The 576716-nt window shown below is 38.1% G+C and overlaps 5 protein-coding genes and 2 long non-coding RNA genes across 26 annotated transcripts; 5 read left to right on the top strand and 2 right to left on the bottom strand.

Annotated features, from left to right (window-relative positions):
- The first annotated feature begins 75730 nt into the window (after positions 1-75730).
- On the top strand, positions 75731-172208 carry DARS1 (aspartyl-tRNA synthetase 1). 3 transcript variants are annotated; one of them, XM_073241383.1, is made up of 16 exons: positions 75731-75790; positions 77979-78036; positions 81350-81442; positions 109283-109385; positions 150647-150749; positions 153528-153608; positions 154955-155014; positions 156472-156583; positions 157369-157503; positions 159521-159668; positions 164917-165063; positions 166696-166738; positions 168037-168117; positions 169177-169288; positions 169471-169542; positions 171850-172208. In XM_073241383.1, exons 2-16 carry the CDS (start codon positions 78012-78014, stop codon positions 171939-171941), a joined length of 1407 nt encoding a protein of 468 aa, XP_073097484.1. In that variant the 5' UTR covers positions 75731-75790; positions 77979-78011; the 3' UTR covers positions 171942-172208. The 3 variants fall into 3 exon arrangements, with proteins under 3 accessions (XP_073097484.1, XP_036876660.1, XP_036876661.1); XM_037020765.2 differs by having other exon boundaries at positions 75751-75977; XM_037020766.2 differs by lacking the exon at positions 81350-81442 and having other exon boundaries at positions 75751-75977.
- A 29591-nt stretch (positions 172209-201799) lies between these two features.
- MCM6 (minichromosome maintenance complex component 6) lies at positions 201800-241762 on the top strand. Its single transcript, XM_073241382.1, has 17 exons — positions 201800-203058; positions 207460-207606; positions 209296-209406; positions 210317-210566; positions 214569-214734; positions 215024-215169; positions 215951-216101; positions 221126-221267; positions 224395-224536; positions 225219-225326; positions 226350-226505; positions 228108-228236; positions 229386-229547; positions 235161-235296; positions 235885-236040; positions 237904-238043; positions 241263-241762. The coding sequence occupies exons 1-17, from the start codon at positions 202952-202954 to the stop codon at positions 241377-241379; spliced, it is 2466 nt and encodes an 821-aa protein (XP_073097483.1). The 5' UTR covers positions 201800-202951; the 3' UTR covers positions 241380-241762.
- Positions 241763-255576: 13814 nt separating this feature from the next.
- LCT (lactase) lies at positions 255577-306433 on the top strand. Its single transcript, XM_073240053.1, is given in 18 exon segments — positions 255577-256216; positions 266602-266681; positions 269140-269223; positions 272705-272807; positions 274125-274203; positions 282370-283096; positions 286086-286731; positions 288716-290266; positions 290935-291203; positions 294392-294682; positions 296466-296664; positions 297952-298154; positions 300040-300149; positions 302422-302556; positions 304254-304477; positions 305360-305587; positions 306214-306384; positions 306387-306433. Coding segments are annotated over 18 exon segments (5787 nt in total).
- An 11438-nt stretch (positions 306434-317871) lies between these two features.
- Positions 317872-361768, bottom strand: UBXN4 (UBX domain protein 4). Of its 6 annotated transcripts, XM_073241377.1 has the most exons (15): positions 361540-361768; positions 358409-358495; positions 356345-356447; positions 353320-353348; positions 346653-346771; positions 345866-346031; positions 340017-340133; positions 339380-339473; positions 330507-330561; positions 327715-327879; positions 326873-327000; positions 323447-323549; positions 321639-321770; positions 320506-320705; positions 317872-318514 (listed from the first exon to the last, which is right to left on the bottom strand). In XM_073241377.1, the coding sequence occupies exons 1-15, from the start codon at positions 361619-361621 to the stop codon at positions 318376-318378; spliced, it is 1719 nt and encodes a 572-aa protein (XP_073097478.1). In that variant the 5' UTR covers positions 361622-361768; the 3' UTR covers positions 317872-318375. The 6 variants fall into 6 exon arrangements, with proteins under 6 accessions (XP_073097478.1, XP_073097481.1, XP_073097480.1 ...); XM_073241380.1 differs by lacking the exon at positions 321639-321770; XM_073241379.1 differs by lacking the exon at positions 340017-340133.
- A 155-nt stretch (positions 361769-361923) lies between these two features.
- LOC140850474 (uncharacterized) lies at positions 361924-368996 on the top strand. The gene is made up of 3 exons (XR_012133369.1): positions 361924-363184; positions 367918-368029; positions 368840-368996. It is a non-coding gene; the product is annotated as an uncharacterized lncRNA (long non-coding RNA).
- A 14576-nt stretch (positions 368997-383572) lies between these two features.
- Positions 383573-495963, top strand: LOC140850473 (uncharacterized). Of its 3 annotated transcripts, XR_012133366.1 has the most exons (4): positions 383573-383884; positions 460958-460999; positions 464942-464988; positions 487015-495963. It is a non-coding gene; the product is annotated as an uncharacterized lncRNA (long non-coding RNA). The 3 variants fall into 3 exon arrangements; XR_012133367.1 differs by lacking the exon at positions 460958-460999; XR_012133368.1 differs by lacking the exon at positions 460958-460999 and having other exon boundaries at positions 464922-464988.
- R3HDM1 (R3H domain containing 1) lies at positions 415255-575884 on the bottom strand. 11 transcript variants are annotated; one of them, XM_037020742.2, is made up of 26 exons: positions 575676-575884; positions 573786-573996; positions 543221-543262; positions 542672-542761; positions 538536-538650; positions 537408-537486; positions 530146-530205; positions 529922-530062; positions 526269-526377; positions 526083-526178; positions 515301-515338; positions 515167-515217; positions 514832-515058; positions 512473-512727; positions 509658-509809; positions 506080-506181; positions 503523-503813; positions 484774-484897; positions 472825-472979; positions 469498-469649; positions 445874-445977; positions 443612-443784; positions 428857-429001; positions 417969-418051; positions 417363-417447; positions 415255-416600 (listed from the first exon to the last, which is right to left on the bottom strand). In XM_037020742.2, the coding sequence occupies exons 2-26, from the start codon at positions 573954-573956 to the stop codon at positions 416239-416241; spliced, it is 3402 nt and encodes a 1133-aa protein (XP_036876637.2). In that variant the 5' UTR covers positions 573957-573996; positions 575676-575884; the 3' UTR covers positions 415255-416238. The 11 variants fall into 11 exon arrangements, with proteins under 11 accessions (XP_036876637.2, XP_036876643.2, XP_073097476.1 ...); XM_037020748.2 differs by having other exon boundaries at positions 512659-512727; XM_073241375.1 differs by lacking the exon at positions 506080-506181.
- Positions 575885-576716: the final 832 nt, after the last annotated feature.

Genomic DNA, 576716 nt, shown 5'->3' with positions numbered 1-576716 from the left:
CAAGGACATTAACTTGAATCACCTTGGGGTTTCATCCCAAAGCTGAGACTGTTACTGAATGACCTAGATAACTGTAGCTATGGTCCCATTTATTATAGTACTACAAACAACTTTATATGGAGACTTTTAATGACAACTGTAAATTGTTTAATTTGTAGCTTACACTTGGAAATAAGAGTTTCAAAATTATAGTATGGTATGAACGTTAACACCTCCAAATTACCAACACAGGCTTTCTCCTAAATCAATGGTCACAAATAAGCCTATGCATCAAGGTCAAGGTGCCACGAGCATGATTTTTCTTTGATACTACAAGGGAGGAGTGGGAATGGGGGCACCAGGCTATGGACCTGGCAACTAAAGAGGACCAAGTCCAGGTCAGCCCAGACTGGGGCAGGAGCAAATGGATGGGTCTCTACCTCACTCAGACCCCAGGTAGTTCCCAGGAAATCTTGTGTGACTACAGACAGCTGTAGCAGCAAAGGCACTGAGGAATGCCTCTACTCTGGAAAGTTTGCTCCCACCTTGGGCAGGGCTTGGAAAGAAGGAGGATTTCACTGTCTTCACCCTGTTCCCCAAATAAGACATTGTTCTGGTCTAACCAAGCCCAATCCTTTGGAGAAATACAGAGGCCTCTTTGTTATATGCAGGGAAAACCCACATTCGATTTATCATGAAGGTCCATGTTTACTGATTATGTCTCTGTAATTCTGTGCATATGATGAAGCCCCAGAAAAATAGTGAATCTGTAACCATGTTCTTGCCTTATTATATACAAACTATTTTGTTCCCCAGTTCAGATTATTTGCTCTAGAGAGATACTGAATGCCAGGGACAGAGGGGGCTCTAGAGATTATCTATTTAGACCCCATCCATTGCAGAATAGAAAAAGACATCCTATCAGGGCTAAGAAAGCAGTCACGGCAGAACTACAATCCAGAGCTCCTAACATACAGTCCAACCTTCTCTGATTGTCTTATGTAAGAGGTAAAGTGCTGCCTTCTGTGGCTGTATTCCAAATTACCTATCATGGAAGGCACATCCCTTCCTGGAATCCAGAGCATAGGTTATTGTGAAAAAACAGTTTTATCAATAGCAATTGGGAAAGATGAAATTATACTATACTTCAGGTATGTTGTGGTATTTTGTGGGCTTGCTAGGAAACCTAATTATTACTATTTTTGTGGAAAAAAATTTATTTAGGGTTCCAAGTAACCAACTTGCACATGCAATTCTAGAATAAAGACTGTTCATAAATAGTCAGATGATGAGCTCTGTAGTATAGTTCTTGGAAATTCTTGTGCCATCTTCATCATCACAGATATGCCAAAGACTATAAGATGGCACCAGTGCTTGGCAGGGAGTTCCCTGGGCATCATCATTGAGGTTTCTCCTACCGGTACCCTTCCAGGTGTCAGAATGGCTGCAATTCCAGCAGCTGAGGCAACAAGTCCTTCCAGAAGACTAATATGCAGTACATGTCCATGTGCATCACTGAGATTCACTGAGGTAGACACTACTGGTGTGGTGGACATGGAAACGCACCACCCAGATCCCCTGTCAAGGAGGGACTCACCACCCAGCTGCAAGGGGTATGGCAGATGGACAGCTCCTGCTGTCAGCTCCTTCACGGCCAGCCTCAGTGAGAGAGACTTTGCCCAAGGTTGTCCCTTCTTGGTATCCTGCACCTAGTGACTGCATGAGGCAGCGGGATAAAGTCCAGACACATTAGTTCAAAATGGAGACGCAGTCAGACAATACTATCTCCAGAGCCCCAGAGTGGGCCAGAGTGGGTCAGCCAAGATTCTATTAGGCCTGTATTGCAGTTCAACATTTTCTTCTGCTCAATTCTCTGTTACCTCTCTCTTCCTATGACAGGTGTTTGCTTGATTTATAAAAGACTTTATTTTTTAATACAGCTTTTGATGTATAGAAAATTTGACAAGATAGTACAGAGAATTCCCACTTTTACTATCATCTTAGTTTCCCCTATTACTATCATCTTACATTAGTGTGATACATTTATTACTCCTAATGAACCGATACTGATACATTATATTAACTAAAGTCCTAGTTCATTTACATTTCCTTAGTTTTCACCTAATATCCTTTTTCTGTTCCAGTATCATATCTATCATATTTAGCTGTTATGCCTCTTTAGGCTTCTCTCCTTTCATAGGTCTTGATCCTAATAAATATCTTACATCCCAAAATCTATTTTATAATCTGCTTCCAGAGAACTAATCTGTGATATCTGGCTACCCACCCAATAGCCATTCTCCCTTCTTCTTGCTAACAGCATCCCAATTTCTTATGGGAAATAATGGCCCCAGCCTCAGAACATGAATCACAGTGGGTCTAATCCAATAAGACAATCCCAAACTAGTTTGCTGGTGACTGACCCAGGAGTGGGCTTGTGACCCAGCCTTGAACAATGAAGCACAGTAGACATTTGCCAGGAGCTTTCTGGGAAGATTTTCCTCCCAGACAGAAGAAAAATTACCATAAAGTTTCAAGGAGAGAAGTTCCCCTGACACACACACTTCTCCCACTGTCTGCTGAAGACACTGTCCACTGATGCCTGGAACTGCAACAATCTCAGGTTATAAGGCACTGCAAGGAAGCAAAGGTTCCTGGATCCTTCATGACATCATTAAGCTGTAGAACCAAACCTGGAGCTGAAATTCTTGTTATGTAAATAATAAATGCCCTTTGCGGGTTGGGTTTTCTTTTCCTTGCAGCTGAAAGCATTTCTAACTTGCACTCACTCAGGATGGAACAAAAAAAAGGGTTTATTATAAAGATTCATGTGGCTAACAGAGACATAGAATCTCATAAAACTTTAATAACAGGTCCAGGCCTCACAGAGCCTGAATTGAACAGTAGTTCTAAATCCAAAGCAGGACTGCTCACTTGCAATTTTGGAGGTCTTCACTCAATGCCTGCCTCTATATATCTTTTTTCTGTCTCATATCTTCTGCTTCCTCACAAATATGGCTCACTTCAGCTATCTTAAGTTTCTCCTAGTTTAGTGATCTCTCAGCTTCAGCTTCCACTAAAATTTCTCAATATATCTCTCTTGAGATCCTTCAGGGAGAGAATATAATTGACCCAGCACATCTTTTTCTGCCAGTACATATCACAGATCACTGGTCAGTCTATGGATTGTCTTTGGCACAAGTATCCTGTCTTGGTCCAATCAACTGTTCTTGGAGGAACAAGGTCACATGGTATAAAACTGAGCCATACAGAGCTGCCCCTTCAACAGGACTGTGCATGGGGCAGCGGGTTGGTTAGGCACAGCAACACATAGAGTCTAACACAGCAGTAGTTAGGATCAGAAAGGTAGAGATATCAAAGCCCTGCACTCCTATCCATCATCTCTGTCCCTCCCACACCAAATTAGTCCGTTTCTGAGACTTTTTATCTGTTATTACTGAAAACATTCCTGTCTCACACAAATAAAAGACAAGATGTCCCCAAATAAACTTTGATTACTGCTACTAGGAAGGAAGGAAGGAAAAAAGAAGAGAAGGAAAGGAAAGGGAAGGGAAGGGAAGGAAAGGGGGAAGGGAGGAAGAAAGGAAGAGAGAGAAAGAAACAAAGAAAGAAGGAAGGAAGGGAGGGAGGGGAGGAGGGAGGGTGGGAAGAGGAAGGAAAGAAGGAAAGAGAAAGAGAGAGAGAAAGAAAGAGGTTATTGTCTTTGACAGACACAGACAGGTGTTGATGACAAAGACTTGGCACATTAACAAGAGAGGAAGACAGAAGGCAAATTCATGGAGGAGTGAGGTCCAAGCAACTCCCAAGTCAGCCCAGAACCAATGGAAAACAAAGATGTTTTCATGGAAGACAGCAGTTTTAATTGGTGACATAAATTAGACTAATCCAACAGGCTCCTGTGGTACAATCCTGCCCCATGGAGAGCATTCCATGCATTCAGCCATACGGTGGGTCATACCATTCTTCCCACAGAGTGTCATCTCCTTTCTCTGACATCAGTGCTAACGATACATTTTTGCTGCACATCTCATCAGGGAGGCCTAAGTTAATTCCATTTCCAAAAAAACAAAAGTACCCAATTTATTCCTGGGAATAAGACAAACATTGGGAAAACCCAGTGCAATGTGTCTAAAAGCACAGAGCGAAACTATGAAAATGTGATTTTACTCCATGACTACCAGAGGTTTCTTGCAAGCATTTGCTTTGCAGAAGCTTTGGCTTTTATTCCTTTCTTGATTATTTTAAGCTGGTCTTTGAACACTACTCAGTAGGTAGTTGACCCTTTTGATGTTTGGCACTGGCATAAAAAGGATAAGTTATTTAATTTTCTGCAAAGGCAACCGATCCTGTTCTGTATGTATGCCCTGTTCCGTTTGGGCATATGTGACTACGCAGAAGTGAAAACTTTTCTTCTTTGAAGGTTCAAAGTTAACATGTCAACCTAATCCCAAGGAATTGTGCATCAGACTCTGAAATGTAGAAACTAAGTTAGGCAAGTTGAAGTGCATGGTTAAAGCAATTACCTGGAAAATTAAGAGAAACTGAAAGACTGCTGATGTTGAAAAAGCATTTTTTTCTTTGTTTCCAATTATCAAGCTTGGCTATCTTGTCACCAAATAGGATGTTGGCAATCCAAAGGAAAATCCCAAAGGAACTCAAGTTGACTACATTCACAAAGCAAGACAAATAAGAAATCTGGCTTGATTATGCAGATAGTGTTAGAATACAGGCTAATAGGAAAGTTTCATTTAGCCTGGACAGTCCAGATTGGTCACTGATATGGAATTGAGTTGATGAATTGTAATATAGTTTTTAAATTTGTGTATAAAGAAGGCCCATGGGGAAGCAAACAACATTCAGCAAGTTTATTGAACGCCTGTGTGAGCTAGACTGTATGCTAAGAGCCAGGAACACAGAAATGGAAAAGCGAACATCTACCACAACTATGAAATAATCATCTAAAAAGGATAACCTGGAAATAAATTAAAATTGATGTCCATAGAGCTTATGGGTTTGGATTATGATTAAGCACCTTGAGTTTCATGGACTTTCCAACATTCTCAGTCTACTTGAATCTAATCCAATTACCTTAGCATGGAAATGAAGAATTTCTGCAATCTGGCCCCAAATGCTTTACATTTCTCATCCGCTACCAAGCCTCTCCAGGCCCACATCATACACTTTAGGGTCAACTCACCTGTTTTCAAATGTACTGTGATTCTATGGTTTCAGTCAAGCCCTTCTCCCAGCCAGGACCATCCTCCCCTCCTGCATTCCTCATACACCCTGTTCTCCCTGCCACCATTCCTTCTGCCCTACTGTATTTGAATATGCAAGCCCATTTTTCTTAGTCTAATTAACTGCTAAAGCCTCCATGGAAAAGAAATCACTGATTCCTCTTGGTCACAACCACCACGTACTCTCCTGGACTTCCTGTTACATTGTGTTCAAGCCTCTAATTTGGTGGACACTGTTTATACCTGGCATTATAGCTATAAACAGAATCTACATCCCCTACTAAACTGTTGTTTTGCTGAAGGGAGTCATGGTCTTATTTCCATAGTCCTGCTAGGTTTACACAGAGGTAATCACCATATGTTAATTAATGTATTGAACTGAGTTGAAGAGGACAAATGAGATGTGTGAAGTGTTCTCCTTAAATAAGCAAAGCTAATAAGTAAAGTCTGGGTAGCCTATGAAAATTCATTTATGCTTTTTTTTTAGTACCTTTTGTTGTTTTCAATATCAGCATGTTGCTTTTTCCATAAGTTTCTCCACCCCCAGACTTCTGTAATGTTTGATATTTCTCATTTTAAAACTTATTTTTGTTCTGAACCACTCTTCTTTGTATCTCTATCTGTGTGTAGCAGGAAGTTGGGTCACTTCAGGAAAGCATGGACAAGTACATGCTGACAGAACTCCTTTATCATCAGAACATGCCCCTGCCCAGATATGTCAAGGAAATGTATATTTTGAAAGAATGTTCACACCATCAGCTGGAGGAGGGTTCTTTATCCCAGAGCATGTCAGTCAGCTGCACGAGGAGAGGTATGTGGACAAACCCCAAATAAGGAACTTACTGTTTGCAAACAAAACTAATTAGATCCCTGGACTAATTTTAGCTAATACTTCCAAAGACCAAAAGAGGAAACCATAGTCTAGGGAGATGAAAGTTTCATGTTAAGAACTACAAAAATACAAGGAAAAAGAGCAACAGGGAAGGTGTCCCTTACATCAATCAGGTTGCTTCTGGCTTTCTGGGCTTTTGAGATTTCAGGAAAAGGGTGGTCAACATTGTTAATGACAGTTACAGTCAGTCACTCAATCAGTTATTCATTAAATATTTGTTGAGTGTCCACTACGTGGGAGGACTTTTCATAGACTGAGCAGGGCAGACATAGTCTCTGCCCCCAAGGAGCTTTCAGTCTAGTGAGGAGGCCAGATCTTAAAAAAACAATTGTATAAATAATTATGGGAAATGTTACTATGAGAAGGTGCATGGTGTTAAGGGAATGTATAAGGGGGGTATGTAATCTAGTTTGGGGTGGAGGTGTGTGTGTCAAGGAAGGGTGATCTGTGGAAATATTTAAATCTTTCCCAGAAAGACAAGTGGATGGCTGCTATGTGAAAAAGTGAAGAGGATTGATTTCAGGCAAAGAGAATGTGAATAACATAGACACAGTCAGGCCTGGAAGTCAAAATAGGAAGACAGACTTGATAGATAAGTAAAATGGGGGTGTGGGCTTATACACAGGTGGGGACCCATCCCTGACTGCATCCACTAGCTTGGTCTTACTATGATGTGTTCTTAGGGCACACTGTCTTGCCCTCCAGAGACAGAGTTCATAATTGTGTGTGTACTCAAGAAGGAGAGATTGATATCAGTCTCCACTACCAAATTGTAAGATCCCTGAGGGTAAGAATCATTTGATGTTTTATTCATTATTGTAACCTACCATAGAAACTAGAACATAATACACATTCAATAAATATTTGTGCACTGAATGAGCAACCAAGTGAATAAATGACTGACACAGGAATAAAAACACTTCACTCAAGACAAATGCTGGGCATAGAAGCCACAGGGCATAAATCTGCAAAGAAGTAAAAAGCTAACCTTTTCAAACAATATGGCTTCTCTCTCACTTACCAACTTTACATCTGCCTATATGGCCCCGGAAGATGACTGGTTAGCCAGAGACGGGTAAGATTCCTCAAGGGAGGAATAACCTAAGACAGGCACAGTTGCAGGGGGGCCATCAGGTGAGAAAATGGGGATCAACAGTGGTGAGGCTTAGAACGTCACCCCCGCTGTTTTGAGAGAAATCTTCTGCATCCGTAGATGTTTTAATGCCCTTGTCTAGCTTGGATGAACACATAGTCTACAGGCACACACCTGATCATCTACATTTGCTCTCTTCAACACTAAACTATGTTTTCTACCTTTATCTTGCATCTACCTACCACTTCAGCATTTTATTAAAAAAAAATAATAATAATAATAATAATAATAATAAAGGGAGAAATGTGGGATCCACATATAAATCAAGTATAAAAATCAAATATTCATATTTGACCTGATTGTTTATAGTTCATGATGCGTGATCAAAACTGAAAGTTTCTGTGATGACAGCCCTTGTACTGTTCACCATGTAAGAACTTATTCACTATGTAAGAATTTGTTCACCATGTAAGAACTTGTTCATTATGCTTCAGAAGATTGGCGACTGACGAGAATTAGGCTTGGGGTGGATTAATGATTGTGCATTGAGCATTGACTCCCCTATAGAGAATTTTATTGTTGTTAACAACCATTTGATCAATAAATATGAGAGATGCCCTCTCAAAAAAAAATTAAAAATTGGAGAAAAACTACCTTAAGTACAAACACTTTTAATCTAAAAAAAAAAAAACACTTCAAGGTGTTAGATTCCAGTTCTGTTTCCAGCATTACTCTCTATTGATCTTGAAGATTTCATTTAACCTCTTTGGGACCTATTTTTCTCCATGATCAAAATTTAAATGTTGAGCAAGATTACTTCTAAAACTATTTGCCAATTCAAATAGGTCCTATTTCCACAGGTTTTATTTTTGTGTTCCTTTTCTTGTTTGCATATTTTCCACTGAATAGTGTATGTTCTTCCCATTGCTTCTCGCTTGCTTGATTAAGCGAAGCCCAGCACTCCAGGTGCTGCCATATGAAGTTAGAATTTGCAAGTTTATCAGACCCTGGTCAGTGGAAGTAAAGCCTGAAGAGCTGACCTTCCCTCTACCTAAAATCATGTGGGTTATCAAAGGACTAACATCAAAACTGATTATTTTACCAAGAGGTTCCCAGCCAGGCAGCCCTTTGATTTGCTTTTACTACTCACACAGTATGATAAAGCTGGCTAAAAAACAAAATTCAAAAGCTGTTTTCATTTATATATTTTGGCTCTTCTAATAAAATGGGTTATCTAAAATTAATTAGCCATCAGACGGGTACAATTACCCTTTCTACATCCTATCCTGAAACACATGCATACATATACATACACAGGATGGATTTCTGGAAAGGTATATTTTTTTCCTGAAAAGTGCTTAGAATTCACATGATTCTATTTCAGTCGTGTATTAACATGGATTCTTTAAAATGAATGTACATAACATATTTTTTTTGTATCTAAAAAATATCCCAATTAATAACCTGAAGTATTCCTCGTAACAAGAGTTAAGATAGCTCGTTTTCAGTCTACTGAGGATAACAGAAAGAGAAAATATGTCAAGTACCTAGTTGTTTGCACTAATTTAATCATAATAATATTTTAAAGTGTACCTTTACTTTTTAAAAAATACCTGATGAACTCTATTATTCTTTGCCTATATAAAGCCTTTTCAGCAGGTAGCAAAATGATTTTAAATTGGTTTGGAGTCCTCTGAAACATCGTTCCTATTTGTCTGAGTGTTGTCACTCATGAAACTCAAGACATAAATCTACTGCAGTTTGCACAAAGGACATCAACATATAATGAGTATCTGAAGGGGTATAGCCTTGTTCAGGACAGCAGAGAGGAGTGTGTCAGATCTGATCTTCAAGCCTGCCTTCCCTCCTCAAGCATTGGTTCCTATTGAGAGGAAAGCCAACCTCATGAAGCTCAGGATGATTATATTTTGAGTGCAGAAAGTAATGGCTATTCTGCCCATTTGCAAAGACCAAAGACAACCCTTTCATGCATAGTCTAATATTACAATATATAATACAGTAAAGGATGGTGCTCAGGTGGGACTTTTATCGATTTTGTGAGATGTGATAACAAGCCACAGCTTAATAACAATGTGCCCAAACAGATGGATGTCTTATCATAAAAGGTGGCATCCATCCTAGTAGAATGCATCCGTTTAGTCAACAGGCAGATTTGTGAAAGCTCGTGCAATTTTCTTCTTGCCAAGGAAAATGGCTTTGCTGTTCAACTGTTTTCTCAAAGGAAAGGAGTTTATTTTTATCAAGACAGTTTGCATATATCTGTATTTCATATATTACATATGTGAAGTATTACATACTTCTCTTTTGAATCTTAATTACAAATATCTTTTTAAAAGAGTTTTATTGAGATATAGTTTATATAACATACAATTCACTCATTTAAAGGGTGCAATTGAATTGCTTTTACCATATTCAGTCAGGCATTAATCACCACAATCAATTTCAGAACAGATTCATTAGCCCTAAAAGAAATCCCCTATCCCTTAGCCATCACCCCCCAGCTGTCCCAGCCCCTCAGTCTCTAGGCAACCACCAATATACTTCCTATCTCCATAGATTGGCCTAATCTGAACATTTCATATAAAGAGAATCACATAATCTATGGTCTTTGTGACTGTCTTCTTAGCATATGTTTTAAGGATCATCCACATTACAGCAAGTATCAGTACTGTTTCTTTTTATTGAAGAATAATATTCCAATGAACAGTTATATCACATTTTATTTATCCACTCCTCAGGGCACTGAGTTGTTTTCCCTTTGGGGATATTATGACTAATGATGCTATGAATATTTGTATATAAATTTTTGTGAGGACATTTTTTTCATTTCTCCTGGATATGTTTATAGCTAGAAGTGAAATTAGTAGATCATATGATAACTCTATGTTTATCCATTTAAGAAACTTTACCAAAGCAACTGCACCATTTTACATTCCCACCAGAAGTGTGTGAAGGCCCCAATTTGTCTACATCCTTGTTAATACTTGTTATTATCTGTCTTTTTTATTACAGCCAATCCACTGGGTATGAAGTGGTATCTCATGATGGTTTTGATTTGCATTTCCCTAGTGACTAATTCTGTTGAACATCTTTTCATGTGCTTACTGGCCATTTGTGTATATTCTTTGGAGAAATATTTATTTAGATCCCTTGCTCATTTTTTAATTGGGTTATTTGTCTTTTTATTACTGAGTTGTAACAGACATATTTATTTTTAAAGAACCTCAATATGTAAAAACATACACTAACAATTCAATAAACATATATTGATCATCTGCTATGTGCAGTTTAGAGCATACCCATGTGTGCAGGAGGCAAGGAAAAGATGTATCAGGAAGCTTACAGTTACAATGTGGGGAAGTGAGACAAATCCATTAGTAGAAGAAAATCATATCAGGGCAGAAAATCAGGAAGGGCTTTGTGGAAAAAGTAGTATTTGTAAGAGATCTTTTAAAGCAGGGAAGGCATTTCAGGCAGAGAAGATAGCATAAGAAAGGGCAAGGGGACTGGTGTTCAAGGCATGATAGAAGAACAGCAAGTAGTTGTTTGGACAGAGAATGGAATGAATAAAAGTCTAAATGAATAGGCTGGGAGAGGTTGTATAGGAATACATTTTAGAGGCTAAACACCAAATTGGGGGGTTAGTGTTCAAATTCCTAAATCAGTGGTTCTCAGTTGGAGATTTTTGGCCCCCAGTGGTTACTTGGCAATGTCTGGGTACATTTTCAGTTATCAAAACTAGTGGCACTATTATTAGTAGATAGACGCCTGGGATGGTGGAAGGCTTACAACCCTCTCCAATGCACTCCAGCTCCCCACAAAAAAGAAATTCCTCAAATTTTAATACTGCTGAGGTGAGTCCTATGATTACCCCAAACTAGTTTGAGACAGTTTTCATGCTGCAGCACACAGAGAATGGTCCTAGGCATACCCATACCAAATTGAGGAGACGGAGCCAAAACTCAAAGGAGATCCAGATAGCTATATTTTGTAATACAGAATGCAGAAGAGAACTGCACAGAGAGGAACTCTAGTGATGTGCAGTGGTCCCTCGAGAATTCAGCTGAGTCCTGATAAGCATATGCATGTGAGGAAGCTATCCAAGCTCAAGCCAGGGGAGAGAGCCACCTGAAAGCATTAGAGGGAACAATGCCTAGTGTTCACCTAGGATAGGGAATAATGCCTGTCACAACCAGCCAAACTGGAGAACCTCATGATTCACACTATTCCCACCCAACAAGATAAAGTTTATGATGTTTGACATCCAGCACACATATAAAGAATCAGGAAAATAACAATCCATGATGGGGAACAAAACACCAATCAACTGAAACACAGAAGTTAAAATTAGCAGACAATGATATTAAACGAAATATTATTAACTTTAACTGTATTGCATATTGCAAAAAGTTATGTAGAGTCATTGATGATATACATTTAAAAATTAAACATCTAGAGATGAAAACTACAATGTTTGAAATATTTGAATGTTTGAAGTGAAAATATACTGGATGAAACTAGCAAGTGAGGAGACACAGCAGAAGAAAAGATTAGCCAACTTGAAGACATAGTGATAGAAACTATGCATGATAAAATGTAGAGAGAAAAGAAACTTAAAACAGAAAGAAAAAAGAAAAGAGAATGAGTAAGCTGTGGGACAACTTCAAGGGTCATAATACATAAGTAACTAGAGTCCCTAAAATGGTTTAAAGAGATAGATAAAAAAAAAAGATATTGGAAGAACTTACAGATGAAATTTTTACAGATTTGATGAAAACCTATAAAGCCACAGATTCAAAACTCTCAACAAACTCCAAGCACAAGAAACAAAGAAAACTATACCAACATACATGAGAGTCAAATTGTTTAATTTGTGATGGGTCTCCATCAGTTTGTGATGAATAGACAAATCACAAAAAAAGCCAGAGGGAAAAAAAAGACACACTACATACAAAGGAACAAAAATAAGGATGGTAGCATATTGTTCATTAGAAACAGTACAAGTGAGAAGAAAGTGGAACAACATATTTAATGACCTGAAAGAAAACGCTGTCAACTTAGCATTCTATATTCAGGGAAAATAACATTCTAATAAAGCAAAATAGAATTGTTTGCAAACATTAAAAGCTCAAAGAATTCATTACCAATTGCCTATGAAGTGGTATAGTGTTATTTGAAAATGGACTTAGATTAGTTTTAAATGTATATTGCAAAATCTAAGGCAACAACTAAAAAAATTCTTTAGAGAGGTATAATTGATATTGATATGCTTAAAGAGGAGCAGAAGTAGAATCACATAAATTCTCAACTAAAACCAAAGAAGGCAGAAAAAGAGAAAGACAAATTGGATGGAAAAGAATATACCATGCTAATGCTAATCAAAAGAAAGCTATGATAACTACATTAATTTCAGACAAAGTAGACTTTAGAAGAAGGAAGATTTTCAGGAATAAAGAATGGCATGACATAATGAAAAGTGGATAAATTCTCCAAGAAGATATAGCAATTCTTAATATGGATAAACTTAACAACAGAGCAGCATAATAAATGAGGCAAAAACTGATAGAACTACAAGAAGAAATAGACATATACTATAGCTGGAAACTTCAATACCCATCTGTCAGTAATTGATAGATACAGCATGTAGAAAATCAGTAAAAATAAAGTTGAACTAAACAGTACCATCAATCAACTGGATCTAATTATCAGTTACAGAATATTTCATCCAACAATAGCAGAATACACATTCTTCTCAAGTTCACATGCAATATTCACCAAGATAGACCATATTCTGGGCCATAAAACACCTAAACAAATTTAAAGGAGTAGAAACCATATACAGTGTGTTCTCAGACCACAGCAGAATTAAACTAGAAATCAGTAACAGAAAGATAACTGGAAAATCCTAAAACATTTGGGAGATTAAACAAGACACTTGTGAAAAGACCAAACATACCAAGTTTTTGTGATGTGTAGAACTGGAACATCCATACACTTCCAATGAGAATGTAAAATCATACAACCACCTGGAAAATAGTCTCAGTTTCCTAAAATGTTAGACATAGACCTACCCCATGATTTTGCCATTCCACTCCTAAGTATTTACCCATGAGAAATTAAAGCATACATCTATATAAAGACTTACACATGAATATTCATAGCAGCTATATTTGTAATTGCCAAAAATCGGAAACAATCCAAATATCCTTCAACAGGTGAATAGATAAACAATTGTGGTATATCCATACAATGATGATGCTCCCTGATAGTCTAGTAGTTAAGATTTGGCACTCTCCCCATACAGTGGAATCCTCCTCAGCAATAAAGAGGAATCACCTACTGATGAATGTTACAATCTGGGTGGATCTCAAAATAATTCCTAAATAAAAGAAGCCAGAAAAAACAAGAGTGCACATTGTATTGTTACTTTATATAAAATTCTAGAAAATGCAAACTAATCTATAGTGACAAAAGCAAAGAGTTGCTTGGGGATACTGGAGGGTGGGGATGGGGCGATTACATGAGAAAACTTTGGGAAGAATTGAATATGGAATATGTTCATTATCTTGATAGTGGCAGTGCTTACATGGGACTATACATATGTCAAAATTTAGTAAATTGTATACTTAAATATGTGCACTTTATTATATGTTAACTATATCTCAAGGAAGCTATTATTAAAGGTTTGGAATGAAAAGATTCAGGAAAAGCTGAATTCATGTTATGTAAATATTTATTTTGCCCTGAACCAGATTAAATGCCTTTTCCAATCTAAATGTCTTTTACTGGTTAGTTCAGTTGGCTATCACAGACCACAGAAATTCTGAAAGCTTGAGCTATAAACTAACTTCATGCGGCCCATCTCATTTTGTTTTGTTCCACACATTGTTCTTTCAGCAAGTATGTTCTTGGTTGTGAGGGCAGCAAGGTGAGGGTATGTGAAGAGAAGAGAGCCTCAAAATAAATGATGGTAGGTCAGAAACATTGTCTTATAAAGACAGCACACTGTATTTCTTCAAGAAGGTATTTTATATCTACACTTTTCTGAGCATCTCCTTGCAAATGCCACCTCCTACAGACAGAAATCATATTATTCACGAATGCTTCAGAGAGCATCTGGAGCTTAAATGTACTATATGATGAAAACAAGGATGTTCCAACCAAATTTTGATTTTGCTCTAAAAATTTATTTCGTTATTTTGCAGCTGCTCAAAACAAGGGTGGCCTTCAAGGACTCTAAAAAAAGCAAATGAGCAAATATTACCCATTCTCTTAGACACTATTTGAATATCACAAGGTTCACTCTGTGTAACTATGTTTTAGATTCTGTGCATGGGGACCTTTATGTATTTTCATGGCAGACTTAAGTACCTTTGCAGGCTCTCCCTGGAGATCTGTTAATGACCTCTTTAGGGATGGGAATATCAACCAAAGGGTAGTTTACTGAGCATTTAACTTCCTTCAGCCTGTTCCTTCTAGATATCATTAACTTATTCATATTTTTTATTTTTTATTTTGGTATCATTAGTGTACAATTACATGAGCAACATTATGGTTACTACACTCCCCTATTATCAAGTCTCTACCACATACCCCATTATAGTCACTGCCCATCAGCGTAGTAAGATGCTATAGAATCACTACTTGTCTTCTCTGAGCTATACTGCCTTCCCCCGTGTCCCCACCCACCCACATTATGTGTGCTAATTATAATGCCCCTTTTTCCCCCTTCTTCCTCCCTTCCCACCCATCCTCCCCAGTCCCTTTTCCTTTGGCAACTGTGAGTCCATTAGTGGGTTCTGTGAGTCTGCTGCTCTTTTGTTCCTTCAGTTTTTCTTTGTTCCTATACTCAACAGATGAGTGAAATCATTTGATATTTGTCTTTCTCCACCTGGCTTACTTCACTGAGCACAATACCCTCTAGCTCCATCCATGTTGTTGCAAATGGTAGGATTTGTTTTCTTCTTATGGCTGAATAATATTTCATTGTGTATACGTACCACATCTTCTTTATACATTCATCTACTGATGGACATTTAGGTTGCTTCCATTTCTTGGCTATTGTAAATAGTGCTGCAATAAACGTAGGGGTGCATCTGTCTTTCAAACTGGGCTGCTGTATTCTTAGGGTAAATTCCTGGGAGTGGAATCCCTGGGTCAAATGGTATTTCTATTTTGAGTTTTTTGAGGAATCTCCATACTGCTTTCCACAGTGATTGAACTAATTTACATTCCCACCAGCAGTGTAGGAGGGTTCCCTTTCCCCACATCCTTGTCAACATTTGTTGTTGTTTGTCTTTTGGATGGTGGTCGTCCTAACTGGTGTGAGATGCTATCTCATTATGGTTTTAATTTGTACTTCTCTGATGATTAGCGATGTGGAGCATGCTTTCATGTGCCTATTGACCATCTGAATTTCTTCTTTGGATAAGTGTCTGTTCAGATCCTCTGCCCATTTTTTTAATTGGCTCATTTTCTTTTTGTTTGTTGAGGTGTGTGAGCTCTTTATATAATTTGGATGTCAACCCCTTTTTGGATATGTCATTTATGAATATATTCTCCCATACTGTAGGATGTCTTTTTGTTCTACTGATGGTGTCCTTTGCTGTACAGAAGCTTTTTAGTTTGATATAGCCCCACTTACTCATTTCTGCTTTTGTTTCCCTTGCCCAGGGACATATGTTCATGAAGAAGTTGCTCATGTTTATCCAAGAACTTTTTACGTATATTTTTTTCTATGAGTTTTATGGTTTCATCACTTACATTCCAGGTCTTTGATCCATTTTGAGTTTACTTTTGTGTATGGGGTTTGACAATAATCCAGTTTCATTCTCTTACATGTTGCTGTCCAGTTTTGCCAACACCAGCTGTTGAAGAGGCTGTCATTTCCCCATTGTATATCCATGGCTCCTTCATCATATATTAATTGGCCATATATGGTTGGGTTTATATCTGGGCTTTCTAGTCTGTTCCATTGCTCTATGGGTCTGTTCTTGTGCCAGTACCAAATTGTCTTGATTACTGTGGCTTTGTGGTAGAGCTTGAAGTCAGGGAGCATAATTCCCCCTGCTTTATTCTTTCTTCTCAGTATTGCTTCAAGCTATTCAGGGTCTTTTGTGCTTCCATAGAATTTTAGAACTACTTGCTCTAATTCATTGAAGAATGCTGTTGGTATTTTGATAGAGATTGCATTGAATCTATAGATTGCTTTAGGCAGGATGGCCATTTTGACAATGTTAATTCTTCCTATCCATGAGCACAGGATGTGTTTCCATTTACTGGTATCTATAATTTCTCTCATAAGTGTCTTGTAGTTTTCAGAGTATAGGTCTTTCAGTTCCTTGGTTAGCTTTATTCCGAGGTATTTTGTTCTTTTTGGTGTAATTGTGAATGGAATTATTCTCCTGATTTCTCTCTCTGCTAGTTCATTGATAGTGTATAGGAATGCAACAGATTTCTGTGAATTAATTTTGTATACTGCAACTTTGCTGAATTCAGATATTAGTCCTAGTAGTTTTGGAGTGGAGTCTTTAGGGTTTTTATTATACAATATCATGTCATCTACAAACAGGGACAATTTGACTTCTTCCTTGCCAATCTGGATGCCTTTTATTTCTTTGTGTTGTCTGATTGCCATGGCTAGGACCTCCAATACTATGTTGAATGAAAGTGGGGAGAGTGGACATCCTTGTCTTGTTCCCAATCTTAGTGGAAAAGCTTTCAGTTTCTCACTGTTAAGTATAATGTTGTCTGTGGGTTTGTCATATATGGCCTTTATTATGTTGAGGCACTTGCCCTCTATACCCATTTTGTTGAGAGTTTTTATCATGAATGGATGTTGAATTTTATCAAATGCTTTTTCAGCATCTATGGAGATGATCATGTGGTTTTTGTTCTTCTTTTTGTTGATGTAGTAGATGATGTTGATGGATTTTTTTTTAATGTTGTACCATCCTTGCATCCCTGGGATGAATCCCACTTGATCATGATGGATGATCTTTTTGATGTATTTTTGAATTCGGTTTGCTAATATTTTGTTGAGTATTTCTGATCTATGTTCATCAGGGGTATTGGTCTGTAATTTTCTTTTTTTGTGGTGTCTTTTCCTGGTTTTGGTATTAGAGTGATGGTGGTCTTGTAGAATGAGATTGGGAGTATTCCCTCCTCTTCTACTTTTATTGTTGTTGTTTCATCACTTACATTTGGGTCTTTGATCCACTTTGAGTTTACTTTTGTGTATGGGTTTAGACAATAATCCAGTTTCATTCTTTTACATATAGCTGTTCAGTTTTGCCAACTGGAAAACTTTAAGGATGATGGGTATTAGATCTTCACTAAATGTTTGATAAAATTCAGCAGTGAAACCATCTAGTCTGGGGATTTTGTTTCTAGGTAGTTTTTTTATTACCAAATCAATTTCCTTGCTGGTAATTGGTCTATTCAGATTTTTTGTTTCATCCTCACTCAGCCTTGGAAGGTTGTATTTTTCTAGAAAGTTGTCCATTTCTTCTAGATTATCCAGTTTGTTAGCATATAATTTTTCATAGTATTCTCTCATAATTCTTTGTATTTCTGTGGTGTCTATAAAGATTTTTCCTTTCTCATTTCTGATTCTCTTTATGTGTGTAGACTCTTTTTTACTTGATAAGTCTGGCTAGTGGTTTATCTATTTTGTTTATTTTCTTGAAGAACCAGCTCCTGCTTTCATTGATTCTTTCTATTGTTTTATTCTTCTCAATTTTATTTATTTCTTCTCTGATCTTTATTATGTCCCTCCTTCTACTGACTTTGGGTCTCATTTGTTCTTCCTTTTTTAGTTTCATTAATTGTGAATTTAGACTGTTCATTTGGGATTGTTCTTCTTTCTTCAGGTAGGCCTGTATTGCAATATACTTCCCTCTTAGCATGGCCTTTGCTGCATCCCACATATTTTGCAGTGTTGAATTATTGTTGTCGTTTGTCTCTATATATTGTTTGATATCTGTTTTTATTTGGTCATTGATCCATTGATTATTTAGGATCATGTTGTGAAGCCTCCATGTGTTTGTGGGCTTTTTCATTTTCTTTGTGTAACTTATTTACAGTTTCATGCCTTTGTGATCTGAGAAGCTGGTTGGTAAAATTTCAATATTTTTGAACTTACTGAGGCTCTTTTGTGGCCTAGTATATGATCTAGTCTCAAAAATGTTCCATGTGCAATTGAGAAGAATGTGTATCCTGTTGCTTTTAGATGGAGTGTTCTGTAGATGTCCATTAGGTCCATCTGTTCTAATGTGTTGTTCAGTGCCTCTGTCTCCTTACTAATTTGCTGTCTAGTTGATCTGTCCTTTAGAGTGAGTGGAGTGTTGAAGTCTCCTAAAATGAATGCATTACATTCTATTTCCCCTAATTCTGTTAGTATTTGTTTCACATATGAAGGTGATCCTGTGTTGGGAGCATAGATATTTATAATAGTTATATCCTCTTGTTGGATCGATCCCTTTATCATTATGTAATGTCCTTCTTTGTCTCTTGTTACTTTCTGTGTTTTGAAGTCTATTTTGTCTGATGCAAGTACTGTAACTCCTGCTTTTTCTCCCTATTAGTTGCATGAAATATCTTTTTCCATCCATTTACTTTCCGTCTGTGTATGTCTTTGGGTTTGAAGTGAGTCTCTTGTAGGCAGCATTTAGACGGGTCTTGTTTTTTCATCCATTCAGTGACTCCATGTCTTTTGAATGGTGCATTCAGACCATTTAAATTTAAGGTGGTTATCGATAAGTATGTACTTATTGCCCTTGCAGTCTTTAGATTCGTGATTACCAAAGGTTCAAGGGTAATTCCCTTACTATATAACAGTCTAATTTAACTCACTTTGTATGCTATTACAAACACAACCTAAAGGTTCTTTTTTTTTTCCCTCCTTTTTCTTCCTCCTTCATTTTTTACATGTTAGGTATCATATTCTGTACTCTTTGCCTACCCCTTGATTGACTTTGGGGGTAGTTGATGATTTTGCATCTGCTTAGTAATTAATTGGTCTACTTTGCTGTGGTTTTATTTCCCCTGGTGACATCTATTTAGACTTAGGAATACTTCCATCTATAGCAGTCCCTCCAAAATGCACTGTAGAGATCATTTGTGGGAGATAAGTTCTCTCAGCTTTCGTTTATCTGAAAATTGTTTAATCCTTCCTTCAAATTTAAATGATAACCTTGCCGGGTAGAGTATTCTTGATTTGAGGCCCTTCTACTTCATTGCATTAAATATATCATGCCACTCTCTTCTGGCCTATAAGGTTTCTGTTGAGAAATCTGATGACACCCTGATGGGTTTTCCTTGGTATGTGATCTTTTTTCTCTCTCAAGCTACTTTTAAATGTCTGTCTTTGTCTTTGATCTTTGCCATTTTAACTATTATATGTCTTGATGTTGTCTTCCTTGTGTCCCTTGTGTTGGGAGATCTGTGCACCTCAATGGCCTGAGAGACTATCTTCTTCTCCAGATTGGGGAAGTTTTCAGCAATTACCTCCTCAATGATACTTTCTATCCCTTTTTCTCTCCCTTATTCTTCTGGTACCCCTATAATGCAAATATTATTCCATTTGGATTGGTCATACAGTTCTCTCAATATTCTTTCATTCTTAGAGCTCCTTTTGTCTGTCTGTGCCTCAGCCTCTTTGTATTCCTCCTCTCTAATTTCTATTACATTTACTCTCTCTTCTACTACATCTAATCTGCTTTTAATTCTCTCCATTGTATGTTTCATTTCAGTTATGGAATTTCTTAATGATTGAATCTCCATCTTAAATTCATTCCTGAGTTCTTGAATATTTTTCTATACCTCCATGAGCATGTTTATGATTTTTATTTTGAACTCTCTTTCAGGAAGATTGGTAAATTCAATTTCATTTGGCACTTTTTCTGGAGTTTGTGAGATTTAGGTCTGAACCAGGGTCTTTCAATGTTTCATATTTCTATGTGGCATCCTCTAGTGCCCAGAAGCTCTAATCTCTGGAGCTGCTCAGCGCCTGTAGTGAGGTTGGGGGTTGTAGGAAGCAGGGTGACTGGCTGGGGGGCTGAAAGAGTTGTTTCCTGATTCCTGGCTGCAGTGCCTGTCTTTAGTATCAGAGCCAGTGGGCCAAGCACACAGGTGTAAGCCTCTGTGCTTTCGCCTCTAGCTGTTGTAGGCAGGGTCTCCCTCTGGCTGGCCTGACGCCAGTGCAGTGACTGCTGGTTTACAAGCTGGTGCTAGCAGGCCAGGAGGAAGGTGCAGCAGGCTGTGTGTCACAGTGGGGAGGCCTCAGAGCTTAGTAGCCAGCCAGGGGGATGGAGCTCCTGAAGCTCCTCAAAGTTCCCAACCTGCTGGGCAGAGTGCACCCAGACAACCTTGTCCACCTATCCCTTCTCAGGCGCAGCAAGTTCCGTGAAATCCCTGCCCCTTCAGCAGCCTTCTAGATGCTAGGAAGCCTCTTGGAATGCCTACCTTTCCTTTGTCCCAAAGCAGCAGGATGTGGATCCCATCCTCCACAAATGGCTGGAATCTCAGTCTCTCAAGCACTCCACCTGTCTCAGCTCACCAACCTCACCAACCTCCAGAGCACCACACAGTGTAGGTTTGTGTTCCAAAGTAGGCCTCCAGGGCTGGGTGTTCAGCAGTTCTAGGCTTCCAGCCCCTCCCCGCTCCGTTTCTTTTCCTCCCACCTTGAGCTGGGGTGGGGGAAGGGCTCGGGTCTGGCCGGATCAAGGCTTTGGTACCTTACCCTGTTTCATGAGGTCTGCTCTGTTTGTGAGGTCTGTATGCAGTCTGGTGCAGCCTTCTTTCCTGTTCCTGTTTTAGGATTAGTTGTAGTAACTATATTTTCGTCCTATATGTGGTTTTGGGAGGAGTTCTCTGTCTCACCACTCATGCCACCATCTTGAATCCTTGAAGCCAACTTAATCATATTTTTAAGCCTATTCTACTATACTGAGATGGAAGACAGGAACATTAATATATTTTTTAAGTACTTAATAAGTTAGCTGAAGATATTAAATAAAGCAATACCTCTTAATGTTTCTGTTTTTACAGATAACGTGAATACTTTTCTCCAATAAACCAGCTTCTTCATTTCTCTCTTCCATGAGTTGGCTTTCCTTTATTGGCACCTCTGAAATGAGTGTCCATTGAGAGGTACAATTAAAACATTGTAGCTCTGTCTAGGACAATAACCACTATTCACTCTGACCACAGATTTAATGTATCATCAGAACCTCTCATATGGACCTTAGCAGAGAATACTCAGCATCATTATTTTTTATTTTCATGAATAAATCCTTCTTACTCCCCCCCAAAAAAGTGTGAGTTAACTGAAAATGGATACTGAATCTGCCGCTTTAAGTCTCAATATTAAACATATCTTCACTTTCTTCTTCAGAGGCTAAATATAAAATGGACAATACTTTTTGAGCAGATTACATCATCTTCAATCAATACATATGGAACACCACCCTGATACCTAGTACTATGCCAGACCTGCAAGAAATACAAGGGTATATCAAGTCATCAAGGAAGTCAAATGAGATCAGACTGCAAAGAGACCACTAAAGCAAGGGGTTTGAACAGATTTGGGAACCATAAAAGGTATTTAAGCAGAGGAAGGCAGTTTACAGGAAGACTGTGTCTGTTGGAATTATACAAGACAGGCAAATTCAGAGCAAACTATAGGCAGAAAGACTACTTAAATAGAGTAGTTAAGGTTTGAAGTTGTTCAGCTGTGGGATTAAGACAGAAAGGAGTAAGAAGCAGTTCAGAAAGAAAGGAAGAAAAAGGATGGAAGGCTTGATAATGGAACCACCACATAAATTATATGACTCATAATCTCTATTATTTCCATTCTTTACTTATATATCTCCTTCTTCCAAAATATAATTTCAGGGAATTTACAAAACTTTATATAGGATAACAAAAAATTTAAAACAAGTTGGTTATGAAAATGGAACAAAGGAAAAAAATATGGTTAGAAAATATGATAAAGCCAAAAGTAAAGTTGTTGTATAAAATGCATGCTGTGAGGAGAACACAATCTGATACTTGAATCATTGTGTAAATAAGATTAAAAAAAAAAGAAACAATCTCTTGGAATAAGCCCGGTAGTTTCTGATACTAAAAACAGAGTAATTCTGCTCTGAGGTCCGCTGACAGGCTATTGTGCTCTTTGGTGAACAATGACTGTCTTCAACAAAACTCTTAAGAGTAAATACATCCAATAATGTAGGCAGTTGGTATAACACCAGGAAAAAAAGTCAAAATCAGTGAGATAATGGAAATGAGAGGCTCCAAAGCAATAGGATCTGTTTTTAGCTGGTATGGTTTAATTTGGGGATGGATTTTTTTTAAAAACTCTAGATGTCATGTTCCTCAAAATGTGAGCTATATGTATATCATCAATACAGACTGGGCTACTTGATAAAACATAGAGATTCCTGAGCCTCCCCCAAGATGTAATGAATCAGGATCTTTGGGGAAGGGACCTTAAGAGCTTAAATTTTTATAGAGCTCCCCAGGTAATTGTGATCTATAGATGTTTGAGAACCTTTGACTTAAAGTCATGTTTTTCAGTCTATGGGTAGACTCATTATGAGGTATGAAATGAATTCAGTGAGTCATGATGAGCATTTTTTAAATGAAATACATAGCAGAATAAACTAGAATATATCAGAGTGCCCCAAGTTGTAAGGATATGGATTTAGAGTGTTCTTTAGGGTAAATTTGGTGAATATATACACATTATCATATGAAATACACATAACAAATGTGTGTGTGCATATATATGTCATAGTGACTATTATATACATATGGCATCATTATTTATTTATTTATTTATTTATTTATCTTATCATCACTATGTATTTTTTTCCATGAAAACCACTAGCTAGAGGAATTCTTCAGTCAACTTTCCCTTTGGATTGCTTTCTCCCCCATTTTTCATTCAGCTCTGAGCAGCAGTGAATTTGAACTCATACCTGTGAGAACAGCCCTGTAGCCAGGTAGGTGCCATATGTCCTGAACTGTCAGGTATGAGTTACATTAGTGAGGAGCTCAGAAGTTAGCTAAGAGCAGGAAACTAAACAGAAAGTCACGGACCTGAATGAACTCCCTGACAACAGCCCAAGAGTCCTCTCAATATGTAATTTGGGGTCTACTTAAAACAGAGGTAGAATGAAGAAGTTTGGGTTTATCTCTGTGGCTGAACCACTGTTTTCCTACCTGACCACTTTCTCTTTCTCCTCCTAAGGACAGCCTTCCCACTACTCAGGGAAGATCTGATTCCTGTGAATGAATCCAGCGCCTTCAAGTTCAGGCATCTATATTACCTGCCTTCTTCACCTACTAAGCACTGATATTTTAAAGACAGCTTAAAGTTCCACTTTTTTGGTGAAAACTATTCAAACCAAAGTGACGGTTCCTTCTCTGAATTTCTATGTTTATGTGTTCATTATCACAGTTTATCTCTTATGCCTTCATGCATTTATGCAAAACAAATATTTATTAAGCACCTATTATGTGTCAGGTTCTGTGGTGGTAGAAAATTTGTAAGGCTTTAAATTCTCCACAGCACTCAGGCAAATGATTTGCATGTAGGAAGTATTTAACACACATTGTTAACTAATTGGCTATTGATAAACATCTTTGCTTCCTATTTATCATTTTTCTTTTTTTTCTGTCTTTTTTTCTAAAACTGAATAATAATAGATGCCCAGAAAGAACATGAAAGTTTGGAGCAAAGTAAGTGGCAGGTAGCTGTGCTCATTTTTTCATACCTTCAATATAAGGCTGCTCCAATGTAGATATGACCTTCTTAAATCATATTTAACCAAATTAAAAACATTTATCAGGAATATATCTGAATACATTCCAAGCATCATTTATCCTTAAAAAACAAGTCAACTGAATGCATAATGAACTCTTTTATTTGGTTTCAATTTTATCCACCTGAGATACTTAAATGACTACATAATATACTCACATCTCCCTAGGAATATCCTAAACTAAAAGCTAAGAATGACTTGCTTTTCTTTGTTAAACAGGGTTTACAAGTGACAATACTGCCTTTATGCACTTTGAAGCAATCAAAATACCTTCATTAAATGAAAAAAATTTTACTGCATTCCTCAAGTTGCATAGTTGGAAACAACTAGGAAGCTGGCTCCATTAACCCTCCTAAAATAAAGCTTTTGAAAAACACAATAATTTATATTAATTGCAGAAATTTTTGAAAACACTGGTAAGCACAAAGAAAAAAAACTTTTAACAAATCACTTGTTACCTCACCACTTTGGAACACATCCTTCTAGGTCTGATTTAAGAAGTCTTTAGTTTATCAATTATGTGAAATCTTTGAATTTACTAGCCTTATGGATAGGACTTTGTCATCCATCCTTAGACATAGTAGTAGAATCTGAAGAAAAATGTGGAAGAGGCCATCTTTGTAAGGAAAATTCAGTAGCATCTTTCTTAATGCAGTTTTTAAAATGGGGGAGAAAAACTTAACAAAAGGTAACTTTGTCACCAGGACAAGATATGCTATTATTGCCTTAATAACCAAATTACTCTGTGATACTACTTTCACTCAAGAATGTTATATGCTTAATAAGAAGTACCATGATGGGATGTGTTTGGCATTTTCACACTCATTTATTGCAATACCTTAGAGCATTATAAAATGTTCAGTTGAAATGTAATTTTCCAGCTAAGTTACAGCTCTGCAAAGAGTTAGGGAAACTCAAACCCTAGATTTTGTCTTAGAGACTTTGAAGTTTAATATTGTTATGACTATTTCACATGCCAAGGTAAATCCAACAGTGTTAAGTTACACTCATGAGAATAGAATGAAAATAAAATCACCACTTTACAACAACAAAAAACTCCACAGACTTAAACTGCTGCTGTAAGGGAGATATAACTAGTATCAGCATTGGAAAAATGAAAGCAACTTGATTCCTACATATTAATGTCAATATGTCAATGCATATCCAACTATGATGACACTGTAAAAATGGGAGGTAATGATGATATCTAATCATGGTGTTGAAGTCTAGATGAAATTAAATTTGATCAAAGAACAAAGACACTGTAACCACCAATCTTAATTGAATACTTTTAAGTGAATTACAGCTGTATCCATAATTAACTTATTTCCAGGATCTCCAAGAAATCCCAGAAAAATACTCTGAAATTTTTTACCTAACAGCTCAGGGACTGACATATTTTAAGATTCTAAGCCTAGAATAGCATATTTGTAGATAATTATATGCTGAGGGATGTAGAATATGATTCCCTGATCTTTTGAAAACACTGGGATCCATTGAATGAGAGCCTGAGTGAAAGCAGTAATTCAAAATTTCCTTCCTTTGTGATTTTTTGGTCTAAATCTCACCATTACTTTTTCATTGTTTGGGCCTTATTGTACTAAAAGGCAGGGCAGGCCTGATAAGAGTAAAGGAAAGGCTTAACACAGTTTGGAGAAGGCAGCATGGATTTCCTCCAGAATCAGCACAGGGATCCGCCCTGGAGGCCTGGAACCATGGGAATTTCCTACTGAAGGATATACCAGTGTATAGCTTAATTTTCAGTATAAGATTAATGGGGCCTGGGGTATGGAACTTTCTCCGACTCTGGGTGAAATCAAATACCACAAGTTCAGGTGAATTTCTCTTTTTTATGGATACCAGTGCATTGCCAAGGAGACCTACAGATTACACAAAAGCAGAAAAACATGTTTCTCCTGCAACTCCTATGAACTGTGAAGAATTGAAATTATATGCTTGAAGGCACAAGCAACAGCACAAGTCCTCAAAAGGAAAAAAAAAACTTTAAAGCTACTTCTGAAAATCGATGAATGTCACATTTTATGCTCACAGGATATCCTATCCAAAAGGATTTGTTCTTTCAACTGTCCTGCAACTCACAGCTGTGACTGTCACATTCTTGAGGTGAAGCTATGTTCCCTGTCCACTTAAGCCTGATCTGCCCATGAAAGCTACCAACCATGAATATGCAGCCACTGGAGCATCACCTTCCCACCACTACCATAAACACTTTGATTTATTACCCTGGTAAGTAATTCTGCCAGAGCAGTGGTTCTCAACAGGGGCTGGCTTTCCCTTCCAGGGGACATTTGACCATGTCTGGAAACATTTTTGATCGTCACATCTGGGTGCTGTCATCCAGCAGACAGAGGTGCTGCTCAACATCCCATAAGGCACAGAACAGCCGTCCAGAGCAAAAAATGATCTTGCCCAAAATGTCAATAGTGTGCCTAGGTTGAGATACTTTGAACTAGAAGTTTTTTGTGTTTTTGTTTTTGTTTTTGTTTTGTACAACTGCTCTGTGGAAATGAGCACAGATGTGGATGTATAAGGATGGGATAAGAATGTATTTATTTACCCCTCAGTACCCTCTTCTCTACCATAGTAGAAGTCATCATTCTGCTTTCACTTAAATCTATAGTTTCTTAGTGAAAGATGCAAAGGGTTACTTTCAGTACAAAACAAATGTTTCTCTCTTCCAGAAGCCAAATGGTCAGTGCTCACTTTTCAAGTGTTTCAACTATTTTGATAAATTGAGGTTCTTCTCTAGCTGGTGGAAAAAAACAACAACATTGATAATGGTCTCTGCAGCTGTTGGGAGTTTTACGTGTTACATATTTTTTTGTCTAGATTAGCTGCCCTAGCTACATTAGTTCATGGACTTGACCAAGCAAAATGCCTCATTCCTAATATAGAGTACAGTCAAAGAAACCAGATCACCCTGGAGGGGAACATGAAACCGTGGGAAAGAAGATAAGGCTGACCACCCAATCATCTTGTTGTCAGGAGAATCAGTCTTGCAATGCCAATTCCACCTGCTGAAGTCCAGAAAAAGAAACACTAGATGAAGACACAAATACTGATGAGGATGCAAGGAAGGGCCAAAGTAGAAATGAAGGTTGGGGGGCCAGGGGAGACTACGTTCTTTTCCCACAGCTACCTCATAACTAACCCCCCAAACAGAGGCCTTGCCTGCCTTCTTTTAAAAGCTCCAAAGAATAACCTACATCCTCCCTGGTTACACATCACAGAGCTCACAGCCCAATTCTAATCAAAAGGAAGATAGCTCTGTTTCGTAGAATGTTTAAGTCTGGAAGCAGTGGCCTAAATGTCCTGATAAGCCCTTATCTGCTATCGCCTTTTGACAGAGAACACATTTTCATTCCGTGTGTCTATGTTATAGAGAATATACAGTGAAGAAAACAAAAAGGCCAAGACTTTACCAAAAACTATGTGCCCTTATTTGGGGAATGAACTTGAACTTATAATTATTAGGCAGAGTGACATAAAGGAAGATCCCTTGCTGAAAATAAGTCTTCCACTGCCTATCACAATGCCTGCAAATCCACCATTACATATTCCTTCTTCCTTCCTGATTATACTACAGCTACATAGAGAAGTATGATTTTTCCCACTTCAGGATTCTGTTTCCTGTCCCCAGTCCCTTTAACACAATAATCCTCACCCTCATCCTCACTCTTTTCTTCCCTTTAAGATTAGACCCAGGTATATTTTTAGGGAACTTCCCTTTTGACCTTTCCTTCAGCCCTTTCTCATGTTTCTATAATAACCAGTTCATAACACCATTACACTTAAGACATTTTTACATCTATTCATATTTCCAGTGGATCCCAAATATATGGTGAGCTAAATATTCACTTGAGAAATGTGCTAAAAATACATATTCCCTTGCCCAATACAAAGATTTTTGAGTCAGTGGGTATTAGGATGGGCCCAGGAGATCACATCATAAAGATCTTCCTTCATGATTCTGATGCTGGTGTCCACTGCCAGTACTGGTGAACTCAGCCTTTTCTGCATCCTGAGATCCTTGGCACTCAACACTAGAAGCCATCTTTAATCCATTTTCATATCTCCAGCCCCAATTCAGGACCAATCCATGGCACAAGGAAAAGTCCATGCTTGAAAAAAGTTGTTGAATAAATGACTCCTGAAACATCTCTGGTTGAAAAAACAAACATCAAATAAAGTCTTAATGTGGAGTAGTTGGTGAGGCAGGGAAAAGAAATGAGAAGACAGGGGCAATGGAAAATACCTGAAGTCACATTTCCAGTCATTTCACATTTTGCCAAGAAACACTATTGTAAATCTCTGCTTTACTGTCAGCATCAACTCCCATTACTGAGCTTCCCCCTGCCCACCATGTCTGGTGTTACACCAATCAGCTACCTGTGGGCTTTTATATGTCTTTATGCTGCATTCCTCAACCTCCTAGTTTTGCAGTCAGGAAGAAGGTATGCTTTATGTTAAATGTCTTCATGTACTTTCTCATCATCCATTCTTAATTAGTAGTGCCCAGCCTAAGATAAAATGTTTTAGAACCTAAGATAGAATGAAAGAAGGCAAGGGAGGGTCATGTAACATCATACCACGTTTAGATAAGTATAAAGAATCACCTGTATTTATACAACTAATAAAATCAGGAAAGGAAATACAGATTCTAGTTCATAAAGCAAAGTGTTGTGTGTGTTCTATTTGATATAGATGCTAGCCAGATTAGGAAAGAAAAAAGGAGAGTTGTGCACATATGTGGGTATGTAGTTAAAAATGAACTGGCTGAGAATTTTCTAGTTTCCTATTAGAGCAAAATGGGTTTGATTTTTTGTTCTAGATTCTCCCATCCTTGTTCAGTGGGAGCTGAAAATATTATTTGCCCCACGCTCAAGGTCAAAGAGTTCTGTATTATTGGAATGCTATTTTGTTTTCAGGCTATGTGATGTTAATGGCTTGATTACCAATATAGTGCTATAGCAAGGAGTTAGCTTGGGAGATCTTAGTACCATATATATATATCAACAAATACTAAGACATTCCTTTAATTCTGCAGCCTGCTCACACACATGCACTCATGCACAAGTGCACACACACACACACACACACACACACACACACACCCCAAACTGATTTTACCCCTCTTCCCACAACAAATCCCTTTTCAAAAATTCCATCTAAAAAGCTTCCCTTTTAAATATTTCAATAAACTTTTTATTTTGGAATAATCTTAGAATGACAAGGAAGTTGTAAAGAAAGCTCAGAGTTCTCCTATACTGTTCATCAATTTCTCCTAAAGTTAACATCGTACATAACTTCGGTCTATTTGTCTAAACCAGACGATGACAAACTGCAGCAGCCTGCAGGCCAAATCCAGCCTACTGCCCGTTTTTGTAGGGACTGCAAGCAAAGAAGGGTTTTTATATTTTTAAATAGTTGAAAAGTCAAAGAAAGAATAATATTTCACAACATGTGAAAAGGCTATGAAATTTAAAATTCAGTGTCCATAAATAAAATTTTATTGAAACACAGTCACACCCATTCCTTTACATATTGTCTGTCTGGGGCTTTACCACTATTACAGCAAGGTTGAGTAGCTGCAATAGGGACCAGAGAGCCCACAAGGTCCAACCAAATACCTTTGCGTTCTGGTCTTTTACAGAAAAAGTTTGCTGCCTGCTGGTCTAAACAACAAAATTAACATTGTTACATTACTACTAACTAAGCTACTTTAGATCACTAGTATTTCCACTAATGTTTCAAAACGCTATCCAGGATATCCCATTACATTTAGCACTTTTGAATGGTGAGCCTCCGTCTATTTACCCACCAGGTGCACGGTCCTACTTTAGAAAATATTCCTGCTTACAAATGAATTTCAGCTGGCCTGGAACAGGGTTTGTTTTTGTTGTTTGTTTGGGGTTGTTTACATGTTCTACACAAAAGTCATACAATTTAATACAACATCTGGTCTAGGAATGCTGTGGACTTGAAGACGAAGGAAGAACTGTATTTTGTGCACGCAGTCCCTGCGCCCGGGCAAGGCAGGGTACCTACTCAGGCCCTTCAGATTAGGGGGCTCCCAATGTTGCCCCCGTACGGTGTGAGGCCCACTCAGCCCCTGCGCCCAGCTCCCTGTCCTTTGTTTCCTCTTCCCCAGCCCGGCCTGTGAACAGCGAGGTTCTCCCTTTCACCGGCCACCGTGCCTTTCAATGGACTCCGCCGGCCCCGGCGGGCGGCGTCCGGTTGCCGGGCAACGGGCTGAAAGGCAGCGCACTTTGCCGCCAGGGCCCAGACACTTCCGCACCAGCCCGTCTGTGCCGCAGCCTGTGGCCTGATTTCTCCCCCTCCGTTGTTGCGGCTAACACAAAAGGCTACAACTCCTGTGTGGTCACGGGGTCTGCTATTACGCGCCAGGCTATTCTCTGGGCCAGAGGCCCTGTGGGCTGGGATGCGTCCCCTCCCGGTACCAGGACTATGCGCCTGTGAAAAGCTGGCTGAAGCGCTTCGCAAGCGCGGTCGAGTTGTCTGTCTCCCTCCCTTCAGCACATCCCCCTACCTACCGCCTTTGTTCCTTTCAGCTGGCGGCCAGGCCTCGTTTGCCTTTTGGCTGCTATGAAATCACTGAGATCACTCCGGCGGCGGTCTTGGGCATTCCTCCCCGCTCGCTTCCTTCTCTCTCAAGTTGTGTTGCATATAAAATCCCAGGCCTATTCGGTCATCTTTCCTTATCTCTTTCTCAACCATCTCCCGCTTCCCCATCGCTCTCTCTCAAGTTTCTAAGGCTGCTGTTGCCATGGAACTCAAACAACTTAAGAGATGAAGGGAGCTTTTCTATGTGTCTGCCAGACTCCCCAAACTTCAGAGGCTTAAGTCAGCGTAGAGTCCTGGAGATTTCCAACGCTCGCCTGTCCTTCAGTTTGAAGAGTTACCTTTAATTCACCACCGTTGATACCCTGACCCGGTGTTCAACATCAGTGTTTGGATTTGGGGACACTGGGTGGTGAATTGGGAGAAGAAATTGTAAGTCACTTTTAGGAGCAATGACGTATAAAAGCTGGAAAGGATCTCCCTCCAAAGGAAAAACATCTCAAGAAATTAGTCTATTTTTCTTCAGTAGTGTATAACATAGACAAAGAACATTAACATCAGCTATCCGAGACCAATTCTCACCTGCTAAGGGAGAAGTGCATGAAGGTAGTATGAAGCTTTCTGGGTTTTCAAAAATACTATTATCAATGTAAAATGCCTGTCCTTCCGCGAGGGTCCAACCACAGCGCCATCTGCAGGCTAGGGGTGGAGATCTGGCACCTGCCCCTTATCTCTGCAGTGTGGGAATCCAGGTGCACCTTGCCTCTGCAGCCTTCTGCCATCTCTGTATTTCTCTCATTATTCCTGCTCCCTCCCCCACAAGATTCTGTTAAAGCCCAGAAACAATGAAATAAGGTAGGCCATGAATGGAATTCAAACTATACAGTTATAACTCCTTTTTAATACAGAATTCACATTATAGGAATGGAAGGGAGTGAGCAAAAGTCTGAATGCTTTTAATATATTTTAACTTTTTCAGCTGGCCAATGTCAAACTTCAGTTATCATAAACTGTTGGCAAAGATGAAAAGTACACTATCGGTAGGATTACAAATTGATTACTACAGAAGCAGTATGGAGGTTTCTCAAAAAACTAAAAACAGAAATATATGACCCAGCAATTCCACTTCTGAGAACTTACCCAAAGAAAACAAAATCACTAATCCAAAAAGGTATATGTACTCCTATGTTTATCACAACATTATTTACAGTATTCAAAATATGGAAACAATCCAAATGTCCATTGATAGATGAATGGATAAAAATGATGTGGTACATATATACAATGGAATATTACTCAGCCTTAAAAAAAGAATGAAATCTTGCCATTTGGAACAACATGGATGTACCTAGAGAACATTATGCTGAGTGGAGTAAGTCAGACAGAGAAAGACTAATACCATATGATTTCACTTACATGTGGAAGCTAAAAAACAAAACAAATGAACAAGGAAACAAACCAAAATAGGCTCATAAGCACAGAGAACATACTAGGAGTTGCCATAGAGGATGGGAGCAATAGGTAAAATAGGTGAAGGGAAAAAATTAGGAGGTTTGGTATCTTGGGGACAATGGTTACATGAGTATGTACACATGTCAAAATGTATCAAGGTGTACATGCATTTTATTGTATGCACAACAAAAACATAAAAATAAATTTTTTAAAAACTTCAGTTTCCATAAATCAGTCAAGCAGGGAGTGATTTGTCAACTTATGTGGTACAAGCACTGACCCACAGCACAATCACCCTAGCAATGAGCATGGACCCTGGCCTGGTGCCTACATGGGTGTGAACCAGCTGAACCTACTACTGATGCTCACTGGGATCACAGTTCCATGCCAGACAATTGAGTGGGGAGGTGAGGGAAGTTCCAAAAGACATAACATTGTCTTTTCCTCAAGGTATTTATTATTTGGTTTTAAAAAATGAAACAAGCATACATGAAATAATATCAAGTGATAGAAGACAGTAAAATTAACTGTTCATAGCTTAGAATTTTTCTCAGTAGTAGTAATAGCTAAACTTTCACAACAACCCTACAAAGTTATTGGTACTATTATTGATCCCACCTTACATATACGGGAACTTAAAGAATCATTTCAGACTTTATCCTCCAGTTTTTTTTATGTAAAATAGAAAAAGAAGAGGGAGGCACTTATTAATTACTTGTAATGTTTCAGATATGATTCCAGGCAAGAAAGGTCATGCATACAGATGATCACGTTTTAGAAACCTGGATTTAGTAGCCATGTGCAGGACAAACAGGAAGGAGAAGATCCTACAATCATGGGCACTGATTAGGAGAACTATGGTAGTTTGGTCAAGGTTATAGGAAGGAAATTAGGGTGATGGTAGTTAACTAGCTCCCATTACCCAGCAAATTCAGGGACACAAATACAGGATAAGTATGTTTTGAGGGAAAAGAGAATAGGGATGGATGTCAGGGTTATCAGGGCTCTCAGGGAGGAGGGGCCCCAAGCCTCAACTACAGGCTAAAGATGGCAATTGTGTAACAGGGCCTTCAACACAAGCAAATGTGGAAAGGAAAGAAGTGATGTAAGAGGCACTTGAGAAAGAATCTTGCTTCTGATTTATGTGGGGGATATGAGACAAAGGAGTAAAGAGTGATGGAGGTTTCAAGTTTGCAGAAGTTTGTTACAATAAATAGCTCTCAAGTGGGCTCCAACAGTTAACTCAGGAACCAGAAATGCCTAACTCACCCCAAAGTGGTATACTGACAGAAAATCTGAACTGATAAATAAACATTAAATTACTTTACATTAAATAAAAGAGTGCTAGGCACATAGTGGAAGTTAACTGAGTATTTATTGATTAATTGACTGCTTTAAAAACTTGAAGAACCAAGATAAGCTTTTCTCCAAATCAATGTGTTTTCAAGTTTCTGCCTTTGGGACTATCTGAAGGCACCCAGAGCACAGAGGTGCAATGGCGAGGACAAGGAGACCTGGGCTCTGCCTCTGGTTTGGATGTGACACCTTAAAAAGGTCATTTAGTTCCTCCATGCTCAAGTGTCCTTGCCTGTTAATGCTGAGATTGGACTAAATAATATAAAATATAAAAATCCAAATTTTACAAATGTATGTCCACCCAAAGCATTTGAAGAAAAATAAATGAAGCATTTTGCACTGAGCAGAGCTTAACCACTTTATCCAAAGTAATAGAAATGCATCTCACTAAATGGTAAAGGAGAGAATTATGGTATTTCTAAGCTCCTTTCCTCTAAGAATTCTGGCAACTATTACAAGTTTGGAGGGACTTTCCCATCCATTTTGATACCCATGATTTCACACTCATAGAAATTTCCTTAGAGAATCAGTTTCTTTGGCAACTTCATGCTCACGATCATCTTAGTATCAATAGGAGTTACACAGACATGTCAGCAGGGGAATAGGTTTTTTCTGGGCAATGGTAAAAAGAAGCTGTCTCCTTTTATTACCAAAAATAAATACAGAAGACATAAAAGATTTTACTGCACTTGTCACATATGGTGGAGTAAGTTAAAGATGAAACTAAAATCTCCTCCATGGAAGAAAAGTCTTTGTGTGTGTTTCAAAGGCATTTTATGTTGCCCAATACAGAATTGGATCTTGTTCCAGCCTTTTGAGCTTTGCATATATATGTAAATATACTGTGTCAAATGAAAATTTATTGATTGCTTTCTTATACTTACCTTCCCCAAAATAATAGAACACCATTAAAAAAAAAAGCTGTAAGAAAACATTGCTTAGAGAGAGTTTTATCTATAAACAATGAAGGACCTTAAATAGTAAACAGTTCCAGCAAGTTGTACCTGGGGTCAAACACACTATACTTCCCCTTAGTATTTGCTATACTTCTAAAATCTAGATTTAGCTCTGATTCATACTGTTTAGCACCATGCTTTTTAGATTATAGTCTATAGATCGGCAGCAAAGCAGCCTTGGGAGGTTAGCAGAAGTGCAGAATCTTGATCCCCACTCAGACCCACAGTGTCAGAATCTACATTTTAACAATACTCCAGGTGGTTTTATGCACGTTACCATTGGAGAAGCACTGCTCTAGTCTACAGCATCCATCCAGCAGAGGTAATGTTTAAAAGTGGTTTCAATATTTTGAAATGGGAGGGTTTTTTTTCTGGGGAAAAAAAACTTGTACAAATTCTGACTACATCTTTTAAAATTGGGACTAGACTTTCACTAGTGACAGAGAATAATCAAATACAACATGCTATCATTAGTGTAAGGAAATGCCAACAGAGACCTACTACAGTGAATCTTGCATTTGGGGTAATTTTGGGAGTTCCTCTATCCACATTCTCTTGGCACAGCTTTCCTGTGACCAAACACACACTTTTGAAGATGACTGAGGCTAAGAGTGCAATCCAGCCACAGAAGAAGAAAAGCTCACTGACCCATGCTGGCCCCTGACCTTGACCTCATTAGATGAGCTAACCAGCCAGGGACATCAGAGAGCATTATGTGGTGACAAAACCAAAGCATAAGAAGAACCAGCAAAAGATCAGTTTTACAGATGTTTCCACCTTGATCACCCGTATTTATTAACATAATATGAGGAGTACATGTATAAATTCTCTTCCATCTTTCAGTATCTTTTCCCCATTGTTTTGCTTCAGATTAGGGATTTGAAGACATGAAAAGGTTCTTCTCCTCCATAGCTCTCTAATCTTTTCCTTCAAAGCACTTATAACACATTTGAATTATAAATATATTTTTGTGTTTATTATTTTACAATAGTTTCCATTACTAAACTCCTTAAGGGCAGATTTTCTCCCTTTGGTTCATCCAACATTTGGCAAGGTCCCTGGCATCTAGTAGGAATTCAAGAAATGTCTGTTGAGTGACTAAGTGAATGAATAGTGGGTGTGGATGATATCTCTAAAACTGAACCTACCTAAACTACATCATAGCATAGAATAAATATTGAATATTCTATTATGCTAGGTACTGGATATACAAATTTGCCTTACCTTTTAAAGCCTTACATTCTGGTGAAAAGATAGATTTATAATAACATCAGTGGCAAACACTTTAGTCAGTGCTCCAGGCATATTACACACATTAATTCATTGATTCTAACAACTCTAGGAGGTAGATATTATGATTGTCTCCATTCTACAGATGTGGAAACTGAGGCTCAGAGAGGTTAAATAACTTGCCCATGGTCATGTATCTATTACAGAGTGGGCCTGTAAGTGAACACAGGTGGTCTAGCTCCAGAAGCCATAATCTTAATAAGGCGCCTTGAAAACCTGCCTTTTAATAATCCATGAGAAATGATAAGAGGTATGCACAGGATTTAAGGAAGCAGAGAAGCAACAACTAGTTCCCTACCCAGCCTATGCTCATCAAACAAGCTCTTTTGCTTGTGAAAGCAAGCACTTGCTGCCAGGTGAAGGACTCTCTGGGAAAGTCTGTGTAGGGGATGCAATGTGCAGCCTAATGCTCCCCAGGAGCTGGAGTCAGCCTGGAGTCACCCTCACTTCATTCAGCTTGCTCTGTCCAGCAACAGAGATCACAGTCCAGTGAAAACACATATTTACTTACACTGTGAACTTGGGATCAAGCAAGTTCAGTGGTTCAACGGATTAATCAATAAATCCAGATTCAGAATTTAGGACAAAAAAGGGATAATCACCTACCCAGGCTCAATACATATAACTGTATCCATTCTTGGGCATCTCTCCATCTTTATTCTCCCTTCTTCTCATCTCTGGGGAGGGACCTATCTCCTCCAGTCTTAACATACGTTTAGGTCTTTCAAGTGGAATCACTTCCTTCAATTCCTGATAGGCTAGGAGTATGACCTCAGGTTCCGCTTCATGTGTTTCAAGCTGAGATACCATCAGAACTCACATTTCCCTTCCAGAGCTCCACATATGACTCTGGTATGGGGATTACATAAAAATATAACTCTCAGTTCCTCGAGGTAGTCTAACAGAACTTGGAATTTAGGGGAAATAATGCACTCTGGAGCAAATTTTAAATAACTTGAAAAGATCAGTTAAGGCCTAAAAGGGAAGATGCCATTTTAATTCAAATCTTCTCTGAGGCCGCTATCTATAATTAGCTCCTTGGTCACTGACTGAGTAAAGCAGAGGTCTTTTTCTAAGGGATACATCATGAGAAGTAAAATAGAAGAAACCTTCTGCCACATTAAGTTACTTGGTATAGTCTTTGCACACTTTGCCTCTTTCTACCTTCTGCCTCTCTTTTTGGATAACTACCTTTCAACACGTTTTGTTTTTCTTTTCTCATTCCTTTTATATTTAGAAGGTACCTGAGATTTTATTCCAAAGAACATCTCCTCTAACAGGGATTCCACTTACACTTTGGGGTTTGGCTGCACCTCCTTCTTCCCCTTTTTTATTAGCCCCTCCCAAATTCTCTTCTTTCTCTACTTCTCCCTATTGGCATGCTTTTCCTACCACTAAAATTTATATTGTTTCCCCCTCCTACATTTCTAAATGGTAAAAGTCAATAGTACAAGGTGAGAGCATTTTTCTATGTGCCATTACATCTATCTACATTCTTTCCTCTTTGTGGAAATGTTATCACAGAACTTGGCTGTTTCTTGGAAAACACAACAGATGGCTTGCAACTCAATATCAATAAATCTCCATAATCCCCATTGTCTTAAATATACAGCCATATCAATTTGGGACCATACCAAACGGAACTGACGACCAGTGAGAAGGCCAGATAGTGGTGAATGTACTCTCCTTACTGCTCCGCACCTTCTCTGCAGTGTCCTAGATGAAGGGGGCCAAATAAGTTAGGCTATGAGGGTTGTGGGGTGGGGGAGCCACACAGGTAGTAAATGTTCTTAGTAGAGACTGTTCTGTTACTCTCATTTATGCTGCATGGCCTGTAAGTAGAACCTGAGAACTTTAAACTTAACACAGATAACTAACCATTTATCTGTGATTTTCCAGCCATGTCTATTTTCTGTGTACCTGAAATATTTTTCTGCTCCTGATTTCAGACAAGCATTACTGTCAATGTGTCACTGCCTAAAGCACAAAAATTGAATGTATAAACTCAACGAAATTTTGGTCAAAATGTAAATGCAATCATACATTCATTATTAACCTTATGCAGCATGATATGGTTCAAATACTTCTAATACTTGAGTAACATTTCCTAAATTTAACTTTTAATTAATGTTTGCTATTAATAATAATTCTAAGCTGCATGAAGTTTTCATTACTTTCCTAACCAACAGTGTTGTCACCAGGGTCTAAGTTTTCAGTCCACTGAAGGCATTAACAAGAATATCCAGTAATTTTACTTTTATTGTGAAATACCAGTTTCATTTACATTCAAATAAAGTATGAAATAAGTGCAGTTGAGTGGCTGGACTTAGGTGGTGTAGCCTGACTAATACATCAAGTTTGCTACTGCTAATATTTTTAACTCTTATCACCTTATTAATATAAACCATAATTGATAATTTCCTGTGTGTGCTGTAATAATTAAAACCAAGTTGGAAGCCTGTTTCTTCCACAGGTCTTCTGCACTGTCACTGTTCAAAACAAGGTCTCTTTCAACAAAATGCCCACATCCGAAAGTGATGAAATGCTAAGTGATTTGTAACTCCTAAAAATAACTTTCATTTGTTAATCCCTTTTTGACCTTCAGCATCCTTCAAAGCTTTAATGATCTGTATAAGTACATTATAACTCAGATTGAGAACTTTCTGGAAATAGAACATACAATACTAGAAACAGATTTTGTTTAAAACTAAGGCAATTGAAAGATAAAAAGCTAAATATGACTGAAATTGGGGTAGTGTGGGCCTGAAACAAGAAGTGCTTCTGATAAAGAAGTGAGTTGAAGATGTGTGAGAGAACAGAGAACCACACCCCAGAGGCCAAGGTCAAGATTAATTCACTTTCTAACCAAGACAGATGAGAATCATTGCACAGGAGCCCACGGGGATGAGGATCATGCATCAAGCTCTGATGCCTACGGATCTCAAGTGCTACCGAATGGCTGCTGAAAACTCATCAATTCCATTTCAAAGGGGGCAGTCTTAATGAACAGGGAGCAGGGCTCATGCAATCACATAGTTCAGGCTTGGGGGACTTTCTGCCCAAAGAGTAGGTGGTGCTGGAGTCCTGCTACAAATGGATGTACAAAGGAAAAGAAAAAAATTAAAGTGGGTTTCATTTACAAAGGAAAAGAAAAAAATTAAAGTGGGTTTCATCATCACAAAACATGTTGCTATTTTGTCATCTGGAAAGAAATAACAGCACAACTGCATAGCTGACATACTTGGATGAGGCCCTACTGACCTCAGAGAAAAGGGAATGCCCGATTGAAAAGTGTAGCAAGTTCCAATCTGGATTCACCACTTATATATTTTAGAAAAGGTGAAAAAGGTGAAGGTATGAAGTGAGCATGAGAATATGTGTGCTCATGTGCATGCACCCAACCTCACAACTACATACACTGTGGAGAGTCTCACTGTGAGACAAAGCACATTAGCCATGCTATTCTAGTTGATTAGAGGACAATGGGAAGAGCTCATCTCCCCGCCCATGCCATCTCTTACCGAAGAGGGGAGAAAATGTCTTCTAGTTACCATTGTGCAGAAGGCATTTCAGAGGAGGAGTAGCCTGGTCAAGTCCACTATAGCACAGCATTTTAGTAGAACACATCTGTTAGAATTTCTAGACTGATGCCTCAGTATCTGCTCCCCAGACAGTTAATTTAAGATACCTACCAGAGATCAGAATCTCTTGATATTACATGTTATCCATAGTTCAAAATATCCAGCCACATCTAACTACACTGATGGACGGTGACTGCGTTGGGGTGTGGGTGGGGACTTGATAATATGGGTAAATGTAGTAACCACATTGTTTTTTCATATGAAACCTTCATAAGAGTGTATATAAATAATACCTTAATAAAAAAATAAAAAATAAAAAATAAAAAATATCCAGGCACATAACAGCTTTAGCAGCATCTAGCTGTTTCCAATAGCTCAACTCTGACCCATTATCTGCAATGCCAGGAACTCATGTTATCTTGGAATTGCAAAGAAATAGCCAAAATTCAGATTAGATGGAGATCGTCTTTTTGGTTTCTCTTCCTACCCCCTAGAGACATTTATTGTATCTTTCTTACATCCTTTTAATCACACTTCTTTGAAATCAGAACAATTCATAGCTCTATAGTGCTTTCAAAATATGAGGGAGAAGGTTTTCCTAAACACCTTTGTTTGCCAAATGTGAAGAATTCGCATGAAGGGTAAATAATAATTTACAAGTTCACTCTCAGTTTTGTTTGGTCCATGTTCCCTTAGACTATCTGTATTTAAGCCATGTGAGGTTATCTCCCTTAGAGTCAAAGCCCAATCTGAATTGTTCTGTTTTGCCTTGATAATGACAGTACCACTCACTCAAATGGTCTCCAAGATGAGTTCTATATTGGACCATCTAAGAATTACTGAAAGCCAGGACACTGAAATGCCAGTTCTGTCTATATTGCTCAACCCTCTGGCATCCCAACCTTGTTAGTGCCTTTTTTTTGGTATCATTAATGCACAATTATATGAGCAACATTATGGTTACTAGACTCCCCCCATTATCAAGTTCCCACCACATACCCCATTACAGTCATTGTCCATCAGCATAGTAAAATGCTATAGAGTCACTACTTGTCTTCTCTGTGCTATACTGCCTTCCCCGTGCCTCCCCCTACAGTATGTGTGCTAATCGTAATGCCCCTTTTTCCCCCTTATCCCTCCCTACCCACCCATCCTCCCCAGTCCCTTTCCATTTGGTAACTGTTAGTCCATTCTTGGGTTCTGTGATTCTTCTTCTGCTGTTTTGTTCCTTCAGTTTTTTCTTTGTTCTTATACTCCACAGATGAGTGAAATCATTTGATACTTGTCTTTCTCCACCTGGCTTATTTCACTGAGCATAATATCCTCTAGCTCCATCCATGTTGTTGCAAATGGTAGGATTTGTTTTCTTCTTATGGCTGAATAATATTCTATTGTATATATGTACCACATCTTCTTTATCCATTCATCTACTGATGGACACTTAGGTTGCTTCCATTTCTTGGCTATTGTAAATAGTGCTGCAGTAAACATAGGGCTGCATATGTCTTTCAAACTGGGCTCCTGCATTCTTAGGGTAAATTCCTAGGAGTGGAATTCCTGGGTCAAATGGTATTTCTATTTTTAGTTTTTTGAGTAACCTCCATACTGCTTTCCACAATGGTTGAACTAATTTACATTCCCACCTGCAGTGTAGGAGAGTTCCCCTTTCTCCACATCCTCGCCAACATTTGTTGTTGTTTGTCTTTTGGATGGTGGCCATCCTAACCGATGTGAGGTGATATCTCATTGTGGTTTTAATTTTCATTTCCCTGATGATTAGTGATGTGGAGCATCTTTTCATGTGCCTGTTGGCCATCTGTATTTCTTCTTTGGAGAAGTGTCTATTCAGATCCTCTGCCCATTTTTTAATTGGATTATTTGCTTTTTGTTTGTTGAGGTGCATGAGCTCTTTATATATTTTGGACATCAACTCCTTATCGGATATGTCATTTACAAATATATTCTCCCATACTCTAGGATGCCTTTTTGTTCTCTGATGGTGTCCTTTGCTGTACAGAAGCTTTTTAGTTTGATACAGTCCCACTTATTCATTTTTGCTTTTGTTTCCCTTGCCTGGGGAGATACGTTCATGAAGAAGTTGTTGTTAGTGCCTTTTCCATACTTCTTAGATATTCTTCCCTCCCCTCAATAGGGGGACATTCAAAAGAAACACTGGAAAACAAGAGAGGTAGAGAGAAGCACAACAGACATGCTTGAAGGAGCTTCGAAAAGAAGAAAAATCTTGCTGCGAAGCAGAATGCCAATAAAGACCTTACACTTTTGTTTGGTATACCAACTGAACAGAGTTCTAGGGAGGAGGGTTTTTTAATAACATTTTTGTATTTATGCAACCACCATGTGATACTTAAAGTTAGTAGGGAAAAGCCAAATGAAGGGTGAATATGCCATATTTTCCACATGCTCCAATTAAATATTCCCACTGTAACTTGTTTGTCCTATATTTTATACACAGGAATTTAGGACAATATAACCCCTTCCTTTAAAAACAAGCAGTTTTCCCTTCTGGCCACCATGCCATAATACCATTGTAACCCTGACGTGTGGGATGGGCCCCTTGGAGCCTGCAGCCTTCCCTTCCTCACAGCTCTGGGCGCTTCCTCCACGCACTGTGTGCTCTAGGAGTTTGCTTTGACTTTGCCTGTTTATAACACTGCAGGAGGAAGAAACAAAGCAATTGTGAAGCTTGTTAAGAGGCAGCTCATATGATATTAAAGGTGACCTTGCCACTTCCAGTTCTATTTATTCCACTTCCTTCCAAACCGGAGCAAATCCTTCCTTTCAGGGCAAGCGCACCACTTGGTGGATGCAGTCTGTGGGAACAGGGAAAAGTTCAAGCCCTCAGAGGTTATTCATTACCCAAGTCTGGAAATATAATATTTCCCATTTGCTCACATGTTAGGTCTGTAGATCACTGCTACTTGGCAGAGGGAGAGGACCTTTGTTTGGTGAAAAGCAGTTTTTGTTGTTGTTTACTGATAAAAAGAATCCACTTTAGTGAAGCATAATGTTGCCACACTAGAGAGCTTTAGAAGAAAAAAGAATGGTCACCCCCAAAAAAAGAGTGATAAATACATACACATATCACACATGGATTCATACATACGTATGCAGTAGAATCCATACTATGTGGATTCTTCACATATATAAGAATTTCTTTTTTAATAAGAATTTTTTGTGAACATGGCCAACGCACAGCTTCAAATACAGATCATCCACTGACTGAACACAAACAGAAAGGTAACCATAGTTCAGTTTGGTGTCAGCAGGCTAAGGCTGTTTGGTGTTGTAGTTTGTTCATTCTTCAGGAAGTAAAAGCATTTCCTGAAGCCCCACAAAAGACAGCAGATGAACTGCTAAGTATAATAGGACATGTAGGTGTCATTGTGTCAGATGGGGACAGAAAATGTCTTAGCAAGACTCAGATTTGACTATTTTGAACAGCAGTTCTGCTGCTCAGCTTATTAATTCCCTTACCAATAACATCAAGGCATTTTCACCATCAGCAGGAATGGCATTTATGCTATCTACTGAATCTGGGAGTGTATAAATCAATGTGCATGATTAAAACTTTTTCAAATTCCTTTTTTCCCCTCCACTGAAAATATTTTATTCTTTTTTTTGCCCTCAGTTATCTGGATAATTCCCCTCTCTTCATTTTGTTGACAAAGGAACTACCTTTAAGAACCTGCTGATGAAAATAGATGTTATTGGGGTGGTAAAAGAACAGATAATGGACCAGAAGTGTTAATTTCCTTTGCAAAAGTCTTCATCATTTCCCCCTCTTGGTTGAAACTCCCACCTACCCATCTTCCACTAAATGTGGTGTGGGAATAAGGATGGGGAGATGCCTGAAGTTTGGGTCATCATCCTGGTCTCCTCTCTCAGACCACTCTCCCGTCCTGGTCTTCACTATTGATTCAGATGGAAGGTTTCAGCCTCTCTGCCATGCAAAAGGGAGGCACCAAAAAGGATCTTTAGCTCTTGTCAAGTTCATCCCCTGTCTATGGAGAACATTAGAATTCAGCTCCAAGTACACTTCTGCATTCATTCCCTCACTCATTCATTCATCAACAACCACACCCAACACGGGGGATATAAATCTGAATAAGACTGGCTCTTGTCCTCAAGCTATTCAAAATCAAATAGGGAAAATAAATAAATAAATATTCAGATCATTCTAATACAGGACAGAGGGTGAGGCGGGCCACAGAAGATAAGAAGATTGATATGAGGGTGCAAAGTAAGGAATAAACCCTCCTGTCTTGTGATGTAGGAGAATATCATTGGAAAATCATGTAAGATGGCTTACAAAACTGGGTCTTGAAGATGTGAGACCTCACAGAGTAAGAAAAAGCATTTAAACGTTGGGAAAAGCATGAGCCATGGCAGGGAAGCAAGAAAGTGTATAGGGCAAAATCAGGGCAGCAGTACAGAATATCTGAAGAGGAGGTAATGAAGGGAAGAGGACTGACTGCGGGTAGAAGGGACTGACTTACCTAAAACACTCAGGAGGAGTTTTTTTCCAGACTGTGGATGGGGGTAAAATGTAAGTTTCTATGGCCAGGATCCTCACCTGACCTTCAATTACTTGATAATATAATTGGCCTACTGCTAGACTACTGCTTCCACATGGTAGGCAATGAGCTATTATTGACTGAGTCACTATATAAAGAGCTCCACCCAGTGCTCTGGGGGAAAGCAGAGTCAGAGGTGGATTATGGACCTGCAGACTGCTGGATGCAGATGTGATTCTAGTGCTCAGCCTACCACTATGAGAATAAAGCCAGGTAAAAACCCTTTTACCCCAAGAACATTCCACTGTCATTTCTCAGTCTCACTGAATCCATAGTGAAGTTGTCCTGGGCTGAAGCCCTCGGGAAAGACACCATGGTTTTTAGATTTCTAGGTAAGTGAGCTACCACTTTTCCCTTCCTAGAATAAATACCTTTTATATTTATTACCCTATTGTTAGGTATTTATTTCTTTTACTGATTCTCCCCAGTAGTAAGCTGTCTTGCCAATGGGTTTTCAGCCCCTGGCAAGTTCACTATGGTATCAGTGTGACCAAAGAAATGACAGTAGAACGTTCTTGGGTGAAAGGGTTTATACCCAACTTTATTCCACGGTGGCAGGTCAATCACTAGAATCCCATCCACTCAGAGCGAGTCTGCACACAGCAAGCTGGTCTCTACCTTCCAGGCCTCTCTGCCCGCATAGCTGTCCCAGTCTCTGTCCTCAGCGCTGCCACCACTCCACCCTCTGCTCTGCTCTCTTGCAACCTTGCAGCCATGCCACCATGTTGTGCCCAGAGCACTGGGAAGAGCTTTTTATATAGAGTCAACAGCCATGTATTGCCCACAGGTGTGAAGTGAGCTAGTTAGCCAGGGCCAGGTGAGAATCCTGGCCACAGGAACTCTCATTTTATCCATAGAGGCTAAACATTTTTATCAAATATTAGTGGCCATATAGTGCTATAGTAGCAAGGTATAGAATCCTTTAAATTAGATCTTTTTAATATAAAGAACTAAAATAATGCATCAGATTCATTTCCATTTTGCTTCCTGAAATGGAATTGTAAAATTATTGATCTTGAAACTACATCCCCAGGAAAGTAAGGGAGAGTGGCCTGATTTTCCCATTGAGTGCATGTACCCTCATCTTCACTTTCATTTGACTGGGAACAGCTGGCCTTTGAAAATTGGCCATGCAGTAATGCATTGCTTCAGAACTCCAGTTCTACGCCTTAGTGTAGGTTCTTTGAACCTTGACGTCCTTTTCTTCTAACTCGTTAAAGACTCATTAAAATTTATTCTTCTCAAAAGACATGTATCATATTTTGCTTCAAATGGGTACTTATCTTTCCCTTCTACTATCTTGTAAGTTTCCTTGAGAGCAGGTTACTTTGTCCTATTCATGTTATCTCCTGCAATTCCTAAAATGCTGCCTTCTGTATTTTTTAATGGAAATAAATATAACCATTTAAGAAACATTTATGTTCTTTTCTTGAGAACAATTCTCTTTTGTTGTCATTGGGATCACCTAATATTGGTGGAGGGGGGGAACCCACACAAAAACAAAATCTCAAAAAAAATAACCAAATTAAATAGCAATTAAATAATGCCTTTAAGATGTAAGTAGCATCTGGAGAGGATATATTCTTTTCTAGAAATTCTCCTCTTTGTGGACGGCTGTCATTGAATCACTAAGTCATTTTTTATCCCAGTGGGTGAAAATGTGTACATATTTTAAGATACTTATCTTTTGATTCATAAATAAATTCAGGTTTTCTTTACACATTTAAGAAATGTTTATTTCAAACCCCAGATTGAAGTTATTTCTAAACATAATTGATGTTTTATTTCTCCACTGAAAAGATTCACCTCTGTTGAGCACAGGGTTGCTGAAACGGAACCTTAATAGCATACTTAGCAAAGGAATAGTTGCCAGCTGACTAGCTATTGATTTGATGTTCCATCATTTCCTGGTTCAATCACACCTACCATGGTGAATCAGTTGGATCACCCTCAATGAACCAATAAATAAGCAATTTCCCCCACCAAAGGGATATGTTTCCTGTGTAGCAAAGGTATACATAACTTAGCACAAAGTGAGGCTCCAGTACAGCACTGATTTACCCTGTATCATCTAGTTTTCTGTTTTCAGTAACGGTTTATTCTTCTATTTGGCACTCGCTACACACCAGCTTTTTGTTTAAATGTTTGGATATATGATCTATCTCTGCTTGAGGTCAGGAGCCATTTCTTAGACACTTTATCATTTTCCATCATATATATAAGTGTTCAATAAATATTCACAAAATGGTAATCATATATTAACACAGAATAAGGCCAGAGTTTGCCATATGCCTGTGGTTCTCAACCCCAGATGCCCATTAGAGTTACCTGGGGATCTTTTTCGAAATTACCCAGGCCCCATCACAGATCTGCAGATTTATCTGGGTCTAAGGTAGGGTCTGAGCACACCACCCAGACCCCCATATGTTTTAAAGGCTTCACAGGTAATTCTAATGGACAGGTGGGATAAGATTTACGGCTCTAAGCCACTGTGATACAAGAAGACAGGCAAGCAGATGGAGTAGTTTAATGTTACTACCGTTTTGCTTTCTCTTAGAGCAGTGGTTCTCAAAGCTAATTTCTGGCCAGCAGCATCCAGCAATTTGCTAAAAATGCAAATTCTTGGCCCCTCCCTGGACCTAGAGAATCAAAAGCTCTGGGGGCATCCAGCCCTCCAGGTGAATCTGATGCCCATTGAAGTTTGGGAACCACCACAATAGAGAAATATGTTGAACTAAAAGTGACAATGCTGTGAATGTCTTAGAGAAATTGAATTCAAGTATATTTGACTCAAAACATATTTCAGGCTATGCTTCATGAAACAACTCTCTGGTCCATAGTTTTTCTTAGTGTTTTCTTTCGGCACCTAAAAGAAGGCAAGTTTCAGCATGCAGAAAAATACTCTAGATTGTGTATCAACAATATTTCAACAACAACAACAAAAAACTCTGCTGAGTCCAGATAGCAGAGATGACTGACTACAGGCCACATTCTCTACCCAGAAATACTTGGCCTAGAGGAGGGAAGCAGCTACATTTTATGAACTCTTGTCCCATTGCTTTAAGCTTTGTGGTAGCCCTCACTGCTTGGGCAAGAGATTTGTTACTCAACTTTGGTTTCTACTCATTGTAAAATCAAAGGCGACAGGAACTTCAAATCATGGGGTCCAACTTTCTAACCAGGTTTGCAGAGCTTCTTTAGAAACCAGGTTCAGAACTAGGTGTACCTTATTCCCAGACATGGGACTGTGAATGTAGACTGAGAACACCCTCATACTGTCTTCCAAAATGTGCTTCCTCAAGTGATCCACTGTGGATCTGACTCAGCCTTGGAGGGTGGGGGCTGGAGGGGTGGTGGCAGTTGATGGTGGCAATGGGGAAATGACAAAGGGAAATTTGGGGAGGGTGGCCAGAGCAGAAGTGGTGACTGGCGGCACATTATGGGGTGAGGGTGATGCTGAGACTGTCACACCCCACATGGCAGGCGCCTTATTTAATACACCTTCCTCTGGGATCCCCTGAAGGGACAGATTCCAGCTGCTGGTTTAAAAGTGTAAACGCCTACCATAAAGCAAGGTGGGTAATGCAGACCCCTGTGAGTTGATTCTCCAAGCGCAAATCCTGTGCTACCTACAACTGAAATCACTGGGGGCACTTGCTAAAGCTGCAGCTTCCTGGGCCCCACCTCATGCCTACTGAACCAGTATTTCTCAGGGTGGGAGGTCCAGAAATCTGCATATTAAACAAACCCTTCAGGTGACTGACAGAGGGAGGTGGTCCTTAAGAATTAATTTTCACAAAGCTGCCCAAACATAATTTTGTTGATTTGAAATTTGAAGTTACTGAATGTTCAGCACTGACTCATGCAAGGAACTGCAGGAGACACAGAAGTAAGTCTTCAGATAAAATCCCTTACGAAGAAGAATTAATCATAACAGAGGCAGTGATAGATTAAAGTGTAACAAGTGAAATGAGGTAAGGGAAAGTGGCAAGGCAGGCCTCTGAGCATTCAAGAAAGACTAAAACTCGGGGTTCAGAAAGGCATTGGGAAGGAGGTGGCATTTCAGAGTTTTTAAATAACTTTCTCCCCAAACAGGAATATATATATCACAATAGTTTGTGTTATGTATAGACATCTGAGATCATTCTTGGAGGAATCAAGAGGATTTCAACAGGAAGGGAAAAGAGCAGGATGCCAGGTGGAGGGTATACTGCATCAGCAGTGCTGTGTATTGACCAGTTTTTCTGCTTTCTCTGGAATTTGCTCTTAGTAAGAATCCTCAAGGGTCTTGGAGTTAGGAAACTGGGTTCCCTTTCAGACTAGCTGATGCTCACTTATTTTTTTTCTTAATTCTTTTCTGGGTCCATAAGTGTATACACAATTGTGGTATCAAATAATTAGACAAGTAATGATAAAACATAATGCTGCTTTAAAGGAAAGAGTACAGATATCTGCAGTCTTCTTTGAAGTGCATCCAAAGAATAAGGTAGAATGACAAAGGGATGGATAGGTATATGATAACCAAGCTTAATAAAATGGTAACAATAGAATCTAGGTAATGGGTATATGAGTGTTGCCTGTACAGATTCTTTCAACTTTGCTGTGTGTTTGAAATTTTGCTTAAGAACACTGGTAACAGAAGGAGTGTTCTGCTTCCACATGTTACATGACCTTGAGCAAGTTTCTACTTGTCTGGGATCCATTTTGCTCATCCATATGAAGGTGATTGAACTGGTTAACCTCAAAATTCCCTTCTGGTTCCCAAATTCTCACAGTCCCTCTTCCTTTCTGACAGGGAACCCAAGGGTTACTACTCCAGAGAGTCAGTCGTGTAAACTACCATGACTTAGCTCAACTAATAAAGGTAGTTAATCTTCCTCATAGCATGGCATGGATGACCTAACTGGGACCCAGACAGAGGTACGCTGCCGTCTGTGGTTCTAGAGCAGGTGCCTGCAAGGCAGACCTTGAAATTTGTTTTGAAACCGACCACCTGTTACTGTGATTGTGTGGCTGTTTTCCTGGCTTATGGGATTTTACTTCAGCTGTTGTTCTCAGGCGAGAGTTTATTTCCTCTAGGAATCATCCAGTTTGCTTGCCCTAAACTTAGCATTTGTGCGTAGGGATCTTCCGGAGACTGATTCAACTATGCAACAGTGAATAGTCTGCCTAAAGTCCTGAAGTTACCCATAGACTTCAGTAAAGGATTTTTAAGAGGGAAAAGTAAGAATCCTCTTTCAAGGCTTTTGTTACAGATAATCATCTCTTTGCTTTAGGGAGAAGGTGCTGAAGGGTCAGATTTATAGTTGCTCCTGACCCGTTTGAGGTTTTTTTTTTTTCCTGTGCTAACAGACAGCATGGTACTGAGTCAGCACTTCCCTGGCATTCATTGCTTCGCTGAAACTTCTTGAGCCTGTAAACTTTTACTGCAATTTAAAATTTGTCAGACAGAGACTCAATTTCTCTCTGAGAATTTGGGAGGAATGATACAATTTGGAACTAGAGTGGACCTTAGCGTTTAACTGATACAACGTTTCATTTTAGAACTGAAGCACATAAAACTCAGTAACATTATTATAAAAAGACTTGACCAAGGTCATAAACTTATGTTAAGGACTGAGCTAGAAATCTACTTATGTTGCAGAGTGTATGTGCATAAAGTGAAAGTAATAAAACAAGCTAAAAGCTATGCTTACAAATATTAGGCTATTTTCTATTTTTAAAAAGTCATGGTGCTCTTGTCTCCTATTGCTGTCTAACAAACCACCACAAGACTGAGTAGCTTCAAAGAACAACTCATTATAATCTGTCCTGGTTTTGGAAGAGAGTAATTGTTGCTTTTCTAGGCAGTTCTCCCTTAGGGTGTTCCATGCAGTTGCAATCATTTGGTAGCTGGGGTTGGACATCTAGGAAGGCTTCTTTACTCACATGTCTGGCACCTGAGCTGGAATGGCTGGAAAAGCTAGGGGCTGGGCAGATGCCTTTTTCTCTCCTTGTGGGTAGGTTGGGTTTCCCACAACATGGTGGTTCCTGGGAGTCAGTCAGATCTCCTACACGGCAGCTGGCTTTCCCCAGAGCACATGTTTCAGGGGGACACTTTGACTCAAGTTCTGCTACATTTCATTGGTTACACAGGACCAGCCTAGATACATGGAAGGGCATGATACATAAAAGGGTATGAATACCAGAAGGCAGGGCACACTGGCGACCATCTTTGGAGACTATCTATTACACATGACATCATCACTACTCTTCAGAGAAACGTTTTAACATCTTGGAGAGTGAGAAGCTACTCCAAAACCCATGGCTTATGCTAGGTCACTAGGTGCCACATGGGATGAAGGGAAGAACATGGAGTTTGGAGTTAGATAAGCTAGAATTCAACTCCAAGCATCATCATTTACTAACTAGGTTATGATGTGAGTCTGAATTTCAACATGTAAATATTAGAATAACAATTACTTCAAAGAATTATCTATAAAATTATTAAAAAATAATGAGTATTAAGTTCTTTACACATACAAGTTGCTCAATACATTTTACTTCCTCCTACCTTCAGCCATCTCTGGAATCCAGAATTCTAGCCAGTTACACATGTTTGAGTGTGTCTGATGGGCCAGGTTCTGTGCCAGGAGATGGTGATTCAAATGGTAATAAGACAAGTTCCCTTCCATCAAGGAGCAAGGAACTCATGCTCTGATGAAGGAGTAAAGTATAAACATACATGCAACCTAGTGGGCAAAGTAGCAAAAGCAGACTACATGCTAGTTTGGGAGCGTGGGGGTTGGGGGAACAGTCCACTCTGTAGAGGAGTCCTCAGGGAAGACATTATAAAGAAGAGAATACTAAGCAGTATCAATAAAAACAGGAATTTGCCATTAGCAGGAGGTAGGGAATGGGAAAATCCACAGAGCAGAAGTAGCATGTGCAAAGGCACAGAAACACAAAACATCATTACATAGGGAAAGTAGTTTGGTAGCACTGAAGCAAGGAACAGTGGGAAATGAAGCTAGGTAGATGCATAATCATGGGGGCCTAAGCAAGTGATGATGAAACCCTGAGATAAAGCTGTAGTGGAGATGAAGAGGAGGTGTGGGATTAGAGAGAGATCTAAGGAGTAAAATGAAAGAACTAGTGGCTATCCAGAAGGAGGAAGGAAGGAATACAGAGCTGATGTCTAGATTTCTGGTTAGGATGATGCAGGGGATGGTATAGTCATTAGCTTACAGGGGATGGTATAGCCATTACCTTACAGAGTATTTCCAGGAGGAAGAATGGATGGGGTGTAATGAATTTGGTTTTGAACATGCCAAGCTTGAGATGTCTGTAGGACATTCAGAGAGGATTGCTCTACTTGCAGTTGAATTTATGAGTCTGGAGTTTGTGGGAGATGGTTGAGCAGAAGAGAAAGATTTGGGAGTTACCTGACAACTTGAAGAAGTCTTTTTAACAGTTAATCTTTTCCAGACGAATCACGTAAATAAATGATGTCTGAGTTTATAATGGTTGTTTAAACAGCAGTAGCTTTTGATTAAAAGACTTTTTCTTTTTCTAAAATTCCCTTTTCAATTAGAAGATGTAAGCAGAGGAAAGTAAGCATAGCAGCTGGACTATAGGACTGCGGGAGTGCACCAAACCAGTCAGATATCTTACAACAATTCCCACAGCACACAAACTAACAAAATCCACCAAACTTTGATGGTCCATTTAGTTAATTCCATAATAATCGCAACTAAATTATATACCAAGACAAATTATTGAGACTTTAACTATTTTCATTCAAGATCAGGATCATTTGTACTTACTCTTCTTGAGACCCTGTAAGAGCAGTGCACTTGGAAAGAGGGGCTCTGAGTTCTAATACCCTTTCCTGTATCTAGTATAATTGGTTCTCAAACTTCTGGGAGCTTCAGAAACTCCCAGGAAGTTTGTTGTTGTTTTTTAATTCAGACTTCAGAGCCCCAGCCCCAGTGATTCTCATTCAGTGGGTCTGGGGAAGAGCCCAGGTATCTGCAGTGATTCTGATAAAATTGTATAACCATGGGCAATTGTGATTATTTCTTAGGGCTCAGTTTCTTCATCTATAAAATGGGAATGACACCCCCCCCTTGCCTACTTCTCAGAGCTTTTATGAAATCTAGAACTATGGTGATATATGTGAAGGGACTTCAAACACTGTGGGTTCTCTGCACAGGTAAGATGTTGGTATTGTCGGACCAGTGCATCAACATCACTTCAAGGCCTTGTTAAGACAGACTATGGGACTCAATAGTTTAAGTTAAAATTTCTTAAACAAATTTTCTTAAGCAATTTAAGTTAGTTGCTAAATCAGGGCTTCTGATTCAGTATGTCTGTTGTGGGCCTGAGAATTTGCCTTGCTATCAAGTTCCCAGGGGATGCTGCTGGTCTGGGAACCAGGCTTTGAGAACCACTGATTTAGGACTCAAAAGCACTGGTCTTAGGCCAATTAAGTGAAAGCTGTTGAGTTGGCTAAAAGGTTCCTGATCTTACCTTAGAATTGGCTGGGCATAGGTTCTCACTGTTCATAATCCCCAAAACTTAATTCATTCATCCAATAAATATTTACTGAGCACCTTTCATACGCCAGGGCTTTGGCCAATGGAAATACAACTCCCAACAAAACAAACCCAAAAATGAATTAAGAAAATGACTCAGATAACAAAATGCCAGAAAAAATATAATATAGGATAATGGGATAGAAAATGTCTAGGTTTGGGGTGGTTCTTCATACAGAGTGGTCAGGGAAACCTGCTCAAAGAAAATAACATTTAAGCTAACACCACAATGAAAACAGGAGTCAGCCATACCAAGAGGGCGCAAGAGCGCTCCAGGTAGAGGGAACAGTGAGTGAAAAGGCTGGGAGGCTGGAATTAGTGAATGAGCAGTAGAGTGCTACAGGATGAGACCCAGAGAAGCGGGCAAAGCCAGGGAACACAGGCTCCCACAGGCCTTAATGGCATGGACTGGGTCAGGTCTGTAGAATGGTACTTTAAGGTGTGGGCAAATCACTGAGGACCCCCTTACATGCAGGCACTGACTCAGCACTCACAGGGTGGGGCCAGAGGGTCTGCATTCCTACCAAGGAAGCTGCTGCCATTGCTATTAGGCAATTATGCTATTATGCTATTAGATCACACAAGAGCATAGAAGAAAATGTTAGGCAAGAAACAGGTTCTGTCATCCTTCAGTCAGAGTTAACAGGAATGTAGAAGATGGGGGACTGAGGAAAAATAATGATGTTGGGGAATTCCAGGCACTAAAAATGATTATTCAAGAGGATGTATGGTTTTAGCATGCAGATAAAAAGATTAGAAGACTGTCAACAAAATAAAGAATCTAAATAAACTACAAATTCTCTTGTTAATTTATTTAGAAGCAGCTGGAATCAATTTCCAGAGTGAGTTCATCTGCTTAGGTTAGTGCTGCTGCTTCATGCTTGGCCCCCACCATCCTGGCTCTCCCCGCCCCCTGCCCGCTTACAAAAGTAGTAACTGTTTCTATGACCTCTTTAATCTTCTATGGTTCCCTATGGCTACTGCCCACAGCCAGAACCTGGAGCAGCCTGCCAGTGCCTCTCTCACACCCTCTCTACAGCCCTGCAAACCAATGTCGCTGGACTTTCTCCCTCCCTCCCAGGTCAGGGCCTGGGACTTGGCTACAGTGAGAGGACAAGCAGAGGCCTAAAGACAGCAGGGAGAAGAAGCTACTACAGATGCCTGTTGCCTATACAGTACTGCCTGGAGTGCAACCTTAAAAATACAGGCAGAATTTTCTTCCCTTCCTTTTTCTGCTCCTCCTGGGTCTCAGGGGGAAATGAGAAGTTTCATGTTATCAGCCATATGGCTTTTTTTTTTAAGGAATAATCTTCCTAGAATGCATCCAGAAGCACAGCGCGGTCAACAAAATCCTAAATAAAATAGGATGCCTCTGCATAAACTTCTATATCACACAATAGATCCTTTGTTTGTTATCATATACACATGTTTCTCAAAAGTTTCCTGTTTTTTAGATGATTTGTGAATTGAAAATTTTGTCTGTGGAAGGAAAGCCACATTATTGAAGCTGTAAACAATAGAATGACTATGGCTTTAATCCTTTGAATAAGGCTTTGTTTCCCATTGACCGAAAACTTCCTAAAGGAAGGAAAGCAAGGAACATTCAGGAAGGATTTGTATTTTATTTTACAACAGCTTTGTTAAGAGGGAATATCATTTGGAAATCTTAGACTCCCTTTCTTAGTTGATGGGCATCAGAACACACAGCCACCCAGGGCTCTGGCTGCAGACGGTGGCTCACAGCCCACCAAAGACTTCCTGACCCCAGTGCCAGCTTCATTTTGTTATTGTCACACTGACACCAACAGACGTTCATCCTGTGCCAGAGTTCCGTATATTCCCGGGACAGGCTAGAACAGGTGCACCTATCATTTACATCAATTTATTTACATGGATTAAAAATGTTTCCCTAACACAGTACACAAGTCTTATACTGTATACTCTATAAGTTATGAATTATCTGTTAAAGAGAAACAGCAATTGCAAAATTAGCCATTATCATTGAACTCTTAAATTATTTTAAATCCTCTCCACCAGGATTGCATTTTTATTTACTTTCTACCCTGACAATCATTTTCTTTAAAAAAAAAAGTTGAATCAATTAGCTGAATCATCCTTATAATATGGGTGAGAGGGTCTATGACTAAGAGAAGCTCCCTTAAATACCAAAATGCTGATGTGGCCCTTCCTGCTTTGTGCAGATTCTGTGACAGAGGCATAAATTACAAAGCCCAGTGCACGGACTGCTGGACTCCACTGCAGAAGTCAAAAGGGCCTCTTGGACACCTGCCCCTTCTTAGATTCTGAATGATATCATCCTCATTTATTAATCTCCATTGAAAGAAGAATACCAAATCTGTACCCTACACACCCCACACATATCCCGCCACCTTTATGGCCATCAGTCCTTAGGGCTTTGCCTCAGGTATGTGTCTGGGGACATAATTTAGATATTCATCATCCTGAGAATTATGTTCTAGGTAGCAAATCCTAATTATAGATCTGCTCTATAAGTGACTTCGCAGAGACAGGAGATGTAGGTGAGGTTAGCCTTTACTCTTTGTCAGCTGTAATTAGAGAGGCAATACCTCTTCATCCATGTGGTCCTGTCCCTACAGCATCACCTGTGTCAGCAGGACAGCCAGCCTCCCACTCTGTTAGGGACACATTGGGGAAAAGAGACTGGGCCTTGGCTGACAGACAGGATCCATTTCCAGTGCTTTCCAAAGCTGCTTTGTCGTAAGTCAGGGAAGGCCTCCAAGTTAACTTTTAGTAGAAGAAGATTTAAAAGACTGTTTCTATATTAGAATTTTTTAGTCTTTTGTCCACAGACCCTTTTGATAATTATGAATCATCACCTTCCAAAATATGCACATACATGTAGACACACAAAATGTTGCATACCATTTCAAAAGGATCACGGACACCGGGAGACCAGTAAACCTCAGATTAGATCATACAGTCAAGACTTAGAGACATTTTAAACTTACAAAGTCTGTTTCATAGTACTAAAAGATAGTGTTTTTCTAAACTAGATTATGGCAGTTATCTTTTTCCTAAATAAATACTGTGTAATAGAATATGAAACACCAACTCCACTGTTTGCAGCTTACCCTCTAAGGCTGCATGGTAATTCATAGTTATATAGATGTCTAATGTATACTGTATATATTATAAGTACCCTGATGGTTGCTTGGTATAAATGAGGCCAAGAGCTTTGCCAAAGGAATTATTTATTCCTCATGACAACCACAAAAGGTAAGTATCACTAACCCATTCTATAGCCAAGGATGTTGAGATTCAGAGAAGAAAGTAACTTTTCCAAAGCTACACAGCAATTAAACAGCAGAGAAGGGACTCTGACCCCAGAACTGTCTGTCTGCAAAGGCCTTGCCCTGAATATAGCATGAGAATTCATCAATTTTATGATTCACTTTTTTATTTCCCTCAGAGTTCTTCAGGCAGTAGTCAAGCAGATAGGAAGGGCTTAAGGCTGCTTGAAGTAAATCATACCCCTCTGCAGTGACACCTCTAGAATGGCTGCCTAGCAGGGACCTGAGGCTGCAGTCCAGTTAGAAAGTGGCACTGGGAGTTCGTCTTACGGCTGCAATTGCATAACAGGCACAGAGGCTTCCTTCCACTTTAAGTCTGATGGGCATGGCTTTGCTGTCCCTGGCCCATGTCATTAGAAGGAGCTGCGGTTCCTTCCTTCAGTCTGATGGGTACTGAGGGGCTTTGTGCAGCGCTCCCACCTGGCTCTTATCGGGAGGATGTGTAAAGAGCTCTGCCTCATACTGCCTTTATCTTCCTGCCAGCTCTGTTCCTCTGCCCTCTCCTGCTGGAGACTGCCTGCCTGCAGTCACTCTACTGCCCTCTGTGGTGGCCACACAGGCACAAGAAACCTGGGGAAAGCAAGCAAATGCTCTACCCTATCCTGAACCGATAAAAACAGTCAAGCATTTAGACTTTCCTAATATTACGCTTTTCCAAATTTAAGTAGCAGCATAGGACACGGCCCAGAAACTAGTATAAATGAATCAGACGACTAAAGCCTCAAAGGACTTTCTTAAATAAGAGGATCAAGTAACATAAGTGAAAGAAACTCCACGTACGTGATTCACTTTAGGATTAGCCTGATGAACTTGAGGCATTGTTTATAGGAGGAAGTACATCGCAGCGGCTAAGCATGTGGCCCTGGAACCTGTTGCTTGGGTTTCTGATGGTAATCCCACAATTTGCTGTGGGCTTTGTACAAGTTACTGCACCTCTTCGTGTCTTGGTTTTCCCATCTGTAAAACAGAAATGGTAATAGTACCTAGCTCAAAAAGTTGTTCTAAAGATTAGACATATTAATATATTACACTTAAAAGAGTGTCGGTCACAACATGAGCATTCAAGAAGTATTCATTAGTAACGTGATTATCATTTGGTCATTTTCATAATCACTGACGGGTGAAGTCTTTTGCCCATAGAGGCAAAAGGAGATTGTGAGGACCCAGAAAGCAAGTCCTATTTCCTTGCAGAGGTCTGAGGGTAGCAAGGCAAGCAGGCAAAGCTGGCGCAAGGCCTCAAAAACAAGAGGAGTGGAGCCCCAGTCATCCATTTAGGTACTGCTGCATTACAAACCACTTCAAAACATAGTGGCTTAAAACAACAACTTATTATTTATTATGTTTCTATGGGTTGATCAGACAGTTCTAGTTCATAGAGTGTTAGCTAGGGTCCTAAGCTGGCCTGGAATAAATCCAAAATCCAAAATCTCCAGGTTCATCCCAAATCACCTTATTTACATCCAACTAGGAGTTCAGCTGGGTTTGTTGGCTAAGGTCTTAGATTTTCCTCCATGAGGCATCTTCATCTGGCTCCTTGGGCTTCCTCACAGCATGGCAAGTGGTTCCAAGAGAGAACATTCCGAAACACGAAGGCAGAAACTGCAGATTTCTTAAGGCCAACGTTGGGGCTTGCACAGCATCATTTCTGCAGCTGCTTTCAATTGGTCAAAATAGGTCACTGGCCATTTAAGACCCAAAGGGAGTGAAAATAAACTGCTTCTTGATGAGAGAGTAGCATAACGACATTGCAAAAGAACATATGGGATGAGAGATATTGTTACACCATCTTTAGAAATATGATCTACTACAGCTTAGGGAATAGTGAGGAATTAGATTTTCTAAACGTTTGGATTGAGTGACTCATTAGGAAGACCAATCTGAGTTTGGATCACTGAGTTACCTACTAAAATGAAGACTTAAATGGAATTAAGTCTTTTAATTTAGCATAACTTGCTTATACATGACTTACATAGGGTTATTCTTCAGAACATGGAAAATAGGTCCTTTGGATCTCACATCATATTCATTAATGAGAATAAAGGACATTAAGTTAGAGAAAATTACTACCAGTGAGGAGCATTTCTAAAAGTAAAAACTATAGACTCCCTAAATAGTGACAATGGTACACTTATAGAGAAAAGCTGACAGGTATTATGTTAAAGTGAAAAAAGCAGAAAACAACAAAGGTATCTGGGTAATGATTAGGAAAAGTTGGACAAGAGACCCATGAATATCCTATAGTTGGTGTTACTGATATTTTTGTGTTTCACCACCTCCTGCTTATGTGATATACTTTAAGTTTGTTTTGTGTTTTACATGTCAATGTACTGGGGGCAGGGGGCTTAGAGGCCTTTATAGAATCTCTGGATATGGCTATAGTCATACATGGAATTACAAAATAAGATTGGAGATAATATAGCTAAATGATTATTTACTCTGAAATTTCCAGTTCCCCACAATTTTAGAAAGTCTGGTTTTCAAGATAACTTAGAGATGGATAATGTTTAAAAGGCCATAGCAGAAAGACCTTGGTAGATTTTTCAGTGCTGGGGAAAAAAAGCAATAAGAAATGACACTTAGGCTTGGGGCCTAGATGATAAATGAATGGTTATGTTTCCTAGAGTGATTAAGAAGGTAAGTAGAAAGGAAAGTGAAGTGTGTTTTGCAGGGGAAGATTACAAAAACAAGTTTGTAACTGAAAGAATATTTTAAAGCAGAGTAGCAGCTAGCTGGCATTTTCATAACATACTGATATTGCTGGCTTACTTCTTTTTGGGAGAGGGCTTCACTCATTCTCCTTTTATGATACTATAGCTTTTTGTATTCATTTTACTATTTGTCATTTATTGAGTTGTTTCTACCCAGTGTGTTTACAACTCACATAAAATACTGAAGACAATCAACTATACAGAAACAAGGCTGGGAAATGCAACTCGCTGACTGAAAGTGTCATTAGTATCTCGCGGCAGCTGAGCACTGTAAAACACCTGGAATCACCTCAGATAGAAGGCAAATGAAGAACAAGGGAAATGAGTGTCTAGATGCCTCAATGCAAAACTTTTTTTTTTTGATAGAAGGTGGTTTTAAATGAGCGATCAGGGAAAGAGGATAAGCTGTCTAAGCGAGCAAATAGACAATCCATCAACAATAGAATGCAAAGAGGAGAAAAATGTAAGGTTCTCATGGGAACAGGATATAAAATTGGTGACAATGGGCCTTCACAGAGGATGAAGAGCAACATAACAATGTGTGCTATGTATTATTTGCATAAACTCCAAAGAACTGGCACCATGAACATTTTCCACATCACAATCATAAACCAGGAAGTAAAAAAAAAAGGTTTCAAGCAGCCAAAATAGAGGTTGGAATATTCAACTTCACTTGACAGAGTTCCCAGGTCCTCCCTTTATAAATAATTTCATTTAGCTTGGCTACTATCTCTATTTCCAAACCCAACCACTTAAAATGAGATTCAAATTCAACTTTTACATGTTATCTATGATAATAATTGTTCACATTTGTTAAGCACTATGTTAAGCACTAACTATGCACTGAGCATTGTACTAAATTCTGTCTGGATGTACTCATTTATCATCATAGCAACTGAAGGAATAGGGACTAGGATTATGCATGTTTTACAGATGAGGAGATTGAAACACAGAAAGGTTTTTAAAAGGACCCCAAATCACACAGCTAGGAAGTGGTAGAATTGAGATATGAACCCAGGCTAGTCAGATTCCAACATCCTTAACAATTTGTTCAGCCTTTCTCAAACTTGAATGTGTGTCAGAATCATCTAAACGGCTTTTAAAAGACAAAGCGCTAAACTCTACCATCAGTTTCTGACTCCATAGATCTGGGATTGGGCCAGAGACTACATTTCTAACAGGTTCCCTGGCATATTCATTTGCTAGGGCTGCTATATGTAACAAAGTACCACAAACTAGGTGGTTTAAACAACAGAAACTCATTTTCTCACAGTTCTGGAAGCTTAAAATCTTAGATCAAGGTGTAGGCCGGGCTGGTTTCTTTTGAGGTGTCTCTCCTTGGCTTACAGATGGCTGTCTTCACCCTGTTTCTTCACTTGGCCATCCTTCCGTGTCTCTGTGTCCTGATCTCCTCTTCTTACAAGGACAACAATCATATTGGATTAGGGCCCAAGCTACTGACCTCATTTTAATTTAATTGCCTCTTTAAGACCCTAACTCCAAATACAGTCACATTCTGAGGTACTTGGGGTTAGGACTTCAGTGTACATGGGAGGGAAGAGACACAATTCAGCCCATAATACAAGGCATTGTTTATGTTGACACTGTTGGTCCAGAGACCACAATTTCAGAACCACTGACATGGGCAGTACTCCATGCTATAGACTGTCTTGGGTGGTTTTATGCATGTTTTCTCATTTCAATTATTGCATCATTTAATCCTCACATGGGAAAAATATCATTATACTCATTATACTCATTTTTTCAGGAAAAATTGAGTATCAGAGATGTTAAATGGCCTTTCCTCAAATCACACAACTCAGTAGTGGACTCTGCTGGCTGTACTATTACCACTGTGACCTGTTTCTATTCAGCACTTCAGATACCAAATGTATGGGTTTTCCACACTGTAGGGAAAATGGAAATTCCATGGCCAGTCCTCACATGATGCCCACTGAATACTGGTGATGAGGTAATACTTAGCCCACTGCAAAGACACATACTTGCATATGTTGGCAGTAAGCTATTTACCTCTCATACTGCTTTAAGTAGCCGAGAGAACTGTCAGTCAAGGAAGTATCACCTGGGGGAGGGGTGAGAAGGAAACAAACAAGTGCTGGGACTTAATTGGTCCTGGCATCCACCAGTCACCATAGAGACCTGCCCACAGAATTCCACCAGGTGCTAGGAGCAGAGGGGGAAGCCACAAAGCCTAGTGCTAGGAAGAGAAGCAGAGAGCCTAGAGAGAAGGGCAGAGGGAAGCAGCAGAGAGGGAAGCCATGGAGCCCCATGCTAGGAAGAGAGGAGGGGTCCTCGAGAGGAGGGAAGGAGGAGGGGGCAGAGATGAAGCCATGAGCAGAGGCAGCGCCTGGGGCAGAGACTGGGGCCAGGGCCAGAGGTGGAGACAGGCTTGCAGCTTGTAGACAGCTAGGAGACTGCCATAGGAATAAAGCTTGGCATGAGCCCCTTTTTACCCCCAACATTCCATTGTTGTTATTCAATCTCATCAAATTTATAGGGAACTTTCCCAGAGCAGGGAACTCCCTCATCCTGGAGCAACACACACCAAGCAATTCTCCAGTTCCTTGCAGATACCAACTGTATGTCCTGCAATTCAATTCTGACACTACCTACCTCGAGTTCGTGCAGACCCCACAAGGGACTCAGTCCCACAAGACAGCATTTCAGACATCAGTTTAAAGTAATGGTTCCCAGGTTATCCACAGTTCTGTCTGCTTCAAGTCAGGAGTTCCCATGACCTCTCCTTCATTTTGATAATTTGCTATAATGTCTCACAGAACTCAAGGAAGCATTTTACTTACTATCATGGTTGTATTATAAAGAATATTATAAAGAATACAACTTAGCAACCACATAAATAGGTACATAAGGTAAGGTCAAAGAGAACCCCAAGCACAGAAGCTTCTGACCCATAGAATTTGGAGTACACTACCCTCCCAGCACTATCCTGGTTGGATGTGTTCACCACCCAGAAGCTATCCAGGACCCTTCATCAAGGGTTTTTATGGATGTTCCATTACATAGGCATGATTGATTACATCATTGGTCATTGTTTATTAGCTCAATCCCTGGCCCCTCTCCCATCTCTGGTTGGGTAGGGCTAAAAGTTCCAACCCTCTGTTTAGGTGGTTGGTTCCTCTGGCAACCAGTTCCCATCCAGGAGCTATCTAGGGGCTTTCAGCCAACAATAATCTCATTAACATTAAAGAAGGTGTGGTTAAAACGGGGCTGTTATGAAAAACAAAAGACACTCCTATCACCTCTATCATACAGGAAATTCCAAGGGTTTTAGAAGTTCTGTACTAGAAATCAGAGATGAAGACCAAATACATATTTCTTACTATATCACAATAATGCAGCTGTCTACTCAGCATCCACTCTCCCCTTCCTCTTTTCTAACAGAACCTGATTTTATTTAGGCAGCCACCTCTCTCCCACACACCCATGTGCTTCCATGTAGGCAACACTCCAACCCATCCCAGTAACTGGTTCAGGCACAAGTATGTGATCTAATTCTGGCCAATGAGATGTGAAGGAAAGTCTCCTGCAGGGATTTTGAGGGAAGGTTTTTGTGTCAAAGATAGAGGAACAAGGTGACAGGTCTCTTTCTTTCCCTGATGTTGTCAGGACTGAATGTGATGCCTGAATTAGCTGTAGCCATCTTGCTACCGGCCTGAGGATGAAACCTGCATAGCTGAAAAAAAGAAGAATACTCAGTTCTTGATGACATTGTTGAATGGCTCGATCAACCAAAGCTGAACTCTCCTCTTCTCTAAACTCTGTACTATGTGGGCAATACATTCCTGTACTATTTGAAACAGTCTGAGTCAGGGTTTCTCTTCCTTGCACCCAAGGGCACCTATCTGATTCAGCTAGTAAAGAGGAGTGAGTTACATGCACACAATAGAAAAAAATAGCTGAAAGAAGGACAGCAAGGCTGGAAACAATAAATTTGCAACACAAGAACTCAAAAAGCTTGGCAATTCACAAAAGGACAAATACTGTATAACTGCACTTCTGTGAAATATCGAAAACTTTCAAAATCATGAAAACAAGTGTAGAAAGATGGGGCTAGGGGAGGAGGAATGGTGAGTTGTTCGATGAGTGCAGAGTTTCAGTTTTGCAAGAAGGAAAAAAGTACTACAGATCTGTTACGCAACAATGTGAATATAGTTAACACTATTTAACAGTATACTTTTAAAAGGTTAAGAGGGTAAATTTTATATTACATGATTATTTTTAAACCTTCCCCCAGATATGTACCTTGCCACATCTCTCACTGCTTTCAAATCTTCAAACATCACTTTCTCAGTAAGACCTACTGTGGGTGAAATTGTAATATTTCCAGAATCTCTTGCCTGGCTTTAGTGCATCTCCATATCAACAGGCATTCCTAAGGGGTGGAGAGAGGTAGTTAATCTCCATATCAGTGGGTAATTACCTGGGCAATCAAGGGCTTATCTAAACCAGAAGGGTTTGGGGGAAGTTTCACTTGCTTCTGCCAGAGCAGGAAGGAGATGGCCCTGGACCACAGTTTGTAAAAAATAAACGAGTTTTAAACTTTATTTCTTCCTTTGATTGATTTTGGTTTCAGCTAGGTATTTTGCCCCAAGATTTCCTCTCCCCAGAGTTACATCTGGTGCTAGTCAGCAGGACCTTTAAACCCAAAATCTGTCTAAATGGGTACGACATTTGGAAGGGCTGCCCCTAGAGATGGTGGGACACACCCAGAATGCCTCCTGTGGAGAGTGGGGAGGCCCCAGTGGATGCAGTGGCAGAGGGTGTAGCTTCACCTGTTATTGTCCCCCTATCTGTAGGGCTTCTAATTTGGGAGCCCTTAGTGGCTAACTGGTCTAGAGCAAAGCACCTCCTAGAGGGTTGGGGCCTTCCCCAAAACTAGGGAAGGACAGAGACACTGGAAGCTGCAGAATTAGCCCTCCCTGAGTTAGAAGACTGCTTAGAGGCCCTGAGTGGCCATGCAGCAGCTGGCATTGTAGGATCTCTTCCTCGAGATAGTGGAAAAGGTTAGCAAGGAGAGAGAGAGGGTTATATAGAACAGAGAGGGCTATCAAGGAGAAAGAGGATTATCAGGAGGGTTATCAAGAAAAGAGACGGACTTAGGCAGGAGACAGACACACTTCAGCATCACTTGGAGGAGCTGGGTGACAACCTATGGGTTGCCCTTAAGGAAGAGAGACAGTTATTGAAAAGACAGGTCACACTCCTGGAAGATTCCTTAGCAATAGTGAGGTGGAAGGTGGCAGGAAAAGCTACATTGCAGGAGGCCTGAGTGAGGGGGAGGAAAGATGGGTGCCTTCGGCCCTCAAGATGGTGGACAAGCCAGTAGGAGAAGAAGAGGAGGTGGGGTCATGAGCTGATCTGCTGCCGAGGTCACTGCCTGAGGTAACAGCCTCTCCTGTATTAAAGGCCCTCCTAGCTATAATTAAGAAAATTAAAAGAAAAAAAACTGCAGGGTCCTCAGGGGGAGGAGCCGCCCCCTCCCCAGGTTGTGGAGCACCCAGGATGAGCTGATGAGCATGAGTGTCCGGTATAGGCAGAGGCCATCAGAATTTCTGCCTACATGGCTTTTATGTCTCTGGGATATGGGGGTGGAAAACATTGTTGTGTCAAGTACTGAATGAAGAGACTGGCTTTCCTAATGACTGACCCTTCCCTCCAGTAGTGGTTCCAAAGTTCCTGTCATGCCTTAGGTAATCAGACACTCCTGGAATGGCTGACAGCTACGATCAAGGCAGTTTGGCCTAATCAGGGTGATTTACCATATTTACCCACTAGCTGGAATATGTACGCAGAGCTCCAACAGGTAGTGCAGAAATTGGGTATGAAAAATATCATCTACAATATGGGCCCCCAGGGCCCCAGTGAGGAGTTGTTCACCATAGGAATGAGAAATCTGGTGCTTCACACAGCTCTCACATCTCTCTGTGGGTGCCTAGTGACTACTGTTGCCCCCCACCTAGGGCAACCCATAAGTGAGGCTACTCATACATTAGCTGATCTGGGGGAGGTTGAAACAATAAGGGCATGGAGGGAAGTAGGGGCCACTACTGAAAGGAGAGGTGCAAAGGGCCCCATGAAGGTCTCGAGGGCCCAGATGTGGGTTGATTTGATAAAGGCCAGGGTAGTGAAAGGAAAATTTGATGGGCAGCCCAATAGAATCTTGTTAGAACCGTGGCACATATTAAAGCGAGAGTAGCAGTTCCAGCTGCTGAGGTCCAGGACACAGAAGCCTGAGTCAAAGCCTCATGCCTGGCCTGTGTGTCCTTGCAAAACTTCCTGGGAGACAGTACTCAGGATTCACCTGGGCCCTCACCCCCACAGGAGGATGACTGGGCATCGTGGTTCAACTGAGGAGGGTGTCAAGGTCCCCACCTTGGGGGACATGGTGAGGACTGGAGGCCACATGTAGAATTAGCAATTCGTTAGTCCTCTATGAATGTACAAATGTGTCCTGGTGCTGGTGGACACAGGAGCTGAGTGTTCTCTGATTTATGGCAACCCTGAGCATTCTCCCAGGACCCCTGCTCTGATAGATGGCTATGGGGGTAAGGCAATTAGAGTAAAGAAGGCCCAAATCCCATTGGGGATAGGGCGTTTACCCCCAAAGGAGTATACCATCTAATTTTCTCCCATCCCTGAATATATTTTGGGAATAGATATCCTGCAGGGCCTGTGGTTACAGACCACTGCAGGTGGGTTCAGACTGAGGGTATGTGTGGTAAAGGCAGTTCTGAGGGGACATGCTAAGCACCCACCTGTAGCTCTGCCTGTACCTCAATGGGTGAGAAGTACTAAGCAGTATAAATTGCCTAAGGGGCACAAGGAAATTGGAGAAACTCTACAGGAGTTGGAGAAGGTGGGCATCATAAAGCCTACTCATAGTCCTTTTAATTCCCCAGTGTGGCCAGTGAGGAAGCCAGATGGCTCCTGGTATATGACCATGGACTACAAGGAATTGAATAAAGTCACACCCCCTTTACATGCTGCTGTCCCCTCTGTAGCAGACATTCTGAACACCTTCAGCCATGACCTGGGAATGTATCATTATGCAGTAGACCTTGCTAATGGTTTCTTCTCTATTGACATAGCACAGGAGAGTCAGAAACAGTTTGCCTTCATGTGGGAAGGCCGGCAGTGGACATTCAGTGTCCTTCCACAGGGATATCTTCACAGTCCACCATCTCTCATGGACTTGTAGCCCAGGACTTGGCCAAATGGAAGAAACTGCAAATGGTGCAGTTTTATCACTACACTGATGATATTATGCTCTGGTTTTCTTTCAGATCTAGAAGGGGCAGTTCCTAGACTGCTGCAACATCTGCAGGAGAAAGGATGTGCTGTGAACAGCACCAAGGTTCAGGGACCTGGTTTGTCTGTAAAATTCTTGGGGGTTGTCTGGTCAGGAAAACTAAAGTTATTCCTGAAACAGTCATAGACAAGGTCCAGGCTTTCCCTACCCCTACCACTGTGGCAGTATTACAAGAGTTTTGGTGTCTTTTGGGCTACTGGACAGTGTTTATCCCACATTTGGCACAAATTCTGAAGCCCTTATACCGGTCAGTACGAAAGGGCATCAGGTGGGACTGGGATGAGACATGCAGCTGCTTTTACTGCTGCTAAGTGAGCAGTGAAGGCCATGCAGGCCTTGATTGTAATGGACTCAACAAGGCCCTGTGAGCTAGATGTTCATGTAATCAAAGATGGTTATGGATGAGGTCTTTGGTAGCAGCTTGAATGGACATGCCAACCTATTGGATTTTGGTCACAACTATGGAAAGGAGCAGAGATCCAGTACACCTTGATGGAGAAACAACTGGCTGCTGTGTACCACTCCTTGCTGGCTATGGCGCCCATCACCAAAACAGCTCCAACCAAGGTAATAACCACCTATCCTACCACAGGATGGGTGCAAGACTTGACCCAAAGGCCACAGAGTGGTGTGGCACAGATACCTATACTGGCCAAATGGGCACATATTTACAGCCATGCAGCACCTCTCTACTACCCCCTTTAGTGAAGAACTCCAAAGCTTACTGGGGCCCTATACCAGTGGAAAGCAGGAAGAACTTGCTTTTGAGCCATTGGTAGCCAAGAGTCCTTATCAGGATGGAAAAGCCCCTACACCTGAAGATGCTTAGTATACAGACAGCTCCAGTCATGGGCAGCCCCTGAAGTGGAGGACTGTGGCTTTCCATCCTAAGACTGAGACAATATGGACAGAGGATGGAGAGGGGAAGAGCAGCTAATGAGCTGAGCTGCGGGCAGTATGGCTCGTGATCACCCAGGAGCCTTCCCCTATAGTTAACCACACTGACAGCTGGTCCATCTATTGTGGCTTGACCCTGTGGCTACCGACATGATACCATGCCAACTGGATGGTTGGTCACTGGCCCCTTTGGGGGAAAGAGTTGTGGCAAGACATATGGGTCTCTGGTCAGACTAAGACTGTTACCATATATCTTGTGACTGCCATTTGCCTTTGGCATCCCCAGGGAATGATAAAGCAGACACACTGGCCCAGGTGCACCGGTTGGAAGGAAAGCCTGCCTCTGATGTATCCCAATGGTTACATCAACTTTTGTTGTACGCAGGGTAAAAGACAATGTGGGCTGTAGCCTGTAGGTGGGCTTGCCATTGACCTTTGAAGAAGTCAGCAGAGCCTGGAAGGAGTGCCTTGTGTGCTCTCAGAGGGACTTACACCAAGTCCCACAGCAACATGGGACAATAGTAAAGGGGCTGATACCCCTTGTCAGGTGGCAGATAGACTGTATTGGGCCTATGCCCATATCAGAAGGGTATCTGTATGACATGATTTGTGTGGACATGGCTACCGGACTATTGGTTGCTTTTCCTGCATGTCGTGCAGATCAGCAAACCACCAGGAGGAGCCTGGAGAGTCTCTTTGCCGCCTATGGCAGCTGTGGGTGATTGAGAGAGATCAAGGTACCCACTTTACTGGACATTCATTACAAAGATGGGTGCAGAAATTAGGAATAGAGTGGAAATTTCATGTACCATATAACCCTACTGGGGTAGGCATGAAAGAGAGGTACAACGGTTTGTTGAAATATGGCCTGAAGTCGGACACCAATAGTCTACAGGGCTGTTCAGTTCACTTATCAGCAGTGCTATGGCATTTAAATTAGAAGTCTCAAAAAGGAGCCTTGAGCCCTGTGGATATGCTAACACACCTTGCTGCTTTCCTATATAACTGTATGTGCAAACTAAAGAAGAGTTATTGACACAAGGATATGGCCAGCACAGCAACATCCTGTGACCAGGCCCTAATGCATTAAACCCTGGAGACACTGTTGCATGGACATTGCCCTGGACGTTTTGACACATGGACCAAAGATGGCTGGCCCTTCTGGCACCTTGGGGAAAAGGCCTGGATGCTGGCCTTGTGTGTATTCCTGGAGTAACAGCATAGTGGCCCCCAAAGATCACAGAAGTGTACCCAAAACATCCAGGAGGTAAAAGCATATTACAAGGAAGTTTTGTTTCATGTTTATGGCCAGTGCATGTACCTCCCATAGCCCTATATGCTGACCCATCTGTAACTCCCACAGGGAGAGGGGTGAAAGTCTGGTATACTAGACCAAGATGAGATCTGATTGCTGCCACTGTCCTATCACTGGACCACTCTCGTGTATGTATCCTACCTGATGGACAAGATCTGCCTATGCTGGTGTCATCAAAACATGTATCTTATCACCCTTAAGGTTATTTTCTTCTATAGTCCTTGTGGCCTGGATGTGCCCCCTGGCTGCAGCTGCTGTGTGATGATAGCCCTGAACCCTCTACCTCTTCAGTTACTGCCTGCCTGTGGAATGGGCCAGCTATGGATTTAATCTGCATAGGACTTTGAGCCTAGCTGAATTCTCGGGCTTGAGGATTATCATTTTATTGCTGTTGCTATTGTATGTCATTAGTCTGGTCACAATGTTCCAGTTTTCTCACCCAGGAACCACTGCTGAAGAGGGGAAATGAGTAGATTGTAAGGTGAGATTTCTGGAGGGGTGGCCTGTGGGTAAAATTGTAATATTTCTAGAATCTCTTGCCTGGCTTTAGTGCATATCCATATCAACAGGAGTTCCTAAGGGGTAGAGACAAGTAGTTCATCTACATATCAGCGGGTAATTATCCAGGAAACCAGGGCTTATCTGAACCAGAGAGGTTGGGGGGAGGTTTCCCTTGCTTCTGCCTGAGCCGGAGGGAGACTGCCCTGGACCACAGTTTGTAAGCAATAAACAGGTTTTAAACTTTATTTCTTCCTTTGACTGATTTTGGTTTCAGCTAGGTATTTTGCCCCAGGATTTCCTCTCCCAGGAGTTATACCTACTCTGACTACCTTGTTTAACATGGCAACCCACCCCACCCTCCTGAACCCCAGCACTCCCCATTCCCTGTAACTTGCTCTACTTTTCCTTCTCTCTTATTATCAATTTCTAACACATTATGTAATATATTTACTTTATCTATCATTAATTGTCTGACACCCCACTCTAAAAGATATGATCCACAAGAGCCAGGATCTTTATCTGCTTTGTTCCCTGATGTATCTTAAATGCCTAGACTAATTCCTGGCACATAATTGGCACTCAATAAATATTTCCTGAAAGAATGAATGAGCAGTGGTGTTCATCATGTTAACTTCAAGTTATCTGCTAAAAACCTTGTATATACTAACATTATAAAATAAAACATGAAAAGTAACGTCTATGCTCATGGCAGATCCAGTTTTGCTCCTGCCCCGACTCTAACAAAAACAACAATCCAGAGGGTGGGAGAAGAGAAGGGGAGGCAACACCCCCAAAATTTTGGACGCTGGAGAAACAGACCAGTGGTAACCAACTTTGCAAATACGAAAAGCTGACTCCTAAGGTAGCAGCCAGGAAAGCTAAGAATCAACCTAATCTGTATCATAGAAACCTCAAAAGACTACGGACAAGCAGCATCAAGTACCACTGGAAATAGATGGGAAGTCGAAGTTATAAAAGGGGTTATTTAGGGAAAGCCACACAAGAAGTCTGATCCCTGCCTTTCTCCATCCTCTACTCTTTTGGCAAGAGTCCTCTTCCACTCTGACATGACGGATTCTCTGGAGGTCAAAGGATGGGTCCTTGGGCTTTAGGAAGTGGGTACTGCACCAAAAGTAGGGAGACTCAGTGACCAATTGCAATTTGACTGCTGAACATTCCTGGAACACTTGCAAACCTTTACTGTTCAGACAAATTATTAGAGTTTTTTCCTGAACCATCTGATCAGCCAAGGGGAAATATCTAAAGATACTGACACCCAGGGTTGCCCATCAGACGGCCCAAGCAGATCATCATATAGTAAAACTCAAAACTGACAAATCCCATCCAAGTGCTCAGAGCTTCTAGTTTTTAGTGCCCACTTTTAACATAAGCAGACAATAAGAAACATCACAATATACAGAAAATAAAAATTAATTAATTGATAAGGCTTCACTAGATAGCTAAGATGGGTCTCTAACATAGGAGACAGACCAAACCAAACAAAAAGCAACTTGAAAAACATGGGCTATATAGAGAGAACACTGGAAAAATTACCCCTTAAAATCACCTTATTAATATGCTCAGAAAGAGAAGATATTGCATTCATATAAAAAGATCAAGAGACTATTATTTTAAAGGACCATTCAGAAAACAAAAAAGTGCTTTGGGAAATTATAAACATGATGGCAGAAATGAGACAATCTCAATAGAAAAATTAGAATATGATAAAATTGAAGAAATCTCCCAAATGCAGCTCTAACAAGCAAGGAAATGGAAAATGGAGAGAATGAGAAAATTAAATGACCCGCTCAAAAACGTTTGAATAATCAGAATTCAAGAAAAGAGAGCAGAGAATAAATGAAAGGGAGAGAATCATCAAAGAAATTTTTCAAGAAAATGCCCAGAACAAAGTAACGTGAGTTTCCAGATGGAAAGGGCTGCTGAGCATCCAGCACAATGGTGAATTTAGGATGACAAGATGGTTCACATTGTGAAATTCCAGTGCTTTAGGAACAAAGAGAAGAACTAGTGGTAACTTACTTCACAGCTATCCTGCAAACATTCTTCCAGGGAAAAAGAATTACATACAAAGGATTAGGAATGCAGCAACACCTAGAATGGGTCCACGGGGGCCTACCAATAGCCATTTTCCAGGTCCCTAAATATATAGTTTGGAATGGACAATTTGTTTGTTGGTAGAATCTCACATTGGTTCTTGTCAAGACAGGAACACACAAGATAAGCAAGGCAAAGGCAAAGCCCTGACTAATTTGATCAGTAAGATATAACTGTAAGATAAATTCTAGCCGAAATAAGCAGGCAAAGAGAGGCAACAAAGGGCCAGGTAATTTATTTAAGTACCCCTGGGTGAGGTTCTGTGGCCTTCTTGTCACAGGCCAGAGAAGTCACACCTGGTTGGGGAGGTGGGGTGGGGGGCTTATAAGGGATTAGGAGGGGGAGGAGTGGGCAAGCTATCTTAGGGGGTGTGGAGAGGTATGATTGGCTAAAGGTGACATAATAGAGAACTAGAAACTTTTTTTCCTTCCAAGAGGGAGGAGGCTGACATCCGGGTCTTAGTTGGCACATCAGGATGGAATTCAGGGAGAGCTGTCCCCTTTCCATATACGGCACGGACTTTGGGGTCTGGTCTGTTCTCCCCCTATGGCATCTCTCTGTGCTGTTTGCATGTCCTTGTTTTTCCTTTCTCCAGCCTAACAATAACAAGCCAGCTTGATATTTATAATGTGGCACTTAGGCAGTGAAAAGAAGAATGAGTCAAAGGCGCCAGCGCCCTGTGATTCTTGTCCTTCACAACAAAAAGGAGGACACTGAAACAAAAGAGACTAGGTAACTACAAGGAGAGTTATGGGATACCCTGTTCCTGAGGAGCTACTTCTAAACTCCAGTTGTGTGGTTTTTATCATATAGCCCAATTGGTGTGAAGGGGCAGCAGAAAATCCCATACCTCATTAGAAAGCCTCCCAGGGGAGAGAGGGAGGTGAGCTGGAGACGGCCTCTCATCTCCTTCTGTTCCAGGAGGATCACAAGGTATTATTCCAAGACTCAGATTAGCAGCAGTTCAAGCCAGCCCTTGTCTTCATGGTTCTGTAGGATACCTTCAAGGTAGTCAGGTGGCATGGTAGAGCTACTACTCCCTTACAGTTCCTAGGCCTGTGGTACAAGGCTATTGATTGCATAATGGCTAGGACACCTCTAAATTGCTTTCCTAATCCCCAGATAGGATAGCAAATCATAAATAACAGCATAGCCCCAGGGGGAATGGCAGAGAGATTAAGACCTGATAGTTGATAGTTCCCATCATATTCCTATTTTCACCAGTCTGGCTCCTGCAGAAACCAAACAGAACCAGGAGGTTGACAGCAGACTGCTCCAAATTCCAAGTTGTACCCTCAGCTATAGCTGTGGCACCTTTACTACAGCAGATGCACAAGCCCTCAGGCACAGGGTTGTGGCTATTGATCCTTTCCATCACTAGCAGGAAAGAAGACCAGAAGCAAGAGTATATATTCACAGTCTTCTCCCAGGGCTACATCCTAAATAAAAATAATCTATGGAGGCAATGGGATCAAAGTAAGGAAGAAGTGTAAGTGGAGGCCTCACAGGCATTGGAAAGATATATCACTACCCTTAGCAGAGTGACAATATATGGGATTTTAATTCTGATTTCTGACCATCAGTTTATACATCAGGACTGTATCTGTTTGAGGAAATAAAAGCTTAAAAAATATCCCAGGATGGAGAATCTTCACAGATGCTCTTCTATGTTGTAATCTCAGGACTAGGCAAGAATGTTTTATTGATCACAAAGACTCAGTGCTCCCTGAGAAATGGGTAAATTATCCTGGCCTGTGGAACTCAGGAAGGCCATGTGCCTTTTTTGGCCAATGAAATAAGACCAGAATGTGAAATGTGTTACCTCCAGGCAGCCAGTTTAAGAGCTAGGTTGTCTTTTCCCTACCTCTGTGATCATAGAAGCATGTGTCAAAATGGGACATCTAATCAGCCTAGGTCCCTGAGTGACTACATGTGCACAGGCCCACCGCTAACCTGCAATGGACTAACATCAGTGAGAAACAGATTTTTGTTTTAAATTGCTGAGATTTGGGGAGTTTGTTACCACAGCATATCTGAGCAATCCTGACTGGACAAAAGTCTGCTAATCTGCCCAAAGCGCAGAAATTTACTTGGCCTTTGCAGTGGACATTTGTAGTTGCTTTTCCAGGGTCCATTTCCCTGCCCCCTAACTTCTGACAGAATTCCACAGGATTCCAGTAAAGCTAACTACCCCAAGCTTCAGGAGGCATATTGCCTAGGCTGAGCCAATCAGAACGTTCCAATTCCCCAGCATGCCATTAGGTCAGTAGTGGACATGTGCCCTAAGCTGATCCAATCAAAGTGAATCTTAGGATTTTTACTGGGAATGCACATATTTAGCAACATTACAACAATTGCCTTACTTCCTTATCATTAGTTACATGCTATTTTACTAACTGGACTATGTATTATTGAGAACAGGAATCATGATTTATCTTTTTATTGCCAGGACCAAGTGTAATGGGTGGCACAAAGTAGATGCTTATAAGTAATCATTGATCAATTATATGGGGAATAAAATTTTACTCTTTTCCTTCAAACTTCACTCCTCAAATTTCAGGGCAACCTATATGTCTGGATAACCACACTCAATTATTTGCACCTCTATATTTTCTTCTATCCTGATTTAAGGATAAATTAATTTGTCCAGTGTTGGTCTTTTGTGTTGGTAAAAATTTTCTTCTCATTTATCTGTGATGTGTATGGCATTTGTATGGCTACTCAGGGCAGATCGCTTCTGGGCTCCCTTCTGCTGAGCAGCATCAGCACCAAAAACCCCACAGTGAGTGAAGCAACTATCTGCCCCTCTGTGACTCCACCAGACCAGCCACACACTTTTGGAGAAGTCTCACTTCCAAGACCAGCTCACAATGCCTTATCATATTGGTCCTTACAATATAGAAATAATACCAAATACCAAACAACCTAGAGGGCTAATTTAACCTTTCCCATTCTCCTCAAATCACCCATCTTCCTTTTCTCCCTTCCCAGAATACACAACCCCACCATTCATAACTTAGCCTCTTCCTCTGGTGAAAACAGAAGTTATCAAATGGGAGTTTTCTTATTTTCCTGAAACCAAACATCTACAACTATCCTAGCCTCCTTTCCTCCAGTTGTGATCAATGGTCACCTCCGCTTAACCTACCACCTGTGCTTTCAAATCTAACTCTCCCTTATAGAAAAATATCTTGTACCATCTCTCAATCCTCTGTTGGCTTGCATATCTGCTTTTTCATGAATCCTTCCTATTAGTTTTTAAATGCACTCAAGTCTCTCTCTCTTAAAAAGAAAGCTTCACTTATTCCCTATTAGCTGCCACCTATATTTTTCCTTCCCCTCACATTCAATCTTCTCATTGTCTTCCAAAAGCAGGAAAGACAGTGGAGTACAGTGGTTAAGAACATGGATTCTAACACCAGAATTAAAATTCATCTTAATGGCTTTAAAACTGTGGGCAAGTTACTCACTGCCCTATGTCTCAATTTCCCCATATGTAAAAGATAATAGTATTATCTCTTTGATAGTGTTGGTGTAAGAAAGAGTTAATGTATGTAAAACACTAACAACAATGCTTGGCACACAGTTAACTACAATATAAACATTTGTTATAATTGCTTTCACAGTACTTACATTTCTTCACTGTCACTCACTTTTCAGCCCATTCTGACTCCATCACTTCAGCCCAAATTCTGACTCCATCACTTCACCCCAGTGTTTACTATTAACACCAATGACCTCTATGTTGCTAAATCCAACAAATATGTTTCAATCATCATCTTACTTGATGTCTAGGCAGCAGTTGACAATGTTAACACTCTCTTCTTGAATGCTATCTTTCCTAGTCCAGGGCTTCATTTGCCACCTGCTTGATGGAGTCTAACCCAACTTTACCTGTCATCCAGACCTCTCTCCTATACTCCAGATCCCACAAGGCCAGTAGTACCTGAACATCTCCCCTTGACTGTCTCAGACATCTCATGTACACACCCAAAAGTGAGCCACGCTGTCTCCACAACCCCCTCTGCCTTGAATATTCTTTCAACTCCTCTTCACCTGGCTGACCCCTACTCCTGCTTTAGATTTTTAGCTTTAGTATCACTTCCTCAGGAAAGCCTGAGGTGAATGCCCTCAAAGAAACTTTCATAGCACCCAATACCTCTACTTCATACCTGCAATGAGATGGCAAGCTACCCATGGGCAGGGACCATGTCTGTCTTCTCACTATTGTACCCAGGACCTGAATGAGGAAGCCTCCAGAGTCCTTTCATTTGAACTGGGGTCTATCTGCACTCTTTAACAAGCATTATTGGTGCCACTTTGTGCCAGGCCAAGACAATACTAAGATAGTTAAAACTTGACATAGTATAGAGAAGCCTAGTTAAAACTTGACATAGTATAGAGAAGCCTAGCAAGTGAGACAGCATTTAACAAACCTCCAAATTATTTTCAGTTATGATAAGAGGTTCATGAAGGACTTAGCCTACCTCAGGGAGATATCATCCTTTGGACAACTAACACCATAGCACTGCCTCTAACAATGCAACAATTCCCAGGCCATCAGTGCAACTGTGGAGGTTTTGCCATTGTGTTTACACCTCACTTATCATTTGGGTACCGGTACCCAACCGTACCTCAGCAAGCCAGCACTCATAACCCAGCACTCCTGCGTCCCAGCGCTAGGAGCAACAGTTTGCGAAGAGGTCTCCCTTTGACCCATGCAGCTACACTGCCGCTGGGGAGAGTGAAGGCGCGTTAGTCCAAGGGAGAAGCCGAGGCCTGAGGTTGGATGGCTGTTTTAGTGAGAAGACTGCGGTTAAACCCGGGAGCGGTAACTAGGGCTGGAAATAGAGCACAAGTTGTCATTTGGGATAGGGCTGATTACTGAGAGAGTTCCAAGGTGCGCCAACCCCTAGAGCCAATCCCGCGAGACTATAACGAATTCCCGGGGATTCCCTCCACCCAGGTAGACACCATAGGGGCGGGGCAATAGGAGACGGCGACGCGAGGCCGCCCGCCTTTGCGGCGATCTCGAGACAGCTACGGTTCTCGCGATCTTTGCGAGCCCGACTATCCACGCGGAGTGCAGGGTGTGTGTCGTGACCGGAGTGCGGGGAGGGCGGAGACTGTGTGGGAGGGAGAAGCCCCTTGGTCTGCCCTACGGAAGCCTGCGAGGGAGGGCTGTGAGCGCTACCCGGTCCTTCTGTCCTGATGCCCAGTGCCAACGCCAGCCGCAAGAGTCAGGAGAAGCCGCGGGAGATCATGGACGCGGCGGAAGTGGGTTCCCTCCTTCCCCGGGCCTGGGAGGACAGACCCCGTGGGCCGGACTGCACAGAGGGAGGGAATAGGGTGAGCGGGGCCCTGTCCTCGGGGTCCCTGTCGGCACTTTGCCTGCAGGCCGCGGGCCTGGGGTCCGGGCACCCAGAGGCCTCACTGGGCCTCCAGGGCCTTTGCCCAAACAGCGTGGCCAGACCCACTCCGGATCGCATTTCTCACGAGGGCTCCCGGGAGGCATGGCCTGCAAGAAGCGTGTTCCGGGGTGGGGTGGACGTGAAGCATCAACTGTTCCGGAAGGAGCGGTGGGGGTCACCCTTGAGCCTCCCGGGTTAGGCACGTTCTTCACGTAATCCACCTCCTCTCCCCGCTCCGCCTCGGGAAAATTTTAATGTCCACTGGTTGATTTTTACTCAGCTCTCGCGTTCTTAATGTTTGCAGGTTGCAACAGTACTTCGTAAAACGGTCTACCATTATGTTTAATGACCATTTAAATATGACAGCTTGAAAAATACTTGTCCCTTTATTTTCTCCAAGCGATCCAGTGAGGTAGGTAGGGAAGTTTGCCGCGAATACATTTGAGGTGAAATGGCCCAAAATCATGTGAGAAATTCATAACACCCAGTGGTCCTTTGCTTCTTTTCAGAAATGAAAATTTGAAACTATTTTACAAGTTATGTGTGCTGTAGTGTAATTGAGCCTAATCCCTACGTGGCTTCTAATTTTTTCTATTGAGGAATTGTGAATTTGTGATAAACTACATAAGGAATAGGTCATGTTAAGAATATCAGGTGAATAGCGTTGGTGAAATATGAACAGTACTAATTATCTTTTCTTTCTCTTCACACACTGTAACCTATTATGCAGCCCTCATGCCACATTGTATGACTGTATCTACTAGGGTTTGGGTTATCTTTGTCTTTAAAGTGTGTATCTTGCTCTTGTTTTCTTTTAATTTGCAAAGAAATAATTTCAGTAAGCATATTAGCATGTTGTTTGGTTTATTTTGATATAAACAAAATCCAGTATTCTCCAGATCTAAAGGTGAGGATTCTAACAGATAGCTGTAGAGTGGCAGAAACTTAATTGTTTCATACACATCTTAAGTTACCTTGTAAAATCTAAGGAAATTATTTTTGTATATTCTCGATCTGATTAATTACATAAACCATGCACCCTTGACAATAGCATAGGTCTAGATATAAGGTAGACCTGTGGCAGAGTTATTTTATAGCTTGAAGTATCTGGTGATCATTTTAGAGGTAGAGTGAGATTAAAATAAAAGGCCACTTACCCATTTAGTAAGTAAATTTGTTAAAAATAGTTTGGACCCTAAGTCTCCTGTTTGCTGTTCCTGACTTTAAATCTCTAACAAAGTCAGGTATTATATAGTCAGCATTGGATGGCTTGCAACCTGGTGTGCTGAAGTCAGCTTTTAGAAATAGGAAGCTGGTGAATTTTTTGAAATTTTACAAAAGGAATGTTGTAGTTAGTTTATACCTAACATCTCCAGTTTCTAAAAACTGTGGACATCTGGTGCTCAGAAAGCTTACCCAAAAAACATTGGTTCTCTTTTGAACATCTCTTCCTGTAATAGGAAGTTAATAAAACTGTGTGGTGCTCCATCCTACTCCCTTCACAGAGGAAATTTATAGCCCTGCTTTGAAGTAGTTTAATCTCCTTTTTGAAGAAAGTAGTTCAGATGTGTTGAACATGTGTGTAAATGTTATCTGAGAATGCTGTTATGTATGGTATATCCACCCAGAAGTGGCAATCTCCAAAACAAACTAACCAGGAACTGGGTGCCTATCTTTTTTTTCTATAAAGTTCATATGTAAATGATATGACAGATTTCCACACTTTAAAGCTATTGACTCTGAATTAATAAAATGGTTCAAAAGTTAAAACGAATTCCTTTTTATATTCTGTTATTTGTATCTGTGTGTTTACTGTGCTGTTAGTGTTTAAACAAAGAATCATAATGCAAAAAAACTTTTTTTGTAGGATTATGCCAAAGAAAGATATGGAATATCTTCAATGATACAATCACAAGAAAAACCAGGTTAGTAGTTATGTGGTAATAAAGCATTTTTTTCCTTTTTATTCCAGGAAAGTGCTTCATGAAGTTTTAAATGAGGTTAACATAACTAAAAGCATAACTCTGAAAACTTTAAATGACATTAATAACCCAAGCAGAAGACTGTAGCCCTTATTGGCTTAGGGTCCCTAATCAAGACAGGAAAGAAAATATGTTAAGTGAGTGTATTTTAAATGGCAAGTTATATTAAAAAGATAATTCCTAAGTGATTAGGCAAAACATTTAAGATTTAACACTGGCCTAGAAGATAAAAGAATAATGTTTAATAATAACTGTTCGTCATATGCACACTTTTTGCATGTTTTATGAAGCTATCTCCTTTACTTACTCTTCCCCTTTGACTTAATTGTATTTCTTTGAAATTGACTTCTCTCATATTATTTTTCCTAGACCTGTAGGTTTTCTATTAGTAAACATTTGCCTTCCTTTTGTTTCTATTTTGTGTATGTAATTTCAACAGATTTATCTTACTCGACTACTTAACAACCATTTTTCTTTTGGTAGACACCCAAATTAGATCGTTCTATCTTTGGTACAAATGCAAATCTTTAAGTTCTGGCCCATTGGAAGTACTAAGTACAACTGACGCTTGAACAATGCACCTCTCCCACACCCTCCCAGTCAAAATATCCCCATATAAATAGAATTTTCCAAAACTTACCTACTAATAGCCTACTGTTGATGGGAAGCCTTACCAAATAACATAAACAGTCAGCGTATTTTTTGTTACATGTATACATATTGCTACAATAAAGTAAGCCACAGAAAATAAAATGTTTTTTCAAAGTGTTGCTCATGTCCATAAAATTTCCAATATATTTATTGAAAAAGATTCACACACAAGTGTGCAGTTCAAACCTGTGCTGTTCAAGGGTCAATTATAGTTCTGATTTAGAGGCCTGCTTATGAATTTTATGCTCTGGAAATAATATTCCTTTAGGTTAATTACTGTTATTTTGGGTTTGATTTATTACATCATCACAAAATCACTTTTCCTTCCCAACTTTGTTGGAAAAGTGTACGATAAAAGGCCAAAATAGCTTGCTAAAAACAAACCATTTCCAAAGATAAAGACAGTGAGGTTAAATAATTGAGTTCATGGTGGGATGCAAGCAATATAGTATAAGAGATGACATTCCTCTGCTAGGACAAGCAGAAGTGATCATTTGGGACTTTTTTTTCAGCTTGAAGTATCAATCTACACTTGGACTTCCTTGAGCTCTAACACAAAGCAGCTCAGGGGAGTTACAGTCTCTTACATAAGCCCTTATCATTCATTACCATAATTACTGTTCCCATTTGGCTGGCAAATCCAGACTACTATCTTCTACATACAAACGCTCCTCACTGGAGGGAAAGATAAACTTTGTATGTAATGATTTCAATAATGTAACAGTAAGACTACCTTTGATTTTCCCTCTGCTGAAGTCCTAACACTTGCTCAACATAGTTTCCTTTTTCATCTGCTTCCAATTCTCCAAATTCCTTCATTCTAATGCCAGTAACTTAAAAGTGTGGAGGAGCAGTAATTATCAAACTGAAACCAACTGCCACTGCTCATTGCCGTAGCAGTACTGCTGGGAGTGTGTGACGTGTGCCTCAAGTCCTTGTGGACCTGTTACGGGTTGGACCCCAGTGCTGATTAGTCAGAATGCCACTTGAAAGAAGGGCCATTACTCTTTCCAAGTACTGTTAGAATTATTGAAATCATGACTTTTTTTTGTAAGTCTCCTCTTCTAGATTTATGATACTCTTGTTTGGTTTTGAGTTTTGATTGCCCGGTTAGTAAATGGTTTTTCCAATCTTGGTATTTTCAAGTCTGTCTTTTAAAATTTTAGGCTGTTTTGTCTGTCTTTTCTCCTTAACACTTTCTTTTGCCCGAATTTACACAGCAGAGTTGAAAGTTGAATTAACTCATCAGGTCCATTGGTTTTGTAGAAATTCTCTTTTAAGTCTGATGGCTTAAAAATTCCTCATTCAGTGTCGGTTTATGGCAATGAAAACTGTATTCTCTGGTAAATCAAATTCTAAGCTGCATCTTTGCTCTAAGAGAATTATAAATACATTTAGACAAAGTAGATAAAATATATTTATAATTTGATTTCATTATAATATCCCCTTCAGAGATTTCTTTTTAGTATTGTGATAACTAGGTCTTAACTGCATGTGATATTGACAAATTTGGTTACAGTTAGGCAATATAACCCTTGAAGACAGAGATCTTTTTATTACTCTTAATATCATGATGTCTATTACTGTGTTTTTAATTAATACCTAATTTTTTTCTTTAATATTCAAATTATAGCTTATTTAGAATAACAAAATGATTTCTGAATCATGATTGCCTCCTATCACTATCTTCAGATAATAGTTGCCTTGTCACAGTTTTCTTATTTGGGGGACTCTAGATGTAGTGCTTTGTTATTCGTATTAGAGGCTATAATTGTTGGGGCTCCCTTAGAGCCAAAAGGGGAAGTTACTGGCTTACATGACTGGGAAACAAAGTATGAGATTACACAGGCACGATTGAATCTAGAGGCTCAGATGGCATCTTCCAAGATTTCTCTCCCCACTTCTTGCTTCCTTTAGGGTATTGGCTTCATTATCTCATCCTGCAGGCTCAGATAGTGGGAAAGATGGTGGCTGCAGTCCTATGCATATACCATCACAGCTCAGCAACCCCAGGAAAGAGAGCTTCATTCTCAGTATCTGTATATTAAGTCCCAGATACTTAATACCTGAATCTAGGGGGTAACATGCCCTTGCCTGCATCAGTCACTGTGTCCTGGGGAATGGTGTACTATGACCGCGCAGGCCTGGCACAGTCTTCCCCTGCAGCCAGCTGACTTAAATACTGTAAAGCAAGGAAAAATACCGTGTCCACTTAGGCAAAGGCAGGTGAAGATAGCCTGTGTTTGGCCTTATAGGGCATGGAAGTGTTCAGCAGCTTTGCATTTTGAAACTCTGACTCCAGTGTAGACTGAATTAGGGAATCAGGGGACTGCTGTTAGAAGACTGTTGTACTTTAGGCAAGAGAATACTACTTTGAGATGGTGGCAGTGAGGATGAAAGAGATTTGGGTAGATTTTAGAGATACATTTAAAAAGTACAATTCATAAAACTTGAAGCAAATTGCATATGGGAGTTGATAGAAAAGAAGGTGTCAGAGATTGAAAATTAAGATAATACCAAGTATTTATGCTAGCTGACGAACCAAAATAATTACGATCTTTTTGTAAATTCTGAATTACAAAATTCTTCCACTTATTTACTACAGATCGGGTTTTGGTTCGGGTTAGCGACTTGACAGTACAAAAAGCCGATGAAGTTGTTTGGGTGCGTGCAAGGGTTCATACAAGCAGAGCTAAAGGTAAGGTTAATTTAATGATTACAGCTCTTTTGGTAAGGACTCTGAATTTTTTGTTCTGCAAATTTCTCACAAAGTAAATCTTTGAAAATAAAACAAAAGCATGTGTTTCTTAAATCACTGTAAAGTATTAGCCTGTGGTTAGTTATTTTTAGGTTTTTACAAGATATTCTTAATAATTTGACCTTAAAGAATCAGATGAGATATAAGACTTCAATGAGGTACTTCCCTAGCATCTCTCAAAAGTTTAATTTTCTGAAGTAGAGTGTTTTTTTAATTCATTTTATTATCATTAATCTACAATTACATGAAGAACATTATGGTTACCAGACTCCCCCCTTCACCAAGTCCCTCCCCACAAACCCCATTACAGTCACTGTCCATCAGTGTAGTAAGATGCTGTACTACTTGTCTTCTCTGTGTTGCTCATCCCTCCCTATCCTCTCCCCTGCAACATTATCCATGCTAATGGTAAGGCCCCCTTTCTTTTTCCCCGCCCTTATCCCTCCCTTCCCACCCCTCCTGCCCAGACTCTTTCCCATTGGTAGCTGTTAGTCCATTCTTGGGTTCTGTGATTCTGCTGCTGTTTTGTTCCTTCAGTTTTTCTTTGTTCTTATACTCCACATATGAGTGAAATCATTTGGTACTTGTTTTTCTCCACCTGGCTTATTTCACTGAGCATAATACCCTCTAGCTCCATCCATGTTGTTGCAAATGGTAGGATTTGATTTCTTCTTATGGCTTAATAATATTCCATTGTGTATATGTACACATCTTCTTTATCCATTCATCTATTGATGGACACTTAGGTTGCTTCCATTTCTTGGCTATTGTAAATAATGCTGCGATAAACATAGGGGTGCATCTGTCTTTTTCAAACTGGGCTGCTGCATTCTTAGGGTAAATTCCTAGAAGTGGAATTCCTGGGTGAAATGGTATTTCTATTTTGAGCTTTTTGAGGAACCTCCATACTGCTTTCCACAATGGTTGAACTAATTTACATTCCCACCAGCAGTGTAGGAGGGTTCCCCTTTCTCCACAACCTCGCCAACATTTGTTGTTGTTTGTCTTTTGGATGGTGGCGACCCTTACTGGTGTGAGGTGATACCTCATTGTGGTTTTAATTTGCATTTCTCTGATGACAAGCGATGTGGAGCATCTTTTCATGTCTGTTGGCCATTGAGTTTCTTCTTTGGAGAACTGTCTGTTCAGCTCCTCTGCCCATTTTTTAATTGGACTGTACACTTTTTGTTTGTTGAGGTGCTTGAGTTCTTTATATATTTTGGATGTCAACCCTTTATCAGATCTGTCATTTATGAATATATTCTCCCATACTGTAGGATGCCTTTTTGTTCTCTTGGTGGTGTACTTTGCTGTACAGAAGCTTTTCAGCTTGATATAGTCCCACTTGTTCATTTTTCCTTTTGTTTCCCTTGCCTAGGGATACATGTTCATGAAGAAGTTGCTCATGTTTATGTCCAACAGATTTTTGCCTGTGTTTTCTTCTAAGAGTTTTATGCTTTCATGACTTACATTCAGATCTTTTTGCCAGCACCATCTGTTGAAGAGACTGTCATTTCCCCATTGTATGTCCATGGTTCCTTTATCAAATATTAATTGACTATATATGTTTGGGTTAATGTCTGGAGTCTCTAATCTGTTCCACTGGTCTCTGGCTCTGTTCTTGTGCCAGTACCAAACTGTCTTGATTACTGTGGCTTTGTAGTAGAGCTTGAAGTTGGGGAGTGAGATCCCCCCAACTTTATTCTTCCTTCTCAGGATGGCTTTGGCTATTTGGGATCTTTGATGGTTCCATATGAATTTTTAAATTATTTGTTCCAGTTTGTTGAAGAATACTGTTGGTAATTTGATAGGGATTGCATCAAATCTGTAGATTGCTTTGGGCAGGATGGCCATTTTGACAATATTAATCCTTCCTAGCCATGAGCATGGGATGAGTTTCCCTCTGTTAGTGTCCTTTTTAATTTCTCTTAAGAGTGTCTTATAGTTTTCAGGGTATAGGTCTTTCACTTCCTTGGTAAGGTTTATTCCTAAGTATTTTATTATTTTTGATGCAATTGTGAATGGAATTGTTTTCCTGATTTCTCTTTCTATTAGTTCATTGTTAGTGTATAAGAAAGCCACAGATTTCTGTGTGTTAATTTTGTATCCTGCAACTTTGCTGTATTCTGATATCAGTTCTAGTAGTTTTGGAGTGGAGTCTTTAGGGTTTTTATGTACAATATCATGTCATCTGCAAATAGTGACAGTTTGACTTCTTCTTTACCAATTTGGATTCCTTGTATTTCTTTGTTTTGTCTAATTGCCATGGCTTGGACCTCCAGTACAGAAAAAGAGTGGGCATCCCTGTCTTGTTCCCGATCTCAAAGGAAAAGCCTTCAGCTTTTCACTGTTCAGTATGATGTTGGCTGTGGGTTTATCATATACGGCCTTTATTATGCTGAGGTACCTGCCCTCTGTACCCATTTTGTTGAGAGTTTTTATCATGAATGGATGTTGAATTTTGTCGAATGCTTTTTCTGCATCTATGGAGATGATCATGTGATTTTTGTCCTTTTTGTTTATGTGGTGGGTGATGTTAATGAATTTTCAGATCTGGTACCATCCTTGCATCCCTGGCATGAATCCCACTTGGTCATGGTGTATGATCCTTTTGATGTATTTTTGAATTCGGTTTGCTAATATTTTGATGAGTATTTTTGCATCTATGTTCATCAGGGATATTGGTCTCTAATTTTCTTTTTTGGTGGGGTCTTTGCCTGGTTTGGTATTAGGGTGGTGTTGGCTTCATAGAATGAGTTTGGGAGTATTCTCTCCTCTTCTATTTTTGGAAAACTTTAAGGAGAATGGGTATTATATCTTCTCTGTATGTCTGATAAAATTCTGAGGTAAATCCATCTGGCCCGGGGGTTTTGTTCCTGGGTACTTTTTGATTACTGCTTCAATTTCTTTGCTGGTAATTGGTTTGTTTAGATTTTGTGTTTCTTCCTTGGTCAGTCTTGGAAGGTTGTATTTTTCTAGGTTTTCCAGCTTCTTAGCATATAGGTTTTCATAGTAGTCTCTAATAATTCTTTGTATTTCTGTTGTGTCCTTCATGATGTTTCCTTTCTCGTTTCTGATTCTGTTGATGTGTATTGATTCTCTTTTTCTCTTAATAAGTCTGGCTAGAGGCTTATCTATTTTGTTTATTTTCTCAAAGAACCAGCTCTTGGTTTCACTGATTTTTTTCTATTGTTTTATTTTTCTCAATTTTGTTTATTTATTCTCTGGTCTTTATTATGTCCCTTCTTCTGCTGGCTTTAGGCCTCATTTGTTCTTCTTTTTCCAGTTTCGATAATTGTGATGTTAGACTGTTCATTTGGGTTTATTCTTCTTTCTTTAAATATGCCTGGATTGCTATATACTTTAAGAGTGCTTTCGCTGCATCCCACAGAAGTTGGGGCTTTGTGTTGTTGTTGTCATTTATTTCCATATATTGCTGGATCTCCATTTTAATTTGGTCATTGATCCATTGACTGTTTAGAAGCGTGTTGTTTAGTCTCCATGTGTTTGTGTGCCTTTTTGCTTTCTTTCTACAATTTATTTCTAGTTTTATACTTTTGTGGTCTGAAAAGTTGGTTGGTAGAATTTCAATGTTTTTGAATTTACTGAGGCTCTTTTTGTGGCCTAGTATGTGGTCTATTCTGGAGAATGCTCCATGTGCACTTGAGAAGAATGCATATCCTGTTGCTTTTGGGTGTAGAGTTCTATAGATGTCTATTAGGTCCATCTGTTCTAGTGTGTTGTTCAGTGCCTCTGTGTCCTTACTTATTTTCTGTCTGGTGGATCTGTCCTTTGGAGTGAATGGTGTGTTGAAGTCTCCTAGAACAAATGCATTGCAGTCTATTTCTTCCTTTAGTTCTGTTAGTATTTGTTTCACATATGTTGGTGCTCCTGTGTTGGGTGCATATATATTTATAATGGTTATATCCTCTTGTTGGACTGAGCCCTTTATCATTATGTAATGTCCTTTATCGCTTGTTACTTTCATTGTTTTGAAGTCTATTTTGTCTGATTCAAGTACTGCAACACCTGCTTTTTTCTCCCTATTGTTTGCATGAAATATCTTTTCCATCCCTTGACTTTTAGTCTGTGCATGTCTTTGGGTTTGAGGTGAGGCTCTTGTAAGCAGCATATAGATGGGTCTTGTTTTTTTATCCATTCAGTGACTGTGTCTTTTGATTGGGTCATTCAGTCCACTTACATTTAGGGTGATTATCAGTAGGTATGTACTTATTGCCATTTCAGGCTTTAGATTTGTGGTTACCAAAGGTTCCAGGTTACTTTCCTTACTATCTAACAGTCTAACCTAACTCACTTAGTATGCTGTTACAAACACAATCTAAAGGTTCTTTTCTATTCCTCCTCCTTTTTCCTCCTCCTTCATTCTTTATATATTAGGTATCAAATTCTGCACTTTTTGTCTATCCCTTGATTGACTTTAGGGATAGTCCACTTAATTTTGCATTTGCCTCTCAATCAGCTGCTCCACCCTCCCTACTGTGGTTTTACTATCTCTGATAACGGCTATCCAACCCTAGGAACACTTCCATCTATAGCAGTCTCTCCAAAATAGACTGCAGAGATGGTTTGTGGGAGGTGAACTCTCTCAGCTTTTGCTTATCTGCAAATTGTTTAATCCCTCCTTCAAATTTAAATAATAATCTTACCGGATAAAGTAATCTTGGTTCCAGGCCCTTCTCCTTCATGGCATTAAATACATCATGCCACTCCCTTCTGGCCTATAAGATTTCTCCTGAGAAGTCTGATGTTAGCCTGATGGGCATTCCTTTGTATGTGATCGTATTTTTGCCTCTGGCTGCTTTTAACAGTCTGTCTTTATCCTTGATCTTTCCCATTTTAATTACTATGTGTCTTGGTGTTGTCTTCCTTCGGTCCCTTGTGTTGGGGGATCTGTGGATCTCCATGGCGTGAGAGACTATCTCCTTCCCCAGATTGGGGAAGTTTTCGGCAACTACCTCCTCAAAGACACTTTCTATCCCTTTCTCTCTTCTTCTTCTGGTATCACTATAATGCGAATATTGTTCCGCTTGGATTGGTCACACAGTTCTCTCAGTATTCTTTCATCTTTAGAGATCCTTTTTTCTCTCTGTGCCTCAGCTTCTTTGTTTTCCTCTTCTCTAGTTTCTATTTCATTTATTGTCTCCTCCACCGTATCCAACCTGCTTTTAATACCCTCCATCGTGTTCTTTAACGATTGGATCTCTGACCTGAATTCACTCCTGAGTTCTTGGATGTCTTTCCGTACCTCCATTAGGACGTTGATGATTTTCATTTTGAACTCCCTTTCAGGAGGAGTCATGAGGTCCATATCACTTAAATCTTTCTCAGGAGTTGTATTAACAATTTTACTCTGGACAAGGTTCCTTTGGCATTTCATGTTTGTATATGGCGCCCTCTAGTGTCCAGAAGCTTTATTTTGGAGCTGCTGAGCCCCTGAAGCAATGTCGGGGGTCACAGGGGAGTGGTACTGGTGCCTGGGGATAGGAAAGAGCTGTTCTCCACCTCCTGGCTGCTGTGCCTGTCTCCACTGCCTGAGCCAGGTGGGCCGGTCACACAGGTATAAGTTTTTGTCCCAGAGCAGCCAGATATGGATCCCTGCTTTCCACAAGCAGCTGGTAACCCAGTCTCCCCAGGAACTCTGCCTGTATTAACTTTCCAACCCAGTAGTCATGCGAGTCTCATGAAAGCACCATGAAATGTAGGTTTTTGCTCCCAGAGCAGATATCCAGAGCTAGGTATTCAGCAGTCCCAAGCCTTCCACTCCCTCACTGCTCCACTTCTCCTCCTCCTGGGGGTCAGCTGAGGTGGGGGAGGGGCTCGGGTCCCCCAGAGCCACAGATCTGGTAGGTTACCCGTTCGCTGACGTGTGCTCTTTTCTCCAGGTGTGTGCAGTCTGATGCCGTCCTCTTTCCTGTTGCTCTCTCAGGATTAGTTGCACCAATTAAGTTTTCTAATTGTATCCAGTTTTAGGAGGAAGCCTCTGTCTCTCCCCTCACACCGCCATCTTTAATCTCTGAAGTAGTGTGTTTTTGAATTGCTTTTCATTAGTTAGTATTCTTATATTTGTAGTATTTAGAATGGGAAGACTGGGAAGAAAAATAAGCTAAGACTGAGTATAGTAGCCACTGGTTACATTTAGTTACTTAAATTAAAATTTGGTATTTCAGTCACTACTGTATTTTGAATGCTTAATAGCCACAGTGGCTAGTAGCTCCCATAGTGTACAGATAACACAAATACAGAACATTTTTACATTATAGGAGGTTTTGTTGGACAGTACTGAGAATTTAGCATAAACAACAAAAGAAAGACTAGTGTGGTGTGGACAGACCTCAGTTCCTTATAGAAACTTGTCTTAGCTTAGTGTTCAGAGTTGTTTAAAAATATTAATGACACTCATATTAGTTTATAACTTTATATTTTTCCCACATTTTTTCAAATTTGATCATCTTTGCAAATGTGTCAAGTAGGCTGAGCATTGCTGCCCCACTTTATGAATGAGGAGGTTAAGGTTCAGAACAATAAAGCTACTTGGCCTCAAGTTCTCATAGTCATTGGTGGGATATGAACAGAATCCAGAAGCTTTCTAAGATACCTTCTGTCTCCCTAACAGAATTAGTTGCTTCTGTAGTATTTAATATACTCTACGTTATAGCATTTCTTACATTGTGTTTTAAAAATTATTATAGAATTAATATAGGTCTATTATTTCTTAAATTCTAGTATTTTGTACATATCTTACACTCTAAGTATCATTACTTTTGAGAGTTTGTTGTTCCAGTATCCTCCCCTCAAACATGAATAGTGATTGAATTTGAGAAGAATTCTGGTGGAGTTTTGACATTTTACAAAATGCTGATTTGCATTTGTGGAAGGTTAGGCCATTCTGCCAGCAGATAACCAAGTTGTAATCCTTCAGTTCATTGTCTTTCTCCTATTAGACATAATAAATAAAATAGAACAGAGGGAGCCCTTGTTCTGTCCAAACTGGGCAGTTTGTTTTCCTAAACATAGTTATTCAGCAAATTAATAGAAAGCATGTAAGCCTAAACCAAGAGTACTTGCTTGCACATTTTCCCCAAAATCGAACAGCTTGCATATCAGTAAGGATAACTGCAGTAAATTGAAGCACATCAGATATATTTAAATCCGTAAATTTGTAATAATGCTGAGGCAGACAAACAAAACCACAGAAACGAGCTCATTGTTTTGGAAACTGGTAAATAAAGAGAAAGTACAATTTCTGTGTGAGTTGTGTATCACTGGCTAACCAAATAATAGATGTGCAAAATTGTCTTTTGAAAGAAATAGTCCAGCTAATAAAATGGAAAAAGAACGTTAGACTGTCATCATTTTGTCCCTAGTAAATTATCTGGTCATTGATCAGCATTGATTACTAATAACACACTAGGGACACAACCAGAAATATTTTGTCTATTCATGAAAGAATACACCACCACCCAGTAAAGCAGCCTTGTCCAGAAGATTGTACAGGCATCTCATTAAGTCTTTACATCTAATCACCAACTTACAGGACAAAGGAACATGTTAAATGGCAAAGATGATCCAATCAGCAAAATCTACACTATAGGAATCTGCTGGTCAAAAATGATCTCTCCAAATAAATTGGAAGGTGTGGCAAAACCAATGTATTAAAACAGATTTTAGATATCTCTCAACCAGTCACTTATCTGGACCCTAATTTAAATATTCGATTAAAAAAACACTTGAGACCTGGAAATTCAAGTACTAGGATGTTAGATGTTAAAATACAGGGATTTTTTTTTTCATTGAGATAGTAGTGTGGTAACATTATTTTCAAAAAGATCTTATATCTTAGGGATCCATACTGAATTATCTAGTGGGTGAAATAATGTGCCTGGGGTTTGTCTCAAAATAGTATAGAAACTGAGGGATAAGTGGATTGGGGCAAAGCTGAAACAAGAATAGCCATGAGTTGATAATTACTGAAGCACATGGGGATTATAGGTAGACACTGGTATCATTTACAAATAATGATCATCTTGTTCTTTTCTTTCAAATGTTTATCTCAATTCTTGTTTTTTCTCTTTGCAATAATTAGTGGATTCTCCAATACTACAGGGATTACCACAATGAAGAATTTCTTAAGCAACAGAGATTTAAGTTCCTGATAGGGTATATCATGTCTTTAGGTGTTCTGTTAAAAAAAAAAAGCTATTAGAAAACAATGCCAGAGTTTAAAATTTTTTTTCTTCTAGTTCCAAATTTTCTATTACCAGAAATGGATGCTAACATTTTATCAGACCTTTTTCTAGCAGTTTTCCCCCTCAAAATATAATTGTGTTGAGTGTATTATATAGAGGTTCATTATACTTTTCTTTCTGCTTTTGTGTTCGTTTGAAATTTTCCATCTGATAAAAAATGAAGAATGAAATACAGTTGATCCTCGTTTTTCATGGGTTGTGTATTTGCAAATTCACCTACTTGATAAAATGTTTGTAACCCTAAAATCAATGCTTGCAACATTCACTGTTACTCACAGACATGCTTATGTGGACAGTGGCAAAAAATTTGAATCATACAGCGCACAGATATCCCTAGCTGAGGTCAACATGGTGAAGCTCTTCTTTTATCAGCTCTCGGACAAGTGTCCTTTGACAGTCTATTTAATGTCACAATCGTAACAGTTTTATGCTTTTCTTGGTGATTTTGCTGTTTAGCATGGCCCCCAGTCATAGTGCTGAGGTGTTCTATAGTGTTCCTAAGTGAAAGAAGGTTGTAACATGCCTTACTGAGAAAATATGTTAGATTACATTTTTTAGTTAATTGTGCTCACTGTTGGCCCTGAGTTCAGTGTTAATCAATCTACAATATGCATTAAATAAGGTATCTTTAAACAGAAACAAACAAAAAACAAGGCAATGTGTTGATGGACTAATGAAAATATTGTGACCAGAAGTTTGCTGAAACCTAACCCTGTATATCCCCTAGGAGCAGTCGTTCAGTATTTGCTAATCCTTTGTTCTTGGTGACTTTATAGAACATAACTACCACAAATAACAAAAATCAACTATATGTAATTGTAATGATTTGCAATTATGGCTTCTTAATGTTGAACCATTTTTGAATTGTTGGAATAAACTGAATTTCGCAAAGGTGTTGGTAGTATTCTTTTAGTATAGTACTAGGGTAAATTTTAATAATAACCCTTTTTTTGGAATTTTGTGTTAAATCTGGTTTTCATAATTTTTAATTGGAATGTCCTATTTTGTTTTTAAGTTCCTATATGTGTGTGTGTGAGAGTATAAGTTGTAAGTTACCCAAGTAATACATATATATCTTCACATGAAATTTTCAAAAATACAGAAATGATACTCCCTTTTTTGTTCTCTACTTCCTGTCCTCTGCCCCAGCCTTTTCTATTGTTTTTTAATAATTTGTTCAGTGTCTTTGTCCATAAAACACTTTATTGTAACATTTGTTGAAATTAGTTTGGATTAGAAGATAGTATTGCATAAAAGTTTATTTAATTCCTGGAATTTTATGGATATAGAGTACTTTTTAAGAAATATATACTGAATACCACAGAGAAGACAAGCGGTGACTCCACAGCACCCCACTATGCAATGGGGCATGTGGTGGAGACCTGATAACGGGGGGAATCCAGCAACCACAATGCTGCTCATGCAATTGCACATCAGTTACACCAAAATAAAAATAAAATAGAAATATATACTGAAAAAGTGTATACATGAAATTTATACTCAAGGTGGGTTAGAATTAAGTTTACCTATCTATTTAATGAAAACTAAGAGCTTTAAGATACGGAACTTTTATCTCTAAGAGCATAGTATGCCCACCTACTTGGTTGTGTGTTTCAGTGTCTTTTGTTGGAATTTTATATTTTCTCCAAAAAATCCTTGGGAATTATTTTTGTTAGGTAGAAAGATACACATGAGCAGCCAGGGGAAGGGAAAGATGAATTTCAAGGAAAAATTGCCCAGCCTGCCCAGGTAGGGAGTCCCGCATGAAGACAACAAAGGCTTTTAGAGAAATAACTTCTTTGCCTATCAGGACCCGGCCAAACTAGTCCAAACTGATTACAAAACAGCATGTAGCTGAGTATTGTTTTATTCTTCTGTTTAATAAGATCTTGAGTTAAGTCCATTTATATTTAATGCAGTTACAGATGTGGTTGGCTATACATCTACCGTAAATGCTTGTTATATATACCCTTTCTGTTTGTTGTTTCTCTCCCCCTTTCTGCCTTCTCAATATTGTATATTTTTGGTACTCCATTTTTTCTCCTATTTTGAATTTTAACTATAACTGTTACATGCTAATGGTTACCATAGAGATTAAAGTGTTTTCTTTAAGTTACCCCATGCTACATATTTGTGATGTATGATCATCCCCAGGTTATGTCATATCCAGGATATATAAGAACTCTACTACAATAAGTCTTCTGTGAGTCTGAATTCTTCTTAATCCTTCTGCAACAACTCCAGTCTGTTATTTCTTGTTCCTCTGAAAAGCTGTAGTTCTCATAACCATCCCTGTTAATTTGGTAGATACCATAGTTTGTTGAGATTTTTGCTCATTCTCACTGTCTTTTTAAAAAACTTTCTTTTTCATGCACATACACATACACACTTTTTTATTTGTGCATGAGTTTCTTTTGTGTGGATGACATCATATTTTACACATTCTGGAACTTCTTAAGATTTTCAATTAGCAGTGTTTCTTGGAGATCATTCCGTGATTCTAGTTCTAAATCTACATAAAATAGTATGTCTCTGAGACAGATACCTAGAAGGGAAATTTCTGGGTTGAAGAATATGGAATTTAAATTTCTAACACAAGGTTACCCTCTAGAAGTGCTACACTCAGTCATATAAATATGTGACTGTACCACTTCTTCCTCATCCTTGCAGTAATGATTGGTTTCTGCCAAAGTAGATTATCAAAAAATAGATAAAGTCTTATGCTCTGAATTTGTAAAACCCTGATTGCTGCCTTTTTCATTCTTGCATAGGAAATAATTATGTCAGTAAATAATGACTTATCTGGAATCATTCATGTGCTTTAACTCCAGAAGTAGTAACATATTAAAACTGAACTTGGAAAACAACCCATGCTGTCAATTTCAAGTAGAGCAAAGCTCTGAAAAACCTTGAATAAGGATTTGGGAGTATCAAAGTCATAGTGTCGGAAGTATGACAACTAGAATCCTGTCATGCGGGAAAAAAAAACAAACCAAGAAACTATTCTGTTAATATAATGAAAATCTGTATTTTTTCCTTAAATTAAGGGCAGTGGGTTTTTTTGTTTTCTTTTTATTAAGGTATTATTGATATACACTCCTATGAAAGTTTGACATGAAAAAACAATGTGGTTACTACATTTACCCATCAAGTCCCCACCCATATCCCAATGCAGTCACTGTCCATACAGATTCACTATTTGTTTTCTCTGTGCTAAACTGTTTTCCCCGTAACCCCTCACACCATGTATACTAAACATAATACCCCATCAATCCCCATCTCCCTCCCTCCCGATCTGCCCTCCCACACCCCTCCCCTTTGGTAACCACTAGTCCCTTCTTGGAGTCTGTGAGTCTGATGCCGTTTTATTCCTTCAGTTTTGCTTCATTGTTATACTCCACAAATGAGGGAAATCATTTGGGATTTGTCTTCTCCACCTGGCTTATTTCACTGAGCATAATGTCCTCCAACTCCATCCATGTTGTTGCAAATGGTAGGATTTGTTTCTTTCTTTTGGCTGACTAGTATTCCATTGTATATATGTACCACATCTTCTTTATCCATTCATCTACTGATAGACACTTAGGTTGCTTCCATTTCTTGGCTATTGTAAATAATGCTGTGATAAACATAGGGGTGCATCTGTCTTTTTCAAACTGGACTGCTGAATTCTCAGGGTAAATTCCTAGAAGTGGAATTCCTGGGTCAAATGGTATTTCTATTTTGAGCCTTTCTCTGCATCCTCACCAGCATTTGTTATTAGTCTTTTCGATGCTGGTCATCCTTACCTGTGGGGGTGATAAGCTCATTGTGGTTTTAATGTGCATTTCTCTGATGATTAGATGTGGAGCATCTTTTCATGTGTCTGTTGGCCATCTGAATTTCTTCTTTGGAGAATTGTCTCTACGTATCCTCTGCCCATTTTTCAGTTGTGTTATTTGCTCTTTGGGTGCTGAGGTGTGTGAGTTCTTTATATATTTTGGATGTTAACCCCTTGTCAGATATATTATGTACAAATATATTCTCCCTTACTGTAGGATGCCTTTTTATTCTGTTGATGGTGTCCTTTGCCATACAGTAGCTTTTTAGTTTGATGTAGTCCCATGTTTTCATATTTGCTTTTGTTTCGCTTGCTCAAGGAGGTGCGTTCAGGAAGAAGTTGCTCTTGTTTATATTCAGGAGATTTTTGCTTATGTGGTCTATGAGTTTTATGGCTTCATGACTTACATTCAGGACTTTGATCCATTTAGAGTTTACTTTTGTGTATGGGGTCAAACAATAATACAGTTTCATTCTCTTGCATGTGGCTGTCCAGTTTTGTCAACACCAGCTGTTGAAGAGGCTGTCATTTCCCTATTGTATATCCATTGCTCCTTTATCATATATTGATTGACTATATATGCTTGGGTTTATCGCTGGGCTCTCTAGTCTGTTCCGTTGGTCTGTGGTTCTGTTCTTGTGCCACTACCAAATTGGGTACTATGGCTTTGTAGTAGAGCTTGAAGTTGGGGATCATTATCCCACCAGCTTTATTCTTCCTTCACAGGATTGCTTTGGCTATCGGGTTCTTTTGTGGTTTCATATGAATTTTAGAACGATTTTCTGTAGTTCACTGAAGAATGCTCTTGGTACTTTGATAGGAATTGCATTGAATCTGTAGATTGCTTTAGGCAGGATGGCCATTTTGACAATATTAATTCTTTCTACCCATGAGCACAAGGTGTGTTTCCATTTATTGGTATCTTCTTGAATTTCTCTCATAAGTGTCTTGTAGCTTTCAGAATATAGGTCTTTCACTTCCTTGGTTAGTTTTATTCCTAAATATTTTATTCTTTTTGATGCAGTTGTGAATGGAATTGTTTGCTTGATTTCTCTTTCTGCTAGTTCATTGTTAGTGTATTAGAATACAACAGATTTCTGTCTATTAATTTTGTATTCTGCAACTCTGCTGAATTCAGATATTAGTTCTAGTAGTTTGGGAGTAGATTCTTTAGGGTTTTTTATGTACAATATCATATAATCTGCAAACAGGGACAGTGTGACTTCATCCTTTCCAATCTGGATGCCTTTTAATTCTTTGTGTTGTCTGATTGCCGTGGCAAGGACCTCCAGAACTATGTTGAATAAAAGTGGGGAGAATGGGCATCTTTGTCTTGTTCCCAGTCTTAAAGGAAAAGCTTTCAGCTTCTCGCTGTTAAGTATAATGTTGACTGTGGGTTTGTCATATATAGCCTTTATTATGTTAAGGTACTTGCCCTCTATACCCATTTTGTTGAGAGTTTTTATCATGAATGGATGTTGAATTTTGTCAAATGCTTTTTCAGCATGTATGGAGATGATCATGTGATTTTTGTCCTTTTTGTTTATGTGGTGGATGATGTTGATAGATTTTTGAATGTTGTACCATCCTTGCATCCCTGGAATAAATCCTACGTGATCATGATGATGATCTTTTTGATGTATTTTTGAATTCGTTTTCCTAATATTTTGTTGAGTATTTTTGCATCTACATTCATCAGGGATATTGGTCTCTAATTTTCTTTTTTTGTGGGGTCTTTGCTTCATTTTGGTATTAGAGTGATGCTGGTCTCATAGAATGAGTTTGGAAGTATTCCCTTTTCTTCTTTTTGGAAAACTTTAAGGAGGATGGGTATTAGGTCTTCACTAAATGTTTGATAAAATTCAGCGGTTAAGCCATCTTGTCCAGGAGTTTTGTTCTTAGATAGTTTTTTGATTACCAGTTCAATTTCATTCCTTGTAATTGGTCTGTTCAGATTTTCAGTTTCTTTCTGGGTCAGCCTTGGAAGGTTTTATTTTTCTAGAAAGTTGTCCATTTCTTCTAGGTTATCCAGTTTTTAGCATATAAGTTTTCATAGTAGTCTCTAATAATTCTTTGTATTTCTGTGGTGTCTGTAGTGATTTTTCCTTTCTTTTTTCTGATTCTGTTTATGTGTGTAGCCTCTTTTTTCCTTGATAAGTCTGGCTAGGGGTTTATCTATTTTGTTTATTTTCTCGAAGAACCAGCTCCTGCTTTCATTGATTCTTTCTATTGTTTTATTCTTCTCGATTTTATTTATTTCTGCTCTTGTCTTTATGTCCCTTCTTCTGCTGACTTTGGGACTCATTTGTTCTTTTTCTAGTTTTGTTAATTGTGAGTTTAGACTGTTCATATGGGATTGTTCTTCTTTCCTCAACTAGGCCTATGTTTCAATGTACTTTCCTCTTAGCACGGCCTTCTCTGTGTCCCACAGATTTTGCAGTGTTGAATTATTGTTGTCATTTGTCTCCATATATTGCTTGATCTCTGTTTTTGTTTGGTCATTCATCCATTGGTCATTTAGGAGCATGTTATGAACCCTCCATGTGTTTGTCGGCTTTTTCATTTTCTTTGTGTAATTTATTTATGGTTTCATACCTTTGTGGTCTGAGAAACTGGTTGGTACAATTTCAGTCTTGTTGAATTTACTGAGGCTCTTTTTGTGGCCTAGTCTATGATCTGTTCTTGAAAATGTTCCATGTGCACTTGAGAAGAATGTGGATTCTGCTGCTTTTGAGTGTAGAGTTCTGTAGATGTCTGTTAGGTCCATCTGTTTTAATGTGTTGTTCAGAGCCTTTGTCTCCTTACTTATTTTCTGTCTGGTTGATCTGCCCTTTAGAGTGAGTAGAGTGTTGAAGTCTCCTAAAATGAATGCATTGCATTCAGTTTCCCCCTTTAATTCTGTTAGTGTTTGTTTCACATATGTGGGTGCTCCTGTGTTGGGAGAGGAGAATAAACTTTAAATTTAAAATATCAAAAAATGAGAGAATTCATTTAGCTATTTTGAAAATTGACTTTCTTTTCCTTTCTGTAAACTCTCCTGGTTGGAGAGTTCCAAGAAGAAAGATGAATCATATTTAGCAGTTGATAAATATGGCCTATAAAGTTCCTATACTAATTTATGTCCCATTAGTACAGAAAAATACAAAATGAAAAACAGAAGTCTCACAATTTTAGCTCCTCCATCCATCACAGTCTCTTACTCCTGAAATTACTACTGTTGTTTCTTAGGTATCCTTCCAGGAAAAAAATGCATTCATTAACATGGGTATACCCTTTTCATTTTTTAAGTTTACATTAAAGGGTTATGCTCATGCTGCCCCTTGTTATCACTCACACAGTATCTATAAGATAGGGCTTTGCAAAATACTGAACTAAGCAGATTGTGCAAGGCACTGTATCACTAGCCAGAGCCAATGTAAGAATAATTTGTTTACTAACACCTGGCAAGACCTTGGTCTCAAAAGTACTTGTTAGAGGTAGTCTGAGCAGATAGTTCTATTTACCAGGAAACCAGTACTGATTTTTTTTTTGAGTCTTCAAAACTGTTTTTTGAGTGTATCATCAAAGTTCTGGTAATTGAACATGCTTTGAACACAGAAAGCTTTGGGACTACAGCTTTAGAGTCAGTCACATATAGATCAGTTCCATTAGTGAAGACCATGTAAATACGAAATGAGCGATAATAGAATCTCAGTTCTTCTATATAAATAATACTGCTACCAGCATTTATGTCACAAAGACTTTTTCCATAATTTCCTTAACATACATTCAAAGAAGTGTGTTTCTTGAATCAAAGACATTTTTAAGCCTTTTAATGCCCATTGCCAATTTTTTTCTGAAAACATTGGCCAAGTTTACCTTGCCATTAGCAAGTTAGGAAGGAACAGTTTTCACTGAATTCTCCCAAGCATTCTGTAGTATTATATATCTTTAAATCTTTGCTATATTGAGTAAATAATGTATCATCATTGTTTGCTTCAACTTGCTTTCATTTCCAGTAACATTTTTTCCTTGTGTTTACTTTCTGGGGATTTTTCTTTTTCTTTTAAATTGTTCTAGTCTATTGAGATCTCAATGTTATTTACTCATAACTCTTTAAGATCTTTTTATATTACAGATACTAACTTATATAGGTTATATGTCATTCAGCAAATATTTTTTTCCCAGAGTATTTTAATTTTTTAAATATAGAAGTTCTATAATTTTTAAACTTAGTTCTCCCCCTGTTATAGAGTTTAAAATTCAGTTCCATTTTGTACTCATTTTTTATGTACGGGTGTTTTTTTTTTTTCATCTCCTGAATTCTATCTAGAATTGGGGTCTCTTTTCTCTAATAGGGTCTATTCTCAATTCTTATGCTATATTGATCTGCTGTTTTTTTGGGCTGGTACATTTTTACTTACTGTAGGTTTATAATATGCTCATAGTACTGTTCTCACTACTTCACACCCTCCCATCTGTTGGCTTTTTAAAAATACAGAGATTTAATTTTTAGAATTACATACAGTGATACATTAAAAGAGAAGAGTAACATTGCTCACTTCACTCATAACCATTGATTTCGTGATTTCCCTAGCAGGCATGTCAAATCTTATGGAGTGCATTTGCTTCTATGATTAGCCTCTCAGAATTTCCCAGGTTCTACTTACTGCTTGTGTGGAATCTTGAACATAACCAAGATTTCCTTCCAACCTTTCCTCTCTTCTATATCTTCCTCTCTCATTGTATTGTTCACTTAAAAAATATTTCTTCTGATTAGAAAAGTAGTACATGCTTATTTTAGAAAGTTATGAAAATAAAAGGTCGGGATAATCCCCTATAATTCCACCATCCATTAGTAGCCACATTTTGTTTTTTTCCCTATACAATTTCACATTTTGGTGGTGCTCTTTCCTATACAATAAACTTTAACATACTTCTTAGACAAACAAAATTGGAATTATATCCTACGTATGGTTTTAACATTTTCTTCCTGTAATAGTCTATTGGGAATGTCTACCAAATATTTATTTTGTGTTCAGAACCTAGTATATTTTTTGCACATACTAATCCAGCTGTGAAATAGAAATGGTAATCTTCAAATAGCCAATGGCAGTGGTTCTATTAGTAATAATAATTATTTTTAGCATTAATAACAATTCTTAGTTAACATTAACTGGGTATCTGTCACAACTCTATGTTATATAATCCTCAAGATTATAGAAGAAAATTTGAGAAAACTCCATGAATAATATACTTGCAACATTTTTACAGATGAAGAACTGAGGCATTAAGTGGTAAATAAATTTCCCACAGGCCCCTTCATAGGAAGTGATAGTCAGGATGTGATTCTAGGTTTTTTGATTTCAAAGCTTTTGCTCTTTACCAAACTTTTACACTAAATGTTACCCCCTAGTGCTGGCTCAGAGACATTTTCTTGTGTTCATCCTTTAAGTTCTATGGAGCTCTCCATTTTCAGTCTTTTATGTATCATTGGTGTTCATGGGAGGATGGCTTTGTAGCTCAGCTAGGTCTGTGCTGCCTCTGTCTGTACTATTAGAGCAGCTAAAATACTTAATAAATCTTTATTATTATTTTTTTTTGAGAGGGCATCTCTCATATTTATTGATCAAATGGTTGTTAACAACAATAAAATTCAGTATGGGGGGTCAACGCTCAATGTACAATCATTAATCCATCTCAGGCCTAATTCTCGTCAGTCTCCAATCTTCTGAAGCATAACGAACAAGTTCTTACATGCTGAACGAATTCTTACATAGTGAATAAATTCTTACATGGTGAACAGTACAAGGGCATTCATCACAGAAACTTTCGGTTTTGATCATGCAGTATGACCTATAAACAATCAGGTCAAATATGAATATTCGTTTGATTTTTGTACTTGATTTATATGTTGATCCCACATTTCTCCTATTACTATTATTATTTTTATTTTTAATAAAATGCTGAAGTGGTAGGTAGATGCAAGATAAAGGTAGAAAACATAGTTTAGTACTGTAAGAAGGCAAATGTAGATGATCAGATGATCAGGTGTGTGCCTATGGACTAAGTATTAATCCAGGCTAGACAAGGGCAGCAAGACATCCACGGATGCAGAAGATTTCTCTCAAAGCAGGGGGGGTGAGGTTCTGAGCCTCACCTCTGTTGATCCCCAAATTCTCACCTGATGGCCCCCCTGCGACTGTGCCTGTCTTAGGTTGTTCCTCCCTTGAGGAATCTTACCCGTCTCTGGCTAACCAGTCATCTTCTGGGGCCATACAGGGAAATGTAAAGTTGGTAAGTGAGAGAGAAGCCATATTGTTTGCAAAGGTTAGCTTTTTACTTCTTTGCAGATTTATGCCCTGTGGCTTCTATGCCCAGCACTTGTCTCGAGGTATCTTTACCACCTGGAGGAATTATGATACTCGGTAAATTCGATATGAGGCACGAATTCTATTTAAGGGTTGTAATTAGGAAGGAAGAAGAAAAGCTATAGATGTAGCATATGAAGGAAACATGGGAGGATTGATTATTTCTTTGACATATCTTCTTCTATAGTACCTTAAGTATGTATAGGTTTTAGACTACTAACTAATTTGCACACACATATTAGCATAATAGGAATACGGTGACATAAACAAAGCAAATCTATAAATACCATCCATCTCCAGTGAAGCCAAGAAAACCATTTAGGCACCCTAGGCATTTGTGAAAATTTATCTATGATATGATGGATATTGTCCAACTGTATTTGAACCATCAGACAAATTAAAGCAGCCCATTTCTGGGATCTGTTCACATCCCATATGTTCTTTTAACGATAGATAGTCTATAGTCATGAGATTTTGGAGTGCTACAACTTGCACCCCTCCCAACTCCTGGTTGAGTTCCAACAGTACAGATCCGGTCAAATTCATTGTCTCACTGTATGCACATGCCAGCCTAGACATCTCCCTCCTCCTTCTTCTGGCAAGTCCAGGAGACGGTGGGCTGGATGCAGCCACAACCGCAGCATTGTCCGGATCCCTGTGGAGGCTTTTTGATGATCATCCCCCGGCACAAGTCCTCCAGAGAGTGCTGATGCCGGAAGCTCCTCCTCATATCGTATCTTAGTTCATTTTCTGGGTATCCAAGCTAGGCCTTGATCTCCTGCATAGAAACAAACAGACCCTTTGCCCACACTTTGACATGCCCTCTATACCACTGTGCAGAACTCATTGGAGGTCAGCACACAGTAACTGCTTTTTTTTTTTTTTTTTTAATTAAGAGAAAGAAATATTATCAGAAAAGAGTACCTCCGTAGCTGATCATCTGACACCCTTTAAGTGATCAACATTAAGGATATTTAAAGCATGCGTTGATATTTGATTTACCAATAGTTTTATCCTGTTAAGGAGTAATCCCCCTTTTCTTTCTTTCTTTTTTTTTTTTTTTTTTTAATTTTTAATCTATACTTACATGAAGAATACTATGTTTACTATGCTCTCCCCTATATCAGGTCCCCCCTAACAACCACATTACGGTCACTGTCCATCAGCTTAGCAAAATGTTGTAGAGTCACTACTTGTCCTCTCTGTGTTGTGCAGCCCACCCTCCCCTTTCTCCCTCCCCCCCATGCATGCTAATCTTAATACCCCCCTTCTTCTTCCCCCCCCTTATCCCTCCCTGCCCACCCATCCTCTCCAGTTCCTTTCCCTTTGGTACCTCTTAGTCCATTTTTGGGTTCTGTAATTCTGCTGCTGTTTTGTTCCTTCAGTTTTTCCTTTGTTCCTATACTCCTCAGATGAGTGAAATCATTTGGTATTTCTCTTTCTCCTCTTGGCTTATTTCACTGAGCATAATACCCTCCAGCTCCATCCATGTTGCTGCAAATGGTAGGATTTGTCCTCTTCTTATGGCTGAGTAGTATTCCATTGTGTATATGTACCACATCTTCTTTATCCATTCATCTACCGATGGACATTTAGGTTGCTTCCAATTCTTGGCTATTGTAAATAGTGCTGCGATAAACATAGGTCTTTCTCAAACTTGATTGCTGCGTTCTTAGGGTAAATTCCTAGGAGTGGAATTCCTGGGTCAAATGGTAGGTCTGTTTTGAGCATTTTGATGAACCTCCATACTGCTTTCCACAATGGTTGAACTAATTTACATTCCCACCAGCAGTGTAGGAGGGTTCCCCTTTCTCCACAGCCTCGCCAACATTTGTTGTTGTTTGTCTTTTGGATGGCAGCTATCCTTACTGGTGTGAGGTGATACCTCATTGTAGTTTTAATTTGCATTTCTCTGATAATTAGCGATGTGGAGCATCTTTTCGTGTGTCTGTTGGCCATCTGTATTTCTTTTTTAGAGAACTGTGTTCAGTTCCTCTGCCCATTTTTTAATTGGGTTATTTGTTTTTTGTTTGTTGAGGTGTGTGAGCTGTTTATATATTCTGGACGTCAAGCCTTTATCGGATCTGTCATTTTCAAATATATTCTCCCATACTGTAGGGTTCCTTTTTGTTCTATTGATGGTGTCTTTCGCTGTACAGAAGCTTTTCAGCTTAATGTAGTCCCACTTGCTCATTTTTGCTGTTGTTTTCCTTGCCCGGGGAGATATTATGTTCAAGAAGAGATCACTCATCTTTATGTCTAAGAGGTTTTTGCCTATGTTTTTTTCCAAGAGTTTAATGGTTTCATGACTTACATTCAGGTCTTTGATCCATTTTGAGTTTACCTTTGTATATGGGGTTAGACAATGGTCCAGTTTCATTCTCCTACATGTAGCTGTCCAGTTTTGCCAGCACCATCTGTTGAAGAGACTGTCATTTTGCCATTGTATGTCCATGGCTCCTTTATCAAATATTAATTGACCATATATGTTTGGGTTAATTTCTGGGGTCTCTAATCTGTTCCACTGGTCTGTGGCTCTGTTCTTGTGCCAGTACCAAATTCTCTTGATTACTATGGCTTTGTAGTAGAGCTTGCAGTTGGGGAGTGAGATCCCCCCTACTTTATTCTTCTTTTTCAGGATTGCTTTGGCTATTCGGGGTCTTTGGTGTTTCCATATGAATTTTTGAATTATTTGTTCCAATTCATTGAAGAATGTTGCTGGTAATTTGAGAGGGATTGCATCAAATCTGTATATTGCTTTGGGCAGGATGGCCATTTTGACGATATTAATTCTTCCTAGCCATGAGCATGGGATGAGTTTCCATTTATTAGTGTCCCCTTTAATTTCTCTTAAGAGTGACTTGTAGTTTTCAGAGTATAAGTCTTTCACTTCTTTGGTTAGGTTTATTCCTAGGTATTTTATTCTTTTTGATGCAATGGTGAATGGAATTGTTTTCCTGATTTCTCTTTCTATTGATTCGTTGTTAGTGTATAGGAAAGCTACAGATTTCTGTGTGTTAATTTTGTATCCTGCAACTTTGCTGTATTCCGATATCAGTTCTAGTAGTTTTGGAGTGGAGTCTTTAGGGTTTTTTATGTACAGTATCATATCATCTGCAAATAGTGACAGTTTAACTTCTTCTTTACCAATCTGGATTCCTTGTATTTCTTTGTTTTGTCTGATTGCCGTGGCTAGGACCTCCAGTACTATGTTAAATAACAGTGGGGAGAGTGGGCATCCCTGTCTGGTTCCCGATCTCAGTGGAAATGCTTTCAGCTTCTCGCTGTTCAGTATAATGCTGGCTGTGGGTTATCATATATGGCCTTTATTATGTTGAGGTACTTGCCTTCTATTCCCATTTTGCTGAGAGTTTTTATCATGAATGGATGTTGAATTTTGTCAAATGCTTTTTCAGCATCTATGGAGATGATCATGTGGTTTTTGTCTTTCTTTTTTGTTGATGTGGTGGATGATGTTGATGGATTTTCGAATGTTGTACCATCCTTGCATCCCTGGGATGAACCCCACTTGGTCATGGTGTATGATCCTTTTGATATACTGTTGAATTCTGTTTGTTAATATTTTATTGAGTATTTTAGCATCTACATTCATGAGGGATATTGGTCTGTAATTTTCTTTTTTGGTGGGGTCTTTGCCTGGTTTTGGTATTAGGGTGATGTTGGCCTCATAGAATGAGTTTGGGAGTATTCCCTCTGCTTCTATTTTGTGGAACACTTTAAGGAGAATGGGTATTATGTCTTCTCTGTGTGTCTGATAAAATTCCGAGGTAAATCCATCCGGCCCCGGGGTTTTGTTCTTGGGTAGTTTTTTGATTACTGTTTCAATTTCTTTGCTTGTAATTGGTTTGTTTAACTTTTGTGTTTCTTCCTTGGTCAGTCTTGGGAGGTTGTATTTTTCTAGGAAGTTGTCCATTTCTTCTAGGTTTTCCAGCTTGTTGGCATATAGGTTTTCATAGTAGTCTTTAATAATTCTTTGTATTTCTGTGGAGTCTGTCGTGATTTTTCCATTCTCATTTCTGATTATGTTGATTTGTGTTGACTCTCTTTTTCTCTTAATAAGTTGGGCTAGAGGCTTATCTATTTTGTTTATTTTCTCAAAGAACCAGCTCTTGGTTTTGTTGATTTTTGCTATTGTTTTATTCTTCTCAATTTTGTTTATTTCTTCTCTGATCTTTATTATGTCCCTCCTTCTGCTGACTTTAGGCCTCCTTTGTTCTTCTTTTTCCAGTTTTAATAATTGTGATGTTAGACTTCATTTGGGATTGTTCTTCCTTCTTCAAGTGTGCCTGGATTGCTATATACTTTCCTCTTAAGACTGCTTTCGCTGCATCCCACAGAAGTTGGGGCTTAGTGTTGTTGTCGTCATTTGTTTCTATATATTCCTTGATCTCTATTTTGATTTGTTCATTGATCCATTGATTATTTAGTAGCATGTTGTTAAGTCTCCATGTGTTTGTGAGCCTTTTTGTTTTCTTTGTAGAATTTATTTCTACTTTAATACCTTTGAGGTCTGAAAAATTGGTTGGTAGAATTTCAATATTTTGGAATTTACTGAGGCTCTTTTTGTGAGCTTGTATGTGGTCTATTCTGGAGAATGTTCCATGTGCACTTGAGAAGAATGTATATCCTGTTGCTTTTGGATGTAGAGTTCTATAGATGTCTATTAGGTCCATCTGTTCTAGTGTGTTGTTCAGTGCCTGTGTGTCTTTACTTATTTTCTGCCCGGTGGATCTATCCTTTGGGGTGAGTGGTGTGTTGAAGTCTCCTACAATGAATGCATTGCAGTCTATTTCCCTCTTTAGTTCTGTTAGTATTTGCTTCACATATGCTGGTGCTCCTGTATTGGGTGCATATATATTTAGAATGGTTATATCCTCTTGTTGGACTGAGCCCTTTATCATTATGTAGTGGCCTTCTTTATCTCTTGTTACTTTCTTTGTTTTGAAGTCTATTTTGTCTGATATTAGTACTGCAACCCCTGCTTTCTTCTCACTGTTGTTTGCCTGAAATATGTTTTTCCATCCCTTGACTTTTAGTCTATGCTTATCTTTGCGTTTAAGGTGAGTTTCTTGTAAGCAGCATATAGATGGGTCTTGCTTTTTTATCCATTCTATTACTCTGTGTCTTTTGATTGGTGCATAAAGTCCATTTACATTTAGGGTGACTATTGAGAGATATGTACTTATGCCATTGCAGGCTTTAGATTCGTGGTTACCAAAGGTTCAAGGTTAGCTTCTTTAGTATCTTACTGCCTAACTTAGCTCACTTATTGAGCTGTTATATACACTGGAGATTCTTTTCTTCTCTCCCTTCTTATTCCTCCTCCTCCATTCTTTATATGTTGTGCGTTTTGTTCTATGCTCTTTTTAGGGGTGCTCCCATCCAGAGCAGTCTCTGTAGGATGCCCTGTAGAGGTGGTTTGTGGGAAGCAAATTCCCTCAGCTTTTGCTTGTCTGGGAATTGTTTAATCCTGCCATCATATTTAAATGATAGTCGTGCTGGATACAGTATCCTTGGTTCAAGGCCCTTCTGTTCCATTGCATTAAGTATATCATGCCATTCTCTTCTGGCCTGTAGGGTTTCTGTTGAGAAGTCTGATGTTAGCCTGATTGGTTTTCCTTTATAGGTGACCTTTTTCTCTCTAGCTGCCTTTAAAACTCTTTCCTTGTCCTTGATCCTTGCCATTTTAATTACTATGTGTCTTGGTGTTGTCCTCCTTGGATCCTTTCTGTTGGGGGTTCTGTGTAATTCCATGGTCTGTTCGATTATTTCCTCCCCCAGTTTGGGGAAGTTTTCAGCAATTATTTCTTCAAAGACACTTTCTATCCCTTTTCCTCTTTCTTCCTCTTCTGGTATCCCTATAATACGAATGTTATTCCTTTTGTATTGGTCACATATTTCTCTTAGTGTTGTTTCATTCCTGAAGATCCTTTTATCTCTCTCTGTGTCAGCTTCTATACGTTCCTGTTCTCTGGCTTCTATTCCTTCAATGGCCTCTTGCATCTTATCCATTCTGCTTATAAATCCTTCCAGGGATTGTTTCACTTCTGTGATCTCTTTCCTGACATCTGTGATCTCCTTCCGGACTTCATCCCACTGCTCTTGCATTTTTCTCTGCATCTCATCCCACTGCTCTTGCATTTTTCTCTGCATCTCATCCCACTGCTCTTGCATTTTTCTCTGCATCTCATCCCATTGCTCTTGCATTTTTCTCTGCATCTCTGTCAGCATGTTCATGATTTTTATTTTGAATTCTTTTTCAGGAGGACTAGTTAGGTCTGTCTCCTTCTCAGGTGTTGTCTCTGTGATCTTTGTCTGCCTGTAGTTTTGCCTTTTCATGGTGATAGAGATAGTTTGCAGAGCTGGTACAAGTGACCGCTGGAAGAGCTTCCCCTCTTGTTGGTTTGTAGGCTTTTCCTGGGAGAATAGCGACCTCTAGTGGCTTATGCTGGGCAGCTGTGCGCAGACAGGGCTTCTGCTTCCTGCCCAGTTGCTTTGGGGTTTATCTCCGCTGTTGCTGTGGGCTTGGCCTGGCTGGGGCTGTTCCTCCAAAATGGTGGAGCCCCGTTGGAGGGGGAGCGGCCGGGAGGCTATTTATCTCCGTAAGGGGCCTCTGTGCTCCCTGCTGCCCAGGGGGTTAGAGTGCCCAGAGATCCCCAGATTCCCTGCCTCGGGTCTAAGTGACCTGTCCTGCCCCTTTAAGACTTCCAAAAAGCACTCTCCAAACCAAAACAACAACAGCAACAATGAGAGAGGGAACAGAAAGAAAAAAAAAAGGAAAAAACGCGATTTTTTCTTTTTTGTCCTCAGGTGCCTGTCCCAGGCACCCGCTCACTGGTCCTGCTGCCCTGTCTCCCTAGCACCAGGGTCCCTGTCCTTTCAAGGCTTCCAAGAAGCACCCACCCACCGGTCCTGCAGGGAAGGAACGCTTGATATTCTTTGTCCTCAGGCGCTGGTCTCAGGCACCTGCTCACCAGTCCCGCCGCCCTGCCTCCCTAGCACCGGGGTCCCTGTCCCTTTAAGGCTTCCAAAAAGCACTCGCCAAAAAGAGAGAAAAAAAGGAGAAAAACGCGCGATTTCCTCCGTCCTCAGGTGCCGGTCTCAGGCACCCACCTACCGGTCCCACAGGGAAAAACGCGGGATATTCTTTGTCCTCAGGTGCCGGTCCCAGGCACCCGCTCACCAGTCCCGCCGCCCTGCCTCCCTAGCACCGGGGTCCCTGTCCCTTTTAGGCTTCCAAAAAGCACTCGCAGAAAAGAGAAAAAAAAGGGGGGAAAAAACGCGCGATTTCCTCTGTCCTCAAGTGCCGGTCTCAGGCACCCGTCCACCGGTCCCGCAGGGAAAAACGTGGGATATTCTTTGTCCTCAGGCGCCGGTCCCAGGCACCCACTCACCAGTCCCGCCACCCTGCCTCCCTAGCACCGGGGTCCCTGTCCCTTTAAGGCTTCCAAAAAGCGCTCGCCAAAAAGAGAAAAAAAAAGGGGAAAAAGGCGTGATTTCCTCCGTCCTCAGGCGCCGGTCTCGGGCACCCGTCCACCGGTCCCGCAGGGAGAAACGCGGGATATTCTTTGTCCTCAGGCACTGGTCCCAGGTACCTGCTCACCGGTCCCACCACCCTGCCTCTCTAGCAATGGGGGCCCGTCCCTTTAAGGCTTCCAAAAAGCACTCGCCAAAAAAAAAAAACCGCTCTGGTTTCTTTCCACCCGCCGGGAGCCGGGGGGAGGGGCGCTCGGGTCCCGCCGGGCCGGGGCTTGTATCTTACCCCCTTCGCAAGGCGTTGGGTTCTTGCAGGTGTGGATGTGGTCTGGATGTTGTCCTGTGTCCTGTGGTCTCTATTTTAGGAAGATTTTTCTTTGTTATATTTTCATAGCTCTATGTGTTTTGGGGAGGAGATTTCCACTGCTCTACTCACGCCGCCATCCTGGCTCCGCCCCCCTCTTTATTATTTTATATAAATGCCCATTACCTCCTATACACAGTAACCTCTTGTAAATGGGTTAATATCTGGCAGTAGTTTCAGTAGTTCCTGGGATGTCATTTGGATCCATCTGCAGATTGCTCTGTGGTAACCATCTTTATCCATTCAGTCTGTTAAAATCCTTTTGAATTTTTTTAGGACATGTAACTTTCTTTTTTAAGATTTTACTTTGTGAGTGGGTAATACTCCAAAGGAAAGGGAAAATGAGGGTCTAATTTAGTGGTACAAATAAGTCAGTCATATATGACTTGGATGTCCATACATTATGTCTGTATTGGCAGTTTGCAGCCTTTTTTTTATTTTAACTCATGGTTCCTGTCTAATTTTGTTTTTGATGTTTTGCAGAACTAAGAAAAGTGGTCTTGAAAAGGTTTAACTAGTTTTATGAGGAAGTAGTTTCCCACAACTATCAGAGAATTAAAAAGGATCTGCTTTGGAGGAATGTCTCAAGGATATATAATGACTGAATCTATTACAAGTAATATTTTTCAAAAGATTAGAATAAGGTATGACAGTTTCTTATGAAAGGAGGGGGAATTAAGAGGCCCAGAATAATAATAAAACTTGTCTAGGGCATGAAGACAATGATCTTTTATAGACAAAATAAGTTACTGGAGTAAAGAAAGATGTGCCACTATTATAAAGGATAAAGAATTAGGGCATAAAGAGAATGATCTTTTATAGACAAAATAAGTTACTGGAGTAAAGAAAGATGTGCCACTATTATAAAGGATAAAGAATTAGGAAAATGATAAAGGAAAAATGAGGAAAATAGAACATGAAAGAAATGGCCTATCTTTCTAAATGCTGTTTAAAATATATTTTGGTAGGAAGTAAAATGGACCACCCCTGTAGAATGCTTGTGTCCTTCTTAATAAGCACTTTATTGATACTTTTATGATTGCCCTCTCTGAAGCTCCAGTGGTGGTTAGCACAGTGCCTTTGCCTATAGAATATACTAGCTGTTGAATCAGCGTTGAAAGTTAATCTCATAGCTGTTGAGTGAACATTGAAACTGATCTGAAGTTACTTGAAATTTGTTTAATCACAATGACAAAATAGTAATCTCAATTCACAGTATTTTTTTTGAAATTAGTGATTCGCCTATGTTTTCATAATAAGTATGTTAGAAGCATTGTTTGTGACTCAGTAGGAACTTGGATTTCTTGAAAGCTTGTCAGTTGAGTATGAGTATTTGGCTATGGAAGCAGATACACATGTATGTACGTGCCTGATGAGCATAGTAAAATTTGGCCCAGTTTTAAAGTAGAGAAGCATTTCCATCTTGGTCAAAACTTAAGTAGTGTGTCCTTAACACACTTGTGTTCTTTCTGTCTTATTCAGGGAAGCAGTGTTTCTTAGTCCTGCGTCAGCAGCAGTTTTGTGTCCAGGCTCTTGTGGCGGTGGGAGACCATGCAAGCAAGCAGATGGTTAAATTTGCTGCCAAGTAAGTAAGCAATTATATCCTGTTGTCAGAATAAACAATGGTGGGAACCAAGACTCCCAGGGGTTTGGACCATTTTCAGACATTAACATCAATGCTTCATTTGTTTAAAAATGTAGTTATTTAAATTGTCAGTTCAGTGTTGCTGAATACATTAAACTTACAAAAGAGAAAATATGGAGCACAGGCTTGCAATTCATTTGGAACTGCTGAAGCAGCACTCTACAGACAAGTCACATTTACTTTCAAGTAGAGTAACAAAAAGCCTGGCATCCTCAATACAGCAAAGCAACTATATTTTGTTGTGTTTGTTGAGCTTCATTTCCACCCTTTCTCCCCCAGTTTGAGATTTGCATATTAAGCAACAAGTTTTCTAACTGAACTGTAAGTGTTTAAAACAAAAGAATGTAGTTTTGCAAATGATTCCTTCCTGAAGGGAGTAAATAACCTGGTAAAACTTTTAACTTTGACACTTGATACCATAAAGATTTAAAAAAAAAAAAAAAAGAAAAATAGCTTCCCCCAACCACAAGTCTTGCTGTCTGGCTCAGAGTTCTGTAGAAGCATTTTGTTTTGTTCAACTTGCAAGAGGCAGGATATAGAGATAGTGTAGTGGCTGTGCATGCTGTAGCTGTAAGGTGATAATAGTTGATGTGGCTAGTTGTATTAATATGTTTCTGTCAAAGTTATTTCCATAATGATCAAAGAAGACTTGGAAAAATGGACGATCTTTACATTTTAAGTAATGGAGTACTTCATAGCCATAAATGTTTCCTAAAATAAATAACAATTTAGAGTAAATTTTTTTTCTGTCTGTTTTTATCTCTGCTCTTTAGATGTATGCTTTCAAAGATGAGTTAATGTAGATATATATAATTATATCACAACTAAAAGGAAACTAAGAAGTGATGTAATTTAACATCCTAATTTATGTTTGGGCTTTCCCTGACTTCTCCAGCACAGTATTTTACATAGACTGTATGTTTAGCAACTGGTTTTGGTATAGAGATTCATTTACCTAATTTAGTTTAATTGTATCACAGCAATATCTACACTCTGGTTTAAAAACTTCAGTGCTATTGTCAGGCAGCTGCATGTGGGGAGTTCTCTCCCTGTGCACTAGGTGAAACCTAAACCTGGATGGGGGAGGGTTCCTGACACTGAGAAAGAAGTCAGATGTGTGTGGGTAAGGAAGGAATTCATTAAAGTGAGAGTAGTAGTGAAATGGCAGCAACCATACAGGCTGTAGAGAGCAAGGAAGAGCAGAGGGAGGAAAGGGAAGCTCATTGAACTCCTGCTCGGCATAGGGCAGATCCCCTGCCAACTCCTAAAACCAGGGTCACCTAGCACCCAATGTCTGCTTGAAGCTGTACAGTTTGGGAACTAAGGCCCTACCACCCCAGGATTTGGGGGAGGCATGGAGCACTGATTGGAGTGAGTTTATGTTCTGACAACTTCTACTTCCCTACTGGTCTGAAGTATAAGAGAGAAGACTTGTGCTTAAGTCTAGAAAGTTGAATGAAGTAGCAAAATAATAAAGACAACCACTGGAAGAGCACAGAGACAAAATTGCAGTAAATTGAGCAGCAAGAAGGCTTTATTTAAGGCGAAGTACACACTTGAAGAAAGGGGAGTACAGGCAACCTCAGAGAAGGCACACTTAAAGCTTAGGATTTGTGTCTTTTAAGTATTTCAAGAATAGGACAAAGGTAGGAGGGAAACCTGGGCTTGACATGTGGTCTCATGATGTCTGTCTCTGGTGAGAGACATTATATCATCATGCATAGTCAGTCCTCTAGAGACCCTGTAAGATAAACTTAACACAAAGAATTTCTTACTCCTGTTCTCTCCAACATAACAGTTACCTTCAAGCACTGGAAACATACTATTTAGGACTCCTTGCACTATCTTAAGATAGGGTCAGTTGTTAGCTACTTACCATTAAATATTAGGAATCGTATCTCCTAACTCCCTGGAATTTTTTTTCGTAGGTTTTTTTTGTGTGTATCATTAATCTACAATTATATGAGGAACATTATATTCACTAGACTTCCCTGTTCACCAAGTCCCCCCAACAGACCCCATTACAGTCACTGTCGATCAGCGTGGTAAGATGCTGTAGATTCACTACTTGTCTTCTCTGTGTTGCACAGCCCTCCCTGTGCCCACCCCCACACATTATACATGCTAATCGTAATGCCCCATTTCTTCCCCCTCCTCCCCCCCAACACCCCGTTATCCCTCCCTTCCCACCCATCTTCCCAGTCCCTTTCCCTTTGGTAACTGTTAGTCCATTTTTGGGTTCTGTGAGTCTGCTGCCGTTTTGTTCCTTCAGTTTTTTTCTTTGTTCTTACACTCCACAGATGAGTGAAATCATTTGGTACTTCTTTTTCTCCGCCTGGCTTATTTCACTGAGCATAATACCCTCTAGCTCCATCTATGTTGTTGCAAATGGTAGGATTTGTTTTCTTCTTATGGCTGAATAATATTCCATTGTGTATATGTACCACATCTTCTTTATCCATTCATCTACTGATGGACACTTAGATTGCTTCCATTTCTTGGCTATTGTAAATAGTGCTGCGATAAATATAGGGGTGCATCTGTCTTTTTCAAACTGGGCTGCTACATTGTTAGGGTAAATTCCTAGAAGTGGAATTCCTGGGTCAAATGATATTTCTATTTTGAGTATTTTGAGGAACCTCCATACTGCTTTCCACAATGGTTGAACTAATTTACATTCCCACCAGCAGTGTAGGGGGGTGTTCCCCTTCTCCACAACCTCACCAGCATTTGTTGTTGTTGTTGTTTGTCTTTTGGATGGTGGTGATCCACTCCCTGGTTTTTAAAATGGAATGGTAGCCTTAGGATAGAGTCCCTCCTATTCTTACTATACTGTTTGTATCTTGGCGTTTTCATCATAGTTAGGAAAAATTAATCATGCTGCTTGTCCCATGTCCCTGTGTACCTCAGTGCCATGAATTACACATCAATTCGCTGATAAACTCAGTAGTATTAGTGTTACTAGTACAGTAGTTCCACCTCTCCCTATCTCCCAGTCCTTGTGCCCAGAGACTGTCACTTTGACCTCTTCTACATGTATTTTTGGTGATAAAGTTTGCTGTTTCATCTCATAGTCTGTAAGGGTGTATGTTTTTGGGGTGTATTTGTCATCTAGCCTTTTAAGGTCAATCTATATCCTGTGAAGTGAGACATAAATAAGCTTGGTCCTTAGAGAAAAACTTTATCTACACAGAGCCTTCTATCAGAAGAGCCCCTGGAAAGTAGACACATATGCTAAAATATTTAATATACTGAGAAGTACTGGGAAAAAGTCAACTTCAACAAATAACCTTTATGGCTTTTGCCTTTTATATATTAAATTGGTTCTGAAAGCTAATATATGAAACTGACAGTTTCATATAGAATATTTTACTTTTAAACTTTTATAATCTCAGTGTTACATTCTTAAAGTAAAGAGTCTAGTCTAAAAATCTTTTGAAAATTCCACTCATCCTTAATATTCCCTAATGGGAATTCTACTGACAAGAGGACAGTCAATTCATGTTGGTGTATTTAGAAGTAGGCACCTTAAAGTAGTCCACAAATACAATTTTGGATCTTCTTAGAAACTCCTGGGACTTGACTAACTGCATGTGACCATATCATATGTCAACTAAAACATACCAACTGGAAGAGCTACTTGCATGTGGTCTCCCAAACAGAACTTAGTTCCCTAATGCCTTCATAATATATAAATTAAAGGTTTTCACCTGAATGGGATACTGTAAGGGTGACCTTTCTTTTAAACAAGGGAAGACTAGGTAATTACCCTGGATTTCATAATCTTGAAGTAAAACTCAATCAAGATCTAGATGTAATTTAAGTTAACAATTTAGTTGTGACTTAAATTTTTTTTTAAAGCAAAGAACTTGCACCTATTTTTAGTCCCTTAAAAAAGAACTGGAGTTTATATAATTACTCATATGTGGGAAAAGGTTAAATAGAGCTGTTGCAAATTACAAAGCCTTTAATGGTTTATATACAAGTGAATAGAGCCGGTTTTATACAATAGGCTTAACATGTCCTACTTAGGTTATAATTATTTAACTTGTGGCACTAATCATATTAAGGTATTGAGCCTGAGTAATTAAGAGTAAATCTGGAGTCTGGAAACCATGGGATTAAAGATGGCTGTGTGAGAGGAGAGACAGAGGCTTCTTCCTAAAACTGGATGCAATTAGAAAATTTAATTGGCGCAACTAATCCTGAGAGAGCAACAGGAAAGAGGACGGCATCAGACTGCACACACCTGGAGAAAAGAGCAGACCTTAGCGAACCGGGTAGTACCAGAGTTGTGGCTCCGCAGGACCTGAGCCCCTCCCCCACCCCAGCTCACCGGCGGGAGGAAGACAAACAGAGCAGGGAGGGAGTGGAAGGCTTGGGACTGCTGAATACCTAGCTCCGGAGATCTGCTCTGGGAGCACAAACCTACATTTCATGGTGCTTTCATGAGACTCGCATGACTATTGGGTTGGAGACTGGGTTACCGGCTGCTTGTGGAAAGCAGGGATCCATATCTGGCTGCTCTGGGACAAAAACTTATACCTGTGTGACCGGCCCACCTGGCTCAGGCAGTGGAGACAGGCACAGCAGCCAGGAGGCGGGGAACAGCTCTTTCCTATCCCCAGGCACCAGTACCACTCCCCTGTGACCCCTGACATTGCTTCAGGGGCTCAGCAGCTCCAAAATAGAGCTTCTGGACACTAGAGGGCGCCATATACAAACATGAAATGCCAAAGGAACCTTGTCCAGAGTAAAATTGTTAATACAACTCCTGAGAAAGATTTAAATGATATGGACCTCATGACTCCTCCTGAAAGGGAGTTCAAAATGAAAATCATCAACATCCTAATGGAGGTACGGAAAGACATCCAAGAACTCAGGAATGAATTCAGGTCAGAGATCCAATCGTTAAAGAACACAATGGAGGGTATTAAAAGCAGGTTGGATACGGTGGAGGAGACAATAGATGAAATAGAAACTAGAGAAGAGGAAAACAAAGAAGCTGAGGCACAGAGAGAAAAAAGGATCTCTAAAGATGAAAGAATACTGAGAGAACTGTGTGACCAATCCAAGCGAAACAATATTCGCGTTATAGTGATACCAGAAGAAGAGAGAGAGAAAGGGATAGAAAGTGTCTTTGAGGAGGTAGTTGCCGAAAACTTCCCCAATCTGGGGAAGGAGATAGTCTCTTACGCCATGGAGATCCACAGATCCCCCAACACAAGGGACCCAAGGAAGACAACACCAAGACACATAGTAATTAAAATGGGAAAGATCAAGGATAAGGACAGACTGTTAAAAGCAGCCAGAGGCAGAAATAAGATCACATACAAAGGAATGCCCATCAGGCTAACATCAGACTTCTCAGGAGAAATCTTATAGGCCAGAAGGGAGTGGCATGATGTATTTAATGCCATGAAGCAGAAGGGCCTGGAACCAAGATTACTTTATCTGGCAAGATTATCATTTAAATTTGAAGGAGGGATTAAACAATTTCCAGATAAGCAAAAGCTGAGAGAGTTCACCTCCCACAAACCATCTCCACAGTCTATTTTGGAGGGACTGCTATAGATGGAAGTGTTCCTAGGGTTGAATAGCTGCCACCAGAGGTAGTAAAATCACGGTAGGGAGGGTGGAGCAGCTGATTGCAAGGCAAATGCAAAATTAAACTGACTATTCCTAAAGTCAATCAAGGGATGGACAAAAAGTACAGGATTTAATACCTAATAAATAAAGAATGAAGGAGGAAGAAAAAGGAGGAGGAATAGAAAAGAACCTTTAGATTGTGTTTGTAACAGCATACTAAGTGAGTTAAGTTAGACTGTTAGATAGTAAGGAAAGAAATCTGGAACCTTTGGTAACCACGAATCTAAAGCCTGAAATGGCAGTAAGTACATACCTATCGATAATCACCCTAAATGTAAATGGACTGCATGCACCAATCAAAAGACATAGAGTCACGGAATGGATAAAAAACAAGACCCATCTATATGCTGCTTACAAGAGCCTCACCTCAAACCCAAAGACATGCACAGATCAAGGGATGGAAAAACATATTTCATGCAAACGATAGGGAGTAAAAAGCAGGTGTTGCAGTACTTGTATCAGACAAAATAGACTTCAAAACAAAGAAAGTAACAAGAGATAAAGAAGGACATTACATAATGATAAAGGGCTCAGTCCAACAAGAGGATATAACCATTATAAAGATATATGCACCCAACACAGGAGCACCAGCATATGTGAAACAAATACTAACAGAACTAAAGGAGGAAACAGACTGCAATGCATTTGCTCTAGGAGACTTCAACACACCATTCACTCCAAAGGACAGATCCACCAGACAGAAAATAAGTAAGGACACAGAGGCACTGAACAACACACTAGAACAGATGGACCTAATAGACATCTATAGAACTCTACACCCAAAAGCAACAGGATATGCATTCTTCTCAAGTGCACATGGAGCATTCTCCAGAATAGACCACATACTAGGCCACAAAAAGAGCCTCAGTAAATTCAAAAACATTGAAATTCTACCAACCAACTTTTCAGACCACAAAGGTATAAAACTAGAAATAAGTTGCACAAAGAAAGCAAAAAGGCTCACAAACACATGGAGGCTTAACAACACACTTCTAAATAGTCAGTGGATCAACCACCAAATTAAAATGGAGATCTAGCAACATATGGAAATAAGTGACAACAACACAAAGCCCCAACTTCTGTGGGATGCAGCGAAAGCACTCTTAAGAGGAAAGTATATAGCAATCCAGGCATACTTAAAGAAGGAAGAACAAACCAAAATGAATAGTCTAAAGTCACAATTATCAAAATTGGAAAAAGAAGAACAAATGAGGCCTAAAGTCAGCAGAAGGAGGGACATAATAAAGATCAGAGAAGAAATAAACAAAATTGAGAAGAAAAAACAATAGAAAAAATCAGTGAAACCAAGAGCTGGTTCTTTGAGAAAATAAACAAAATAGATTAGCCTCTAACCAGACTTATTAAGAGAAAAAGAATCTACACACATCAACAGAATCAGAAATGAGAAAGGAAACATCACGACGAACCCAACAGAAATACAAAGAATTATTAGAGACTACTATGAAAACCTATATGCTAAGAAGCTGGAAAACCTAGAAGAAATGGACAACTTCCTAGAAAAATACAACCTTCCAAAACTGACCAAGGAAGAAACACAAAATATAAACAAACCAATTACCAGCAAAGAAATTGAAGTGGTAATCAAAAAACTACCCAAGAACAAAACCCCCGGGCCAGATGGATTTACCTCGGAATTTTATCAGACATACAGAGAACATATAATACCCATTCTCCTTAAAGTTTTCAAAAAATACAAGAGGGAATACTCCCAAACTCATTCTATGAAGCCAACATCACCCTAATACCAAAACCAGGCAAAGACCCCACCAAAAAAGAAAATTGCAGACCAATATCCCTGATGAACGTAGATGCAAAAATACTCAATAAAATATTAGCAAAGCGAATTCAAAAATACATCAAAAGGATCATACACCACGACCAAGTGGGATTCATCCCAGGGATGCAAGGATGGTACAACATTCGAAAATCCATCAACATCATCTACCACATAAACAAAAAGAAAGACAGAAACCACATGATCATCTCCATAGATGCTGAAAAAGCATTCAACAAAATTCAACATCCATTCATGATAAAAACTCTCAGCAAAATGGGTATAGAGGGCAAGTACCTCAACATAATAACGGCCATATACGATAAACCCACAGCCAACAATTTGGTACTGGCACAAGAACAGAGCCACAGACCAGTGGAACAGATTAGAGACTCCAGAGATTAACCCAAACATATATAGTCAATTAATATTTGATAAAGGAACCATGGACATACAATGGGGAAATGACAGTCTCTTCAACAGATGGTGCTGGCAAAACTGGACAAGCTACATGTAAGAGAATGAAACTGGATCACTATCTGACCCCATACACAAAAGTAAATTCAAAATGGATCAAAGACCTGAATGTAGTCATGAAACCATAAAACTCTTAGAAAAAAACATAGACAAAAATCTCTTGGACATAAACATGAGTGACTTCTTCATGAATGTATCTCCACGGGCAAGGAAAACGAAAGCAAAAATGAACAGGTGGGACTATATCAAGCTGAAAAGCTTCTGTACAGCAGAGGACACGATCAATAGAACGAAAAGGTACCCTACAGTATGGGAGAATATATTCTTAAATGACAGATCCGATAAAGGCTTGACATCCAAAATATATAAAGATCTCATGCACCTCAACAAACAAAAAGTGAACAATCCAATTAAAAAGTGGGCAGAGGAGCTGAACAGAGTTCTCCAAAGAAGAAATTCAGATGGCCAACAGACACATGAAAAGATGCTCCATATCACTAGTTATCAGAGAAATGCAAATTAAAACCACAATGAGATATCACCTCACACCAGTAAGGATGACCAGCATTGAAAAGACTAACAACAACAAATGTTGGTGAGGTTGTGGAGAAAGGGGAACCCTCCTACACTGCTGGTGGGAATGTAAATTAGTTCAACCATTGTGGAAAGCAGTATGGAGGTTCCTCAAAATGCTGAAAATAGACTTACAATTTGATCCAGGAATTCCACTTCTAGGAATTTACCCTTACGATGCAGTACTCCAGTTTGAAAAAGATAGATGCACCCCTATGTTTATCGCAGCACTATTTACAATAGCCAAAAAATGGAAGCAACCTAAGTGTCCATCAGTAGATGAATGGATAAAGAAGATGTGGTACATATACACAATGGAATATTATTCAGCCATAAGAAGAAAACAAATCCTACCATTTGCAACAACGTGGATGGAGCTAGAGGGTATTATGCTCAGTGAAGTAAGCCAAGCGGAGAAAGACAAATACCAAATGATTTCACTCATCTGTGGAGTATAAGAACAAAAGAAAAACTGAAGGAACAAAACAGCAGCAGAATCACAGAACCCAAGAATGGACTAACAGTTACCAAAGGGAAAGAGACTGGGGAGAATGGGAGGATAGGGAGGGATAAGGGCGGGTAAGACGAAAGGGGGCATTATGATTAGCATGTATAATGTGGGGGGTGGGGGAAAGGGGAAGGCTTTGCAACAGAGAAGACAAGTAGTGATTCTACAACATCTTACTATGCTGATGGACAGTGACTGTAATGGGGTTTGTGGGGGGGACTTTGGGTAGGGGAGAGCGTAGTGAACACAATGTTCTTCATTTAATTGTAGATTAATAATAAAATTAAACAAAAGAGTAAATCTGTTAATAACTTTTGCTTCCTTATGAAAAAACGTCTCATAAAAACAATGAGTTTTTTGAAGGAACAATACAGCAGCAGATTGACAGAACCCAAGAATGGACCAACAGTTAACCAAGGGGAAAGGGACTGGGGAGGGTGAGTGGGAAGGAAGGGATAAGGGGGAATATGGGGCATTACGATTAGCACACATAATGTAGGTGGGGGTGGGGGGGACACGGGAAAGGCAGTATATACAGAGAAGGTAAGTAATGCTTCTATAGCATCTTACTACACTGTTGGTCAGTGACTGTAATGGAGTATGTGGGGGGACTTGATAATGGGGGGAGTCTAGTAACCATAATGTTCAAGTAATTGTACATTAATGATATCAAAATTAAAAAATTAAAAATATATATACTGGTACCTCCATTACAAAGGTTTTATAATGATTTTTTAATAAGAAAAGTATCTGGCAAATAGTAAATGTTGAATAGGTGTTAGCTATTACAAATATTTTCTCCAGTAATAGCCGAGACAACTATCTGTGGACAACATAATTTGAAAATAAAAATATAGCATCATTACACAAGAAAAAAGAAAAAAAAACCATGAGTTTTTAATTTTTGTGGTTGGTTGTTCAGATCATTTTCCTAGGACATGATTTCATGCTCCTGATAGATCATTCAACTTGGTTTTTTTATGTGATTGGGGAATAAATTCCTAAGGTAATACAGAAATGCTATCTTGCTTGATAATACAAGTCTAAGGTACATGTCCTTTCTAACAAAACACCAGTTATACTCAAAGTGCCAATTTTTAAAGAAGAAAATGGAGAACAGAAAAATTTTACCTTGAAAATTATCTCTTCTACTCATGAATAGTAATAAATCAAGAGAAGCTGTAATAGAAATACTAAAGAAATTTAAGAATGTTTTGGAAAAAAGATGTTTTGGTTTTTTCTTCACCCTTCAAAATCCTTTCCCTAAAACTTTACTGGTTAGGCTAAACATAAAACAGTGTTTTATTTAAAACGGATGTGCATTGGCGTGATCAAAACCGAAAGTTTCTGTGATGACTGCCCTTGTACTGTTCACCATGTAAGGACTTATTCACTATGTAAGAATTTGTTCACCATGTAAGAACTTGTTATGCTTCAGAAGATTGGAGACTGATGCGAATTAGGCTTGAGATGGATTAATGATTGTGCATTGAGCATTGACTCCCCTATACAGAATTTTATTGTTGTTAACAACCATTTGATCAATAAATATGAGAGATGCCCTCTCAAAAAAAAAAAAATGAATGTGCATTGGTTCCATTGTGAAAATAAGGTTAAGGTAGCTTTCATACATTTGTCTTTGAGATCTTCTCTGGCAGTGCTGTTTTGTGAGATGACACTTACGTAAAACAAAAATCTAAGGTGTAAGATTATTAAATAATAAATAACCATAAATGCATTGGGGTATGGGTGGGGACATGATAATATGGGTAAATGTAGTAACCACATTATTTTTTCATGTGAGACCTTCATGAGAGTGTATATCAATAATAACTTAATAAAAAATTCTAAAAATAAATCAATGAATAAATAACCATAAAAATAAGTTCTTCTATCTGACATTGGTAGGTGAAAATTAAGAATTTTTTTTATTATTATGGTATCATTGATATACAATCTTATGAAGGTTTCACATGAGCAGCACTGTGGTTACTACATTCACCCATATTATCAAGTCTCTCCCCACATTTCCCATTGCACTCACTGTCCATCAGTGTAGTAAGATGCTATAGAGTCACTACTTGTCTTCTGGGTGCTATAATGCCTTTCCCATGCCCCTCCTACATTATGTATGCTAATCATAATACCCCTGAATTCCCTTCTCCCTCCCTCCACACCCCTTTCCCTTTGTTAACCTCTGGTCCCTTCTTCAAGTCTGTGAGTCTGCTGCTGTTTTGTTCCGTCAGTTTTGCTTTGTTCTTATACTCCACAGATGAGTGAAATCATTTCATACTTGTCTTTCTCTTCCTGGCTTATTTCATTGAGCATAATACCCTCTAGCTCCATCCATGTTGTTGCAAATGGTAGGATTTGTTTTGTTCTTACGGCTGAATAAATACTGCATTGTGTATATGTATCACATCTTTATCCATTCATCTGTTGATGGACACTTAGGTTGTTTCCATATCCTGGCTATTGTAAATAGTGCTTCAATAAACCTAGGGGTGCATATGTCTTTTTGAATCTTTGATCTTATTTTCTTCACATAAATTCCTTGGAGTTGAATTCTTGGGTCAAATGGTATTTCTGTTTTTAGTTTTTTAAGGAACCTCTATATTGCTTTCCACAATGGTTGACCTAATTTACATTCCCACTAACAGTGTAGGAGAAAAGTAAGAATTTTTATAACCCACTGTGTTCTAACTATATTCGCTTGTTATTGTTACATGGTACCTTAATGTAAGCTCACATGGACTTTTGTGCTTTGAAGCATAAAGGATAATCCACTTTTCAGATATGGCACCAGAATGAAAGTAATACTATATTTACTAAAAGTTTTAAAAACTTGTGAGAGAAAAATCTTCTGTTTGTCTCTCTAAATACTTGGCTTCAAAAAATTTTTCTCTTTTTAGTGTTGTTTTCTATAATTTCTGCCACATGTTAGTTGGGTTAGGACAAGATTGTCCAAGTATTTATTAAACTAATATTTATTGAGAGATACAAGCTCATTTTCTTCCTTACTTAAATCCATACTTGCCAAAGTTTCTTTATAAGTGCTATTTTTATCTAAAATCTTTAATGACTTCCTGTTTTCAACCATGTCCATTGTTAATTCTACCTGCTTGTTCCCTCACTACAGTGTTATTTCCCAGTACTTACCAATACGCTCTTCAGATTGAGTAGACCCTCTATATATGCAATGACCTCTCCTTACTTTACTTTTCTTGTCAACGGCTATGGCTTTATTCATTAATCCTCACTCTTTGTCCTTCATGATCCTCATTGACTGGTTTCTCTTTTCATTTTTTTTGGGTCCACAAATGTGTTCTTAGGAAACCTGGAAGCTTATATTTTTAAAAATTTTAGTGTACATTTTGATGAGATTAACTCAAAGTTTATAAGTGTATTACTCCATATCATTTTAAAGGTTAACTAACAGGGACCTACTGAATTCCGTAGTTCATTAATATTTATTGTCATATTTACAGTTGTGTCCATGAGAACTGAAGCCAAGTGACAACCGTGTTCTAAACAAATGATGATTTCACTGTAGTTTGAATAGTGACACAAGCTTAATGAGTTGGGTTACTAGTGGTACTTGATAGTTCAGAGGCATTCTGAACTTTTTAAAAATGTGTGCCATTCAAGCACATTTTTTTCATCCTTTTTTTGTCTGTAGAGGGACAACAGATTACTGATAGTATAATTTCCATGTAAGGAAAAGTTTTATTCCCAATTCTAGTAGTTATCAGATTAGATACCCATTTGATTCAAATTTTAGTGAACAGTGCTACATTATTAACCTTCCCATGAACAAGACAGTTTTATAAAAATTATCCACTGATACTTTTCTTACACTGTCATTGTTGTATCCTTTGCAAAATGTTTTTGGTTAATTGTGAAGCCTGATTATCCTGAACCAACATCAAAGTTAATGTTTTATGTAAATTTTATGTGAACAGGCAATCTTCACATTACTAGCATTAAAGTAAAAATACAGGAATATTAAATATAGAACTGGATCTAAGGCTACAGCTTTATATAGTAATCCAAATGTCAGTAGTATAGTTTTAGTAAACTGTAATTTTGTTCATTTGAATTTTGTTGTTTTTAATATTTGTTTTTATCTTGAAAAATTCATTTTGATTTACAGGCTAGAAGCATAAGATATTTATACTGGTTTTATACTTGTAGGTATTTAAATACTGTGATAAAGCTAACTGAAGTGCTCACTGAAAATCTCTGACATTATTCCACTAAAGAGAACCCGTATAGTAGTTTGAGTGCCATTTTTAGTAATACTTTATTCTTACCAAGCCTATTTTGAACTTAGGTATTTAGGTGAAGAAAAGTAGGTTCACAAAGTCAGTAATCATAGAACTACTAGAATGATTTAAATCTTTGATTTTACAAAGTGCCAGTGGGCAGCTGGGCATTAGTAGAAGGCCAGAGAGCCCAGAGACTTGGCTTCTCACTAACCAGCCACATGACTTCATAAATTGTTCACTGTGTGCTAGTTTTACTTCATTCTTTAGAGCTCCTTTAAACGTCTTTATTTCTACTTGCCTGGGAAATTTTATAAAAGTCTGAGATTGAGTGTGGTACTAATGTACTGTAATTGAAAGAAGTAACTTGGCATATAAACCAAGCTTATGCCTACCTTAGAATTGGAATACAGATTTTTATTATCAAAAGGTGGTTTATTATATTTTCAAATAGTTACATAAGTCATGTGTTTAGGGTGAGGTTTGATTTAACTGGAAAATATATGGTTTTCATGTTTGGGCTTTGCGAATTTTTTGCCTCAATGAATTGTATACTTGATTTACATCACTGAAATACCTTTCATTGGTCCATTATCGAAAAATTAGTGTGTAGTAACTTTATAACCTGGCCTCTTTGCTAACTAGCTTTTTATTACACCTTTCCCAAAATTTAAAAGGTATTACTTTGAATGTGGATGGTTACATAGCTCTGTGGAACACATTTCTCATTGAATATAGTAAGACTCAACAAATCTCTAACAACCAGGAAGCTAACAGATTTGTTGCCTATTTGCTGAAAACCATTAATACTCAAGTTTCTGTGCATGTTAAAATTTTAATAGTTTTAGGAAGAAAAGCTTAAAGTAGTGTTTTTTTCACCATTATTGATTTTAAGGGTGGGGAGAAGTGAAGAAGGAATCAAGTAGGAATAAAATGGGAATAGTTGTGAAAAATATGAGCTGTAACTATCTAAACTTACAATTTTTGTCATCACAGACTTGCAAGTTCATCCCTACTACTAACAAGTAATAATAAGCATGTATCAGTATATAGGTTTTCTTACATATTTTAGGCCTTTTTGTGATAATCCAGTATAATAAAGCACTTACAGGGCTAAAAATCTGTGTAACCTAAAACAACATGAAATAAAAAGTAAAAACCACTATTCATACAAAGGTTATGCTATTAACCTTCCATCATCGTCTTGGGTATTGAATAGATTATATGCACTGATGGGATACTCTTCAGTGACCTCTGTAATGGGTGTCATATATGTTTTAGATAAAGGGTCTTGGAAAAAAGCCCCTCTGCCACACACACACCTGGACTTTCATTGCACATGAAATGCTTTTAATATTTAAGAAACTTAATCTATAATTAAAATTCAGTATAATGACTGCCCTTGCTTTATCTTGGCAAGCTTTCCAGTATGTAGTATGAATTTTTATATTTACTAAGATGCAGGGCACCTAAGTAAAGGTGTGGTCCAGTGGTCACCAGCAGTTACCCTATCTGATGTACAGGGGGAATAGCAGATTTGCTTAAAATATAACAATAGCAATAGTAGCTAACTATTACTGTATACCAAGGATGGAGCTGCAAAGTAGCATGCTTACATTTTCACCCGTGATTCTCACAGCAGCACTGAGGTACAGATTTTATTTTATTTTTTGTCTGTTTGCTTTTACAGGCAAGGAAATTGAGATTTAAAATACCCTATTGACTCTAGGCTCACACTCCTATGTCATCTGCCTCTCTAAAACAGTATAATGGTATTCGTTCAAAGACCTCCGAACTAGCTCATTCAGAATACAAACCTTCATGTCATTCAAATGTGTTGATGACTGGGAGAGGGAATCTCCGTTGCTTTCCATCTCAAAAGTGTCTTTTCTAGGATGTGCAGTTTATTCTGGTACATATCCACCAGGAGTAGATAGCTAGTTTGTTTCTTAAGGTATAATGACTTTTAGATATTGCCCCTGAGTTGAGAACCAAAACTGGTAAAATAGTAATTTCGGTTTAAAAAGTATAACTCATTGTAAAGTAATAAAAAGATATTTACCATGATTCACAATTGATGCTAAAAACAGCTCCAAAAGAGGAATTTAAAAATTTTTTTTAACCATTGGTATACTAATGAACTTGTCTTTTATACTATAAAGCAGTGGTTGCCTTCCTAAGGAATCACCCTGTTGTTAAAAAGCATGCTGTAAAAACAGTAGGGGAAAAAGTAGTTAAAAACTTGAGTGTTTCATGTTTGCAAGGACATTTATTTTGCTTGAACAATTTCAATATGAAAATGTTTGATAGCTATAGTTAGAAATATGAAATCTAAGACTCATCAGGCAAACTTAATAATTGCATCTACTCTTGCTTATTCTTTTTTTTTCTTTTGGTATTAATCTACAATTACATGAGAAACATTATGTTTACTAGACTCCGCTCATCACCAAGTCCCCACCACCTACACCATTACAGTCACTGTCCATCAGCGTAGTAAGATGCTATAGAATCACTACTTGTCTTCTCTGTGTTGTACAACCCTCCCCATGCCCCCCCGCAACATTATGTCTGCTAACAGTAATGCCCCCCCCTTTTTTTTCCACTTATCCCTCCCTTCCCACCCATCCTCCACAGTCCCTTTCCCTTTGGTAACTGTTAGTCCATTCGTGGGTTCTGTGAGTCTGCTGTTGTTTTGTTCAGTAAGTTTTTGCTGTTCCTATACTTCACATATTACTGAAATCGTTTGGTACTTGTCTTTCTCTGCGTGGCTTATTTCACTGAACATAATACCCTCTAGCTCCATCCATGTTGTTGCAAATGGTAGAATTTGTTTTCTTCCTATGGCAGAATAATATTCCATTGTGTGTATATACCACATCTTCTTTATCCATTCATCTACTGATGGACACTTAGGTTGCTTCCATATCGTGGCTATTGTAAACAGTGCTGCGATAAACATAGGGATACATATGTCTTTTTCAAACTGGGCTGCTACATTGTTAGGGTAAATTCCTAGTAGTGGAATTCCTGGGTCAAATGGTATTTCTATTTTGAGTATTTTGAGGAACCTCCATACTGCTTTCCACAATGGTTGAACTAATTTACATTCCCACCAGCAGTGTAGGATGGTTCCCCTTTCTCCACATACTTGCCAGCATTTGTTGTTGTTTGTCTTTTGGATGGTGGCAGTCCTTACTGGTGTGAGGTGACATATCATTGTGGTTTTAATTTGCATTTCTCTGATGATTACCAATGTGGAGCATCTTTTCATTTGTCTGTTGGCCATCTGTATTTCTTCTTTGGACAAGTGTGTGTTCAGATCCTGTGCCCATTTTTTAATTGGATTATTTGCTTTTTGTTTGTTGAGGTGCGTGAGCGCTTTATATATTTTGGATGTCAACCCTTTATCGGATCTGTCATTTATGAATATATTCTCCCATACTGTAGGGTGTCTTTTTGTTCTATTGATGGTGTCCTTTGCTGTACAGAAGCTTTTCAGCTTGATATTGTCCCACTTGTTCATTTTTGCTTTTGTTTCCCTTGCCTGGGGAGATAAGTTCATGAAGAAGTTGCTCATGTTTATATCCAAGATATTTTTGCCTATGTTTTTTTCTAAGAGTTTTATGGTTTCACTATTTACATTCAGGTCTTTGATCCATTTCATATTTACTTTTGTGTATGGGGCTAGACAATAATGCAGTTACATTCTCTTACATGTAGCTGTCCAGTTTTGCCAACACCAGCTGTTGAAGAGGCTGTCATTTCCCCATTGTATGTCTGTGGCTCCTTTACCATATATAAATTGACCACATATGTTTGGGAAAATATCTGGACTCTATTCTGTTCCACTGGTCTGTGGCTCTGTTCTTGTGCCAGTACAAAATTGTCTTGATTACTGTGGCTTTGTAGTAGAGTTTGAAGTTGGGGAGCGAGATCCTGCCCACTTTATTCTTCCTTCTCAGAATTGCTTTGGCTATTTGGGGTCTTTGGTAGTTCAATATGAATTTTAGAACTATTTGTTCCAGTTCATTGAAGAATGCTGTTGGTAATTTGATAGGGATTACATCGAATCTGTAGATTGCTTTAGGCAGGATGGCCATTTTGACAATATTAATTCTTACTAGCCAAGAGCATGGGATGAGTTTTCATTTGTTAGTGTCCTCTTTAATTTCTCTGAGGAGTGTCTTGTAGTTTTCAGGGTATAGGTCTTTCACTTCCTTGGTTAGGTTTATTTGCAGTTGTGAATGGAATTGTTTTCCTGATTTCTCTTTCTGCTAGCTCATCGTTAGTATATAGGAATGCAACAGATTTCTGTGTATTAATTTTGTATCCTGCAACTTTGCTGAATTCCAGTATTAGTTCTAGTAGTTTTGGAGTGGAGTCTAGGGTTTTTTATGTACAATATCATGTCATCTGCAAATAGTGACAGTTTGACTTCTTCTTTGCCAATCTGAATTCCTTGTATTTCTTTGTTTTGTCTGATTGCTGTGGCTAGGACCTCCAGAACTATGTTAAATAACAGTGGGCAGAGTGGGCATCCCTGTCTTTTTCCCAATGTTAGAGGAAAAGCTTTCTTCTTCTCACTGTTCAGTATGATGTTGGCTGTGGGTTTGTCCATATATGGCCTTTATTATGTTGAGGTACTTGATCTCTATACCCATTTTGTTAAGAGTTTTTATCATGAATGGATGTTGAATTTTGTTGAATGCTTTTTCAACATGGAGATGATCATGTGGTTTTTGTCATTCTTTTTGTTGATGTGGTGGATGATTTTAATGGATTTTCAAATGTTCTACCATCCTTGCATTCCCTGAGATGAATCCCACTTGATCACGGTGTATGATCCTCTTGATGTATTTTTGAATTTGGTTTGGTAATATTTTGTTGAGTATTTTTGCATCTATGTTCATCAGGGATATTGGTCTGTAATTTTCTTTTTTGGTGGGGTCTTTGCCTGGTTTTGGTATTAGAGTGATGCTGGCTTCATAGAATGAATTTGGAAGTATTCCCTCCTCTTGTATTTTTTGGATAACTTTAAGGAGAATGGGTATTATATCTTCTCTGTATGTCTGATAAAATTTAGCACTGAGTCCATCTGACCTCGAGGTTTTGCTCTAGGGTAGTTTATTTATCACTGATTCAATTTCATTGCTGGTAATTGGTCTGTTCAGATTTTCTGTTTCTTCGTTGGTCAGTCTTGGAAGGTTGTATTTTTCTAGAAAGTTGTCCATTTCTTCTAGGTCTTTCAGCTTGTTAGCATATAGATTTTCATAGTATTCTCTAATAATTCTTTGTATTTCTGTTGGGTCTGTCGTGATGTTTCCTTTCTAATTTCTGATTCTGTTGATGTGTGTAGATTCTCTTTTTCTCTTAATAAGTCTGTGTAGGGGCTTATCTATTTTGTTTATTTTCTCAAAGAATCAGCTCTTGGTTTCATTGATTTTTTTATATTGTTTTATTCTTCTCAATTTTATTTATTTCTTCTCTGATCTTTATTATGTCCCTCCTTTTGCTGACTTTGGGCCTCATTTGTTCTTCTTTATCCAGTTTCTATAACTGTGTCTTTAGACTATTCATTTGGAATTGTTCTTCCTTCTTTAAATAGGCCTGGATTGCTATATACTTTCCTCTTAGAACTGCCTTTACTGCTTCCCACAGAAGCTGGGGCTTTGTGCTGTTGTTGTCATGTCTCCATATATTGCTTGATCTCTATTTTAATTTGGTCATTGATCCAGTGATTATTGAGGAGCATGTTGTTAAGCCTCCATGTGTTTGTGAGCTTTTTTGTTTTCTTTGTGCGATTTATTTCTAGTTTTATACCTTTGTGGTCTGAAAAGTTGGTTGGTAGAATTTCAATCTTTTTTAATTTACTGAGGCCCTTTTTGTGGCCTAATATGAGGTCTATTCTGGAAAGTGTTCTATGTGCACTTGCGAAGAATGTGTAACCTTTTCCTTTTGGGTGTAGATTTCTATAGATGTCTGTTAAGGCCATCTGTTCTAGTGTGTTGTTCAGTGCCTCTGTGTCCTTACTTATTTTCTGTCTGGTGGATCTGTCCTTTGGGGTGAGTGGTGTGTTGAAGTCTCCTAGAACAAATGCATTGCCTCCTTTAATTCTGTTAGTATTTGTTTCACATATGTCAGTGCTCCTCTATTGGGTGCATATATATTTATAATGGTTATTTCCTCTTGTTGGACTGCCCTCTTTATCATTATGTAATGTAGTTCTTTATCTCTTGTTACTTTCTTTGTTTTGAAGTCTTATTTTGTCTGATGCAAGTATTGTAACACCTGCTTTTTTCTCTCTATTGTTTGCATGAAATATCTTTTTCCATCCCTTGACTTTTAGTCTGTGTATGTCTTTGCGTTTGAGGTGAGTCTCTTGTAAGCAGCATATAGATGTGTCTTGCTTTTTTATCCAGTCTGTTACTCTGTGTCTTTTGATTGGTACATTCAGTCCATTTACATTTAGGTGATTATTGAAAGGTATGTACTTATTGCCATTACAGGCTTTAGATTCATGGTTACCAAAGGTTCAAGGGTAGCTTCTTCACTTTGTAACCATCTAACTTAACTTGCTTATTCAGATATTATAAACACAGTATGATGATTCTATTTCTCTCCCTTCTTATTCTTCCTCCTCCATTCTGTACTCTTTTGTGTTTCCTTTGACTGCTTTTGTGAATAGTTGATTTTAGTTTTTGCCTTTAGTTAGTTTTTGGTTGGTCTGCTTTCTTTGCTGTGATTTATTTTCTCTGGTGACATCTGTTTAGCCTTAGGAATGCTTCCATCTAGAGCAGTCCCTTTGAAATACCCTGTAGAGGTGGTTTGTGGGAGGCAAATTCCCTCAACTTTTGCTTGTCTGGGAATTGTTTAATCCCTCCTTCCAATTTAAATGATAATTGTGCTGGATGCAGTATTCTTGGTTCAAGGCCCTTCTGTTTCATTGCATTAAGTATGTCATGCCATTCTCTTCTGGCCTGTAAGGTTTCTGTTTAGATGTCTGTTGATAGCCTGATGAGTTCTCCTTTTTACGTGATCTTTTTTCTCTCTCTGGCTGCCTTTAATACTCTATCCTTGTCTTTGATCTTTGCCATTTTAATTATTATATGTTTTGGTGTTGTCCTCCTTGGGTCCCTTGTGTTGGGAGATCTGTGGGCTTCCATAGTCTAAGGGACTATTTCCTCCCCCAGTTTGGGGAAGTTTTCAGCAGTTATTTCTAAAAAGACATTTTCTATCCATTTTTCTCTCTCTTCTTCTTCTGGTATCCCTGTAATGCAAATATTGTTTTGTTTGGATTGGTCACACAGTTCTGTTAATATTCTTTCATTCCTGGAGATCCTTTTATCTCTCTCTGCCTCAGCTTCTCTGTATTCCTGTTCTCTGATTTCTGTTCTATTTACAGACTCTTGCATGTCATCCAGTCTGCTCTTCCAGACATTGTTTCATTTCTTTAATTTTCCTCCTGACTTCATCCCTTAGCTCTTGCATATTTCTCTGCACGTCCATCAGCGTGGTCATGACCTTTATTTTGAATTCTTTTTCAGGAAGATTGGTTATATCTATCTCTCCAGGCCCTCTCTCGAGGGTTGTCTGGGTGATTCTTGACTGGACCAGATTCTTCTGCCTTTTCATGGCGATAGAGGTAGTCGTAGGCAAGTGGCGCATGTGTCAGCTGTGAGAACAAAGTCACCTCCTGCTTGCTGGTCGCCTTGCCCTTCTCTGCTGCCTGTGTCGGTTACCTGCACACTGGGAGCAGCCTCCTGGTTAATCCCCTGAGCTGCTGTGGGCGGGGCAGGCCTCAGGGTAGCCTAGAGCTCTGCGGGGAGTGGTAGGCGCACTGGCTGTGCTCTCCTGCAAGAATGGCGTGCCTTCGCACCTTGCCCCAGCTTCCTCTGTCTGTGCCAGGCAGCTGCACACCGGCAGCAGCCTCTGCATCTAGGCCAGGTAGCTGCGTGCTGGGAGGAGACTGGGCATTTTCTTGGGGTGGGGCTGCTCTCCAGCTGCTCCGCTGCTATGTGGGGCTGTGCCCTCTGGGGGGAACGAATGGCAGGCTGCTTATCACCGTGAGGGCCTTCAGAGCTGCGTTGGAACCTAGGCGGTTAGGGTACCTGAAGTTCCTCAGGATTACCAGCCTGCTGGGCTGAGTGTGTCAGGAGGATTCCAGCTATGAAGCCCCTGTGCCTTTAAGACTTTCAAAAAACACTCGCTTTTCTTTTGTCCCAGGGGAGCCAGCTGTGGGGACCACTTGCAGATTTTACTTTTCTGTTTCTCTAATATCCAGTACACCATGCAATGTGTGTCTGTGCTCCCGGTGCAGATTACTAGGGCTGGTTATTTAGCAGTCCTGTGCTTCCACTCCCTCCCCACTCCGACTCCTTTCCTCCCACCAGTGAGCTGGAGTGAGGGGAGCACTCGGGTCCCACCATGTTGTGGCTTTGTATCTTACACCCTTCGTGAGATACTGAGTTCTTGCAGATGTAGACGTAGTCTGGCTGTTGTACTGTATCTTCTGGTCTCTCTGTTAGGTGTAGTTGTGTTTGTTGTATTTTCAAAAATATGTATGGTTTTGGGAGGAGATTTCTACTGCCCTACTCACACTGCCATCTTGGCTCCTCCCCTCTCCTCTTGCTTATTCTTACACCCTTTTTTCTGTCAGCACTGCCATACTGTACATAGTACGCATTTTAGTCACTCATGAGAAAAAAAAACATGAAGTCACTCAGTAAAGCAGCTGTGTTGGGATATGCGACTTGTGGAAAATCAGACCACAGACTCAAAATTTAAATAAGAATTTATGCTTTAATAAGATCTCAGTGCAGGAAGTAAGTTAAAGTTTGCCTGAATAAACTGATGCTGTTCCTTATGAGTATCTTCATTCTACACTTGTACAGCTAAGGACCTCATCTAGAATTGCTCTGCTGTCAGCAAGGGAGGAGTTCTTGAGACATTCAGGAATGGCTATATTTTTGTGTCACCTTTTTGTACAGTGGTGCAAATACTCAGTCAATTCTGCTGTAATGTAACATGCTTCCCTAAAAATCATAGTTCTATGCAAAATTATGCTATTAAAAACCTCAAGTTTTATGTGGAAATGTGTTGATAGCACAGCATTAAAAAAAAACCTTCCGGGCATAGTTTTTTAAAAATCTGATTTTTTAAAATAGAGAAATATATAAAGAGTATAATAATTACAGTACTTTAACTTTAAAAAATATTTCTTTGTGGAAATGGGCATCAGAGGAGTTGTAAACTGTTTTGTAGTGGTGGAAGAAAGGCTGTCTGAAATGTGAAGGCATGTTGGACTACCAGATATGGGTGGGTGTGGCTTATAACACAGATGTTTGTGGTGTGTGTTTTTTATGTATGTTTTATATGTATGGCTAAGTTCACTTGAGTACAGTTTTCGGCATTGCCCTGGTGTTTCTCACTGATGAAATCTGTCATAAACAAACACAAAGTTCCCATATGCTCAGATGGATCCATAATATATATATATTATATATATGTGTATATATATATATAAAATAATATATCAATTTGTGTTGTAATTAATTTATATTGTCAAACCAAGTGTTAATAGCAAAACCAGTTATACCCTTGCAAAACAGAACTGTTTAAGTCTTACTGTTTGCTGACTGCTTATGTGGAAGGGTAAAGAAAAGAAAAGTAGAAAATTACTTGAGAGTCTCTAGTTAGAGAAACTATGTGGAAATGACCCCATCAGTCTGGAGTAAATTCCTAGGATGTGTTGAGACTAAAGACGACCCAGTTTTTGGAGCTGGGATGGGCACACCTTACACTAGAGCACTTGGTCAAATACAAAGTGGATACTGAACAGGAGTGAGGCTGTTAGCAATAAAGAAAGAGAAGGTGGGTTTGAATAGGCATCTGGCAGTATCTTCTTCTAAGCTTATCTGTGTTGAATAAATTGGAGAGAAGTTCCAACCTTTTGAGTTCACGAAAAGCCCAAAGATAGAAATACGTTGTTACAACTGGAAAACATTTCTTTTTCTGGCTGGTAGTATTCTGTTCCTCCCATTTCAAGTAAGTCATTCCCTCATTCTAAATGTTTTTAGATGTCTGTATGGAATGCCTTGACCTTAAAATTCCATACTTTTTCTCCACTAATGTTAACCATTACTTCATTTTAATAGCTCACTTCTGTGGCCACTACTTGAATTTGCCCTGCAGAATTTCATTTTAAACTCCAGTGGCCATTCTCTCTAACCATAATTTTCACCTTTCTGCCTATCCCATACCTCCTAATCATCTGTTAGACCTCATCAAGATTTGTAGTTTTTTATCAGTCTCCCCATTTCCTCCTAGTTTTTTCTGTCTTCTTCTGACCTCATCCAACCCCAGTTCCATTTCTGGAACTATTCTCACTGCTCCCTTAATCCACTGTTCCCCATCTCTTTGTTTCTGCCCTGTAAATGCCCTGCAAACTCCCCTGCCCCATAGACTCCTGATCCCATAATTTAACACAGAAGTAAAAGAGTATATTGTGTATTTATGGCAAACAATTAATCTTTATTCTTCAGCAGGGCCCAGTAGACTATATTCTACTTTATAATGAAAACAGATTTGTAGGCTGCCTCTTATTTTCATTGTTAAGTGAACTCTCCAGTATCTCATTCTTCTTTATCCCTTAGTTTCTAAGTATAATTTTAAGTAGAAAAGAGAAATTTGGAAAATACTGTGAGTTCCATTGCTTAATATACCACCAGCCTTCTCTTATTAAAAAGAGCACAGAACAACATGTAAATTCTGGTCGATTCCGTAACTATTTAAGTAAAACAAAAATTAAGATGTTTTTAGTTACTTTAGAAATTGAAGACCAATGAAGCATGAGGTAATTCAAATGAATATTTAGTAACGTACATTTTGGGAAGGTAGCAGCTTAGTCAACTAACCATTCTGCTAAAGACTTTGATTTGGAAAATAGCATGGGTAGAAATATATCCGTGAGAAAAAGGCTCATTTCTAATCCTCATTTAATTTTCATTCCCTCTTAGATCAGATTTTATATATGAAATGCTTGTAATTATTGTTACACTAGAGAAGTGCCTAAGGACTGTTTATTCACAAGGTGTTTTAATTTTGAATAGTGCTACCCTTAAGAGACTGGACATTTAAAATGTGAACTCCTATACAAAAAACATGGGAGAAATGATGGTATTTATATGTTAATTCCATGAGGCCCCAGATTTAACTCTATTCCCTCTGGCCATATACCAGGTGGAAAAAAGCAAGGATTCCACTATTAAAAATATCAAATCAGATAGTTCCAGCTGGGGTTTTCTAATCATTTAAAAGGCAAAATATGAGGTCAGTTTTAATATCTTAAGTAGATAACTATCTTAGCATTTACTTTAGATATTAAATCTGAGGTACTTATCTTTGCCTTACTGACTAGATTGTACTGCTAGCAGTTTCTAGCTTTTAAGTATTCTCCCTAAAGAGCAATGGACACTTAGTATGGAGTCAGTTGTTTTCCTCAAATTGTCTTTCCTAGGAATATCCAATTCATCAATACACTAATCTGAAAAGTTGGCTCCCTAATTGGATTTACATGCCACAGGACTCTTCAACACATTATTTTAATCAATTTTTTGGAGAGATCAATGTTCTTATGGTTGGATACATATCAAAATGAAGCAAGTAAATGAGTTGCATAGGAAGATTGGCCCATCTTAGTCCCTAGAGATCTTTAAGATCAGGTTTTAATTGTATATCTGCACTAGTTTGAGGTCTTTAAATGAAATTTGTCCGAAAGCAGAAAGATGGGATACCTATCCAGGCTTGTGCTTCTGAATCAACGTCTTATATTGACATTAAGTTTCTAATATGCAGTAGTTAGTGTTTGAGTTGAGGCAAGAAGTCATCCCCATTTTTTAAAAATTTTTATTTAGTGCCATTTTAAAGTAATGAATAGAGTAGTTTGTATTGGTTATGGTTGAGTTATGTAAAGATAAAATTTTTTTAAGTCAGCCCTGGAGACCCTTTTGTATTGATTGTTATAAAGGACTACAGTAATTGTAAAAGTTTTTAAAGTTTAAAGCTAAATTTGTAGTGACTGCTGTAAAGGGCTACAGTTAATTTAAATAGCACTTGTTAAAGTTAAAAATTAGATTTTGCTATTTGTGCTTATGTAAGACCCCCCCTAATCCCCTCATAAGGATGTTTGGATTGGAAAAAAAGGCTTATTTGTTCTGTTAGTTGTACACATCTGTATTTTTTTCCCTCATATTAGTCATTGTAGTTGAGTGATTTATTGGTAGCTGGTGAATCACAGGTTTGTTTCTTCTCAAATGAGTCACCTAGCTGCATACAAGCTTGTTTATTTTTTTCTTTCCTTTCTAGATCTGCCTAGAAATAGATATTTTACTTAGTTGGTAAGTTAAAATTTCAGTTTGCTGCATTAACTTTTAGAACTGTAAAATATCAAAATATTATTTCTAAATCATTGATTTAGGAAACTTCTGTTTAGTACCTGCTCTCGTCCAGGCACTTTGCTGGGCTTGGGTATACAATGACACATATCACATAAGGAATTTAATTTGGGGAGACGGGAAAAATAAACAGCAGTATGCAGACATGTTACAGGTGCTATAGTGGAAGTGTGTATATATATCATCTACATTTGAGGCCCAGAGGGAGGTGGGCATGTGAGTATTCCTTGAGCATCATGAGGATAAATTGGTGAACATATACTAGGCTATTATACTGTTACAGATTGCAACTCTGAGCAACCATTCCTACATGGTTTATACCTCTTTGTTGGAATGAGGTTCTTATCTGTTGGAAGCAAAGCAAAACTTCAATTTTGGCCCTGTCCAGTTCAACATTTGTATTGAAAACTTTGATAAAGATGTACTTTAAAAGTAGGTCTAAAATCTGTTACCAGAAATTCCCGGATAGTTTATGGGATTAATTATTCCTAGTTAAATATAACTTTGAGTAATAACTTCATATTGTTTTATACAATGAACTGATGAATTTCTTTTGAGGCTGACAATAACAGCAGGACATCAAGATGCATCAGCATTACCAGAAAAGCAACCACAATTCTTGGGCATTTTGTCTATTATTTCTAGTCATGTAAACGATAAAGTAATCTAGCAGCATGTGAACTTCTCAGAATAAGAATGTACTGTTCCCAAGTTAGCTGATGATGCATTCTGGAGAATTTACAGTGTGATGCTCATTTGTGAATAAAAGAACTATAAGAACCATCTAGTGCAGTAATCAGTACATGATCTTACTAGCTATGTGATCTTAGGCTAATTACATGAGTCCCAGTCTTCTCAACTGTAAAATGGTGGTAATACTTACCTTGTATGCCTCAGTGAAGTTTAAATGAAATGATATATATGTAAAGCACTTCTCTCAGGAACTGGAGAATAAAAGGAAGTTGCTGAGTGATATGGGAACAGTACTTTAGATATTTATATATTAAGATCAGTCTTATTTGAGCTGTTAAAGAGAAAATGAACAGAACTACTAATAGGAAGATGACACAAAGTTTATGAAATATTCCTTATTTTTTGTAATAGAGAAAAAATGTGGAGGAATATAGACCAAAGTGATTATAAGAAGGGTTTAAAATTTTAAACTTTTGTTTATTTAACATTGGAATTCTTAATGATAAATAAGTGTATGTTTTATAATAAAAAAATTTTTGAAGCAATTTTTGAAAAACACTGTTTGAAAGGTATTTTTAAAACATAGATCAAGCCCTGCCATTTCCAATCCCTTACTGATGAAGGGGCATTGTGAATTGGAGATAATTCTTTGTTCCCCAAGAGGATTTTAAGTTCGAGTCAGCACCTCACAATGGGAATTGGCATCAAGAGATGACGTACTTCTTTTCCAAATCTACTTCTGTATTGTCTATATGCAGAATGGTGATCTCTTTGACTCAAGTCATGTGCTATTAAATGCTTTTTCACCTGTCTACTCTACAGAAATGATACCTTCACTAGTGGACTATAAATGACCTGTTCCAATAGCCTTTCTCAGTCTTTATGATTCTTGTTCTCTATCATAGTGGTCTCCAAAGTGTGATTTGCTCAAGATTACCCACTGAGGGAAAGAAAATAATTAAACTTATATTTCTTTCCCTTCCTTTCTTTCCTTATCTGAAAAGGTAAGGAAATTGAGTTTTTCAAATAGTTAATTTATAAATAAATACTAGGCATATCATTTGGATTGCTTCTCAGAAGGCCTTATATTACCTGTAGTGAGGTCTCTGAAGGAAGACTGGGAGATTCTAGTTACACAAAGGAGCTAACCTTGGTACCCTTCTCTGGTTCACTTACAGAATGTTGTAAGCAATTGCAGTTTACTGTGGTTGGTTAACTGGTTTTGAGGGATTACATTTATTTATATTTATTTAAAATAAAAAACCAACTCAAAAAATGGACAAGTGTCTTAAACAGATTTCTATCAAGAGATTATAGATTGAGGATAAAACTTAAAATGTAAGTGCAAATGAGAAAATGTCAACTTTGATATTTCTACTCATTGCGTGAGATCTTTGTTTCTGCCACATGAGTTTGTGGGAGTTTTTTTTTTTTTTTTTTTTTTAATGATAGTCTAATCAGATTTGACAAGATGTTAGTACTACCCTAAGTAGAATTATCAGGAACACTTTGTAAAGTATGGATTTGAGTTCACTATTGCTAATTATGAACCTCACCCTGAGGTAATATTTGTCTAAAGGTAATACCTATGTTTAGTATTAGATGTATATGATTTCAAAATAAATATATACATATTGGGGTACATACCTCCCTTTTTCATTGATGAAATAGATCAAACTATCAAAAGAGACAGCTACCCAACCCTATAGGTGATATATCAACTTTATATATATTAACCCTATATATATATAAGGTTAATATCTATTTATATTAATCCTATAGTTAACATATTAACTATTCTCTCCTTTTTGAGACATGTTACTTCCATGCACCTCCATGCCATTCTCTCTCTTTTTTTCTTAATTGTTTCTTCTTTTCCCCTACCCAGATTTCAATCATGGTCTTCAGCATTTCTGAAGGAAATTAAACAATAGGTAGAAATGAGATTGGCTAAAACAAAAACTGATTTGTCTGACAAAACCAAGAAGTAGTTCCATATAAATAATTTTAAGACTGTTTTAGTGCTGATTTTGAAATGTGTTTATAATCCCTAGAGCCTTCCCCTGAGTAGTTACTTTGAAGAGGACAGTGTTCATTTCAGTTGGTAAATTCTGCTGTTTGATAAGAAATCAGTCCTTATATTTAATAGCTAAATTTTGTTTATCTGTTTTTTTTAATCTCTCTACAATGCATAATATTCATTGTAGTTTTGCAGTGCTTCTGTGATATAGTACAAGTAAACTTTTACTGATTTAAGAGAACTTTATTATGATTACATGATAGCTTTGAACTCAGGAAGGGGTTTTTTAATTTCATAACTTTCTTAAGCTTATGATTGTATTAATTGCTATTGCAAAAAAAACTACAGTGTAACAAACCACCTCAAAACTCAGTAGTGAGGCAATATTACCCAAAGTGATATATAGATTTAGTGCATCCCTGTCAAAAATCCCAGTGGTATTTTTTTTTTTTTGAAGAAATAGAAAAGTCCATACAAAAATTTGTATGGAATCTCAAGGGACCCCAAATAGCCAAAACAATCTTGAAAAAGAAGGAAAGTTGGAAGACTCACACTTCCTGATTTCAAAACTTATTACAAAACTACAGTAATCAAAACAATGTGGTGCACATGAGAAAGACATACAGACCAATGAAATAGAATGTCAAGCTCAGAAATAAACCCTGGCATATATGGCCAATTGATTTTTGACAGGGGTACCAAGATGGTTTGATGGGGAAAGGACAGTCTTTTCATCAAATGGTGCTGAGAAAACTGGGTATCCATATGCCAAAGGCCTTACCGTATACCATATATAAAAATTGACTCAAAGTGGATTAATGACCTAAATATAAGAGTTTATAGAAAACAGGATAAAAGTTCCATGATGCTGGATTTAAACAGTAATTTCGTGGATATAACATCAAAAGCATAGGTGACAAAAGAAAAAAACTAGATTAACTGGACTTTATCAAAACTTTGGTGCATCAAAGGATACTGTCAGGAGAGTGAAATGATAGCCCACAAAATGAGAAAAACTATTTGCAAATCGTATATTTGATAAAGAATTAATATCCAGAATATACGGAAACCCCTGCAAGTCACAATGACAACAACCACCCAATTCTAAAATCAACAAAGTACTTGAATAGGCATTTCTCCAAACAAAATCCACAAATGAACAGTAAGCACATGAAAAGATGGCTCAACATCACTAGTCATTAGGGAAATGCATATCATAAACATGCCATTTCATACACATTAGAATGGATATTATTTAAAAAACACAACAGAAAAATAATGAGTATTGGTGAGGGTGTGGAGAAATTGGAACTCTGATGTATTGCAGGTACGAATGTAAAATGGTATAGCTGCAGTGGAAAACAATATGGCAGTTCCTCAAAAAGTTAAACAGAATCATATGATCCAGCAATTCCACTTCTAGGTAAATAACCAAAAGAATTTTGAAACAGAAACTCAAACAGATGCTTATATGCTATTACTGTTCATAGGAACATTATTCACAATAACAAACGATAGAAATAAACCAAATATATTAGGTACATATAGTGGAATATTACTCAGCCTTAAAAAAAGATGAGATTCTGATACATGCTGTAACATGGATGAACCTTATAAACATACTGAGTGAAATATCAGGCACAGAAGGACAAATACTGCCGTTCCACATACTTGAGTCACCTAAAATAGTTAAATTCATAGAGACAAAAAGTAGAATTAGTGGGTACTAGGAGCTGGGGTGGGGGGAACTGGAGGGAATGGGTGTGAATTGTTTAATGAGTACAGAATTTCTGTTTGGGATAATGAAAAGGTTCTGAAAATAGATAGGGAAATGCAAATCAAAAACCACAGTAGAACTGCACAACATTGCAAATACTACTGAATTGTACCCTTACTAGTGATTAAAATGGTAAACATTATGTATTGTATACTTTACCACAATAAAAACATTTTTTAAAAAGATAAAACCCAGTGGCATACAACAATAAATCTTTATTTCTTGCTCACACATCTGTGAGTCAGCCAGAGTCCAGCTCAGGTAAGCTTGTTTTGAAGCTATGGTTTGGGTCTTGGTCTGCTCCTTGTGTTTCTCAGCTTCCTTGGACCAGCAGCTACCTGAGGCATCATCTTACAGAGAAAAGTGGGAATACTGATGGGCAAGTGCAGCTGCACAAATACATTTCAAGCCTTTGCTGGCATCACATCTACTGACCTCTCACTGATAAAGCAAGTCATATGGCCAAACCCAAAGGCAGGGGAGAGAGAAGTACCTTTTGTATGCCTGGAAGCCATGGCAAAGTTGTGCATGAATACTGCTACCATGGGAAAATGAAGATGTGAGGCTAATAATTAAGTGTACTACAGAGATACGCTAAGAACTTGTAAAATTTTTTGGCGACATTAAAGAATAAGGCCTTAATCATTAGTACATTATTTTAGACTATGAAGCTTACCTCCAAGTATTGAAATAAATTTGATGGTTTTAACAGAATCTTTGAAGTCTATTTTATACTTTCTTCCTTTTTAACTTTTTCTTATGACCGGATGCCAGAACATCTATTACTGTCCTAGGTTATAATATGGTTCTTTACTACTTTTTTGTCTCTGTTTTTTTTTTAATGTACATTTTCAGCAGTCAGCTGTTACTTAATACAACAGTTGTGCTTACTTCTACTAGTTCCACCAGACTTGTTTGTTTGTTTGTTGCTTCTTATGGAATATAGACATGAAAACTTAGCATCAAGATGGGTGGAACTACAGATAATGAAATTGTCCCTAAGGTTATTAGTGAGGCCCTATGTAGTAAACTTTCTGGCATTTGTAGTAGAAAGATGGGATTTCATTCCTTAAGATAACTGAATACTATTTATTTTTCTCTCAAGTTGCACATTTTATAATTGTTTGAGTTATTCACACATTATATCATTCATTTAAAAAATTTGACAGTCAACTCAATATTTTTATAAAATATTTTATATAAAGAATGGTGCTTTTCAGAGTTTTATTTTCTAAAAAAAGTTTGAGAAGTAAACTATTAAGTTGATGATTGACAGTTCCTAACAGGGGACATGAAGTCTGTTGTGCCTTTTAGGCATTTTTAGTAACAAGGCTAACCTAATTCATCTTATTTGTGGAGTGATTAATTATATGTAGGGTGAGAAGGGTGGTTGGAAAATGAAAGAGGTATGAAACACAATTCAGTGATAGTGTACTTTGGGAGGTAGTGGTAATAATAGAAATAGCTGACTTAGCTCTTGAAAAGATGTGTTCAATTTACTTCATCCACTTCTCTAACAATAAAATAGTCCCCAGGAGTTCTCTGCTTTCCACTGTGACTTTTTTTTCCTGCCATATCCTCTGTAAAAACCCAAGACTTTCAGTTGCCAGTTAGACATAACCCTCTTTCAAAGTATGGACATAGTAGCATATTAGTTTCTAACTGTAAAACTGAAACCTTAGTAGGGTCTCTTTATGGTAGCAGCCACGCTCTAGTATATACACCATAAGGTATTAAGCCATCTTAACATACAGTGTCAGTTAAATTCATATTAATTAGACTTTTTCTACAAAATGGAATTTTGTCCTTATACTGGCAGTAGTAGCTCATGCAAGTGTCCCTATCCCTCTCATATGGCTCTGATTAAACACACATAGAAAACCTTCCTCATGGAAACTCATGAGGTAAGCAACAGAATTCTCACAAAGCCTGAATCAGGTTATCAGGTATCAGGCTTACCAAAGGCGACTGATAGGTGGCAGTCACACTGAAGAAAGATTGAATGACACTAGACTGCCAGTATTAGAAAGCCCTTTTAACAATGAACGAAGCTTCTGGATCCCTTCAGCTCTCAAAGGAGCTTTATATATTAGTTCACTGGCTACCTCTTTTACCATAATAAATTCTGTGTTTCTTTAAAACAAAGTTTTAGCTAGATACTAGGTGATACTCTAGTGTAAGAGTTATAAGAGTGCAAGAGACGTCTACTGTTGATTTTTTAATTGGGTTTATTGCCACTTGAGTTTCCTCTCCCTATGAAGAGTCTGCCCAATCATTTTTTTATTAATGTATGATTAACATATATCATATTAATTTCAGGTATACAACATAATGATTTGATACTTGCATACATGGCAGAATGATCACTGTAAGTCTAGTTACCACCCATCACCATACAGAGCTACAAATTTTTTTCCCCAATTATTTTTGACATTAATTTGTAGATGTCCTTTATATATTCCTGGGAAAGCAATCCTTTTAGTTTCAAGTGCTACATTATCTCTGAGTTTGTGACTCATCTTTTTACTCTTTGTAAAAGTTTATCGTTTAACAAAGTAGTTAAAATATGAACTCTGAGCTTGACTATCTGGATTCAAATCCTGGCTTCATCACATACAAGGCATATGATAAGTAATTACTTAAACTCTATATGCCTCAGTTTCCTCTCTTACAAAATATAGAATAGTATCTCATAGGTTTGTTGTGAAGTTTAACTTAGTTAATGTGTGTTGAGCGTATAAAACAGTATCTCACACATAGTAAAAACTTTATACATATTGCTGTTGCATAAACATTATTGAAGAAATCCTTTCCCACCTCAAGGTCATTAAGATGCTTTCTGGCTCCTTTCTCTGAGGTCGCCCGCACTTTCTAAGTGTGTAAACCTTTTAATCTTTAACTTTCTCTCCCCACCCTTTCAGGGCACCTCTCCTTACTGAGGCTGCCTGCTGCACTTCTCTCTTTAAGTAACTAAATAAAACTTTCCTCTGCTTAAAAAAAAAGATGCTTTCCTAAAAGCTTTATTTTTATCTTTTACATTTAGCTCGTTAATGTGCCCAAACTTTATTTTTGCTTGTAAGTTAGAGGTCCAATCTCATTTTCTTTATTGTGGATAATCAAACTAGTACAGTTCATTAAAAGTCCCTCCTCTTATCTAAGCTTTACTACCTCCTCTGCCATATGTCAAGATATCTTTATACACATGGATTGTTGCTGAGATTTCATTTTTGTTCTTTTTATCTATCTAGCCCTGAACCAGTACCAACTGTCATAATTACTATAGTTTTTTTTCATAGAAGTGTTTTGCATGTAAAAATTTTCAAAAATATAGATAAGTTGGGCAGTATTGTAAATATCTGTGTATATATTTTGCTGTTATTTAGTACTCCTTTAGCACTTTCTACCAGCTTAGATCACTTCATCCACACTCAACCTCATTATTGCTCAAATGTGCTAGGCATGTTCCTGCATTAGGGACTCTGTACTTGATGTTCTGTTAGCAATACCCTTTCCCCAAAGGATCAGTGTGGCTCGTCCGCACTGTTTTTGTTATTTATTCAAATAATCATATTCTCAACAAGGCCTTGACTAGCCACACCATCTAAAACTGTATCTCTTACTATTAAACATACTGTATATCTTATTTTAATCTCTTGCCCCATGTAGAATGTCAGCCTTATGAAATAAGGGGGTTTTCTCTGTTTTTCCCACTGCTATATTCCCAGGGCCTACCATAGTGCCTGGCACATGATAGTCAAATTTTTTGTTTAATGATTGTATAATCTGGCTCCCAAATCTGTGTTTTCTTCATTAACTCATGATGCCTTCTGAGTGTAATACTGTCTTTGATTTAGTCCATTTAATATTTTCCAGCCACCTAATTTTGATATTGATAAGTTATGTCATACTTAAATAAACATCTTAGAATCTTGAAAGTAGGATTTATTCTAAATGAACAAAATGAGATATTTAATGACTGGTCCATAATGGGTCAATTAACCTTGTAAGACACTGATTCCTTAGGTTTGTCCTTTAACGTACGACAAAGAAGATCAGACAGGAAAAAATCTATTGTCCCTCAAGGAAGTCTGTTTTGCTTCCCCAATATTCTAATGTGACTCACTAAAAGGTGTATTTAGCTTGTATTATCCTCATAAACAAAGAACAGATGCTGGAGTGCCTTAAACAAGCCTACTCTTTATTAGTCCTGGTTTTCTTCTACATATAAATTTACCTTACATTTTTTGGGGCAACATACTGTCCAAGAGCAGAGGTTCTTAAACTTTAGCGTGAGACACAATCATCTGGAGGGCTTGTTATAACACTGATTGTTAGACCCTATGCTAGAATTTCTGATGCTAGATCTGGGGTTGGACCAAGGAATTTGCACTTCTAACCTGTTCACAGGTTATGCTGATACTGGTCTGGGAACCATACTTAGAAAACCACTATACTGGATTAACTGAAAAAATACCACTTGTTTCACTCTATACTTTTCTTTTTTATTGAAGGATAGTTGACATAATATTATAATAGTTTTCAATTGTAAAACATAGTGATTATATACATTACAAAGTGCTCACCACAGTAAGTATAGTTACCATCTGTCACCATACCAAGTTATTATAATACTATTGACTATATTCTCCATGCTGTACCTTGCATCCCTGTGACTGACTTATTTTATAATGAAGTCTGTACCTCCCTATTATTTCACTTCTCTCCTCATCCCTCCCCCTGGAAGTTACCAGTTGTTCTCCATATTTATGAGTCTTTCTAGGTTTTTGTTTATTGTTTTATTTTTTAGGTTCCACACATAAATGAAATCCTGTTTGTCTTTCTCTGACTTATTTCACTTAGCATAATATACTCTAGGTCCATCCTGTTGTTGCAAATGGCAAGATTTCATTCTTTTTTGTGGCTGAGTGGTACTTCATTGTGTATATATACACATCTTCATTATCCATTCATGTTTTCATAGACACTTAGGTTGCTTCCACATTTTGGCTATTGTAAATATGCAATAAACCTAGGGATACATAGATATTTTCAAAAAAAGAAATTTCCTTTGGTAAATACCCAGAAATGAAATTAACTGAATCATGTTATTTCTATTTTTAATTTTTTAAAGAACCTCCCTATTGTTTTCCATGTATCTGTACCAATTTACTTTGCCACCAACAGTGTATGAGGGTTCCCTTTTCTCCACATCCTTACCAACACTTATTTCTCCTTTTCTTTTGATACTAGTCATTCTAATTGGTGTGAGGTGTTATCTCCTTACGGTTTTCTCTGCATTTCCCTGATGATTAGTGATGTTGAGCATTTTCTCATGTGTCTATTGGCCATCTGCATGTTTTCTTTGGGATAATGTCTATTCAGATCATCAGCGCATTTTTTAATTGGATTCTTTGGGGGTTTTTGTGGGGTTTTTTTGGTGTTGAGCTGTATAAGTTCTTTTGGATATTAACCCTTTCTCAGGTACATCATTTGCAGATATAGTCTCCCATTCGTTAGGTTGCCTTTTAATTTTCTTGATGGTTTCCTTGTGTAAAAGCTTTCTTATATGATGTTGTCCTACTTGTTTACTTTTGTTTCCTTTGCCTAGGGAGTTATATTCAGAAAAAAATTCCTAAGGCTAATGTCCAAGAGTTTACTGCCTATGTTTTAGGAGTTTTTTGGTTTCAGGTCTTACCTTGAGTCTTTAATCCATTTCAAGTTTATTTTTGTATATGGTGTAACAAAGTGGTCTAGTTTCATTCTTTTGCATGTAACTGTCCATTTTTCTCAGCACCATTTATTGATGAGACTGTCTTTTCCCCACTGTTTATTCTTGACCCCTTTGTTGTGGATTAAGTGACGTGTAAACATGAGTTTATTTCTGGGCAAATTGTTCCATTGATATGTTTGTTTATTTTTGTGCCAGTACCATACAGTTTTGATTATTATGGCTTTATAGTTTAGTTTGAAATCAGAGGGATTGATACCTCCTACTTTATTCTTCTTTTTCAAGATTGCCTTGGCTATTCTGAATATTTTGTGGTTCCATACAAATTTTAGGATTTTTTGTTCTTGTTCTGTTAAAAATTGCCCCTGGTATTTTGATAGGGATTGAATTGTATATGCAGATTGTTTTGGGTAGTATGGACATTTTAACAATATTAATTCTTCCAGTTCATGAACACAATACATCTTTCCATTTATTTGTTTTGTCTTCAATTCCTCTCATCAGTGTCACAGCTTTCAAAGTACAGATCTTTCACTTCCTTGGTTAAATTTATGCGTAGGTATTTTATTCTTTTGTATGCAACTGTAAATGGGATTATTTTCTTAATTTCTCTTTCTTCTAGTTCATTTGTAGTATATAGAAAAGCAACAGGTTTTTGTATATTGATATTTGTATCCTTCAATTTTACTGAATTCATTTATTAATTCTATTTGCTTTTTGGTGGAGTCTTTAAGGTTTTCTATATATTGTGTTACCTGCAAATAGTGACAGTTTTACTTCTTAATAATTTGGGTGCCATTTGTTTCTTTTTCTTTTCTAATTGCTATGGCTAGAACTTTCAGTAGCATAATTTTGAATAAAAGCAGTGAGAGTGGGCATCCTTGTTTAGTGAGCATTTCCTGATCTTAGAGGAAAGCTTTTAGCTTTTTGCCACTGAGTATGTCAGCTGTGGGTTTGTCATACATGGACTTTATTACATTGAGCTGTGTTCTCTGTACACCCACTTATATCACACCCAGTTTTTATCATGTGTGGATGTTCATTTTTTTCAAATGCTTTTTCTGCATCTGTTGAGATGATCATGTGAGTTTTACCCTTCCTTTCATTAATGTGGTATATTACATTGATTGATTTCTCAATGTTGAACCATCCTTGCATCCCTGGAATAAATCCCATGTAATTATGGTAAGTTATCCTTTTATGTATTTTTAAATTCAGTTTGCTAATACTGTATTGAGGATTTTACATCTTTGTTCATCAAGGATATTGGTTTATAATTTTCTTTTTTTTTTTTAATAGTGTCTTTGTCTGGTTTTGGTTTTAGGGTAATGCTGGCCTCATAGAAAGAATTTAGAAGCATTCCTTCCCCTTCTATTTTTTGGAATAGTTTGAGGATAAGGTTTAACTTTAAATGTTTGGTAGAATTCTGTGAAGCACGGGTCCTGGGCTTCTGTTTTGGGGGAGTTTTTTGATTACTGATTCAATTTTGTTAGTAATTGGTCTGTTCAGATTTCTTCTTGACTCAGTCTTAGAAGATTGTATGTTTCTAGGAATTTATCATTTCTTCTAGTTTGTCCAGCTTACTGGCATATAATTTGTCATAGAATTCTCTTATAATCCTTTGAATTTCTGTGGTGTCAGTTTTAACTTCTTTTTCATTTCTGATTTTATCTAATTGAGTCTTATCTCTTCTTTCTTGATGAGTCTGGTGAAAAGTTTATCAATTCGATTTATCTTTTCAACGAACCAGTTCTTTTAGTTTCATTGATTGTTGTTTGTTTTCTTAGTCTCTATTTCATTTATTTCTGCTCTGATCTCGTATGTTCCTCCTGCTGTTAACTTTAGACTTTGTTCTTCTTTTGTCTGATTCCTTAAGTTTTAAGGTTAGATTGTGTATTTAGATTATTCTTGTTACAGTAGGCCTGTGACAATACAAACTTCTATCTTAGAACTGTTTTTGCTACATCCCAAAAATTTTGAACTATTATGTTTCTGTTTTCATCTCTCTGTATTTTTTGGTTCTTTGTTTTCTTCATTGACCCATTGTTTAGTAGCATGTTGCTTCACCTCCACATATTTTGTAGGGTTTTTTCCTATTTTTTTCTTTGTGATTGATTTCTAGTTTTACTGTTGTTCTTGGAAAAGATACTTACATAATTTCAGTCTTCTTAAATTCATTGAGATTTGTTTCCTGACCTAATGTGTGATCTGTCGTGTAGAACACTCATTTGCACCATAAAATAATGTGTATTCTGCTGATTTTGAATGGAATGTTATATATATATGTTTGTTAAGTCTGTTTGGTCTAATATGTTGTGCAAAGCCACTCTTTCCTTATTGATTTTCTGTGATTTATCGATTGATGTAAGTGGGAAGTGGGGTGTTAAAGACCCCACTATTATGTTATTACTTTCATTTTCTCCTTTTATGTCTATATTTGCTTTATATATTTAGGTGCTCCTATGTTGGGTACATAGATATTCACAGTTGTTATATCATTTTGTTGGCCAGATCTCCTTATCATTATGTGATTCCCTTTGTCTGTTCTTATAGTCTTTGTTTTGAAGTCTGTTATGTCTGATGTAAGTATTGCTACTCCAGCCTTTTTTTTCCCCACTTTCATTTGCATGGAATATCTTTTTCCATCCCTTCACTTCCCTTGTGTGTATCTTTAGACCTAAGTAAGTCTCTCATAGGCAACATATAGATGGGCCTATGTGGATAACCTCATGGTTACCATAAGGTTCATGTGGAACATGTATATATATCTCTCTCAGTCCATATTAGGTTGATGGTCTGAACATATTCTAAAAACCCATTATTATTCCCCCCTCCATGTTTTATATATATGATATAATAATTTACATCTTTTTATTTTGTATATCCCTTGACAAATTCTTGTGTATATAAAATTCTTACTTTCATCTTTTGAACTTCAAACTAATTTTATTACTTATTGGTCTACTACCTTTACTGTATGTCTGTTTTTACCAGGGAAATGTTTTTCCTCTCCTAATTTTCATACTTCTAGTACGGCCTTTTCTTTCCAACTCAAAGAAGTCTCTTTAACACTTCTTGTAAGGTTGATTTAGTGGTAAAGAACTCCTTTAAATTTTGTGTCTGGAAAACTGTTTTATCTCTCCTTCAGTTCTGAATAATAACCTTGCTGGGTAGATTATTCTTGGTTTTAGGTTTTTTGCCTTTCAGCACTTTGAAGTTACCCATGCTGCTCCCTTCTGGCATTCAAAGTTTCTGCTGAAAAGTCAGCTGATAGCCTTGTGGGGTTTCCCTTGTAGGTAACTGCTTTCCCTTGCTACCTTTAAGATTCTCTCCTTATTTTTAATCTTAGTCATTTTAGTTACCATGTGTCTTGGTGTGGACCTCCTTGGGTTCATCCTCTTTGGGGTTCTACATGCTTCCTGGACCTGTCTGTTTCTTTCTCCAGGTTAAGAAAGTCCTCCACTATTATTTCTGTAAATAGGTTTTCTGTCCCTTTCCCTCTCTCTCTCTCTCTCTCTCTCTCTCTCTCTCTCTCTCTCTCTCTCTCTCTCTCTCTCTCTCTCTCCCCTCCTTCTGGGACCTCTCCTTATGAGAATATTGTTTTGTTTGACATTGTCATAGAGATCTTTCAGCATCTTTTCATTTTTAAAAATTGTGGGGTTTTTTTCCATCTGTTTGGCTTGGTTGCTTTACTTTACTCTGTCTTCCAGATTGCTAATTCATTCTTCTGCATTTTGTAATCTGCTGTGATTCCCTCTAATATATTTTCATTGCAGTTACTATATTCATCAACTCTGACTGGTTCTTTTTTTATTTTATATCTTTTTGTTGAAGTCCTTCTGAGTTCATCCACTGTTCTCCTTAGTTCAGTAAACATCTTTATGACAATTACTTTGAACTCTTTATCAGGTAGATTGCTTGTTCCCATTTTGTTTAGCAATTTTCCTGGTATTTTGTTCTAACCTTTGAAACATTTTTTTCTGACTCTCCTCATTTTGTCTGGCTTTATGTTTGTTTCTGTGTTTGCTTGTACTAGGTAGGTCAGCTATGTTTCCTGGTCCTGAAAGCAGTGGCCTTATGTAGTAGGTATCCTGTGGTGGCTAGCACAGTACCCCCTGGTCACTAAACTTGGTGCAACAGGGATGTCCCCTCTATGGTATGTGTGTGCCCTCTTGTGCTGAGCCATGACTGCTGTAAGCAGGCTGGTTGGTGGTGGGCAAGACTGACCTTCTGCTTGGCTGTCAGCGATAACTGCTCTTACTGTAGTTACACTAGTTTACCAGGCTCTCCCTGGCTGCAGCTGGCTGGGAGGCTTGGGCTGCAGCCCCTGCCTGTGTTGTGGTGGTTTTTATTCTAAGCTGGTACCAGGCATATAGAATTCTAGTTAGTGAGGCAAAATGAAGTGATTTTTATTTCTTACTTTCTTCACGACTTTTCACCCTTTAGCCTCATTCTGATCCTTTTCCATCTCTGAGCAAATGTTCAGCCCTGAGCAAATGTTCATTGAAATGGATTGTGGTTTTTTTCCTTGTGTAAAATAAGCATTGTTAGATTTCTGGAATCTTATAAAATAGCACCAAAACTACTCCAGACCCAGTTTCTCACCATGGCAAATAGAAATTTTCCTATGAAAGTTAAATCTTCTTTGTTGTTTTTTATTTTTCTCTTAGTGTATATTAAACTTCATATAGACATTCTTAAATGGAATTACATAATCTAATAGTCTGTCTGCCATAAATACAATGACAGTGTGTACTCAGTAACTATAAACAATGAGGATTTAATTGTAGGACCCTAATGTCCTCTTATTACCTTGAAAACTTTTCAGTTGACCTTATTCTATTATTTAATTCCATTACATACCAGTAATTGCATTTATAAGCCAATGTTTCTCATTATAGGAAATGCTGATCTTAGTAAAATTTCAACTATAGGGAGGGAAATGTTCTTTAATAAATAATTGAGATACTTTTTCCTACTTTTCACAATTCAGTGCTGGTCATGTTGCCTTTTAATGTCTAGAAATTTTATAAATGGTAACTAAATTGTGGCATCTAGAAATTCATCTCTTTAAGACATCTCACAAGGTGTGCTAGCTACATTATGGCTTAGTGTAAGTACATTAAATAGACTGACATTATCTCAAGTGGCTTACTGTATTAAAGAGGATTTTAATATATTCAGCTTTACTGTTGAAACACTAAATGAGCTCTGACACCTCTGATTGGATGATAAAAGTTGGAAATTTTTTCTTTTGACAGCATCAACAAAGAGAGCATCGTAGATGTAGAAGGTGTTGTGAGAAAAGTGAATCAGAAAATTGGAAGCTGTACACAGCAAGATGTAGAGTTACATGTTCAAAAGGTAACTTTTTTCAAAGTAAAAGCCATGCACAGAAATAGAAATAGATTTGAGTAGTTCTTGAAACTACTCATGTCATATCTATATTTTATTAATAATTACCATTGAAGTAAAATACTGATTTGTAGATTGATTACTGAATCAATTAGCTTTTGTTATATAACAGACCACCCCATTACTTAGTGACTTAAAACAAAAAACATTTATTTGTTCACAATTCTATGCATTTGCAGTTAGGGACAGCCCATCCTGGATGGCTCTTCTGTCCCATGTGACATCATCTGTCCCATAACTGATATTTCTGGGTTATCTTTCCCTATGTCCTTTCTTCATTCAGTAGCCCAATCTTCCTGACATGCTTCCAGGGTTCCCAGAAGCAAGAGAGGGAAGCCCTAGTGTATAAGCACTTTTTAAGCTTCTGCTTGTGTCACACTTGCTAAATATTCCATTAGTCAAAGCAAGTCAATCAGATTTAAGGGGTGGAGAAATATATTCCGTCTCTTAATGGAAGAGAAGCAACGTCACTGGAAAAAAGGATATGTACACAGGAGACTGAGGGGTTATTGGAGACATTTTTGCAAACAGTCTACCACAGATATAAATATATATCTTTATGTTTATATATTAAAACATCTAAAAAGCTTTGTTTACTATTGTGAACCTACTTTGCTATGAACTTTCTTTTGATGATGTATTTGCACTCTTAATCATTATATTTCCTTATTATATTTCTCACATTTTTTAGTACAGAGAAGTCAAAAGAGACAATACCATATTGTTGTTACATTCCAGCAATAATTTCTTTTCACACGAGATGTATCCCACATGTGTTTTCTTTTCAAACATTAAAGACTAGAAGTGTTCATTATAATTGACTTTTAAAATACTATGAGTGAATTTACACATACTTAGTACTGTTGAAGTAACCCTGCAGTTTTGAACCTACAGTTCTCAGATCCAGGCCTAGTTTGTATCTACAATATGCATCATGCTTTTCTCTTAAGGAACAGTCCCATTTTACCCTTACCCCTGTGTGTGTGTGTGTGTGTATGTATGTGTACGTGTGTGTGTGTGTGTGAGCACGTGTAAGATAGAGCAGTCAGGCAGACTGACTGACAAATACAGAAAGATAGACTCAAATATATACACTAATTTGGGCATAAGGTTGTATTTAACTGGAATTGATCGTCATGGAACTCTTCAAGACAGAAAATGTTATATTTTTTACTGACCTAACTTGCCAGATTACTTTGTTCTCTTTCTATAAGCCTCAATTCAAACCAGTTTCACTCAGAACTCTGTAACCTACCTAGTAGAGGCAAACCAACCCAAGGGTACACTAACCAAGAAAAACAACCCCTATCTTCCAAATAACATATCTTTTTCAATATTTTATTAATAAAGAGGATTCTAATAAATAGAGCAAGTAAATGTACTTCTCAAATATTCTATTATCTAGCATTCAGTACAACCTTAATAAATGTTAATAAATATAAAGCCTGAAGAACTTACAAATTTTGCCTTAATAAAATACTTACAAAATACCTCACAGAGCATACAGGATTCTACACTAAATAGAATCTTATAACTAACAAGCAATGACTCTTCTTTTTCTATTTATATATCCAGCCATCAGTTACTGAGTACTTTGTGCCAAGCACTCTGTGTAGTTCTGAGGATCAAAGTGCTTATGAAGATGATGAATTTCTACTAGTCATAAAAATAGAAGAGGTAGTTTTCCAGTTCAACTCTGCATTGAATATCAAGTTTCTGTTAATTCATCAAAGGGAAGCACCACAACTTGGGTGTAAGAGATGGTGACAATTCTATTTTACTATGAGGAGAAATGGAGTATCCCTCTGATACTTTTCCTTGGAGTGTCTGTGCTGAGTGCTAAATGTGATCTACCAACTAGAAGAGTGTAATTTCCTTTCCTGAATTAACTAAATAAGATCTATTTCTCTTTTGTGCTTCAGCAGGTTTTCCAGGTATAATTGGGAATAACTAATAGGGTAACATGTTTTTTAAGGGCAGCCAAAAAACCCGACCTCATTTTTTATGACCTAACTGCTTTTTAACACTAAAATGTATGGTTAGTGTGAGTGGATAGTGAGGAATTTTAGCATCATAAAGAAACACCCTCCACAGCAGCTCCCAGCCATAATAGCAGCAGGAAATAGATAGAGCATGTTTGATGAACAATGGCAGTCAAGGGATATTTGGGGGAAAAATGAGAAAATGAAGGAGAGGTACAGCAGAGTTGGGATGATTTTGGTTCTAGTGGTAGAAATGCAAATACTGTTGACAGTAATATTAACTTATTTGCTGATGGCCCCTTCAAATAAGCAGCATTTTCATATTCATTACTCCATTTGATTCTTACTTACCTCAGACTTCATTTTATAGAGTATAATATTGAAGCTCTGAGGTTAAGTGATTTGTCTATTACCTTCTTTTATGTGACAAAGGCAGGCCTTAAGCCAAGACCCCTTGACTGCAGTTATTACTTTACTTATTATATTGGTATCACCTTAGAATTTACAAACTGTTTGTTATATGTTATGTCATTTGTTCCAGCAATGCAGGGAAGAAGGCAGGAAATACTGCTATCCCTATTTTATAGATGAAAAACATGTACCATTTTATTTAATTTTAGCAAGTAGTTTCAGTTAAAGATGTATGCAGAATTGCTTCATGTTTAAGTCAACTGTAAATTCTTTTTAAGCAAAAGATAACAGATTTTGTATGTTTCATGTAGTTTTGGTAATTTCTCACTTTCAGATTTATGTGATCAGTTTGGCTGAACCCCGCCTACCCCTACAGCTGGATGATGCCGTTCGGCCTGAGGTGGATGGAGAAGAGGTAAAAATTATGCTTTTGAGATAGTGGACTTCCTCTGTATGTTTAGTTTTCAAAACACTGAAAACTTGATGCCCTACTTATTTGTATAAAGGGTACCTGTGAATGGATTTGAGCTTCATTTTTATTTAAATTTATTCTTATATCAATAGTTCTTAAACTTTTGGTCCCAGGGTCCCTTTGCACTCTTAAAAATAATTGACCCCACATTATAATTAGCACACATAATATAGGTAGGTCGTGGGGAAGGCAGTATAATCCAGAGAAGATAAGTAATGACTCTAACATCTTACTACACTGATGGATAGTGATTGCAGTGCAGTGTGGAGGGGCTTGATAATATGGGTGAATGTTGAAACCACAATATTGCTCATGTGAAACCTTCATAAGATTGTATATCAATGGTACCTTAATAAAAAAAATACTAGTTGACCCCACAAGCTCTTGTTTTTGTCGGTATATCAATATTCATATATTAAAGTTAAAAAAGAAAATGCTTAATGCTTATTAATTCATTAAATTAACAGTAACATGTTTATATATTATTATTATATCAGTAATTAAAAACTAACATTTTATGAAAATTATGGAAACAAAAAATAATTTAGTGTCAAGAGTGACATTGTGTGGTGGGGACTTGTTAAGGGGGGGAATCTAGTAACCATAATGTTGCTCGTGTAATTGCACATTAATGATACCAAATGAAGGAAGGAAGGGAGGGAGGGAGGGAGAGAGGAAATAATAAAAAGAGTGACATCGTATTACATATCTACAAATCCTTGTAATGTCTGGCTTAGTAGACAACAATTCTCTTGTCTGTCTCTGCAGTCATTCTGTTGTGACATCACACATCATGAAGCCTTTGGAAAACTCCTTAGTACAGTCAGGAGAAAATGAGAGTGAAAAGGTGTTATTGTGAAAAATAGGTTTGACGTTAGAGACTCCTTAAATGTGTGTCAGGGACCTTCAGTGGTGCCCAGAACATATTTGGAGCACCAATACTCTTTGTCAGCTTTGACCTGTTTCTTCAGTCTTTAGCAGGTAAAATCCAGGTATCAGTGAAGATGCAGGTGATAAATTCTTCTGATATCCCAGTAATAAGGCAAGGATTTTGGAGGTAGGGAATAGAAAGAAAGCAATAACCTTTGTTCTCATTTCTCTTCTTTCCATCTTTTTCTTATAACAATTAACTTCTCTCTGGCCTTGCTTGTTTCTTAGATCTCTGATTTTGGAGCATAGTGTGAACACACAGAAACACACCTATTCTCACTTAAAAGTAAATATTACTTCTTAAAATGTTTTTTGTGTTCTTAAAATAATTAGTAAAATCTGTTTTTCATCTTTTTTAGGAAGGAAGAGCTACTGTTAACCAAGATACAAGATTAGACAACAGAGTCATTGATCTTCGGGTATTCCTTATTTATTTATTATGTGACTTGCTTGTGCCCATATCAGGGTGTCCAGGGATGCCGTACCTGTCTCTGGCTTGAAGAACTAATTGGCATTTGCCTATACATTAATATGGTAACATAAGAAACAGTTTACTTTTCTGACTCACCCCTCCCCTAAAAAGAACTGCAGGTGAAAAGGACAATTGAGTAATAAGTAATAACTTGTCTACCTGTTTTAGACAAGTTAGTCAACAAGTAGAAACAACCATTAATATCACTATAAAATTATGAAAGAAATTATGTCATGTTTTAGATCAACTGGGGGAGATTAGTAATTAGTGCCTCAATCCTTTGAATTTTATCTGAGCATAGAATTAATAATAATGAAGCAGTTGTTCCTCGTGGTTTATATAATAATCTCATAGGTCTTCTCTTTCCTTTTCTGGTTTTCTCTGCAGTGAAAGAGTTCTGTGGTTTCATCATTGTTGTAAAACCAATGTCATCTTTCTTTCTTAATGTTTTGACCACATCTTCCTCCTTTACTTAAACATTCTACCTAAAGCTTAACTTCTTTGTCACCTCAGTAGTTCTTTCCAACTTCCCTGCAGTCATCTGTGTCTGCCCTTGTTATATAGTCATGGATTTCCCCTGATTATTTGCTTTTTATCTGCTGCTACCTTGCCTATTTTTAGTATATAAAAAAGGTTAGTAGTAATCAAATGTGCTCGTGATACTGCTAAAAATCTCAGGTTTTTCATAATTTTGGCCACAGTATTTAGACATCATAGTGTATTTGCCATTTACCCACACTATTTGCTCACACATTATTGGTTGTGCCCCTAGAATTTGATCCTAAGAGTGTTTTTACAAATATTACAGATTTTTACACAGTTAAATGTACTTCTGTATACCATGCTACCTTTTTTTTTTTTTAATTCATTGCTACCTTTGAAAAAGGGGGGTTTTCTTATTAAATCCAGGTGGTTTTTCTTAAAAAGTTGGAGGTGAATCTGGCAACATCTGCTATCACTCTCTTTGGGGTATATGCCCTCTACTATGGCCTGCACCACCCAGGAAGTATCATTCATTTGTTTCATTTATGTTATTTGTCTGGCTTTTGTAAGTATTCCCATTTTTAACCCCTGCTTTGACTTTACCTTTTGGGAAGCACTGTGTATATTATTAATCTTTGAAGTACGGTAGTTTATGTTTGAACTGCTATCTAATTTAACTCAAAACCAATTCTCTTATAGATCTCACTTAAAATCAGGAATTGGAAAGGATGAAAATTGCCATTCTTCTATAATATGAAAAATTCCAAGATATGTCTGTATCCTGATCGTCATATAGCCTACCTAGTCTCTCATACAATGAGTTGTTTTCTCTGTGAACTTTCCAGGCAGGTACTCTGGACAATACTCCATCTCAATTAATGTGTTACATTGATTAAATTAGGTTTTATTATTGTCTTGTAGACATCAACTAGTCAGGCAGTCTTCCATCTCCAGTCTGGCATCTGCCATCTTTTCCGAGAAACTTTAATTAACAAGGGTTTTGTGGAGATCCAAACTCCTAAAATTATCTCAGGTATGCTTTAGTATATTTCTCTTAATTTTTAAAATCAGTTTGCTTTCCCCCAACTTTCTTTAAATTTGAGAATCCCAAGTGTCCCTTAAGGTTTATGGCCATGAGACTGTTTATTTAGAAGATGATGCTATGTAGCAGCAGTCAGATATCACTAACGTCAGTAATACGCCACCCCTTATTTCAGGAGTCATTATGGGATGATTATAAAATGAGGCATAACACACCACTAAGATTGTTATTATATAAGTTGCACCAGAAACTATTTTCATTATGTAGGTTTCTTTTCTAAATTGGTACTGCAATTTTGTTTATATAAACTGCATTATAAAGTTTCTAAATACTACAGATAGGAAAATCTCAATAATTCCCAATTTTATGTGAGAACCTTCCTTACCTTAATCATTTTGCCGTTTTTAGAGTTGCTTAGTTTTACAATTGTCATTTAGTTATTAATAAACTGAATATTGCATTCTTGATAATTAGAAAATTATTACGAATATCTTTTTTCCTTTTTAAATAAAATTTTACAACTCCAACGTAGCTTTGATACATGAAACTGATGCAGAAAAGAAGTGTGTATATCCAAAGAAGTAAATCTGTCCTATATTGAAGCTGTTTGGAAATAGGCATAAGACAAATGTAGACTGTGGTTTCTCTGCAATTCTTGGTTTCCCAGTTTTTCTTCTTTTTTAAGTTTCTGAGTCAAAAGTATTAACTGTTTCTTCCAGAAGTTTGCGTTGGTGAGCTTAGAATTGATTATAATAACATAAATGTCTACATTTCAGCTGCCAGCGAAGGAGGAGCCAATGTATTTACTGTGTCGTATTTTAAAAATAATGCATACCTGGCTCAGTCCCCACAACTATACAAGCAAATGTGTATTTGTGCTGATTTTGAGAAGGTTTTCTGTATTGGACCAGGTAAGATTTGAGCAGTTACGGTCTTCTCAAAAGTAATTTCACCGTAATTATGGTTTTGCAAACACATTTTACATACAGATATTTTGAAAAGCATAAATCCTTTCATATGCTGACTAGACTTTGAGGTAAAAGTGACAGTGTGCTTGGGTAGGTATTTCCCCCCTAAAAATTATGTGATCAGTAGTTCTTCAAACAGTTGAGCATTGTTCATGTGAATAAAATTATAAACATTATATATTCCTACAGAAGAATAATGATGAAAATTTTTATTTTAGGAATATCTCATCTTTAAAATGCATACTTTGAAAATCTATACCCTCTGAAATACACCTAATTATATTGTTTATTATACTTAAGTGTAGTTAAAACAAAATTCGTTCCTGTTTGGACTGTCCTTTCAACTCTCATCAACACTAAAGAACAAATAGTTGCAATCTTCCAAATAACACATTTTGTCATCCTTGATAGCCTGTTACTATTGTTCTAAGTTTATAAATGTGCCTCTATATACTTTGCAAACAATTTTATTCTAAAGCTATTGTATTTTACTATTACTGTTTGTACTGTTCTTAGTATTAATAATGCTAAAATCCATTAGAAGTTACTAACAAATGTTTGGTATTTAATAGCTTATATTAACATGGTTTTTAAGACATACTTGCTAAGAGTCAAACAGACACATAATCATGTAGCAGCTTCTTTTATGAAGCTAATTACAAGCAAAAAACAGCTTCATTCCTAATAGTTAGAAGGTATTTTATATAAGTTTTTGACAGCTAAATAAAAGTTAAATACCTGCTGTTAGAAAAACTGTCAAGGTCATTAAGTGTCTTAAATTTCTGAATTTATTAACCAGTTTATTGAACACCTGCTGCATACATAGCCTTGTTCTAGGTACTCTATATACAAAAGAAGAGTCAAACAGTACCTCTCAAATGCTAATGTGCATACAGGTAACCTGGGGATCCTGTTAAAATGCAGATTCAAACCAGTAGGTCTGGAGAGAGGCTTGAGCTTCTGTGGTTCCCATGAAGCTCCCAGATACTGCTGATTTGCAGACCATGCTTTGAGTGACAAGGGAATAAACATTGTCCCTGCTTCCAAGACAGAATAAGATATGCATAACTTACAATAGTCACAGAGAATAATCAACTTATTTTCACTGTGAATAATAAGATTGTACTGTACAATCAGATTGGTGTTAATAATATAACATAGGTAGTGAAAAAGGAGAGAGAAGATGGGAGTTTTACAGAATCACCATGAGAGAAAATACAAACTGAAATGGGCTTTAAAGACAGAGTAGGATATATAGACAGTGGAGATGGCATTTTAGTCAGGAAGCAGGATGAGTAAAAGCATGAAAGAAAATAAAAGTAAGACTAGTTAGTATTAAGAAATGGGAAATACAGGGTAAGATTAAATTATGAAAGCATAAAAGTGTTAGACTTTTTGTCATTTTATGTATTATTACAGTAGTCTTTTGGGAACCATTGTAAGTTACTGGAGCAAGGATGTGTTATAGGAATATTAATCTTGCAGTGATGTGAAAGATGGAGCAGAGCTAGAGTCAGGAAAACTGGAAAGGAAGAAAGTGCAATGAGGATAATAAGAACTGGACTGAGGTAATGGCTTGAATATGGATAAAGTTAATTTATGCAGATTTCATTTGGCTTGAGTCAAGTTTTAATAAAATTGAGAAGGACTCACTTTTGAATCTTTTTAATTATTGAGAAGGCACATAAGTATCTTGCATCCCCTCGGGATTGGATTCTCGTACGCTTCCTTTATTAATTTACACTTCGTGCAGCTTCTACTACCTGACTGTAGGAGTTTGTAATGAACTTGCTATTCAAGAGAATGCCAAAACAGATGGTTTATCAAGTCTTTCCAACCCTATAATGATAATGAAAATAGTATCATTTTAATACTAGTAAATAGAACTTCATATTTAAATCTCAATTTCTCTAAAATTTAAAACACTATTTACTGTGTATTTCTTGTATTAATGATACAGTGTTCAGAGCTGAGGACTCTAATACCCACAGACATCTAACAGAATTTGTTGGTTTGGACATTGAAATGGCTTTTAATTACCATTACCATGAAGTTGTGGAAGAAATCGCTGATACCTTAGTACAGATATTCAAAGGACTTCAAGAAAGGTAAATATATATGTATGTATATGTATATATATATACACACACACGTGTGTGTGTGTGTGTGTGTGTATTTTTCTTTTCCTGGATAGACTTAATTTCAAAACAGTTTCGGTTCTTCAAATAAAGCATAATTTTGAAATGAAACATGTAAACTAATTTTTATTGACTATATATATATTGATAAAAAGACATATATTATGGACCTGCCAGTTAGATGGTCAGTTAATTAGTGAAAAAATCCATACTCAAAATAGTATGTCTGCACAAAAATCACATGATCATCTCCATAGACACTGAAAAAGCATTCGACAAAATTCAACATCCATTCATGATAAAAACTCAACAAAATGGGTATAGAGGACAAGTACCTCAACATAATAAAGGCTATATATAATAAACACACAGCCAACATCATACTGAACAATGAGAAGCTGAAAGCTTTTCCTCTGAGATCGGTAACAAGACAGGGATGCCCACTCTCCACACTGTTACTCAACATAGTACTGGAGGTCCTAGCCATGGCAATTAAACAAAACAAAGAAATACAAGGAATCCAGATTGGTAAAGAAGAAGTCAGACTGTCACTATTCACAGGTGATATGCTTTGTACATAAAAAAAACCCTGAAGACTCCATTCCAAAACTACTAGAACTAATAATATCGGTATTCAGCAAAGTTGCAGGATACAAAATTAACACACAGAAATCTCTGGCTTTCCTGTACATTAACAGTGAACTAACAGAAAGAGAAATTAGGAAAATAATTCCATTCACAATTGCATCAAAGAGAATAAAATACCTAGGAATAAACCTAATCAAGGAAGTGAAAGACTATACCCTGAAAACTACAAGACACTCTTAAGAGAAATTAAAGAAGACACTAACAAATGGAAACTCATCCCATGCTCTTGACTAGGAAGAATTAATATCGTCAAAATGGCCATCCTGCCCAAAGCAATCTACAGATTCAGTGCAATCTCTATCAGATTACCAGCAGCATTCTTCAACGAATTGGAACAAATAATTCAAAAATTCATATGGAACCACCAAAGACCCCAAATAGCCAAAGCAATCCTGAGAAGGAAGAATAAAGTTCACAAAGCCACAGTAATCAAGACAATTTCGTCTGGCACAAGAACAGAGCCACAGACCAGTAGGACAGAATAGAGACTCCAGACATTAACCCAAACATGTATGGTCAATTAATATACGATAAAGGAGCCATGACATACAATGGGGAAATGACAGCCTCTTCAACAGTTGGTGCTGGCAAAACTGGACAGCTACATGTAAGAGAATGAAACTGGGTCACTGTCTAACCCCATATACAAAAGTAAATTTGAAATGGATCAAAGACCTGAATGTAAGCCATGAAACCATAAAACTCTTAGAAAAAAACATAGGCAAAAAATCTCTTGGACATAAACATGAGCAACTTCTTCATGAACATACATCCCCGGGCAAGGGAAACAAAAGAAAAATGAACAAATGGGACTATATCAAGCTGAAAAGCTTCTGTACAGCAAAGGATACCATCAATAGAACAAAAAGGCATCCTACAGTATGGGAGAATATATTCATAAATGGCAGATCCGATAAAGGGTTGACATCCAAAATATATAAAGAGCTCACGCAACTCAACAAACAAAAAGCAAATAATCCAATTAAAAAATGGGCAGAGGAGCCAAACAGACACTTCTCCAAAGAAGAAACTCAGATGACCAGCAGACATGAAAAGATGCTCCACATCGCTAGTCATCAGAGAAATGCAAATTAAAACCACATGAGATATCACCTCACACCAGTAAGGATAGCCACTATCCAAAAGACAAACAACAACAGATGTTGGCGAGGTTGTGGAGAAAGGGGAACCCTCCTACACTGCTGGTGGGAATGTAAATTAGTTCAACCATTTTGAGGTTCCTCAAAAAGCTCAAAATAGAAATACCATTTGAGCCAGTAATTCCACTTCTAGGAATTTACCCTAAGAATGCAGCACTCCAGTTACAATAGCCAAGAAATAGAAGCAACCTAAGTGTCCATCAGTAGATGAATGGATAAAGAAGATATACTACATACACACAATGGAATATTATTCAGTCATAAGAAGAAAAAAATCCTTCCATTTGCAGTGGCATGGATGGAGCTAGAGGGTGTTGTGCTCGGTGAAGTGGGCTGGGCAGAGGGGGACGGGTGCCAAATGATTTCACTCATATGGGGAGTATACAAAGAAAAAACTGAAGGAACAAAACAACAGCAGAATCACAGAACCCAAGAATGGACTAACAGTTACCAAAGGGAAAGGGACTGGGGAGGATGGGTGGGAAGGGAGGGATAAGGGGGTGGGGGAAGAAAGGGCATTACAATTAGCATGTATAATGTGGGGGGAGGCACGGAGAGGGCTGTGCAACACAGAAGACAAGTAGTGATTCTACAGCATCTTACTACACTGATGGACAGTGACTGTAATGGGGGTTGTGTGGGGGACTTGGTGAAGGGGGGAACCTAGTAAACAATGTTCCTCATGTAATTGTAGATTAATGATACCAAAAGAAAAAGAAAAAAGAAGAAAATAGTATGTCTCCATCCAAGTCAGTTAGGGTTTCAGCTAGTTAATCTCATTCTGGTGGGGAAGTTTACCAGACTGAACAGCCTAATTATATTTGTTTTTTCCTTTGTACTGACATCCTGAATGTCTTAAGAAATAGAGTAATCTTAGTTTCATAGCAGTTTTTTATTAAACTGGTAGTAATAATAATAATAATGATATAATAATTTTACAGAAAATTATTAGGCTTGTTCTTGATGCTCAGAAAATTGAATTATGTAAAATGTTCACTTTAGGTGCACCCTGTAAACTGGCAAATAGTTTCTCCCTTAAAGGTCACTGAAAGTTGTTTACCTGTGATAATGTTCTCTTCCTAATAAGAAGAGAAAATGGAAAGCAAGTTAAGTAAGATCAACTATTTTTGCTTTCTCCATGCCTGTGATAGTACTTCAAGTATTAAGTAGGCTGTAGTATACTTCTCTAGTGCTTCAATAACTGACAAAGGACTGTATTAACATTTTTATTTGATGACCTCTCATTTAACTATTAATTGTTGATGTATTTGGATATTCATTGAAATTTAAAAAGAGTTAAAAAATATTATGAATCTTTCTTACTCCACTGCAAGTTCTAATGTGTAACTTCAGGAACACAAAAATTAATCATTGATCTTAGAAAAATCCTGTAGCATAAGCACCAATATTTGCCAGGCATTATCTGCATTGCATAGTACCTTTGATGACTAGTTAACTATAGAAACCCTTTATTTTTATAACCCTTGCCCTCTGAAACATTTCACTGCAGTTTATTTTAAGCAACTACAATTTAGTCAGTCTATGGAACAATAATACAAAATATCCTTTGAAACTACTGTGAAGGAACAGAGCTTTTCTCATTTTCTTCTTATATTTATAGTTCAGGAAAGTTTCCAAAACCCATTTAATTTAGGTATTGATATCTTCACAAAACCATTTTGGTTTTTCTGACAACAGTCCAAGCATGAACTGGACCCTTGGAATTAATCATATCTCTGCTTACAAATTAGAGACTCAAGACACCATTATCACTGGACTTTTTCAGTAGACTTCAAAGTGGCAACTTAGAAATAAAAATTCCCCTTCTATATTCGCTATGTCATTTAGGAATTCTAAGTTTCTGTGTCAGTTGTAAATTAGAGGCTTGCGTCCATGCCCCTCTCGTGTTTATCATTAGTACTTACCTCATAGAAGAATTGTCCTGTTTTTGTATTAGCATTAATAGACATGATTGGGGGTTAATATCCAAAGCAAAGAAAAGCAATTTAAAAGTCAATTATTGGGGTCCTCTTAGTCCTTTTTACATCAAGATTGGAATAAATCAGTAGCTAAGCTTCATTGATTCTATGCTTTTTAAAACTAGTCAGGAAATGATAGTTTTAATTTCTACTGTTTTCATAGAACATAAACATACTTCTTTCAGTCTATCAATTGTGAAAAAATTCAGAACACATACAAAAGTAGGGAAAGTAGCCTAATGAACCCCCACATGCTTATCACCCAGTTTAAACTGTTGTCCGCCCATGGTCGATTTTGTTTGACCCATTCTTCCCACCCCCTGTTACTTTGGAGCAAATTCCATCTCTCATTTCATCCATAAATACTTCAGCAAAAGTATGCTTTTTTAATCTTAATAAAATATCACCTTGACAGCAACAGTTCAGTGCGGTAAACATTTGTCTTGTGCCTACTGTTTAGAAGATAGGCACTATACTATAATGATTATTAAACAGGAAAGAAATTGGCTCTCTCCTAATAAACAAACTTAAGAGTGTAATGGGAGTGGGGGAGGATAGGAGTATTCCCTAATTTGGTCTTCCTTGATGATAATAAGTGGTGTTAAAGGTTTAAAAAGTCAGATTTTTTTAATGCCTCATAAAATGGCTATTTTATGTTTCTAACAATGCTAGCTAATATGAGATACAGGAAAGCTTTTAATCCTTCAATGCTACCATGTTGATAAGAGACTGAGAAATGGTGTTAAATATTTTAAGTATTTCAATTTCATTCATTAACTTAAATAATTTCTTGATAACACTTTCTCTTGCTGCCTACACTAATTCAAAGAATGATTTTATTTGACATGGATGGGTCCTCAATACCTACTAGATATTTTTTCTTAGCTGTTAGTACTATTCCTGAAGAGCCTAAAGTCCCTGAGGCAGTTTCTGCCCCTGAGGCTGATTTTACACAAAAGAGCTTTGCTCTAAAAGCATTATTTCCTTCTGGATTATCTCTGAATTCCAAAATTATCAGTGGAATGCGTAGAATTAATAGTATGTACAATTAGGCTCTTGGGTCCATGTCACCCATCACTTGGGAACGAGTTCCCTTGACAGCTAAGAGGGTCTGCCGGGCAGAGTGGTTCAGCTGGAGAGAGCACTTAGCAAGACCTGACTGGAGCTTCCACCAACCTGCTCAGGCAGCCCTTTCCTCATCACTGCACATATAGTGACTCCTGTGAATATTTAAAATGTTGTTCCTTTGTATTTTTTTTTTAAAAAAAAGATCAAACGTGGAAGAATAAAGCTATATTTGTTCCTTATTGTACTAATACTACTCAAAAAATTTTTTTCTTTAATGCTTTTTATGTATTGCCACAGTGACCTCTTGTGGGGGAAAAAACATTTATCTCACATTTTTTATTAACTACATCATTGTTGAAATAGGTTTCAAACTGAAATTCAGACTGTGAATAAACAGTTCCCATGTGAACCATTCAAATTTTTGGAGCCAACTTTAAGACTTGAATATTGTGAAGCATTGGCTATGCTTAGAGAAGCTGGAATTGAAATGGGAGATGAAGAAGATCTGAGGTTTGTCTTTGTGATATTTTAAACTTTAGTAATTAGATTTAAGATATGAAAGAATGAATATATTAATGAATGAATTTTTTTTGCCTAGCCTGAAGCCTGATAAATATCAGTTTAATTAACTTTAGTATATGGTCTGAAATGTTAGGCTTAATCTGATTTGCCTAAGCTTCAGTAGTTGTGTCTATTATACACCATTTTTTTGTTTCACCCTCCTCATTTGTAATGAATGCTTTAAGGAATATAGGGACTTTTGCCTGTGTTTTTATCATCTAATATGTTGCTTCTCTTTCTGAATCAGTAGTATAGGTAACATAGGCTAAGTCCATCCCCACAAAGAATTAGAGCATAAAACTGAAGATCTCCAAAAGTTATAAAAGTCTGTTCTTTATTTGATAATACAGTATTACATTATCTAAATACAGATCATACAACTTACAGTTTTGAAACAAATTATGTAGTTTAATTAAGACTATCTATATAGTAGTTCCTGCTTATCCAAAGGACCCACTGTGGATTCCTGAAACCAAAGATAATACCAAACCTTATGTATACTGTATTTTTTCCTATGTGTACATACCTATGATGAAATTTAATTTATAAATTAAGCACAGTAAGATTAACAATAGCTAATAATAAAACAATCGTAGCAATATACTGTAATAAAATTATGTGAATTTGCTTTCAGAATACCTTACTGTATTGTACTCACCCTTCTCGTGGTAATGTGAAATGATAAAAGCCTTTTTGATAAGATGAAGTGAGGGTAGATGATGTAGTCATTGTGACATGGTGGGAGGCTGCTATTGACCTTCTGAGGATATCTCAGGAGGATCATTGGCCTCAGACCACAGCTGACTCTGGGTAAGGGGGACTACTTAGATTTTATTCAAGTGTTCTTAAGTTAAAATACTTAAGCCATCACAAAATTCATATGATGTAGGAGGGAAAGGGATAATTGTTGTCTTTTCTTGGGGTTTTTTTTTTAAACATATTTCACTCAAAACCCTTTGTTTATTTTTGTTGGCTTTTAAGCATCCCTACAATGCTAGAAGGCATTTTAAGGCAAACAGTGAATTATCTAATTGCTTTAAGCTGGGTAATATTTTCTTAAGTATTTTGGAAATTTTTTCAATAGGATAGGAAGCTTAAGTAGCAACCTTTTGGCTATACAAGTTTAGTTGGTTTATATAAACATTTACATTTTAAAGATTTGGAAATACTGGTTTTTGTTTTATAAAGCTTTGTAAAGAGTAACAAAAAGAGACCATTTTGAAGTGGAACCATTTAATTGCAATAATAGCCTATGTTTGTATAGTGAACTTTTATTATATGTAATTGTAAGAAATTATTTCATCCATGTTATTTCTGAAGCAGTAAATTGCTAAATCTGTCTATGGTCTTATTTAAATATTATTGAGCAGCATCTATTAAATGCTAAATCACTATGCCAGATGCATTCATAAGTGGTTTCCAGTAATACTTGCCTTTTAGAAATGGAGCATGATATTTGTATTTTGGCTGAATTTTTTATCCTTTGAGAACTTCATATACAACAGGCGCCTTATTAACTTAAAGCTCTTTTATGTTGCTATTTGATTATCATAAACATCTGATTTCATGTTTCTTTTCTAGTACACCAAATGAAAAACTGTTGGGTCGTTTGGTAAAAGAAAAGGTAGGACTCCTGTTATGTACTAGATTTCTTTTTCTAAATCTGAACCATGTTGTAGTACTAAAGAACAGTTGCAGAAAGGACTAATGTTACCTAGAATAGTATGATTCCAGAATTTTAAAACCCAAGGTGAAAAATATTTTTTTTAATTCTTAGAAAAGTTAAAAATATTCCAATAGGTTTTGCCCAGATAGTTTGCTTGGCTCAATATTTGATTTTTACACTTAGTGTTACTGAGGTATCTCTAAGAGTGAGGTCTATGTCACATTGCCAGATTAGTTAGAAAGGACCTCAAGATGATTTGAAATTATTTAGAAGTGGGTCTTCCCTGGAAAATCTTGCGGTTTCATGGGACTTGAAGGTGAATAAGTTTCCTATATGCCTCTTACATGAATGCTACTTCCCTGCCATATTTTCTAATACTCCAAAGAAGATAAAAGCTAAACCTAGTGATGTCTTTATAAAGAAATTTACAGTTGTGTAATGAATGAAAACAGTCCTTGAGCTCCTCCTGCTGGCTGCACTTGAAACTCTTAACCTGACGGGTTAAGTTCAGCAGAGCCAGGTTCCAGTTTGTCAGCTATGTTGACATTCCCCCGTGCTCCAGTTCTCGCCAAATGTTTAACATCAAAACAGTTCAAATATAATTGGTTTCCTTTTAATCAAATCTAGGTCACATAATAAGGATTCTTTCTAACAAAAATGTCATTTCATGTTAATGTTATTTATTTCAATTGTAGTTTCCATTTGAAGAAAATAACCAAATTTCTTTCAATACCTAGACAAAAATTTTAATTACTGTGAAAATAATCAAGGTTTTTTTTAATATGAATACTTTAAAAGATATCAGTTTTTCCCAAAACAGTTTATATGTTTAATGTAGTTTTAATGTAAAACCCAAAGAGATTTGGGATTATTTCATAAAAAGTTATAAAATGTATACAAGAGACCAAGTGAGCTAGAATAACAAAGGGAAAAATGAAAACAAAGTTTATTGTAGCATGATTTTTGTTATGAAAGATTGGAGATTCCATTTCAGAAAAAATGAATATTTGAACTATGATTGAAGAGTCAACAACTCCTAAAAATTAAGTATTGGAAGAATTTATAACATCACAGCAAAATACTGTAAGACAGATGTCACTTAAAGAGGCAGAAAATACTTACTGTATATACAGTGTAATTACATTAAATTTGAAGAATATGTGTCTAAAAAAGTAAGACAGTTAATTACCAAGCTGTTAGTCTTCTTTTTACTTTAAATTTTTTTAAAAATTATTTTGTGTTTATTCTTTTCATAGTATGATACAGATTTTTACGTTCTTGATAAATATCCATTGGCTGTAAGACCTTTCTATACCATGCCTGACCCAAGAAATCCTGTAAGTTGATTTTAAATAACCTATGTTTTGGGGAAGAAGGAAACTTTATTTTCATTGCACCAAATTATATAATGGGAATATGGTTTTCATTAGTAGTTTGCACTATTAATGGAGACATTGTTACTTGTATCACTACTAGTTTCTGTTAATTCAGGTCAAAATGATCTTGTGAAATTTGAGTATTCTAGCAAGTTAGTCCCAAAAACATATTAAAAACCGCTTTAATGGGTAATTTTGTGAAGATTTATGAGGAAGAAATGCCATGTAAATAATGAATAGTATTATTAGATTTGCAGGCTTTAGCAATTCTTCTTACCATTGACGTTGAACTAAGGTTTCACATTCTGTTCGGGGAGTTAATCAAGTGTGGCGTTTTACTGGTTTTCCATTGCAGTGGTCCCCAAACTTCAGTGTGCATAATCACTTGGAGGGCTTTTTAAAACACATGTGGCTGAGCCCCATCACCAGACTTCCTGAGTAGTTGGTCTGGGGTGGAGATTGGTACTTTGCATTTCTAACAAGTTCCAGATAATACTGAGGCTCCTGGTCCAAGAATCATACTCTGAGAACCATTGGTTTATTCAAAGCTAGAGAGAGTAAGTTAAAACCTGATAGGGAATAGGTGAAACTATGGTAAATTGATGTTCAACTTACTTTGCTTAAAATAAAGTTTTAAAAATTAAAAAGACTAACACCTGTTGATAATTTGAAGTTTCAAAAGTGATCCCAAAATCCTATCACACTTAAAAGCATTCAGATGGTAAAGTGAAATAAGAATCGGCACTACTTCCTGCAAGTTAGTTATGGTGCTCCAGTTTGTTATTGGCAGGTGTGGGAGAGGGGAACATGCACCCTGATAGAGGCAAGGAAGGTATTTTTCACTAGTTTAACCCTGTTTTAGAGAAACAGATTATGTTCATTGGAACCCGTTACATTACGAACCATAGGGGAAAATGGATTTGCTCTTCATGCAGCAGAATTTTTTTCTACATACATGTCATGGAAATAGGTTGATACCCACCTGAAGAGTGGTGTTTTTTTTGTTTGTTTTTCCTGCAGAAACAGTCCAATTCTTATGATATGTTCATGAGAGGAGAAGAAATATTGTCAGGAGCTCAAAGAATACATGATCCTCAGCTGCTAACAGAGAGGGCCTTACATCATGGAATTGGTAAACAAGTTAAATATATTTAAGAGGGTGATGTATATTCTGAAAACAACATTTTAAACCTTTTAAAGACTTCTCATAAACATACTCATTTATTTTAATCTTCATTGAACAATAATTGCTTTTGTAGTTTTTTAAATTAAGATGATAAATTATGTTTGGTGTTTTTTATTTGTTTTTTGTAGATTTGGAGAAAATTAAGGCATACATCGATTCCTTCCGCTTTGGAGCCCCTCCTCATGCTGGTGGAGGCATTGGTAATATTCCTTTAATATTTAACAGTAATTTCTCCAGCTCAGATTTCATGTGGCAAGGCATTTATTCAGTTTAACTACAGCTGATCCTTGAATAACATGGGTTTAAAGTGCACAGGTCCATGATAATGGAAAAAATTTTGGATATTGGAAAAATTTTTGGAGATTTGCAACAAGTTGGAGAAAATGCTTTCTCTAGATTACTTACTTGTAAGAATACAGTATATCATACATCTAGACATACAAAATATGGGTTAACAACTGTTTATGTTATCAGTAAGGCTTCAGGTCAACAGTAGGCTGTCAGTATTTAAGTTTTGAGGGAGTCAAAAATAATGCTCAGATTTTCAATCGTGTGGGGGTCAGTATGCCTAACACCTGCAATGTTCAAAGGTCAGCTGTAGGTTTCTTAAGCATTAGACTCCAGAAAGTGAATTTTGTGTATTGTTATTGCTTACAAATAAGGCCGTAAGTACTAAGTGTAATACAAATTTAAATTTATAGGAATTTTTTAAGTTAGTTATGACTTAATGAAAATTTGATTGCCAAGGTATAAAATGAACAGCTAACTTATGTATAATGTCTTATAAATAGAGTATCCTGTCTCTTTTCATTGATAGGTTAATTTAGATGGGTGCAAATTGAAGCTCTTCCTTGAGTTAGCTCAGATTGCTGCTAAATGTTTTTGTTTAAATGTAATATTTTGTTGACTTACAGGACCACTTCTAGAGTATATATGTAAGATACTGCTCTGTGATTTAAAATGAGTAAATGTTCAACTAACTCAACTTTTGAATGTCATATCAAAGAATCTTAAAAGGAATTCGGAATATATAGTTTCATTGAAGTTTTTGTTTGGGGGCCTTTTTGGTGAATAGCTAATACACATAACAAACATTTCAAATTAAAAAGGTATAGAAGGAGTGTGCATTCATCTCCCTACAGGAAATTATTGTTTCTAGTTTTCTGTTTACCTTTGCAAGGGTAATCTTTGCCTATGTAAAAATCAACACACTTTTAAAAATATATTTTGCATACAAATTATAGCATACTATATAAACCGTTGAATACCTTGCATTTTTCACTTAACTATATTTTGTAACCCACTCCTTCTCAATACTTAAAGAGCTTTTTAATTTTTTTTATTGTTAATAGAATCCATTGAAAAGGTATACTGTAGTCTTATTAACCAGCTTCCTATTGATGGACATTTACTTTATTACCAGCCTTTTGTTATTATAAAAAATACTACATTGATTAAATTTCAATGGAAATTTTTTTTTCTATTTTTTCTTAGAATATTCACCTATGTGCTTTTTGTATAATTCTGTACAAACTTTTGTGACAATGTAAACTATAATCTTACTTGTGAAAAAGGACACTTGAATGGTTATTAAAATACCACCTATTTCTTTGTAATTAGTGTTTGGGAGGAAGATGGGATATGGTTGGGGTTTTTTTTAGATTAGTGTTAGATTATTATGGTAAAATTACAGTGGCAGGGTTTTTGAGGGGGTAAGAAATAACAGTAAAAATGTTAATTCTCTTATTTCTGTTTTAGAAGTTAAATATATTCCTTTAAAATTCAAAGTTGCTATATAAAAATATTCTTTGATCTTGCGTTTTTTGTGTGATATATTAGTCTTCTACAACTTGAGTGAAATAGGTAAATCAAATTGCACACAGAAATTTCATTTGCTAGTTCTGTTTCTTAGGTGGATCTTGGTGGTAGTTCTTGTCAGTAATATAGTATTTAAGTCACATGTCGATATCAGTCTTTTCTACACTGATATGTGTAGAATGTTTCTACACTGGAAACATTTAGTACAATGTACTCTAGAGTCCTTTAGAGTACTACCATGTCTGACATGTTTCATGTCTGTTCTGTTGAATTACAGTGAGTTTCTGGTACTTCCATTAATAAACTTCCTTGAACAAATTTGTGGCCCTCATACTGATGGCCTGGACTGCATAATTAGAATCTGGTCTCATTTGAAAACATGCAGGTTTATAAAATGTTTATTTGTATGTTTAAATCATAAATTTTAGACATTTACATTGATTTTTGTAGTTCGCATCTCACAGAATCTATGCAACACAAGGATATCTGAGTTCTTCCCACATACATCATCTCTATATCTGAATCAAACCCATACATTCTTTTTTAAATAAACTCAAAAAAGTAGAAGTTATTTTCCTGTCTAACAAGGAAAAGTATTTTGTTCATCAGACTATATTGGTAGTTTCAATAAGTAAGACCCTTGAGAGATTTTCAGAAAAAGAATTAATGATTATTTTGGTTTTTTCCAGGGTTGGAACGAGTAACGATGCTGTTTTTGGGGTTGCACAATGTTCGTCAGACCTCAATGTTTCCCCGTGACCCCAAACGACTCACTCCTTAAAGAAAGTCGTGCTTTTTATTCTTTCCAGTAACCTGTTATTGATCAGACTGTACCTTAGGTACTTAAAATATGGAATAGAATAAATGTCTTATCTAAAGTGCCACATTAACTTTTGGATTAATTCAGTATAGGTTACTTTAAAAGATAAGATTTTTATAACTTTGGACATGCTTCAGTAAGAAACAGTAAAACATTTTAATGAAAAATTCATGATTATATTAAAAATTCATATTGCATTGCTACAATAAATGTTAAAAATTTCAAACAGTTACGACTCATTTTTTTCTTTTCTATATTACAGCAGCTGCAATATTAATGTCTTAAATTTTCAATATTTGAGCTTTTTTTAAATTCTGACATTGAGGCAAGAATAATTTTAATGAACATATAATTGACATATCATAGAAAATGAGGCAGAGAGTATCAATTCTTTTAAAAGTTGTTCCCAGAAATCATGTAAAGCAGGTGGGAATACTGGTCAGAAAATATGCAATATAATATTCTGTGAAATTGGTAAATTCTAAACCTGAATTTCAGTAAAATTTTAAACTTAATTATAGTTGTTTTTGTGTAACTTCATGGCAGTCTGATTTTATAACTGGTTCTTGGCATTTATAATTTTGGAAAAGAAAATACACAGCTGGTTTACATAAATGCCTAAAAATAAATGAAAACTGATAAATTTATAACACGTATTCATATCAGGATGTAAGTTCAGATGGGTGTAAGAGGAGAAAGCTCTTAAAAACTCAAAGCTTGGGCTGCTTAGTAGTGTTTCACGTGGATTAAAAAATTGCAGAATTTTCTGTATCATTTTTAATGGTATTTGCTGTATTTAATGAATTTAAGGTACTGTTATTTAGTGAATGTCACTAAAATCCACTCTGGTTTTCCCTACCAAAAAGAAATTTCTGTGTTAAGAATTATAATTAGAAACGTTTTCCTTCTAGATTATTAAGTATGTTGATGCTAATGTTAATTTTACAGTGAACCACACGTAATGGTCAGGAACAAAACAAGTATTTCTGTTTTGCAGATATTTTCCTACAGGAAAAGAAAAAATAATTCATAAAAATAGGGGAGTCACCCATGTTTTCTTCCATATGCTACCTCTATAGCTTTTCTTCTTCCTTCCTAATTACAACCCTTAAATAGAATTCGTGCCTCATATCGAATTTACCGAGTATCATAATTCTTCCAGGTGGTAAAGATACCTCGAGACAAGTGCTGGGCATAGAAGCCACAGGGCATAAATCTGCAAAGTAAAAAGCTAACCTTTTCAAACAATATGGCTTCTCTCTCACTTACCAGCTTTACATTTCCCTGTATGGCCCCGGAAGATGACTGGTTAGCCAGAGAGACGGGTAAGATTCCTCAAGGGAGGAACAACCTAAGACAGGCACAGTCGCAGGGGGGCCATCAGGTGGGAAATTGAGGAACAACAGTGGTGAAGCTTAGAACCTCACCCCCACCCCCCACTGTGTTGAGAGAAAGCTTCTGCATCCATGGATGTTTTATTGCCCTTGTCTAGCTCGGATTAGCACGTAGTCTACAGGCACACACCTGATCATCTATAATTGCTCTCTTACAACACTGAACTATGTTTTCTACCTTTATCTTGCAACTACCTACCACTTCAGCAGTTTATTAAAAATAAAAATAATAATAAAGGGAGAAATGTGGGATCCACATATAAATCAAGTGTGAGAATCAAACGAATATTCATATTTGACCTGATTGTTTATAGTTCATAATGCGTGATCAAAACCGAAAGTTTCTGTGATGAATGCCATTGTACTGTTCACCATGTAAGAACTTATTCACTATGTAAGAATTCGTTCACCATGTAAGAACTTGTTCGTTACGCTTCAGAAGATTGGAGACTGACGAGAATTAGGCTTGAGATGGATTAATGATTGTGCATTGAGCATTGACTCCCCTATACAGAATTTTATTGTTGTTAACAACCATTTGATCAATAAATATGAGAGATGCCCTCTCAAAAACAAAAAAAACAAAAAAATAGGGGAGTCAGAGAGGTAAGATATTACCCACAGACCACAAACATCTGTCCATTATTTTTGAAAGTTAAATTTATTTTACCATCTAGATTTTGAGCTCTTTGAAAGTAGGGGCTGAATTTTTAGACCTTTCTTTCATATCCTATGAGATTTTCTTGAGTCTGTCAATAAATTTAAGCCACACCAAGAATGCAATGGACTACTATCCACCTTTTTCTGTATTAGTGTAATCCCCAGGCCCTAAAATAGTATAATAATAATGGTGCTAGAACTATTCTCAGGTTCATAGAATTGTAACTTCTTTCAAAATAACAGTCTATAAGTTCTCAGAATGATATAATCTTTAAAAAAAAATTTATTATTAAATATTTCAAACATGACAACCAGATTAGAGCATAATAAAAAGGACAACCTTGTACTTGTCCCCCTGCTTTGTTAAATCTTAACATTGTCGTATCTCCTTCAAGTATTTTATTTTCTTTTTTTAAGGGAAAAGAAACTGTGAATACAATTAATGCTTCCTGTGTACCTACCTTGATCCTATTCATTCCTACCCTAGTGGTAACTACTTTATGAATTCAGGTTTTTTAAATTCTTTTCCATGTTTTTATATTTTAACTAAATATTTATGTTTCTATAAGCATTATCTAGCATTGTTTTGCATATTTACTTGATATGTATATTCTGGGGTTTTTACTGGAATTCCCTTGAGTGTATAGAATATTTTGGAAATACTTGGAATCGTCTTCTCTGATTGAACATGATCTTTCATTTTAGAGGTAACTTTTTCTTTAATTGGTATAAAATATATTTGTATTCTATAATATTTTTCAAAATTGTTTTTTAATTTTTAGTTTATGCTAGAATACCTTTACCATTTTTTTCTACTGGGAATGGGATTTTTTTTTTTAACCTTTAAAATTTTAACCTGTTACTAAGGCATAAGAACACAATCAGTTACCAGTTTTTGTATGTTGCCTTTTCTATGTAGCAACATTGCTGAATTCTTATTAGTTCTAATTGTTTATATTGAGTGCCTAGTATTTTCAGAGAAGACAGATATGAGAGACGATAGCATAGTAGTAAAAAGCATGGATTCTTTGACTATACTACCTGGATTCACATCCTGATTGTGCTCTTTACTAGCTGGATAACTTTCGGTAACTTGCCTTACCTCACTTCCCTCATACATATAATCCATTCCATGGGACTATCGTAGGGATTAAAAAGTGTGAAATGCTTAAAAAAGTGCCTGGCACATAGAAGGTGTGTGACAAATAAGGAGAGTATTACCTCTTCCTGTCTAATTTTGTTGTCATATTTACTTATTGCATTAGTTAAGCTTTCCAGTAGAATGTTGGATAAGCAGTGATGGGGACCTGCTTTTCTTGTTTTTGATTAATTTTAAGTATTTCAAGTCTCAAGATGAAGTGTGATCTTTTCTTTAGGTTTTTGATAGATTCCCTTTATCCAATCAATGAAGGTTCCATTTGTTATGAATGACTGTTGAATTTGTCACTTTTTATTTGCTGCAATTTTTTTTCTACTAGTTTTAAAGATGGTAGATAATAGTAGTAGAAATTCCTGAATTTTTCTGGAATGAAAATGTGTATTCTGACCTTGATGAGTGTAGTCATATAAATAATGTTGTTCAGAACTTCTTTGTCTTTGCTGTTTTTTTCTAGTTCTGTCAGTTGCTGACATTGGACAGATAATTTTGGAATTGTCTATTTCTCCCTTTAATTCTGTAAATTTTGGATTTGTATATTTTGAAGCTTTGTTACTAGGTATACTCATGGTTATGATTGTTATGTCTTCCTGATGAATTGTCCTTTTTATCTGATGAAGTGCCCCCTAATAATACCGGTAATGTTCTCTCTTGAAATATGTTTTATCTGATCTTAATATAAACATTCCCATCTTCTTGTGCTTATTCTTTGCATGGAGTATCTTTTTTCACCATTAACCTTCAGCCAACCAGTATCTTTAAATTCAGTGGGTGTATTATAGACAATACACAGCTAGGTCTTAATTCATCCATTCTAACAATCTTTCCATTTTAAATGGAGAGTTTACCTAAAGATTTAATGTAATAATATATAGTTAGGTTTGCATATCATAATAATGTAATATAAATGAAAATATATATAAAATAATATATGGTTAGATTTATATTACCATTTTATTGTTTCTTACTTGGCCTCCTGTTTTTCTTTACAGTCTTTTTTAAAAAAATTATTTAAATATTTTTTTAGAATTTTTTTATTACTGATTAATTTTGTAATTTTAACTAAACTTCTTTGTAATTTTTTTTTTGGTTAGTCATTGCTCTAGAGATTATAATACTCATTCTTAACTTTTATAGCCCATTTATAGTTGCTAATTTTATTTTTGTATCTATAAATTATAAACCATATAAATGGTTTATAGCCATTATTTCTTTTTTATATTGTTCTCTTCCAGTTTGGATAACTATGGCATATCAGCCTCTGATTTTTTAAACTAGACAGAGAGTTGTTTTTAGTGGATAATGTTCATAATATTCTCTCACGGTTTTAAAAAAAATTAACTTCAACTTTTTGTGCCTTTTCTATTTTAAATTATCAATGTCTTATTAGACATTTATTTTTGAAATCTCTTAAGCTAATGTCTTTAGTTTTTTATCTGATTGAACCTCTCTGTTGTTTTTTAGTTCATTAGTTTCTACTCTTGTGTCATTTTCCTTCTTTCTTTTTTCCTGTCTGCAATTTTTTTTTATGGTCAATAGTTATTTAATAAACTGACTTCTATTAGGTTTTGTGCTCACCATTGTTTCTTATATTTGTATATTTCATCTGGGTTCACTTTCTTAACTAAAGTACCTCCTTTAATGTTTCTTTAAGTTAAGGGTCTGCTGATTATAAACTCTGAAGCAGTTCTGTTCTCTTGAATGATTGTTTGGCCCGGTATAAAATTCTAGATTAACAGTTATTTTCCCTTAGCACTTTAAAATAATACATTAAATCCTCTTGTTGCCTATGCGCAGTTTGTTGTCTGTAGAGATATTTTTCCTTTGTAGATTATCTAGCCTCTTTCCTTACTGGCTTTTAAATTGCCTCTTTATTTTTGATATTATACCAATTTCTTATGATCTGTTTGACAGTTAGTCATCTTGCTCAGTATTCAGTGTACTTTTTGTCTAGAACCCAGATCTGTTTTCAAATTATGTAAAATTCTCAGGAAGTATCTCTTCAAATACTGCTTCTTTATCACTTTCACCTGTTTTTGAAACATCAATTAGCTATGTTTTGGTCTCTGTTCTGTTATTTTTCATCTTTATCTCTTTCTGTGTTCTGGAAGAGCTCAGTGCTGTCTTCTAATGTATTTAATTATTCTTAATATATACCTAGTCTAAACCCCATCTGTTGCATTTTTAATAACTGTTTAATTTCTAACTAGTTCCTATCTCATTTTTGCCTTTTTTTTATTCATACATTCTTTGGTGGCAGTTACACCCATTATTCATGTCTTTCAATAAATTCTGTATCATAACATCCTACAAATATTTTTGCCTGTGTCTTTGTTTTTGTCTGTTCTTGACATGTGTTCAGATAGGATTTATCACAAGTAAACTCACTGGACCATCTTGAGGAAGATGATTATAATATGAAAGAAGAAAATAATGTTAAAACTGATACTCTTCTGGCACAATAGTTTTCATACTAAATTGTTGTCCAGTTGAAATTTGCAGTGGCTGAGGGTAGCAGGCTCCACAAGTAGTTCTCTCTTTGATTGTTACAGGGAGCAACATAGGTTTCTGCTAGGGTTGAGCTGGATTTGTGTGGAGCTTTTTGCCATGGTCCATTTGTTATGTCGATTGCATAACTCCCTGCATTTCAGATTTTTTCTTTTTCTCTTTAACTTATAGTAAGAACACTTACCAAAATAAACCTTAGTTAACTCAAGCTAAAACAAGTTTAAGACTTTAAAAAAATAGTTCTCCTTTAAGTGGATGTTTGTATACAGTACATAGATGGTTCAGGCTAAGAATATATTTTTCAGCAAACAAGCTCCTGCAAGCTCTAGAAGGTTTGTTGTTGTTTTTCCTTTTTTTCTTACAGCTCTATTAAAATATAATTGACATATTTGGAAGTATTTAGACCATTAAAATGTCTTTCCCATAGGTCAGCCTGGTTTTTTAAAGCTGCAGTTATAGACTTCATGACATTGGCTTTGGCACTAACTAGAGAGAAAATAACATTCTCCTAATTTGTTTTAATTCACTCTGCTAACACCTGAGGATTTCTATAGATTCTGAATTGCATGTATTATTTGGTGTTTCAGTTTCTCAAAAGTCAGATAGATCCAGATTAAAACAAACATTTTTATATTACTCTTCCATATTGTCAAAACCCTGCATAAAGGACTGTGGTTATTGACTTGCCAGAGTAGCCATTTGTTCCACTATGTGGTATCTTCACATTACCTCATCGGTACAACAGAGCCCATACCATCTGCCCCTTGATGTTCTGACACTTCCTCATTCAATCTGCATCAGACATTCTTTCCCTTTGCCCAGCCATAAAACACTGTCTTTTTATCTTAGGGGACCTCCAACACTTCCCTTCCTAGGCCCTGCTTCTATTTCCCAAAGTCTCACACACTTAAAAGAATGTATCTTCTGTTCCCAAGGCTGTTGATAATCTTCAAAAATACTGATCTATCCAATTTATGTCCCAGGCTAATCAACCCCATAGAAAACTATACCATCTTACTATCAAGACCACATGGCTTTACACCTAATTTTTCTCTGTAATTTATGTTCTACTCTGCATTCCTTTTGTTTCTTCAGCTGGATTTTTGCAAACAATTTGGTGTAGCAATGTGGAGTCAGAAACTTCTGAGTTCAAACCTTGACCTGACAATAGGTATGTAGTTCTGAGTCTCAGATCTCCTCATCTGTACAGTGGAGTTAATGCCTATATTGCAGGGTTATAAGGATTAAATGAGACACATAAAAGCTCTTTCATTGTATCAATCATATAAAATATATTCACTAAACAGGTATTAACGGTTAATGCTAGAGGAAGGGATCACATCATAAACTTTTTATAAGCACATATTCATAGCATAATGAGTACATGGCTTGTGCCTGATAATACTCATACATTGATGAGTTAATTTTGGGAGTTTAGGGATGAAGCTTTTAAGCCCAGGATGAAATATATTTACGCAGGAGTTTTATTTTTACACTCCCATCTTAGAGTGTATTGTGTTTATTTAAGACCAGTAGTGTGTGTGTGTATATTTAGTTGAAAAACCAAAGTATGACCCATCAGCCTTCTTTAAAAACAAGCCATCTGGCTAAGGGTGGTAGCCACCAGTTTGCCAAGTCTTATTATTTTTTCGTAAACTTCAAATTGTTTGTGCCTTGCTTAATTTAAATTAGCCCCCAGACTCTTAATTGCTACATAGAAAGTTGGACTGGTGGCTGCCACTTTTCCTCATGGATCAAGATGTCATTCATTATATCACAGACCAAGTAAATAGCTCTGTCCACTTTCAACATCAGGAATCTTCAGGGAATTCTTTTTTTCAGATAACTTTTTAAAACCTTATCTCTTAAAGCTGTTCAACCTCTCTGGCAATCCGATTGAAACAGCAGGGAGATATCAAACTGGCAGTGATGACAAAACATGCTTATTTTCACAACAGTATAAAGAATTTGAAAGTTTGAAGCACTGTTAGTGGAATGTAAACTGGCACTCAGCCAGCCTTTCTAGAAGGCAGTTTATAGTATGTATCAAAATATGAATGTGCATAGCTTTTGGGCCCATAAACCCTTATTCTTAAAACTTGTCCTAGAAATACTGGTACACAAAAAGATGTCATAAGGATAATTATAGCATTGTTTATTCCAGTAAAAATTGAAAACAACCAACTTCCATTGATAGGGCATTAAATAATGCTTTATCCATATTATAGAATGTCAGTGAACAATACAGGCAGTCCTTGCTTTGTTGTGTAGGATCCTCAAAATACCATGCAAACCAAAGCAATATTAATAAAGAAGGAGAAATATTCTGTGATTTAAAATTTGTCAAACATTAGAAATTATCTTACTTTTGGTTATAAGTGTATATGTATAGGGAAGTAAATAGAAAAACTAATATTTATTTAATATATTATCATTTAAAAGATTGGAAACATTGAGAATTAAAATGTTTTGTTCCTTTGTAAAAAACTTACCAAGAGTAATTTGAACAGTGCTTCCCCTCCCAAGTTCTCATATAACGTTTAGTATGGAGTGACCATCTCTCCTGTGCCTTGGTGAATTGTCATACCCCTTCCTCCTTCAGGAGATTAAATGGAGAAAAAAAGGTCAAGATATTTATTTTCCTTCTCTGGTCCCATGGCTGCCCTCCTCTCCTGGAGGCCACAGCTTCCATTGAGCAGGAAGCCACACCTCCCTCTCTACAGCTATAGCTTCTTCTTGGGTCCCATTTGCTGCTCCCTCTCTTTACCTCTTAAGGCCTAGAGGTGGTAATAGCTCCCTGTAGTTGCTAGCTTTCTGGTTTCCTTTACATCTTCTCAAACCTTTGCTTATCATCTCTTCATAAAACTCTCTTGAAGCATACTCCTCCTGAGTGTGCCATCTTTTCCAGCCAGGACCCAAACCTAGATACTATGTCACACTCTACAGAAGGTTATGTGCACATATCCAAACCTGTAAATGCACTCGAGATCTGAAAGGATATAAACTAACATTTTTAACCCTTTGCCTTTTTCCTATCTGCTCTTAAAAATAATTATATGTATTGATGAGTTATTTGAGCTCCAAAATAGTTATTCATTTTTCTAATTCAGCTCTTCATAGAAACTCTTCCAAATTAACTACTTTTTAACATATTCAGCCAGACATATCTTTGTAGGAATGTTCTTTAAAGCTATTGTAACAAAAAAAAAGAGTTGATCATGCAGCAATTCATATTAAGAAATTGCTGAATAGAGACAAATTTCAGGAATTAAGTGAGATTAGTTGTCTGCTTCCTTAGAGTAACTCAGAACCTGCCTTAAGCCCTAACCGACTCCAGTATCTGGGATGTCACTGGATCCAATTTGGAATAACTAACATTTCCAATTTTCAGGAAAACCATTGACATACACACACAGCTTTATTCCTGCTCTGATTATTAGTCATAGCTTCCACATATCCAACTTAATATTTTCTTCAGAACCAGACCTAATTGAATTTTCTACTTGCAGGAAGCATTAAAATGCTAATTCCAGAATTATTTTGTATCCCTACTGCCGTCATCAGAATACTTAACAAGGCAAACAGACATAGTGGGGCTAAACACAAATGGATTTTGAAAATGCCTGTGACTTGATATCATTTGAAATGTTAAAGGTTCTGTTTAATTTTTATTTTAAGATGAAAGGAAATTAAAACATTTCTTCAATGTTTTTAAAGAAACCTATCACAGAACAGCATCCTAAAAGATCTGTTCACTGGAACTCCTTACCTTTGCCCTGACAGTTTCTACAGTAGTACTTGCAGAATGAACCATGCTGGTTTTGTGATTGTGAATTAGAGATTTTCTCCATAATGTTTTAAGGCTGCTCTACTTTTTATGAGACATTCAGAAATTGTAATAGTAATAATATCCAGCTTCTTTTTACTTCCCAAGTCTAGAATACATGGAATTAATAACTGTTGAACAGAATACTTCACAGAATACTGCTCTGGCCCATCTACATGGAAGGCTGTCAGGTTTGAGTGGTGCCTGGAACAGAAGAGGGCTCTTAAGCAGGTCTAAGCTGACATTCAAGCAGCAGAAACTGGTTCTAATGGTTATCGGTGGGAAAAGGTGAGGTGTAGAATTTATAGGAGACCCGAATAGGAGAATCGCAACATAGACCCATTAGTTTCTGGAGTAAGCCTATAGCATCTATAGCAGAGAACTATACACTATTGAGTAAACAACCCCTGTCTTGCTGCAGGGCTCTGGTGGAGATACAGTACCTGGCTATAGGACATCAAGTGACCATGTGGCCAGACCTTCCCATTATGTGCTGGGATCTATCAGATCCACCAAATTATAACATCAAAAGCAAGCCTTTACTATATGGTGGTTGGTACATCTGGGACTAGGCATGAATACAAAAAGGCCCAAGTCAGCTGGATCAGCAGGACTCCTGGAGTCTCGTCATCACCACTGTTGCTGCAGTGCTTCGCCTCAACTCAAACGTATGGCCATGTATGAAGGTAATGGGGGCAAAGGAGACTCCCGTAACACCAGCTAGCAGAGGGGGAAAAGGGCCATGTTCAGTTCATGGCTGGGCTGACGTGGCAAGTGGCTTGTGTTGTACTACTGTCCCTCAAGGGTGGCCTTGAAAGACTTGAAATCCTCCCAATGGACAGTGTCTCTGGGTATCTGTTCTGTATGGAAAGAGCAGTAGCCCAAGGTAAGACTACACATACATTTATGGGCATCGGTGAATGGCTAGGCTGATTAGTCAGAGGCTGGGGAAGAGAAATATTGGAAATTTGGGAGTAGGGGGCATATAGAAAAGGCATACGGACGAATCTACAGCACAAGGCACAGAAGTTAAAGATTTTAGTATTACATTAATGCCTCCCAGAGACTGTCCACCACAGAAGAGGTGCTGGTAGAATGACTTGAGCTGGCCAGTTGATTTCAGCCACTGCAAGGCTGGTACAGTAGCTCATGAAACAGTAGCCAGGTGGCCAGAGATAGAGGCTATGGGCCCAGCATGAGTTTCCATTCACCAAAGCTAATCTATAAGTACTCCCACTGCCAAATGTCCTATCTGCCAACAACAGAAATAAATGCTGGGCCCCAGTTGGAACTCTCTCTTGAGGAAATCAACCATACATTTTAGCAAGTTGATTACACTGGACCTTCCACCCTGGAAAGGCAGCATTCCACGTTGACTCAATGCATACTTCAGCTGTGGATTTTCCTTTCCTGCCCACACAGCCTTTGTAAGCCATGTCCAGAGCTTACAAAGTTTGAGCCAGCAACTTGGAATTCCATACTACAACTCAGACTAAAGGTCCCATTTTCTAGCAAGGCGGTAGGCACAATACCATGAGATCTACTCGTTGAGGAATCCAGCTCCTGGCTAAAAATCTGTTATGTGACTCTTCAGGCATGGCCATTTCCCTGGCAGACTTCACAGGGGAAAAGCACTCCCCACACCAGGTGTGCATCACAGTCTCGTGGTGTTACAGCCAAGGACCCAGACCCCTTTGGCTGATCGTACTCGTCATGTATTTACAATGGGGAAGATGGAATTTCAGGGTCAGCACCTTCAGTGTGGAATCCAACAGCAGAGTACCCTAGTATAAGCCACAAAAGAGCAATCAAAGAAATCCAGGATTATTGCAATCCCTTAACTGTATTGAAAGCTGGTAAAGTGCCCTAGGAAATTATTAGAATATATGTAATCTCTTTATATCTTGAAGAATGGCATGTGAAATTTCCTTCTTCAATTTCAAGCCAGGGAGGTGGGTTTTTATCTTGTGAAACACTGAGTAATTGTTGGGCCCTAAACAGTAACAGGAACAGTTTACCTGGTTGAAGCTCAATATCAAGAAAGAATGAATTAAACCAAATTCTTCAGTGTGTTCCAGGGTGCCTGGCCCTCTAAAATCTGTGACAGGCAGGGACTTCTGTCTGTTTTATTCACTGTAGTATCTCTAGTACCTATCTTAGTACTGATACATAGTAGGTATTCAATCAGTATTTGTTGCATGATTGAATAAATGAATGAATGGAGCAAAATATGGGGATTGCTGAGATTTTACAGGTACCAAGTAGCTTTTATTGCCCAAATAATACTTCCCCATCAGCAGATCACAACCTGTGATTCTAAAGTCAGAATTTAATCCATTTGCATTAAGATTTTTATTCCACTGAAAATAAAAAGGCCCTGTGTTTTGGTGAGAAAAATTAATCTAGTGCAAACTAATTGAAAAGTAATTTGTCAGTTTATGAAAATTTTAAATGTTCATTCCCTTTCACCTAGGACCAAACCTTCCAGAAATCTATCCTCCAGAAATACACACATACAAAGATGTTTATTGCACTATTGTTTCTAATGGGGGGCAAGGCATAAGAAGGAGGGAAAGAAACAAACCTAAATATCCACTGATGAAGAACTGGTTAAGGGGAAGAAATTTAACCACTGATGTTCCTCTTCCATTGATCAAGTTCTCTGGGGCTTTGACTCCTCTCCTCCAGGGTGATTCTGAGAGACATGAGCTAGTTACTTAGTAGTGAAAATGGGGAAGCTTGAGAGGAACAGTGAACTGGAGACACTTGTCAAGTGGGTCAGAGCCGACATGGAACTGGAATGGGAGATGGGTGAGCAGGGGAGGATCTGAAGGGGTACATGGGAGCATCTGATACTAGTGGTTTTTTTTTTTTAAAGAATGCTTGCATTTAGAGATATATACTTGAATATTTATAAAAGAAATTTTATTATGTCAGAAATTTATTCTCAAATAATTTTCCTAAACAATAAAAATGTTTGACATCTGAAAAGAAAACTAACCAAATCAAGGCAGAAAACCATATGTACCAAATGGGTGATGTAATATTTCCAGAGTTCAAAAATAGGAGGGAAAACCATAGGCCTGGGAGGTCAGAAAGCCTCATGGTAGAGGTGAAACAGTGAGGAGACTGGTCTAGTAATAATGAATGCATATCCCATATTGGTAAGGTGTCCCTGAGTGCCTGAAAATGAAAGTGCCCGCCAAATCAGTCCTTGCATGGGTCCTCATAGCACAGTCCTTTCGGAAATGCACTTCTGAAACATCCGCATTTGCTCTTGGGCCTCCTCAAAAACTCTGAAGTTAAGATATGGCTCAGACTATAGTTTCTCTCAGGCATCCATCCATACCGTTTGGTATGCACATTTTTGGACATTGAATGACCTGAATCTTCAGCTCCAAGGTTTTGACCAAAACATATTTAAACAACATTATAAAATGAAAGTACTTTATTTTTCAAAAATTGTATAAGCAAGGGTGTGTTGTTTTGCTGTCCTCCCAGGGGCAGTTATGTTCATGATGCCCTTCACAACATCCATCTTCCACCATCTCCCAACTGCTAGTCCTAAATCCAGATGAGCTGTAGAACGCACTCAATTCAGTAGATGGTACAGTTTTTCAGTGTGGTGGGCTAACCAAACTTTACTGGTAGAGAATACCCAGTAGAGTGGCTCTCTTTGGCTGAGCACTCCCAAGAGCACTCAAAGCAAGGTTACACACACACACATGCACATGGTATGTCCTAATATATAACCATATTTTTATAGAAAATACTTCAGAGACAAGTAGTTATAATGAATCAGTCCTAAGCAGGGTTAAATAGAATGAGTGTGATATCTAGTATTTACCAGGCACATTTAACGCATATTATGAAGCACTTTACACATTATTTCATTTAATCCTTACAATGACAGCTCTATGAGCAAATACTATTATCCCAAAGATAAAACCCATTGCACAGAGATTAAGTAACTTACCCAAAATCATTTAAGTAGTAGAATCAGGATTTTCAAATCCAGAGCCTACATGCTTAACTTAAACTATGCCATTTTCTTGGCACACAAAATGTTCTTCAGATAGACTGGATTCTGGTGTAAACTTCCAAGTGCTCCTTTATTGCACACACCTCTGTTTTTTCCCACATTTCATATTTGCTTGTTGGAGAAGTGAGATTGGCTAAGACCATGGATCTTGGAAAGAAAAGGGCTATCTATATGCAGGCTGCTAGCCCCTGGGTGCCTGCATGCAATCCAGAACAAAGTTCTTACTCCAGGATAAATGGCTACAGTGGTAGAGTCGGACTGATTTCAGCAGCCCCCAGCTTTGCTTACTATAAATGGAGATCCTGGCCATACGAGTGAAAGGAGTTGCAGGAGCCCTTCCTGGAGTATGACACTTTTCCATCACCAAAGTTGGGAGTCATGTTAGTTTCCATTCTCCTGGGTTGGGGAGGGAGTAACTACTGACTTGGCTGTCTCTCTCCCTGAACCTTTGTTCCAACATACAATGGTTTCAAAGGCACCAAAGCTGTGTCAAGGGCCTCTCAGCCCAATTAGAGTAGAGCAGGTCCCTCCCTCACAAACCACTGTCTCTTTGCAACCCAACTTAGTAAACAGTGGTTGCCAGGCACGCTGCTTCCTCACCTCCTTTTCACTCCCCTGCAGTCTAACTGCCACCCCCTCCAGGGCCCTGAAACTCCTTCCATCCTATTCAGTCTTTATCCTCCTTGATCACTCTGCCCAACTCACCACTGACAGTGATTGGTTCTAGAATCTTCTCTTGGCTTTTCAGATTCTCCTCCTAATTCTCTGGCTGTTCTTTCCCAGATTCTCCCATGGCATTTTCCTTCTCAGCCTCCCCTTAAATGTTGTTATTTCCCAGGGTTTCATGCTTGGACTTGTCTTCTCTTTCTTCTGACACGTTCTGGTTAACTGAATCTACTCCCAAGGCTTCTCCACCATCTGTTGTGAGAATTCCTCAGTCTGTTTCTGCTGGCCAAATTTCTAGCTCCTAAACATGAAAAAAAAACTTAATTTCAACACACCTTTGCTTATACAATTTTTTTTAAATAAAGTACTTTCATTTTATAATGTTCTTTAAATATGTTTTAGTCAAAACTTGGAGCTGAAGATTTAGGTATTCAATGTCCAAAAATGTCTATCACATACTTACTTAGTAAAGCCTGTCCTCATTAAAAAGTAGCTAAATCACACCTACTGTTTTTTTTTAGGAAAAAAATCCAACTTTGATCTTCAATTCAAACAAACTTATTTCAAGAAGAGTCTAGATTAAAGTTTCAGGGAAAAAAAAATCTAAAAACCAATAGGACTTCTGTACAGCAAAGGACACCATCAATAGAACAAAAAGGTACCCTACAGTATGGGAGAATATATTCACAAATGACAGATCCGATAAAGGCTTGACATCAAAAATATATAAAGAGCTCATGCACCTCAACAAACTAAAAGCAAAAAATCCAATTAAAAAATGGGCAGAGGAGCTGAACAGACAGTTCTCCAAAGAAGAAATTCAGATGGCCAACAGACACATGAAAACATGCTCCACATTGCTTGTCATCAGAGAAATGCAAATTAAAATCACAATGAGATATCACCTCACACCAGTAAGGATGGCTACCATCCAAAAGACAAACAAAAACAAATGTTGATGAGGTTGTGGTGAAAGGGGAACCCTCCTACACTGCTGGTGGGAATGTAAATTAGTTCAACCACTATGGAAAGCAGTATGGAGGTTCCTCAAAAAGCTCAAAATAGAAATACCATTTCACCCAGGAATTCTACTTCTAGGAATGTACCCTAAGAATGCAGCAGCCCATTTTGAAAAAGACAGATGCACCCCTATGTTTATCACAGCACTATTTACAATAGCCAAGAAATGGAAGCAACCTAAGTGTCCATCAATAGATGAATGGATAAAGAAGATGTGGTACATATATACAATGGAATATTATTCAGCCATAAGAAGAAAACAAATCCTACCAGTTGCAACAACATGGATGGAGCTAGAGGGTATTATGCTCAGTGAAATAAGCCAGGCAGAGAAAGACAAATACCAAATGATTTCACTTATATGTGGAGTATAAGAACAAAGAAAAACTGAAGGAGCAAAACAACAGCAGAATCACAGAACCCAAGAATGGACTAATGCTTACCAAAGGGAAAGGGACTGGGCAGGAGGGGTGGGAAGGAAGGGATAAGGACAGGGAAAAAGAAAGGGGGCCTTACAATTAGCATGTATAAGATGGGGGGGCATGGGGAGGGCTGTGCAACACAGAGAAGACAAGTAGTGATTCTACAACATCTTACAATGCTGATGGACAGTGACTGTAATGGGGTTTGTGGGGGGGGACTTGGTGAAGGGGGGACCCTAGTAAACATAAAGTTCTTCATGTAATTATAGTTAATGAAAACAAAATAAAAAATGAAAAACCAGTAGGAGACAAAATATGGAACACATTTTATAAAATTAATGATTAAAAGCAGTTAAATTGGTATTACAATATAGATATAATTAATATGCTCTTATAATAGGTATAAAAACAAGTTTACATATGGTTTCTCATTTCTTAATTTATAATAATATAACAAGATATAGTTAAGTCATGAATTGAGAAGTATAATGAAAGTTTTAAATATTTTTTCAGTAACTGTGCATCTGTGTATGTATATATGATTCTGATATTCAGCCTCTGGGAAATATTAAATAAATACATAAAAATAGGTAAAAAGTGGGATTGTAAATAAGTTCAACCATTGTGGAAAGCATTATGGAGTTTCCTCAAACAAATGAAAACAGAAATACCATTTGACCCAGTAATTCCACTCCTAAGAATTTGCATGAAGAAAACAAGATCCCTGGTTCAAAAAAATATATGCACCCCTCTGTTTATTGGAGCACTATTTAAAATAGCCAAGATATGGAAGCAACCTAAGTGTCCATCATAGATGAATGGATAAAGAAAATGTGGTACATATACACAATGGAATATTATTCAGCCATAAGAAGGAAACAAATCCTACCATTTGCAGTAACATGGATGGAGCCAGAGGGTGTTATGCTCAGTGAAATAAGCCAGGCAGAGGAAGACAAGTACCAAATGATTTCCCTCATTTGTGGAGTATAACAACGAAGGAAAACTAAAGGAACAAAACAGCAGCCAACTCATAGACTCCAAGAACAGACTAGCGGTTACCAAAGGGTAGGAGTTGGGGAAGGTGGGTGGAGAGGGAGCAAGAAGGGGATTTAGGGGCATTGTAATTAGCACTCACAATATAGGTAGGCCACTGGGAAGGCAGTATAGCACAAAGAAGACAAATAATGACTCTATAGCATCTTACTACGCTATTGGACAGTGATCGCAATTGAGTGGGGGTGGAGGCCTGATAATATGGGTGAACGTTGAAACCACAATGCTGGTGATGTAAAACCTTCATAAGATTGTATATCAATGATACCTTAATTTTTAAAAAAGATAGATAAAAACTGCCATTGGGGCGGAGCCAAGATGGTGGCGTGAGTAGAGCAGCAGAAATCTCCTCCCAAAACTACATTTATCTATGAAAATATAACAAAGACAACTCTTCCTAAAATAGAGACCAGAGGACATAGGACAACACCCAGACCACATCCACACCTGCAAGAACCCAGCGCCTCGCGAAGGGGGTAAGATACAAGCCCAAGCCCGGCGGGACCCAAGCACCTCTCCCCCCAGCTCCCAGTGGGAGGAGAGGAGTCAGCAGGGAGGGAGAGAGAGCCCAGGACTGCTGAACACCCAGCACCAGGATTCCAGACCAGAGCACAGACACAGTGCATGCATGGGGTCCTGGATACTAGGGAAACAGGGCCTCAGGACCGGTGAGTGGGTGCCTGAGGCCAACGCTGGAGAACAAAGAAACAGGAGCGGCTTTTTTTTTTTTTTTTTTTTTTGGCGAGTGCTTTTTGGAAGCCTTAAAGGGACAGGGGCCCCAATACTAGGGAAACAGGGTAGCAAGACCAGTGAGCAGGTGCCTGAGACCGGTGCCTGAGGACAAAGAAAATCACGTGTTTTTCCTTTTTTTTTTTTTCTTTTGTTGTTGCTGTTGTTTTGGTTTGGAGAGTGCTTTTTAGAAGTCTTAAAGGGGCAGGACAGAACACATAGCCCAGAGGCAGGGAATCTGGGGATCTCTGGGCACTCTAACCCCCTGGGCAGCAGGGAGCACAGAGGCCCCTTACGGAGATAAATAGCCTCCCGGCCGCTCCCCCTCCAACGGGGCTCCACCATTTTGGAGGAGCAGCCCGAGCCAGGTCACACCCACAGCAACAGCGGAGATAAACTCCATAGCAACCGGGCAGGTAGCAGAAGCCCTGTCTGTGCACAGCTGCCCAGCACAAGCCACTAGAGGTCGCTATTCTCCCAGGAGAGGAAGGCCACAAACCAACAAGAAGGAAAGCTCTTCTAGCTGTCACTCGTACCAGCTCTGCAAACTATCTCTATCACCATGAAAAGGCAAAACTACAGGCAGACAAAGATTACAGAGTCAACAACTGAGAAGGAGACAGACCTAACCAGTCTTTCTGAAAAAGAATTCAAAATAAAAATCATGAACATGCTGACGGAGATGCAGAGAAAAATGCAAGAGCAATGGGATGAGATGCAGAGAAAAATGCAAGAGCAATGGGATGAAGTCCGGAGGGAGATCACAGATGTCAGGAAGGAGATCACAGAAGTGAAACAAACTCTGGAAGGATTTATAAGCAGAATGGATAAGATGCAAGAGGCCATTGAAGGAATAGAAACCAGAGAACAGGAATGTATAGAAGCTGACATAGAGAGAGATAAAAGGATCTCCAGGAATGAAACAATACTAAGAGAACTATGCGACCAATCCAAAAGGAATAATATCCGTATTATAGGGGTACCAGAAGAAGAAGAAGAGAGAGGAAAAGGGATAGAAAGTCTCTTTGAAGAAATAATTGCTGAAAACTTCCCCAAACTGGGGGAGGAAATAATTGAACAGACCACGGAAATACACAGAAACCCCAACAGAAAGGATCCAAGGAGGACAACACCAAGACACATAATAATTAAAATGGCAAGGATCAAGGACAAGGAAAGAGTTTTAAAGGCAGCTAGAGAGAAAAAGGTCACCTATAAAGGAAAACCCATCAGGCTAACATCAGACTTCTCAACAGAAACCCTACAGGCCAGAAGAGAGTGGCATGATATATTTAATGCAATGAAACAGAAGGGCCTTGAACCAAGGATACTGTATCCAGCACGACTATCATTTAAATATGATGGTGGGATTAAACAATTCCCAGACAAGCAAAAGCTGAGGGAATTTGCTTCCCACAAACCACCTCTACAGGGCATCTTACAGGGACTGCTCTAGATGGGAGCACTCCTAAAAAGAACACAGAACAAAACCCACAACAAATGAAGAATGGAGGAGGAGGAATAAGAAGGGAGAGAAGAAAAGAATCTCCAGACAGTGTATATAACAGCTCAATAAGTGAGCTAAGTTAAGCAGTAAGATACTTAAGAGGCTAACCTTGAACCATTAGTAACCACAAATCTAAAGCCTGCAATGGCAATAAGTACATATCTCTCAATAGTCACCCTAAATGTAAATGGGCTTAATGCACCAATCAAAAGACACAGAGTAATAGAATGATTAAAAAAGCAAGACCCATCTATATGCTGCTTACAAGAAACCCACCTCAAACCCAAAGACATGCACAGACTAAAAGTGAATGGATAGAAAAACATATTTCAGGAAAACAACAGTGAGGAGAAAGCAGGGGTTGCAGTACTAATATCAGACAAAATAGACTTCGAAACAAAGAAAGTAACAAGAGATAAAGAAGGACACTACATAATGACAAAGGGCTCAGTCCAACAAGAGGATATAACCATTCTAAATATATATGCACCCAACACAGGAGCACCAGCATATGTGAAACAAATACTAACAGAACTAAAGAGGGAAATAGACTGCAATGCATTCATTTTAGGAGACTTCAACACACCACTCACCCCAAAGGATGGATCCACCGGGCAGAAAATAAGTAAGGACACAGAGGCACTGAACAACACGCTATAACAGATGGACCTAATAGACATCTATAGAACTCTACATCCAAAAGCAACAGGATATACATTCTTCTCAAGTGCACATGGAACATTCTCCAGAATAGACCACATACTAGCTCACAAAAAGAGCCTCAGTAAATTCCAAAATATTGAAATTCTACCAACCAATTTTTCAGACCACAAAGGTATAAAACTAGAAATAAATTCTACAAAGAAAACAAAAAGGCTCACAAACACATGAAAGCTTAACAACATGCTTCTAAATAGTCAATGGATCAATGAACAAATCAAAATAGAGATCAAGGAATATATAGAAACAAATGACAACAACAACACAAAGCCCCAACTTCTGTGGGATGCAGCGAAAGCAGTCCTAAGAGGAAAGTATATAGCGATCCAGGCATACTTGAAGAAGGAAGAACAATCCCAAATGAATAGTCTAACATCACAATTATCGAAACTGGAAAAAGAAGAACAAATGAGGCCTAAAGTCAGCAGAAGGAGGGACATAATAAAGATCAGAGAAGAAATAAACAAAATTGAGAAGAATAAAACAATAGAAAAAATCAGTGAAACCAAGAGCTGGTTCTTTGAGAAAATAAACAAAATAGATAAGCCTCTAGCCAAACTTATTAAGAGAAAAAGAGAATCAACACAAATCAACAGAATCAGAAATGAGAACGGAATAATCACGACAGACTCCACAGAAATACAAAGAATTATTAAAGACTACTATGAAAACCTATATGCCAACAAGCTGGAAAACCTAGAAGAAATGGACAACTTCCTAGAAAAATACAACCTCCCAAGACTCACCAAGGAAGAAACACAAAAGTTAAACAAACGAATTACGAGCAAAGAAATTGAAACGGTAATCAAAAAACTACCCAAGAACAAAACCCCCGGGCCAGATGGATTTATCTCGGAATTTTATCAAACATACAGAGAACATATAATACCCATTCTCCTTAAAGTTTTCCAAAAAATAGAAGAGGAGGGAATACTCCCAAACTCATTCTATGAAGCCAACATCACCCTAATACCAAAACCAGGCAAAGACCCCACCAAAAAAGAAAATTACAGACCAATATCCCTCATGAATGTAGAGCAAAAATACTCAATAAAATATTAGCAAGCAGAATTCAACAGTATATCAAAGGGATCATACACCATGACCAAGTGGGATTCATCCCAGGGATACAAGGATGGTACAACATTCGAAAATCCATCAACATCATCCACCACATCAACAAAAAGAAAGAAAAACCACATGATCATCTCCATAGATGCTGAAAAAGCATTTGACAAAATTCAACATCCATTCATGATAAAAACTCTCAGCAAAATGGGAATAGAGGGCAAGTACCTCAACATAATAAAGGCCATATATGATAAGCCCACAGCCAACATTATACTGAACAGCGAGAAGCTGAAAGCATTTCCTTTGAGATCGGGAACTAGACAGGGATGCCCACTCTCCCCACTGTTATTCAACATAGTACTGGAGGTCCTAGCCACAGCAATCAGACAAAACAAAGAAATACAAGGAATCCAGATTGGTAAAGAAGAAGTTAAACTGTCACTATTTGCAGATGACATGATATTGTACATAAAAAACCCTAAAGACTCCACTCCAAAACTACTAGAACTGATATCGGAATACAGCAAAGTTGCAGGATACAAAATTAACACAGAGAAATCTGTAGCTTTCCTATACACTAACAATGAACCAATAGAGAAATCAGGAAAACAATTCCATTCACAAATGCATCAAAAAGAATAAAATACCTAGGAATAAACCTAACCAAAGAAGTGAAAAACCTATACCCTGAAAATTACAAGTCACTCTTAAGAGAAATTAAAGGGGACACTAACGAATGGAAACTCATCCCATGCTCATGGCTAGGAAGAATTAATATCGTCAAAATGGCCATCCTGCCCAAAGCAGTATACAGGTTTGATGCAATCCCTCTCAAATTACCAGGAACATTCTTCAATGAACTGGAGCAAATAATTCAAAAATTCATATGGAAACACCAAACACCCCAAATAGCCAAAGCAATCCTGAAAAAGAAGAATAAAGTAGGGGGGATCTCACTCCCCAACTGCAAGCTCTACTACAAAGCCATAGTAATCAAGATAATTTGGTACTGGCACAAGAACAGAGCCACAGACCAGTGGAACAGATTAGAGACTCGAGACATTAACCCAAACATATATGGCCAATTAATATACAATAAAGGAGCCATGGACATACAATGGCAAAATGACAGTCTCTTCAACAGATGGTGCTGGCAAAACTGGACAGCTACATGTAGGAAAATGAAACTGGACCATTGTCTAACCCCATATACAAAAGTAAACTCAAAATGGATCAAAGACCTGAATGTAAGTCATGAAACCATTAAACTCTTGGAAAAAAACATAGGCAAAAACCTCTCAGACATAAAAATGAGTGACCTCTTCTTGAACATATCTCCCCGGGCAAGGAAAACAACAGCAAAAATGAACAAGTGGGACTATATTAAGCTGAAAAGCTTCTGTACATCAAAAGACACCATCAATAGAACAAAAAGGAACCCTACAGTATGGGAAAATATATTTGAAAATGACAAATCCAATAAAGGCTTGACGTCCAGAATATATAAACAGCTCACACGCCTCAGCAAACACAAAACAAATAACCCAATTAAAAAATGGGCAGAGGAACTGAACAGACAGTTCTCTAAAAAAGAAATACAGATGGCCAACAGATACATGAAAAGATGCTCCACATCGCTAATTATCAGAGAAATGCAAATTAAAACTACAATGAGGTATCACCTCACACCAGTAAGGATAGCTGCCAACCAAAAGACAAACAACAACAAATGTTGGTGAGGCTGTGGAGAAAGGGGAACCCTCCTGCACTGCTGGTGGGAATGTAAATTAGTTCAACCATTGTGGAAAGCAGTATGGAGGTTCATCAAAATGCTCAAAACAGACCTACCATTTGACCCAGGAATTCCACTCCTAGGAATTTACGCTAAGAATGCAGCAATCAAGTTTGAGAAAGACAGATGCACCCCTATGTTTATCACAGCACTATTTACAATAGCCAAGAATTGGAAGCAACCTAAATGTCCATCAGTAGATGAATGGATAAAGAAGATGTGGTACATATACACAATGGAATACTACTCAGCCATAAGAAGAGGGAAAATCCTACCATTTGCAGCAACATGGATGGAGCTGGAGGGTATTATGCTCAGTGAAATAAGCCAAGCGGAGAAAGAGAAATACCAAATGATTTCACTCATCTGAGGAGTATAAGAACAAAGGAAAAACTGAAGGAACAAAACAGCAGTGGAATTACAGAACCCAAAAATGGACTAACAGGTACCAAAGGGAAAGGGACTGGGGAGGATGCATGGGCAGGGAGGGATAAGGGGTTGAAGAAGAAAAGGGGTATTAAGATTAGCATGCATGGGGCGAAGGGAGAAAGGGGAGGGCTGTACAACACAGAGAAGACAAGTAGTGATTCTACAACATTTTGCTATGCTGATGGACAGTGACTGTAATGTGGTTTATAGGGGGGACCTGGTATAGGGGAGAGCCTAGTAAACGTAGTATTCTTCATGTAAATGTAGATTAAAGATTAAGAAAAAAAAGAAAATAGAAAGAAAGAAAGAAAAGGGGGATTACTCCTTGATAGGATAAAACTAATGGTAAATCAAAGATTAACGCATGCTTTAAATATCCTTAATTTTGATCACTTAAAGGGTGTCAGATGATCAGCTATGGAGGTACACTTTTCTGATAATATTCCTTTCTCTTAATAAAGAAAAAAAAAAGCAGTTCCTGTGTGGTGACCTCCAATGAGTTCTACACAATGGTATAAAGGGCATATCAAAGTGTGGGCAAAGGGTCTGTTTGTTTTTATACAGAAGATCAAAGCCTAATTTGGCTACCCAGAAAATGAACTAAGATACGATATGAAGAAGAACTTCCAACATCAGCACTCTCTGGAAGACTCATACCAGAAGATGATCATCAAAAAACCTCCACAAAGATCCTGGCGATGCTGCAGTTGTAGCTGCATCCATCCCACCATTTCCTGGACTTGCCATTGGAATGAAGAAGGAGATATCTAAGCTGGCCTATGCATACAGTAAAACAACAAATTTGACTGGATCTATACTGTTGGAACTCAACCAAGAATTAGGAGAAGTGCAAGTTGTAGTGCTCCAAAATCTTACGACTACAGACCATCTACAATTAAAAGAACATATGGGATGTGAACAGTTCCCAGAAATGGGTTGCTTTAATTTGTCTGATTTCTCTCAGACTGTTCAAGTACAGTTGGACAATATCCATCATATCATAGACAAATTTTCACAAATGCCTAGGGTGTCTAACTGGTTTTCTTGGTTTCACTGGAGATGGCTGGTAATTATAGATCTGCTTTGTTTATGTAACTGTATTCCTATTATGTTAATATGTGTGCGCAATTTCGTTAGTAGTTTAAAACCTATACATGCTTAAGTTACTCTACAAGAAGATACGTCAAAGAAATAATCCTCCCATGTTTTCTTCCATCTGCTACCTCTATAGCTTTTCTTCTTCCTTCCTAATTTCAACCCTTAAATAGAATTCATGCCTCATATCGAATTTACCGAGTATCATAATTCCTCCAGGTGGTAAAGATACCTCAAGACAAGTGCTGGGCATAGAAGCCACAGGGCATAAATCTGCAAAGAAGTAAAAGGCTAACCTTTTCAAACAATATGGCTTCTCTCTCACTTACCAACTTTACATTTCCCTGTATGGCCCCAGAAGATGACTGGTTAGCCAGAGGACGGGTAAGATTCCTCAAGGGAGGAACAACCTAAGACAGGCACAGTCGCAGGGGGGCCATCAGGTGAGAAATTGGGGATCAACAGTGGTGAAGCTTAGAACCTCACCCCCCCTGTTTTGAGAGAAATCTTCTGCATCCGTGGATGTTTTATTGCCCTTGTCTAGCTCGGATTAACACATAGTCTACAGGCACACACCTGATCATCTACAATTGCTCTCTTGCAACACTAAAGTATGTTTTCTACCTTTATCTTGCATCTACCTACCACTTCAGCATTTTATTAGAAATAAAATAATAATAATAATAAAGGGAGAAATGTGGGATCCACGTATAAAGTATAAAAATCAAACAAATATTCATATTTGACCTGATTGTTTATAGTTCATAATGCGTGATCAAAACCGAAAGTTTCTATGACTGCCCTTGCACTGTTCACCATGTAAGAACTTATTCACTATGTAAGAATTCGTTCACCATGTAAGAACTTGTTCATTATGCTTCAGAAGATTGGAGACTGACAAGAATTAGGCTTGAGATGGATTAATGATTGTGCATTGAGCATTGACTCCCCTATATAGAATTTTATTGTTGTTAACCATTTGATCAATAAATATGAGATGCCCTCTCAAAATAAATAAATAAATAAATAAATAAATAAAAATAATAATAATAAAGGGAGAAATGTGGGATCCACAAAGAAATCAAGTATAAAAATCAAATGAATATTCATATTAGACCTGATTGTTTATAGTTCATAATGCGTGATCAAAACCGAAAGTTTCTGTGATGACTGCCCTTGTACTGTTCACCATGTAAGAACTTATTCACTATGTAGGAATTCGTTCACCATGTAAGAACTTGTTCGTTATGCTTCAGAAGATTGGAGACTGATGAGAATTAGGCTTGAGATGGATTAATGATTGTGCATTGAGCATTGACTCCCCTATACAGAATTTTATTGTTGTTAACAACCATTTGATCAATAAATATGAGAGATGCCCTCTCAAAAAAAAAAATGATGTTAGATACTTGTAGTACCATTTAAAATACAAGTGATTATGTGATTTCTGTCTATTTTTGCTCTGTGTTTGTAAATTTAGGATCCTGAAAAGGTCTGTAAATGTGAATTTTTAATAGAATTCACATTATTAAAAAAAAAATTGCCATTGTTCCCACCACCCTTCCCACTACTTTTGATAGACATCAAGGTGAAACTTCTCATATGTGAGTAACCAAAGAGGAAGACAAATGACATTTAGTCATATACTGCTAAAATCTAATAGGTCAGCAGCTAGCATATAATTTTCTTATTTTGTTTATAAGAGGTAGGATGTATTAAATATTTTATAGGATGAGGATTGACTGTACTTGGAAGAAAAGCTTTCATAATATGATTTGATAAATATTGTATGCCAACTGAAATAAATCATGTAAAAATTTAATCTGCTGGTTTTATTCAAAGTGAGTTGAAGTATTGGTAATCAGGGTATTACAATATGAATTAAAAGAATCAGCATCATTAGCTTGTACTGCTACAGCTTTGAAAAAAAGGTTCCATCTCAGCCAAAGATATGTATAGGAAAAAGAGCCCTTATCTTTCATTCATTCTGAATTACCTACATATGAAATGATATGATATCTAGGACATACAAAATCATAAGGGAGTGGTGAGAATTGCACTTTATCCCTGTGGTCTTCCTCCTAAAACCTGTAACCACAGTCTAATAATGAGATAAACATCAGACAAATCCCAATAGAGGGATATTTTGCAAATATATCTTGAGGAGTACACCTCAAAACTACCAATGTCATCAAAACCAAGGAAAATCTGAGAAACTGTCACAGACCAGAAGAGATTAAGGAAACATGAGAACTCAATGTAATGTGGTATTCTGGATGGGATCCTGGAAGAGAAAAAGGACAGTAGGAGAAAACAAATGAAATCCAAATAAATTATGGAGTTGTTAATAATACTATACTGAAGTTAGTTCTTTGTGACAGTAGGGGGTAAAAAGCACAGAATATGTGAGAATTATATACTATCTTTTACAGTTAGTAAATCTAAGGATAGTCTAAATTTTTTAAGATAACAATGGAGAGGGAAGAGTAGATGGGGTGTGTAGTTGGGAGGCAAATGGCTGCACGTTGATGACTACTGACACTATGTAATGGAAGCTATGTAATGCATTATACTATTCTGTCTACATGTGTATATGTTCAAAATTCTCTATTACAAAAAGGTAAAATATATATATATATATACACATATATTGTGTTGGGGGTCCTCAAAACCATCCTCAAGTTTGATGATCTGCTAGGAGGACTTACAGGACTCAGCACAGAATCTTATTCAGAGCTGTGATTTATTACAGTGAAAGAACAGAGAATAAGTTCAGCAAAGGGAAAAGGCACACAGGCCAAAGTCCAGAGGAGACAAACACAAGCTTCCTAGAATCCTCTCCCCATGGAGTTACATAGAATGTGCTTAAATCCTCCCTAGCCTCAAACTGTGATGACACACATGTCACATCTACCAAGTAAGCTCATCACAGAAGCCCAGTTTTTACTGGGGGCTGGTCACATAGGTATCCTCTACCTAGGACACATCAAGATTCTAGATTCTCAGAAGATAGTCAGCATAACCCACATTGTTTGTACAAACATTTTAGGCACAGTGAGCCAGACTTATCATTTAAGGCAAGTGACACATCAGTGTTCGGAACCGTTTACCAATTTTCTGAATGCCAGCCAAGGCCAGCCTTGTAAGCGGACCTTTGTAAGGATAGCAATCTCAGATATACACACACACACACACAGAAGCATATAACTCTCTGGGACATAGCACAGAGATGTTTCATAACTCACACTCTCCTTCTGTTGTGGAAGGTATCCTCACAACTCTCACTTGAAGACCTCATCTATAACTCTCGTCCAGAAGTGCATGTCTGAAGAAGGAGAAACGGGCCTGTGAGGCATGGAGGGCTGAGAAAGAAAGTCCCAAGTTCTTAGTGGTCACAGCTGCAACAGCCTGGAACTCTGCACTCTTGTTCTTTGCTTTTTTCCTTCTGTACATGGCACTTCAGTTCTGAGAAATCTACCCTGAGTATATAAGGGATGTTAGGAAAAATAGGAAAGAGAAGAATGAGGCCTTTTGAGAGGATACGGCAGAATCTGGCCAGCTGACTACTTCTGTGGATCCATTCTTAGGCACAAGGATTGTGAATATCATAAAGAATGTTGAGTTTGGTGCTCCTAAAATACACAGAAGTGATGTCCAGTAGGCAGGCAGATTCTGGAGCTGGTGAAGTGGTGAGGGATACAGGGCTGGCAAGTGCCCCCATCCCCTTCAAATTACGTTAATACATACAATTTCAGATACACTATAGTATACTAGCAATGAGTATTTTTGTTAAACCTTGTAAATATCTTATGAATTGTGTGTGTGTGTGCGCTAGAGAGAAAAGAATTACTATAACTTCTGTCACCCATTTGGCATTAAGAAAAAGAAACTAATATGCTGGTAGCCTCTTAAAATGGAAATAACCCAGGCTTAATACCTTGGAGGGCTGGTAAAGTGTACTGGTTGGTGATAACAGTTTGGAAGTACCCAGATGTTTACTGAAGCTAAGGGGATGAAGGGGGTCACCAAAAACTGTTATGGGGAATGAGGGCTCTGGACCAGACATTAAGGGACTCACTGAAGAAGAGGCACCTACAAAGGGGGCTAACCAGGAATGGCCGAAGAGATAAAACCACAAAGTGAAATTAAATCGGGGAAAGGTCACCAAAGAGGGGGTGTAAGTCCGGGCAGAGGAAACCCCAGGCCAAAATACCTCTAAAAACCAAAATCAGTCAAAGGGAGAAATAAAGTCTAAAATTCATTTATTTCTTACAAACTGCAGTCCAGAGCCCCCTCTTTTCTGCTCCAGCAGCAGCAAAACCAGCCTTCCCCTCACCTCTCAGTTACAGATAAGCCCTCCTTGCCCAGGTAATCACCCATTGATATGGAGATGAACTTCTCTCCACCCCTGAGGAATGATGCAAATGCACTAAAGCCATACTTCTTTCCACTTATGAACATCTACTGATATGCAGATGTACTAAAGCCAGGTGAGATATTCTGGAAATATTACAATTTTACCCACAGGCCACCCCTCCAGAAATCTCACCTTACAATTTACTCGTTTCCCCCTCTTCTGACCAATCTAGTAACATACAATAGCAACAGCGATAAAATCTTGATAATCCTCAAACCAGAGGATTCAGCCTATGCAGATTAAGTAAATGTACTTTACAGCACAATCTCTCACTAAGCACAAAATGTTTCTACACTTGTTTACTCATTCCTAACCATGCTAGATTGCTCATAAAACTTTTACCAAACATTAGACAAAGTCAAGCCTCTCTTTAAGCATTTTTTTCTTGACAACAGCAACACAATCATGATAATTTTCAAGCCAGAGAATTCAGCTAGGTTCAAAGTCCCATGCAGATTAAGTCCAAAGCTCATCCATTCCAGCCATCACATGGCAGTTGCAGCCAGGGGGCGCATCCAGGACACAAGGACTGTAGAAGCAAATAACCATGATTGTGGGGGGTCACTTTGCAGTTATCCCAGGAATACACAGGAGGCCAGCTTCCAGGCCTTTTCCCCAATGTGCCAGAAGAGCGAGCCATCATCAGTCCATGTGTTGAAATGCCCAGGGCCACATCCATTTTATTCCTAATTACTGCACCCATCCCTGCAACGCATGTCCAATAAAGGGGGTGCCTTGATCGCTCTCAATCACCGGCAACCGGCCATAGGCTGCAAAGAGATGCTCTAAGCCCCTCTTGGTAGTTTGCTGATCTGCACAACATGCGGGGCACTCCTTCCAGGCTGGGCCAACTTCTTCAAAGGTCAATGGCAAGCCACACCAACGGGTCCACATTGTCTTTTGTCCTGCATGCAACAAATGCTGATGTAGCCATTGGGCCACATCAGAGGGAGGCTTTCTTTCTAGCCAGTGCACCTGGGCCAGTCACATGATATACAGTAGGTGTCTGTGCTACACCACTTCATGCCTTTGGGTCCAGTTTCTCACCCACCCCATGACCCCACGATGGGATAGGTCATTATTACCTTGGTCGGAGTTGTTCTAACGATGTCTCCATAGCCAGCAAGGTATGGTACATAGCAGCAAGTTGCTTTGCTATCAAGGTTACCCAGACCTCTGCTCCTTTCCATAATTGTGACCAGGCTCCGGCTGGCAGCAGGAGCAGCAGCAGTGATAGAAGCAGTAGCCTTAGGCTTGGGCCACAGGCCAGGGTCACCACAGCCAGCAGGAGTGGTGGCGCCTCCATAACCACATGAGTGTAGACACATGTCCATCAGCGTGAGTGCCACTTCTCCCCATCATTTCCTGGGGCAGCCCTCCCAAAGGTCGCACCCATCATGACAGATTTCGGGTTCAGGGGAATCCTGCCGACTATGCCAGATATAAGTCTAGGCAGAGGAAATCCTGGGGCAAAATTTCTCTAACCACTGAAATTAGTCAAAGGGAGAAAAAGTTTAAAACCCGTTTATTGCTTATAAAAGTGCAGTCAGGCCCACCTCTCTCCTGCTCCAGCAGCAGCAGCAAAACCGGCCCTCCCCTCACCTCCCAGTTACAGATAAGCCCTCCTTGCCCAGGTAATCACCCATTGATATGGAGATGAACTTCTCTCCACCCCTGGGGAATGATGCAAATGCACCACTAAAGCCATACTTCTTTCCACCTCTGAATGCCTATTGATATGCAGATACACTAAAGCCAGGCGAGATATTCTGGAAATATTACAATTTCACCGATGGGGGGCAAGGAAAAGCAGGACTCAAGCCAAGAGTGCATTTAAGGGAGGAATTCAGGAATTCAACAGTGTCACATATTTCACTGATTTGCCCGGCCAGCACCGACCAGAATAACTGCCGTCTCCCCGGCTCTCCGGTACTTTTTACACGTCTCCTTTGACTTCTTCACCGTTTACCCCGTGGTTTAATTTCCTCCAATTAGACGGCGCAAGCAGGGGATCTGAATCTTACTCGTTTTTTTTTCCACAGAGCCTTATACCTACTGCTCAATTAGTTACAGTGGAATGATCCGCAGAATACTTGGAGACCGAACGAAGATGCAACCTTCTCAGTAGTTCCACAAACCAAATTTCCCAAGACACAGCCACATTGCGCAAGCGCAGAGACCACGCCCCGCGCCCGCCCCGACAAGCACGCAACCGGCTTTCCTCGGAAGGTCTTTGCATTTGGCGCGAAATCCCCGCTCTGTGGGCGGGGCTGAGGGAGAAGCCGCGCTCATTGGGCAGGTTTAGCGCGAAATCCCAAAACTCCCGCACCACGATTGGCTCCGGCCGTCCCTTGGCCGAGGAGGCGGGGCGGGGGCGTCGCGCGCAAAAGAGCAGTGTTCGTGGAGAAGCGACTCGTGGCTGTCGAGCCCGGCGGCTGTGGCCTCTCTTCGCTGGTCAACGATGGACCTCGCGGCGTCAGCGGAGCCGGGCGCCGGCAGCCAGCACTCGGAAGTCCGCGACGAGGTGGCCGAGAAGTGCCAGAAACTGTTCCTGGACTTTCTGGAGGAGTAAGTCGGCAGATGCCCCTCTCTCGCGGAACTGCCCCGAGCGCCCCTCCCGCTGCCTAGCCGCGGCTTCCCGAACCGCACACCCGCGGATCTCTGGGCCGGGAGGGCCGGAGGCTGCGCGAGCTGGGAACGAGCGGCTCACTCTCCGCTTGGGCTTGGCCGGGCCGCTGCGAGGAGTCTGGGTGGGTCCGCCCGGGCTTCCAGGGATAAATTCCACCTCGAGCCTTTCCTCTACCTCGGTGCCCGGTGCTGAGCGGTTCACTCCCGTCCTCCGTTCCTCACCATCTGTAAGGCCTGTGGTTTTATCGCTCCCGGGTACCTGAGCGGAAACTGGCCGCTGGGTCACGTGAAATCCTCGCGGAATCCTGATTGGGCCAGGGGCCAGCCGGCTGGGGGCTGACCCGGCAGCCCTGGAGCCTGTGGACAGGAAAGTGCTAGAGTGAACGCTGGCCCAATCAGGTGCCGGAGAGCTGTACGCTCTTAGGCGTCGCCGAACATAGCCCTTCCTTCCTTTCCGCCCAGTCCCCCTTCCCCACTTTGTTTTCCCAGTTGCCTTCTAGCCTCCTGGTCTCATAACCCCCCTTCCTGGCTTTGCACCACTGCCACCAGTCACTTTTCTTAGTGCATATGTATCGCTGCTGTCCCTTGTGCCTCCATGATGAAGTGTGAACACTTTGGAATGTCCTATGAATTTCTTTTTTTTTCCAATCGTGTTATAATTACCATTTTAGCCTTTTTAAGTGAAGAGTTAAGTGGCATTAATTATATATTCACCTATTTATGCAACCAAACCACCTTCTATCTCCAGAACGCTTTTCATCTTCCCAAAAGGAAACTCTGCACCCACTGAACAATCACTTCACATTCCTTCCCCCAGCCCCTGGCAACCACCATTCTACTTTCCATGAATTTGACTACTCCAGGTACTGCATGTACTTGGAGTCACACAGTATTTGTCCTTTAGTGACCAGCTTGTTTCACTTAGCGTAATGTCAAGGTTCATCCATGTTGTAGCAGGTGCCAGAGTTTACTTTTTAAAGCTGAATAATATTTAATTGTATGTATACACGACATTTTGTCCATCCACGAACATTTGGATTGTTTCCATACTTTTACTATAGTGAATATTCTGCTCTTAGGACATTCTGATATACATAAAACCCAAATTTAATGTATATTCCCCTAACTTTGGAAATGTTCTCTCTGCCTGACAGCTATTCATCCTTCAAAGCCCAACCAAAGATTCACACCTCCTTTGTGAAACCCTGTCAGACAACCTAACCTTTCAGACAGCACCAATCCTTTCTTCCTATATGTTCCCACGGTGCCATTTTCCATTATCGCTGGTAATATATCTTCACCTGTTGGCTGCTGCTTCTTGAATATAAATCCATCCTTACCTCCACCTAGCAACCACACCACATTACAAAGGTCCTCAATTAATGTTTTATTTCAGTAAGTAATATATTCACCTTCACTGCCTTATAGTGCACTATGCAGCTACACGCTGGGGATAATGATGAACAAGACAAATAATCACTACTTTATTGGGAAAAAATGTTAAGTCCCTCCCAAAATACCGTCTTTGATTTGCCATTGCTTAAAGTCCAAATTCTTCACAGCTCCTCTTTCCATTTTCATCTTACACATCCAACCTGTTATCAGTCACACTCCATCCATACTTTTTCTGACTGCCCACATATTTGAGAACATTAAAGCAGTCTATCCACCACAGATTTTACTTCATATTTTAAAAGTATCTCAAGGCTGAATTCCAGTGCCACCTTTTATGTGCATGAAACCTTTCTCAATGTTTCTGTTAGACAGAATTAAGTTATATTCCCCTATCACATTTCTGGTAGTCCTTCTTTTTTTTCCCCCTTTTAAATTTTGTTTTGGAAAGAACACTTAACATGAGATCTACCCTCTTAACACATTTTTAACTGTCCAATATATTACTGTTGGCTATAGGTACAGTGTTGTGAAGTAGATCTCTTAGAACTTGTTCATCTTCCTGGACTGAAACTTTATGCCTGTTCATTAGTACCTCTACATTTCCCTCTTCCTCTAGCCTGTGGAAACCATCATTTCACTCTTTGATTCTATGAGTTTGACTATTTCAGATAACTCATAAGTAAAATAATGCAATACTTGTCTTCCTGTAATTCACTTATTTCACTTAGCATAATCTCAGGATTTATCTACGTTGACAAATATTGCAGAATTTCCTTTTTAAGGCTGAATAATATTCCATGGTATGTGTGTATCACATTTCATTTATTCATTTGTCATAGACATTTAGGTTTCCTTGTACGTCTAGTATGAATGTTCCTATGAAAGTGTCAACCCTAGGGCAGAAATAACACACTGTCATTTTCAGCTTCAGATAACTCTGGCATAGTGTTTTGCAGATAGACATTATTCAGCAAATATTTAACATAATTAGAACATGCTGTACTTGAAGTGGGAATCAATGTTGCCTCAAAATTAATCTACACATTATGTAAAAAAACCCAAAAGCAAATTTGTTTTGTGATCCTTTTGGAAAAAAACATACCAGAATTATTTCATGTATATATATATTTTTGTTATCCTGACATCTTAGCCAGTGAAGTGCCATTTGTTTTTATTGTGGTTTATAAATCAACAATCTGTCAGTTTTCCATATAGAAATTGAATCTTTAGGTTTTAACCTGAATTTCTTGATTTAACATTTCCCAATCTTAATTATACATTATAACAATAAAAGAATAGTAAGTGTTTGTTGATTAGAAAATTCAGCTCAAAACCTGAAGACCTAGTTTTTCTATGTTCTGGGCTTTGCCCAAAGCATTTTACAGGTATTCGCTCATTTAATCTTCACAGTAGTCTCAGGAAGTAGGTGATGTCCTGATCTTTTTATTTACTGCCAAAAGGAGAGGAAGGTTTAGAGGGGATAAGTAATTTGCGTCAAGTTACACACCTACTAAAATGGATCTAACTCTTTAAAGGAGATGCTCTTTAATCAATACACTGAATTATCAGGTATTCGGATTCTTCTTTTTTGTGTGTGTGTGTGTATCAAAGTGATTTATCAGGAGACATTCCCAGGAAAAACCAGTAAGGACTAGGGAAGTGGGCATTGGAGGGGAAAGATCACAAGTAAGAGTGCAGTGTCATGAAAAATCCCACGGTAGGTAAGGCTTCTTCAGAGTTATCCTAACTGAAGCAAAAGGGCCTGAGTGTTTATATCCCAGCACCTGAAATCACTGGTTAAGGGTTTTATTGGATGAACACAAGTGCCTGGGTACTTCAGGAGCTCCATATGTTTAGGCAAAACAAACTTGGGCAGCCTGAGGACTGCCAGCTAACAGAGTCTCAGTTGCTGGTTGTTCTGAACCTCAGTGGGAGACAGTGTACTTGAAAATGGTAGTGGATTGAAGGGGATGTGGGCAGAGCACTGACAGAACCTTCTGCAGAGAGGATGGCACTCCTAAGTTCCCTGTTGCCTGAAAAATAGGGATATTGTCATTGCTTCTTAGTATGGTCCTTGCTTTTTATTCCACTGCCCACCCCAATTCCTTTCCACCTTCACAGAACCATTTCCATTATCTTAAATGTACCATGTTGTTATGTGTAGTCTTGCCTTTGTGTATGGCTTTCCCTTTCTGGAATGCTCTTTGTTTGGCTGATAACTCTTGCTCCATCCTTTACCCCCTACTCAGGCTTTACCTTCTATATGAAGTCTTCCTGAACTGAACCTGGAAGAATGGCAGTCGTTTGATCATAAAACTATAACACCTTCGGTCTCTAACATAAGGCATAGCCCACTGGATTACAAATTTTTTTTTTTTTTTGAGAGGGCATCTCTCATATTTATTGATCAAATGGTTGTTAACAACAATAAAATTCTGTATAGGGGACTCAATGCACAGTCATTAATCAACCCCAAGCCTATTTCTCAACAGTCTCCAATCTTCTGAAGCATAACGAACAAGTTCTTACATAGTGAATAAGTTCTTACATGGTGAACATTGCAAGGACAGTCATATCACAGAAACTTTCAGTTTTGATCACGCATCATGAACTATGAACAATCAAGTCAGATATGATTATTCGTTTGATTTTTATACTTGATTTATATGTGAATCCCACATTTCTCCCTTGTTATTATTATTATTATTTTTTTAATAAAATGTTGAAGTGGTAGGTAGATGCAAGATAAAGGTAGAAAACATAATTTAGTGCTGTAAGAGGGCAAATGTAGATGATCAGGTCTGTGCCTATAGACTAAATATTAATCCGAGCTAGACAAGGGCAACAAAACATCCACGGATGCAGAAGATTTCTCTCAAAACAGGGGCGGATTCTTCTTTTTAATGCCTAATTCTTCTATTTAATCTGACTTGTACGTATCTGCAGGTTCCAGAACAGTGATGGAGAAATTAAGTATTTGCAATTAGCAGAGGAGCTAATTCGTCCTGAAAGAAACACATTGGTTGTGAGTTTTGTGGACCTGGAGCAATTTAACCAGCAGCTTTCTACCACCATTCAAGAGGAGTTCTACAGGTACAGTGTATTAATCATTTTTACTTTAAATAGGCATAGAGCCTGGGAGGCCCACTCTTCTTGAACTGGAAGTGTTCATTTCTAAGGCAAAAGGGTAGCTGTCACAGAGGCTCATTGATACATCCAGTGATTACTTTAATACCTCTGAACTGATTTAAGCCTTTGTGAAGCTGAATATTTTCACATGCAAATGTTAAAAGCCTTTGCTTTCCATATACTTTTTGGAGGATCACCTCCTTTTTGTTAGGCATTCAGTGCTATTGCTATGTCATTCATTTGGTCTGCTCCCTCACCCATCCCAGTAGGTGTTTTGAGAAAGTTTGTAAACGTCTTTATAGCAATGACATTGTTGTTCTCTTTAAGTTTAATTTTTTTCTGATTATAAAAGTGATGTGTATTATTACAGAAAATTTAGAAAATAGAGAAAAGCAGGGAGAGTAAAATAATCTGTACATTTATTATCTCACCACCCATTGATAACAACCATCATTAGAAGGTCTGTTGCAGCAAAGTTCTAAAAACCTTCCTGGTCTGCAAGTACAGTTTCCTAAAGATCTTCTGACAAATTTTGGAATATTTCTGTATATATGTAATTATTGGGATCACACCATAGAACATCCTGTTCACTTAATAGTATAATATATTTTCCCCCATCATGTAAAAGTCTCTAGAAAACATTTTAATAGCTCCATGGTGGGGTTTTTTTTGGCAGAAATTAAACACAACATTTAATAATTTAGGGTTTCATTTTGTTTTTGATTGCTATATAAAGAAAGAAACATCTTTTTATACAAATCTTTGCATTTGCATTAAATATGACTATATAGCAAAATCAAGTTAAAATAACATTGTGGACAGTTGTGAACGAGAAATAGAGATCCATGAGTAAGAACAAGTAGTCCTTTCCTTTACCTGGTAGACTGGCAGATGGAGGACTTGCCTGAATGTTTCTAGTCATATCTGACTATCAAGAATGGTTGGAAGGTTAAGCAGCTGAGTTTATTGTGAAAATATGCAGGAAGAAAAGTTGTACTGACAAGCGAGAGGGAGGTAGAAAATCAGGGCTGATGATAGAAGAGTCTATATGCACAGGCCATGCAGTAGTTCTGTTACCTGAAAGTAGCTAATTTTTCAGAGGACTTCAGGATCCCACTGATAAACCAAACCAAACAGCAGCAGCTTCTAGGAACTTACATTAGGAGGTCATGCATACTTCAGTCTAACCAGCCAAATGGAACATTTCTGCCAGCTTGCTCTCACTTAAGTATGCAGAGTCTTCCTGTGCCCTCATCTGTTTCTTATTAATCAGGAATTAAATCTGGAAAAATATGCTAGGTCTTGACAGCAGATGGGAGGCTGCCTGGCTAGATTGTAAACTGCTGAGGTATATTCATCTTGCACAGGAAGTGGCCTGCAGTGTGGGTGCAAAATGATTATTTAAAGACAATAAATATTTAGGTCCAGCATTTTATCTTTAGTGTTTCTGTTATCTTAGATCTATTTGTGGTGGAGTAGGAGAGAATTAAAAGAGACTCCTAAACCTAGACTAGATAACAGGAGTGTCCTGCATAGTTCAATTCTAAGGCTTTGTTGGCCGATGAATTCTTAGTCTCAGTTAAGCATGAAGGGGAATAAAGCTTTTGTAAGCTGCTTGAAGATACCAGTTCATATACTTTGTTTTCTTTTCAGAGTTTATCCTTACCTATGTCGGGCCTTGAAAACCTTCATCAAAGACCGTAAAGAGATCCCCTTTGCCAAGGATTTTTATGTTGCATTCCAAGACCTACCTACCAGACACAAGTAAGAAACCCTTCTTTGAAAAAAAAGAATTCACCAAATAGTATGGGTGCTACTTAATTGTCAGAAAATTCAAGAGGTTGTAATCTTAGGTCTGTAAAGAATTACACCCAGTTATACAGAAAGTTTAGTTTTGGATAAATATATTTTTCTAGGGAAATGGAATGGGAAGTAAGTTAAGCAATTTCAGTATTTTAGGGCACCTTTTAGAGGACCTTTGGGGGGAAAATTAGTTGAAAATATGAAAACTGAGAACAGTCACAAATTTGTGAATCTTTGATAATTTTTGTCAGAGCTTCAATGGCATGACTTTTAAATAGTTTTCCCCTTCAGTTATTTTTATTTATTTTTTTTAGGGTATTTTTTTTATTTTGTTATCATTAATCTACAATTCCCTTCAGTTATTTAAAGAATAAATTTACTGGAAGAAATTGAAGTGATGTTTTGAAAACTTAAACTACTGAAATTACTTATAAAATTACCAAGTTTTTTAATGTAAAATGGGTTTGTAACATAAAGTAAGGATTTCTAAACTTAGGAGTATAATGATTTTTTCCCGATAACTTTACTATGAAAAGTAACACATGCTTATTTAAAAATTGTAGGTAAATTAAAAGTATATTTGCATATGAAACAAAAAGAGGATCATTCTGCTTTGTAATTATGATTTGATTTCTTTGTCCTTATTTTTTCATATTGATTTATATATTTTATTGTGAATGCATGTACATTGTATAATTTAGGAATGGGAACGTTGACTAAATCATTCTTGTAGGAGAGTCCAAAAAATACTTTTTCTCTCATGTACATGTGTGTCTTTAAGCATAAATAATCATTGAAACCCTTTCATTGAAACAGATAAAATTTCTCAGTGTGGATATGAATGGTCACTAATGGGACATCTGTTTTACAGAATTCGAGAACTCACCTCATCCAGAATTGGTTTGCTCACTCGCATCAGTGGGCAGGTGGTACGGACTCACCCGGTTCATCCAGAGCTCGTGAGTGGAACTTTCCTATGCCTGGACTGTCAGACAGTGATCAAGGATGTAGAACAGCAGTTCAAATACACACAGCCAAACATCTGCCGAAATCCAGTTTGTGCCAACAGAAGGAGATTCCTGCTGGATACAAATAAGTCTAGATTTGTTGACTTTCAAAAGGTATTTATCAACTTCTATTTAGGTCAGATGCAGCCTATACTAATAATACACTTCTAGGTACTTGCAACTGTTTTGATAAGCTTCTTTAGGCAATGTTAAACCCAGTTTTCATGTACATCAAGGGTCATCAAATTTGACTACAGATTTTTTTTTTTTTGCTTAAACTTTTTTTATTTGAAAAATGTACTTAAAAGTTCAACAAATTTTTAACATATATTATGACTCTTAAACCCACTCCCATCACTCTAAATATTGTTAAAGTGATGGTAGCATATGCAGTAGGAAAGCTAAAGGTGAGAGAGCACCAAAGCAAAGACTGTATCCAAAGAAATAGGCATTAGAATAATAGATCAGGATGAGCAGAGATGGCAGGAGTCCCCTGTCTGTCTACCCTATCCTGTTAACCCTTTAGATCTAGTATAACCCTCAGGTTAGTAAGCTACTCTAGGGCAACTAGCTAGCCTGGAACTAACAGCAAATTGGGAATGTATTTATTTTTATTTTTATTTTTATTTTATTTTATTTTTTGGGGGAATGTATTTCTATGACAAATTTAGACCCAGAAAAACTGCAAGAAATAGACTGAAATTTGAAAAAATTAGAACTTGTCACTGTAGGTGGGGGCAAACTGGATGGATAGTGGAATAAGCAGAGTGGACCCTAAGTTCCCACATTCCTGACTCCCACTACAATCAAACAGGACATTTCCTATTACCGAGCTAATTAGACACCCATCCCCTAACCTTTCAGTCTCAGAGCCAAAGGGAGTTCATCTGATCTGCCTTGCTAATCACCCTGCCAGGAAGAGGCCCGAACAAAAAATACCTGAGAAAACAAAGTGCCTAAAGACCCTGATCCTACGTTACTTTCCCACCTAAAGCAGATTCTTCAGCCAGCCCTGGAGTGGGACCTGGTCTTCAGACAAATCTCCCTGAGTCTTATTTGTGTCTGGTTCTAGGAGTAGGGCACAGAAATAGCACTTAAAATTTCAGAGACCAAGCTGGGCTGTCTGCACAGTACTGCTTTTCTTTCCTACCTTTCCCATTTTCACCATACCCTGTTCATGCCTCCAGACTGCAGGAACCCCTCCCCCAGAGAGCAAGAATGGAGCATACACCTCCGTCACAAAGATGTGAACCCATTCACACATGTGTAACATGGTATTGTTCAGAGATTATGTGCAGCCCTGCTGAGCCTAGTTTACAAGGAGACCTGGTTCATCCATGGCTCAGGTTTAGGATGAATAATGGCATGTGTGTGAGGTGGAGAAATCACTCAGGAGAAAAATATCCTGACTCCAGAGCAGTGGCTCTCAACTGAGGGTGACTTTACCCTCTTGGGGACATTTAGGTTGTCATAACTAGAGTGGGCTGGGGATGCTGCTAAACACCCTGTAATGCACAGGACAGACCCTACTACAAAAGTTACTCAGCCTAAAATGTCAAGAATGCCTAGGTTGAGAAACTCAGCTCTATGGGTCTCTCTGCTCCATACTGTGAGGATTTTAAGATTCCCTAGACTCACAGATGATGGTTTTCAACCTATTGTTCTCACCACTCTCTCATCCTCAATGGTCAGGAAGTCCACACTGAGACATAATTCCTAGCTTTGCTGCACCCGGTGTCTTCCAGAGCCCTCTTCCTCCTCTCACCTGGACGAGCAGGAAGGTTGGCAGAGGGCAGGCCAGGTTTCTAAGACTTAAATGGAATGTCATCAGGTTAAGATATCTCTCACCTTAACTCTTATTTGGTGGGAAACAATAAGGTTCCTAACAGGGATGGGGTTAAACAATGGGATGGGGGTAATTAAGAAAAACACACCTTAAGTTAATTAACTAATTTTTAAAAAGATGTTGGGGAGCTTGCAATTCTACAGAAACAGGCATAACAAGAGAAAGACCCTGGTATTGGTAGAGAGATATGGACAGACTGAGCTTCAGCTCTGAGCTAAAGAGAGAGAACAGACTAGGCAGTAGTCACCCACCCAGCCTCTGCCTAACATGTGCTTCAGGTCAAGGGCAGGGAGGCAAGGAGCTCCTCAGCAAATTCATCTTCAGCTTTGATAATTTCACCCACCAGCCCTATATAAGGAGTTCCAGGTTAAAAGTTTAAAAACAGATGGCACCTAGACCATCATTCAGGAGAAGGGACCTCATTCCAGGTTCCCAAAAAACTCCTATCTCAGATCTGAGTGTCCAGGGCTTTAGCTGAGCTCCTCTGGCCAACCACTTTGACTACAGATTTAAACAAAAAATTTATAATGGAAATTTCAAGACATAAATGTGTTTTAACCTTTAATAATTTGGACTGGAATCTCCTTCAGACTGACAAAGTGTATTTGTCAAAGAATAAACAGTAGCCATTATTACGATTATTAACTAGAGTTGATGAAAGTTTGGAGGAGTAGAAACTTGTCGATATAAGACTTTAAGTTGGTGCTTAGGGAGGAAGTCATGAATAAAAGGAAAGTCAAAAATGGACATGTTTGTTTTATTAAAAATAAAAATAATAATAATAGAGGGAGAAATGTGGGATCAACATATAAATCAAGTACAAAAATCAAATGAATATTCATATTTGACCTGATTGTTTATAGGTCATAATGCGTGATCAAAACCGAAAGTTTCTGTGATGAATGCCCTTGTACTGTTCACCATGTAAGAATTTATTCACTATGTAAGAATTCGTTCACCATGTAAGAACTTGTTCATTATGCTTCAGAAGATTGGAGACTGACGAGAATTAGGCTTGAGATGGATTAATGATTGTACATTGAGCATTGACCCCCCTATACTGAATTTTATTGTTGTTAACAACCGTTTGATCAATAAATATGAGAGATGCCCTCTCAAAAAAAAAAAAAAATGGACATGTTTGTCGCAGTGAGGATTATCATGGTTGAAGGAGATGAGCCAAATCGGAGATCATCTGAAAGATGAGTTGGTAGGAGGCATGGAGGTACTTGGAGTCTTAGATTGAAAAGTTTGGACCTATCTTGATAAGCAAGGGGAATATATTTTCAAAGGGGTGTGCATTTCTTTTTAAAGGAAGACTAATGGGTCAGTGGTATGTAGTATTTAACAAGAAACTAATAATTAGTCAGATGATGTTACCTGGGTGCAAGGTGGGTAATAGCCATAAGAATTGAGGGTTGAGGGGAATGTTTCAGATTCTACAGAATTTATTGACTCTGGGATATGCAAAGAGAAAAGAAAAGTTGGAGCAGCTAAAGCACTGCAAGCAGGGAGGAATGAGCACCAGACTGAAATAAATAATGTTTAGTTTTAGTCTTACTAGGTTTTCTTATACTAATTTGATACTTAGTTTATAAGGAGCACACACTATATGGACAAATTTGGGTTCTTAAGAGATACTTTATATTTGAAAGAATATAACAACCAAATACAAAGTATGAATCCAGACTGGATCTAGGTTTCAGGAAAAAAAAGTGTAATAAAGGACATTCTCGATAATTGGGGAAATTTGAAGATAGACTAGATAATAGAAGATATTACAAAATTGAACATTTAATTCTCTTGGCTTGGTAATAGTATTGTTACATGAGAGATTATCTTAGTAAATGAGTGCTGAAATATTTAGGGGCGAAGTATCAATCAAGTGAAAATCAATTTATAACTTTTTTCAAATAACATGGTAAAAATGCATTTGTCTAAGTAATATTAACAGTTGAATTGAGGTGGAAAGTATAAAATAGGTGAAATTTTTCATAAAATTTAGAAGGTGGAATACAACATATAACTGCATAGTCAATGTGAACAAAGGAAAAAGAAATGACTTCTTAATGAAAGTGTAAGTGAAGTTTTTAGATCTTACCAAATTGAGTTTTAGGATAGAAAATTAAGATGAATGTTGGCACATGTCAAAAGTCTGCAAACAGTAAGATAGTTTAGAATATGCCAGTATTCGTGGCATTTGATTTAGGTTGTGTGACATTTAAAGAGATTGCTTATCACTGTTGGCCATTTATTTGTCTTTGTTGCAGGTCCGTATTCAAGAGACTCAAGCTGAGCTTCCTCGAGGGAGTATCCCCCGCAGTTTAGAGGTGATCCTGAGGGCTGAAGCTGTGGAGTCAGCTCAAGCTGGTGATAAGTGTGACTTTACAGGGACACTGATTGTTGTGCCTGACATCTCAAAGCTTAGCACACCAGGTGGGTAATCTGTGGCTTAAAATTAACAAGTTCTCAGTTACCTGAACTGCAGAATATCTAGCTTCTTGAATCCTCTATGTTTAACTTTTGGCTACTAGTTAGAGAGTAAGAAGGAAGTATGATGAGAATGAAGACAAATCGATTTTGCTACAAAAGGTACTACTGTTCTGAAAAATTGCAAAGCCTAAGTGAAAGTTTTTAATTTATAGTTTTCATTTATTTAAGTAGTTTTGATTTTCACTGCCTTTTGTAGTTGAGCTGTGAAACAACCTATCATTCAATCTTTTAGGAGCCCGTGCAGAAACTAATTCCCGTGTCAGTGGTGTTGATGGATACGAGACAGAAGGCATTCGAGGACTCCGGGCCCTTGGTGTTAGGGACCTTTCATACAGGCTGGTTTTCCTTGCCTGCTCTGTTGCACCAACCAACCCAAGGGTGAGTCTTCTTAACAGAAGGTCAGAGTTTGAAAAAGACCTCCCCTGAGCCTGCCAGAGTTACAAGCTTCTCAAACTTGAGTTATCTGGCAAGTGTTAAAGGCAAGGGGTTGGGTTGAGATTTGATTCTTTAGTTTTAAATCCAAATTTTCATGTCTATTTTTCTGAAATTGAAAGAAAGTCTTGCTTATTTTCATTGATGAGAGCTCAGTACTTTAAGAGCCTTGTTAAAATTATCCATGGTGGGTTTTTTTCTGCTTATTTATTTACTTTCTAATTATCACAGTTCCTCTGTTGTGCTCCCAGAGAAAGTACAAACAGAAAGATTCAGTAATCTGGGAAGTAAATAAGTTGCTGTTTCTGACAGTGATGAACCCTGGTATTAATTGTTCAGAACTTGATTCTGTCCTGAATGGAAAAGTGGTGAGAGAGAGTCTGATATAGTCCAGTATTGGAAAAAGAATAATACTCTGTTATTTCATTTTCATCTTCATGTCAGTGATTAACATTTTATTACGGCATTCAGATTCATTTAGATAGCAATACAAAATGGTGGTACCTTTTTTTGCTCTTTAATTCACTAGACAAATCATACTCGTCAGCATCTTGATTAATTTAGGCCTTACTAATTTGAGATTTGATTGATTGATTGATTGATCTTTATAGTCAGTAGCTTCTGATGTTGATCTCCCAGGATATGCTTTGTTTATACTAAAGTTCATTCTCTTCTGCATTGTTTTGACTTTTCTATACTCATGTTTTTTCCTTTCTTCGCCCTTCAGTTTGGAGGGAAAGAGCTTCGAGATGAAGAGCAGACAGCTGAGAGCATTAAGAACCAAATGACTGTGAAGGAGTGGGAGAAAGTGTTTGAAATGAGTCAAGATAAAAACCTATACCACAATCTTTGTACCAGCCTGTTTCCTACTATACATGGTAAGGGTTCTATCCATTTGTGGTATAAACTTGAAATTAAAATGATGATTAAAAAACTGATTTCTTAAAGTATACAAATCAAATTATGAAAAATTTTTAGTAGGTTAGAAGTCATTTAAAAGTCATTTACAAAAGGACAAAAAATATATGATTCCACTTAAAATGCAGTAAATTCCTAGAGACATAAGGTAGAAGAAGGTTACCTGTGTCACAGGGGACTGGGGATGTTTTATGGGTAGATTTCTGTTTGGAAGGATGAAAAGTTCTAGGAAAGGGTGGGGTGATGTTTATAAGATAGTGAATGTACTTAATTCCACTGAACTATACACTTAAATATGGTTGAAATGATAAATTTTATGTATATTTTACCTTTTTCTTTTTTTTAAAGAAAAAGAAGGTCATTTAGTCTTCCTTTGTCTTTAGGGCAGAACTACACTTAAGTATATTCCAATATCCTAGATTAGTGTCTATCCTCTTTTAATTATCAAATAAGGCAATTACATGCTATTTCTCGGTTACGTGTACTGTATCCATATACCTTTGGTGATTCCTTCTTTCATGCTTTCTTGGCTCTTGGTTGCTAGCTGCTCAGTCATTAAAATCCCCTTCATGTACTGAAGGATACAACTCCATTTTCAGACCATACTTTACTCTTCTTTTTATGCTGCTGCACTTCCCTTATAATTACTCTATTGCTGTGTAACACATTAACCCAAAACTTAGTAGCTTAAAACAACAAACATTATCTCATCCAGTGTGGGTCAGGAATTTGAGAGAGCCTTAGGTGGTTCTGGTTCAGTCTTGAGATGGCAGCCAAGCTATCAGTTGGCAGTCATCTGCAGGCCTGACTGGGGCTGAAGGTCCCACTTCCCAGAGAGCTCACTCATAGAGCTTACTATTAGATGCAATTGTTAGCTGGAATCCTCATTTCCTTGCTGCACCAATCGCTTCCATGGGGCTGTTTGAGAGCTCTCACAGCAAAGCAGCTGTCTTCCTCCAGAGCATGTGATCCAAGAGAGCAAAGCAAGGAGGAAGCAAAGTGCTTCTCAGGACACAGACTCAGAAGTTAGGCACCTTCACTTGTACCATAAGTCATTAGTTGTTGGAAGCAGGTTACTAAGTTCAGCTACACTTAAGGAGAGAATTAAGCTCTTTAAATGAGGAGTATCAAATGATTTGGAGATTAGAAACTACCGTATTTCCAACACATTTATTTCATAGGTCATGAGTCCAGTTTTGTTTGTGGAATGGATTTTTAATTTTCTACTTTTAAGGAGTAGTTTATGTAAATGTGCCTAGCACTTGTTGATGGAGTTTACAGAAAGTCAAAATAATTAGCAGAAATATTTTTTAATAGCACATTTCTAAGATTCAGTTTTGTTTTTATCTTTAATTGTGCATTTCCTTCTTATACTGAAATAATCAGCAGTTCTTAGAAGCAGCCGTGAATCACAATCAGCATATTAATCTAATCCACATCAGTTCAGTTAGCGTGTATGTGTATTCAGCACTGGTCACTGTTGGAGATACAAAAGAAGTTAGCTATAGACCATTTCCTCAAACTCCATAGAACTGCAGGACCTGCCATTAGAAAGACTAGCAAATGCAGTAGGCTCTGGTGGACTTAGTTTATTTATGAGGAAAGATATTTGAGGACTACTGCATCAGAAGTCTTTATGTAAGAAGTAGGACTTCAGGACAAGGAAAGGTTCTTAGAATGGTGAGCATGGGCATCTGGATGGATATCTGCAGTACAGCTGAAGACATTGGGATAGTGACTTTGTTTATGGAACAAGAATCAAGACTAAAGCCAGGTATTTTTATTTCGGTCGTATGCTTTCAGTTCTCTGATTTTTTTTTTTCTTTCAGTTTTTTTCTTCCTTCAAATTTAAAAATCATCTAACTTATTAATCCCCTCCTGAGGTAGGCAAAGGTATACTATTTGTTTTCTCAGGAAATATTTAGCAGTCATACAGTCAAAGAATCTTTTTAAACTTTTAGTCAAGTTAGGGAAATTTTGAGTTGCCTCTTCTCTCAGAATATGTCATTTTTCCTTGCAGTAAACCTTGGATATTTAGCTGGATTTATGTATATAAGCTAGTAAAGTATGGCATATGGAGTTTATGGTTAAAGAATACTTGTACTTCTTTTTTCCAAATAAAATCGGAAGATTATATGCTTTTACAAACTTCTTCAATAGTGATTAACAGAAGATCATGAAACTTCATACTAGCCTGCAGACCATTCTCTTTCCATCTACTGTCTTATGTCGATACTTTTCCTACTTCTTCAAATAAATGCTGACATCAAAGCAGGACCCTTTGCTCTCTAAGCCATGTGGAATCTGCTTACATTTCTTTAGCTTTTTGCAAATCTATCCTTTTGACAGTGAGTACCTGTTTTAGTTAGATGTCCCTATATTGCATGAATATGAGATACTTAGGATCTATAAACCTTTTTTTAAATTAATATATTTATTTATTTTGTTGTCATTAATCTACAATTACATGAAGAATATTATGTTTACTAGGGTTCCCCCTTCACCAAATCCCCCCCACAAACCCCATTACTGTACTGTCCATCAGCGTAGTAAGATGCTGTAGAATCACTACTTGTCTTCTCTGTGTTGCACAGACCTCCCCATGCCCTCCCCACATTATACATGCTAATCATAATGCCCCCTTTCTTTTTCCCCATCCTTACCCCTCCCTTACCTCCCTTTCTCCCCAGTCCCTTTCCCTTTGGTAACTGTTAGTCCATTCTTAGGTTCTATGATTCTGCTGCTGTTTTGTTACTTCAGTCTTTCTTTGTTCCTATAGTCTTTGGGTTTGAGGTGAGTCTCTTGTAAGCAGCATAGAGATGGGTCTTGCTTTTTTATCCATTCTATTGTTCTGTGTCTTTTGATTGGTGCATTCAGTCCATTTACATTTAGGGTGATTATTGAAAGATATGTACTTATTGCCATTGCAGGCTTTAGATTCATGGTTGCCAAAGATTCAAGGTTAGCTTCTTTAGTATCTTACTGTCTAACTTAACTCACTTATTGAGCTATTTTAAACACTGTCTGGTCATTCTTTATTTTTCTCCCTTCTTATTCCTCCTCCTCTCTTCTTTATATGTTGGTTGTTTAATTCTGTGTTCTTTTGTGCTTCCTTTAACTGCTTTTGTGGGTAGTTGATTTTATTTTTTGCCTTTAGTTAGTATTTGGTTTGTCTGCTTTCTTTGCTGTGATTTTATTTTCTCTGGTGACATCTATTTAGTTTTAGGAGTGCTCCCATCTAGAGCAGTCCCTCTAAAATACCCTGTAGAGGTGGTTTGTGGGAGGCAAATTCCCTCAACTTTTGCTTGTCTGGGAATTGTTTAATCCCTCCTTCATATTTAAATGATAGTCATGCTGGATACAGTACTCTTGGTTCAAGGCCCTTCTGTTTCATTGCATTAAATATATCATGCCATTCTCTTCTGGCCTGTATTGTTTCTGTTGAGAAGTCTGATTGTTTCTGTTGGGAAAACCTGATGGGTTTTCCTTTGTAGGTGACCTTTTTCCTCTCTCTAGCTGCCTTTAAAACTCTGTCCTTGTCCTGATCTTTGCCATTTTAATTATTATGTGTCTTGGTGTGTCCTCCTTGGGTCCTTTCTGTTGGGAGTTCTGTACACTTCCATGGTCTGATCGATTATTTCCTCCCCCAATTTGGGGAAGTTTTCAGCAATTATTTCTTCAAATACACTTTCTATCCCTTTCTCTGTTCTTCATCTGGTACCCCTATAATGCGGATATTGTTCCTTTTGGATTGGTCACACAGTTCTCTTAATATTGTTTCATTCCTGGAGATCCTTTTATCTCTCTCTGTGTCAGCTTCTATGCGTTCCTGTTCTCTGGTTTCTGTTCCATCAATGGCCTCTTGCATCTTATCCATTCTGCTTATAAATCCTTCCAGAGATTGTTTCATTTCTGTAATCTCCTTCCGGACATCATCCCTTAGCTCTTGCATATTTCTCTGCAGCTCCATCATCATGGTTATGAGCTTTATTTTTAATTCTTTTTCAGGAAGACTGGTTAGGTCTATCTCCTTCTCAGGGTTTGCCTCTGTGATCTTGGTCTGTATCAATTTCTTCTGCCTTTTCATGGCGATAGATATATTTGTGGGGAGCTGGCGTGTGTGTTGGGTAAGAGAAAGTCCCTTCTTGCCAGTTTGTGGCCTTCTTCTCCTGGGAGAACAGTGGCCTCTAGCGGCTTGTGCTGGGCAGCTATGTGCAGACAAGGCTTCTGATCTTGCCCAGCCGCTATGGAGTTTAGCATTGCAGTTGCTGTGGGTGTGGCCTGCCTCAGGCTGCTTCTCCAATATGGCGGAGCCATGTCGGAGGGGGAACAGGCGGGGAGGCTGTTTATCACGGTGAGGGGCCTCCACGCTGCACTGCGGGGGTTCGGGTGCCCAGAGTTCCCCGTGATTCCCATCTGCTCGGGCACTTCCGTCCAGCTGTGGGGTCCCTGTCCCTTTAAGACTTTCAAAAAGCACTCACTTTTCTTTGTCCCCGGGTGCGCCAGCTGCAGGGACCTACTCACAGGTCTTACTGTCCTGTTTCCCTAGTTTCCAGCACCCCACGCATGCACTGTGTCTGTGCTCCTGTGTGGATGGCTGGGGCTGGGTACTTAGCAGTCCTGGGCTCCCTCTCCCTCCCCACTCCGACTCCTCCCCTCCTGCCAGGAGCTGGGGTGAGGGGTGCTCAGGTCCTGCCAGGCTGCGGCTTGTATCTTACCCCCTTTGTGAGGTGCTGGGTTCTCGTAGGTGTGGATGTTAACTGGCTGTTGTCCTGTGTCTTCTGATCTCTCTTTTAGGAAGAATTGTATTTGTTGTATTTTCAAAAATATATGTGGTTTTGGGAGGGGATTTCCACTGCTCTACTCATGCTGCCATCTTGGTTCTCCCAGTTCTCTGATTTTTTTGGATGGAAAACACATCTGAGGTTTCTTGTGAAATTGTTTAGCGTCATTTTGAAAAAAATACCTTGGGTTTTCATTTCAGGCAATGATGAAGTGAAACGGGGTGTCCTCTTGATGCTTTTTGGTGGTGTTCCAAAGACAACAGGGGAAGGAACCTCTCTTCGAGGGGACATAAATGTTTGCATTGTTGGTGACCCAAGTACAGCTAAGAGCCAGTTTCTCAAGTAAGTGTTTGCCCTGAGTACAGCAAGGAAAACAGTGTACATAGTTCCAGGCTTTCTGTGCTACCAACAGTGCAATCAGTGTGCCTTTCCTAGAAGAGGAGTTGAATTATGACTGCCTTGAATATATAACTTGTTTAGATTAAATACACTTTGTTTAATAGAACATACAATATTTTATAATTTTTTGGAATAGGGAAAAATTGCCTGTAACAATCCAACAAAGAATTATTTTAATTTTTGTATAATGTTTTTGTATAATCTTTGTAAACAAGTCTTTGAATACATGCCTATGTATTTTCATGGTTGTAATTCACAACATACATATTTTTTAATTTACCTTAAATATTTTTCCATATCTCTTTATTTTCACAATTGTTTTTTGGTGGTGGTGGTGGTGTACTATAACTTAGAAAAATCTTCCCCTAGCCTATCTTAATGATTATAGATAGCAATACAGTGGACATCATAATGTGATACACTTTTGTTTTAGTTTAGTTTTTGTTTCCTTTGGATAAATTCCTAGGTAGAGGATTGCCGAGACTAAATACAAATATCTTTACAGCTCTTAGATAAGACACACTTCCTAAAAGCAGTGCGGTAAGGATGAGACATATTATACTAACCTTCTCAGCAGGTGTACTGCTTTAACAATTTTTTTAGAAGCTGTAAGAAGTACTTGCTTACTTTCAAACTTTAAGAAATGTAGAGGGCAAAATAATAGTAACCAGTTTTTGGGCTCCTGCTGTGTTCTTGGTGCTGTATATGTATGTGTGATGTCTTGTCTTAGCAGCACCCAGACAGGTGTGTACTATTGTCCTCTATTTTTAGGGAGACAAGCAAAACTCTGAACCTCAGTAACTTGCTCAACTTCTCATAGCTGACAAATGATGCTGAGCCATGAGTATTTGAACTCAGATGTATTTGGCAGTAAAACGTGCTTCATACTATATCAAGCTGCATTTCCTTTAGTTAATGTTTTCCAAGTTCAGCCGTGTTGGAGTATGTATCAGTAATTTTATTTTCTTTTATTACCTAATATTCTATCATGTATATACCATGTTTAGTTATCCCTCATGTTAATGGACATCATGTTAGTGGACATTTGGATTGTTTCTACTTTGGATTTTATAAGCAGTGCTGTTATGAGTGGACAAGTTTTCACTTTTTCTTTTTGTGGCAAAATGTACATCAGATTTACCATTTTTTACATGTATAGTTCAGTGGCATTAAGTGGCATTCAACTTGTGTAGCAATCACCACCATTCATCTTCAGAACTTTTTCACCTTCCCAAACTGAAAACCTGTTCCCATTCAACAGTAACTCCCCATTTTTCCCTCTTCTCAGGCCCTAGCAACCACCATGCTCTTCATGTCTCCAAATTTGATTGTTCTGTATCACCCATATAGTGGAATCATACAGTATTTTCCTTTTGACTTGTTTGTTTCAGTTAGTGTAATATATTCAAGGGTCATCCATGTTGTAGAATGTCTCCAAACTTCCTTTTTAAGATTTGATCAATTTTGTTTATCCATTCATTCTTTGATGGACACTTGGGTTGTTTCCACCTCTGGGCTCTAGTGAATAATGCTGCTATGAACATTGGTGTGCAAGTATCTGTTCAAGTCTCTGCTGGTGATTCCTTTGGATAATTTTAGGTCTTTGATCCATCAAGTTAAATTTTTTTATATGATTTGAAGGTAGGGATCCAGCTTTATTCATTTGACTATGGATATCCCGTTTTCCCAAGATGAGGAGTTTTCTTTTGCTCTTTTGAATTGTTTTTGGCACCTTTGTTGAAAATCAGTTGACCATAAATATGGGGGTTTATTTCTAGACTCTGAATTTTATTTCATTGATTTCTATGTCTGTTCTTAGGCCAGCACCACACTGTGTTGATTACTATGGCTTTGTAGTTAGTTTTTAAATCAAGACTTGTGAGTTGTCCAATTCTGTTTTATTTTCCTGATTATTTTGACTATTTTGGGTCCCTTGAGTTTCCTCATGAATTTTAGAATCAGCTTGTCATTTCTACAAAAAACCCAACTGTGATATTAATAGGAATTGCATTGACTGTAGATCAATTTGGGTTTTGGCTTTTTAGTAATGTAAGTCTTCTTATCCATGAATACAGGATATCTTTCCATTTATTTAGGTCTGTAATATCTCTGAACAATGTTTTCTGGTTTTCAGGTTTTAAGCTTCCATTTCTTTTGTTAAATTTATTCCTAAGAATTTTATTCATTTTGATGCTATCATAAATGAAACTGTTTTCTTATTTGGGGGGAAGGTTGTTCATTCCAAGTGTATAGAAATACAATTCATTGTTGATCTTTTATCTCACAACCTTGCAAGAACTCATTTATTAGTTCAGTTTTAGTGGATTCTGTAGGATTTTCTGTCTGTAAGGTCATGTTACCTGTAATTAGTGACAGTTGTTCTTTTCAAATCTGCGTGCCTTATTCTTTTTCTTGCTTAATTGTCCTGGCTGACCTTTAAGTATAATGTTGAATAGAAATGATGAGAGCAAACATCCCTGTCTTGTTCCTGATCTTATGGGGAAAGCATTCAGCATTTTGCCATTATATTAGCTATGGGTTTTTGTGGATGACGTTTGTCAGGTTGAGGAAAAGTCTCTTCTATTAGTAGTTTGTTTTTATCATGAAACAGTGTTGGATTTTGTCACACACTTTTTCTGCATCTATTAAGACGGTTCTTACCCTTTATTCTATTAATATGGCATGTTTCTGATTTTTAGATGTTAAACCAACCTTGCATTTTTGGAATAAATCTCACATCTGCCTTTGTCTTTCATTTTTTATGTGCAAGACCTTTTAATATATCATTTCTGCTGAACACGTTTATTAAAGATTCTTTTAAAATTGATATTATTGTCATATGAACTTCATCCATTTGACAGGAATGCATTTAAATCTGTTTACAAGCAAAAGAGTTAAGGCTTTCTGCTCTGTCTATGGCATGTGTCTTTATGAATTGCTTATCATTGATGCCATTCTCAAATGTTCTTTAAGGAATTTAAATTCTTAATTGACATAAACCATTTCAGCTGATATTCCTGGAAAGGATGCTTTGTAGTCATGTATTAATGAATATGATAACCTTTAACAGGCATGTGGAAGAGTTCAGCCCCAGGGCTGTCTACACCAGTGGCAAAGCATCCAGTGCTGCCGGCTTAACAGCAGCTGTTGTGAGAGATGAAGAATCTCATGAGTTTGTCATTGAGGCTGGAGCGTTGATGCTGGCTGATAATGTAAGAACATTTTACATGCTTGGATGTAAAGTAATCAGAATATCCCCTGCCCTGTCAGAAAGGCCTATAAGTTTCTACTAAAAAGCTGTCCTTTTTTATTAAAAAAGGGATTTTTAATAAATAATTCATAGTTTTATTAATCTAAAATCTGATTGAAATTGTTAATAGCACTTGCAGAGCTTTTCTAGAATGTACTACCTGCCCTGAGCATGTCTGGTTACTGTGACCAGTACTTTCCGGCATTTTTTCCTTCCCATACTGACACCTCTGTGTCAGTTGTATTTTACATGTACTTGACATAGCTTAATTAGACCTGTAAAGAAAGGTATATACATTGTACATATACATGCTTATAAACATTATGTTCCAACTTCACCCTTCACTTCCCTGGCCTAAAATCAATGCTGAGGTCACCCAGAATGTTTTGACTCTGAGATTAACACAAGATTTTGATACTGAGTACAAGTGCAACGAATGTACGTTTTTAGTCTTACTTGTAGTTTACAGTGTGTTTAAAAGCATATGTTTCCTTCTAGCTCTGGGGTTTATTCAACTATTTCACTCTAGTAAAGGAAATTAGGATTGCTTAAAGTTTAGAGAATAGAGAAGTCTTTGTGGTAGCAAACTTTCGATTTACTTGCCATTTGATATCTGAAAGGTAGTTTCACATGTTTGATTACAGGGTGTATGTTGTATTGATGAATTTGATAAAATGGATGTGCGGGATCAAGTTGCTATTCACGAAGCTATGGAACAGCAGACAATCTCCATCACTAAAGCAGGAGTGAAGGTATGTGTGTCCTCTTCTGTTCCACTGCATCATAACCTTAGCCTTCTAGATTTATGTAGGCCTCTAGAGATATCACTTGGATAAAATGCACTATTTCAACATGAAATGCTATTTAATGGAAAACACAGCCCTGAGGGTTATTAATCCAAGTTATAGGTGCTATTTAGGGTACTGTGGAAATGTGTTGGTATGATAGAAAGTAGAGGACACACTGGTGAAATCTTTAGCATTTCACTTCTCAAAATTTCAACCTACCTTCTATATTCCTTGATAAAGTATGTTTGTAATTGTAATGAAAATAATCAAAGTTAACATTATTTAAATGAAAATAATAAGTATTATGTTGTAACCAATATTAGAAATCAGCTTTTTAAATAAAACTAATGTATTCAAGTAGTTAAAGAAAATTTAAGCAGTATACTAAAATACAAATTTAAAGAAGAAAATCTTACCCTGCAACTCCCAGCACCAATAAATACTAGCAGTATCTGCTGATTGTATGCCCCCTTCAGAAATATTTTCTGTGTAAATAAGCATGATACAACTTTGTTCCTTGCTCTTTTAACTTTCACAATTTTATTTTGACAACCTTCCCATACCTGCACATATTAGATCTACTTTGGTTTTTTAATTACTGCATTGTTCAAGTATATGTGCCCCACTTTGGGCTCATTAGATTACTAGAGAGTGACATTTAGATAATTTCCAGCCTTTTGATTACAGACAGTATTGTAGTAAACATCTTTGAACACACATCCTCTGTACCTAGCTGCAAGACAAATTCCTAAAAAGAAATTGCCGGCTTAACAACTGTATATGTAATACACCAACATCAAATGGGAGTGTCTGTCTGCCCTATATTATCAGACTTTAATTTTAATGATTCAGTAGATGAGAAATGATGTCTTACTGTTTTGGTTTGCATTTAGCTAATTATGAGTGAGCATGAGCATTTTGTCATATGTTTATTGGCTATTCCAGATGTCTTTTTAAACTTATCACAATTGCTTCTTTTGTGGTCAGGCTACTCTGAATGCTAGGACATCCATTTTGGCAGCGGCAAACCCAGTCAGTGGACACTATGACCGGTCAAAATCGTTGAAACAGAATATAAATTTGTCAGCTCCCATCATGTCCCGATTTGATCTTTTCTTTATCCTCGTGGATGAATGTAATGAGGTAACTACATGAGCTATTGCTCTTACGTTCCTTTGTTATTTCCAGTTGGAGTAATTGAGTGAGACAAGCCTGAAAGATGTATTCCTGAACAGCTGGTAGAGGTGTTTGCACTGACCTTTCATTTTTCTCAGAGTGTCACAGTATTGGGCAAAGGGTTTATTAAACAAATCAAAATAAAGTTACTTGAATTGCCGGTTCCACTTAATTGTGTTGAGGAGTACCAATTTTTTTGTTTTTGTCACTGCTTTTTAATTCTTAAGAGAAAAAAGGAAACATATTACAGTTGACCCCCAACCATACTCCTAAAGACTTCTATAAGAATTTTTTGTGTGTTTTTTTCCCATAAGCTTTAAAAAAAATGGGATACCAAAGAAATTTTTCCCCCAAATCATGCGTCATTTGTCTTCCTTTTTCTTCCCGTTAAATTGTTGAATGTGTATCATATTTTTCCCCCAGTTAATGTAACAGTCTTAAGACTGAGTGCAAAATTGTGGACTTGAGATTCTAACAAATTAGTAGTTAGAGTTATTTATACTCAATGTAAATATTTAACAACATTGCACAGCCAAGATGTGCACAGAACTACAATATGACATTTTGCAGAATTTAATATAGGTTGTAATTTAAATTTGAACATGGAGGTCCTGTATTAATTACGTACAAGATGTACCTTTTGCTTACAATGAAACTTTAAATATTATCTAAATAAAAGATGCCTTCCATGATGTGAATGTTTGAAGGGCTTTAGTTTCTTATGCTTTGGTTTGGTTTTTTCCTTCACAAATCCATGTAAATATTTAACCCATTTTCCTCCCCACTGCCCCCTACATGGGAGTTGTCTGATTTTCATGTATTTCTCTATATACATATATTAAATGAGTTTGTAAACTTGTTAATTGGAAATTATTTCAAATTTACAGAAAAGTTGTAAGAAATAAAATAGTGCATATAACACCCACATATATATACTTTATTGTCTTCACATATTAATATTTTGCCCCAATTGCTTTATCATTTGCTGTTTGTATATCCACATGGTTCTTTCTGTATCACTTGAGAGTAAATTGCATATTTTTTGTATGGTTTTTTTTTTTTTTTCAATATCTATAATGTAATGGCTAAGAGCACATATTCTGAAGCTAGGCTGTTCAAATCCTGGCTCCATTACTTTCTAACTGTGATGTTAAACAAGTTACTTAAACCTCTCTGGGCCTGAATTTGCTCATCTTATGAAATGAGCATATTAGCTACCTAGTAAGGTTTTTGTGAGGGGTTGCATGGGTTAATGCTTCTAGGCACACTTAAGTCAACACTGCCTGATGTATACTGAAGGCCCTAGAAATCTTAGTCCTGCCATTGTTATTAAAGTTAGTTAATTCCTTCAGGAATATTCTTAGAGTGGGGCAAAGGTATAATTTAAACTTTTTATTTGGAAATGAGAGTGGCATCAAACATTTCTCAGAAACTTGATTCTCATTAATGCATCTCTTAGTGGCATATTGGAGCTTGTTTTTAGCTATAAATACTTTCTTTATTGCTGGGATAGCCTGCTGTGGATATTGCTGTGACTGATCAAGGTGACTTTGTTTTGTTTTGAATTAGGTTACAGACTATGCTATTGCCAGACGTATAGTAGACTTGCATTCAAGAATTGAGGACTCAATTGATCGTGTCTATTCCCTTGATGATATCAGGAGGTATCTTCTCTTTGCAAGACAGTTTAAACCCAAGGTAACCTGCCTGTTTGTACTGGAATAGTGCATAGTGAGTACATTAAGGTGGCATTTAAACAAAATGATTATATGGAAATTAACTGAAACTGTAGGTTTTTTTTTTTTAAGTTTCTGTTTTTCCTTTTGAAAGTAGCTTGTTTCTTCAGAGCTTTTAGAAAGAATTTTTAAAAACCTGAGTAATTCCATTTAGTTTATTTGTTAGGTGCTAATAAAAAGATTTTTATGAGTGAAGAGTTTTGAATAACCAAATAAAGTAGGCCATTCTTTTATTTCAATCATTACTCCTAAGAATCTTAAAACTATATGTACTTAACTGTAGTCTACTGAATTCTCTTGAATCTTTCTCTGAGGAAAAACTTTGGTTCCTCTAGATCATTGTGATGATCATGAATTACTGTTCACAGCGATTGATGTAGTTCATTCAGTTGAATCTGTTCTTAGTCTAGGATATTCTCATGGGCATTTATTTTTAAAATGAACCTCCATAATGCATCTGTTTTGTTTGGTATTTTTGTAAAACAGAATATGAAGAGAAAAAAACTGATTCTGGTTGAAGTTTTTACCTATTGTCTAGCTTGTCTTCTGAGTTATCCTTAGGTTTTAATTATCCATCACCTTCATTTATTCTCTAGAATACTGGGATTGACTCACAGTCAAAATGACCCAAAAGAAGCTTAGTGAGTCATTTAAAGTAAGGATTATAGGTCACTTTTGGGTGAAGAAGCATTTGTTCTCCATGACTGCTTCCTTAATATGCTGAGTTCCTTGCTCTAAAAAACAGGATTCTTTAGTTTGCCTCACTTTGTTATTACTCAACAAACAATAAAGTTTACTGAACTAAAGTGAAAGACAGAATAAGTTAATTAACTGAGCTTCAAGAAAAGCCTGAGCATTAATTTGTTTAATGAGCTTTGGTATCTGGGGTGTAAAAAGCATAACCTCCTGTTCATAAAATTAATACATGGAATTCACAGGGCTCCATAGCATTGGTTTCTTTTGAAAGGCATTTAGTATTAATTCCTTGTCATTGACTTCAAAGTTTTGACACTGTCAGCTACCGTAAGGGTTTCTACCTGGAAGGCTCTTAGGTTTTAGCAGAGTTCCTATCAAGTAGAAATGCTCTGACTTCAATGATGTTCTGAAACAGATTTCTAAAGAGTCAGAGGACTTCATTGTGGAACAGTATAAGCGTCTCCGCCAGAGGGATGGTTCTGGAGTAACCAAGTCTTCATGGAGGATTACAGTGCGACAGCTTGAGAGCATGATCCGTCTCTCTGAAGCAATGGCTCGAATGCACTGCTGTGATGAGGTATCAGAATCACTGACATAATGGGAGGGAAGAGAAATTGAATGGTTGGCTTATAAGCATGTTTTTATCTCTGGTATGGGACAATAAATTCACCACAGATTTATTTTTCTAAAGCTTTTGACTGCTCATAGGGTACTCTCCCTTGAAGAAGGTTCCTGTCAAGTATTTACTGAGTATTGTTAGACTAATAGTGAAATAATCATGTCAGATTATAGAGTACATACAAAGGTGGGTTACTGTTAATGCATTAATTCTTTCAAGAAAAATCCATTTGAACCCTATAATGTTGCTATGCATCTGGGTTGGGGATACAGAAATGATAATGTAGCCCCTGGCTTCAGAGGGAACTCTCCTCCTTCTTAGGTTTTTATAATGTATAGTTATTAAACTCTTCTTTGAGCCTTTGGTTCTATAGGTACATGTCAGTGGGTATTAAGGGAATAAATGTGGAACAGTACAGAAAAGTACTCAAGCCCTCATCTGTGCTTCAAGAAAAGCAACCCTACTTTTACCTAGCTTCATATATTAGACAATATAAGATTTTGTTTGAAAAAAGTTTGGCTGTATTTTTTTAATAGTAGGATTGAGGTATAATTTACATAGAGGAAAATGTACTTTTTTCAAATACCCTTGTGACCACCCAGCTGAAGATATAGAACATTTCTATCATCCCAGAAAGTTCCCTTTGGCCCTTTTTCAATCTTAGCCTCCTTCCCCAGAAGCAACCGCTATTCTGTTTTCAATCACCATTTCTATTCCATAGAACATTTTTTGGCTTTTTAAGATTTCAAATGTGTGATCATATTACTCTACTGTTTACAAAGTACTTCGCAATATCTTTTTTGATATTCTTTGATTCACCTACCATTTAATGGGCATCTTTGTGGGATAAGAGAAGAATAAGAAAAGCCCTGCTTTCCACCAATTTTTCCTGTCCAAGAAAACATAGAAGTTAGAATCTAGGTAATGCTGTAAAAATCTCAGCCACTTTTAAACAAATACTTATTTTTTTGCTTGTGCTACAGGTATATTTATGTCAGTAAAGGGCTCTCCTCTTCATGTCACTCAGAAATTCAGGCTGATATATACAGTCTCTTTTCTGACATATGCTTCCATGATCATAGACAGCAGGGAAAAGAAAAAAGACATTCCATGAACTACATGGTATGTCTTAACCTTCTATCTAAAAATGACTTGGTACCACTGCTCACATTTCATTCATCAGAGAAATTAGCACGGCCATGCCTAAGTTCAGCAGTAAAGAAATGCCTTCCTATCCGGTGCCTGCCTAGATTGAGAAAAGTAAACACTTATATTTCTGATGACTACCACAGGCATCATTATCTTCCCATTTAAATCATCCTTTGTTTCACTGAGTAGGTTTTAAACTTTTCTTCGTGCAATTTTTGTATGTTTTTTATTGAATTTATTCTTTGATATTTTGCCATTTTTCATGAAGGTGGACTTCGTTTTCCTATTTTATCTTCTAACTGGTTGTTTGTGTAGATCGGTATTGGTTTCTGTATACTAGTTTATCCCTTACTAACATCTATTGTCTGTAATAGTTTTTCAGTTTAATCTCTTGATATTCCAGGTATTTATTCTTATTTGCAAATGATATACTAGCATATGTTTTTTTTTTCCTGTCTTGTTAAAAAATAAACTTTTCCTATTTTCTCCATTAATTTACTTTTGCTTTTGCAGTTGCAGTATAATGCGTAATAACAGTGATGACATTGTATGACTTTTTCTTTTTCCTGATTGGCTGTGTGATAATAGTCATAAAGGAAATTAGACCTTGGGTGTTTTTGTTCTTGCAGTCTTTGTTTTGATACTATGGTTGTTTTTTCATTAAAATTTTTGGAAGTTTTCCCCTTTTGTCTCTATTCTAGAACAGTTTTCTGTTACATTGAAATTTTCTGCTATTTTACTGATAAGAATTCTCAAGTAAAAACTTTAATTTTATTACATTGTGATTAGAAAATAATGTCTACATTTCCAATTTAGTTTTTGTTCTTTGGAGTTTATGGGTGCTTTTTTTGTAGCCTAATGTCAGTTTTCATAAGTGTTCCATGGGCCATTTTAAAGGAAGGCCTAGTCTCTGTTTGCAGTGTACATAATTTTATATATCTCTGAATGGGGAGGTTACCTTTGTTACATAGGTTTTCTGGGTTTTTTGTGGATTTTTGGTCTACTGTATCTTCTCTAAATTGAAAGTTAAAAGTCTCCTATTAATAGTTTTTATTTCTCTACCAGTAATGTAGTTATTGTCTCTATATTTATCCTTTTAACTCCTATATTAATATTGTTGCTCTTAAGTACATATATTTTCATTGTGATTTATTAGTGTGCCTTTCTTTGTCTTACATGCTTTTTGTCCTGAACTTCACTTTGCTTGCTTTCATCTAGTATAACTTTGCCCAGCTTTTTATTTTTTGGCATTTCTGAGTAAGCTTAAGTGTGCCGTTATATATATATACATACACAGCATGGAGTTGTGTTTTGTGACCCAAACAAAATTTTTTTAATATGTAATTTAAATCAATTTACATTTATTGGTATGAGAGAGAGGTTTATTTTGTTTATTCTTTTTATAGTTGAAAGGTCTTTTTATTATGTAACCTCTTAGCTTTTGCTTGTCTGTGCAGTTCCGGTACCCAGAAAATTTGCATTTTTTTAGTGGTAACTTTTATTATTTTTTGTTCTTTATGTTTCGTTCTTTGTTCTGTACCAGATGAAACCAGCAAGTTTCACCTTCGTTCCTTCTCCCCTCTCAACCACCTGCTTTTAGAAAACACTGTCTTTGTTAGTGCTTATCTTGTACAACTAAATACGCTTATTTACTAGTTAATTTATTAACTAGTCTTTTGACTCATCTATTATGGTCGAGAAGCAGTCAGCAAATTTACTCTCAGGTTTCCCTGTTTCCTCCATTCCCTTCCCATTTTTATTTGTTAAATCATTTGTCATACATTTACATTGTGTTCTGTCACTCTTCATTCCCACATTTGTTTTAAGCTTAGTTCTGTAGCTAAATATATGCAAGACTTACTAGAGGTTATTTTGTCATGATTCCCTAATAATTCATATCTTGGCTGATTAAAATTTTTAGCCTCCCTTTAAGGAAAAGTTCTATGAGGGGAAAAAGAAGACTTAATGGGAATAGTATTTCCTGAGTATTATGTTCAACCTGGTTTATTTGTGGCCTTTATCTGAATGACAGCGTGGCTTGCTCGACAACCTTTGGCTCATACTTTTTATCTAGTGAAATTTTCTGCTGTATCCTGACATTAACTTTTGCTGTGGCGAAATCAGAAGCCAGTCCTTGATTACTAATTTTTTCCCCACAAGTAACTCGATCTTTTCCTTTCCAAAGTATTCTTTCTTTATTTACATAGACCAGTAAATTAGTAGAATATGTCTTGATATTAACTGTTCCTAAATGATTTCAAGTTTCCTGGAAGGTAGTAAAGTATTTTTTAAAAATAACAAAAAACAGGCCTCTCTGCTGGGTTTATCTGTTGTTATGAGGCTCAGCTGATTGGAGAGAGATTTAGAGTCTGATGGTTATTTATAAAAGGCCTAAAAAGCAATCCCCCCAAAAATATAGGCATGTCATTTTTCTTTCATGTAAGCTTTTTTGTTGAAGCAAAACATACATACAGAAAAGTACAAAAACGGCAAGTGTACAGCTCACTTAACTTTCAGTGAACCTACCTGTGTAACCTACAACCCAAATCAAGAAGGAAACAGTAATTACTAGTACCTCCAGAAGCCTTTGTGCTTCCTTACAGTCACTTCTGCCCTCTGAGGATAACCTTTTTTTTTTAGGTCATTTTCAACCTTTTTTTTCAACTGTGGTTAAAACATAACAAAATTTGCCATCATGGCTATTTTTAAGTATAGTTCAGTGCTGTTACGTATGTTCATGTTGTTGTACAACAGACCTCTAGACTTCTTCATTGTAAAACTGGAACTCTGTACCATTGAAGACAGTCTCCCCTGATAACCCTCATTCTGCTTTCCAGTTTGGCAACTTTATATACCTCATGATGAGAATCATAGTATTTGTCTTTTTGTAATTGGCTTATCACTTACCATAATGTCCTCAAGGTTCGTCGATGTTGTAGCATGTGAAAAATTTTCCTTTTTTTAAGGCTAAATAATACACCATTGTATGTACATAGTAGAGCCCTTCCCGTATGTGGTTTTGTTTTCCACAGTTTTGTTTACCTGTGGTCAGCCACAGTCCAGAAGCAGGTAGATAGATGGTCTTCTTTTTGACGTATTGTTAGAAGGTCATTCATAGCCCAATGCTATATATAATTCACCTCACTTCATCTCATCATGTAGGTAGGCATCGTATCATTCCACATCATCACAAGAAGAGGGGTAAGTACAGTACAGTAAGATATTTTGAGAGCAAGAGACCACATTCACATAAGTTATATTACAGTATATTATAATTCCTGTTTTATTGTTAATCTCTTACTGTATCTAGTTTATACATTAAACTTTATCATAGATATGTCTGTATAGGAAAAAAACATATGTGGGGTACAGGACTGTCTAGTTTCAGGCATCCACTGAGGGTCTTGAAACATACCTGCATATAAGGGAGGCATACTGTATACTGCAGTCTGTTTATCCATTTATCCATCAGTGGACACTTGGGTTAATTCCCCCTCTTGGCCATTTTGAATAATGCTGCAGTGAGCTTGAATATTTTTATATATGTTTTGGATATTAACCCTTTATTGGATATGTAATTTGCAAATACTTTCTCCCCTTCTGTGGGGTGGTTTAAAAAAAATTTTTTTTTGTTACTGTAGTGATTGTTTCCTTTGATGCTCAGAACTTCATGAATTGGTTATGGTCTCATTTGTCAGTTTTCCCTTTTGTTCCCTGTGCTTTTGATGTCCTCCAAGAAACCATTATAAATCCAATGTTTTGAAACTTTTCTCCTATGTTTTCTTACAGATTTTTTGTTTCAGGTTTTTAATCCATTGTGAGTTAATTTTTATATATAAGTCAAGGGTCCAAATTCATTCTTTTGTATGTGATGTCCAGTTTTAAGAATGTTCTACCTTGTGTCTGGTTTCTTTCAAGCAGGATTAACACTAAGAGAGCATCTGGATTTTGTGTAGCAATAACTTGTCCATTTTCATTGCTGATATTCTGTCAGTGAATATCACAATGACTAACCCATTTTTCCATTAACAGACATTTGGATAGTTTCCAGTTTGAGTTCTTACGGGATCATATGTATCTTTTGATCCATATGAAATATGTGTACATTTCTGTTGGAGTGGAGTAGAATTGTTAGGTTATAAGTTGTACATGTGTGTAGTTTAATAAAGTCTGCCAGAATGGTTTTCCATAATGGTTGTGTCAATTTATATTTCCACTGGCAGTGAATAAAAGCTGTTTTACATTTTTTTCCAGCAATTGATCTTGTTGGTCCTTATAGCCATTCTTGTGAATTAATGGTGCTATCTTACATTTTATGTGTGTGAGAAAAACCTGAATACCACTGTGATTTCATATGGAGGAAATCTGTTTAGAGTATTAAGCAGACCGATGTACTGATTTTCCTCACCTTAATTGGTTTAGGTCCAGCCCAAACATGTGAAGGAAGCTTTCCGGTTACTGAATAAGTCAATCATCCGTGTAGAAACTCCTGATGTTAATCTAGATCAAGAAGAAGAGGCCCAGATGGAGGTAGATGAGGGCCCAGGTGGCATCAATGGTGAGATGTTTGTTCATATGACTGTTCTGGACTAAGGGACAAAATGTTCTCTGAGATGCTATGGTAAAAGTACACTGGTTGATGGTTTTGAAGTCTGTAGCAAAAGGGAAAAAGTGGATATTGAGTTGTACTAACTGTTTACAAGTTAAAATACAATTAAATGGTTGATATAAAATATATATATGCTTTGAAAGACTGAAAGAAAATACACCAAAATGGTGAGAGTGGATTTAATTCTCCTGGCCTTATTTTTATTGTTATTTTTGCTTTTGAATTAAAAATATTTTCTCAAGTACATTAAAACAAATATCACAATTTTAAATTTGGTATATAATGTTGCATATGTACTTTTAGATCATGAAATTTTTATATTTCCTGTCTTTCCCATTCCTTACAAATTTGTTTTTGTCTTCAATAGACGTATTTACAAATTCATTTTTAATTTACTTGCAATATTACTAATACCAAGTATAACTATATGCTTGTTTTAAAAGTAGTATTTAAATATAAGTAGTTTATTTATAAATATTTGATAGGGGAATGTTGTAGGCACAAAAACAAGATTCAGATGGTTCATATTTCACTTAGGTCATGCTGACAGTCCTGCTCCTGTGAATGGAATCAACGGCCACAGTGAAGACGTAAACCAAGATTCTGTTCCAAAAGCCTCCTTAAGACTGAGTTTCTCTGAATACTGCCGAGTCTCTAACCTTATTGTGCTTCACCTCAGAAAGATGGAAGAAGGTGACAATGTACTAGTGCAGCTTGCGTGCTCAGTCATTTACATAAGCTGTACGCACACAAACCACTTGATTGCTAAAGATTGTATTTTGTCAGAGGATATGATAAATTGTTTGATAAGCTCGCTTTGGCAAAGAAAATCTACAGACTTATAGCATATCTGTCAGCCTAGGTATTTCTCTGCAAATTCATTGTCAAAAGTTTATGGATAATTCTTGTTAATGTGCTTGGCCTATTTTACTGTTTTTCAAGCATAATTTGGGATCTGATAATATATAAGGAAGCACTTAACAAATGTTTTTGCAGATGCAAAATCACTGTTCCTTACCATAGCTTTTTTAAAAATGGGTGGACTCCTCAGGTATTTATACTTCCTTAGGCAAGCAATTGAACTCAAGACTGTATTACAAGTACATGCCAGACTAGAAATGAAGTAAAGTCCTCATTTTTCTGTAGGTGAAGTGTGATGTCTGAACACTAGTACACTTCTTACCCTTAACTGATTTACCATGTTATTCCTAGTTTTATCAACCTATAGTTAGCCACAGGCAGAAGGAAAACTAATGAAATCAGAATAAAACCTCAAATAACCATTGGGTAATTCTTAGAAGTTCCAGTATGCTAGTGTCCAGACATATTCTCTGATCACAGTATCCTACCTATGATGGAGGATGAGAACAACAGAGATTGTCTTTGTTTACTAAAGATTTGAGCCCTCATTGCCTGAGAACTGTGGACCAGTGGGAAGGAGGAGAGAAGGCAGTAGAGAGTCCACTAGGATAGACAGGTTTTAGCCCTACTCCCTCCTCACAGAACAAGATTTGGGAGTTCACATGTTCTTAGGTTCACATGCTGGTTCATTCTCTATCTCATCTAACCAAGTTTTAAATATGGCAAACCATTGATGGAGCAAAGATATAATTAATAGCCAGACGATGCACTACACAGATAAATTCTGCTGGGTTTTCTTCCTTTCCTTAAAAAAGAAAAAAAGACACTGCCCACCCAGACAAGTAAGCTATTCTCAGTCTTCAAGTAGACAGCTGTTCACTAGTCTAGCACAAGGAGCACAACTTTAAACCAAGATCACTACAAAGAACATTTGAACCAACACTAAGTTTCAGTGTACCATGATAAAACTTTTCAGAGTAATTCTCATCAGTAAAGGTAGAATTTCTCTATTATGATTCTGCATTTTATTAGCAAGTGCTAGAATCAAGACTTAAGTCCAGTTTTCTTTTATTATGCCTTATTTCTGTGACAGTTTTAATATTATCCAGGTTCCAACTTTTCTTGTGAATTTAGAGTTCTGCTTTGGACTCTTAAGGAGCAGAAAGTACAGTCAGTAAGGATAGACCTTGCTGTATTCGAATAAATGGGCAGTTTTTTATTTTGAGTGAACACCTGTGGATTTCTCTTCTCAGATCAGTTCTCCACATTGAATATTTTCAGATCATAAAGTCTTCTCCCTTTTGAAAAAGGAAAAGTTATATTTAAGAAGTTCTGCTTGCTTTTGCTTCATTCCTAATTTATGCCTTTGGTTGCTGTTGGCAAATATTCTCACACGTGATGAAGCAAAGGAAGGTGAAGTAACAGCTTCATACTTTGAAATCTCAACAGCTTTAAGGAACTTGTTTCTTGATCTCTCTTTTATTAGATTTTTCTCTTCAGGATAAAGTAAGGCATCCTTTAATACAAGTAATATAACAGGTTATTTCAAGCTTATGCTGGAACATTGCAAACCTTATTATAAAAGATGTACTTTCTGGCAGATTGATGGTTATCTAACCTGCATTATCTTGTGTATGCAAACCCCAAGGATTGGCAATACAATTTAATCCTTTTGAAATGTATTTTTTGTTGCAGAAGAGGATGAGTCGGCATTAAAGAGGAGTGAGCTTGTTAACTGGTACTTGAAGGAAATCGAATCAGAGATAGATTCTGAAGAGGAACTTATAAATAAAAAGAGAATCATAGAAAAAGTCATTCATCGACTCACTCACTACGTATGTACAGAACTGCGCGTGTTCAAGTATTGATGAGAGAGGGAGTCTGCCTCACCTCTGTACAGGTTCACTAGATGTTCCTTATTTTGAATCATGGTTGTAGTCAGAATTGGAGTTTAAAACAAGAGAGTGAATAACAATTAATTGACTCATTTCCTGTGCTAAAAAAACCAGAACTTAAATCTGGGAAGACAGATTTAGGGTATTACTATTTGAATGGTGGCTGTTGTTTTTTAATTACTATTATTTTTTATTAAAGTATCATTAATACAGTCTTATGTTGGTTTCAGATGCACATCACAGTGGTTGAACAGTCCCCGTGATCAGCTTACACTGATTGTGAATAATTGTGCCCTTTTATCCCCCTCCCTCAGTAACCACTAGTCTCTTCTCAGTGTCTCTGAGTCTAATCCCATTTTGTCCCTCCTGTTTTGCTTTGTTTTTATATTCCACAAATGAGTGAAATCATATGGTATTTGTCATTCTCCACCTTATTATTTGAATAATACTACTCCTGTTACCATAAACCTTCAAGCACCCTAACCACTTTCACCTATTTTCTATATTTTATCTTCCTTATATTGTTATCTCCCACTGTATTTATTACACCTGGTAAATCTGTGGTCCATCTGAGTAATCATTCTTTCCTTATTCTCTGTTTTACTTGCTTGGCAAAACCCCAGCCTTGGTTAAATCTAGTTCCTGTTCTATACCTTTATCCAAGCAATTAAAGGTATCTGGAGAAAAGCACACAAGCACGTGCCAGTGTTACTTTAAATTCATGACCACAAATCTCAAGTGGACAGTTCTTTTATCTTAGCGACCTCACAGTGGCACTACCCAGTGCTATTACTTTTCTCTGGTCAGTTCATCTCACACTCTCTTAAAGGACCATTACATACATACTTTCTGTCTACTCTACTCAGTTGGTCATTCTCAGTATTAAACCTGTTGGCAGCATTTGTCACAGTTGATTACTTCTAGAAATGCTTCGTTCCTTGGCTTCTGAGTCACCACATTCTCCTGGGTCTTCTCCTGTCTTGCTGGTTATTTCTTAGTCTCTTTTCCTGTGTCATCACTTTTTAGATGGAGTACTGTGCTCAGTCCTCTGATCTCTATTCTGTGTACACTCATTACTTAGGGGATCCCATTTGGTTCTATGAATTTAAAGCCCTTTGCTGATGACTCCCACATTCATATATTCAGTTCTTACCTCTCCTCTACTCTCCGGATATATGTAGCCAGCCGGCCTACTTGCAAATTCTGATAGCCATCTTGTGCTTAATGTGTTCAAACAGCTCTTCCCCACCTAGTGATCCCATTTACTCAGTTGCTCTAGGCCAGACAACTTAGAATCATCCTTAATCCTTGCTTCTGTTCTGCTTTCCCCTCTTACCTTCTTTTAGCAGCAAATCCTGTGCGCCCTGCCATCAGCATGTGTATTCAGTATGTTTTCGTGTCCTCTCTTCCAGTCCTTCCTTTACATTTAGAATAAAATCCAGTCTCCTACCATGGTCTGCAGAACCCACAGAGTCAAGTCTCTGTCTACCTCACTGTCCTCATTTATAGCACTCTTCCTCTCCCCTTGTCCTTCTGTCAGTGGCACTAGCCTTGCTGTTCCCTGGGCACATCAAACATGAAGGCCTTTACACTTGCCCCTTATCTTTTTCCCAGATTCCCTTCTCCATTCTGGTGTCAAGTTTTGCCTTCTCAGGTTTTTCTTTCTTAGCTCATTGAAATAGCCACCTCCTTCTACCTCCTTACCCTGCTTTATGTTTCTTCATAATGCTTATCATTGCCAGGCAGTATATTCTTTATTTAGATACTTAGTTTTTCATTCTCTTTCATTAGAATGTAGGCACCATGAGGGAAGGGACTTTGACTTTGTTTTGTTAACCATTGTATCCTCAGATTCTACAGTGGTGGCTGGTACATACAGGGGTCAAATATTTGTTAAATGATTGCTTTTTTCTGTTAAAATGGGAGAGATTCAACTATCCTGTAGTTTGTTTTAAAGTGTTCCATATATTAATATTGTAGGTGTCACTTATCAGAATTGTGTTATTTGAAAAACTGTTTACCAGTGGGAGTAGATGAGTGTATAATTACAAGTGTGCAGCGCTGGAGGATGAGAACAGCTAACTCAGATCAGAATTTAATAAATGTGCATGAGAATAAAGCTGAATTGGAGTGGTATGTTTTAAGAATTGTTTTTATAGTGGTGGGCAGTGTGTCTGCACTAGGCCAGCTCTTACCTCCTTAGTGCCTCCTAAGATCAGTTTAAGATAAAATGATTTGTGAGAAATCCACTTTGGGACACATTGTGAAATTAACTGATCTAAACTGGAGTTCCTTTTTTGAATTTGACTCTCCACCTGAGCTAATTTGGTACAAAAGACTGAACTAATACTGAGATGATCAAGTAGTCATCCTATGAGTGTGTTAGTACACAGAGTGAGTGCTGGAAAGTGTCCAGTCCCTTTTAGTGGCTTTAGTGCTTATACTAAACTTCCCTACCCCTTTGGGGATCCAATCACTGTTTCCTAAGTTCCTCTCTGGGCTTGGCTGGGAGTCCTCATTTGTGGATATTTTAGACTGACTGACAGGTATGTCATAGGCTTGAATTCTCTCATCAAGATTTTTAAGCCACATGGCATATTCTACTTTTTTTTATTAGCTTATAGCTTAGAGTGAAAATTTTTTATGTTATTCATCTTGAGATTCTACTTCTAACTGAATTTTAAATGGATGGCATATGAAAGAATTCAGTGGCCAGTAATTACAAATTAACAATACTAAGTGGAGTTAAACACTTTTATCAGAGTAGTAAACAGAATAATCAACATGTTTATCAGAGGATTTTACACAGTTGTATAATCTTAAAATTAATTTATTCATTTTGTCTTTTTTGAAAATATATTCACAAGTACTCAATAAATATGCAAGGAAACCTTATTAAAATTACAGTGTCTCTTGAGCGAGCTTACATATTTCTTAACTTTCCAAAAGGAGTTTATGGTATATAAAAAGGTCTGCATCTTAATGGGAAGGGGGTTTAACAACCTTGGTAATGATTTTAAGGTATAGTCCTTTCTCTAGGAGTTTCTGAGGGAGAAATGAAAGAAAACAGTAGTGGACACTCAGAAGAGCCAAGTCCTGTGTATTGAGCGTTTTTATAATACTGCTTGAGACTTGAAGACAAATGTTTTTGTTTCACAGGATCATGTTCTAATTGAGCTCACGCAAGCTGGATTGAAAGGCTCCACCGAAGGAAGTGAGAGCTATGAAGAAGACCCCTATTTGGTAGTTAACCCTAATTACTTGCTTGAAGATTGAGATACTGAAAAGAACTAACCAGAGAAACTGGCCCTCTACCACTTGCCTGGAATATGGAAGGAGGCCTGCTAGCAAGAGAAATGTTTCTGGGAGTGATGCTTCAGGAAGATTTTGAGGAACGAGAACCTAGTTGATGGACTTGTGTGTCACATTCCTGTTGGTGTTTCTATACCAACACAGGCTTTAGCATTTTGTTTAGTGTCCTTCCTGTCTAAATAAAGTTGGAAACCATTAGTGTGTGATTTCTGTAATTGAGACCTTTGTTTTCATGTACAGCAAAAAGTCCATTACTTTTATTGTGTGTGGTGTCACATTGGAGAAATAACATTTTTCACTTGCCAACTTCTGCTTTTTTTCATCAAAATAAAATAACCTGTTCTAGAGTTGTCTGTGGATTTCTACTCTGTGGCTTCCATCTCCTTGTGAATATCTTTCCCTTTTTTTGCTTAATCTGGGGTAGGGGAATAAAAGTGTGGTATCATTATAGTAAGCCAATAGGATAAAGTTCCTGTGCGGAGTCCTTAATTGAAACTAGTATGTGAAGGTAAAAAAAAAAGACTTTAGTATGAAGGTTACAGGGCCTTAGAGATGACTTTCCAAGGCTAATCCCAGTTTGCCTGTTTGTTTTTTGTAAAGTTTATTGTACTTTTTTCATTACTTTTTCATAATTTAATGTGTCCTAAGAGCAATTTTTCAGAATCATTTCTAACTGCTTTCTTAAGAGAGATTTACTTCCTATGTTATAAACCATACCCAAAATTTATAGCTGGCTTCCAGGAAAAGGTTATTACTATTTGTGATACAGTTTCTGAGACTTAGCTATGATCTGTATGTTTAGCACATCTTATTGCAGATTCTAACAGCATATGGCATTCTGGGATCTGCAGCACCAGTCAGGGGATATTTTACATGTGGTATGTGCATTGACTACAGTAACCACTCTCCACTGCTGAAAATGACAGGGTGACAGAGCTGGGTGGAGAAGTTGCCTAGTTAGATGCAGGCTGTAAGCACACATCAAAACTATATTCCTAATTAATGAGGGTAGTAGAGGCTGTGGGACAAGGAAACCAGGTTGCAGAATCTGAGGTTTACTGTTAAGGCTAGTGAAAGGCATGGGCAGATAACGATATTCAGTAGGTAGTAATGGGAAGCATATTCTACTGAAAACCCAGGAGGTAGCATGAAAGAGCTTCCTGCCCTGACCCATCTTGGTAAAGGAAATGGATGAGGATGTCCTGAAAGGACAAATAGCCTGACAGGAATTTGAGCTTTAGTTTGATAAATACCCAAAGGAAAATTTGAAGCCCAGGAAAGAAGAGTTCCTCTTTGGTGAATCTATCCTTCCCTTCCCAATTCTGCCGTTAGTGAAAGTGGGAGCTCAAGAATAAGGTGAGGTCATTACTATAAATAAAGTTAGTTTTTGTATATCTTAAGTGCTTAGATTTCCACACACACCCTCTTCCACATGTTACTTGTCAAAAGGTGGCTAAAAGATGATGGAGCATTTATGAGATCTTTATGAAGAAATAAGTTTAAGTGAACACAGGAAAAAGCCAATTAATTTAAGATTGAAGTCATACCAAGCATCTTTTCCAACCATGATCAACTATAAGAAGAAAATGAAAATTCAGGAATATGTGGATATAAACATGCTACCAAAAAAACGGTCAGAGAAGAAACCAAAAGTTTTAAAATACCCTGAGACAAAAATGGAAAGATTCCAAAACTTACTGGATGCAGCAAAAGCAGTTTTAAGAGGGAAGGTCATAGAGATAAATGCCTACATCAAACAAGAAAGATCAATAAACAACCTAACTTCAAATATGAAGGCCAAAAGCTGCTAGAGAAAGGAAATGAGTGAAAATAAATACAGTCTAAAGAGACAATAGAAAGGATCAATAAAATTAAGAGCTGTTTTTTTTCTTTCAAGATAAAATTAAACCCTAGCTAGACTCACTGTGAAAAAAGAACTCAAAATCAGAAAGAAGACATAGCTGATACCACAGAAATATAAAGGATCCTAAGACTACGTGAACTATTATATCCCCACAATTTGGACAATCTAGAAGAAATGGATAAATTCCTAGGAACATGCAACCTATCCTAGGAATGGATAAATTCCTAGGAATGTGCAAATATTGATATTTCATGACAAAATAGAAAATCTGAACAGGCTGGTTACTAGTAAAGACATTGAATCAACAATCAAAAGTTCTCCAAAAAACGAAGTCCAGAGCCAGATGGCATTAATGGTGAGTTCTACCAAACATTTCAAGAATTACAGAAATTTTAAGAATTCAAGAAATACCAGTCTTTCTCCAACTCTTCAAAAAAATAGAAGTAAACACTTCCAAACTCATTTTACGAGGCCACCATTCCCTGATACCAAAACCACACCAAAATTACCAATACACCTGATGAAATATGCAAAAATCTTCAACAGAATAACCAACTGAAGTTGACAGTGCACTCAAAGGATTATCCTTCATGAACAAGTGGGAGTTACCCACAGGAATGCCACGATGGTCTAACTGGCAAATTGGTCACTGTGATACAACATATTTTTTAAATGAAGGGAAAATAAATTATGATTATCAATGCTGAAAAAGCATTTGATAAAAGTCAACATTCACTTATGATAAAAACTCAGCAAAGTGGGTATAGAGGAAACGTCAACATAATAAAGGCCATATATGACAAACCCACAACTAACATCCTACTCAATGGTGAAAACCTGAAAGCTTTTCCTCTAAGATGAGGAACAAGACAAGGACATCCATTCTCACCACTTTCATTCAATATAGTATTAGAAGACCAAACAAGAGCAATGAGTCAGGAAAAAGATAAAAGACATCCAAACTGGTAAGAAGTAAAATGTCACTATTTGCAGATGACATGTGCTATATATAGAAAACCCTAGAGACTCACTAAAAAAAAACTCTTACAACTAATTAACAAGTTGCAAGATACAAAGTCAATATGCAGAAATCTCTTGCATTTCACACACTAATAATGAACTATCAGAGAAATAAAGAAAATCCCATTTGCAATTACACCAAAAGAATAGCTAGGAATAAATTTGACCAAGGAGGTTAAAGACCTATACTCTGAAAACTGTAAGAAATTGGTGAAAGAAATTGAAGATGATACAAGTAGATGGAAAGATATGCCATGGCTGGATTGGAAGAATTAATATTGTTAAAGTGTTCATTGTACCCAAAGTAGTCCACAGGTTTAGTGCAATTCCTATCAAAATAAAAATAGCATTTTCACAGAAATAGAACAAGCAATTCTAAAATTTGTATGGAACCACAAAAGACCATGAATAGCTAAAGCAATCTTGAGAAAGAACAAAGCTGGAGGTATCACATGCCACAAACTATATTACAAAGCTATAGTAATCAAACAGTATGGTATGGCATAAAAACAAATACATCAATGGAACAGAACAGAGTGCCAGAAATAAACCCTTGGATATGTAGTTAATTTACAACAAAGGAGCCAAGAATATAAAATGGGGAACAGACAGTCTCTTCAGTAAATGGGAAAACTGGACATCCACATGCAAAGGAATGAAACTGAACCACTGTCTTACACCATAAACAAAAACCAACTCAAAATGGATTAAAGACTTGAACATAAAACTAGGAGAAAATATAAAAAGTAAGCTTCTTGGTATTTGTGACGAGTTTTTAGATTTGACACCAAAAGCAAAGAAAACAAGCAAAAGTAAATGTGACTACATCAAACTAAAAAACTTCTGCACAGCAAAGAAAATCACCAATAAAATGAAAATGCGACCTACCAAATGGGAAAAAATTTGCAAATTATATATCTGATAAGGAGTTAATATGCAAAATGCATGAACTCATACGACTCAATTAAAAATACAATTAAAAAATAGGCAGAGGATGGGGGCAGAGCTAAGATGGTAGCGTGAGTAGGGCAGTGGAAATCTCCCAAAACCATATATATTTTTGAAAATACAACAAATACAACTATTCTTAAAAGAGAGACCAGAAGATTCAGGACAACAGCCAGGCTACATCTACATCTGCAAGAACCCAGCGCCTCACGAATGGGGTAAGATAGAAGCCGTGGCACCACCTCCACCAAGCACCACCTCTACCCTAGCTCCCGGTGGGAGGAGAGGACTCGGAGCGGGGAGGGAGAAGGAGCCCAGGTCTGCTAAATACCCAGCCCTACTCATCCGCACTGAAAGTGCAGACACACAGTGCATGGTGTACTGGATATTAGGGAAATGGAACAGTAAAACCTGTGAGCGGGTTCCCACAGCTGATGACCCTGGGACAGAAGAAAAGCGAGTGCTTTTTGAAAGTCATAAAAGGACAGGAGCCTCGCAGCTGGATGGAAGTGTCCTGGCACACTCAGCCCAGCAGCTGGGAATTCCAGGGAACTCCAGGCACCCTAACCCCCCGTGCAGCAGTGCAGCTCTGAGACTACTCATGGCAATAAACAGCCTCCTGCCCGTTCCCCCTCCGGTGCAGTCCCACCATAGTAGAGCAGCAGCCTGAGATCAGCCACTCCCACAGCAGCAGTGCAGAGCTTCCTTCACAGTGGCCCAGGCAAGAATCAGAGACCCCGTCTGCACACAGCTTCCCACCACAAGCTGCTAGGGGTCGCTGTTCTCCCAGGAGAGGAAGGCGAGGAGCAAGCGGGGACTTTGTTCTCTCTCTCAGCTGACACACGCGCCAACTGCCCACGACTCTCTCTATGGCCATGAAAAGGCAGAAGACTTTGATCCAGACCAGAATCACACAGACATCCTCCCCTGAGAGGGAACCTGGGGAGAGAGACTTAACCAATCTTCCTGCAAAAGAATTCAAAATAAAGATCATAACCATGCTGATGGACTTGCAGAGAAATATGCAAGAGCTAAGGAGGGAGAAAACAGAAATAAAACAATCTTGGAAGGACGAAAAAACAGAGTGGACAAGGTGCAAGAGGCCATTAATGGAACAGAAATCAGAGAACAGGAACACAGAGAAGCTGATGCAGAGAGAGATAAAAGGATCTCCAGGAGAAAGAATATTAAGAGAACTGTGTGACCAATCCAAATGGAACAATATTTGCACTATAGGGGTACCAGAAGAAGAGAGAGAAAAAGGGATAGAAAGTGTATTTGAAGAAATAATTGCTGAAAACTTCCCCAAACTGGGGGAGGAAATAGTCGCTCAAACCACGGAAGCACACAGAACTCGCAACACATGGAACCCAAGGAGGACAACACCATGACACATAATAATAAAATGGCAAAGATCAAGGACAAGGACAGAGTATTAAAGGCAGCCAGAGAGAGGAAAAAAAAAGATCACCTACAAAGGAAAACCCATCAGGCTATCATCAGACTTCTCAACAGAAACCTTACAGGCCAGAAGAGAATGGCATATATTTAATGCAATGAAACAGAAGGGCCTTGAACCAAGAATACTGTATCCAGCATGATTTAAATATGAAAGAAGGATTAAACAATTCCCAGACAAGGAAAAGTTGAGGGAATTTGCCTCCCACAAACCACCTTTACAGGGTATTTTAAAAGGACTGCTCTAGATGGAAGCACTCCTAAGGCCAAACAGATGTCAAAAATAAAAAAAATAAAATCACAGCAAAGAAAGCAGAACAATCAAACACTAACTAAAGGTAAAAACTAAAATCAACTATCCACAAAAGCAGTCAAAGGAAACACAAAAGAGCACAAAATAAAACACTTAACATATAAAGAAACGAGGAGGAGGAATAAGGGAGAGAAATAAAGAATCATCAGACTCTGTTTATAATAGCTCAATAAGCAAATTAAGATAGTAAGATAATAAGCTAATCTTGAACTTTTGGTAACCATGAACCTAAAGCCTGCAATGGCATTAAGTACATATCTTTCAATAATCACCCTAAATGTAAATGGACTGTATGCACCAATCAAAAGACACAGAGTAATAGAATGGATAAAAAAGCCAGACCCATCTATATGCTGCTTGCAGCAGACTCACCTCAAGCCCAAAGACATGAAAAACTAAAAGTCAAGGTATGGAAAAAGATATTTCATGCAAACAACAAGGAGAAGAAAGCAGGTGTAGCACTGCTAGTATCAGACAAAATAGACTTCAAAACAAAGAAAGTAACAAGAAATAAAGAAGGACATTATATAATGATAAAGGGGTCAATCCAACAAGAGGATATAATCATTATAAATATATATGCACCCAATACAGGAGCACCAACATATGTTAAACAAATACTAACAGAATTAAAGGAGGAAATAGAATGCAATGCATTCATTTTAGGAGACTTCAACACACCACTCACTCCAAAGGACAGATCCACCAGACAGAAAATAAGTAAGGACACAGAGGCACTGAACAACACACTAGAACAGATGCACCTAATAGACATCCTTAGAACTCTACACCCTAAAGCAACAGGATGCACATTCTTCTCAAGTGCACATGGAACATTCTCCAAAATAGACCACATACTAGGCCACAAAAAGAGCCTCAGTAAATTCAAAAAGTTTGAAATTCTACCAACCAACTTCTCAGACCACAAAGGTATAAAACTAGAAATAAATTGTACAAAGAAACCAAAAAGGCTCACAAACACATGGAGGCTTAACAACATGCTCCTAAATAATCAATGGATCAATGACCAAATCAAAATACAGATAAAGCAATACATGGAAACAAATGAGAACAACAACACAAAGTCCCAACTTCTGTGGGACACAGAGAAAGCAGTTTTAAGAGGAAAGTATATAGCAATCCAGGCATATTTAAAGAAGGAAGAACAATCCCAAATGAATAGTCTAAAGACACAATTATCAAAATTGGAAAAAGAAGAACAAGTGAGGTCTAAAGTCAGCAGAAGGAGGGACATAATAAAGATAAGAGAAGAAATAAATAAAATTGAGAAGAATAAAACAATAGAAAAAAATCAATGAAATTGAGAGCTGGTTCTATCAGAAAAAAAACAAAATAGATAAGCCCCTAGACAGACTTATTAAGAGAAAAAGAATCTACACACATCAACAGAATCAGAAATGAGAAAAGAAATATCATGACAGACCCCATAGAAATACAAAGAATTATTAGAGAATACTACAAAAATCTATATGCTAACAAGCTGGAAAACCTAGAAGAAATGGACAACTTTCTAGAAAAATACAACCTTCCAAGACTGACGAACGAAGAAACAGAAGTTCTAAACAGACCAGTTACCAGCAACGAAATTGAAGTGGTAATCAAAAAACTACCCAAGAGCAAAAACCCCTGGGCCAGATGGATTTACCATGGAGTTTTATCAGACATACAGAGAAGACATAATATACATTCTCCTTAAAGTTTTACAAAAAATAGAAGAGGAGGGAATACTTTCAAATCCATTCTATGAAGCCAGCATCACTCCAATACCAAAACCAAGCAAAGACCCCACCAAAAAACAAAATTACAGACCAATATACTGGATGAACATACATGCAAAAATACTCAACAAAATATTAGCAAACCGAATTCAAAAATACATCAAGAGGATCATACACCATGACCAAGTGGGATTCATCTCAGGGATGCAAGAATGGTACAACATTCGAAAATCCATCAACATCATCCACCACATCAACAAAGAGGACAAAAATCACATGATCATCTCCATAGACAGTGAAAAAGCATTCAACAAAATTCAACATCCATTCATGATAAAAACTCTCAACAAAATGGGTATAGAGGGCACGTACCTCAACATAATAAAGGCCATATATGATAAACCCACAGCCAACATCATACTGAACAGTGAGAAGCTGAAACTTTTCTCTAAGATCGGTAACAAGACAGGGATGCCCACTCTCTCCACTGTTATTCAACATAGTACTGGAGGTCCTAGCCACAGCAATCAGACAAAACAAAGAAATACAAGGAATCCAGATTGGTAAAGAAGAAGTCAAACAGTCACTATTTGCAGATGACATGATATTGTACATAGAAAATCCTAAAGACTCCACTCCAAAACTACTAGAAGTAATGTTGGAATTCAGGAAAGTTGCAGGATACAAAATTAATAAACAGAAATCTGAGGCTTTCCTATACATTAACAATGAACTAATAGGAAGAGAAATCAGGAAAACAATTCCATTCACAATTGCATCAAAAAGAATAAAATACCTAGGCATAAACCTAACCAAGGAAGTGAAAGACCTATACCCTGAAAACTACAAGACCCTCTTAAGAGAAATTAAAGAGGACACTAACAATGGAAACTCATCCCATGCTCTTGGCTAGGAAGAATTAATATTGTCAAAATGGCCATCCTGCCCAAAACAATCTACAGATTCAATGCAATCCCTATCAAATTACCAACAGCATTCTTCAACAAACTGGAGCAAATAGTTCTAAAATTCATATTGAACCACCAAAGACCTCGACTAGCCAAAGCAATCCTGAGAAGGAAGAATAAAGTGGGCAGGATCTCGCTCCCCAACTTCAAGCTCTACTACAAAGCCACAGTAATCAAGACAATTTGGTACTGGCACAAGAACAGAGCCACAGACCAGTGGAACAGAACAGAGTCTCCAGATATTAACCCAAACATATATGGTGAATTAATATATGATAAAGGAGCCATGGACATACAATGGGGAAATGACAGACTCTTCAACAGCTGGTGTTGGCAAAACTGGACAGTTACATGTAAGAGAATGAAGCTGGATCATTGTTTAATCCCATACACAAAAGTAAATTTGAAATGGATCAAAGACCTGAATGTAAGCCATGAAACCATAAAACTCTTTGAAAAAAACATAGGCAAATATCTTTTGGACATAAACATGAGCAACTTCTTCATGAACATATCTCCCTGGGCAAGGGAAACAAAAGCAAAAATGAACAAATGGGACTATGTCAAACTGAAAGCTTCTGTACAGCTAAGGACACCATCAATAGAACAAAAAGGCATCCTACAGTATGGGAGAATATATTCATAAATGACAGATCTGATAAAGGCTTGACATCCAAAATACATAAAGAGCTCATGCACCTCAACAAACAAAAAGTAAATAATCCAATTAAAAAATGGGCAGAGGAGCTGAACAGACAGTTTTCCAAAGAAGAAATTCAGATGGCCAACAGGCACATGAAAAGATGCTCCACATCACTAGTCATGAGAGGAATGCAAATTAAAACCACAATGAGATATCACCTCACACCAGTTAGGATCACCACCATCCAAAAGACAAACAACAACAAATGTTGGGGAGGTTGTTGAGAAAGGGGAACCCTCCTACATAGGAATTTACCCTAAAAACCAGCAGCCCAGTTTGAAGAAGACATATGCACCCCTATGTTTATCACAGCTCTATTTACAATAGCCAAGAAATGGAAGCAACCTAAGTGTCCAACAGTAGATGAATGGATAAAGAAGATGTGGTACATATACACAGTGGAATATTATTCGGCCATAGGAAGAAAACAAATCTTACCCTTTGCAACAACATGGATGGAGCTAGAGGGTATTATGCTCAGTGAAATAAGCCAGGTGGAGAAAGACAAGTACCAAATGATTTCACTCATATGTGGAGTATAAGAACAAAGGAAAAACTGACGGAACAAAATAGCAGCAGAATCACAGAGCCCTAGAATGGACTAAGTCACCAAAGGGAAAGGGACTGGGGAGTATGTGTGGGAAGGGAGGGAGAAGTGGGGGGAAGAAGAAAGGGGGCATTATGTTTAGCATGTGGTGGGGGGACACAGGGAGGGCTGTGAAACACAGAGAAGACAAGTAGTGATTCTACAGCATCTTACCACACTGATGGACAGTGACTAATGGGGTACGTGGGGGGGACTTGGTAAAGGGGGGAGTCTAGTAAACATAATGTTCCTCATGTAATTGTAGATTTATGATACCAAAATAAAAAAAATAAACAAAATAAAATAGGCAGAGGATCTTCATGGATATTTTCCCAAAGGATATATACAGATGGCCAACAGATACATGAGAAGGTGCTCAACATCACTATCAGGGAAGTGCAAAACAAAACCACAAGATACCACCTTGTATCTGTTAAAATGGTTATTATCAAAAAAAAAAAGAAATAATAATCATTCGTGAGAATGTGGAGCAACGGGAACTGTACACTGTTGGAGAGAATGTAAATTGGTGCAGGCACTATAGAAAGCAGTATTGAAATTACTCAAAAAGTAAAAATAGAACTACCATATGAACCAGCAATTCCACTTCTGGGTATTTATCTGAAGAAAATGAAAACACTAACTCAAAAAGATTCATACACCCCTATGCTTGTTGTGACATTATTTACAATAGCCAAGCCATGGAAACAACATGTGTCCATTGATGGATAAATGGATAAACTATACAATGGAATATTATTAAGCCATAAGAAAGAAGGAAACTTTGCTGTTTATGACAACATGGATGGACCTTGAGGGCATTATGCTAAAAAAGGTCAGAAAGATAAATACCGTATGATCATCTGTATGGGGAATCTAGAAACAAAACCAAACTCTTGACACAGAAAACAGATTGGTGGTTGCCAGAGGGGTGGATGAAATGGGTGAAGGTTTTCAAAAGGTACAAACTTCAGTTATAAAATAATTAAGAAATGTGGACATAATGTACAGCATGGTGACAATAGCTAGTAATAATGTATTATATATTTAAGGGTTGTTAAGAGAGCTGAGTTCTCACCAGAAGAAAAAAAATATGACTACATGTGGTGATAGCTGTTACCTATGGGTTTATTGTGCTCATTTCACAACATATACACATATAAAATTGTTGTACACCTGAAACTAATGTAATGTTAAATACCAATTATATCCCCAAAATAATTAAAAAGATGAAACTATGTCTGTCACTTTGGGATAGAAGAGGCTTTTTAAAACAACATATAAGACACAAAAGCCATAAAGAAAAAAATTCATATATTTGACTACCAAAATTTTAAACTTTAAAAATTAGAAAACAAAGCTACAGATTGAGAAACTGTGTTGTCAACCTATGTAACAGAGAAAAGATTAATATCCAGAATAGATAAGCTACAGATGAGAAGACTATACTTTCAATAAAAATATGTTGAATTTGTGTGTGTGTATGTATCTCCATTACATAATGGTAAAAAGATTATTTCCCAAAATAGATGCAGTACTCATATAAATCAATTTAAAATCATTGAAAATTATAAAAACACTTTAATTTTGTACTATTAGGCATTGTTAGGTTTATGGGAAATTTGATATTGTCATACACTATTGGTAGAGTTAGTGAAAACCAGTCCTTGTTACCAAAGTCAAATTACAAAACACAATGACAAGGTTAGAGAAAAAGAAATAGTTTATTAATTTACCAGCTAATGAGAGAGTGGTAGGCTCATGCCTTAAAGAACCATTGTCCCCCTGAAGCACAAGCTTTAGGGCTTTTAGGGGAAATTGTTGGGGAGAGTGTGGTGCTCACAGACACAAAAAGTAGCAACTTGCAATGATCTAAGCAGACATTTATTGCACCAATTCAATTGCTCTCTGTTTCCCCTCTCGTTCCCCCTCAGCACCCTGGGACAGAATGGCTTGGATTCTGCAAAATCAGCTTTCTGTGTTATCTCTGACCCTGAGACTCAGAAAAGAGAGAGAACAAAAAGAAACTGCCACCCGTTAATAGTTACAACGTTTTGGGGGCTACTTGAGTTCATTTTCAAGTTGATATTAGTGTTACATTTTAAAACCAGAGACTTCATTCCATTTTCCTCTATTACAGTAGGAGTGTAAATGGGGGTATTTCTTAGGGAAAAATTGGTCAGTACCATTAGAAGTTAAACTATGACTACCCTATCATCTAGCAGTTGTACTCTTCAACAACTTCCTTAAGGTTAAGAAATACTTAACCTATATGTGTAGAGAAAAAGGCATATACAATGACATTCACTGTGACATTGTAACACTGAAAATGGAAAACTACCTAAAACCCAATCAGCAAAGAATGATTATGTAAGGTCATACAATGCACAATGCAGCTTTTGAAAAGAATGTGATATATTAATATTTACATAATGTGGAAGGATCTCCAAGGTGTACTATAAGGTAAAAATGCCACTTGTAGATCAGTACTCACAGTATAGTAGCATTTATTTTATAGCTAGCTACACAAAACTATACAGTCTTTATGTACACATACATGTAATATATAGAAAAATAAACTAATAATGGTAGATATTTAGGTAGTAGCTGGACTTAGGTATAAGGCAAATGGAACTATATCAGAATTTTTTAATATAAGAATGCATTTAATATTTCTATAATTAAAATGTATTTCTACAATTAAAATATACCATTTTAAAGAGATCACTATGATTATAAATATTGAAATTTGAAATGATATATTGACTGAAGCTGTCTGGACAATCTTGAAAATTCCAGTAAATGAAATTAAACTATTTCTATTTTTAAAAGTATATATATATATAGCCAAGAAATTATAAGAAAAAAAATGATAGGGGAAGCCATGCCCTATCATAAGGTGAAAAATACTATACAGGTATAGAAATTAAAATTATGTGGTATTGCACAGGAATAGTCAAGCAGTAGAAAGTCCAGAAATACCTACATCTATATAGATACTAGTTTTGATAAGGTAGCATTTCAAATAGTAGGGGAAGAATGGCCAATTCAATAACACATTAGAAATTGACAAGACCTGCTACTCAAATTCAAGACAGCCTAAAGATATAAACACTAAAAACAAGAATAAGGAAATAATAGGTTTGACATGAGATTTTAAAACCATGGTACCAGGTAATGTACCTTGAAAGACACCACAAACCAAATTAAAAGATGAGGAAAATTTTTTTTCTGTCATGTATTGATACATGATATCCAAACTGAGGTATCCACTACTGAGCATTTATATCAGTAATAAGGTATAATAGGTTAATAAGTTTAAAATGTACAAAAAATATGAACATAAATCTCAGAAGAAAAACAAGCATCCAGTTAATGTGAAGAGCTACCCCTCTAAGCAGAAAAATGAGAAGTGTCCAAGGATATAATATTTACATTTTCCAAAGAGTCAAAAATGTGAAGTTTTATGACAGGTGTGTTAGCAAAGCTAACAGGCTCACTTCTATAGGTAGGGTTTAAATTTGAAGAAGCCTATTTTGGAAGACTATTTGGATTTAAGTCAAAATTCTAAATGGTAATGCCAATTGAGTCAACAACTTAATTTCTAAGAATCCATCTTAAAGAAATTGTCATGTGTGTGGACAGAGATGTATAGAGATATAAATATTCATTTGCAACACACTAAAATCAAGAATAACTTCTTTAATATGCAAGGGTTACCATATATTCCTACTGTAGAATGCTATGCATCTGTTTAAAAAGAGGTGGGTCTGTATATTCTGATAAAGACTGATCTCCAAGAGCTATTAGGTGAAAAAAAGGAATCTGAGGCATAATACATAAGTCATAATTCCATATATATTATATATTTAAAATACACACTTACATGTTCACCTTTGTATGTACTTAATGATAGCTGTTATTGAGTTGCATTATTCTAAACATGCTAAAGAATGACTTCCTTTAATTCTCAGAACCTGTCTGTCCCCAATCTACAGATGAGGAAACAGAGGCACAGAGAAATTAAGTAACTTCCACCAGATGAGACTTAAATCCAGGCATTCTGACTCCCGAATAAGCATGAAGCTACACAGAGAAACCTAGAAGGAAGCAGTGTTCAATGTGCTTACCCTAGGAATGGAGCATGTATGGGGGAAAGGGGATTTGCAAGTTTTTCGTGTGTCTCTATATTGATTGAATCTTCCACAAAATGTATTCCTCATTTATGTACATATTTTTAAAGGGGAAACGTTTGGCAAGGGACTCACTTTTGTTCTGTTGTGTAAACAAATTTTAAAATAATTTGTGAGACAAAAATTTGGAGAATTTTTTCTTCAGACATTTTCCACGTTCCTCTGCTGAAATTGTGTGAGATGTTTGAGATTTCTGTTATCTCTTACAGTCTTTCAATTTTTTGATATTACATTGGTGAACCACATACTGATTTCATTATCACAGATAACCCAGTTAAATATTAAGTACTATTAATCATTTAGTATTTTATAGCCTCATCTCTAGTTATAAAGTAAGAATTCCACATGCCTCCTAACAGTTCCTTGAAAATGGAGCTGGTTTGGAATTCAGTCTTTATTGTCCTCCTAAGTTTTTCGTGCTGGGGGTTAGACTGGGAATCTGACCGAAATTTCATTTCAGCTGCTGGTCCTCTAACCAGTGATTTGCTGCACAACCTGAACGATCCACTGGGAAGCAAGAGTTCTAACATCGTAGCAGAGGAAAAAGACATTTATGTTTGTCGCCAGCCACTGCCTGCTTTCCTGCAGGATTACTTCAGCAGTGTTCGTGCCAGTAAGGTCACTCATTACAAAGTATTTCTGCCATGGGCCCGGCTTCTCCCAGCAGGAAGCTCCAAGAACCCCAACAGGAGAACCGTGCAGTGCTACCGGCGGCTCCTGGAGGCACTCAGGACCGCCCACCTTCAGCCCCTGGTCGTCCTGCACCACCAGGCCCTCCCTGCCCACACCATTCAGAGAAGTGCAGGCTTTGCTAAACTCTTTGCTGACTATGCCGCATTCGCCTTCCACTCCTTTGGCGACCTAGTTGAGGTCTGGTTCACTTTTAGTGATTTGGAGAAGGTGATAGCAGAGCTTCCTCACCAGGAATCAAGATCTTCTCGTCTCCAGACCCTCACTGATGCCCACAGAAAAGCCTATGAGATTTACCACAAAAAATACGCTTCTCCAGGTGAGTACATATGACGCTGACTGTTGGCCCACCGGCAGCCTCCATCCCCCACCTTCCCCCGTCCTCCTAAAGCAGGACTTGGCATTTCTTCCCACTCACCTTCCATAATCCTGTTGTATCTATTCATTAAGGGGAAATTAGTAATATCATATTGGCGATTAACCAGTGGAAAGAGGTAGGAGTGGCTTACATAGGATAGTGCCCGGAGGTTCCTGTGAAAAATGTCTTTCAAGCACCCCTTCCCCAAACCCGAGTCTGTGTCGCCGCCGGTTACCTTTCTGTCCTACTTCCCTCCCCAGAGTCCTCACTCTTCCAAGGCTTCCTCAGCCTCCCCCTTCTCCTATGCAAAGCCACTTACACTTTCTACCTAAGGCTTATATTCCAGTAGAGACGACAAAGATAAAATAACCATATACTGATAGGTGTGAGAAGAACGTAGTTGAAATTGTCCATATTCTTGCTTCGCAGCTGCCTGAGGTTCTGATTCAGCAGGTGTGGCAGGACCAGGGCATTTGTGGTTTAATTAAATTCCTAGGTGAATCTGAGGTACACCAGTTTTGGCTTATATATGCCTTCTTGTTTTTATTATATACTTATGTTATTTGTATATATAATTATATAATATATATGTATACTTGTATATTCTTTTTAAATTTAAGATAGTTTATGAGTATGTTTTCATTTTATTAAAAACTCATTGGAAGTATGATTTTCAAGTCTTATGGGTTCACATCATATGAATCAATCTTGTTTTAAATATTTCTCTCAATTCTATATAAAGTTTATTGAATTTTCTGTTGCAGCGAACATTCCTGTGTGTAAATACTTGACCACTGCTGATAACGTCTAATGGATTCTTAGAACTGAAATTACTAGGTCAACAAATGTGCATTCTTTAAGACTTTAAAGCATGTTGCTAAATTATTTTCCAGAACAGTGTATACCAATAGTTATAAAATTGTTCTTCTGACCCCACTCAGCTTGTTTTCAAAGATGAAATTATTTTTGTCATTGGCAATTTGACAGCTGAAAGCTATTCTCCTTATATGCTTCATTTGCATGTATTTATAGAGAGATTAAACATTTTTTCTATGTTAAAAATAAAAGCAGGGCAAGGAAGAAAAGAGTGTAAGTGTGAATGTGAGTTGTCAGGCTATGCTCAGGCCATCACTTCAGCAGACTGGAATGCAGAGGGCAGACCGTGCGACTTGGAGAAGAGGATTCCCGGCCGAGAGAAGAGTGGAAAGCCCCTCCGTGAGCTTAATGAACTAGGAGTAGAGGGTGGGAGAGGTACGGTGCCTCTCTTTAATATTCAGTTGAAACTGAATTCTTTGGAAAGCCTATCTTTGGATGGATGAACAAAGAAATGTTGGCTGTTATTCTACTGAAAAAGTGCTGGGTAAATCAATTTTGAAAGAAGGCAAGACTGAAGTTGGATTATCTCAAATAAAGGTAAATCTAATTTTGAGAGCAGATGCCATAGAATTATTTACATTATGAAACTATATATACATGTTTACTAAAATATTTTGCTTATTTCATTTTTAATCTTCATCAGGTTACTAAAAACTTGCTTCTTTAAATGCATGTTTTCTTTCTTCTTCTGTTCATCTCTCCCATCTTTCATTTGGTGTTTCATCAATATTATGCAGGACACAAAAAAATAACTTCTCTTTTCAGTCTCCTTACTATTCCAAACTGTGGTTTGGCATCTTTCTCTCTTATTCTCCCCTCACTTTTTATTTCAATCTCATAGCTTTGTGGTTTTTTTAAGATATATCATTTAATATGCACAGAAAAGTTATATAACATGTGTTGGTTAAAAGCAAAATTCTGTAACAAATAGCCATCGAGTGACCACTCAATCCAACAACGAAAATATAACAAGGTACCACCTCACATCAAGTAGGATGGCTGTAAGTTTTTAAAAGACATAAAATAACAAATGTTGGTTATGATGTGGAGAAACTGGAACCCATACTGCTTATGGAAATTAACAATGGTGTAGCTGCTTCAGAAAATAATCTGGTAGTTCCTCAAACAGTTAATCTTTAGAGTTCCCATATGACAGTTCCTCCCCTACCTCGGAGAATGAAATGAGAAATATATCCAAGAGAAGTGAAAATAAATGTCAAGGAGAAAAGTCATCACCAACATTTATAGCAGCATTATTTATAATAATCCAAAGTGAAAACAACCCGAATGTCCATCAATTGATGGATAAACCATTGTGGCCTATCCATACAATGGAATCTTATTCAGCCATGAAGAGGAATGAAGTACTGATATATGCCACAACATGGATAAACCTGAGAGACATGCTAAGTGAAAGCAACCAGTCAGAAAAGATCCTATATTACATGATTTCATTTATATTCAGCGTCCAGAATAGGCAGAGACATTAAAGTAGATTAGCAATGTCTAAAGCTAGAAGTGATTGCTAATGGGTACAGAATTTCTTTTTGGGTGATTAAAATGTTCTGCAATTAGATAGTGGAGATAGTTGGACAACTCAGTGAATATATTAAAAACCACTGAATTGTATACTTTAAAGGGGTGAGTTTTATGATGTATGATTATATCTCAATTTTTTAAATGTCAAAAAGTAGATGGAAGGGTTGAGAGTTTATAAAACAAAACTAAACAAACCACAACTTACATCTACCTGTATATTCCTCCCTATTCCATTGCACAGTCTCCCCATCCACCACCCCAGGTTACAACTATGCTAAGTATTCTGCTTTTCATTTATCATCTCATGGCTTTTCTCCCTCATTTGGTGTCCATAATGACTTAAAGGTACAAAGCAGACATTTTAAATAGAATAGTTTATAATCACAGAAAAGATGGCATTTTAGCAAACAAAGCACATTCACCTTGTGTGTTTTTCTTTTAATGTGTTAAAGGAGTTCCCATGTACTGCCAGTTAGAAAATAGTATGAAAGGCAGTTCTGATTCTTTCCTAAGAATTTTTTTTACCAGGTATGATTTACTTATGGTGAAATGCATAGATTAATTTTATCATTTGATTAGTTTTGACAAACACTTTCATCCATGTAACCCATACCCTTATCAAAATATAAGACACTAACCAAACCTCAGAAAATTCCCTTCCTGACTAGTGTATCCCTTCCTAATCAATCCCTACCCCCAGAAGCAACCACTGATCTGATTCCTATCAGCATAGATATGAGTGGAATCATATAGTATTTTGTGTCTGTCTTCTTTAACTCAACATGTTTGTGAGATTCATTCATTTCATTGCTACAGTAGTAATTTGCTCCTTTTTCTCTTCTAAGTATCATTCTATTATGCTTGTATCACAGTTAAGGGGCATTTGGGCTATTTCCAGTTTATCTATTATGTATAAAGCCACTATGAACATTCTTATTCAAGTTTTTAAATGGACATATGTTTTCATTTTTCTTCTATAAATACCTAGGAGTGGAATTTTTAGGTCATAGAGTGGAAGTGTTATTTGACTGTTTAAGAAACTGTCAGTTTTCCAAGGCAGTTGTTTCATTTGACACTCCCACTAGCAAAATGAGAGTTTCAGTGGCCCTTGCCAACATTTGGCATTGTCATCTTTTCTATTTTAGTGATTCTAATGGTATCTCATTGTGATGTTCATTACTTCTTTGAAATACAGTTTTTATCCAAAATGTGCATGTGCATAAACAACAGAGTATTCAATCTTGCTAAGTTTGATTTTGAACACCCTAAAAGAATATTTTATTTTTTGTTTCCTCTAGGGCTTTCCTTTTTTCAAACAAAATTGTTTCCAAGTCTTATCCATGTTGTTGAATATAGCTACTGTATTCTTTTTCACTGCTGTATAATAGTCCATTGTGTGACTAAGCCACATTTTATAAATTCATTCTATTTATAGGCTTTTAATTGTTGTCACATTTGTTTGGTATTATGAATATAGCTGTGAACATTCTTGTACTTGTTTCTTCTTGTACATGTGCAAGACTTTCTCTGGTGTGTACAGGTGATTGCTAATTATGTGGGCTATAAATGTTTAGCTTTGAGAGATAATGTAAATTGTTTTCTATTGTAGCTGTACCAATTTACAGTTCCATGAGCAATGTATAAGAATTCTTGCTGGCCCCCTCCAATACTTGTAATTTCCAGAATTATAAATTTTTCTAATCTAATGAATTTATAAGCATTTGCCAATCTAATGGATTTAAAAGCATTTCTTTATGCTCTTATTTACCGGATCACTATTCAGGTTGAGCATGCTTTCATGTATTTATTAGCCATATTTGTATCCCCTTTCTGTAAAATTCCTGTTATGTCTTTTATCCACATAGGTGTTTGAGTTGTCTCTTCTAATTAACTTATCAAAATTCATTATTCATTCTTAAATCTAATCTGTATTGGTTATATGGGATGACAATACTTTCCCAGTTGGTGTCTTTTCTTTTCAGTCTTTTTATGGAGTCTTCGATGAACAGACGTCCTTACTTCAAATACAGACTTATCAATATTTCTTTTTTGTTGACTTTTCTGTATATTTTTTAATGATACTTTTTACAATTGCTTAAATTCATTTCTCCACTCCTTAAAATTCTGAGTTTCCAAATGTTTTCATTCTTCTTTATTCCCTGGTGAATCTTAAAGTGCATCTTTCCATACCCATTTTGGGGGGAGTTCCTTTCTGTTATTACTAGATATTTCTTAATGATTGAGAGACAATCACTTAAAAGTCAAAGATAATATGCAAAATTGAAAGTCATTCTTGGTTTGTAAGAGCTTTTTCCTTTTTTAATCAACACTTTTAAAAAGTAATAGACTATTTTTTTAGAACAGTATTAGATTTACAGAAAAATGAGCAAATAACATAGAGTTCCCATGTGACCCTCTCCCTGTACCCGGTTTTCCCTAATACTATCTTAGTATGATACATTTGTGATAATTAATGAATCAATATTGATAAATTATATTAACTAACATCCATATTTTATTCAGATTTACTTAGTTTTTTTCCTTAATGTCCTTGCTGTTCCACGATCTCATCCAGGATACAACATTACATTTACTTGTCATGTCTCTTTAGGCAACTCTGGGCTGTGAGAGTTTCTCAGGTTTTCCATGTTTTGAAGACTTGCTTGACAGTGTTGAGGACTCCTGGCCGGGTATTTTGTAGGATACCTCTCTTTAAAAATAGCTTTACTGAGAATAACTCACGCATTTAAAGTGTGCAATTCAGTGGTTTTTAGTGTATTCACAGATACAACCATCATCAGTCAATTTTTGAACATTTTTATCACCTCAGAAAGAAGCCTTCCACCTTTAAGCTGTCACTTCCTACCTCCTATTCCCCTCCCCCATTCCAGCCCTAAGCAAACACTAATTAACCTTCTGTAGGTATAGATTTCCCTGTTCTGAACATTTCATATGAATGGAAAAATGTAATATGTAATCTTTGTGACTGTCTATTTAGTATTTGATGTTTTAAAGAGGAAAATCACAGAATAAATGCCATTTTCATCATATTTTACCAAGGGTACATACTATCAACATGATTCATACTACTTATGTTCAACATCACACCTTAATCACCTGGCTGAAGTAGTGTTTGTCAGGTATTTCCACTGTAAAGTTACTCATTTTTCCTCTTTTCCTCTTTGGAATGAAGTCACTATATACAGGTCACAATTAAGAAGTGGGGAGCATTTAGGAATGGGAGTTATATTCCTGCTAATAAAAAGTTTTTAAAAGTTTTTGCTAAGCTTAACCAATAAGGCAAAAGACTTGTACACTGAAAACTTTAAAACATTGCTGAAAGAAATTAAAGAAAGCAAAAATAAATGGAAAGACACGCTTTGTTGTTGTTACGTAAGGCTTAATATTGTTGAGATTTCAATACGATCAAAGTAATATACAGATTCAATAAAATCCCTATCAAAACCCCAATGACATTTTTTGCAAAGTTAGAAAAAAAATCCTTAAATACATATGAAATCTCAAGGGACCGCAAAGTGAAACATTTTTAAAGAACAAAGTTGGAGGACTCACACTTCCTGATTTCAAAACTTACTAAAATGCTGCAGTAATCAAAACAATATTATACTAGCATAATGTTGGTATATAGACCAACGGAAGAGAATAGAAAGCCCAGAAATAAACCTTCACCCATATGGTCAAATGATTTCAGCAAGTGTGCCAAGACCATTCAATGGAGAAAAGACAGTCTTTTCAATAAATGGTGCTGGGATAACTGGATATCCACATGCAAAGGCACAAAGTTGGACATCTACCTTACAACATATACAAAAATTAACTCACAGTGAATCAAAGACTAAATGTAAGAGCTAACACTACAAAACTCTTAGAAGAAAACATAAGGAAAAAAAATTTATGACATTGAATTTGGCAATGATTTCTTAGCCGTGGCACTAAAAGTACAGGCAACAAAAGTAGACAAATAAGACTTTTCAAAATTTAAAACTTTCATGCATTAAGGGATACAATCAGCAGATGGAAAAAGAAATTGACAGAATGGGAAAAAATATTTGCAAATCATATAATTGATAAGAGATTAATAGCTAAACTATATAAGAACTCCTAACTCAACAACACACAACAACCCCAGTAAGAGGTGGGCAAAGGGCTTCAACTGACATTTTTCCATAGAAGATATGCAGATGGCCAATAAGCCCATGAAAAGATGCTCTACAACAGCAGTCATTAGGGAATGTAAATCAAAACCACAGTGGGATACCACTTCACACCTATTAGGATGGCTATTATTTTAAAAGCAGAAAACCACAGGTAATGATTAGGATATAGAATGTAATTTTTGTGCATTGCTGGCAGGAATGTAAAATGGTATAGATGCTAAGGAAAACAGTATGGCAGTTCCTCAAGAAATTGAACATAGAATTATCATGTGATCTGGCACTTGTCTAGTATATACCCAAAATAATTGAAAGTAGAGATTTTTTTTGTATTGGTATACAATCTTATATTAGTTTCAAGATACATACTACACAGTGGTTCAACAGTTACCCGTATTATTAAATCCTCACCCCCACTAGTAGAGCTACTATCTGTCAACAAAGGAAGATGTTACAGAATCATTAGCTGTATTTTCCATGCTGTACTATTATCCCACTGACCAACTTAGATTATGATTGAGAATTTTCATGCCCCTTTATCCCCCTCACCCACCCTAACTTCTCCCCCATGGTAACCACTAGTCCCTTCTTGGTATCTATGAGTCTACTGCTGTTTTGTTCATTCTGTTTTGCTTTGTATTTATATTCCACAAATAAGTGAAATCACATTGTATTTGTCTTTCTCTGCCTGGGTTATTTCACTGAACATACTACCCTCTAGATTCATCCATGTTGTTGCAAATGGCAGGATTTCTTTTCTTTGTATGGCTGAATAATATTCCATTGTGTATATGTACCACATCTTCTTTATCCATTCATCTTCAGCACTTGGCTGTTTCCATATCTTGGCTATTGTAAATAGTGATGCAATAAACATAGGGATGCATATATCTTTTCAGATCAGGGATTTTATTTTTCTACTAAAAATAGAAATTCCTAGAAGTAGAATTACTGGGTCATATGGTATTTCTATTTTTAGTTTTCAGAGGATTCTCCATACTTCTTTCCACAGTGGCTGCACCAATTGACATTCCCACTAACAGTGTAGGAGGGTTCCCATTTCTCCACACCCTCACCAGTACTTGTTATTTCTTGTCTTTTGGATAGTGGCCATTCTGACTGGTGTGAGGTGATATCTCATTGTGGTTTTGATTTGCATTTCCCTGATGATTAGCAATGTGGAGCATCTTTTCATGTGCCTGTTGACCTGTATTTCTTCTTCAGAGAAATGTCTGTTCAGATCCTCTGAAAGCAGAGATTTGAATAGATATTTGTACAGCCGTGTTCATAGTGGCATCATTCACAACAGTCAAATGGTGGAAATAACCCAAATGCCCATGGATGCATGAATGGATAAACAAAATGTGTTGTATGCATACAATGAAGTATATTCAGCCTTAAAAAAAACTGAAATTCTGATGCATGCTATAACATGGATGATCTTGAAGACATTATGCTAAATGAAGTAAAGTACAAATATTACATGATCCCACCTAAATGAGGGATCTAGAATAGTCAAATTCACAGAAACAGAAAATAGAATATTGGTTACCAGGGGCTGGGAAGAGGGGGAAATGAGGAGTTACTGTTCAATGGATAGAGTTTCAGTTTGGGATGATGGAAAAGTTTTGGAGATAGATAGTGGTGATGTTTGCACAACAATGTAAATGTACTTAATGCCACTGAACTGTACACTTTAAAGCATTTTAATCATAAATTCTATGTTATGTGTATTTTACCCTGATTTTTTAAATGTTCTTTTCTAATCTTTCTACATATTTTATTGTAAATCTTTTACCGATGTGTTCAGTGTGCTGGGGAGGATACAAAAGAAGAGGATTCTTGGCAGAGCTTTGGAGGGAGGGGGCAGTGAACATCCTTCTCATGGGAAGAACAAAATTACAGCATCCTCCACGTGCACAACACTGGGCACACTCTAGGGTAACACATGATACCCACCCACCCCTGACAACAGTGGCTTGAAGTATTGACATTGACAGTTCAATATTGACCTGATTACTTTTATTAAAGCTTTTAGGGCAAAAGGAAAGGAGCTATTTTGTGTGGGTAACTGCAATTGGAAGAACAACTTCCTTTGCATTGCAAACATGCAAGCTATCCTGTAGTGAGGTCTAGTGATGGTTATGAGGGACATGAACTTACCCAGGGCTAGCAGTGATTTGCTATATAGGCTTAAAACAGTTAATTCTCAACCCACAGCGAATACTGATTTTGAGTTCTTTAGACACAAAACACCTATCTTTAACCACATCCAGCAAAAATTGCAAGATAAATTGTCTTAAACCAGAGCAATTACCCCACACCTACCTTCAGTCCCATAGAAAATATGAACAGCAAGCTTAGAGTGAGTATCTAGTTTTGAGTAATCTGCATTTTATATTATCTTAAGAAGTATAGTTTATGCTTGCCCTGGCAATAGATTAGGAACCATATTTGGGAAGTTTGGTTATTTCATATGATATGAGAATTTCTCGAATTTCAGGTAAATTTGTTCACTCTAATTCTAAAACACCTTGCAAAGTCAAAAAGAAATGCTTTGGGGGTTAATTGTGCTTAGGGATTAACTGTACTCTTTTTTCATTTCATTTGTCTAGAGATGATACTAATTTGTACATTGTAAAATGTTACGTACAAGCTAAGAACATATGTGCTATGTGTGCCCACATGATTGATAGAAGGAAGGATGGAAATCTGTGGAAGGTGAAATGGATCCATCAGGCACAATCATTGAAACACTGGAAAAGAGCAGTATTTAATCAGAATGAGGACTAAATGTCTCTTGAGTGATACTCTCTGCTCAGAGGATTTCAAAGTTCCACTATGCTTATCAGAATAATCACTTTTCTATTTGGCAATGATTGTTAATGGTGGAGATCTTTCCCTTGCATAGACTTTGGAAGAAAGAGAAAAGTCAGGCATATAGTCTTATACTTAGGCTCAAACTCTGGTTTTACTCCATTTTTGTTTAGTGTTTCCAAATCACAGGCCTGCTCTGCACCCAGTCCTAAACTTGGTATTTGAAGGGATTACTATTTTGAAATTTGCTCCTCAAGGAGCATACAATCCAATGGGAGATAAAGATTAATGCACATCACAGAGTTAGACAGCACCTGGGGAACCCAAGTTTGCAGCAGGGTTTCGCAGATGCTGAGGGCCACTGCTGCAGAAGGACCCTGGAGGCTTGTTTAGAATTCACCCCTGCCTGGGCCCACCCCAGGCTGCCAGTGAGCATGGCACGTGATTCTCATGCACACACTCTAGATAATCAAAAAGTGGGTACAAGCTGCACGTTTATATTTCCTTTGTTTTCCCCTCAATGCACAGTAAGGACTGGACTGATGCTTGTACAACGACTTAAGGGCAGGTAACAGCAGCTCCCAGAGAGCACACTGCCTTTAAGAAGTTACAGAAAGAGTTCTCTCCTTACTGCCTTTTATGTTGCTGAGGGCAGGGCAGGGTAACTGCTTTTATTCTTCTAAAAGACTTTTACAAGCGTTTCAGAGTTCTTATTTACATGAAACATTCTCTCAAGGGACTTTTTTTTTTCTTTTTAAGCCACCTTGTTTTCTAAAATCTTTCAGCTGGGGTAAAGTCATGTGAGTGATTTCTTCAGAAATCCTTTTTAAAGTCGGCGACCGTGGACTGAAAAGGCCAGTAGGAAGTGAGTCCCCAGGCAGCTTCTGCTGTCTGGGCTTCCTGCCTCGCTCACCTGCGGCTCCTTCTGGTTGATTTCAGGCGGAAAACTCTCCGTGGTCCTGCGAGCGGACGCGGTCGACGAGTCGCTGCTGGAACCCTCCACGTCTGCGCTCGCCAAGGTGAGCACAGCCCAAAGAAACAACATCTGTAACATCAGCGGAAAGTTGTGAATTTAATTTTAAAAAACAGGAGAAGCTTTTGTCTACTTGCTTGGCATTTTTGTTAATGCCTCTTCTGAGTGGACTACATTCTGTAGATCCAAAATTACTTTAAAAACAATATCTCATTTGTTGCAGCCCCAGCTCTTGGTCGAGTGTCAGCTTTTTGCCTACGCAGAAGTTAAATGCCTCTGCTTTCTCGGATTTGTGATTAAAAGAGTCCAAAATAGCTTATTAGAGGACAGGTTACTTCATAGCAAAACAGATACTAGGACAAAAGGTTTTTGTTTTTAAATAATGTCCTCTCTAGAGTACCCATCCTGGTTTCTACCTCCTGTAAATACAACTTTTTAACTATAAGTTTGATAAGAAAAGTTACATTTGAGAATTAAACAGCTTTGACCCCTGTAACACTGACTGCTGGGCAGGGTTGAAAGCCATCAGAAAAAGCTGAGTTCTGTAGTTCTGAGGCACTGACAGGGTGCGGTACAGATACCACCCTGCAATACGACAGACACTGGTATCTATGCTATGATGGGGGCCCCATATGTCAGGGTCTGTCCCTCAGATTTACCAGCTCAGGACCTTAAAATCCAGGTGTGATAAAGGCCTGAATAATCAGCTTTAGGGCTGACTGTCTGGTGAGAATGGCATCTAAATTAATTTACAAGGAATGATAACTGCTATCAGTTATGAACTCAGGAGACCAAGGTGCTGATCAGAAAAGTGCTTATTGAGCAATAGCCTTTGAACTGGTCTCTCTGCCCCAGGTTAGGCCACACAGTGCTTCTGGGTCATCTTGCAAAAGCACAGTTTTGATCAATTCTGTTTGGAAGCTGTACTCCCCTGAACTGGCGCAAGTCCCTCGGGGCTGTCCAGGGTGCGGCTCACCCAGGCTGTCTTGCTCTCTGTCCAGCTTTTTCCCAGTGCATATGCTATGCCTTTTTCCTGATCTGCATTCCCTACTTAATGCTGTTCCTGTTCTCCTAGCCTTCCTCAAATCTCTTCCAACAAAAGTCTGCCCATTTTCAACAACCATGTGAATCAAGAAGCCTTACTTAACAATACTCCCTGACTCAACCTGATATGATTTCTCCCTGACGTGGGACCCTTAGGAGTTTGAGTAGACCAGCAGTTTCCAAGCTCTGGTGTGTATAGACTCACCTGGAAAGCTAGTAAAGCACACACAGGCTGAGGCTTAAATGTGAAGGGATAATCATTGGCTTCTCAAGTTCCCAGGTGAGTCAGATCCTCACCAAGATTTGAGGACAACTGGTATGGACTTTTCTTATAGCACTTTTAGTTTTCTGCCCTTTCTTGTAATTGGCACACTTGCCAACTTTCTCATTAAGTTGTACGCCTCTGTAGATCTCATCTTTAAACACGAATTCCCACCTGCTGTACTCAGCACAGTGACTTTCAAGAGTAGGAACTCAATTACTATGTGTCACATGGAATTGACAGACAAATGCAAGAGCGGTGAGGGCCGGTAGAAGATTCAAGTGGTGCCAAGGTAGGGGAGCAAGTGTGCAGATTGCTTGGTAAACATGATAACTTGACCAGGAAAGCCACAGGGAGCCAGTGATTAGGCAGTTATCACGGGTCCACAGTGCGTTGATTGTCACCAGATGCCGTTCACTAGGGTCTTTGTCCTGAGGGAAAAAAATGACCCATGAGGGGAGAAGACAGATAATGATCTAGTCGTAACAAGGATAGAAATGGCTTGCCGAGACGGGTGGGGCAGGAATCACAGTGGTATCTTTATGTGTTCATACTGTCTGAATCTGAAGTTCTTAGAGCTCATGCAGGCCATAGACGGGCAAAGGGTATGTCCAGGACCGTGAGAGCTGTATTCTTAGATAACAGAATGGGCCAGGCTAGGGCCAACTGAGGTGGAATTTTAACTGTGGCCGCCTGAAAGTAGTCAGTGACTATAGCACATATAGTCAGTTGAAATCCCAAACCCCAGAAGACACTGTAGAGATCCCTGAGTGGCTATGGGGTGCTGAGGGCTCCACCACCTCCCTGGCAAAGTTTGAAGGCCCTGAAGGAGGTGCTGCGGGGGCAGCTCTGGCCTCTGACTCCCTTCCTCAGTGCTCCCCTGCTTGGTTAGAACCCACCACTTCGGCATACAGTACTTCATTCATTCACTCACTTATTCATTTAATTATATGCATTTATTGAGCACTTACTGCAAGCACTTTACTGAGTATATAGAGGACACTGTACTCCCAACATGCAGGCACACCCCCAACACACATTCTCACTCCATCCCCAGCTTCCTCTACCTGCTTTTCCCTTGGAAGATCCCACTTGGAATATTCAGTTTAGTAACAGGGGGAGAAACAAAGAAGAATACTTTGAGTAGTTCTGTTTTGAAATTGCTTATGCTCTAATGACCCTGTTTGCTTATTTCTAGGGCGCAGTTGATTTCCTCTCTCTTGATTTGTCTTATGAATGCCAAAGTGAAGCAAGTTTAAAGCAGAAGCTGGGTAAATTGCAGGTAATTTGAGTCATTTCCCATACTGATGATGAATGGCAAGGGTTCCTGAGAGCATATTATAAATCTAATGCTTCAGCTGATATGTAAACTGAACTTCCACCAACAGTCAGCAGTTCTGCAGAGTTGCATTTGGGGAGATTTCCTTTGAAAACATCACTAGAGAACATTCGGGGAAAGTAGGCAGACTCCCCTGAAAGAATAATGAGGGTTGGCTTGTTAAGGTAAATACAGGGGTATTCTGCTCTCTTGTGTAGAAACTACTGACAATCAAAATTTCAGTGTTCATTCTGAGACTAAAAAAAGACATTTCATGGATGATGGTCATGGTTGCACAACAATGCTCCTGACATACTTAAGGCTCCTGAACTGAAAAACGATTAAGATGGAAAATTCTGTTACGTGTATTTTACCACACTTTTTAAAAATACATTTCACACCCAGGTGTACTAAACCAGACACCAGCTACGGGATCTTCCTGTAACCTTGGGCTCCTCCTTCTTGTGCCCAGAATTGTTTTTCTCAAGTCTTTAGAGATAGAATGTTAGGTGTCTCCTACCCAACTATCAGTTTTCTCTCCTATGCTTAGTCACTACTCTGCAACTTACTTGCTTAATTCCCTGGCGTCCTGACAGCTCCCTATCTCGTCATGGTGTATAAATGATTTTACATCCAGGGTTTGTCTCCAGACTTCCTCAGTCTTAGCAGTATTCCGTACTTCCCCTGAAGAGCGGCCTTCTCCCAGGCCCTCTACAGATGTCTGCCACCGTAACCCACCCACACCTTACTCCTGCCTGGGCAGTTTGGGCACAGAACCATTCGCCTTTCCGTTCACCTCTGCGCCCCCTCTTGTTGAATCCCACCACCTTGCCCACCAAGGAGGATGTATTTTCAGAGGAAGTTTATTTTTAAAGGCCAAGCTTACTAATGTCAAATCCTCATGCCTCTGCTTAGTGGTACCTCCATTTTATCTGAGGCAGGAAATTTGAGGCAGACAAATTAGCTTCCCCATGTCTGTATGTGTTTCCAGATGACCCGTGTAGGTACCATGGCTTTGTGTTCCCTACAAACCACAAGATGATCTAATCAAAGATAGCAGATGCACTCACAAGACATTTGAGTATTAGCTGGTATGATTTTAGTGCCAGTCTATCCCTGGCACTGGATGGGGGACTTTATCCTTGCATTACCTCTACCCGTCACAGCAAACCCCAAGACTCAACAGGTCAGACACTAGGCAGAGAGCATCAGAGCCAGATTGGAGCTAGGCTTTCTCATGACACCACACTGTCCCTCCAAAACAAGTCCAAGGTGTTCAGACTATTATAATGAAAGTGGTATTTCTTAAAATCACATATGATTTTAGTTGTTTTTGTAAACACCTGCTCACCTGTATGGGCACTGGCTTGACCCAGAGCCTGCATTTGTAGGCTTTAGCCAGATTTCTGGGCCTTCATCAGCACTATAGTGTCTTTGAGTTTTAAATCTTCAAATTAAAAGTTTTAAATCTTCAATTTAAAACTCATCTGTCTTTAAGGCTTGCTGGTGGCTGTGACAACCAAATCTGTCTTTTGTCTCCGTCAAGAAATTCAACCACACTTCTTAAGCTAATGAGTTCAGACACTGCTGGCATTTAAGAACCATCTGGGTGGTGCATCTGCGGCATGCCTCCGAGGGGCGGTCAACAGAGCATTGGCCCAGTTTCTGCTTGAGGATGTGGTTTATAGTGTTTCCCTTTTTATGGCAAAACATTTTCAAGAAAACCTGCTCCCACCAGTGTCTGGATAAAGCTGTGAACCCTCAGGCCATAGCTGGCCAACCAAATAGTGAAACTGTCCCTAGACAAACTTACCTATCACTTATTTATCACAAAATTATTTATCACATCCTGCAATGGTTCTTTGTTACTTTTATTTCCTTAGGTAGGAGTTAAATTCCAGATGTACTTGACAGCCCAGGTGCCGCCCCAAAGATTCAGGATGACCAATTGATCCCCCAGCAATAAGGAGAGAATTGAGCTGGAGAGGACCTGTCCCTTTCTGGGGTTGTTACATGCCTGGAGCATTTCCTACGCAGTGGTCCCATCCAGGACAGAACAAAGAGCTGAGTTCTCCCCAGGAGAGGCCCTGACTGTGTCCACAGGAACCCGAAGCTGCCCCACAGCTTCCTGTCGCAGTTCCCCTTCCATCCATCATCCCCCCCAGCCCATTCACTTCCTTGGGCTGCAAGGGAAGGGCAGAGGGCTGGGAGGAGCGGGCACCCTCTCTTCCCATCTCCCTCCACAATCCCCACAGCATCCGCACGCCCCTCGCTGAGCCTCAGGGACCGTCAGTTGCAGCTCGCACTGGCACACAGGTGTCTTAGGGGACTGAGAACATCAGTGAAGAGCCATAGCATATCCACAGTTTCTGAATTCTTCAGAGAGGTGTGCAAAGGGATCCCCACATCCACTTACCAGAAAAGGCTCTGCTAAACCAGGGAATTCTCCACTCAGCAGCAGAAGGCGCCTCCAGTTCTCCAGGCCTGTGATTTCGCAGGCCGTCCCCGCTGTGTATTGATCTTTCAGGAAGAAGAAAACCCTCCTTTGTAGGGACCCAGCACTGGGAAAGAACAGGGCTGGGGGAATAGCAACTCCATTAACTGGTCCTGGGACACCTGTTCTGCTTTTCAGAGCTGAAGGCACCTCATCTGTAAAGAACGGACATTGTTAGTGTCTCTAAGAAAATTAAGTGCCTGCCTCCTTTTTAAGTAGGTGCTATTGGTATCTCTCGGTGGCCTCTAACTCCTCAGAGGAGGAGTCAGTTACCCTGAGGAAAATGACCAGCCTGAACCTCCAAGAAAGGTAATCTAAGTGAAATCAAACAGCGTGTCAGCGTAGAGATGTTTCCTTCAACTCCGAGATGGCTACAAATGGAAGAAAACATTACACCTGCTCCAATTTTAATGAAGACAGCTTCTTTTAACTTTTTATTAGGAAAAAAATGTCAAATATACCCGAAAGTAGAAGAAAAGTATAATGAAGCCATCCCCAGCTTCAAAAGCTATGGGCTTGTGGCTGACCTTGTTTCATCTACACACTACTTTCCCCCTCCCAAACCACATTGTTTTGAAGGAAACTCCAGACATTCATAGATATTGTGATGGATGGTGGAACCTGATTGAGCTTCTTGTAGTAACACTGACAGGAGCAGACAGCCTTGTTCCTGGTAACACTGCCTGGTTCTGGGAGGTGCCTTAAAGCCCAAGATGAAGGCATGGATGAGGCCGACCGTTGATGGGTGCTGCAGGGAGGTTGGTCTATGTTATTGAAAAGTGTAGATCTTTCTCTCTGAGTTTAGACTCACTCCCTTCATTAACTGAGATGGCTGGAGGTCATTTCCAAAACCAGACTGGTTGTACCTTCTTGTCTTGAAAAGCTGTCCGTGTTATTAGAAGACCTTTTCTAGGCGGCTTCAGCTCACTTCCTGGCCTTTTTCTTTTTCAGACTATTGAGCCGAAAGTGAAAGTTTTCATCTTCAATTTAAAACTTCAGGACTGCCTCTCTACCAGGAAGAACCCAGCTAGGCTTCTCTTTAGCCTTCTGGAAGGTCAGTAGACCATCACTGGAGAGGTTTTGAGTGACATTTGGTACACTGGCTTGGGTGGGTAGCAGTCTGGAAATTCTGGAGTTTCAATGGCAGGAGGGGCCAGAGGTGGGCTGGTCTGAGGGCCCACCCAGGTAGGTTTAGTGTCCCTTGCCTTCCTGTTGTTGGTCCCTTAGCTCCTAAGCTTTTGACCCAGAAAGAAGAGAGGTTCTGTACAAGGATGCCTTGGTCTTATGGAAATTAAGACCATCAGGCCTCAAATATCAGGATAAGAGTGGGAGCTACTCTGTGCCTGAGTGTCCCCTTCCATTACCCCTGCCTCCAAGGTCTCATCTCTGCTCTCCTTGGCAAGGCACCCTCTCCCCCCGAGTCAGCCCCCACTGCTTACTCTTGCTCATTTCCCCAGGACCTCAGCTTGCATGTAGCCCTGGTGGGCACCTGACCAAAATCTTCTGGTCTGGGACCCACATGGCCCATGAACCATCTCCATGGTGTCTCTTAGTTCAAACTCTTGACGGCGTATCTGATCAGTGGGCAGTGGGTTAGGAGATTGCTCCTGGTCCAATCAGGTCCAGAGATAGGTGGGGTCTGTTAAGGCATTAGGGCTGAGGGTCACTAAGAGACTCTGCAGAAAGGGGCTGAGGGGCATGTTCCTGGTGCCCTGATGTTCAGTGCAGTCGCCTCGTAAAGTCAGAGCATGGGAGAAGTTGGTAGTGCCCTTTCTGCCACCTGTAGCCAGGGCTGAGCTGTCCTCACAGACCTCATAAAACTTGTCCATAGACACTACTTAGTAACCTTGGCCCTAACTCACCTTTGATGGCAGAATGATTTCTGTTCTTAAATTCCATCCCTTTCTAAGTGGTCAGCATGGTCAAGTCTATGTTTACGTGTACTTAGCTACAACTAAAAACAACATCCACGCCTTTCTGAAGTTTGAGTTTTGATTCTTCTCGGTCAGTTGTTCTCACTTTGTGGCCTCCATCAGCACCACCTGGGAACCTGTTAGACATTCCCATTCTCCAGCCCACCTCAGACCTACCATATCAGAGACTCGGGGAAGTGGGGGTAGCAATCTGTGCTTCAGAAGCCCTGCAGGTGACTTGATGGCCGCAGGTTTGAGAGCCATTTTTCTCGGTCACATGTAGGTAAAAATCGCTTCTGACTTCCTTAGATCCTTAGCGCATGGCATCTTCCCTGGGAAGAGGGTGGGCTTGGAACCACTGCTTGAGGTCTGGGTGAACTGTATGAGAACACTATTGACTGCAGTCATGCATATTGTTCACTGGGCTTCAAGTACAGTTAATTAAACTTCTCTTACAGCCATAAATAAAGACCAAGTGCTCACCCTTGGGTTTGATATTAATACCTTCCTGAGCTGTCTACCAAGTTCCAAGAAAAGGTAAAGTTAGATTTCCTGTTAAACTATTACAACTGATATTTGCAGAATACTCTGCTGTTCTTTCACATATGTAATCCTATGGGACTGTTGTCATCCACCTGTCAGGCCAGTGACTTTACTGCGGCCTTTCTGTAGAGAGATGAAGGCTCAGAGGGGACAGCAGGGACAACCTGTCTCCCACAAAGTCTTACTCTGGGCTCCACATACTTTCCATTCCCACCTGTCACTCAGCCACCTTGCAGTCTGCCCAAGTGAACACAACTAGCAGAACTGGGATTTGAAACCCTGCCTTCTTATTTAAGATCTTGTTGGAGGCAGCATGAGTTTGTGGAAGAACAGGCTGGATTAAGGAGACATCTTTATGTGATAGAAATTACATGATATAAGTAACTAACTGTATTCATTTTTCTTTTGCAAAATGTGAAACATCTTTTCCATGAGGCAACAGCATAGATAGGAAACCATCTGTTGTAGTGGGGCAGAAGCCTAATTTAGTGGTGTCCTAAGAACAGAGGTTTTAATGTATGCTGGGGCTGCAAAATAATTTCTTACCAAATGACTCAAGTGCCAAAATTTGTAAATCACATATCTTTTTTAAAAATTGCAGCTTGGAAGGTACCCCATAATTGCCTCACTCTCACATACTCATAGTGGTGTGGATGAATTTAAAAATGCATCCAAAGGATCATGCATCACAACCAATTGGGATTTATTCCAGGGATGCAAAGATGGTACAATATTCATAAATCAAGCAACATCATACACTACATTAACAAAAAGAAGAATAAAAAAACAAATGATCATCTTAGTAGATACTGAAAAAGCATTTGACAAAATTCAACATCCATTCATGATACAAACTCTCAATAAACTATACCTCAACATAATAAAGGCCATATACAACAAATCCATAGCTAACATCATACTCAATGGTGAAAAGCTGAAAGCTTTTCCTCTAAGATTAGGAACAAAGACAAGGATGTCCACTCTCACCACCTTTTTTCAACATAGTACTAGAAGTCCTAGCCATGGAAATCAGATAAGATAAAGAGATAAAAGATATCCAAGTTGGTAAGGAAGAGGTGAAACTGTCACTATTTGCAGATGACCTGATATTACATATAGAAAACCCTAAACACCACCAAAAAACTATTAGAACTAATAAGTGGATTCAGCAAAATTGCAGGATACAAAATTGATATACAGAAATCTGTTGTGTTCCTGTATACTAACAATGAACTAGCAGAAGATAAATCAGTAAAACAATTTCATTTAAAATTGATTCAAAAAGAATAAATACCCAGGAATACACCCAACTAAGGAGGTAAAAGACCTGTACTCTGAAAACTATAAGACGGTCACAAGAGAAATTAAAGAAGACACCAAAAAAATGGAAATACATCCCATGCTCATAGATAGGAAGAATTAATATTGCCAAAATAGCCATCCTGCCCAAAGCAATTTACAGATTCAATCCCTATCAAAATACCAATGGCAGTTTTTACAGAATTAGAGAAAATAATCCTAAAATTCATATGGAACAACAAAAGACACCAAAATATCTAAAACCAATCCTAAGAAAGAAGAACAAAGCTGGGGGTATTACTCTCCCTGACTACAAAGCTGTACTACAAAGCTACAGTAATCAAAACAATATGGTACTAGCACAAGAACAGACCCATAGATCAATGGAACAGAATAGAGAGCCCAGATATAAACCCATGCATATATGGTCAATTAATATGATAAAGGAGCCATGGACACACAATGGGGAAATGACAGTCTCCTCAATAGCTGGGTTGGGGAAACTGGATATATACATGCAAGAGAATGAAACTGGATCACTATCTAACTCCATACACAAAAGTAAACTTGAAGTGGATTGAAGGCCTAAATGTAAGACATGTAACCATAAAATTCTTAGAAGAAAACTAAGGGCAAAAATCTCTTGAACATAAGCATGAGCAATTTTTTCCTGGACACATCTCCTTGGGCAAGGGAAACAAAATAAAAAATGAACAAGTGGGACTACATCAAACTAAAAATTTCTGTATAACAAAGGATACTATCATCAGAACAAGAAGCCAACTTAGAATATGGGAGAATATATTCACAAATGATTTATCCAATAAGGGGTTAACATCAAAAATATATTAAAAAACTCATGTGCCTCAACACCAAAAAAAATCAGATAACCTGATTAAAAAATGGGCAGAAGACCTGAACAGACATTTTTCCTAAGAAGAAATTCATATGGCCCACAGCCACATGAAAAGATGCTCTGCATTGCTAATCATCAGGGAAATGCAAATTAAAACCACAGTGAAATATCACCTCACACCAGTTAGGATGGCCACTAACCAAAAGACAAGAAATAACAAATGTTGGCAAGGATGTGGAGAAAAGGAACCCTCCTACACTGTTGGTGGTAATGTCAATTGGTGCAACCACTGTGGAAAGAAGCATGGAGATTCCTCAAAAAACTGAAAATAGAAATACCATATGACCCAGTAATTCCATGTCTAGGAATTTAGATGAAGGAAACAAAATCCCTGATTCAAAAAGAAACATGCACCCCTATGTTTATTACTACATTATTTACAATGGCCAAGTTATGGACACAACTTAAGTGTCTATCAGTAGATGAATGGAAAAAGAAGATGTGGTATATATACATGGTGGAACATTATTCAGCCATAAAAAAGAAATCCTGCCATTTGGAACATGGATGGACCTAGAGGATATTATGCTCAGTGAAATAAGCCAAGAGGAGAAAGATAAATACCATATGATTTTACTTATGTGTGGCATCTAAAAACAGAACAAAACAAAACAAAATAGCAGTAGACTCATAGACACTGAGAAGTTAATGGGGGAGGGGTCGGGATGGACAGGTTGGGAGAGTGAAGGGGAAGAAAGGGGCACAAAAATTCTCAATCATAATATAAGTTTGTCATGGGGATAGTAGTCCAGCGTGGAGAATACAGCCAGTGGTTCTGTAACATCTTCCTATGTTGACAGACACTAATCTCACTAGTGGGGCTGAGAATTTAATAATATGTGTAACTGTTGAACCACTGTGTTGTATAATTGAAACCAATATAAGACTGTGTATCAATGGTACTTCAATTTTAATAAATAGGATGGTGTGGAAATCAGCACTGGGAGTTCCTCAGAACTCTCAGCAGTCCCATGATTGTGCATTACATGCATGAGCTCAAGTACCACACACCAAGGAAAGCCTGGGGGCAGTTGGCATCCCAGACCTTCAGCCAGGGCTCTCCTTGTCATTCACCTCAGACATTGCTCAGGCAGTTCTGTCCAAGGTCATAAACTTCAGTGGCCACCACCCCTTTGTATTTTTCCCCTCCCAGCTCTTGGCTTTCCTGAGCTCTGTATCTCCTTCCATTGTTCAATCCTCTCTTCTCACTTCAAATTGACGGTTCAAATCATCAGACTCTGAGTGGCTGCCACATACTGGGCTTTGTGCTGGCATTTGAACAGCACAATGCACAGATAGGTCAGAACTGTTCCCTGACTACATTTGGAGTTAGCTGAAGAATGCTGGGTTGTTATCTTTTCAGAAAACAGAACTGAAAAGGTCATAATAAATGGGATACTCTGAAAGCTCAGTGATTACAAAACCACAAGGTGACATGTGACACAGGCTCCAAGAATCTCTCTCTAATGCCTTGACCTTGTGGAACTTTCTCTGAAGCAAAGGTCCAACACTGGCTAATGTTAAACTGACAGCCGAGAATCCTCACTCAGGTAGATGGTGATGGAGAGCCTGCTGGGTGCAGGGCAGGTGGAGGGGGTTTCCAAAAAGACTAATTTTTTTCTTGCTTGAGAATTTTGGACCTCAGAGTAGAGCTATAGAGGCCTACAAATAACTTCTAACTTCAAACTGTGGCAGGAGACATAGCACTGCTCCACAGAGGAAGGAGGAAAGAGCATTATCTGGAATGCTCTGAGGTGGCTTAGAGTCAGGGGTACTTGGAAGGACTGAGCACAGAGACTGAGGCTCTGGGTGCTAAGTCTTTTCCCACTAGGCCAACCCGAGATTCCGAGCTCCAAGGCTTGTAGGGCAAGGTCTATTTTTATGAAGAGGCAGTTTATTTCTTCAATACCTCCTTTCCTCCAAGCCAGGAGGGCAGTGAGGGTCAGGAGGGTTGGGTCAGAGCAGCTGAGGCTATGCATCAAATGGCCATCATCGTGTCTCTGGCTGTGCCCGAGTGGTGTATGTATTTTGGGTAATCTGCAACTGTGGATCATCATTTTCTTCTCACCACTTCTGTTCTAGCAAACTTGAGTGAGTTGGTGTTTTGTTAAACAGGAGGTGTTCAGGTTTGGGAAGCCTGGTGTTCATTCCATTGGAAAGAGGACTCTCTGCAGCATCCCTGTTACTCTATCAGTTCTGTGCCCTGGGCCAACCTAGCATAAACATCTCCCTGGCTCCACATGATGACCCGAGGACGGGGAGATGCTCTTGTACTCACCTACTTTCCCCAGGTGTGTTCTCTTCTCCAGACCAAACACACCCACCAGAACCAACTCTTCCTCAAGTTTGCCCTCTGCTGGTGTAACTGCCACATACTATGGTACCATGCTTTCCAGTCTGCAAGACAGGACTTGTGGATTGGAAAAGGTTTGGTTAGAAAGGCAATATTTAAAAAAAAAAAAAAAAAAAAGAGGAAGAAGAAGAAGAGAGGAGAGAAACAGACTATAATTAAATAGAAAATATGCTGTATTGCACATAAGGATAGCATTTTTTGTTATATTTCAGACATATTGAATATATATATATATACACACACATAAATGTCTACACATATATAGTGATATGTGATTAAAGTGGAGACTCTGCTCTACCACTTGTGAGCTATGTGATCAAGGAGTTCTCATTTTTTTGTAAAGAAATATGATTTCACATACATTAAAAAGGCTGGAAATGGATAGTCTAGAGTGGGTATAATCATCAGGAATCCAGGCTTATATTTTGTTGCTTTGTCATCCTTAACAAGGCTTCTACCTTATGGTCTGGAATGGATGCTTGAGCTCCTGCCATTATGTTCATAATCCAGGCAGCATGAAGAAAAAAGGAGGCTGTAGTTGAGGTTGATATTTAGCCGTTAAACATCAGTAGAGCTATACCAGTAGTTCAATTATTTATTTTTTCCATCTTATAACTGAAATATAGTTGATAAATAATATGACATTGGTTTCAGATGTAAACCATCTTCAACAGTTATATACATCACTAAATGCTCCCCACAATATGTGTACCTGCCATCTGCCAGCACACAAAGACATTCAATATTATTGGCTATATTCTTTATGCTGTATCGTTCCATAAGCAGACTAATTTATTTATTAATTTGAAGTTTGTACTTCTTTGTCCCTTTCAACTATTACCCAACCTCCATCCCCACTCCCTTCTCTATGGTAACCATCAGTCTGTTCTGGAATTCATGAGTCTGATTCAGTTTTCTTTGATGATTTTTCAAATCCACATATAAGTGAAATCAAATGGTATTTGTCCTTCCTTGACTGGCTTATTTCACTTAGCATAATGTCCTCCAGATCCATCCATGTTCTTGCAAATGGCAAGATTTCTTTTTTTTATGGCTGATTAATATTCCATTGCATATATGTATCACATCTTTTTTATCCGTTCATTGTTGATAGGTTGTTTCCATATCTTGGCTATTCTAAATAATGCTGCAATAAACTTAGGGGTACAAACGTCTTTTCAAATCAGTGGTTTTGTTTTCTTTGTATAAATTCCCAAAAGTGGAATTGTTGGGTCATATGGTATTTCTGGTTTTTTTGTTTTTTGAGAAACCTCCATACTGCTTTCTACAGTGGCTGTCCAATTGACATTCCCACCAACAGTGTAGGAGGGTTCCTTTTTCTCCACATCCTTGCCAATACTTGTTATTTTGTGTCTTTTGGATAGTAGCCAGTCTGAGATGATATCTTATTGTGGTTCTGATTTGCATTTCCCTGATAATTTGTGATGATGGGCATCTTTTCACATGTCTGTTGGCCATCTTTATGTCTTCTTTGGAAAAATGTCTGTTCAGGTCCTCTGCCCATTTTTTAATTGGGTTGGTTTTTATGGTGTAGAGTCATATGAGTTATTTATGTATTTTGGATTTAGCCCCTTATTGGATATATCATTTGCAGGCATATTCTCCTGTACAGTAGGTTGCCTTTCATTTTGTTGATGGTTTCCTTGGCTGTGCAGGAGTTTTTTAGTTTGATGTGGTCCCACTTTTTTTTATTTTGTTTCCCCTGCCTAGGGAGACATCCAGAAAAAATTACTAATGCTGATGTTCAAGAAATTCCTACCCATGTTTTCTTCAAACAGTTTTATGGTTTGGTGTCTTACATGTAGGTCTTTAGCTTATTTCAAGTTTATTATGGTATAAGACAGTGATCCAGTTTCATTCTTTTGCATGCAGCTGTCCAATTCCCCAACACCACTTATTGATGAAATTATATTTTCCTCATTCTTGCATCCTTTATCATATATTAATTGGCCATATTTGTGTGGGTTTATTTCTGGGTTCTCATTCTGTTCCATTGACCCATGTATCTATTGTTATGTCAGTACCATACTGTTTTTAATCACTGCAACTCTGTAGTGTATCTTGAAATCAGGAGGTGTGATATCCCCTGTTTGGTTCTTTTTCCTAAGGATTGCCTTAGCTACTCAGTCTTTTGTGGTTCCACTTAAATTTTACGATTATTTGCTTTAGTTCAGTGGAAACTGCTGTTGGTATGTTGATGGTGTTTTCATTGAATCTGTGTATTGCTTTGAGCAGTATGGTCATTTGGATGATATTAATTCATCCTATCCATAAGCATGAGATAGCTTTCCATTTATTGATCCCTTCTTCAGTTTCTTTCATCAATGTGCTACAGTTTCAATGTACAGGTCTTTTGCCTTCTTGGTTAGTTCCTGGGTATTTTATTCTTTTGATGAAATGTAAATGGGATTGAATATCTCTTTCCATCCATTCAGTTTTAGTCTGTGTGTGCCTTTAGGTCTGAAGTGAGTCTTTTGTAGGCAGCATATAGATGGATCTTACAGATTTTTTTTGTAAGCCTGTCTTTTGATTGAAGCATGTAATCCATTTACATTTACAGTGATTACTGATAAGTATGTACTTATTGCCATTTTGTTAAATGTTTTCTGGTTGTTTTTGACATTCTTCTCTGGCCTTTCTTCCTCTCCTCTTCTCTTCCCTTTTGAGTGATGACTTTCTTTAGTGTTATGATGGAATTCATTTCTCTTAATTTTTTTACTATTATAGTTTTATGTATTATTTTATATAATATAATTGTTTTGGTTTGTGGTTACTATATGGTTCATTTATGACATCCTACATATATAGCAGTCTGTATTAAGTTGATACTTAATTTTGAATGTATTCTAACTGGGAGTAGTTCAATTATTATAGTTTTATGTATTATTTTATATAATATAATTGTTTTGGTTTGTGGTTACTATATGGTTCATTTATGACATCCTACATATATAGCAGTCTGTATTAAGTTGATACTTAATTTTGAATGTATTCTAACTGGGAGTAGTTCAATTATTTAAATATTTCTATATCAGCTGGTAAATAGCTGCTGGTCCCATGATGCCCAGAACTACTCATTTCTTAGTACTTTCCTGTAGAATGAGATACATAATTGTAGTACTTTAAAAGTACTGTGAAAATTAAATGAGAGGCAGATATTCTTATATCACCATGGCCAGTACAGAATTGAGGCTCAATAAATTAAAGTCATCATTATTATTAGCTATATCTTATAAACAATAAATTATAAGAAGAATATAAACAATATAAGAAGAAAAAAGGATGGCACTAGAACTGGAGACAGTGTTTAAGGATGATCTAATACAGAGAACAGCATTGGTACAGTATTTTTACTCAGGCAGGAGCAATAATAACTCTTCTAAGAAGGTGTAATAACGATTTTCCCATCTACCAGTCACTTCTTGCTCATAACTTTGTGGATATGGCTTTTGACTCAGTATTTCCGGAATCTTTACTGATTAAACACATTGTCACTATTCATCAGTCTGAGGGTATTTGTAACTCATAGTCATTACTTATTATGTCACTTTATGTCATTTCAATTCTGCAGCTGGTCTTGTTCTCTGACCGAAAGCCTGACCCTTCAGACTGCCCCACAGCAGGACCTCAAGGCCACAGTAGGCTCCTTGCCACCGCGCTCAGCCTACCGGAGACTCTGGGAAACGTTTGCTAACCAGTCCAAGACGGAAAGGGATGTTTTCCTGCAGGACGTTTTTCCTGAAGGCTTCCTTTGGGGAGTCTCCACAGGAGCTTTTAACGTGGAAGGAGGCTGGGCTGAGGGTGGAAGAGGGGCAAGTGTCTGGGACCGACTCAAGCACCAGAATGCCACCAAGGGCCAAGCAACGCCAGAGGTGGCCAGCGACAGTTACCACAAGGTGGACTCTGACATTGCCCTGCTTCGTGGCCTCCAAGCTCAGGTTTACAAGTTCTCCATCTCCTGGTCCCGCATCTTCCCCACTGGGCATGGGCACAGTCCCAGCCCCCAGGGTGTTGCCTACTACAACAAGCTGATTGACAGCCTGCTGGCCTCCCACATCCAGCCCATGGCCACACTGTTCCACTGGGACCTGCCTCAGGCCCTGCAGGATCACGGTGGGTGGCAGAATGAGAGCACAGTGGATGCCTTCCTGGACTTTGCAGCCTTCTGCTTCTCTACTTTTGGGGACCGTGTGAAGTTGTGGGTGACCTTCCATGAGCCATGGGTGATGAGTTATGCAGGCTATGGCACTGGTCAACATGCGCCAGGCATCTCTGACCCAGGAGTGGCCTCTTTTAAGGTATTTATTTCCCTTCCTTGCAGCACATACTCTTTGGAGGATAAAGGACATTTGGCTGGAAGAGTCATTTTCTCTTCCTAGCAGCAAGTCTTTACTTTTTGTCTTTAAAGAATATCAGAGGGAGAGAATGGACTATAAATTGTTAATCACCTTATTTTTTTCCAAAACTCTGTGCTGATGCTTTAAAAATAGTGATTATATCCTCAGAACAGCACTGATGGATGAGGGGACTGGGGCTTAGAGAAGAGAAACAATTTGCTTGCAATGACATCACTAGTGGGTTAGCAGTCTGAAGTCAGAATTTAAGCCAAAGTCTTCTTAACTCTAAAGCAAGTTTTCAGTGTGAGCCAAGACTCTTAGTTGCAAGTGACAGAAAAGTCAGTTCACACTGACCTAAGTAAGGAGACAGTTTGTGAGTTCAGGAAACTGAAAAGTCTTGATTTTAGCTGATCAGAATAAAGCTTAGTAAGACCACAAACAATGTCACCAGGACCCAGTTTTTCTTCTTCTCTTGTTCCACTCATTGGCTTTCCTCTTGGGCTATCGGATAGCCAGATGGCAACAGCCCTGTTCTCATATTTCAAGAGCAGAGCAGCAGGAAAGAAAACTTATCTCTGCCCTGACATTCCCACCAGAAGTGCCCTTGTGTCTCACGGTTTCTGCATGAGTTGCAGGCCCATCCCTGAGCCAATCACTTGGGTCCAGGTTCCAACTTTGCCCTTCAGCACCCTGGCTGAGAGACAGGTGGGGAGGAAGAAAGAGTTTGGCTTTCCAGAGAGTAATCAGAGTATCACTTCACCAAGAAGGGGACGTACATTTTGGAAACAAAAGTTTAAACGGCTTAATACGGGTCCTTTCAACCACTTCCCTTTTTTCTTCAGAATCTCCCAGAAAACTGACCAGCTTTCCCTGGCAGCATTCTTCTGGGTAGATGTGTTCATTTGGCTTTCGCCTGCCACACTTTGGGTTCTCTTCTGAAATATGAGTATTTACTGTGCTCCATGCTAGGTATTGAGGAATGACTCAATGAAATGCCAAAAATTATAACACTTAAGTCAAGGCTTCCATTCTGCTCCTGTTCAGCAAGTGACCGTACATACAGAGAACACACCTGAAAATGGAAGGTCTGCACCTTTCTGTTTGTCTTCTTGTAAACTCACCCCAGGCTTTTCTCCTTAGACTTCTTATCCCTTCAATTATGGCTCCTGAGAATTTTCTGTAGAGACTTTGATGGGAAAGTCCACCTCACTTTTCACCTCCAATTATTGCTTTTATTTCTTAGTTAAAACATTATAATACCATTTAGGAAAAATTTCAAAGAAAAGATTTCTCTCATAATTCTATCAATATTTCTTCCAGTTTTGGCTTCCTTGCATTCCTAGTGTAGTCATAGTGTGCACTTAGTTTAGTGTGCTTTTTTTTAAAGGAGACTTTAGTTTTTAGTGTAGCTTTAGGTTCACAACAAAGTTGGATGGAAGGTATAGTGATTTCCCACATGCCCCTGCCCCACACATGCACAACCTCCCCATTATCAACATCCCTCTGCAGCACTGTTTCAACTGATGAAATAACATTGACACATCGTTATCACCCTAGTGCCAGTTATGTACTCTACACAGGCTGTTAACACTTTCCATGTTCTTACATGGCACAGTGACTGTTTCTGATAGTTGTCTAATAGTCCATTGAAAACCCTGCTTCATGCTGACTAGTTTATAAGGGAAGCATTCCTGCCTTTTGGAAAGAAGGCCATTCTCTATTGGAGTTGAGGACCCAGTTAAGGACTAACATTTGGGGCATGAGAAGCAGTCAGGAGTTTCACTTCCAAGGAAGTATTTTGGTAGAAATTCTTCAAATGTAAGTGTCATCATATTCAGATAATAAAAAGGGAAAAGAAAGGGATCTAAGCAGTAGTAAGTTCACTCTTGCACTCCCAAGTTTCTGCTTGGAACTTTATACCCACTCTCATTCACTCCTTCTAAATGGATCCATAATCACCCACTTGCTGCAGTCAAGAAAGCTGAAACTGAGAGAAAAGATTGTGTGAGTTCACAGAGCAAGTCTGTGACAGGGTTGAGATTCAAAGTAGGCTTTCTGTACTACAGCCATCCCACTCTGGCCCGTTTCCCCGTGGTGCTTCAACAGGGAAAGCTGTGGACTTTTGTAAGACCATGAGGTAAGTCTACAAAAAAAAGATTGCTGGTCTTGGTTTTTCTTCTTAAATTTCATGAAGCAGAAAGGAGAACAGGTAGGCTAAAAAGAATTACCCCCTCTCTCGGGTGTTAAATAATATACCACCCCCCCCAATCAGTTGTTGACGAATTAGTCAACAAGCACTTATTAAGGGCAAAGTCACAGTAGCATTGTGGGTGACAATACAGGCCTGGAGTTAGACTGCCTGGATCCTGTTTCTCTCATCTGTATATAATAATAATAATTGGGGGCTCTCTTGTCCCCTCCTGGCTTAAGCCAGGAGCTCTGTCTTTCCGCTTTCTCTCTAAATAAAAGCCTCTGCTTTGCTCTCCTAAAAAAAAATAAAAATAAAAATTAATAATAATAATAATAATAATTGTACTTGACACATAGGCTATTGTGAGGATTATGTGAGAGAATTTATTAACAATTGTTTTGTAATTGTTATTGTTAGAACAGTTAACGATAGCAGTTGCTGCTGACCCATCGATAATGGTGTTGGCTTATTTTTGACATAATTGTTGACATTGTTCATGATGTTGGTGTTGATTTATTGACATTGCTGTCCACATTGTTGATGTTTTTGATATCAACATCATCCATATTGACTTGTTGACATTGTTAGCATCAGTCTCAACTTCTTGTTGATGTTGTTAACTTGTCGATGCTTTTGTGACGTTGTTGACCTCAGTGTTAACTTGTTGACATTGTTGTTGACTTGTTATTGGCTTGTTGGTGCTGATGTTGACATTGCTGGTGTTATTACTAAACAGTGTATTTCTTTCTTCTTCACAAGGTGGCTCACTTGGTCCTTAAGGCTCATGCCAGAGTTTGGCACCACTACAATAGCCACTATCGCCCACAGCAGCAGGGACACGTGGGCATTGTGCTGAACTCAGACTGGGCAGAACCTCTGTCTCCAGAGAAGCCTGAAGACGTGAGAGCCTCTGAACGCTTCCTGCACTTCATGCTGGGCTGGTTTGCACACCCCATCTTTGTGGATGGAGACTACCCTGCTGCCCTCAGGGCCCAGATCCAATGGATGAACCAACAGTGCCCCAGGCCTGTGGCCCAGCTCCCTGAGTTCACCAAGGCAGAGAAGCGGCTTCTGAAAGGCTCTGCTGACTTTCTGGGTCTGTCTCATTACACTTCCCACCTCATCAGCAAGGCTCAACAAGATTCCTGTATCCCTAGCTATAATACCATTGGTGACTTCTCTCAACACACGGACCCTGAATGGCCCCAGACTTCATCCCCTTGGATTCATGTGGTGCCCTGGGGTATAAGGAGGCTTTTGCAGTTTGCATCCTTGGAGTACACAAGAGGAAGAGTTCCGATCTACCTGGCTGGGAACGGCATGCCCATAGGGGAAACTGAAGATCTCTTTGATGATTCCTTGAGGGTAGACTACTTCAATCAATATATCAATGAGGTGCTCAAGGGTAAGAACAGTGGATACGCTGGTGGATATTGGAAGGTGGGTGGTATTTCTCCAAGTCTTCAGAGTTCTAATTAGTAGGACAAAAGCAGTCTCCCAAGGAAATTGTAAGCCAAAAAGTAATAGCATGAGTCCTTCACAACAGCCTCCTAACCTTCTCCCCACAAAGCCTCAAGTCTTTGCTCACATGTTTTGATATCCTTAGATTGCTTCTCTTCTACATTCTCTCCATCAGAGTCCTATCCATTGGTAAAGCCTCATCATCTTTTAATGCATTTATTTAACAAATATTATTGAGTGCCTATTATGTGCCACACACTGTACAAGACAGTAAGGGTACAATATTGAACAAACATCCTCTTTTCTCATAGGAAACTCACAGACTATAGAGGGACACAGAAAATTGCTGTATAGGATGATAGTGGCACTACAGGACAGCATGGGGACGTAAGGTGGGATTCCAACCCATTAAATCCTCACTGCTCCAGCCACATTGGTGTCCATCTCCTTTAACTGGCCATAATTTCACACCATTCACTTTGAATCAGTTAATCCATATTTACAGTCTCATTCTACCTAACATACTGTTCCATATTTCTTTTTATTCTAAAAAGAACAGCAAATAGGTTTCACCTCATGTGTCAGTCCTAATCAATTGAGAGTAGCTAGTCTTCTGCCTAGAGTCTGAGTTGAGAAGATTCTCAAGTCCTTGAGTACATTCAGAGAGGAAGAGTTGATTCGTAATACCTGCCCTGAGCACTACAGTAAGGAATGGAGACATTACCCACTATTCATGAGGTCAGACACTCTCTGTTATACTTTGCTTGTAGTCCCTTGAAGACATTATGTCACACGATCCTTGAAACAGCCTCCTACATATACAAATAGGGGCAGAATTATCCTCATGGGAAAACTGTGGAAACTGATGTTCTGAGAGAATAAATGATGAGCCCAAACATCCTGTGAGTGGATCCACAGGCCTTTCTATTTCGGGCTCAGCTGTACCCACTAATCTATGAGGCTTTTATTTGTCTTTATGTTTCCAGAACCTAGCACTACCTGGGACAAAGGTACTTTCTAAGTTATTTATTGAATGAATGAGCAACTTCACCTGCCTCTTATTCACTAATGTTTGTTGAGAGGCTGTGTAATCTGATAAATACAGGGCTTAATACTTTGCTGGCTCACAGTCAGGGCCCAAGGCTCTGGTTCCTGACTAGACTGCTCAAATTCTCTCACAGTTCTGGAGGTCAGAGGTCCAAAGCTGGGACGTCAGGAGGGCCACTCTCCCTCCAAAGCTCCAGGCCCTCCTCGGCTTGTGACTGTCCCTCCAGTCACTGCCTGCTTCTTCATGTGGACCTTCTCCCTAGTCTCTTATATGGATGTTTGTCCCCAGACTTATGACCCACCCAGTTAATCCTGTATGGTCTCATCTTAAGATCTTTAGCTTAATTACACCTACAAAGCCCTTTTTCCAATTAAGATCATAATCACTGGTACCAGGGCTTAAGATTTGGACAGCCTTTTGGATATGTCCACTGCACCAGGGAATACATTTCTTTAGGCATTATTTCTCTTTTATAACATGGGATGTGTGCTCATTTTATGTTGATATTGCTAAACATAGACAAGGAAAAACAAAAGCACATTTTTTAAGATTAAATGATTTATGCATTCTGTATAAAACAAAGGAGTCCTGATACTAACAGATGGGGCACATTCTATTAGTCATTGTAAGATAGAGATGCTCCTTTGGATTGCGATCTATAACCATGGATGTGGCCTGATGTTTTGTGGGGGTCTTGTGGATTTTCCTTTTATTCTTTCTGAGGAGGAAAAGGGTTAATGTTTTTGGGGGTAACCTCCAAACTTCCATGTCAAAATTCCATGGCACCTCCAAAGCTTTCATGACGAAAGGAAAACCTTTAAAAAGCATCATCAGTAACAGAGACTAAAATAATTCTAATTTTGTGGGGTTTTTTTCACAGCTGTCAAGGAGGACTCAGTGGATATTCGATCTTACATCGCTCGTTCCTTCATAGATGGATTCGAAGGTCCCTCTGGTTACAGCCAGAGGTTTGGCCTGCACCATGTCAATTTCAGTGACAGCAGCAAGCCGAGGACTCCCAGGAAATCTGCCTATTTTTTCACCAGCATCATTGAAAAGAACGGTTTTCTCACCAAAGTAGTAAAAAGACTGCCACCACCCAGAACTGCCAACATCCCCCCTAAAATCAGAGCCTTTACTTTTCCATCTGAGGTGCCCTCCAAGGCTAAAGTCATTTGGGAAAAGTTCTCCAGCCAACCCAAGTTTGAAAGAGATCTGTTTTACCATGGCACATTTCGAGATGACTTTCTGTGGGGCGTATCCTCGTCAGCCTACCAGACTGAAGGAGCTTGGAATGCCGACGGCAAAGGCTCCAGCATCTGGGATAACTTTACCCACACGCCAGGGAGCAATGTGAAAGGCAATGCCACTGGAGACGTAGCCTGTGACAGCTATAACCAGCTGGATGCTGATCTGAATATGCTTAGAGCTTTGAAAGTGAAGGCCTATCATTTCTCTATCTCCTGGTCTCGGATTTTCCCAACTGGGAGAAACAGTTCTGTCAATAGCCAAGGTGTTGATTATTACAACAGGCTAATCAATGGCTTGGTGGGAAGCCACATCTCTCCCGTGGTGACCCTGTTCCACTGGGACCTGCCCCAGGCCCTCCAGGATATTGGAGGCTGGGAGAATCCTTCCTTGATTGAGTTGTTTAACAGTTATGCAGACTTTTGTTTCCAGACGTTTGGTGACAGAGTCAAGTTCTGGATAACCTTTAACAAGCCCACATACCAGGCATGGTTGGGTTATGGCTCAGGGGAGTTTCCCCCGAATGTGAAGGACCCAGGCTGGGCACCTTACAGGATTGGCCATGCACTCATCAAAGCTCATGCTAGAGTCTATCACACTTATGATAAGACATACAGGCAAGACCAGAAGGGGGTCATCTCTTTGAGCCTCAGTGCACACTGGGCAGAGCCCAAGTCACCAGAGGTGCGGAGGGATGTGGAGGCAGCTGACCGAATGCTGCAGTTCTCCCTGGGCTGGTTCGCCCACCCCATTTTCCGAAACGGAGACTATCCTGATGTCATGAAGTGGAAAGTGGGGAACAGAAGTGAACTACAACACTTAACCACCTCTCGCCTGCCAAGCTTCACCGAGGAGGAGAAGAGGTACATCAGGGGCACAGCTGATGTGTTCTGCCTCAACACGTACTCCTCCAGAATTGTGCAGCATACAACACCCAGGTTAAACCCTCCCTCATACAAAGATGACCAGGAAACAACTGAGGAGGAGGACCCTTCATGGCCCTCCACAGCAGTGAGCAGAGCTGCAGCCTGGGGGACACGGCGACTGCTCAGCTGGATCAAGGAAGAGTATGGTGACATTCCTGTTTACATCACTGAAAATGGGGTGGGGCTGACAAACCCAAAAGTGGAGGATACTGATAGGATATTTTACCACAAAACCTACATCAATGAAGCTTTGAAAGGTATGTGAAGGTTCATGTCCCCCTTATAAAATTTTCCAACATCCTAATGCCATCTGAAATGGCTTGGCAGAGTGGATTATAAACCATCAACAAGTCTCTCTTATGCCCTAATTCCACAGTTTTTCTCTGGGGTGGGGGTTACCTGGGGTGGGGGTGGTAATCTGTAGGAAGTATGGTCACTCCTCCATGTGCACATACAGAGTTCCCACAGGAATAGTCTCATGGGTTCATTTGCTCATTATTGGGCAGCTACGAGGTGATGAGTTCTATTCCAAATGCTGGGTAGATAGCAGTGAACAAAACACGCAACTTCCTGCTGACGTGGAGTTCATATCCTGGTGGGTTCCTTGCACCCCAGAGCAAGAAACTCTCCTCACACTTCAGTGCTTAACTTCTAAAATGGGCTGAGACTCTTGTATTTTTGAGACACATCCCTTTACCCCACCAGAAGAATTTGATTTTTGCAAAGATCAGTCATTAATACTTGATACAGGAGTGTAAGTGCTGGAAAAAAGAAAGACAAGACTTCTGTCTGGGCATACCTGTGTGTACTGGCTGATGGTGTAACACTGCTGTCCTGCACGGAGGACCCAGCACTTGGCTGGGCTCTGAGGGACTCTGCCTTCCCGGCATAAAGCTCTTCTGTGCTCCTTTTGGGCTGTTCCCAGCCTACAGGCTTGACGGTGTAGACCTTCGAGGCTATGCTGCGTGGTCTCTGATGGACAGCTTTGAGTGGCTGAATGGCTATACAGTCAAGTTTGGACTGCACCATGTTGATTTCAATAATGTGAACAGGCCTCGCACAGCACGAGCCTCTGCTAGGTACTACACAGAGGTCATCACCATCAACGGCATGCCACTGCCCAAGGAAGATGAGTTCCTCTACGGACGATTTCCCGAGGGCTTCATCTGGAGTGCAGCTTCTGCTGCATATCAGGTGAGTTCAGGGCAGTTTCAACAACATCTATTGCACACCCACTATGTGCCAGGCTTTGGGCTTAGTGCCACGGAGGGCAGGCACGAGTAGCAGGTTTTCATAGCCCTGTGGGAGGCTGGGAGGTCCCCTTCCATCAGCCTGGCTTCCTCACATCGCCAAGTTCACTGCCCACACAGTTACAAGGGCTACGCCGTGCAGGGAGTTAGCAGTCTAGATGGAGCAGGTGGGGCCAGAGTGGAAACACTTAGGCGGAGACATGCAAATGACAAGATTCTCTGCTATAAGGCCTTTGTTTCTCACCTACTCTCTTCCAAGAAGGCAATTTGCTCAAAATGGCTATTACATGGGCTTCGGCTTTTTCTGGTGTCCTTACATCATATCATTACCTTATTCATGCCAAATGAAGCTTACTAATATGAAAAAAGTGAGGGTTTTGCTTTTTCTCAGAAAAATAGAAGAAAAAAAAGCTAAGAGTGACTTGTTCAAATAGAAGGTGCTTTACATCTTCATTCTCCATTTATTTTCTTTGATGCAGGAATGGGGGCTCTGTATGCTTACTGAGGAGCCTGAGCAGGGTCTGTGGTGTGAGGTCATCCTTGGGATGTTTTCCAGATGGGCATAGCTGCTGAAAATGTTTTTGAAGTGGTAAGGGCTAGCTACTCCCAGGTGACCACAATGCCAGGTCTTAATGTCTCCAACTAAATTCTGCCATATCCAGACATTTATTAACTAAACATACAGACAGGAAAGACTGCTCATGTCTTCTGTTATGTGGACTGGAGGAGGCCCCAGTTCTTAGTTATTGTAGGTGCTGTGGCCACCACCTTACGTGAAATGTTTACCTGAGGAAATGCCAAGATTTCAGAGACAGGATTCTGTTACTCTTATTTTAGGCAAACAGAATCCCCTGTAGCAGTGGTTCTCCAGGTTGGCCAGATTGACATTTCCTTTGGATAATTTGTTGTCCTGCCTACTGTAGGTTGTTTTGCAGCATCCCTGGCTTCTACCCACTAGATGCCAGTAGACTCCTTCTTCAGCTGTAACAACTGAAAATGTCTCCCGGCATCGCTAATGTCTGCTTAGGAACAAAATAGCTGCTGAATGAGAACCATTCCTCTGTAGGTTTAGAGTGGGACAGGAAGGATTGGGAATTTATTCTAGTGCACAGGCTACAGGCCTTCCTGGTTTATTAAACTCTGTCCATGCAAGGGCAGGGAGTGTCTTGGAAACATTTTAGCTGACCCACATCTTGAACTGGCATCAGTGAGCAGCTTTTCTATTCACCATGGCAGACAACAGGCACAATTCTCACCATCGGTGGCACTGAACATTCTAATTAGCAAACTGTGGAGTATGAACTGAGAACAGATGAGACGTGCTTATTACGTGGGCGTCCTGATTAGATGCTATCTGACTGTGCATTATTTTAAAATCTTTTATTTAGAAATCTCTTCAGAGAAAAGTTACAAAATAGTACAGAGGACTCCTATATACCCTTTTCCCATCTTCCTCAGCTGTTAACATTTTACCTTTTGCCTTATTTTCTGTGTGTGTGTATGTGGGTACAACTGATTTCATCACTTGAACAAGAAAGTGTCTACAAGGTTTCTCTACCATTAATAAGTATTTTATAGTTATAAGTAATAAGTATTTTGTGGGGAGCTCCTTGGAGATTATATAAATATCCTGTACTCAACAAATTTCACCTACTAGTTTTAGCAACTGTTGATAATTTTTGCCTGAATCAGTTATTATTATGACAGTTGACAAATGGTGATTTTCTGATTTTACCATTCCTTTTATAATTATTAGATGGCATTCAACAGAAAAGTTGAGCTTTGTCTTTTCTTCTACTTTTATTTATATTTTATTTGTATATAAAATATATTGATATATATTATCTGTGTGGCCTCATGCAGTCCCATTTTATTTAATTAATTATGTTTTTGCTATTATGTATCTAGATGATCAGAGCATCCCACATTTCATCAGGGGAAGTGCCTTTTAGCCAGATTCTGTGTTCTTTTGACATGGCCCACCATTCTTTGAGCACTTCCCTAATTCTTTCTGGCACAAAAAGATGTTCCAGGCTCATCTTGTTCCTTTTCTGCCCCAGCCTTATAATCAGCCATTTCTCTAATGAACCCTGGTATTTTTTATTGGATAAGGGTATTTAGAAACCAAGATCTGGGTGCTAGGTGTGCTTGCTGTTACTGGAATGTCATTACTTCTAGGCCCTTTCAGTGGACAGAGCTAGGAAATACATGTGTGTACACACAGAAACACATACATGTGCACTTACATATATTTCTACATCCACCCACAATCTGTATGTACTTTAAAAACCATGAGTTCACACTGGTGACTCCAATTCCAATCGAATTCTGTGGGGTTAATGTTAGCTTTCCCATTTTCCATACTTGTATCTCCTTTCTCCAATGGTGAGAAGTCCAATTTCTAATATCCTTAACATAGTCACTTATTTCCTCAATCCCCCTGCATTAACTAATCTCCCAACCACCAAGTTCATCTCCCACACCTAAATAGCCTGCACAGGGTGCATTCCTGCTGGCCTTGGGCCCCACCACTCCACCAGAGCTGTGCAGGCCAAGTCTGCATTCTTGGTTAGAATGCCAGCATTACATTAGCTGCACCCAGTCACATTTATGCTAAGTGTTTTTAACTACAGAAATTATACCTGTTAAGACTGCCTAAGCCTATAGGTAGGCATTTGCCCAGTGGTTTGTGGTCAATCTCCACATAGGCTAAGTGGGAGGAGGAAAAAGAGGCACAGAAACAGTGACACATGTCTGGTTAGAAATTCTGCGTCCACACCTGGCATCACTGGGGTTTATTTGGCCATGACTGGGGTTGGAGCACATGGAATTGTTCAGACTTGTGGTGAGCACCCTACATATACAGCTACATTAACTCTGGGACACCAGGATGAAGGACTCAATGCTTAGACCTCATGATCTTTTAAGGAACCAATCAGAAAGCCTGTGATTGTATACTACAGTATGACAGCAATGTACAGAAAGCTATAGGAGCTCAGAAATAAGAGGGTGGCTGGAGAAAGACTCCCAGAGGAGGTGATGCTGATTTATGCTCTGACTCCCTGCTGACAGAAGGGAACTTGTGAGGGCTTGACCACATAACTTAATAAGCCCATGTCTTATCATCTTGAGATCGAAGGTGCATGGAGAGCAGATGGCAAAGGACTCAGTATCTGGGACATGTTTTCTCACACACCACTGAGGGTTGAGAACAACGACACCGGAGATGTGGCCTGTGACAGTTACCACAAGATTGCTGAGGATGTGGTTGCCCTGCAGAACCTGGGTGTGTCCCACTATCGCTTTTCCATCTCTTGGCCTCGCATCCTCCCTGATGGGACCACCAAGTACATCAATGAAGCAGGCCTGAACTACTACATGCAGCTCATTGATACACTGCTGGCTGTCAACATCAAGCCACAGGTGAGTTTGGGCCTGTCCAGGCCTTGGTCAGGTTCACATGTGGGACCCAGCTGGGCCAGGAACACATTTATTGTGTAAACAAAACGCTGTTTGATTTTTGAATTGTCAATAAATCCACACAATGCAGAATTCAAAAGGCATAAAAGGGTCTACAGTGAACATTATCCTTCTATCCTTGACCCCCAGCCGTCAGTTCCCCTCCTTCCAGGCCACCAAGTTTGCTAGGTTCTCATGCCCTTCTTTGCGTTTGTAAGCCAGTAGATGTGTAGTATGTGTGCACATATCTGCCTTTCCCCCTCTTCCCACAGTGTTAAGATACATGCAGTTTGGTACTTGCTTTTATTTAACAGGACTTCTTACAGATAATTGACATATTCATACATAGTTTCCTCTTTTGTTCTTGTTATATGGAATTGTTTGTACCTTACTTCTCTATTTCTGTTAATAGATCTTCCCTGTGATGTTTCCACTCTTTGCCATTATAACCAATACCACCATAAGTAACCATAGACATACATAATTTTGCATGGTGGAAGTTTTTCTGTAGGATATGGTTCTAGGAGTAGAATTGCTGGGGTGAAAGTGCATGTATTTTAAGCCTTGAGTAATGAATAATAATGCAGGAGCTCACTTGTGGGTTTACTTTGCTGTCACCAACATTTTAGAAATTTACTTGGGAGCCTAAAAACACTTTTGATCATCCCCTGGACTGTTCATGATAAAGCTCAGGAGAGCACTAGTTCTATGACGCTGTTTGTTTCCTCTGCTGTAGGGGTTGGAGATTATGCATCACAGCCAGAGCATAATCCCCACATTACAACCCCTCTTTCACAAAAGGAGAACTTTTTTCCAAATAAAAGTGTTATCTGGACTCTCCTCACACTTACACTGCTGAACAAACTGCCACACAGTGTTATGATGGCAAACGGTAGGACTAATAGATGGCACACAACTCAGGAACAAATGATTTTGAAGCCTCTAAGGGCACTGAGACACTGCAGAAGAGAAGAGTACTGTGGCCAGGAGAGCTTCAGAGAAGTGTGGTGTTGAACAAAGAGGAGAATTTGGATGGGTGGATAGGCAGGAGAAGGGCATTTTGGGCAAAGGGAGAGACAAGGTCTGGGTTGAAAATGGTTAGTGGCCCAGTGCAGACTGAGGAGAGTGGGGACCCCAGCCTGGCCAAGCTGGGGTATGTCAGGGGCACTGAGGGAAAGGCCAGGAGAAAGGCCAGGTCTCCACGTGGACATGGCCAGAGGGGCCATGCAAAAGGTTCCCAGCTCTACAGGAAGAACCTCCAGACACTTCAGATGTTATTGGGGATGTCCCTTTACAAGCAAAATGCTTCCATTCTCCAGGGACCCTCAGAGTCTCAGACTCTCCGTGCAACCTATCCAGGCAGGTTCTGAAGCATTAGCATTTATAATCCCTGATTACAACCATAGCGAACCCTTACTCTTGAGGTGCAGAGTATTCGCCACGGGTCATGCACTCTGCTATGTGATTTAGGCCTCATAAAGATTCCATGACGTAGAGGTCTCAGTGCCTGAGCCCAGGGTCACACAGCTGGTAGGAAGCAAAGCTGTGACTCAAACCCAAGCTTCTCTGATCCAGATGTGTGAATTTTTCACGATGCAACACTGTTCCCACTCTACCCCCACTCCACTCTACCCCAACCCCACAAAACCTTTTTGTCTCATCATTCATTCTCAGCTTTAGCTGCAGACATTTGTAAGCATCCCATGAAAGGCACATTGATGGAACTGCTGATCTTGCATTTTCACAGGTGACCATTTACCACTGGGACCTGCCCCAGGCACTCCAGGATATTGGCGGCTGGGAGAATGAGACCATTGTGCAGCGGTTTAGAGAGTATGCGGATGTGCTCTTCCAGAGGCTGGGGGACAAAGTGAAGTTTTGGATCACACTGAATGAGCCCTTTGTCATTGCTAACCAGGGCTATGGCTATGGCACACATGCCCCAGGTAAAGGTCCTACACCCGACATGGCAGCTTTGGAGGGTGGCATTCTTAGCACCACGAAGTAGGAGATCCAGGTAGCACTAGAGAAGGCAGCCAAGAAAGTCCCAGGGCAGAGTCTCAGGATCCCCACCTCTTGCTCAAGGCTGCCTGACAGGCAGCAGAGACACTTTTGCAAAACATGAATTTCACATCTCAGTACCTCCAAATGGCTTCATTTCTTTGCTCTGACCTGCCTCAGAAGCTCCCTGAGATCAGAGACACAGACTAACCTAAGTAGGAAAGGATGAATTGACAGAATGCACAGGTCCCAGTGTGTTTTATGCAACTCCAAAACCCAAATTTCCAGTAACTGATTTAGCTGAACTGAGCTCAACCTGACTTAAACCAATATGAGGCTGCTTATGGTCATTTCCCCTCTTACTATGAACATTTCTAAAGTTCTCCTGCAGACAGATTCATGTTCTCAACTACAGACAGCTGTCCTGAGCCCTGCTGGGGTGATATATAAATATGTTATATGCAACTTAACTCCTTTTATAAGACACAAAAACCTTTTAATTCCAAAACACATTTGACTCTAAAGGTTTTGAATAAGGGCCTATGGACTTGTCCTTGTTCCTTGAGAACCATCCAGTTTTTTCTCTAGCTCTAAGCTTACGAGAGTAAATTTGTGTCCACCTGTGTGACTACTTAGGCGCATGTATAGAACCTGGGAAGAGCCATGGGGATCTCTGCTTTGAATCATTCCCAGACGGATCTCCCCATAGGTTCTTGGCTGGTGCTTCAGTATAGCATTCCTGCAACTTCCTTCAGCACGAGTTGGTGGCCTCTCTCATAACATTTGCTCTCAAGGAATCTGTGTGTCAGCTGGATTCTCCAATCCTTACTTTCACTGTGGGTCCCCAAAGACTGCCAGGATGTCAACTCCTGAGGCACACACTCTTCTGCGTACTTTGCCTGAGACATATGAACCACTCCGGGGAAGGGACAGAGCAATCGTTTATCAAGCGCCTCTCTTTGCCTGACACAACACTGGTGGGTGCTTCATGTACGCTATTTCATTTCCTTCTCACAACTTTCTAGTACTCATTTTGCAGAGGAGGAAGCTAACAGGCTGATTACTCACCCAGACTCCACTGCTGGCTAGTAAGAAGTGGAACCAAGATTTGCATTCCACTCTTCCTCATGCCCAAATCGGCACTCTTTGTGTCAAACACATAGAGGCCATCTATAAGCAATGTATTCTTGGCCACATTCATTATTCACTGATGCCCATGTGAATGTTTCCAGGAATCTCCTTTAGGCCTGGCACTGCCCCCTACATCGTTGGCCACAACCTAATAAAGGCTCATGCTGAAGCCTGGCATCTGTACAATGACATGTACCGTGCCAGTCAAGGTGGCGTGATTTCCATCACCATCAACAGTGACTGGGCTGAGCCCAGAGACCCCTCCAACCAGGAGGATGTGGAGGCAGCCAGGAGATACATGCAGGTCTGTTTTTCCTTTGGATATTATTTTTACTTTTGCTTGTTTTCACTTCCTGCCATGATCTGGTGGAAACAGATTGTTAAGCACACATTTAAGCATTTAGGATGTAGGCCCTATTTTGCTATTTTCCTGATTTTGTGAGCTTGGGAAAATTACCCAATTTTTGTACCTTAGTTTACTCATCTATGAAATGGAGAGGACTTACCTACCTTACAGGTTTGCTGTGATGAAAGTTCTTTAGGGTTTCAAGTCTTAAAAATTATTTATACATGTTGTCCTTACTGGATGCCACAGTGGCTTGAGGTGAAATAACAAATTCCAGCTCTTTAATCTCTGGTTTGACTATGGTAGCTAATAGAGCTGGGATGCAATGTCACACTTCACCTCTAGGTGTCACCATCTAATTTTATTTATTCTACCTAAGTTCCTTAAACTGGGGACTTTGGATTCTGTGAATATCATTAGTATCCCTAATTTTTCAATTCCATGAGTTTAACATAAAGACATATGTCTTTTAGTTATGGAATTTGCTTCTAGGAAGTAGAGTCACTGGTAAGTAGATGCCAACAAATGGCCCACCCTTATTTCAGTCTGGGCCCTTGATGAGAGAAGACTGGCCCTTATCATGTCACAGCCTTTTCCTGGCTCCTGCTGGTGTCTCTGAAGGAGTTAGAAGGCACCCTCTCCCATGTTTCAGCATCAGGAAAGGCTGAGGTCTCTCTCTCCAGATTGGTCCCCACTTTTGGCTCTGTGGCGATGCCTGTTGTGGCAATCCCAACATTCTGTGGGAATGCCAAGGGCCTTGGTTTGCCAAACTTTTTCTAAGAAAACTTGACAAAGGCAGTCAAATTAAGTAAAAATAAGAGCTTAATTTTCCCATTTGCTAGTCAGCTGGGGAAAATCTCGTACAACAAAATTAATGCAGCCCTTATTTCAGAGTCACAGAACTGGTGAATTAGAGCGACAATGTTTTCTGAAACCAAAATCCCAAACCTGAGGAAATGTTAGGCTGTAGTCTGATTAGATTGAGCCATTTGTTAGTCAGCTATGATAGTGCAGCCCAAGGATTATGATACATACATCTCCTAGTAAAATCAGCTTCCATGGATTATGATACATACATCTCCTAGTAAAATCAGCTTCCATGGAAAGGAATGATTTGTTGCCTAGAGCGCACTGAGGCCTCTTTCACCATAGCGTGTTTCAAGCCTCGTCTTTGAGAAGGGAAGGCTGTCCTCACCCTACGTTTTAGGCATCAGCCAGCACATGAGGACAGGATGTAGAGAGACAGCAGCAGCCTCTCAGTACCCCAGCATCAGAGTGTTTGGGGGCCATATAGCCTCCTTAAGAGTAAAGACGGCTTACACCTCATGGACAGAATAGGTTGAAAAGTTCACCACTTCATGGCTGTGAATCCAGAGCCTATGAAGAATCATCCTGTACCTATGCAGCCAGGAAATCCTTGAACTCAGCTTTCCTCAGGAAGTTCTCATGATCCTTAGGCCTGATGATGGGGAAGGATGTGCTCTACAGTGAGAGAGAATCCGCAGACTGCAGGTTTATAGTCTCCCCTACTCTTCGGTAACACCCTTTCCAGGGCAGCCAGGCATTTACTAAGCTCTGGGCCAGTGCTCACTTTAGCTCTCCTCTCAAGTTGCAGTGGTTAACACAGCACTGCCCTCAGGGAGATGGCAATGAGGTAAAAAAAAAAACCCTGTGTTTATTTAAGCTGCAACATGTAAAAAGTTACAGAGATGTGTGTTTAAGACTGGGGGCTGGGACGGGGAAGGGGTTCTGAGGTCAGGGACTCCTGAACAGGGAAGCTGCTGCCTCTTGGTGCATCCACCTGTTAATGTCCAGGCTGACTGTCCCCCAACTCCACCCGCAGTTTATGGGAGGCTGGTTTGCACATCCTATTTTCAAGAATGGAGATTACAATGAGGTGATGAAGACACGGATCCGTGAAAGGAGCTTGGCCGCAGGCCTCACCAAGTCTCGGTAGGTCCTGGTGCCCACACTCAGCCAGTAGAGGTCATGAGGAGGTCTGGTCTGTGGTGTGGAACTGACAGCACAGTGGTGACAGCATGGCTGTAGGCATCAGAGAGGCATGTCTTAGGCACATTACTATGTCTCTGAGCTTCCTTGCTTGCCAGAAAGATTAAATATGATGGCGTATGTGAAGCTTTTAGCCTAGGACCAGGCACTGCTATGTCCTTAACAAAAGACAGTTGCTGTTATTTGTCAGAACAGCCAGGAAATCTGTCTCAAGGGTATTCACTTCTTAGCAACCACTGCTTCACTCCAAGTACAAATTCCTCAGTTCATCCTATCCTATTTATCACCTTTAAGTCAATGTGGATAGCAATGGGTGACAGGTGATGGCCAGGCATGTCATTTGGTCAGCAAGTGGTGATGGTTTGCACCAAAGCAGTCCTACTTCCTGGACAAAATAGCATCAACAATGGCTGACATTATCCAGCTCTTACTGCTACTTTTATTACTCCTATTTAAAGAGGAGTAAAGTGAGGTACAAGGATTACAGTGAGATCACCCTATCAAAATGATAGGGCCGGGATTTGAAATCAGGCTGGCTGACTCCAGGGACCACACTCTATCAGTTTGAGAGTCATCTGGCTAGGATTAGAGGTGTGCTGTGTGGAAGAGGGCAGAGTAACCCGGCTTCCTGGGAACTTAACCCACAAGCTCGAGGGTAGCTCCTGTGACCATAAGCAGGGGAGGATAAAGGTATGCAAAAGGTATGAATTCCTAACATAGGCTGGGAGTCTTTCATTAGATAGCACAGCTGTTAGGATTAAATAATCCAGTTCCCACCCTGGCAACACAGTCCTGGCCCAGTTAGGGTGAGTCTTGCTGACCAGGCTGTGCCCAGAAAGCTAATCTGCCAACTCTGTTCTCCAACAAGGAAGGTGGCACTCTGGTCCACTGACATATCTTCACCAAGCACCTACTGTGTGCCCAGGTCAGGGCCAGGCCTAGTGGGGTCCATGTAAGGAGAGACTTCCAAGTTGCCGACATACCAGCTCGGAAGACAGTAACCCTCATCATTCCAAGGAATTCTATTCCCCAACTTCTTCATGCAAAGAAAACTCAGATGAGATCAGGGTGGGCTGGGTAGATGCAGGAGACTTCATGGACAAGGCTGGGCCTTGACAATGAACAGTGCTTGGGAGAACAGAGGGCATTCCATCCAAGGGGAAGGGCACGAACACCAGCCTGGAGGTAGGAATGAGTGGGGACCCTGCAGCTTAGAACCAGGGGACCAACAGTGGAGAGAGGGGAGGATGAGGCCACATGGTGGAAGTCCTGGAGGCAAGGCACACGCCCAAGGCCTTGATGCCAGGCGAGCTGAGACGCCACTGCTGGCCCCTGAGCAGGGGAGAGAAGGGCATGAGGAGGCTGGGCTTTAGTTTTCTCCCAGTGTTTCAGGGAGTGAAGGTTTTGATCCCCAGGTTAATGGTAGCAGAATTTTCAGTAAAGGTGTCAGACACCTAAGCAGGGCAATCTCTACAGACAACCCTAAACTAGCAGCACCAGGGATTTACCTGTCAGTTTTTTTTGTAGTTGGATTTGACTGACAGGAACCTGTGAGTGTTGTACGCAGGTGCATGTTAATCAAATTGTATAGAAAAGTCTCAGAGTACATGGAAAATGCTCTACCAAATGTCTTTTTTTTTAAAATGCAGTAAAATTGTGTAAGCAGAAAAGTCCAAATCCCAAAAGTTCAATAAATTCAATTTGTAAAAATATTTTCCCTACTAATAAGGAGACTGAAGAGGCACACCTACATACACAACAAAAATCAAGTAATTCCGAGATTACAGAAATACAAATTATTAAAGATACTATAACCTTATGAACATAAGAATGTCTCAAGGTATGTACCTCACACCTGTTCTTGATTTCAAAATCTACCACAGAAATGTCAGAAGTTGCATATGTTAATTTTTAAAGGAGATTAAAAAATGTATATCATGTGTGTGTAGTTCCGAAGGGGAGGGTTTAGAGAAGGATCACTTGGAGCTTAATTTTGTCAACAGAGAGTCTTGTAACAGCAGAGGGGAAGAGAGGCTTATGGTCTGGTAGGAGCAGCCTCGGGGGCTTTCAGCAGCAGCTGGAAGGGCCTCTTCTTGCTCCTGGCCAGCTGTCCCTCATCACAGGGAGCCCTCCTCCGACCCTGCCCCAGAACATTCTCTTCCCAAAGCATGAGTCTTCCTAAATCCCCACACCCTTACCGGCTGCTCCTATCCAGGCTCCCAGAGTTCACTGAGAACGAGAAGAGGAGGATCAATGGCACCTATGACTTTTTTGGGTTCAATCACTACACCACTGTCCTGGCCTACAACCTTGACTATGCCTCATGGATCTCTTCCTTCGATGCAGACAGGTAAGTCAGTCAACAGGGCACCAGAACAATCTCTGGAAAGACAGCAAGGTGCCCCTTTGACCAGCATTTACTTAATGCCCTGTACAGCTTCAGAAAACCTCCTGATGCCATGTATCCTGGGGCTTGCGAGATGAGCTCCATCTCTTGAGACATCTGATTAAAACTTGATTAGTTTGATAGTAATGCAGGCTAGGACTTCCAAGATGTTTCTCATTAGACATGCTTGGAATTTTAAGAAAACGTTTTCAAAAGTATTTTTCCTCCATTGGTTTTCTTTTTGTCAGATTTGTTTTCATTTATGAGATGTATTTTGGTTGAAAAATGACAAAAGGGTTTTTTTTCTTTTTAGGGGTAAAGATCAAACTATTATTTCTATATTACACACAATATATATATTCAGAGTGGAAACATTAGAAAGCAAGATGTGTGTGTCACTCCAGAAGTGTACATGTGTGTAGGGGGCTATAGTGCCTCCCAGGGGCTATAGTGCCTCCATTTATATATGTAAACTATATACATATAGGACCTATACACACACACACACACACACACACACACACACACACACACACATAGGACCTATATATATACATATAGGACCTATATATATATATATATATGACTATATACATATATATACTATACATATACATATATGTATACTATACATACATACATATATATACATATACAACTATATACATATAGGACATATATATACACACACACACACACATACATATATATATATGTATACACACACACACACACACAGTTTATTTACAAAAAATGGAGATAACAGGTATACACATTGTTTTGTTCTTTCCTAACAAGCAAGCAGTGTGACTCGGTCTAGGTTCATTCTTTGAGGACAAGCACCTACACCCTCACTGTACCCAGCAACCACCAGAGTTAGACTTGCCAAAGGGGCTGAGAAAGCCGCCCTGCTGGTCCCCATTCTTGCTGCCTTATTGGTCCTGGTTCCCCACTGATGGTGCTCAGGCTTACAAAATACCCCATGTTCAGTTCAACTGAACAAGATAAAGTTTTTTCTGAAGAATTTGGACATTCACAAGTATCTAAATAACCAATCCTTATCTGAAATAAACGATTAAGGCATTGAGCTCCTGGGTCTCCCCTAGCAGGCATGGCCTTTTACTGCCCGTTGCCCTCTCCTTGTCCATCTGGAGCACTTGGGCACTTGAAGCAGGTCCCAGCCTGTTTCCGGTCATCACACAAATGGGGACCCCGACTATGGATGCCTTGGCCACACCTGTGGCCTGCACATGGCGTTGACTGGATGTAGGTGACTCAGCAGAGCCACTTCTCTGAAGACATAGCACTCACATCCTGTTGGAGACTGTGACTACAGAAACCCAGAGCCCCTTCACACTGGTGGGAGGTGTGGTCTATTAATAGAGCCGTGGAAGGTTAGATCCATGAATAAGACCATCCTTCTGTACAGGTGGAAAGCTAAGCACAGAAAGCTTAAATGGCCTGTCCAAAGTTACCCCAGTGTTGAGTGGTGCATCTGGAACTAGTAAGAGGAGAATCAGAAGTCTGACTCTTCTGGGTTTAGCCATGACTCTCAAGTCTGGATAAAACCTAAGGCTTTTCCTAGTATAAATCCTGTTTTGTGCAAAGGGCCTCTTGGGATTTACAAATGCAGACCTAATCTTTAGTGTTTTAACTCATAGGGGAGTTGCCTCCATCACAGATCGCTCTTGGCCAGACTCTGGCTCCTTCTGGCTGAAGATGACACCTTTTGGATTCAGGAAGATCCTGAACTGGTTAAAAGATGAGTACAACAATCCTCCAATTTACGTAACAGAAAATGGAGTGTCCCAACGGGGAGAGACAGACTTCAACGACACCACAAGAATCTACTACCTCCGCAGTTACATCAATGAAGCACTCAAAGGTATGCGAGGCCTGCCCCCACCCCACGTGCACCCTCTGATGCTGGGAACACCTGCAGGTAGGCTGGTGCTGTACCCACAAGCCCCAGTATGAGAAAGATGAGGTTTCTTGCTCCTACTGGGTTTAAGCCTTTTCTTGGGACCAAACTCTGAGCCTTTTCCTTCCTAGACTTAAGCTCAGCAAGCAAACCCATTTGCTGGTATAACTAGACCTGAGTTCCTGGCCTGAGCCATTTGTTCTGCTTGATCCTCCCTGATGTCTAATGTCCCTGAACAGCAGTGCCTTCCTGAGGACAGCTTGGACAGTCCCAGGAGGAGTGGGCTGGGGTGTGTGTCTAGGCTCTTTTGTTCCCCAACGAAAAGTTTGAGACCCTCAACTCAGTAGGATGACTTGGGATGGGACTAGGACAAAGGAACGGTGAGTAATGCTGAGTAACAGAGAATGAGAGAACAAAGAAATGGTTAGAGAACCCTATTCCAGCTAAAATCTTTTCTAAGGGCCACTTATTTTCTATAGGGAGGAGCATGAACACTATAAGGCACTCAGCAAGACCAATACCCCAGGATGTGAAGACAGGATTATAGATGGCCTAGTAGGGTTAATTTAGTCCACCAGTGTTACTGACTCCTATTCAGGGTTGAGTCTTTCTAGAAACATTCTGATGGCTCTATAGCTCCATCCACTGAGGACGAGCTAACAATTACTACATGCCAAAGATGGGCAGTGCTCTTAAAAGAGCTAAAAAAAAAAAACCACAAAACCTCCCTTTGACCTGCAAATGGGGAAAGTGGAGACTGGGGCTGAGCTGTGGGCAGGCATGGCCTCAATAGGCCTGGTGTAAAGGTATACAGAAGCTCATGCCAGGGCCTCTGTATTTGGGCAGCTGTGCAGGATAAGGTGGACCTTCGAGGATACACAGTTTGGAGTGTGATGGACAACATTGAGTGGGCCACAGGCTTCACAGAGAGGTTTGGTCTGCATTTTGTGAACTACACTGACCCTTCTCTGCCAAGGATCCCCAAAGCCTCAGTCAAGTTCTATGCCTCTGTAGCCCGGTGCAATGGCTTCCCTGACCCTGCTGCAGGGCCACACCCTTGTCTCCAGCCAGAAGGTAAGATGTGGCTCTGGGTAGAGCTACAGCCAGAAGGTGAGGGTGAGAGGGGCCTTTTTCAGTCTATCACCTTTCTCTCTGCCTCTCCATCCTCTTAATTCATTCAACCAATATTTATTTTCGTTCCTCCATACAATCTTAGGGGAACAAAGGAATTAGGGTTAATATTCCATCTAAATGATAGGCCCTGGACTGGGAGCAGCAGGTCTAGATTCTTGTCCAAGCCCTACCACTACCTTACTGTGTGTGTCAGGCAAGAAACTTGGCCAATGCTCCTGGGCTGATGAGAAGATCAAATAAAGTGACTGTGAAAATACAATGCCCAGGACAATGTGAAGTGCCCAATATTAGTTGAATAACTAAAAAAGTATGTATTACTATACAAATGTAAAAGACAATTATCCATTTAGATTATACTCTATTGCCGATAGAGATGTTTAAAAAATATAACTACTTAACCTCATTCAGAGGTCCAAAACTCACTGAAAGGACTGCATGACGTCACCTCAGCAATGCACTCACTCTGGTGGTTGGTTAAGTCTAGCTTGGGCTTAATAAAGGTTAACATAGATCCAATAATTACATCTGCACTAGTGCATAAATCATTCTTTCTTGTTCTCTCCTAGATGTTGGACCCACCATCAGCCCCATGAAAGGGGAAGAGGTTCCGTTCCTGGGGCTGACACTAGGTACAACAGAAGCCCAGACAGCTTTGTACATACTCTTTACTCTTCTGCTTCTTGGAGTCTGCTGTGTGGCATTTCTATCATACAAGTACTATAAGCACTTAAATAAGGGGTAACACAACCAGGCCAACAGGAATTAAGCCCTATTTCTTCATTCTGACCCACAAAATTCCTTAGGCTCTTATATTATGCACGTACCAAACTACTTCTTAAAGGCCTTCTGCAGTGTTAGAGGCTATTTAAATCTTGAAGGACTTCAAGTCCCTGATTAAAATGGATATATCAGCATCGTGTCCAGTATCAGGGATTCATCTGGGCTTTAGAAGACCTGGCAGGTGGCTCTTGTGGAAATGTGCAGCTACTAAGCTCATCCAGTTGTTCTGTGGGCCACTTAAATACAGCCCAGCTAAGTTTCAGAGACTTTAAAAGTGGAAATATGAGTAAAACCACAGTCCTTTATGTAAGAAATCAGCTTCACTGTATGGATGGACCTCAATTTTATCTCCTGCCCTCTCTTCAAGCTCCCTCACAGCCTCATACTTTTTGCTTCCCAGAAAATAAAAATAGTGCTATGTTCTATATCTATGGGTGTTTCTCCTTGTGAAGGTAGGTTCCACAGAATTTATTAAGTCCCACAAGCCAATTGGGGCATCTAAGCTAGCCCACTAAACCAAAACTTTCTGCTGATACTATATATTCCCTGGACCAGAGATATCATAACATACAAAAAGAGATGATCATTGATTGATACTTTCTTTCCCCTACTGCTTCATGTCCTTCCTGCCTCTCCCCTGTCTATAGTACAACTTATAAGAACCTAAGTATGGCCTGCAAGGCCCATGTGATCTACTTTTACTTAGCCGGTTTCCCTTTTTCTTCTCTCAATTTATGGTTAGCTCTGACCTGCATGGACTGGACTATGCCATATTCCTTCTGAAAATGCCTTGAAGTCTCAGCTCAAATAATGCTCTTTCCCCTTTGCATGGCTTTTCTGAACTCCCCAGGAAGACACTCCTTTCTCTACTTAGCTTATAAATATCTCCTATGATAGCTTGTCCATATTATGCTGGAGCTGCCCATTTCTCTATCATCTTCTTGAGGCCATAGGACCATGTCTCACTGTCTCTAACAAGACATAGAAAGCACACCTGCTTGGTTGTGTGTTTATTCATAAAACATATCGAGTAACGGTGGGAGCATAGAAAGATGCAGTCATCATCAACTCCCCGCAAATGTGCTCATGAGACAATCTCACTATGGAACACTTCAAAATTTATTTGGTCTTACACAGATTATCTGGGAGAACATTTTTTAAAAGAGTAGTTTCAAATAGTTTTTTAAAAGAGCTCTTACTGAAATTTTATTACTTATAAACATTCCTTACATGTTTATTATATCTATAGCAAATTCCTGTCAAAATGTTCCACTGCCAGGCAACACAATCTGACAGTTTGTGGTACACAAGCATTTTTCTCCATCAACAGGTAACTATGTCAGATGGAGGTAAGAATGGCTCTAAAACTAGTAATAAAGACATTTCTTGGCAGAAATTATGTAACTTCTGTATTTAAACATTATAAGCTGACAATTATACCTAGATAAATCTCAAAATTCAATATAACTTCCATATAACTTTTTTTGCGGGGGGCATGCACAAAACAGACTTGTGAGAAGAGTCAGTATAAATCTGGGGTGGGGTGGCATATTAAAACATATTATAAAGCTAGTTATAAAAAGTAGTTTGGACACCCAAGAGAGGAACACCTAAATATATAAAGCAAATATTAAGACATATAGGAGAAAGTGATAGTAATAAAATAGTATTAGAGAAGCAAGACTAAAGATGGTGGCATGAGAGGTGAGAAAGAGACCTTGTCCCAAAACTACATATAAACAGTTAATACAACAAATCCTAAAAGAGCAGACCTCACAAAACAGTAAAATACCAAAGCCGTGATTGGGTAGGACCCAAGCACTTCTCCCACCCCAGCTCACCAGCAGAAGGAAGAGAGACAGAGCACAGAGGGAGTGGAAGCCTAGGACTGCTGAACACCTAGCCCTGGATATCTGCTCTGGGAGCAAGAACTATTTTGCGTGGTGCTCTAGAGATTCATGGGGTTGAAAAGCTAAGACAGGAAGAATACTTGGAGAAACTGAGATTCTAGCCGCTTGTAGAAAACAGGGATCCACACCTGGCTGCTCTGGGACAAAAGAAAGGCGGGCAGTCTGAGAGACTTCCTAACAGTGAGAGGGCTGCTAAAGGGGCAAGGATTGAACAGATCTTGCTGCTCAGGAGAAAGGAAAGGTGGACAAAATTGTCTGGGCACACCTATGCCCAGCAGGTTGGGAACTTTCAGGAGCTTCAGGTGCTCCATCCCTCTGGCTGGCTACCCAGCTCCAAGGACCTCCACTGTGATATGCAGCCTGCTGCACCTTCCTACCGGCCGGCAAGCACCGGCTCCCAAACCAGCAGCCCCTGTCCTGGCATCAGGCCAGCCAAAGGAAGGCCCCGCCTATTGCAGATACAAACACAAAGCACAGTCTTTCACCTGTGTGCTTGGCCCACTGGTTCTGACAGTGGAGATAGGCACAGCACCTGGGAAGCAGGAAACAGCTCTTTTCAACCCCAGGCACCAGAGCTGCTCCCCGGTGACACCCAACATTGCTCCAGGGCCTGAGCGGCTGCAGAGAAAAGAGCTTCTGGGCACTAGAGGATGCCACAAATAAATATGAAATGTCAAAGGAAGCTGGGTCAAACCAAAATCCAACAAACACCAGAAAGAAGGACAAGTGAGACTGAACTCATCAATCTTCCTGAAAGACATTTCAAAATAAATATCATTAACATGCTTCTGGAGGTACAGAAAAATATTCAACAACTCAGGAACAAATTCAGGATGGAGATTTAATCAGTAAGAAATTCAGTATCTGAAATGAAACATACAATGGAGGGATTTAAAAGCAGATTAGATGTAATAGAGGAGACGGTCACTGGAATAGAAATTAGAGAAGAGGAATATAAAGAAGATGAGGCACAGAGAGAAAAAAAGGATCTCTAGGAATGAAAGAATATTGAGACCTGTGTGACCAATCCAAACGGAACAATATTCACATTATAGGGATACCAGAAAAAGAAGGGAGAGAAAAAGGTATAGAAAGTGTCTTTGAGGAAGTAATTGCTGAAAACTTCCCCAATCTAGGAAAGGAGGAACTCTCTCAGGCCAAGGAGGTGCACAGATATCATACACAAGGGACCCAAGAAAGGTAGCACCAAGACATATAATAATTAAAATGGCAAAGATCAAGGGTAAGAACAGTCTTTTAAAAGCAGCCAGAAAAAGAAAAAAGATCACATACAACGGAAAACCCATCAGGACATCATCAGACTTCTCAACAGAAACTTTACCGGTCAGAAGGGAGTGGCATGATATATTTAATGCCAAGACACAGAAGGGCCTCAAACCAAAAATACTCTACCTGGCAAGATTATCATTTAAATTTGAAGAAGGGATTAAACAATTTTCAGATAAGCAAAAGCTAAGAGAATTTACCTCCCACAACCATTTCTAAAGTGGATTTTGGAGAGAATGCTATAGATGGAAGTGTTCCTAAGGCTAAACAGCTGTCACCAGAGGAAATAAAACCACAGTAAAGAAAATAGAACAATTAATTACTAAGCACATGCAAAATCAAAAAAGCTACCCCCAAATCAGTCAAGAGATAGACAAAGAGTACAGAATATGATACCTAATATATATATAGAATGTAGGAAGAATAAAAAGGAGGGAAAAAAAAAAAAGAAACTTTAGATTGTGTTTTTAATAACACACTAAGTGACTTAAATTACACTGTTAGATAGTAAAAGAACTACCCTTGAACCTTTGGTAAACACAAATCTAAAGCCTGCAATGGCAAATAAGCACATACCTATCGATAATCACTGTAAATGTAAATGGTCTGAATGCACCAATCAAAAGACATAGAGTCACTGAATGGATAAAAAAAACACGACCCATCCTTATGCTGCCTACAAGACACTCACCTCAAACCCAAAGACATACACAGACTAAAAGTGAAGGGATGGAAAAAGATATTACATGCAACTAATAGGGAGAAAAAAACAGGCGTTGCAGTACTTGTATCAGACAAAATAGACTTCAAAACAAAGAAAGTAACAAGAGATAAAGAAGGACATTACATAATGATAAAGGGGTCAGTCCAACAAAAGGACATAAGCATTATAAATATCTATGCACCCAACACGGGAGCACATATATGAAAGAAATAAAAACAGAATTAAATGGGGAAAGAGAAAGCAGTGCATTCATTTTAGCAAACTTCAACACACCACTCACAGATCAACCAGACAGAAAGTAAGGAGACAAAGACCTGAACAACACATTAGAACAGTTGGACCTAGCAGACATCTACAGAACACTCCAACCAAAAGCAGGAGGATATATATTCTTCTCATGTGCACATGGAACATTTTCATGAATAGATCATATACTAGGCCACAAAAAGAGCCTCAGCAAATAGAAAGATTGAAATTGTACCAACCTGCTTCTCAGACCACAAAAGCATGAAACTAGAAATTACACAAAGAAAAAAAAAAGCCCACAAACACCTGGAGGCTTAACAACATGCTCCTAAATAATCAATGGATCAACGACCAAATAAAAACAGAGATCAAGCAATATTTGGAGACAAATGACAATAATTTAACACCGCAAAATCTGTGGGAAGCAGCAAAGGCTGTACTAGGAGGCAAGCATATTGCTATACAGGCCTACCTCAGGAAAGAAGAACAATCCCATATGAACACTCTAAGCTCACAATGAACAAAACTAGAGAAAGAAAAACTGAGGCCCAAAGTCAGTAGAAGGAGGGACATAATAAAGATGAGACCAGAAATAAATAAAAGTGAGAAGAATAAAATAATAGAAAGAGTCAATGAAAACAGGAGCTGGTTCTTCAAGAAAATAAACAGAATAGATAAACCCCAAGCCCAACTTATCAAGAAAAAAAGAGACTCTACATACGTGAACAGAATCAGAAATGAGAAAGGAAAAATCACTACAGACACCATAGAAATACAAAGAATTATGAGAGAATACTATAAAAATTATATGCTAACAAACTGGATAACCAAGAAGAAATGGACAACTTTCCAGAAAAATACAACCTTCCAAGGTTGACCCAGAAAGAAGCAAAACATCTGAACAGACCAATTACCAGCAACGAAATTTAACTGGTAATAAAAAAACTACCTAAGAACAAAACCCTGTGACAGATGGCATCACCACTGAATTTTCAGACATTTACTGAAGACCTAATACCCATCCTTCTTAAAGTTTTCCAAAAAGTAGAACAGGATGGAATACTTCCAAACTCATTTTATGAGGTCAGCATCACTCTTAATACCAAAACCAGGCAAAGATACCATAATAAAAGAAAACTACAGACCAATATCCCTCATGAACATAGATGCAGAACTACTCAACAAAATAATAGCAAAGTCAATTCAAAAATACATCAAAAAGATCATCCATCGAAAGGTGGTGGAGTGAGAGGAGAGACAGAGGCTTCCTCCTAAAACCATATACAAATAGAAAATATAGTTGGTGCAACTCATCCTGAGAGAGCAACAGGAAAGAGGACTGCGCCAGACTGCACACACCTGGAGAAAAGAGCAGACCTCACAGAACAGAGTAACGTACCAGAGCCGTGGTCCGGTGGGACCCAAGCCCCTCCCCAACCCCAGCTCACCGATGGGAGTAAGAGAAATGGAGCAGAGAGGGAGTGGAAGGCCTGGGACTTCTGAATACCTAGCTACAGAGATCTGCTCTGGGAGCACAAACATATATTTCATGGTGCTTTCATGATACTCATGTGATTATGGGGTTGGAAAGCTAATACAGGCAGAATTCCTGGAGAGACTGAGATTCCAGCTGCTTGTGGAAAGCAGGGATCCATATCCGGCTGCTCTGGGACAAAAGTTTATACCTGTGTGCTCAGCCCACTGGTTCAGGCAGTGGAGACAGGCACAGCAGCCGGGAATCAGGAAACAGCTCTTTCCTGTCCCCAGGCACCAATACTGCTCCTCTGCGACCCCCGACATTGCTTCAGGGGCTGAGCAGCTCCAGATTAGAGCTCCTGGACATGAGAGGGTGCCATATACAAATATGAAACGCCAAAGAAACCTGGTCCAGAGTAAAATTATTAATACAACTCCTGAGAAAGATTTAAGTGACATGGACCTTGTGACTCTTCTTGAAAGGGAGTTCAAAATAAAAATCATCAACATGCTAATGGAGGTAGGGAAAGACATCCAAGAACTCAGGAATGAATTCAGGTCGGAGATCCAATTGTTGAAGAGCAAAATGGAGGGTATTAAAAGCAGGATGGATACGGTGGAGGAGACGATAAATGAAATAGAAACTGGAGAAGAGGAATACAAAGAAGCTGAGGCACAGAGAGAAAAAAGGATCTCTAAGAAAGAAAGAATATTGAGAGAACAGTGTGACCAATCCAAATGGAACAATATTCACATTATAGGGATACCAGAAGAAGAAGAGAGAGAGAAAGGGGTAGAAAGTGCCTTTGAGGAGGTAGTTGCTGAAAACTTCCCCAATCTGGGGAAGGACATAGTCTCTCAGGCCATGGAGGTGCACAGATCTCCCAACACAAGGGACCCAAGGAAGACAACACAAAGACATATAATAATAAAATTGGCAAAGATCAAAGATAAGGACAGACCATTAAAAGCAGCCACAGAGAGAAATAAGATCACATACAAAGGAAAGCCCATCAGGCTAACATCAGACTTCTTAGCAGAAACCTTACAGGCCAGAAGGGAGTGGCATGATGTATTTAATGCCATGAAGCAGAAGGGCCTGGAACCAAGATTACTTTATCCTGCAAGATTATCATTCAACTTTGAAGGAGGGATTAAATAATTTCCAGATAAGGAAAAGCTGAGAGAATTTACCTCCCACAAACCATCTCTACAGTCTATTTAGGAGGGACTGCTATAGACAGAAGTGCTCCTAAGGTTTAATAGCTGTCACCAGAGGAAATAAAACCACGGTAAAGAAAGCAGAACAGCGAATTACTAAGCAAATGCAAAATTAAAATAACTATCCCCAAAGTCAATCAAGGGATAAACAAAGAATATAGAATATGATACCTAATATATAAAGAATGGAGGAGGAAGAAAAAGGCAGAGAAAAAAAAAGAACTTTAGATTGTGTTTGTAACAGCATACTAAGTGAGTTAAGTTAGACTCTTAGATAGTAAGGAAATTAACTTTGAACCTTTGGTAACCATGAATCTAAAGCCTGCAATGGCAATAAGTACATACCCATCGATAATCACCCTAAATGTAAATGGACTGAATGCACCAATCAAAAGACATAAGAGGCACGGAATGGATAAAAAAAACAAGACCCATCTATATGCTGCTTACAAGAGACTCACCTCAAAACGAAAGACATGCACAGACTAAAAGTCAAAGGATGGAAAAAGATATTTCATGCAAACAACAGGGAGAAAAAAGCAGGTGTTGCAGTACTAGTATCAGACAAAATAGACTTCAAAACAAAGAAAGTAACAAGAGATAAAGAAGGACATTACATGATGATAAAGGGCTCAGTCCAACAAGAGGATATAACCATTATAAATATATATATGCACCCAACACAGGGGCACCAGCATATGTAAAACAAATACTAACAGAATTAAAGGAGGAAATAGAATGCAATGCATTCATCTTAGGAGACTTCAACACACCACTCACTCCAAAGGATAGATCCACCAGACAGAATATGAGTAAGGACACAGAGGCACTGAACAACACACTAGAACAGATGCACCTAACAGACATCTATATAACTCTACATCCAAAAGCAACAAGATACACATTCTTCTCAAGTGCACATGGAACATTCTCTAGAATAGACCACATACTAGGCCACTAAAAGAGCCCCAGGAAATTCCAAACAATTGAAATTCTACAAACCAATTTGTCAGACCACAAAGGTATAAAACTAGAAATAAATTGTAGAAAGAAACCAAAAAGGCTCACAAACACATGGAGGCATAACAACATGCTCCTAAAAAGTCCGTGGATCAACGATGAAATTAAAATAGAGATCAAGCAATATATGGAAACAAATGACAACAACACAAAGCCCCAACTTTCGAGGGACATAACGAAAGCAGTCTTAAGAGGAAAGTATATAGCAATTCAGGCATATTTAAAGGAGGAGGAACAATCCCAAATGAATAGTCTAAAGTCACAATTATTGAAATTGGAAAAAGAACAAATGAGGCCTAAAGTCAGCAGAAGGAGGGACATAATAAAGATCAGAGAAGAAATAAATAAAATTGAGAAGAATAAAACAATAGAAAAAATCAATGAAACCACAGTGAACATCATACTCAATGGTGAAGAGTTGACAGCATTTCCTCTAAGATCAGGAACAAGACAAGTATGCCCACTTTCATCACTGTTATGCAACATAGTACTACTGTAAGTCCTAGCTGCAGCAATGAGACAAGAAAATTTTTTTTAAAGGCATCCAAATTGGTAAGAAGCAGCAAAATTGTCAGTATTTGCAGATGACTGATATTATATAAAGAAAACCCTAGAGACTCCACCAAAAAACTATCAGAACTAATAAATGAATTTAGTAAAGTTGCAGCACACAAAATCAATAATACAGAAATCTGTTGCCTTTCTATATACTAATAAAACAGCAAAAAGAGAGATGAGGAAAACAATCCCATTTACAGTTGCATCAGAAAGAATAAAATGCCTAGGCAAGGAGGTGAAAGACCTGGATTCTTGAAAACTGTAACACACTAATGAAAGAAATGAAAGATGACACTAATAAATGAAAAAACATGCCATGCTTATGGATTGGAATATTGTTAGAATGTCAATACTACCCAAATCAGTCTACAGATTCAATGCAATCCCTATCAAAATACCAGTGGTATGGTAGTTTTCCCATAACTAGAGCAAATAATCCTAAAATTTTTGTGGAATCACAAAAGACCCAAGTAGCCAAAGCAATATTGAGAATGAAGAACAAAGCCAGAGGGATCACATTTCCTGATTTCAACTATACTATAAAGCTATAGTAATCAAAATAGTAAGGTACAAGCATAAAAACACAAAGATTAATGGAACAGAATAGAGAGCCGAGAAATAAACTCACACTTGTATGGTCAATTAGTATATGGAAAAGGAAGCAATAATACACAATGGGAAAAAGCAGTCTCTTCACTAAATTAGTGTTTCAAAAACTGGATAGAAACATGCACAAGAATGAAGTTGGATCAGTCTTATACCATATACAAAAACTCAAAATGGATTAAAGACCATGAAAAGATGCTCAACATCACTAATCCAAAGAGAAATGCAAATCAAAACCACGATGATATCATATCACTTCACACCGGACGGTAAAGTCTAGTATCAAAAGAAGAAAGAACAAGTGTGGGCAGGATGTGGAGAAAAGGGAACCCTTGTGCACTGTTGGTAGGAACATAAACTGTACAGCCATATGGAAGACAGTACTGAAGTTCCTCAAAAAATTAGGAACAAATGCCATACAACTCAGTAATTCCACTTCTGGGTATTTACCCAAAGAAAACAAAAACACTAATTTGAAAAGATATATGCACCCCTATGATTATAGCAGCATTCTTTACAATAGCCAAGATGTGGAAGCAATCTAAGCGTCAACTAAGAAGATACCTTCTGAAAGATGGCCACTGTAGCAATGTTTGTAATAGAAAAACAAAAACAAACAAAAACTTGTAATAACCAATGAACACCACCAGAGAGTGGGTAAACTGGGGTCATTTAACAAGTAAAATGCTATGAAGCCATTAATAATGAGGTAGCTGTGTTGATAGCAAAAGATCTGCAAGACTGTGTAAGTAAAATTTTAATGCACAGCAGTAAATACATGATCCCATTTAAAAATAAGGATGACACATTTGCTAATATGTGCATAAATATTTTCTGAAGATTACAGAAGAAACTGTCAATAAAGGTTAATCTGGGGAAAAAACTGGAGGTAAGATGCCATTTTCTAGCCTTCTATACTGTTTTGATTATTTTTACCATGTATACTTTCAATAATATATAAAAACTGAGGAGGGACCCTCCTACTCAAAGATGGTAAACCATTCTTTTATGAACATTTCTTTATGATCTATATTTAATTCTTTTCAAGGCAAACTGACTTATACTGCAAGTTTTTACAAATACATTTCTATAGTTATTAGTTGGTCACACCCATTTAACAGGTTTCTTATTTTGTTTTAAAATCGCATATTGTTCTGTTTTTTTTTTAATGACAAACCTTTACTTAAATGGGATGCTTGCTAGAGATTTTTCTTTTTCAACTTCACTTTTAAATTATGGAAGTAATACAATCATTGCAGAAAATCAGGGAAGGGCACTAAAAGAGAACTAAGATCACATATACCTATTCTTACCACTGTCAATGTTTGGTGCATATTCTTTTTCCTTCACGTTTTGTTAATATATAGTACTATCTATATATATTTACAAAGCTGAGATTACACTGTACCTACCAACTTGCTTTTTTCCCCCAACACATAGCAAGTGCTTAATAAACATGTTAAATTAAATTACTGAATTAGTATTGTACCATTTCTCCTCATCAAAAATTAATTTCTGCAGAAGGCATTTAGTTGGTAAAACATTTGCTGAAGATGTATATACATAAACTTTGTTGTATTTATGATCAAACTTTAGAAAAAATTGTTGATCAAAGAGTTGGATCAAATTTCAAAATATTTAAGGGTTTCTGATGTTTTCTGTAAAGTTCTCACTCCTACCAATAGCATAGCTTGTCTGTTTCTTTGCCAACATCGACTATTAACATTTTAAAAAGTCATTGTTAAAAAAAATGTCATTGTTATTTCACAAGTGAAAAACAAAATTTGCTCTAAGAAATGTTTTCTTCACATTACAAAATAAAGTCAAGAGTCCTTCTATATGTTTACTCAAACGCAGTATCTTCCAACTAAAAACAGAAAGTTACAAGAACAGTCACACTTAATCCTTTTTCAAAGTTTAGTGGTCTCCACTATCAAAAACATGGATAAAGCAGCATTAAGTCAGAATAAGAATGTCCTTAAAATTCTTAATAAGCAAATGAGCAAAAGGCATATCTTCATTCCATACTTCCTGTCCTACACTACCATCAGTACTTTAGGTCTTTGAAGTGTGATTATCAAAAGCAAAACTGTAGTATAAAAGTGAGAAAAAGTTGAAGACTAGCACTTTGTTTTGCATCTGATGAGAATAAGACCATAACATTATACAAAGTGATGCCTCCTGGACTTAGGAGAGACAGTAATACAGCATCAGTATGTGTCAAACAATTTCTTCTTTCAGTGATACTTTAAGGTAGGGTGGTCAGCTACTTTCCTGGGAGAGCTCCAGGGCACTGCTTGGGGTTGGCAGGGAGGGGAGGATTGGAGACACATAACCTCAACCAAGCCCTGTGAAACAAAAATATGCTAGGATAACAAAACTTAAAGCAAAAACAATTTTTGGAAAAGATTTTTTTATTCAGTGTTTAAGATTAAAAACTACAAGATTCTGCTTGCAGCTGATGAGCAAAAAGAGAAAAGTTAAACATAAATTATCATCCGATTGGCTAGTTAAAATGCTCTGACTCAGAATCAAATTACTCAGTGACATACCAGTTAGTCTGTGTGGGCTTAAGGGTTTTGGAACAGAACAGCTCTAAACAAAACATATCTGAAGGCATAGGGCTAATAGATATATGAAATACTAAGAAAGCTGATAAAGGGAGAGGTTGTGGCAGACTTTTTGATTCTTTTAGGCTTCTAGCAGTTGGTTACCATATGCAAGGCCCTAGCAGCCAATTATTTCATCTTTTGAGTTGTCGGAGTTAAACCACTTTAACCCACTTTGCAGGAATAAAGAGACACTTTATAATCAGTAGAACATAAAGCAGTCCCACTTCTCCATTAGAATTTGTTGAATTAAATCATAAAAGAAACAATGATCACTGCATACTTGTCATACTACATCTGTTGAGTAGAATTTCCGTTCCAAGTGTTGTTTTCATCTTCACCATCATCTTGAGTCCTCAATCTATATATCTTCCCCTCCTTTTTAAAGTCTTCCCCCCGTTTCTCCAGCACTCTTTTTCTGACTGGTTCCCTGATATAAACAAGACAGAAAATAATATAAAATAAAAACAGGAGAAATACAAAGCTGTTAGCATAGACAACTGTATTTTAAGGGAAGCCATTGGAAAAATAATCATATATATCCTAAAATGCAGCACTAGACTTCATACGTTTTTGGCAGTTTAACTTTACCTGTTCTCTCAGTCAAACCAGCCAAATCATATTTTCCATTTCTGTATATTTGTTAACTTCCTAAGCTTTGGAAAAGTGGGACCAGTTTCCAACTAATCTTGCCTTTATTATATATGCAAGCTGATACTGAAACATTTGTAACTTACACAACACCCCAGAGCCTATCAAAAGCTCCAGTCATAGCCTAATTATGGTCAATCAGCAATTTTAGTCCTTTCATTATCTTCAAGAATAATTCATTTATATATAAATTAAAACCAAACAGGATGTCTTCATCTAAAATGGGGAGGAAATTAGTGAAATTAAGCTAGTACATTCTCTAACACTACAGGGGAGAAAAAGAGAGAGGAAAAAAGAAAAACCAATTGTAGAACACAAAGCTTTGCCTTTATTCATCCCTTACCCCAACCTAAAACTCTTCCCTTATTTGAAAAAGTCTTAAAAACCTACACAGTTAGCTACCTGATACTACAGTAATTCAGGATTAAATGGTTCCACCCAGTGCTCAATAAAATTCAGCATTAACAAGACCTAGTTTGAATGCTGATTGTAAGACTAGAGAATTTCCCTATATTCCCACTTGAGTAAAATACTAAGAATACAATTGCTCTTCCTGCCTAATATTTAAGAAATCAAGATAAAGCTAAATCAGCCCAATTACAGCATTTCATAGGCGTCTCCTTATTGATGGCAAACAGAGGCAAGGATTTTTCATTACTTATCACATAGGATTGTTGTGAGGATTTGCTATAATGCCCAATAATGGCCTAATAGAATGTTTCACAGTAGGTATGTATTATACCCTTATTTAACTATAGGAAGAGGGTAATAATCTCACCTTCTAGGAAAATACTTCCTGTTAACCTGTTTCAAATATGCAGAATCTTAACAGAGGCATGAAATAAAATCATTAGTTGTGTAAACAGCAGCAGACTCACAGACTTCAAGAAGGGACTAGCTGTTACCAAAGGGAAGGGGTAAGGGATGATGGGGAGGGAGGGAGGGAGAAGGGGATTAAGGGGCATTATGATTAGAACACATAATGTAGGGCGATCACGGGGTAGGCAGTATAGCACACAAAAGACAAGTAGTGACTCTAGAGCATCTTACTATGCTGATGGACAGTGACTGCAATGGGGTGTGTGGTAGGGACTCGATAATATGGGTGAATGTAGTAACCACCATGTTGCTCATGTGAAACCTTTATAAGATTGCATATCAATTATACCTTAATTTTTAAAACCCATTAGTTGTATATTAATGTTATCTATTAGTATTATTACCATCCTAATCTTAGGTAATTGCAATAAAAGTTAGGCCTCTTAGTTAAGGGACTAGTCCAAAATAACTCTCTGAAGGAGGCACCATTTTCATATAAACATCGAATTCCTTCAATGTGGTCCTTCTCTGAATGATCCAGAGAAGAGAGCCAGCAGATTAAAGAATGACCAGGATTGAAATCATCTAGAGCACAACAATCCTGATGACTGTGAGAAATTAATGTAGGGAAATACCTTGTCAGACAAAATATGTCTAGTGAGAAAAGAATTACTATTTAGATCTGAAACAAAAAATCTGCCTTTATAGTTCCGGGATAAAAGAGAATTCAATAAATCAGATAATAAAACCAGTAGAGGTGAAGTTGTTTCCATGGAGGAGATTTTAAAAACATGGCTGAGAAAACTCACGTAAGTGAGCTTCCTAGAAGAGATGTTAAAATAAAGCTTCAGAATATCTGGGTTTTTCCCCTTACACAGAAAAAAGACAAAGTACCCATAACAAAAAGGTGTTGCATTACTAACATTTTGCAAACGTGGAAAACAGAGCTACCTTTTTTCTGAGTTGCTAGAGGATGCAAGGTTTGCAGGTTCCAACGATGCTGCCCTCGCTGAGGTCTGCGCCGGAGGGTTACTAAATAAGAAGTTGCTAATCAATCTCCAGATGGCAAGGAATGGGTAAAGTACTGTCCCCAACAAAGTCCAAAAGTCTCCACTGGAAGAATGTACCATGGATGTAGTTTGTCTTCCTGCCTAAAAAATTAAGAAATAAACCTCTATAAAGACTACACCAGCCCTATGACATCACACTCATGGTTCTAAATGAGTATCTGATCTGAAAATTAAGTCCTATTGATTTTACTTTACTGCAGGACGATAGAATTACCATGTTTTGCTGTTTTTCAAGTATATATAAACTCCTGGGATCTCCTGGAGCTCTGTTTTTTAAAGGAGTAATCACAACAAAGAAATTATTCTCAGTGAAATGAATTATTTTTAAGAACTAAACTTTTGCAAAGACATTAACAACTTTGAGAAGAAAAGTCTTTCTTGATTTTAAAAAAGGGAAAGGCCTCAAACCTCAGTGAATACAATTAATTCTGATTATTGGAGGGTTAACTAACTGTTTTAGATGTGGTGCTCTAGTTCAAAGCAGGGAAAACTATACTGAACAAGACACAGAAGACCCGGACTCTCATTCCAACTCTGGTACTTAAGGTGGCAGTCCCTTGGCAAAGTCTCTTAAGCTTTCTGAGTCTCTTTTTTTTCACCAGAGATTAAAATATTGTGTGAGCATCATATGGGATAAATATATTTAAAAACTGACATTATTTTTTATGTTAAAATGTTTTTTAAAAACTTGGTAAACAGTAGTTATACATAAAAGCCTTTAAATCTGTAGATACTCTGCATTTCTTTTTTTCTTCTCCTCCTGGTCATTTTTTATACATGAAAATAGGTGAGGAAAAAGTTAAAAATGAAACTATTTAGTGCCTCACTAGCAATACAAATAGACAGCACACGCAATAATAGAACAATAAACTGATCTAACATTTTTGGATAATTTAGACTTTAATGACCCAAAGTACACCTTTCACCTTCCCCCTTCCACTAATTACAAGAAATGATCAAGAGTAGAACAAATTAGATTAAAAGAATAGAAAATATATGTATGTAAATACATACTGGCAACAGTACCACTGAAGCACTTGGGGCAAGTTCCAGATCCAATAATTTCTTTTTATAATCTTCTTTGGTAAATTCCCTCCTGGGAAACATGGTTGCTAATGAAAAATTACCATAAGTGTTGCCAACCGTCTGTAATGTAACAAATTTTAAAACCTTACAACATGCCTTTTTAAAAATATTACATTCTCATATGCATCCAAAATGCTACTTTAATTAAAATTGCCTTAATTTTAAAAGTTCACTTAAATGTAAACTCAAAAATCATTTATAAAAACTTTGTGCTTCAAAAAGTAGCTGAAAGCTATCAAATCCAAAGAGTAGTTAAAAGCTTTTACAACTCAAAAATGACCCCAAATAGCAACAATATAGTTCCTAAAGCCATACAAATAAACGGAATAAAAATGAATATGTATCTCTTTTAAATATGGCTGCACACTACCTCAGTTTTCATTATACTTTGGCAACTTGTATCAATACCTCACTAATACATATTTGGATTATAGGTATTCCCTATTAACGATCTGGAATAGGCCAAGACTTCATATATATATATATATATATAAACTTAATATGTATATATAAAACAAACATTAGGGGTTTTCACCTCTTCTTTGTCTCAAAGAAAAAATGGCTCATAACCAACCTGCACATACATACAGTCCCAGATCCAGGAACTTCACTGGCAGCATCACAATCACTTTCACAAGCCACCTAAACTTGCAAAATCTTAAGACAACTGTTTATCTTTCCCTAAAAGATCCCAAAGATTCCAAACTCACACTTTTGTTTCCTATATTTTTACCACAGGTCATACATATACTTCTCACTCTAACATAAGGGCATACGAAAATACAAAACTAGGTTATTGTGCTGAGGTGAAGTTCTAATAGGAGTGATGCAATCAAATATCTTTTTTTTTTCCCCTCTCACATGACTTCCTCTTCACTTACCTTACCTGTGGCAGAAGCAGTCTCAGGCCAGGGGTACCACCTTTTGGGAGGCCCCAAGGCAAAAGAAGAATGAAAGAGTCTATTTGGGGTTGGTTCTGCCATAAAGCTTAGGAGAAGAGTTCTTAAAAATAATTTTATATTGTCCAGCCCAGTTCACTGGCAGAGGAAGGCAGCTTTTTAGGTTTCCTCTGGGATCTGTCAGAGAGGCAGCAGACTAAATGCAGAGAGATCATCAAGCACAAAGGTCTGAACCCTAATTTCAACCCTGAGGTGATATGAGACATACACTGATACACAGAATGAACCTAAATCCTACAGGACAGCTCATGCCTAGAATCCATTTTGAATAAGGAATCAATCAGAGAATAAAAACTAATTGGAAATTATTTATATTTTATTTTCTAAAACAAAATTTCACCCTCATTCAGATTTTGAGTAAGGCCATGCTTTGGAAGTGAATTCCTAAAGAGAGTATTTCTTGCCAATTAAAGATTATTGATCTTTAGGTTTGGCAAACTGCCAGATAATGGGAAAACAGCCAGCCCCAGAGCATTCTAAGCAGCCTGCAGAAAAAGTGCAGAGAAAAATGACATCTTTTTAAAGGGAACAACTCCCTCTGATTAGACCTTTAGAAAATCACTTGTTTTCACTGTATAATATCAGCAAATTCTTATTTTTGCAGAACAAGTGATGGCATTAATACACGATGGAAGCACCACAACTCACCAGAGGTGTGCCTCCCTCGTGGGGATAAGTCATGTCTTACATTCTTTAAATTCTGCTTGTAAATTTTCCCCTACTACATTAAAAAAACCTATTCATCTACCTTTCCTACAACTCAGGACATATATTTACCTGTGCAGCAAACTGCCTTGCTTCCTCTAGAGGAGCATCAGAAGGGAACTGATTTGTAAAGGAAGAACCATCAGGAAGACGAAACTGAATTCTTGCAATAGTGCTACAAAGAAAGTGAACTGAAGTCAAATCTTTACATATATTCTCAAATAATATCATTAAAAGTTAGAGAAAGTGGAAGTGGAAATGTGTCTGGTTTCTTTAAACAATGTTAGATCTTTTCATTTATTAGTATCAGCTTTATGGAGATATAATTCACATAACAAAATTCACCTTTTAAAGCATACAGTTCAGTAGTTTTTAATACAGTGATAGTTGTGCACCCATCACCATTATCTAATTCCAGAACATTTACATCACCCAGAAAGAAACCCCAACCCCATTAGCAGCTATTCCCCATACCTCCCAAGCATCTGGCAACCATTAATTCTATTTTCTGTCCCTACAGATTTGCCTATTTCAGGCATTTCCTATAATGGAATTATATAATGTGTGTGTTTTTGGTAATTGGCTCCTTTTATGTAGCTTCATGCTTTCAAGATCCATCCACGATGCAGCATGTGTCATTACTTCACTTCTTTTTATTTCTGAATAATATTCCATTGTGTGAGATACAGTATGTTTTGTTCTTCAGTTGATGGACATTTCAGTTATTATCACATTTTGGCTATTATGAAAAATGCTACTACAACCTAAGTGTCCATCAGTAAAGAAAATGTGGTACATATACACAATGGAGTAATATTCAGCCATAAAAAGAAAAGAAATACTGCCATCTACAATAACATGGATGCATCTAGAGGGTATTATGGTCTGTGAGGTAAGGCAGGCAGAGAAAGACAAATACCAAATGATTTCACTCATTTGGGAGTATTAAAACAAAGTAAAACAGAAGGAACAAAATAGCAGTAGACTTACAGACACTGAGAAGGGACTAGCAGTTACCAAAGGGGAGGAGGGATGGTGGGACGGTAAGGGAAAAGGGTATTAAGGGGCACTATAATTTGTAATCACAATATAGGTAGGTCATGGGGATGGTAATACAGCACAGAGAAGAAAATTAATGACTATGTAACATCTTACTATGCTGATAGTGACTGCTATGGAGGGTGTGAGAATTTGATAATATGGGTGAATGTTGAACCACTGTGTTGTGTATCTGAAACTATCATAAGACTGTGTTTCAATTATACCTGAATAAAAAAGGGAAAAAAAGAATGCTGCTACAGATATCCATGCATGGGTTTTTGTATAGACATATGTTTTCAATTCTCTTGGATATGTACTTAGAAGGAGGATTGTTATATGGTAACTCTGTTTAATATTTTGGGACACTGCCAAGTTGTTTTTCCAAAGTGGCTGCACCATTTTATAATCGCACCAGTAACGTAGGAAGTTCCAAATTCTCCACACTCTCACCAAAATGTATTGTTGTCTCCATAAATTTAGGCATCCTGCAGAGTATGAAATAGAATCTCATTTGTGGTTTTAATTCAATTTCCCTAATGGCTAATAATGTTGAACATCTTTTCTTGTGCTTATTGGCCACTTGTATATCTTCTCTGGAGAAATGTCTATTCAAATCCTTTTATCATATTTAAATTGGGTTGTTTGCTTTTTATTGTTGTTGTAAGATTTCTTTTTATATTCTAGACACAAGTCCCTTATCTGATACATGGTTTGCAGATATTTTCTCCAAGTTTGTGTGTTGCCTTTCTACTTTCTTGATGATGTCTTTCAAAGCACAAGTTTTTAATTTTGATGAAGACCAGTTTATGTACTTGCTTTTTGTTGCTTGTTTTTCGTGTAATGGCATAAGAATCAAATGATTATTCCAAAATCACAAGATTTCCTCATTCTAAGAGTTTATACTTTTTAAATTTAGGTGATGATCTATTCTGAATTAATTTTTCATATGGTGTGAGGTAAAGGTCTACATTCTTTTTACATGAATATCCAATTGTCCAAGAACCATTTGTCAAAGAGAGTATTCTTTCCCAGTGGAAGAGTCATTCTACCTTTAAAAAAAATACTGATCATAAGTGCATAGGTTTATTTCTGGAGGCTCAATTCTGTTACATTGATCCATATGTCCACTCTTATGCCAATCTCACTTTGTCTTGGTTATTGTAGCTTTGAAGTTTTAAAATCAGAAAGTCTGAGTCTTCCAACTTTGTTCTTTTTCTAGATTGTTTTGACTATTCTGGGTCCTTTGCATTTCCTATTAATTTTAGGATAAGATTCCAGCAAAAAAACCAGCTGGGATTTTGATGGGGATTGTATTGAATCAGTAGATCAGTTTATAGAGCATTGCCATCTTTTTTTCTTTTTACCTTTCAACTCTTTTGTATTGCCAACTTAACAGTACTAAGTTTTATGATCTATAAAGACAGAATATCCTCCATGTATTTAAATCTTCAATTCTTTCAACAAATGTTTTCTAGTTTTCAATGTACAAATTTTATACTTCTGTTAAATAGTTAAGTATTTTATTACTTTTGGAAAATAGTTTTTAAAAAGCAAGTTTTCTGATTCCAAAAGTAATGATTGTTAATTCTAATGTGATTAATACAGAAAAGGACGTAAGAAGGTAAGTATTAACCATAATCCAGTTATAAGGGTGTGCTAGATATTTGAATTTTTGTCTTCAGAATATTTTTTTATTTTGGAAACTGCTTTATTCCTGCTACATGTCATTCATTCTGGTATGAGTACCAGTAACATTACCTCCAACTCAACCACAGGGGTGGGCATGTCATCTACCCCAACCAGAGAGCCCACACAAGCAGACAGTGATTGGTGGCCACATCACCAAGAAAGGCCAATCAGAACTCTCCTCAGTCAATGATACAGGCTTTGAGAGAAAGGATTAGACTTTCTTCTCTGTGATCAGGAGCATAAAATCCTGAAGGTGTGCCAGGAAGCACTGAGCTCTCCTGATACCATCTGAAAAGCTTCTGATAATTAAGCTAAAACAGAAGAAAAAGAAATTAAAAAAGAAAGAGGGAGAAAAGGTCCTAATGATGTCCTTTAGATCTCTGGATCTAGCTATGCCTAACCAAATCCACCACTGGAACTCCCAATTGCAGAGCCAATGGATTCCCTCTTCTGCTTAATCCTATTTGACTTGAGATTCTCATAAAGAATCCTAATACATGTGAGATAATCACTATAATCAATTTGATGTATGTGCTTTCTGTCTTTTCAAAAGAATTCTTGAGCTCTCCAAATGTCACTTATTTAGTACTGTTATACTGTACATTCACGTTCAAAGACAAATACCACTGGCAGCTTCCAAACTTGTAACGAAGTCCTTCTAGAACTACCTAGTATAGCCACAGCACATGAATGTTAAAAAAGCAGCCCACAACCACTTTTTCTTCAGCAGTCACAGACACACAGACGATTTAAGAGGAAATAAAATACCTTCTTTCTTTTGCAGAAGAGTCCCTCTTGACTTCCATCTCTGCCTGTTTGGCCAGCAAGGCAGCAGCTTTAGCAGCTTCTACTTCTTCCTTTGTCTTTGCAAACCGAGCAGCTCTCTCTGCACGGTCCTTTAAAACAGTTGTTGGACAATAATTACGTTTTACTGCCAGAACGATCTACTCACACAGTTCCAAACACAAGGAACAAACACAAATATGCATGGAAATCCTTAAAGCCATTAATGAACTTTTGTTCTGGATCTGGTATGTTTTAGTTTTATCAACTGTCAAGGACCAGAGTTGTTATTAAATAAACAAGGACTTGATTTAGGTGACTAATACATCTTCAGAGTATGGAACAAGGTCTAGCATACAGCAGATAATCAATATTTGCTGAGTGAACAAAATATTAAGGTAGGCATGGTTTTCATGCATATTTAATTCTAAAAGCAACTGTTGCTAAGCAATCATAGGCTTCTACTTGATGTGTCTAAATTCTCTGTTTCAGACAAGAATGCTTGTGACTAAAGGAGACTGCTAGGTAACCAATTCTTAGCTTCTTTTCTAGGTAATCTTTGAAAACTATCTTTTGACTACTGATAAAATTCATAACATTACATGGAGAAAAATTATTTTGAAAAAAATCATCTCAATTATAATCTTAACTATTTTAATTCAATATATAATTTCTAGTAAAAGAAACTGAGAATTCGTAGTCTTTGAATCACTAAAATCTATTATATTTTTGTGCACTGTCTGGTAGTAAACCAAAACCACTGTGAATGGAAAAACAATTTCACAAATGGGTTAGAGTCAAGTGTTAAAAATGAACTGAATACTCACCAATGCAATCTGCTGTTTTATACGCTCTCGAGCTGCCCTATCTTCTGCCTTTTCTCTGTTTCTTTCCTCTAGCATTCTTTTTGTTAATTCTTCTTCTTGCTTTCTTTTATAATCCAACATTTCTTTTCCAGTTTTTCTCCTCTCAATTTCCTTCTTAATCTCTCTCTGAATTAAAGAGAAACTAAGCCTTATAAACCAAAAACATACTTTGATCATCTGCCATAGATACTATTTTATATGCAGGGGAAGCTGGTTATAGGGGATAGATAAAGGACTAAACAACTTCATAAATGTAAAGGTCATAAAAGAAATCCATGTAGTCAGTGGGAGCCCATCAAAATCCCCACCCCAGCTCAAAGTGCCTTACTTCCTACTTACCACTAGTTCCCTTTTTTCCTCCCTGATTTATCTGATATTGACTTTAAAATATACATATCCATTTTTAAATAAATACAGAAGCTAACGGCCAATGTCCATCAATTTATAAATCTTTGCCAGTCGTTAAGATTATGATGTGGTCATTTTAATTTGAAAACAAGCAAAATTACAGGTCTTTGGTTTCTAAAATGAGTTATGTTATCCTCCAAAGACAAAAGATAATCATATATTTGGCTCAAAGAAATGATAACCTTCTAACATTAGAATCTTAAAGAGATGACACAGTTTAGATGCACATAGGAAGGGAAAAAAATGAATGGTACACTAGAATGCAGCAATACCAGAGAAAAAAATTCAGCAAAATGTCTACAAATTTCTTTTCTTTCTTTCTTTTTTTTATTTCCCTCCAAATTAGAACTGATATAACCTTTATTCTAGGTAAGCTTCTCTATACTTCCAGCAAGAGTCGAATTTATTCCATGGACCGTAATATTTGTCTTATATCTATGAAAAATGGATGTCTTTGTTTTTTTATTTTCTATATTAGTGTTCAAATATAAGGCAGTGGTAATAATCCACACAAATAAATGCTAAATTGTGGAACAGATTACAGCAAATATCTGTCAACAGACTAAACTCCTGAGGTGCCACAGCAACCATTTTGTCCTGAAGTGGTAAGAATCACATATAATCTTTCTGCACTCAGAGCAAAATATATTTCCTTGTTCCAACACTAGCAAATAAGGACACAATAGGACAGTAGGTATTTATTATACTTTACAAAATGAAGATTAAGTCTAAAGAATTTGACCCCTTTTTGGTTGTGTAAGGTTATTCTGAACAGGAGATTGGTACTCTACTGGAAGAGTGTCACTATACCGAATGTAAACCTCTTTGATCTTGTATTAACAATGCATTAGCTAATTTAATGTAGTTTTATCTCACCAAAAATTAAGGAATTATTTATATTGGTGTTCATTACCATAATGGTATTTTAAAATCACAGCTTTGTTTCTAAATACCTTAATCTCCCAGAAGCAATTGTAATTCATTCTAGAATTAGATTTGCACTCCCGTGTTCACATGACTTAAGTGGTTTTGCTCTACAAAGTTAATCACAATAATTAGCCTAGTTTACTGGTTACAGGTGTATGGTTTAGAGTCAAAATTTTGAAATTTGCAAGTGAATTTTAGGTTTATCTATTCATCTACTTACTATTTCACCTAATACAAATTTCTGTGCTATGTAATGGGGATATTCAATAAGCAAAACAGACTCAGCCCCTGTTCTCATAGAATTTACATTCTGGCCCAGATAAGTAAATAAGTGAGTTATTGAAAATGTTGGTTAGTTTCAAGAATCACATAAGATACCATAAAAGATATAGGACAGGTCTAATTGCTCTCGTGTTTTAGGGAAGTCTTGTCTGGAGAAATTACACTTGATTTCAGGTCTGAAAAATGACTAAGAATTGACAGAGAGGGAGACTAGTGGGGTTGGAGAGCTGTCCTGGCGGAGGGAGAGGCCCTTGAGTAAGTCGCTGAGGCACGGGGTGACCTGGAGTGATTGATGGAAGACCTGAAGGAGGAGCCATGTTCTCACGGGAACAGGGTGTGGGAAGAGTCCGGCAGAGAGATAGGGCTTCACTGTGCATTAGGTAAAACCATCTGAGAAGGTATTGGCTTCAACAAACCTCACCGAGCCTCATTTCCTTCTTCCGTAAAATGGAGAAAATAGTGCCTTCACATTTGTATTTTCCTCTGAGGGAACATTTTAAATGGTATGTTCTTATCACTCACTCTCTCCCATTTAGATTTGTTCCTCCAGGGTGTTATTCTTTTTCTTTGTGTTTTACACAAGAAACTGTCAGCTCCGGTGTGGCTTAAAGGATCCACTGTCTATTTCTCTCTGATGAAATCCTTGCCCAGTGCTCCACTGACCTTTTGAATTGTCCCTCTTTACCTCTGTGTTATCCTGGTTGCAACATGAGCTCTCTTTTCAGTGAGGCCTGGCTCGTCCCCTCTGGCCACCACTCTCGCTCCTTTCCTTTCTCCCAGTGCCCACTAGCCCAGCCCCTTGGTGCTCTCTGTCCCTATAAATTTCTTTTCACAAAAATAAACTAAAAATTTGATCTGCATCAAACCAATTTTAGATCCAGTTCCTTTATTCTTAGTGTAAAAGACTCATTGCAGAGGGAAAAAAGATGATCCACCTTTTTACTAGCGATTTATAGAAAGTGCACAAGAAGGTGTACAGTGTGATCCCCACTACAGAAGACAGATAATTTCCTTCACTGTGCTATGACACTGAACTATATCCAGGATACCATCCTTGGTCAGCAAAACAGGGCAGGTAATCAAACATTCCCTTGCTCAATGGAAGAGTAGATCAATGCCAGGCACAAGAACTTTACCTGTTCTTCCTCTTTTCTTTTCTCTTCTCTCCTTTCTTCAAGTTTTTTGGTTAGTCTGTAAAAGTTTTTTAAAAATAACATTAACTGAGACACATCATATGAATATAAAATACATTTAGGGGATCTATTTAGCTAAAAATAATTGGGAAAACAGAGAGACAAACAAAAAGCTCCTGGAAGTGAAGCAAGCACTATCTGGCCCCCAGTCCTTAAAGAAACCCAATCAGTCAGTGGGAGCCCATCAAAAGCCCCACCCAGACTTTAAGTGCCTTACCTCCTACTTACCATTAGTTCCCTTTTTTCCTCCCTGATTTATCTGATACTGACTTTAAAATACACATATCCATTTTCAAATAAATACATAAATCATGACTTACAAATGGCTTACACAGATGTAAACAGCAATATGACACACAGCTGTTAAAAATAAAAGCAAAAAACTGAAGGGTAGCATTTATAAAAATGGTTAGTAACAACAAACTTGATTCTCAATGTAAGAAGTTCATCAATTAAAACTAATGTTTCTGAAAGCAGACAATAGTAATGGTTGCACAACCTTGTGACTATACTGAAACCCACTAAATTGTAAACTTTTAATTTTATGGTATATGAATTAGATGTCAGTTTTTACAAATTAGTGGTATCTTGTCTAAGAGGAATTTGGGTTACACAAATGTATGCATTTGTCAAAATTCAGCTGAACAGCTTGTGCCAGAAATAAAGGAAGTGCTCAAAGAATAATGGGATCTATGTCAGAAGGACAGAAGACCCAGCATAAAGAGGACAGGGTGGGGCCTGGCTCAGAGGGCATAGATCTCTGGGGGCCCAAACCTAGGCTGGAGCCCCTACTCAGTGAACAGAACCTCTGCCAATATTTTTATTCTTAGGAAACAGACATTCAAGTATTTAGGTGAAATGAAATGATGCCTGCAACTTTCAAATGAATCAGCAAAGAAAAGTGGTCATTACACCATTCTTTCAACTTTCTGAAACTTAAAACCTTTCAAAATAAAAGGCTGGAATTAATGGCACTACATATTATTTTTCAAGATAATCCTACCATTTTTTAAACATAATGATATCAGCAAAATAATGCATTTTAGCTGGAAAACTTACGTGAATCACTAAATGATTCATATTTCATATCTTTTAGATTTAAAAATTAAAGCTGTATATATTTTATTTGGCATTAAAAAGAAAAATTTAGATGTCACAATTACAAACCATCAATCTGTTTTTTTAAAATTCAAGTTTACTCTTGAGAAAAGGCAGTTCAAATAGAAAATCTATGTTCTTATTATGTGCAAGAGAGGATAAGTTTCTGAGTTGACAATGATTTGGATTAGTCAGTCACCTTCCCCCTAACAGAATTACTTTCCCTTGAAGCTAGAACCAAAAAAAGTATAAGACCTAGTGCGGAATAATAAGTTTCCCAAAACCTTGATATCTGGAAATAGATGTTATGGCTTAAGAGGAAAATTAGACTCCTACATTTACTAATCCACCCAGACAAATTTTAAGGCTGAGTTTTTAATGTGTATGAAATATATTTTAAAACATTGTCAAGGCTACGGCAAAATTCATGACTCTCCTTTATAAAGCTCAGTATTAGGTCATTCTACAAGTACAGATCACACCACAGGGATTGATGCGTCCAATGTATCTGGGTTGGGAAAAAGCACTACAGACCAGTTCTGTGGAACAGAAAAACTAGCAGCACTACAGGGCTTCAGAGACCAATAACCCTGCAGAGGATGAGTGAGTCAGAGGCATAAAAGCCCAGAGTCTACAACAGGGGAAGGTGGGGATGAAGGTAACTTTAAGAGGACACTTGGGATTAAGAATATTGTATAGGTTGGTGTTTTCGTCATTGTTATTGTCAGTGAATCAGATTCCACAAAAGAAAAAAAATTCCTAATGGGTACAACTCAGATGAATAAAATGCAGGACCTCTGTCTATGAATTAATATTAGGACCTTTAGGTCCTGATTAGGCTCTGTGGCTTAGCTGAGTCTGATAAATTAACCTCAGCAACAACTTGAAGTGTTTACACAATTTTAATTATGTGACCACATGTCTGAGACTTTTCAAAAGTTGTTTAAGCAGCGAAGAATTACTTCCCAATGAAACTGATCCATTCATTACTAAGAGTTTGTCCACATTTCATCCAACTTTAATATTAGATCCTTTTTTAAAAGGCCCCAGCCACATGTTTCATATAATGGTCCTAACAGCATATGCTATCTTCAAAAAATTTGCATATCTCTCTTCCCAAGCAGGCTTTAAAGTTTTCTTCATTTTAAGAACTCTCAAACAACTGTAGACCCACACTCTGTCCTGATGTGCTAATTATAAAAGTAATAATGCTCAACAAAGAAAATTTGGCAATCTCAGAACAAAGCAAAGAAAAAAAAAACCAATTCCTTTCAGAGAAATTATACTAAACATTTGTTGTGTACATTCAAGTGTATTTGACTCCTTATACTGTATATCACACATAAAAACCAGTATGTTTATCTATAGTAACTGGTTTTTTTAAATGGCATATGATATTCTATTTGCAGAACCACATAGACACAAACAGACATTCCCTTATATAAGAATGGAAGTTATTACAATGGGAAAGAAACTCTCTTTTCCCATTACAATTAAATAGCACTGCACCCCACCCCAAAATAAAGGGCAACCTGTCATGTTACGTGTAATTTCACCCAGTTTCCAAATCCTTTTCTGACTTCTGATTTTTACTGCACTCCAGAATGGTGCAAATGAGGGTGCACAGTGGTGGGCTTGGTGTTAGCAAAACAGAAGGAAACAAAAGAAGATGAACCCCTGGGAACTTCAGCTTCCCTGTTGCTGTTCTTCCAGCCTAATACCATTTTTCACCCCCGTGAGAATATCTATCCTGCTTTTTACCTCAAGATCCTGGCTTGCCCCAATTCCTACAAAGAACAATCAGAATCTAAGTTTTGCTGAAATTAAGCTTTTACTGAGCCACAAGCAAACCCCAATACCCACTGTCAGAATCATGTTAAACTTTGTATTCCCCCACCATCTACCTGAACAAGAAAATGGCAAGTTTAAGGAATTTTTCTTAATTTCCATGTATCAATAAGTAGTTTTAAGTCAGGGTTAAAAAAGATTTCTGCAAACCAAGGAACTTGTAGATTCCTTCAAACCAAGAGCCAGAATTCACCTCCTTACACAAATACACACTCTACACCAACAAAAATACAGAGCAACTCCTCCTGAAGAACTGAGGGCTGAGTGAACAGTTTCTGCATGGCAAAGGATAGAGAGACCACACAGAGAATGGCAAGAGAGATGGAGACACAGTAACAACAGGAATCCCATCCCTGAAACTAGGAATAACAGCAGGTAGGGGTATCAGAGGGACCCACACACAGATTCGCCTGCTCTGGGGCACAGGAAAAGAACCACAGAAAAGGGCAACTATAATATAAATGAAGGAAGTAAGTTTACTAAAATTAAAAGTGTCCACCAAATGGTGGGGTAACTGCTAGGATCTGACTCTCCAAGATCTAAAGTGTTGGTGAGCACCACTGTTTACATTTCCCCTCCACCTTAGTAGCACAGATGGGAGCAGGGCTCAGGCACATAAGCTGGCCTACAGACTGAGAAAGCCCCTGGCCCATACCAGGTCCAGATGTCCCCCAAAAGCAGCCTTGATGGACATGTCTGCCCAACCTCCAGGAGCCACACCAAGATGGCACTGCTGCAGCACACACCAGGATACCCTTGGCTGGAAATGCCCTGCTCAGATCAACCTGGGACTTGCTGGCCCATGCCCACTTTGCCTCCAGTTATCCCACCAGAGCACCCCTTGCAAGGAGCACCCCAGGTTCCCCTAGCTTGCAACTACTTCAGCTCCAGCCATGCCACCAGGGCAACCTCAATGTGCAGTACCCAGAGACACTCAGCTCATGCCTAATGTATCTCCAACCAGACAGCCAAAGCTACCAGGCACACACAGTTGACCCAGAGGACATTCCCATACAAGGCTACTCCCTCAAGACTGTGAAAGGTAGCTGTTTTGTCTGATTCATAAAAACAAAAACAGGAAGCAAACAAAATGAAGAGACGAAAGAACAAGATAAGACTTCAGCAAAGAACTACATGAAACCAAGTTAAGCAATCTACCTGACAAAGAGTTCAAAGTAAGAGTTACAAATATAATCGAGAGAACAGTAGAGGAACTCAGTGAAAACATCAACAAAGAAATGGAAAATATAACAGAGAGCCAATCAGAGTTGAATACAATAAATGACATGGAAATACCCTAAAGGCAATTAACAGCAGATTAGAGGATGCAGAAAACAGATCAGCAATCTGGAAGACAAGGTAACAGAAAAGAGTCGAAGCTGAAAAAAAGATTTTTGAAAATGAGGACGGGTTAAGGGACCTCTAGAACACCACTGAATGTATTAACATTTGCATTACAGGAGTCTCAGAAGGAGAAGAGAGAGAGAGAGAAAGGAGTAGAAACTTTGTCTGAAGAATTAATAGTTAAAAGGTTACCTACCTAAACTATGGAAAGAAACAGACATCCAAGTCCAGAAGCACAGAGAGCCCCAAACAAGATGAACCCAAAGAGGTCTACACCAAGACACATCATAATTAAAATGTCAAAGATTAAAGATAGAGAATCTTAAATTCAGCAAGAGTAAAGCAAAGTTATGTACAGCGGAAACCTGTACAGCTGATTTTTCAGCAGAAACTTTTCATGCCAGTGGGAGTGGCATTATATATTCAAAGTGCTGAAAGGAAAAGCCTACAGCCAAGAATACCCTACCCAGCAAGTTTTCACTCAGAATTGAAGGAGAGAGAAAAAATTTCCCAAACAAAAGCTAAAAAGGAGTTCACTACTGCTACATTGGCCTTACAAGAAATGTTAAAATGGTCCATCTTTAAATGGAAAAGAAAGGACCACAACTAGAAAAAAACAATGGAAAAATTTCATTGGTAAAAAGCAAACAGGGAGTAAAGGTAATAGCTCACTCACTTAAGAGCTACTATGAAGGTTAAAAGTCAGAAACAGTAAAATCAATTACATCCAAAGAATCAATTAAGAGAATCACAAGATGAAAAGATGTGAAATACGAAGATACATAAAACATGGACTGAGGGAGTAAAAAGGTAGTACTGTTAGAATGCATTCAAATGTAAGTGACCATCAGATTGATACAGACTGCTACACACTTAGGATGTTGTATATAAACCTCATGGTAACCAAAAACCAAAAACCTGTAAAAGATACACAAACAAAAAAGATCAAGAATTTGAGGCTTAACACTAAAAAGTCATCATTTAGGAAGAGATCAAGAAAAGGAAGGATTAGAAACTATAAAAACAAACAGAAAACAATAAACAAAATGTAAATAAGTACATACCTATCAACAATTATTTAAAATGTAAAATGGTCTAAATGCTCCAAAAACTTAGGGTGACTAAAAGGATTAAAAAAACAAGACATATCTACAGGCTGCTTAAAAGAGACTCACTTCAGACCTAGAGACACATAGAGACTGAAAGTAAAAGATTTAAAAAGATTATCCACACAAATGAAAATGGGAAAAAAAAGCTGAGGTAGCAATATTCATACTGGTCAAAACAGACTTTAAAACAAAGGCTATAGCAAGAAACAAAGAAGGGCATTACCTAATGATAAAGAGATCAATCCAGGAAGAAGATGTAACAATCATAAATATTTATACATCAAACAAGGGAGCATCTAAATATATAAGTACCTAAAAAAACAAAGAAATTGACTGTAATACTTCAACAGTAGGGGACTTTAACACCCCACTTATATCAACAGATAAATCATCCAGACAGAAAATCAGTAAGGAAACAGTGGCTTTGAACACCACATTAAACCAGATAGACTTAACAGGTTATGTACACTACATACCATTCAAAATCAGCAGAATACACATTCTTTTAACATGCAAATAGAACATTCTCCAGGGTAGACTATATGTTAAGTCCATAAAAAAGCTCTCAAATGTAAGAAGACTGAATTGATATTAAACATCTTTTCTAACCACAACACTATGAAACTAGAAATCAATTACAAGGAAAAAACTGGAAAACACAAATACAAGGAGGCTAAAAAAGTGCGACTAAATAACCAGTTGTCACAAGAAATCAAAGAGGAAATAAAAAATAATACAAGGAAATAAATAGAAATACAATGGTTCAAAACCTTTGGGATGCAGCAAAAGCAGTTCTAAGAGGAAAGTTTATAACACTACATTACAGGTCTATTTCATGAATCAAAAACAAATTCAAATTAACAATATAATTTTACACCTGAAAGAACTAGACAAAGAAGAACAAAGCCCAAATGAGTAGAAGGAAAGCTATAATAAAAAGGATGATAAGAGATAACTATGAAAAATTATTTGTCAACAAGTTGGACAACCTGTAAGAAATGAATAAATACCTAAAAACATGTAATCTTCCAAAACTGACCAGGAATAAACAGAAAATCTGAACAGAATAATAAACAGTGATGAAACTGAATCAGTAATCAAAAAACTCTCAACAAACAAAAGTCAAGGACCACATGGCTTCACAGGTGAATTCTACCAAACATTTGAAGATTGTTAATACCTATTAAATTATTCCAAATTATTCCAGAAAAGAGGAAAAAATGTTTCCAAATTCATTCTATGAAGCTGTATCACCTTAATACCCAAAACAAAGACATTACAAAAAAGAAAATTATAGAACAGTATCTCTGATGAATACAGATAAAAAAATCCTCAAAAGATATTAAAAATTCACCAGAAGAGAAGAAATTCAGATGGCCAACAGACACATGAAAAGATGCTCCACATCGCTAGTCATCAGAGAAATGCAAATTAAAACCACAATGAGATATCACCTCACACCAGTAAGGATCGCCACCATTGAAAAGACAAACAACAACAAATGTTGGCAAGGTTGTGGAGAAAGGGGGACCCTCCTACACTGCTGGTGGGAATGTAAATTAGTTTAACCATTGTGGAAAGTAGTATGGAGGTTCCTCAAAAAGCTCAAAACAGACTGTGAAGGGGTATGTGGGGGTGGGGGGGACTTGGTGAAGGGGGGAGCCTAGTAAACATAATGTTCTTTATGTAATTGTAGATTAATGATACCAAAATTTAAAAAAATTAAAAAATAAAGCTCAAAATAGAAATACCATTTGACCCAGGAATTCCACTTCTAGGAATTTACCCTAAGAATGCAGCAGCCCAGTTTGAAAAAGACAGATGCACCCCTATGTTTATCACAGCACTATTTACAACAGCCAAGAAATGAAAGCAACCTAAGTGTCCATCAGTAGATGAATGGATAAAGAAGATGTAGTACATATACATAATGGATTATTATTCAGCCATACGAAGAAAACAAATCCTACCATTTGCAACAACATGGATGGAGCTAGAGGGTATTTTGCTCACTGAAATAAGCAAGGCGGAGAAAGACAAGTACCAAATGATTTCACTCATATGTGGAATATAAGAACAAAGGAAAAACTGAAGGGACAAAAGAGCAGCAGAATCAGAAAACCCAAGAATGGACTAACAGTTACCAAAGGGAAAGGGGTTGGGAAGGATGGGTGGGAAGGGAGGGAGAAGGTGGGAGAGAAGAAAAGGGGCCTACGATTAGCATGTATAATGTGTGGGGCAGGCACGGGGAGAGCTGTGCCACACAGAGAAGACAAATAGTGATTTTACAGCATCTTACTATGCTGATGGACAGTGACTAATGGGGTATGTGGGGGGGACATGGTGAAGGGGGGAGTCTAGTAAACATAATGTTCCTCATGTAATTGCAGATTAATGATACCAAAATAAAAAATAGAAAAAATAGAAAATATTAAAAAAAAAATTCATTAGAAGGATCATTCACCATGACCAAGTGGGGTTTATTCCAGGGATGCAAGGATGGTTCAGTATCTGCAAAACAATGTCATGTATGCCACATAAAAGGAGAAAAAAACATGATCATCTCACTAGGTACAGAAAAAGCATTTGACAAAATTCAACATCCATTCATAATAAAAACTCTCAATAAAGTGGGTACAGAGGAACATATCTCAGCATAATAAAGGCCATGTGTGACAAACCCACAGTGAACATGATACTCAATGGTAAAAAGTTGAGAGCATTTCCTCTAAGATCAGGACTAAGACAAGGATGCCTACTCTCCCTACTGTTATTCAACATAGTACTACTGGAAGTCCTAGCTGCAGCAATGTGAGAAGATGGTAACAACACCTATTATGATGAGCATTTGTAATATATGTAATTATTGAATCACTATGTTGTACACCTGAAACTAATATTCTCTATCAACTAACTACACTTCAATGAAAAAATAAATAAAAAATAAAAGATTCTTCGCTATCCATTTACCAATAACTCATAAGTTTTAAAAATCATAGTATAAGAGACTATTTTGATAATTACTGTATCATTAAATACTCAACTAGAAACCAAAAATTCAGAAATTTCTATCTGATTATTAGACCAACTAATAACACATAACATTTAACAGACACCCATTTATATAGAAACCAGGCTCATAAAAGCAGCCAAAGTTCTTGTCCATATGGAATTTACCCTATGGCAGAGAGAGATAAAGAGAATGAGCAGACCTAAAGCTTACTGATGACTTTAGATATAGAGTAAGTTTACTTCCAGAATATAATCCTCATGGATCCAAATAAGGTGGTCTGGTAAAAAATATCAAACCAAAATTCTGAAGCTTTGTTTGTGTAATTTTAGCTTTTATTCAAATTAATGTAATAACTAAAAACTGCAGTCTTTTTAAAAATACTATTTGTGAAAATAAGAGCAAACCTTTCCACTCTGATGGTGAGGTCCTCTGCAGGTCTCTGATTTGAACATCCACTAGGCTCCTGAGATGGAGTGGCATGGCCTGAACTTTCTTCTCCTTAATTATTAAATAAAAAGAAATAAGAATTATATTGCATTTAATGACAATTTTTAAGAGTTATAAATCTTTTGGGTCGTGTATGTTAATCTTATTCCTAAAACAATACATATTTTCTCTAAGAATGGAGCAGGAGGTAATAAATGAGCTATTAGTAATTCTAAAGTTTGGATCTTGTTACAATAGTATATAAATGGGAAATAAGGCAGTTACTGGTTGAGGGCCACCAAGGTAAAGGTCAGAGGTATAACATGAAGGAATATTTATCTGGCAGGCAGGGATAAAACAAAAGTAGAGCAGGCATGCCTGCTATTGGTAGCTTCACTCTAGATCAGCCACTGTCCAATATCTGTGCTATCCAGTAGAGAAGGCACTAGCCACATGTGGCTACTGAACACTTGAAATAAAGCTAGTGCTGCTTTTTTCAATAGCCAAGATAATGGAAGCAATCTAAGTGTCCATCTCTAGATGAATAGTTAAAGAAGATGTGGTACATATATACAATGGAATATTATTCAGCCATAAGAAAGAAACAAATCCTACCATTTGCAACAACATGGATGGAGTTGGAGGACATTATGCTCAGTGAAATAAGCCAGGTGGAGAAAGACAAATCCCAAATGATTTCCCTCATTTGTGGAGTATAACAATGAAGCAAAACTGAAGGAACAAAATGGTAGCAGACTCAGAGACTCCAAGAATGAACTAGTGGTTACCAAAGGGGAGGGCTGTGGGAGGGCGGGTGGGGAGGGAGGGAAAAGGGGACTGAGGGTTATTATGTTTAGTACACATGGTGTGGGGGATCATGGGGAGAACAGTGTAGCACAGAGAAGGGACATAGTGGATCTCTGGCAATTTGCTGCACTGATGGACAGTGACTGCATTGGGGTATGGGTGGAGACTTGATAATATGGGTAAATGTAGTGACCACATTGTTTTTTCATGTGAAACCTTCATAAGAGTATATATCAATAATACCTTAATAAAAAATTAAGTAAAAAAAAAAGAAAGAAAGCTAGTGCAGGACTAAATTTTTAATTGTACTTAATTTCCATTAAATTAGCCACATGTGGCTATGGCCAAAGTATTCAATACTGAGGTTCTAGAGGGCACATTTGATTCTGAGTATCACTCCAGACTTATTCTGACCCAAGGGATCTACTTCTGCAAACCAGTGATCCCTTAGAGTAGCTTTTTTTATCTACACAGATGGTCCCTGATTTATAACAGTTCAACTTAGGATTCTTCAATTTTATGATGATGTAGAAGTGATACATATTCAGTGGAAACTCTACTTCGTATTTTCAATTTTATCTCCTCCCAGGCTAGTGATATTTCGTAAGATACTCTCTTGAGATGCTGGGCAGTGGCAGCAAGCCACAACTCCCAGTGAGCCATGACATAACAAGGTTCATTAACTGATACACTTATATCCATTTTGTACCCACACAACCCTTGTTTTTCAGTTTCAGTACAGTACTCAATTACATGAATATCCAACACTTTACTATAAAATATGATTTGTTATATGAGTCTGATCAACTACAGGCAAATGTAAGTTGGTCAAAGCACATTAAGTTCTAAGCACATTAAAGTAGGCTAGGCTAAGTGGATGTTTGGCAGATTATTAAATGCATTTTCAATTTATGATATTTTCAACTTACAATGGGTTTATTGGGATGTAATGCCACTGAAAGTCAGGGAAGATTCGTATTCTTTTAATATTTCCTGAAGGACAGAATTTTGTCCTGGCCTGTTGTACAAATAGCTATGATCTGGTACTTTGTTTTACAACCTGTGCCATTTTCTTCCTTACCACCTGCCACCAACATGATTCTTCTTCACATTTTTATCTTTGAAAAAACAAAGGATATGGAGCAATAAAGTCTGGGTTCAAGTCTTGTACTGTCACTTCAGTAATTTACTTTCTCTCTCTGTGCTTCATATGTAAATGAGGATAGTAACCTCAAACAGTTGCTGTGAGTTATATGTTAACAGAAATACAACACTTAGACTTTTACTAAGACTTGTACATAGCAAGTGCTTTATTGTGATCACAATACTGGGAATATTGGAATTACTACATAGAGTTGATGGTGCACATCTCTTCCTACTTTGGCATTCAGTGGCATCACTCAAGTGCTTGAAATCTGCCACAGTAGGGCTATTTACTTACACCTTGGAAATTAGCAAACAGTACAAACTCCTTGGCATCTTATAAATGACTTGAAAATGTAGAATATACTTTTATAATTTAATTTTATGGGTGAAATAACTTATTATCAGTAATATTTTTAATTGCTAATAACTGAATGAAAAGTTCTGGATTTTTTAAAAAGTCTCAATAAACTGAGACAACTGATGAAAACCTGGATATAATGAAAATTTAGGGGACATTCATTCTTTAGTTTTAAAAAAACAACGATTATCTGGCATAATGTATCTACTGATGAAACTACATAGCATTACCCATAAATCAGCCTTGCCAAAAAAAAAGAATGAGCCTGAATTGGATCAAGCCTGTAACTTTAATTTAGAAAAATATTTACATAATACCATGAAGATACAACAAAATCTAGACTGGAGGATAGGATACTACAAAGGAAACCACCATACAGAGTGTGAAACTATATAGTAAATGAAAAAGAAAAGACTCATCAACCAGTAACAATATATTGGACTCCAGTTCAAACAAAGTGAAAACCTACATAATTGATGATAAAAAGGAACTATTTTAAATGTTAAATGTTCTAGCTTTTGTAAGATATAATAGTATTGTGGTTATTTTTTTTAAGTTTTCAACTTTTAGATACTAACATTTTTAAAGATGAAATGGCATTATGCCTAAGGTTTGTCCTAAAGTGGCAAGGAGAAGAGTAGTAGTGGGCACAGATGAAACAATACTGGCCACGAGTTAGTAACAGCTGAAGATAGTCAGTGGGTTCAGGGATTTCAAACAGTACAAACTGTTACAGCATTTTCTCTACTTCCATATGTGTTTGAAATTCTCCATAATGAGGTTAAAAAAAAAAACTACAAGTAACTGAGACAGAGCTGGTACTTGCCTCAGTGAGACAGAGTTTACAGTTTGAGTCTAACCAAGTTAACTGACTACTAAAACAGAAACATTAACACTCCTTGCAGGAATATAACAGAATCCAGTGTCTACAATAATGTACAAGATACAATCCAACAATTTCTTGACATATGATCCAACAGGAAAATGTGACCCATTCTCAAGGGAAAGGGGAAAAGACAATCAATGGAGTCCAACCCTGAAATGAGCTAGATATTCATTCATCAGACAAGGACTCTAAAGCAGCCATTATAACTCAATGAGGTAAAGGTAAATATGCTTGAAACAAAAAGATAATAATAAAAGAATAAAATGTAGATGAAAGGTACTCAGGAATTCTTATAATTTTTGTAACTTCCTGTAAGTCAAACTATTTCAAAATAAAAAGTTAGAAGTAATAGGAGTAGGGGGAGCAGGCAGAAGAAATAGAAACTGCAGAACTAAAAAATGTATTACCTGCAAAATGGTACAGCCACTTTAGAAGACAGTTTGGTGGTTTCTTACAAAACTAAATATACTCTTACTATACAATCTAGCAATTACATTCCTTGATATTTACCCAAATGAACTGAAAACTTATGTCCACACAGAAACCTGCGCACAGATGCTTACAGCAGCTTTATTCATAATTGCTAAAACCTGGAAGCAACAAAGACGCCATTCAGTACATAAATGTACAAACTGTGGTACATCCAAACAATGGAATTTAATCAGCATTAAAAAGAAATGAACTATTAAGCCATGAAAAGACATGAAGGAAACATAAATTCATATTCCAAAGTGAAAGAAGCCAATCTGTAAAGGCTACATATTGATTCCAACCAAATAACATTCTGGAAAAGGCAAAACTATGAAGACATTAAAAAAATCTGCATAGGCAGAGCACAGAGGATTTTTAAGGCAGTGAAAACACTCTGTATGGATAATATGATGCATACATGTATTATATATTTGTCCAAACTCACAGAACATAAACCACCAAGAGTGAACTGTAACATAAACTATGGACTTTGCCAGATTATGATGTGGGTTCACTAGCTGTAACGAATGTACCAGTCTGGTGGGGTATGTTGGTAATGAGGGAGGCTATGCATGTGTGGGGTAGGAGATATAATAGGAATTCTGTACCATCCTCTTAATTTTGCTTGAACTTAAAACTGCTCTTAAAAAAAAAGTCCATTAAAAATGGTTGGGTAAAAAAAAAAAGTAAATTCACTGGATAGGCTTAACAGCAGAACAGAGATGATAAAGAAAAGTCAGTCAACTTTTGGATCAACAGGATTATCAAATCTGAAAAGAGAGAAAAAAAGATCAAAAGACGTGAACCTATGGATAATATCAAGTAGCCTAATATACATCTAATTTTATCCAGTAAAATAGAAAAAGAGAAAACTACTTGAAGAAATAGTAGTTTCAAATTTTCCAAATGTAATAAGTCATACATTTACAGATTTAAGAATCTAAGCAAACCCCAAACATGATAAATATAAAGAAAAACACATCTAGGTATATCATAGTCAAATTGCTGAAAACCTGCAAGTAGCCAGAAACCACACATTCCATATACAGGGAAACAAGTGTAATATCAGAGACTTTGCATCAGAAAACTATGGACACCAGAAAACAGTGGAATATCTTTAAAGTGTTGAAAAAAAATAACTGTAAACTCCAAATTTTGTATCCAGCAAAAATATCCTTTCAGAGTGAAGATAAAGACATTGTCAGATAAAAGAAAACTAAGAGAAGTATTTTGCCAACAGACCTGTACAATAAGAAATGCTAATGGAAAATTTTCAGGCTGAAAGGAAACGATACCAGAGGGAAAAAAATATTTGAAGTATTTTGCCAACAGACCTGTACAATAAGAAATGCTGATAGAAAATTTTCAGGCGGAAAGGAAATGATACCAGAGGGAAACACATACTTGAAAGGGGATGATGAATTTTGGAAATGGTAAATATCCAGGTAAATATAAAAGTCAATTATTCTGCTATGCAGCTAAATAGACTATGCTCATAATAGAGCCCCCCCAGATCTGATCTGGATGTTAAACCTCAATATGAGACTACAGAGAAGGAGATCTGAAACCTCTTGTTCAAATATTCAAAACCTGTTTTGTGTAATTCAATCAGCAGCACTAAAGTTAATGAGAAATTATAGGGCATCAAATTCAGCTCAACACAAGGAGGAATTTTTCTAAAAACTAAGACTTCAAGAAGAGAATAGGTGTATCTGCAATAACATGGACCTAGAGGGTATTACACTAGGTGAAATAAGCTACACAAAGAAAGACAAATATCGTATGATCTCATTTATATGTGGAATCTAAAAACAAAACAAAATGAACAAAACAGCAATAAACTCATAGACACAAAGTGACTGATAATTATCACGGGGGAAGGATTGGGGTGGGTGGATGAAATGTATAGGGGACAGAGGCACAAAATCTTAATATAAATTAGTCACAGGGATGAAAGTACAGCATAGAGAATATAGTCATTAATTCTGTAACATCTTTTTGTGTTCACAGACAGTAACTACACTAGTTGGGGTGAGCATTTAATAATGTAAATAACTGTTGAATCACTCCACTATATACTTAAAATAGTAATTAATAATAAAAAATAAAAACCTTATAAAGAGAAGAGGCTTCTCAGCAATGTAATCAGCTTCCTGTCATTAAATGTATTCATAGAGGCTTGATGATTATCTATCTTGATGCTGGTAGGATTACCTTTTTGGATACCAATAGTCTAACTTCTTGATTATCTAACCCCAAGTTGCCTAACACAAAGGTGGTATTATATCAAACAACTCTGACCATGATCCCTAATACACAGCATAAAATGTTTTGCCTTTATCATCACCCCCTTATAACCCCAAGCTCTATTTCACAATTATCTTTTAATTCTAGTTTTTAAATGCAAATACTATTCTTTTAAATGTATATAGTGTTTTATAGGTTATAAAAACAATCCCAAATACAGTAATTCATTTGGACCTTTCAAAATCCTCTGGCTGGGAAAAGATTTATAAAACTGCTAGGTGTTAACAATCTCTGAACCATAGCAAAGAGAAGCAGAAACTACAAATCAACTGTTTGGACTGTTGCCTATTTGGGTTTGAAGGGCATATACACTGACATTACCCTTTTTTGCCACTAAATGTCAAACACATGTATTTAAGACAACCCTTAAATTTTAAGTTAAATGAATGTGACGGTGAAAAAATAAGAGTATTTTTAAGAATATTAATCCATGGCCTTTAAAATGAAGTGGAGTACTTCAGCTGTACATAAAAGGACACTAAAAATTACCTGTTGCAGAATCTGACTTTGTATCAGAAGTGGGTGGTGCCTCACAAAGCTCTATGTTTCTGGACTGAGAGTTTTCAGAAGTGCTGTTAGGTTCAACTGGAGTAGACACTGAACTTTCTAACTGGCTGCCATTTGCCACCAATGTTTCAGCTTTCAATGAGTGCATCTAAAGAGGAAACACATTTAACAGAGATGAATCTAAATTTACTGTGGTAGATGAGACCAAAATATGAGTAATTTAAACTCTACAGGAAGGAGATGAATGTTCTGAGTAGATGAATCTAAAATGTGTAACACTAAACATTCAGTTACAAGGTCACAAGACCATAAAAAGATTTTTAAAACATCCTACTGATTTTCCTTCAGATTAGAATTCAAAGAAAAAAGCTCTATTATCCAAAGTGGACAAATGGATAACAAGCTGTATTATCCATTTGTCCAAAGTGGAAGCAAATGAGAAAGTGAGTAAAGTCCTTAAAACATGTCAAGCAATATACCATTAGGGACCTTAATGTGATGGCAAATCTTGCAGTAGTGATGTGCATTATATGATTGGGTGAGGGAAGAAAAGAGAAGGGAGCAGTAGACACTCATGTATAAGAGAGAGACATTTATAATTTCATAATGCTATTTTCAACCAGTGTAGGCAAATAGCTTTTACTATATTTTAAGTTTAATGGCATGGCAGGTTCCTGAATACAGAGTAGCTCCAAAAATATTCCAATGTCAAGTTCCTGACATATCATTTTCCCATATTTATACAAAGAGCAATTCTGTTTCTTCTCACCTGCTGGACTTTGTGAATTCTGGTAACAAGTTCATCTGCAGAAACACTTCCTGCTATTACTTCCAAAGGAATTCCATTGTCTCCTATAAAGAAACTGGATGGAACACACACTACAGGATCTGTACATTTTAATTAAGTCTAACAATTCATGGGAAACAGGAATAATCTTAAAAAACACTACTGATAACAAAGCAAATCATCTTTATGCATTGTACAATATAATCAGCTAATATAAAATAATTTCAACTACTATACCATTATGCCTTTAGTTCACATAACATGTGACTTGTGATTTATTTGTATTGCATATTTGAATGGAGAACATCCCCTACATTTCCCTCCAGCCTAACTTTAACATCCATCTTGCCTCTTGCCAGCTACTTCTAACACTCCAACCAGACGGCTCCATACTGCTTTCCTGATACTCTCAATAAAAAACTCTCTATGACCCCATTTGCAACAACGTATTGTCTCAAAAGACACTTAGTAACATAAATTTTCCATAAACAAGAATGCATGAATTTCTTAATAAAAATGGATAATTTCAACAGGAAGATGGCAGCGTGAGTAGTAGTTCAGAGGAAATCTCCTCCCCAAAACATATATATTTATGAAAATACAATAAATACAACTATTCATAAAAGAGACACCAGTGGATGCAGTACAACAGCCAGGATACATCTACATCTGTGAGAACTCAGCATCACACTAAGGGGGTAAGATACAAGCTATGGCCAGGCGGGACCCGAACACTCCCCCACCCCAAAACCTGGCAGGAAGAAAGGCGTCAGAACAGGGAGGGAGTGAAAGCCCAGGACTGCTAAACAACCAGCCCTAGAAATCCGCACCCGGAACGCAGATACAAGGTGCATGGGGTGCTGGATATTAGAGAAACGGAAAAGCAAAACCAGGGGGCAGGTCCCTGCAACTGGCGCCCCTGAGACAAAAGAAAAGCGAGTGCTTTCTGCAAGTCTTAAATAGACAGGGACCCCATAGCTGGACGAAGTTGTCCTGGCAGCTGGGAGTACCGGGGAAACTTAGGAGCTCTAAACAGAGGCAGTGCAGCTCTGAAGCCCCTCAAAGGACTAGGCAGCCTGCCAGTCGTTCCTCCAACTGGCGCAGACCCTGACACACGGGCCCAGTAGCAGGAGAGTGGGAGCGCACGCCGGGGGCGGAAGCGCTAGAAGGAACCAAGAGCAGATCCGTGGGCCACAGGGATAGCCCGCAGCGGCGCGACCGAACAGCCCAGGCGCGGCTTGTGCGCACCGGCAGCAGTGAAGCCAGAGCCCGGTAGAAGCCTGCGCAGAAAAGCCCCACGCGCACCAGCAGTGGAGCCAGAGGGAGCAGGCGCACTCCCAGGAGCTGACCGGAATCCCAGTCCAACGCACATCCGCCTGGGCCAGACCCAAAGGCCGCTGTTGCCACACAGCTGCCTGGCAGGGTCGCTGCTAGCACGGAGGAGCGCACCTGGCGGGCCTGCCACTCCCTGCAGTGCTCTGCGCTGCTCTGATGGACACTCCACCCACAGCAGCTTAGGAGATTAACCCAGTGGCTGCTCCAGGAGTGCAGGTAGCCGTCACAGGCAGCGGAGAAGGGTAAGGCATCCAGCAAGCAGGAAAGGACTTTCTTCTCCCAGCTGACACACCCGCAACCTGCCTACAGCCACTGCAATCACCATAAAAAGGCAAAAAAATCTGGTCCAGACCAAGATAGTTACACCTGAGAAAGGATCTGCAGAGGCAGACCTAACCAGTCTCCCTGAAAAAGAATTCAAAATAAAAATCATAAACATGCTGACAGAGCTGCAGAGAAATATGCAAGAGCGAAGGGATGAAGTCCGGAGGGAGATCACAGACATCCGGAGGGAGATCACAGATGTCCGGAGGGAGATTAAAGAAGTGAAACAAACTCTGGAAGGATATATAAGCAGAATGGATAAGATGCAAGAGGCCATTGATGGAACAGAAACCAGAGAACAGGAACACATACAAGTTGATGCAGAGAGAGATAAAAGGATCTCCAGGAATGAAAAATATTAAGAGAACTGTGTGACCAATCCAAAAGGAACAATATCCACAATACGGGGGTAGCAGAGGAAGAAGAGAGAGAAAAAGGGATAGAAAGTGTCTTTGAAGAAATAATTGCTGAGAACTTCCCCAAACTGGGGGAGGAAATAGTTGCTCAGAGTATGGAGGCACACAGAACTCCCAAGAGATGGGATCCAAAGAGGTCAACAGCAAGACACATAATACTTAAAATGGCAAAGATCAAGGACAGGGACAGAGTATTAAAGGCAGCCAGACAGAGTAAAAAGGTCACCTACAAAGGAAAACCCATCAGGCTATCATCAGACTTCTCAACAGAAACCTTACAGGCCAGAAGAGAATGGCATGATATATTTAATGCAATGAAACAGAAGGGCCTTGAACCAAGGATACTGTATCCAGCACAATTATCATTTAAATATGAAGGAGGGAATAAACAATTCCCAGACAAGAAAAAGTTGAGGGAATTTGCCTCCCACAAACCACCTCCACAGGGTATCTTACAGGGACTGCTCTGGATGGAGCACTCCTAAAAAGAGCATAGAACAAAACACCCAACATATGAAGAATGGAGGAGGAGGAAAAAGAAGGGAAAGAAAAAATCATCAGACTGTGTTTATAACAGCTCAATAAGCGAGTGACGTCACACAGTAAGGTAGTAAACAAGCTAACCTTGAACCTTTGGTAACCACAAATCTAATGCCTGCAATGGCAATAAGTACATATCTTTCAATAATCACCCTAAATGTAAATGGACTGAATGCACCAATCAAAAGACACAGAGTAATAGAATGGATAAAAAAGCAAGACCCATCTATATGCTGCTTATAAGAGACTCACCTCAAACCCAAAAACATGCACAGGTTAAAAGTCAAGGGTTGGAGAAATATATTTCATGTAAACAACAGAGAGAAAAAAGCAGGTGTTGCAATACTAGTATCAGACAAAATAGACCTCAAAATAAAGAAAGTAACAAGAGATAAATAAGGACATTACATAATGATAAAGGGGTCAGTCCAACAAGAGGATATAACCATTATAAACATATATGCACCCAATACAGGAGCACCAATATATGTGAAACAAATACTAAGAGAATTAAAGGAGGAAACAGAATGCAATGCATTCATTTTGGGAGACTTTTAACACACCACTCACTCCAAAGGACATATCCACCAGACAGAAAATAAGGACACAGAGGCATGGAACAACATGCTAGAACAGATGGACCTAATAGACATCTATAGAACTCTACATCCAAAAGCAACAGGATACACATTCTTCTCAAGTGCACATGGAACATTCTCCAGAATAGAACACATACTAGGCCACAAAAAGAGCCTCAGTAAATTCCAAAAGATTGAAATCCTACCAGCCAACTTTTCAGACCACAAAGGTATAAAACTAGAAATAAATTGTACAAAGAAAGCAAAAAGGCTCACAAACACATGGAGGCTTAACAACATGCTCCAAAATAATCAATGGATCAATGACCAAATTTAAATGGAGATCCAGCAATATATGGAAACAAATGACAACAATAACACAAAGCCCCAACTTCTGTGGGATGCAGCAAAAGCAGTCTAAAGAGGAAAGTATACAGCAATCCAGGCATATTTAAAGAAGGAAGAACAATCCCAAATGAATAGTCTAATGTCACAATTATCGAATTTGTAAAAAGAAGAACAAATGAGGCCTAAGGTCAGCAGACAGAGGGACATAATAAAGATCAGAGAAGAAATAAATAAAATTGAGAAGAATAAAACAATAGAAAAAATCAATGAAACCAAGAGCTGGTTCTTTGAGAAAATAAACAAAATAGATAAGCCTCTAGCCAGACTTATTAAGAGGAAAAGAGAGTCAATACACATCAATAGAATTAGAAACAAGAAAGGAAAAATCACAACGGACCCCACAGAGATACAAAGAATTATTAGAGAATACAATGAAAACCTATATGCTAACAAGCTGGAAAACCTAGGAGAAATGGACAACTTCCTAGAAAAATACAACCTTCCAAGACTGACCCAGAAAGAAACAGAAAGTCTAAACAGACCAATTACCAGCAATGAAATTGAATCAGTAATCAAAAAACTACCCAAGAACAAAACCCCCGGGCCAGATGGATTTACCTCGGAATTTTATCAAACATACAGAGAAGACACAATACCCATTCTCCTTAAAGTCTTCCAAAAAATAGAAGAGGAGGGAATACTCCCAAACTCATTCTATGAAGCCAACATCACCCTAATACCAAAATCAGGCAAAGACCCCACCAAAAAAGAAAACTACAGACCAATATCCCTGATGAACGTAGATGCAAAAATACTCAACAAAATATTAGCAAACGTGGTACTGGAGGTCCTAGCCACAGCAATCAGACAAAACAAAGAAATACAAGGAATCCAGATTGGTAAAGAAGAAGTCAAATAGTCACTATTTGCAGATGACATGATATTGTACATAAAAAACCCTAAAGACTCCACTGCAGAACTACTAGAACTAATATCGGAATTCAGCAAAGTTGCAGGATACAAAATAAACACACAGAAATCTGTAGCTTTCCTATACACTAACTATGAACTAACAGAAAGAGAAATCAGGAAAACAATTCCATTCACAATAGCATCAAAAAGAATAAAATACCTAGAAATAAACCTAACCAAGGAAGTGAAAGACCTATACCCTGAAAATTACAAGACACTCCTAAGAGAAATTAAAGAGGTCACTAACAAATGGAAACTCATCCCATGCTCCTGGCTAGGAAGAATTAATATCATCAAAATGGCCATCCTGCCCAAAGCAATATAGATTCGATGCAATCCCTATCAAAGTACCAAGAGCATTCTTCAATTAACTGGAACAAATAGCTCAAAAATTCATATGGAACCGTTAAAGACCCCGAATAGCCAACGCAATCCTGAAAAGGAATAATAAAGTTGGGGGGATCTCACTCCCCAACTTCAAGCTCTACTACAAAGCCACAGTAATCAAGACAATTTGGTACTGGCAGAAGAACAGAGCCCCAGACCAGTGGAACAGAACAGAGACCCCAGACATTAATCCAAACATATATGGCCAATTAATATTTGATAAAGGAGCCATGGACATACAATGGGGAAATGACAGTCTCTTCAACAGATGGTGCTGGCAAAACTGGACAGCTGCATGTAAGAGAATGAAACTGGATCATTGTCTAACCCCATACACAAAAGTAAACTCCAAATGGATCAAAGACCTGAATGTAAGTCATGAAACCATAAAACTCTTAGAAAAAAACATCGGCAAAAATCTCATGGACATAAACATGAGTGACTTCTTCATAAACATATCTCCCTGGGCAAGGGAAACAAAGGCAAAAATGAACAAGTAGGACTATATCAAGCTAAAAAGCTTCTGTACAGCAAAGGACACCATCAATAGAACAAAAAGGTATCCTACAGTATGGGAGAACATATTCATAAATGACAGATCCAATAACGGATTGACATCCAAAATATATAAAGAGCTCACATGCCTCAACAAACAAAAAGCAAATAATCCAATTAAAAAATGGGCAGAGGAGCTGAATGGACAGTTTTCTAAAGAAGAAATCCAGATGGCCAACAGGCACATGAAAAGATGCTCCACATCGCTAGTCATCAGAGAAATGCAAATTAAAACCACAATGAGATATCACCTCACACCAGTAAGGATCGCCATCATTGAAAAGACAAACAACAACAAATGTTGGTGAGGTTGTGGAGAAAGGGGAACCCTCCTACACTGCTGGTGGGAATGTAAACTAGTTCAACCATTGTGGAAAGCAGTATGGAGGTTCCTCAGAATGCTCAAAATAGAAATACCATTTGACCTAGGAATTCCACTTCTAGGAATTTATGCTAAGAATGCAGCAATCCAGTTTGAAAAAGACAGATGCACCCCTATCTTTATTGCTGCACTGTTTACAATAGCCAAAATATGGATGCAACCTAAATGTCCATCAGTAGATGAATGGATAAAGAAGATGTGGTACATATACACAATGGAATATTACGCAGCCATAAGAAAAAAAACAGATCCTACCATTCGCAAAAACATGGATGGAACTAGACGGTATTTTGCTCAGTGAAATAAGCCAAGCAGAGAAGGACAAGTACCAAATGATTTCACTCATATGTGGAGTATAAGAACAAAGGAAAACTGAAGAAACAAAACAGCAGCAGAATCACAGAATCCAAGAATGGACTAATAGTTACCAAAGGGAAAGGGAATGGGGATGATGGGTGGGAAGGGAGGGATAAGGGCGGGGAAGAAGAAAGAGGGCATTACGATTAGCATATATAGTGCGTGGGAGACACGGGGACGGCTGCACAACACAGAGAAGACAAGTAGTGATTTTACAGCATCTTACTACACAGATGGACAGTGACTGTGAAGGGGTATGTGGGGGGGACTTGGTGAAGGGGGCAACCTAGTAAACATAATGTTCTTTCTGTAATTGTAGATTAATGATACCAAAATAAAAAAATAAAAAAAACAAAAACAATAATGGATAATTTCTAAATGTCATGAGTTAACCAAAAGAAAGATTAATCCTTAAGCAAAAAGTATATAAAACCAATCCTTCATTGAAAGGATACAGATCTGTGAAAACTGTAGGCAGGCTTCACTGTAAAACAAAAAAAATCAAACAGAAAAATCACTAGATGAATGCAAGTGTTTCCCATATACTGAGTTGTTTTTACAAAAATTTACTGAACAAATTACAAGTATTTTTCTGAAATTACTAGTTCCTTTCAGCTGGCAGGAGAAAAATGTAAATCTTACTTCACAGACCTGTTTTGGTATTCTAAATTTTTAAATTAAAGAGTCATTTGCTCTTGCAACCCAGAAATGAGTGGCTGGACCTGGGGACTAAAAATCAATTAGTATCTGCCATTTTGCTTCTTCAACACCAAGTATATATGAAAACAGTATCTTAACTTACAAGTAGATATTAATGTCTATGACTTACTTGTGCAAATGATAATATACTGTGGTAACAAAGGATTCAAAACAACCTAAATATCCACCAATAAAAACTATTAGGTAATGCAATCATAAAAAGGAAAAAGGTATAATAAAGTATGCCAAAATACTACCATCTTTGTAAAAACAAGGGAAAACAAATGTAAATATATTTTCTTGATTTGGCAGCCTCCAGAAAGGGAACTGAGTAGTTAAGGACAGGAATGGAAGAGTCTTCTCACCAAAATGCTAGTAAAAGTTACTAATCAATGTAGGTGAGCAATTCCAAGAATCAAATTCATGCTTCCAAGAACTAGAAATGTTTCATTTTTTTCTGAAATAAAGCAAAATTATCATAAAAATGTCTAAAAATACAGGAAAAGTATAAAGAAAAAAAATCACTAAGAATCCTATCTTCTCAGAAATAACCAATGTAAAATTGTGATGCATTTCCTACCAATTATTTTCAATGCAGGCTAACTCCATAAATAAACACTAAAATGATCCCAAAACATTAGGCAATTTTATTACTATATAATAAGTTTTACTTTTCATAATTTAAATGACATATTAAATTTTATTAGTCCACAATGAAACAAATTAGTCCACAATGAAACAAATATTAACCATCACTATACATAGGTATCCCTGCCTCCATTTTTAGAAATTTGTTTTTTAAAAATGCTAGATAATGCAGTCTGTATTTAATCGCAAGATTTCTGAAATTCTCATTTCTTCCACAGTCCCAATAAACTCCTATATTCTACCTGCCATTGCACACTCTAAAAACTGCTTCTGGAAGATAATGGACAATATAAATGACACCATATATATTAAAATGAAAGATTCCTTTTAAACAAAACTACTACAAGCTCAATAAATATATGTTAGTAACTGTTTTAAGGCAGATTTTACTATGATTATGACATTTCTGCTAATACTGAAAATTTTTTAATGAGAAATTTACAAACTTACGGGTAAATTTCTGAATAGGTTAATATTGACAGTAATTTTCAAACATCATACATTCTGATATCGATATCAAAAGGAAAGGAATATCACTTTGTAATTGCTAATGAATCAATTTTTCTAGGCACTGATGATCATTGGTGGTTGCTGCTAACATAAACAGAACTAGCATTATGTGCCTTCTAACAGAAGAATGGAAGACATACTACCATCTAATCTATGAAACAGTCTTGAGGGGAAAAAAAATCTAACCTGAATCCAAATGTCAATTAACAGGAAATAGTGGACAGAGGAGTAAACTAAATGACACTAACAGGGCTGGTCAACAAAATCCATACTGTAGGAAACTACAGAACAAATGACCTGGTTTCTTACAAAATAAACTGCAAAGGAAGAGAGAGAGAGAGAGAGAGGAAGGGAAGCCTATAGAGCAATAGATTCAACACAGTTGAATGCATCACAATGTGTGTACCTTGATGGGTCCTAAAACAATCAAACTGATAAATTAATAATAAAGCTATGACTTTGATGAGACAATTGAAAATTTGAACAATAGGTGGATATTTGATATTAAGGAATCATTAATTTTTGAAGTATTAGTTATGTTAAAATGTGAAGAACCCCCTTTTATGCTCAGTGAAATAAGACAGGAGAAAAACAAGTACCAAATGAGTTCCCTCATTTGTGGAGTATAACAACAAAGCAAAATTGAAGGAACAAAACAACAGCAGACTCTAAGATTCCAAGAAGAGACTAGCAGTTACAAAAGGGAAGGGATTGGGGAGGGTAGGTGTGGAGGGAGGAAGAAGGGGATTAAGGGGCATTATGATTAGCACACATAATATAGGGGGGTCACGGGGAAGGCAGTATAGCACAGAAGACAAGCAGTGACTCTGTTGCATCTTACTATGCTGATGGACAGTGACTGCAGTGGGGTAGGGAGGGACTTGACAATATGGGTGAATGTTGTAACCACAATGCTGCTCATGTAAAACCTTCATAAGATTGTATATCAATGATGCCTCGATAAAAAAAAAGTGAATCCTTATCTTTCAGAGATATACTAAAATACAGATGAAGTGATACAATAACTGAGATTTGTTTCAAAATGATACAGAATGAGTGGAAATGGGTGGGAAATGGGAAACAGATGAAACAGGACTGACTTGAGCTGCTAATTAATGAAGCAGTCTACAACTACATGGGGGTTCACTGCATTATGCAGTTACCCCATGTATGTTTGAAATTTTCTATAATAAAACAAAATCTTAATGGTGGGGAGGAGGGGTGGATTAACAAAAAAGACTTGTAGATATCAGGTACTATGAGGGACCTACAAGTGTCCTTATTCCTACTGAATTAAATGGCTCCATTCCTAAAAATAAGGTCAAAAAGAGTAGTCAACCTACAGAGATATTCAATATATGATTCATAGTTACTTCCAAATTCACAGAAGCTGAGGATCACAGTTCTTTTACATTCCTCGTATATGTCTCACAGCTGCGTGGTAGACTAGAAAAAGTTTCTCAGCAATATATAATGATGAATTTGGAAAACAGCAATCAGAATTTAAGTCCCCAATATGCCTTAGACAAAAATTAACATTCTTTTCATTTGAGAGTAGCACTGTAAGTCACAACCAAAGACTACTGTTGTTTTTAAAACTGAAAGATTGAAACATAAGCAAACCTTTTGGTATCGATCTTAATAGCAACAAAACTGTTCGAAGATGCTTCATTAACTTTCTCATCTTCCCAACTTGCAGCCATCTGTGTAGACTGCTCATCATCACCTGTAAAACATTTCAAGGATTTTTACAATATATGACCAGTGTCTGTGAAAATTTTCCCTGGAAATCTGAAACTTCAAATAAAATATAATCCCACAAATACTATTTTCTACCAAATTTGAAAACTAGTTTTTCCGTAAAATTAAAAGTATGACTTAATATATGCATTGTTAACATAATAAACAGTAGTGAAAAAATACTGTCATTTATATTATGCAAAATATTTTCTACAAGAAGACATCTAAATTATGATGCAAACAGTATCACAAAAATTAGAACTCATGGGTAGAAATAAACAGTGACTATTTTGGCTTTGCACATAGGATTTTAGAAAGGAAATGTGTAATACTTTTCTTTAATGGAGACCTTTCAGTTGAGTTCAATGTCCTCCACACTACAGCATTTTTTCTCCAGAATTCCTCCAAGGTAGACAAAGGCAAGTGCAATTCTGTTTGTTGTTTTGTTGAACTTGCCTTTTACTATAGGTATGCTAATTATAAAAGTTACAATGGTCCAAAGCTAACTATGGTAATAGAATTCAACTACTGGCTACCTTGGTAAAGGTGCTATTGACTGGGAAAGGGCATGAAGGGGCCTTCTGGGGGGTGCTAGAAATGTTTGCATCTTAATCTGGGTATCAGTTATACTAGTGTATTCATACATAAAAATTCAGGGAGCAGTTCACTCAATATATTTCACTTAACATAATGTATCATATCTCAGTTCGAAATAAGTCCTTGTTTACATTTTAGACTTCTATGTCTAGATTTTGGCATAACCTTTTATTGGTACCAGAGAGAAATTTACCTGAGTAGGTCACTGAGAAATACTTCTGAAGTTAGCAGAGCTAAGTGCTTTGTAAAAGGTGAACAAGCTTTGCCAATTTACAGCTACAAAAAGTTGAGGCCACATTTTTCATTTTACAAAAATGAGACCATTCTCTACCTATTCTTTTGTAAGCTGCTTTCTTCCCCTGTAAGTGCTCCCCCTCTTTCCCAATTCAATCCACCCTTACACATCCTTTCAGTTTTCAGGCCAAAAACTAGTTATCCTTGACTTCAGTTGACTCTATCTTTAAAATGTATCCAGAATGTAACTATTTCTCACCACTTCACTGTTACCACCCTGATTAAAGCTGTCATATCTCACCTAGATGATTACAATAGCCCCCTAACTGGTCTCCCTGCTCAGCCTATTCTTAACACATCAACTTTCTTTAAAAAGTCAGATCACATCAACCCTCTGCTCAAAATCCTACAAATGGCTCCAAATTTCCTTCAAGATAAAAGCCAAAGTCCTTACAAATGGCCTCAGGCCTCCAGTTACCTCTGGACCTCATTTCCTTTTACCTTCTTGCTAATTCTTTCCTTTCCTCAAATACGAAAGGGACACTCTTGCTTTAAGGTCTTTGCACTAGTTGCTTCTTCTCCCTGGAATGTTTTGCCCCGATACCCCATGGTTAACTCTCAACACCCTTAAGTTATTGATCAAATATTCTTAATAAAGTCTGCCCTAATCACTTTAAAATACACCCTTCCAGTCATTCCCAAAAACTCCCTTATTTCTTAATTTCCTGTAATGCTTACCATCTTCATCACACTATTAAGACTGTGTGTTTTACTTATTATGTTTCCCGTTTATTATGTCTCCCTCCCTTAGAATGCAGGCTCCATGAGGGCAAGAACTGTTTTCCTTTTTATTTACTGATATAACTCAAATGCCTACAACAGAACCTAGCATACAGTAAGTACCCGGCATATAGCAGCAGGCTCTCAGTAAGTATTCTGTGGAATGAATAGGTAAATTTCTGGTATATTAAGTATCTTGGAATGCCTACAATACTTGACTAATAATGCTGCACATGTGAATCTACACTATGTGAGATGAGATCTAAAAATGCCAGGAACAGAGGCTTGAGAAATCTGGCTATGGAAAATGAAAGAGGCTAGAATGCATCCACAGACCAAGTAAAAAATAATGCCCATTAGCAGATCTGTAGATGTGGAAAACTGTCATTTGCAGTGAGATCATTCTGAGCACATCTTCAGATTCTGTGGGGTGAGGAGAGATGTAAAAAAGAAAGTTAAGGACAAGATCATCAACCTAAAAAGTAGCTATATGAGAACATTCTTACTATAAACACTTCTTAAAGAGGGTTGTGAGATGTGATAGATCCTTTTTACTCATTCTTTCTTTCATACATTCCCTATTCTATTCCACAATTACTTTGTGCTAGGCATTGGGCTATATATACTAAACACAAAACAAGTAAGACATTGTTCTCAGTGTAGCTTAATCTCTAATGGCAAAATAAGTACTTGTTTAGTAAACAACTTTATAGTAATAAATGCTGTAAAAAAAAAACAGAGAAAATAAGGAGACCTCTTTAGATCGGTCAGGGAAGCCCTATCTGAGATAACATTAAGGTAAAACCTACAGGATGAAAGAGCTGAACCATGATTATTTTTAATCAAATTATGAACTATGAGATGGACGTAGTTGGGCCTAAGATTTTAGGAGAAAACATTGGTGGTATCAGCTGTATCCAGAGCATCTGCTTCAAGAGAACAGTACAAACTGAAAAGCAAAGAGGTGCACACCCTAATACAGTTAACAATTCCAACCTAGAAAACCTCAATTGGTCAAAACCTAAAGGCTTTCAGTGGTCTATTTTAAACAAAAAAGGCAGTGAACAGTGTCTGTCAAGGAAATTTTAGCCCTCTAGCAACACTAGTCAGTGATCTGACACCTCTGCTTCAAGAGCCTTGTCCAATTATTCTTTCCCCAGAACACAATAAAAATTTCTCCACTTTCTTTCTTTCAATTTACGTAACTACAACACTGAAAATCCTTGTTAATTTGTTGGCTGAACTATAGTAATCTCTCCAGTCTTCTAGTATCAGTTTCACAATATCCTTTAATTTATCCATGAAATTTTCACTAAATATAAACAACTTGCCTAAAATGTTTCCCACTGAGTGGTTATATGAACCAAAGTACACTCTTAACACCACTCCTAGCTGTAAGTTTTTTAATTTTCCACTGAATTAGTAACCATTGTTGAAGTCTCAGATCTAAGAAAATCATGAGTTCTGGCTATAAATAACAAGTTCTAACTCGTGAGTGTTGCAATTTCATTACCCCACTGTCTACATATTCCTCGAGTGACACTAATCCTACCTAGTTTTGGAGATTAATTCCTAAACCTCTAGAAAGCCAACAGTATTTTGAATGGATCACGGGACAGACTCCTTTGACAGATTGTTACCAGTCTTCCTGTAAACATTCAACAGTCATTGATATTCTAAAAGCATATAATATATATTAAGCAGTAAAAAGTTAACTGAAGAATGTATATATACACACAAAGACCAAAGAACTATAAACGTATGCTTATTTTACTATTATAATAATTAGCACTATTGTTTCCAAATGTTAATTAAATATAGCATTTCTTCTTTCAAATTAATTGATTTGCCTAAGATTAACTCCTAGAACATTTGGAAACCATCAATTGTGTGTTTTTGTTGAAAAACTACCATAATCCCAACATAACTACCATAATCCTAGGTTTTCTAATTTCTACACCAATTTTGATATCTACAAAAAGCCTACAATATTGTTCTATTTTTCCTTAAGAAACAAGCAGTTCTTTTGAAGCTGCTAAAAAATGTGACAAGATATAATCCTTTTTTGTGAACCTGGTGCATGTCACTAAACCACTGTGAAGATAAGTTTTCTCATCTATAAAATGGAGTTAATAAAATCTATTCACTTACCACAAGGATCAATTGAGATTTTTATGCAAAAAACAGAACTTGAAATGTCTTAAAACTATTATTGTACTCTCAATAAGCATAGTATCATTTAATTTTCCTTTTCTTTTTAATCCATTCTTTTCCTTATAGGATTACAGCCGTTTTTTCTTTATATGAATTACAAGTCTAAAACAGCATAAGAGAATCTAAAGAACTCAAGCCCTTCTATGCAATAACATTAGGCTAAAAATTTAGAATGACTTAGAAAAATTGTAAGTTTCAAATTTAATTTTAAATGAAACTCATTTCAGTAACTTATTCTTCACTGCAGTGCTTAAGTTACAGAGCCATTATCTAGTCTCCCCAGTCGTTAATGAGTAAAACGTTATTAAACACAAATAGTTGAAACAATACACCCCAAAGTAACAAAAATTGATTTAGTTCATGTAATGAAAATCAGCAAAACCATAAAGGAGTAGGTTTACTGTAAATCTAGAGGATTTCAGTAATAGGGGAGTAATAAAATATGGAGCAAAATAACACCGAGCAGCACAGGCTGAGTTCGTACAGGTTCACAAAACTGTAGATACTGAACTAGGAAGGCAACAAAAAGAACCGAAGACTGAACGTCTACCTCTTCCAAAACAAACAGTAAAAAAATCAACTGGCAACAAAAAAACTATTCCATGTCAGACTCTAGAGCCCTCCCCACTATCATTTTTAAAAAGGTCAAATCTATATAAAGCTAAAAAGTTTGCGTTTCAGGGACATGCAAACGCAAGTAACCGTGAACATCAGGTGGTTTCTCTTTGTTGCTTACCGATGACACAGCTTTATTCCTGACAGTCCCCAACTGATTACGAGCCCAACTGCCTAATAGCCTATCCCTAGCCCCACCTAAACACTAGAAACTGCAAGGGCGTGAAACCATCCAGAACGGCGTCCTCGGGGACGGAGAGGCCTATCGGGGCGCCCGAGGAGAGGGGGCTGTGGGGCCCTCTCTGAGACTACTCTCCCGGCGGGCGCGCGGAAGGGACGCTCGGCGCGGAGCGGCGACCAGGGCCTGCAGGACGCGTCCCCTCGCCCTGCGCAGACGAGTGGGCGGAGCGCGGCGCGCTTCGAGGGCGAGACACGACGGTGCCTCCGAGCCGGGCGCTGGGAGAAGCGGGCGGTGGAGAACGGACTGGTGTGCCCCAAACGGACGGAGGAGACGCTGAGAAGCCAGGGGCGGGCAGCCCGGACCTCTCGGGGGACCGAGGAAAGCCTGGAGGCCCCTGTGGTTGGTGGTAGGCCGGAGGGAGTGTCCCGGCCACATCTTGGGCTCCCGCCCCCTTCACCTGCCAAGAACACCACGAACACCGCGCCGCTTCTCTTGGCTGACGCGATGGCGGCCGGGATGGAGCCCTGGAACCACAGCATCGCTTCCCTCGGGCCGAGGCGCTGGCTCGGGGTGCAGTCGCCGCGGTCCAGGAGCCGGCCCCGCCCTCCCCTTCGTCCGGTCGGGCCCCCCTTCGGCCCCAGCTGGCCCGCGATCCCCCAACCCGCCTCCGCACAAACGCGCAAGCCCGTGGGCCAGTCAGCGGCTCCCTGAGAGGCGCGCAAGCGCGGGACGCCCCGCGTCACGTGACGCCACCCATCGCCGTCGGCACCGCGCTCACGTGCCTTGTCGCGTTAGCAAGTTGGTGCGTGCGCGCGCCCGCTCGGCCTCAGTCCCTGCAGTCCCGGAAGTACAAGGAAACCGAGTGAAGGACGACTAACTGCTACAGCGCGTTGGTGGCTCCTTCTTGTGGCATGACGGGAATTGTAGTCTTCTTGTTCTTGTTCTCCTTAACATTGTTGAAAAAATAACTGTGGTCTCCGGGGCATTTAAAGGAGGCAGCCGTGAGAGCCACTTCACAATATGTAAGGAGTTGGAGAGGAGCCGAGGCTCACTAACCAGGAGATATCCTTGGCCTCGGGGAGACCTTAAGTGCAGAGCAAATCCTCCCCGCCAGACTGGAACCCTATCTAACGGACGACTATGTAATTATTATGACCAGTGGCCATTGTGTTACAGGGTTGGGCGTCTCTCGGTTATGAAACTAAATGGACTTGTAGGGATTTACTGCAAGGCTTTGATTTCTATTTAACTTAGCTGAACCTCGAAGAAAAGACAGGATAAAATCCACAGCAGTCACCCTCTGTAATACCAGACAACCCAGGTTCCTGATGGGAAATATTAATAGAACACAAACCTTTAGCAATTTCCTAGTCATTGGCTAGAGCTCATTCCAAAACCTGAAAACAATAGCTATGCTATTGCCACAGATGCTTTCTAAAGTAACTCAAAAGCAGAGAATAGATGATGATTTATTTTCCAGACACTTTCCATGGTAAAACAGCAGATAATGATTTTGCTTTACAATTTTGTGTGAGAATGTTCTGTAATCAAGATATGGCACACCATGGTTGGTTGCCATTAAAATGAAAAATCCATATTTAATACTTTAATGAAATTAACGTGGTCTCATAACAATTAGCTAAAGGCTTGTATGGTTTAAAGTTGCAGACACAAATATACATTCTCTATCAATTAAATTTCTCTGGTAGTACAACCACCTGACAGTCTTTGCAGGATAAAAAAGGTGTTTCATCTGAAAATATCCCTTTCCTGCAAATATTAGCCTAAAAATAGCCAACAGATTGTACTTCAATTTTTATTTTTTCCAATCAGAACTCTCATACAGCATTATTATAAACTGAAACATTATGCTGCATTCAATCAACCTATTAATCCTTTCCATAGAGCAATGTACTTAATTATTCCTAATGTTAGAATTAACTGTTATAAGAATCATTCATAGCCTTTCATTCATTCATCAAACGTTTGTTGCTCATTTACTATGAGCTAGGAATGGTACTTGGCATGGATAAGGAGATGAGGCAGACAAGCCTTTGTGACTGCACAGTCTCAAGAGGAAGGCAGACATTAAGCAAGTGATGGTGAGTGATAATGAATGCCACAAAAGGAGAAATTCTGAATGTTTCAGAAATGTGTGTTGATGTGACCAAACATGGATAGCGGGGTTAAACAAGGCCTTCCTGAGGGAGTCACGTGTCAAGAGAAATCTAGTCAGGTGAAGGAGAAGATGCTTCAAGGCAGAGGAAATAGCAATGGGAAGGCTTAGGAGCAAATGAAATCAGTACATTTGAAGAACTGAAAAATGTCTAGTATGGCTAGAACTTAGAAAGGGGAATGTGGTACAAATAAGGTTGGAAAGATAGGCAAGGATTAGATCCTACAGGACCTTGGAAGACGTGTTAAGAACTGCAGACATTTTTCGGAATTGTAGAATGACACTGAAGAATTTCAAAGAGGAATTATAAGATTTGTGTTTTTATTATACAGCTAGGCTGCAATTTAAATTGACTGGACTTGAAGTAGAATGGGTAAATGTGAAGAGACTGTCAGGTATAAAGGAGATGGAAACTTTTGATATTATGGAAGCAGACCCAGCAGGTTTTGTTGATTGATTAGGTATGGAATTCGTGGCAAGAGGAGTTAAGGAGAGATCTTGGGTTTCTGTCTTGAGAAATTGTAGAGAAGACAGTACTGACCTAAGGACCTTTGAAAGAAGAGCAGTTGGTGGGAAGGAGTGCAGGAAGATGTGAGTTCAGTATTAGACCTCTGTTTGGAATTCAGGAGAAATGTTAAGTAAGCAGATAGGTACTAAGTTTGGAGCTCAGAAAACAGTTCATACCTGGAGACAAATTTGAGATTTCTCTACATACAGGGAATAATTGAGGTTCTAGAGGACACTTTCTCTACAGAATATGCAGAGGGAGGTAGGACAAGAGTATATGACTGAGTATACTCTTGTACATCTACAGAGTTGTAAAGAGAAGTATAGACCACCAGTAAATGAGACTTGGGGAAGGTAGCGGGAATGTGTGTAGAGGAAAATGGGAGCACATGATACTGAAGAAGCCAGGGTCGGGAAAGTTTTGGGAAGCAGGGAGAAGCAGCTATGCTGAATGTCAATTTAAATAAGATTTTTAAATGTCCACCGTTTCTAGCAACCTACAAGTGATTATCAACTTAGCAAGAGGGTTTTTGGTGGGTTCTTCTTTGTGGAAACCAGAAGGCAATGGGTTGAAGAGTGAGGGAGATAAGGAGGGGATGTCAGTAAGTGTGAAGGGAAGGAAGAGGAAAGGACATTAGCTGGACAGGGATTTGGATTGGGAAAGACAGTCTTTTTAAAGATTGGAGAGACTTGTACACAATTAAGTACTGATGGAAAGGAGTTAGCCTTGGAGAGAAGACTGTTATCTCCCCTATGAAGAAAGGAAGGAATATGAGATATACAGCAACTTCTATAAATAATCCATCCAACAGTCATTCTCCTACTACACCTCCCATTATGTCTCACTGAAAAAATAACCTCTCCTTGCAGGTACTACTGTGGGAAAGGGGTTTAGGTACTTCTAAGAGAAGTTTTCTTAATAAAAAGAGACTCATGGAATAAAGCACAATCCTTTGCTGGATGTGGTTCAGTGTATATGGTGCCTGCTCCAGCTGCAGCTATCTTGTGGCCATGAGGAACACTGCCAACATTCTGAGAATGATAGAATGAAATATGGAAAGCAACTGCTGTCTGTGATGACATGAGACAATAACTGTTCTCATTGGTTAGGCTATTTTAAGTTGGATATTGCTTCTTAAAATCATCACTATTCTACACAAGCTAGGATGAGATCCAGAACACGGGCAGACAGAAGAGACACCCTTTCCATTTTAACAGGAAAAAGAGGAAAAATAACTTTGGATGTAATTAAGTTTATAAGTATCAGGACAGTACATTGAGGAAGTTTTCATCAAAAGGCTAAACATTTCCCTGTGAAGGAGAAGTCACTTGCTGAGAGTGATAAGAGAGGTAAGGGAACTGGTACCTTGAAGTTAGGGGACAAAGTTTGAAATAATACTGATGAGTGCTTCAGGGTAGGGGACTAGGGAAGCATAGCACACCAGGCAGTCTGAGGACCAGCTGAAATTGGTGGCCTTTAACTTGCCCAATTGTGTTATCTTCTCCAATGGTCACTCAATCCCTGGATATAGGCACTGAAAAAGTGGGAGAACTAGGTTTACCCAGGGCTGTAGATGCTAGAAAGTGTAAGGAAGAACAAAGGAGCAAAGGGAATTTAGGAGATTTGCAAGAGTGAGCAATGTGATGGAACATGGAATTTGACCTGAAGGGAGAGAAAATGCTGAAAGGATGCGAGGCAATGGCCTTGAAGGGAGGGGTGGGCCAAGACTATGGTCAGCAATACAGGATTTTTTAAATGTTAAGTTTTCTGGGAAAAATTGCAGTCAAGAATTATAGTAATCCCTGATTTCTTTGATATTCTTGAGTTTTGAAGTTCAGTATTGTCAAATTCAATTAGAACGTATCCTTTCCTGAAATCATTGTGCCCATCTTCCTTCTGTCTTACAGACTGAAACCAGTCTCCTCCCTTGACTCTGTATGCAACCAGCCATAGCAATATTTCCATTCTTTTGCTTTCTTAAACCTTTTTAATTTCAAAGAAGTGGATTCTAGTGCATCCTAGAGCCCTGCTTCAGAGCCAAGACCCTCACTGCCCAGCTGCTGGGAGTGTCGGTTGCTGAAGGCTCCAAGCCCTGTCCTTCTCTGGAGTTGCACTCAGCTGAGGGCACAAAGGCCTAGGTCTCTTGCCTCATTTTGGCCTCTGAAGGGCCTCTGATCTCCAGGCTTCCCCCTGGGATTTTCCTAGGTCTCAGTTACATCTGCATTTTACCAATGTTATTACCAATGTTGTTCACTCCTTAACACACATCCTGCAAGCAGATCTTCCTCTGTTTCCATGTACCTGAGTGAGAGAGAACTCTAATTGCCTGAAAGATTCCTACAATTTTCCTAACTACTCTCTGTCTTCTCTCTGGTCCCCTCCACACAATGATGTCATATTGTAGGGAAGACCCCCCCCAACCTTCCCCTACTGTTCTATGAGGACAGCTGCTTCACCCCAGATATGTCTAGCCTTGAGAAACCTGAAAACACAGCATGTTGTACCCATGAGAAAGGATCTAGGTAAGGGCTCTGAAGGCCAGGCACCTGGCCATGAAGGCCACATGCATGCATATCTTCAAATACTTCTGTAACCATGATTTAGTACTGTAGCAGTATAAGAAGTACAGCTTTGTGCAGAATAAAGTGGCCTCTTTGAGCACCCTCCATGATGACTCCTGCTGCTTTCTTTGCTCTTTGTGTTGCCCCAAAACCTCAAAGGCAACCCCCAGATCCCAACACATATCCATCCTTCCCTCAAATTATTTTTGGCATGCTTAAAATTCTTTACTGGCTCTGTAGTGCCTCCAAAAATAAAGTACAAACCCTGTGGCCCAACTTTCAAAATCCTCTACAGGTTGTTTCCAAACTACTTATCCAACATTTATTTCTTATACTTCCCCACATGAGCTCTCCAGGCAACCAGGTGACTGTGGTTCCTGTCCAGGTCATTCCTCACCATCTCTGTTTTTCTTCTCACCATGCCTCTTACATAAAATTATCTCCTTTTCCCAGTCAACAAATAGTTGAGTGCCTTTTATGAGGCACACTAGCAGACTAGGTGCTGGGATAATACTATTTGCAATTGATTGATGATAGACATGCTGCTTTGGGTTTGCCCACACCAGTCCTGCAGCTGTTTACCAAAACAGGACCCCAAACTCTTCATGTCTCAGCAGAGTGGAATCTTGGAATGTTTTGGCCCTGCACTCATGCTGGAGCCCATGGACTGTATCTGGTCTCCTGCTCTTCTTACGAGGCCTGCATGAGGTTTTAGAGAACATTTGTGCACTCTAGTTTGCCACAGCCTCTCCCACCTCTGAGCGTCACTCCTTTGCTTACTCTCTGGCAGTATCAAATATTTGCTAAACACATTCAAGGCATCAGACAGGCGTAAGTGTACAAACAACCCTGGCTGGTGTTGCACCAACTGGCTGAGTACCAGCTTCCATCCAAGACGCTGAAAGACAATCAGGTAAAGTGGAACATCTGGAGGAGGAGCTCAGTTCCTCATGCTCATTTTATCCTGTGAACATTTTATCTTATGTAGCCATTTAAATTTCTGGATTTCTGCCTTCTTTCCTTCAAAAGATGAAAACCTACAACTCTACTTGATCTTTCTATCCCCCACGACGCCTTATGTCTTTTGTGGACTGAATGAGTTTTTAGCATCAGGTGGCCAAAGGTTCCCCACCACAAATGTTCTATTTCAATTGGCACAGGTAAACACATCACAGACTGAATTCTTAACTCTGGTCACTCAAATGTGTCCCAATATTCATGAGGTGAATGATTCAGTGCCAGCTCTTACCATTGCTTGAAAAAAAAAGTTCACTTCTTACTGAAGGTGGATTGGTAATGTAAACTCCCTTGAAATAAAAACTGCCACACCTGCCTTTTTAAAAAAAAGACATTTCTTTTTGCTGTTCAATAGAAGCTTCCTACCTGTTTACCACCAGAGGAGGCTATATGACTTATGTATTACAAAGCCATTTGTATGAAAAACATGTAAAGAAAAAATATCCTCTGTTCTTGTATTTTCTTACATGAAAGAGTGAAAGGTATACAAAAAAATTAATTGATTATAAAAAGCATAATCACTTGCCTATCGGTCAATAAGAGAATAATTTAGTTACTGCATATGTCTTACAGATGCATATAAAATTGAGAGAAGAGAGAAGGAACATTTGAATATGTTTCAACCTTCACTCTCAACAGTTGGATTTTCCAGGATTGTACTCTCTGGCTTCTCATACAGATTCAGGTGAGTAAGACAAATCAGAAATGGCAGTCACTACATTGGCAAGGCTGAAGGCAGTAACTTATGCAGTTAGGCCCATGATCTCTGGAGCCAGCCTATCCTGGTCAGTATATACAGTGTGACCTCTCTGACACTTCAACTGCCTCACTTGTAAACTAGGATAGTAAAAAAACTTACCTTTCAGGACTATTGTTATGATTAAATAGGACCCTTATAAGTGCTTAGCCAGTGCTTGGCTCATAGTAATTGACTGCTTATTTACACATGTTAAGTATTATTTCTGCCTGCCTGCCAAAACCATGCTAAAGAAAAATATGTATGTGCCTTTGGATTCAAAGCATTTGACTCAATCAGATCATTTCTTCATTTAATTACTGGATAAATATTTACTGAGAAAGGTACTAGTAGGAGGTGAGGACATATTAGTAAACAAAAGCAATAGACATTTTTCCTCTCCTGAGAATTACCTACTGATGGATAGAAAAACATTAAGCAACTAATTGGCCAACTATTCATATAATTACCATTGTGATTAACATTTTGAAGAGAAAGTACAGGATATTATTTGAGTTATGACTGGCAGAGATGACTTAGTCTGGAGGACTAAACTAGGGAGCTCAAGAGGAAGAGTAGGCTACCTGAAGGAAGTAATATTTAAGGTGAGATCTGAGGGGTGGGTACAAATTCACCAGATGTTGGAGGGCAGAATGGGAAGAATAAATGTTCCAGGCAGAAGATGAATTACATATTAAAAAAATAAACCTGAAACTTCAATGGCTTAACCACAGAAAGGTTTATTTCTCCACTTCACAGACTAATGCTCATCAGAAGTATAAAGGAGAATTGGTTCAAGAGGCATTTCTCCAAACAGTCAACTCATGAATCTTCCCATCTGGTGGTTCTTCCTTTTCTTAACAGAGATCTCCATTAGATCATCTACATGCAGCCAAAAAGCAAATTTCAATGTCCACAGATCACCTGGAGATCTTGTTAAAAATGCAGATTCTAATTCAAGTAGGTCTGGGGTTGGACCTGAGATTCTACATTTGTATCAAGCTTTCTGGTAATGCTGAAAACAGCTTTTTTCTAGCCCCCACTCTGATCAGCAAAGGCCATCTCACAAGTAGTAGTATCTATGGACCTATAGGCTGGTAGAGAGGCATTAACATCTGTCTTGTTGAGGGTTTCAGCCCTGGGCAAGTTCACTCTGGATTTGGTGACAACAGAACATTTCTGGGGTAAAAGGTTTATTCTCATGATGGCAGGTTAAGGGCTAGAATCCTGTCCACCTTCAGGGAAGTCTGAATGCTGCAAGCCAGTCTCTACCTCTGGGCTGCTACACCGCCTCACAGCCCCAGAGCACCAGGCAGAGTTCTTTATATAGAGTCAGTGATAGTCCATTGCCAACACGCGTACAAGCCAGCGTCTGTGAGCAATGAACATGAGTAGTGGACAAGCAGACCAGGGCCTTCAGCATCCTGGCCACGGAACTTCCATTTTCCCTACACTCTATCCCTCCAGGATTCTTGCCTCACAATCTATGTGCCCTCAATCCTCCACACAGGTCTCTGTGGGAGAAAGCTGGAACATAGTAACCAAACTCCACAACAGAAACTATAACAATATACAAATAACAACAAAAATCATGATACAGATAACAACAGAAATTATTGTAATCCTCAGGCCTGAAGAAATCAATTACCACCAATTGGTCATTCCAGCTATATTCACACCAGTTCTACTCAGATGAGTTCATGACCCCACTTTCCATACACACCCAGCAAGCAGCAGTTTTTGCTAAGGTGTGTATCCAATCTACACAGACATTAGAGAAGATTAACCCAAAGGGCAATAAGACACATGTTTTAGTGATACCAACACAGGCAAATCTTGTCCATCAGGTAGGATGCATGCAAAAAAGTGCTCCTGTGATAGGACCATAGCAGGAAGGGGGTCCCTTCCATACCTTTACCCCTCTCCCTATGGGGATTACTGAGGGGTCTATGTATAGTGCTACTGGAGGTGCATGCACTGGCCATAAATATAAAGCAGAACTCCCTGGTAAGATGCTCTTACCTTCCAGTCATTTTGGGCACACTACCATGATCTTTGGAGGCCAATCTGCCATTACTTCAGGAATACATAGGAGGCCAGCCTCCAGGCATTGTCACCAAGGTGTGAGTAGGGTCAACCATTGCTGGTCCATGTGTCAAAATGTCCTAGACCACATCCACTGAATGAAGTTTACAGGGTTTATTGCAGTCAGTACTGATAATGAGATATTATTCTGGCCGCCAAACCCTAGCCTCAAAGATTCCTCCTTGTACTGGAGGTTGTATAGGAGAGGCAGCAATATGTATTAGCACGTCTATGGGGCTCAATGCCACTTTTTTAGGACTTTTCATTTCAAATGCTGTAGCACTGTCCATAAGTGGACTAACCATTCCCATAGATTATTAGTGTCTGACTTCAGACCAGATTTTAACGAACCATTATATCTCTCTATTATGCCTGCCCCAGTAGAATTATATGGTACATGAAACTTCCACTTTATCTCTAATTGTTGCATCCATTCTTAAAGTGCGTGTCCAGCAAAGTGGGTGCCTTGATCACTCTCAATTACCTGCGGTCAGCCATTGGCTGCAAAGAGATGATCCAGGTCTCTTCTGGTGATCTATTGGTCTGGGCAACACACGGGAAAAGCAACCAAAAGTCCAGTAGCTGTGACCACACCAGCCATGACATAACAATACCCATCTGACACAGGTAGAAGGCAAACTGTTCCTAACTTTCCTGCTCAATGTCAATGGAAAAGAAGGCATTAGCAAGATCTACCACATAGTGGTATGTTTCTAGTTCATGGCTGAGGTTATCCATCAGGCCTGCAATAGAGGGGACAGCAGCATGCATAGGGGGTATGACTTTATTCAGATCTCTATAATCCACAGTCATATACCAGGATCCACCTGGCTTTTTCATTGGCCACACTGGGGAATTAAAAGGGCTATGGGTGGGCTTTATAATATCCATCTTCTCCAGTTCCTGGAAGGTTTCTCAAATTTCTTTATGCCTTCCAAGCAATTTTTATTGCTTGGTATTTATCACCTTCCAAGGCACAGGCAAAGCTATGGGTACTGGTGCCTAGCATGTCCACTCAGAACTGCCTTCACCACATGTATCCACGGTGTGAACTCACTGCAGTGGTCTGTAACCATAGGTCCTGCAGGATATCTATCCCCCAAATATATTCAGGGATGGGAGAAATGTACACAGTATACTCCTTTGGGGGTAGATACCCTATTCCCAACAGGATCCGGGCTTGTTTCATAGCCTTACCCTTGTATCCATCTACAATAGCAGGGGGCCCAGGAAACCACTCAAGGTTGCAATAAATCAGTAAGCATTCAGCTCCTGTGTCTTCCAGAGCCAGGTCACATTGTACATTCACTGAGGACCAATTAATTGACATTTCAACATGTGGCTTCTTGTCCCCATCCAGTCCCCCAAGGCAGGTGCCTTGACCCTCTCCTCAGTCAACTGTATCACCCAGTCATCTTCCTGTGAGGGTCCAAGCAGGGTGGTCCCTAAGTCCTGGGGAGGGGCCCACTCCTTTAGGGAGGGGCCCACCCCTTTAGGAAGAAAGCCACCTCCATTCATGCCCACTGGGGGACACCTAAATTCTTCCTCACCCATAAAGGATTCCTGCAGTATTTCCCCAGCCATAAGCACAGCCTGCTGAAGCACGCCTCCCATGAGGGCAACTTGTGCCATTTTTCAGTCTACAGCAAATCCTTCCAACTTCACCAAATGTTTTGCCTGAGGGTTTCACCCCTGGACAAGTTCACTCTGGATGCAGTGAGACCAAAAAATGACAATGAAACATTTTTGGGGTAAAATGTCTGTCTTGCCAATGGGTTTCAGCCCCGGGGCAAGTTTGCTATGGATTCAGTGTGACCAAAGAAATTGACAGCAAAACATTCTTTGGGGTGAAAGGGTTATACCCAACTTTATTTCCAGGTGGCAGGTCAGTCACTAGAATCCCTTTCACTCAGAGCAAGTCTGTATGCAGCAAGCCAGTCTCTGCCTCTGGGCCTCTGTCCTCAGCACTGCCACCACTCCAGCCTCTGTTCTGCTCTCCTGCAGCCTTGCAGCCCTGCCACCAGGTGGTGCCCAGAGCACTAGGCGGAGCTCTTTTTATAGAGTCAACAGCCATGTATTTATTGCCCACAGGTGTGCTAGTCAACCAGGGCCAGGTGAGAATCATGGCCACAGGAACTCTCATCTTATCCACAATATCTCACACCAAACTTTATTCTCTTGATGGAAGGTCAAGCGCTAGGATGCTGTCTGCCTCCAGCTCAGTCTGCACGCAGTAAGCCACTCTCTACCTCAAGGCTGCTCCGCTGCCTCACAGCCCCAGAGCACTCAGTGGAGCCCTTTATATATAATCCATGATAGCCCATTGCCAACACATGTGCAAGCAAGTGCCTGTGACCATTGCCCATGTGTAGTGGGCAAGCAGATGAAGGCCTTGAGGTTCATGGCCATGGAACTTACATTTTCCCTACAGCATCATTCAACCAAGACTTAGACTTTGTATTATTGCATACTGAAAGACTACCTACTCATATGGGTGTCTTGCAAATGGGTTTCAGCCCCAGGCAAGTTCACTATGGATTCACTGTGACCAAAGAAATTGACAGCAAAACGTTCCTTGGGATGAAAGGTGGAAGGTCAAGCACTAGCATCTCTGCCTCCACCCAGAGCACTGGGCCGAGCTCTCTATATAACACAATAATGGCTTATTGCCTAAAGGTGTGGAAGCGGTAGCCTAGCAACAGGGCAGTTACATCATCAGGTGGTAACATCAAGCTGAGTATGCTAGTGCAACTCCTGAAGTCACTGAGGCAGCACCTGTCCTTTGGCTACTTTAGCTCAACAGGCTGAGCTCCTTACTTGGGTTCATACCTTAGTTTCCCCAGTGGCCTTAGTCAAAAGTGCAGTGGCAGGAATGGTGCTGAGGCAAGAGGGATATCCCTGTCCCATAAGGTCTAGTTGTATAATACTCTATAGGTTGATGATAGTCTCCATGTTTTTGGGGTGAGTACTTCAAGAGCATTCCCTTCCTTCTCACAGAGAGGAAAAAGGGAAGCTGATAACTAGGATGTCCAAGGACAGGGGGCTTTATTAAGCTTTTCTTTAAGGTGTCAAAGGCTATGTCATCCTGATATTTCCAAACAATAGGGTGAGGTTTGCTGCTCTTCAGTAAAACTTATAGGGGCTGGGCCATAAAAGAGAAGTTTGGAATTGTGGATAAAGTGAAGGTTCCTGTGACCAGGATCCTCACCTGAACCTAAACTACTTGATGATGTAACTGGCCTGTTGATAGGCTACTGCTTCCACAACCATAGTCAATAAGCTATTATTGACTAAGTCACTATGTAAAGAGCTCTGCCTAGTGCTCTGTGCAGAGGCAGAGACAAAGGAGGATTATAGATCTGCAGACTGTTGGAGGCAGATATAATTCTAGTACTTGACCTTTCACAGACAGAACAAGCCAGGTAATAGACCCTTTCACCCCAAGAAAGTTCCACTGTCATTCCTTGGTCTCTCTGAAGCCATAGTGTACTTGCCCAGGGCTAAAACCCATTGGCAAGATAGGAACTCAATTTTGACAGTAGCAAGATAGCCCAAGAAAATCTTGTAACTGGTGCTTAGTTTTAGGTTTGGGGACGTTCAGGATGTCATGAAGTCTATCTGGATCTAAATGTAGCTCCTGTTCCAAGATCAGGTGCCCTAAATATAGAATCTAGGTTTAAGCAAACTGCAATTTTTCTTTGGAGATTTATGTCCCTTTAAGGCTAAAAGTTTTAACAGGTGGATGCTATCTTCCTCTTAAGAGGCCTGAGAAGGGTAGCAGAGATGTCTATGTATTGTAACAAAGTCAAGCCTGCGGAAAACTTTCTATCATCCAAATCAGCCGTAAAGCTTTGTGAAAAGTAGCAAAGTTTTCCTGTGCGACATGGGCATTATTCCAGGTGTACTGCTGTTCTTCCTAAGTGAAGGCAGAATAACCAGCTAGCCTTATTAACTAGAATACTAAATAAGACACTGCATAGATTACTAGTGAACAATTTGCTTTCCATAGGAATGGATATCAGTAGCTTATAGGGGTTAAGAATAACAGGGTGCTGAGGGATAATGTTTTTTATTGCTCAGAGGTCCTGGAAAAACTTCCATCTTTGGCTATCGGGTTTTCTCACAGGTAAAATATGAGTATTACAGGAACTAGTGCAGCAGATAATGAGGACCTGAGCCATATAGTCTATTATGGGGTTGATGCCTTGAAGAGCTTATTTATTTATAGGGTATTAATCCTGCGGAGAGGTTTTGGGGATCTATTTGCATCTTAATAGGTGTGCTGTGTATTCTGCCATTATCAGTTGAAGGTTTTGCCCATAAGGAGCGTTGCAGCTAATCCAAATAGTTAGTGTCTGTCTTGCCAATGGGTTTCAGTCCCAGGCACTATGAATTCAGTGAGACTGAGGAATGGACAATGGAATGTTCTTGGAGTACAGGGTTTATTACCTGGCTTGTTCTCTCGGTGATAGATTGAGCACTAGAATTATGTCTGCATCCAACAGTGCAGGTCTATAATCCCCTGTCTCTGTCTTTGCACAGAGCACTGGGCAGAGCTTGTATATAGTGACTCAGTCAATAATATCTTATTGCCCATGGGTGTGGAAGCAGTAGCCTATCAGCAGGACATTTACATCATCAAGTAGTTCAGGTTCAGGTGAGGATCCTGGCCCATAGGAACTTCCATTTTCCTCACAGAGTTCTTAGAATTAGCTCCAGTGCCATCAGGGATGTAACAAATAAAAGATGTTGAAATATCACTTAATTCACCTGGTTGGCTTTTTTTGGTTGCTACTATCAAATTCTAGAATCATTACCCCCTTTTGGGATAAAGAAATTCCAGCATGATATTTTTCTAAGAAACCTCAGTATAATAATTGAATCAGGGCAGAAGAACTAAGGAGAAAAGGGGGAGTATCTGTTAGACAACCTAAACAAAAAGGAATAGGTTTAGAAATAGGAACCTGTTGAGTTATATTAGAGATCCTCACTATTCGAATGAGGGGCTGCTTCACTCGGGTTGAGCACTCAGAATGTAGCTCCAGTGTAAATGAGGATACATAGAAATTCATCCAAAATCTGGGGAGTTGCTTCTCCAAGCCAGTTAAGAGGACTGGAAAGAATCCCTGTAGTTCCACAGAGCTCTGACACTGGGGATTAGGCGGACATTGGAAAGACTGGTTAGAGGGCTGAAGGTGTCTGGAGTGTTTAAGTATGTTAAGTCTTTTCCCCAGTGTTCTGGATTTTTGCAGTAGTGGCAGAGACCACAGGGTTTTAGTTTTGTTTAGGAGCCTCCATCTGTTGGAGCTGAAAACTGAGTATTTTAGCAGTTTTCCTTTAAGTTGAATAATCTTTGGTGTGGCACACTTCTTTGCTCAAGTATCTAGACCTGGAATCGACAGTTTCCTAGTCCATCCTGATCTTTTGCACTAGAAGAGAAAGATCCCAGTTCAATCTGTTAATACAGAATCAAAAGCTACATAAGTGAAAGGGAAAGCTCCTGGATTCTACCTCAGCCAATTGGAACCCGGGTCTTATTTCAGCCAATTGGGACCTGGATCCTATTTCAGCCAACTGGGACACGGATCTTACTTCAGCCAATTGGGACCTGGATTTTATTTTAGCCAATCGGGACCCAGATCTTACCTCAGCCAAATGGAGCATGGTCTCTCTCTTTCCTCCGGTCAGCAAGAAGTACACCCACCACCCCTAGACCCTGCCAATTGACCAAAGCCATGACCTATCATCCCACCAACTACCCCTAGAACCCCATAAAACCTTTGTGTTTTTGAAACTCGCTCTCTTTCTCTGGCACCTGGCCACTGCGTTGGCACAGGTGTGAGATTGAGCTCGCACTAGCTCGAATAAAGGCTCTTTGCTTTTGCATCCATGTTGGCTCTCTGGTGGTCTCCTGGGATTTGAGACTTTGGGCACAACATCTGGGGGCTCATCCAGGATCCCAGAGACCCCCAGGACTCCCAACCCGGAGGGCCCAGTGCCGGTTGGTGAGTGCACTCGGTTATCTGTCTGTCTTTGTCTACCTATGTCTCACTCTTTATCTATCTGTGTCTCACTGTTTTTGTTTGCAAATAAGCCTGTATAAGCCTGTAGGAGCTCCAATTTGTATCCGGGTCAGAATTGACTTAGGCAGACGTGCTGGCGGGTCGCTGACTAGGGGTCTTGGGAGACATTCCTTGTCCCCGTCTGGAGGACAAAGTACTCATCTGTGAGGAAAGTCAGCTTCCACTGTAGTCCATCAGGCCCTCAACTTACTTTCAGTTTTGCCTCTGCGGCCACGGCAGATTCTTCTCTGTAGGCACCTGTTTGTTGGCTATCATGTTTATCTTATTGACGGAAGAAATGGGACAGATGCAGACGACTTCTTTATCTCCCATTTTTCAGATGTTAGGGAGAGGGCTCACAGTTTGAGCATGGACATCAGGAAGGGAAAATTTCGTGTTTTCTGCACCTCTGAGTGGCTGTCCTTTAGCGTTGGCTGGCCGCCGGAGGGAACTATTGATCTAACCACTCTTTTACAGGTGAAAAGTGTTATCTTCAGGAAAGGAGCCCAGGGCCATCCAGGCCAAATTCCCTACATCTTAGTCTGGCAGGACCTAATTGAAAATCCTCCCTCATGGCTTAAACCTTTCCTTCCATCCAGGACAGGCTCCACACCCAAAGTCTTGGTCCTACAAGGTACAGTCCCAACGTCTCAGAGAGACTCAGGACCTAAAGAAACCAAACCCTCCCTTTACCCAGTCCTGCAGGACACCATCTCAGAGGAGTTGATCTTTCCACCACCCTATCAGCCCCTCCTAACTGCCCCGCTGGTGGAACCAGTAGAACCAGATGGAGGGGAACCAGTTCCAGAAGAACCGGTTCCTGTTCCTGAAGGAGGAGAGCCTACACACGGACCTGTGGTGGGGACATGGGGCTGAGTCCATGGAGCAGCCCTCAGTCAAGGACCCGCTGACTCAACTGTCCTCCCTCTGCATTCTGCAGGGCCCCCTGATGAAACAGAACAACCAATGCACTATTGGCCGTTCTCCACTAGCGACCTCTATAACTGGAGAACTCAGAATGCTAAGTTCTCAGAAAACCCCAAAGATCTTATTAACCTCTTAGACATTGTTCTTTTTACCCATCAGCCCACTTGGGATGATTGTCAACAGCTCTTACAGGTTCTTTTTACCACTGAGGAGAGAGAAAGGATCCAGGTGGAAGCCCGGAAGTCAGTTCTGGGTGGCAATAGACAGCCCACCTAGAACCGAGATCTCATAAATGCTGCCTTTTCCCTCTCTTGTCCAAACTGGGACTACAATTCAGCAGAAGGTAAGGAGAGACTCCGGGTCTACCGCCAGACTCTGTTGGCATGTCTCAGGGCGGCTGCACAAGAGCCCACTAATTTGGCTAAGGTATATAATGCTCAACAAGGCAGGGATGAAAGCCCAGTGGCATTTCAAGAGGGGATCATAGAGGCCTTTAGACAGTACACCCCCATGGATCCTGAAGCTCCAGAGAATAGAGCCGCTATAGTTATGGCTTTTATTAACCAAGCCACTCCAGACATAAGGAGAAAAGTACAGAGAGTAGAGAGATTAGGAGAAAGGTGCTTGCAGGACCTGGTAGTGGTGGCAGAAAGAGTTTTTAATAATCAAGAGAGCCCAGATGAACTACAGATGAGAATAAATGACCACCAAACTTGAAACCTGGCTAAAATACTGCTGGCTACGACTGCAGATAGCCCTCAGGAGCGAGAGAGATGCCTTAAAAAACTGGCCACTGGACAAGGTAAGGAAGACCTCACCTGAGGGAACCACCCCAAGTTAAATAAGAACCACTGTGCATATTGCAAAGAGGAAGGCCCCTGAGTCAAAGACTGTCCTAACAAGAGACCCAAAAAGGCCCCCATTACTATCCTGAGTACCAAAGGCATTGATGGCTAGGGGAGACGGGGTTCGGCACCCCTCCCAGAGCCCAGGGTAACCCTAAAAGTGGAGGGGTGACCTATAGAATTCCTTGTGGACACTGGAGCTCAGCACTCTGTCCTATTACAACCCCAGGGAAAATTGGCAGATAAAACCTCATGGGTACAGGGAGCTACTGGGATGAAACAATATTCATGGACTGCCCAAAGGATGGTAGACCTTGGCATGGGCCGGGTATCCCACTCGTTCATAGTCATACCAGAATGCCCCTACCCCTTATTAGGCCAAGACTTGCTCACCAAGGTGGGGGCACAAATCAGCTTCCACCAAGAAGGGACAAAAGTTCTAAACAAAGGAAGACATCCAATATAGGTGCTCACTATAAGCCTCGAAGATGAGTACCGCCTGCACCAGCCACCCTTATCACCAATGCATGACTTAAAATATTGGCTACAGACATTTTGCCAAGCCTGGGCTGAGACAGGGGGAGTGGGATTACCTCAACATAGGCCAGAAATATTTATAGAACTGAAATCAGGTGTGGATCCAGTCAGGGTCTGGCAATATCCGATGCCACTCAAGGCAAAAGCTGGAATCACTCCACACATTAGAAGATTACTCGAGTTAGGCATACTGAGACCTTGCCAGTCAGCATGGAATACCCCCCTATTACCAGTCCGAAAGCCAAATTCAACTGACTATTGACCAGTCCAAGACTTGTGTGAAGTAAACAAGCGGGTGACAGATGTACACCCAACAGTCCCAAATCCGTACACCCTCCTCAGCTCATTGCCTCCTATCCGAACCTGGTATACAGTCCTAGATTTAAAAGATGCCTTTTTCAGCTTGCCCCTAGCACCTAAGAGCCAGAACATCTTTGCCTTTGAGTAGACTGACCCAGAAAAAGGAATTAGTGGCCAGCTCACCTAGACCAAGCTCCCCCGAGGATTCAAGAACACGCCCACCATCTTTGATGAGGTCCTACATGAAGATCTAAGTGAGTCCCGATCTAAACACCCAGAATTAACTCTTACAGTTTGTAGACAATATCCTGGTAGCCACTGAAGACCAGGAGATATGCCTGCAAGGCACCAAGGACCTGCTTTCTACACTAGGAGCCTTGGGTTACCGAGCCTCAGCCAAAAAATCCCAAATCTGCAAGGAGGTAAGCTACTTAGGCTATAAGTTAAAAGGGGGACAGAGATGGCTCATGGAAGCAAGAAAAGAGACTGTCTTAAAAATACCATGCCCACAAAATGTCCACCAATCGCGTGAATTCCTAGGATCTGCAGGATACTGCCGATTGTAGATCCCAGGTTTTGCGGAAATAGCTAGACCCCTTTATGAAGCCACCAAAGAAAAACAGGAGTTTACATGGACAGAGACTATGGAGAACTCATTCACTAGACTGAAGCAGGCCTTACTCTCTGCACCTGCACTGGGGATCCCTGATTTAACCAAACCTTTCTACCTATACATAGATGAAAGTAAAGAAGTAGCTAAAGGAGTGCTGATACAGTACATTGGCCCTTGGAAAAGGCCCATAGCTTATTTCTCCAAGCAGCTAGACACTGTCACCGCTGGATGGCCCCCCTGTCTGCGAATCATCACTGCCATGGCTACCATGGTCAAAGACACAGACAAACTAACACTAGGACAAGAATTAAATGTCACTACCCCACACACAATTGAAGGGGTGCTCAAACAGCCACCAGACAGATAGATAAGTAATGCCTGACTAATGCATTACCAAGGACTGCTTTTAAATCCTGCTAGAATTCTGTTCCAGACACCCGCCTTGCTGAATCCAGCCACCCTCCTTCCTGACCCAGACTGGGAGGCACCACTCCATGACTGTGGAGAAATCCTGGCTCATGTTCACGGAGTCAGAACCGACCTGCGAGATCAGCCACTGGCAGAAGCAGATGCCACCTGGTACACTGATGGAAACAGCTTCATGCAAGATGGAGTAAGGTATGCAGGGGTGGCTGTAACAACCGAGACAGAAACTGTCTGGGCTGAGCCGCTGGCTCCAGGGACTTCAGCCTAGCGAGCAGAGCTGATCGCGCTGACTAGAGCATTGACTATGGGCAAAGGCAAATGCCTTAATGTCTATACGGACAGTAAGTATACATTTGCCACTGCCCACATACATAGAGCCATCTAAAGAGAAAGGGGGCTATTAACTGCAGAGGGAAAAATAATCAAAAATAAAGAAGAAATTCTTGGCCTCCTATGAGCCCTTTAGCTACCCAAAGCACTGGCAATAATTCATTGCCTGGGCCATCAAAACTCTGACACCCCGGTTGCCAAAGGAATTAAATTGGCAGACCAATGCACTAAACAGGCAGCCCTTTCTGTGGACCATGCCCTAGTGACCACAGTGCCAGATCCAGGGGCCCCCAACCTTCCAGACACCCCTTTCTACACTGATGAAGACACAAAATGGATCAAGCAGCTGCCTATGACCAACTACCTAGATGGGTGGTGGAGAGCTGCCGGCTACATTATTCTACTCGAAGAGTTAAGACAACATGTCCTGACCAAAATGCATTGGGCTACACACATGGAGATGAGAAAAATGGAAGACTTGGTGCGACATGCTCGCATCACTATCAAAAACTCTTGATCAAAAATTGGACAGATCGCAGCAAGCTGCAAGGCTTGCCAACTGACAAATGCGACCACCCAGGCACCCAACCCTGGTGCCAGACTCTGAGGAGACAGACCAGGCGCTTATTGGGAAGTAGACTTCACGGAAGTAAAGCCCAGAAAATATGGGTAAAGGTATTTGCTAGTGTTTGTAGACACCTTTTCAGGTTAGATCGAGGCGTTTCCCACCAAGCATGAGACATTGCAGACCGTGGCCAAGAAATTGTTAGAAGACATTCTGCCAAGGTACGGTTTTCCTGCTAAGATAAGCTCAGACAATAGACCAGGATTTGCTTCCAAGGTAACACAGGGAGTAGCACAGGTTCTTGGGGCAGATTGAAAATTACATTGTTCATATAGGCCCCAAAGTTCAGGACAGATAGAAAGAATGAAAAGAACTTTAAAAGAGACCTTGACTAAATTAGCCCTAGAGACTGGTGGAGACTGGGTAACTCTCCTTCCCTTTGCCCTTTATCAGGTGCATAACTCCCCATATAAGATGGGACTTACTCCCTTTGAGATCATGTATAGCATTCCTCCACCTATTATTCCCACTCTCAAACCCGAAGTACTTGCTGAATTTGATGATCACCAATTCATTTTTACCCTCCAAGTGTTGCAACAAACCCATGAGCAGGTCTGGCCTAACCTGAAAGCTCTTTATGAGACCGGACCCCCTCCAGAACCGCTCTGCTATCGTCCAGGTAACTGGGTGTACGTCAAGAGACACCAACACCAGACACTTCAACCACACTGGAAGGGACCCTACATCATGATCCTGACCACTCCCACTGCTCTCAAGGTCAATGGGATTACTCCCTACGTCCACTGCACCCATGTCCGACCAGCTGACCCACACGCCATTCTCAAGGACTTTGTTCCAGAATAGAAAAGTCAGCCAGACAAAGACAATCCTCTAAAGCTAAGACTGTGCCGTTCTCACTTACCCCACTAATGTTGCTTATACTATGCCTTACTCATGCCAAAACCCACGACCCTAACCCTCATACCCCCTATAATAGTACATGGCAAATCATTACCCCAACTTCCCACCAGATAGTAGTCCAGTTAACAGGACAATACCCTAAGAGAACCTGGTGGCCTACCCTCACTGTGGACCTGTGCACTCTCTTCAAACAAGACCCTTGGCACAAAGGTAGAATAAGGATACTGGGATGTAGTACCCAGACTTCCATGAAAGAACTCCAAAATACCTGCTTCTATATATGTCCATCCCCCTCAGCTGACCGTGCCAAGATCTCACAGTGTGGTGGGTGGACAGATTTTTTCTGTAAAAATTAGGGTTGTGAGCAGACTGGGACATGCCATTGGCTGATGGGAAAGCCTCCCCAAGGCCTCATGAAAATCCAACGAAATACAACTCACACCCAATGCATGACTAATCCCACCTGCAACCTAATTGACATCTCCTTTAAAGAGGCAGGAAAAAAAGAAACAAACTGGGAAGTAGGGCTTATGTGGGGAATACGACTCTACCAGAACGGATATGATAATAGAGTCTTGTTTATGCTCAGGCTACTTGAAAGGCCTCTAGCCAGGTCCCAGAGAATAGGCCCAAACCCTGTGCTAGCACCTCCTCCACCCAAACTTTGGACAACTACAATGCCTATCTCCCCATCGCCCTCCCCTATACCTGCCATAACATCTGCGTCCAATAACACCTCTGATGTAGACACAATCACCCCCATCCTGACCTCCTTCCCACAGAACCCTCCCTTCCTTGGCCCCTCTCAACATCCACTTTGAGATCTGATGGTCCAAGCTTACAGGTTCCTCAATGCAACCAGACCCAGCCTTACCCGATCTTGCTGGCTCTGCTATGACATCCAGCCTCCCTTCTATGAGGAAATTGTGATATTAGGTCAGTACAACACAACTTCTGACCCTAATGCCTGTAGATGGCACCAGAAAACTCAAGAACTCACTTTACAGTCAGTGTCAGGTCATGGCCTCTGTTTAAGATACCCCCCCTTCAATATCAACCCCTCTGTAATGAAACTGTAAACCCCTCCAGTCTGGACTATTATGTAAACCCCCCCCCCCCAGGAAGGATGGTAGGTCTGCTCAACAGGCCTGACACCTTGTGTCCACGGGCAGGTCTTAAATAAGAGTAGAAGATTTTGTGTCTTAGTCCAGTTTCTCCCTAAAATCATATATCACTCAGAAGAAGAAATATATCAGAGATATTCGAGTGAGATCAGACGTGCTAAGGGAGAACCCATTTCAGCATTAACTATTGCAATGCTCTTTAGAATAGGGCTGACAGGGGTTGGGACTGGAGTAGCTTCATTAACAATGCAGAGCTCCCATTATAATAGCTTGAGAGCTGCTATAGATTGACCTCGAGAGAATAGAAACCTCCATCTCCCACCTTCAAGAATCTTTAACCTCTTTATCAGAAGTTGTCCTTCAGAATGGGAGAGGTTTAGACTTAATTTTCTTACAGCAAGGAGGGTTATGTGCAGCCCTAGGGGAATGTTGGGGATGGCCTTTGTCTTCTCACATGTTTGTAGGCAGAATGGGAAAGCACCTTCCCCCATGTCTGAACGCAGCATGGGAAAGCACAAGCTTGAGAACAGCCGGTGCAGTCCTTGGAAGTTATCTGCCCACAAAAACATATCTTGTCCTCGAAGACAAGCCAAGACTCCTCACTCTGAGAATGGGAGACCTTGAGGATATGTGAAAACACCGCCCCTGCTTCTGGCCTGCCCCCCACCCACCCTGAGAAGGGAAAGATGAGTATAGCACTTGGCTGAGGTCCGAGAAAGGCAGTATAAAAATAAAGGTGCTGCGCCACATCGGGGCTGCAGCCATTGTCTGTCTGTCTGTGTTGTCTGTGTTTTTTGTTCTCTCATTTCACCCACTAAGCTTAGGCTTTCTCTGAAGCAGTTTTTCTATTTCGCTTATTGTGCTTAATAAAAAGTGCTTGAGTAATTAGGTCTCAGTGTTTTGCCACGATCAACCCGCAGCTCTGCTGGACGTAGCAAGTGGTGGCCCGTACGGGGACTTGGCGTCCCCCATACCAGAAGCAGATGGCAAAAGCGACTGAGGACCCCGGGTCAAGAGAAAGGACCCCCCAAGGAATTCCCGGAAGAAAAGTGTTGGCCGGCGTGACAAGGTAAGCGGGAATTGAGTTCAGGCTCACAGACAGTTGGGATTTCAGCTACTGCAAAGGTGAGCAGATCCCCTAAAGAGAGATCACAAGAATGAAAAAATAGAGGTCCCATGGGCTGTGTACCAGCCTCGAGAAGGATCCTCTGCACAAGAATGAAAAAATAGAGGTCCCATGGGCTGTAGAAACTAATGAGAGCAGAGTTTTAAGATAATCTCTGTGCCAGCCTCGAGAAGGATCCTCCTCCTAATGATTTTCCTTCGCTTTACTGTCTTGCAGAAGCAAAAAACAGAGCTAAAATTTTAGAGTTAAGGCATTCAAGTGCAGGGAGCCTTATAAAATTCATGGGCTGTTGGGGAAAATCGCCCACAGAAGAGGCAGTGCGCAGACAATTTCTCAAGTATATCTGTGCAAGCTCTGAGAGGATTTTCATCCTAGCTGGCTTTCTTTGCCTATTGTTCTGCTAATTGTCCTTGTCATATATTTTTGCTAAGCTGCTTTCTATTTCTCATAGCTACAAGATGGGATCAGATCTGTCTAAACATCAGGCTAAGAGCAGCTTGAAACAACTGCTTAAGGCAGCAGGGACTGGGATAAAGGATGAGACAGCAAGGACCTACATTAATGCTGTAGGAGATATAAGTCCCTGGCTGCTAACAGGAGGAAGTTTTGGTAGAGAGGACTGGGAGAAGCACAGGGTAGATATTGCAAGATATATGAGAGAGAATGGAGAAGACTCAGTTCCTCCCAGTATACTCTCTCTTTGGGCTCTAGTGAAAGACTGCCTCTCCTCCCCAAAAGTTGTGATTCAAGAACATATTCAGGACCACATAAAAACATTAGGTGAGATTCAAGAGAGTCACAGACAGGAGATGACTGTGCTGAGAGTTCACTGGAGACAATGCAAGAAAAAGAGGGAGTAGATAATGAATATAAAACCAGAAAGAAAAAGGAAAAATTGAGAAATGCCTCAAGCTCAGATTCAGAAAATTCAGAAAATGAGAAGAGTGAAAGAGATGATCAGGAGAGACAAAAACTTAGAAGAGACGACAGTACACCAAGGAAAGAGATAAGAGTAAAAAAGATCTATCCCCCTCTTCCGAGATATTCCTCTGTAGTTTTACCCTCAGCTCCTCCTATAGATACAAAGGAAGAAATAATTGAGTCTTTAAGAAAACAGTTGACAATTTCTCAAAATCAGATAATCACCTCTCAGATTTTGCCCTCTGCGCCGCCCTTTGATCCGCGAGAGGATTTAATGAGTCTTTAAAAGCTCAAGTCATTGCCTCCCAGGAGCAGATCGAGCAACTCACTAATCTCCTCGAAAAGGGTTGAGAGTAACATAGGAACTGGAAACATCTGAGTCCTATTTGCAAAGATACTTAAGTATATGCTGTGGACATGTGGCTCAAAAGTAGGACAACAACTGAAAGCGCAAGCTCCCAGATTCTATTTCAGCCAATCGGGACCCGGATCCTATTTCACCCAGTCAGAGCTTGGTCTCTCTCCTCTCCAGTCAGCAAAGAGCTCACCCACCACCCTTAGACCCTGCCAATTGACCAGAGCCATGACCTATCACCCCACCAACTACCCCTAGATCCAGCCAATCAGCCAGAGCAATGACCATCACCCCACCAACTGCCCTAGAACCCCATAAAACCTTTGTGGTATTGAAACTCACTCTCTTTCTCTGGCATCTTGCCACTGCGTTGGTGTAGATGAGAGACTGAGCTCGAGCTAGCTCGAATAAAGGCTCTTTGCTTTTGCATTGGTGTTAGCTCCTTGGGGGTCTTCTGGAATTTGTGACTTTGGGCACAACACAACTAACAAAATTTTTAGAATTTATAGAACAATGTCCTTGGTTCCCTGAAGAAGGTATCTCATTTAAAAGATGCTGTTTTTCAGTTTAGGAGGTAGTCCTGCAACTAACACGATGTAAATAGAACCTGCAAAATAATCAAGCTACACCCTCAAATCAACATGTAAATAGCTCTATTCTATTAACTCCTTTCCTTAGAGGCAGTCGTCCTAGAGCTAGGCATTTCCTTGTCTGCAGCCCCAAGGAAGTGAAACAAGCTTATAACCCAAATCAAGGCTCTAGCAGTGAGAAGTCACACAGTCCCTACACTTATCAGACAGGCAAGGGGCTCTCAAGAAATGACTAAAGCTCAGGCAGAAAAAACTAGGAAAACTGAGAGTAATTCAATCCCTAAACTCTAAGAAAGAAGTGTCTTATCTTTTGCACACAAACCTGGCCTCAATACAAACTCCCCGATTAGAGAGGCTTAGCCCCTGAAAGAGATATGCAATATAATGTTATGCAGCTAAATATATTTGCCACAAGGGAAGTAGTCAAAAGTCTCGTGAACTACTACAATATGGAACTAGTTTTCCAAATTCTTTCAGTGAAAATCTATTCTACTTACTAGGTTCATCATTATCTTTGAAAATTGGGAAGTTTTAAACTAGAGTCCCTGAGATAGAAGAAATTTATATTTTGCAATACAGCCTGGCTTTAAATAACTTGTGTTAGAATTGTACATGCATTTTATTTCCAGCCCCCTGGAGTGGGGCTGTCTAAACCTTAACACAGTAATGTAAACTGCTTGCTCTTAGAGTGTATTCTTGAAAACTGAAGTACTTTCAATCAAATAAACTAAGAAGAAAGAAGACAATTAAATATTAGTAATTCAAATCCTTATGTCAGTTTGTCTGTGTATATGTTTTTATATGAAAAGTGTTGCTAACTATAGTCTTATGTCTCAGTCTGTATGTTTGCGTGTCTAAGTATGTAAACAAAAAATATTTTCTACCTCTGGAGAGTATTAATAAAAATTGATTTAAAAACAAGTGCTTGTGAAAATTGGGCATTCTAAAATTTCCAGAAAATATAATAAAAAATATTATGCATTAATGCTAATTTAAGCTTAACTGAAATGGACATGTCCTTATAGTTAACAGCTGCCAAAGTTTACTTCAAGTCATTTAAGTTGATGTTACCTGTTAAATATTTCAAGAGAATGCTTAAAGAAAAGCTTGACTTTGTCTGATGTTTAGTAAAAGTTTTATAAGTAATCTGGCATGTTGCTAAAAAAAAGTAAACAAATGTAGCAAATAAACATCTTAATAATAATACTGTATTAATGTATAACAATGTATATATCTGCAAACAGCCTGAGAATTTTTGTGATAACCAAAATTCTTAAAGTTTGCTAAGTTATATAGACATATTTTGTGCTTAATGAGAAATTGTGCTGTAAGGCACATTTCCACAAATGATAAAATATATTCATAAATGTATCAATCTGAAGACTGCTGATGTAACAATTTACAATAGTCTATTTTTCAGTGTTCACTGAAGGTTAAGTTACCAAATGGTTTTAAGTTCTAATTAAAACTACTTAATATAATAATGAAAACATTTATGTATGTTAAAGAATGTATGTTTTAATAAGAGAAGGTATAAAGAATAAAAATGCATTCTGTTGAAAGTTAAAGAAGATAACTATTCAAAAGTACAGTTGTTTGTTCAAGGAAAGAAAACACTGAATGTAAGAGGAAAGTTGTGGGAAGGTTGTGAAGGATTGATATGGTCTTGCTGTGTGAAATTGAAAGCAAATGGATCTTGATATCAAGTACACAGCAGGACTAGAATTTTTGCTTGTTAAACGAACAAAAGTTTATTGCTCTACCTTTAATGTTGAAAGATTGTAGAAAGTTTTCTAATTAGTTATTGAAAGTTTCTTATGCTTAAAGTCTCCATGAATTGTCTGAGTATTAAAGAAAATGAGATCTTAATATTAAAAGGACTGTAAGCTAAGTGTTAACAACTGTGTAACCTTCTGCATTTGCTTTTAAACTTTCTTATTATCATTCTGGTTAAATAATAAGTGTTATTTAATAACTATAATTCTATTTAGGCAAGTACCTTAAAAGCTTTTGACAGCTTCCCAAAACCAAAATTTTAAAAAGTATTTTTACCTCTCAATTAACTCTGATATTTTCCAGAGGCCCCTGGAACATATCAGTAGAATTTCTTCTCCTCATCAAAGAAAATGTTTAACTAATTTGGCTTATTTACCTGATATATACTTACCTAAAAAGTGCTGTGAAAAGGAATAATGCTAAATTTTATTATTAAGTGTTTTATGTTACAGAAATATCCAAACTTCCATATATCAACTATCTTACAGTAAGTTCTCATCAAATCTTTAACCATTGTCATTTGTAAATCTTTTCTTGTTTATAATCACTGTTTAATTACTACTAAACTAGTAAAAAACTATATTTCAGCAAAATGAATATTACTTAAAATTAAGTAAACTAAAGAAAAATGGTTTTGTAGCTTCTTGTTTCAAGTGTTGCTGATAAAATGTTTTAAGCTTTATCTCTTAAGCTGACTGACAATGCTCCAGTTTACCTCTCTTCTGTGTTACATACATTTTTTCAGCTATATAACATCACTCATAAAACAGGCATTTCATACAATTCTACAAGCCAAGCTCTCATTGAATATTTTCATCTTATTCTTAAACATTATTTAGTAATACAAAGAGGGAGGATTAGTCCCTGATATGATAAAATTAATTGCAAATCAATGATCAATGCATGCTTTACATATCCTTAATTTTGATCTTCTAAAAAGTGATAGATGATCATCAGTGGAAATACATTTTTCTGATAATATTTCCTTTTCTGAGACAACAACAGTTCCTGTGTGGTAGTCTCCAATAAGTTCTTCACTATGGCATAAAAATCATATCAAGGTGTAGAGCAAAGGGTTTGCTTATGTTGTTACAGAAGATCAATGCTTGATCTAGCTACCCAGAAAATGAATTCAGATACAAGATGAAAGAGAACTTCCAACATCAACATCCTCTAGAAGAATCATTTCCAGAAGGTGACCATCAAAAAACCTTAACAAAAGTCTGCACGTCAGACACAGAAAAACTGAAGCCCACTAAATAATAGTATCTTTTTTTATTATTATTTCCAATAATGGCACTTATGTATGTACATACTACAGAAGAAATATATAGACAAATGATGGAAGAAAACTTAGATAGAATGATATTGCTGATTAGTCTGTTAGAGATGGTGATCATTGTGATATTTATAAAGCAGTTTTGTCCTGAGAAGATATTAGCAGTTATACCTGTGAAAAGTTTCAAAAAAGAACTCCTGTCATATTGTATAAGAGTAATTATGTGTATTTAAATATATCACTCATTCCAGAAAATAATTTTTCCTCACCTAACTTATAGTTACAATGACTCATGAGCCAAAAGTTGCACAGGTCATCTTTTTGTGTAGCAAGAAATTCCTCTATCAGGGGAAGAATGCTGTTTCTTTACAGATCACTTGGGAATTGCCAAAGAATCTATGGCTAAAGTCCAGGAAGGCTTAGCCAAACACAAGAGAGAATGGGAACAACAACAAAGATAGTTTGAATCTCTATTTAACAATTCCCAGTAGTTAACAACGTTAGTCTCCACCCTAATGGGCCCTCTAGTAATACTGTTACTCCTGCTTACCTTTAGACCATGTATCCTCAATAGACTGATGACTTTTGTCAAAAATAGAATTAATACAGTCCAGCTAATAGTGCTAAGACAACAGTATCAGCCTTTATCTCCTTACAACTGTGAAACCTCATTAGACCCATGATTGAATCCCTTTTTAGGATCCAGAGAAAGGGGGGAGTGAAAGGGCAAGCTCCTGGATTCTACCTCAGCCAATCGGGACCCAGGTCCTATTTCAGCCAATCGGGACCTGGATCCTATTTTCAGCCAATTGGAGCATGGTTTCTCTCTCTCCTCCAGTCAGCAAGAAGCACAGCACCACACCTAGACCCTGCCAATTGACCAAAGCCACGACCTATCACCCCCACCAACTACCCCTAGGCCCAGCCAATCAGCCAGAGCCATGACCATCACCCCACCAACTGCCCTAGAACCCCATAAAACCTTTGTGTTTTTGAAACTCGCTCTTTCTCTGGCACCTGGCCACTGCGTTGGCACAGGTGTGAGATTGAGCTCGGGCTAGCTTGAATAAAGGCTCTTTGCTTTTGCATCCGTGTTGGCTCCCTGGTGGTCTCCTGAGATTCGCAACTTTGGGCACAACAATAAGTAGATCCAACATTGTAAGTCCAGGGAGAGGAAATCCTGGGCAAAATACCTCTAAAAACCTAAATCAGTCAAAGGGAGAAATAAAGTTAAAAAACCATTTATTGCTTACAAACTGCAGTCCAGGGCCCATCTCTCCATTCTGCTCCAGCAGCAGCAAAACCCATCCTCCTCACCTCTCAGAGATAAGCCTTAGGTTGCCCAGGTAATTACCCATTGATATGGAGATGAACTTCTCTCCACCCCTGAGGAATGAGGCAAATGCACTAAAGCTATACTTCCCTCCACCCTTGAGCTCCTGTTGATATGCATATGTATTAAAGCCAGGAGAGACATTCTGGATAAATTACAATTTTACCCACAAACATTCAAAGGAAGGCCATAATTTTTCTTAAAAACAATTTCAAGTTGCTTGTAATAGTCATGAACAGGTTAACCAGGCTTTTGTGTATGAGCCTGAATTTTTTTCCAACCAACATGTTTAGGGAAAGGTACTGAAATTGCTGGTGGATTTGCCTCTGAGTTTTATAGCATCTTGCCACAAGTTAGGGATCTGTTTCTCTAAATCCTCTCTCAGGATTTTCCCATCAGGCAAGTTTCACCCAGTGTTGGGCTTGACACTCACCAACAGACATGTGGACTGATACAAATCTGAGAAACCAGGTTGGTCATTTCAATGACTATATTAAATTCTTCAGCAAAATTATGGGGTTCCTCACTCTGGGTAAGTCTTTCTGGCTTAAAATCTAGCCTTAGTCAAGGCAACATAAGAAATCTAGGGTTTATTTGGATCCTTAGAAGATTTAATTTAAAGTAGCAGATTTTAATAGGTTCAGGGGAGAAGAGAGTGGGGAGAGTTTCAGAGGAAAATAGAAGTTTTGTGAAGGGATTAGAATGAGGGAGGGGAAAGGAGACTATAAGTGGGGTGGCAATGATGGGAAAGAGGAAGATGGCTGCAGAGGTGAGGCTTACAAGGTGGCTGCTACAAATCTGGAAACAAAGAAGTGGGAGGGGAAGATGAGGCCTCAGAAGCCATGTGAGTTCAATTGTTTTCTTGCCTCAGTTAATCTAGAAATGTTTTGTAACGAGGAAATTTTAGAATCCTGTGTTTGGAAGCCTCCAGGTACCAACTGAAACAGGCATTCCATTCACTTTAATTTTAGAGCTATGGTCTTTTAATCTGGTTCTGAGAAAAGTTAAATTTGGGGAGATAAAAAGTTCTAAATTATCTTTAGCTAAGTTGGTCTATTGAATTAAATATGTGCACAAAGAGGGACCAGAGTTTTGTCTTTTCTTGATTGTAGTAGAGTTGACATATTGTAACAGTTTCAGGTGTACAACACAGTGATTCAGGGACCATAGTTTTAAATAATAAACCCAGCTAGGGTCCAGAAGGAGGGCTCTCTTGAGAGTTTAGAAGATTAGGATCCCTTTAGTCAAAAACAGACATCCAGAAAAACAAGTACTCACCAGAAAGGACAAAACCTTCACAGAAAAATAAAGAACAAAGCCTTCAAACAGATCCTGAAAAAAGCTGGATAGCTCAGGACACAGACAGTATGGAGCTTGGATCCAGAAGGGACTTACCCTCAATCTCCAGAGTTGGTGAGAAGTGTGAACTTCATCGGCTCTGTGGGTACTGGCACCTGTTTGCTCACCAACCTTAGAGTTGTTGGCTGCTTTCGCTGGATCCCACTTTTGAAACCTAGTAATGTCAGCCATAAAAATAAAGCAGTCGTTTTATCAGAAAAATGAATTTATTTGGGAATAGCAAGGAATTGCAATCTGGGACAAGCAAGCTAGCAAAATCACAGGCAAATCTGGAGAATGAAGGAGAGGAGTATTACAAAGTAAAGGAAGTAGGTTGGGAGAGGCTGCTTTCAACAAGTCCATTGGGGGAAAGTGAGAGTTTAGGGTGAGGGTGGTGATATTTTCTCCTTGGCTGTACTGTGGTATTTTGTTGTAGGCTGAGCTTGTTGCTGGGCAAGGAGAAATTCTTCCTTCTTCCTTCTTCCTGTTGGGGCAATAAGTAGGCTTCTTCCTGTTGGGAATGCAAAGTAGGTCTCTTCCTGTTAGGGTCTGCAATTGATATGAGTGGCAGTGTGTGAGAGCTCCCCTTCTGGTCGCCTGACTGCTTTAAATGAGGTTTCCTTTATTCAGTTTCACAAACCTTGAGGACATTATGTTAAGTGAAACAAATCAGAGAAAGACAAATACTGTATGTTTTCACTTACATGTAGAACCTAAACAAAACTCTAAATTACAGAAAACAGTAGATTGGCAGTTGCCAGAGGTGGGGGTGGAGAATAGGTGGGTGTGGTTGAAGAATATGAACTTACAGTTATAAGATAAATAAATTCTGGGAATTTAATGTACAGAATGGAGACTACAAACAGGTCCAGGATATGCTGTGGGAAAGAGAATTCATGTGGGTAGAGATGCCTTGAAGAATGAGATACTTTGAGGAGAGTGTCCACGTAGACAACTGAGGCATCAGTTGGCAGTCAGCCCCTGGAACTAAGATGTGAGATCCTAGACATGTGAGTGAGGCCGTTTTGGAACTTCCCACCCAGCCCAGTCACAACTGAGAGCAGCTGATACCAGGTGGAGACAAGCCTAGGCATCTTGAGCCAAGCCATAACTGAGCATGGTCCAAATTTCTGACCCACAGTATTGCTGCTTTAAACCACTAAATTTTGAGTGGTTTGTTAAGCAGCAAGAGGTAAGTGACACACTGTTAAGCAGCCAAGAGTTAATTGCAACAGTGCTATGGTCCCTTTTGGTGGAAGTATAGGGAAAGATTGTGTAGCTAATGATTTAATGCTTCCTTCTACCCCTTCAAGAAACCACTTTTTATCTGTTTCTTGCTGACTCAGAAATTCCTCTCTTTTCCTTACATTCCTCCAATATTGTTATGCTGGTGAAATCAAACCAAAATAAACCTAAGTGTAGACAGTAAAGGGGAAAATAATAAATATGCAGTATGCAGCATGAGCATCTGTTTCTCAGGTTGGTGATGGTCTATGGGCTGAATGTGTGCACGTGAGCCTCTGGTTTTCTTTTTGCATCAGCTCATAAAGAGTTCTAGAATTCTAAGCAACATGGCAATGGTTTTAAATCATGCCACCATATATAGAGCAGCATCAGACTAGTACCACACTGGGCACTAGAAGATGGAATCTGCTCTCTGCCTTTATGAAGACTATACATATCACATACCCATGTGCTTGCTGGGCAGGCAGTAGGCTGGGACTGGGGTATCTGGACACCTTCACAAAGGCCTTGTGGCTGGCCTCTGCTCAAGTTTTATACTTGCATCTTTTTTCTGTTGCTGATGACATGTGGAGAACCTGACTCAGCTACCTCCTGAGGTAGCTGCGGACATGCAGGCTGAACTCCTCCCAAGGCACTTTGGCATTGTGGGTTCTGTTGAGACCTGTGTCTGCACGCTATTCACAGGCCACAGGAACCCTCCCTGGTGGGATAAGAAAAGCAGTTTCTTAGTTTGGGGAAGGGCTTTGATCCCTGCTTTTTTGTCAGCTCAGATGACAAGCTTATTATTATTATTTTTTTTTCTTTTTTTAATTTTTTTTTTTTTTGAGAGGGCATCTCTCATATTTATTGATCAAATGGTTGTTAACAACAATAAAATTCAGTATAGGGGGGTCAACGCTCAATGTACAATCATTAATCCATCTCAAGCCTAATTCTCGTCAGTCTCCAATCTTCTGAAGCATAACGAACAAGTTCTTACATGGTGAACGAATTCTTACATAGTGAATAAATTCTTACATGGTGAACAGTACAAGGGCAGTCATCACAGAAACTTTCGGTTTTGATCATGCAATATGACCTATAAACAATCAGGTCAAATATGAATATTCGTTTGATTTTTGTACTTGATCTATATGTTGATCCCCCATTTCTCCTACTATTATTATTATTTTTATTTTTAATAAAATGCTGAAGTGGTAGGTAGATGCAAGATAAAGGTAGAAAACATAGTTTAGTGCTGTAAGAAGGCAAATGTAGATGATCAGATGATCAGGTGTGTGCCTATGGACTAAGTATTAATCCAGGCTAGACAAGGGCATCAAGACATCCACGGATGCAGAAGATTTCTCTCAAAGCAGGGGGGGTGAGGTTCTGAGCCTCACCTCTGTTGATCCCCAAATTCTCACCTGATGGCCCCCCTGCGACTGTGCCTGTCTTAGGTTGTTCCTCCCTTGAGGAATCTTACCCGTCTCTGGCTAACCAGTCATCTTCCGGGGCCATACAGGGAAATGTAAAGTTGGTAAGTGAGAGAGAAGCCATATTGTTTGCAAAGGTTAGCTTTTTACTTCTTTGCAGATTTATGCCCTGTGGCTTCTATGCCCAGCACTTGTCTCAAGGTATCTTTACCACCTGGAGGAATTATGATACTCGGTAAATTCGATATGAGGCACGAATTCTATTTAAGGGTTGTAATTAGGAAGGAAGAAGAAAAGCTATAGATGTAGCATACGAAGGAAACTTGGGAGGATTGATTATTTCTTTGACATATCTTCTTGTATAGTACCTTAAGTATGTATAGGTTTTAAACTACTAACTAATTTGCACACATATATTAACATAATAGGAATACGGTGACATAAACAAAGCAAATCTATAATTACCATCCATCTCCAGTGAAGCCAAGAAAACCATTTAGGCACCCTAGGCATTTGTGAAAATTTATCTATGATATGATGGATATTGTCCAACTGTACTTGAACCATCAGACAAATTAAAGCAGCCCATTTCTGGGATCTGTTCACATCCCATATGTTCTTTTAACCATAGATAGTCTATAGTCATGAGATTTTGGAGTGCTACAACTTGCACCCCTCCCAACTCCTGGTTGAGTTCCAACAGTACAGATCCGGTCAAATTCGTTGTCTCACTGTATGCACATGCCAGCCTAGACATCTCCCTCCTCATTCTTATGGCAAGTCCAGGAGATGGTGGGCTGGATGCAGCCACAACCGCAGCATCGTCCGAATCCCTGTGGAGGCTTTTTGATGATCATCCCCCGGCACAAGTCCTCCAGAGAGTGCTGATGCCGGAAGCTCCTCCTCATATCGTATCTTAGTTCATTTTCTGGGTATCCAAGCTAGGCCTTGATCTCCTGCATAGAAACAAACAGACCCTTTGCCCACACTTTGACATGCCCTCTATACCACTGTGCAGAACTCATTGGAGGTCAGCACACAGTAACTGCTTTTTTTTTTTTTTTTAAATTAAGAGAAAGGAATATTATCAGAAAAGAGTACCTCCATAGCTGATCATCTGACACCCTTTAAGTGATCAACATTAAGGATATTTAAAGCATGCGTTGATCTTTGATTTACCAATAGTTTTATCCTGTTAAGGAGTAATCCCCCTTTTCCTTCTTTCTTTCTTTCTTTCTTTTTTTTTTTTTTTTTTTTAAATTTTTAATCTACACTTACATGAAGAATACTATGTTTACTATGCTCTCCCCTATATCAGGTCCCCCCTTACAACCACATTACGGTTACTGTCCATCAGCTTAGCAAAATGTTGTAGAGTCACTACTTGTCCTCTCTGTGTTGTGCAGCCCACCCTCCCCTTGCTGCCTCACCCCCATGCATGCTAATCTTAATAACCCCCTTTTTCTTCCCCCCCCTTATCCCTCCCTGCCCACCCATCCTCCCCAGTTCCTTTCCCTTTGGTACCTGTTAGTCCATTTTTGGGTTCTGTAACTTCACTGCTGTTTTGTTCCTTCAGTTTTTCCTTTGTTCCTATACTCCTCAGATGAGTGACATCATTTGGTATTTCTCTTTCTCCGCTTGGCTTATTTCACTGAGCATAATACTCTCCAGCTCCATCCATGTTGCTGCAAATGGTTGGATTTTTCCACTTCTTATGGCTGAGTAGTATTCCATTGTGTATATGTACCACATCTTCTTTATCCATTCATCTACCGATGGACATTTAGGTTGCTTCCAATTCTTGGCTATTGTAAATAGTGCTGCGATAAACATAGGGGTGCATCTGTCTTTCTCAAACTTGATTGCTGCGTTCTTAGGGTAAATTCCTAGGAGTGGGATTCCTGGGTCAAAAGGTAGGTCTGTTTTGAGCATTTTGATGAACCTCCAAACTGCTTTCCACAATGGTTGAACTAATTTACATTCCCACCAGCAGTGTAGGAGGGTTCCCCTTTCTCCACAGCCTCGCCAACATTTGTTGTTGTTTGTCTTTTGGATGGCAGCTATCCTTACTGGTGTGAGGTGATACCTCATTGTAGTTTTAATTTGCATTTCTCTGATAATTAGCGATGTGGAGCATCTTTTCATGTGTCTCTTGGCCATCTGTATTTCTTTTTTGGAGAACTGTCTGTTCAGTTCCTCTGCCCATTTTTTAATTGGGTTATTTGTTTTTTGTTTGTTGAGGCGTGTGAGCTCTTTATATATTCTGGACGTCAAGCCTTTATCGGATCTGTCATTTTCAAATATATTCTCCCATACTGTAGGGTTCCTTTTTGTTCTATTGATGGTGTCTTTCGCTGTACAGAAGCTTTTCAGCTTAATGTAGTCCCACTTGCTCATTTTTGCTGTTGTTTTCCTTGCCCGGGGAGATATGTTCAAGAAGAGATCACTCATGTTTATGTCTAAGAGGTTTTTGCCTATGTTTTTTTCCAAGAGTTTAATGGTTTCATGCCTTACATTCAGGTCTTTGATCCATTTTGAGTTTACCTTTGTATATGGGGTTAGACAATGGTCCAGTTTCATTCTCCTACATGTAGCTGTCCAGTTTTGCCAGCACCATCTGTTGAAGAGACTGTCATTTTGCCATTGTATGTCCATGGCTCCTTTATCAAATATTAATTGACCATATATGTTTGGGTTAATTTCTGGGGTCTCTAATCTGTTCCACTGGTCTGTGGCTCTGTTCTTGTGCCAGTACCAAATTGTCTTGATTACTATGGCTTTGTAGTAGAGCTTGAAGTTGGGGAGTGAGATCCCCCCTACTTTATTCTTCTTTTTCAGGATTGCTTTGGCTATTCGGGGTCTTTGGTGTTTCCATATGAATTTTTGAATTATTTGTTCCAATTCATTGAAGAATGTTGCTGGTAATTTGAGAGGGATTGCATCAAATCTGTATATTGCTTTGGGCAGGATGGCCATTTTGACGATATTAATTCTTCCTAGCCATGAGCATGGGATGAGTTTCCATTTATTAGTGTCCCCTTTAATTTCTCTTAAGAGTGACTTGTAGTTTTCAGAGTATAAGTCTTTCACTTCCTTGGTTAGGTTTATTCCTAGGTATTTTATTCTTTTTGATGCAATGGTGAATGGAATTGTTTTCCTGATTTCTCTTTCTATTGATTCGTTGTTAGTGTATAGGAAAGCTACAGATTTCTGTGTGTTGATTTTGTATCCTGCAACTTTGCTGTATTCCGATATCAGTTCTAGTAGTTTTGGAGTGGAGTCTTTAGGGTTTTTTATGTACAGTATCATATCATCTGCAAATAGTGACAGTTTAACTTCTTCTTTACCAATCTGGATTCCTTGTATTTCTTTGTTTTGTCTGATTGCCGTGGCTAGGACCTCCAGTACTATGTTAAATAACAGTGGGGAGAGTGGGCATCCCTGTCTGGTTCCCGATCTCAGTGGAAATGCTTTCAGCTTCTCGCTGTTCAGTATAATGCTGGCTGTGGGTTTATCATATATGGCCTTTATTATGTTGAGGTACTTGCCCTCTATTCCCATTTTGCTGAGAGTTTTTATCATGAATGGATGTTGAATTTTGTCAAATGCTTTTTCAGCATCTATGGAGATGATCATGTGGTTTTTGTCTTTCTTTTTGTTGATGTGGTGGATGATGTTGATGGATTTTCGAATGTTGTACCATCCTTGCATCCCTGGGATGAACCCCACTTGGTCATGGTGTATGATCCTTTTGATATACTGTTGAATTCTGTTTGCTAATATTTTATTGAGTATTTTTGCATCTACATTCATCAGGGATATTGGTCTGTAATTTTCTTTTTTGGTGGGGTCTTTTCCTGGTTTTGGTATTAGGGTGATGTTGGCTTCATAGAATGAGTTTGGGAGTATTCCCTCTTCTTCTATTTTGTGGAACACTTTAAGGAGAATGGGTATTATGTCTTCTCTGTGTGTCTGATAAAATTCCGAGGTAAATCCGTCCGGCCCCGGGGTTTTGTTCTTGGGTAGTTTTTTGATTACTGTTTCAATTTCTTTGCTTGTAATTGGTTTGTTTAACTTTTGTGTTTCTTCCTTGGTCAGTCTTGGGAGGTTGTATTTTTCTAGGAAGTTGTCCATTTCTTCTAGGTTTTCCAGCTTGTTGGCATATAGGTTTTCATAGTAGTCTTTAATAATTCTTTGTATTTCTGTGGAGTCTGTCGTGATTTTTCCATTCTCATTTCTGATTATGTTGATTTGTGTTGACTCTCTTTTTCTCTTAATAAGTTGGGCTAGAGGCTTATCTATTATGTTTATTTTCTCAAAGAACCAGCTCTTGGTTTCGTTGATTTTTGCTATTGTTTTATTCTTCTCAATTTTGTTTATTTCTTCTCTGATCTTTATTATGTCCCTCCTTCTGCTGACTTTAGGCCTCATTTGTTCTTCTTTTTCCAGTTTTAATAATTGTGATGTTAGACTATTCATTTGGGATTGTTCTTCCTTCTTCAAGTGTGCCTGGATTGCTATATACTTTCCTCTTAAGACTGCTTTCGCTGCATCCCACAGAAGTTGGGGCTTAGTGTTGTTGTTGTCATTTGTTTCTATATATTCCTTGATCTCTATTTTGATTTGTTCATTGATCCATTGATTATTTAGTAGCATGTTGTTAAGCCTCCATGTGTTTGTGAGCCTTTTTGTTTTCTTTGTAGAATTTATTTCTACTTTCATACCTTTGTGGTCTGAAAAATTGGTTGGTAGAATTTCAATATTGTGGAATTTACTGAGGCTCTTTTTGTGAGCTAGTATGTGGTCTATTCTGGAGAATGTTCCATGTGCACTTGAGAAGAATGTATATCCTGTTGCTTTTGGATGTAAAGTTCTATAGATGTCTATTAGGTCCATCTGTTCTAGTGTGTTGTTCAGTGCCTGTGTGTCTTTACTTATTTTCTGCCCGGTGGATCTATCCTTTGGGGTGAGTGGTGTGTTGAAGTCTCCTACAATGAATGCATTGCAGTCTATTTCCCTCTTTAGTTCTGTTAGTATTTGCTTCACATATGCTGGTGCTCCTGTATTGGGTGCATATATATTTAGAATGGTTATATCCTCTTGTTGGACTGAGCCCTTTATCATTATGTAGTGGCCTTCTTTATCTCTTGTTACTTTCTTTGTTTTGAAGTCTATTTTGTCTGATATTAGTACTGCAACCCCTGCTTTCTTCTCACTGTTGTTTGCCTGAAATATGTTTTTCCATCCCTTGACTTTTAGTCTATGCTTATCTTTGGGTTTAAGGTGAGTTTCTTGTAAGCAGCATATAGATGGGTCTTGCTTTTTTATCCATTCTATTACTCTATGTCTTTTGATTGGTGCATTAAGTCCATTTACATTTAGGGTGACTATTGAAAGATATGTACTTATTGCCATTGCAGGCTTTAGATTCGTGGTTACCAAAGGTTCAAGGTTAGCTTCTTTAGTATCTTACTGCCTAACTTAGCTCGCTTATTGAGCTGTTATATACACTGTCTGGAGATTCTTTTCTTCTCTCCCTTCTTATTCCTCCTCCTCCATTCTTCATATGTTGTGTGTTTTGTTCTGTGCTCTTTTTAGGGGTGCTCCCATCTAGAGCAGTCCCTGTAGGATGCCCTGTAGAGGTGGTTTGTGGGAAGCAAATTCCCTCAGCTTTTGCTTGTCTGGGAATTGTTTGATCCCACCATCATATTTAAATGATAGTCGTGCTGGATACAGTATCCTTGGTTCAAGGCCCTTCTGTTTCATTGCATTAAGTATATCATGCCATTCTCTTCTGGCCTGTAGGGTTTCTGTTGAGAAGTCTGATGTTAGCCTGATTGGTTTTCCTTTATAGGTGACCTTTTTCTCTCTAGCTGCCTTTAAAACTCTTTCCTTGTCCTTGATCCTTGCCATTTTAATTATTATGTGTCTTGGTGTTGTCCTCCTTGGATCCTTTCTGTTGGGGGTTCTGTATAATTCCATGGTCTGTTCGATTATTTCCTCCCCCAGTTTGGGGAAGTTTTCAGCAATTATTTCTTCAAAGACACTTTCTATCCCTTTTCCTCTTTCTTCCTCTTCTGGTATCCCTATAATACGAATGTTTTTCCTTTTGTATTGGTCACATATTTCTCTTAGTGTTGTTTCATTCCTGGAGATCCTTTTATCTCTCTCTATGTCAGCTTCTATACGTTCCTGTTCTCTGGCTTCTATTCCTTCAATGGCTTCTTGCATCTTATCCATTCTGCGTATAAATCCTTCCAGGGATTGTTTCACTTCTGTGATCTCTTTCCTGACATCTGTGATCTCCTTCCAGACTTCATCCCACTGCTCTTGCATTTTTCTCTGCATCTCATCCCATTGCTCTTGCATTTTTTTCTGCGTCTCTGTCAGCATGTTCATGATTTTTATTTTGAATTCTTTTTCAGGAGGACTAGTTAGGTCTGTCTCCTTCTCAGGTGTTGTCTCTGTGATCTTTGTCTGCCTGTAGTTTTGCCTTTTCATGGTGATAGAGATAGTTTGCAGAGCTGGTACAAGTGACCGCTGGAAGAGCTTCCCTTCTTGTTGGTTTGTAGCCTTTTCCTGGGAGAATAGCGACCTCTAGTGGCTTGTGCTGGGCAGCTGTGCGCAGACAGGGCTTCTGCTTCCTGCCCAGTTGCTTTGGGGTTTATCTCCGCTGTTGCTGTGGGCTTGGCCTGGCTGGGGCTGTTCCTCCAAAATGGTGGAGCCCCATTGGAGGGGGAGCAGCCAGGAGACTATTTATCTCCGTAAGGGGCCTCTGTGCTCCCTGCTGCCCAGAGGGTTAGAGTGCCCAGAGATCCCCAGATTCCCTGCCTCTGGTCTAAGTGACCTGTCCTGCCCCTTTAAGACTTCCAAAAAGCACTCTCCAAACCAAAACCACAACAGCAACAAAAAGGAAAAAACAAGCGATTTTTTTTTTTTTTTTTTTTTTTTTTTGTCCTCAGGTGCCGGTCCCAGGCACCCGCTCACTGGTCCTGCTGCCCTGTCTCCCTAGCACCAGGGTCCCTGTCCTTTCAAGGCTTCCAAAAAGCACCCACCCACCGGTCCCGCAGGGAAGGAACGCTCGATATTCTTTGTCCTCAGGCACTGGTCCCAGGCACCTGCTCACCAGTCCCGCCGCCCTGCCTCCCTAGCACCGGGGTCCCTGTCCCTTCAAGGCTTCCAAAAAGCACTCGCCAAAAAGAGAGAAAAAAAGGGGAAAAACGCGCGATTTCTTCCGTCCTCAGGTGCCGGTCTCAGGCACCCACCCACCGGTCCCACAGGGAAAAACGCGGGATATTCTTTGTCCTCAGGTGCCGGTCCCAGGCACCCGCTCACCAGTCCCGCCGCCCTGCCTCCCTAGCACCGGGGTCCCTGTCCCTTTTAGGCTTCCAAAAAGCACTCGCAGAAAAGAGAAAAAAAAAAGGGGAAAAACGCGCGATTTCCTCTGTCCTCAAGTGCCGGTCTCAGGCACCCGCCCACCGGTCCCGCAGGGAAAAACGTGGGATATTCTTTGTCCTCAGGCGCCGGTCCCAGGCACCCGCTCACCAGTCCCGCCACCCTGCCTCCCTAGCACTGGGGTCCCCGTCCCTTCAAGGCTTCCAAAAAGCGCTCGCCAAAAAGAGAAAAAAAAAAAAAAAAAAAAAAAAGGGGAAAAACGCGCGACCTCCTCCGTCCTCAGGCACCGGTCTCAGGCACCCGCCCGCCGGTCCCGCAGGGAGAAACGCGGGGTGTTCTTTGTCCTCCAGCGCTGTTCCCAGGCACCTGCTCACCGGTCCCGCCACCCTACCTCCCCAGCAACGGGGGCCCGTCCCTCTAAGGCTTCCAAAAAGCGCTCGCCAAAAAAAAAAAACTCCACCCGCCAGGAGCCGGGGGGAGGGGCGCTCGGGTCCCGCCGGGCCGGGGCTTGTATCTTACCCCCTTCGCAAGGCGCTGGTTCCTTGCAGGTGTGGATGTGGTCTGGATGTTGTCCTGTGTCCTGTGGTCTCTATTTTAGGAAGATTTTTCTTTGTTATATTTTCATAGCTCTATGTGTTTTTGGGAGGAGATTTCCACTGCTCTACTCACACCGCCATCCTGGCTCCGCCCCCCCATTATTATTTTTGATTACTGTTGGCACCATGGTGTCAGGCAGAAAGACAGAAATGAGTGGGATGAAAAGGAGAAAGGGTCCCCCAAAGATGACTCAGGGAGTTGATCAAATAGAACCAGAAAGCCAGAAATGACTCAAGGAGTTAATTAGATGAAGCCACAGGGTCCAAGAGTGACTCAGGAAATATCCAGGATCCTCCAGATAAGAAACATCAGAGGCACAAGCACAGCACAGCCCCCATCCCCATTTCACCAATCAGAACAAGCCTAGAGAGCTGAGAGCTGTCAATCAAGGACCTCTCTGCCCTGCCAAAACCTCTTAAAAGAAGTCTCAGAATAAGCATCCATGCCTGCTTGTCATATCTTGGGCCGGCCCACTCTGCTACCCTGTGCATAGTGTATTAAAACTATGCTTTCTTGACTTTGGTCTCTCATCTCACTATATCTGACTTCCCTGTGACACCGAACCAAGCCCTTTCCTCCCCAACAATGGCAAATGCTTTTTGTGCTTGTTTCACAAACACCCAGTATATCCATGTTCTTCATACATCAAGGGCTTAAAAACGATAAGCTATACTCTCAGCTTTCCAAAATATAAAGTAGCAGAAGTAGACAGAAAATCATGAAACGACCTCTATCATTCCTAAAGAAGGGACTGCTGGAGCTGCTAATACTGATACAGGTAAGAATAGCCCATTTATTGGTAAAAGTACTATCTGTCCCTAAATACTTGTTGCAAAGTGCTCTGGGAAAATCCACAGCAATGGCTGTGGACATTGAAAGCTGTTTTTAGGAAGGTTTAAAGTCTGCTAAATCACATCTTAAGTTCCTCCTGTGTGTACTTCCTCCTCCCACCATTTCTCTATAGGTGAAGTCAGATTTTAGAAGATTAAAAAGAACAGGGGGATATAGTCTAAGGAATGTGTGCATATTTTTGTGATGTGGGGGAGGTGGTAATTTTATTAGTATTTCCATGTGACATTCAGGGAATGGGTGGTGGGGGTGGCTAAGAACTGACTTCACAATAGCCTTGCTCTGGTTTCTTACTTATTTCAATCTCTGGACAGTCTTCATCTTCCATATGGTAAACCACGGGTCTTAAAGCAAAAATTTAGGTTTTAATGTACAGCATGGTGACTACAGTTAATACTACTATATATTGGAAAGTTGCTAATGTTATGCCCAGAATTCGTGATTCCCCAAAGACTGCCAGGGAGCCTAGTCCAGTGCAAAAGCAAAGAGCCTTTATTCGAGCTAGCTCAAGCTCAATCTCCTATCTGCACTGATGCAGTGGTGAGATGCTGGAGAGAGAGAGCACGTTTCAAAAAGCACAAAGGTTTTATAGGGGTCTAGGGGCAGTTGGCGGGGGTGATGGTTGTGGCTTTAGCCAATTGGCTGGGGAAGGGTCAGGGCCCTGTTGCGCAGGTTGCAGGGTATGGTTTGAGCGGGAACGGGGCTGGGTCGGGGACATACTCAAGATGGAGGGCACAGAACAAAATAGAGTCGGTCCTGGTTTGCTCTTTGAATCCCCCTTTGTCATGTTGCTTATGGGCCCAATCATGGGACCGGCTGCATTGCTATTCGGCTTTCTTCTGTTACTTGGGGCTTGTATTGAGCACAGAGGACCATTAGTTGGATGCCCCCCATGCGGTCTCTGACAAATTGGACCAGCCTGTTGATATATACAGGGCCCGAGGGTTAGTAACAGGAGTAGGATGGCGAGGGGTCCAACTAGGGCCAAGATGAGGATAGTTAACCAGGGAGACCAGTTGAACAGAGACTCGTACCAGGAGTGAGATTGCTCTCTTTCTGACTTTCATTTCTGCAGCCCTTCCCTTATGAGGGCCATAGATTCTTTTATGACCCCCGAGTGATTGACATAGAAGCAACATTCTTCCCCTAGGGATGCACATAGTCCTCCTTGCTGCATGAATAATAAGTCTAACCCCCTTCTGTTTTGGAGCACTACTTCTGACAAGGAAGTAAGGGATTCCTGTAGATGAGAAACTGATTTTCAATTTTTTCTATGTCTAGGTCAATGGCTGCCCTTAGGGTTCTGTAGTTTTTGTCCTGGATGACGAGTGATGATATTCTGGTCCCTGCTCCCCCTAACCCCAGACCTAAGAGCACAGCTACGGTTAAGGTTGTGATAGGCTCTCTTTTACTTTGGGGGTTAGCAGAGTCTAACCTGTTAAGTATTTCTTATCCCGAATGGTATGCTAGTTTGGGGGTCAACTACATGAGTATGCAGAAGCCTTCTTTTGGGGAGTTAAGGACTTGGGAGTGCATGCAGGGAGTGAGGCCACTGGAACAGGCAGGCCCACCATGCATTTTCGGGGGGAAGCAGATACACTGTCTCTCTGAGGACAGTTGGAGTTTCATTAGAGGTGTGACTGCCCCGGGGGCATGTGGCCTAAGCAAGTGCCTTGTCCAGTTACTGCCTGGAGGGTTAGCCTTGCACTATCCTGACACCACCTGCAGGAGCTGGGATTGGAGGCTGCTGTATAATTGCCTTTGATGGCAAAACCTTCGTAATATGGTGGCCGGACATCTAGACAGAGCCAATAGGACTTGGTCAGGTGGGGCCTGGAAGTGTTCAGAACACAGTATGCTCCAACAAATATTCTCCATAGGGGTCTGTATCAGCTGGTAAGTTATGGCCCAGGGCAGGAGACACAAATGATGCTCTGGTAGGGGCAAGGGATGTGGGGGGGTCACAAGGCAGGGGCCTGGGTGTTTCTGGGTGGGACCGCCTGGGCAGGGGTAGGCCAGGGAGCAAGCACCTGGTTGGGTCCTATGGAGGACTGTAGAATAAGGGGGGCTGCTTGCATTCGGACAGTAAAAAGCCCACCTGAGTCTCAGGCTCCAAGTCTAACTTTTTCGTAGAAATGAATTCCCCAGGTCCTGCCAGTTTCGCATGACATTGCTTTTTCTCCCTGGTCTGTGAAAGAGAGATACTTATGGGGTAACAGGGACTCGAGCTGCAAGGTGGTGCAGGCAGCCGCCCAATGGTGATTAGATCACTGGATTTTGGGGGTGTCCACCAGATGTGTCCACTTGAGACACAGGACCAGGAGGCACAGAAATAGTCTGCTGCTGATCTGTAGGGGTCCCCTGACATCCGAGAAGGTTCAGGGCAGATGTAAAAGTGGGGCAGGGGGTTTTGGGGGTTAAAGGGTTTGGGTCTGAGGCAGGGTTGTGGGCATTCAAGATGGAAGAGGCTTAGTGGGTTAAACCTGAGTTCCAGAAACCAAGTGTCTCTGGGGTGGGTCTGGGAAATCTGACTAAGAAATGTCCCTGAGCTGGTGTCTATGATTTGCCACATACCGTTCAGGGGTGTGTGGGGACTCTCGGCAGCATGAGCAGTAGAACTAACAGAGTTACTAACATCAGGTAGGTTGAGTGCACTGTAGCCTGAGCTTGAGCAGGTTGTGTTGGTCCTGATTGACGGTCCATTGGGTGACAAAGTTTTTCCAGATTGTGGAAGGATCTGCTGGCCGAACATGGGTGTGATGGACCCAGGTCGCAATGCCGTCTTCTTTGAGAGCAGTGGGAGTTGTCAGTACCACGACGTAGGGTCCCTTCCAGCATGGCTCAAGGGTCTCTCAGTGGTGTCTTTTGACATAGACCCAGTCTCCTGGCCTGTACTGATGAGGTGCCAGGGTTGTGCCAGCTTCATAGATGGCACGGAGGTGAGGCCAAATGTCCTTGTGCGTCTTCTGGAGCCCTCTCAAGGAAAAAAACAGTTCTTGGTTTTCGAATTCAGCAAGAAGTTCAGCTTTAAGGTTGGGAATGATAGGGGGTGGCCTGCCGAACATGATCTCATAGGGAGTAAAACTCAGGGTGTGAGGAATGTTCCTCACCTGGTAAAGGGCGTACAGCAGGAGAGCTACCCAGTCCCTCCCAGTCTCTATGGTTAATTTGGTAAGGGTCTCTTTTAGGGTTCCATTCATCCTTTTGACCTGTCCTGAGCTCTGAGGCCTATAAGCACAATGTAATTTCCAACTTGCCCCAATAGCCTTGGCTACTGCCTGCGTTACCTGCGAGATGAAAGCTGGTCCATTGTCTGATCCTATCATGGCAGGAAAACCATACCTGGGTAGGATGTCTTCCAGTAGTTTCTTGGCCACTGTCTGAGCCATTTTGTACTTGGTTGGGTATGCCTCAACCCAGCCAGAGAAGGTGTCTATAAATACTAAAAGATATTTATAATCATACTTTCCTGGTTTAACTTCAGTGAAGTTGACTTTCCATTGGGCTCCCAGTTTGGTGCCCCTGAGCCTGGTTCCTTTTTCATTCAATGTGGCTCTCACATTTGTAAGTTGAAAGGTCTCACAGGCAGATACAACCTGTTCTATTTTGGTGTCCTGTTGGTGAATCTTAATTCCAGCATGTTGGATTAAGTCTTTTAATTTTCGGGCCCCCAGATGAGTAGACCGGTGCATGTGTTCTAATACTGAGACTCTGAGCTGGTCTGGCAGCAAGAGCTCTTTGTCAGGTGTATACCACCATCCCTTTATCTCCTGGGCCATGGGGAGTCTCTTGATCCACTGCAACTCCTCCTGGGAGTATCTGGGCTGGTCTGGTAAAACTGGGTCTCCCGGGTCTGGTAGTTGTAGGGCTATGGTGGGGACTTAAGTAAGGGCCACTGTGTTGGCTGCCTGGTCAGCCTTTCGGTTACTTCTTGCTACCAGGTCATCAGCTTTCTGGTGCCCTTGGTAGTGGATAATGGCCAACTTGGCAGGTAGCTATAAGGCCGTGAGCAGGTCAAGTATCTCTGCTTATTTTTTTCTTATATTCACTTGATTACCATTAATCTACAATTACATGAAGGACATTATGGTTACCAGACTCCCCCCTTCACCAAGTCCCCCCCCGACAAACCCCATTACAGTCACTGTCCATCAGCGTAAGATTATGTAGACTCACTACTTGTCTTCTCTGTGTTGCACATCCCTCCCTATGCTCCACCCACATTATACATGCTAATCATAAGGCCCCCTTTCTTTTTCCCTGCCCCTATCCCTCCCTTCCCCTTCTGCCCAGTCCCTTTCCCTTTGGTAACTGTTAGTCCATTCTTGGGTTGTGTGATTCTGCTGCTGTTTTGTTCCTTCAGTTTTTCTTTGTTCTTATACTCCACATATGAGGGAAATCATTTGGTACTTGTCTTTCTCCACCTGGCTTATTTCACTGAGCATAATACCCTCTAGCTCCATCCATGTTGTTGTACATGGTAGGATTTGTTTTTTTCTTATAGCTGAGTAATATTCCATTGTGTGTATGTACCACATCTTCTTTATCCATTCATCTACTGATGGACACTTAGGTTGCTTTCATTTCTTGGCTATTGTAAATAGTGCTGCCATAAACACAGGGGTTCATCTGTCTTTTTCAAACTGGAGTGCTGCATTCTTAGGGTAAATTCCTAGAAGTGGAATTCCTGGGTCAAATGGTATTTCTATTTTGAGCTTTTTGAGGAACCTCCATACTGCTTTCCACAATGGTTGAACTAATTTGCATTCCCACAAGCAGTGTAGAAGGGTTCCCCTTTCTCCACAACCTCGCCAACATTTGTTGTTGTTTGTCTTTTGGATGGTGGTGATCCTTACTGGTGTGAGGTGGTATCTCATTGTGCTTTTAATTTGCATTTCTCTGATGACAAGCGATGTGGAGCATCTTTTCATTTGTCTGTTGGCCATCTGTATTTCTTCTTTGGAGAACTGTCTGTTCAGCTCCTCTGCCCATTTTTTAATTGGATTATTTGCTTTTTTGTTTGTTGAGGTGCGTGAGCTCTTTATATATTTTGGATGTCAACCCTTTATTGGATCTGTCATTTATGAATATATTCTCCCATACTGTAGGATACCTTTTTGTTCTATTGATGGTGTCCTTTGCTGTATAGAAGCTTTTCAGCTTGATATAGTCCCACTTGTTCATTTTTGCTTTTGTTTCCCTTGCCCGGAGAGATACATTCATGAAGAAGTCACTCATGTTCATGTCCAAGAGATTTTTGCCTATGTTTTTTCTAAGAGTTTTATGGTTTCATGACTTACATTCAGGTCTTTGATCCATTTTGAGTTTACTTTTGTGTATGGGGTTAGACAGTGATCCAGTTTCATTCCCTTACATGTAGCTGTCCAGTTTTGCCAGCACCATCTGTTGAAGAGGCTGTCATTTCCCCATTGTATGTCCATGGCTCCTTTATCATATATTAATTGGCCATATATGTTTGGGGTAATGTCTGGAGTCTCTATTGTGTTCCACTGGTCTGTGGCTCTGTTCTTGTGCCAGTACCAAACTGTCTTGATTACTGTAGGTTTGTAGTAGAGCTTGAAGTTGGAGGGCAAGATCCCCCCAATTTTATTCTTCCTTCTCAGGATTGCTTTGGCTATTCGGGGTCTTTGGTGTTTCCATATGAATTTTTTCTCCTGCTTATTTTTTATAGTCCATCCCTCTGCCATCAATAACCCTCTCTCCTGGTAGATTGCCCCATGAACATGGGCCAAGGCAAATGCATAACAGCTATCTGTGTAGATGTTGATCCGTTTTCCAGCTCCTAATGTTAGCACCTTGGTGAGGGCTATGAGCTCTGCTCACTGGGCTGATGTTCCGGAGGGTAGAGCCCCCGCCCACATGGTGTCTGTTTTGGTGACCACCGCTGCACCTGCATACCTGTGTCCATCCTGCACAAAGCTGCTGCCATCAGTGAACCAAGTTCAGCATCAGGGAGGGGCCAGTTGGTTAGGTCCGTCCGGAATCTGTGTACCTCCTCCAGGATCCCTGCACAGTCATGTAGTGGAGCATCTAGGACAGGGTTGGGCAGTATGGTTGCAGGATTGAGGGCTGCACTGGAGTGGAACTGCACTCGTGGAGGGTTGAGTAGGAGGCTCTGGTAATGAGTCATACGTGTGTTGCTCATCCATCTATCAGGAGGCTGTTTCAGGGCCCTTTCAATGGTGTGTGGGGTCGTGATCCAGATCTCCTGTCCTAGGGTCAGTTTGTCTGTGTCTTTGACTAGGAGTGCAGTCGCTGCAATAATTCTTAGGCATGGTGGCCAGCCAGCAGCCACTGAATCCAGCTTCTTGGACAAATAAGCTACCAGGTGGCTCCAGGGGCCTAGGGTTTGAGTTAGAACCCCTTTCATTATTCCCTTGTGTTCATCTACATAGAGATGGAAGGGCTTCATAGTATCTGGTAGGCCCATTGCTGGGGTATCTAGGAGGGCCCCTTTTAACTGATTAAAGGCAGTTACTTCCTTTCCAGTCCATTTAAATGCTTTTCCCTCTTTGGTAGCCTCATATAGGGATCTGGCAATCTCAGCAAAACCTGGAACCCAGAGGCGCCATAGCCGGCTGATCCTAGGAATTCTCTTACTTCCCTTCGGGAGGTGGGAGTAGGGAGTTTCAGGACAGTTTCTTTTCTGGCATCTGATAACTGCTGCTGTCCACCCTCCAAGAGGTATCCCAGGTAACTTACCCTCTCCCTGCATATCTGAGCTTTCTTCATGGATGCCCGGTACCCTAAGGCCCCCAGGGTTGTCAGCAGGTCCTGGGTCCCCCACTCACAGTCTTCGGCCATGTCAGCAGCAATCAGGATGTAATCTACATACTGTAGGAGGGTGAGGCCAGGGTGCTCCCTTCTGTACTCACCTAGGTCCTTGTGTAGCACTTCATCAAAGATGGTGGGCGAATTTTTGTACACCTGAGGCAGCTGTGTCCAGGTGAGCTGCCCACTATAGCCCTCCTCTGGATCATGCCACTCAAAGGCAAACAAGGATTGGCTTCAGGGTGCTAGTGGCAGACTGAAGAAGGTGTCTTTTTTTTTTTTTTTTGAGAGGGCATCTCTCGTATTTATTGATCAAATGGTTGTTAACAATAAAATTCTGTATAGAGGACTCAATGCACAATCATTAATCAACTCCAAGCCTAATTCTCAACAGTCTCCAATCTTCTGAAGCATAACGAACAAGTTCTTACATGGTGAACAAGTTCTTACATAGTGAATAAGTTCTTACATGGTGAACAGTGCAAGGGCAGTCATATCACAGAAACTTTCAGTTTTGATCATGCATCATGAACTATAAACAATCAAGTCAGATATGATTATTCATTTCATTTTTATACTTGATTTATATGTGAATCCCACATTTCTCCCTTATTATTATTTTTAATAAAATGCTGAAGTGGTAGGTAGATGCAAGATAAAGGTAGAAAACATAATTTAGTGCTGTAAGAGGGCAAATGTAGATGATCAGGTCTGTGCCTATAGCCTAAGTATTAATCCAAGCTAGACAAGGGCAACAAAACATCCATAGATGCAGAAGATTTCTCTCAAAACAGTGGGCGGGGGATGAGGTTCTAAGCCTCACCTCTGTTGATCCCCAATTTCTCACCTGATGGCCCCCCTGCGACTGTGCCTGTCTTAGGTTGTTCCTCCCTTGAGGAATCTTACCCGTCTCTGGCTAATCAGTCATCTCCCGGGGCCATACAGGGAAATGTAAAGTTGATAAGTGAGACAGCAGCAGTATTCTTTGAAAAGGTTAGCTTTTTACTTCTTTGCAGATTTATGCCCTGTGGCTTCTATGCCCAGCATTTGTCTTGAGGTATCTTTACCACTTGGAAGAATTATGATACTTGGTAATTTTTGATAGGAGGCACGAATTCTACTAAAGGGTTGTAATTAGGAAGAAGAAAAGCTATTGAAGTAGCAGATGGAAGAAAACATGGGAAGATTATTTCTTTGATATATCTGAAGAAGGCATCTTTTAAATCTAGTACAGTATACCTAACTCTGGAGGGCGCCAAGGACCTCAAGAGAGTATATGGGGTGGGAACAGTTGGGAGTATGTCCATGACTCTCTTGTTTACTTCCCAGAGGTCCTGTACCGGTCAGTAGTCATTCGTATGAAGCTTTTTGACTGGCAGTAGGAGGGTGTTCCAGGCAGACTGGCAGGGAACTATTACTCCTAGGCTTCATAGTCTCCGGATGTGTGGCTGGATTCCCTTCTGGGCCTCCTGAGACATGGGGTACTGCCTGATCCTTACGGGACCTTCTCCTGGCTTGAGCTCTACTAGGACCAGGGTCTTGTGAGTGGCTAGTCCTATCCCTCCCATCTCTGCCCAAACTGTGGGGAATTTTTGTAGCCATCTGTCCATGTTACCCTCTCTCGGGAGCACCCTCTGATGGAGACAGTATTCATCTTCTAATTTCATGGTCAGGACCTGGATAGGGTGGCCCTTGCCATCAGTGACCTGAGGCCCCCTTTGTTTGAAAGTTATCTGAGGTCCAATCTTTGTCAGTAAGTTCGTTCCCAACAGCGGGTAGGGGCATCTGGTATTACCATAAAGGAGTGGGATACCCAGCCCATCCCCAAATCTACTATTCTTCAGGTAGTCCATGAAGACTGGCTCATACCAGTTGCCCCTTGTACCCAGGACTTCTTGCTCACTAGTTTTCCTTTTGGGGTGTGGAGGACCGAATGTTGCACTCCGGTGTCAACAAGGAAGTCAACAGGGGTCTCCTCCATTCTAAGAGTTACCCTGGACTTGGGGAGGGAGTCTGAACCCCAACTCCCCTAATCATTCCGTTCATCCAGCTCTAAGACTTTTACTTGATCAGTCTTGCTTCCCTTCCTGTTGGCCTTTTTCGGGCATTCTTGGGCCCAGTGCCCTATTTCTTTGCAGTATGCACACTGGTCTTTCTGTAGCCTCCACCTCCCCACCCTTGTTGGCTCCTCTACCTTCTCTTGGGTCATCTGCCAGCTGCCGGAGATGGCGGTCTTGTTCCTCAGGGGAGCCTGCAGTAGTAGCTAGTGGTATTCTGGCCAGGTCTCGAGTTTGTTTACTGTTGGCAGCTGCCATGGCGTGAGCCTGCTTATCTTCAGGAGGCTCCTGGTTGTTGTATATCTTTTTGGCTACTACCAGTAAGTCCTGCAGACTTCTTTCTCCTATTTTCTGTTATTTTCTTCTAATGTCGGCAGTTGACTGGTTTACAAAGGCCATGATAACAGCTGCCTTGCTTCCCAGAGCCTCTGGATCCATGGGGGTGTAGGTACAGAATGCCTCCATGATCTGTTCTAAAAAGGCAGCTGGAGATTCATCTTTTTCTTGCTGTACATTTCCTACCCTGGCCAAATTGGTTGGCTTTCTAGCAGCCATTCAGAGACCCTCCATTAGAGTCTGGTGGTAGACCCGAAGCCTCTTCTTATCTTCTGCCGTGTTGAAATCCCACTCAGACCAAGTCAAGGGGAAGGAGGTGTCTATCTGAGCCTGATTGGTGGTAGGATTCCCGTCTACACCCGGAACTAGTTTTCGGGCCTCATTGAAGATTCTCTCCCTCTCCTTGGTTGTGAACAGGACCTGCAAAAGCTGCTGGCAGTCATCCCATGTGGGCTGATGGGTAAAGGAAACAGTCTAATAAATCAGTAAGGCCTCCCAGTCTCTCGGAAAACTTAGGATTCTGAGCCTTCCAATTGTAGAGGTCACTAGTGGTGAAGGGCCAGTAGTGGTGGGCTGATTTCCCTGCTCATCTGGGGGGCCGGTGGCTTGTAGGGGTAGAATGGTGGACTCAGTAGCAGAGGCAGACTGCTCCCTCTGGACCCTTTGTCTGGTAAAGGGTGGGCTTCCCACTGGAGCACCTCCACCTCCTGCTCTTGGAGTGGCATCTGCTTGCCCCGGAGGGGGATGCTGGTGTCCCTCCGGCATCCTAGAGGGCTGATATGGGGGAGGAAAAATTAGTTCTTCGTCAGCCCCCCTGTAGGACAGGGTAAAGGGATGCTGAAGGCTGGGTAAGACTTTTCTTGTTCTCCTTCTTCTCTGTCCTCTGCAAAGCAAGAATGGGTTTCAGCTGGAAGGCATGGGGCCAGGAAGGGCTTAAGCCAGGAGGGTGGGTCTTCTACAAGGTCCTGCCAAGTGATAATATAAGGGAGCTGATCAGGATGACTTGTCTTAGACTGAGAGATGATATCCCTGACTCGGTGGATGGTAGGGAGGCCGAAGGTTCCTTCTGGTGGCCATCTGACATTGAAAGCTGGTCACTTGCTAGAACAAAAAGTCTGCCATCGACCCCTCTGGACTTCCACACTGAGTTTGTTAGCTCTTCCCCTGGTATCTTTAAAATGATCAATTATAATACTTAGAGGAGTAGACTGAGCCTGTCCCATAATGTCGTCCAGTAAGTCCACAAAACAAAACAGAACACAGAAACAGACAAACAGAGGGCCCTGAAAAGTCTTCCAATTCCGTGGAAGCAAAACCGAAAGCTAGACGACAGCCTCACACTGACCAGCGGGAGCGACCCGCCTCATCTCAGACCTTTGAGGGGAATCCACGCCCCTCCAGAAGGGAGGATCGGAACGTTTTCCGAATCCTCCAGCCCGCGGTCTTCCAGTGCGTCCACTTAGACCACACCAGGCATTACCAGAATTCCAGAAATGAGCTCACACACAGAGACAGGAAGCAGACAAACAAGAGACAGGGAATGAACAGATACCTACTGTGGCCAGTCAGGCTCTCCGGGTCGGGTTCCCTGGGGGTTTTGGGGATCCTGGATGAGCCCCCAAATGTTATGCCCAGAATTTGTGATCCCCAAAGACTGCCAGGGAGCTGAGTCCAGTGCAAAAGCAAAGAGCCTTTATTCGAGCTAGCTCGAGCTCAATCTCCACCTGCGCCGATGCAGTGGCGAGATGCCGGTGAGCACGTTTCAAAAAGCAAAAAGGTTTTATAGGGGTCTAGGGGCAGTTGGTGGGGTGATGGTTGTGGCTTTAGCCGATTGGCTGGGGAAGGGTCAGGGCCCTGTTGCACAGGTTGCCAGGTGTGGTTCGAGCGGGAATGGGGCTGGGTCCAGGACATAGTTACTCAAGATGGAGGGCACAGAACAAAATGGAGGTGGTCCTGGTTTGCTCTTTCACTAAGAAAGTAGATCTTAAAAAGTTCTTATCCCAAGAAAAAAAATTATTCTATGTTGATAATGGATGTTAACTACACTTGTGGTGATCATTTTGTAATCTATACAAATAATCATTATATTGTATATCTGAAATGAATATGTTAATTATACCTCAATTAAAAAAAATAAAACAAAAAACTTACTGAGCTTTACAAGGATTCCTACTTCAGGAGTTGAAGAAAATACTCAGAAAATTGAAATGAACCATAGGGTTGTTTTTTTGTCTCTAATTTCATGTAAGATTGAATACTTGCTAAGCTGGCCTTAAATGTGTATCCTCTCCATCTTTTAAGTCTCTGTAGTAAAAAATAATAAAAATCAAACAAGCTTTGGAAAGGAATGCCTTTTCACCATCCTCACTCTTCCTTTTCCTCTGTGCCTGGCTCCCTAGTCTGACATGGTTCAAAGGCAGCTCCAACTCTGCTCTCAGCAGTACAATATTCACGACTGGGATGCACCAACTTATGGAGAGGCCTGGGAGTGCGACTTTGCAAAAAAACCTTCAGTGAGTGAACATCTGTGCCAGAGTACATCTTGCTTCTGAGTTGCAAATTAAACCCCTAATCTGGGCTGGAAGCAAACCAGGCCTGAGGCAAGTTGTAGATGACAGATCTCCTACCATTTGGGTTTCTTACCAGTTTGACTTTGCTTGTCTAGCAAATGGGAATAGCTTTCTATAAAATATTTGAGCAAAACTGAATAATTAGGAGCTCAAAATATTGGCTAAAACCACAAATTCTTTATTTAACTAAACAATGTTCTACTTTTAGTTGTATCCATACTCAAAACTGTCTACAATTCATTGGTATTACCTTTATGAGAGACCAAAAAAAAAAAACATGAATCATGCTCATAGGAATCATTCCTACAGAAAAAGTGATGCTTCCTAGGACATTTGTAAAAGGAGGAGGTTTACTGTTCTTCACCTTCTCTAAGTCTGAAATTGAAATTGTCAAGACAGGTGAAGTCTTCAGTACCCACACTCATTTAAAAAGGTATTTTTAATTTACAAAAGACAAAGTGGGTCTGTATTTGTAAACATTTATTTTTTTGAACTGAAAAAGGCTTGCATCAGCACACATTGTACAGCTTTGCAAATTACACAGAAATTGAAAAAAAGGTTCCTTGTTCATAAGTGCAATGAATCTTTGATGTCCAGTGATCCGCTGCAAACAATGAAAACACATTTTAAACCACTTAGGAAATTCCCAGCACTCATCAGATGCATTTCCTTAAGGGACAAAAAATCCACAAGAATGGGAATGCAAGTAAGTGGCATTCAGTTATTGGAGGGACACTTAAAAAACAAAGTGGAAGTATTTTCCTGCCTAGAATGATTTGATTCCTAGTCCCCTTTGAATCTTAAGCGGTTTGACTAAGAAGCATTAAGAACATAATTTACTTTATACTTAATGTTCATACTACCTAAATGAGTAATGGAAGGACCCTATGAGGGAGTTGTGTATTTTCTGGGAATTGTTACTGTGTTTAGAGATACAGGGGGAGAGTGATTTCTATTTATGGGCTCCTTAGTCACCCTCAAGTCCTCCCAAAAAGAGCAGATGGTCTCGACCTGGTCACACTACTCCTCCATTCTTTTCCCCCAAATTCTATGCTGGGTCACACATGCTGGCTGCAAAAAAGAAATACAGGCTCCAACTGGTTGTAATCATTTTGAAGAATAATTTGCTGTACAATAGAGCTTTGGATCTGATACAAGAATTCAGAAATATAAAACAAAATAACTATAAAAGTTAGGAGGCATTTGAACAGCATTTCCCCAGAAAAAGCTGCTAACTCTGTATCATTCCGATGTGGATTCCTAGTTATTCGGGGTGAAATGTGTATTTCCACCCCCCTTGCTGGATCACTGGCCTGTCTTCAAAAGCTGTAACACGATAACCACACATCCTAGGAGTCTCTATCATGTTAAGAGAAGCTCCAAATACCAACCTAATTAAAGATGGGAGAGGACAGGGGAATCATAAAGGCCAAGGGTCCAAGGTGGCTGTTACTGAGAACTTGCCCTTTCCAAAATGTGAAAGTCATAGTGCTTCTTGCTTGTTCTCAGCTTAAACTTGTTAATTGAGTTAATTTGTTTCTTCAATGCATTCTGTGCAGCCGAAATGGAGGGGAATGTGGCTAGGACAGTGTATGTGGAGGCCAAGTCACTGGGTTTAGAGCGTTCAGGGTTGACAGTATTGTCCCCACTGCCACAGCAGAGAGGGTGACGACGTAGCTGGGGCTGGGACTGGGGATCCCGGAGCCACCGGATCTTGGCGCCAATTTTAAAGAGTTCCCCAAAAAGCTTCTCGGCCTCCATGCGAGTTATTCCATCTGGTAGTTCAGTAATTTCCAAGACCTTCCCAACAACTAGAATGGAAAAGGTTAGAATTAATAATCCCTATTACTAAAGGTGTACAGAAAGTACTGCAGATCCAAATATGACATAAGAGAATTTTCTGAAACCATTCAAATCCACAAAATTCTAATTGTTATGGTTATTTTGAAAATCATTCCTATTAACCTCTTAAGCAAGGGGTATGGAGCTAATGGTGCTGAGCTACCCATTTTAGTCTTCACTGATAGCTGCACATACAAAACACAGCACTGTAGAGGCTTCTCTAAATTAGCTGTGTGATCTTAGGAAAACAGTCTCCTGAAATTCATGTTCCCATTGTAAAATTAAGATAAGAGCATTTGCTGTAACCACTCCAAGGCTGTTTAATAGAAAGTTAAGGCACATCTGAAAGCAGTTTGCCATGGACAGGTGATTCATTTGTTCATTTAGACCATCTCCACACAGAAGTGTAAGGATTACTTCCTTTCTCAGAGGATACAGAGGCAAAGAGTTTCATTCTACCTGCTCCTCTTACACACATCTTTCCCCTTTGGTCCCTTCACTCCTCCTCAACTTACCTGTATCTTACACATTTTCAAATAGGAAATGAGACAGAATGAAAAGAACATATTCAAGAACCCTACAATATAGACAACATAATTTTATGTTCTACGTAATTACAACTTTTTGCAGGACTCTAGAAAGAGGAAATCCATTTCTGTGGTATGGCATGGTTTTAAAGACAAACTGTCAATAGTTTGTCAAACCACATCCATTGTTGCTAAAGGACACACCTGCTTCTCCTGCACCAAGGTCAGTGGATGCAGCTTTTTTAGCTTGTTTCCTTCCTCTATTTCCATGCCTGTTGCCAGACTGACCCTGGAAATCCATAAATAAATGAGAAATTAGGACAATAAAGCTGACAAATGTGTTTGTAGTGTTCCAACACTTAATACCTAAACATACTCATGATGTAAACATACTTATTACATAAACATACTCAATCACAAAACCTACTGGGTTTTGTCCTTCAAAGAAATCCAATCCCAGGCCTTCTGAATTCTGCCTCTGTGCAATGGCACTTCTGTTCCTCACTATGGCCAGTCACTTGCTGACTGTCTTTCATAAGAAAGGTGCCCCAATGCCCCAGCTGCCACTGATTTTTGGATAGCACTAGTGAATTTCTGCTCAGCCAAGCACATCACCTTCTCCCTTGCTCTACTCTCAGTGGGGCTAGTGAAAAGGTCAATACACCAGGTGGCAAGGACCCGAGCTTCTCCTTGCGCAGCACCAAAAGGTGCGCCATAGCCCACACTACCCCCATCTCCTGACCCCATGGACAAAAGAACTATGAGGTTCTGTCAACAAAGCCCAGGTGCTCACACAACTGGCTTTCACACCTGCTGGGCTGGAATGTGTCCGTGTAGAACAGCAGGAGAGTTGTACTGCAGTGGCTGGCCAAGTAAGGGGTATCTGGCATCACCTGAAAGCCAAACAACAACACACCGTTTTTATATATTCTTCTCTGTTACAAAGTACATTGCAGAGTTTTCTAAATTGTCCAGAACACTTAAGACAAATAGGGGTAACATGTTTTGCACAATACAAAGTGTAGGTATTGACATGGTTTTTTAAAAGATATAAAAGTGTCCATATCTCCTTTAAAGACCTAGGGTAAACTTCTGAAAGGACTAGACTCGTAACAGTGGTTAAGAAGGAGGGTAAATGGTGGACACTTGGGTAGATGCAGATAGGTTGCACAGAAACCTCTATATACCTTAACATTCCACGTAATCCACAAAATAACAAGAATACCCACTCCACCCACTTGAGATGCTAAAATCCATATTTTCTATGATGACTGAAAATTAATGTTACACTTTAGAGGAAGGAAAAATCCCTGGGAAAACATAAGCTCTTGATATCCTCTAATTTATTATTACTTTGTTTCCTTTTTTTAATTAAGGTATTGATATACACTCTTATGAAAGTTTTACATGAAAACAATGTGGTTACTACATCTGCCATATTACCAAGTTCTGACCCATACCCCATTGCAGTCACTGTCCATCAGTGTAGTAAGATGCCACAGATTCACTATTTGCCTTCTCTGTGCTACACTGTCTTCCCTGTGACCCCCACACCATGTGTACTAAACATAATAGCCATCGAACCCCTTCTCCCACCCTCCTCACCCGACCTCCCGCACCCCTCCCCTTTGGTAATCGCGAGTCCCTTCTTAGGGTCTGTGAGTCTGCTGTTTTGTTCCTTCAGTTTTGCTTTGTTGTTACACTCCACAAATGAGGTAAATCATTTGGTACCTGTCTTTTTCTGCCTGGCTTATTTCAATGAGCATAATACCCTCTAGCTCCAACCATGTTGTTGCAAATGGTATGATCTGTTTACTTCTTATGGGTAAGTCATATCCCATTGTGTACCACATCTTCTTTATCCATTCATCTACTAATGGACACTTAGGTTGCTTCCATACCTTGGCTATTGTAAATAATGCTGTGATAAACATAGGGGTGCATATGTCTTTTTGAATCTGTGTTGTATTCTTTGGGTAAATTCCAAGGAGTAGAATTCCCAGATCAAATGGTATTTCTATTTTTAGTTTCTTGAGGAACCTCCATATTGCTTTCCACAATGGTTAAACTCCCTTACATTCCCACCAGCAGTGTAGGAGGGTTCCCCTTCTGCACATGCTCACCAGCATTTGTTGTTCTTAGGACTTTTCAATGCTGGCCATCCTTACTGGTGTGAGGTGGTATCTCACTGTGGTTTTAATTTGCATTTCGCTGATGATTAATGATGTGGAGCGTCTTCTCATGTCTGTTGGCCATCTGAATTTCTTCTTTGGAGAGCTGTCTCTTCATATCCTCTGCATATTTGTTAATCAGGTTATTTGCTTTTTGGGTGTTGAGGCATGTAAGTTCTTTATATATTTTGGATGTTAACCCCTTGTCAGATATGTCATTTACAAATATATTCTCTCATACTGTAGGATGCCTTTTTGTTCTGTTGATGGTGTCCTTTGCTCTACAGAAACTTTTTAGCTTGATGTAGTCCCAAGAGTTCATTTTTGCTTGTTTGTTTCCCTTGCTTGAGGAGATGCGTTCAGGAAGAAGTTGCTCATGCTTATATTCAGGAGATGTTTGCATATGTTGTCTTCTAAGAATTTATGGTTTCATGACTCACATTGAAGTCTTTTTTGATCCATTCCGAGTTTACTTTTGTGTACGGGGTTAAACATTAATCCAGTTTCATTCTCTTGCATGTAGGTGTTGAAGAGGCTTTCATTTCCCCATTGTATATTCATGGCTCCTTTATTGTATATTGACCATATATGGTTGGGTTTATATCAGGGCTCTCTAGTCTGTTCCATTGGTCTATGGGTCTGTTCTTGTGCCAGTACCAAATTGTCTTAATTACTGTGGCTTCCTAGTAGAACTTGAAGTTGGGGAGCCCCCAGCTTTATTCTTCCTTCTCAGAATTGCTTTGGATATTTGAGGTCTTTTGTGGTTCCATATGAATTTTAGAACTATTTGCTCTAGTTCATTGAGGAATGCTGTTGGTATTTTGATAGGAATTGCATTGAATCTGTAGATTGCTTTAGGCAGGATGGCCATTTTGACTATATTAATTCTTCCTATCCACGAGCATGGGATGTGTTCCATTTATTGGTATCTTCTCTAATTTCTCTTAAGAGTGTCATGTAGTTTTCAGACCATTGGTCTTTCACTTCCTTGGTTAGGTTTATTCCTAAGTATTTTACTCTTTTTGATGTGATTGTGAATGGAATTATTTTCCTCAATTCGCTTTCTGCTAGTTCATCGTTAGTGTATACGAATGCAACAGATTCCTGTGTATTAATTTTGTACCCTGCAACTTTGTTGAATTCAGATATTAGATCTAGTAGTTTTGGAGTGGATAGTTTAGGGTTTTTTATGTATAATATTATGTCATCTGAAAACTGGGAGTGTTTGACTTCTTCCTTGCCAATCTGGAGGCCCTTATTTCTTTGTGTTGTCTAATTGCTGTGGCGAGGATCTCCAGAACTATGTTGAATAAAAGTGGAGAGAGTGGGCATCCTTATCTTGTCCCCAATCTTAAAGGAAAGGCTTTCAGCTCCTTGATGTTAAGTATGATGTTGACTGTGGATTTCTCATAGATGGCCTTTATTATATTGAGGTACTTGACATCTATACCATTTTGTTTAAAGTTTTTATCATGAATGGATATTGAATTTTGTCAAATGCTTTTTCAGCATCTATGGAGATGAACATGTGGCTTTTGTCCTTTTTGTTGATGTTGATAATTTGGTTAGATTTTCTAATATTACAGAAACCTTGCATCCCTGTAATATATGGTACTTGATTACGGTGGATGACCTTTTTGATATATTTTTGAATTAGGTTTGCTAATATTTTATTGAGTATTTTTGCAATGTTCATCAGGGGTATTGGTCTGTAATTTTCATTTTTTGTGGGGTCTTTGCCTGGTTTTGGAATTAGAGTGATGGTGGCCTTCTAGGATGAGTTTGGGAGTATTCCCTCCTCTTCTACTTTTTGGAAAACTTTAAGAAGGATGGGTATTAGGTCTTCACTAAATGTGTGATAAAATTCAGCAGTGAAACCATCTTGTATGGGGTTTTGCTCTTAGGTACTTTTTTTTATTACCAATAAAATTTCCTTGCTGGTAATTGGTCTGTTCAGATTTTCTCCTCATCCTGGGTCAGCCTTGGAAGGTTGTATTTTTCTAGAAAGTTGTCCATTTCTTATAGGTTATCCAGTTTGTTAGCATATAATTTTTCATAGTATTCTCATAATTCCTTGTATTTCTGTGATGTCCGTAGTGATTTTTCCTCTGTCATTTCTGATTCTGTTTATGTGTGTAGACTCTCTTTTTTTCTTGATAAGTCTGGCTAGGGGTTTATCTATTTTGTTTATTTTCTTGAAGAATCAGCTCTTGCTTTCATTGATTATTTCTATTTTATTCTTCTCAACTTTATTTATTTCTGCTCTAATCTATATTACATTCCTCCTCTTACTAACTTTGGGCCTCATTTGTTCTTCTTTTTCTATTTTTCTTAATTGTGAGTTATACTGTTCATATGGGATTGTACTTCTTTCCTGAGGTAGGCCTGTATGGCAATATACTTTCCTCCTAGCATGGCCTTTGCTGCATCCCACAGATTTTTGCATTGTTGAATTACTGTTGTCATTTGTCCCCATATATTGTTTGATCTGTTTTTATTTGTTTATTGATCCACTTGTTATTTAGCAGCATGTTGTGAAGCCTCCATGTGTTTGTGGGATTTTTCATTTTCTTTGCATAATTTATTTCTAGTTTCATACCTTTGTGGTCTGAGAAACTGGTTGGTACAATTTCAATCTTTTTGAATTTACCAAGGTTCTTTTTGTGGTCTAGTATATGATCTACTCTTGAAAATTTTCTATGTTCACTTGAGAAGAATGTGTATTCTCCTGCTTCTGGGTGTTGAGTTCTGTAGATGTCTGTTAGGTCCGTCTGTTCTAATGTGTTGTTCAGTGTCTTGTCTCCTTACTTATTTTCTGTCTGGTTGATCTATCCTTTGGAGTGAGTGGAGTGTTGAAGTCTCCTAGTTTGAATGCATTGCATTCTACTTGCCCTTTTAATTATTTGTATTTGTTTCACATATGTAGGTTCTCCTGTGTTGGGTGCATAGATATTTACAATGGTTATATCTTCTTGTTAGATTGACCCTTTAATCATTATGTAATGTCCTTCTTTGTCTCTTGTGACTTTCTTTGTTTTAAAGTCTCTTTTGTCTGATACAAATTCTGCAACACCTGCTTTTTTCTCCCTATTAGTTGCATGAAATATCTTTTTCCATCCCTTCACTTTTATTCTGTGTATGTTTTTGGTTTTGAGATGAATGTCTTGTAGGCAGCATATAGATGGGTCTTGTTTTTATATCCATTCAGTGACTCTGTCTTTCGATTGGTGCATTGAGGCCATTTACATTTAGGGTGATTTTCAATACGTATGTACTTTTTTGCCATTGCAGGTTTTACATCTGTGGTTACCAAAGGTTCAAGGTTAACTTCCTTACTATGTAAGAGAGTAACTTAACTCAGTATGCTATTACAAACATAATCTAAAGGTTTTTTTATATTCTTTATATATTAGGTATCATTTTCTGTACTCTTGATTGACTTCGGGGGTAGTTGATTTAATTTTGCATTTGCTTAGTAATTAACTGTACTACTTTCTTTACTGTGGTTTTATTACCTCTGGTGACTGCTATTAAACATTAGGAACACTTCCATCTATAGCAGTCCCACCAAAATACACTCTAGGGATGGTTTTTGGGAGGTAAATTCTCTCAGCTTTTCTTATCTGGAAATTGTCTAATCCCTCCTTCAAATTTAAATGATAATGTTACCAGATAAAGTAATCTTGGTTCCAGGCCCTTCTGCTTCATTGCATTTAATATATCATGCTACTCCCTTTTGGCCTGTAAGGTTTCAGCTGAGAAGTCTGATGATAGCCTGATGGGCTTTCCTTTGTATGTGATCTTATTTCTCCATCTGACTGCTTTCAATACTCTGTCCTTATCCTTGATCTTTGCCATTTTAATTATTATATGTGTTGGTGTTGTCTTCCTTGGCTCCCTTGTGTTGGGAGATCTGTGCACCTCCATGGCCTGAGAGACTATCTACTTCCCCAGACTGGGGATATTTTCAGCAATTACCTCCTCTATGACACTTTCTGTGCCTTTTCTCTCTCTTCTTCTGGTATCCCTATAATATGAATATTGTTCCATTTGGATTGGTCACACAGTTCTTTCAATATTCTTTCATTCTTAGAGATCTTTTTTCCTCTCTGTGCCTCGGTTTCTTTGTATTCCTCTTTAATTTCTATTTCATTTATCGTCCCCTCTACCATATCTATTCTGCTTTTAAAACCTTCTTTTATATGTTTAATTTCAGAAACTGTGTTCCGCAATGATTGGATCTCTGACCAGCATTCCTGAGTTCTTGAATATTTTTCTGTACCTCCATGAGCTTGTTTATACTTATTTTGAAATCTCTTTCAGGAAGATTCATGAGGCTGGTTTCATTTGACTCTTTCTCTGGTGTTATGTACAATTCTGCTTTGAAGCGGGTTCCTTTGATCTTTCTTATTTGTGTGTGGTGCCCTGTAGTGCCCAGAAGCTCTACTCTCTGGAGCTCCTCAGCACCTGGAGCAATGTCAGGGGTCACAGGGGAGCAGTGCTGGTTCCTCAGTGGGGGGAAGAGCTGTTTCCTGCTTCCTGGCTGCTATGCCTGTCTCCACTGCTAGAACCAGTGAGCTGAGCTCACAGCTATAAGCCTCTATGCTTTACATTTGTAGCTGCTGTAGGTAGGGCTTCCCTGTGGCTGGCCTAATGCCTGGGCAGGGTTTGCTGTTTTGCAAGTCATGTGTGGGCTGACCGGGAGGAAGGCGTAGCAGGCTGTATATCATGGAGGGGGTGCCTGGAGCTACACAGCCTGCCAGGGAGCTGGAGCACCTGAAAAACATGTAAGTTCCCAACCTGCTGGGCAGGGTACACCCATACAATTTTGTCTACCTGTCCTTTCTCCTGAGCAATAAGCTCTGCGTGATCCTTGCCCAACAGCCCTCTTGCTGTTAGGAAGACTTCCTACCTTTTTCTTGTCCCAGAGCAGCCTGATATGGATCCCTATTTTCCAGAAGCAGGTGGAAGCTCAGTCTCTCCAGGTATTCTGCTGGTCTTAGCCCTCCAACCTCCCTAGTCATGAGAGTACCATGCAATGTAGGTTTGTGCTCCAAGAGCAGATCTCTAGAGGTAGGTGTTCAGTAGTCCCAGGCCTCCACTCCATTTCTCTTCCTCCTGCTGGTGAGGTGGCGTGGGGAAAGGGCTTGGGTCCCACAGGGCCATGGCTTTGGTATGTTACCCTGTTCTGTTACGTCTATTCTTTTCTCTAGGTATATGCAGACTGGCATAGCCCTCTTTCCTGTTGCTCTTTCAGGATTAGTTGTATTATATTTTCATATTATATGCGGTTTTAGGAGGAAGCCTCTGTCTCACCTCTCATGCTGCCATCTTTAATCCTCTTCCCCTAATTTATTATTAACTACTGTAAATAAATGCATACACAAATTTACACATACTCATATAAGAATTTTACAGTCTTAAAGAGTGGGTGTATTTACATTCTATGTCTTGTATCTGCTCCTAAGTTCTCTTTCAATGGAAGTTTATCTTTATAATTTGAACTTGTTTAGAAAGAGTGGCACAGTTCTTAAGTCTATTCATTAATAGGTATCCCCCCTTCCAAAATCAACAAATTTGGGGTTTTCAGGATGGAGATACTCTGATTTTTTTCTTTCACTCAGGAAGGCCTAAAGACATCACATGGAAAGGGTTTAATAAATGCTGATTTCAAAAACCTTGTCCTGGAGACAATATTTTCATTTGTTATAGTCCCATTTAATTTTAACCAGAAATCTTCAAATTTAGCACATTCTGTGTTTGGAGGAAGGTTATGCGTAGGAGTTTGGAAAGCATCTTCAGGAAAGCATACACTCGCTCTCCCAAAAGTTTTCAAACAGAGAGAAGCAAGGCATAGCCTTCTGACTCTTCTGTGGGGCTCTTTTCTAATGAACATTGTGAGGTGCTTGTGCAGCTCCCTGTCAGGCCACACTCATGACATGATCTTTCCCAAGCACTAGCTGAAGGGCAGATATGACATGAAAGCTTAGCACTAAGACCAGGAATGACTGTGAAATGTGAAGATGCATAAAAAACAGGTATAAAGATGTCAGAGGTAAGATTAGGACTTGGCAGCAGTAATCTTTCCAAATATGGAGAAGATATGAGAGTCAGCAGTAACCAAAGATGACTCCTCACTGGCCATGGTACACACTCTTCCTGTGGCATTCATAGTAGAACATGCATTATTACTATATTGCCACATTTCTTCAACCCACAGTTTCAAAGTATTTTTTGTAATATGCTTTATTTTTGTAGATTATTAAAGTAAGAGCCCTTGTAGAAAATTTGGAAATAGAGAATTACAAAAGAGAAAACAAAAAATACCCTGGTAATTCCATCACTTCTCACATTTTGGTGTGATTGTGCACCTTTTCAGTTTTTGTTCTGCAAGTGTGTGCTCACACATGTGGATATGTGTGTATCATTATTTTTAAAAACTGAGATATGATTAATATAAAATGTGCATCTCTAGTGTTGGATTTGATGAATTAAAAAAATTTTTTTATTAAGGTATTATTGATATACACTTATAAAAGTTTCACATGAAGAAACAATGTGGTTACTACATTTACCCATACTATCAAGTCCCCACCCATACTCTAATGCAGTCACTGTCCATCAGTGCAGCAAGATGCCACAGATTCACTCTGAGCCTTCTCTGTACTATACTGTTCTCCCCGTGATCCCCCACACCATAATACCCCTCAATCCACTTTCTTCTTCCTCCCCACCTGCACTCCCACAACCCTTCCCTTTGGTAACCACTAGTTCAGTGTTGAGTCTGCTGCTATTTTATTCCTTCAGTTTTGCTTCATTGTTATACTCCACAAATGAATGAAATCATTTGGCACTTGTCTTTCTCCACCTGGCTTATTTCACTGAGCATAATGTCCTCCAGCTCCATCCATGTTGTTGCAAATGGTAGGATTTCTTTCTTTTCTATGGCTTAATAGTATTCCATGTGTATATGTACATCTTTATCCATTCATCTACTGATGGACACAGGTTGCTTCCATATCTTGGCTACTGTAAATAGTGCTGCAATAAACATTGGGATGCATATGTCTTTTTGAATCTGAGAAGTTGTATTCTTTGGGTAAATTCCAAGGAGTGGAATTCCCGGATCAAATGGTATTTCTATTTTTAGTTTTTTGAGGAACCTTCATATTGCTTTCTACAATGGCTGAACTAGCTTACATTCCCACCAGCAGTGTAGGAGGGTTTCCATTTCTCCGCATCCTTGCCAGCATGTGTTGTTTTTAGTCTTTTCGATGCTGGCCATCCTTACTGGTGTGAGGTGATATCTCATTGTGGTTTTAATTTGCATTTCCCTGATGATTACTGATGTGGAGCATCTTTTCGTGTGTCTGTTGGCCATGTGAATTTCTTCTTTGGAGAACTGTCTCTTCATATCCTCTGCCCACTTGTTAATCAGGTTATTTGCTTTTTGGGTGTTGAGGCCTGTAAGTTCTTTACATATTTTGGATGTTAACCCCTTGTCAGATATGTCATTTACAAATATATTCTCCCATACTTAGGATGCCTTCTTGTTCTGTTCATGATGTGCTTTGCTGTACAGTAACTTTTTAGTTTGATGTAGTCCCATGAGTTCATTTTTGCTTTTGTTTCCCTTGCTTGAGGAGATATGTTCAGGAAGAAGTTGCTCATGCTTATATTCAGGAGATTTTTGCCTACATTGTCTTCTAAGAGTTTTATGGTTTCATGACTTACACTGAAGTCTTTGATCCATTTCGAGTTTACTTTTGTGTATGGGGTTAAACATAAATCCAGTTTCATTCTCTTGCATGTAGGTATCCAGTTTCGCCAACACCAGCTGTTGAAGAGGCTGTCATTTCCTCATTGTATATTCATGGCTCCTTTATCACATATTAATTGACCATATATGGTTGGGTTTATATCAGGGCTCTCTAGTCTGTTCCATTGGTCTATGAGTCTGTTCTTTTGCCAGTACCAAATTGTCTTGAATGCTGTGGCTTTGTAGTAGAGCTTGAAGTCGGGGAGCATAAACCCCCCAGCTTTATTCTTCCTTCTCAGAATGGGTTTGATGAATCCTAATAATAGTCCATTTAGCTGTGACTCAAAAAAGATGTACATTTGCCTCCCCTGAAAAGTTCCCTCAAGTTCCTTTCCAGTCAATTCCATACCATCAACACTATCTGATTTCTAATATCACAGTTTAGCTTGCTTTACAGTTGGATTTCATATATGTAGAATCATATAGTATGTCTTCTTTTTGTGTCTGGTTTGTTTTTACTTAACATAATGACTCTGAGATTCATCCATGTTGTTACATTGTCAGTAGTTTGATTTGCTCCTTTTTACTGTTGAGTAGTATTACTCTATAAGGATATACTTCAATTTGTTTATCCAGTCTCCTGTTGGTGGACTTTAGGTCATGTCCAGTTCAGGCTATTATAACAAAATAAGGTTGTTGTAAATGCTCTTGTACAAGTCTGTACAGATATGTTTTCATTTCTCTTGGGTAAATACCTAGGAGTGGAACAGCTGCATTTTAAGGTAGTGATGAACTCTGTTAAGACACTGCCAAATCCTTTTCCGAAATGGCTTTATTATTTTATACTCCCACAGCAGTGTGTGAGAATTTGATTTGCTCTGTATCTTCACTGATATTCAGTATTGTTAATCTTTCTGATTATAGCCATCTGATTGGGGGCAAAGTGATACTTCATTCACAGTCTAATTTCTTTCTCTAATGATGCTGAACACATTACCACAGACTTATTGGACACCTGTATATCCTTTTTGAAATGTCCATGTAACTTTCTAAAATCACTTGCTGTACTGTGAATATTTCCTCTTTTAATGATTCTTTAAAGAGTGATATTTAGGTAACTGCATAGTATTCCTTATATGGCTACACTGTAATCTAATCCTTACTGATGATGGACATTAAGGTCGTTTTGAATTTTTTTCAGCAGGGTAAACCCTTCTGTGCATAAATCTTTGTGTACATTACCCCTAGAATAAATTCCAGGAAATAAAATTAATGGTTTCATATTATTTTATAATCATCTGGTTGCAAGTCTGTTCCTCCCAACTAGACTGAGGATCAGTGAGGATGACTGACCTTATTCATCTTTGTATATTGGGGTACAGTAAGTCCTCAACAATTGTTTGTTGAATTAGTTTAAAAATAAATTGATATATATATATATATCCCTAATATAGAAATTTGAACTGTAATAACATATTACTATAATAAAGAAATTGAGCCTAGTATTATTATGTTAAAGGCTTTTAAATTCTATCATGTAAGTTAATTACTGAATATAAATAGTTACTAAATTAGTAATTATTAGCGATGACACATTAAAGTTTGGAGAGTATGTAATAATAATATGTAATAATAAATAACAACATACAGTAATAAACAAATATACCTGGAGGAGAGGTAAAAATGTAGCCCTGCAGAAACAGAAAGCAGAAGCACCGAGGTAAACCCCGAAGTCCCTGAGGCTGTGACTAGTTTTGCGCATACTTACCTTGGCCAGGGACAAAAGTTCTAGAAAACTGGGGTATGATGGAAAGTGGTGGTCCAGATGGACGGACAGATTTCAAGGTGGACAGCTGAGCTGGTGTTGGCGACTGAGCTGGTGAAATAATTGGACTACTGAGTTGAGGGCTGTGCTGCAATTACACCAAGAAAATGGATCAGCATTTTAGTCAGGCTCTGAAAAATTTCCTTTTGGACAAAAATTTTATTCTTTCTGATTATAAAGATGTACTTGTTACATTATTACAATATGTACTTGTTCTTAAAAAATTAAAACCTTATAGGAATCTATAATTTCCAACTCCCAAAGATAGCAGTGATAGATGGTTTCCGTGCATATGCATTTATCCACCTATATTTTATGAAAATGGAAATAGATCTTCCTATTTTTGAATTTTGTTTTGTACCTTGACAATAACAGTATTTTGCATGAAGGAATATATATATCTACATCACTCCTTTTGTCACGTTAACTGTTTAACATTTCATTTTTAAATAATTCATCACTAAAGAAGAGTTGCAAAAGTAGTACAAAAAAATTCTGATTTCCCAAATGTTAATATTTTATTGTATTTTCTCTGTATATATGTAATTATTTTCTTCTTACCTATTTGAGAATGAGTTGCTCAAAATATTCGTCTATCCCCAAATAACTAGTGTCTATTTCCTAAAAATGACTTTTTCATATATCACTGTAGAATTATCAAAATCAGGCAATTAACAGAATTATATAATCCACAGAATTTATTCAAAATTTGCTAACTGTCCCACTAATGTATGTCATGGCAAAAAGAAAAAGAAAAGAAAAGCTTCTCCTTCTAGTTTAGAATCCAGTCTACTCAAGTGTTGCATTTAGTTGTCATGACTCTAATCTTCTTTAATCTGGAATAGAGCCACAGTCTGTCTTTTCTTTCATGATTTTGACATTTTTGAATATCAGCTTCTCAAGGTCATTTTGAAGATCAGTTTCTCTGAAGAATGTCCCTCAATATGGATTTGCCTGTTGTCCGTTTGTCATCAGAGTAGTGGTCTTATTTTGATTTTTTGGCTAAGGTGGTACTTGCCAATTTCCTCCATTGTTAGTAACTATTTTTTCCTTTCTAGTTGTAAGTGTCTTTGTGAGGAGATCATATTATCAACGGAGAGAATTTTACTTCAACCAATTTGGATGCTTTTATTATTGTCTTGTCTTATTGCTCTGAGCTAGCCTCCAATTCAGTGTTGGTGGAGAAATACTTTGAATGATATTAACCTTTTAAACTAAAATCTTTGCAACTTAATATGTGGCTCAACATATGGTCTATCCAAGAAAATGTTCCATGTGCATCTGAGAAGAATGCATATGCTGTGCTATCAGGCAGTGTTCTCTATATGATTGTTAGATCTAGTTGGTTTATTATGTTTGTCTTTTTATTTACTTATCTTCTGTCTTGTTCTATCCATCAAGAGTGGGATATTGAAGTTTTCAACTATTATTGTAGAACTTTATTTTTATCTTCAGTTGTGACAGGGTTTGCTTTGTGTATTTTTATGGTCTGTCATTAGGTACACGTTTATAACTATTACATCTTCTTAATTTACAAAAACTTTAAAAATTACATAATGTCCCTTGTATCTTGTAAACTTTTTGATCAAAAGTCTATTTCTTCTTTCTCTTTTTTTATTTTGGTATCATTAATATACAGTTACATGAGAAAATTACGGTTATGAGACTTCCCCTATTACACCCCACAACATACCATCAGAGTATAGAATCACTACTTGTCTTCTCTGTGCTGTACTGCCTTCACCGTGTCACCCCCTACATTATTGTGCTCCCCTTCTCCCCCTTATCTCTCCCTAACCAACCACCCATCCTCCCTAGTCCCATTCCCTTTGGTAACTGTTAGTCCATTCTTGGGTTCTGTGAGTCTAATGCTGTTTTGTTCCTTCAGTTTTTTCCTTGTTATACTCCACAGATGAGTGAAATCATTTGATACTTATCTTTTTCTGAATGGCTTATTTCACTAAGCATAATACCCACTACCTCTGTCAATTTGTTTTCTTCTTATGGCTGAGTCATATTCCATTGTGAATATGTACCACATCTGTTTTATTCATTCATCTACGGATGGACACTTAGGTTGTTTCCATTTCTTGGCTACTGTAAATAGTGCTGTGATAAACATAGGGGTGCACGTCTTTTTAAAACTGGGCTCCTGCATTCTTACGGTAAATTCCTAGGAGTGGAATTCTTGGGTCAAATGGTATTTCTATTGCAAGTATTGTTTCTTTAAAATTTTTTATTAAGGTATGATTGATATACACTCTTATGAGGGATTCACATGAAAAAACAATGTAGTTACTACATTTACCCATATTATCAAGTCACACCCATACCCAATGCAGTCATGGACAATCCGTGTAGGAAAATGCAACAGATCCACTATGTGCCTTATCTGTGCTACACTGTTCTCCCCGTGATCCCCCATACCATATGTACTAAATGTAATACCCTTCAATCCCCTTCTCCCTCCCTCCCCACACACCCTTCCACACCCCTCGCCCTTGGTAACCACTAGTTCATTCTTGGAGTCTCTGAGTCTGCTGCCATTTTGTTCCTTCAGTTTAGCTTCATTGTTATACTCCACAAATGAGGGAAATCATTTGGCATTTGTCTTTCTCCTCCTGGCTTATTTCACTGAACATAATGTCCTCCAGCTCCATCCATGTTGTTGCAAATGGTAGGATTTGTTTCTTTCTATGGCCGAATAGTATTCCATTGTGTATATGTACCATGTCTTCTTTATCCATTCATCTACTGATGGACACTTAGGTTGCTTCCATATCTTGGCTATTGTAAAAAGTGCTGCGATTAACATAGGGTTGCATATGTGTTTTTGAATCTGACAAGTTGTATTGTTTGGATAAATTCTAAGGAGTGGAATTCCAGGGTCAAATGGGATTTCTATTTTTACTTTTTTGAGGAACCTCCATACTGCTTTCCACAATGGTTGAACTAGTTTACATTCCCACCAGCAGTGTAGGAGGGTTCCCCTTTCTCCACATCCACGCCAAGATTTGTTGTTTGTCTTTTGGATGTTGGCCATCCTAACTGGTGTGAGGTGATATCTCATTGTGGTTTTAATTTGCATTTCTCTGATAATTAGCAATGTGGAGCATCTTCTCATATGCCTGTTGGCCATCTGAATTGCTTCTTTTGAGAAGTGTCCAGCTCCTCTGCCCAATTTTTAATTGGCTCATTTGCTTTTTGTTTGTTAAGGTGCATGAGATTTTTATATAATTTGGATGTCAACCACTTATCGGATGTCATTTATGAATATATTCTCTCATACTGCAGGATGTCTTTTTGTTATCCTGATGGTGTCCATTGCTGTACAGTTTTTAAGTTTAACATAGTCCTACTTGTTCATTTTTGCTTTTGATTCCCTTGCCTGGGGAGATATGTTCATGAAGAAGTTGCTTATGTTTCTGTCCAAGAGATCATTGCCTATGTTTTTTTCTAAGAGTTTTATGGTTTCATGACTTACATAAAGGTCTTTGATCCATTTCGAGTTTACTTTTGTGTATAGGGTTAGACAACAAAACACTTTCATTCTCTTACATGAAGCTGTCCAGTTTTCTAACACCAGCTGTTGAAGAGGCTGTCATTCCCCCATTGTATATCCATGGCTCCTTTATTGTATATTAATTGACCATATATGCTTGGGTTCATACCTGGGCTTTCTAGTCTGTTCCATTGGTCTACGGGTGTGTTCTTGTGCCAGTACCAAGTTGTCTTGATTACCCTGGCTTTGCAGCAGAGCTTTAAGTCAGGGAGTGCAATCCCCCTGACTTTATTCCTCCTTCTTAGGATTGCTTTGGCTATTCGGGGTATTTTGTGGTTCCATATGAATTTTAGAACTATTTGCTCTAGTCCATTGAAGAATGCTGTTGGTATTTTGATACGGGTTGCACTGAATCTTCAGATTGCTTTAGGCAGGATGGCCATTTTGATTATATTAATTCCTCCTATCTATGAGCATGGGATGTGTTTCCATTTATTGGTATCTTCTTTAATTTCATTGTTATCCTGATTTCTCTTCCTGCTAGTTCATAGTGTATAGAGTGCAACAGATTTCTGAGTATTAATTTTATAGCCCATAACTTTGATGAATTCAGATATTAGATCTAGTAGTTTTGGAGTGGATTCTTTAGGTTTTTTTTAATGTATAATATCATGTCATCTGCAAATAGTGACAGTTTAAGTTCTTTACCAACCTGGATTCCCTTTATTTCTTTGTGTTGTATGACTGCCGTGGCTAGGACCTACAGAACTATGTTGAATTAAAGTGGAGAGAGTGGGCATCCTTGTCTTGTTCCCAATATTAAAGGAAAAGCTTTCAGCTTCTCGCTGTTAAGTATGATGTTGGCTGTGGGTTTGTCATATATGGCCTTTATTAAGTTGAGGTACTTCCGCTCTATACCGATTTTGTTGAGAGCTTTTATCATGAATGGATGTTGAATTTTGTCAAATGTTTTTTCAGAATCTATTGAGAAGATCATGTAGTTTTTTTCCTTTTTGTTGATCTGGTGTATGATGTTGATTAATTTTTGAATATTGTATCATTCTTGAATTTCTGGGATGAATCCCATTTGATCATGATGGATGATCTTTTTGATGTATTTTTGAATTCGGTTTGCTAATATTTTGTTGAGTATTTTTGCATCAATGTTTATCAAGGACATTGTTCTGTAATTTTCTTTTTTTGTGGTGTGTTTGCCTGGTTTCAGTATTAGAGTGATGTTGGCCTTGTGGAATGAGTTTGGGAGTATTCCCTCTTCTTCTACTTTTTGGAAAACTTTAAGCAGGATGGGTATTATAGGTCTTCACTAAATGTTTGATAAAATCCAGCAGTGAGACCATCTGCTCCAGGGGTTTGGTTTCATAGGTAGTTTTCTGATTACCAATACAATTTCATTTCTGGTAATTGGTCTGTTCAGATTTTCTGTTTCTTTCTGGGTCAGCCTTGGAAGGTTTTATTTTTCTAGAAAGTTGTCCATTTCTTCTAGGTTATCCAGTTTGTTAGCATATAATTTTCATAGCATTCTCTCATAATTTTTTTATTTCTGTGGTGTCTGTAGTGATTTTTCCTTTCTCATTTCTGATTCCGCTTATGTGTGTAGACTCTCTTTTTTTCTTGATAAGTCTGGCTAGGGCTTTATCTATTTTGTTTATTTTCTCAAAGAACCAGCTCCAATTTCATTGATTCTTTCTATTGTTTTATTCTTCTCCATTTTATTTATTTATGCTCTAATCTTTATTATGTCCCTCCCTCTACTGACATTGGGTCTCATATGTTATTCCTTTTCTAATTTCATTAATTGGGAGTTTAGACTGTTTATTTGGGATTGTTCTTTTTTCCTGAAGTAGGCCTATATGGCAATACACTTACTTCCCTTAGCATGGCCTTCACTGTGTCCCACAGATTTCGCGGTGTTGCATTATTGTTGTCATTTGTCTCCATATATTGCTTGATCTCTGTTTTTATTTGTTCAATGATCCATTGATTATTTAGGAGCATGTTATTAAGACTCCATGTGTTTGTGGGCTTTTTCATTTTCTTTGTGTAATTTCTTTCTAGTTTCATACCTTTGTGATGTGAGAAACTGGTTGGCACAATTTCAATCTTTCTGAATTTACTGAGGCTCTTTATGTAGCCTAGTATATGATCTACTCTTGAAAATGTTGTCCTTCATGTGCCCTTGAGAAGAATGTGTATCCTGTTCCTTTTGGATGAAGTATTCTGTAGATGTTCATTATGTTCATCTGTTCTATTACATTGTTCAGTGCCTCTGTCTCTTTATGTACTTTATGTACTGTCTGGCTTATCTATACTTTGGAGTGAGCGGAGTGTTGAAGTCTCCTAAAATGAATGCATTGCATTCTATTTCCCCCTTTAATTCTGTTAATATTTGTTTCACATATGTAGGTGATCCTGTGTTGTGTGCATAGATATTTATAATAGTTATATCCTCTTGTCTGATCCCTTTATCATTATGTAATGTCCTTCTTTGTCTCTTGTGACTTTGTTTGTTTTGAAGTATTCTTTGTCTCACACAAGTACTGGAACTCCTGTTTTCTTCTCCCTATTAGTTGCATGATATATCTTTTTCATTTCTTTACTTCAGGTCTGTGTATATCTTTGGGTTTGAGTGAGTCTCTTGTAGGCAGCATATTGACAGGTTCTGTTTTTTATACATTCAGTGATTCTATGTCTTCTGATTGGTGTATTCAGGCCTTTTACATTTAGCGTGATTATTGACAAGTATGTACTCATTGCCATTGCAGGCTTTAGATTTGTGGTTACCAAAGGTTCAAGGGTAATCCCTTACTATCTAACAATCTAATTTAACTCACTTTGTATGCTATTACAAACACCACCTAAAGGTTCTTTTTTTCCCGTTATCTTTCTCCTCCATTCTTCGTATGTTATGTATCATATTCTGCACTCTTTGTCTATTCCTTGATTGACTTTGGGGGTATTTGATTTGATTTTGCATGTGTTTAGTAATTAATTCTTCTTTGCGGTGGTTTTATTTCCCCTGGTGATATCTATTTTGCCTTAGGAACACTTTCATCTATAGCAGTCCCTCCAAAATGCACTGTAGAGGTCGTTTGTGGGAGGTAAATTCTCACAGCTTTTGCTTATCTGAAAATTGTTTAATTCCTCCTTCAAATTTAAGTGATAACCTTGCTGGGTAGAGTATTCTTGGTTCAAGGCCCTTCTGCTTCATTGCATTAAATACATCATGCCACTCCATTCTGGCCTGTAAGGTTTCTGTTGAGAAATCTGATGGCAGCCTGATGGGTTTTCCTTTGTATGTGATATTTTTTCTCTCTCAACTACTTTTAAACGTCTGTCTTTGTCCTTGATCTTTGCCATTTTAATTATTATATGTCTTGATGTTGTCTTCCTTGGGTCCCTTGTGTTGGGAGATCTGTGTACCTCCCATGGCTTGAGAGACTATCTCCTCCAGATTGGGGAAGTTTTCAGCAATTACTTCCTAAAAGACACTTTCTATCTCTTTTTCTCTGCTTCTTCTGGTACCCCTATAATGTAAATATTGTTCCATTTGGATTGGTCACACATTTTTCTCTCAATATTCTTTCATTCTTAGAGATCCTTTTTTCTCTCTGTGCCTCAGCTTCTTTGTATTCCTCCTCTCTAATTTCTATTTCACTTACTATCTCTTCTACTACACCTAATCTGCTTTTAAATCCCTGCATTGTATGTTTCATTTCAGATATGGAATTTCTTAATGATTGAATTTCCATCTTAAATTCTACCCTGATGGAAATAAATGACAACAAGAACACAAAGCCCCAACTTCTATGAGACACAGCAAAAGCAGTCTTCAGAGGAAAGTATATAGCAATCCAGGCATATTTAAAGAAGGAAGAACAAACCAAAATGAATAGTCTAATGTCACAATTATCAAAATTGGAAAAAGAAGAACAAATGAGGCCTAAAGTCAGCAGAAGGAGTGACATAATAAAGATCAGAGAAGAAATAAACAAAATTGAGAAGAATACAAGATTAGAAAAAAATCAGTGAAACCAAGAGCTGTTTCTTTGAGAAAATAAACAAAATAGATAAGCATCTAGCCAGACTTATTAAGAGAAAAAGAGAATCAACACACATCAACAGAATCAGAAATGAGAAAGGAAACATTACGACGGACCCAACAGAAATACAAAGAATTATTAGAGAACACTATGAAAACCTATATGCTAACAAGCTGGAAAACTTAGAAGAAATGGACAACTTCCTAGAAAAATACAACCTTCCAAGACTGACAAAGGAAGAAACACAAAATCTAAACAAACCAATTACCAGCAAAGAAATTGAAGCGGTAATCAAAAAACTACCCAAGAAGAAAACCCCCAGGACAGATGGATTTACCTCAGAATTTTATCAGACATACAGGGAAGATATAATACCCATTCTCCTTAAAGTTTTCCAAAAAATAGAAGAGGAGGCAATACTCCCAAACTCATTCTGTGAAGCCAACATCACCCTAATACCAAAACCAGGCAAAGACCCCACCAAAAAAGAAAATTACAGACCAATATCCCTGATGAATGTAGATGCAAAAATACTCAACAAAATATTAGCAAATCAAATTCAAAAATACATCAAAATGATGATAAACCATGACCAAGTGGGATTCATCCTAGGGATGCAAGGATGGTACAACATCCAAAAATCCACCAACATCATCCACCACATCAACAAAAAGGACAAAAACCACATGATCATCTCCATAGATACTGAAAAAACATTCGACAAAATTCAACATCCATTCATGATAAAAACTCTCAACAAAATGGGTATAGAGGGCAGGTACCTCAACATAATAAAGGCCATATATGATAAACCCACAGCCAACATCATACTGAATAGTGAAAAGCAGAAAGCTTTTCCTCTGAGATTGGGACCAATACAGGGATACCCACTCTCCCCACTGTTATTCAACATAGTACTGGAGGTCCTAGCCATGGCAATTAGACAAAACAAAGAAATACAAGGAATCCAAATTGGTAAAGAAGAGGTCAAACTGTCACTATTTGCAAATGACATGATATTGTACATAAAAAATCCTAAAGACTCCACTCCAAAACTACTAGGACTGATCGGAACACAGCAAAGTTGCAGGATACAAAATTAATACACAGAAATCTGTGGCTTTCCTATACACTAACAATGAACTAATAGAAAGAGAAGTCAGGAAAACAATTCCATTCAAAATTGCATCAAAAAGAACAAAATACTTAGGAATAAACCTTTCCAAGGAAGTGAAAGACCTATACCCTGAAAACTATAAGACACTCTTTTAGGAGAACTTAAAGAGGACACTAACAAATGGAAACTCATCCATGCTTTTGGCTAGGAAGAATTAATATCATCAAAATGGCCATCCTGCCCAAAGTAATACACAGATTTGATGCAATCCCTATCAAACTACCAACAACATTCTTCAACGAACTAGAACAAATAGTTCAAAAATTCATACGGAAACACTAAAGACTCCAAATAGCCAAAGCAACACTGAGAAGGAAGAATAAATTGTAGGGGGGGGATCTCACTCCCCAAGTTCAAGCTCTACTACAAAGCCAGAGTAATCAAGACAATTTGGTACTGGCACAAGAACAGAGCCACAGACCAGTGGAACAGAATAGAGACCCCAGATATTAACCCAAACATATATGGTCAATTAATGTATTATAAAGGAGCCATGGACATACAATGGGGAAATGACCGTTTCTTCCACAGATGGTGCTGGCAAAACTGGACAGCTACATGTAAGAGAATGAAACTGGATCACTGTCTAACCCCTTACATAAAAGTAAATTCGAAATGGATCAAAGACCTGAATGTGTGTCATGAAACCATAAAACTCTTAGAAAAAAACAGAGGCAAAAATCTCTTGGACATAAACACAAGCGACTTCTTCCTGAACACATCTCCCCAGGCAAGGGAAACAAAAGCAAAAATGAAAAGTGGGACTGTATCAAGCTGAAAAGCTTCTGTACAGCAAAGGACACCATCAATAAAACAAAAACGTACCCTACAGTTTGGGAGAATATATTCGTAAGTGACAAATCCGATAAAGGGTAGACATCCAAAATATGTAAAGAGCTCATGCACCTCAACAAACAAAAAGCAAATAATCCAATTAAAAAATGGGCAGAGGAGCTGAATAGACAGTTCTCCAAAGAAGAAATTCAGAAGGCCAACAGACACATGAAAAGATGCTCCACATTGCTTGTCATCAGAGAAATGCAAATTAAAACTACAATGAGATACCACCTCACACCAGTAAGGATCGCCACCATCCAAAAGACAAACAACAAATGTTGGTGAGGTTGTGGAAAAAGGGGAACCCTTCTACACTGCTGGTGGGAATGCAAATTAGTTCAACCATTGTGGAAAGCAGTATGGAGGTTCCTCAAAAAGCTCAAAATAGAAATACCGTTTGACCCAGGAATTCCACTCCTTGGAATTTACTCTAAGAATGCAGTAGCCCAGTTTGAAAAAGACAGATGCACCCCTATGCTTATTGCAGCACTATTTATAATAGCCAAGAAATGGAAGCAACGTAAGTGTTCATCAATAGATGAATGGATAAAGAAGATGTGGTAGAGATATACAATGGAATATTATTCAGCCATAAGAAGAAAACAAATCCTACCATTTGCAACAACATGGACGGAGCTAGAGAGTATTATGTTCAGTGAAATAAGCCAGGCAGAGAAAGACACATATCAAGTGATTTCACTTACCTGTGGAATATAAGAACAAAGGAAAAACTGAAGGAACAAAACAGCAGCCGACTCATAGAACCCAAGAATGTACTAACAGTTACCAAAGTAAAAGGGACTGGGGAGGGTGGGTGGGAAGGTAGGGATAAGGTGGAAAATGGGGCATTACGATTAGCACACATAATGTAGGGGGAGACATGGGAAAGGCAGTATATACAGAGAAGACAAGCAATGATTCTATAGCATCTTACTATGCTGATGGACAGTGACTGCAATGGGGTATGTGGGGGGGACTTGATAATGGGGGGAGTCTAGTAACCATAATGTTCAAGTAATTGCACATTAATGATATCAAAATAAAAAAAAACTTTTTCTATTCTTTCACTTTAAATCTATTTGTGTCTTTGGATCTAAAGCAAGCATATAATTAGATTATGTGTCTTTAATCCATTCTGACAATCTGTCTTTTGATTGGAGAGTTTGATCCATTATATTTAAAGTAATTACTAATAGAGGACTTACTTTTGTCATTTTATTGGTTTTTTTATATGCCTTATGGATTTTTTGTTCCTCATTTCTTGCATTACTGTCTTTAGTTTTTTTTTTTTGTAGTAAAATGTTTAAATTCCTTTCTCATTTTATTTTGTTCACACTCCATAGTTTTTTCTTTGTGGTTGCCTTGGGGATTAATTACTCTTAATATCCTAATGTTATATAGCAGCTTAACTTCAATAACACAAAAACTTGCTCCTTTACAGCTCTTTCCCCACCACTTTTAGTTGCTGCAGTCATAAAATTACATCTTTAGACACTGTGTGACCCAAAACATAATCTAACGAATCTTTGAGTGCATTACTCTCTTAGCTTTGTGTTACTGTGTAGTGTCTTTTCATTTCAGTCTGCAGGACTCCTTTGAGATTTTCTTCCAGGGCAGGTCTCAGTTTTTGTCTATCTGGGAATTCTTAAGTTCTCTGTTACTTGGGAAGAACAGCTTTGCCAGATACAGGATTCTTGCTTGACAGGTTTTTTTTTGTTCTTTTAGCACTCTGAATATATTTGCCTGCTGCTTCTGGCCTCTGAAGTTTCTGAATAGAAATCGGCTGGTAATATTTCTGAGGATCCCTTTAATGTGATGAGCTATTTTTCTCTTGTTGCTTTTAATATTCTGTCTTTGTCTTTGGATCTCTGAGTTCACTTTACTTGAAGTTTGTCAAGCTACTTGACATTTGTATTCATGTCTTTTATCAAATTTGCGAAGTTTTCAGTCATTACTTATTCTAATATTCCCTCTCTCCACCTCCTTCTGGGACACCCACTACATATGTGTTAGTCCACTTGATGGTGTTCCACAGGTGTCTTAGGCTCTCTTCACTTTTCTTCATTCTTTTTCTGTCTGTTCTTCAGACTTGATTTCTACTATTTTATCTTCACATTCTCATTCTTTCTTCTGCCTGCTCAAATCTGCCAGTGAATCCCTCCAGTGAGTTTTTTCATTTCAGTTATTGTATTTTCAGCACCAGGATTGTTTGGTTTCTTCTAAGTTTTTCTATTAGTATTTCCATTTTATTCATATATTTTTTCTTGTCTTTCTCCATATATTCCTACAGTTCTTTGAGCATTTTAAGACACCTGTGTAAGTCTTTGTCTAGGTCTGCCATAAGGTCTTTTTTCAGGGACTGTTTGTTGATTTATTTACTTTTTACTTGAATGGGACATACTTGTTTCTTTGTATGTCTTACGATTTTTTGTTGTTGAAAACTGGACATTTGAGCCTACTAATGTGGTAAGTGTGGAAATCAGAGTATCCAGTTGTTCTAGGGTTCGTTTGTTTGTTTTTGTTGTTTACTAATTGCTGTGGGCTGTCTCTGTGTTGAGGATCAGCCTGAGGTATAACCTTAAGGTCCTCTCAGGACTTTGCTAAGCCTGTGCCTTTCCCTGGGCATGTGCAGTCACTTTCTATTTTTTCCCATGTATTCAGTTGCTTTTGACCATCCTACACCTTAATGTATGGCTCCCAAAAGGGGTGCAAAGAGAAAAATGAAAGGAGAAAAAACAGGGCACTAGTACTTTAAATCCCCTGAAAACTGGAGAGAGAGAGGGTGGCAACAATGTGAGGACATGCAACACCAATGGCTACCACCACTTTGTCTACAACTCTGGGATCAGAAGCAGAAATCCATCAGGAGAACACAAATCCTCTGTATTTGGGGCACAGTGTCCTTTTTGCCCACCTGGGCTCCTGCAGGCTATTCCAGGAACATGTACACAGCTGGCCGGCATGGGGCTGGGGGTAGTGATGGGCAGCTGCTATTGTGCTAAGAGCTGAAATGGACTGAAATTAACCACAACTTATTGCACAAGCTTTTCCCTGGCAAGTGCAAGCCTTCAATATATGGAAATTCTAGAGTTCCAAAATAGTTACATCAAACAGATTCTGCTAGTGTAATTATTTCTAGGTGGGGAGCTAGATTTTTGGTGCTTCCTACCCTGCCATCTTCCCAGAACCCTCTCTTCTCTGGTGGTGATTCTTGCCTGGTGGTTTCTTGAAGTGGTGATTTTCTAACTCCATCATTCCTTTTATATTTATTAGTTCACATTTTCTTGTGAAGACGAGCTTCACTTTTTCTTCTATTTACTCGTTCATATCAATATGAAGTAATGGACTCCCATTTTATCCTATGGGCAATCATTCAATTCTTAGTTTATGCCCAAAGCCTTTGAGCCTAATCCTGTATCCTCTGACACATCTCCATCATTCTTAAGTACTTTAATACTTTCTGGCACAGGAGCATCTTTTAATTTCCATGAATGAACCCTTGAAACAGTCATTTCACTAAGAAGCCCTAGGTGCTATTAGTGGAGAATGGTATTTAGAATCTACTATCTGGGTAGTAGGTGCAAAACCATACTTTTTAGTACATACACTTGAGAATGTTTCCTAAATTGCACAGTATTTTGTTTAATCAGTTACTTACTGATGAACATCAAGACTATTTCCAGTTTTTCAATGTTACAGCAGGGAAGAAATAAATATCCTGTACATTTATTTTTTGTATGCTTGTTCCATAATTTTTACTGGAAAAAGTCCTAGAAGTGAATTTGTGGATCAAAGGCTATGCACTTGCTACATTTTGAAAAATGTTGCTAAACTGCACTCCAAAATGACTTGTATTAATTTATGGTACTACCAAGTGTAGAAAAGAGTTTGTAACTGGATATGTCTGTCAAAACTGAAAATTATTATTTTTCCTAAATTTTCCCAATTACATAGACAAAAAACATTTTTATATGTTCATGTTAAATGTCCAATGGCCATTTATATTTTATGAGCTAGCCTGTAAATGACCCTTGTCCTTTATATTCTCCTGATTTTATCATGTGCATTGAGAATACTTTTTATCTTAAACATTTAAAAACCTCTTAATACTTTAAAGTATATAAAATTGTAGATATGAGTATAATGAACTTCCATGTACCCATCAAGCTTTGTGATCTCCCCTCTTTTGCTCCCTTAAGTATTTGAAGCAAATCTCAGATATCACAGCACTTCACTTGCAAATATTTTAGTATGTAAGCATTTCTACCTAACAGACAAGATTAAAAAAAAAACCCAGCAGTATCATACTAACAAATTAACATATTTAAATATTCTCTTGTTCAAAAATGCTATTTATTTGTTAAAGAAATAGGGCCAATTCGTTCAGTAAAATATTCTGTGGTATCATGTAAGTTGTTTATTTCCTTTCTGTATGTTGTGTAAATCAATAGCTAGACTTAGACACTTAAATTCCAGTTTATTTTTTCTTTTTAACAAAAGAGTACATTATATAGGTGATGCTGTGAACTTCTTTCTATACCACATATATAGAGGCAAATAATGTTTGGTTGATCAAACTTTTAGTGATGCTACAATTGATCAGTTGCTTCAAATACTGTCTGCCTTACCTATCCATCTTAAAGCTCTTCATAAAACTTTTCCTAATGTTCTTGGCATCTTCTGTTAACTGTTTGATTCATTATCTTACTAGGGTTTCAAGTGGTGATTTTAAAATCTACCATTGCTTATTATTATTAGTTACATTTTTTACATTTTACATTTATCTGTATTTCTTCTATGATGAAGAGCATTCCTTCATCAACTTTCTGGTTACATTAAAAAAGTTCATATGGGAAAGGTAGGATAGCAGTTCAACTCTTTTTCTTCATCAGACTTTAGATCTAGTGTGATCTGATTTTTTAAATTAAAAATATTTTGAATATGAAAAAGTTGGGAAAGAATACTTAAATGTTGACAGAAACTGTCAGGATATAGAGTGTTCAAAATTCTTTACTAAACCTGTTTGAGAAGATTTCAAATTTCTTGTCAAGCCATATAGATTAAATCTTATGTGACTAAAATGTTGAAAGTTTTCACATTATAATAAAATGAGAAACTTACCTGAACAATATTGTCTACATTGGTAAATTCCACACACTTTTGTCCTCTCTGGTGATCACAGTAGTATTTGTTTTGTTTCCACTGAGGGGGTGAGTGGGCACGAGACTGTGGATTGTTTGGTACACTGAGCTGCATCATCACCATTCCTCCACTCGGTGGTGGGGGTGGCACGGCTGGAAATCATAATTAAGGCCCTGCAGTTAGCAACTAGCTGGTATCTTTAAACATTAAGATAATGGCAATAACTTTACACTTCTGTACAAAATTTTACTATTATATATGCAAGTCTGACTTAAGCTCTAGTTTGTATGCTACAAGTTGTGCTTAAAAAGGCATTAAAATGGACTCTGTAGACCTAAACATCTCACTTATCCTAAAAATAATAGGTCTGTAATTTTTAGGAAAGTCCAATTACCAGCAACAGGACCTATGAGAGAATAGAAAAACTGAGATATGATCTATGAATTACTGAACTTCAAAAAAAATGAACTAATATAAAAACAGGCATTATTCTAAATAAACCAAATAAAACTCTGGGAAAAATTAATATCCTACAGACATTCTGACATATACTAAAAAGTCATTTTTTCAGTGTTTCAGTTTCATGCAGTGAAAAAAGTCTGGGATGTGGAAATCAGAAAGAATAATTTTAGTACCATGAAATATCCTGTAACTCTGGCAAAATTGTTTAAATTCTTTTATTGTATTTTCTCATCTAAAAAAGGAGGCTTAGGAAGACCTCCTTGGCTGACTTCAAAGAGTTGTGAAGGTCACATGTATGCACTCTGCTGACTTTTCTTCATCAGACTTTAGATCTGAGTAGAGGTAAGTGGGCTATTATATCTGTCTTCTTGTCTGATTTACTTCTCTTACCAGTTCTGCACTACTACTGGTATTAGGGCTGTACTTTGCCTGCCATTTACCACTTCAGTGTAAGGCAAGGTAGGATCCCGTGCCTGGCCTCCAAGGGCCGTAGTTTGCACTGCAGCAGCCATAATGGTAGTTTCTGATTCCCTAGAAATAGAACCAACCTGACTGGCTAGGCAGAACAAGGACTGACTGCTAGAAACACCTAGAAGTTCTCCTCAGCCCCAGCAGCCCATGCTGGATGCAGCAATTAACAGTGATTTATTTGATAAGAATTTATTCTCTGTTTATCAGATTACTTATGTTAACAAGTCATTATAATAACATGGCATTATATTTATAACAAAGGATGTTTAAGACACCATAAAAGCAGAGAAAAAGAAGCAACAATCTGTCTTAAGGACCAGGGAGCCTTTGTAGGAGAGGTGATTTTTGAGCTTTAAGGATGAGCACGATTTCAGCAGAATGTGGTGGACAGGCATTCCGGGCACAGGGAAGAACAGGTACAAAAGTATCTTTGGCATGAAAAAGTATAGTACACTCTAGAACCAAACCTCTGTTTGACTTGAGCATATAAGTATAAATAGGGGGCTTACTGGCTAGGGAATTTAGATGGAGAATCCATGTTAAATTTTTTATTCAGAGGAATGTCATGAAGAGACTTCTGTTTCAGGACAATAATTCTTGAATGTGTGTGTGTGTTGGAAAGGAGGAAAGTTGGGAATAAGGGAAACATGAAATGAGCAAAGCACTTGAGATTACTGCAAATGAGACATAAAAATAAGTGAACAAAAATCACAGCTGTGGAAAGGAAAGAAAGCAGCAGATTTGAAGAAATGGTTAGGCTACTGAGTCTGAAAGGGTAGAACAGAAGTGAGTTAATTATGACTTTGAAATTTGTGTTGGTCCCTAGATAGAATGTGAAGTAAGGATGTAAGAAGAGGGAGGGATATTAAACTTAAAGTGACTTTGACACACCTAGGTAGGGATGTTCAGTAGATAGATGGCTATATGGTCTTGTCAATGCAGAAGTAAGATTTGGGAGGTAGTGGCAAGAAGCAGTAGCTGAAACCTAGGAGGTGGCTGGATTACCTAGGAAGAGCTTGAGGAGGAATGAGAGAGTACCTAGGAAAGGATCCCAGAGAACAAACATCAATCTTTCTGAGACAGGGAAGAAAGCAGAGCCTGAGGAGGAGAAACGGATGGCAGTATGGTGGTAATAGTAGGAGAAAAGGAAGTGGGTCAGACCTGTTGACTCTGACTTGTGTGGCACCCTAAATATCCTGGGCATTTCAGCATGTAGCAAGATGAAACCCTTTTCTAGAAATGCCTAAAGAACTTAATTATTTCTCAAATGGACAAACCATTACCTCTGATTCAATTATCTATTCATACCTGCACACTGGTGGCTTTGAAGCTGCTGGGAATTGCATGGTGAAGTAGTTCGAGGAAACTGTACTTGTTCTGATCCTGGATGTTGCAAGTAACCTACTGATGAGCTATGGGGGAAGAAATATCAAACACACACAAAATCACAGCACAATGAGATGGAGATGACAGTAAAAATACTTTGAATGAATAGTTACAAAGTTATTTAAAACAAAGTTATTTTTCAATTGGTTAGCAGGAAAGGTAGAATCTCTTCTCTCTGTTGAGTCATAATTACCTTTTGGATAGAAATCACTTTATGTTTATGAAAATAACACTGATTTTTTAAAACCTGGAAAAACATTCCTAATTTCATCACTCTCTTTCATAACTTATTCTAAAATATGACCTTTGTATTGTTCAAATCATCATTTAAAAAAAGTAAAACAACTAAGTTTACATAATTAACAGGTAGTTTATTTGAATCTCACTAAGCTATATTTTAGAAGAATATTAAATTTGACCATGATGGGGCTCTCTTGTCCCCTCCTGGTGTGAGCCAGGAGCTCTATTCTCTCACTTTATTTCTAAATAAAAGCCTGTACCTTGCTCTCCTAAAAAAAAAAAAAAATTTGACCATGATGAGCCTCAAAAAAAATATTTTATCGCTGAAAAAAAATGTATTGCTGAAAAAAATGTACTATCTAAGAATAAAGGAAACAATAGAACATGATTCTAACATATTTAACATAAATACTGAAAAAAAAGGCTGTTAGTGTAAAACTATTGTATTTTTCAACAGTGGTCTTTGAGACTCAGACTAACAAGGGATTTGTCATAATACATCTTCAAATATTTGTTTAGCAAATTCAAGAGAATAGTTTAAAATCTTAGTGCAACACTTCTTTCTGATAATTCTCAAGTAATCAGAAACCGTAATTTATATATAAAACAATATTAGTTGCCATTCTTTTTTCATCATTTAAGTAATTTTCTTTACATACTATTATTTCCAAAACTAGCTTTAACAATTTTATGCACTCACATCTCATGTAACTGCATTAAAAATACTGTTAGATTCAACTACTTAATTACAGAGAATACAGGGGACAGGGTAACACCAGGGTAATACAATCAGTGAAATCCAGACTATGGGACCTTCTACAAGACAAACGCATAAAAACAAAAGCAGTATTTGTGGGGTAGCTGGAAATACAAATGCCAACTGGATATTTGATATAATTAAGAAATTTACTTAAAATTTTAAAGATATGAAATAGTATTATAGTTATGTGGGTTTATAAAAACCCTATTTGGGATACTGAAATACTCATGAATGTAACAGTATGATGTCTGGATTTATCTCTAAATAATATGGGAGGAGGATGAATAAAAGTTTAATGAAAACAGATTAGCTATTAGTTAATAATTACAGAAACTAAGTGACGGGTAAATGGGGGTTTAGTACACTTCTTACATTTATGTGTTATTTAAAATGTAAGAAAAAGTAAAAAAAAAAGATTCTCTAATTCAGCCTGACAATTCTCCAATTAATAATAAGAATTAATAAAGTTTTATTATTTTTCAGTGGCAGTAACTCAGAGTGGTTCAGTAACAGGGTAAAAAAGGGGTGTACAGAGAACATTTCATAGAAGTGATTTTGGGCATTCTAACATTTATATGACAAAATGTCAAAATAGTACTTTCTGAAGTTTATGTTAATTATATCAAAATACATTATGTTAAGTATTAGCTACCTGTGGGAATAATACAGTTTAAGACAACTTCACTAATAATCAAAGAGACAATTAAAATGAGATGTCTTAATTTGTGAAACATGAAAGCAAGTCAGTACCCACTGGGACTGTAAATCACAGGGAGATTCTTGGTAGCAAAGGCAAATGGTGAACCCACAGGATTATACAACTTTGTCAGGATGATAAAGGAAGTAAGCATTTGAGTCTCTGGCAGGTCCTGGATTACAGATATATCATAACTGTACTCTGTAATGAATTTAAAGCATGTAGTTAATTATAGCAGAATCCAGTCTTTTGATATAAGATTATCAGACACAGTTCATATTTCACTAGGAAACTGAGGGGGCTAGGGTAGAAATCTTGCCTGAAGAGAGGTTTAGTTCCCATTAGATAAATAAGTAGAATGCAGAAATACCTGTAATAATGCCTAACATTTTCCTTAAAAATGAATTTTTCAATTTTTCAAGTACTTGAATAAAATTCAAGGGTCTACACTACATGTTTTACATAAAAGATGCCTTTGGCTTAAGAACTTTAGGGGCAGCTATTGTTAAACACAAAGATATCTCTGGTGCTCCTGGAAGAATATCTGTTTTTGAGAAAGGCCATATATATTCTAACTGACCCACTAGCATGAAAGTGCTATCATCAGGCTGTGTTAGTGGACCTGTTGAATGTATCAGTTTAGTAACTCAGTGAAGAGGAAATGTGTGCCCTCAACCTCTACCAAGGGTTCAGTTCACAGTGGAGGGTGTCACTCTAAGAGAAGCTTACAACTGTCCACATCTCCAGTTCTGGAGCTCTGGCTCAGAGATTATTCTGGGGAGAAAACAGACCATAAAACAAACAGCGCCTACTGTCTTCCCAAAAGAATTGTTTTCAATTGCTACAGAGGGGGAAACAGGTGCTCTCTAGAACAGTGGAGGTTGTAGTAAAGATAACTGGATTCAGACTAAACATTAAGGCCACCAACTGTGAAACAGAACCAGGTAAAAAGACAGCTGGAAGGACATTTCTGAGGTCAGAATAAAAGAATCAAACACAGACCCCAGAAACTTTTCCTTCAAAAGAGGCAGCTTTTGATTGGATTACTTTGTTGAGCAGTTTATATGCTGGGGCATTGTTTAAAACAGTAGAGCAATCAGTTGGTGGAGTTTAACAGTTGGGTGTTGTTAGGGAGAGAGGCAGAGAGTCCTACCAAAACCACTGTCATTCATTCTAGGATGACTTTAAGAAGACCCACAGCTTTCCTGGCTTTGAGGAACATCACAGACTGTACATTTGATGTGGGGGGTGGGGTGGGATGAGGGCATTAGATAGACTACTAAAAGAATTCAGTCAATCACTTACACAAACAAGTGAACAATAACAAGTGCCTAGAGTTGCTGCAATATATTACCTAAAATGTCCAATTAAAAAAATTTACAAGGCATACAAAGAAACAGGGAAGTATAACCCAAAAACAGATGTTTCAAAATTTATCAGAAAAGACCCAAAAGTAGCCATTATAAATCATTCACAGAACCAAGGGAAAACATCATCAAGGAAATAAAGAAGAAATAGTGACAATGTCACATTAACAAACAGAGAGTATTAATAAAGAGACAAATTATAAAAAACAAAATGGAATTACGGAGTTGAAAACAGCTAAAACAAAAAACTCACTAGAATCAACACTAGGATCAAAAACAGATGTGAACTGGCAGAAGAAAAGAGTAAGTGAACTTGAAGATATTGATAGAGATTTTGAAAGCTAAAGAAAGAGAATATGGAAAAAAAAAACCCTTAGAAATGTGGGAGTCATTAAACAAACCAATACATGTGTAATGGGATTATCAGAGAAGAAAGAAAGGGGCAGAAAATATATTCCAAGAAATAATGGCTGAAAATATTCCCCAAATAATTGAAAAACAGTAACATACTCATCCAGGACAAGCAGCAAGAGAAAACTGACTAGTTATATACAAATGGAACCTCAGTAAGATTAACAAATGACTTCTTAGCAGTCATGATGCAGGCCAAATGCAGTAGGTAACATATTCAAAGTGGTCAGAGGAAAAACACAACTGTCAACCAAGATTCCTACATCTAGTAAAGCTATCTTTCAAAAATGAAGGCAAAATAAACTTTCCCAAATAAACACAACTGAGAGGATTTGTTGCTAGCAGATACACCTTGCAATAAATACTAATTAGCATACAAACAAAAGATAAAGAATACCAGTATTATGGACTAAATGTTTGCACCACCACCCTCAATCTTATGCTGAGGGCCAAACCCCAATCTGATGGTATTTGGAGATTGGGCCTTTAAGAGGTAATTAGGATTCCATGAGGTCATTTGAGTAGGGACCTGGTCCAGTGGGATTAATGTCTTATAAGAGACACTAGAGAGCTTGCTATCTCATTCTCTCTGCTTGCACATACTAAGGAGATATGTACATATGAACACACAGTGAGAAGGTGGCTGCCTATAACTAAAGGGACCCTCGTCAGACACCATCTTGAATTTGGACTTCTGGGCTCCAGAACAATGAGAAAAATAAATTATTGTTGTTTAAGCCACCCAGTCTATGGTACTTAATAATGGCAGCCTGAGCAGACTAATATAACCAGTACAGGTAATTATACAACTGTAAAAGACAGCAAAAATGCATATTGTTCTTCCTTTCTTCTAATTGATTTAAAAAGCAAATATATCAAATAATATGTACATAATGTAATGGTGAGCCTATAACATAGGAATGAAATATATTTGCCAATTATAGCAAAAAAGAGGTAGGTAGGAGCAAAGCTCTACTGGGCTAAGGAAATGTGTACGAATAGTAAGGTAATAATTATAACAATGTATTGAGTTTCTAACAATATAAAATGTATTAACAGAAAGTACTGCTAAAAGGGAACAAAGAATAGAGCTATATAGAGGTAACTTTTTATACATTACTGAAATTAAGCTAGTATAAGTCAGAAGCTGATTCAGGTAAGTTATAATGTATATGCTAAATCCTACAGAAGCCACTAAAAAAAAAAAGTAAAAAAAAAAAAGCATTAAAAAATTGAAATGCTACTTGGGGAAATATTCACTTAATGCAAAAGAAAGCAGGAAGAGGGAGGGAGAAACAAAACGAGACAAATAGAAAACAAAAAGCAAAATGGCTGACATAAGCTAACTACATCAATAGTGACCTTAAATGTTAATGGTAAACAATTCAATCAAAAGACTGTCAAAAGGATAAGTGATCCAACTACATGTTGTCTACAGGAGTCACACAAACTAAAAATAGAAGATAGAAAGATTCATCATGGAAATGGTAACCACAGAAAGCTGTAGTATCTATATTAGTATCAGATAAAACAGACTTTAAAACAAAGTTTGAGAAAGAAAGCATTTCATAATGAAAAAGTATCAATAAGCCAGGAAAATAAAACATTATAAACATATTAGCCCCCAATGAAGGAGAACTAAAACACATGAATCAAACTATCAATCTGCGAAAGGAGAAACAGACAATTCAGTATAGTAGTTGGAGACTTTAATACCCCACTTCCAATAGTTAAATATCACAATACAGAAGATCAACAAGAAAATAGAAGATTTGGACAACACTATAAAGCAACTATACCTAGTAGACATCTCCAGAACAAGCCATCCAACAACAAAATACACAATCTTTCCAAGTGCAAATGGAACATTCTCCAAGATAGACCACATGTAGGCCATGAAAACAATCCCACAAAATTTAAAAGGATAGAAATAATACAACGTATGTTCTCCAACTACAATGGAATGAAATTAGGAATCAACAGCAGGAAAAAATTGGGGATGCACACAACTAAGGGGAAATTAACACAGTCTTTAATAATCCATAGGTCAAAGAAGGAATCTAAAGGGAAACCAGAAAATACTTTGAGATGAACAATGAAAATACAAAATACCAATAATTATGTCATGTAGCTAAAGCAGTGCTCAGAAGGAAACTTCTCTGAAGAAAGATTGAAGAAAGATCTCAAATCAAAACCTTCACTTCCGTCTTAAGACACTGTTGGGGCAAGGGGAGAGCAAACCAAGTTCAAAGCAAGACAAAGGAAGTAAATAATAAAGATTACAATGGAAACAAACAAAATGGAAAACAGGAAAAAATGAGAAAACCATTTAAAACCAAAATGTGATTCACTGAAAGATAAACAAAATTGACAAACTTTTTGTTAGAATGATCAAGAAAAAGGAGAAACTCAAATAACTAGAATCAGAAATTAAGAGATTATAACTGACTTTATAGAAATAAAAAGGGTAATAAAGGATCTCAGAAAAACTGTATACCAAGAAACTAAATCAAATTCCTAGAAATAAATAAACTACTAAGATGGATGCAAGGAAAAACAGGTAATCTGAATAGACCTCTAACAAATGAAGAGATTGAAGTGGTAATAAAAAACAACTTACACACACATACAAAAGTCCTGGCACATAAGTCTTCATCACAAATTTTATCAAACGTTTAAAGAATTAACAATTCTCATAAACTCTCCCAAAAAGAGAACACTTTCCAACTCATTCTATCACTATTGCCCTAATACTAAAAACAGACATCACAAGAAAACAACAGACCCATCTATCTTATGCATTCAGATGCAAAAATCTAACAAAATATGAGCAAACTGAATTCAGAAACACATAAAAAGAATTATAAAACAAAATGGAGTAGCATTAGTCCCAGGTATGCAAAGATAATATGTGAAAATCAATTAAAGTGACATATCATATCAATAGAAAAATAAAATCACATGATCATATTAATAGGCACAAAAATGTATTTGACAAAATCTAATACTCCTTAATGACAAAATACTCAACAAACTAGGAATAGAAGGGAATTTCCTCAACTTGATAAAGAGTATCTATGAAAAATCTAACATCATACTTAAGGTCAAGACTGGATGCTCTCCCATTGAGATCATGAACAAGACAAGGATGTCCATTCTCACTTCTTATACTGAACATTATACTGAGGTTCTAGCAAAGCAGTTAGGCAAGAACAAAATAAAAGTTATCCAGATTGAAAAAGGAACAAATAAAATTATCTCTTCACAGATGACATGATTTTGTACTTGGAAAAATCCTGAGAAATACTCTAAAAAAGTATTATTACTAGTAAAATGAGTTGAACAAGGTTATGGAATATAAAATCCATATAGAAAAATAAATTGCATTTCTGTATACTTGCAAAAATGAAATTGAAACAATTCCATCTATAGTATCCAAAAGAATAGAACAAGAATACATTTAATAAAAGAAGTGAAAAATTAACTCTGAAAACTAGAGAAACATTATTGACAGAAATAAAAGGAGATAACATAGTTAAGATGTCAATACTCCACATTAATCTACAGATTCAACATTGTGCCCATAAGAATCCCAGGTGGCATCTTTAAAGAAATTAACAATTGACTGTAAAATTCATATGGAATTGCAAGGGACCCAGAATAGCTGAAACAGTCTTGATAAAGAACAAAGGTGGAGGACTCACACATCCAAATTTCAAAACATCAATACAATGTGACATTGGCACAGGACAGACATACAGATGAACAGAATTGAGAGTCTAGAAACAAACCCTCACATATATGATCACCTGATTTTAATGGTGCCAAGACCATACAATGGTAAAAAGAATAGCTTTTTCAACAAATGGTGTTGGGACATTTAGATAGTCATGTGCAAAAGAATGAAATTGGATGCCGTTTTTATACCATATAAAAAATTAAAAATGGATTAAAGATTTGAACGTTAGAGCTAAAACTATAAGATTCTTAGAGAAAATAACTGACATAGATCTTGTATCTTGGATTTGGGATTCAATTTCTTCATATGACATCAAAAGTATGAGCAACAAAAGAAAAATACATAAACTGGACTTCATCAAAGTGAAAAATTTCTGTGATTTAAAGGACTGCATAAAGAAAGTAAAAAGGCAACCCAAAAAATGGGAGGAAATATTTCTGCCAAGTCATAAATCTGCTAAGGGATATGTATCAGAGTATGTGAAGAACTCTTACAATTTAATAATAAAAAGATACATAACTCAATTAAATTGGACCAAGGACCCAAATAAACATTTCTCCAAGTAAGATATGCAAATGGTAATAAGCATATGAGAAGATATTCAATAGCTTTAATCATTAGAGAAATAAAAATCAAAATTACAATGAGAAATCACTTCACACCCATTAGAATGGCTAAACAAGCCAGACAATTAACAAGTACTGGGAAAAGAGGCTCCACATCACTAATCATCAGGGAAACGTGTATCAAAACCACAAGGAGATACCGCCTCACACCAGTTAGAATATCTACTATCCAAAAGACAAGCAATAACAAGAGTTGGTGAGGACGCCTGGAGAAAAGGAGACCCTCCTTCATTGTTGGTAGAAATGTAAATTGGTGCAGCCACTACATAAAGTAGTACGGAGGTTCCTCAAAAAACTAAAAATAGAAATACCATATGACCCAGTAACTCCACTTTTAGGAATTAACCTGCATTGAACAAAATCTGTGATTCAAAAAGATACATGAACTCCCATGTTTAATGCTACATTATTTACAATAGTTGAGATATGGAAGCAACCGAAGTGTCTTATCAAAAGATGAATGGATAAAGAAGGTGAGATACATATACACAATGGGTATTATTCAGCCAGAAAAAAGAAAATATCTTGCCATTTTCGACAACATGGATGGATCTAGAGGGGCATTATGCTATGTTAAACAAGTCAGTCAAAGAGGAATACCATACAGTTTCATTTACATGTGGAACCTAAAAACAAAACAAAATGAACAGAATAGCAGCAGGCTCACAGACTCTGAGAAGTGATTGGTTACCATGGTGGAGGGGCTGGGGTGGGGTGGGAAATAGGTGAAGAGGATAAAGAGGCATAAAATCTCAATAATGTAAATTAGTCACAGGGATGAAGGTACAGCATAGAGAACATAGTAAACAGTTCTGTAACATCTTTCTTCTGTTGACAGATAGTAACTATACTAGTTGGGGGTCAACATTTAATAATGAACATAACTGTCAAATCACACTGTTGTATACTTGAAACCAATATAATATTGTACATCAACTATACTTCAACAACAACAAAAAAGAATCTGAGCTATTAAAACACCCTATCCCCTCCAAAAAAACAAACAAAAAACAAGTATTGGCAAGGATGTGGAGACACTGGGTCATTTATACATTGCAACAGAAATGTGAAAAGGTGTAGCTGCTTTTGAAAACAGTCTGGCAGCTCCTGAAATAATTAAGCATAGTTACCATATGACCCAGTGATTCAACTTCTAGGTATATACATAAGAGAAATGAAAACAAATGCCCCCAGAAAAACTTACAAAGTAATATTTGTAGCAGCACTATTCAAAATAGTCAAAAGGTGGAGACAACCCAATTGATCGTCAGCTGAGAAATGAATAAACACAATGTAGTATAGCCATACAATGGAATAATATTCAGGTATAAAAAGGAATAATCATTCATATATGCTATAACATGAATGAATCTTAAAAACATGCTGAGTGAAAACAGCCAGTCACAAAAGACTAGATATGATTCCATCACATGAAATGTCCTAAACAGGGAAATCTATAGACAGAAAGATGATGGAGATCTCAGAGGGTGACAGCTGAAGAGTACAGTTTTTTTTTCCTTCATCAGTATATTCACATTAAAATTTAATTGCAGTGAAATACATATAACATAATCATCTTAATCATTTTTAAGTGTACAGTTCAGTGTCCTATTATACAATCACTACCACCATCTACTGTACCCATTAAAGAAAAAACCTCTCCATTCCTCCTTTCTCTAGCTCCTGACAACCACCATTCTACTTTGTTTCTATGACTCTGACTAGTCTACCTGCTTCACGTGATCAGAATCATACAATATTTATCCTTTTGTGACTGGCTTATTTCACATCATAATATCTTCAAGATTCATCCACGTTCTATGTGACAGAAGTTCCTTCCTTTTTAAGGCTGAATAATATTCCACTGTATGTGTATGCCACATTTTGTTATCCATTTATCTGTTGGTGGAGACTGCTTCCATTTCAGAGTTTCTTTTTGAGGTGATGAAGATGTTCTAAAATAGACTGTAGTGATGGTTACACATCTGCGAATATACTAGAAATTATTAAATTCACTCTCAGTGGTGACTTGTACAGTATATGAATTGTATCTCAATAATGCTGTTTCAAACAAAATAAATAAGGAAATGGGACAACAGACAAAAATGGTATATAAATAAAAAACATACACAAAGTCCTATTATATGAAATTGCCTAAAAAAAGGTTGATGATTTAGCAAAAGCAGTAGTATGGGAACTCTAGATAAAAATGTTGCTGCCATCATGACTTTCTTCTCTTTATAGTTTTGCAAATATCATGGTTGCTTCTTCAAATTATTATTATGTTTTTGATGGAAGAATAGGACCCAGTGTATTCTTCTCAAGCAATAATTATTTCATTTGAAAAGCAAGCCCCACATCTGCTACAGCTTTTAGTGGCTACTAAAGATGATGTCTTTGAAAATTTATGAACAGTTGGCAAGGTGTACTATAAAGTCTTTTTAAACCATCTTATGTCTTAGTGCTAATGGCAGTTAAACAAGCTTCCTGAACTTATAACATTACTTAGGGGACATGGGCTATGTTCCCTGAAGATGCTGTAAGTAATCAAATATAATCCATTTGAGGACTGATGTAGTCAGAGTATCATCACACATTTACTTCTTTTCAATTGAAGGGACTGAAGCAGTTAACACGGAGCAAACCCTTTGAAACTCACTGGTCTCAATGTCTGAATTCCCAACTGTGACAACTAAGCAAAATCACTATAATTTAAATCAAACGTCATCAACCTAACAGGAAAAAAAGAAATAGAAAGTTTGAACTATTTAAAACTCACTCCTTACTTTTTTGGATCTTTTGGCTGGATGTTCCTATTAATAACAATATTATTGTAATTTGTTCTGCAGCAATTTTAATTTTAGGGGTGGCTTCTATTTGTGGTAAACCTAGAGGTAGAAGTATAGAATGAAAAAACACAGTAGTTTTGTGTTAAATATTGTCAGACATGTTTAGAAAAAAACAGGCTTTGTATGATACCAGCAGCCACTGCGTAGTACATTTAACTAAGTGTTTTAGCATCCTTTTTGGTTCAAGTTACTTAAGTTTCCACTTTTTAGGTTGTTGGTTACAGTGAACATTCTATCATGTAATAATTTATTATTAGGTTTTGCCTAAGTGAGTTAACTATTTATTTCCACGAATTGTTTATTTGTAGTCTATTATTCCAGAACATACAGAAGTGACAAAAATATTTCATATAGTAAGTTTTTACAGATATATGTCACATTTCCCCACATCCTTATCTTAATTGTACTGAATCTTTTACATCTAGGAAAAATTGAGAACACTCACTATTCTTTGATAATGCACTTCATCTCCTGAATCTAAATCAGTGAAAAATCAGAAGAGTATTTTAAAAAATTCTTCACACCTATACACCTACCAGTATCTGTACCCATGTACTTTGCTCTTCCATTTACCGTGTGTTAATCCTTTGCACTCTTATCTAAGGTGGCAGAGACTTCTATTTGAGTGTTTGCCCTCCCCTGCATGAGGATCTTACAACTCTCTTCTCTTGTAGCAGCAAATCTCATTCTACTGTCTTCTCATCAGCGTAATTGAAAAAACATTTTCAATTAAGGATGCTCTTTTACCTCATTTCTCCCATCCCTATACACCTGCAATTCAATGCTCCCTCTTACGAAAGCAATTCCCCACACAAGTTGTCTCTATTCATTGTCTCCAATTCCTCTCCTCCCATTCTCTTAGCTTTTGTCTCCTAAAGTCTTCCCCTGTACTTAAGTCTCTCTTCAACTGTTCTATTATTTTTTAGAGGGTTTGAAATATATATACAAGAGCACCCCAAAATAGGTTATACAGTTTAAAGAATTATAAAATTAATAATTATGTAATCTCTATTCCAATTAAGAAACAGAACACTAGTTAACTGGAAGTCTCCACACCTTCCCCACCATGCACCTCTAATTGTTGGATAGTAGTGATTTGAATGAACACACCATAATACATTTATCCATATTATTCCACTGTAGTTGGGTTGCTACAAGTATTGGGGTATTGGGGTTAACACTGCTGCTAAACATTCACGTACAGGTCCCTGGTACACAGCTGTGAAGGTTTTTTTTTTTTAAGGCAGAGGCTGGCAAACCCTTTCTGCAAAGGGCCAGCCAGTATACATTTTTAGATGCTGCAGGATACATATGGTCTCTGTTGCATATTTTTCTTTGATTAATTATTCTTTAAAAATTAAAAAAATATTCTCAGCTTGTGTGCCATAATTGGTTTATGGCTTATTGTTGACTTTAAGGTATAAACCTCATAGCAAAACTACACCATAGGGTATGTACATTTCCAGCATCACAGGATGTACAGTTTCAATGTTTTACTGTTTTATACATAGTTTACATGTTTTGCCATAATTATTTTTTAGGCATTTACATTTTTAAAAATTCTGAAATTAAAGAATCTAATTTCCAAAATGATTCTGTAACAGGTTTTAAAATCAATGTGTACCTTTATCTGTTTGTTAAATGATCTGTGGGATATTTTTCCTTAAAGATACTTATCTTTGAAGATTTGTTAGTTTTGTAGCTTTTCACTTTACTTTAAATAAAACTAGTCGTGATCAAACTTTTAGAAAAGACCAAGATTATTTTCTAAAGCTTTACTGAGGTATAATTGATGAAAATAAACTGCACATAAACTGTATATTTAATGAGCTTTTACTTATGTATACACTATGAAACCATCACCAAACCCAAAAGTTGCCTCATACTTTCCTTTCTTCTCCAACAACTTCTCCCCATCTCTGCCCATCAACCACTAATTTGCTTTCTGTCACATCAGAGGTTAGGTTGTATTTTCTAGAACTTTATGCAAATGGGATCATATGGTATATATCTTAGTCTGGCTTTTCTCCACTCAAGATAATTATAAAATTCATCAATGTTGTTGTGTGTATCATTAGTTCATTACTAAGTAATATCCCATTGATGAATACAACACAAGTTGTTTATCCATTCAGTTGCTGTTGGACATTTGGCTTGGTTCTAGCTTTCATTTCTCTTGGTTAAATATCTAGAAGTGGAATAATTGGGTCCTATGGTAGGGGTGAGTTTAACTTTTAAAAACCATTTCCCAAAGAGATTGTTTTTTTAATTATTGAGGTTTGAGAATTCTTGATAAACTCTTTATATAGTCCTTTTCCAGAAATATTATTTTCTATCTAGTATATTGCCTGACTTTTCATTTTTATTCTGTTGTGTAGAGCCTGTTTCTATCTCCTATAATTTTCTTTCAAAATGATTCACTTTAACATTTCTTACAGTGTAGGTCAGTTAGTGATTAATTCTTTCAGTTTGTCTAGCTGGGAAGTCTTTTTATTTGACCTTTATGAAAAATATTTTTACTGGCATAGAAGTCAAGGTGTTTTTTTTTGGCATAATGTCAAATAAAGATGTTGTGCTATTGTCTTTTGTCTTCTACTGTTTCTAAAAAGAAGTCTGCTGAGCTCACAGAACCCAAGAAGGGACTAGTGATTACCAAAGGGAGGGGTGTGGGAGAGCGGGTGGGGAGGGAGGGAGAAGGGGATTGAGGGGTATTATGCTTAGTACACATGGTGTGGGGGATCACGGGAGAAGAGTGTAGAGCAGAGAAGGCAAATAGTGGATCTGTGGCATCTTGCTGCACTGACAGTGACTGCATTGGGGTATGGATGGGGACTTGACAATATGGGTAAATGTAGTAACCCTATTGTTCTTTCATGTGAAACCTTCATAAGAGTGTGTATCAATAATACCTTAATAAAACATTTAAAAAATTGTTTTCATAAATAAATTTTTGCAATTTGATGACAGAGAACACTAACTCTGAACTCTAATTAAATGAAATCTTATCCCCAGCCTAAAGTAATTCCATTCTTCTTAGTAGACCTTTATTAAAAACCTTGTGCTCAATTATTACTATATTTTGAGTTTTGTCAATATAAAGTTTTTGGAAATTTACTTTCTCTCTTATTATATATAAATACCTAAAAAGAATTCACAACTTTATATCTTGGCCTATAAAGCCTAAAATATTCCTTTTCTGGCCATTGCAGAAAAGTTTGCTGACCCTTGATCTAGCAGGTATTTTCAAGTAAACAATATACAAATTTCATTTACAACTCTAACACTCTACTGTTGCTAGCAGGGCATTTTCCACTGTGGTATCTCAAAATTTTCTTAAATCCTTCTTTATATTATTACCAAATACTTGTTTCTTCTTCTGATTTGCCTACCAGATGTATCTACTTCCTATTGCCACCACCAAAGCCAAGGATCCTACCACTTGATGCTTATGACACCTTTGTCTCTACCCAATTCAAATCCATCTCAACGACTACTATTGAATCAATTTTTTTAAAAGATAAATTTTATTTCATCAACTTCATACTTCAGACACCACAATTACTTGCTATTAAGAGCCTAAAATACAAATTCCTTGCCTGACCTTTAACTCAAACTGAATTCTCTCTATTTCAAACTAAAAGTATTCAGATACTCTGTGGAGTGATGTTCAAGGATAATGTTTAATGAAAACAGCAAGATGCAGAATAAAAAATTCATAAAAGTAATTCCACATATTCAGAAAAATTCACAGTAACACAAATAAAAACATTCCTAATCTCTCTACCTTAAAACACAAACACCCACCCCTCCCTTTCCAAACTATAAGTTTTTCATGTACCTACTTAAAATTAGTAACAATGTTAGAAAGATAAACACCAAACTCTAGGCAGTGATTATTTTGGTGAACTATAACTGCTTTTGTGGCAATGCATAAAGCAGAATTTTAATACTGTACTCCATATATTTTTATACGGTTTAATTTTTAAACCAGAGCTTAGGAATAATGTAATTAAATATAAAGAAAATACAATGTTTAAAACATGTAACTCCACAAATTTCACATATTATGTGTGCATGAAAAATGACTTGAGTGAAGTGCACCAAAATTTAACAGTGATTATCTCTGGGTGGTGAGACTGTAGCTGACTTGCTTTTTCAGAGTTTTTTACATTTTTAAGTTTTTTATATTTTTGAAGTTTATACATTAATTATGCATCATATACATAATCAGAAAGACCCAAACAAATTAAATAGGAAAAAAATTGTTTTAAGGGATAAAATACAGATAGTAAGAGAAATATTTTGGGTATTTTTCAGCAAAAGAAACTTACTTGAGAGAGAATGAGGAAGAGCCATTAAGTAAGTATAAAATGAAGAATGTTTTGCATGAAAGATCACCTCTCTCTCCCCTTTCTTTAAAGGTACCTATTTAAATGTTATTATTTTAATCCAAAATATTAATATTAACACTCATTTTTGGTGAGTTCACAAGAAGTAAAATAACTATAGTATCTTCCTCCCTCTCCATTTAATATCATTTTTTTTCAATAAAACTTAACTCCTTAATGATTTTTGCCGGTAAATACATGTCTACAAAAATAATAAAAAGATGAATGTTACGACAAGGCAATGTTTTAGCACCAAAAGTAACTTTCTTATTACATTTTATTTCTCTAGGCTAGGTGTTAAGTTTCTTTTTACTAGTAACAAAAGCGAAACTTCACTAAAAGCTTAAATTGAGACTTTGTAATTGACAATTATTTCAAAGGATGGCTGAGCAAACAAAAAATCTAAAATGTGTCAACTAGAAGTTTAGGAGAAATAAAATGAATCTGGACAGCTTCCAGAAGCAGGACAAAGGGGATATTAGAGGAATACTAGGATACAAAAATGAGGAAAAACAGACTACGGAGAGGAAAAAGGGGAAAAAAACATAAAAGAAGGTTTTCTTTTTCATTATTTCAGAAAGATCCAGTGAAGAATTTTTTAGGGAGTTCTCAAAAAATAAAGGTTATAGTTTCTTCAAGTTTCTATGTATGCTATAGCTCTTTCAGATTACAGATAAAAAACAGAGGCACATTTCTCTCATTGATTTTCAAGATAAAAATGGGAAAATGAAAGGTAAAAGTCAAAATGAGTGCATTTTGAAGATATCCAACCAGCCTGCCACTGCTGAAAAGTGTAGGAATTAAATGAATTTTATCTCCATACTGAAGACTGAGAGAAATTCATTGTAAAACTAGTTTCTCTGACAAGCACATGGTTTGCTCAAAGTGGTAAAACATGTGACATGTATGAGACTATGCTAAATCTTCACAGCACAAGTAACAATTCAATCCAATCCAAATACAAGGTGCTTCACTGAAAACCGAATGGTTGAGCTGGAAAAAAAAATCATTCAGACTCTCTTTTTTTTTGCATTAGGAGCCTCTGTAAGAAAATAAGGTTGCTTAAAAAAAAAAAAGAAAAGAAAAAGAGGTTGCTAGGCAACTCAAGCTAAGGAAGACATTTTTCAAACCAGAGTTCTTACAGAAATCTTAGTCCTTAACCTTCCCTATATTTATTTTACATGACTTTCTAAATGTTTCATATGCATAAATTTAACTTTCCATAAAAATGTAGCTCCCTACAATATCCATCATATCATAGATAAATTTTCACAAATGCCTAGGGTGCCTAAATGGTTTTCTTGGCTTCACTGGAGATGGATGGTAATTATAGATTTGCTTTGTTTATGTCACCGTATTCCTATTATGTTAATATGTGTGTGCAAATTAGTTAGTAGTTTAAAACCTATACATACTTAAGGTACTCTACAAGAAGATATGTCAAAGAAATAATCAATCCTCCCATGTTTCCTTCCATATGCTACATCTATAGCTTTTCTTCTTCCTTCCTAATTACAACCCTTAAATAGAATTCGTGCCTCATATCGAATTTACTGAGTATCATAATTCCTCCAGGTGGTAAAGATACCTCGAGACAAGTGCTGGGCATAGAAGCCACAGGGCATAAATCTGCAAAGAAGTAAAAAGCTAACCTTTGCAAACAATATGGCTTCTCTCTCACTTACCAACTTTACATTTCCCTGTATGGCCCCGGAAGATGACTGGTTAGCCAGAGACGGGTAAGATTCCTCAAGGGAGGAACAACCTAAGACAGGCACAGTTGCAGGGGGCCATCAGGTGAGAATTTGGGGATCAACAGAGGTGAGGCTCAGAACCTCACCCCCCTGCTTTGAGAGAAATCTTCTGCATCCGTGGATGTCTTGCTGCCCTTGTCTAGCCTGGATTAATACTTAGTCCATAGGCACACACCTGATCGTCTGATCATCTACATTTACCCTCTTACAGCACTAAACTATGTTTTCTACCTTTATCTTGCATCTACCTACCACTTCAGCATTTTATTAAAAATAAAAATAATAATAATAGAGGGAGAAATGTGGGATCAACATATAAATCAAGTACAAAAATCAAACGAATATTCATATTTGACCTGATTGTTTATAGGTCATAATGCATGATCAAAACCGAAAGTTTCTGTGATGAATGCCCTTGTACTGTTCACCATGTAAGAATTTATTCACTATGTAAGAATTCGTTCACCATGTAAGAACTTGTTCGTTATGCTTCAGAAGATTGGAGACTGACGAGAATTAGGCTTGAGATGGATTAATGATTGTACATTGAGCATTGACCCCCCTATACTGAATTTTATTGTTGTTAACAACCATTTGATCAATAAATATGAGAGATGCCCTCTCAAAAAAAAAAAAATGTAGCTCCCTAAGGACAAGGGCTATGTCCTTTCTTCCTTATCTACATATATTTTAAAAAGTAAATTATTGCTGGACTGAGTCTGACATTTGAGAGAAAAGCAAACTTTTTTGGTTCTGAAAAATGAAGGCTATAGTCAAATTTTATACTGTTTACTTGAACATCATGCTTTAGTTAAGATTTAGCAGGTTTTAGCAGTGGAAATGATTAAAACTCAGTAACAATATGAACCCTTATATCATTATGCATTCTACATAACTTTATGGTGCCCAACAAATCTTATTCATGACAGGTATGTTCTATAAAGTCAAGTGAACACTGAACTAGAAAATACTGAGCCCTGTACCTAAGGAAAATAGAGGGTTAGGTTACTGTAGGCCACTGGTCACAATATTTTCACCAACTGACCAATACATAACCTCATTTTTTTGTGTCTGTTTAAAGACATTTTATTTAATATGTATCTTACAATACTAAATGTAGCACTTCTTTATAACAAAACATTTGAGAAGGCTTTAACGTTTCCTGACCTTGAATTCTTGGCCATATCTCTCTGGCTTTTGGCCTTACAACAATGCTGTCACTATGCTTTTTTCTATTGACTGTCATCTCACGAATCCACAAATTTAGTTGCTTTCCCATCTTTTCCAGAGCTTCATCATGCACTTTAGGTGTTACCTTAGCACTTTCTGGTCTCACATACAGATTGGTGAATTTCGTCTTTTTCTTGATGTGCCATATTGTTGATTCATTAACACTGAGCTGATGGCCAACAACATTTTTTACTCAAGCCCAAATATACATACTCCATAGGAGAAATCATAGTCTGTTTGCAAACAGGAACATTAGAGAGACTTTTAAAGCTATGGTGGGGGGCAATTTTAAGCACTGAAATCACCAAATAATAGCACAAAAATTCAAGAACTGTGGCTCTAAGTAGACAGTGAAAAGTACACTTGTTTGTAGTATGAGAGCTGAAATAAGGAGGCAGGGCATCAACTTGTTTGACATCAGCTGAGAAAGCATACGTTGGGTGACTCAAATTTTTCACTATTCTGTGCATGCCTGCAAATGACTGAGGAAGTGCTGCGGGATTACAAATAAATTTTAGTGAGCAGGGAAATTCGCAAATACAAATCCACAGTAAGGATCAACTGTACCTATTTTCCTTTAGGTAAGGAAGAGATAATGTAATATATTTTTTCATTTCTCAGCTTAATGCTTTTGTAAAAATGTGGATTTTAAAGTCAGTGAGGTAAGTTGACAGATAAATTTTCTTAAATCTAAAAAGGGGAGTCTTTTTAAAGAAGTATTGGTTTGGCATACTAGAGAAGGACAAAGATGAAGATTCTGGGCACATAGAAAACAGGTAGATCAGAAAAGAAGAAAGTCACAGTAAAGAAAATTCACATCTTACTAAATTTAGTCTATTTGGGAATAATATCCAATATAAAAATACTTGTTGCTTATAGACAAACCAGTGGTATTCTGTTTTTTTCTAGCTTTCTTACTTGCTTTTCAGGGAAGAGTCTCACTACCACAATAACCTGGAACAGACCTCAGAACCAGGTAAGCACTAAAGGCATGGGAACTATCAAAACAGATGTTACACTCTGGCATCTTACTATGCTGATGGACAGTGACTGCAATGGGGTGTGGGGGGGACTTGATAATATGGGTGAATGTAGTAACCACTTCATAAGAGTTTATATCAAGTTTATATCAATGATACCTTAATAAAAAAAAAAACAGAAAATAGATGTCACAAGTTCCTGAAGGACACCACAACTTTTTTTCACAGCAGAGTCTTCTAGAATCTTACAGCCTTTCTTTTCAAAAACTTGGTTCTCTTAACTCCACTGATAATAACTGGTAGCAAAGAAAGAGACCTTAAGTTTAGAAAGTAAGTGAAAATATCCCAAACATGTTTCAAAATACTGTGGGGGAACAATATAATCACTGATGCTCAAGATTATGGCTCTGGATCAGCAATAAAATGTTTAATTATTTTCAGTGAACTCTATTTATGAACACAGGCAAGCATATATTTTAGATTAATTTCCATACACAAAGTCCTGGGACAGGTAATTGCTCATATCAGTCCTATAAGGTACTATTCCTATTTTACAAATGAGAAAACCAGGTGCAAAAAGACCAAATTTGCCTCAAGTCATACAGACTTGAAGTCACATTTTGTTTGATTTCAAAGCCCATGTTCTTACTAACCACACCATGCTAGCTACCTGATAACTAATGCCTAATAGCACAACATTCAGTTATCTCAGAAAGTAGCTAATTTAGACCATTGCATGCCCTGATATCAGGTCAGTGAGATTCCATGAGGAGCCTCAAGGAATATGGCATACATCTGGACTCTTGAGAAAAAGGCAGAAGTTACAAGTACGGTGTGGTAAAATAAACTAAGCTGGCCGAAAAAATATCTACTATATCAGTTATAACACTAAATTTGAATGGACTAAATTCTATTTTAGACATGATATGGTTGTATAAAAAACAAAGTTGTAGACATTTTATATGTAAAATTATCTAAAAACTCCATTTTGTGTAAGTGCTAGTCAACCTCATTCATGCTCCCATAACCATATCTACGTTAGTATATGATTAGGTGTAAGGAGATAAGTGAGGAAGGATACAAACCAGAATAGACATATGGGCTAGCCAGCATGTGTATGTGTGGGAAATGATCTAGGTGGAAGGGGTAAGGGGAGAGAGAGATTAGAATAACAAAAGACTGCCTGTATATCATGATCCCATTTACGTAAAATTATGTTTGTAAAGAAATTAGGAAAAAAAACTGAAAAACCAGAATGTTTTAGACTAATATTTACTGATCTGAAATTCACAATATATTATTAGGGGAAAAATACAAGAAAATGTCTATTTCATTATAACCTATCAACCAATTCCAATATACGTGCTTTTATATATGTGTATGTTTCTTTGCGCAGGAAGCTAATGTGACAGAATGCACACTAACCTGTGAACACTGGTTACCTGAAAGTTGGTGCACAGAGGGACTTGATGATTAGCTTTCCTTTTATACATCTTTGTACTGATTGCTTTCCTTCTGTTAAGAGCATACTTTACTTTGTAATTTAAAAAATTAAGGAAAAATTTAAAAAGTATATAGAGGTTACTAAAACTAGTAATATTAAGGCCAACAATATGCTTATCAATAAGAATGAATTACATGTATGTACAAATACATATGTGTAAGCAGTTATTTTCCATTAAAAGTGTTCATTCAGCATGGATTTACCAAGCTTATACTCTGGGGCACGCCCTTTTCCAGGCACTTGAGCATTCAGACAAACTGCTCCTCTGCATGTAAATACACTGGAATATCTAAGATAAAACATAATTTATATAAGGTAGCAAATCTAGAATTATGAAGGAATGGTCTCTCAATATTTTAGCTCTTAGATGGTAATTAAATAATCTGATTAATAATAAATGTTTACAATTATGCTTTAATTTAGAAACCTGAAATATATAACTTGCTTACTAAATATTACCCAGAAGCAGAAATAAAATTTTATGTAAAGGATGCTACTATATTTTGAAAAATGACATTAATCAAAATTGTTTTTCAATTTTGGAATCCTTAATTCTGTATATGACTTGACTTCCTACCAGTCTAAAAGGCACCAGGATACAAGGGTGACAGGATACAGATTACTGCTCTATGCGCAACCCATTCTATTTCTCATACTGGTAACCTATAGTTTGTTACATGGTCCAATCACTACTGTCAACTTATACTTAGCTTATTTCAAATTTATCTGACTCATCTAGGTAAACTGTGAGTAGTTCCAAAGACTTTTTCTCAAGATTCAAACTGGAGGTTGTTGGGGAACCTCACTGAACTGCTGTTTCCAAGCTATTCCTCAGGCTAAGACTAGCTCTCCAAATTTTAATTTTCCTTGAAGAAACAGGCCCAGGGACTAAAAGTTAAGTATAGTATTTTCCAAACTGTAGTCATCAGCATCTACCTGACAGCTTTTGGATTCTGCCATCATGCTTAAAATAAAGCTGAATGTACAGGGGATACAGAACTGTACTGTCATCTCTACACATGCTCCCAGGCCCAGCTTCCTCAGAAGTCAAGTAGACAAGATCTTTTTTGTTTCAAGGGATTTATAAATAGAGCAAACTACAGGCAAGTTTTATACAGGTTTTTACAGGTAAGATCTCCTTTCATGAAAACCCCTCTACCCAGCATGCGGGCCTACAGAAGTTAAAAAACAGGTGTCTTCTGGTCTCAAATGAATCACCGTATTACATAATACCTACTTCTCTCAGCCTCTGCCCTACTCAGAAATGATTACTTTGGTTATTTTCTCTCAGAGAAATAAAAGCTTACACTTGGGCCCAAAATGCAGGTCATTCAGCAATTTCACACCATCCATTTCACCTGTTTTAGCACAGAATGCTGAAATGTCAATTCTGAATTGGCATTATAGACCCCAAACTTACATAAATTGGAAAAAGAGACTCAGATTGCGAGTTTTTTCTCCTTATTTATAGAATTTAAATTTACACAACGAATGGGACATTTGATGCAGTATACTTTTCAATTTTTGTTGTGTAGCAGCTCCACCTCAAAAGAGCTGGGGCTCATAATATAGAACTTCAAAGCTGCCCATGAGATTCACAACCAACTTGCTGTTCAGAATTCCTGGGCCTCTTCCATCTGTGGCAGCCATAGAACTGGGAAGGAAAAGGAACTATATGAGTTCCTCTCTTCTGGGGGGTGGGGTGGGGTGGGGGTGTGTGTGTGTGTGTGTTGTGGGGGTGGGTGGTGTGTGTATGTGTGTGTGTGTGTGTGTGTGTGCGCGCGAGCACGCGGGCACCAAGTCCCCACTTTCCCAAGCAGATTCAATGAAGGGAGTACATCAATCCCTTCTTCACACCTAAAGACCATCTGTAACCATAATGGGTGACGACCTCCTAACAGCAGTTAAAACTTAGGTCCCCCTTCTTAAAAAGACCACGATAGAAACCTTAGAGGGATACCATGAGAATAAATGAAAGTCTCTTAATACATTCTGAACAACAGACTAAAGACACCCAAATCAAAGGAAGATTCCTATTTTACACATTAGGCTTACCAAAGAAGCTTTTGCTCTTCTAAGTTGAAGTAGCTAATGGAATACTTCACTACTTACTTTAATATAAAGTTACTTTTATTTGCTTCTCTTATATATCTCTGTAGGAAAAATGGAAAGTGCATGGCCAGGATCCTCACTGATACCCACTATGTACATACAATGAGGTAATACTTAGCTTACTGAGCAGGCCCATGCTTGCACACCTGTTGGCGATAAGCAATTACTGCGTGTTTTGCTATATAAAGAACTCAGCCCAGTGCTAGGGGGTAGCCAGAAGCATAAGCAGACACCCTGGGGAACAGAGCTTAGAGAAGAAAGGGAGAGAACAGGAGGGGAGCAGAGGCTGAGCTGGGGGCAGAGACAGAGGTGGATGCAAGTCTAGGTCTGAGAATAAAGCTTGGTATGAGTCCTTTTTAACGCCCAATGTTCCGTTGTCGTTACTTGGTCTTAACTAAATCCATAGAGATGCTCAGAGCCGGGAACCCCCTCTGGTCTGGAGCTACAGCCTCCCTCCTCTTACTGATGAAAAATTAGCTCCCAAGAGCCTGAAACATTTCAGCAAGATATTTTTCTGCTGAGCTTATATACAGGAAATACAATCTCCCTAAACTCTTACAAAAACTTGAAATATTAATGAACAAATGCTCTAAACCTCAAAGTCTATGGCCAACTATTAATCCATTTGGGTTAAGTAAAAGGAGACTGGCCTACTTTAAGGCACATGCTAGAAGACTTGACTCTCCTTTAGTTTACACGTAGAATGCTTTGCTTATACTCATTTTATTGAATGAACTATTAGAAAAATAGGCCATATCATCATTTTTTTCTCTTCTATATTAGAGAATGATCTTGGGAATACACCTTAGGCAACTTTAAAATTAGCAACAGACCATAATCCTGCCTAACAATGAGAAGGTATAGGATTAGGATTCTTAGTCATACTCACCTTAAATTATTTTGTTGGCCAGGTGGAATGACACTATAGTAAACTGGCATTCCTGTTGTGGGCATAGATCCTTGATTAGACTGATTGGGGAACAAAACAGGCTGTTGATAAGTCTGATGGGCAATTCCTTGAGAACCTTGAGGCAGTGAAACCTAAAATTTGAAAGACAATTTAATAGCAAAGGTTCTTTAAAACCTTGCAAATGTAAATGTAAACCTCCAGCCTTTTCAGTATTAGCATTTAGAAATAAGCTAGAACTGCCAAAAGGCTGTCCTGTTTGTTAAGTTAGCCAGGGCACTACCACTTTATTTCACATTATTTTCAGCCAGCTATTGTTTCTGGCTAGCATTTATCAATTGTACAATAGGCTAGATGCATTAGACTATCAAAAAAAGATATGACTTATGTTTCTAAGTGAAAGTTATTTGAAGAAAGAAACTGTTACCAAATAAGGATGAATGACCATTTGACATGGAAAGAGTAATAGTTTACCCCAGGCAGAGCTAAGTAAAACACAGCTGGGGCACCAGTGAGATACACTGATCAGAGAGAGCGTGAGCTTTGGAGCTTAAGATACCTGGCTGCAACATCATCTCTATCACTTTACTATCTATCTGACACAGGGGAATGACTAAACTATTCTGAGGCTCCACAGTTCCCTATCAGAATAAAAATGGGATGCTACTTCCATCTCAGGGGAGGTATTATCTCCATTACAATAGGCATTTGGTGAACAGTAGATGTTGCAATTCTGTTTTCTATATTATCTATATAAAAACCACATGAACACAATGGACTCTTCAACTTCAGTCCTTTATTTTTACACAGTTTCTAAAATAGAAATCACATAGGCACAATGGGTTCTTAATGTACAAATGTGCCACATTACAACTGGATTACAGCAATTCTGGTAAATAAAGCCAATGTAAAAGCTTTGGATGGTTCTGATGATGATGATGTTAGCAATAGCAGCAGCAATGATAACGGAAGTAGTAATAGTGATGATACTGAAAGCGAATGTTACTGAGTACTTACTATCATGCATCAGGTTCTGTTCTAGTAACTTTATGTGTATTATAACATTAAGTTGTTCTCATAACCCCAAGAAGGTACTTTTATCATCTCTGTTTTATGGATGGGGAAATTGAGGTAGAGTGACTTGTCCAGGACTGTACAGCTGGTATGAAAGCAAGTTAGGATTTGAACCTATGCCCTCTAGCTCTAGAGCTCAGTTCTTTACTATTCTCAATGCCAGGGCTCCTTAATTTATAAATTAATGATTAACTTAAAAGTCTTGCCTATCTAACATTTCTGAAATGCAACTAGTCCATTTAAAATACACAGTAATCTTTTAATGACTTTCAATTTAGCTCAATTACTGCAAAGAGAAAGTTACTGCTTTGATTTTTCTAAGTCTGTATAACACAATGTATTTCAGTCTTTTTGTCTACTGAGGCAGGGTAACATTCTGAAATTATTATTTCTGATTGTATCTAAATTAATATGTATGCAAGGCAGATCTAGGGAAAATGACAGTTCAATCTAGATAATTTAAACTATAGAAAACATTTATAATTAGTAGTAAAGAAAAAAACTGAAGGACCAAAAAAGAGAGAATAATACTTGAGAATGTACAGTGACAGAATACACTCTACTGAGAGGATAACTTTTCTGACTTTTCAGATGACAACTTTTCACCACCAAGCTTATCTACCAAATGTAGTAGAAGTATAAAACAAGCTGTCATTCATTGTTCTTCAGAGCAACACGTCTCATAATCATTCACCCAGTATGAGAATTGTTAAGTATATGAAATACCATAAAAAATAATTTATAACTTAAAAAAGGTGTGCTGTAGAAATTAAAACATTTTTGGTATCTAGCTCCATTAAAAAAATTGCATTAACAAGTACATAATTTATTTAAAAATTCTATTTCTTAACTAGACTGTCAGCCCCTAAAGGTGAAGGGCAGATCTTACTTACACAGGCCTGGGAATCTATTAGACGCTCACTGTCCTAGATGAGGTAGTATAACCAAGGTACTTGAGAAGGGACAGTTCCTGGCTTGGTACTTATCTTGTCTAATGTCTAGCTATCACAAAGTAGGGGATTGGAAGTCTCATGTGCCTAGGATCTGCAGGGAGGTTATTAAGGAGTGAAACTGTAGGGGATATAACAGAAAAGAAAGATTCAAAATCTAGTTTCATGACGTATCATTTTTTCCCCTTCAGTTGCTTTCTATTATCAAGGGGCTTCAAAAATAGATATACTCTTAGTACTTAATAATCCTTGAAATTTAACATTTTACATTTTAACTTCAATTTTAATTTTCTGGAATTATATAGAACACAGTGGCACCTTTACTCATATCCTTCCCATTTCCAGAATGTCTTCTTAACTATTTTATGACCATAATTTTGTTTAAAGAGTCATAAACCTCGTTAAGGGTTTAAATCTTTCCAGAAAACTTCTGTATTAAGTCCCTAACCTTCATGGCAATATTACCGTATCCCTTCAGTTATTGGGCTGAATACTATCACCAATTTGTTCACATGTGTTTAGATAAAATATATTTATCTTCCCAGCTAGACTGTTTAGACATTGTTGAGATGAATGACAATGGCCTTTGAAATCTCGTAACATTAGGCACAGCTATGGAACAATCATGGTATCAATAAAATAAACTCACTTGCAAGTTATTCCAGAAAGATGAAGGAAGGTAAAACAAATCTCTGAAAATGTGCCATTTTATAATAAAGACATCTGACTTAATTATGGAACAAAAGTATTTCTATTTTAGAACTATAAATTAAAAAATCCATGGCATTTTTAATACATGACATTCATTCTTTTTGGGATTGAGGTGAGGAGATACTCAGTTTGAGAATGGGAAATTGAATACTCTTCTTTTTTCTATAAACAGATTTATAGTCTGTACTCTTTCACTATTTCAAATATCTACCTTCACCTCTATTTTCCCTCTCATTTCCACTCTCTCCTCAAGAAGAGACTTTCTAAGGAGTTGAAGAGTAACACACTTGCTTATATACTTAAGTAGTTGGAAACACAGACAATGCCGGACAAAACTGGTCAATGTCAATGTGGTTTAGGTATTTTTTCCCAAAAATTAATGAAGTGAATGAGTAAAGCAATAAAATGAGGATATAACAAAACTGCTATGACTAATAACTCTTAAGACTATAATGTTATATATTAAAGAAGCATTTCCCCTATATTAGAAGGAAAAAAGAGAATGCATTGTAGCTATACATTTTATTTAATCAAGTCAGCTCTACTTAAAGTAAGTTAAGACTTGACAATGTACCTGATATGATGGCACTGAAGGATAGGGGATGACCACTCCTTGAATCTGATTTCCAATGCTGTGGGGTTGGCCACCAACTAGGCTCTGACTCTGGGGTTGCTGAACTCCAACTATTCCTTGGTAGTTTTGCTGCTGGTTGGGCATAACTTGATAACCTGTAATGGCACAATGGGTTAAATCCTGTTTTGAATTTCATTTGTTTCATCTAGTAGAATGTTTTTGTTTTTAAGCAAATACTTTGTGCTCAAAAATGACAGAAATTTGTTAAAACAGCAAATCTTAAAAACCTCTAACATTTAAAAGGTTTATTATGTAGGTAACTGAAGTCAGCTACTTGTCCCCCTGCTCTCCTTAACATTCAAATAAAATTTGTGTACAAAGATTTCCTTTGTAGTTAGGAAATTTACAGGGTCATGGACTTGGTTTACACAGACAATATTCAGTGTGTTTTACAATCTATTATGGCTAGTGTTTGAGGACCAGAACAGGTTATATAATTTGGGGGGCCCAGTGCAAAAAGAAAATACAGGGCCCCTTGTTAAAAACATTATTGGGAATTTCGCGTTGGTAATAGAACATTAAACCAATATTGAGCTCTGTGCAACAGCAGGGGTTGCATGCCTGTGACGCTGGCTCTTTTGGAGACCAAAAGAAAAAAAAAAAAGGGAAATTGCAGGGGGACCACTTATACTAGGAATGTGTCAAATGTATAAGGAAATGGAGTATTTTAGAAAAATTTAAGATTATTTCCTTATTGTATTAAGGTTACTTAACAGTAATCTTCCAGAAGTCCAAATCAAATCCCTAAGGGATAGCTCTTCCCTAAACTGAAGGCACTACTGGTGATGATGATGAAGCAAATTAATAGTATAAATTTACTTTTATCAAGTGAATTTACCCATCATTTACATAAGAATCCACAATGATACGCTTTGAGTAGTGAATATGAATTACAGTTTTGTCTCCTGATCCTAAGAGGATTCCTTTAGGCAAATCAATTAGCTCTAGACTTATGTGAATTAATAGAAGGTACCACAAATCCTTTTTTTTTTTTAAAGAAACCATATAAAAATAAATAGCTAACCACCTAGCTTCAGAGTATTTAAAAATTTTCTACAAAAATGAACGAAACTATAGTATTGCCTGTAAGCTTGTGTAAACTTCTACCAACTAAAGGTCAGTAAAATGTTCTTTTGCTAATGCCATAAATGTATTTTGCTATCTTATAAATATCATTTTTCATTTCCATTCTTATTAATTCCTAAAGCAATAGAAATGGCAAAGATCCCATCTCAGGTATTGATTGTAGATAATAGCATTTCTGTAGTTGCTTGGAAGCTTCAATGATTCTGCTCAATGAATAACTGAATAAAATCTAGCATCAAACTTCCCTAAAGATGTAAATACAATCTGGTAACTAAGCAACATAACAACAACAAAGTAAAAAATCAGTTACAGTGAATTCTTTAATATTGAAGGGCTTTATAAAAGGATCCTATTTCTATGGCAACAATGCTTTATGACCATGTTTCAAATGACTTGTCAGTAATCTAAATCTCTAAACACATACATACACAAGCATATACTGCAGTGCAGAATTTGGCCTCAGCTCTTTATAGACTGGGAAAGTAACTTACAATGGACTTATCAGAAATACAACCCACTAAAATTAAAAAGAACAATGTGGATACCTGGCAGAATTCACTATAACATAATCTGACTTGAAATAACTTCTCTTAAATAGTCACATCCCCCTAAGAAACTTAAAGAGTTTCTCGTACTTGTCTTGTAGTTTATTAGAAACATATTCAAAGTCATAGGCTGCTTTGAAAGAAAGCTGAAAAAAAAAATGCCAATTTATGTGGAAATGTGGTTTTGATTTCCTTTAGTATATAAATTAACTAATTTTGAAGATTCACCTTGGACACCTCCCACTTAAAATTCTCTTATGAAGTAAGTGTCTGACATAGAAGGCTTTCAATAAGTACCTACAGATTCCATGCCATAAAGTCACTTGGGTACTATATCTACATATAGCTAAACAAACAACATGCACATTTTGAAAGTGTCACAACATAATATGAAATCTAAAACATTTGACTCCAGCACCTCATTTGTTACAGAGGGTAGTAAAAAGGATGCTGTGAGCCCAGGATGTGCCTGGTGGGTGACGAAAGATGAGTAAGACATGGTCCCTACCTTTGAAATTAGGCATTCTTAGCCATGACACCTTATCAGAATAGCAGTATAAATGATGCCTTATGAAAATAAGGATGATATCAATCCTGGCTTATATGCATAGATGTAGTGATATTTGAGCTTGGACTTAAAGAAAAACCTCTGAAAAGTAAAAAATACGTAATGTTTGAGGAACAGGGAATAGTCGGGAGTGGCTGGATATGGTACGTGGATTGGCAAGTGGCAAGATGAGGTCAGAATAGAATAAAGGTGGAGAACCAAAGATTTTATAAGTAGAAGAGTGGTAAGACCAAGGGAGTTTTAGATTTTAAAGATTATAAAAGTAGGAAAATGACTAATACTTGCACTTCATTCAGGAGGAGCATAAATAAACTGGGCACATATTCTTAAATAATAGTAGGCCTATTAAAAATAAAGTTATACACTTTAAAAGAAAATATCTTTTCTAAGAAGCTCTCATTAATCTTCTCATAATTTTGTTCATTGCCTTTTCCACATCTTTAAAAAACTCTACAGGTAATATAAAATTGTTCATTGTTGTCTCATGGTTTGTGTATGCCTTTAAAAAAATTGAAATGATGTGTTTTTTAAGGTTAAGGTTAGAAAGTTTAACACCTCCCATTAAAAAAAAACCCAAACCAAACCCACATCAGCTATCATACAGCTAAGCAAAAATGTGGGCATTCAATACCTGTACGTACTGAACAACAGGGAACAACATATTTTTACAAGAATGGTATTAAAGTAATATATGCTCCTACATCACACCAGAAGCTTGCTATGTGCTCACAGGCTGACTGAGAATGATATGTTTCTCACTGTACGAGTTTAGTGAATGGCTCCTGAAGGCAAAAGTTGAACTTCATGTTTAAAGGTAACATGTTTATAATAAGGTTAAACACATTTAACTGTCTTTTCATTAAAATGAAACTTAATCCCATGAATACAAATCACCTTTTTCTGGAATTCATGGGTCACTCATTAGGCCTCTCCTTGAAAGCTGCCCAGAAGCTGAATCACTAATTTCATGTAATTAACCTAAAGTGCATACTTGATAAGGAAGAACACAATTGTTTTAGTCTGTATCTAATATGTAAAGCTTAAAGTGAAGGTTTTATTTGAACATTTCTGAAAAAACCCGGACATTAAAAACACCTTTAAAAAAGCTTTATTCAATTATAAAATAGGTTTTCATGGTACAAAGTTTGGAAAATACAAAAAAAGGAAAAGGCCATTATGGAAAAAATCATTTTTCTAAAACTTTTACAGATTATCAGTTTACTTGTATATATATGGCTAGCCTTATTTTCTACTTACTGATACTAACATACATAGCCACTTAGATTATTTATAGAAATGGACCATATGGCACATACTGTTTCAAGGCATTTTTCCATGTAATGTTTTCAGAGCTGATCAACAGACGTTTTACAAAGCTACGGTAAGGAAGTATTTAAGTAAATTTTCTAAAAATATACTGAGACCTCAAGTTAACAATCAAAGGATGAGACAAGAGCTCAACTGTTCTGAACTCTCATTTATACTTTACGGAAAAGGCATGTGTCAAGAAACTAACAAGATGAAAACACTAAGTATTTTAGATAAACTATGTCAGCTTCCTGTGTCCATTCTGCAATTCAGCTCAAACACAAATTTAGCCTAAAACCACTATGTCTTTTCATTTAAAATACTAAATATTCATTATGTCTTCAATGGCACCACAAGGTAATATTAGTAGCTAACACATAACATTTATTAGATTTCAGGCACTTTTCTAAGCACTCTTAGATATGCTAGCTCATTTGGTCACCATCTTATGAAACAGATATCCTCACTGTCCTCATTTCTCAGATGAAGACACAGAAACCCAGAGGTTCATACCTTGTCCAAGGTAACCATTTGGTAAGTGTTGTAGCTGGGATTTGTATACTGCAGTCTGTTGCTAAACTTTACTTTTCTTAGGGACAAATGCTGAAGTAGAAAGAGTATTACAGTATACTGCTCACAGACACAGAACACTATGAACACCTAGCCTCCTTCCATTTTCTGAGAATTTTGGTTAATGAAGACTTACCACAGTTTAACATACCTAAGTCTCAAGATAGATTTAATTGTAGGAAAACAGAATTATTGTTACTGTAAATAGCCAATCAACCAGGAAACTTTTTTCATTTAAATTGAATTTTATTTGTGAGTATAAGTGCTGTTATCCACAATAGAGAAGTCAGGCTGAAAGGTTACTGAACAGTTAAGTCTAGATGGAGCTATATGAACTTGGGGGCAAAAAAAGACCAGGTATCAAAGAATTCAGATGATCAGCCTCTCTCCCGGAAGGACTCTCCTTCACTTGATTTTACCCGCCACTCCCATGATGCATGCTTCAGGACTTCTGTATTTCAAGGTTATACTTCCTTGCCTTATTATACTTAGATTTCACATGTATATAAAACAATCAGTAAGAGGAAGAGGAGGCTCAAATGGTGACATATATCAGGTTCCAGGTACCTTGGTTAGTGTCTCTCAGCCTGAATATTTTCATGGCAATCTCCAATATTCCTCTGAGTTTTAGCTCTTTATTTTGCCTCAAAGGCTGTTTTTCTTCAAAAGGTACACTCTGTTGCCATATCCCAGATGAATCTAAAGAAGATTTCTCTATCAGAATTTTCATAAATTTGGCTCTCTTTCTTTTCTCCACAAAGTTGAGTTGCTTTGCCTGCAACAAAGCTTGGGCAATGACGGCTATAACCTGGACTTTTTGTGTAACAAGAGGACATGTTCTGTATCATGGGTGAAGTCTTAAAGTTTTTATGAAACGATGGCTCTTTTGCATACACTGAGTAGCTTTACATTCATTTTTATGTTTGAGGCAGGAAAACCCACCAGGTTTGAACCACACTGGGCAGGAAGTTGTTAGGGCCTGAGGAATCTTTCTAAACCTGTCACAGCTTAAAAAAAAAAAGCATCATTTACAATTTGATACTCTGTGTGACTGGTTACCCGAGCAGGGAAATTCTACTATTATTAGGACAGTAACTCCTGCTTTTCCAGAAGTCATGATGATATGTTTGACCAGTCATTCCATTAATCACAACAATCAACAACCTAGTAACTGGTTGAAAAGTATATAATTTTGGAGTAAACTAGCTGAAGAGCAGGATATTAAAAAGTTGAAATAAGATTACTCCTGGACTTTTCTGGATGACATAGACTATGGGATCTGTTGATTAAAGTTATGATAATCACAAGGAAAAAGAGAAATGTTCAGTTGGAAAGCACTAAAAGCAAATCAAAATTCCACCACAGCATTCCACTAATCCAATTAAAGAGAAGAACCTTACTGTTATCTGTGCAAGACAAAATCACTAATAAAATTATTTATTAGCATAAAGGATCATCTAAGCACAGGTATGCCTCACTTTATGCAAACTTAATACAATTTATATCTTAAAAAAATATTCAAGTTGCTCACAAATTCCTATGAATCTGTATTTAAACAAAAGCATTTCAGGGTGCTGAGCATCAAAGTTATTATTAGAGGAGTGGCGCTGTGGTTCAGGTTATTTGTCTGATAACTAGATTACTAAATTTGTGCTTATAATGCTGCTAATACTCTATGCCTGTTAAAGTATGTTTATCCTAAAGTGTTCCTTCTATTTAAAATGAAGGGAGAGACATGGTTCTGACAGTTTCAAAAATATAGCCTGAAGACTGTGAAGTGAAAATGAGAAAAAAGTCCAATTATCTGGAAAAAAGGGAGAAGACTGAAGATTAGGAAGTATGAAGTAGATTCCTAGAGACTGAAAAGTACCATTAGGTTTAAAAAATTCTACAAGAAGAGTATTTCCAGTATTCTGACACTCAATATATCACCAACTTGGCTATCACCTGTATTATTGTCTTTGATGAAGAGTGTGCTTCTGTATAAGAATTAAAAAAAAAAAATCTTTCCTGTGATGTATCTGGAATTAACCTGGAAGTTAGAGGAAAACAGGAGAGCTTTGATAGAAATTTCTATAAATATTACTGGAAAGCACATATTTTGTAAAGCAAGCAAAGCCAATGAACCACAGAATAAACATCCAGATTTCAATATAGGTGTTATTTATACTATCATTCTACTTTTTTAAAGGATTGCAATAGCAGTATTATCTAATTTCTTCCAGCACTTTCAGAGGAAGGCACAATCAGTTCTGCAAGCTGAAAGAACTGGGACAATATAAATTGATGGCTTAGGCTCTTCCCTAGAGGGCTCCAAAGAATATCTATTTTTAACCCTCTTTCATTTCAAGAGAGAAGAGAGTAATAAGGAAATACACACTCAGCAGAAAAGTATTGCACAGGCTTTGTCTGACAGGCCAGTGTATTTTGTAGGTTATGTGAACTAGCATTTGTATTAAAGAAAAGCATTCTTAGTAATATGGATTAGACATAATCAGAAAGATCATAAAAGGAACTGAACTGCTTGGAACAGTCTTCAATCTAAGGCTATTTTAAGATTGAACTTGTAATGGCATACACACTGTGAGGACAGATTTGTTTTTTTGATGAGCCATTTTGCCAACTCTGAATTTATTTGTAACTAGGTGTCTATTAGACAACTGAGAAGAACTGTTTTCAAATCATCAAAATCTTAAATTTGTAATCCTGGTCTGTCTCATGTCTGTGGTACTTTTTAAGTGAGGAAGCTAGTTCAACGAAGGATTGCCACTGAAGTGAACTTGCAAGGCTCAGTTGCCAGCACACCTTCACTATTCTTTCTTTTCTATCATCCTCTGCTCCCTTACTTTTGTGCCTGAAATAAATGTAAATACAAACACAAAAAACAAATCTAATAAAAACAGCCACAGCTCTTAGCTGTTAGCTCACAGCTGTTTAAATGAAGATCCTATGGAAGAGTCTATACAACTCAAGGAAATCTACGTGTACTTACCAGATACTTTTGGCTCCAGATTTCAGTGGCGGCAGGTTAATGGAGAAGGGAAAAGGGAAATAGGTGGATTTATAGGTATTATACAATGTCTGAATCTGTGCTGGTCACCCAATACCAAAAAATGCTCATAAAATCAATGAAAAACAATGATAGCTAGGACCACCTATTAATATAAACACAAAATTCCTATTATTCAAGTCCAATGTTGTCAGTAAAGAAACTGACTCTGTGCTTAGAATCCCAATTTGACATAACTAAATCCTTCAACTGTCTCTGCTTATTCAACAGTGCCATTTCTTCCTTGCTTGCCATTTACACCCTAGTTACTTCTAAATTTGTGCCCTGAAATGCTGCTAATATTCTGTACTTGTTAAGGTATATTTATCCTAAAGTGTTCCTTCTATAGTAGCTCATCAGGACACTCCCAGAGTCTGCTGGTAACAAAGTTCAGTTTGGAACCACATGGCTGTGAGTTACTTGGAAAGCTAAGGCTGAAGATACAATGCAATGATATTCTTTAAATTTATCAACTGGTTGCAAAACTAAAACAATATTTACAAAGGCATTTTGCTTCCCACATGCATATAAATACCCCAATTATGGAAAAAAATTGAATTATATCCCTGGTCAGAGCCCAAGTATGCTTTTAGGTATCTTAGGACCATTTGATGGCATGCTTTAATGCATAGTAATATTCCAAAAAAGTTATGTAGCAATAAGGAAAGAGATGCACTTGACTTTTGCTAATGAGTTTGGCATGTTTAAGACATTACACTTTTAAGAAAAGCTCCAAACTAAATTCAATCTGCCATTCAAATCTGTTTTGGAAAATAGATTAAAGCAAAGCTTTTGCAAATTTTTAAAAGGTAAATTATATTAAGCCAAGGTTATCATTTAAATTCAAATCCCTATTTCTGAGTATGATGCATGATTAAAAGGCATTACAATTAATGGAAAATACAAGCAAATGTTAATACCTTAATACAACATTAAGAAAAAAAAAAAAGGGCAGTGGAAACCTGAGTAAAAAGAAGCCAGGAAGCAGCTGAAAAAGAGACCGGTTCACTGTGAGAAATGTAAACCTCTCAGACAGTGCTACGGCCCCGAATCCAACAGCTCAGGAACAAGGCCAATTATTGCAAAATATTAAACATAAGTGGTGAAGCTGCAAGCTTTTCAAAAGAGTCACAAGAACGAGAGCGGCTACATAGAAAACAGCCAGGGCTTAACAAACCTAAAGTCTTGCTATAATTACTACCTACTGGAAAGGTTTCTTTATAGTATACCAAGCTCCTTATATGTAGCATTACGTTATGGTATTTAAGATATAAATTTTACAATAAAGGATTAAGACAATACACCCCTATTTTTATAACTGGCAAGCACCCAGATCTTTTGAAATAGTTGCTTTTATGACTTCAAATATTGACAGTAAGTCACTAAGCTATTGCCAACCAGTTCTCCAATATACCATCTTTCTCAACTAGAAATGACTCACATAAGATAGACATACAGAACCCTGCAATTTTAGAGTACACAGAGGCTTCAACAGACAATACAGTAAAACCCTCTTACTTTGCAAGTGAGCAAATTGGAACCCAGAGGTTTTAAGTGCTACATCTATTACCAGCTAAAAAACAAGTAAGAGCTGTTAGGATTTGATTCCTATTTTGTTTTTCTTCACATTAAACATTGACTAAAAAGCCTCATGTAGCCAGAATTTCTTCTGCTTCTGTTGATACTGGTTGATTTGACTTTGTTTTGAATGATCACGGTAGTTTCATATTCACAACACAAAATTTGTATATCCATTCCCCAGCAGTAATGTTAGTGTTCTTTTCAACTCAGTTTCCATAATATTAGAGAGGGCTTACTGTCAAGGGGATCAATAACTACTGTGTTCTGGCACACATGGATGGAAGACAAAAGCATTTTCTCCTTGATATATTCTCCAATACCAATCCCATTGCCCCCAAAGAGGAAAATAACAGAAACCTTGTATTTTTATTGCCATACCTTATCTGGATACTAAGAATACTTAATTCAACTGGGTTTGTTAATTTAGGGCAAAATTTCTTTAAATTCATAAACAAACATTTAAAACATTATTTAATTTTGCCTCAGGGAAGAAAACCTGTTCCAAACTTATCAATGCTTCCATTATTTGGTTGACTAGTTCAACCCTTTTATGTAATAAAAGAAAATAATACATTCTTTGACTAAATGTTATTTGACAAGAAAAAAACTGTTAAGGGATGTGACAAATCATTCTAATTTTAATCAGACTGGGATGGTGGAATGTAGGGAAATAAAATGAAAAAAATAAAAAAATGAAATCCAGAGAGTATGAGGTATATGTACAATAGTATAATTATTCAGGCAGAAATTCCTAAAATCTGAAAAAAATCAGAAACAAAAATTGCCTTGTCCACTTCCCAGAGCATTTTACTTTTCCATTAGGAGACACAAAAACATAAATGCACATTTTTCTGTAAGCTTTGACATAAAAAAAAACCATTAGCTAACTGCAGAAGTCTTTAACTTTTAAAAAATATTTGAAATACTACTGATTCTATAAAAAGGTTCAATAGAATTACCAACGCAATACTTGGCATTGGCACTACTGAACTCTTCTGTAAAGGTTAAATTTTCTTCTGTACTTATTAGCATAACAAAAGTCTTTCCATTCAGATAAAGACGGTTTGAGGATTTATTTCTCTTTAATATTTCAAACTGAATGAGATTCAACTACCTTAAGCTGTAGTTAAGAGGATACTACATAAAATAACTGTAAGGACAAACTTTAGTTATAAAATGCTGTATTTTGCCTGCCTTTAAGTTAAATGCAACATAGTCAGACATATTCTCTTTTCTGTGCCTGTACTATCCAGATGCAATCTGACTATCCTTTCCTTCCTTCTCATAACTAGCATTAGAAAAAACCACACAATTAAAATATCACTGATGATAAACACGTTATCTGTCATACAGATATTTTGGCCCTTGATCAGGAGTGGCATTTTTAGTTTTCTGTTAGTGGGAATACTTTTTGCAGAGATGCATCTGTCCAATCACACTGGTCCAGCCTGTGATTACAAGTTTTAATTTTGCACACAGTTTGACAACACAGAGGAATAAAAATTAAGCCATGGAAAAGAACAGAACTAATAAGCTCACATAAATACAGAAAAGAGGTTATTTGTTTGCTTCATTACTAGGGTACTTATGAACTAAGTTAATTATACAGAAGGTATTTGAATGGGAAGGGTAAAGGTAAATTTTTTATTATTATCATATTAGCTATAATCTGTACTAAAATTTTAGAAGAAATAACTTAAAACAAAACCATCAGTCATTGAAGGCCAGGAAAACTCAGAACATAATTTCTATTAGCATTGTAAAACAACATGTATTTGAAGCTAACGAGTAGTGTCACAACCAATGTTCCTATCTACAAAGAACAACTTTTGATGCCTTTCAAAATTACAGCATATACTGGTTTACATTATTTGAAGTGGACTGTATTATACTTCAGGAAAAGTGGAAACTAAAGGGAGTCATATTAGAGACAGAGGACAGATTCTAAGTTGCTAAAATGACCAATGTTTGTATTAAACATCCTTTGTAAGAATATTTGTCACACACACAATACAGGGCCACTAATAAAAAAAAGGAAGAACCTACATACTAAGCACAAGACAACTCCTGGGAGCAACAGATTAAGAACCTGGAAGTTCCCCTACAGGGGTGATAAATAAGAATCATATCTGGTTAAGGAAGCTGGTGAGTCACACAATCACTGAGAACTGCACAAATGAGGAGAAGCAAGAACATTTCTCATTAGATTGCCCTGGGCAGACACCTTCTCCTGCAATTGCAGCAGAGTTCCACGTCAGAGTTCCACATAATATCAAGAGCAAGAAACTGTCTAAAGAAGAGGTGAAGGGTTATGTGGCCTCAGTGAATCCTGCTGACATAAGTCTCAGAGCCTCTAATAGTGACATCCAACTAAAAAAAGGATCCAAAGAAACCAATAAAATTCTACTTCAACACCAAGAGTTATGAAAAGCTGAAAGAATACCTTATCCAACATCTGGGGCAGAGGTACAAATCTAGGTGGGAAGCATAGAAAGAAGTGAATTCAGTAAAATTATTAAGATAGATCACTGTGTTCACTCAATGCTTAAAGAAAATTAAAAAGGAGCAAAAGGAAAATAGTCTTTTGAGTTGTAATATATTTGATATGCCCAAGTATTAGACTGCATTTGGTTTAAGATAACTTTCACTAAACAACTAGCAAACTGAAAAACAAAACACAAAAAAGATATGTAAGACCATCATTCCTTTAGTGCCATGCTTAGACTAAGACATCAAAATACCTTCACTAGGCTAGAGTTCAATCAAAGTTAGGTCATTTTGGTCCCTGCTTCTGGTTAGTTCTTTAGGAGACATCTGAACTTGCCCTGTTTCTCTATGCTGTTACTAAAGGTGGATCATCAGGCTGCAGAGAAGGGTTCAACTACAATGACAGTGAGAACCAGCAAGTTGCTCACTATGGTTGGTCTGGTACAATCTTCTCACTATGGATCCCAATCCTTTAGCATGAAAGTTTAATCCTGACAGTGTGTTATTCTATGGCAGGTGCTAAGATTTGGCTACTCATTTAATCTCACTGGTTTGCACATTCACATGCATGCCCATATCTGAGATCCCTGATAGACTGAATATGGTAGTATCTTAATATTAAGACTGAAATAAAGCAGGATGAAAAAAAGCAAAATCCACAGCTAAGAATTCATGACCTCAGAAATACGACTCACCTGTCTGCTGTGCAGGCTGTGGCAGTGGTTGGTTTAGATGTGAACTGTAATGGACAGAAGGAACTGGACGATACTGAGGCTGATTGGAGTGGTAGTGGCCTGGAGCACAGTAACAGGCTGGCATCTAGGATAAGTATTAAGGAAACAAATCAAATTTACTTGCAATACAAATTGTCGTCTGTGAGGAATATCAGAGTATAACAAGTAATATTCTAACACCAGTCATCTAAAAATGATTTTCTTAGCTTTCAATTTAACTGAAAAAAATTAAAAAAATTTCTAACATACACTATGCATAACAAAAGACACTTCCCAGTCTGCCCACCAATCAGATTTAAGAGATTCTGATTTTTTTGGCCATATTTATTTCACAAATAACTAAAGGCTCACTCCAATAATCCTTTGCTCTATTCCACAAAAAAACCATTATCCTGTAGTTGGTGTGTTATCATTCCTACTTATATTTTTAAATTTCTACTATATATTTATCTTTTCTGTACATAGAACTGTTGAGGATTTTAAAAATTTACATTGATACTCTATAACTTCATGCAAGTTATTTAGTAATTAACATTGTTTTTTGAGACTTCTCTTGGTTGAAACATGTACCATTAGCTCATCCAATTTAACTGCTTAATAGCAACCAGTGTATAAATTAGCTAGTTTATCCATTCACCTACTAATACAGCTGGCACTGGTTCCATTCTTTAATTTTTCTCATATTTCTAATGCCAATACAAATTTTGTTTGTCAAATATATCTTAATATAGCTGGAAAAAGCTGCCAATAGCACTAGCTTGGCTTGTTTTCCCTTCCAGAGCTTTTTATATCAGTTGTGAATTTCTCTTATTAAAGTAATCTGACCTAGTCTGGGGTGAAGAATAAACAGTTCATTCAGTGATAGAGAAGTATGCAGTAAGTTAATGTTATTAGGTTCATGGGCTCTCTTAGGCTCTGCTCTTCTGACTGGGTTCTTTCTACAAGACCAGAGGTCTGTGGAGATCTTAAAGAGTACCTATTTCATCTGGAAACCAGCCACGCACAGAATTTCTAGATCAGTTATAAGCCAAGAATCTTCTAAATTTACTGTAATATTCTGTAATATCAGACATAATACATATGTTGTCCCTTAATTGTTCTTGGAGTTATCAGCAAGCAATAGGTATATACTGATTCAGATATTTTCTATTATTATATTTTTCTCTTTGTGTGTATGTTTATAAATAACTTATTCTTTTCCTTCTTAATTAAAAAACAGACAACACTGTATAAAGCAAAAATTGTAACACTATATTTCTTGTTTACAATGTATAAAATGCAATATATATATGACAACAAAAGCACAAACGATAGAGAGAGGGTAAATGGAATTATACTGTTAGTATGATCACTATATTTTTTATCTGCAATTTCATATGAACTAGAAGTAGATTGTGAAAAGCTAAAAATAAGTATCATAGTCCCTAAAGAATCTTACAAACACAAGATTCAAAGGGCTATAGATAAAAAAGCCACAGAAGAAATAAAATAGAACATTATAAGAGTTAAAGTAATGCAAAAGGCAGAGGAGGAGGCAGACAGGAATAAAACAGAGATAAATGAAAAACAAAAAGCAACATGGCATACCTGTATCTAATCATGTGAACAGATATACTAAAGATAGAAAGACCAGACACTTCAACTGGACTGGATAAAACAACAAAACTGAACCTATACTGTATGAAAAAAACCACACTTTCAATAAAATAGTTGCAAATAAGATAATGAAAAGAAGACATACCATTTAAATGCTAATCAAAAGAGTGCTGACATTATAGTAAAGGCAGATAAAATAGGTTTCAAGGCAAAAAAGAATACGAGTGACAGAGAAAAAACATTTCATAATGAGTCAACATACCAGGAGGATGTGATAAATAAAAATTGTTTAATATAGGTTCAAAAATTATAAAAAAATGACAGAATTTAAGGGAGAAACAAACATATCTACTATCATTTATTGATAGAAATTACGTAAAAATTACATAAGGATGCACATCTAAAAGACACTATCAACCACACTGACTCAATTGGTGTTTTGAGAATACTAAATACAAAAACAACAGAATATGAAAGAAATAAAAGACAACCTAAGTAAATGGAAAAACATCCCATGTTCATTAAGGTGGAAGATGTAATAGTTTTAGATGGCAGTAATACCCAAAGAAATCTATAGACTCAAAACTCCAATGGTTTCTTTTGCAGAAATGGAGATCTTCCAATTCATATGGAATCAGAAGGGACCCAAACAGCCAAAACAACTTTAAAGACAAAGAACAAAGTTGGAGGACTCACAGTTACTGATTTTAAAACTTACTATAAAGGCATAGTAATAAAAAAATGCATGCAGTACAGGCATAAAGATAGAAATACAGAATAGTGTAAAAGTGAGAGTCCAGAAATAAACTCTTATATTTATGGTCAACTTATATTCAACAAGGGTATGACTATTCAATGGGAACAGAATAATGTCTTCAACAAATGATGCTGGAACAAATACATATATACATGCAAAATAATGAAGCTGGATCCCTAACCATATATCGTATGTAAAAACTAACTCAAAATGGATTTATGACCTAAATATAGGACCTAAGATCAGAAAACTCTCAGAAGAAAACATACAGATAAATCTTCATAACCTTGAATTGGCAATGGATTCTTAGATGACACCAAAAGCATGAGTAATAAAATGAAAAAAGGGATAAAGTAGACTTCATCAAAATTAAAAACTCTTATGCATTTAAAAATATCAAGAAAATGAACACACAACCTACAGGATAGGTAAACATATCTGCAAATCACACATCTGGTAAGGGTCTACTATCTAGAATATATAAAGAATTTACAACAAAGACAGTTATAATAACCAACAGTCTGATGAAAAAAATAGGCAAAGGACTTAAACATTTCTCCAAAGAAGATATATAATGGCCAAGAAACACATGAAAAGTTCATGAACATCACTTATCATTAGGGAAACGCCAAGTCAAAGTCACAGTGAGATACCCATTTCACATCCAAAGAATTATAATAACAATAAAAAAGATAAGTAACAAGTGTTGGAAAGAATGTGGACAAACTGGAACTGTAACACATTGCAGAAGGGAATTTAAAATGGTTCAGACACAACAAAAACCAGTTTGGCAGTTCCTCAAAAAGATAAACATAGAATTATCATATGATCCAGCAATTCTATTCCTAATTATATACTTAAAGAAATGAAAATAGATACATGAGCAAATACACGCACCCATGTTTCTAACAGCACTATCGGTAATAGGCAAAAGGTATAAATATCCCAAGCTTGCCAATTGTGTACAAATTGTGATACATACATACAATGATGTTATTCACATATACAAAGAAGTGAAGTATTGATACATGTTACATGTATTAACCCTGAAACACTGTTAAGTTAAAGAAGCCAAACACAGAAGGTAGTATTTTGCATGATTCCATTAATATAAAGGGTTCAGAATTGGTAAAACCATAGAGACAAAATGCAGATTGGTAGTTGCTGCCAGGGGCTGGGGGAAATGGGTATCAACTGCTAGGAGGGTGTAGGTTTCTTTTGGGGTGATGAAAACGTTTTGGAGCTAGAAAAGAGGTGATAGATGCAAAACACTGTGAATGTACTAAATCGTTCACTTTTAAAGAGTTTTGTTATGTGAACTTTATCTCAAAAAACAAATCACAAAACACTAAAATGATAACATACAAATTATTTTCAAGTGCAGTTGGATCATCCCCTGAGAGACTACATGCCAGGACATAAAATGAAACTCAACAAATTTCAAAACATTGAAATCTTTGAGGTTTGTTCTATGTCCACATGGAATAAAAACAAAAATAAAAGATAAGTTATATAGAAAGCCCCCAAATATTTGGAAATTAAACAACTCTCTCCTAAATCATGGGTCAAAAAAGTCATACACAAAAAAGAGAAAGTATTTTTAACTAAATGATAATAAAAATCAACATACTCAAATTTGTGGATTGCTGCTAAAATAGTGCTTACAGGGAAATTTATTGCATTAAAAAACATATTGGAAAAGAAAAACAAAGGGGTATGAAAAAGATGGTGGAGTAGAATGGCAAGGTAGAAACCTCCTTCTATACAGACACCAAGGAAGCAATACAGCAAATACAACTAACCCTGAAAACAACCTAATGGCTGCAGAACAGACCATTTATACCTGGTGAAGAAGAGAAGATCAGAGGGAGAAGGGTAAAAGTGGTAGAGCCATGATCCAGTGGGAGCCAAGCCCTTCCCCCATCCTAGTCCACATGTGTGAGGGAGAGGAATAGAGCAGGGGGGAATAAGTGCACAGGAATTCTGCACACCTGGCTCTGATCTACTCTGGAAACATTGTACTAGGCTTTGTGGATTAACAGGGCTGGACACCCTGTCAACTCTCACCCAGGGAGAGTTGGAGCACACTGGGAGGATGAGAATCCTGCTGCTTATGGAGGACAGGCACGTCCCGTTGGTCCCGCTGGGACCCAACACAGAGGTGGAAGTTTGAAAGACTTGCCAGCAGCAGGAAAGGTGCCAGAGGGGCAGGGGTCAGAGGGAGTACTCTCTGCAGAAGAAAGGGCAGGTGGGTGACACTTCCCCAGTTCTCGCTCAGGTCAACTGGTTGGGTGCTCAAGGGAGCCAGCCCCAGATTCTTCATTCTCCTCGCTGGTGCCTCAGCCCCAAAGTGCTTTGTTGCATGTACACCTGCATGCCTGCAAGCCCAGCCCACTAGGCCCAGCAGTGGACAGTTTGCTGCCTGGCAGGTACAGGCAGACATTGCCGTCTGGCAAGCAGAGGGAGGCTTTCCCAGCTTTCTTGGCCCCTCTCAGGTCAACTGATGAGGCATCTGCAGGAGCCAGAGCTAAATGCTGTTCCTCCTTGCTGGCTGCCCAGACCCATGCACTCCCCTGCACACTGCACTGCCCACCCTGTTGTCCCAGCAGCACTGCCACTGCTATTGGGAAGGCAGAGGGCGGCCCTGCCTATAGCAATTCTGGCAGGAGTGCCGCTGCATGGCTCATAAAGGGCTGGAAGAGGTGAGCTGCCAGCTATGGCAGACTGAGATCAGTCACTGCTGCAAGACAGGCAGAAAGTTGGCCTGGCCCACAATGATCCCAACAGAGGACCTCTACATGGCTCACAAACAGCATCTGCTGCCAGAGATCCCACCTGCCCTTTCTTCTGCAGAGAGCATGCCCTCTGACCCCTGCCCCTCTGGCACCTTTCCTGCTGCTGGTAAGTCTTTCAAACTGCCACCTCTGTGTTGGGTCTCAGCGGGACTGTTGGCAGCAGGCAGAAAGGTGGACCCACCTACAGCCCACAAAAAGCAACTGTGGCTCCACTCCAAAGAGCCAGGCACAGGTGAGCAGAGTCTTGAGCTTCTGGGCACCACAGGATGCCTTCTTGATAAATCCATTACTTTCTAGATGAGGAGGCATAGCAGATCTATCTAATGCAAATGAATAAGCACAGAAATCCAGACAAACTAAGGAGGCAGAGGAATATGTTTCAGACAAAAAAACAGGATAAGACACCAGAAGGAGGCTAAATGAAACAGAGATCACCTATCTTCTGGATAAAGATTTCAAAGTCACAGTCATAAATATGCTTAATTATCTGCAGAAAAGTATTGATGATCTCAAGTGAAGACTTCAACAGAGATAAAAAAGTTGAAAGCCACTCAGAGTTGAAGAATACAGTAACTGAAAAATACAACAGAGGGAATGAATAATAGGTTGTTCCAAGCACAGGGGACAATTAATATGGAAATTAGAGAACAGGAAAACAATGAAGCTGAGGAATGGAGAGAAAAAAGAATCTCTAGAAATAAGAGAATGCTAGAGAGCTGTGTGACAACTCCAAAAGAAACAATATTCACATAATAGGGGTATCAGAAGGAGAAAAGAGAGACAAAGGTGTATAAAGTCTCTTTGAAGAAATAATTGCTGAAAACTTCCCCATACCTGGGGAAGGACACAGACACTTAGGTTCTGGACGCACAGAGAGCCTACATCAAAAGGAACCCCAGGAAGACAACACCAATACATATAATAATTAAAATGACATAGATTAAGGATAATGAGAGGGTTCTGACAGCAGCTAGAGGGTGGCAAAAAGTACATATATCCGTAAGGCTATCAGCAGATTTCTCAGCAGAAACTGTACAGGCCAGAAGGGAGTAGCATGAAATACTTAATGTACTGAAATAGAAATTCAACCAAGAATCCTCTACCTAGCAGGGGTATATCATTCAGAACTGAGGTAGAGATTAAAAGTTTCCCAGCTAAATGAAAGTTAAAACAATTCACCACCACTAAATTGGCCCTACAGGGTATGTTAAAGGAACTTCTGTAAAAGATGTTCTTAAGCTTATTTTACACCAGTAAAAAGACATCCACAGTAAACGTAGTAGACCAATTACTTATTAAGCACGAATGAAAAAATAAAAAGCAAAGCAAAAAACCCCATAAAAATAGTAGAACCAACTATATACAAATCAGTCAAGGGATACACAAAAAAATCAGATTATTAAATTTAATACATAAAATGTGGAGGAGGAAGAAGAATACAAAAGAAGAACTTTTAGATTGTGCTTGCCATACAGGGACCATCAACTTAATATTGACTGTTACATATTTAGGAAACTATCCATGAAACCTATGGTAACCACAAACACAAAGCCAGTAATAGACACACAAAAAAAGAAATCCAATCATTACCAAAAGAAAACCCATCAAACAACAAGAATATAAGAGAGGAAGAAAGGAACAGGGAGGAACTACAAAGACAAACAATTAATAAAATGGCAATAAGTACTACCTATCATAAATTATGTTAAATGTTAAATGGATGGAATGCACCAATCAGAAGACACAGGGTGGCAGAATGGATAAAGAAACAAGACCCATCTATATGCTGCCTACAAAAGACACATTTCAGACCTAAAGACATACATATATAGACTGAAAGTGAAGGGATAAAAAAAGATATTCCATGTAAATAATAGGGAGAAAAAAGCAGGAGTAGCAGTATTTATATCAGACAAAGTAGATTTCAAAACAAATAAAGAGACAAAGAAGGACATTACATAATGATAAGGGGAGTATATAATAATTGTAAATATCTATGCACCCAAATAGGAGAACCTAAATATGTAAAAGAAATACTAACAGAACTAAAGGGAGAAATAGACAGCAGCTCAATTATACCAGAAGATTTTAACATCCCACATACATCAATGGACATATCATCCTGACAGAAAATAAATAAGGAAACAGAGGCATGGAACAACACAATAGAACAGATGGAATTAACAGATATACACAGAACATTCCACCCAGAAGCAGCAGGATACACATTTGTCAAGTGCACATGGAATGTTATTCAGATTAGAAAACATAGTAAGCCACAAAAAGAGCCTTAATAAATTAAAAAAGATTCCAATTGTATCAAGCAAATTTTCAGACCACAGTGCTATGAAACTAGAACTAAACTGCACAAAGAGAACAACACCACAAACAAATGGAGGCTAAGTGACATGCTTCTAAGTAGTCAATGGATCAATGACCAAATCAAAGTAGAGATCAAGCAATACATGGAGACAAATGAAAACAAATATACAACAGTTGAAAATTTGTGGAACGTCACAGAAGTGGTTTTAAGAGGAAGTACAGAGAAATACCTCAAGAAACAAAAACAATCCCGAATAAACTGTCTAAACTCACAATTAGAGAAACCAGACAATGAAGAACAAATGAAACCTGAAGTTAGTAGATGGAGGAACATAATAAAGATCAGAGCAGAAACAAATAAAATAGAGAAGAATAAAACAGTAGAAAAAAATAAACAAAACCAGAGCTGGGTCTTTGAGAAAATAAACAGAATAGACAAACCACTAGCCAGACTTACCAAGAAAAAAAAAAAAAAAGAGTACACAAATAAAATCAGAAAGAAAAAGGAATAGTTACAGCAGATACCACAGAAAGACAGAATTATTAGGGAATTATATGAAAAATTATATGCCAGTAAGTCAGATAACCTAGAATAAATAAACAAATTCCTAAAAAAGTACAACCTTCGAAGACTGATCCAGGAAGCAGGAGAAAATCTGAACAGACCAATTACATGTAACAAAATTGAACTGGTAATCAAAAAACTCCAAATAAAACCACAGGACCATATGGCTTCACAGTTGAATTCTACCAAACATTTAAAAGAGAGCAGTACCCATCCTTCTTTTAAGTATTCCAAAAAGTAGAAGAGGAGGGAATACTTCCAAACTCATTATATGAAGCTGGCATCATGCTAATACAAAAACCAGACAAAGATACTGCAATAAAGAAAATTATAGGCCAATATCTCTAATGAACACAGATGCAAAACTCCTCAGCAAAATATTAGCAAACCGAATTAAAAAATACATCAAAAGATCATCCATCATGACCAAGTGAGATTTATTCCAGGGATGTAAGATGGTACAATATTTGTAAATACATCAGTTTTATATACCACATTAACAAAAGGAAGGACAAAAACCGTATCATCATCTCAACAGATGCTGAAAAAGCATTTGAAAAAATTCAACATACATTCATGATAAAAACTCTTAACAAAGTAGGTATAGAGGTTATGTACCTCAACACAATAAAGACCATATACAAACCCACAGCTAACATCATACTCAGTGGTGAAAAGCTGAAAACTCTTCCTCTAATATCAGGCAAAACAAGGATGTCCATTCTAACCATTTTCATTCAACATACTACAGGAGGTCGTAGCCATGACAATCAGACAAGATAAAGAGATAAAAAGGTATTCAAACTGGTAAGGAAGAAGTAAACCTATCACCATTTGTAGGTAACAGGATACTATATATATATAGAAAACTCTGAAGACTCCACCAAAAAACTATTAGAACTAATAAATCTTAGATTCACCAAAGTTGCAGGATTCAAAATTAGTACACAGAAATCTGCTGTGATCCTATATACTACAAACAAACTAGCAAAAGAGAAATTAGGAAAAGAATTCCATTTACAATTGTATCAAAAAGTATAAAATACTTAGCAATAAACCTGACCAAGGAGGTGAAAGACCTGTACTCTGAAAACTGTAAGAAACTCATGACAGAAATTAAAGAGGACACAAATAAACACAAATTGATCCCATGCTCATGGACAGGAAGAATCAATACTGTCAAAATAGCCATCCTGCCCAAAGCAATTTACAGATTCAGTGCAATCCCTATCAAAATTCTAACAGCTTTTTTCAGAGAACTATATAACAAATAGTTCTAAAATTCATATTGAACCACAAGCGTTTCCAAATAGCCAAAGCAATCCTAAGAAAGAAGAGGAAAGCTGGGAGGATTATGCTCCCTGACTTCAAATGCTACTACAAAGATTCAGGAATCAAAACAATATGGTACTGGCACAAGAACAGACCCATAGATCAATGGAGAAGAACACAGAGCCAAGATATAAACCGATGCATATACATATACAATATACATATACGATGCAATTCATATACGATAAAGGAGCCATGAACATACAATGGGGAAAAGACAGTATCTTTAATAACTGGTGTTGGAAAAACTGGACAGCTACATGCAAGAGAATAAAACTGGGTGACTGCCTAACTCCGTACGAAAGTATCTGAAATGGATCAAAGGCCTAAATGTAATTCATGAAACCATAAAACTCTTAGAAGAAAACAGAGGCAAAACTCTCTTGAACATAAGTATGAGGAATTTTTGTCCTGGATACATCTCCTTGGGCAAGGAAAACAAAATAGAAAATGAACAAGTGCGACCAAATCAAATGAAAAAGCTTCTGTACAACAAAGGACACTGTCAGCAGAACAAAAAGGGAACCTACAGTATGGGAGAATATATTCACAATGAATTTATCTTTGAAGGGGGTAACATACAAAATATATAAAGAGCTCACATACCTCAATACCAAAGAAAACAAATAACCCAATTAAAAAATGGGTGGACAACCTTAAAAGATATTTCTCCAAAGAAGAAATACAGATGTGAAAAGATGTTCCACATCACTAATCATCAGGGAAATGTAAATCAAAACCACAATGAGATATCACCTCATAACAGTAAGGATGGCCTCTACTGAAAAGATTAGAATTTACAAGTTGACGAGGAAGGGGAGAAATGGGAACCCTCCTACACTGTTGGTGGGAGTGTCAAAAGGTGCACCCACTGTGAAAAACAATAGAGGTTCTTTAAAAAATTAAAAATAGAAATGATGGAGAGGAGCCAAGATGGTGGCATGAGTAGGGCAGTGGAAATCTCCTCCCAAAACCATATATATTTTTGAAAATACAATAAATACAACTATTCCTAAAAGAGAGACCAGAAGATACAGTACAACAGTCAGGCGACACCTACATCTGCGAAAACTCAGCACCTCATGAAGGGGGTAAGATACAAGCTGTGGCCTGGTGGGACCTGAGCGCCCCCCCAACCCCAGCTCCCTGGCAGAAGGAAAGGAGTTGAAGCGGGGAGGGAGTGGGAGCCCAGGACTGATAAATACTGAGCCCTAGTCATCTGCACTGGGAGGGCAGACACAGTGCATGGTGTGCTGGATATTAGGGAAACGGAACAGTAAAATCTGCGAGTGGGTCCCCGCAGCTGGCGCCCCTCAGACAAAAGAAAAGTGAGCACTTTTTGAAAGTCTTAAAGGGACAGGGGCCTCACAGCTGGACGGAAGCAACCTGGTACACTCAGCTCAGCAGCTGGGAATCCCGGGAAAAGCCGGGCACCCTAACCCATGTGAGGCAGTGCAGCTCGGAGGCCCATCATGGCGATAAATAGCCTCCCATCAATTCCCCTCTGGCGCAAACCCGCCATAGCAGGGGAGCAGCATGAGAGCGGCCCTGACCACAGCAAGCGCCCAGAGCCTTCTCCACAACCACCTGGGCCAAACTTAGAGGCCTCACTGGCGTGAGGCTGCCCAGCTCAAACCGCTAAGGGTCGCTGTTCTCGCAGGAGAGGAAGGTGACCAGCAAGCAAGAAAGGACTTTGCTCTCCCAGCTGACACACGTGCCAACTGTGCACGACTACCTCTATCACCATGAAAAGGCAGAAGAATTTGATCGAGACAAGAATAACCCAGAAAATCCCTGAGAGGGAGCCTGGGGAGATAGATTTAACCAATCTTCCTGAAAAAGAATTCAAAATAAAGGTCATAACCATGCTGATGGCCCTGCAAAGAAATATGCAAGAGCTAATGGATAAAGTAGGGACGGAGAATACAGAAATAAAAACAATCTCTGGAAGGATTTAAGAGCAGACTGGATGAGGTGCAAGAGGCCGTTAATGGAATAGAAATCAGAGAACAGGAACACAGAGAAGCTGAGGCAGAGAGAGATACAAAGATCTCCAGGAATAATAGAATATTAAGAGAACTGTGTGACCAATCCAAACAGAACAATATTTGCATTCTGGGGTATCAGAAGAAGAGAGAGAAAAAGGGATAGAAAGTGTATTTGAAGAAATAATTTGAAGAAAACTTCCCCAAACTGGGGGAGAAAATAGTCTCTCAGACCACAGAACTCCCAACAGAAGGGACCCAAGGAACACAACAGCAAGACACATAATAATTAAAATGGCAAAGATCAAGGACAAGGACAGAGTATTAAAGGCAACCAGAGAGAGAAAAAAGGTTACCTACAAAGGAAAACCCATCAGACTATCATCAGATTTCTCAACAGAAACCTTACAGGCCAGAAGAGAATGGCATGATATATTTAATGCAATGAATCAGAAGGGCCTTGAACTAAGGATACTGTATCCAGCATGATTATCATTTAAATATGAAGGAGGGATAAAACAATTCCCTGACAAGCAAAAGTGAAGGGAATTTGACTCCCACAGACCACCTCTACAGGGTATTTTAGAGGGACTGCTCTAGATGGGAGCACTCCTACACTAAATTGATGTCACCAGAGAAAATAAAATCACAACCAAATACTAACTAAAGGCAAAAAATCAAATCAACTACTCAGAAAAGCAGTCAAAGGAAACACAAAAGAATACAGAATAAAACACCTAACATATAAAGAATGGAAGAGGAGGAATAAGAAGGGAGAGAAATAAAGAATCATCAGACCATGTTTGTAACAACTCAATAAGCAAGTTAAGTTAGACAGTAAAGAAGCTAACCCTGAACCTTTGGTAACCACGAATCTAAAGCCTGCAATGGCAATAAGTACATATCTTTCAGTAATCATCCTAAATGTAAATGGACATAATGCACCAATCAAAAGACACAGAGTAATAGAATGGATAAAAAAGCAAGACCCACCTATATGCTGCTTCCAAGAGACTCACCTCAAACCCAAAGACATGCACAGACTTAAAGTCAACGGATGGAAAAAGGTACTTCACATGCAAACAACAGGGAGAGAAAAGCAGGTGTTGCAGTACTAGTATCAGACAAAATAAGACTTCAAAACAAAGAAAGTCACAAGAGATAAAGAAGGACATTACATAATGATAAAGGGGTCAATCCAAAAAGAGGATATAACCATTGTAAATATATGTGCACCCAATACAGGGGCACCAATGTATGTGAAACAAATACTAACAGAATTAAAGGAGGAAATAGAATGCAATGCATTCATTTTAGGAGACTTCAACACACCACTCACTCCAAAGGACAGATCCACCAGACAGAAAATAAGTAAGGACACAGAGGCACTGAACAACACACTAGAACAGATGGACCTAATAGACATCTACAGAACTCTACACCCAAAAGCAACAGGATGCACATTCTTAAGTGCACATGGAACATTTTCCAGAATAGACCACATACTAGGCCACAAAAAGAGCCTCAGTAAATTCAAAAAGATTGAAATCCTACCAACCAACTTTTCAGACCACAAAGGTATAAAACTAGAAATAAATTGCACAAAGAAAACAAAAAAGCTCACAAACATATGAGGCTTAACAACATGCTCCTCAATAATCACTGGATCAATGACCAAATTAGAATAGAGATCAAACAATATATGGAGAAATATGGCAACAATAGCACAAAGCCCCAACTTCTGTGGGACGCAGTGAATGCAGTGCTAAGAGGAAAATATATAGCAATCCAGGCCTATTTAAAGAAGGAAGAACAATCCCAAATGAATAGTCTAAAGTCACAATTATTGAAACTGGAACAAGAAGAACAAATGAGGCCCAAAGTCAACAGACGCAGGGACATAATAAAGAACAGAGAAGAATTAAATAAAATTGAGAAAAATAAAACAATAGAAAAAATCAATGAAACCAAGAGCTGGTTCTTTGAGAAAGTAAACAAAATAGATAAGCCCCAGACAGACTTACTAAGAGAAAAAGAGAATCTGCACACATCAACAGAATCAGAAAGGAGAAAGGAAAAATCACAATGGACCCCACAGAAATACAAAGAATTATTAGAGAATGCTATGAAAACCTATATGCTAACAAGCTGGAAAACCTAGAGGAAATGGACAACTTCCTAGAAAAGTACAACCTTCCAAGACTGACCAAGGAAGAAACAGAAAATATGAACAGACGAATTACTAGCAAGGAAATTGAAGCAGTAATCAAAAAACTACCCAAGAGCAAAACCCCGGGCAGATGGATTTACTGTGGAATTTTATTAGACATACAGAGAAGACATAATACTCATTCTCCGTAAACTTTTCTAAAAAATAGAAGAGGAGGGAATACTTTCAAATTCATTCTATGAAGCCAGCATCACCACAATACCAAAACCAGGCAAAGACACCACCAAAAAACAAAATTACAGACCAATATCCCTGATGAACATAGATGCAAAAATACTCAACAAAATATTAGCAAACCGAATTCAAAAATACATCAAGAGGATCATACACCATGACCAAGTGGGATTCATCTCAGGGATGCAAGGATGGTACAACATTCGAAAATTCATCAACATCATCCATCACATAAACAAAAAGAAGGACAAAAACCACTTGATCATCTCCATAGATGCTGAAAAAGCATTCAACAAAATTCAACATCCATTCAAGATAAAAACTCTCAACAAAATGGGTATAGAGGGCATGTACCTCAACATAATAAAGGCAATATATGATAAACACACAGCCAACATCATACTGAACAGCAAGAAGCTGAAAGGTTTTCCTCTAAGATCAGGAACAAGACAGGGATGCCCACTCTCCCCACTGTTATTCAGCATAGTACTGGAGGTCCTAGCCATGGCAATTAGACAAAACAAAGAAATACAAGGAATCCAGATTGCTAAAGAAGTCAAACTGTCACTATTTGCAGATGACATGATATTGTACATAAAAAACTCTAAAGACTCCACTGCAAAACTACTAGAATATCGGAATTCAGCAAAGTTGCAGGATACAAAATTAATACACAGAAATATGTGGTTTCCCTATACCCTAACAATGAATTAACAGAAAGAGAAATCAGGAAAACAATTCCATTCACAATTGCATCAAAAAGAATAAAATACCCCCTAAAAACTAAAAGACTCTCTTAAGAGAAGTTAAAGAGGACACTAGCAAATGGAAACTCATCCCATGCTCTTGGCTATGAAGAATTAATATCGTCAAAATGGCCATTCTGCCCAAAGCAATATACAGATTTGATGCAATCCCTATCAAATTACCAACAACATTCTTCAATGAACTGGAACAAATAGTTCAAAAATTCATATGGAAACACCAAAGACCCCGAATAGCCAAAGCAATCCTGAGAAGGAAGAATAAAGTGGGTGGGAATCTCGCTCCCCAACTTCAAGCTCTACTACAAAGCCACAGTAATCAAGACAATTTGGTACTGGCACAAAAACAGACCCACAGACCAGTGGGACAGAATAGAGACTCCAGACATTAATCCAAACATATATGGTCAATTAATATACGATAAAGGGGCCATGGACATAGAATGGGGAAATAACAGCCTCTTCAACAGCTGGTGTTGGCAAAACTGGACAGCTACATGTAAGAGAATGAAACTGGATCACTGTCTAACCCCACACACAAAAGAAAATTTGAAATGGATCAAAGACCTGAATGTAAGTCATGAAACAATAAAACTCCTAGAAAAAAACATAGGCAAAAATCTCTTGGACATGAACATGAGTAACTTCTTCATGAACATATCCCCCAGGCAAGGGAAACAAAAGCAAAAATGGACAAGTGGTACTACATCAAACTGAAAAGCTTCTGTACAGGAAAGGACACCATCAATAGAACAAAAAGGTACCCTACAGTATGGGAGAATATATTCATAAATGACAGATCCAATAAAGGGTTGACAGGATTGACATCCAAAATGCATAAAGAGCTCATGCACCTCAACAAACAAAAAGGAAATAATCCAATTAAAAAATGGAAAGAGGAGCTGAACAGACACTTCTCCAAAGAAGAAATTCAGATAGCCAACAGACACATGAAAAGATGCTCCACATCGCTAGTCATCAGAGAAATGCAAATTAAAACCACAGTGAGATATCACCTCACACCAGTAAGGATTGCCACCATCCAAAAGATGAACAACAAATGTTGGCGAGGTTGTGGAGAAAGGGGAACCCTCCTACACTGCTGGTGGGAATGTAAATTAGTTCAACCATTATGGAAAGCAGTATGGAGGTTCCTCAAAAAGCTCAAAATAGAAATACCATTTGACCCAGGAATTCTACTTCTAGGAATTTTCCCTAAGAATGCAGCAGCCCACTTTGAAAAAGACAGATGCACCCCTATGTTTATCGCAGAACTATTTACAATAGCCAAGAAATGGAAGCCACCTAAGTGTCAATCAGTAGATGAGTGGATGAAGAAGATGTGGTACATATACACAATGGAATAGTATTCAGCCATAAGAGGAAAACAAATCCTATGATTTGTAATAACATGGATGCAACTAGAGGGTATTATGCTCAGTGAAATAAGTCAGGTGGAGAAAGACAATTACCAAATGATTTCACTCATCTGTGGAGTATAAGAACAAGAAAAAATGAAGGAAGAAAACAGCAGCAGAATCACAGAACCCAAGAATGGACTAACAGTTACCAAAGGGAAAGGGACTGGGGAGGATGGGTGGGAAGGGAGGGATAAGGGTGGGGAAAAAGAAAGGAGTCCTTACAATTAGCATGTATAATGTGGGTGGAGGCATGGGGAGAGTTGTGCAGCACAGAGAAGACAAGTAGTGATTCTACAGCATCTTACTATGCTGATGGATAGTGACTGTAATGGGGTTTGCTGGGGGCAGGTGGTGAAGGGGCGTGTCTAATGTTCTTCATGTAATTGTAGATTAATGATACCAAAAAAAAAAAAAATAGAAATGGCTTTCAACCTAGTAATTCCACTTCTAGGAATTTACCCAAAGGAAATAAAATCCCTGATTTGAAAAGGTATACACATCCCCATGTTTACAGGTGCATTATTTACAATAGTCAAGATATGGAAGCAACATAAGTGTCAATGAATAGATGAATGGATAAAGAAGATATGGCACATATACACAATGGAATATTATTCAGTCATAAAAAAGAAAGAAATTCTGCCTTATGTTACAACATAGATTGGGTCGAGAGGATGTTAGGATAACTGAAACTAAGCCAGGCGGTGAAAGACAAATACTGTATGATTTCACTTTTTTGTGGAATCTCAAAATAAAAAAAACAGAACGAACGAAAAATAGCAGTAGACTCACAGACACTGAGAGGTGACTGTTGGTTATCATGAGGGAGGAGTTGGGATGGGTGTGTGCAGAGTGGGTGGGAGATAAAAGGGCACAAAGTTCTTAAATTATTATAAAAGTTGGTCATGGCAGCATTGAGAATACAGCCAATGATCCTATAACACTTATGTTGACAGACAGAAACCATACTAGTGGGGGTGAAGATTTAATAATATGGGTAACTGTTGAACCACTGTGTTGTATATTTGAAATCAATTTAAGATTGTATATCAATGATACCTAAATAAAAAAAGAAAGAACAATCTAACAATTAACCTTAAGAAGCCAGAAACAAAGGAGCAAATTAAAAGCAAAATGGAAGGATACATGTAGAAAGTAAAAATAGATGAACACATTAGTGAACTCAGCAAATGTTTAGGAAGAAACATCAATCTCACAAAAACTCTTTTTAAAAATAAAGGAGAGAACAATATCCAACTCATTTTGAGGCTAGTACCACTGTTTCCTTACATCCTGAAAAAAACTTGTACAAGTAAACTACAGACCAATATCCTTGAACATACATGCAAAAATCCTTAAGAAGGTATTAGCAAATCGAATCCAGTGATACATAAAAGATATTGTTATCATGACAAAGTGGGTTATGTTCCAGAAATGAATGGCCAATTTAACATTCAAAAGTTGGTCAACAGAATTCACTATATTAACAAAGGGGAGATGTGGCATGATGACCCGAATAGATGCTGAAAAAACATTTGAGAAGATTTAAGTCATTCATGCTGAAGACTTTCTGCAAATTATAAGAGAACTGCCTTAACCTGTCACAGTTCATGATGAAGACTGAATGCTTACCCTGACGACTGGAAACAAGGGAAGAATACGTATAGCTCAATCTTGAACAACATTGGGGTTGGGGTGCTGACCTCTCATACAGTCAGAAATCCACGTACAAGTTCTGACTCCCCCAGAATTTAACTACAAACAGCCCATTGTTGACTGGAAGCCTTACTGGTAAGATAAATAGTGAATTAACATGTATTTTGTATGTTACATGTATTATATACTGTATTTTTACAATAAAGCTATTGAAAATGGTTTTTCAAATTATCAGAAAAAAATTTTCCAATATATTTATTGAAAAACATCTGTGTATAAATGGACATGCATAGTTCAAGGGTGAACTATACTTTCAAATATATCGTCAAGTTAATATGTGGATTGTAGGGATTTTACTTCCTCTATTTGTGCTGTGAGTATATTTATCATTGGAGCTCCCAGCTAATTCAGTAAGGCAAGAAAAAGAAAAGGCAGAGCAGTTGAAAAGGATAATATATGTGGAAATGACCTCTAAATAGGAATCCTAAGCAGTGTACAAAAGAAGTAGTAGGATAATTCAATTTAGAAAATGTGCAGGATATAAGATCAATATATACAGTCAACTTTATACTAGAAAATAATACATAGAAAATGAAATTTTAAAATAATCTCCTTTAGAGTAGCATTTAAAAACATTAAGTACTTATGGAGATATTTAATAAAGTATGTGCAATATGTGTACAATGAAAACTACAAAATACTGTTGAGAAAAATCAATGAACATCTAAGTAAATGGAAAGAGAGAACTTTGTTTCTTAACACCTCAATACCCTTAGGATGTTAATTCTCCCCACACTGATCCATTCTCCTTGAAATGCATGATTTAATTCTTATAGTGCATACACTTTATTGTGTTTCTCTCAAGGTAATTAAAACAACAAAAACCTCTCAGAATCAAAAGGAAACTCAAAGGTCATATAGTTGAAGCATCCATGATGAAGTGGGCACCAGTTATATGGCTGCCTGGCATGCACTTGAAAATCTCCATGACAAGCTTTGTTTACACATTCTCAAGAATTCTCTCTATGCAAAATTAAAATGAGCTCTGCAAGGTTAAAACTGATCTTAAATGAGAAGCTACCATGGGAGAGAGAAGATGAAAAAGGGATTTACTTGTGGTGAGGGCTGCTGAATATAACCCTGCTGCTGGAGCATGGGTTGGCTGACAGGATGACCAGAGGCAGAATAGCCAGCAGTTGGGATGGGCTGCCCTGGGGGTAAGGGAGGCGGAGGAGGCGGTGGTGGCGGCGGTGGTGGAGGGGCAGCCGTCATGATATAACCCGACTGCTGCGGGGACTGAAGAACAACAGTGGACTGGAACATAGTGGCATGAGCGTCAGAACCATCTGCAGAGGGCTGGCGGGCAAGGCTCATATGGCTAAACTGAGACCCAAGGTTGTCCTGCTAGAAAAGGGAAAAGTTAGAAATCAGTAAACCATCCATACACTGACCAAACTTATCAAAGATAATACTTCATATATTTTAAGATGATTTGCAGTGGTATGTAACATGGAAACTATTTATCTACAGACATGCTTTAGTAGAACAGCTTCAAAAAATTAGAACCCTAAGGCAGAAAGGTAGGAGTGTTACAATGTTGTCATTAACAAATTACTTATATATCTAGTGGAAATGCATAGCATGAAGAATATAAAAACATTTCTAAATAAAAAAATGAAAAAATACTTATTTAATGAAGATTAAAGGCACATTAGAATGTGGAAGTGAAACTGCACAGTTTTCTATTATATAATTAACATTTTTTTCTGGAAGGGCTTAAAAGACCACATAACTAGCAAGGTACAGTACTAATTACTTTTCACTCTGAATCATCGCCTCTCTTCTTAGAAGGCAAGGTTTAGGTTCTATGCATTTTTGTACCTCCTATCCTACCTAACAATCAAATATACGAGTAGAAATAAAATACCTGAAATCCACCCACTTTGGTCTTCTGTCTAATCTTTCAAAATTAATTTGACCATAAATTTTATTCTTTCCCTAGGTTTTTAGTCTGTTTATAAACTCCAATGTTAAGATAAATGTAATCCAAATGAGTTTCCTACTGTTTTTGCTACTTGGTGAGCAGGCAATGGTGCCCAACCAAGAAAGACAAGGTTATGATTTATATGCCAACTGACAAATGTCTTGTCTGACTTAACATCACAACGACCAGTTGTGAATAATTAAATAATATCACTAAAATGATAATAACAGGGTTAAAATGGCATTCCATTGCTCCCAAGAAGCCACAGATTGGGAACAACATGTATCACATTTTGTTAAGAGAATTTTGAAAAAAAGTTACTTGAAGAATTGTAGCAATTGAGTTGTCAGATCAAAGGTGACATGCAATTTTTAGTCTGCTGGATGTTGCAAAGAAAATTACAGTTATGCAAAAGATAAGGGACTGACATAGGGAAACCTGATTTGATTATTGTAAATACATGGTTTTACTCTTCCCAAGTGATAGCTCTGACATTTCTAGCACTATTAGCCTAAATCAATGAATAGTTTCAAAAGGAGAAAATATACTCAAATATACCTATTACTTGTAATTATAAAGTAATATGGCCAAATATTTTAAAAAGCAGTACCGTAACTATATACTGCCATCAGAGTCATCATGGCAAGAAGGTATTTCTTATTTCAATGATCTGCCATTTTTCAAAACACTTTTGAGTCTTTGAAGCTTTTTTTTAAAAAAATGTTTTCAGCCTTCTCAATACTGGGCAAAATTTCATTTTTTTCAGACTGAAAGTGATTTTCAAAAGATTATTCAGAGCCAAGGCTGGCAAATGAGGCACTCTGACCCCAACTCACAACAAAAATATCCTAATGAAGCAAAACATTTCTTAAAAGCTGACTTTAAGATGTAGCTTATAATGTAACTTGGGAAGCAATTCAAAAGGGGATGGCATATAGTGTGAAAAATTTAACACCATTATTGGGGAAAGTATATAGGCTGTTGAGGGGAAGGAAACTAACATTCACTGGATACCTATTATCATATTAGGCATTATACAGGAAGTACTTTACACACTGTTGTTTCATGTGTTTAGTAACTACAGAAGGTCATACAGAGAACATCATACAGAGAACACATGGCAGTGGTGTGTCTAAGCTCTTACAGAGAGGTATAACTTGGGGCATACTTGGGTTAAAGAAGGCACCATTATTTTACACTCAGTTAAAGTATCTAGAGATCTCCTTTCGAAATAAACTAAGGAGGATGTCTTATGTAGTTGTAAGCTCCAAATCACTCTAATAACTAATACTAATTCTACTGGAGATACGGCACTGGGACAAGAACAGAAAGCCTAAACCCAGATGAAAGATGCCATTCCAGGATTCCACAGACCTGTACTACCTTCCATGAGAAAAGCATTTGAAACCTTAGGACTAGAATAGTTGACCTGAAAATTATTTCATTATGAAAAAGCAGGAAAAGATCAGTGCATATACAATTATTGTAATAAGCCCATATAACAAATATTTTATGGACAAGAATAAATCAATTTATTTCTAAGAGAGGTTAGAAACATTTTTTAGTATATATGTATCTGTGACTTTAAAAAATCACAAAGATCATATCACACTAATCACATTCACAAGCGTTCATCATCCATCCATCCACAAAAACCACAACAGGAGGTGAATAGAGATATAGTACCACGGAGTATTGCTGGGTGGGTGAGACTGGCAGGAGCGGGGATGGGTAAGGGGCTGTGGAGTACTGAACAGGCTGTGAAGAGGACTGCAGAGGACGAACAGGCTAAGGAATAACAGGTTGGCAAACAATGTTAATGTCAGAATAAAATATTAAAAGACTTGCATAAAATGGAAAGTTACACTTTATTTGGTAACAGCTTAAACTACATTTATAAAGTCATCTTAAATACAACACTATAGGAAACAACAAAAACAATGCTAAATGAAAAGGAGAAACTCTACATCGCAAAATATTTGAGAACATACCAGTGCTTCAATTTAATATATAATTAGAAAGATATTTTTTCATAAAAATATTTATCAGATTCACTAAAACAAGTAACTTAGACATTTTAAATCCTACTGTTTAACCAAGACCCATAGGTTAGCAAGGCAGGAAAAGCAAAAACACTTATCCCTACTTTATGGTTTGATGAAGGGAATGCTCTATACATTTAGCTATCTAAGACTAAATGATAAAAGAAAAACTTCACTCATTCTTATTATCAGACAGTAGTGACCTACATAATATATCTATGCCCATTACCCTTTCTATTTGATAAGGCATGATTAGATACTCCTTCGGGACAAAATAGCCTAAACGTTAGTAATTTTTTAAGAAAAATTTACTGTAGGTACCATTAAGAACAGCCTAAAGAGTAATACATACAGGCACATGCATGCACGCACACACACACCTCTTTCATATAAGGACAATGAATACATTTTTCTCGTAACTAAAAATTTTTATTGAGAGAGTTTATGTTAGGAGCTGAGAAACTACTAGAAATTTTTTCACTACTGAAATACTCCTGTATTTTAGGAAAAAAAAGTTTTAGGTTTCCTGGGGGCATTTAAAAACAAGCGCTTTTTTAAAAATGAAAAACATTTTCATCATTTCTAAATCTTAGGGAACACAGCTGGCCATCTACAAGCTAACTAGGCAATTTAGTTTCTCAATCTTATATTTATGTAGTTTATTACAAAGGGGTAACACACATACTGTCTTAAATGCTCTCATAATCCACTGTATAGGTGGCAATTAGGGTAATAAACTAACCTGTAGAAAGACCTGTAAGCAAGCACTGGAGGAACCCAGGTAATTTTACCTGATGAAACTCTTAGTATGGGTTAAAATATATATACATATATTTCCCTCTGGCCAATATTTCCAAAGAGAATGCTTTAAAAGTGCAAAATAAACTAACTGAATAAAATTGCCCAGGGAATATTCGATAAGGAGAAATTCTTATGTCAACTAAGATGTATAAGTGAGTTGCACTTTCACCACAAAATCAACATAATAGTTTCTAAAAAATAAAAGGCTCAGGATTAGAGTCCCACAAAAAATCTAGAATTAAAGTAAAAGTACTAAAAAAGTAAGGGTTGAAAGATGTATAGAGTAGCCATTGGTTTCTCACAAAACTTTTGACTAGAAGTGAGCAAGCTTCCTAAATAGTAACAGCATATATCACACTGAGGTGCAGTAATGGCTTTAGAACTTCCAAGTACAGGCTGTTTTAGTGTTATCAAGTCAGGCAACCATTAAGACATAACTTTCTTCCAGACAACTTGACCTACACTATGTAAGTTGTCAGATGAAAGAAAGTGTTAGTCTACCAGAGGATAAAAGGAAGAAGAGTAGACGAGTAGTGACTGTGCTGATAGACAGTGACTGTAATGGGGTATGTGGTGGGGACTTGATAATAGGGGGAAATCTAGTAACCACAATGTTGCTCATGTGATTGTATATCAATGACCTTAATAAAAAAAAAAAAAAGAAAAAAAAGGAAGAAGAGTATACTGAGCACCAGTGCTATGAATTAATGTTTCCCAGAGTCTCAAGTGATAATGAGAAAAATGTGGGCCAGAAGATTGGCTATCAAAGTGAAATTCTGATAACACTTAGAAAAGAAAAAGTCTTAGTGCTTCCTTTTCCTATTTGAATTGCAGCTGGCCTCAAAACAATATCCACTTAAAAGTGACTGATGTCAAGAAAGGTGGCTCATCTGAAAGCTTTGGAAATCCTAGTATTATTTTGTTTGGTTATTTGAAATTTCATGGATGGATTATCTCAGTGTGCAAAAGACAGTTAATGAGTATCATTTGCTCATCAATTCTCTATTTTTGTATTTGATTGATGAATTATCATAAACACTTGAAGCAAGGCCAGGGAAATCAGCCATGAGGTTTGATGCAGACTCAAGATGCATTAAAGCATTCATTTCTAAATTAAATTGCCTACACCTTCACTTAGGATTGTATCATATCTAAATCAGATGAAGTTATTTCTAAGAGATAATACTCTGAAATAAATAACCACAGATAAATCCTTGGAATTTTTTAAAGCTGCCAAGACTTACATTATTCCCTCTGAATTAAATGAAATGCCTATTAGTTCTATAAAGTTCTTGGTGAAATACATAGTACTGCAAAGATAATTATATGATAGCAAAATGAAAGGGAAACATTTCAGAACCAAGTTGAATGAAGCCAAGACAGAGAAGGCCAGGGATGGAATTTTATGTAGTTTAATATGTACCTGAGTGTATATAATCAAATGGGGCTGGGAAGTAGATACGGGAGTCTTTGGAAATAGTTTTAAGCCATTTTCTCTACATACATGAATTTATTTGTATTATCTTGGAAGGGCATGAAAAACTAGATAGAAGTCCTTCTACTTTAAATACACTGCCTTGCCAGACATACAATTATTTTCATGACTTTTGAAATATTTGATAACTTTATCAAAGTGTTCATACATTCTTTACCCCTGCAATACATATGCTATAATTTGTGAGCAAAACTAATGAAATTTCTCTAGTTAAAGTTTATTACCATACTTCTCTCACAAGAAGTTACTCTGCAGGTCTCACTAGTGGAATACTTAGAGAGTCTTACAGGGAAAAAGTGGTGTAACTAACTGTACAAACTGTCTTGGGAATGGTACGCAATCTTTAAAAGATTTAATGAAAGCAAAAGAGTTTACACTGGAGGAAGAATAACAAAGCTATAGATGAAAAAGCCAGAAGGTGAAAATACATTCTGTAAACTCTAAACATTTATACCAATTCAAGATATAAAGAGTGCTTTTGAGAATTCTGAGAATATTTTTGCCTCTGTCTTTCACAGGATGAGATAGAGAGTACCCTGCAGAACTTGAACAACTCAGTTGTCTTCTGACTGCCTCATCTGTTGAATCCTAAAATTCACTTTGCTCACTGGGATAATGAACAATGTCAGTTTTATTTTTATTCCTCTTGTCCACTTCTTGCTGTTGTGAAACAGGGATAAATACTCACCACGTAGGCTCAAGAGACAAAATTTCCTTCTTTCCAGTATATATTCTCTATTTACTAGCTGAAAAGCCCTTGAAGCTAACCTTTCTTCCTGTAAGTAGTGAGTGGAACATCATCTGGTGGAGAATATTAAAGTTCTAAGAGATACTCACTTGGGCTACCTCCATTATAATTAGTGAATTTAGTCCCAAATATGGGAAGACAGGTGAACTTAGCATTACATAATCATGGATATGTGCACCTGTGAGAAAATGTGATTAGCTGCTTGTTGTTGAGGTGCTGAGGGTGGCAGAGGTGGCTGTGGAGGTCCAGGCACTTGGGTTCTAACTGGTTGTTGAGTCATAGGAGGATTATACACAACTGGACTCCCATCTGGGTTTATGAAGGGCTGACCTGAGAAGTTAAAAAAAGAGGAAAAAAGCAATTCACCTTAGAGATCAAAAATAGGTCATTCCACTAACAATTAACAACATACAACTATAATCCTGATTCACAATTCCAAAAATCTCAAGCTGTGAAAACCAAATGATTTTCTTAGTTTGGGAAGCAAAGTCTGACATTACATGAGGCTATGAAATACCTTTATTTTTCCCACTTAGAGTAAATATTCAAATTTTTCCTGCAGTGTCTTACTATGGGGGTCTGGCTCCAAAACCTACTGAAGTTATTTTATAATACATAGCATTTTCTGAAAAACTTTGAATTCTGAAACACATCTTACTCATGAGATTGTTATAGAATTATACTGCTGTAATGCATTTCAGTTTCAAGAAAATTATTGACTTTGGGATACTGGAAAATTATTAATTAGCCTCTATCAGGTAGTGAAAAATATCAAATTTATAGATCACACTGCACATATTTAATTAATAAAATTAGACCCGATGGAAATTTAAGTTGTTGAGAGCTTCAAATTTCCAATGGACTGGATGGCAATGTCCTTATTTTATAACTATAACTTGTTAAAAGTTGCAAGTATTTTTTGAATTCTAAATAATTTTCTATAATAATTTTTTGAATTCCCGTGAGCTTTGTTCATAGGCAAGAGATAAACTACAAAGAATTTTAGTATTGATTTTGAACCTTGTTCTTATTACTTACTAATTATTGAGGGGATATCTTAAGTAAAATAAAATTTACTTTTTTCTACACATACATTCTGAACAAGTTTTATAAAAAGTAATATTTTTATAGTGGGAAAATAAGAAAAATGAATGATTAAAAAGAATACAAATCCTCCATAATCTTATAGTTAACACTCTCCAAATTTTTTTTTTCAGTGCACATAGGAGCAGATTCAAAAATTAGTATTTTTCCCTACTATATACTACATTATTTTTAAAAACGAAGAACAAAAGAAAGGACTATGCGAAATAAACTGACTTTGACAATGATACTTATTTAGAATGGGAAGATTAGAAAAGAAAAGAGAAATGTGACTGAATTAATAGTTTCTCAATCTGCTTTCAAAACAACCTTTTTTCCCTGGTAAGCCCCTCTTCATTTTTTATTGTTTTTGGAAACTTATCACATATAATAAAACAAAATCTGGGAGAGAAGAATACAGTGTTCCACTGCTATCAAGTGGGAAATGTCCTCCAAGGTTAAATTATTTTCATCAGTTTCTGGTAATTCATGTGATAGGTATAATTAAAAACAAGTCATGCTGAGTATTACAAATAATTATGAAACAAAATGGTAGAGTATATTTGGGTGAAAACATGTTTAAAAGTAACTTAAGGACTATGTGAATAAAGTTAAATGGCTATAATATTGTTCTGAAACACAGAGATCACTTTTTGACTCATGTACAGTTAAGAATACAATTCATTTTCAGGTTGATCAGCTTCTCACTATCATTTCCTACTCAATTCTTTCATGTTACTAAAAACTCATCTGTTTTAAATGAAAAATAATATGAAATAGTAAAATATTAAATCATCTTATATTCTGCCAAAGGAAAACAGGAAATTTAGTAATACAGTAGATCTGAGGGATAGAAGCTGTTATTAAGAAAAAACTGAACTTCTCAAGAATCATTAACGTTGATTCAATAGAGACAATTATTTGAATACATTATCTGAAAAAAGAAATGCAAATAAAATCTGAAGGTCATAGTTCTAAGACATTTATTTGTTGATACCTACAACAAAGGGAAAGGTCCAGGTACATTCAGAGACCCTGACATCTGTATCTACCTTGCCCAATTACTATCATGCTGATGTAGTCACTCCAGCCAAGTCTGTGAACTTTTAAGGAAGGTTAGCAAATGAGTTAAGGTTGTTTTTATTATTAACAAATGATTGGGTTATGTTATTTTTGTATAGAGACCAAGATTCCTTGTGATCTATAAACATCATTTTTGCCAATTACACATTGTGACTGTAGAGTCCTAATTTATCTTATGTTCAGTTTCCTTATCTGTAAATGGGGATTTCACTTACATAAACAAAGTTGTTATAAAGATTATAAATAAGGTATTTAAAGAACCTAATTTAGCAGTACATTACACATAATAAATGCAAATCATTATGCATTGCAAAGACTATCTGCTATCAATTCATAAAGACTACGTATTTACTTTTACTAATAAGATGTCCTTTAGCTTTTCTTCAGTAGAAAACAATTACCATATTCAGCAAGACAATTACTTACTCATTATATAATGAAGTGGAAAGAACCTATCAAAGCTGTTTATTTTCTCCTTCTTCAAGAAATGTAACTATTTTCCCCAAGATAAAATTGTGTTATCTAGTAAAGTTCTTTTAAAGGTGGTTATTTTGTTTCTAGGAATTTAGTTGTTTTTTAATTATAGCTTGACCATTACTTGGTCTAAAACATATCATGGATGACACAGCTGAAAAATACTTTCTGATATAAATATGTCTTTTAACATTTGCTAGCATGTTGTTATTAAAGTTCTAGAGAAATTTTAATTAAAAGTAAAATAAATGTTGACAATATATATGTAGATAATACATTTAATACATATTCTTTAATTTTCAGATAAATCCTGATATCTCAACCAAAATAAACAGCTTTTTCTGGATACCAACCTGTTTGTGGGTTGATCAGAATACTGCCAGGTGGTATGCCTGCCGCTTCCAAGGGAAGCAAAAAGAAGCTAGTGCTAGGAGATGCGACTTGCCCATTTAGGCCACCATCAAAGGAAAGAGAACTATGAGTGCTGACAGTTGGATAGACGACAGGTGCGCCATGAGAAGACTGGCTGAGAGCTGTACCTGGAAGAGGCTGCTGGATGTGAGAAAGAGAGCCCGTAGATGAACCTACACTACCAGAAGACTCAGAACCTAGGGGAGGAGTAATGAAAAATAGGGATTTTTAAAAACCTCATATAAAGTGCAGGTTTTAAATATGTAACAATAAAATTTACATCATATAACATGCAGTTACCACATAAAAGCATCAGTTATTTTAGATTTACTGTACAATTTTGCTTCCCCTGCCCACCATGAACAAGTTTAATATGCAAACTGATCACGTAAATTGTCAGAAGTCATAGCCAAAGCATGCAACTTAAGCAAGTATATAAGAACATCAGCCACAGACAGCCACAAAAAGCACATTACCCACATTCCCAAAAGGACAAAGTTATGTACATTTTACCTTTTAGATTAACACCTAGGAATATACAGATAATAATTTTCCCCAAGGAAAAAGAATTTAGCACAGCCAAATGCCCAAAACCTCTTATATCAGATATCAGAAACCCCATATCTATAAGAACACAGAAAGATTAAGAGTAGTGTAGGAAATAACAAAAATGACAAATCCTCTATCAAAAGAAATAATTGGCAAGTTTCACGGCAGAATTTCATTTTTCAGCTCATAATCATAGCATCTCCCTATGTAAAGCCAACTTTCAATTTTTAAATCAAGAGATAAAGATAGCATGAAAAGTAGTCCAAGTACTTATATTAGCATTAGGTTAAAATGTATTTTTCATTGTACTTAATAAATTAATTTGATAATTTATTTTCAACTGCTTTTATGCCTGCAAACAATTTTATTTTCTATTACATGGAGACTGAAAAAGTCACTGATTTTCAGCATAATGGCTAAAGGTGGATAATAAGACAATGAAAGAAAGAAAAAGATTTTGAGGATGTATACAATTAATGAGGTTTTGAATAACAGAGTTGACTCTGGGATTGAGAATTAATCTTTAATGAATGAAATAAATAAATATGATACACTATCCAGATTGCCTTCTGTAGAATAACTTATATTTTAAGTTGTGCCAAAATAACTATCAAAAATAATTTTTTTCTATTAAGAGTTAAATATTACTTTTCATGTCTAAAGATAATACAGATTATAAATACTACATGATCTTAAAATGTTTTAATTTGGCAGTGTGTCTAAATGACTTTCTCCTGATGTATGAGTAGTTGTTTTCTATTATGACGACTAAGTGGACATTTTTCAAATAAATGCGTATTTGGTACATATGCATATTTCTTATATTCATAAAATTTATCCATCTTTAACAATTCTATCATATACACTAAGACATTTTTAATATCCACATTGTAAGTTAAAAGGTAACAAATGCAACTCAAAAGCCTTAACAATTTTAAGCATTGACTATAGTCAAAGTAAAAACACTACTCTGTCACCTTCAAACATCTCTCTCCCTTCAGATGTTATCTGTTCAGTACTTTAAGTGTAGACTAACCCAAACAGGCTAAAGAGAGAGAGCTATTTCTGTTAACTTTCATGCTTATTTTGGGTTAAAAAGAAAAATCTCAAGGATCCTAAAAGAGATGTGAGCTTCTTTAGTATTGAAGCCAGTTAGTGAAAGCAAAAAGAGGAAATGTTGTAAGACTAAGTGTCACATAGTCTAAAAGCAAAAAGGCAAGGAGAATGAGGATGCTATCGAAATTTTCACTCATTCACAATAATTATGTATTATTTTTCTTTAGTTTTTAAATTCCTCAGACACTTCTTAGCAATCCTATTCATTATTTTGAATGGCAAATGAAGGACTTTAACATGAAAAAATACAATGAATAATTGATAGTATTAGTTGAAAATGCAATAAATGTTAAATAATCTTGGTGAGAAACCATGCTTTCCAATCATAAATAAGCAATGAAGGATTTCCAACCACCTTTAGGTACTCAAAGAAATGACATTACATTGAACCAAATTGATAAGGTTTATATGACAACAGAGAACTCTTAATTGATGTCTGTAAATCTCTTTTGCACAGAGAATGGATACTAATGTCAATAAACATATTACTTCTTAAGTATTTTGGAGGCTCAGTGCACTGCTAGTAGGAATTTTATATTTTAGGGTAAACAGAGAAGCCATATCAAAAATAAAGAGCTAAGACAACATTAAGGAAACTAATGTTTTGACCACACAATTTTAGACAGATATTTATACCTGTTTTTGAAAGCCTGCCTACACTTTTGCTGCTTCCAGAACTATCACCTCTTGTCAGGACTGAAATTCCACTGAAGCTGCTGGCTTTGGTGACAGCAGGCTTGAAGTTGCGGAGCGAGCTGTCTGAGTCTGTGCTGCTCCAGGGTCGTGGCTCAGAGTACTTCAGCTCATTCTCAGTGCTGCTTTGATGGCTATTTGTTGATCTCCCTGAAGCATCTTTATTAACTCTGTTAATCAGAAATAAAACTTTGAAAAGCTAATAGATACAAAAAAGGAAATAATAAAGAAAAAATGCTTAAATTTTTTAGTACTACATGAAAACATGTTTCCAATACCTAAATATCTGGCGCCTCTGCTGGGTACTACTAGCATCCTCATCTTGGATTCTGTTGGCATTATAATAAGATATTTTTATATTTAATAGCACCAGTCAGACAGTTACCAAATCAGATGTTAAAAATCCCCTTACCTTTTGTCAATGATATAATTCTCTTGGGAACACAGGGACTAGAAAGAAAAAACAGATATAAAAAGTTGAGCTATTGTCAAATACATAATGCTGTCTGTAAAGCAATGATGACAATAAAAATGTGTAATAATATTTAAAAAGTAACCCCATTGCCTTCCAACCCCCAAAATACCCAAAGTGGTGATAATGGTATACAAATAAATGGTAATGGAATTTTTTTTGGCTTGGAAACACTATGCTTACTTTTAACAGATATACAGTCTTCAAGTCATTCATTTTTGTAGTACAAATTAATCTGAAATTCAAATATTCTCTTCCAAACAAGTGAACCAATTTTCATTATAAATTCAAAGTATAAACCAAACTGTAGACTGCACCTCATTTACTCTGCAAAAATTTTGATCTGTGCTTTGGCTTTGGCTGTAGCAGTGGACAAGCAGCTATGTCTCAGTGAAGCTTATAGCCAAACTCGTCTCATGTTATTGACTGCTCAGGCAAGCAACATAACAACAGTGTTCTAAGCTAGTTTTCCAGATACCAGTTTTTACCCTTTTTATCCAGTTCAAACTACAGAAGCCATTGCAATCTCTCTCAAATATCAATCTGATCATGCTTCTTCTCTCCTTAATAGATCAGTGATGTTCTAGCACAGGGGTCAGCAAACAATGGCCAGCCACCTACTTACTACAATAAAGTTTTATTGGAACAGCCGTGCATATTGACTTATGTATTGTTTATGGCTGCTTTTACATTAAAAAGGTAGACTTAAGGTGCTACAATAAAGACTGTATGGCTCTACTGGTAAGGGGTTAACACCCAAAATAATATGATGAGCTCATATGCCTCAATACCCAAAAAACAAATAACCTGATTAAAAAATGGGTGGGGGGGGGGTGGAGCCAAGATGGCGGTGTGAGTAGAGCAGTGGAAATCTCCTCCCCAAAACACACAGAGCTATGAAAATATAACAAAGAAAAATCTTCCTAAAATAGAGACCACAGGACACAGGACAACATCCAGACCACATCCACACCTGCAAGAACCCAGCGCCTTGTGAAGGGGAGTGCTTTTTGGAAGTCTTAAAGGGGCAGGACAGGTCACTTAGACCAGAGGCAGGGAATCTGGGGATCTCTGGGCACTCTAACCCCCTGGGCAGCAGGGAGCACAGAGGCCCCTTACGGAGATAAATAGCCTCCCAGGCGCTCCCCCTCCAACGGGGCTCCACCATTTTGTAGGAGCAGCCCCAGCCAGGCCACGCCCACGGGAATAGTGAAGATAAACCCCATAGCAACCGGGCAGGAAGTAGAAGCCCTGTCTGCACACAGCTGCCCAGCACAAGCCACTAGAGGTCGCTATTCTCCCAGGTGAGGAAGGCCACAAACCAACAAGAAGGGAAGCTCTTCCAGCGGTCACTTGTACCAGCTCTGCACACTATCTCTATCACCATGAAAAGACAAACCCACAGGCAGACAAAGATCACAGAGACAACACCTGAGAAGGAGACAGACCTAACCAGTCCTCCTGAAAAAGAATTCAAAATAAAAATCATGAACATGCTGACAGAGATGCAGAGAAAAATGCAAGAGCAATGGGATGAGATGCAGAGAAAAATGCAAGAGCAGTGGGATGAAGTCCGGAGAGAGATCACAGATGTCAGGAAGGAGATCACAGAAGTGAAACAATCCCTGGAAGGATTTACAAGCAGAATGGATAAGATGCAAGAGGCCATTGAAGGAACAGAAACCAGAGAACAGGAACGTATAGAAGCTGACATAGAGAGAGATAAAAGGATCTCCAGGAACGAAACAACACTAAGAGAACTATGTGACCAAGCCAAAAGGAATAATATTCATATTATAGGGATACCAGAAGAAGAAGAAAGAGGAAAAGGGATAGAAAGTCTCTTTGAAGAAATAATTGCTGAAAACTTCCCCAAACTGGGGGAGGAAATAATCAAACAGACCATGGAATTACACAGAACCCCAACAGAAAGGATCCAAGGAGAAAAACACCAAGACACATAGTAATTAAAATGGCAAGGATCAAGCACAAGGAAAGAGTTTTAAAGGCAGCTAGAGAGAAAAAGGTCACCTATAAAGGAAAACCCATCAGGCTAACATCAGACTTCTCGACAGAAACCCTACAGGCCAGAAGAGAATGGCATGATATACTTAATGCAATGAAACAGAAGGGCCTTGAACCAAGGATACTGTATCCAGCATGACTATCATTTAAATATGATGGCGGGATTAAACATTTCCCAGACAAGCAAAAGCTGAGAGAATTTGCTTCCCACAAACCACCTCTACAGGGAATCCTACAGGGACTGCTCTGGATGGGAGCACCCCTAAAAAGAGCACAGAACAAAACACACAACATATGAAGAATGGAGGAGGAGGAATAAGAAGGGAGAGAAGAAAAGAATCTCCAGACAGTGTATATAACAGCGCAATAAGCGAGCTAAGTTAGGCAGTAAGATACTAAAGAAGCTAACCTTGAACCTTTGGTAACCACAAATCTAAAGCCTGCAAAGGCAATAAGTACTTATCTCTCAATAGTCACCCTAAATGTAAATGGACTTAATGCACCAATCAAAAGACAGAGAGTAATAGAATGGATAAAAAAGCAAGACCCATCTATATGCTGCTTACAAGAAACTCACCTTAAACGCAAAGATAAGCATAGACTAAAAGTCAAGGGATGGAAAAACATATTTCAGGCAAACAACAGTGAGAAGAAAGCAGGGGTTGCAGTACTAATGTCAGACAAAATAGACCTCAAAACAAAGGAAGTAACAAGAGATAAAGAACGACACTACATAATGATAAAGGGCTCAGTCCAACAAGAGGATATAACCATTCTAAATATATATGCACCCAATACAGGAGCACCAGCATATGTGAAGCAAATACTAACAGAACTAAAGAGGGAAATAGACTGCAATGCATTCATTGTAGGAGACTTCAACACACCACTCACCCCAAAGGATAGATCCACCGGGCAGAAAATAAGTAAAGACACACAGGCACTGAACAACACACTAGAACAGATGGACCTAATAGACATCTATAGAACTTTACATCCAAAAGCAACAGGATATACATTCTTCTCAAGTGCACATGGAACATTCTCCAGAATAGACCACATACTAGCTCACAAAAAGAGCCTCAGTAAATTCCACAATATTGAAATTCTACCAACCAATTTTTCAGACCACAAAGGTATGAAAGTAGAAATAAATTCTACAAAGAAAACAAAAAGGCTCACAAACACATGGAGGCTTAACAACATGCTACTAAATAATCAATGGATCAATGAACAAATCAAAATAGAGATCAAGGAATATATAGAAACAAATGACGACAACAACACTAAGCCCCAACTTCTGTGGGACACAGTGAAAGCAGTCTTAAGAGGAAAGTATATAGCAATCCAGGCACACTTGAAGAAGGAAGAACAATCCCAAATGAATAGTTTAACATCACAATTATCAAAACTGGAAAAAGAAGAACAAATGAGGCCTAAAGTCAGCAGAAGGAGGGACATAATAAAGATCAGAGAAGAAATAAACAAAATTGAGAATAATAAAACAATAGCAAAAATCAACGAAACCAAGAGCTGGTTCTTTGAGAAAATAAACAAAATAGATAAGCCTCTAGCCCAACTTATTAAGAGAAAAAGAGAATCAACACAAATCAACATAATCAGAAATGAGAATGGAAAAATCACGACAGACTCCACAGAAATACAAAGAATTATTAAAGACTACTATGAAAACCTATATGCCAACAAGCTGGAAAACCTAGAAGAAATGGACAACTTCCTAGAAAAATACAACGTCCCAAGACTGACCAAGGAAGAAACACAAAAACAAAACAATTACGAGCAAAGAAATTGAAACGGTAATCAAAAAACTACCCAAGAACAAAACCCTAGGGCCGGACGGATTTACATCGGAATTTTATCAGACACACAGAGAAGACATAATACCCATTCTCCTTAAAGTGTTCCACAAAATAGAAGAAGAGGGAATACTCCCAAACTCATTCTATGAAGCCAACATCACCCTAATACCAAAACCAGGAAAAGACCCGACCAAAAAAGAAAATTACAGACGAATATCCCTGATGAATGTAGATGCAAAAATACTCAATAAAATATTAGCAAACAGAATTCAACAGTATATCAAAAGGATCATACACCATGACCAAGTGGGATTCATCCCAGGGATGCAAGGATGGTACAACATTTGAAAATCCATCAACATCATCCACCACATCAACAAAAAGAAAGACAAAAGCCACATGATCATCTCCATACATGCTGAAAAAGCATTTGACAAAATTCAACATCCATTCATGATAAAAAACTCTCATCAAAATGGGAATAGAGGGCACGTACCTCAACATAATAAAGGCCACATATGATAAACCCACAGCCAGCATTATACTGAACAGCGAGAAGCTGAAAGCATTTCCTCTGAGATCGGGAACCAGACAGGGATGCCCACTCTCCCCACTGTTATTTAACATAGTACTGGAGGTCCTAGCCACGGCAATCAGACAAAACAAAGAAATACAAGGAATCCAGATTGGTAAAGAAGAAGTTAAACTGTCACTATTTGCAGATGATATGATACTGTACATAAAAAACCCTAAAGACTCCACTCCAAAACTACTAGAACTGATATCGGAATACAGCAAAGTTGCAGGATACAAAATCAACACACAGAAATCTGTAGCTTTCCTATACACTAACAATGAATCAATAGAAAGAGAAATCAGGAAAACAATTCCATTCACCATTGCATCAAAGAGAATAAAATACCTCGGAATAAACCTAACCAAAGAATTGAAAGCCTTATACTCTGAAAACTACAAGTCACTCTTAAGAGAAATTAAAGGGGACACTAACGAATGGAAACTCATCCCATGCTCATGGCTAGGAAGAATTAATATCGTCAAAATGGCCATCCTGCCCAAAGCAGTATACAGGTTTGATGCAATCCCTCTCAAATTACCAGGAACATTCTTCAATGAACTGGAGCAAATAATTCAAAAATTCATATGGAAACACCAAAGACCCCGAATAGCCAAAGCAATCCTGAAAAAGAAGAATAAAGTAGGGGGGATCTCACTCCCCAACTTCAAGCTCTACTACAAAGCCATAGTAATCAAGACAATTTGGTACTGGCACAAGAACAGAGCCACAGACCAGTGGAACAGATTAGAGACTCCAGACATTAACCCAAACATATATGGTCAATTAATATTTGATAAAGGAGCCATGGACATACAATGGCAAAATGACAGTCTCTTCAACAGATGGTGCTGGCAAAACTGGACAGCTACATGTAGGAGAATGAAACTGGACCATTGTCTAACCCCATATACAAAGGTAATCTCAAAATGGATCAAAGACCTGAATGTAAGTCATGAAACCATTAAACTCCTGGAAAAAAACATAGGCAAAAGCCTCAGACATAAACATGAGTGACCTCTTCTTGAACATATCTCCCCAGGCAAGGAAAACAACAGCAAAAATAAGCAAGTGGGACTACATTAAGCTGAAAAGCTTCTGTACAGTGAAAGACACCATCAATAGAACAAAAAGGAACCCTACAGTATGGGAGAATATATTTGAAAATGACACATCCGATAAAGGCTTGACGTCCAGAATATATAAACAGCTCACACGCCTCAACAAACAAAAAACAAATAACCCAATTAAAAAATGGGCAGAGGAACTGAACAGACAGTTCTCTAAAAAAGAAATACAGATGGCCAAGAGACACATGAAAAGATGCTCCACATTGCTAATTATCAGAGAAATGCAAATTAAAACTACAATGAGGTATCACCTCACACCAGTAAGGATAGCTGCCATCCAAAAGACAAACAACAACAAATGTTGGCGAGGCTGTGGAGAAAGGGGAACCCTCCTACACTGCTGGTGGGAATGTAAATTAGTTCAACCATTGTGGAAAGCAGTATGGAGGTTCATCAAAATGCTCAAAACAGACCTACCATTTGACCCAGGAATTCCACTCCTAGGAATTTACCCTAAGAATGCAGCAATCAAGTTTGAGAAAGACAGATGCACCCCTATGTTTATCGCAGCACTATTTACAATAGCCAAGAATTGGAAGCAACCTAAATGTCCATCGGTAGATGAATGGATAAAGAAGATGTGGTACATATACACAATGGAATACTACTCAGCCATAAGAAGTGGAAAAATCCAACCATTTGCGGCAACATGGATGGAGCTGGAGAGTATTATGCTCAGTGAAATAAGCCAAGCGGAGAAAGAGAAATACCAAATGATTTCACTCATCTGAGGAGTATAGGAACAAGGAAAAACTGAAGGAACAGAACAGCAGCAGAATTACAGAACCCAAAAATGGACTAACAGGTACCAAAGGGAAAGGAACTGGGGAGGATGGGTGGGCAGGGAGGGATAAGGGGGGGGAAGAAGGGGATATTAAGATTAGCATGCATGGGGGGAAGGGAGAAAGGGGAGGGTGGGCTGCACAACACAGAGAGGACAAGTAGTGACTCTACAATATTTTGCTAAGCTGATGGACAGTAACCGTAATGTGGTTGTTAGGGGGGACCTGATATAGGGGGGAGCATAGTAAACATAGTATTCTTCATGTAAGTATAGATTAAAAATTAAAAAAAAAAAAGAAAGAAAGAAAGAAAGAAAAGGGGGATTACTCCTTGATAGGATAAAACTATTGGTAAATCAAAGATCAACGCATGCTTTAAATATCCTTAATGTTGATCACTTAAAGGGTGTCAGATGATCAGCTATGGAGGTACTCTTCTCTGATATTATTCCTTTCTCTTAATAAAAAAAAAAAAAAAAAAAAGCAGTCACTGTGTGCTGACCTCCAATGAGTTCTGCACAATGGTATAGAGAGCATGTCAAAGTGTGGGCAAAGGGTCTGTTTGTTTCTATGCAGAAGATCAAGGCCTAGCTTGGATACCCAGAAAATGAACTAAGATACGATATGAGGAGGAGCTTCCGGCATCAGCACTCTCTGGAGGACTTGTGCCGGGGGATGATCATCAAAAAGCCTCCACAGGGATCCGGACGATGCTGCAGTTGTGGCTGTATCCAGCCCACCGTCTCCTGGACTTGCCATAGGAATGAGGAGGGAGATGTCTAGGCTGGCATGTGCATACAGTGAGACAATGAATTTGACCGGATCTGTACTGTTGGAACTCAACCAGGAGTTGGGAGGGGTGCAAGGTGTACCACTCCAAAATATCATGACTATAGACTATCTACGGTTAAAAGAACATATGGGATGTGAACAGATCCCAGAAATGGGCTGCTTTAATTTGTCTGATTTCTCTCAGACTGTTCAAGTACAGTTGGACAATATCCATCATATCATAGACAAATTTTCACAAATGCCTAGGGTCCCTAAATGGTTTTCTTGGCTTCACTGGAGATGGATGGTAATTATAGATTTGCTTTGTTTATGTCACCATATTCCTATGTTAATATGTGTGTGCAAATTAGTTAGTAGTTTAAAACCTATACAAGAAGATATGTCAAAGAAATAATCAATCCTCCCATGTTTCCTTCCATATGCTACATCTGTAGCTTTTCTTCTTTCTTCCTAATTACAACCCTTAAATAGAATTTGTGCCTCATATCGAATTTACTGAGTATCATAATTCCTCCAGGTGGTAAAGATACCTCGAGACAAGTGCTGGGCATAGAAGCCACAGGGCATAAATCTGCAAAGAAGTAAAAAGCTAACCTTTTCAAACAATATGGCTTCTCTCTCATTTACCAACTTTACATTTCCCTGTATGGCCCCGGAAGATGACTGGTTAGCCAGAGACGGGTAAGATTCCTCAAGGGAGGAAGAACCTAAGACAGGCACAGTCGCAGGGGGGCCATCAGGTGAGAATTTGGGGATTAACAGAGGTGAGGCTCAGAACCTCACCCCCCTGCTTTGAGAGAAATCTTCTGCATCCTTGGATGTTTTGCTGCCATTGTCTAGCCTGGATTAATACTTAGTCCATAGGCACACACCTGATCATCTGATCATCTACATTTACCCTCTTACAGCACTAAACTATGTTTTCTACCTTTATCTTGCATCTACCTACCACTTCAGCATTTTATTAAAAATAAAAATAATAATAATAATAAAGGGAGAAATGTGGGATCAACATATAAATCAAGTACAAAAATCAAATGAATATTCATATTTGACCTGATTGTTTATAGGTCATAATGCGTGATCAAAACCAAAAGTTTCTGTGATGAATGCCCTTGTACTGTTCACCATGTAAGATTTTATTCACTATGTAAGAATTCGTTCACCATTTAAGAACTTGTTCGTTATGCTTCAGAAGATTGGAGACTGATGAGAATTAGACTTGAGATGGATTAATGATTGTACATTGAGCATTGACCCCCCTATACTGAATTTTATTGTTGTTAACAACCATTTGATCAATAAATATGAGAGATGCCCTCTCAAAAAAAAAAAAAAATGGGTAGAGGGCCTGAACAGACGTTTTGCCATAGAAGAAATACAAATGGCAAACAGGCACACGAAAAAACATTCAACATCACTAATCATCAGGGAAATGCAAATAAAAACCAAAATGATACCACCTCACACCAGTTAAGAGTGGCCACTATTCAAAAGAGAAGAAATAACAAATGCTGGAGGGGATGTGGAGAAATGGGAAGCCCACTACACTGTTGGTGGGAATATCAATTGGTGCAGCCACTGCAGAAAACAGTATGGAGGTTCCTCAAAAAACTAAAAATAGATATACCATATGACCCAGTAATCCTACTTCTAGGAATTTACCTGAAGAAAAGAAAATCCCTGATTTGAAAAGATATATGTTCCCCTATGTTTCTCTCCACACTATTTGCGACAGCTAAGATATGGAAGGAACCTGAGTGTTCATCATAGGTGAATGGTTAAAGGAGATGTGGTACATATACACAATGGATTATTATTCAGTCATAAAAGGATAAGAAATCCTGCCATTTGCAACAACGTGGATGGACCTAGAGGGTAGGTATTATGCTCAGTGAAATAATCCAGGCAGAGAGAGACAAATACCATATGATTTCACTTATTTGTGGAATATAAAAACAAAGCAAAAGAGAAGGAACAAAACAGCAACAGACTCAAAGACACTGAGAAAAGTGACTACTGGTTACTGAAGGGGTGGGGGAGAGATAGGTCGTGGGGGGATAAAGGGACACAATAATTCGCAGTCACAATTTACGTTGGTCATGGGTATGGTAGTTCAGCATGGAGAATATCGTCAATGATTCTGTAACATCTTCCTATGTTAATAGATAGTAACTGCACTAGAAGGGGTGAGGATTTAATAATACAGGTAACTGCTGAACCACTGTTATGCATTTGAAACCGATATAAGATTGTGTATCAATAACACTTCAATTAAAAATAAAAAACTGTATGGCTCTAAAAGCCTGTAATAGTTATTATCTGGCCCTTTACAGAGTAAGTTTGCTAACTCCTGCCCTAGCTAAAAGCCCAACCACTTTAACTAGCTTTCAAGATCAAGTCATCTGCTTCCTGTGTACCTTTCTAATCTCAACTTTCTCCACTTGCTGTGTCACCTAGATGATAATACAGACACTTTGAATCTTTTACTACCTCATTTGTCAGTTCTCTTTTATCTTCGGGCCTTTGCAAATACTGATCCTCTACTTGGAACACTTCACTCTTTAGGTCTCTTGGAAGCTAACTCTTCCTTTCACTCCTCAATTCTGGTTTGTGGTGCTTCTCTGTTGTGTTCCCTACTTCACCTTCATGTCTCTACACAAATCACAAACCATGCTGTCATCATCTATCTTATAAGCTAAAGAGAGAAATACATCTAAGTTTAGGCTCTGAGTTCAGCAGCCCTAGGTTGAGATCCCCACTGTGCATTTCTAGATGTATGATCTTTGGCCATTTTACTTGGCCCCTGAAACCTCAGTTTCCTTATCTGTAAAATAAAAACAATGATATTATCTACCATATATAGGGTTGTTTAGGGGATAAGTTTTTGTAGCTGTCCATGGATATGTTCTCCAGTGCACAGTATAGCTCAGTAAGATTTGCTGAATATCATAAACTCATAACTGATAGTCTAGATTTTAATGTTATTTACTTGTTTTTTAATATGGAGGAAATTTCAATCTTAGAAGTATTAACAAAATTACAAACATACTTATATCCTTGAATAGTACCTAGTATTGTACAGAACATGTGCTTTGCAATATTGGTAAAACCAAACTGATTTTCTTCTCACACATATGTACAAAATAGCCAACTAAAATATCTTTTTCATATAATCACTTATAAAAGTAGAAAACAAATATTAACCTAAAAAATCATTTAACTTTACTTTAAAAGAAGAAACAAGTTATTTATTAAGAAAAGTCCATTAACAAGTAGGATTTAGAGCACATGGTTTTGTGGACTATGATCAATGTTCTAAAAATCTCAAGACTGTGAGGGGTCTGGAAGAAAAAAATTACAAAAACTATATATTCAGTCCAATATAGCACTTCTGTAGTCTGCTTCCAACTTTTCAAAATTTATGTAACTTCTAAATTAACACTGAGTAAGACAGACCTCAGTATTTCTAAAAGGTGGCTTTATATGTATAAAAGTGGTTAAAACAAATGTGATTAATGGATTAAGGGAGGAGCAAGCCCATACAATGTAATCAGCGTATGTTCTAACATGCAGACTATACATAAGTCAGTACATACATCTTGGGAAAATATTCGGTCTCTAGCTCTCTGGTACTCTTCTTCTCTTTCTTCTATAGATTTGCTTCTTCTGTCATCTTTCAAACGTATTCTCATCTAAAGAAAAGAGAACAATTAATTCTTGGGAAAATTATCTGCTGGTATAAATCCCATGTTTATAAAAATGCTCTAACTGTGCTATATTACCTGGTTATCATCTTTGTCAAAGCTAGAGTTATCTCTCTTGAGGATATATCGTTTCTGAAAATCTTCACCTTTCTCATCCTTAATATGTTCATTAAATTTCTGATCAGGTCTGAAAAAACAAACCAAGGGAACAAAGAAGATAATACACAATATTTATAGAAAAGTTAAATATAACATTATATAACCAATAAAAGTTACCACTCATTGTGTCATCTCATTTACTCCTCATAACAGTCTAATGAGAAAATATTAACTACGCCATGTTATGATTAAAAGGCTGTATGAAATACGCTGTGGACTATGGACCTGGAGAGTTGGTTCAAGTATTTTCAGCTTTACACAGTTTAGCTGCTTTATGACTTGCACAAGTTACTTAACCTTTCTATTCCCTCATTTTCTCATTTGTAAATGGGAATTATAGTGTACGTACTTAATAGGGTTATTCTGAAGATGAAATGAATTAATAGATGAGTAGCACTTAAAAGAGTAAACACTCAGAAGCTTTTTTATTATTGTAAGTGTTACTGGAAAAAAACCCCAAGTTCAAATAGCTTAAGTATCTGTCGAAGATGAAACATCAAAGGGCAAATATACAACTAAGCCATAGTCAGAGCCCTGGTATCAGACTCAAAGCCTGTATAGCCCCTTTGCATAGCTTCTTACGAATTTAAGAAAAAATTCTGGGACAATGGAAAAAGTATGGAGGTGAATCTTATGATATATACCTAAACTAGCTGGTTTGGTGTTACATGATTGAAAGTAATGACATATTTTGAGTTTGAATTAACTAAAACTTAAGAGACTTTTAAATTGCAACCTACTAGTTACCAAGAAAACTTAATTACAGCAGGATACATCTTTTTTCATTTATTAAAATAGGTTAGAAAGGAGAGATGCTTTTTTTTGGGAAGTTAACACTGTAAACTAAAGTAATGACTTATGAAACTGTAACAATATGTTTTATGGCTGACTGGTCTTTCCTCTATGGAAATGCTGCAAATTCTACTAGGATCCAGAAGATAGACAGAAGGCTGGGGTCTTGGAAAATTAGTTATGTAAAATTTCACTTTCTAAAATATATTCTCAGCTTCAATAAATTATTTCATTTAACATTCTTGTTACTTAATGCCATACTACTATAAAACTGGAATTACTCTTTTGAAATATGAGATACATAAAAATATAATTGGAGGCTACACAGAAGTCTAACTGAACTCACAAGTTTTTACAGTTTAACTGTACATTATATTGCCACATAATATATTGTGACTACACTACATAAGTTTCTAAACTAAGTCTAAATGATTTTCAGGAAACTTGACTAGATTTTTCATTATATATAATACTCAAGTAACACTTGTGAATATTTATTTTAACCTAGTGAATATTTAATGAGGTACTCTTATCTATCTCCTGTCAAATTTTATAAAAGAAGATTTAGGATGAGAACCATCTAAGCTGAAAAATCTCTATTTAAAAATATATTTAAGGTAACTGAAACAGAAAGCAGATCTTCACATAAAGTTAAATACAGAACTAAAGCAAAAGATAAAGAGTAAAAACAGTCTCATGACCATACTGATAGAAGAACTGCTTTCTTTACAAATTTTAAAGATTGCCTATTAGTTGTGACATTGCCCATGTATGTTGTTATTTCTGTCACATAACTGCCCCATTTACTTATACCAACTATTTTTGTAGCTGTTCAAAGTCACATTTTTTTTCCCCCAAGAAGACTGTACTTGGGTGCAAGACTGTTACCCAAAGTGAACCAAAGGTTTAATCAAGGGCCTGGCAACTTTTCTAAGAGCAGCTGGATTCCCACACCAAATAGCATTGGCAGGCATTTTAGCTAACCTTAAGACTGTCTTACCTCTTTCTTTTATAGATGCCTGAATTTACTGCCCTGCAATCGCCAACTTCCCGCTCCATTGAGACACCCCAGTGGGCACTGGGTTGTTGACATCCACAACACCACTGGTTCAAGGCTGGAGCGGGTAATATGCCTATGAGGAAAAGGTAAGTTTGTTTTTATTCAATGTGGAGCATGATCTCTAAGGTTTTCTGATTTATAGCCTTCTTCATATTTCAGAAGATAAAAAATAAGAATACAGTGTAACTTCAATATCTGAAATGTCTAATTATGCTATTCATCCATTTTTTATTTAAGCACATCATAAACATCTGTGTTTAGCTAACTTTTGAATACCTTGATAAAGTGAACCCTGAGGCTTTCTGACATCATTCACGGCATTCAAATAACTGAGGTTACACTGTATTGAAAACCTTAGAGAGTCACCAGTCGAAATGTTAGTCAAAATGCCTGCTAATGTACATGTTTGGGTATCCAGCAGCTCTGAGTAATGTTGAAAGGTACTGGTTAAATAAATTAGAGTTCCATTTACCTTCAGTGCAGCTTGTATCCTACCGTTACTATCCTACTTTAGCTATGATATAATTAATGGGAAAAGACTAACTGATGAAGGTATTTTAAAAAGACTAAAGGACAGGCAGAGGAAAATTTAATCAGGTTCACATTTGAAGTTTAAAATTTAATCCTTAAGGACAGATAGGATCCTTTTCAAAGACATCTACTTACATTAATTTAATTTTAGTTGCAGGAATTGTAGGAACAATTATTTAAAAACACTAAGTTTCACCAATATACCTATTTAGCTAACAAAAAACTATCTGAAAATACTATATTAAAGTAAAATACAAATACTATAAGAAAACCAACTTCGTTCCAGCAAACAATATGGCAGCTGTAAGGGTAAAGACCATTATGACAGAATGGACATAGTGAATTAAATACAACCATGAAATTGAACGGTTCACAGATTAAGACTCTAAGATAAGTCTAGCTTCAAGAAAGGGAGACAAATAATGAACTGAAAAGCATTACTTGACAACTGAAGTTGACTGCTGCTCATTACCAGAGATTCACTGCCACCATATATGAAATTGATACAGAAAATTCTTTTGATTAGGCAGGTCACAACAAAAGTATAAATTTTAGCTCTATTCAACTAGTTGCTTTAGGATTAGGTTTAAAAATAGGCAGGAACACCAGCACTATTTAGTTCACCAATAGTGTAAAGCTATCACTTTTCAAAGTAAATGGTTCCTCCTAACTCCTTAAAAAATTTTCCTCAGTAAATTATACATAGCCCAGATGGGGGACACTTTAAGGACAATATTTCATTAACCTACAGTCCTACCCTCCTGAGATTTGTGGAAGCAAAGGGGCAAAAACAGGTTGAAAAGATGGCAAACTGACAGACTGAATGTGAAGGTGTTAAAATCTGCTTTTTTTCTTTAAACAAGTTTGCCTAAGGTTGGCCATAGCTATTTAAATTATATTAATTTAAACAATAATGGAATGGTTATTGGACACCACTGATTTTATGACCTCTGAGGTTTTTTTTTTTTTTTTTTAAACCAATCATCATTTCACTTGCCTTATTTCAGTCTAGACCGGTGCACCTTGCATCTGGTATGCTGAATGTATTTTTTGGTTCTATCACTTGCATTTATTATGAAGCTAATTAGGTTGCTAAAATATGTAGAAAACCTCACATGAAAAGTGCTGTAGAAAGACAAAGTATCATTACACATTCAGATAACATAAACCTGTATTTCTTGATACTTACATTCTTGTATTGCTAGTTTTATTTACTATGACAGACTTGCCACTCTGATCAACATTGTGGTCTAATCCAAAGTAAGCAGCTACTCTGTGTAATAGCATCCTATGGTATGATGTCATTGGGGGGAATTTTTTACGTGGAGACCTAGAAGTAGGAGAAAAACTAATTTAGTAAGTCAAGGAGAACTGTGATGACAATTTGTTTTCTTGTTAAATGTCAGGACTTACTCATTATTACCAATGAAATCTAAAATTTCTTGTTCCAATTTCAACAGCATCATTCTGTCCCTGAAACAAAATATGAAGACTCTTATATGTAAAACTTAACACTGAAATAATCATAAAAGCTGAATTTACCTAAAATTTATTCCTTTGTGGGCTATGTCAAGATGGATGCTAGAAATATTCACACACTTTTAAAAAGTAGTTTCAAAAGAATGAAAGATGACTTTTTAATTTTTTACTATGAAAAATCTCACACATACAGAAATGTAGACAGAACAGTGCACTGAATCTCAGTGTAGCCATTACCCAGCTTCAACAGTTGTCAACATGTGGTCATTCTTAAAATAGATATATTCCGATCTGCTAAGTGTCACTATACTGGAGTCTGTTCTGTAAATATATGGATAATAAGAGCATACTAGTCTTTGCTTCCTAATGAAGCTGAGGTAGTGGAAAACAAATCTTTTTCTTAGATTCTTGACTTTGCAATCATGCTGAATTCCACAGAAACAGTACTTTAAAGAACGTGCATTGCCAGTAACAACAGGAACACTCCTATGGGAATCCAGTGCCAGTACTTAGAAGGGAAATTTACAGAGAAATAGGAAGTACATTACTAACTCAGAAGGAGAAGCCTTTTCAAGTCATTTTGTAAATTGCTATTATATATTTTCAAGACTTTGGGAATTTTTCTCATAAAAATCAAAATGAACTAAGGCCTCCAAAATGTAAAATAAATAAGGACTCTAGGGAGTACCTGCATGTGTTCCTTTAAATTACTGGGTCCTATTTAGTGCACTGACGCTATAAAGGCTGTAACAAATTAAAGGTGCCACTGCTCCCCAAAGGACCTCCTTGCTCACACACCAAGAACATGGCTCAAGAGAGTATGCCCAAGTGCATGTGAAACAAAGCAAAACAATATTAAAAAAACCTCAAAGAACCTTAAAGTTAGAAGTAGTAGTTTTACAGACCACTTCTGTCCCTGAGATTTTACAGATCAAGAAAACTAGGCCAAGAGTTTTTTAATGTTCCCCTCCCAAATAAGCACTATACATATATGGTAGGTTCGCTCTCAAATTCTAAGAGGGATCTAAGAGGGAGACAATGCCCTGGGCTTAGTCACCTGAAAATCTACACATCAACCCTGAGTTTTATCGTCCCTCTATATTGCAAAAGAAACCTCACAAAACTGAGCGTTATTTGAGTATATATGTATATAATTTTCAATTAGTTTAAAAGTCAAGAGAAAAACATTTAAAATCCAGAGCTGAAAACAGGATTACATTTTTACACAAATTCTAGCAACATTCAATTTTGCCCCCAAATCTGGTTCTCCTTTAGTATTCCCTTTCTCAGTAAGTGGCATGCACAGATTATAGTAAAAGCACTCTGGTTTGTTAGAATCTTCTTTCCAATCCTCCTATGCAGTTAATTACTACTGCAAATTTTACCTATCTTCTATCTATTTTTCCTCTATTTCCCCTGCCAATAGCCTGGATCTTAGCAATCAGGATCTCTGGCTTGACTACTACCATGTCTTCTCTCTGTTATCATCCCTTGTTCACTCCTAATCTATTCTACCTAGAGCATCCAAAATGATTTTCTAAAATCACAAGTGTGACCACATGTCATTGCCCTGGTTAAGTATTTATCACAGGTTTCCCACTGTCCGTAAGTTTTCAACTTAACATCAGTAATGTGGCCTACAAGGCAGCAATGATCTGGTCTTCACTTACCTCTTTAACCTCATCTCCTGCTCCTTACAAAACTCTTATCACTTTGGTTTATCTCTGTACTTGCCAAGCTCCTTCGTTTCTCAGGTTCTTTGAATATGTTGTTTCCTCTGCCCATAACAGCTTCTTACACTCTTTCTTACATTTTTTTCACACTTTTCTTTAATACAATTTATCACAATTATCATTATATACTTAATTGGATTATACAGAGGAGCTCAACATATGTATTTGCATGAAATAAATTAACCAAATTATTTCATCCAGAAGTTCTTTTATTATTATTTTTTTTCCTTTGAATTTTTGGGGGAGGATGGAATTTTTCTTCACAAGGCTTTCCCCCCAAAATAGGCTAATTTACATTAACTGTAAGGACCCCTTTTCTCCTAGCCTTTTGGAGTCTATTTGTACTGAGGTAATGTAATTTTTAGTAACTTTCCTGATATATACATTTGTAGAGGAAAAAAAAAAGCAGACTTTTTTGAGGCACACTTCTTCAGTGTTCATGAAACAGTACACTTAAATTGGGTTTCTGTGAGCTCAACCAGCAAGTTTAGGACATACGAAATATTCTATTGTGAATGTACTGCAATTGAAAAGAAATTTCTGTTGTCTCCATGAGAGAAAAAAAAATCTAACAATTTTACTAGTCACTGATAACCAATTCTGGCTGTTTCTCCCCTTTAATAAGTAGATCTATGGGTTACAGAGGATTTTCTATTGTTATCTAGAACATTTAATATTTAAACTAAGTTCCCCTTCTTAGTTTACTGAACTTTTAGTTATTACAAAGTAGAACTTATTAGAAAATTAAGGCCAATAACTTTCCTAGTACATTTTTAAGATTTACACTTCCTATCGTTTATCCACTATAGCTTAGTCCAACCTTCCTGTAATCCGTCATTAAGGTTAGATTTTTCTGGTAATGGCCATCAATTAAAATGAATAATCCTTTATAGAAGCACTGCATTTAGGACTTAAACTAACAGATCCACAAATAACTTTTCTTACGGAGTAAGGTTTAGCAAATGGACCTAAAAGTAGGCACTTACTGAATTATCGTATAACCTTTAAAAGGAACCAATACATGCTTTTCTATTGTTAAATAAAAAAATAATCTCAATCAAACTGATCAATAACTTACTAACTAAACAAAATCAAGAGACAACAATCTTTTAGTTATCAGTGTTCTAGTCACTGTACCAGAATTAATGTTAGAGAAACTAAGTGCAGCTGGTATACAAATGTAGGTTGTGGCAAATAAAAAAGCAGAAAACAATGCTTCCTTCTGACTATCCCCTTTCCAATGTTCCATATGACCTTGGTCAAAGAGCTACTTAGACATTACCTCCAACAAAAGTAATTTAGGAAGATTTCCAACAAAGAACAATTACATGATGTTCCTCAGAGCAAAATAAATTCCTTTTAAAATATCCATTCTCAGGATTAAGCCATGGAATTGCTCCCCTCTAATAGTTACATAATAGAGTTACCCTGTATTATCTATACTTCTTTACTACATTTTGAATTTCATCGAAGTGTAATCTCTATCAAGAACAACTTCAGGTTTCTAGATTCTACTTCAGGAATGACTAGTTACTGTAACCTCTGAAAACATTTCCTGCAAACAGGTCCAGATACATTGTTATTTAACATCTGAAGTTAAGTTTATTTATTGGGATGAAAGCAAGATAAAGATTCAATGATCTGAAGAAATTTATTATACTTTAGTATCGCTAAAAATCTGTTTAATATCTAGAAGAATTCTATGAGCAATATTCAACTTTGAAAGTGTTAGGGGAAATTTACCATACTTATTACTAATTTTGTGCCATGTATATCTGGCAATTAGTTGTGTCTTTCAGAGAATCCTGACCCAATAATTAAGTCACCCTTATTTCTCACAAAAACTTAACATTAGCTACAACTTCATAATCCATGGCAACATTAATAATTTATACATTAGCCATTACATGAATTATTCACCTATTTATTAAAATAAAAACATATACACAGAAAAGGAATTAAGTACTGATAGATGCCACCACATGGATGAACCCTGAAAATAGTATGCTAAATCAATGAAGCCAGTTACAAAAGACTACTTATATATGATTTCATTCATATGAGATGTCCAAAAAACGGGAACTTTGTAGAGACATAAATCAGGATTATGACTCAGGGCATAGAGGGGTGATAGCTAGAGTACAGGGTTTCTTTTTGGGATGATAAGTTCTAAAATTGACTGTAGAGATGGTTGCATGCATTTGTGAATATACTAAAAAACCATTAAACTGTACACTTTAAGATAACTTAAAGACGTCTGCATTTGTAGAGCAAAACAGAGAACCACACAATAGGAAAATATTTTAGAATGCATAAAAATAGATTTCTAATCTTTGTTCTTATTGATGTCTATACCAAAGGTCTAGGAAAGAAAATTTCTGCTTTTCTAGGATCCTTTCTTACTTTACTCAAATTAGCTATGTATTTTCTATCTTCCCCCTTATTTTTCAACTCACTGAGTTCTGGTTTCCATTATCCTACCCCAAATGAAACTTGTTAAAATAGCCAACAACTTCCTACTTTCTCAATAAAAATACATCGTTTTTGGTACTTTTATTTTTATCATGCTCTATTATTTTACCTTCCATTAAATTGTTCCGCCTTGGCTGACTTCTAAAAAAAATGTCCTCATGATTCTTCATTGTTCCATAGAAACCCGTCTTCGTCATTTATTTCACCTCTGTGGGCAAACTCATCCATAGCAAGTTTCACCCCAGCTGGTAACTCCTGAATATGTAACTCTAGCTGGGCTCATTTACTTGAAAACCAAAGTCTTTTTACTGCTCAGTCCTTACCTCTTGGCTTTCCATTATGCACTTCAAACTGTACTTGTAACAGAACGTTCCCTATTCCATTCAGCTTGCCCCATATTTATTTTCTCAGTTATGGGACTGCTCAGCCCAGCCAGAAACCTAGTAGCTATTCTGTTCTACTCTACCATTCCACATCCAAATGAGCACCAGGTCCTGCCATGATAGGTCCTAAATAACTTTCAAATGTGTGCTTTCCTCTCTTATAGTGTCTTACCCACATTCCTTGCTTCTTTATGGTCTTGGCCCCTCACTCCCAAATGAACCTTTCTAAAATGCAAATCCTCTAATGACTCCTCAACTTACCATGCCACACTCAGTACTTCCTCAAATGGTGCACTTTTGGCATTTCAATCAAGACTATTTTTCATTGTTTGTGACTGTCTTACAGAATTTTTTAGCATCCCTGCCTTCTCAGTAGCTCACCACTCCAGAGTGTTGGTACTATCCTAGACTGAGACAATTAGGTATAATCTTTTTTCATTTTTATTTATTTATTTTTGCTCTCATTAATCTACAATTACATGAAGAACACTATGTTTACCAGGCTTCCCCCTCACCAAGTCCCCCCCCACACCCCACTACAGTCACTGTCCATCAGCGTAGCAAGATGCTGTATAATCACCACCTGTCTTCTCTGTGTTGTACAGCCCTCCCTGTACCCTCCCACAACACTATACATGCTAATTGTAATGTCCCCTTTCATTTTCCCTGCCCTTATCCCTTCCTTCCCACCCATCAACCCCAGTCCCTTTCCCTTTGGTAACTGTTAGTCCATTCTTGGGTTCTGTGATTCTGCTGCTGTTTTGTTCCTTCAGGTTTTCTTTGTTCTTATACTCCACAGATGAGTGAAATCATTTGGTACTTGTCTTTCTCTGCCTGGCTTATTTCACTGAGCATAATACCCTCTTAGCTCCATCCATGTTGTTACAAATGGTAGGATTTGTTTTCTTCTTATGGCTGAATAATATTCCATTGTGTATATGTACCACATCTTCTTTATCCATTCATTTACTGATGGACACTTAGGTTGCTTTCATTTCTTGGCTATTGTAAATAGTGCTGTGACAGACAGGGGTACATCTGTCTTTTTCAAACTGGGCTGCTGCATTCTTAGGGTAAATTCCTAGAAGTGGAATTCCTGGGTGAAATGGTATTTCTATTTTGAGTATTTTGAGGAACCTCTATACTGCTTTCCACAATGGTTGAACTAATTTACATTCCCACCAGCAATTAGGTATAATCTGACTTCATCTCACCAACACATTTCCCCATCACTTTCTAGCATCACTTGCTACATGCCTCCCTGCTGTTCCTAGGATGTACAATCTTGTCTTCCCTTGGATCTAACACTTCCTCTACTACTACTGTGTCTTGACAGTGCTCTTATCTCTATCTCAAATCCCTTTCTCATGCTTCTCTGTAAGGACAGTTTGCTCTTAAAGCACTGCATTCAAGACTCCATTCAGACATTATCTTCTCAGTGAAGCCTTGGGGCCCCCTCCCAGTGTTTTTACAGCACCTTGAAAAACTTACAATATCTATATTAGTTATGCATCTTTTTTTTTTTACCTCAGAGACAGGGATACTTTAGGGTTAGAGATTATATCATGTTCATCTTTCTATCTACAATGCTTGGCAAATGAAAGATGCTCAATAAATGCCTGTTCACTGGTCTAATAAACCTATTGTTCTACTGGGACCACTGTGGAATAAATTTGAACTGAGGAAAAAATAAGTCCTGCAGAGTTGTCTACCTTCTTCCTTATTCCATACTATACTCCTTCAGCCCCTATTACGAGACCACTTTTCATTTTGGTGGTTTTCCTTCTGAAGTTTATGTTAAATGTGAAACAGAAAATCAAGGTGGTACTGAATAAAATAATTTCCAAATGAAAATAAAAGTTATCTTAAAGCATAAGTCTCAGAGACTACAAAATTGTTCATGTTTTCTTCCATGTGCACATACCCAATGAACTTTATTTTTATGTTAATGTATGTTAACTTACTACTCTTGAAACTAACATCTAGAGGAGAGGTTTTTAACCTTGGACTCTTCTATTCCATGAATGTCTTGGTCAGAGATTTTGTAGGTAAGCCTTTTTGTGGGGAGAATGCCACAACAGAGTTGATACCTGCCAGAAAGTTAAAGCGTACTCATTGAGTACCCTGGCAAAACAAAGGATTACACAACTAGTAAAAGTAATGACTTATATAAGTACCTTAGAAATCTTTGGGTTGAAGGTTTATAAGTAAGAAGAAATAAAAATTCTGCATTTAAGTTCGAAAACTCATTACGAATACTAAATTCTTATTTGGTTGAGTGTATTATCATGAGCTGTATTTTTTTTCATGATTTATTATTACCTATCTCAATTAAGAGTCAAATTATCTTGATGATTCTGCATTTCCCAAAATTCCTACAGAGTATGAATTATTTTTATATCATGGTGACACGCATAATGCAAAAAAATACTCATACATGTGCTTATAACACACCAACACCACCTTAGCCATAAGAAACTAAAATGCTTCTGGTGTACTTCAATAATATTGCGATCTTATTCTAATATTCTAACTCAGTAATAAATATGTATTTAGCAAAATTATGGTACTCTAGAAGCAATGTAAATTTTATAAATTTAACTTTTACCTGGGATTGTTTTTTAATGTATTTACTAAAAATTCATGTAGATCTATGCCAGTTGAATCAGTGTATTCTTGACTGGAATCTAAAAAACAACAACACAAAAACCCAATATAAAGTTGTTTGAAAACAAATCCTTTTCCCTTTTACACATGACACATATCTTAAATAAGATGAGATGCCCCACACTGAAAAAAATTGCCAGAGTAGAAAAGGGAATTTATGGTGTACTAAGATGACCATAAATTTTCTATTCTTACATAATGAGCACGACTTGTGTTTATATAACTGCAGGTACATGCACATTCCTAAAAAATTTATCTTATATGTGTGGCTTAATCTACTCTGAATTCCTTAAAGATCCTTTCATACTACCACAATCATGGTCAAAAATGTCTCTTTAAGTGAAAAATTAGAATGATTTAGATAATCACCTACATTTGTAGCATTTAAGGCAATTTAGTTCAGTTATGAATATAAGTGGAGGAAATAATTTGGAGGCAGATAGGAATTTTAGTTCTCAAAGAATGACTTAGATTTGGTCAGGTCTATCACTAGAGGCTTGCTTTACAGTAGTTTTTCAGATACTCATGTTTATTTTTTCTTCTTAAATGTAATATTCTTATGCCATTTATAAAACTGGTCAATGTAACTGGGTTTATAAATTAGAAAAGCACTTTTATTGACTTACAATGATAAATGATGGTGAAGTCACTTAAAACTCATCTATGAAAGATAAATATTCTGGGTTTCCAAGACTATTCTTACTGGATACTGGATGTTTTGGCATTAGCTCATTTTATAATAAGAAACTGAAGAGTAATAATATTGTTAGTGGAATCAGTATTCATATTATAGTGATTCTGGTATTTCAATATGAGAGACCAATACAAGATCAAAACAGTTATCTTCCTCAGTAACTCTGGCATATGTTGTTCTGGTTAATGTATCTTACTAATGTTCAGAATTGTGTTATGACTTTTTTGCCTGGATGAGCAAATACCGTATCATCCCTTCAGTCTGTTCTGTATTATTTTAAATACAGATATGCTGTGTTAATTATTCAAGGGATAAAGGATAGAGTCACCAAAGGTGAAACTAAAATTCTGTTAAGAACACAAATAAATTGCAAACCTCTTGATAACATTTTCCTGGGCAACTTATCACTGGCTTTTTCTTTTTCTGCTTCATCTTTTGAGGGTTTCTCTTCTTTTTCAAATGATTGTGTTAACTGGATCTGAATTTTCTCCTGTTGGAAAGCAAAATCAATTAATAAATGAAAATATAAAGTGACTCAGTTTTAATAACATACACTTGGTTTTTTGAGTCACACAAAATTGTACAGAGGAAAGGACAAAAAGACTATTTTATCTGATCAGATTCTTCAAACTAGAATACAACTTAACATTTTTATCAAAGTCTTGAAAGAAAATGTTAAAATTAATGTTTGAGTTGAACATATCATTGAAACATATACTCAAAATTATTTGAGAAACTAAATGTTTTCTATTACAGTTTAAATGTATCTACTTGTAAAACCCCTGGAGGACCAGAACCAAGGTCTTATTTTTTTGTGGAGATGCCAAGCCAAGCAAAAGCATGATAATTATCATCAACCATGACTAAAGAAATGTATGAGTGTCAGTACTTAATAAAAAATAGTTTATAGAGTATCCATTATAATCTCAGATTCCTTTATTCTCTTGACACATATAAATGTAAGTACAAATTTTCCAAAACCAAATCAAATCCACATGACGTTATTTCCTACCTCTGACATATATCACCGTTCCTCCTTCAATCACTACAAAGTTGTTTTACAACAGTTTCAAACAAGATTGTTTTCCTTCCAGATATGTAACATTTAATTGTGACATAACCATGTTGTATAAAAGAGAAAAGGAGAACCAATTTTACATTTCATTTTAAAAAATGTTATTATGTGTAATTTCAGAAATCAGAGAATTTGAATAATTCACATAACCTAAAAAGGTAAAAATCACATAGCTCTGTTTATTCAGGCAGCTATAAAGAAAGGCAGAGTGACTTCCAGACCTTTTCTACTAAAGATAAAGGTGTAGTATACTTGTAGACTAAATGACTGTTACTCTTTAGTGATGAAAAACATACTTATTCTTTCTGGGTGATGACTGCTAGTGGTAGTAGGGATGTCAATATTGAAGGGGCTATAAATTTCAGGACTCTTAAACTACAGTCACCAAGATTTCTATTAAACTATTTCCCCCCACATAACGTTTTTCAAACTAACAGCAGAATTTTGGATCAAATATTTATTTTTTCTTCTAGGGTAGCTGACTGCTATTTCCCTTTCTTTTCAATTCTGCTTCCCATTACATCTCAGTTCAAATTTGTGCTCAGAAAATAGGGCAAAAGCTGTGCACTGGTAATTTTCACTAAAATGGTGAACACTTACTTGATTTATACCCTACTTTTTGTCTTGCCTATCAAACTTTATATATTAATCAACTTCATAGATTCATCAACCAGTAAGTCATTTTTCTCATTATGACTCATTTTCTAATCTACTTTCCTTCTTTTCATTAACTATAAAACAGATACTTAAAAATGAATCTCAGAACTACTTTTTGAAAGTAGAGTATTTAGACGTCTTCTGTACTTACAACTTCTGTTCCTGTTACTCAAGGATAATCTATGCAATCCAAGTTGGAAGAAAATATTTCTCATGTAGACCGTCACTAAAAGGCACTTCCAATGACAATGAGATTTCATTTCTAAGTTGTCCTTCCAAAGCCATGCACTTAATTACAGACATTAAACAATTTTATCAATATGGACTGTATTTAAAAGTCTAGTAGGCTTAATATACTGAGGCCTTGTTTTCAAATGGCACTGAGGCCTTGTTTTCCGTAGCAAATAAACAAGGTATTTTAAATGCTGAAGTCTTTATACATCAACTTCTCTAGGACTATACATAGCTGGAATGATAGCAAGCTGTAATTCCTTTACTTTTCACTTTGTCATTGACATATGTTATTGAGGTCACATCCCTCTCATAAGCTCTCAGCAGACACAGTGACTTCTCTCTCTTAATTGTCTCTCAACCTTTTCAATAACGAATTTTATTCCAGATTAGTTTCTCAAAGATTACATTCTGAAGCAAGCATTAATAGTTGAAAAAGTGTCTCTAACCATCAAATACTAGACACTAGCAATGAGCTTAAGAAATCATTTATTTTTCAATTCTCAGTGAGGTGCAATTCAGTTAACTCAAAGCTTGGGAAAAGACTTTCTACTAAAAGGAGTATCTTTTGTTCAGAGAATAATAGTGGGTTATTACCCAAAAAGAAAAAAAATTTATTGTATCCAAGAGAAAGAATGCATTAAGTGGAATAACTGAATTCTGGTTTAAGTATTCATTATTCATACAATATAACTACTTAGCTTTTTGAATTGTAAACACAAAAATTATCAGTGAATCAATAATATATACATGAATATATAGCACATACCATTGACATTAATTTTCTTCTCATATAAATTTTCACTAGGCAAATTTAAGTAGTACTGTAAGAATTTTTCCCCCAGTGTTTTTCAGGTAAGGTAAGGTCAAATGTAAATAAAACCGAAGATCATTGTACAGTTTTTCTTAAAAAGAATACACTTTTTCTGGATTAACATTCTTATGAATGCCTGATCCTTACCATTTCCTCAGTCTCCTTTGGCTAATTATTCCATGAGGCTAAGATGGTATAATATTTTGTCAACAGAAGAAACTAATTTTCAAAAAACATTACACTCCCTACTGTTCTACCCTGAACAGGTATATTCTTTACTCTGATTTGTACAAAATAACTTTTAAAAATTGCTACTTCAAAAATAATTTTTACTGAGTTATTTTTTTCAAAGTTTTCTTTCATCATAACTCTTCAGACATATTAACAGCCAGGCAGAAGCCAAAGGTTAATGTTTGGAAATGTTCTCTACCTAATAGTTCTTAATAAAATATTTTCACTGCATTTCTGTCTTTTGCTAGAAAGTGTGTTATTTTATCATGGAACTATATATTTTACAGAATGAATACAGATAGCTGTCTTGTATCTATATAGTTAAATTTTAATTAAAAATCAGATTTTGAAAACTAAGTTTCTGATGCTTGACAAATTTCAAAGCAAACTGTAATTTTTAAAGTATTTTTCATTGACAATAAAAAATCTATTTAAAAAGCCTCCCTTTTCTTGCATTTTGGAAAGAGAACAGGTATTAGTGCTTTAAAAAAACAACATACTCAAAATATGTGACAATCATTTTCAGTAACTATAGTAGGCTTTTGAGGGCATCATCTAAATGAAGGCAAACTCTTGATTCAATTCTTTACTTGAATCAACAAATGTACAGCTGGTGTTTATTAAAAAAATAAGTAGAACCTGTCTTTTTTTTTTCCAGTCATGTCTTGTTAATTAAATAACCACAAAGTTGCCTTGATTCTTTGGAACAGAACAGTGGGACATAAGGGGATTTGGCTTGCTCAAACTCTTAAAAAGTAGAAAAAGCTGTAACAGCCAGAGTTTCACACTGATACACATTGGCAGAGGGTCCACATTTATGTATAAATGTCCAAATGTAACATAAGACAAAAATCAATCCATAGCTGAGATTAACAGAAAAGTAAAAGTCATAGCATTAAAAAGAACAGAAAAGGCAAACTGAACTGTTTGCTTGAAACTCAGTTCTGTATTTACGAGCATAGACATAAGAGGAATCAGAAATATCAAACCACTATTTGAGCCAATCTAACATGAAAACTGGCTTCACCATGCATTCAGGTCAAGTAAAATAATCTATCAAGTCCTAGTCTTCGATAGTTTCCTCTTCCAACACAAGGGTTAAGTACCTGACAAATTTCTAAAAGCTAAAATCAAGAAGGCAAATTGCATCACAATTACATTCACTGCAAGTGCTCGTTAATATTCCATAGCTTTTCAATAACTTATAACTCCCTTAAATCCATATTCAGAATTAATTATATGACCTAAATTTTTCCAGAGAGAAACCATTGCACTAAGTCTAAATTGAAGTAACAACGTTCTTCCAACTTTTCATCAGTATCTCGGTGACAAGTATTCCCAAATCAGTTTCACTCCGTAAAAATAAAACAAACACACGTAACACACATGTGCACATACAGCTTTTATTTAATCTTATGAAAAAATATTCTCCAGGAGGCAGATTATTCATTCCACCATGTCTTTAAATAACATTTTTTGTTTTGTTTTGATTTTGCTTTTTACCTGGTTCTCCTGTGATAGCTCTGCTGTAGGGGGTGGTGGAGATTCTTCACACACTGCAAGGCTCCGAACTAGCTTTAACTTTGAGCTTGACTAAAGAAAAGTATTTAAAATTAACACTACATTTCACAAGTCTTGGGCATATCCAAAAGCCCCCTACAGTTTCTTAAGTTTCTTTATAGTTTCTGCCATGTTTAAAGGTGAAATGCACAAGTTACATATATCATTAAATGCCACTACAACCCTTCACTAACAGGGAAAGCAAACAATTGCAGTTTTGAAAATTATAGCAATAGCAGGAGTGGGAAAAATTCCAATTTCAAAACCAAAGAATGGTGAGAAAGCCATTTTCTCTGCAAAGAACCATTAAGGATATAAAAGCAGTGCACAAAAGCGAGTAGGCAAAACAAAAACCCCAAATAAAACAAAATAAGCTTTCTGCTCCAAACAAAATATGACAAAACTAAACCGAATGCAGCGCTATATGAAAACAAGGATTCATCAAGCATGAAGGAAGGCCCTTGGCATGCCAGCACAAAATATTTACTATACCTTAGACCTTTTTCCTGTCTGTCCAAATGACTGCAATGGCCGCTAAATACACAAGAAAGATTTGTATTAAATTTCATACTGAAAAAAAAGAAAGTTTGTTTCTTAATTCATAATTCTATACTACAGAGAAACTAACTCCACAATGTATAGAAAATGAGGAAATCAAAGTTGGTTTCAAGTAAAAATGTACTGATTCCTCCTAGAAGCACACTTGCAGAAGATTATCTAAAATCCCTCTGTGGGTTGGCATTTTAAGTCAGCAAGTGGCTCTAAGTTCTGCAGTAACTGAACCAAAAGGAACTTATAAGGTAATTTTTCAGATAGTAACAAAATATGCTTCTTCAGCATTTTATAACACATTAGACTTTAGCCAAGGTTTGGGAAACACACACACACATGCACAAAACAGCTATGCTTAGACAAGTTCCAAACTTACTAAGAATGTTTCTACTGCACGTGGAGTCAGAGTACAACCATCTATCTACTGAGCCTTTTTAGCACTGTATGAAGTACACCACTAATTCATTAGTGACAAGAATCCTATTTGCCTGGTCTAGGTAAAGGAACATAGCAGAAATGAAGAAAAGAGGGCAAGGTTCCAATATGCATGTTTAGCACACCTGCAAGATCATTAATCACACGACTGGGAACCTGCTGGGGCAGCTAGCTCTCCTCTATGATGCCAGCTTTTGATTGGGAATGGAGCTGAAGTGCCTGTCAACCAGTCAGATAGGTTTTAAATATGCTTTCCATCCTTCCAGCTCCTTTCCAATCTGTCTAACCCTAACCCCTAACAGTACACGGTCCAGATATTCATCATTTATTCTCATAAAACCAAGAGCCAGTTTGGTATCAAACTTAAAGCAGATAAAAGATCCTTAATACCTAGATTAGTATGCTTCACATATGAAAAAACGCCACCATTTCACTCTAATATCCAAAAAAGCCTTCCTTGTAAAACCAACAGAAATGTGAATCTGCAGCATCATGTGTCCTGCCCCCACTTTGAGCCCAAGTTTTTGAAAGATAAGAAGCATTGTATTTTGGGGATTTTAACTCTGGAATACCCATGCTACAAATTAGCAGTAACAACAACAAAAGGAAAATAGAAAAAATACAGAAAAATGACTTTGTTTCTTATAGAGAAGAAAATGGCACACATGTGCATATATATGCAAGTGGCAGTGCTGAGAGCTTCTGCATGTTGGTGCTATCTTCTGTTTGTATTTACTCTCTTCTGCAATTTAAGAGGATTTCTAATTGTAACTAGCATCTAAAGATAGAATTAAAAGAATTTATGCTACATAGAGTAAAAAAGTATGCTTATAGGAAAAAAAAATGGGAGAGAATAAATTTTAGCAAAATGCACATGACTAAATGATTTTTAAGGAAGCAGAAGAGAACTTGTGACTCACTCCCATGCTCTGCTTTAATTCCTTACAATTTTAAGTATCAAGGGAATAAAACTTTCTATCAAAATTTTTTAAAATAAAAGAGATGATTAGGGCGGGAGCCAAGATGGCGACGTGAGTAGAGCAGTGGAAATCTCCTCCCAAAAACACATAGAGCTATGAAAATATAACAAAGAAAAATCTTCCTAAAATAGAGACCACAGGACACAGGACAACATCCAGACCACATCCACACCTGCAAGAACCCAGCGCCTTGTGAAGGGGGTAAGATACAAGCCCCAGCCCGGCGGGACCCGAGCGCCCCTCCCCCCGGCTCCCGGCGGGTGGAGAGAAACCGGAGCAGTTTTTTTTTTTTGGCGAGCGCTTTTTGGAAGCCTTAGAGGGACGGGCCCCCGTTGCTGGGGAGGCGGGGTGGCGGGACCGGTGAGGAGGTGCCTGGGAACGGCGCCGGAGGACAAAGAATATCCCGCGTTTCTCCCTGCGAGACCTGGGGGCGGGTGCCTGAGACCGGTGCCTGAGGACGGAGGAGGTCGCGCGTTTTTCCCCTTTTTTTTTTTTTCTCTTTTTGGCAAGCGCTTTTTGGAAGCCTTGAAGGGACGGGGACCCCAGTGCTAGGGAGGCACGGTGGCGGGACTGGTGAGCGGGTGGCTGGGACCGGCGCCTGAGGACAAAGAATATCCCCCGTTTTTCCTTGCGGGACCGGTGGGCGGGTGCCTGAGACCGGCACTTGAGGACAGAGGAAATCGCGCGTTTTTCCCCTTTTTTTTTTCTCTTTTCTGCGAGTGCTTTTTGGAAGCCTAAAAGGGACAGGGACCCCGGTGCTAGGGAGGCAGGGCGGTGGGACTGGTGAGCGGGTGCCTGGGACCGGCACCTGAGGACAAAGAATATCCCGCATTTTTCCCTGTGGGACCGGTGGGTGGGTGCCTGAGACCAGCACCTGAGGACGGAAGAAATCGCGCGTTTTTCCCCTTTTTTTTCTCTCTTTTTGCCAAGTGCTTTTTGGAAGCCTTGAAGGGACAGGGACCCCGGTGCTAGGGAGGCAGGGCGGCGGGACTGGTGAGCGGGTGCGTGGGACCAGTGCCTGAGGACCAAGAATATTGAGCGTTCCTTCCCTGCGGGACCGGTGGGTGGGTGCTTTTTGGAAGCCTTGAAAGGACAGGGACCCTGGTGCTAGGGAGACAGGGCAGCAGGACCAGTGCGCGGGTGCCTGGGACCGGCACCTGAGGAAAAAAAAAAAAAATCGCGTGTTTTTTCTTTTTTTTTTCCTTTCTGTTCCCTCTCTCATTGTTGCTGTTGTTGTTTTGGTTTGGAGAGTGCTTTTTGGAAATCTTAAAGGGGCAGGACAGGTCACTTAGACCAGAAGCAGGGAATCTGGGGATCTCTGGGCACTCTAACCCCCTGGGCAGCAGGGAGCACAGAGGCCCCTTACGGAGATAAATAGTCTCCTGGCTGCTCCCCCTCTAACGGGGCTCCACCATTTTGGAGGAACAGCCCCAGCCAGGCCAAGCCCACAGCAACAGTGGAGATAAACCCCAAAGCAACTGGGCAGGAAGCAGAAGCCCTGTCTGCGCACAGCTGCCCAGCACAAGCCACTAGAGGTCGCTATTCTCCCAGGAAAAGGCTACAAACCAACAAGAAGGGAAGCTCTTCCAGCGGTCACTTGTACCAGCTCTGCAGACTATCTCTATCACCATGAAAAGGCAAAACTACAGGCAGACAAAGATCACAGAGACAACACCTGAGAAGGAGACAGACCTAACTAGTCCTCCTGAAAAAGAATTCAAAATAAAAATCATGAACATGCTGACAGAGATGCAGAAAAAAATGCAAGAGCAATGGGATGAGATGCAGAGAAAAATGCAAGAGCAGTGGGATGAGATGCAGAGAAAAATGCAAGAGCAGTGGGATGAAGTCCGGAAGGAGATCACAGATGTCAGGAAAGAGATAACAGAAGTGAAACAATCCCTGGAAGGATTTATAAGCAGAATGGATAAGATGCAAGAGGCCATTGAAGGAATAGAAGCCAGAGAACAGGAACGTATAGAAGCTGACATAGAGAGAGATAAAAGGATCTCCAGGAATGAAACAACACTAAGAGAAATATGTGACCAATACAAAAGGAAAAACATTCGTATTATAGGGATACCAGAAGAGGAAGAAAGAGGAAAAGGGATAGAAAGTGTCTTTGAAGAAATAATTGCTGAAAACTTCCCCAAACTGGGGGAGGAAATAATCGAACAGACCATGGAATTATACAGAACCCCCAACAGAAAGGATCCAAGGAGGACAACACCAAGACACATAATAATTAAAATGGCAAGGATCAAGGACAAGGAAAGAGTTTTAAAGGCAGCTAGAGAGAAAAAGGTCACCTATAAAGGAAAACCAATCAGGCTAACATCAGACTTCTCAACAGAAACCCTACAGGCCAGAAGAGAATGGCATGATATACTTAATGCAATGAAACAGAAGGGCCTTGAACCAAGGATACTGTATCCAGCACGACTATCATTTAAATATGATGGTGGGATCAAACAATTCCCAGACAAGCAAAAGCTGAGGGAATTTGCTTCCCACAAACCACCTCTACAGGGCATCCTACAGGGACTGCTCTAGATGGGAGCACCCCTAAAAAGAGCACAGAACAAAACACACAACATATGAAGAAGGGAGGAGGAGGAATAAGAAGGGAGAGAAGAAAAGACTCTCCAGACAGTGTATATAACAGCTCAATAAGCGAGCTAAGTTAGGCAGTAAGATACTAAAGAAGCTAACCTTGAACCTTTGGTAACCACGAATCTAAAGCCTGCAATGGCAATAAGTACATATCTTTCAATAGTCACCCTAAATGTAAATGGACTTAATGCACCAATCAAAAGACATAGAGTAATAGAATGGATAAAAAAGCAAGACCCATCTATATGCTGCTTACAAGAAACTCACCTTAAACCCAAAGATAAGCATAGACTAAAAGTCAAGGGATGGAAAAACATATTTCAGGCAAACAACAGTGAGAAGAAAGCAGGGGTTGCAGTACTAATATCAGACAAAATAGACTTCAAAACAAAGAAAGTAACAAGAGATAAAGAAGGCCACTACATAATGATAAAGGGCTTAGTCCAACAAGAGGATATAACCATTCTAAATATATATGCACCCAATACAGGAGCACCAGCATATGTGAAGCAAATACTAACAGAACTAAAGAGGGAAATAGACTGCAATGCATTCATTGTAGGAGACTTCAACACACCACTCACCCCAAAGGATAGATCCACCGGGCAGAAAATAAGTAAAGACACACAGGCACTGAACAACACACTAGAACAGATGGACCTAATAGACATCTATAGAACTTTACATCCAAAAGCAACAGGATATACATTCTTCTCAAGTGCACATGGAACATTCTCCAGAATAGACCACATACTAGCTCACAAAAAGAGCCTCAGTAAATTCCACAATATTGAAATTCTACCAACCAATTTTTCAGACCACAAAGGTATGAAAGTAGAAATAAATTCTACAAAGAAAACAAAAAGGCTCACAAACACATGGAGGCTTAACAACATGCTACTAAATAATCAATGGATCAATGAACAAATCAAAATAAGAGATCAAGGAATATATAGAAACAAATGACAACAACAACACTAAGCCCCAACTTCTGTGGGATGCAGCGAAAGCAGTCTTAAGAGGAAAGTATATAGCAATCCAGGCACACTTGAAGAAGGAAGAACAATCCCAAATGAATAGTCTAACATCACAATTATTAAAACTGGAAAAAGAAGAACAAATGAGGCCTAAAGTCAGCAGAAGGAGGGACATAATAAAGATCAGAGAAGAAATAAACAAAATTGAGAAGAATAAAACAATAGCAAAAATCAACGAAACCAAGAGCTGGTTCTTTGAGAAAATAAACAAAATAGATAAGCCTCTAGCCCAACTTATTAAGAGAAAAAGAGAGTCAACACAAATCAACATAATCAGAAATGAGAATGGAAAAATCACGACAGACTCCACAGAAATACAAAGAATTATTAAAGACTACTATGAAAACCTATATGCCAACAAGCTGGAAAACCTAGAAGAAATGGACAACTTCCTAGAAAAATACAACCTCCCAAGACTGACCAAGGAAGAAACACAAAAGTTAAACAAACCAATTACAAGCAAAGAAATTGAAACAGTAATCAAAAAACTACCCAAGAACAAAACCCCGGGGCCGGACGGATTTACCTCGGAATTTTATCAGACACACAGAGAAGACATAATACCCATTCTCCTTAAAGTGTTCCACAAAATAGAAGAAGAGGGAATACTCCCAAACTCATTCTATGAAGCCAACATCACCCTAATACCAAAACCAGGCAAAGACCCCACCAAAAAAGAAAATTACAGACCAATATCCCTGATGAACGTAGATGCAAAAATACTCAATAAAATATTAGCAAACAGAATTCAACAGTATATCAAAAGGATCATACACCATGACCAAGTGGGGTTCATCCCAGGGATGCAAGGATGGTACAACATTCGAAAATCCATCAACATCATCCACCACATCAACAAAAAGAAAGACAAAAACCACATGATCATCTCCATAGATGCTGAAAAAGCATTTGACAAAATTCAACATCCATTCATGATAAAAACTCTCAGCAAAATGGGAATAGAGGGCAAGTACCTCAACATAATAAAGGCCATATATGATAAACCCACAGCCAGCATTATACTGAACAGCGAGAAGCTGAAAGCATTTCCACTGAGATCGGGAACCAGACAGGGATGCCCACTCTCCCCACTGTTATTTAACATAGTACTGGAGGTCCTAGCCACGGCAATCAGACAAAACAAAGAAATACAAGGAATCCAGATTGGTAAAGAAGAAGTTAAACTGTCACTATTTGCAGATGATATGATACTGTACATAAAAAACCCTAAAGACTCCACTCCAAAACTACTAGAACTGATATCGGAATACAGCAAAGTTGCAGGATACAAAATCAACACACAGAAATCTGTAGCTTTCCTATACACTAACAACGAATCAATAGAAAGAGAAATCAGGAAAACAATTCCATTCACCATTGCATCAAAAAGAATAAAATACCTAGGAATAAACCTAACCAAGGAAGTGAAAGACTTATACTCTGAAAACTACAAGTCACTCTTAAGAGAAATTAAAGGGGACACTAATAAATGGAAACTCATCCCATGCTCATGGCTAGGAAGAATTAATATCGTCAAAATGGCCATCCTGCCGAAAGCAATATACAAATTTGATGCAATCCCTCTCAAATTACCAGTAACATTCTTCAATGAATTGGAACAAATAATTCAAAAATTCATATGGAAACACCAAAGACCCCGAATAGCCAAAGCAATCCTGAAAAAGAAGAATAAAGTAGGGGGGATCTCACTCCCCAACTTCAAGCTCTACTACAAAGCCATAGTAATCAAGACAATTTGGTACTGGCACAAGAACAGAGCCACAGACCAGTGGAACAGATTAGAGACCCCAGAAATTAACCCAAACATATATGGTCAATTAATATTTGATAAAGGAGCCATGGACATACAATGGCAAAATGACAGTCTCTTCAACAGATGGTGCTGGCAAAACTGGACAGCTACATGTAGGAGAATGAAACTGGACCATTGTCTAACCCCATATACAAAGGTAAACTCAAAATGGATCAAAGACCTGAATGTAAGTCACGAAACCATTAAACTCTTGGAAAAAAACATAGGCAAAAACCTCTTAGACATAAACATGAGTGATCTCTTCTTGAACATATCTCCCCGGGCAAGGAAAACAACAGCAAAAATGAGCAAGTGGGACTACATTAAGCTGAAAAGCTTCTGTACAGCGAAAGACACCATCAATAGAACAAAAAGGAACCCTACAGTATGGGAGAATATATTTGAAAATGACAGATCTGATAAAGGCTTGACGTCCAGAATATATAAAGAGCTCACACGCCTCAACAAACAAAAAACAAATAACCCAATTAAAAAATGGGCAGAGGAACTGAACAGACAGTTCTCCAAAAAAGAAATACAGATGGCCAAGAGACACATGAAAAGATGCTCCACATCGCTAATTATCAGAGAAATGCAAATTAAAACTACAATGAGGTATCACCTCACACCAGTAAGGATAGCTGCCATCCAAAAGACAAACAACAACAAATGTTGGCGAGGCTGTGGAGAAAGGGGAACCCTCCTACACTGCTGGTGGGAATGTAAATTAGTTCAACCATTGTGGAAAGCAGTATGGAGGTGCATCAAAATGCTCAAAACAGACCTACCATTTGACCCAGGAATTCCACTCCTAGGAATTTACCCTAAGAACGCAGCAATCAAGTTTGAGAAAGACAGATGCACTCCTATGTTTATCGCAGCACTATTTACAATAGCCAAGAATTGGAAGCAACCTAAATGTCCATCTGTAGATGAATGGATAAAGAAGATGTGGTACATATACACAATGGAATACTACTCAGCCATAAGAAGTGGAAAAATCCAACCATTTGCAGCAACATGGATGGAGCTGGAGAGTATTATGCTCAGTGAAATAAGCCAAGCGGAGAAAGAGAAATACCAAATGATTTCACTCATCTGAGGAGTATAGGAACAAAGGAAAAACTGAAGGAACAAAACAGCAGCAGAATTACAGAACCCAAAAATGGACTAACAGGTACCAAAGGGAAAGGAACTGGGGAGGATGGGTGGGCAGGGAGGGATAAGGGGGGGGAAGAAGAAGGGGGGTATTAAGATTAGCATGCATGGGGGGGAGGGAGAAAGGGGAGGGTGGGCTGCACAACACAGAGAGGACAAGTAGTGACTCTACAACATTTTGCTAAGCTGATGGACAGTAACCGTAATGTGGTTGTTAGGGGGGACCTGATATAGGGGAGAGCATAGTAAACATAGTATTCTTCAGGTAAGTGTAGATTAAAAATTTAAAAAAAAAAAAAGAAAGAAAGAAAGAAAAGGGGGATTACTCCTTAACAGGATAAAACTATTGGTAAATCAAAGATCAACGCATGCTTTAAATATCCTTAATGTTGATCACTTAAAGGGTGTCAGATGATCAGCTATGGAGGTACTCTTTTCTGATAATATTCCTTTCTCTTAATTAAAAAAAAAAAAAAAAGCAGTTACTGTGTGCTGACCTCCAATGAGTTCTGCACAGTGGTATAGAGGGCATGTCAAAGTGTGGGCAAAGGGTCTGTTTGTTTCTACGCAGAAGATCAAGGCCTAGCTTGGATACCCAGAAAATGAACTAAGATACGATATGAGGAGGAGCTTCCGGCATCAGCACTCTCTGGAGGACTCGTGCCGGGGGATGATCATCAAAAAGCCTCCACAGGGATCCGGACGATGCTGCGGTTGTGGCTGCATCCAGCCCACCATCTCCTGGACTTGCCATAAGAAGGAGGAGGGAGATGTCTAGGCTGGCATGTGCATACAGTGAGACAATGAATTTGACTGGATCTGTACTGTTGGAACTCAACCAGGAGTTGGGAGGGGTGCAAGTTGTAGCACCCCAAAATCTCATGACTATAGACTATCTATGGTTAAAAGAACATATGGGATGTGAACAGATCCCAGAAATGGGCTGCTTTAATTTGTCTGATGGTTCAAGTACAGTTGGAAAATATCCATCATATCATAGATAAATTTTCACAAATGCCTAGGGTGCCTAAATGGTTTTCTTGGCTTCACTGGAGATGGCTGGTAATTATAGATTTGCTTTGTTTATGTCACCGTATTCCTATTATGTCAATATGTGTGTGCAAATTAGTTAGTAGTTTAAAACCTATACATACTTAAGGTACTATACAAGAAGATATGTCAAAGAAATAATCAATCCTCCCAAGTTTCCTTCATATGCTACATCTATAGCTTTTCTTCTTCCTTCCTAATTACAAACTTTAAATAGAATTCGTGCCTCATATCGAATTTACCGAGTATCATAATTCCTCCAGGTGGTAAAGATACCTCGAGACAAGTGCTGGGCATAGAAGCCACAGGGCATAAATCTGCAAAGAAGTAAAAAGCTAACCTTTGCAAACAATATGGCTTCTCTCTCACTTACCAACTTTACATTTCCCTGTATGGCCCCGGAAGATGACTGGTTAGCCAGAGACGGGTAAGATTCCTCAAGGGAGGAACAACCTAAGACAGGCACAGTCGCAGGGGGGCCATCAGGTGAGAATTTGGGGATCAACAGAGGTGAGGCTCAGAACCTCACCCCCCCTGCTTTGAGAGAAATCTTCTGCATCCGTGGATGTCTTGCTGCCCTTGTCTAGCCTGGATTAATACTTAGTCCATAGGCACACACCTGATCATCTGATCATCTACATTTGCCTTCTTACAGCACTAAACTATGTTTTCTACCTTTATCTTGCATCTACCTACCACTTCAGCATTTTATTAAAAATAAAAATAATAATAATAATAGGAGAAATGTGGGATCAACATATAAATCAAGTACAAAAATCAAATGAATATTCATATTTGACCTGATGGTTTATAGGTCATATTGCATGATCAAAACCGAAAGTTTCTGTGATGACTGCCCTTGTACTGTTCACCATGTAAGAATTTATTCACTCTGTAAGAATTCGTTCACCATGTAAGAACTTGTTCGTTATGCTTCAGAAGATTGGAGACTGACGAGAATTAGGCTTGAGATGGATTAATGATTGTACATTGAGCATTGACCCCCCTATACTGAATTTTATTGTTGTTAACAACCATTTGATCAATAAATATGAGAGATGCCCTCTCAAAAAAAAAAAAAAAAAAAAAAGAGATGATTAACTGGTAAGTAAAAGCTGTATTCATATCCAGAAGGGTTGGATTTAAATTTGTGGCTTTGCTTCTTAGTAGGTGTCCCTGGTCAAGTTATTTCAGTTTATACTCTAATCTGTACCAAAAGTTCATTCAGTTTGTGTTAATTCTCAAGGTTCCTGAATAGGTTCAATGAAAGGGTAGATTTAAAAAAAAAAGGCTTTGAAAAACTTCAAGTACTATATAAATGTAATACCTTATTAAAGGTTAGGAATATAGCATGTTAGAAGACCAATGTCCTACCTCAGCTTACTAGCTGAGATTTAACTTAAAAAAACAATTCTACAAAATGGGGATACTGTATCTATCCCTGTAGTAATAATGGTTTATAATTTTCATAGACTTACATGTGCTTCAGTTTTAACTTCAGTTTTAGTTTTCATAGATATTCATGGCTTTAGTTTTAACTCATAAGGAGACTTTGATGGAGAATTCAAAAAAAAAAAAAGGACAGAGAGGTAAAATTATCTCAGTGACTTCATTTAATCAATGTATTCTGAGTTCCTACTACAGACCGGACATGGGCTATAAAGATGAGTAATGCATAGTTCTTGGTCTCAAGAACCTTGCATGCAGGATCAGCTACTATATAGAACAGAACCCAAGACTTTCAGAATCTTTGTCCATTGCACTTTACATCAGACTTATTATAAAAAACTTGTTGTGGATCAACTACTCCTAATAGAATTCTAAAGATGACTTCCCAACATTCCCTTCCTCTGGTTATTTAACCAAACACTAATCTAAGGGTGTGAAGGGATTTTGCAGATGTAATTAAAGTCCCAAATTAGTTGAATGTTAAGACAGTGATAATTCAGGTGGATTTGATCCAGTCAAGTGAGCCCTTTAAAGGCTGTTTCTTTGGTTGGGAGTAGAAGGACAAGTCTGATTCAAATGGTGATAAGGGCCTGACCCATCATTGCTGGCTTTGAAGGTGGAGAGGACTTGTCAGGAGTGCAGGCAGCCTCTAGGAAAGAAAGGCTCTTGGCTGACAGTCAGCCAGAAAATGAGGACCTCTGACCTACAGCTGCAAGGAACTGAGTTCGGCCAGCAACTGGAATGAGCCTAGAAGCAAATCCTTCCCTAGAGTCTTTAGATAAGGGCCTGGCCTGGCCAAGGCCTTTGATTTCAATCTCTGAAATGCTAAAAAGAGAACTCAGTTAAGCATGACCAAAACGTCTAATCTGAAGAACTGAGTTAGTAATTGCATATTGTTCTAAGTTTGTGGTAATACACCATTCAGCAACAGAAAACTACTACATGTAAATTACAAACAGCTAAAGTGGCATTACTCAATAAAAATAATTTTCAGTTCCATTTCAAATAGCAAAGCTGAAATTATACAATATATATCAGAAAACCTGCTATCCACACATGCACACACAATAAAGCAGAGACAACAAGTTCTGTGTATTAAACAGCCTTTGTTTAATATTCCTGGTGCCACTTTGAGAGCCAAATATGGGTTTAAGAATAATTTTAAAAATGGGTTCTTCAAAGCATCTTTCTCATGTTTTCCCAATTTTTTTTTTACTGTGGAAAAATACACATAAAACTAATCATCTTAACACTTTTTAAGTGTACAGTCAGTAATATTAATACATTCATAGTGTTGTGTAACCATCACCACTATCTATCTCTGTAACTCTTCATTTTGTAAAAGTGAAACTCTGGACCCATTAATGTAACTCTTCTCCCTTTTTCTCAACATCTGACAACCTACCATTCTACTTTCTGTTTTTGACTACTCTAAGTACTTGATAAAAGCAGCAAGATACAGTATTTCTCCTTTCATAACTGGCTTATTTCACTTGGCATAATGACTTCAAATTTATAGCATTTTGTAACATATTACTATCCATGTGGTAGCATATTACAGAATTTCCTTCATTTTTAAAGCTGAGTAATATTCCCAAATATACCAAATTTTACTTATCCATTTATCCTTTGATAGATGTACTTGGGTTAACTCCACATTTAAGCTTATGGTGAATAATGCTGCTATGAACATGTATTTATACACCTCTTCAAGATCCTACTTTCAGTAGAACTGCTGGGTCATATGGTAATTCTATTTTTAATTTTCTGAGGAACCACCATACTCTTTTCCAAAGAGGCTGTACCACTTAAAATTCCCACCAATGGTGTACAAGGGTTCCAATTTCTTTACATCCTTGCCAACACTTGTTTTCTGATAGTAACCATCCTAATGGCGTCTCCTTGTAGTTTTGATTCGCTTTTCCCTAAAGATTAGTGATGCTGAGCATATTTTCATGTCTCTTTTTTGCAGAATGTCTGGTCAAGTACTCTGTCGATTTTTGAACTGGGTTGTTTCTTTGTTGTGCTTTTAAAGGAATTCTCTATAGATTCTGGTTTTTGGTCACATCAGATATACAATCTGAAAGTATTTTCTCCTATTCAATGGATTGCCTTTGTACCATCAGTTGATAATGTCTTTTTTAAAAAATTTTTTATTGAAGGGTAATGTAATATGAAGGAAGTATTACATTAGTTTCAGGTGTACAACACAGTGATTCAACATTTATATACATGATAATTCTAGGCACCAGCTATCACCCTACCAAGTTGTTACAATATTTTGACTATATTCCTTATGCTATATATTACATCCCGGTTACTTATTTATTTTACAATTGGAAGTGTGTACATTTTCTTTTTTTGTGAGGGATTCTCTCATATTTATTGATCAAGTGGTTGTTAACCACAATAAAATTCTGTATAGGGGGGTCAATGCTCAATGCACAATCATTAATCCACCCCAAGCCTAATTTTCGTCAGTCTCCAATCTTCTGAAGTATAACGAACAAGTTCTTACATGGAGAACAAATTCTTACATAGTGAATAAGTTACATGGTGAACATTACAAGGGCAATCATCAGAGAGGCTTTTGGTTTTGATCATGCATTATGAACTATAAACAGTCAGTTCAAATATGAATATTCATTTGATTTTTATACTTGATTTATATGTGGATACCACATTTCTCTCTTGATTATTATTATTTTTAATAAAATGCTGAAGTAGTAGGTAGATACAAGATAAAGGCAGAAAACATAGTTTAGTGTTGTAAGAGAGCAAATGTAGATGACCAGGTGTGTGCCTGTAGACTGTGTTAATCCAAGCTAGACAAGGGCAATAAAACATCCACGTGTGCAGAAGATTTCTCTCAGAACGGGGGGAGGGGGGGTTCTAAGCCACACCCCTGTTGATCCCCGTTTTTCTCACCTGATGGCCCCCCTGCGACTGTGCCTGTCTTAGGTTGTTCCTCCCTTGAGGAATCTTACCCGTCTCTGCCTAACCAGTCATCTTCTGGGGCCATACAGGGAAATGTTAAGTTGGTAAGTGAGAGAGAAGCCTTATTGTTAGAAAAGGTTAGCTTTTTACTTCTTTGCATATTTTATGCCCTGTGGATTCTATGCCCAGCATTTGTCTTGAGGTGTCTTTACCACTTGGAATAATTATGATACTCAGTAAATTCGATATGAGGCACGAATTCTACTTAAGGGTTGTAATTAGGAAGGAAGAAGAAAAGCTATAGAAGTAGCAGGTGGAAGAAAACCTGGGAAGATTGATTATTTCTTTGACATACCTTCTTGTAGAGTAACTTCAGCATGTATAGGTTTTAAACTACTAATTAAATTGCACACACACATTAACATAATAGGAGTACAGTTACGTGACCAAAGCATACCTGTAATTACCAGCCATCTCCAGTGAAACCAAGAAAACCAGTTAGGCACCTTAGGCATTTGTGAAAACTTATCTCTAATACGGTGAATATTGTCCAACTGAACTTGAACAGTCTCAGAGAAATCAGACAAATTAAAACAACCCATTCCTGGGGACTGTTCACATCCATCCCATATGTTCTTTTAACAGTAAATAGTCTGTAGTTGTAAGATTTTGAAGCGCTACAATTTGCACTTCTCCTAATTCTTGGTTGAGATCCAACAGTTTAGATCCTGTCAAATTTGTTGTTTTGCTGTATGCACAGGCCAGCTTAGATATCTCCTTCTTCATTCCCATGGCAAGTCCAGGAACTGGTGGGATGAGTGCATCTACACCTGTAGCAGTGCATGGATCTTTGTTGGGGTTTTTTGATGGTCATCTTCTGGCATGAGTCTTCCCGAGAGTGCTGATGTTGGAAGTTCTTTTTCATATCGTGTCTCAGTTCATTTTTGGGGTAGCCAAATTAGGCTTTGATCCTCTGTATAAACACAAACAGACCCTTTGTCTACACTTTTATATGCCTTTTATATCATTGTGTAGAACTCATTGGAGCTCACCACACAGGAACTGCTTTTTTTTTTTATCATTAATATACACTTACATGACACATATTTTGTTTACTAGGCTCTCCCCTATACCAGGTCCCCCCTATATACCCCTTTACAGTCACTGTCCATCAGTGTAGCAAAATGTTGAAGAATCACTACTTGTCTTCTCTGTGTTGTACAGCCCTTTTCTCCCCCCCCCATGCATGCTAATCTTAATACCCCCCTTTTTCTTCCCCTCCGTTAACCCTCCCTACCCACCCATCCTCCCCAGTCCCTTTCCCTTTGGTACCTGTTAGTCCATTCTTGAGTTCTGTGATTCTGCTGCTATTTTGTTACTTCAGTTTTTCCTTTGTTCTTATACTCCACAGATCAGTGAAATCATTTGGTATTTCTCTTTCTCTGCTTGGCTTGTTTCACTGAGCATAATACCCTTCAGCTCCATCCATGTTGCTGCAAATGGTAGGATTTGCCCTTTTCTTATGGCTGAGTAGTATTCCATTGTGTATATGTACCACATCTTCTTTATCCATTCATCTATTGATGGACATTTAGGTTGCTTCCACTTCTTGGCTATTGTAAATAGTGCTGCGATAAACACAGCGGTGCATTGGTCTTTCTCAAACTTGATTGATGCATTCTTAGGGTAAATTCCTAGGAGTGCAATTCCTGGGTCAAATGGTAAGTCTATTTTGAGCATTTTGATGTACCTCCATACTGCTTTCCACAATGGTTGAACTAATTTACATTCCCACCAGCAGTGTAGGAGGGTTCCCCTTTCTCCACAGCCTCGCCAACATTTGTTGTTGTTTGTCTTTTGGATGGCAGCCATCCTTACTGGTGTGAGGTGATACTTCATTGTAGTTTTAATTTGCACTTCTCTGATAATTAGCAATGTGGAGCATCTTTTCATGTGTCTCTTGGCCATCTGTATTTCTTTTTTAGAGAACTGTCTGTTCAGTTCCTCTGCCCATTTTTTAATTGGGTTATTTGTTTTCTGTTTGTTGAGGCGTCTGAGCTCTTTATATATTCTGGACGTCAAGCCTTTATGGGATGTGTCATTTTCAATTATATTCTCCCATGCAGTAGGGTTCCTTTTTGTTCTATTGATGGTGTCTTTTGCTGTACAGAAGCTTTTCAGCTTAATATAGTCCCACTTGTTCATTTTTGCTGTTGTTTTCCTTGCCCGGGGAGATATGTTCAAGAAGAGGTCACTCATGTTTATGTCTAAGAGGTTTTTGCCTATGTTTTTTTCCAAGAGTTTAATGGTTTCATGACTTACATTCAGGTCTTTGATCCATTTTGAGTTTACTTTTGTATATGGGGTTAGACAATGGTCCAGTTTCATTCTTCTACATGTAGCTGTCCAGTTTTGCCAGCACCATCTGTTGAAGAGACTGTCATTTCACCATTGAATGTCCATGGCTCCTTTATCAAATATTAATTGACCATATATGTTTGGGTTAATGTCTGGAGTCTCTAGTCTGTTCCATTGGTCTGTGGCTCTGTTCTTGTGCCAGTACCAAACTGTCTTGATTACTATGGCTTTATAACAGAGCTTGAAGTTGGGGAGTGAGATCCCCCCTACTTTATTCTTTCTCAGGATTGCTTTGGCTATTTGGGGTCTTTGGTGGTTCCATATGAATTTTTGAATTATTTGTTCCAGTTCATTGAAGAATGTTGCTGGTAGTTTCATAGGGTTTGCATCAAATCTGTATATTGCTTTAGGCAGGATGGCCATTTTGACGATATTAATTCTTCCTAGCCTCGAGATTGGGATTCGTTTCCAACTGTTAGTGTCCCCTTTAATTTCTCTTAAGAGTGACTTGCAGTTTTCAGAGTATAAGTCTTTCACTTCTTTGGTTAGGTTTATTCCTAGGTATTTCATTTTTTTTGATGAAATTGTGAATGGAGTTGTTTTCCTGATTTCTCTTTCCGTTGGTTCACTGTTAGTGTATAGGAAAGCCACAGATTTCTGTGTGTTGATTTTGTATCCTGCAACTTTGCTGTATTCCGATATCAGTTCTAGTAGTTTTGGGGTGGAGTCTTTAGGGTTTTTTATGTACAGTATCATGTCATCTGCAAATAGTGACAGTTTAACTTCTTCTTTACCAATCTGGATTCCTTGTATTTTTTTGTTTTGTCTGATTGCCATGGCTAGGACCTCCAGTACTATGTTAAATAACAGTGGGGAGAGTGGGCATCCCTATCTAGTTCCTGATCTCAGAGGAAAAGCTTTCAGCTTCTCGCTGTTCAATATAATGTTGGCTGTGGGTTTTTCATATATGGCCTTTATTATGTTGAGGTTCTTGCCCTCTATTCCCATTTTGCTGAGAGTTTTTATCATGAATGGATGTTGAACTTTGTCAAATGCTTTTTCAGCATCTATGGAGATGATCATGTGGTTTTTGTCTTTCTTTTTGTTGATGTGGTGGATGATGCTGATGGACTTTCAAATGTTGTGTGATCCTTGCATCCCTGGGATGAATCCCACTTGGTCATGGTGTATGATCCTTTTGATGTATTTTTGAATTCTGTTTGCTAATATTTTGTTGAGTATTTTTGCATCTACGTTCATCAGGGATATTGGTCTGTAGTTTTCTTTTTTGGTGGGGTCTTTGCCTGGTTTTGGTATTAGGTGATGTTAGCTTCATAGAATGAGTTTGGGAGTATCCCCTCCTCTTCTATTTTTTGGAAAACTTTAAGGAGAATGGGTATTATGTCTTCCCTGTATGTCTGATAAAATTCTGAGGTAAATCCATCTGGCCCAGGGGTTTTGTTCTTTGGTAGTTTTTTGATTACGGCTTCAATTTCGTTGCTGGTAATTGGTCTGTTTAGATTTTCTGTTTCTTTCTGGGTCAGTCTTGGAAGGTTGTATTTTTCTAGGAAGTTGTCCATTTCTCCTAGGTTTCCCAGCTTGTTAGCATATAGGTTTTCATAGTATTCTCTAATAATTCTTTGTATTTCTGTGGGGTCCGTCGTGATGTTTCCTTTCTCGTTTCTGATTCTGTTGATTTGTGTTGACTCTCTTTTCCTCTTAATAAGTCTGGCTAGATGCTTGTCTATTTTGTTTATTTTCTCGAAGAACCAGCTCTTGGTTTCATTGATTTTTGCTATTGTTTTATTCTTCTCAATTTTATTTATTTCTTCTCTGATCTTTATTATGTCCCTTCTTCTGCTGACCCTAGGCCTCATTTGTTCTTCTTTTTCCAAATTCGATAATTGTGACTTTAGACTTTTCATTTGGGATTGTTCTTCCTTTTTTAAATATGCTTGGATTGCTATATACTTTCCTCTTAAGACTGTTTTTGCTGTGTCCCACAGAAGTTGTTGTTGTCCCTAGTGTTGTTGTTGTCATTTGTTTCCATATATTGCTGGATCTCCATTTTGATTTGGTCATTGATCCATTGATTATTTAAGAGCATGTTGTTAAGCCTCCATGTGTTTGTGAGCCTTTTTACTTTCTTTGTACAGTTTATTTCTAGTTTTATTCCTGTGTGGTCTGAAAAGTTGGTTGGTAGGATTTCAATCTTTTGGTGTTTACTGAGGCTCTTTTTGTGGCCTAGTATGTGGTCTATTCTGGAGAATGTTCCATGTGCACTTGAGAAGAATGTGTATCCTGTTGCTTTTGGATGTAGAGTTCTGTAGATGTCTATTAGGTCCAACTGTTCTAGTGTGTTGTTTAGTGCCTCTGTGTCCTTACTTATTTTCTGTCTGGTGGATCTGTCCTTTGGAGTGAGTAGTGTGTTGAAGTCTCCTAGAATGAATGCATTGCATTCTATTTCCTCCTTTAGTTCTGTTAATATTTGTTTCAGGTATGTTGGTGCTCCTGTATTGGGTGCATATATATTTATAATGGTTATATCCTCTTGTTGGACTGAGCCCTTTAGCATTATGTAATGTCCTTTGTCTTCTGTTACTTTCTTTATTTTGAAGTCTGTCTTGTCTGATACCATAATTGCAACACCTGCTTTCTTCTCTTTGTTGTTTGCCTGAAATATCTTTTTCCATCCCTTGACTTTAAGTCTGTGCATGTTTTTGGGTTTGAGGTGAGTCTCTTGTAAGAGCATATGGATGCATCTTGCTTTTTTATCCATTCTATTACTCTGTGTCTTTTGATTGGTGCATTCAGTCCATTTACATTTAGGGTGATTATTGAAAGGTATGAACTTATTGCCATTGCACGCTTTAAGTCTGTGGTTACCAAAGGTCTAGGGTTCGCTTCTTTACTATCTTACTGTCTAACTTAACTCACTTGTTGAGCTGTTATACACGTGGTCTGATGATTCTTTACTTCTCTCCCTTCTTATTCCTCCTCCTCCTTTCTTCATATGTTGGGTGTTTTGTTCTGTGCTCTTTTTAGGAGTGCTCCCATGTAGTGCAGTCCCTGTAAGATGCCCTGTAGAGGTGGTTTGTGGGAGGCAAATTCCCTCAACCTTTGCTTGTCTGAGAATTGTTTAATCCCTCCTTCATATTTAAATGATATTCGTGCTGGATACAGTAGTCTTGGTTCGAGGCCCTTCTGTTTCATTGCCTTAAGTATATCATGCCATTCTCTTCTGGCCTGTAGGGTTTCTGTTGAGAAGTCTGATGATAGCCTGATGGGTTTTCCTTTGTAGGTAACCTTTTTTTTCTCTCTGGCTGCCTTTAATACTTTTTCCTTGTCTTTGATCTTTGCCATTTTAATTATTATGTGTCTTGGTGTTGCCCTCCTTGGATCCCTTGTCATGGGAGTTCTGTGTACCTCTGTGGTCTGAGAGGCCATTTCTTCCCCTAGTTTGGGGAAGTTTTCGGCAATTATTTCCTCAAAGACACTTTCTATTCCTTTTTCTCTCTCTTCTTCTTCTGCTATTCCTATAACGCGTATATTTTTCCTTTTTGATTGGTCACTCAGCTCTCTTAGGATTCTTTCATTCCTGGAGATCCTTTTATCTCTCTCTGCATCAGCTTCTCTGCGTTCCTGTTCTCTGTTTTGTAGACCATTAATGGTCTCTTGCATTTCATCCATTCTGTTTTGAAGTCCTTCCAGAGCTTGTTTTATTTCTGTATTCTCCTTCCTTAGTTCTTGCATATTTCTCTGCAAGTCCATCAGCATGGTTATGACTTTTGTTTTGAATTCTTTTTCAGGAACACTGGCTAAATCTATCTTCCCAGGTTCCTTCTCAGGGGAAGATGTAGCAGATGCCGGAGCTGTCTGGGTTAGTCTTGTTTGGATCATATTTTTTTGCCTTTTCATGTTGATAGGTGCTATTGACTGTCATCTGGGAGGGCCAAACTTTTCACTTCCTACTGGCCTTTCTTTACTGGGCCAACTGCGACCCCTAGTGGCTTGTGTTGGCTAATTGCGTGTAGGCTGGGTCTTTGTGTCTTGCCCTGCCGAAGTGTAGGAATTTTCCTTTCTGCCTTTCTGTGGGCGTGTTTTGCCTTAGGCTGTTTCTCTGCTTTTGCAGCGCCGGGAGGGGTAATGGACTGCGGGGGGGGGGGGGGCTGTTTGGCTGTTTACCTCCGTAAGGGGTCTCAGAGCTGGTGCCCAGGGGGTTAGTGCACCCAGTTTTCCCTGTAATTTCCAGCCACTGGGCTATGACCTGTGTTGTTTCCGTCTAGCTGTTAAATCCCTGTCCCTTTAAGACTTTCAAAGAGTACTGTCTTTTCTTTGTCACAGGGGCATCAGCTTCGGCACCCGCTCAGAGGTTTTGCTGCCCTATTTCCCTAGTTTCCAGCCCTCCACGCATGCACTGTGTCTGTGTTGTGGTGTGGGTGGCTGGGGCTGGGTGTTAAGCAGTCCTGGGCTCCCTCTCCCTCCCTCCGGGAGCTGGGGGGAGGTGTGCTGGGGTCCCACCGGCCGGGGCTTGTATCTTACCCCTTTCACCAGGCGCTGGGCTCTGGCACATGTCGACGTAGTCAGGCTGTTGTCCTGTGTCTTCTGGTCTCTCTTTTAGGATTAGTTGTATTTGTTGTATTTTCAAAAATATATGTTTTTGGGAGGAGATTCCCACTGTCCTACTCACACCGCCATGTTGGCTCCGCCTCCGATAATGTCTTTTGAAAGACAAAACTTCTTAACTGTCATGAAATCCAATTTGTCTTTTCGTTGTTGTTACCTGTGCTTTTGGTGTCATATCCAAACCACTGCTAAACCCAATACTGTACAGGTTGTGTCCTATTTTATTTTTGAGACTGTTGTCATTTTTATTCCTTTTGGTATCCTGATTAGAATAAGAGCATGATAATTATACTTTACAAACACTGCATTATTACTACACTGTGATGATGGCTTCACACTGATTCACTGATTATACATAGAAAAAATAACATTGGGATTAAGGCAAAAGCTGTATGTGCAAACCAAGCAATTTATCCTGATACAGTCCTTACTAAAAAGCTCTTTAGGTTAGGTGATGGTTGATATTGCTGCATGCAGGTCAGTCACTGCTTTGAAGGATGAGGATAATGGCTTCATTCATAAAAAAAAAAAAATCCATCCTACGGGAGCACAATGGCCAGAGGAAGCCTTCAGTATCTTCCACCCATATCACTTGCAATCATGGTGCCTGGGGTCTTCTGATACATCTGACTGATCACCTGTTTTACTTAAAGATCAATCTCACTTTGAGTAACCACGATCCTGACCAGGTAGAGTCATATATGCTGGTACCTTCCATGAAATAGTAGAGCCTCTTGGCAAAGAAAGTAGTGTGGTTCAGGGCACATTGAAAAATGACCATCAAAACACTTTCAGTATTTCTGGAAAACTGAAGTCTAACACTGCTTAACACACCTGGATTAGCCATTCTGCAATAAGCCTTTGTGGTAATTTTCAGCTGAGGAAAGCTTCTTGTGGCAAGAACTGTGTTAAATAAAGCAAGAGTCATCTGTCCCTAGTCTCCTTTCGCCTGCTTGACAGAGACACTGAGCACCACCCTGGGCGAAATTGTGGTTTATGTGTGTGTATTTAGCATTTTAACTTTTCAAAACCCATCTATCTTGGGAACAACCTGCCTGGCTTACCTGACTTTTCTAGCCAAATCTCACAAATTAGGAAGCAAGTCCCTGCCCTCAACAGTGTCCTCATTTCAGCAAATGTAGAATTTATAAGGATCAGCAAAAAGAGCTTCTTGAGTTTACTGTAAAATGTGTCAGAACACAGATGCTGCTTTTAAGATAATTGGGCTCAAATAAGATTGGGAAAGGTCATGATTGTGGTAGCATAGTGCTCTGGAAAAAAGTACATAGAGGTAAAGACTGGGGCTGAGTCCCAGCTGTGCCACTGGCTTTTCAGGTGACAATGGCAATCCCTTCCCATGGATGTAATGGTCTCTGGAAAATGGACAGGTTGCAGATGAACTATGGAATGAACTTCATCTGCAATCCTTTTGAGTTCCATGAATCTTAACTCTGATGTGGCTGGTCACTACCCTGAGTTCCTCTTGCCAACTCAGGATGTTTTTTGGAAGTAATGGCAGGAGATGGTATTAACAGAGAACATCTCTCTGCTAAGACATTTCTTCCTCATATTCTGCAGGAGTGGTAGTGGTGATGACAACTTCTACAAATGTCCACGTTTTTCAAATAGAAACCCATTCATCCTGAGCCCAAATGCACAGTGTCAGTTCTCAGGGGCTGGGGTGGCATCAGGAGCCTAATGATATTTAGTCTTGCCAGACTCCGTAATGACTCCTTCTTGGAAATGCCACATTCACTCTCATAAAAAATAACCAGCCCAGTGGCTTTCCTTTCATTTTCTGCAGGGCCAGGATCAGTGTATCACTGCTCTGGGCTGTGGGTGTTTCTGCTGTAAATGTCACAAGAGGCCTGTGGTCTTGGAAGATGCCCAGGGAGCAGGGCGTCTGGATTCTCTAATCATTTAGTTAAGAGTAGCTTCCACAGCTTAAAGGTCATTTTCTTTCATCAATATTGTTATCTTTCTCTTAGGCATCTTACACCCTCCCTGTTCAAAGAACTGCCCATAGGCCTATCTACTGGCAGTACTAGCACCACCTGGGAGCTTGTTGCGATGCAGAATCTTGAGGTCTTAACACTTTCTTCCGTCTGTTTTGTGGTTTTGCAGTCTTCACCCTTTTTCCTTCTTAAAGTCCACTTTAAATGGGTTTGGAAGCTCCATCAAGACCCTCCCTTTTTTAGGGTATGCAGTTTACAGCAGGTATCTACATCTTAGAGGTGAGGACTGGGGACCCCTTGGCTAGCTCCTCTGATGTCCTATATAAGAAATCATTGCAAATCCAATATTATAAAGCTTCTCCCGTTTTCATTTAAGTTTTGTAGTTTGTTCTTCTGTTTAGGTCTTCCATTCACTTTGTGTTAATTTTTGTATGTGGTGTTACATAAGGGTCTAATGTCATTCTTTTGCATGTGGACATTCAGTAGTCCCAGAACCAGTAGCTGAAAAGATTGTCATTCCTCCATTGTCTTGGCACCCATCAAAAATCATCTGACTATATATGCAAGGGTTTAGTTCTGGGATCCCTATTCTATTCCATTGGTCTGTATGTCTGTCTTTACATGAGTGTCACAGTGTTTTGATGACTGTAGCTTTGTGTGAGTTCTCTAGTTTTGTTCTTTTTCAATATTGTTTTGGTGGTCATGGGGATTTGGGGGATTGAAATGGGTAAACGGGAATAAGAAGTATAAACCTCCAGTTATAAATTATGTTAAGTCATAATAATGTAGAGCTCAGGGAATATGGTCAATAATATTGTACTAACTTTGTATGGTGATGGATAATAATTAGACTTATTGAGGTGATCATTTCACAATATACACAGAAGTGGAGTAAATATGCTGTACCCCTGACATTAATATAATATTGTATGTCAATTATACTTCAATTTTTAAAAAGACTGTTTTGGTTATTCCAGGTCCCTTGAGATTCCATATGAATTTAAGAATGGGTTTCTCAACTTCTGTAAAAAATGTCATTTGGATTTTGATAGGGATTACACTAAATCTGTAGGTCACTTTGGGTAGTACTGACATTTTAATAGTATCAAGTCTTAATATGTAAGCACACATATGTATTCCCATTTTTATGTCATCTTTATTTCTTTCAGCAATGTTTTATAGTTTTCATGATTCAGTCTTTTATTTCCTTGATTAAGTCAATGCGTATTTTATTCTCTTTGATGCTAGTATAAATGGAATTGCTTTTGTAATTTCCTTTTCAGATTGTTCAGTTAGTGTAAGAAATGCAACTGTTTTTCTGTATTGACTTTGTATCCTTCTACTGTACTGAATTCATTTATTAGTTTTAGTATTTTGTGTGTGTGTGTAATATTTGTTGTTTTCTCAATATAACATCATATCATCTATAAACATTTTACTTATTCCTTTCCAATTCTGATGGCTTTTGATTTCTTTTTGTCACCTAATTACTTTGGTTAGAATTTCTAGTACTACATTGAATAGAAGTGGTAAAAGAGGGCATCTTGGCCTTGTTCCTGATTTTAGAGAAGCTTTTTTCATCACTGAGTATGATATTAAATGTGGGTTTTTAATATATGGCTTTTATTATGTTGTAGTTTCCTTTTATTCCTAATTTTTCTTTTTCCTTGAGTGTTTTATAATAAAAGGGTGTTTAATTTTGTGAAATGCCTTTTTTGCATTGAGATGATCAGGTGTTTTTTTCCCTTCATTCTGTTAATATGGTGATTGCACTGATTGTTTTTCATATGCACTGCAGGAAGAAATCCCACTTGGTCATGACATATAATCTTTTTAATATGCTTCTAAATTTTGTTTGCTAGTATTTTGTAGAAGACTTTTGCATCACTGCTCATAAGGGCTATTGATCTGTAGTTTTCCTGTAGTGTCTTTGTCTGGCTTTGGTATCAGGGTTAACGCTGGCCACATAGAATGAGGTAGAAAGTGTTCCCTCCTCTGTAATTTTTCAGAAAAGTTGAAAAGGATTGGTATTCTTTATTAAATATTTAGTGAAATTGACCAGTGAAGGAATTAGGTCCAGAGCTTTTTTATTACTACTTCAATCTCCTTATTAGCCAAAGGTATATTTAGATTTTGTGTTTCTTTGCAGTTCAGTTTTGGTAGGTTTTGTGTTTCTAGGAATTTGTCCAGTTCCTCTAGATTATCCAATTGTTGCTGTACAGTTGTTCACAGTACCCTTTTATAATCCTTTTTATTTTGTAGAATTGGTTGTACTGTTCCCACTTTGGTTTCTGATTTTAGTTATTCGAGTATTTTCTCTTTATTCTTTAGTCCATTCACTAAAAGTCTGTGGATTTTGTTGATTTTTTGAAAAATCAGCATTTGGTTTCATTGATATACTCTATTATTTTGCTTTTCACTTTTAACAGAGTTTCCCTTTCCCTGTCACAGCAAAATTTAATAGCTTAACAGGTTTTTAATATTCTTTTATAAATATGCTAATTAAGTTAGAATTTATAAGATGGTAGGGATAAAGTCCACGATTTTTAATTTACATTGATTATGCAGTACAGGACAGGAATTAGGCCAAAAAATGGGTGCAGAGTATGAAATATCCTTAATAGAATTTCAGTTTGAAACTGAATATCAGATCTGCTAGCTATCAGCTTGGAGAAAAAACTAAGGTACCATAAATGGTTAAGATGTAATATTGCAATGAACACACTGTTCTTAAATTTGCTGCCCTAGAGATCAACTTTGAAGGCAAAAACAAACACAGTTGATGATTTCAGTACTTTGGTCTTTTGTATAAAACAGAGGAACTTAAAACAGATTTAAAATATATTTAGATTATGAATCTGAAAGGATCCTCAAAACATTACTTGTATCTTATTTGCTAACCAAAACCAAAGAGCTTTACAACTAATAATAAAAGAAAAACTAAATCTATATAGTCAAGTTAATATAAAGGGATGTACATAGATAATATCTCTTTCGGTCTAATAGTTGAAAAATTTTTTTTTGTCTATCTTTACACTGTTTAGATTTTAAAGCTTCTTTATTATAAAAGTAAAAAAAAATGAAAATACTGAAATCATTAACCATGAGACTTGTATATAGCTAAGAAAGAACTGAATAATCTTTATGAATTATACTATGTGTTAGCATAAAAATAGTATTTTTCAGTTAAGAAGTCTAACTTATTTCAAGAAGGGGATTTTTTCATTTGTAATTATTATGAATAAAATAAATTATAATAGTTGAAACTTTTCAACTAAGGCTAATAGACCCTGAAGAGCTTACTAATTCTTAAATACTTTTCCAGGTAATAGTAAGGATTAATGGTAATTATGTGGGAGAAGATAATGAATTAAAGTGTCTAGCTAAATGTCAGTAGTGGTTAAAACAAGAGACCAGGCTAATAACTTCCACTGGAGTAACAGGGAACACAGTTTTCTGAGTTCGGAGGGTGAACTTCTTAAAAAAATTGATAAACAAACAAACCAACCCCTATCAGTCATCTGATAATATCATCTAAAGTTTTGAGCAAAAGAGCGCAGGTCTTTTAAAGGCCTAAGTCTTAAGTAAGGAAAAATTCCTGGAGAAAGTCAGATTCTTGGATTTACAGTTACCCCTGATATTAAATTAAGATAAAGGATCCTACTGGTGGTATACATGAAAATAATCTGAGGAAGTAAATATATAAAAGCATTTCTACATCTGTAAGAAATGATGAGTATCTTCTTTATACATGCCATAATAAAGCACTGTGAAAAGGAAATGTATTTATAAGTGCTAGCTATCATGTGTAACTATGACCCAGGTTCAACAGGAGTATTAAATCCTAGAAATATGAAAAGTACAGTGCACTATAGGAAGTGAGTTTAAAGTTTTTAAAGTTGAACTCACTGAATATTAATAAAAGTATGGTATACATTTAAGAAACAATTCAAAGGAACAAAACTATACATTGAAACTTGGGGGAGCTTACATCAGAAATAAGTTAAGTTTTACTTTTTATTTTATGATTGAAGAAAAAAAATCTACGTTGTGTAACAATAAAGTGACCTATGTGAGAAGCCATATAACTGTGCTGTTGCTAATAAATAATTAGTAACAATCACGATTATAAACATACTATTAATAGCATCTACCCTTTGATAGGCTGTAACTATGTACTAGGTACTTACACTCATCCTTTTTATCTTTGGATAAAAGATAAATAGGATGCTTTAGGTAAGGACAAATAGAAAAACAGTTAAGATTTTTTTGACTTTTATTCAACCCTTTAAAAGAAACTTCTTCACATGTTTCATCAATTAAGGAATTTAATGCCCACTAACCTCACTGATGGAAGTGTGGCATGTACCCTGAGTTTTTCTGATAACCTTATTGGATGGCCATTGTCTTCTTGCCCCTTAATTACCCATCCTCCTCTTTTTAAAGAAATGCACTAGAACTAACTTTAGGATAAAAGATGTGAGTCTCATTTTGACTATCTAAGGGCTTGCTACAGAACTGAGAATATACTAAACTGATTCTGTGACTGGAAAATTTAGTCATAAATATTGGAAGCTGTTCATGCCCTCGGGCACATAATGGCCTAGCTGTTAACAAAAATTAGTTCTCTTATTTCCTCCACAACAAGGATTGCCAACACAATTGAGACTGGAATATTCCTGTTGTTCAATAAATAGTTTGTAATGAGAGGGATCATTGTTTGTGTATAAACACAGTTTTGGAGCAGTTCAGTGTATACATATGAACACCCCTAGACAAAATATTTGTCAAGTACAAATATATAATTGTAAAAGGACAGGAAAGTTGACTTTGAACCACTAATAAGTAAGCAGAGCACATGATTTCTAATTTTACATTTCAAATGAATGACTGCAAAAATCAACATAAGTAATTTACCCTAAACTGACTCTGAAAGTTCTATCCCTGAGAAAAATTAAACAATGGAGGCCATATAAATAAGTTAAGTGAATGAAATGAGAGCAAACACTTTCCCTCTCATTTACACCATGTTAAAGAATGGTAGTAGTCTAATGTATTAAAATTTTTCTGGATTTAGAAACCTGACACCTCACAACTCAATCTTCTAAATACTTCATAATCAGAGAAAGTCCAGCATATAATTCAAGATTTGCAATAGGAACAGTGTATGTCAACAGAAAAGTTACTAAGCAAAAATGCTTTGCACAATTACTTGGAAAGATAATCAACAATTCAAAACAACTCCATAGCAATTGTGTAGCAAAGTTAATGCCCTGTCATTAATGCATAGTCATTATTTGAATTAGATCTAAAGTAATCACAAGAAATACTTAAGAATGTAATCTTAACACTTCTATAAAGGTAACAGTAAAAACAAAACTTTGAGTAAAAAACACAACTAATATTTTTAAAGAGTAGAGAGTCATACAAGCCTAATCACTTATGAAAGCAATGATTAAGGAACTCTGAGATAATCTCTGCTTGGAACAATTCAACATAATATCAAATGTCTGCTCATCTCTCTCTAGTTTGATGAAATTATTTTTATGTAAACTCTATCCTGAACAGATAGTAGAAAATCCTAAGAGTTCTTCACAGTATTTAAGAAGCTATCATATCCCTTCACTTAAAAATGACTTTTTAAAAATAAAATATTAAGGGGATAGTCAGGAAATTAAGGCTTGGAAATGGATGAAAGGTGTACTTCTTTAGGAAAACATTTTCATTTTCCTAAGTCACTTTCATACAGGTACATCTTGTTCAATTTTGCTTCACCTTATTGTGCTTTGCAGATTTTTTTTTTTTCACAAATCGAAGGTTTGTGGAAACCCTGCATTGAGCAAGCTTATTGGCATCATTTTCCAACAGCAGTTCCTCACTTTATGTCTCCATGTTTAATTTTGGTAATTCTGACAATATTTCACACTTTTTCATTATTATTATATTTGTTAAGGTGACCTGTGTTAAGAGATCTTTGATGTTACTACTGTAATTGCTTTGGGGTGCCACACACCACACCCATAGAAGATGGCAAACTTGACAAAAATGTTATGTATGTCCTGACTGCTCCACAGTCAAAATGGCAGTATTTTGGGTCTCAAAAAGCTCCACAGTATTACCACATATAGTAAATATTAGCAAACATTTGGACAGATAATGAATATAGCACTCAATGGACCAACATAAAAAGGATTCTCATATTCTCTTTGTTCCTCCTCCCAATCTTCAGTCACCATGCTATATGGAATATAATGTCAGAGACCATACCCATTTTCGCTTACTACAGTATTCCACTGTCATAGAATAGGCTTTCAATAAGTGTTTGGGGAATGCATGAAATTTTCTTGTAGTATGAACAACTGGGCCATGACTTGATAGTGGTCATCAGAATGTTCTTGGGCTTATTGCTAAGTGCAACACAACAGACATAGTCGGAAATGCAATAATCCCAATTTATCATTTGTTGATAAACCTCACATGGAGAAGTGAACATGAGGTATAGTAAAAAAGCTAAAAGAATATCTTTTACTATTTTGATCAGGAATACCACAGAATTTTAGCAGATTTTTCTCAGATTCAATCAGGATAGTGGCATGCTGCCAATTCTCAGTATACTGATGGTAGGCATGGCAATTTTTTGTTTTAAAAAGTGTTATCACTAAAAATGAGTAGAAAAAATGTTTTTCTTCCCAATTTCTTAGGTAATTACCACTTGAGTATACTTAATCAGTGAGGCCTAAGTGCCTTTTTATGGCTGTATGAGTTTCTATCATTTTCTAACACATTTCTGGCACATAATGGGGGAATAAACAGAGTTTTTGACTAAATGAAGGAATGAAATAATCTTTAAAGGAACTTTTTTAACTTATCATAAAAAAAATGAAGGTATAATTTTTGTATAAAGCCCTTAATGTCTTTAGGATGTAGTAGGAATGACAGTATTTTCTCCAAAAACAGAAATCTTTATCATAGGGCTAAACTAAAATAAGAAGTGTCAAAGACAGTATTTTAAGATAACTTTTCATGGTAGATTAAAGGTCTTTTTCCTACTGAGAGGCAGATTTCCCTTCCTTTGATCCAGGCTGGCTTTACTGACATGTGTCATCAAAAGAGGACGGTGGAAATGACATTCTAGGACTTCTAAGCCTAGGACAAAAGAAAGCTTGCAGCATTGCTTGGCCCTTGGATCACTCTTTCTGGTTCACCACACAGTAAGTCTGACCCTGGACCTACCATGCTGGAGAGACCATGAGCACATGCTCCTAGTTACAGCTGAGCCTACCTTCCAGCCATCCATCCCCACCAAGGTGCCAGATAAGTGAGTGAAACAGTTTTGGACCTTCTTGACCAGCTCATCTATCAGTTAAATATCAGCAAGGGACTTTTCTTGATGCCTTGTGTGACAGAAAATTCACTCAGCCATGCCCTTCTTCTATTTCCTGACTCAGAAGTCATGAGATACTAAAAAATAAAATTGTTAGCACTTTTTTTTGGTGATAATTTGTTATACAGCAACAGATAACCAGACCACTTAGAAGTGAATAGGTACTCCTTGAAACAATTTTTACCTATCCTCAATCCGTTGACCAACTCATCATTTCCATCTATGCCTGGAATTAAAAGCCTTCCTGGTGGTTCTAAGTTTTAAGTCATCATATATGTGTTACATCAAAAGCCTCAAGTGCCTTTTTTCCCACCAACCTCCTTTCTCAGTCATGGTTGATTGACTGTTTCCCTGAGAACTTCTACAGTTTCAATCTCTCTATTTTCCTTTCCTCTAAGAGCTCTTAGGGTAAATTCGAATTCAACCTGAGAGATGCAAAGGGAATAAAAAAGTTACAAAGCCAAAAAATAAAACAAAACAAAACAAAACATATTGGCCACATACAGGTAAAAGTAATTATATTACATGGATACAAGCAAATCAAAGAGCTAGCCTCAACAAGCTAATCCAGATGGTTCAAAAACTAGCTGGTAAGCATGTCCCAAAGGGTCAACCTACCCTTTTAGGATTCTGCAAGTAAGTATTATATGAAGAATATAACGAGATAAGGAATACTTAGTATTTATAGCCAGAGAGAAAATCTTGTTTACCTGAAAATCAATACTGTTGTCAATACAACGTTCATTCTTCTCTGCCAGAATCTTCCCATAGTTTTCAGATTTGGTAAGATTTTCAACTTTGGCTGTATCTTTCACTTCTGTGTCCAAATCATTCATTGTTTCAGTTTCATTTTTTACAGTAACAGTATCAGACATCCTCATTAGCAAAGGTTATTTTAGAATTCTACAGGGAACTTGAAGCCTTAGCAAGAAAAAAAAAGTTAATTCAGTTTGAAACATTTCTTACATTTAATTACTGTATGATATTGACTGAGTACCTTCTATATTCTAGGAATAATGTTGAGCACATATAGAATAAAATTCCTTATTTCAAAGAGTAGAGTTTAGTGGCAGACGTGTTGAAATAGTCTTAATACAATGAGATAAGAGAAACAATAAGGCTATGAAGGGATTTTAATATACACAGTCCTTTGAAAGTTCTTAGGAAACATTAAGGAATGAGCCATATTGAGATGGAAGGTAATGGTTGGAGAGTTATAAATGTCTATTTAGAACACATTAAAAAATATTTTCTCTAAAGAGATATTATGAGTATCAACCTGTGATAAAAATACTTTCCTATCAGATCTTTCATCTGATTCTCAAATTCTACATTAAATTATCCTGTAATTTTGAAAGGAAGTAATTAAAAAAAGAAACAATACACCTAACCTAACTGCAGTTTCAACCTTCCCCAGAAATGTCATCAGTCAGGAACATTCTGGTCAGCATCAATGAGGTAATCTGTCACAAGTACCCTCCTCTCCATCCCTCAAAGGAAGGTAACCTCACCCAAAATAATCCCTTTGTTTGTTTAGGACTTCCCTGTCCTGTCATTAAAAACTTCTCCCTTTGAATAGCTGTTGGAGCATTGCTTTCCTTGCTAGGTGGGATGATGCCCATTTCATGAATCGTTCAATAAGCCACTTGTGTCTTCAGATTTGTTTTGCTGAATTTTGTATTTAACATGACTTATGTGATTCAGTGTAAAACAACACATATTACCAGATGGTCTAATATATGGAGTCCATAGGAGGTCACCTTTGTAAGATACTAATATATTCCAAGTCTTTAGTGAGTTCAAGAGAACCCTGGGGCTATCCACTGGATCAAACAGGAATGTACCAGAGATAGCTATCATTTTAGGACATGAAAAATGTTAACTTGAAAAGCAGAACTTGACGGAAACAAAACTTTTTCTTCCTGAAATATAATTGACAATATAACAATGTATAATTTTAACGTGACATGATAACTGATACACGTATATACTGTGAAATGATTACTACAAAATCCATCATCTCACGGAATTACAATTTTCTTTTTGCAGTGAAAACAAAAATAATGTATTTCAAACTGCATAAAAAAAAATTAAGATGAATGGATGGATAGAGGGATAGCTATAGATGGACAGATGCAGGTTAAAGCAAGTATGATAAAATGTTAATGGTAGAATCTAGGGTTGGTTATATGGTTGTTCACTGTAAAATTTGTTTTTTTTCCCCTGTATTTCTGAAAACATAATAAAATCTTGCGGGGAAAAAAACTCAGAATTTGTCTTCTCTATATCAATCTGGAAAATTCAAGACTTCTTTTCCTGAAAGAATGTTTTGCAATTAAATACCTAATTAGGTATCCAGAATCTATAAATATATCTGAAAAGTAAAGAAAAAATAGATTCTAAAGTCACAGGGTAGGTACATTGAATAAAATCATGTTTTCCTTAATTATATTCCATACAAAGGTTAATTGGTTCATTCTCGACACAGTTAAGATTACTAAGGGGGTGGAAATTATTTAAAATACTCTGGCTTTTTGCTTTTAACAGGTAACACTTTGAAAGAAAAAGTGACGTGTTTTTATGAAGTTATGAGAGGTTACCTGATGTGTCCTATGGATTTGGGATTGTGGTGTCCCACACACAAAAAATAAAATAATCCAAGGCTCTTTTTCACAGTTGTCAGCCAGGATGTCAATTGTACTGAACCATTTGGAATCTGGCAGGAGGAGTCCCATGTCCTTGTCACCACTGTAGATTCCTGGACTGAAATGGACTGTATTGGATCAAATATATCATACCTTTCAACAGCCTAAAATTAAAACAAACAAGAAAACACTTAATGAAACAGCCAAGGGAAATGGAACACTCCACAGTAATTTGGAAATGAAAATATTACTGTTGGTGATTTTATTATATTCTTGTCCTAAACAAGAATCAAACACTAAATTACAACTAATTTTGACATGTATTGGTTTTGTGAGCCTGAATAACTCACAAAGCCCACCTAGAGAGTTTAGCAGTAAAAGCAGAAGGGAGAAGCAAGGAAACTACTATATAATAAGAACCTAGTATGTGAACTCCAGTGTTTTAAGGGCAATATTATATTCATTTTATCGATAAGGTCCACCCAAGATCACAACCAGGAATGCCTGACTCCAAGAACTATGATTTTTAGAGTTTTCTTCCAGAGCTTCAACTCTATGGACTTAAGGCTGTAATTCTGAATAATAATCACAGATTCTAAAGTAAAAGTAACAAGATTCTAAAAGTAAAAGAACAAAAGACTATAATAAGTCATTTAATATTTTCAAAGAAATTCATATAGTCTGTTAAAAGCAAATGTCTAGAAAGGGTAGAATGACTGTTTTTAAGGACATCTGAAATGCCAAGATTCTCAGTGTCATCTGTTTTTAAAGTGAGTTTCATTTTATTTATTTTTTTGGCACAAGTGAATATATCATAGCAAATAAACAACTCTAAAGGTCCTATACAGCTATCCCATCTTCCTTTGACAATTTTGTTATTAATAAACAGAGCAGTACAGTTTTAAGGTAAAACAATTGAGCCAAGATCTAAGCACCAAGAGATATAATAGTAATACTGCCCAACATGCATAATAGAACAATTCACATCTTATCTGA

The sequence above is a fragment of the Manis javanica genome, chromosome 7, assembly GCF_040802235.1.
Source record: "Manis javanica isolate MJ-LG chromosome 7, MJ_LKY, whole genome shotgun sequence".
Classification (NCBI taxonomy): domain Eukaryota; kingdom Metazoa; phylum Chordata; class Mammalia; order Pholidota; family Manidae; genus Manis; species Manis javanica.
This window is presented reverse-complemented; position numbering and strand designations above follow the sequence as displayed.

Bases quoted from the DNA above. Each gene is read 5' to 3' on its own strand.
- MCM6 (XM_073241382.1), top strand. From the start codon at position 202,952: ATGGACCTCGCGGCGTCAGCGGAGCCGGGCGCCGGCAGCCAGCACTCG. The intron at 209,407-210,316 runs GTAAGAAACCCT...TCTGTTTTACAG, and splicing joins GACCTACCTACCAGACACAA to AATTCGAGAACTCACCTCAT. The intron at 226,506-228,107 runs GTAACTACATGA...GTTTTGAATTAG, and splicing joins TCGTGGATGAATGTAATGAG to GTTACAGACTATGCTATTGC.
- UBXN4 (XM_073241377.1), bottom strand. From the start codon at position 361,621: ATGCTGTGGTTCCAGGGCTCCATCCCGGCCGCCATCGCGTCAGCCAAG. The intron at 356,448-358,408 runs GTCTGTGGATGC...AATGTTTTACAG, and splicing joins TGGGCATTATTTTTTACTTG to GTGATGATGAGCAGTCTACA. The intron at 321,771-323,446 runs GTAAATATATGT...GTTACATTACAG, and splicing joins CAAGGCAGTTTGCTGCACAG to ACGGTTGGCAACACTTATGG.
- R3HDM1 (XM_037020742.2), bottom strand. From the start codon at position 573,956: ATGAGGATGTCTGATACTGTTACTGTAAAAAATGAAACTGAAACAATG. The intron at 538,651-542,671 runs GTAAAAAGCAAA...GCTTTCCAACAG, and splicing joins AGCTATCACAGGAGAACCAG to GAGAAAATTCAGATCCAGTT. The intron at 530,063-530,145 runs GTAAGTCCTGAC...TCCTACTTCTAG, and splicing joins GATTTCATTGGTAATAATGA to GTCTCCACGTAAAAAATTCC.
- DARS1 (XM_037020765.2), top strand. From the start codon at position 75,912: ATGCCCAGTGCCAACGCCAGCCGCAAGAGTCAGGAGAAGCCGCGGGAG. The intron at 157,504-159,520 runs GTAAGATTTGAG...TTAATGATACAG, and splicing joins GGTTTTCTGTATTGGACCAG to TGTTCAGAGCTGAGGACTCT. The intron at 168,118-169,176 runs GTAAGTTGATTT...TTTTTCCTGCAG, and splicing joins TGCCTGACCCAAGAAATCCT to AAACAGTCCAATTCTTATGA.